The sequence below is a fragment of the Chlorocebus sabaeus genome, chromosome 14 (assembly GCF_047675955.1).
Source record: "Chlorocebus sabaeus isolate Y175 chromosome 14, mChlSab1.0.hap1, whole genome shotgun sequence".
Taxonomy (NCBI): domain Eukaryota; kingdom Metazoa; phylum Chordata; class Mammalia; order Primates; family Cercopithecidae; genus Chlorocebus; species Chlorocebus sabaeus.
In genome coordinates, this window is record NC_132917.1 from 66,923,755 (window position 1) to 67,500,470 (window position 576,716).

Genomic DNA, 576,716 nt, shown 5'->3' on the forward strand with positions numbered 1-576,716 from the left:
CAGAACGTGCTGTCCTTAGTTGAGACCAGATAAACTAAAAAATTTCATTTCCTGCTACTCCTCCGTACATTGGGCAAGAGTTATACAGGTTTCCTCCAACACTGCAGCAGATAGTAATTGTCCCTCACAATACATACTTTCCTTCCTCCTTTCCATAATAAAATCCCTTGAGTTTTAACTGTCTGTGGTGGCCCACTTAGCAACTATGTTTCTCAGCCTTCAATAAAATTTGGTGTGATTAATTCAGCAAACGAGATGTGAATGGATGCGATGTGAACAGTTTCTCAGATGTGCCATTTAAAGAAAAAATCACCTATGTTCTACTTCTCTCTTTCTCTACCTGTGGGCTGGGTCGGAGCCCTAGAGCTGGTGATTGCTGGCAAATAGCAAGCAAAGCAAGATGGAATCTGAACCCCTGATGACCACACAGAGCAGAAATATCTACTGACTTCTGACTGCCCACCTACTTCTAGACAGAGAAAGAAATACATTGCTATCTTGTTTGAATCACTCCAGCGTTGTCGTTTCATCAAAACAGCTTAACTTTATTCCATAGCTAATATATGCCTTCCTTCTTCTGTTTTCTACATCTTTGTTCCTGCCATTTTCTCTTCTTGAAATGTCCTTAAATATCTAGTGAATATCAACTTCCACTTGTAGACACTGATCATGTTATAGCCTCTTCAAACTTCATTGACTATTTGTCAATGACAAATAATGTCATTGATTTCTGATAGATCCCAGTTCCTGGAGAAATAGGTACAGAGCTAAGTTGTCCCTGTTAAATACTGTAGTGAAATAATAGCCATGGAGGTGTCAGAGATCTCAAGGGTATAAGATTAGGTTAGAGGAATTTTGGCACCTTCAAGGGTTAGGGTGCCCCAGCCATAGCTGGAGATTGGACTCACTCCTGAGAAGATTGTTAGTTGGTGAAGAGAAACAGTAGTCCTGATGGGCTTGAAATGTCCCTGCATAGATTTAGTGATACTGAGGGATTTCCATTCCAGGTCTCTGGACTCCTTGCCTGCACCTGGAGACTTTACAGCTAAAAGTCCTCAATATTTTCCCTTCAGGATTCCAAACTCAACTCTTTTTTTCACCTATTCAATCCAAGATTCTCTGAACCGTAGATGAGCCCAAGTCCAAAATTGTCAAATAAATTAGGATGTCACAAAATAGGATTGATCTTTCCAACAGAGGTCCTTCTTTATTCTGTTTATTAGCCAAAGGAAGGCAGCAGGAAATGTCATAACCCAAATGAGAATCTCCCATTGCCCAAGACACATGTAGAACCAGGCTTCAATTTGTCTTCCCGTTTTGATCAAAATGAGTTTTATTTAGCCTAACTATTCAGCTTAATGGAAAGAGGAGGCTCTGTGGATTTGGTTCAGGAGCCTGGGATTCATCAGTGGTGAGAAGGCATCTGAATCACCAGCACACTGAGGCCATGGAATAACTTCTTATTCTTCTAAAGAAGAGTGCAGAGGGCTCAGCAAGAGGGTTGAAGAGCCTGAAGAAGTCTTGGAAAGTGTTTTCTCATGCCAGAGGGCCTTGGCTTCAGATTCAGACAGTCAGCTTTTCTGCCTGGCAGAAATCAGGTCCATGGTTACCTGGAAACTAATTGCTCTTTTTTTTTTTTTTTTTTTCCATCTACCGGGCAGTGTTCTCAATGTAATAAATTGTATTTATTAGTTCATGAAATCCTCACCAATCTTACTAAGTGGGTACTGTTATCAACCCCATTTTATAGATAAGGAAACTGAAGGACAGGGATGTTTCATAAAAACCTGCCCAAGAAGAAGTACACAGATCATGAGGAGTAGGGATAGGATTTCAGTGCAAGAAGTCAATCCCAAGTATTTACTTTTAGCATCTGCACTGCAGTTGCCAAGGTCATTTTCTATCACTGGCCTCAAGAGTGGGTCTGTTGGAACAATAAAGAGACATGCCAGGAGGGAAGCCAAGTCCCAAGTTGTGCTTCAAGGATGACATCCAACGCTGTAATTTCCTAGGAGCTTGTTGATCTGGTTTTCGGAGTTTTAAAGGAAGGACATAAAGGAACGCAGGAACTGTGAGGCTCTCCATGAATCACTGTCTGTAATTTTCTTGGTTTACTTGCTTGCTTTCTCTTCAACAGCCTTCTGTCTCATTTCTTGAGTGACCAAGTGGATCAAATCACCTTCCTAACTGGACTCTCTCACTTTCATTCTCCAACCACTCCCATCTTTCCCATGCTGCCAGAGTGACCCCTTCTAACACACTCTGATTAGGTCACCCTGCTCCTGAAGATGTTTCCATGAACTTCAAGCCTTTATATTTCAAACTCCTTGGCTTGGCACACCAGGCCCATCATGATTAGAATCTGCTTAGTTCTCCAGACTCATCTCTGATAGGTCTCCACTTTCCCTCCCATGCCACACTCCCACCTTCATCCTTATGCTTCAACTAAACTAAAGCACTCTCAGCCAGACATGCTGTGAATATCTCCAGAAGCAGCACAGATTAGTCCACTGCTTGCAACTTGCGTATACATCCTTTCCTCACTCCCATTCCCCAACATCTTTTATGAAGCTATTACTCATATTTTAACATCAGTTCGATATTACCAGTTCTCTTTCTTTAAAGCCATCATGACCAACTGATTCACCAGCTCCTCCTCTAAACTCTGATAACTCCACATGAAAAGGACAGACCCCAGAATAAGACTATAAGGTTTCAATACCATAATTAAGAAGTATATAAGCATTATGAACTTGGGCAAAAATGTTAGATTAAGTGCATAAGACAGGGCTACTGAAGAGATTTTTCATATCGAATTCTTTGGAAGTGTAAATGTTATAGAACATGAAAGGCACTAAGCTTGGTGCCAAGCATACAGCAAGCACTTGAGAAGTGCTAGTTCTTATGAACGTCATCCTCATCATCCTATTCATCTCACTACTAGGTGATTGCTGATCCAAATGCTTGTCTTCTTCTCTACATGTACATTTGTTGAGGATACTGTCTGTGTAATTGGATTTTATATCCCTAGCACCTGGCACAGTGCCTACCACATAACAGGTGCTCAATAAACACTTATTGGATGAATTATAACTCAATTATCTGCCATCTGGTTTGTCCGAAGCCACATATATTAGCATCTAGCCTACTGCTCCATCATTCCATCATCCCATCTTCCTTTACATTTAGGGAAAAAGGAGTTTGTTTTGCATCTCCTCCTGGACTCAGGTTACATAAGAATGCTACCCTATTCTCACTGCCTGATTACATTGGGTTTCAGAGAATTTGGCTGCTGGGAATCCCCTAGAAATTCAGGACTGCTGTTTTCCCCCAGAGTGATGCTTCTGGTATTCTGCTAGCCTCAAAGCGAGTGTGACCTATGGAAGCCACAATTTCCTTGCCTGTCTTATCTCAATAGCAGGCACATTTCATCTATTAACTCCCCAAGGTGTCAGTAACACGCCCTATTATAGAAAATGAATTTTCAATAACAAAGGGAGCTTATTCATGGCATGAAGGATAACAGCAGATATTACTATTCCTGAAGTTAATTCTCTATTTCTGGCCATTTCTCCTAGGAATCAGCTGTCTGACACACTGCAATGTTGCTGCGGCTGCTCACCTTTATTTCCAACTCTTCTCATTTCTCCAGGACCACAGAACCCCATCTCTTTTCTCTTATGCTTTCCAGAAAAACATTCGTCAATTCTTATGCAGAGGTTTTTGTTTGTTTGTTTGTTTGGTTGGTTGGTTGGGGTTTTTTTTGCTATGCAGAGTTTTTCATAACCAAAACAACCATTAACATGCTTTCCTAAATAAAAGAGCAGTCTCTGTTCAAAATCTCACCTTTGATAACACAAAGAATCAAAAGAAGATTTGGAATACACTAAGGGCTTTGAATATCTAACAACAAATATTCTGTCAATCTCTCTAAATGGAAAAGAAAGCAGAAAAGCTGACTGAGTATGAAGCCACAGCCCTCTGGCTTTGTGCAGAGCAAACTCCATGGTCAGATTTTTTTGCTCTTCTCCTCTCCTCTCCTCTCCTCTCCTCTCCTCTCCTCTCCTCTCCTCTCCTCTCCTCTCCTCTCCTTTCCTCTCCCCGACTGCCCTCCCTTCTCCTGCCCCCCTCCCCTCCCCTTCTTTCTCCCTTCCTTTCCTCTCCTCTCCTCTTTTTCTTTCCTGTGAAGAAATATTAAGTAGGATAGAGAGTAAAAATTGTGAAAGGTATTGCCTTTCTGATTTTATCTGACTGTCGTTGGTGTATAGGAATATTAGTGATTTTTGTACATTGATTTTGTATCCTGCAACTTTACTGAATTGTTTATTAGCTGGAGGCCTTTTTGGCCAAGACTATGGGGTTTTCTAGATATGGAATCGTGTCTTCTGCAAACACAGAGAGTTTAACTTCATCTCTTCCTATTTGGATGCCCTTTATTTCTTTCTCTTTCCTGATTGCTCTGGCTAGATCTTCCAGTATTATGTTGAATAGAAGTGGTGGAGAGAGGACAACCTTGTCTTGTGCCAGTTTTCATTGGGAATGCTTCCAGCTTTTGCCCATTCAGTAGAATGTTGACTGTGGGTCTTTCATAGATGGCTTTTACTATTTTGAGGCATGTTCCTTTAATAACTAGTTACTGAGAGTTTTTAACATGAAGGGGTGTTGACTTTTTTCAAAAACTTTTTCTGCAACTATTGAGATAATCATGTGGTTTTTGTCTTTAGTTCTGTTTTTGTGATGAATCACATTTATTGATTTGCATGTGTTGAACCAATCTTGCATACCAGAGATGAAGCCTACTTGATCATGGTAGATTAGCTTTTTGGTGTGCTGCTGGACTCAGCAAGGTTTTTGAGGATTTTTGCATTGATATTCATCAAGAATATTGGCCTGAAGTTTTCTTTTCTTCTTGTGTCTCTGCCAGATTTGGTATCAAGATGATAAAATACCTAGGAATACAGCTAATCAGGGAGATATAAAATCTCTACAATGAGAATTACAAAACACTGCTCAAAGAAATCAAACATGACACAAACAAATGGAAAGACATCCCATGCTCATGAATAGGAAGTATCTATATCATTAAAATGGCTATACTGCCCAAAGCAATTAATAGATTCAATACTATTCCTATCAAACTACCAAGGACATTCTTCACAGAAATATAAAAATATTTTTAAATGCACATGAAACCAAAAAAGAGCCCAAATAGCCAAGGAAATATTAAGCAACAAGAACAAAGCTGGAAGCATCACATTACCTGACTTCAAACTATACTACAAGGCTACAGTAACCAAAACAGCATGGTTCTGGTACAAAAACAGGCACATAGATCAGTGGAACAGAATAGAGAGCTCAGAAATAAGGCCGTTCATCTATGACCATCTGATTTTTAACAAAGTTGACAAAAACAAGCAATGAGGAAAAGAATTCCTATTCAATAAATGTTGCCTGAATAAGTGGCTAGCCATATGCAGCAAATTGAACCTGAACCCCTTTCTTTACACCATACACAAAAGTCAACTCGAGATGGATTAAAGACTTAAATGTAAAACCCAAAGCTATAAAAACCCTGGACAATAACTTAGGCAATACCATCCTGGTCAAAGCAACTGGCAAAGATTTCATAACAAAGACACCAGAAGCAATTGTAACAAAAGCAAAAATTGAAAAATATGATCTAATTAAACTAAAGGCCTTCTGCCCTGCAAAATAAACTATCAACAGAGTAAACAGGCAACCTACAGCATCAGAGAAAATTTTTGCAAACTATGCATCTGACAAAGATCTAATATCCAGCATCTATAAGAAACTTAAATTTACAAGAGAAAAACAAACAACACCATTAAAAAGTGGGCAAAGGACATGAACAGACACTTGTCAAAAGAAGACATACATGTGGCTCACAAACATTAAAAAAGCTTAATATCACTGATCATTAGAGAAATGCAAATCAAAACCACAATGAGGTATCATCACACAGCAGTCAGATGGCTATTGTTAAAGGAAAAAATAACAGATGCTGGTGAGGTTGCAGAGAAAGGGGACACTTATACACTGTTGGTAGAAGTGTAAATTAGTTCAACCATTGTGGAAAGCAGTATAGTGATTCCTCAAAGAGCTAAAAACAGAAGCACCATTTGACCTAGCAATCTCATTACTGGGTATATACCCAGATGAATTCAAATTATTCTACCATAATGACACATGCACATGCAGCACTATTCACAACAGGGAAGACATAGAATCAATCTAAATGCCCATCAGTGACAGACTGGATAAAGAAAATGTGATACATATACACCATGGAATACTATGCATCCATAAAAAAGAACAAGATCATATCTTTTGCAGGAACAGGGAAGGAGCTGAAGGTTATTGTCCTTAGCAAACTAACACAGGAACAGAAAATCAAATACTGCATGTTTTTACTTATAAGTGTGAGCTAAATGATAAGAATTTATGAACACGAAGGGAAAACAGACACTGGGGTCTAATGAGGAGGGAGGGTGGGAGGAGGGAGAGGAGCAGAAAAGATAACTATTGGACACCGGGCTTAATACGTGGGTGATTAAATAATATATACAACAAACCACTGTGACATGTGTTTGCCTAAGTAACAAACCTTCAAATGTACCCTCAAACCTAAAATAAAAGTTAAAAAAAGAATAGCCGAGGAACACAGCTCAGATTATGAAGGTAGTCTTGTACAAAATGCCAATGCTCATTCTCATTTTTTTTAAAAAAAGCTTTTAGCAGTGTAATAGCTAACTCCAGAAACCTATGTCATTGTATGTAGAGCTCAGGTTGGGAGTTGGGCTGGGAGTGGAGGCACTGAGCATGTTTCTCTGTACAGAAGTAGGTGTGGAATGGCACTTCCCTAGGTAAGCCTCTATGAAATCTTGATAAAGGGAAGTTGGGCTGACATTTGTCATTGTATTAAATACTGGTTATGTTACTAAATATTCCTATTATTGCTATTGTGGCATGCCTATGGAGTCCCCAAAGTTTTTTAAAACAGACTATTATTTCACATTCCTGTCATGTCTTTTCAGCCGTAGAATCTACAAAAAGCAGGGTGGAGGTGGAGACATAAAAATGACTCCTCTCGTTCCTCAGTGTCCTGGGCAAATTCTATGACCTAAGTTTCCAGGACCCTCCATGTAGCCAACGTTACTGAGATGAATAGAGGCTAATCCTAATTTGTTTGGACTTTCCCCACCTACCTGCCATCCCCTGACTCTTTGGCTCATCTTTGAGATTTTTCCTTTTTTTTTTTCTTTTCTAGGGTCTTTTTTTTTTTTTTTTTTTTTTTTTTAATTTCCTAGGTTTCAGCCATTCTATTTCATTTGGATGATAGGAGATGAACTATTCAAATCCTGCAGTTGGAATATTCACTAGACAACCAGACATTTCACACTAACAAATGATTTTATGCTAAAAGCATCTCTCCTATATAGTCCAAATAATCCTCCAATTGAGGGCTGGTAAAACTCCCGCTTGATCAACTTTCTTCTTCTGTTACCCTAAGTATGGTGCATTCCATGCCTCAGAAGTGGAGCAGTATGTGGCATGAATGAATAGAACCTCTGCCTTCCACATTGGGAAAGCCAAGGCACCTCCTTCCTCACTCTCTTCCACCACACCATGATAGACCTGGGTCAGCTCGACCATCTGGACAGTGCTTCAGGTAAATCATCCAATGGGAGACTGAGGTATTGAGAAGGCACTTGGCAAACCACCTACTATCCTTGCTGTGACTATTCCTAGGGCTTCTGTTGAAAGAAAGTAACAATGTGGTCTCAACCTGGAAAAGGAGATCAGGTGGAATGGATTTTATTTTCGACTACTGATTAACAGCATTCCACAAAAAGCGCAACTTAAGGGATTTCCTCATCTGCAAAGTGACAAAAAGCATTTGAGACCATCCATGCTATAAAGATGAGATAAGGAAATTGGAGAAGAGAGTATGGCTGAGCTGAATGTTGAGAGTGGGTGCCTACTGCCAATGCAAATGCTCTAGAGTGCAGCTCCCTCTATGGTAGATTAAGCACAGTGCAAACTCAGTAATCTGAACATCCTTTATTTGAACTGTCCCATTATTCAAATGACTCCCTAAAGCCAATTTCCTTTATCTTTTATGTCTTGACATGCTGAAATTGAACATTTCTTTCATTGTTCTATTTCTTTTTTTAACTCTTCAAACTGTATTAGTCAAACCCACTGCATGCTTGAGTACCTTTGAGCCCTGATTTGTTTGGATAATTGAGCTTCCACTGTAGTTTTGAATCTAAAATGTGATGATAGCCATACTCAGAAGTTTCCCACTAGATGGAAAGTAGAAGGGAACTGGGACAGGCTGGCAAGCAGGATGAATTTTGCATTCAAGGAGTGAGTTTGCACCCCTGCAGTCACATATATGGTTACAGTCAATCAATAAGTTCTTCATTTATTTAGACTACTGCATATAAGCAACTGTATATGAGGGAATATAATATAAAGGTTAGCACTGATGTGAGTCTAAATCCAAGGTGGACCACCAACTAACTGGTGACCTTGAGTAAGTTACTTAATTTCCCCAAACTTCAAATCCCTCATTTGTAAAAGAGAAATAAAAATAACCCTATCCACATCATTGGGGTTGACTAGAATAAATGGAATGCATGTACTTAGCATAAGTTTGTGAACCTAGAAAGTACTTAATAAACATTAGCTATTATTACTGAAGGCAAAGAAGATTTTAAAGTATAAGATTTTGGCAATATTTTCAACGGGTTTGCAAGTTACACTGAACGTTCCCATATAACACAACATAACACAAACATATGCACCCACAAAAATAGGTCAATGTATAATAAGAGCTAAACCCTGGCTCTGACATTCCAAGTTGTGGGAGCTTGGAAAAGTTGCTTAACATCTCAGCATCTCAGTGACTTCAGGTACAAAATGAAAGTAATAATAGTGACTCCATCACAGAGTCTTAGGGAGGATTAAATAAACTGGCATATATGCAAAGTGCATGGAAGAGTGTGTGGCATGTAACAAGTGTTCACAGTAATGTACAGGTGGGGGTAGTGGTGCAGAGAGGACGTGTGTGTGGGCGTGAGAAGAACAGGAATTGAGTGGTGAGAAGCAGAGCATGGCCCATAAGGGTTGATCACATTTGGATGGGAAGCAAAAAGAACATTCTAAAGTGGAAAGGGCATGATATAGTTTGCTGGCTGATGTTGAGTAAATCTTCAACTGTGTTACTGTCACTGAGCAGGGACGTTTTCCCTCCAAAAATCCAATTCTATAGTAATGCCATTTCCCATATGGCCCCTCCAACAGATGTGTTTTGGGATTGTTTGTATCTTACTCATTTGTAAGTAAATTGAGAAAGTCAGTGATATTGTCACATTTGTAAATTCAATGATCGTAGACTACTCTCCTCTTTGTGAATATGCTCTCCATTTTAATCCTTGAGGACTTACTTTCTCCTGGTTCTCCTGCCTGGTCTCTGATTGCTCCTGCTTGGTCTCCTTCATTGTCTCCTCAGACTGAATCCACCCCTTAAATGTCAGTGGCTCCCCAGTGCCTGCTCTTTTTCCCTCCATGGCTCCCCATGCAAGTTTTCTATGAGTGAATGCATCCATCCTTATGACTGAACTGCCATTCCATGCTGATGTCACCTACAATTAATGTCATCAGCCATAATATCTCTTTACACTTCCAGACCCATATTGCCAACTGATCACTGGACATCATCACCTGGTTCTCCTAAAGACAGTAAACTTATCATCAAAGGTGAGTTGTCTTAGAAAACTACCATCCCTTCCTCCTTCCACCTGCTCAATATGTGCTTCTCCTCTTTATTGGGATGATTAATATCATCACTACCTTTCTGTCTTTTTACTAGAAATTCTGATACCTCCATTCCCACATCTACTTGTTTAATTACTGAGTTCTGAAACTTTCTGAAAACTGGTTCTCTCATCCCCTTTTCTTGCCACTGCCTCAGCTAAGGCCAGCATCATCTCTCTACTTGGCTTGAGAACTGTCCCTTGCACAAATCTCTTTCTATTGTCAGCCCTCTTTTACAGACTTGCAGTCTTAGCTTCTTAGAAAGCAAATCTTCATGTAATCCCAGCACTTTGGGAGGCCGAGACGGGCGGATCACGAGGTCAGGAGATCGAGACCATCCTGGCTAACACAGTGAAACCCTGTCTCTACTAAAAAATACAAAAAACTAGCCGGGCGAGGTGGCGGGTGCCTGTAGTCCCAGCTACTCGGGAGGCTGAGGCAGGAGAATGGCGTGAACCCGGGAGGCGGAGCTTGCAGTGAGCCGAGATCCAGCCACTGCACTCCAGCCTGGGCGACAGAGCGAGACTCCGTCTCAAAAAAAAAAAAAAGCAAATCTTCAATTGTGACGCTTTTGCTCAAATACTTATCTTGGCTCCCTATTGCTTGGGGATTAAATCTAGATGCCTCTGGTCTTATCTTGCTCCAGGCTGGTGGTCTCCTGGGCTGGCTAAAACAGAAATTGCCATCAGGATGGAACAACACTTTGTTTTAGTAGAATCCTTTGCTTTTTTACTTCTTGTTTCACAATGTCATAACTTATGAATGGCTATAACACAGGTTATAAAGAGACAAATGACCTTGTGTGTTGTGTAAAAAGCATACACGTGAGGTGTCCAAAGTATAATGTGGTTTATGGGAATTCACTCCTCAGGTGTTGGCATCTACCCTGCTCCTCGTATTCATTGGCTTAAGTCAAGAGGGGACATTTGTTGGGATGTCATAAATAGTCTAAAAAGTGGAGTAGGCTTTAGGCATGCTGTATTCAGAGGTTCAGTGGAGGTCTTAGCACTCTGAATCCATCTCTGGGCTCTTCTGGGTTTCAGTCTCAGACAGGCTTTTCCTATGTGGCCTCCAGATGGCCACTGGCAGCCCTGAACCATGTGATTGGCAAAGATTATGATTCCATGGGCACAAGGAAAATCCAATTGGCTAGACTTAAGCCACATATCTGCTGCTATAGGTTGAGGTTTCAAGCCCAGTACTACTCAAACCAAGATTTGACTGAGTAGATTGAGCAGAATTTTTTTGAGAGAGTGAGGTGAGGGGTGGGGGTAGGCAATAAGAATGGCTTTTCAGTAAAACAGACAAACTATATAAGCCCACTATTCCTTCCAACCCACAACTTCTTCCCCATTCATTATGAGATGAGAAACTGCCAAAATTCAGCCATGATAGGACTGGGAAATGTTAAAGATAGAGATTACAGAGCCAGGGAACAGGTGTGGCAGACATTTTTCATAAGGTGGCTTACTGCTAAGATCTTCAACAAAGGTTCAGCTACAACTTTGATTCTGAATTAACTTGTCCTTTTCCTAATTTCAGTGAATTTAAATCTTTGGAATCATGATCCCAGAATTTTCCCACAGACTTTGAAATAACATGCTGAGATTTCTTAAGGCAGTTATGATTTTACGTATCGTGTTCCATGGCCACTTGTGATTTTAAGTATTGTGTTCCAGGGCCACTTGTCAGAATACAAAAACCAGCTGGGAGTTCAGAAAGTGAGAGACATAAAGATTCCCTTCTTTGATTTTCATTTACCTCACTCAAGTCTTTGGTGGCTCTGGAAACACCACCCTCCCCATACGTGGGAGCTAGAAAGCAGAAATTGTGCCGAGATTGTCTGCTATGTAAATTGATGAGAGCGTGGGTGAATCTCCCATAGACAAATAGTCAGAGCGAATGATGTTAAACTGAAAGGTAACGAGGGAGGAGGAATGATCATTTGTAAAGAGAAAAGTGTTGAAGTCTCTTTTGCCTGGCAAACATAAATACCCTAAAGAATAGAAAACTGTGGGTGGATGTGGGGCCTACTTAATGTGAATCCTACATCAGGCGTTTGTAGGTGATATAAAACTCTGATGTGCTGTAAAATTTATATCGCTCCCCAAAATGATGTAGCGGTAGAACATATAAATTTTGCAGAAACTGTTCAAGCTGTCATAAAACCTCATTGCTACAGATACAGTAGGTGTTTCAGAAATACACACCAAAGCAGAGATTTGTAATCATTTCAGTGTGGTTCATAAAAAGAAGCACATTGTGTTTCAACATCCAAGACACTGCAAAGATTCCCTACCTCCAAAGGCCTGTTTTATCTTACTTTGCATACTTAAAAAAGAGACAAGCAGAGACAAATAAACAGCCTAAATATTTAAACGCATGCATTTCCTTATATGCCCGGTTTGTTAGAAAGGTGGAGTAAATGATTATTTTATTACCAAGTTCACATAGAGTTGTTGGCTCCGTTTAATAATAGTCGATCTTGTTCAGGCTGAACAAACTGGTCCCTGTTGGGGGAAAAGGCAGCAATAAATCAATACCCCAGATGTAATCTTGGTGTCTAGAATGCAGAGAGAGATTTTGGTGCATAATGGCACTGGTTTGTCTATTGTCATTCAGACATGAGCTGCATCAGAAAAGGGCTTGTGAGAACCTGATAAGGGGTGGTCAAAAGTGGGCCATAAATCACGGAGAGGCAGTATTCTGCTGATTTCATACACACATACTTTCTAGGGGCATGAAGTGATAGATCTGCAATTTATTGCTTATCAAATTTGCTAGAAGTTTCATAATACAAAAGCCTGACCTTCAGTGAATAAACACCCTGGTTGACCACCAGCTTCTGCTGAGTAAGTATGGCACTCCAGTCACCTAGCTGGGAAAACCCTTTGATGACCTATTTAACAAGCTCCCTTTGATTGTGAGCCATGCGGTAGAGAGTTTTACTCATGAGCACCTCCTTGAACAAGGAGCAGATGGTATTTATTGAAAGAAACTGGATACTTCATTCTAGGAGAACTAATGGACTGAAGGAATCATATGGATTCCACACTTGTTCAGCACTTGTTAGCATTCTGCAGATCACTGGACCACAACATCTTCTCACATAACTGAAATAAGGGGGTAAGGAACCAAGGAAGTGGCTGCAGTCTAGGGAAAGGAATGCAACTTTTGCAGGCAAGGAAGTAACCACCTAAAGACGAAGAACAAAAATTGGTGCATGCTTTCAGTCCATTGTGCATTAACCTAGAAGTCGGAATATTTTTGTCTCATATTTCTTCCAGGAAAAATTTGAAAGCACTGACCATTTTTTGAATGCAGCACTTTCAAAACTTACTGATATGTGATCCTAGATTTAATATAGGATGCTTCATCTATACTTAAAAGTGCATCTAAAAACAATACATCTTTATAATTTCAAGGTGTTTAGGGTAAGTCTGTGAACTAAAAACATTTCCAAATTCTCTTCTCACCCCCAGATTGAGTGAATCTACATGTTCCTTAATATACTCTTTCCCTAGTTAAATGTTTTCAGAGTGGATTCACATTTTAAAACAAGTAAATTTATGCTTAAAAATTATTTACTAAAAGGAAATACCAGAAAATATGCTTTTTCAAGCTTTGATTTTTGATTTAAAACCAAGTTTATAAAATGTCTTGTCTTATAGTTGTGCAAATAATTAATTTACTTATCTTTAAAATGAATGTTATATAGTTCTATATATCAGACACTATTCTAGGTGCTAGAGGTTAATAGTAAACCAGACAAAAACAATCCGTGTCCTCATGGAGCTTAACAATTTAATGGAGGAATATAGAAAATAACAACGATATAACTAAAGCATATATATTAAGAAAATAAATACTAGTAAGAACATAAGCAGAGAAGGTGTCTAGAAAGCACTGGGGTGAGAGTGGTAGTGGTAGTGCAGAGATTATCTGCTATGTAAATTGATGAGCATATATATATTACTTAATAATATATATAAATATATAATATAAATAATATATAAAACATATGTATTATTTAAATTTTAGATACTCTCCATTAACCAGGAGTTTCAAATTCTTCCCTCGTGAACCTTTTATCCATGATAATATCTAGCACTAGAAGTGATCCATTTGAAACTCATCTTCTTCTTGTGCCCTTTTCTACCCATACATAGAAAAGCCATGGAAAGGCCAATGAGGCAAGAAGATGAAGGCTATGCTGTTGGATGCCCAGGTCAGCTATTTCACTAACCATCATAGCACCTCTTAAAGAATGACTTGATAATTGGGCATACAGAATATTAGTACTACTACTACATGCACATCAGTTACTTAGAGTCTCAAAGGGTATAAGATGTTCCATATAATAGGTTTTCTATATGATTTTTTTTTTCTTAGCTTCTTGGCAAAAGTAGAAAGATTTGGGTTGTATTCTTAATTTAGTCAATCTGGACTTTGTTCAGTCTTCCTTTATCTGGGGAAGCATTGGATAATGTCTCTTGGTATAGAATCTTTTGAAAGACTACTTTGTACTTTGTTTATGACCACATATGCTTTTTATTCAACTCTCTGGAAAGAATTTTAATAAGTATGATGCTGTGGCTGAAGTAGCACAAACCAACTCCCCATAGCTTAAATGAGGATTTTCAAGGGCTCACATAATTGAAAGTCCAGAATTGGGTTGGGCATCAGGTGAAATGCCTTCTTTCTCCAATTCTCTGCTATTCTTTCAGTTCCCGCCTTCCTCCCTGCATTGGTTTTGTCTTGTGGTCTTAAGGTGATCACTGCCACCAAATGCTAAGATGAGGAAAAGGAGAGGGAGAGAGATAGACAGAGATTTCTCTTGGATTCCTTTTAAGAATGCAGAATTTTCTTTTTCAAATGCTACTGGAAGGCTAACTTACTCGCCAAATTTACCTTAATTCAGCCCACCTCTCAATCAATTGCAAGCAGAAACATTGGATAATTGGCTTAGACTGAAAAGAGCCCATCTCTTGGCGGGCACCTTGGCTTAATCATCTTTGTAGGTGACTCAGGGCTAAACACTATGGTTTGCCCATAGTAGATACTCAATTATTTATTTAATTTATTCATTTATGCAAATTAATATCAATTTGCATAAATTTGCACCTATACTGTCACAGTTCTTAACACTAGGGATTTATCAGTGAAAACCAAAAAGTTCCTATTCTCATGGAACTTGAAACCTAGTAAGACAATATATACAATAAATAAATAAATCAGGTGATAAGTACATTACTAAACCTAGTGATCCAAAAAATATTACTGAATTCAGAGAAATCACCAATCAGTGGTAGGTTTTCTAGTGTCCTCCTAAGCCAGATATGAGTTGAACACCTCTCATGTTCTAGGGCCACAGCTGATACATAGGAGACCATGAAGAAACACAGAACAAGATACTGTAAAACCATGTTCAAATCACCACACTTCCAGTTTCATGATCTTATTACTTAGACCTATTTGGCCACCACCTACACTTGTGAATTCAGAGTCCTGATGGCTTTGTATTTTGTAATTACTCCTTGATAACCTGTTATTCTCTAAGCCTTTCCTTGTCTATGGGGACTCCTCATCCAATGCTGGCTCAACTGACTGGTAGCTGGGGACCACTTTCTAGTTCTCCCAGAACTGATGTTATGACCATACTAGGTGATCTGCTCCTTAATCTGACAACAGTCTTGGGAGGTTTGTAGTATCATAATTGTTTTGAAGAATTGGGGAACATGAGCCCTCGTGAGTCAAGTGACTTGTTCAGTATTATACAGTCACAAAGTTTCAGGAACGTGGTTGAATGCCGAGACCTCTTGAGCAAATCAAATATGAAATACTGCCCTGTTTGTGAATGTTTCTTATCATGTTCAATATTTCTTATCATATTAAAGTATGTCTCTCTTAGGATTGTAGAAACCGTGTCATATACACCTTCTTTCTTCCCCACACTTCTGGTACCTAACATTATTCTGAGAGTAAAACAAAATCTGCTAAACTGGTTAAAAATATTTTAATTGATAAATGATTGACTGCAGAGGATGTTTTACCCATGTGAAAACAATATAGTGGTAACCATGGAATGATATTTTTCAAAAAGAAAAGTAAACAATTAGCTTTACCTAGCTGACAGCAAAGCTGTTCAAATAATAAATAAATTTACTCTGATGGTTATGTAGATAAATATTAATGTGGTCTGGAAACATTTCCATAAGTTACATGGACATGAGTTAGCCCTAACAACGATATTGTAGAAGCATTAAGGCCTTTCAAAATAGTGATTAGGGAACAACATGGATCATCATTTTAAAATAACTCTTCTTCGTGGCTTAAAGTACAACTGTTACCAACAATCATAACAACTCAAGTTTATGGTCATAGAGTCAGTGCACTGGCAATTGCTGGACTGCCTGGCTCTCACATAGGACACAGTAACTATCAACATGCCTCTACCATTCAAATAACACACACCCACCACAAATGCCTCTCAGAATTCACGCCACCCATGAACAGTCATTAACTTGGATGACCAGCACCCTGCTCAACCAAAATTAAATAACAAAATATTTAGTATACTTCAGTATGATTTAGTACCTACAAACATAGTGGTCATAAGTCAGGAGAATTTCTCCAACAGAAAAGGCATAAATCTTCCAGTGCTCTTTTAGAAATCAAAACAGCTCATGCTATGGCCCAAACTGTCACGGGATCATGAAATTGTAGCGCTATGGGAACCTGGAACAGTGTGTACACCCATTTCTGTCCTCTTTTAAGAGGTCCCCTTTCAACAAGTACAGACACAGGAAAGACATGTTAGAGACCTCCAAAGAATGAGTTTTTAGCAGTTTCTTTGGTTTCTTTAATTTACAAAATGCAATTAAATATTATATACATGTTCTCATGTACAGCTCCTCTTCCAAAAATTAACATAAAACTGTTTTTAGTGACTCTTAGGGATACAGTTGCTGACACAAATGGAACTTGAACTGCAGAGTGACTGAAACAATAAATTATTTCTTGCTTACATAACAGTCAAGGCAGATGTTTCTCATTGATGGTGGTGATTTTCCTCCATCTGAAGAAACACTTGGTGGTTCACTAACCAGAGTGACTGGGGCTCTGTCATCTTCAACACAAGTTCTTTTTTTTTTTTTTTCCAGATAACTCTTTAATACATAAAAATAACACAAGTTCTTTTACATTCTAGTCGCCCAGAAGGGCTTAGAGCAGCATGTGTGGAAGATTTTCAAAGACCATGCCTGGAAGTGGTTTCCGTTACTTCCACTTGGGTGCCATCGTTTAGACTCTGTCCTATGGTGAATGTAGCTGCAAGGGAGGCTGGGAAGCATGGTTGTGGCTGTGTTCTCAGAAAGAAAGAAGACTATGCACAGGTGGCTATCCCTATCTCAGTTTCCTTTCCTCTACAGAAACTTTTCCCTGAGTTATCTGCATTTTGCACCTCGTTTCCCTCTAATTCTTCCCTAGTGCTTATCTGTGTTTTCATTTTGGCACAAATTTGTATTCCACAGAGTTAAGATTCAGAAGTAAAGATAAAAGGGCAAAGAGGGAACTTACTCTGATATATTTCTCTCTCAGCTGATGCCTAGAACTGTGCTCTAACCTTTACTTTCACTTACAGCAGATAACTACTTCAATTGACTTGAAACAGAAACCAACACATCATCATAGTTATCACCCATCATTTACAGGAATATCACTAAATTGGCTTTTAATCTCTTCCTCTTCTCACTGCATCAAAAGCCTTATTTCCAACCGAATAACTATCTCCATAGATTGCCTCTGAGTACTCTGTGACCTCCAAACTAAAACAAACTAATACATTTACTCCTTTTCAGCAATATTTATCATCATCATAAAAACACATAGATGATATTTCTGGAAATTCACTCTCTGTATGCTGAATGTTTCCCAAGTTTGCTTATAAAATTTCTCATAAAATCTCTGTTTATCTCACTATGTCTTTTATCAGTATGACAGAGATCAAATCTAGGTTTCATATCTGAGAATAACTGAGAAAGTATGATAGATTTCCAAAAGAAAACAGTGTGCCTTGGTCCCCTTTAGACCCTAGAGACCATAGGCCCAACCAGGAACCTGAGCTACCCCTCTAAGGGACCCCATGAGGACTCAGCTAGAGTGAATTATAAGCTAAAGAAGTTGATGGCAGGACACCATAAAACTATATTTGAATGTTGCTTCCAATTACCCTGGAAGCTATCTTGGGTGCAACACATTCACTCAATGGAGTGCCTCTGTATTTTATGTGCTTTTCTGCCTACAGTCACTTATGTCAAGGAGGAAATTTTACCCATCCAAAACTTTAACCTTCATCAAAAAATTAAGAAACATTATTCCAGGCATTTTCTGAGTGCTTCATTTTATTCCACCATTTCTGAGTGAGTAGAAAGCATTTTCTGTAAGTTTTCCTACCCTATTTGTCACTTACCAACACTTCACCACTCTTCATTTTCTTTCTCTTTGTCTGCTGAATTTCTTTCTTCTCCCTCTAATGTATGGGGGATAGAACTGGTCCAGGGAAGGGAAGAGAAACAGAAACCTTAAAGTGTTTCATTCCTAATTCTTTGCTCTCTCCTGTACCTCACCTGCACTCTAAAACTGGCTGCGGGGAGATATTTTAAGTTGGCCTTCTCCCTCTCATCTTCCTTTGCTCTCCAAATTTGTACAGATGGCAGCGACAAGATGGATCCCACATAGATTTTATCCCATAAAACTAATGTCAGCAAGATCTCCAACTGTCAGTAAATATGTTATCAAGGGGTTGCTAACTGCTAGAAATTTATGTTAAATAGTACCGGCCTCTCCCTCCTTTATAGAACAGTTGCTTGCCAGACTTCTAAACTTAAGGAACTCATGAATTAAGATACATATTCATGCTGAGAACAGCATACTCTTAAGGTTACAATACTTACCAATCCTACTTTTTCATCATAATTTGATTATCTCATTCTTAACACTGTCAGTATGGTGTTGAAGCGGAAGTAATTTTTTTTTTCATTAGAGAACCCTAAGTTTAAATCCAGATTGCAACTTAATGATAATATATATAACCTTGGGCAAACGGTATATCACCTCTGAATCTCACTTTCTACATTTGTAAATTGAGAATAATAACTCCTACATTGTTGTTATTATTTATAAGTAGGAGCTAAATATGTGAACACATGGACACAAAGGAGGGAACAACAAACACTGGGTCCTACATGAGGGTGGATGATGGGAAGAGGAAGAGGGTCGGAAAATATAACTATTGGGTACTAGGCTTAGTATCTGGGTGACAAAATAATCTGTATAACAAATGCATGTGACACAAGTTTACCTATATAAAAAACCTGCACATGTACCCCTGAACATAAAAGTTAAAAAAATAATAAAAAGTCCTGTATTGTAAGGAGTGTTGATTAAATGACAGAGAGTACATGCCATGCTCAGCATTTTAAAGAGACTCAGAACTTTTCCTGGCACTAAGGACATCGTTAAGGCAGTAATCTTGTATCTGATCTCTGTATTAATAAATGAATGAATGAATGAGTGAATGAATGAATTGATCTAGTTAGTGTTCAACATTTTTTTAAGTTCAATGCACAACAGATAAGCATGGCATGTCAGTTATGCATTGTGCATTGTGTAGCCTTAAGGCAGACAGACACTATCAGCTAAATGAAGCAAACTTTGAGTTAAGATAAGAAAAGTCACAAAATGTACAATCCATTGCTCAAACCATGCTTCAAAACCATTTGTTGAATGACAGCTGTTTCTGCAAACACCAGAGTCACACTCCCCATTGAAAGAGAGAATGCATGCTTTCAATATTGCTTTTTACACTGTCCTCTTTGATCCTCCAGTATAAGGATATAAAAAAAAAAAAATCCAGATGGATTACCATAAAAGTCTAGAAAAAGTGCACTCTACCTCATCCCCATAAACCCCATAAAATTACCTAGAATATCAGGTAAGAAACTCCAAGTTAATTGGAAACTGTTTAGAAAAAACTGAAACATTCTAACCAAGAATTCTGATCATTAGAAACTGATTTCTTAGCATTAGTTGAACCTGTATCTCAGGATGAGGAAGATGAGACTGCTTCCAGAGTTTCCCACCGCCTGTATTTCTATTTTGTATATCATAATCTGAGTGTAGAATACTTTTAATCATATACTGAATAATAATATGTTTTGTGGAAGATATAATTTATTCTTTTCTGTAAGTGTTTTGAGGATGCTTTCAATATTCTGACCTATGATTTCATTCTATTCAGGGCCAGATGCTCTTCCTACAGACTGAATCTCTGACATTTACAGTGGAATGGAACAGTGTCATAGGATTCCCTTAACAAAAGTGTTGCTGCAACATGAGCTTTAACAGGACCTTCCACTGAACGAGGGACACCTGTTTTAATGTTGTCTTGATTCTATTTGCTGATAGAAATGGAAGCAACAAAGATACAATAACTAGGTCTGTACACAAATGAAACCCAGCCATTTCTCTTCAATGGAGGCAGTCTTAAAATGAAAGCAAAATTGAAGCATTTCACCTCTTTCTTTTGGTAAAATTCTCCCCATACTTATGAAGACTGTTGTCTTCATAATGTTTTTCAACATTCTGCCAAAGCTTACAATGGAGTCCAGTCTCATCCCTAATTAACCCCTCTTAAAGTCTTCCAGCATTCTTGAAGTCTCTGGAGCTGTGCTACTGCTTCCAAGTAGCTAATGTGCTGTTATTTTACAACACTCTGCCAGAGTTGCTTTTGCTCAAACAGAAATCCTACTGACTTTACCGTTTGGCTGCCTGTAGTATGTAAAAAGAAAAAGAAAAAGAAAAAGAAACCATAAACCAGATGGCAGAAATACAGAGTAATCTGTTTGGGAAACCCAGGTTATAAATATGTGCATGTTGGGAAAGGGCAAAAAGTTGAGGTAAAGCAGCTGATGCAGCTTGCAGGCTGGGCTCCAATCACGGCCATTTTTAGACTAGTGCACTAAGAGATGTCTATATATTTATTTTCTATTGTATTTTCCCTCTCCTGCTCAGGAAAAATCCACTGGGGTTAACTGTGGATACTTTCCCACACTGGAAACCAAACTGAATCCTGACTTGGAAAGTTTAGCCCATGTTTTATCTGCATGAAGGCATATTCTTCTGCTGCGATGGGACCAGGGGTGGGGGGCAGTGAGATGTTGGGACTGGGACACATCATACTGTGACGCAACCTGCTCCTTCCTTGACCATTCCCCAATACATATAACGATCTCTCCTTATCCCAACATCTTCATCCAAGTGAACTAAGGTTAAAGTGAAAATAAAAGTTAAGCTTGAAAGAACAGATGCTCTAAAGCACAGCTTGTGTGTATGTTGGGGGTTGGGGAATGGGTAAGAGGGAGATGCAGTTCAGGAAGGAAGAATGAACCTTTACCTTTGTGCACGCTTCTGTGTGTGTGTGTGTGTGTGTGCGCAAGAGGCCATTGTATTCATATGAATAGCAAGATCTTTCATGCTCCAGCTGTTGAATCACATCCTTCTCAGCTTCTATGATCTTCAAGAGTCACAACCTGGCCACCATTGATTAGCTTGGGCTATAAAAAGATTATCTTCAGTGATTATCCTGTTGTGCCTATGTGGTGCGCTTTTCAGGCACAGTAGACAGACAGTTAAATGGATGTGACCTGCCTCCTTGAGATTCGTGCCCTAGAACCAACATTGCAGTCAGACATTCTAAAAATCTACAAGCAACTGCACACCTTAGAGCCCTGCCCTTACCACACTAAGGAAGAAACTTGAACACACTGTGCCACAACTCTAGCACTCTCAGGCATATAGCCCACTGGGGGAAATGTTGATGCCTCTGACCATTTCAGTTCTGCTTCTCCAAGGGTTTCTGGGATCTCTCCCAAGTACTCTCAAAGACCTCTTCAGAACTCCCTTAGCTGCTTCCTGGGGCTTTCCTCTCTTCTCATTACTCCTGACCTCCACCACTGCCTGATGCTAGTGGCTGCAGCTACATTCCCGATTTTCTCTCATGACCTCAGTCACACTGGTATAATCTCGCTGGGTCTGCTCCAGCAGCTGCTGCGTGAAGGTGAGGAGAGGATTCTCTTCCCACTGGCTTTATTCTTTATTGTTAAAGCACAAATGAGAGAGTTGTGTGCTTTCAGACTCTTCCAGCACTCCTTTAATTGTTTCCATCTTTCAGCTTTTTGTGCTTTCCTCCTCTTCTTGGGGTGAATCACAACTGCTGAAGAGCTGCACTGGGACAGAATTCAAGGGTCAAGCCCAGGGTTACAGCTGTGGCCAATATCAGCCCTCTTATTTGAGCTTCCCACTAGGGTTCAATGGCCTCCACCTTCCCACCAGACAGGGTGTCCAGAGAGTACTTATATGGTTTGCAGGACTCTTCCCTGGGAGTAGCCATAAGCTCGAAGAGTCTTTTCAAAAAGTTCTTTGTCCTCTTACGTGCTGAGTTTTCAATGATTTTATAGTTTAAGCTGATGTTCTTGCATCCCTTCAATGTAACTACTCCTTACAGATGTTCCATGTTATTCTTGAGGGTGCACTGTGATTGAGAGACATTCAGCCCTGCATAAAGTTACAGTACAAATTAATTATTTACGGTGGTAAATAATAAATGTTTTTTCACATTCACTTTAAAAAATGGGGTATTGTTGTAACTTTAAAGTGTTTACAGAGACCGACTGTCTAAAATATATATATATATAAAAAAAGAATAAAGTCAACGAGCAGCTTTTTAAGTTCTTAGGAGACTCTCCAAAATCCTCTTAAGAGCTTAAACAGGAACTCAAGACCCACAACGATTTGGTGCTGGGTTCTTCTGCCTCTTGAATTATCTCAGCAAGACGAGCTCTTGCTCACCTTGGCTGAACTGTGCTCACCCAAAATTAATATGTTGAAGCTTTAACCCTCAATGTAACTGTATTGGAGGTAGGACCTTTAAGAGGTAATCAAGGTTAAATGCAGTCACGAGGATGGGATCCTCAGCCAATAGAATTAGTCTGTTATAAGAAACACCAGCGGAGACTTCCTCTCCCCCCTCCCCTCCCCTCTTCCCATCTCCCTCTCCTTTTCTGTCTCCCTCTGAGAGCCACAGAGGAAAGGCCATGTGAGGTCTCAGCAAGAAGGCCACAGTCTACAAGCCAGAAAGGCATCCCTTACCAGAGACCAGCCCTGCCAGACCTTGATCATGGACTCCTAGTCTCCAGAACTGTGAGAAAATTAATTTCTGTTGTTTAAGTCTATGGTATTTCGTTTTGGTAGCCTGAGGAGATGAATACAAACCCATCAATATGTATGTAGTATTTGCTTCAAACAGACTAATCAAATCTACATTTCTTCCTTTGAAGGAAGAGAAGCAGAAAATCACATTCCAAGCTGTCTTCATGAAAAACAGAGAGAGTTGACCTAACAGCTCAAGAAAGGTAGCATGGGTGAGGTGGGGTATAAAAGACATTTAATGTAAAGCCCTAATCAGAGGCAACGTGTAAAAGCAGAGAAAGCCAGATACCTTGGAGTAAGGAGAAAAAAAGGTAATTTATCAAGCCCCATAAATGTTCATTTTAGAGCCAAATGCAAGTCTTTTTTGTCTGAGAACTATTTCTTGTTTACAGAATGAAGTCTGCCCTCTCTTGCAGTTCATTTATAGCTACAGATTTGGGAACTGTAGGAGAATTTTTAAGGCAGGCTTTTTCTATTTTTCTTGCAAATCTTTCCACCTAGTTTAAAAGAAGACAGAAATCTTTCAGGTCTTTACTCATGTAAAAACAGAAGAATCTCTTTGGTAAATAATTGGGTAACTTTTTCTGTTATATTTCTTCTCCCAGGTCCTTTGCCATCATGTTTCATGCCTGGATTCTTCAGTCTTTGTAGGACAGTCCCTTCTGTTTTACTTCTAAGGTCTTCCCTGTGTGGAAAGCCATATATACTATTTTATTTGTGTACCTTTATCTTTCCATATGTAGATAAATTACAAATCTGTGTTTTCATCTCTATTCTTCTAAGTTTAAGCTTCATAAGTCCAAGAGTTTTCTAGATATTTCTAACAGACTATCACATGTTAGCCATCTCACACATCCCATGTCCAAAATGGAAATCATGTTTTCCCCCCAAATTGTTCCATCTCATGTATTCTAAGAATGTTTAATGACTCATCTATCCCTCAGTCTCTCAAGCTAGATAGAATTCTCCAGGACACCTTCAACATGTCTCTCTTCTTGGCTGTGTTCAGCCCTATGCCCTACAGTCTACTCAGTCACCAAATACTTCACATATATACCTCAAAACTTGCAGTTCATGCTCTCTTACCATCACTGCCACTGCCTTAGCCCAAGTTTTCTTAATGTATTGCCTGGATACCCCACAACCTTCTAGTTATCTCCCAGCCTCAATGCAACTATGACTAGTGCTTCCCTACTTAGACTTATATTTCACTTGAGTTCCCATTGGCTTTTATCCTAAGCTTTCTCCTGAAATTATTGTTATCACAGTCACCTGTTATCCCTTATATATGAAATCTAATTAATTCTTCTCAGACCTCATTATCATGGCTCCCTTCAGCATTTGATGTTGTTGTCTGCTCTTTTCATCAAAGTGTCTACTCCCAGATCTTGGACCTATTTTCCCCAGTTATTTTTCTACCTTATTATTTCTTCCCATCTCTTCTGTTGGTTCTTCTTCCTCTGCTCACCCTTTAAACTTTAGAGCTCTGGGGAGCTCTGTGGTCTTCTCTTTTTGTTTCACTTGCTTCCGCAGGTGATCTTTTCTTCCACAGTTTCTGCCGCCCCTGGTAGTCCTCTTGATCCAGGCCTTTCCCTGAGTTGCACACAGTATTTTAAACTTCTAAATGAAAATCTGCAGTTCGACGTTGTCTCACAGAAACTCAAATCACAATGCTACAAACTAAACCCCGTATCTGTTTCCCTCAACCTTCTTTACCTTAACTATTTCTTACCAAGAATTCTTGTTGCCTACCCAGCTATACAAAGCAGACACTCACTCATTAAACTTTTTAATAGAGTATATTGCCTAAAAAAGAAAAATTCAGGTTCTTTAGTATGAGTGTATCTGGCGCCTTTGAGGCCCAGTATCTCATTCCCTCAGCTCAACTCTGATTTCAGTGGGAGGTATTACCTGGAATAGGCTACATCCCTTACCAGAAGGCACCACTTGTCTTTCTACCCCAGTCTTCTCTGAAGCCACATGCTTGGCCAAGGCCCAAGCACAGGCCAAAAAACCCAATACTGTGGGGGAAGGAAGCTTATATTCCCTGGGAAAATCCTCAACTGATGGGAGATGCAGTTCAGTAGAGGAGTGACCGAGCATGGTGCTTCTTTATATATCGATATAACGGAATTTGTCTATTTTATTGTTGTTGGACATTTGAGTTGATGAGTCCATTGACTTCTGTATCTTTACCTAATAGATGTGTTTCATTATTATTTCTAATAGTTTTCCTATACATTCTTTTGGGATTTCATATAAGGAACCCTATTGCCTACAAATATTGATAGTTTTCTTTCTTTGCAATCATTATAATTTTGTTTTTTCCTTGTCTTACTGTCCTGTGTAAGATGGTAACTAAAAAGATGATGATAGTATGTATTCTTTGTGTGTTCCTGATTTCTTAAAAATTGCTTTTAATTTTTCACCGCTAAAATGATGTTTTCTATGCTTTTTCTTCTACAACTATCTTTCATTAGGATAGAGAAATTCTTATCTATTTCTAATTTTTCAAGAGTTTTTTAAAATCATGAATTAATGTTGTATTTTATAAAACACTATTCCTGCTTCATATTGAGTTGATTATATGGTTTTTCTCCTTTAATCTGTGAATGTGCTAATTATACTATTGATCTTTTAAATTTCAAACCCACCTTTTTTTAGCACAACTGAGCTAAACCAACTTGATGGTTTTTACACATTCCTAGATTGGGTTTGAAAATTGCATTTGTGGTCATGAGTGAAATTGGCCTATAATTCTGATATTTGAGGCTTGTTACAGTAACCTCATATAAGTTGTTGGGGAGCATTTCCTTGTTTTCTGAAGGACTTTATAAAAACAAATATTCGCTACTATCTGTTCCTAAAAATCCCTCTACATCCACTGTTTTATTCGTGGGATGATTTTTAGCTATTGAACCAGTTCCTTTAGAGGTTATAGGATAATTTAGGTTATTTTTTCTTGCTTTACTAATAGCTTTAATAATTGGTATTTTTCTTCCAATGTATTTAACTACATGTAAAATTTTACTGATGTATAGTTGTTTCTACCATTGCCTTTACTATCTTTTGAAATTTCTATTATATCTTTTTTAGTCATTCTTGAGGTTTGTCTTTTTAAAAAACCTTTATTTAACTCTTCATTATAAATTCGTTTTCTAATTTATTCATTTCTGCCTTCATAGTTTGTCCCTTTTGTATTTCCTTTGGGTCAGTTCTATTTGGTTTTCGCTTTTTAAGTTGAGTATTTAGCTCCCATATTCCCAAGCCTTTCTTATTTTCCAATGCATTGATTTAAGGTTATACATTTTCCTCTAAGTATTGTTTTAGCTTCATTCTATTGGTTTTGATAAGTAGCACTTTCTTATTATTTGATCATGAGTACTTTCGATTCCCTCTATAATTTGGCTTTTACTGATAAAGTCAGTGAAAGGGTTTTTTCTTAGTTTGCAAGTATATAGTTATTCCAAAGAGATATTTTCATTGGTAATGACTAAACTACACTATTTGCAGATACGGAATGTGTTTTTTCTGATACCAGTCCTTGAAAAATTATTTAGACATGCTTTGAAGACAATAAAGTGTTTAATTTTTATAAATGTCACAGTATGCTTGGAATTTATATTGTTCTCCAGTAGCGGTAGTTGAGAGAAGGGGAATATTTTTACTTGTGTCTATTAGATTAAGATTATTAATTATACTTTTAAAATATTTTGTAAGTTTGTTTTTTGTCTTCTTTGATATATCTTATTTTACCAAGTAATTTAGTTATAATTTCTCTTTGTGTTGTTGATTTTTCTTTTATTTGTTTTGAAGTTGTGTTAAGGGCAAACAAGTTAAGAATTGTTAGCTTCCTGCTCACTTGGATATTATCAAGATGTAGTAATACGTTTTAGAATCAATATTGTTTAAAATGTTCATATTATCCAAAGCAATCTACAAATTCAATGCAACCTCTATCAAAATACCAAAAACTTTTTTCACAGAAATAGAAAAAATAATTCTAAAATACATATAAAACTACAAAAGAACCGTAATAGCCAAAGCCATCCTGAGCAACAAGAACAAAACTGGAGGAATCACATTACCTGACTTCAAATTATATTACAGAGCAATAGTAACCAAAACAACATGATATTAGCATAAAAACAGACACATAGACCAATGAAAGAGTGGAGAAACAAATCCATTATCTACAATGAACTCATTTTCGAGAAAGGTGCTGAGAACATACATTGGGGAAAGGACAGTCTCTTTGATAAATGATGCTGGGAAAACTGGATATCCATAGGCAGAAGGAAAAAACCAGACATCTCTATTTCTCACCATATACAAAAATCAAATCAAAATGGATTAAAGACTTAAATCTAAGATCCCAAACCATGAAACTACTACAATAAAATATCGGGGAAGCTCTCCAGGACATTGGGCAGATTTCTTCTCACCCAGTTAAAATAGCTTGTATCCAAAAGTCAGGTAATAACAAATGCTGCCAGGGATATGGAATAAAGGGAACCCTTGTACACTGTTGATGGGAGTGTAAATTAGTATAACCACTCTGAAGAACAGTATGGAAGTTCCTCAAAAAACTAAAAATAGAACTATCATATGATCTAGCAACCTCCCTGCTAGGTATATATCCAAAAGAAAGGAAATCAGTATATAAAAGAAGTATCTGTACTATCATGTTTATTGCAGCACTATTCACAATAGCCAAGATTGCAACTGAAGTGTCCAGCCGCTGATGAATGGATAAAGAAAATATGGTACATATGCACAACAGAGTACTAATCAGCCATAAAAAGATTGAGCTCCTGTCTTGTAACAACATGGATGAAACTGGAGGACATTATGTTAAATGAAAGAAGTCAGGCACAGAAAGATAAACTTTGCATGTTCTCATTCATTTGTGGGAGCTAAAAATAAAAACAATTGAACTCATGGAGATAGAGAATAGAATGATGGTCACCAGAAGCTGGGAAGGGTAGTGGGGTAGGGGTAGGGATGGAGTGGGCAAATGGGTACAAAAATATAGTTAGAATGAATGAGAGCTATTATTTCATAGCACAATAGAGTGATTATAGCCTACAATAATTTATTGTACATTTAAAAATAAAATTTTATAGTTGTAAAGTTTGTAACACAAAGAAGTGATAAATGCTTACGGTGATGAATAGCCCGTCTGGGGAAAAAAAAAAAAAAAAAAAAAAAGGTCTACCCTTTACCCTTTGTCTCAGTGGTTTCACCGGTAGAGTTTACCCAAAGGAAATTAGTCATGTAAATATGTGTGTTCAAGAATATTTACTGCAACATAGTTTATCATATGTTTAAAAGTTGAGATCCACCTAAATGTACTATAGTAGGAAATTGGTTTAAATGGTTCACCAAACAGTGGAATACTGGGCCACTATTATGAGCGATGTTGGCTCACGGGCTTCCTGATGTGTTTCAGTGAGAAGACGAGAACATCACTTATGTGATATCCCTGCCAAAAATGCATACACATCAGACATACCCACATTTAAGAATAGTCTACAGAATAACTGCCTGTATTCTTTTAAAATGTCAGTATAACAAAAGGCAAAGTAAGTCTAAGGAACTGTACCCATATTAAAAGAAACTAAAAAGACTTGACAACTAAATGCAATACATGATCCTGGATTAGATCTTGGGCCAAGGAAAAAAAATGTTACAAAGGACATTATGAGGCAATTGGCAAAACTTTAATATGGACCATAGATTATATCATAATGTTACCTCAGTCTAAGTTTTCTGATTTTAATCATTGCACTGCATTATGTGAAAGAATGTTTTTGTTGTTAGGAAATTCACATTGATGGGTTTAAGGTTAAGGGGGCATTTTGTGTGTAACTTACTGTCAGGTGGTTCAGAAAAAATACTAATGCATATTTATAGAGAAATAATGATAAAGCAAATGTGGTCAAATGATATCAATGGGTGAATCTGAGTGAAGAGTATCCTCAAATTATTTTTAGTATTCTTGTCCGTTTTCTGTGAGTTTAGAAGTATTTCAAAATAAAGGCTAAAAAAAGAAGAAAGATGTAGTAACTCTTTTTTTTAAATCTCTAGTGATGCTTTTCCTTTAAAGACTAATTTGTCTGTCTTTATAACTATATTAAATTCATTTTTCTTACCAATTTTCTAGCATAATTTTCCCCACATTGTACTTTCATCCTTTTTGTGTCCTTATATACTCAATGTGTCTCAGTTTCTTATGTGTGTGCATATCATATATATCTATATGAAATTAGTAGCATATTTTGCATGCTATTGTGTAGCCTTTTATTTTTGAAATGTCACGAATATTTCCATTTTTTAATATTTTTCCAAAAATTAATAGCTATATAGTATACCATTCCATGTATGTACCCAGCTTTCAGATAAGTTTGTTTTCCTTAAGTTTTTACTATTATGAATAACATGATAAACTTTTTTATTTACACATATTTACAAATTCCTCAGATTGCTTCCTTATATAAATTTATAGAATAAAACTTTCCCATTTAAATATTTAAAAAAATATTTAGAGCACACAGTCTTTTGAGAATATTCCCTATAGAAAAAAAGAAAAGCTAATACTTTCATCAGAAGTGTAAGAAGGTAGCCTGAGCAACGTAGTAAGGCCTTGTCTCTACTTAAAACTAAAAGACACATTAGCTGAGCGTGGTACCAGGGATCTGAGGTGGGAGGATTGCTTGAGCTCAGGAGGTCAAGGCTGAAGTGAGCCATAATTGCACCGCAGCACTCCAGCGTGGGTGACATAGCGAGACCCTGTCTCACAAACCAAAAATGTATAAGAAGGTGATTTTTTTCTCCACATCCTACTCAATATTAGTAGTATATAGTTTTTTTAATCCTTGCTATTGGGACAGGCAAAATTAAACAAATAAACAAAATAGAGTATCTTGGCATTTTATATATGGGAAATTTTCTGTCTTAATTATATCTTGTACTCATTTCAAAAAAATGTTATTTTTGATGTATAAGAAATCCATGAGACACCCTGTTCTATAATTTCAAAATATTTTTTAAAATATTTACCCTTTAATAAATAATAAATAACTTGTTATTTACCTTTTAATTTTGTTGATACTGTTTTTATGTACAGGTATTTGTTTTTATATTTCTTAATAATCTCTTTATTTGTGGCTTATCTCTTTGTTGTTACGCTTAGAATGACCTTCCCCTCTCCAAGATTACATAAATGTTCACTTAATTTTTTTAGAACTTTTATGATTTTGCTTATGACATAAGGCATTCCTCTGTTTGGAATTTATTTATTCACTTATTTATTTTATTTATTTTTTGAGATGAGTCTCACTCTGTTGCCCAGGCTGGAGTGCAGTGGCATAATCTAGGCTCACTGCAACCTCTACCTCCTCAGTTCAAGTGATTCTCCTGCCTCAGCCTCCTGAGTAGCTGGGACCACAGGTACATGCCACCACATCTGGCTAATTTCTGTATTTTTAGTAGAGGTGAGGTTTCACCATGTTGTTCAGGCTGGTCTCGAACTCCTGACCTCAAGTGATAGGCCTGCCTCAGCCTCCCAAAGTGCTGGGATTACAGATGTGAACCACTGCGCCCTGCCTCTCTTTTGAATTTAAATTGGCAAATTCTGTGAATACAATTTCTTTATCAGATAAGTAACCATATGTTGAATCATCTTTTAAAAAAAATTTCTTCCTCACTGGTTTGCACTTCCGCTTCTATTGTGTTTCGAAGATGTAAATATTATTCACCTGTTTCTAGACTTTTCAGGCTGTTTCATTGATTGCCTATGTGTTCTGTGGTTAGTGCCACACTCTTAAATGTCATTGCTTTATAATGTGCTTTTTTATCTTACAGTTCAAGTGCACATCATTTAAAAATTTTACATTTGGTGGATATTTTTGTTCAGTTGTTTATTCAGAGAAATTTTTAAATAACTTTATGAAGTTCCTCTCCCAAAATAGCTTTTTGGGAATTGGATTGGATTTCTATCAATTTTATAAATTAACTCAGGAATTAAGTCTCTCCAATATGGCATGCCTTTAGTTCTAGTTAACGAGGAAGCATAAATGGGACCTCGTTGATGCCATATGTATGGGGACTAGATAAATAGCACAAAGGTTTCTGTTGCTTAGTCTTGAACCTCAGGGAAATGAGGCATGGGAAGTGCCTTACAGTGACTTTGCTGCCTTTTTCCCCATGTAAAACAGTTCACAGCTTGTCTCATTACAGCAATTGTAAAAACACAGTCTGAAAGCAGTGGTGCATAAATGAATTATTTAAAAGTTTTGCAGCAAATCGTCCTGATCTGGCTTGCTGCTTCTTAATGCACTTTAAGTGAGCCCAGGGAGGTGAATCAGAGTGGGCACAGGGTGGAATGTAAACCAAGTTTTATTAGCCACAAAAAGCCACTCGATAACATTTATTAAGTATCAGAGACAGTGTGTTTAAATAAGTTTGATTCCCTGAATAATCGTCGACGTTGCAACCATCTTTTCTAGATAGGAACACTCCCTTGTCAAAAACATTTATTTTCTTGTCACTTCTACTAATATAATGGGCTCCTGGGGTTTTGTGAGAGTTTCTTAGCAAATCATGATTTTCAAAAAATTACTATGTGTCTCCAACTGAATACAGCTTTAATAACTGGGGAAAGGAAAGCCACACACATCATTGACAATATATCATCTTATTATCAGTGCCACATTTAGGGGCGTTAGCTGCCCTAAGAAAACGAGGAGCCACACACCCTCCATGTCCTTCCCAGTCCTTCCTCCAATGAGCAGTGTCAGTAAACTTGATCTTCCCCCAGTCAGCCTGGCCTGGGGCTAATTCCTTTTCTCTTTAGGGGTGAATCAGCCCTTAAGACCAAATAATTTATACCACAGTTGCCAAATCTTCCATTCCTATCTTTTTCTTTTTTTCTGCGATGCCAAGTGAACCGGACAGATACTCAGAATGTGTCTGAGCCTAGCAGCACCTTTCTAATCTGACATCAATAGGGCGAATTGAGGATAGGTGTTTCCAGGATGCTGTGTGGTACATATCTGCATTATAAATCCTTTTTATCTTTGGCTAAGGTCATCAGTTTAACTCCAGACAAAAAAAAAAAAATAACACAAAAAAATAAGTATGGCAAAGTACTCAGTGGACAGGCACCGGCTGATAAATATTTAATGGAACTGAGAGCTCACCTTAGGTATTTGTAAATATTGCCTGTTTGTGTGTTTGTCCTACTCCTCTATAACCAGAGGCTGCACATGGTCATGTGTAAGTGTGTGTTTGTGAGTTTATATGTGTGTGAGCCAGGAAGGGAGGAAGGGAGGGAAGAAGGGAGGAATACCGGTTCATCCATTCATGTCTTTTGTTGTAAACAGTCCTTCTGCTAGGGAAATGTCCTTATCACTTTTTCATCACTGCACACAAACTTGTGGCACTGCATTTCCAGAGATATTAGGGTAAGATTCCATTATGGAGTTTTCTAGTCTTTGGCTTTTACTGTCCATGTACTCCTTTGCAGCAGGGAACAAATATTTTCCTCAGTATAGTGACTGCCAAGATTGGTGCTGTCATTGAGAAGGAGGTTGTAATTCCTCTGGGTTTCTAACTGGCTGGGGCATTCAGGTTCTTGACTGGGACATGAGCTTGTTTTAGGATATTGATTTCAACTAGAGGTTATGAGACATTGAGGTTCATTTATTCACTCATTCACTTAATCATCTAACAAACACTTATGGTATAGCTACTTTGTGGTGGGAGTTCTGTTGGGTTCAGAGCTATATTCTCTGTTCAAATTGTTCATTTACTGAGGGGTTCAGAGTAAGAAAGAGGAAATTTGAAGTACAGGTGATACTTCATGTGACATAGGTGGTTACAGGAGTCTATCAGTACAGCATTGCGCCATTGACCCAGTATTCTCAGAGGTGTGGTAATGGAGAGGAGCTGGCAAAGCCTTTTGGAAGACATGGGATCCTGATGCTGAGATGCTAAGACCTGAACATTGAGTAACAAATAGTTAAACATGAATAACTGGATATGCAAAGGGTCAGAGGCAGGGGAGAACGTTGGGAATATTTCAGGAACTTAAAGTAGTAAAATGTGACTGGAACTCAGAGGCATAAAATGTGAGACTGAAGATAGAAGCATTTGACTTCAGCCTGCTATTATTTTGACTTAGCTCTAGAAGCCAATGTGTTGTATTAGAGATTTTGAGAGGGGAAATTACATGATCTGATTTGGGATATAGAAAAGTTGTTATATTATTTTATTTTATTTGCCAGCATGAATTCAAAGAGAGAGAAAGATAACTATTAAACACAAAAATAATTTAGAAAAGATAAGACCAGAGTTTGAGAGAACAACTAAATGGCTAATTGGGCTGACAGTTGATGGTCTGATCATGAACATCTCATTGGGAAGAGACAGAGGGTTGTGTGTGTATGTGTGTGTGTATCTGTGTGCGTGTACATTTGTATGTGTGTATGTTGTAATGTTTTAAACAAGACTTATTTTTTTTTATTTAATAGAAAAGAGAGGAAAGAGTCAAAGATGAGACCAGAGTTTCTGGTCTAAGTAACAAGATGGTTGCTACTGCTTGCAATGGAGGTGACAGAAGAAGCTTGCTTCAGAGGAAGGCCTGGGGAGTCACAGTCCCAGGGGCACAACCAGGTGGAAGTACCTTGTAGACAAAAGGATAGGCAGGTCTGGAGTTCAGGAGAGACTTTCCAGTTTTCACTTTTGCGGACTTTAACCGCTCTAGAGTGGAAAAGGTAACTAATCATATCAATTGTGTCTACCTTCAAGAGACCACTTAGGGCATCTTCATAAAAAGATGGGGTCCAAAAATCAAATTAAAACAGCATTAGACAAATGTTTTTATGCTAGTCTATATCATATCAAATATTGAGGTATTGGGAAATGTCTAGGCTTATAAATACTTTTTAAAAGTTTTTTTCTCTTTTTTGGCATTGTAAACTGGAAATAAATGATCATTAGGTCTCAATGAAGATAAATATTACATATTTTAAAAGATTCTTAATTCCCGGTAACATGGGACACTTTTGCATTAAGTATTTACTTAAAAAGGGATTTGTTATCTTAGGACACTGCACACCATTAAAAAGGAAGTTACTGTCACAGGGAATTTGAGGCCTCTGGCATCAATCAAAGCAAAAATGCTTGACTTTTTTTAATGTAGTTGAACTTAATGGAGAAATTCAGAAACTAAATAAAGGAAAATTGATCTAAGTTGACATCCTTTTCCCAGAAGTTTCTGTTAGAAGTGGGAATGAGTTTTGGGACTCCTGGAAGAGTTAAAATAGCAGATAATACCTAATAGTACATTATTATTGAGTAAAGAAACAAACAAGGGAAATCCTTCTCTATGTGTGTAGGTATTTCACAATTTCTCTTCCTCTTCATATTCACTTTTGCTCCTGGTTGGCACCGTCTTGGTCTGACTGCATCTGTAGCACCACTCTCACTAACACCTTTTCATTTTATTCGCAACGTTGGAGCGTGTACTCTGGTTTTCTGAAGATTTGACTTATTAAGGTTTTGAGGTCTATTCTCCACCTCTGAGGTGACATGAGAGCAGTGGGTGTGGGTCAGAGGATGGGGTGAGTCCAGGAGGTGATAAGAAAATGCAAGGAGGAAGAGAAAGGATTCATTCAATGATGAAGTGGATAAGGCCAGTGTCTGCTCAGAGAATTAGAGAGATCATGGTCCTTCCCCAAAGATACAGGGGGTGCATAGCAACCCAGCAACCTGCATTCAGCGGAAGAAAAAGACTTACAAGTGGATCAGGAGTTCCCCATGGGAGAGCACTGCCCTCTTTGTGCAGGCTTCTGGGGAGTGAAAAATTCGCAGATAAGATTATGTGTATTTCCCATAGGCAACCTGATGGTTTGAAGTTTTATACATTGTGAAAAGACTAAATCTTGGTAATAAATGTATACATGATGCATCATTAATAGCTAACTTTAGAAGAAAAAACACACTAATACATTTTTGTGTAGTGTACAATAAAAGCTACCCTGAACAAATGAGGTATTAGTCAGTTTTTGCGTTGCTATAAAGAAATACCTGAGACTGAGTAATTAATAAAGGAAAGAGGTTTAATTGGTTCACAGTTCCACAGGCTGTACAGGAAACATGATGCTCCCATCTGCTCAGCTTCTGGGGAGGCCTCAGGAAACTATCAATCATGGTAGAAGGCAAAGGGGAAGCAGTCAGGTCACATGGCCAGAGCAACAAGAGGCAGAGGGAGGAGGTGCTATACACTTTTAAACAACCAGATCTTGTGAGAACTCTATCACTATGTAGTACTAAGTGGGGATGATGGTACTAAACCATTCATAAGAAACTGCCTCAATGATTCAATCACTTCCCACCATGCCCCACTTCCAACATTTGGGATTATAATTCAACCTGAGATTTGAGTGGGAGCATGAATCCAAACCATGTCACACACTTACCCCACAATAGCAAATATTTTCCAAATAATTAATTACCAATTCTTCAGTAGTATGGTTTCAATTGGAGTCTAACTTTTCCTCATAATCCTTAACATCACTTTCAGTGAGCAGTGTCTGCATGTGGCATGGGTGAAAGCCTGGAAGTCTTGACCTCTTTAGCACCTTTGACTCAGTGGGATTTCAAGGCATATTGAAAACTACTCTGGTTTTATGCTGAAAGTTAAATAAATAGCTTTGCTTGAATTATCAGGCAAAAGCTTTTGGCAAATAGTTGTTGAGTTCTTACATGATTGTCCTTCATGAAATTTATATCAATGACACCAAAATCTCTACTTTAGAAAATTCTAGAGGTCTTCAAAGGATTTTACAAGTTTTACCAGTTTTAATTATCATAACTGAGTTATGCCTAATTTTTGTTTGTGTATATAATCATAATATGTAAAATTATATAATGTCAGATTGTAATGTAATATTTTAAAAATATATTTAAAACAAGGATGAAATGTTTCCAAATACAAAATAACTCAACTGAGGCAACAATGGCATGAGCAGATTGCTTTTACAACAACCAAGTCAGTACACAGCTGACTCACTTTTCCATCTGGTAATTTTTTTAATTGTACTTATAGATAGGTAAAACATGCAAATGATAAGTAATTCCAAGAACCCAAAATAGTGAAAAGTGAGTTTCCTGGTTCTCCTTTCTAGGGGCATAACTCTTACCAATGAGTCTCATGTATTTCCACACACATTCTCAATGTATAAATATACACTTTTATATCTTTTATATAACATGCTTTGTATTTTATAAACATACTCAGTTTTTGTACCTTTTTTCACTTATTCGTTTCTCAAGAAAATCTGTTCATTTTAGTGCATGTAATTGACTCATGCCATTTTGCACTTGAAGAGTTTTGTATCATATGAATTTGCCATAATGTATATAACCTTAATTAATCTTTTACGAATCAAATTTTATTAACAGATAATCCTTTATTGGTGGAGATTTTGATTGTTTCTTTTACTTTTTGTTTTTTGTATTTTTGTCAATGACAATGCAACACCAGTCATTCTTATCCATACATTATCATACCTATATATGTGTGCATCTTCAGGGTAAATTCCCAGAAGTAAAATTACAGGGTCAAGCAAATAAACACTTTTGATTTTGGTTTTGATAGATACTGATAGATTGTCTTCTATAGATATTGTACCAATATATACTTCTACCAAGTTTGTATGAGAACACCACTTTCACCAAATAGGTACAGTGTGTAATCAGCTTGTTTGATCTTTGTCAAACTTGTGGGTGAAAAATAAATGCCATCTGAGGGCTTAAATTTTATGTTTCACTGTTTATGAAGGAACTTTCTTTACATATTTTTGAAAATTGTTTCTCTTTTGTTAAGAACTATCTGTTCATGTTCCTTGCCTAGTTTCTCTATTGGTTTTTAAAAACTGAATCATAGGAGCTCTTTACACTGATAAGAATTTATCGTATTCTCTGTGACATGTATTTTAAATGCAGTTTCCCAGTTTCATTTGATTTTTGATCTTAATTATGGTGACTTCTTTTAGATAAGATTTTGAAAGTATATTTTCTTAGGTTTCCTTTGGTAGTTTCTGGGTTTTGTGGCATAGTTTTAAAGGCATTTTCTACTTTGAAAAAATGTTTAAACCTTCCATATTTCTTTTATTTAGCTCTCTGTTCATTTTCATGATAAAATCTTTGATCCATTTGGCATTTATTTTGGAATATGGTATAAGTTAGAGATCCAATTTTACCATATGGCTTATCAGGGGCATTAACATAAATTATTAAACAAATCCATCTTTTCTCTGCTGATCTACTAATGACAACTTTTTTATATATATACTTAATTTTAACATGTACTAGGTCTGTGTCTGCACTTTCTATTCTATTCCATTAATCTGTCCCTCTATTAGTTGGACATTTGTTCTTTTAAATATGTGTGTGTGTGTGTGTGCGCGCGCATTTGTAATATGATGTATCTGCTACAGCTAGTTCTCTTAATTCCTTTTAATTTTGAAATTTCTTGGTTATTCATTCTTGTTTCTTTTTCCAAATGGATAATAAACTCAGTGAATTTACTTCTAAATATCAGTTATTTTTATTTTATCACAGGTGTAATTTTAGTTTAAGGAGAAATTGTGTCTTTATGATATTTAGTCTTTCTCTTCCCAAAGATTTTATTTGTTCCTTTTGTTCAAGTCTTCCTTTTGCTCCACAGTATGTCTTTTATAGATTATAAATTCTGTTTGTCTTGTTTTTTCCTTAAAATTTTTATGGCTTTTTTTTTTGTGATTTGGATATGTTTTCTTCCATATCTTGTAATTTGTTGTTTTTTCTATATGGGAAGGTGGTAGATTTGGATTTTTTTTTTTAACTCATCCACATTTCTGTATTATCTCATTGTTTGGAATATATCATTCTGTTAAGTCTTTGTGGTTTTCCATGTGCACAATCATAACATCTAAAAATAATGGTAATTCTATCTTGTATTTCCCCATTTGAATAATGTTTACCTATTTTTTTCTTGCTTTATTACTATGGCTAGTGCCTCCAGAATGGTCATAAATAATGGTGATGATATTTAACATCTTGGTGGTGTTCTGGATTTTACTGGTAATACATCTAATATGATATGGCATTGACCTTCATTGAAATACATGTACGCCAATTTCCATTTTGTTACAAAATGTTAATCTTTCTGATTTTATATAAGACATTTGTATATTTCTTTTTTATCTCATTTTATTTTCTAAATCAAGACTTGATATAAAATTTTGCCTTGTCAGCACCTACAGAGATTTGATGATATTTTCCCTTTTAATCTATCAATATGGAACATTATTGTTGCATCACTGGAATAAACTCTACTTGGTCAAGATGAATTCTCTGCATGAATTGTTAGAGTCTTTCTAATTATATATTACTTGGGATTTATTTTAATATTTCCAAGAGAGGTTGATCTGCACTGTTCTTTTCATTCATTTTAAGGCTTTAATGTGATATGTTTGCTTCATAAAAATAGTATAGATGTATTAATTTTTACTATTCTCAAATGCTATCCTATAGTCCATTATTTCCATGGAGGAAACTAAAAGGTATTTTCTCTGTTTTTAGGGCATGGAGTTTAATACATACGAATAAGATCCCCCCAAACAGGTTCCAATAAACTTACATCATTAACCAATTGTTAGTAATTTCTTGCTTACTCTTCCAGAAAAATTTTTGGTATATAAAGAAAAAAATTAATATATACATTTTCAGTGGCGGCATGCTATTTAAACTCTCTTGTGCCTGGATTTCTTATTTAATGGTATACCTTGGAAACCATTTCATTTATATACCAAATTTTTTGCCTAATTTTTTTCCTGAAATTTTTCATGACATCTGCATGGCATCCAGAATATGTTTTATTTACTCTGCATTACTTGTTTAAACTGCCCCTTATTAATGGGCTTTCATGTTTTTCCCCCATCTTTATCTGCTAGAAATATGCTATAATAAATAACCAAAACCACCTTTGCAAAAATTACAACAGTGAGAAAATTATGACAGTGAAAGAGATATGTCCTATCCAACTGCATCTTGCCTTTACCTCCAAACTGCCCTTGGTCATTCCTGGATGGGGTCAAGCTAACCTTGGGAGAAACTTAGTTCGTAATTTAATTGCTAATATCCCTTTCCAAAACTAAACTGCCTTTGTCAGATTAATGAAAGACCACCACTAGGAGGATAAGAGGGGCCTGAATTCTGCTAAGATGTAGGTGTAGTTAAATAGTCACCGACTATTATTCCAGAGATCACAAGATTTGCAACTTCCCTAATTGTCAGAACCTAAGATTTGCCTTTTGAGATGTCTTTTCAGGCTTTTGCATTTCTGACAATTAGATGGTCCCACCCAGACCAGCAACTCCTCTGTGACCTCCACCCAGAAGTGGACTCAGTGCATCATTTCACATCCCTATGATTATAGCCCCAACCACTCAGTAGCACCCATTCCCTAGCCCCTGCCCACCAAACTATCCTTGAAAAATCCTAGCTTCTGTATTTTGGAGGAGGCTGATTTGAGTAATAATAAAACTTTGATCTCCTGTTTAGCTGGCTGTACTTGTACTAAAGTCTTTCTCTATTGCAATTCCCCAGTTTTGATAAATTAGCCCGATCTGGGCAGTGGGCAAAATGAATCCACTGGGTGATTACATCACGTTACACAAACATCTTGTGTGAAGGTATATTTAAGGATAAATTACTAAGAGTAAATACTAGATCAAATGGCATGAACATCTGAAATTAAAATGCATTGTTATTATAAATGTAAAATCTAAAAAGTATTGCCAGAATTTATAACCCCTTGCCAGTAGCTTAAAAAAAGACAGGTCTTTTGTTATGCTGAGCAAGGTGATTTGTGGGGAATCAGATTGAAGAAACCTTCTACTGATCAGTATAAAAAGGATGGAAAGACTTAGAAAAGAAGATCCTAGATAAGGGGAGAAAAGAAGAGCAGATATAGAAAGAAGAAGAACCCTGAAGGGAAATAAGACAGAAGAGGCTGCGAGGACAAAAGAGAGAGGAAGAGGTAGCTGCCATAGGAATTAAGATGCTGGGGAGAGAGGAAACTATTTAGACAATCTGAGGGGAAGTTTGGTGTTGGATATGAAATACAAACCACCCCCTCCATCTATCCTTTAAACTCTCTCTATATTTTTAAATGTATATTTAAATACATGATTTGCATAATGGATTCTTCTGTCTTTTGGGAGGTTTGTAAAACTTAGCAGTTGTTTTTAAGTGAGAGCCAGGTCAATCTAAAGAGGTCCTATTGTATTTGGAATGAAAATGTGTGTGTGCATGCACATGCACATGCTGGGGAAAGTGTGTGTATGTTTATGTAGATGTGCATACAAATTTATATTCAATGATTAGAATCTCATATTAAAATTCTCTCAGTGCAAATAACTTTTGTTGCTTAGAAGAATCATCATCTCTTGGTCTTCTGGTTATTTAAAATATGCCAAAACATATAGTCCAGAATGTGTAGGAGAATAACTAATAACTTACTCGTATGAGGCAATATAAAATTTGAATGTTTGACAGCCAGAGATGGAAGGGGCAGTTAGAAGGAAGGGTTAGAGGTCAGATAAGGGGAGCTAAGAGAGGAGTAGGAAACCAGCAGATACAGGAGGCTGGGACCCGAGAAGAGAGGGTACACAAGACATTCCTTGTGGAAGATATTGTCAAGAGACTTTTAAGGATTTGAAAGCCTCATTATATTCAATTTTAAGTTTTTGTTATTTTCTGTTTTGATTGCCGAATATCTCAACTCCCCATCCCTGCTCACCTAACTTCTACCCCTGATAAAAATCTGTTTTGATCTTGAGGAATTTTGGAGGAAATAAAGATCTAAACTTGGAGCAGGATCTACCGAGGTACAATGCGATACAACACAAGGGACAGTACACAGGAGGTGAGAAGAATCCAAGCCAGAAATGACTAGGAGACATAAGTCCTGTTGGTGCTCAGAAAACATTACCCTGAAATTTGCACTTTGACATGATGAAGCCCCTAGGTCTCTCTGACCTTCCCCATATCCCTTCTCTCAATCTTCTATCTCCCCCAAAGCACAGGATGAAACTGTTCTATAAAGCTCGCTTACCTGCTTAGAAACTACACCTCCAAAAGAGGAACATAATTGCTGTCCCTGAAATTCCATTATCCAGAGAAAATTAAAGCTTATCACAGATGAAGAGACTGAAAAATATACACCACACCTAGAGCTCAGACAGACTTTGTCCTAAACCATTGTCTGCATTTTGTCCTATTCAATTGTTAAAGAAAATTATTTACTAACCGTTGTCTAAGCATTAGGCCCATTTATTTCCCCCCAAAAAATTGTTTACAATTTTTCAACTTACCACATTTCCCCCATCTCCTTTCCTGCCTGTGAAGAAGGGTACATCAGTATCAGTACCTCATTGGGTTACAGGTTAACCATTCTTCTGGGACTCCCCTGTTCTATGCATATTAAAGTAAATTTATATGCCTTCTTCTCCTATTAATCCACCTTTTGTTAGTTCATTTTCAGGGAATCTTCAGAGGGTAAGGGGAAGCATTCCTTCTTTGTACAGACCTCCATTAAAAATCCTCAGATATATTGGCAGGGGAATGTCAGACTTCCAATGAGGTCTAGATGAAGACACGAGCAAATTGTAACAAGAAAGATTTAGGTCGCAGGTTTCATAAAGGGTGTTTTGGGAAAAGGAAGGGTCTTGAAAGCTCATAGTTTTCTGATTCTGATTCTCTGAGATTACGTTTGAATTTTTGCTGGACTTTCCTCTACATGTGGTATCCTTTGTTTAACCTAGTATTTGTCATTCAGTGAACACTCTATTAATTGATGATAATGACGAAGATGATCGTGGTGGCAGCTGTGATGAAAGTGGGGCTAAAATACCTAATTAAGGAAGAGCATTGCTGTTTTTACAGATAAGAAACACTTGCAGAGTAAGGATTCCTACTTGGTATATGATAGCATCCTCTCAGGAGATAAACATACACAAAAGAGATAGAAATCATCCTCTGGGTCTCTTATCTGCAACCTGCCCATCAGGACTGAAGAAAGAATATCACCTTAATTTACCAATCACACTTCTTTAAAGTAGCCACTTTCTAATATTCAAGTCCAGACTAAAAGTAAAAGGCTTATATTTACTCCATAAGGAAACTCCACATTCTAATTTATTTATCTCTCCTGTTCAAATTGGACATTAAAGCATACATTTGATTTGTGGTTTACACTTGAATTGTAGTAATGTTTTATTTCACAATGAATAATATTTTTTTTCCTCAAGGATAATCTATTATATCAGGGGAATGGAAGGGAAAGTTGATAAATTACTAGGTGCCCCAGTACCCCACAGATCCTTAATCTAGTCCTAGTGGCTGTTGGCTAACTCTACCTGGTAATGCTATGAAACTAGGCATAAGATACTACATCATTAATATTTTGCGCCAAACCCATAATTGTGATTATAAACATTCACAGATTTACCTTTGCCATGTGAATTCAAAAAGAAGCAAAGTCCTTGACTAATTCTCTCATGAATTTGACTTAGAATTTCAGTATTTCAGGGCATAAAACACAGACTATTGCCAAGTTGTGGCATGAAGAAGGACATGTGGCCGTGTGTCAATTGGTGGTTATAAGGATTGTGTGGTCAAATTGAAATGCCCTTTTCTTAAATCTCAGGGCTATTAAGCTCTTTGGAAGCTAAGTCTTAGCCACTCAGTCAAATGGTATTAAAAATTCAGACTATACCTAATTTGCCCTATTTCAAGAGCTAACCTCTTTTGAACAAGTCTGATTTTATTTTGAATTTTACTGTGCCTGCAAACCTTTTACTGTAATTAGAAAGGGAAGTTCTAGCATGGGAGATCTGGGAAGAGGTTGAGTTTGGCTGGCATCTGGTGTCCTATATACAGCTAGCTTAGGGTTTATTGCAAAATATGCTCTGTTGTCTGAACTGCTGGCTGGTTTTATTCTTTCAGAGCCAAGGGAGAGTTGCACAGGGATTTCCTTTCTGCTAACTGGGTCCTCTCACAAGAAGGTTTTGTTTAGCTGAGCTCTTTAAAACAAAATCACATCAGTAGTAATTCCAATTCCCAAAAACAAAACCCAAACCAGGGAAAAGTTGTGAGTATGAATGTTCATCTACAGCATTTCTGTTAGAAGCGGGGAAGCTGGGGCAGAGTAGGATGCTAAGGAAGGTTTAAGGAAAAGATGAAAGGTAGATTCGTTTATGATAATAGCCACTGGACTCACAGTTCCATTATGTAATTTTAACTACTGGGCTGGTTGCCAACCCTCAAAGAAAGCCAACAATAAGACCAGGAGGGCCGGTCACGGTGGCTCACGCCTGTAATCCCAGCACTTTGGGAGGCTGAGGCAGGCAAATCACAAGGTCAGGAGTTTGAGACCAGCCTGACCAGCATGGTGAAACTTGTCTCTACCAAAAATACAAAAATTAGCTGGGCTTGGTGGTGGGCACTTGTAATCCCAGCTACTCAGAAGGCTGAGGCAAGAGAACCGCTTGAACCCGGGAGAAGGAGGTTGCAATGAGCTGAGATCGTGCCACTGCACTCCAGCCTGGAGAGACTCTGCCTTAAAATAATAATAATAATAATAATAAGGCCAGGAGGTCTAGACTTGGTCTGAAAGTCAGAAGATCAGAAATGAGGAACTAAATATAGTGGTTAAGAACTTGGACTCTAGAGTCAGGCAGATTTGGGTTGATGTCCTGAATATACCACTTACTAGTTCTGTGACAGTGGGAAAATCGATTAACCTCTCCAAGCCTCATTTTGCTTCAGTTTCCTCAGCTGTAAAATTAAAATAATACTATTGATCTCATTTATTAATTGACTTTTTATTTTAAAGTAGAATTATACATTCATTTATATGAGTATAAACTTGTGGATTCCTATTTTATTACCATGGTTATAATCTGTTACTACAAATATGTTACTATAAATATTTCTTTTAATTATCAAATTGTCCCAGATTTGTCCTACAAGCTCATTTTTTAAGCACTTTCTTACCTTCTGGCACAGGAAATTATTGTAGTCCATCTTGTTTTTCCCCACTGATGCCCTGAAATCTGCCATTTTCCAAGCAGCCCTGGTTCCTTTAGTGGAGAATATCAAATAGAAACCAACAGCTGGATGATACCCATGTTTATTGCTACTGGGATGTCACTGCTCTTACTCTCTCTTAGTGGACAGTAACGAATATACATATTATATATATGATAAATATATATTTATATATAAATTATGTATTTATATAATTTATAATATATTATATATGAATATTATATATAGAGAGACCAGCATAAAACTAAGAAGTTAAAATATATACTATGTATATACATTACACTAATATATAAATTATATGTAATATACATATATAGCCTATATATTTATACTAACTTGTTCAATTTTATTATGAAGCTACAGGATTTATTGTAGCTTTCCCCATTTTTATTTTTGTATTTCTCATCTCTGAGTGAGAACCCTGACTCCTAGTATATTTGATATCATGTGGCAAACTTCTGATCGTACTGAGTTCTTTCTAGCTGTAATGGCCTCCTTGTGTTTGGTTGCCATCATGCTGTCTTCTCTTCTATCTTGAGCCTGCCTAATAGAATTCTAATGAAGGAGGGAAGGAAGAAAAGAAAGAAGGAAAGTTAGAAAGAAATAATGACAGAAGAAAAGAAATGTGTTAAGTAGGATTCAGTATGCTGTCACAAATGTTTGAGCTGGGAGGAGGGGTGCATAGTAATTATTTAGTTCTTATTAATAAGAAGTGGCCAAACCTTAGCTTTTAATTGAGTAAGGAAAAAGATGATAAATATTGTAAAAAAGGGCAAAAAAGGAAAGAAAGACATACACACAAGCACAGAGACAGAAACAGAGATTCAGACATAAAGCAAAATAGAAAAAGCTACTTAGGGCCAATATTTTTAGCCTTGGCTGTACCACAAGTGTGTATTGAAAACAGAAATTACTGAAGTGTATTTTGTTTGTTTGCGTGTTTGTTTTTGAAATGGAGTCTCGCCCTGTCGCCCAGGCTGGAGTGCAGTGGCACGATCTAGGCTCACTGCAACCGCCGCCTCCCGGGTTCGAGCAATTCTCCTGCCTCAGCCTCACGCATAGCTGGAATTATAGGCGCACACCTCCACACCCGGCTAATTTTTGTATTTTTAGTATAGACGGGGTTTCACCACTTTGGTCAGGCTGGTCTCAAACTTCTGACCTCGTGATCTGCCTGCCTCAGCCTCCCAAAGTGCTGGGATTACAGGCGTGAGCCATCTAATCCGGCTGACACAGTGTATTTTTAAAAGCAACATAGATAAATATTAAACCTTAATAACCTCAATAGATTAGAAGCTATTAAATAAAAAAATAGAACTAAAGAGGTGAAAATAAAATATCAAGATGAAAATACAGAGACACAGATAAATGGAAAATACAGAAGATCAGGTGAAGGATGATCCAATTCCCATAAGACCATAAAAGAGAATGAAAGAGAAGGCTATTGAAAAAAGTGTGGTTAAGAACTTTCCAGAACTGATTATAAAAAAATCAATTCAAAGTTCAAGAATCCCAATGGATCTCAAGGCAAATAGAAAAAAATTTACAGAAAATACGTCATAGTAAAATAGTAGAACCAAAGTGAAAATGTTAAAAGCAAGTAGGAGGAGAAAAATATATCTGTAAAAGTTCACCAACCAAATTAACAATGGATAATTTAACATCAGCAATAAAAGTCAAATGACGACAGCAGAATATCATCTTCAATATGTTAAGGAAAAAATAAGCACACTTGTATTAGTCTTCAAGCATGAAGATGAAATACAAACACACACACACACCAACACACACAAATAATTGAGTTTACTATTGCTGACCTACAATTAATAAATTCCAATAGGTGTTCTTCAAGTAAAAGGAAAATTGTGCTAGAGGGAAATAGAAGGAAAGTCATAAATACAGACATGAATGAGAAGAAAATGAAATAAATAAAACTTATTTTGACTTTAAAACTTATTTTGACTTTACAAACTGTATTAGTCCATTTTCACACTGCCATAAAGAACTGCCTGAGACTGGGTAATTTATAAAGAAGAGAGTTTTAATTAACTCACAGTTCCACATGGCTGGGGATGCCTCTGGAAACTTGAAGTGCCAAACTTTTAAACCATCTGGTGAGAACTCTCTCACTGTTATGGATCCTTATGGAGGAAACTGCCCCATGAACCAATCACCTCCCACCAGATCCCTCCCTCAACAAGTGGGGGTTGCAGTTCGAGATGAGATTTGCTTGGAGACACAGAGCCAAACTATATCACAAACAATATCTTGTGATGCTAGTTACTGAGAGAAAAAGAGTTACAGACAGATAATTAAAATGCATAATCATATTAGCAGAAGTGGCAACTTACATTATTCTAAATTCTTTGCCTGGTCTGGGAAAACAGTAAATTTACTGATTAAAATTAGACTGGAATAAGTTTAACATTATTAATGCACAATGTAATTTCTGGGATAACCACTAAAAGAATACTAAAACAGTATATGATTTGAAAATAAATAGGAGGAAACAAGGAGATAAAAATTTATCCAAAGGAAGAAATAAAGGGGAAAAAAGAAACATGGCAGGACAAATAGAAAACACATCATATGTTAGACATAGGAGGAGTACACGCTGAAGTTAAAGTATAGAGTAATAGATTCCATTGTATTAAAAATAGGTTTTTGCAGTTAAGAAAATTTACTTCTAAAACATAAGGGAAACACACACACATTATATATATATAGGAATATATATGTATTTATTATAAGACTATATAATATATATAAATATATGTATATATAAAAGGCTAACCAAAAGAATGCTACTCTAGATATATTAATAACAGGCAAAGTAGATTTAAAGGAAATAGCATTATTATAGACAAAGGGTTCACTATGTAAAGATAAATTTTAATTTATCAGAAATAGAAGCAATTCTAAATATTTATGTATCTAAGAACAGCTGGAACTTATATGATACACAATTGCACAGAATGAAAGGAGTTTATAAATATACCCTTGATTGGATTAAAAGATTTTAAAACACCTCTTTCAGGAATTGACAGAATATGACAAAATATTAATGAGAAGTTAGTTGATATAAACAACACAATTACCGAATCAGACTGAACAGAAATGCAGAGTAATGCTGTTCAAAGGGCTGTTCACACACCAGATTAGCGCGGATCCACAAATTATTTTTTTTCACAACAAAGTATGTGAAAGAAACCTTAGTAGACATTTAATGAGAGCAATTCTATGTTTTCGGATCTAATAAGAAATCTAAGCCTATATGACTTTTTCCATTCTATTTGTTATTAATTTATTTTCATTGTATTTTACAAATGTTTTGTCTATGATAAATTTAAAATTAAAAAATATCTGGTCCTTTACTGCAGACAGTTTAAGAAACATTGATATATAGAAAACCACTCCCCTCAACAACTGAGGAATAAACATTCTTTTTAAGTACACATAAAACACTTGCAAAAATAGACCATACACTATGCCATAAAGTAAAAATTAATACATTTCAGAGGTTTGACACCACATATGGTATAATGCTAGAAATCATTAATAAAAAGACAACTTGAAGCCACGCATAGTGGCTTATGCCTGTAATCACAGCACTTTGGGAGGCCAAGGCAGGACAATCACTTGAACACAGGAGTTTGAGACCAGCCTGGGCAACACAGTGAGACCTCTTCTCCATGAAAAAATAGTAATAATAAAATAAAATAGATAGCTTGAAATTCTCATATGTTTGGAAATTAAGAACTTCTAATGTATGGGTTTGAGAATAAATAATAACATTTAAAAGTGTATTTAAATTTAAATGATAAAATCATGTCATAACATTAGACATATCATAACCTGTGCATATTAGAACCTCCATATTAGAACTTACCCCCATGTGTCTCAGACTTTATGTTTACATTCAGGTGAAAAAAGTTGATCATAAACATTGTCAGTGTTATTTTATTTTCCTCCCATCTTTTGGTCTGCATTGATAAGTTTGAGAATATTAAATGATTTGAATGGCTTATTGATTTCTTCTCTCTATTAAAAGCTGAAGATATAGCTTCTAAATACTGCCTTGAGGTAAAACCTACCTTCAAGAGGAGACATTATTAGAAAATGCGTGACATGCAAATAAGCTTTTTAGTCAAAATAAAGCACATTTATGTGAACTTTTCTCTGCATAATAATTCTCTTCACACCTCAACAGAAATTGAGAGCCCAGCTATTGCACATATACTGATAAAGCAAGTAAGTACTATTCCAAGGAGGTATAATCAGCATTTGAATAAAGTGTCTTCAATAAGAAATCCTTCCCAGGTTATTAATATAACAAGTCCTGAATGCTAAGGATCTTGTTTTCTCCATCCCCTATACTGTCACTTGAAGTCTTTTTCCAAGTTGATGTGATTTGTAGTTTTTATGAATAGTTTCCCCCATATATTCGTTCATCTTGAATGTCTCCCAATAACTTTTTGAAAGAGCATGGCCATCAGAGGGAATATTTAGTGTTCTTACTAGAACCTTAATGCCATGACAGGGAGTTGTTACAGTACATTTATAAAAAGAAGGGTAAGTTTTATTATTAGTTACTCAAGAACACACACCTCTCATTATGTACGAATGGCCAATAAGTACATAGAAAGATTCTAAATAAAACTAATGTTATTAGTCATCAAGAAAATGCAACTAAAAATTACAACGAGCTATTACTTCACACCCACTAAGATGGTGATGATCAAGAAGTCAGATAATAACAAGTTACGTGCCAAGCATTGTGAAGGTACAAGAGCTAATGTGCAGTACACTGCCCTGCCTTTACAGAGTCTTCTTTACAGTCAAATTGAATAGTGCATATGAAGATAAAGGCACTGTAGATGAAGCAGAGAAGAAACAAAGGAAAATAGAAATAACAGAAATGCTTGGGGGCAGCCTCAACATTTTGTGAGTACACGTATGTTACATGTGAAAGGAAATACTAAAATGATACATTTGACACGCAAATACATGTGCTGAAGCACATTGCACTGATAACTGATAAACTGCAATAGGCTTCATTAACAAAAAAGAAGATAAGAAGTAGTCTTGGTGAAGATGTGGAAAAATGGAAGCCTCGCACACTGCTGGTGGGAATGTAAAATGGTGCAGACATTTGGAAACGGGCATGACAACCCTATAGGTTTGATAAATGTATAAAGTTGTATCCACCACAATGATATAGAACAGTTCTGTCATCACCACCCCCAGTATTTCTCCAGCTTCTCCTTTAAAATCAACATCTCCTCCAACACCCAGTTGCTGGCACCACTGCTCTGTAATTTCACAATAGTATCGCCTTTTTCAGAACGTCATATAAATTACATTACACAATATGTAACATCTTGGTTTTCAGTTATTTTACTAAGCAGCATGAATTTGAAATACATTCATAGAGTTGTGTGAAACAACATTTTGTTCTTCTGTATTGCTGAGTAGTTAGTATCCCATTGGATGGATACACCGTGTCTTTGTTCACCAGTTGAAAGATATATGAGTTGTTTTCAGTTTGGGGCAATTACTGCTAAGCATTCACATTCAGGTTTTCATGAATATAAGTTATTTTTCCTCCTGGGTAAATAATTATGAATGGGAAATATGATAAATGTAGGTAAAACTTTATTAAAAATTTGCCAGATTCTTTTTCTTACTGATTGTACATTTTATATTTCCACCAGTGATGCATGAAATATCCTGTGGCTTCACATCCTCCTCAGCATTTGGTATTGCATGTTTTCCTTTCTCTTTTTTTTTTTTTTTTTTTTTGCCATTCTAATAATGTGTAGTAATGATATGGTTTGGTTGTGTCCCCATCCAAATCCCAACTTGAATTGTATCTCCCAGAATTCCCACATGTTGTGTGAGGGACCCAGGGAGAGGTAATTGAATCATGGGGACTGGTATTTCCCATGCTATTCTCATGATAGTGCATAAGTCTCACAAGATCTGATGGGTTTATCAGGGGTTTCCACTTTTGCTTCTTCCTCATTTTTTCTTGCCAGCACCATGTAAGAAGCGCATTTCACCTCCCGCCATGATTCTGAAGTCTCCTCAGCCATGTGGAACTATAAGTCCAATTAAACTTATTTTTCTTCCCAGCCTCAGGTATGTCTTTATCAACAATGTGAAAATGGACTAATACAAGTATTATCTTGTTGTGGTTTTAATTTGCACTTTCTTAATGGTTAAGAATCTTTTCACATACTTTATTGCCATCTATTTATCTTCTTCAGTGAAGTGTCCACTCAGATATTTTACTTAGTTTTTCAGTGGTGTTTGTTTTGTTACCATTGAATTTGGCAGTTTTTATTATAGTCTAGATACAAGTCTGTTGTCAGAAATAAGATTTGTATTGACATATACATTCATTTCACTTGGGTAAAGACCTAAAAGTGGAGTCACTAGATTGTATGGTAGTGTTTGTTTAACTTTTTAAGAAACTGTCAAACACGACCAAACAGAGTTTATCTCAGGAATGTAAGGTTGTCTAATATTCAAAAGTCAGTTACTAGAATTTACCAGATTCAAACAAACAAACAAACAAACAAAAAACTAAAAAAGAAAAAACCATATTACCATCTCAATAGACGCAGGAAGGACATTTGACAAAATCCAATGTCTTTCATGATAAAAATCTGCAATATATAGAAACAAAAGAGAACTTCCTCAACTTGAGAAATGAATCTTTGAAAGACTTATAGCTAATGTCATATTTAGTGGTGAAAGACTGAATACTTTTCTTCTAACATTAGGAACAACACAAGGATATCAATGCTCACCACTTCTATTCAATGTTGTACTGGAGAGCTGAAGGGTCTAAACAGTGTAGAAAGGCAAGGAAAAGAAATAAAGGACATCCATACTGGATAGGAAGAAATGAAATTTTCTTTGCAGGCAACATTTATGTGGAAAACTTGATGAAATATAATAAAAGACTAATAGAACAAATAAGTGAGTTTACCCACATTGCATAATACAAGATCAGTATACAAAAGTATGTTTATCTTATATTTCTATGCACTGCCAATAAACAATCAGAAATTGAAATTAAAAACAATGCCATCTACAACAGCATAAAAATATGAAATATTTAAACATACAACTGATAAAAGGTATGAAATATCTGAACACTGAAAATCATAAAATATTGCTGACAGAAATTAATTAAGATTTAAATAACAGTAGAGATATACCATGTTCATGGTTACAAAGACTCAATATTGTGATATCAAGTATTTCTGAATAAATCTTCAACACAATCTCAGTCAAGTTCTCAGCATGGGTTTTGAAAAATTCACAAGTAGATTCTAAAATTCATGTGGAAATGTAAAGGAGATAAAATAGCCAAAGAAATGTTGAAAAAAGAAAAAATAGTCGATTTTACAGACTCATTTATGAAGTTACGTGATAATTGTAGTATCGACATCAAGATAGACAAACAACAATGAAACAGGATAAAGTCTAGAGGCATAGTCATACATATTTTAAAAAGGTGCAAAATGGTGATATGATAGTCTTTTCAACAGATTATGATAGGACAATTGCATATATATTTGCAAGAAAAATTAACCTCAATCCTTGCTTCTTACTACAAACAAAATTGAACTGAAAATGGATTATAGACCCATATTTTTAAATATAAAAACTAAAACTATATAGCTTTGGGGAAAAATAAGAAAATACTGACTTTGATTTAGGCAAAATTTTAAAGGCATGGCATATAAATTGCAACCTACAAAAAGCAAATTGATAAACTGAACTACAGAAATGAATATTTCCAAAATACTGTTAAGATATGAAAAAACAGCCAAATACTCCAGTGCAATATTGAACAATAGGCGTGACAATGGTAGTTCTCTTGTTTTTAATATTAGGGCAAAAATATTTAGGTCTTTTAATTATTACACATGATGATGTTTGCTGTAGCCTTTTTATTGAGATATCTTTTATCAAGTTAAAAAAGTTTCATTTCATCTTTATTTTGCTAAGAAATTTTATCAGAAATGGATGTTAGATTTTTTTGTCAATGGTTTTATTTATGTTTTGTCTATTGAGATAAGTATATGGCTTATTACTGTATTTTACTTTGGTAGTTTGTTGAATTATATTGACTAAGTTTTCAATATACAACCACTCTCAAATGCTAGAATAAATTATACTTGGTCATAATGTATTATAATTTTGTATATTAGAAAACGGTTTTGATGAAATTCAACATCCCTTCACATTAAAAATTCTCAACTAGGAACACACCTCAAAATAATAAGAGCCATCTATGACAAACCCACAGCCAACATCATACTGCATAACCAGGAGCTGGAAGCATTCCCCTGAAAAACTGGCACAAGACAAGGATTCCCTCTCTCACCACTTCTATTCAACATAGTTTTGGAAGTCCTGGCCAGGGCAATGAAGCAAGAGAAAGATATAAAATGCATCCAAATAGGAAGAGAGGAACTCAAACTATCCCTTACATGATTCCATATCTAGAAAACCCCATAATCTTGGCCTCAAAGCTCCTTCAGCTGATAAATAACTTCAACAAAGTTTTGGGATACAAAAGTATAGTACAGTAATCATTAACATTCCTATACATCAGTAACAGCCAAGCTGAGAGCTAAATCAGGAACACAATCCCATTCACAATTGCCACCGAAAGAATGCAATACCTAGGAATATAGCTAACCAGGGAGGTGAAAGATCTCTACAAAAAGAACTACAAAACACTGCTCAAAGAAATCAGAGATAACCCAAATGGAAAAACATTCCATGCTCATAGAATCAATATCATTAAAATGGCCATACTGCCCAAAGCAATACATAGATGCAATTCTATTCCTATCAAACTACCAATGACATTCTTCACCGAACCAGAAAAACTATTTTAAAATTCATATGGAACTAAAAAATAGCTTGAACAGCAAAGGTGGTCCTAAGCAAAAAGAACAAAGCAGACTATCATGCTACCAGACTTCAAACTATACTTCAGGGACTACAGTAACCCAAACACCATGGTACTGGTACAAAAACAGACACATAGACTAATGAAACAAGTTGGAGAACTCAGAAATAATGCTGCATACCCACAGCCATCTGATCTTCAACAAAGTTGACAGAAATAAACAATGGGGAAACTACTCTCTATTCAATAAATGGTGCTGGGATAACTGGCTAGCCATATACAGAAGATTGAAACTGGTCCCTTTCCTTATACCACATACAAAAATCAACTCAAGATGAATTAAGGACTTAAATGTAAAACCCAAAACTATAAAAACCCTGGAAGACAACCTAGGCAGTATCATTCTGGACATAGGAACTGGCAAAGATTTCCTGACAGAGACATCAAAAACAATTGCAACAAAAGCAAAATTGACAAATAGAATCTAATTAAAGAAAACTGCCAAAGAAACTATCAACACAGTAAACAGACAATCTACAGAATGGGAGAAAATTTTTCCAAACTCTGCATCTGACAAAGGTCTAATATCCCACATCCATAAGGAACTTAAACATATTAACAAGAAAAAACAAACCACCTCATTAAAAAGTGAGCAAAGGACATGAAAAGACACTTTTCAAAAGAAGACATGCATGCAGTCAGTAAGCATTTGGAAAAAAAAGCTCAATATCACTGATTATTAGAGAAATGCAAATCAAAACCACCATGAGATACCATATCACACCAGTCAGAATGGCTATTATTAAAATGTCAAAAAATAACAGATGCCGGTAAAGTTGCAGAGAAAAGGGAATGCCTATACACTGCTGGTGAGAATGTAAATTAGGTGAACCATTATGGAAATCAGTTTGGCGATTTCTCAAGGATGTTAAAACAGATCTATCATTGAACCCAGCAATCTCATTAATGGGTGTATATCAAAAGAACTATAAATTTTTCTACCATAAAGATGCATGCCTGTATATGTTCATCACAGCACTATTCACAATAGCAAAGACACGGAATTAGCCTAAATGCCCATCAATGGTAGACTGGATAAAGAAAACGTGGCACATATACACCATGAAATACTACACAGTCACAAAAAAGAATGAGATCATGTCCTTTGCAGCAGCATGGAAGGAGCTGGAGGCCATAGGTGAACTAATGCAGGACCATAAAACCAAATACCACATGTTCTCACTTACAAGGGGGAGCTAAACATTGAGTACACATGGACACAAAGGAGGGAACAATAGACACCAAAGCTTACTTGAGGATGGAGGGTGGGAGGAGGGAGAGTAGTGGAGAAAATAACTATTGGGTACTAAGTTTAGTACCTGTGTGACAAAATAATCTGTACAATAAACTTCTGAGACACGAGTTTACCTACCTAACAAAACTGCATGTGTACCATTGAACCTAAAATAATAATTTTTTAAAGAAAACAAAGAAAAATAATAATTTTGTATATCATTGGATTTGATTTGCTATAATTTTGTTTGGAATATTTGCATCTGTGTTCGTAAGTGATATATGGTTTTTTTTTCTTGTAATGTATTTTTACAGCTGTGATATTAAGATAAAAGTAGCCTCCTATAATGAGTTGAAAAGTATTTCATTTTTTTAACTTTGTGGAAGAATGTATGAAGAATTGGTATTATATCTTCCTTAAATATTTGGTAGATTTCACCTGTGAAACCACCTGAAATTGAAACTTTCTTTGTGGGAAGGTTTTACATTATAAATTCAATTTCTTTAATGATATATATTAATAAGGCAATTTATTTTTCTTAGAAAATCTTTGATTGTGGCCTTAAAGAATTTTCCAATTTCATCTATATGTCACATTTATTGGCATAAAGTTGTTCAAAACATGTCCTTGTTACCCTTTCAGTATCTGTAATATTTGCAGTGATGTCACCTCACCTTTCTCATTATGGATGTTGTTAATTTATAACTTATCTCCCAATCAGTCTGACTAGAGATTTATCAATATTATTGATGTTCTCAAAGAGCCAGCTTTGGGTTTCATTAATTTTCCCATCTGTTTTCCTGTTTTCTATTTCATTGACTCCTGCTCTAACCTTTACTATTTCCTGTTCCCATTTCTTGCTTATGTTGGGTTGAGCTTGACCTTCTTTTTCGGTGTGTGTGTGTGGTTTTTTTTTTTTTTTTTTAAGTTGAGACTATTGATTTCAGACCTTTTTTTCTGTTCTAATTTGGGCATTTATTAGGTTGGATTTCCCTGCTTTTTTCTATACCTGGAAAGTTTTGATTGGATGCCAGCCATTGTATAAGCATTGCCTTGTTAGGTGTTGGATAATTTTGAACCTTTAAAAATATTCTTGAGCTCTATTCTGGGACACACTTAAGTTACTCAGAAACAGTTTGATCCTTTTAGTATTCTTATGTAGGATTTGTTAGGCACAAACAGGACAGTGATCGTTACAGAGACAATTATTTTTCTCTACTGAGACAAGACCTTTCTCAGCACTCTTCCAAATGACCCATGAATTTTTCCAGTCTTGCTGGAAGAGTTACTAATCCTGGCCCTGTGTGTGTGAAAATAACAGTGCCAGGTTAGGCACTGGTTATTTTAACCCTTTCCAGATATTCTTTTGCCATCCTTAGGTAGATTCCTCACACATGTGCTGATGATTACTCAACTGAATACTTGAGGAGGGTCCTTTGCAGCTCTCTGGAGTTCTCTTTATTCATAGATTCCCCCTTCCCAGGATTTTCTTCTGTGAACTGTAGCTGTTCTCCCTGGACTCTCAGCTCTATCTCCTTAACTCAGCGATAAGGTTCTGTCTCAGTTTCTTTTTTCTGCATCACAGCTTGGAAACTCTCCCAAGGCATTTAGCTGGGCAATTATAGGGCTCACCTTGTATGTTTCTCATCACTCGGGGGTCATTGATCTTTTTTCCTGATATCCAACAACTTGAAACTATTGTATTTATTTTGACCATGTTTTATCGCTCTGGAGGGATAGGCAGATCCAATCTCTGCTACTCTATCATGGACTAGTTATAAAACTCATGTAGAAGAATGGAAATGCTGGGAAAAAGTACTAAAAATATCTCATTGAGGGCATCAGAGAGGTACCATGGCAGGATGGACTTGCTAATAGTCAAGAGAAAGTCAATCTCTGAATTTTCTGTGGCTGAGGAGGAAACCTGATTTGCCTTTGAAAGCCGAAGATTTTGCCCTTTGTAGACATCTTTTGCACCACTAGAGTAGGTGTTTCACTTTTTAACTAAAGTTAGCCAACTGCTGGCCAGTTATGAATTTTTCTGTCCTCCAAAAGGTTCACATAGGGCATGTGCATCAAAAACCATAGGTAACTAAACACACTGAAGCTCTGAGGCCTCCAGTGATCCACATTTCAGTCAGAATACAGTCAGAATTTTCCATTATTTCTCTGAACAAATACTTGAGATTAATTGAGAGGCTAAGGATAGAATTTGTAAAAAAAACTTTTACTTGTCTTCAGTTGACGAATCAGATTGAGAAAGTTCAAGCAAAAAATCAGGTCAAAGCTGCCCAACATTTTTTAGTAATGTGGTAATAGTTTTTAAATATTGTCATTCATATTTATGCCAAACGTCTCCGCACAGAGCTTCCCTTGCAATTATGATTTTAAAGTTGAAGCAAATGGTAAATTTTCTTTCAAAACCATTTTGGATAACAGATTTATGAGAACATTTTTCTTTATAAAAGAAGGATACTCGGTTATGAAACTTTAATTTCAAATTGTACACTCCACTCAAAGACTATAAGGTTCTTAATAGCCATGATTTAGTGAAAAATATTACTTTCGTGTTATACTCATATTCTGTCCTTCCAGTCTGCCTTTAGGCTTTAGAGAAATGAATATAGTGGACTTAATAGGTTCGGGGATTTCCCTAGGTGCATAAAGAAAAATAGCAATCTCTTTTTTGATATATAGATATATGTATATATGACTATATAGCTTTATGACTATATGCCTATGTGTATGTGTATGCATGTGAGTATATGAATAGAGAGATCTTGGTTCACTACATCAATTGTGAAGCCAGATAAAGTGTAACAAGGAATTCATAATGTTCAGACATTCATTTAAACAAATTCTTTATTCCATAAACATTGCCTTAGCCTTCAAATATAAATAAGGAAAGATGAATTGTTCATATCATCTCTCCAGATGTTTTGTGTTTTGAGACTGCATATCACAGCTGGGCCAGGGATCTCCGAATCCTGGGAAACTTGGAACTCTGGAACTCAGCTTGATCAAAGAGAAGGTTCTTTATCTCTGAGGTGGAAGCAGGTAGACTCTATTTTCTGCATTTGTACCCATAGAACAAAATTCTTCTTTAAGCAGTAGTTTCAGGGAGAAAAATTGATACAACTATTATATCCTGAATTGCATTTTTAAAATCTTAGTGAGTTTAGCTATCTGATATTACCTTTTCGTCTCTTGGACTAAATACTGATGTGTGGATAGATAGATAGATAGATACATAGATAGATACACTCAAGTATACACTGAAAATAATCTCTGGTCTCTAAGGCTTATATCTAGTCACAGTTATTAGTGGACCTCATTAAAATTAGTTCTTGAGGTTAAAAAAATCCAAATACATTAATTACTCATTGAATTGGAGCATTTGTTAATACTCTGATTGAGGTTTTATCTTTGTATAAGAAGCTCAATTGTTCTCTTCGGCAGGGGTTTATGATTTAAAGTTTTTGGAATAGTGATTAAGGTTCCAAGGAAACTCTGAGATAACCAAGGTTGATCATGAAATTGCCCTTTATAATAAAATGATAAATAATTTAATATCAGGTATGTGGAGGGATAGCTGGTGTTTAAAAAGACTCAGAAATGCTGGGCATTTGGTGGAGGATGAGGAAAAGATGGAAGAAAAAACCCATTTGGCCATTTGGTAAAGAAATGACTGTAAGCATTATTTTCCCAGTGTGACAATACATCAAAATCTCTGGGGTCCCTGATAAAAATCCAGGTTCTTCAGCCTCCTCCCATACCTATTAGATCAAAATCTCAAGACATGAAGCTTCCTGATCTGAGTGTAATGGACGTCACAGGCAATATACACAAAAACTTGAGAACCACTGGAAGAGGGAAAACAGAGATGTCAGGTGGGATTCAGGGAAAATGGGGAGGTACACTGGTACAATGTGAATATATCTTCAGTAAAGACAACTCTAGTTTTGAAATGCTAGATGGGAAAGGATTTCTCATGGAAATCAGCAAAATAATTGAGTTCTGCTGACTAATTTATGCAAGGCCCAAATAGCCCACGTGATTGAAAGGGAATTGTCATCTAAATTATGCTAAGAAAATTTTAGTTCATGTGTTGCTTAAGAAAAATTTTCTGTAATATGAATTTACTATTTTGTTAGGAAGAACAGTCAAGGGCAGATAATCTAATTTTTCTTTGCTGATTGAAGATCTTGCACTTTCTCTAGGCCATAATTGTGATGATCATCATTTTACATTTGTCAGTGATGATAACAGTAGGTGTAAATACAGTAGGAGATTGGGCTAAATATGTATTGATGTCTACAGTACTCGCAGAGAGTAAATGGTCTCAGGAAGGTGCTAAAAGTGTTGAATGACTTGGAGTCTGTATTTCCACAACCACAGAGGATGTGAACAGGGCTGGAATGAGACTCTGTCAAGATAGCCAAGCCCCCATTTAGTCAAGTCATGGAACTAACCTGAAAAAAAGAAGATGAAAAAAAATGAAGAAGAAGATGAGAGCAAGGAACACCATGGCACATGGCCACTGAGCTCAGTTCTGCACTAATTTGAAATAGAAATAGATTATCTTTTGTCTTCAGTTTGTTGTTCCTAACAGAGAGTGTACTTCTGTGCACTATACCAGGCAGCAACTACCTAAAAATGACTCGAAACATGAACTTAACTGATGTATGTAGGTGCTAGTGTGTGTGTGTGTGTGTGGTGTGTGTTCACCAAATTCCTGATGTAGACATCTTTTGCATGGGAACAGAGAATGCTCTGTTTAGTTGAAGATGTCAGTCAGTTAATGGGGGGCAAACCATGCACTCTTTTCTTTTTTGCTCATATGTTGCTGGCTATTCTTTAGAATGTCTATTCTAGGGTGAGAGAAATGGTCTTTCCCTACGGTAAAAAAATAAAAAGGAATCAAGGCTGAATAAGGGACAACAGCCAAAGGAGCTTTCACCACTGAATGAAAATAGCATCCACACAAGTTTGTGGATCAAATTGCTCATTTCTCTTTTACAAAATGAATTGTATTTTGTATTCCACATTATAAAAGATTATATTCTTCTTAAAGAAAAGCTTGAAAAAATGGATGAGTAAAAGGAGATTATAATAATAATGAAAATAACAACTGCTATTATTAATAAACTTCTTAATAGGCTTCTTAAGTCTATTATCTTGAAGACAACCACTGCAAACCTCAGCAAATATATTTTCAGAGATTGTACACGCAAGCACATATATTCACACAGATGGTTTGTTTTTATGATTTACAAAAATGAGATGATACCTTAGTTTGGTAATAAATTACAGATATTCAATCATTTTTTACCTATAAAAATAATTGTATATAGTTCAATCTATACATACTTTTCCTCACTCTGCTTGGTTTTTCTTTCAATATAGATCATGAATATCTTTCTAAATTATTACAATTATTTCATAATTTTCCATTTTGTGGCTGTATGGAAATTAATTAGCCAATCCCCTTTTACTGATCATGTAGATTTTCATTTTTTCCTATTGTTGATAGTGTTTCTATAAGTGCACTTATAGCTAAATCTATTCTACATACTCTTAATTCCCCTTGCTGAGGGATACATTCTTGTAGCTCACTAGAATGCCTGAGTAAAAAGACATGTACTGCAGATATATTTTTTAGCCTACTATTTTATTTACAAATATTCTACGATGTTTACTTTCTGTGGCTGCATCTATACACAAAAACAGGTTTGGCTGCCCGGGCACAGTGACTCACGTCTGTAATCCCAGCACTTTGGGAGGCCAAGGCGGGTGTTTCACTTGAGATCAGGAGTTCAAGACCAGCCTGACCAGCATGGTGAAACCCCATCTCTACTAAAAGTACAAAATTAGCTGGGTGTGGTGGTGCACACCTATAATCCCCAGGTACTGGGGAGGCTGAGGCAGGAGAATCATTTGAATCCCAGGAGCCAGAGGTTGCAGTGAGCCAAGATTGCACCATTGTACTCCAGCCTAAACCCCATCTCTACTAAAAATACAAAATTAGCTGGGTGTGGTGGTGCAAGCCTGTAATCCCAGGTACTTGGGAGGCTGAGGCAGGAGAATCAGTTGAATCCCGGGAGACCGAGGTTGCAGTGAGCCAAGATTGCATCATCACACTCCAGCCTGGGCGACAAGAGTGAAATTCTGTCAAAAAAAAAAAAAAAAAAAAAAAAACCAGCTTTTGTTATTCACTACTTGTACTAGCTACTAATATATTGAATGTAATAAAATATTTGGGAAGAAAAACACTTTAAAAATAACATTTTTTCATCTATTTGTGTGTGAAGTGGGGGAAGGTGGCAAAGCTACAGGCCCCAAATGTGTTGATATCATTATCTTCATTCTCTTGGTTCAGAAGTATTAACACTGATATTTAGATTATTACCACGGTCTACATTAACCAGATGAAATCTTCTCTCATCCCTCAGGTGAAAACAGGATTGAGTGAGAAGGATTTAAATAAAAATTCCTGGCATTTTCTACACTGTGGGCCTGTAGAAACCTTGTCTGTAATTGCCTCTTCATTTTCCAGCACCTATGTTTCAGTTGCCATCACAGACATCATCTAAATCTTGAGAATCTTTCCTCACCTAACCTTGACTGATTAGTGAGAAAGCAAAGATAATAAAACTTGCAATATCAATTTGCGTCATAATCTGGAGCTAGGCTTCATGTTGAAGGACAATGAAATTATAAAGCATTGTGACTGGTTCTGTTGAAAATAATAATTCAGCAACTGCAGCCATAGCTCACTCAATGGTTCAAGAAAGCTGGAGCAGCAATTATGCGACTGATTAAGATTTAAGGTAAATACCTGAGAGTGTAGTGTCTTCTTCCCAGAAGCTGGAAAGGTGAGATTGGATCTGCGGTTGCCCTCCTTGTAGTGTGCCGAAGTGGCAATGTCAGGGGAGCTGGAGACTATAGGCCTAACTCTACCCACTCTCCAACTTCTTCCTAACTTGCCTTGCCCTTTTTCCAGAGCAAATGAATTGACTTTTGGTTACCCTAGGACTTCGTTTCTGCCTCCTTCTGCTACTATCTGTGTTTTTGTCCCCCGTACACTGTGGGAGCTGCGAAAGTGGGATCACACTGTGTTCACTCCTCTCTGTGTAGCCTAGGATCCAACATTCTGGAGACCACCTCAACAAGAGGATGAAGGAAGCAATGATAATTTTTTAAAACTTACAATGTTTCATCAATTTCTATCAAAGATTGAGTCAATAGGAGTAGCGCATGTATTCCCAAATTAAGGAACAAATCTAGGTGTGTCAGAGACCCCAACAGAAAATAGTAATTTTATGAATTCAATCATTTTTTATAAGTAGAAACTGTTTAAAATAAAAAGCAGTATTTAATCAGAAATAAGGCAGCAAGTTGCGACAAAAAGACATTATTCGAGGGCAGAGAACTGAGGGAAGGGATGGGATAGGATGGAATGGAATGGAGTGGAGTGGAGTGGAGTGGAAGGGAGTGGAAGGGAATGGAATGGAATGGAATGGAAAAGACTGGAACAAAAAGAGTTACCAGAAAACCAGGTCCCTTTCTCCCCATCATTTATATTGGTCTTTTGCTCTGTGAGATGAATGAGCAATTTACTTCTAACTCACAGATTAGATTGTATCTTGGAGATGTTCAATTTTGATTTTAGTTTTCTTGATGATCAGTTCCTGAGTAAGGTGCAGGGGAAATAATCAGAAAAATTCAGTGTGCAGGCACCTGACTCCACTGAGCCATGACCACCCTAAGATTCAGAGCTAGAGGTCAAAGGATGCAGGTGTCTCTTTCAACACACAGATAGGCCCACAGGTTCCCCTCCAAAGGTCCCAACTAATAAAAAGCCCAAACTGGCCACTCCAAAGAGCATATGGCTTTTTAGACCATTTTCTCTGATACTCCAAACAATTTCCTGATTCCACACCTTTGCACCAGATGCCCACTCTGGCTACAATGTCCCCATGCCCTCCTACAGCTAGCTCTTTCTTATGATTTAACTCAGATATCATGTTCTCAGGGTGGTCTTCCCAAGCATTCTATTTAATATTAAACTGCTACTCTCCAAACCCTTTCTCTCAATGGCAATGCTCTTGTTAGTTTGTCTGTGGTTCTCAGTATTAGAAACCATGTTACTTGTATATATGTACTACCTGTCATTCCCCACTGGAACGTAAGCCCTAGGAAAACAGGGATTCTGTCCTAATCATCACTGTATCAGTACTGATGCACGGTAGGCACCCAATACCTATTGGATGGATGGACGGATGGATGGATGGATGGATGGATGGATACGTATAGAACCTCAGGTCTAGTTTTTTGCTTATCTGTTTGTTTGCTTTGACAAGAGTAGGACAATGCTTTGCATCAGTCTTCTTTATTCTCAGTAACTTATCACTTCAGTGAATTTTGTTTAAACACAGTAAGACGGTCCATATGGAACACACAAGCTCTCCTTGGGAATTAATGAAACAGAAAATAGCAAAAGGAGACATAGGTTCTGGCCTCAGACAAATTTCTGGATGGGGGTAATAAGAAGGTAGCTGCCATCAGAGAAAAAGGCAAGTGCCCTATCTGGGTTGTAGGTAACACTAATTATATCTCAGGCACAAGAAGGAGGTAAAGTTGAAACGCCAAACCAGTGTTTGGATGGAGGCCCTACAAGAATTGCTGAACATCAGACCCCTAAAGCTGTCCAACAGGAGGGCACAATTCTATCTTGGTTTTACATGCTTGTAAAGGAAATGTCTAGATAAAAGCAACTTTCACCAAAAACATGAAGAATCCGTGTCTCTGGAGTCTGAGTAATGTTTTGTTAAATTTTGAGTAGTTTTATGTCAAGACAAAGAAGCTGAATGAGATTAATAGCTGAAAATGGAGAGTGGGGGAGAACATCGAACTAGAGAATGAAGCTGAATCATGTTTAGCCAGGGGTAACAGGGGTGAGAGGATTTATGAGGGTTTCCAAATTGCTAAGATTGACATTCCTCGTAAGTTTATCTTGTTTCTCAATATTATAGTTATTAAAAAAGAAAAAAAAAGTTACATGAGAGTTATTTTGACTATCACCCAAACAATTAAATATCTCAATTCCAGACTGGTTTATATTCTGAAACTTGTTCAGGGAAAACTCTAACATGAATAGATGTTACTCACCAAAAGCCTGATTAATGAAAAGAGAGCTGTAGCATTGACTGAGAGAGGACATTGTTCTGCAATTAGGGCACAAATGACCTTTCACTCTTCTGGCTGCAGATTATTTACTTTGGCCATATTTAGAATAACTTGATATATGACAAGATTTATGAAACTTGGACAAAACTTCCAAAGTATATACAAGTGCTGCTGACAATATGGGATCTTTCAGTACAGTCCGCATGGAAACAAAGCCACGCATTTCCATAGTGCAACTAAAGAGCTGTGTTGAAATTTCCCTATAAGCACGATCTTTTCTCAAGTTAGCCCCCATTTGCTTAAATCACTTTCTGTTAATACTAGGTATTAGCAAAGATTACTGGATGGTATGAATGTCCAGACCACAACAGTGGCTCTGTGTACACATGCCTATACACAGATATGCATATATATACACACATATATACATATATATGTATATATATATACATATATATACTTGTGAATATATACAGAATAAATGCAAAATAAGATTGGCAAGTAGAAAATTTGGTCACACCAAGTCTTAGTCTTGGAAGCATATAAATAATAAAAGTTTGGCTTTTTAAACTAAATTGAATTGGCTTTCAAACTAAATTCAGAGAGTTGATTTTTGCCTTTGAAGACAGAACCATTTTGTACAATATACCTTTTAGTGCTTAAGTTTTGGCACTTCTTCCAATGTATTTTGTGTGTGTGTATCTGAGAGTAAGCCTTCCCTTTTATTTATTTATGTTTTTAATTTTACTTTAAGTTCTGGAATACATGTGCTGAACATGAAGGTTTGTTACATAGGTATACATCTGTCATGGTGTTTTGCTGCACCTATCAACCCGTCATTTAGATTTTTAAACCCCGCATGTATTAGGTATTTGTCCTAATGCTCTCCCTCCCCTTTCCCCCCACCCCCCAAAAGGCCCTGCTGTGTGATGTTCCCCTCCCTGGGTCCATGTGTTCTCATTGTTCAACTCCTACTTATGAGTGAGAACATGTGGTGTTTGGTTTTCTGTTCCTGTGTTAGTTTGCTGAGAATGATGATTTCTAGCTCCATCCAAGTCCCTGCAAAGCACATGAACTCATTCTTTTCTTATGGCTGCATAGTATTCCACGGTGTATATGTGCCACATTTTCTTTATCTAGTCTATCATTGATGGGCATCTGGGTTGGTTCCAAGTCTTTGCTATTGTAAATAGTGCTGCGATAAGCATACATGTGCATGTGTCTTTATAGTACAATAATTTATAATCCTTTGGGTATATACCTAGTAATGGGATTGCTGGGTCAAATGGTATTTCTGGTGTTAGATCCTTGAGTAATCAGCACACTGTCTTCCACAATGGTTGAACTAATTTATACTTCCACGAACAGTGTAAAAGCATTCCTATTTCTCCACATCCTTTTCAGCATCTTTTGTTTCCTAACTTTTAATGATCACTATTCTAACTGGTGTGAGATGGCATCCCATTGTGGTTTTGATTTGCATTTCTCTAATGACCAGTGATGACGAGCTTTTTTTTCATATGTTTGTTGGCTGCATAAATGTCTTCTTTTCAGAAGTATCTGTTCATATACTTTGCCCACTTTTTGATGGGGTTGTTTTTTTCTTGTAAATTTGTTTAAGTTCCTTGTAGATTCTGGATATTAGCCCTTTGTCAGATAAGTAGATTGCAACAGTTTTCTCCCATTCTCTAGGTCTTCCAACCTATTTTTATATAAATCTAAGTTCTTGAATTTGTTGTTGTTATTTTGGGTATTGATCTAATTTTCAATTTATGTTGACATGCAGTCTCTATATCTATGAATTTACATATTAGTTGTTTAGAAAACAGAAACCATGTCTATTCCAGATTATATATTTTCATAGTTTTTAGCATGAGCACATTTCAGGAGCACATACAATGTTAGTTAAATACAGTTATGTCACTTTCATTTTAACTGCTTCTATATTTTACTTGAAAACAGATTAATAGATCTACTATTTATTACTATCATCATGTAGTGTGAACATGCCATTCTCATTTTATACAAATATCTTGTTGAGATGTATTTTTCTCATCCATGGTAATCAATACTCAATGAAAAAGAGGTTAGATTTAATCAAATAATGCCTCCTTTGAAATAAAATAATTACCTATTTATGAGCAATGTTATGTCAGTTTTAAAAATATCAACTTTTTTTTTTTTTTTTTTTTTTTTTGTTGAGATGGAGTCTCGCTCTGTCACCCAGGCTGGAGTGCTGTGGCTGGATCTCAGCTCACTGCAAGCTCCGCCTTTTTAATACCAAAATTACAACACTTAATTGAAATTTTCTAGGCCAAGTAAAAATTTTGGAAATCATATAAATGACTCCCCAATTTCTACTTATTCCATAATGTGTTTCCACACTGAATGGAGAAGTTGTTTGTAATTGCAAACATTCTCTAGTGGTGGGAGAGCAATTTCATGTAATATGTAGGGATGAGGTCTCTGGAGCCAGATTGTTTGAATGTGAATTTTCATTGGTCACTTAATATTTGTAAGACCTCAAGCAATTCATTTAACAAATGCCTTAGTTTCCTTATCTGTGAAATGGGCATGAAATAAATCAGTATGGGTGGAATGTGAAGAATGGAGCATGCCACATAAGAAACATTCATAACTGATAGCTATTACTCTTATTAAAAGGTCTTTTCACTGCCACTAATACCAGTGCATTTGCTTCATTTCCTCTGGTAAGTTTTATCTTTGAAGAAAAAAAAATGCAAAACAAAGCAACTTCTACACTTCCCCATGAGTCTGTACCTCAAGAATGTTATTTTTTGACAAACCTACTATATCTTTAAGAAGAAAAAATGGTAGACCAGTTAGATATTACATCAGGATCTAGTCTTAGTAATTGCATTAATGTATCTACCTTTTAATTCAACCATCAATAGTAAGATCAAAAATTGCCATTTATATACATCAACTTGACAAAATTAGAAATTAGATCCTCTCTCCAAAAGCTGAGCAAGTTTCTGTCAAACAAGGGAAGCTATGTTAAAATAAGATCATTCTTTTGGATCCTAGAAAGAAAATAAAACATCCCAAAAAATCAACAAACACAACAAATAATAAAAATCATCATTCATATATGTGTGTGTATATATATATTCATATATATGTGTATGTATAAACACACATGGGTATTAGAATCTGTGACACTTTTAACATAAGTCTTTAGGATAGGATTAAAATATTACTCTTGTTGACATTTTGGGTATTATTACAAGTGGTAAGAAAAGATTCAAGAATTTGGTTTGAAAAATGCCCAGGTGTTAATGCCCTAGTTCAGTCAAGCATGCCCCGGAGACCTAACCTTCCCCCCACCACCCCAGGGATGCAATACTGTTCTGGTCTAGTGGGTACCGCCATTAATGTGACCTTTACAGAGGTGGCCTGAATGAGTTATCACTACAATGCACTTGGAATGAAAAGCACCACATCAGTACTTATTGTGCTTTGCATTTTTTATGATTCAAATCTTTTACTAGAGATGAGCAGCTCCTAAAGATATTAGAAGAGTGGTTTATAAATAGGAAGTGGCCATAGTTGCAATTCATTGGTTTCTGAAGAGCTGTAATTGCTACATGAATATTTTTATCTCGGAAATGTTAATCGAAACATTCACTAAATAACAGAAAAAAGGCAAGACTATAAATAATAATGCTACTTAAGGAGTATAGAGTTATTTTTAGAAAACTTGAAGGTACAATTTTGTTTCCTTCCTACAGGAAGACTAACAAAAATAAAACCCTCTCTCAGAATAGACCACTATTTCCTATGACATCTGTGTCCAGGTGTTGCTCCGACAGCAATGGCCACTGATGCCTCCATCTTGGCGTGGGGCATCCCACGTTGGCTGCCATTTTGTGTTTCTCCCTGTATAAGAACAGGCCAGCAGTCTACATACAGCTGTTTTTATCAGCTATAAAAGATAATTTTACTGTATTAACTCCGTAAATTTGATAGAGCCAGCAAGACTTCTGTGGCGTAATGGCTTAATTTTTCATTCTAATAATAACTGCCTGCCAGTTGAAATGAATAGGAGCAAGAACAAACATTCCTGTTCTATAACATGATCCGTGACAGATGTACCACTTAGGAGGCCCTGGGCAGGGAAGGCCTGTCCCCCTCCCATTCTGCTCATGGCAGTAAAAGCATGAACACTAGGGAGAAATTCTGACAGGAAAGGAACTCACAAGAAAGTGTCCCGGCTGTCCCACACTTAAATCCACAATTGGCTGGAGGTCTGATTTAAGATGAGGCACATTTTAGATCTTTACATAGTGCTGTGTTTTTTTCTCAGTCGCATTCTTCTTCAGCTTTGAAGGTTCCCTGGAAAATTCTAGTCTATTTTCTCCCCTCTTTTTTCTTTTCTCCCCCACCCTTCTACCACTGTATGCATAAGAAGTGAATAATTCAATTATTCACTTGTTTGTATAGATTTTTTGGTTGACAACTTAAAAGTGTTTCTTCTTAAATGCCAGGACAAATCTTGATACATTTAAGTGAAAATAAGGTCATGCAAGTTTGTGCCAACAAGCTACTCAGGCTTTATGTAGTTATTGATTTATCTGCCTAATGAGACTGAATATCAGCAAATTGTTTTTCATTCTTTATAAGAGAGATCACTTTCTGGAAGGAAAATGTAGTGAATTCCAATGCAAATATACTATTTTGAGAATGCAGTGGATTTATTTTCATCAATAAATCAACATTTTCATCTACTCTTGTCCTCCCTTCCGTTTTTTTTTTTTTTTTTTGCAAATGATTTTGATCCTTCATCCAAGAAAGCTCAAAACCTTTTAACTCTCTTCTCCTTCATTAGATGATCACAATAATTTTTCCTTTCCTTTTTATATATTTTTCTATATTTTCAAAGTTTTCTAAGAGAATATCTTTTGCGTTTTAAATTGCAAGTGGAGAGATTTCTAGATATATAATTTTTAATATACCTTTCAAATTATTTAACAACTTAATGTTTTACATGTGGAAATTTACAAAAGAATACCTCGGCATAACTGATAGGTGAACTATGCACAATTCCGTTTCACAGGAAACAGTACTAAGCTGGAAAGAGGATAAAGGGTCATGTAGAAATCCATTGTTTTAAAACACCTGTATTGCAGCAGAGGCATTTTTTCTTGATGATCATGAAAAGTTTATGCTTCTCTCCATCCAGTCAGTATTAATATTAACCACTTGTAATGATACAATAAAAAGTATTTCCTTAGAAGGTGGTACTAAACACAATTTTCTGTGCTCCATTTTTTGAACTATTTTTCCAAAATAATTTCAAACTCACAGAAAAATTGTAAGAACAGTAGAAGAAATTTCTGAATATTCTTTACCCAGATTCCAAGTTAACACTTTACAACATGGCTTTATCATTCTTTCTATAGATATTTGTATATTTTTTTCAGAACTGCCCAGGAGTAGCTGCATACAATATATCTTCTAACCCCTAACACTTCAGTGTTTATTCCTAGAAACAAGTTTTAAATTCAGAAAATTTAACACTGATTTAATGCTATTATCTACTCTACACTGTATATTTCAAATAAATTGTTTTAGTAATATCCTTTATAAAAATATTCCCCCAGGACAAGTTGCAATGCAGGATCTCTTTAGTATCCTTTAATCTGGAACAATCCATCCAACTTACTTTGTATTTCACATCTTTGAAATCATTAAAGAAACACAGGCTGATGTTTTATAAGAAATATCATAATTTGTGGTGTTTTTTGCTGTTTCCTTATTATGTTCAGGTTATGCATTTTAGCAGAAATACTACATAAGCAATGCTTTCATATCAGATTATTATATCAAGAAGGAACATGACGTCCATGTGCCCTTTACTAATGATGTTAATTTTGATCCCTTGGTTAAGATACCACTGCAACAAACATCCCTATTACCAAGAGGTAAAGATTTGTCTGCAGTTTTTTTTCTTTTTTTGAAGACCAAGGATACATACTCAAAACTACATTCAAGTCACTTGTATTTTTTTCCTTTAAGTGTAGCTTTTCTGTTTGAAATAAGTTGAATTGGGGGGCGGAGCAAGATGGCCGAATAGGAACAGCTCCAGTCTCCAACTCCCAGCGCGAGCGACACAGAAAACCGGTGATTTCTGCATTTTCAACTGAGGTACTGGGTTCATCTCACTGGGGAGTGCCAGACGATCGGTGCTGGTCAGCTGCTGCAGCCCGACCAGCGAGAGCTGAAGCAGGGCGAGGCATTGCCTCACCTGGAAAGCGCAAGGGGGAAGGGAATCCCTTTTCCTAGCCAGGGGAGCTGAGACACACAACACCTGGAAAATCGGGTAACTCCCACCCCAAAACTGCGCTTTAAGCAAACAGGCACACCAGGCGATCATATCCCACACCTGGCTGGGAGTGTCCCACACCCACGGAGCCTCCCTCATTGCTAGCACAGCAGTCTGTGATCTACCGGCAAGGCAGCAGTGAGGCTGGGGGAGGGGCGCCCGCCATTGCTGAGGCTTAAGTAGGTAAACAAAGCTGCTGGGAAGCTCGAACTGGGTGGAGCTCACAGCAGCTCAAGGAAACCTGCCTGTCTCTGTAGACTCCACCTCTGGGGACAGGGCACAGTAAACAATAACAAACGCAGCAGCTCTGCAGATGCAAACAACTCTGTCTGACAGCTTTGAAGAGAGCAGTGGATCTCCCAACACGGAGGTTGAGATCTGAGAAGGGACAGACTCCCTGCTCAAGTGGGTCCCTGACCCCTGAGTAGCCTAACTGGGAGACATCCCCCACTGGGGGCAGTCTGACACCCCACACCTCACAGGGTGGAGTACACCCCTGAGAGGAAGCTTCCAAAGCAAGAATCAGACAGGTACACTCACTGTTCAGAAATATTCTATCTTCTGCAGCCTCTGCTGCTGATACCCAGGCAAACAGGGTCTGGAGTGGACCTCAAGCAATCTCCTACAGCTACAACCTACAGCTGAGGATCCTGACTGTTAGAAGGAAAGCTATCAAACAGGAAGGACACCTACACCAAAACCCCATCAGTACATCACCATCATCAAAGACCAGAGGCAGATAAAACCACAAAGATGGGGAAAAAGCAGGGCAGAAAAGCTGGAAATTCAAAAAATAAGAGCGCATCTCCCCCGGCAAAGGAGCGCAGCTCATCGCCAGCAACGGATCAAAGCTGGATGGAGAATGACTTTGACGAGATGAGAGAAGAAGGCTTCAGTCCATCAAATTTCTCAGAGCTAAAGGAGGAATTACGTACCCAGCGCAAAGAAACTAAAAATCTTGAAAAAAAAGTGGAAGAATTGATGGCTAGAGTAATTAATGCAGAGAAGCTCACAAACGAAATGAAAGAGACGAAAACCATGGCACGAGAAATACGTGACAAATGCACAAGCTTCAGTAACCGACTCGATCAACTGGAAGAAAGAATGTCAGCGATGGAGGATCAAATGAATGAAATGAAGCGAGAAGAGAAACCAAAAGAAAAAAGAAGAAAAAGAAATGAACAAAGCCTGCAAGAAGTATGGGATTATGTAAAAAGACCAAATCTACGTCTGATTGGGGTGCCTGAAAGTGAGGGGGAAAATGGAACCAAGTTGGAAAACACTCTTCAGGATATCATCCAGGAGAACTTCCCCAACCTAGTAGGGCAGGCCAACATTCAAATCCAGGAAATACAGAGAACGCCACAAAGATACTCCTCGAGAAGAGCAACTCCAAGACACATAATTGCCAGATTCACCAAAGTTGAAATGAAGGAAAAAATCTTAAGGGCAGCCAGAGAGAAAGGTCGGGTTACCCACAAAGGGAAGCCCATCAGACTAACAGCAGATCTCTCGGCAGAAACTCTTCAAGCCAGAAGAGAATGGGGGCCAATATTCAACATTCTTAAAGAAAAGAATTTTAAACCCAGAATTTTATATCCAGCCAAACTAAGTTTCATAAGTGAAGGAGAAATAAAATCCTTTACAGATAAGCAAATGCTTAGAGATTTTGTCACCACTAGGCCTGCCTTACAAGAGACCCTGAAGGAAGCACTAAACATGGAAAGAAACAACTGGTACCAGTCATTGCAAAAACATGCCAAAATGTAAAGACCATCAAGGCTAGGAAGAAACTGCATCAACTAACGAGCAAAATAACCACTTAATATCATAATGGCAGGATCAAGTTCACACATAACAATCTTAACCTTAAATGTAAATGGACTAAATGCTCCAATTAAAAGACACAGACTGGCAAACTGGATAAAGAGTCAAGACCCATCAGTCTGCTGTATTCAGGAGACCCATCTCACACGCAGAGACATACATAGGCTCAAAATAAAGGGATGGAGGAAGATTTACCAAGCAAATGGAGAACACAAAAAAGCGGGGGTTGCAATACTAGTCTCTGATAAAACAGACTTTAAACCATCAAAGATCAAAAGAGACAAAGAAGGCCATTACATAATGGTAAAGGGATCAATTCAACAGGAAGAGCTGACTATCCTAAATATATATGCACCCAATACAGGAGCACCCAGATTCATAAAGCAAGTCCTTAGAGACTTACAAAGAGACTTAGACTCCCATACAATAATAATGGGAGACTTCAACACTCCACTGTCAACATTAGACAGATCAACGAGACAGAAAGTTAACAAGGATATCCAGGAATTGAACTCATCTCTGCAGCAAGCAGACCTAATAGACATCTATAGAACTCTCCACCCCAAATCAACAGAATATACATTCTTCTCAGCACCACATCGTACTTACTCCAAAATTGACCACGTAATTGGAAGTAAAGCACTCCTCAGCAAATGTACAAGAACAGAAATTATAACAAACTGTCTCTCAGACCACAGTGCAATCAAATTAGAACTCAGGACTAAGAAACTCAATCAAAACCGCTCAACTACATGGAAACTGAACAACCTGCTCCTGAATGACTACTGGGTACATAATGAAATGAAGGCAGAAATAAAGATGTTCTTTGAAACCAATGAGAACAAAGATACAACATACCAGAATCTCTGGGACACATTTAAAGCAGTGTGTAGAGGGAAATTTATAGCACTAAATGCCCACAAGAGAAAGCAGGAAAGATCTAAAATTGACACTCTAACATCGCAATTAAAAGAACTAGAGAAGCAAGAGCAAACACATTCGAAAGCTAGCAGAAGGCAAGAAATAACTAAGATCAGAGCAGAACTGAAGGAGATAGAGACACAAAAAACCCTCCAAAAAATCAATGAATCCAGGAGTTGGTTTTTTGAAAAGATCAACAAAATTGACAGACCACTAGCAAGACTAATAAAGAAGAAAAGAGAGAAGAATCAAATCGACGCAATTAAAAATGATAAAGGGGATATCACCACCGACCCCACAGAAATACAAACTACCATCAGAGAATACTATAAACACCTCTACGCAAATAAACTGGAAAATCTAGAAGAAATGGATAATTTCCTGGACACTTACACTCTTCCAAGACTAAACCAGGAAGAAGTTGAATCCCTGAATAGACCAATAGTAGGCTCTGAAATTGAGGCAATAATTAATAGCCTACCAACCAAAAAAAGTCCAGGACCAGATGGATTCACAGCTGAATTCTACCAGAGGTACAAGGAGGAGCTGGTACCATTCCTTCTGAAACTATTCCAATCAATAGAAAAAGAGGGAATCCTCCCTAACTCATTTTATGAGGCCAACATCATCCTGATACCAAAGCCTGGCAGAGACACAACAAAAAAAGAGAATTTTAGACCAATATCCCTGATGAACATCGATGCAAAAATCCTCAATAAAATACTGGCAAACCGGATTCAGCAGCACATCAAAAAGCTTATCCACCATGATCAAGTGGGCTTCATCCCTGGGATGCAAGGCTGGTTCAACATTCGCAAATCAATAAACATAATCCAGCATATAAACAGAACCAAAGACAAGAACCACATCATTATCTCAATAGATGCAGAAAAGGCTTTTGACAAAATTCAACAGCCCTTCATGCTAAAAACGCTCAATAAATTCGGTATTGATGGAACGTACCTCAAAATCATAAGAGCTATTTATGACAAACCCACAGCCAATATCATACTGAATGGGCAAAAACTGGAAAAATTCCCTTTGAAAACTGGCACAAGACAGGGATGCCCTCTCTCACCACTCCTATTCAACATAGTGTTGGAAGTTCTGGCTAGGGCAATCAGGCAAGAGAAAGAAATCAAGGGGATTCAGTTAGGAAAAGAAGAAGTCAAATTGTCCCTGTTTGCAGACGACATGATTGTATATTTAGAAAACCCCATTGTCTCAGCCCAAAATCTCCTTAAGCTGATCAGCAACTTCAGCAAAGTCTCAGGATACAAAATTAATGTGCAAAAATCACAAGCATTCTTATACACCAGTGACAGTCAAACAGAGAGCCAAATCAGGAATGAACTTCCATTCACAATTGCTTCAAAGAGAATAAAATACCTAGGAATCCAACTTACAAGGGATGTAAAGGACCTCTTCAAGGAGAACTACAAACCACTGCTCAGTGAAATCAAAGAGGACACAAACAAATGGAAGAACATACCATGCTCATGGATAGGAAGAATCAATATCGTGAAAATGGCCATACTGCCCAAGGTAATTTATAGATTCAATGCCATCCCCATCAAGCTACCAATGAGCTTCTTCACAGAATTGGAAAAAACTGCTTTAAAGTTCATATGGAACCAAAAAAGAGCCCGCATCTCCAAGACAATCCTAAGTCAAAAGAACAAAGCTGGAGGCATCACGCTGCCTGACTTCAAACTATACTACAAGGCTACAGTAACCAAAACAGCATGGTACTGGTACCAAAACAGAGATATAGACCAATGGAACAGAACAGAGTCCTCAGAAATAATACCACACATCTACAGCCATCTGATCTTTGACAAACCTGAGAGAAACAAGAAATGGGGAAAGGATTCCCTATTTAATAAATGGTGCTGGGAAAATTGGCTAGCCATAAGTAGAAAGCTGAAACTGGATCCTTTCCTTACTCCTTATATGAAAATTAATTCAAGATGGATTAGAGACTTAAATGTGAGACCTAATACCATAAAAATCCTAGAGGAAAACCTAGGTAGTACCATTCAGGACATAGGCATGGGCAAAGACTTCATGTCTAAAACACCAAAAGCAACGGCAGCAAAAGCCAAAATTGACAAATGGGATCTCATTAAACTAAAGAGCTTCTGCACAGCAAAAGAAACTACCATCAGAGTGAACAGGCAACCTACAGAATGGGAGAAAATTTTTGCAATCTACTCATCTGACAAAGGGCTAATATCCAGAACCTACAAAGAACTCAAACAAATTTACAAGAAAAAAACAAACAACCCCATCCAAAAGTGGGCAAAGGATATGAACAGACATTTCTCAAAAGAAGACATTCATACAGCCAACAGACACATGAAAAAATGCTCATCATCACTGGCCATCAGAGAAATGCAAATCAAAACCACAATGAGATACCATCTCACACCAGTTAGAATGGCGATCATTCAAAAGTCAGGAAACAACAGGTGCTGGAGAGGATGTGGAGAAATAGGAACACTTTTACACTGTTGGTGGGATTGTAAACTAGTTCAACCATTATGGAAAACAGTATGGCGATTCCTCAAGGATCTAGAACTAGATGTACCATATGACCCAGCCATCCCATTACTAGGTATATACCCAAAGGATTATAAATTATGCTGCTATAAAGACACATGCACACGTATGTTTATTGCAGCACTATTCACAATAGCAAAGACTTGGAATCAACCCAAATGTCCATCAGTGACAGATTGGATTAAGAAAATGTGGCACATATACACCATGGAATATTATGCAGCCATAAAAAAGGATGAGTTTGTGTCCTTTGTAGGGACATGGATGCAGCTGGAAACCATCATTCTCAGCAAACTATCACAAGAACAGAAAACCAAACACCGCATGTTCTCACTCATAGGCGGGAACTGAACAATGAGATCACTTGGACTCGGGAAGGGGAACATCACACACCGGGGCCTATCATGGGGAGGGGGGAGGGGGGAGGGATTGCATTGGGAGTTATACCTTATGTAAATGACGAGTTGATGGGTGCAGCACACCAACATGGCACAAGTATACATATGTAGCAAACCTGCACGTTGTGCACATGTACCCTACAACTTGAAGTTTAATAATAATAAATAAATTTAAAAAAAAAAAAAAAGAAATAAGTTGAATTCTTTTGCTTATCTTTGCATTGAGTTTTAGATTCCCCCCCACCCCTACCCTTGTCAGTTTTATTTTATTTTTTGAATCTTCAGAATATTTATGTAATTACAAAAGTCAAAATTATATAAAAACACTGTACTTAGAAAAAAAATTACTCTCTCCCCTATAAATTCCACCATGAACTCCTTTCCATAAAAATTTAGTTTTAGTAGTTTCTGATTTATCCTTTTTTATATAAAAATAATCATGTTTTCTTATTTCTCCTTTCTCCCAAAAAGGGTAGCATGCTGTAGATACTTCTTTGCACTTTGGTCTTCTCCCCTTAATAATATGTATTGAAAATCAGTTTCTATCAGTTCATAGAAATTTTCCTCATTCCTCTTTACAGTTACATAGTACTTTACCATGTGTATGTTCCATAATTTATTCAATCTTCCTTGCTTAGGAAATGTAGTAATTGCCAATAGTTTCTAATTACAAGTGATACTTGTTAGAGGTGTATCTTTAGGCTAAATTGCGAGAAGTGGAATTTATGGGCCAAATGAGTTTGTAGTTTTGTTCGATATTGTCAGATTCCCTTTTAAAAGAGTCACGTTTTGGATTGTCACCAACAGTGAAAGTCAATGTCCATTTCCAACAGGTGTGTCAACGGTATATTGTTAACCTTTTGCGTTTTTGCCTATCTAACCAGTGAGACCTAATATTTAGTATATTTTAATGTAAATTTAAATTTAATAGTGTTCAGTACACTTAAACTTGAATTTCTCTTTTATAAATGAACAACTTTTAATAAATTTTAGGGTCATTTTAACATTTAAAAAATATTATCTGTTTAGGTACTTTGCTCATTTTGAACATAGCCTTTTTTCCTTCATATTAAAAAGTTCCCTCCCTGTTAAAACATTAGCCCTTTAAGATACCTTGTGAATATTGTTTCTGAATTTGCCATTTGTTTTTAGGCCAATACTTACAAATGGTTTGATTATTTTTATGTGGCAAAATGTGTCAGTCTTTTATTGCTTCTCATTTTTGAATGATAGTTCAAAAGCTTTACCCTAAATCTAAGTTATAAAGACACTTACTGATGCTTTAATCTAATATTTATGCATTTTTACATATAAATTTCTGAACCATTTGGAGTTTGTTGTTTTCTGTGGTTTCAGGAGTTTCCAAGTGAGTATCTAGTTGCCCCAAAATCATTTATCAAAATGTCTAGTTTTTGTTTTCTTATTTTTAATAAAATGGACCTTCTTAATGGAAAAAAAATGAGTTTGACATTCAAAATGTGTTAACCAACCTAGACTTTCATCAGGCTTTCTCTACTACATCCCAACCAGGAAACAAAAGACTGGGCCCAATAGCTGCCCTAGAAGAGAAAGTCTTAAGTAGTTAATTATTAATAATTTTATCCCCATTCTCTAAATAAATTCTTGGTTTCAATACAACACTCCTTTGTATTCAGGAAGTACCTGGCCTCGTTAGAGCAATCTCTGATGGTTTGCAAGGAGCTTTTGTCTTGGATTAAATTAGTGATAGAGTTAAAATGTTGATACAGATATTCCCATTTCTTTCATGATAAAATAAATGCTTTCCAAATAATAGTGTCATCATTAATGCCTATGAATAAAAGATAAAGAAAAAAGTGCAGTTTTGTTTCTGATTTGAGATACCACTTTATCATATATGAAATTTCCGTATGAACTTAGGTCTATCTCTGGTTGTTCTCTTCTAGTCTGTTGATCTGTCTATTCAGGTGTCAGCACCACACTGCTTCAATTATAGAGGTTGTGCAATGCATTTTCATGTTTGTCAGGACTAGTACCTACCCTTTCCTCAAAAAGCTTTTCATTTTTATTATTTTCCTCCATATTTTTGTATCATCATTTTTTCATAAAATCTTTAGCATCAATTTTTCTAGCTCTAGAAGTAAAGCTTGTTTGTTTCAGAACACATTCAATTCATATATTGGGAGAATGTGACATATTACTGATGTTGAGACATTCTTTCCATTTGCAATGTGTACTTTTCTGTCCTTCAGGTGTGTTTTATAATTTTCTTCATGTTTTTCACGTTATTTTGTTAAGTTTATACTTCAGCATTTTTATTGTTGCTGACAACATAATAGGTTTTTATTCTTCCATGGTATCTTCTAAAACTAGTTATTATTAGTATATTAGTCAATTTTCACACTGCTATGAGGAACTGCCTGAGACTGGGTAATTTATCAAGGAAAGAGGTTTAATTGACTCACAGTTCTGCATGGCCAGGGAGGCCTCAGGAAACTTGCAGTCATGGCAGAAGGAGAAACAAGTACCCTCTTCACAAGGTGGTGAGAGAGAGAGAGAGAGAGAGAGAGAGAGGAAGAGAGAGAGTTCAGGGTAAACTGCCACATTTAAACCATCAGATCTTGTGAGAACTCCTTTACTATCGCAAGAACAGCATGGGAAAAACCTCCCCCATGATCAAATCACCTCCCACCAGGCACTCCCTCCACATGTAGGAATTACAATTCGAGATGGGATTTGGGTGGGGACACAGAGCCAAACCACATCAATTGGTATATATGAAGACTAATGATTTTTGCCTGTTAATTTATGGCCTGCTACAGTGATGAATTACTTTATTGTTTAAGTTAGTTTTACCATTGATTATTTAGGGTTTTCCAGCAGGCATATATACTATCACTTCATCAGCAAATAAAGACTGTTTCACTTTTTTAGCAATTTGTGTGTCTCTAATTGTTTAGTCTTGTCTAATTACAATGGCTAACAATTTCAGGATAACATTAAATGTAGTGGGCAGAGTGGACATATTGGCTTATTCCTGATCTCAGTGGAAATTCTTCTGCTTTCCTGTTAAGTAACATGCTGGCTTTATAATGGAAGCATATGTTTTTATCAGGTAGTCATTTATCCTTTCTCAAGGGCTTTTTAAATTAAGAATTGGTGTTGAATTTGTCAAATGCTTTTTCAGCTTCTATGAAAAAAGACAAATAATTTTTTTCCTTAGACTTAGTAAAATGGTGCTTGATATTCAGATTTTCTATTATCAAAATTTACATTCTTGATACAAATAACACTTTGTCATGACCTATTTTTTTTGGATACTTTTCTATTTGTTAATATTTATTTAGAATCTTTGTGTTAATGTTGATGAGTGGTATTGGCTTGTAATTTTCTTTTTTTCTATTGACATCAAGTCTATGTATTAATGTTGTACTAGCTTCATATAAAGAATTTCAATGTTTATTTTTATGCTTCCAACATTTTATATAGCATTTGAACTAGTTAATTACTAAGTACTTGAAATAATTATGAACTATTTGGGGATAGTCATTTTTGTAGAGTGGTTCCCTGTCAACTTCTTACTTTTAAAAGATCTCTCAGTGGGTTTATTTTGGTGAACTCTATTTTGCTTGGAAATCATACATTTCATCTAGATTTTCAAATTACTTGTGTGGAGGAGTGCAAAGTAATTTCTTATAATTAAAAAAAAACATTTACTCTGAATCAATAGTTATTTATTCTTTGTAATTTCTTATTTTGTATATTTGTGCTTTCTCTCCTTATTTCTTGATTAAATTGTGGCTTGTGTGTGTATTTTAAATACTTTTTCTCAAAGAAACAGGACTTTGGTTTATTAAATTGATCTACAGTTTGCCTATGTTCTACTTCATTAACTTCTGTTCTTTTTTTTTATTGATTCTTTCCTTATGCTTCTTCCTGTTTACTTTGTTTTTCTTTTTCTAGATTTTTAAGTTGGAAATTGAATTCATTTATTTTTATTTTTAAATTTTTACTGATATTGGTGTTTAAAACTATAGATGGTTTCCTGGTTGCTGCTTTAAATCTATCACTTAGATTCAAATGTATAGTATTTCATATTATTATTTTTTAGTATTCTAATTTTTGTTTGCTTTTCTTCCTTCACTTAAGGTAAGGTTGTTTTTTTTTTTTTTAATTTCCAAGCAGAATGGGTTTTTGTTTTATTTTTAGCTTTATTTCATTGAATCAGGCATGTTGATTTTATAAATGTTTTGAAATTCATGAAATTTTCTGAGCAACTTATATGATCAATTGTTGTGAATATTCTGTATGCACTTGATAAGAAGCCTCATTCTCAATTTTTATGGCATAGTGTTTGATATATTTCCAGAAAATCTACCTTACTTATTTTGTTTAGTTCTGCTACATCTTTACTCATATTTTAATATAGTTGATGTGTTTTGCACTAAGAATGGAATGTTAAAATATCATTCTATCAGTGTTTCTAATTTTGACTCAAAAATATCCAAAACTGTTATATGTACATTATAAATTGTTGCTTAAGGTTCTCTGTCATTTCAGCAGCCTCCTTAATTTTTCTCCTACTTCATTCTTTCTTTTCACTGCCAAATCTCAAACATCACACCCTTTATTTATGTCTATATCTCCTAGAAACAATATTTCTTTTAGGCCTCAACCTCTACTTTTCCTCATATTCAAGCCCTTTTTCTGTAAATGATGTAGTGAACCACTCAGGCCCAGGTCTGTGCTCAGTATTGGTCTTTCTCTTTCTGAGGATGATTTTGCCTATGCTTCATTGATGACATTGAATCCTATCTACTTTTTCACATTTAGTCACCAAGGATTCCCCTCCTCCCTGTTTTCTTCACCCACAGACTTGTAGAGGCAAAGGAAGCTCTGATGGATTTTAGTATGTATATCTCTACTTCCAGGCAATAAAAAGTTTATGATATTCTCAGTTTCTAGTAGTAATGCTGAAGGCATGGGTCCTGTGTGCTTTTATTAAGCAAGATCCTGTTGATCTTGTTTGTTATTTAGGATCATGTATACATAGAGAGAGACTTAGGCAGCCAAGATTTTCTTAAGCCAATCACTTTTAACTTGAGTTGGAGGCACTGGACCCTCTGAGCAGAATGTGCTTTTAAATGTGGTGTTTGCTGTAAAAAGTAAATGTTCTTACTGTCTTGCTGAATTGACCCTTCTAATGCTGTTCTCCTCTGGCACATAATCAAACATTCAGAAAAAAGTTTCATGTGAATTTTTGCATAATCATCCTTCTCTCTCTTAAGTGTTTCTTTTTGGAGTGGGACAGACATTTCCTGACCCAATTTGTAAGGGAAGATTATCTGTTGGCTTGAGTAATGTCTGCATATTTCTCCCAAGAAGAAGGTCTTAGGAAGACTCATATTTTCAATTTTAAGAAATTTCATTTTAGCAATCTCCTCTTCTCCTGATAAAAACACAGTGAATATTAGGACTACAAGAAATGTGAAAAGCTTGGGCTTATATAAAATTAACATGAATGTAATGTTCTGTGTAACTCATAACAAATGATCATTTGAAGGTAAATCAATCCTCTGCTCATTGTTCACACTACCAAAACACCTAAGCATAAATCTATGTATTTAATAAGAATAATCAGCAACCACAGGAACAGCAAGCACTAGAGAAAGATAAACATCAAATAAACAGTATGATAAAGTAATGTACATTTAAAATTTCCCTTTTATGTCTGGAAACAGCTGTTATCTGCTACTGTTTAAAAAAATACTCACAGGTGGAACAAGGAATACAGTTCCAATCTCATGTGTGTAAAATTAATAAGTATTAAATTCAGGAAAAATTTTGAAATAAAATCATGAGTTTATGCTGACACATCTCAGAAAACATAGTCCCTTTTTTAAGTTTTATGTTCTATTCTGTCAGCAAACATGCCTGAAACTTTAGGATCTTTGAATAGCAGATCATTCTGTAGACAAATATTTCAGTGCATTTTGGTATCCTTTTGATGACATTGGTCATATAGGCTAGACTTGGCTAATTATTTATTGGATAGGAAGTGGTGGTGGTAAATATACATTCCATGCAAAACTCTTAGTGACTGGTCAGTTCAGCTGAATGTATACTCAAAAGTAAAATAAGTTAATATGCTGTTAAGTAGGAATCTGAATAACCTATCACATGGTGTCAGTAAATATCTAAAAGACAGTTTGTTCATGTATGTTATGAAGTTTAAGACCTCACCTAAGTTCTATAGTTTGTCTTACCCATATAAAAAGCAGTAGGAATTTTGCCTATAGACCATCCAGCACTGGAACCTGATACGGTAAATTATCCCTGAATTAAATAATGAGTGGTATAATTCAATACTATAACCACGTCTGTATTTTTGAAAGAAAGAGGTAAGAGATATGAGTAGCTTACATGAGCAGCTACTTACTCCAGTGTGTGTTTTTCATTTCCTTAGTTACTTCAAAACCTACAATTAGCCCACAAAATCCTTTAGGTTCTCTGTGGCCAAATAAAGTAAAATTGTGATTAACCCAAGGTGGAGCATTATGGTCACTAGGAATGGTGGTTAATTGTGTTATTGTTGTTACAAATTCACAGTAATCACTTTCTGTTTCATTGTTCTTGCTGAAATACTTTGAGAAAATAAATCAACTTAATTTCTCCACTCAGTGAGAGATAATATAAATAAAGTTGTACCAGTATACTAGGACATATGCTAGAATTATTTCTTTGTTAAAAAAAAAAAAAAAAAAAAAAGTCCTGATCTTAGAACCCAGAACAATACTTTACACATAACAAAGCCTTCAATAAATATGTTGAGAGGATGAATAATTAGAATTGCTTCTCCATATAAATGTAACACAAAAATAGTTCATTATGAGTCTTATTAGCAAAGTTCTGGTTAAAAGTATTTTAAGGTAATTGGTTCTAAATCCTCCTTAGCAAAGAGTGAATATTTTTATAACATCCCACTTAGGATCATAAGGCTTGCCAATTCATTAGGGTATCTGTGAAATAAGGGATTTAGATGAAAATTTTAGGGTTCATTAACAATCTCCGATTCTAAGAACAATTAATCTTTGTATTGTGAATGATAACCAAGCTCACGTACAAACTCTCTGAATTACTAATAACCTTGGCAGGAGGTGTGTTTTAGTAAGGTCTATAGTAGGTAAGCTTAAGTGTTAGTTGATGGAATCTTGAAGAGAAACAGATTTGTTCCTGTTGAAATGCTATAATCCTTGGGGTGGTAGACGGATGAAAGAGGAATTCACTTTGTTAATAACGTGTAGCATTCTAAATCCGCTAATAGGTCATTTATTTATATGGCTCTTGAATGACTACCTTTGGGAAATCCCAAATGATTTCAATTAAAGTGGTCATTATGGAAGTCAATAATTATGGTGGTATTTGAGAGGCAATTCTTTTGTAATATGAGATAAATGAAGAGACGATATCACCAAAGCCTTAGGGACTTGGAAAGTGACAAGAAATATGCAACAATATTTAATGTACATGTGAGGACATATTTGAAACATGGCTGTGTTCCTTGTGGCCTCATCAAAAGTTTCTTAACTTGATGATCCTGGAACAAGTGTGAATGTGAGTGTTGGAAACTAAGCAGTGTTACAGAACAAAAGCAGTGCCTTTGGACAACAGTTGCTATGCATGAGGGAAATGAAATCGTAATAATCCTATGGAAGCAGAAAGTAATGTGAGAGAATTGGCTGAGGGTTTCCTGCAAATAACCCAGGTTTCCATCTTCTGATACCCAAATATAGTCCTTTCACTGACCTCAACACCTGCCTCACACTAGATTTTAGAACTTCCTTGATATGGGTTCAGTACTAACTTCCCACTTGCTGTCTGGCTGTACTTTTTCAGCTCACAAAATGTAACTATTGCTGGTAAGAGATTATTGGTCATACTCTTAACATTATTACTGAATTATGTAGTACAAACTAAACATGCTACTGTATTTCTTTGTTTCCACTTTCTGCATTATGTTGAACATGATATTATTTTACCAAAATCTGCCCACTCCCAGCTAGCTCACTGTAATATTTTTGATTCATTTACAAAGAATAACTTATTTTAGCCAAAAATCTGTACTAGAGCAAACAGGTACAGCTTCTGACTCAAGAGGATAAATTATTCATAGCCACTGAACCATCCATGTCTTTGCTTGGTTTCTTGGAGTTATTTGAGAGGTTTTATGGGAATTATCCAAAACTTCTACCTCTTCCTATTCAGTCGTCATTGAATTCATTTTTTCTTTTTCTATTTGTTTACTTGCTTATTTATTTATTCATTCATTTATTTTAGGAAGAATATTTAACATGTGATCTATACTTTTAACAAATGTTTAAGTGTACAATTCAACACTATTAACTATAGGTATGATGTACAGCAGATCTCTAGAACTTATTTATCTTGCATAACTGACATGTTATCCCCATTGAATAGCAACTTTCTATTTCTCCCTCCTCCCAGCCCCGGAAACCCCCATTCTACTCTCTGCTTCTACGAGTTTGGATATTTTAGATACCTCATGCATTCTTACATTACATAGATGAAACCCAGGTTCTGTTTAACATCTAAGCCAAAAGGGGAGCTTGAAACTTCTATGATTTTATGATCTTTCTCATCATAAAGATATCTAAAATCACTTTAAGATATTTATGAAAATTTTTAAAAATTAAAGACTTGAACAGGAAAATTATCCACGAACAATAGAGAACATGTTTTTCATGCTTTTCACTATACACTTAATAGCAAAGTGTAAAACGATCATCTTTCTAACACCTAAACTAAGACTTTGTCTGCAAAGATTTCGGCTTTTTCTGTTCACTCTGTCGAGACACTGATCACCCTATTCAAGACCAGTGCATGCCACTGGAGAATGTCAACAAAAACCTCCACCCAGTTGTACTGTGTAAGATTTGGAAGCACAGTTTCACAGTAGGTTAGTGATCCAACACTCAAGGACTAGACATCCCTGGATGACTCAAGGCCCATGAACTTGATACCTGAGACTAAGCTGACATAACAGACATAAAACTCCTATCTCATGATGCCACAATCCTATCTTCTTTTAGAGGTTATTGAATAAAGTTTTCTGAATTCCTGAGTGCTGAAATACATACTGTATTCTTGTATAATTTCTTAGCCTATTTTATTACATAGCTTTACATTACCAATTGATTCAGGGAAGCTGAATCAATACTTTCCAAACCCAAGCAGTTGGAATTTGAGTTTGCCTGAATTCCAGTTCCTGAGCATATCACCGTGCTATAAAAATCCATATATCCTTTATCAGCCCAGTGTTATAAGATGGTGAGACCCCCTGAATATGAGCAACCAGCACTATCCAGTGTGTTTGGATTATAGCCAGGCCTCATTGCATGCTTTTCAATACTAGGACTTCCTCAGCAACTGTGATACTCAATGACTCCTGCCTCCCTCTGTAACCTGTGCTACCACCACATTTTAACCTCAATTGTGCCACATCTACTTACCAAGAAGATATCAGGGTCCACTGAGGTCTGTGTTGCACAGGGTTAGCTCTGTCCAGACACCACAAGATGTGTTGATCTTCTTGATTTTTCCTATAACAAACCTGCCAATGCCTCAAAGCAGTTTAACCAGCAATGATCGTTTTTAATGTCAGCAAAGTATGTGCCCCTGCCTCGGTGTTCACATAAATAATCATCTAAAGCATAGGCACTTAGAGTAGTTTTTCAGGTAAATTTCTTTGTTTAAGTGAAATATGATATGGAATTGCCCCAGTTGAAGTAGGAATGGAGGATCCAGAACACTTCCTTTTGGTTCTTTTCTTTGCTGCTCCACCTCACCCCTTACTATTGAATTCCCTGAGATACCTTCAGGTCTGGTCTAGAAATTCTCAAAGCTCCAGTTGACCTTCCTGACCCCACTTTAGCAGCTGAATGCTGGTGAAATATTTACCATCCATAAGCAATGCCTCCTTAGGGAAAGACCAAGTCTGAGCCATCCCTGGTTTATCTGACAATCCCAGCAAAGCAGTGATTGCTACATAGAAGCCATCTGCTCCACTATGGTTCCCATGCATGGTTTTCCATCCTGGATCTTGCTGTCCTGCTGTTCCACGATAACCCCACACACCCTGCATCAGGGTGTGATCCTAGTTTCTATTCAAAACCAGCACCCTGACTCCACACTAACAAGGGCTGAATTGAATCAGACTTCTGATGGTTCCAAAACAGAACTCAAATACATGGTTTATTTGGAGAGATTTTTACCCTGAGATTCAACTTTAACATGAGTAGTACATTTAATCCAACACAAAGGGTGACAATTGGATAGATAAAGTGCATAAACCAGAGAAAATCATTAGGAAAAACTTTTATGAAGTACCTGAATCCAGTTTCCTGTAATCTAACCAAGTTCTTTATCTGTTCATTTCAATCTTTCATTAAACTACAGTTTTCAGAACATCTTCTTGGTTGCACTTCATAAACTTTCAATACCGGTTGGCACTTTTTCTTCTGAATGTGGCTATTTAGTCACAGATTGTACTGCTGGCCATTCACCTTTATCTAGGACTGACCCAGCATTCCCCATCTCTGCACAGCCACCACCTAAAGCCACCACAAGCATTCAAATTTCATTTTTGTCATATGGAGCATAACTATGATGAGTTTTTAGAAAAATATTTTGGGTTTCTACTAAAGTTGATGCATCTTATTGCAAGTATGATATCATTTCATAAAAAAATGAGAAAAATGTTTTTCTTTGTTTAAGTAAGCTTTGCAAATAGTATACCTCAGAAAATAAAGTATAGGACACGGGGATGTAAAAGAGAAAGGGAAATTGTACATGGGAAAACGACTTTGAACACTTATAAGTACACTTATAAGTATGTTGAGTATACACACATATGTATATATGCACACAAAATATATAAATATAAAATCTATATAAGAATGTACATGTATGTACATATAATGTATATGTATAACAATATATGCACAAAATTCCTAACCGTACCTTTAAATCGTTGTTTTCAGGTTCAAATGCATTTTTCCTGTATTATTTTCACCTGGGTGTTGAAAGGCTTTAGTATAAAGAAAAGGTACTAAGTATAAATACTAGTGCTGAGGATAGGCAGAGCAAGATATTGGAATCGAAAGTTCCACCAATTGTTCCTACCACCACCCCCAGCAAGACACCAAGTTAACAACTATCTACACAGAAAAAACACCTTCATAAGAACCAAATATTAAGTGAGCACTCATAGTACCTGGTTTTAACTTCATGTCTCTAGAAGAGGAACTGAAGAGATTTAAAAAACAGTCCTGAATCATTGACACCACCCCTTCCCACCCCTAGCAGCCATGGACTGGTGTGAAGAGCATCTCTGGGTGCTGGGAGAGGGAAAACACAGCAATTGTGAGGTACTGAACTCAGTTCTGCCCTGTTAGTGCAGAAAGGAAAAACAGACCAAACTCAGATGATGCCCACCCACAGGGAACACTGCACATCCTAGTGGTCTGAACTTGAATGCTTGCAAACCTTGCTTGAAACGGAGATATGTGACCTTTTGGACAGAGAATTCAAAATAGCTTTTTTTGAGGAAATGCAAAGAAATTCAAGATAACACTGAGAAAACTCAGAATTCTATCAGATAAATTGAAAGAAGTTGAAATTATAGAAAAGAATGATGCAGAAATTCTGGAGCTGAAAAAGATAATTGGTATATTGAAGAATATATCAGAGTCCTTTAATAGGAGTACTTTAATGAATCGAGCAGAAAAAATAGTGAGGTTGAAAACAGCTGTTTGAAAATACACAGCCAGAACAGACAAAAGAAAAGAGAATAAAAAACCATGGAGAATGCCTGTGGGATATAGAAAATCGCCTCAAAACGTCTTATCTAAGAGTTACCGGCCTTAAAGAAGAGGTAGAGAAAGAGACAGAGGTAGAAAGTTTATTCAAAGGGATAACAGAGAATTTCCCAAACCTAGAGAGAGATACCAATATCCAAGTGCAAGAAGGTAAAACACCAAACAGATTTAACCTGAAGAAGACTACCTCAAGTCATTTAATAATCAAACTCCCAAAGGTCAAAGACTAAGAAAGAATACTAAAAGCAGCAAGAGAAAAGAAACAACATACAATGGCGGTCCAATATGTCTGGCAGCAGACTTTTCAGCAGAAACCTTACAGGCCGGGAGAGAGTAGCATGACCTCTTTAAAGTGATGAAGGAAAATAACTTCTACCCTAGAATAGCATTTCTGGTGAAAATATCCTTCAAGCATAAAGGAGAAATAAAGACTTTCCCAGACAAACAAAAGTTGAGGAATTTCATCAGTACCCGACCTGTCCTATAAGAAATGCTAATGGGAGTACTTCAATCAGAAAGAAAAGGACATCAATGAGCAATAAATCATCTGAAGGTAAAAAACTTACTGGTAATAGTAAGTACACAGAAAAACACTGAATATTATAACACTGTGTGGTGTGTAAACTACACTTATCCTCAGTAGGAAGACTAAATGATGAACCAATCAAAAATAATAACTACAACTTAATAACTTTTCAAAACATAGTACAATAAGATATAAATAGAAATCAAAAGCTAAAAAATGGGTAGATGAAATTAAGGGAGTTTTTATTAGTTTTATTTTAGCTTGTTTGTTTATGCAAATAATGTTAAGCTGTTATCAATTTAAAATAATGGTTTATAAGGTAGTATTTGCAAGCCTCATGGTAACCTCAAGCCAAAAAACATACAATGGATTAAAAAAGTAAAAAGCAAGAAACTAAATCATGTCAGCAGAGAAAAGAACCTTCACTAGAGGAAGACAGGAATGAAAGAAAGAAGGAAGGAAGAGAAGATCACAAAACAATCAGAAAACAAATTTTTAAATGGCAGGAGTAAGTCCTCACTTATTAATAATAATGCTGAATGTAAATGAGCTAAATTCTCCAATCAGCTAATACTGGAAGTCCTAGCCAAATGGATGAAAAAGTTAAGAGCCATCAATCTGTTGACTACAAGAAATATATTTTACTTATAAAGACACACATAGACTGAAAATAAAGAGATGGAAAAAATAGGCTAATGGAAATCCAAAAAGAGCAGGAGTCATTACACTTATATCAGACAAAATAGATTTCAAGACAAAAACTATAAGAATAGACAATTAAAGATAAAGGGAGCAATTCAGGAGGATATGACAGTTTTAAAGATATGTGCACCCAACACTGGAGTACCCAGACATATTATGGAAATATTATTGAACTAAAGTGAAAGGTAGGCCCTAATACAATAATAGCTGGAAACTTCAACACCCCACTTTCAGCATTGAGATTTTCCTGAAAGAAAATCGACAAACATCAGACTTAATCTGCACTATAAACCAAATAGACCTAGTAGATATTTAAAGAACATTTCATCCAAGTGCTGCAGAATATACATTCATTTCCTCAGCACATGGATCATTCTCAAGAATAGATCATATGTTAGGTCACAAAAAACATCATAAAACATTTTTAAAAATTTAAATAGTGTCAAGCGTCTTCTCTGACCACAGTGGAATAAAACTAGAAATTCATAACAAGAGGGATTTTGGAAACTATAAAATACACAGAAATTTAACAATATGCTCCTGAATGACCATTGGGTCAATGAAGAAATTAAGGAAATTGCAAAATGTCTTGAAACAAATGGTAGTGGAAACACAACATACCAAAACCAAAGGGATACTGCAAAAGTAGTTCTAAGAGGTAAATTTGTAGCTATAGGTGCCTACACCAAAAAAGAGGAAAAACTTTAAATAAACAATCTCATGATGTGTCTTAAAGAACTAGAAAAGCAAGAACAAACCAAGCCCAAAATTAGTAGAAGAAAAGAAATAATAAAAATCAGAGCAGAAATACATGAAATTTAAATGAAAAAAATACAAAAGATCAATGAAACAAAAAGTTGGTTTTTTGAAGTCAAAATTGACAAACATGTAGTCAGACTAAGAAAAAAAGAGAAGATTCAAATAAATAAAATCAGAAATGAAAAAGGAGACATTATAACTGACACTGTAGAAATTTAAAGAATCATTAGTGCCAACTATAAGCAAGTATATACCAAAAAATTGGAAAATCTAGAAAAAAGGACAAATTTCTAGTTATGTGTGACCTACCAAGATTGAACCAGGAAGAAATCCAAAACCTGAACAGACCAATAACAGCTAACAAGATCGAAGCAACAATAAAAAGTCTCCCAATAAAGAAAAGCCCAGGACCCGACTGGCTTCACTGCTGAATTCTACCAAATATTCAGAGAAGAACTAATACCAATTCTACTCAAACTATTCTGAAAAAATACAGGAGGTGGGAATACTTCCAAACTCATTCTATGAGGCCAGTATTACACTGATACAAAAACTAGACAAAGACACATCAAAAAAAGAAAACAGTAGGCCAGTGTCTCTGATAAATACTGATGCAAAAATCCTCAACAAAATACTAGCAAATCAAATTCAACAATACATTAGAAAGATCATTCATCACGACAAAGTAGGATTTATCCTTGGGATGCAAGGATGGTTCAACATTCACAAATTAACCAATGTGATACATCGTATGAACAGAATCAAGGATAAAAACCATATGATCATTGCAATTGATGCTGAAAAAGCATTTGGTAAGATTCACTATTGCTTCATGATAAACCCTCAAAAAAATGGGTCTAGAAGGAACATACCTCAAAATAATAAAAGCCACAGATGACAGACCCACAGCTAGTATCATACTGAATGGGTGAAAAACTGAAAGCCTTTCCTCTAAGATCAGGAAAACGACAAGGATGACCCTGCCAAAACTGTTATTCAACATAGAACTGGAAGTCCTAGCTAGAGTGATGATAGAAGAGAAAGATATAAAGGACATCCGAACTGGAAAGGAAGAAGTCAAATTATCCTTGTTTGCAGAGGATATAATCTTATATTTGGAAAAACCTAAGCTCCACAAGAAAGTGATTAGAACTGATTAACAAATTTAGTAAAGCTGCAGGATAAAAAATTAACATACACAAATCAGTAACATTTCTTTAGGCCAACAGTGAACAATGTGAAAAAGAAAGAAAAAAATATAATCCCATTTACAATAGCCACACATGAAATTAAATACCTAGGAGTTAACCAAATAAGTGAAAGATCTGTGTAATGAAAACTATAAAACAGTGATGAAAGAAATTGAAGAGGACACCAAAAAATGGAAAAATATTCCATGTTCATGGAATGGAAGAATCATTATTGTTAAAATGTTCATACTACCCAAAGCAATCTAGAGATTCAATGCAATTGCTCTCAAAATACCAATGACGTTCTTCACAGAAACAGAAAAACAAAATACTAAAATTTATATGGAACAACAAAAGAACCAGAATAGCCAAAGCTCTCCTAAGCAAAAAGAACAAAACTAGAGGAATCACATTACCTGACTTCAAATTATACTACAGAGCTACAGTAACCAAAACAGTATGGTACTTGCAATAAAACAGACAGATAGACCAATGGAACAGAATAGAGAAACCAGAAACAAATCCACACACCTGCAGTTATCTCATTTTTGACTAAAGTGCCAAAAACATACACTGGAGAAAAGACAGTCTTTTCAATAAATGATGCTGAGAAAATTAGATATCCATGTGTAGAAGAATGAAACTAGACCCTTATCTCTCACCATATACGAAAATCAAATAAAAAAGGATTAAAGACAAATCTAAAGCCTCAAACCTTGAAATTACTACAGGAAAACATTGGGGAGAATTTTCAGGACATTGGTCTGGACAAAAATTTATTGAGCAATACCCCACAAGCACAGGCAACCAAAGCAAAAATGGACAAATGGGATAACATCAAGTTAAAAAGCTGCTGCAGAGCAAAGGTTACAGTCAACAAAGTAAAGAGGCAACCCACAGAATGGGAGAATATATTTGCAAACTACCCATGTGGCAAGGGATAAACAACCAGAATATATGAGCTCAAACAACTCTATGGGGAAAAAAATCTTATAATCTGATCAAAAGATGGGCAAAATTTTTAATAGACATCTCTGCAAAGAAGACATACAAATGGCAAACAGGCATTTGGAAAGGTGCTCAATGTTATTGATCATCAGAGAAATGTAAATCGAAACTGCTTATCATCTCATCCTAGTTAAAATGGCTTATATCCAAAACACAGGCAATAAGAAATGCTGATGAGGATGTGGAGAAAAGGCAACCCTTGTACACTGTTAGTGGGGATGTAAATTAGTGCAACAACTATGAAGAACAGTTTGGGGATTTCTCAGAAAACTAAAAATTGAGCTATCATATGATCCAGCAATCCCACTACTGGGTATATACCCAAAAGATAGGAAATCAGTATATCAAAGAGATATCTGCACTCTTATGTTTGTTGCAGCACTGTTCACAATAGCCAAGATTTGGAATCAACCTAAGTGTCCCTCAACATACAAGTGGATAAGGAAAATATGGTACATATTCACCATGTGGATATGTGTATCAGCCATCAAAAACAATGAGATACAGTCTTATGTAACAACATGGATGGAACTGGAGATCATTATGTTAAGTGAAAGAAGCCAGACACAGAAAGACAAATATTGCATGTTCTCACTTATTTGTGGGATCTAAAAATCAAAACAATTGAACTCATAGAGAGAAGGATGGTTACCAGAGGCTGGGAAAGATAGTGGGGGGCTGGAGGAGAGGTGGGAATGGTTAATGGGTAAGAAATGAAATAATTAGAAAGAATTAATAAGACCTACTATTTGACAGCACAACTGAAAGATTATAGTCAATATTAACTATATATTTTTAAATAAAGGATATAATTAGATTGTTTGCATCTCAATGGATAAATGGTTGGAGTGATGGATACCCAATTCTCCCTGATGTGCTAATTTCACATTGCATACCTGTATCAAAACATCTCATATAACCCATAAATATATACACCTTTTATGTACCCACAAACATTGAAATAAATAAAAATACATACTAGTGCTAATAGTTCTCATGAAACAGGGATAAAAATCAAAGACAATGTATTAAAAATCTCAAAGTGGTCCTTTTTATATATATTAAATACAAGAGTAAAATAGGCACATTATTAAAGATGTATCATTCCATCCAAAACTGTATAATGGTCTGTTTCTCAGTCATTGTGGTGAAAACCATTTTTTTAATGTAGGAATGCTCTGTGAGGGGACATTTTATCATCTCTGGGTCTTAACCTAAGCATTTGGGGTTTTACACAACTTCTTTTCTCTACAAAGAACCTATCCATCCTTCTGGGAAAAAAAAAAAAAAAAAAAAAAGGAAAAAGAAAAAAACACATAGAGGTTGTAAATGCACAGAAGTCCTAAACATACATGAGTCATTAAATGGTTTCCTTGCTATTTAGTTTTTTAACATTTTATTCCAACTGCCTGAGGAGCCGTTATTTTTCTTAATGTGATAGATTGGAATGATGAATCTATTTGCCCCTTAGAGTTGCTGAATAAAGCTGTGCATACTACACATTATCAATTTCCAAAGATTCTATGCAAACCCCGTTTTTGTATTGGTTTGTATGGGTTCAGAGCTGCTGAGCTGTGCTTTGAGGAAAAAAAAAAATCAAAGTAAAACAATGGAAACCATGAAGCTTCACAGGAGCTCTAAGTTATTATATATCAATTTAGACTTGTTTTTAAAAAAATAGGCTGTTGGTTTACAATAGTTAGTAAATCTTTAAACATTATTGCCTGAATATTTTGTTCTGCATTACAGGCCAAATATAACACAGAGTAGCCTAAATGACACTTTAGTAGCCTAAGGTTCTCATAATACTAAACAATTCAGTCCCTTTTCTTTGGGTTCTTATTTTAAACTGTGCTCATAAGAACAAGGCCATGTACTCTGGAAAAATTCCATACCTTTAAAAGAATGGTATTGTAAGATGTCATCTTAGGACTCTCTTCCAAGATGTTTTGTTCACACCATTTATTCAATGGATATTTCTTGAGCTCCTATTTGATACCTGGCGCTGTTAGGCAGCAAAGATATGACGATGATCAGGTACCAACTTGCCCTCAAAAAGCTTACAGTTAGCTAGTAAACAGATATGTGCAAATAAGAGTTAGAGGTGCACCGCAATGAGATACCATCTCACACCAGTTAGAATGGCAATCATTAGAAAATCAGGAAACAACAGGTGCTGGAGAGGATGTGGAGAAATAGGAACACTTTTACACTGTTGGTGGGATTGTAAACTAGTTCAACCATTGTGGAAAACAGTGTGGCAATTCCTCAAGGATCTAGAACTAGAACTACCATTTGTCCCAGCCATCCTGTTACTGGGGATATAGCCAAAGGATTATAAATCATGCTGCTGTAAAGACACATGCACACGTATGTTTATTGTGGCACTATTTACAATAGCAAAGACTTGGAATCAACCCAAATGTCCATCAGTGACAGACTGGATTAAGAAAATGTGGCACATATACACCATGGAATACTATGCAGCCATAAAAAAGGATGAGTTCGTGTCCTTTGTAGGGACGTGGTTGCAGCTGGAAACCATCATTCTCAGCAAACTATCACAAGAACAGAAAACCAAACACCACATGTTCTCACTCATAGGTGGGAATTGAACAATGAGATCACCTGGACACAGGAAGGGGATCATCACACACCGGGTCCTATTGTGGGGAGGGGGGAGGGGGGAGGGATAGCATTAGGAGATATACCTAATGTAAATGACGAGTTAACGGGTGCAGCACACCAACATGGCACATGTATACATATGTAACAAACCTGCATGTTGTGCACATGTACCCTAGAACTTAAAGTATAATAAAAAATAAAAAACAAAAATTAAGAAAAAAGAATTAGAGGTGCAAAGGAAAGAGAAAGTATAGGACTGGAGGGAATATTAATGAGGAAGGGGAAAAGTCCACATGAAGATGGTTTAGAAAATTTTCATAGAAGAGGTGTGCACTCTGGGCTACATAGTGGTAGCAGTGAAGAACAGGCAATTCTCAAAATAGACTCTGGATTCTGCATTTAAATGTTGAGTCAGTTATTTCATAACCATATAAATTGAGTAAGTTACCTATTTCTAATATCAAAGGCTCAGACCCCTAAACAGTAAAGGAGACTGATAGTGGTGTCTTCCTCATAGAGTTATTGTGAGGGTTAAATGACACATTCCAAAATGTAAAGTATTTGTGTCTGGAAAGTCTCAATAAATTAGGCTATTAGAAATCTTAAAAAATAACTAGTTTACCAGGCAACAGAAGTGAGGAATATCAAATGGTCCTTCCTTAGAATATATAGGAAGAACATATTTTCCCACTAATGCATCTACTGAAATTAAAGCAGTAATACATTTTAACAAAGGCAAATATTTCCAAAGGCCCTCTTCCCTTTTCTGTCTGTTCACAAATAGTTTGAATAGGTGCTAAATGCAGACTGCTGCTGGAATGGGAATATTATACCAGGTTGTTGACAACATTTTATGGGTGTATAGACTACATGAACCAAACCGCATAATGGGAGTTAAGACTGTGGTTTGGGAATGAACTAGAAATAGAGTGTAAAGATACAGTTTTGTTTGCCAAACATTTTAGAAATATCTATCAGAAAGAAAATGTAGCCTTTTTGATGATAGCTCGGCAATATAATTTCAAAACCCTCACAAAAGTCCACAATTCTTGACCTAGTAATTCCCCTTGTAATCTATTTTAAGCAAATCACTTGAAATGCAGTAAAGGATTTAAGTACAAAGACGTTCATTACAGCATCAGTTGTAATGGAAAAAATGTTGTTGATATGACAGTCAGTTGTGATCTAAGAGGCTTTTCATGATACAGGAAAATATTCAAATTAAAATGTAAAATCAAGAAGGTACAATACTATCTTAATTATGTAAGATCCATAAAAGAAACACTAGAAATAAGCAAGTCAAAATAATAATGATTTCTTCTGGGTGGTGGAAATAAAGGTAACCTTTTGTTATTCTTTTTTACTTTTGGCACTTTCAAAATAAGGTGCATACATTGCTTTTAGAATAAGGCAAATAAAAGACTGAAAAAGGAGAGAAAAAATCAGTGTAGTTCTCTGAAATTCCTCAATGAAAGAATGTCCAAAGGAAGAATTTTAAGTGACGGTTTCTCTTTGGCCATTCATCTTTATCCATCAAACTGTCATTCGTGGCCTTATACATCCTTTCTTTGCTGTGAGTCATGTAAAATCATTTGCTTTCCCAACAATGCATCCACTGTGTGGTGCCATCTTTTTTGCATTTACTCATATCCTCATGTTCTGGCCTGGGAGGCTCTGAAAAATCTGTCCCCAGAGCATAAAATGCCTTTTCCAGCAGAGACTTGAGATGGGAACCAATCACTGAACAGAGTCTTTATTGGGAAAATGATGCTCCTCTATTTGTAGCTGTAAACTCTTGCTCAATGTGACCACCAAAAATTATTCCTGTGTGTTTTTTATTCTCTTTGTCATAGTTAATAGAGAGATATTTCCCACTGCCATATTTGAATTTTATGCATAAATGCATAGATGCTGAAATTCAGCCTTAGGCCATCAAGAAACTCCATATGTCAGCTTTCTGTTTCAATCCCATATGCAGCTCAGGTAGAGTATGTGCTCTCAAACTGCATGTGGCCTGAAGAATGATCACTGGCTTGTTTGGTTTCGTTTTGTTTTGTTTTTTATGCTAATAAATGTGCACTGTTGACTACTATAGTCACAAGGTAAGTGAGATGGTAAAGGCAATGGGAAATGCAAATCTGAAATATAAAATGAAGCAGAAAACCTAGTTCATACCTTCAAGGTGTTTATATTCTTTTGCCACACTATCTACTGTAGCACTAGCCACATGCAGTTATCAAGCGTTTAAAATGCAACTACTCCAAATGAAGGTCTGCTTTAAATGTAAAATATGTAACAGATTTTGAAGACTTAGTACAAAGAAAAAAAAGTGAAAATGTGAAGGATCTAAATAATGTATACTAACTAAATATTGAAATAATATTTGGCTATATTAGGTTAAATAAAATATATTAGTAAAATTAATTTCACATTTTTCATTTTTCTCTTTTAATTGTGGCTCTAGAAAATTTTAAGTTACATATGCTGATTATCTTTGTAACTCATGTTATATTTCTACATAAAGACATGAAAATTAAATGATCAAACAAAATGAATGACAATACTGAAATATAAACCTGAGCAATATTAAAACAAATATATAATGGATTTATAAATTAGCAATAAAGACTATAAATACCATTAGTTCAGAAGAAAAAAAAGATGGCCATGGACAAAATGAGGACAGGCCTTGGAAAATGTGTTCAGAAATTCACCACAGTCCTTCAACTTAATGGCCCAGTCCACTCTGGTGATTGTTTGCTCTTACTTCCTCCAGTTATGTTTTGGTCTAATTCCTAACTTTTTAAACATTAATTCAGTGTCTTGGACTTCTATCCTACACTATGATGCTGTCTGTCTGACTCACTTCTAAATTGAAGTGCATATATAAAAAAAATTGAATCACTCCAATGATTTTAAATCACTCTTCAATGTGCAGAGCAATTTAAAATTACTGGAGTGCTTCCAATTTTTATTAGTCCTTGAATTTGGAAGTGATCTAGGCTTTTCTGGGCATGTGCAACACACTGTGACTTAAAATTATTAAGCTCTCATGTGCCCCCACCTTTATTTGTAAGAAGCTGATTTCACTTTGCAATGGAAACCATCAGAAGGGTATGGCATGGAAATAGTATGGATAACAAAAAACACAGGGGGAAAATAGCTTCCATTTAATAATGAGAACTATGCTTTGTAATTAGATAGTGTCTTGCCCAAGGATCTCTAAGTGCTTCATAAACATTAGCTCATTCATCATGAAAACGTCTTATTGGAGGCATATTTCCAGTGTGGGAGGGTGGTGATAGGGGTGGGCAAAGCCATTTAGATTGGCTTCAAACATTGAATTGGGTAATTTGAATGATGTGAGAACTATGCCTAGGACATTTATTTTTGGTACTGCTTTTTTTTTTTTTTCTTTTTTCTCTATGCAAGGAGAAGGAGGTAATGTTACACTGTCTGGTCCATTTGCAAATGTCATAAAAAATTAACTTGGCAATGCAGAATCTACTAAATAAATGGCTTATCCCAAATAAACTCCAGGAGCACACATAAAGTGATTGGTTTCCTAATTTAATTACTTTAGTTAAACTTTGGAAGAAAATACATAAACTTTTCCACTATTTTCTTTCAATTTAATTCCTTTCTGTTTAGCATATGCTGAATTCACTGAACCTAAAATATTTACCTGTAAGATGGTTTATCTGAGAATTTTCAAGTCATAGACTTTTCCTCTGTTACAGTTATATGAGAACTTTTAATCAATATAGGAGTCTAGTAAAACCTTTATTGTAGAAGTGGCGTAATTTAGAAACAAGAAAAAGAAATTCAGTAAATTTTTAATGTTGACTAAGAAGTGTGCCTGCTTGTTCTTCACTATCAAGGAATCGATTTTTGAGACTTACTATGATAAGTGCATGATGCTAGGCATTGAAAACATTAACAGTGAATCTGGTAAAATGAAGCTGTGAACAAATAGGCCTATTTAGAAGGAAAGATTTCAAGTGAGCTCACTATAAGATAATGCACTGGTAGTATATATAATATGTCTCACACACAATAATAGTATGAATTACCCAGAGTACTGACTGAGATCTTGACAAAGACCTTGTGTTTCGTTATGTGTTATAAACAAACAACGGTAACAACAATGAAGCATTAAAATTAGAGAAAGAGGTGCTTAAGGGTCCACTCCTACAAAAGGCTATAAGAAATAAAAAGCAGGTCAAACAAAGTGACCTCTGTAGAAATGACAAAATAACTGCCCATAGTTGTTTGCTTTAGACAACATGCAAAATCATATAGATGAGTATAAAGTTTTTATGTCAATTCATGCAAAGAATCACAGTTCATTCTTCCAAATTCACAATGGCAAGGTCCTGCAGAAATCCAGGGCCACAACTCTCCCACCCGATTCAGTAACATCTCAGCAAAGGTGATCTTAAAGCAGAACCTAACATGAAATATGTGTGTATTGTTGTTGTTGTTTTAAATCCTATTTGGAACATTATGACCCATAGGCGGAAATAGAATTTACAGTAATGCCAAGGATTAAAAGGAATGAGCCTCTTGTTTAGAAAATTAGCTAATCAATATGCCAAGTTTATTTTTAAAAATGCTTTAATTTTTTAAAATACAGCATGTCCGCTCTAGCTTCCTGTATTTGACTCTGATAATAAAACTTTCAGTATGACTAATGTAGTTTAGCTAAACAAATTAGAGAACTGCATCGTTTGTGCTGAGGAGAGTTTCCATTAGCCATTGTGATGTTCTCTTCCTGGTCAGTGAGTAATGACTGTGATCCAGGCCAGGAGAGCGAGGTTTATGTTTTTTGATGGAGAGACAGGAATCAGTGAGCAAAGACTACAGGAAAGGGAGGGCCATGGTTTCTCCATCCGGAGACTATAGGCTGCTTCGAGGAGAGAGAAGAGAGGAACAGACACGAGCATCCCTCCTATTTTCTTGGTTGCAAAGCTCCTGCTATTTTTAGTTAATGGAACACTGAATGTCAAAGAGAACCAGGGGAGGAAACAGGGATACCCAGAAGAACTCACTGTACTGGACTCTCCATTCTTCCCAGCATCTCTGTTGGCCTCAGCCTGCAAGCTAGGGGGATATGTTACGAGTTGAATTGTGTGAATGCCCCTAACCATGATGTTGAATTCCTAGCTTCCAGTACCTCCAAATGCTACCTTATTTGGGAAAAGGGTCATTGCAGATATAATTGGTTAAGATAAGGCCATGCTGGAATAGGGTGGGCCCTTAGTCCACTCTGGCATTTTTATAAGAAGAGGAAAGATGATGTGAAGACAGACGCTCAGGGGAGAAGGCCATATGACAGCAATGACAAAGATTGGAACCGTGTAGCTGCAAGGCGAGGAATGCCAAGAGCCGCCAGTCACCACCAAAAGCTAGGAAAAGGTGAGGAAGGATTCTACCTACAGCCTTCAGAGGGAGTGTGTTTCTGTTAACACCTTGGTTTTGGACTTCTAGCCTCCAAAACTGTGAGAAAAGATGTTTTTGCTTTTATAAGTCACACAGTTCGTGGTACTTTGTTCCAGCAGCCCTACAAATCTAATACAGGGTATGAGGAATTACAGAATTTTCTGGAAATTCCCTGATGTCAGAGAGGCTGAGTATGAATAGCTGGGACTGAACTAGAAAGGAGACCTGAGTTTCATAGTGATTTTGCCAGAAACTAACTCTTTGCCCCTGGTCAAATCAGTGCCCTTCTCCAGCTTCTATAAAATGTCATTTCTATTGTCCCTTCCAGTCTTACTGTTTTGTGATGTGGGAGTCACTAGTGGCAATAGATCACGTCTAGGGGAGGGGATAAGGCTGGCAAGGAAGAGGGTGGGAATTAGGTCAGATTCTCCTTATCTTCATGGCAAGTGGGCAGATAGGACGTATGAGGAGAGAGGATATTTGCTGTGGCTGCCTATTTAATCTCTGCTTATTTAATGTCATTCTTGAGGCCTATGGTTGACGTCAGCTCTCCCACATCACCTCAGGTCACTAAGCCTTATACTCAATGTACACTTACTGATGCACCATCCTTTAAAACAGCACTGCGTTCATTCTCTCACTGTCTCCAGTATGATGTATCTGTGGTCCACAGGGTAACGAGAAGAAAGTCCCAACTTTAACGTGAAGCCAGAAGAGAAGGTGTCTGCATTTAAACGGAGACTTGCAGTATCTCCCAGGAACACTTTGGATGGAAAAGAAAATGTCCTTAGCTAAGTCAGGATAAATCAAAGCTTATCAGTCTGGCAAACTATATTTTGGAAGAGCAAGACCACTTAGGTCAAGGTACAGTTCCTGTCAAGGTTTCTGAATCTTGTTCTAAGGTTGGAGATTGTGGCTATCCTTACAGCTTCATGGAGCAGTAGACATGTTGAGATAGGATTTGGTCAGCAAAATGGAGAATTAGCAAGTTTCAGAAAAGGTGCCCACCTGCCAGCAAGTCCAGCTTATCTTATAGTTGACAAATACAACCTAAATGGATAGTAAAGATCAGCTGGTTTCACTTCATTTTACAGAGGAAGAAACTTTGATTCAGAGAGGTTATTGCTAAAGAACATATATTTAATAAATAGATTAACTTTGATCTGTTCTCTGTATTTTTGATTGATATAATCTTTATGTCTTCTTTTCCATCTTAATAAAGATTTTATAAACATTTGGGATCCTGTTTTTATATGTAATTATAAACATGAAGCAATTTTCATCAAATATATAAAAGTTAAAAACATAATAGTGTTTCTTGTGGTACATATACACCATGGAATACTATGCAGCAATAAAAAAAGGATGAGTTCATGTCCTTTGCAGGGACATGGATGAAGCTGGAAAACATCATTCTCGCAAACTAACACAGGAACAGAAAACAAACTGCATATTCTCACGCATAAGTGGGAGTTGAACAATGAGAACACATGGACACAACGAGGGGAACATCACACACTGGGGCCTGTCTGCAGGTAGAGGTCTAGGGGAGGGATAGCATTAGGAGAAATACCTAATGTAGATGATGCGTTGATGGGTGCAGCAAATCACCATGGCACACGTCTACCTATGTAACAAACCTGCACATTCTGCACATGTATCCCAGACCTTAAAGTATAATTTTTTAAAAAAATACAATTTCTATAACTTCTTACTGAATAAATGATTAGAAGAATAAACAAGAAATGGATTACTTTTATGACTAACTACAAATTAATTATTAGCTCCAAATTTTTAGCATTTATAAGTCATTTCCTATGCCCTAATTCTTATATTGCATCACATCCCATTAAAATTTTACCCCCATTATTAAATTCCAATGAAATACTCTGCACAAGTGATTTAAATCACCTTACAACTTACAAAATGGAAATAAGGCATTATTTTGCTGTTGTTCAAATAGAGTACTTAGGTCCTAGATTAACTTAGATCATCATCTTCTTTGGAGACACCTAGTATTGTTTTTATACTTAACCCATGACTACAGTATTCATTTAAAAAATGATAATGATAATCACATCCAATTAAGTCCCTTTATCTCACCTCTAAGAGAACGTAGGGGTTATTTTTCCTTTAGAATTTTGATGTTGTACGATACTATAATACTCCACACTTTAATAAGGAATGAAAAAAAAGGTAAAAGTGTTAACAATGATGGATCTTCAAAAGATATGGCTGAGTGTAGTTACCAACTATACTGTTTATTCTGTTTGGATTTCAAAAAGAGCAAATCTACTATTGATTTTTTTCTCACTTATGAAATGTAAACTACACTACCAAAGTTTTTCTAGAATATCATCAAATAGTGTAGTCTTAAAAACTATAAGGAAACTATTATTATTTGTGATTTTTAAAAAATTTTATTGTTGTTTGTTTCTTGTGAGCATATTTATGTTGAAAGAAAAGTTTTCATCACTATCAGTTACCGAGATCTTTAGCCATGGCTGGCTTCTGGACACATTATACAATTAAGGACCAATGCAGTTCCCTAATAGTTCTGACGTCATTGGCAAAAAGTCCTAGAGAGTCAGTGGCAATAAATAGACTCTTGAAAGATGAAACTCTGAAAGGAAGACTCATGGGACGATGACTGAGTCAAACTATCCCGTAAAAACAATGAACAAAAATGAAAACATTTTTATAAAGTTGGAAAATGCATTGTTTTATAGTAGGCATCTTGCTTACATAAAACGATTTAAAAAAAATAATTGATATATTTTGTATTATCTCATAATCTCAAAAGATAAACTGTAAATAAAGGTTTGCTAATATCTTTGAGGCTTGAAAATAACTCATAAACTAATGTTTGAAAATCTTGTCCTTAAAATAGTATAATATGTAATCTGTATAAGATGATAAAGATCTACAGAAACTATAATACAAATTTATAAACAGAATGAGTCTAGCCTCTGTAAATTAGCCCATGAGAAAAATTTTTCCCTGTAACTTCCAGAGTCAGTATCATGAGGACTTAACCATTGTCCACAGAATTGTTAATTATAGATCCCTGATGTAGAATACTCAGAAATTGAAATTTCTCAACTAATATTTAACTTTTTTCTCTGCTTGATTCTTGATGTGCCTATCACTTTAGTGAACCATGGGTTCTCTAAACCCATGGTTTAGAGGCCACATTTCACATTTCCACCTAGGCAAATTAGAGAAACATAATTTGAATGGACATTATATACCACGGATCTCTTTTCAAAAGTAAATCTTCAAGTGACCATAAATTAACTATACTATTATCTGGACAATTTCAAAGACTCCTTCTTAGAACCCTGCAGTGGTATACAAATGTAAGAATTCATTTAAAAATTACATTAAGCCAGTGCTTTTCAAGTGTTAAAATGATATTTCAGTGATTCTTACAGTGTATAATTACTGCAAGCAATTGCTGTACTACTTTCATCTACTATACACAAGAATGCATTCTAATTAACAATATCCAACAATTGAGCTACAAGGCTATAAATGCCAATTTGTGGCCATTATGGACTGAATTTGTCCCCCAAAATTCGTATGTTGAAGGCTATTGCTCAATGTGCTATTTGTAGGTGGAGCCTTTAGGCAGTAATTAGGTCATGAAAGTAGAACCCTCATGAATGGGCTTAGTGCCCTTGTAAGAAGAAACAGGTAACAGACAATCTCTCTAGGCCATATGAGAATGTTGTTAGAAGGTAGATGTCTACAAGCCAGGAAGAGGGCTCTCACAAGACACCAAATCTGCTGGCACCTTGATCTTAAACTTCCCAGCTTCTGAAACTGTAATAAATAAATGTTTATTGTTTAAGCCACCAAGTCAATGGTGTTTTTATTATAGCAACCCAAATTAAGGCAGCAGACTACATTTAAAAGCAAAAAATGCATTTTTTATATGTATCATGTGACATGATTTTTGCTGTCTCAGATCATTTCATAGGACCAAAGTGATCTCTCTGTCTCTCTCTCTCCCTCTCTCGAGAATTTGTGTAATGTGGTATTAGGTGACCAATGAAATAAAACAAAATGTTGTAGGCTTTTTCTTTAGATTCGCTGAAAAAGTTACTCTGATGAAGTAACTCACTTTGGACACTGTGCCAGGACCCCAGCTCATTTCTTTTACGAATGGCTTATAAATACCAATGTAAATGTAAAACTGCTGACATTGGCAGCACTTCCAGGAATTATCTTAATTAAGATATACAGTACCAAGAAGGGTTAATATTATTTGAAAGTAAAAGCTTTCATACCAACAGCAAGGCCACTCTGTGTGCACTGCTGGCTCAGCACTATAATTAAGAAAATTGCCTCTAGTGTGCTTGTTTGGTAATGCTGTTATCATCTTTTTTTCCCCTTTTAACAAGAGTAAACTACTTGGAGATGTCCCCATTTATTCTTCTTGCTTCCACTAACCCCTGATCCCACGAAGGCCATGCTAGGCTAGCATTTAAATGACTAAATGAGCTACTTTATCATCTGGTTCACCCTGAAGTCTTTTACATATTTTTCTTGACCTCTAACCCACAGACTATTATTTTGACAGCTATCATTAATGCTGTGTCCTGAGTAACCACACATTGACTATGATGGATGGTGAAAGAGCCGAGGAGTTGAAAGAAATGGACACCCACTTTCATCTTCCTTTTGATTAAATCGAAACCATCCAAAGCTATTGCACACAGAGCTTCCTGTGGCAGTGTTGGAACATATTAACTGAGATTTTTGTGGGATACCCCATTCAGAAAGAGAAAAAGAATTCAGTTATAAAACAAATAAACCACATAAACTAAATATCAGAACTCTATAAATTTGATAAATTATGACTATTCAAGTATGAAATTAGATGAATCAATATGTGGTTAGAATTAAAATATTTCATAGTGTTCCATTGAAGAGGAGCATTGCTGGTAATGTTAACAAAGAGAATCCCCGTGTCAAGTGATATAAGTTAAAATGACATAGTTACAAAGTCTTGTCATACATCTCTTAAGTACAGGCTCCCATTTGAAAGGTCATGTTGACCTGCTGTGATCATTTACATGGAACACCATGCTCTGTGGTTCCTCTATAATTGTGAAGTCATTACCAGCTTTGAACCCACACAGCTTAATTGCCTCCCTCCTCCAGGAAGTGACTATAACTAAATTTGATGACTAAATTTACACTATAGGAAAGGCACCTAGTGAACACGGCATTGATAGCATCCCAGAACCCAGTAAGCTTCAGAGTGATAGAGAAGTTGCCCAGCATGTTGAATCTTGATAATGTACAAATACATACCAGCAGCAGAGACCAGAATGCTAAGAATAAAATTAATGGGGAAGGATGTATGGTATTGATAAGGAACTGTAGTTAAAACTGGGGTATTAACTTTTATTCAGAAATGTTGCCATGCCATAAAACAAATTAAGAATAATTATCTTGGGTTTGGGAGACAGGATAGAAGAACAAAATACCATATTTCATATTCAGGAAATGAGTCCTTCTGAACAGAAAAAGTATGGAACAAACTGCTCCTAAACGTATTTCTTTTTCTGACATTGTTAAGATTCCATTAAGACTCCATTCTCTGGCTACTATTAAAGTAAACAAAAATAAGAGATGCAGGCAAGGTTGTGGAGAAAAAGGATATACGCTGTTCATGGGAGTGTAAGTTAGTTCAGCCACTGTAGAAGACAGTGTGGTGATTCCTCAAAGACCTAAAGAGAGAAATACCATTCAACCCAACAATCCCATTACTGGGTATATATCCAAAGGAGTTTAAATCATCCAATTATAAAGACACATAGATGCATATGTTCACTGCAGCACTATTCTCAACAGCAAAGCCATGGAATCAACCTAAATGTCCATCAGTGATAGACTAGATAAAGAAAGTGTGGTACATATACACGAAGGAGTACCATGCAGCCACAAAAAAGAATGAGATCATGTCCTTTGCAAGGACATGGATGGAGCTGGAGGTCATTATTCTTAGCAAACTAACACAGGTACAGAAAACCAAATACTACATGTTCTCACTTATAAGTGGGAGCTAAATGATTAAAACACATGAACACAGAGGGGAACAGCACACACTGGGGCTTGTCGGAGGCTGGAGGGTGGGAGGAGGGAAAGGATCAGGAAAAATAGCTAATGGATACTAGGCTTAATACTTGGGTGATGAAATAATCTGTACGAAAAACTCCCATGATACAAGTTTACCTATGTAGCAAACCTGGACTTGTACCTGTGAATTTAAAATAAAAGTTAAAATAAAGACTCCATTCTCCATTATTAACAGTTAACATTGTCAATTGTAAATATTGCAATATAGATGTTTCCCAGTTCTTCTTCCCCTAATTCAAATGCAGACATGAAATGAAAATTTATCAGACATGAAATGAAAATTTATAGATCATTGTAGAATCACTGTCAGTGAAGCTCTTTTAAATTTTGTAGATGAGAATTCATTCATAATGGCCCAGTTATATTTCTTAAAATCTTGAAAAGTTGATAAAATCAGCTCTTGAAATAATACGTAATATAATTATTCTATGCTTCTATTTACCGATTCTAAGGGGAGAATTATTAAGCATAAAAGTCTCAAGAATAACCCTTCCCTCATTTTGAGAGTCAATGATAATAATTCAGACAAAGAGAGGCATTATTTTATAATAGCCACACATTTTTCTATTCTTGACACTAGTCTCTCATATGTGTTAACTCTCTCAACCAGTAAAATTTTACACCAATGGACACTCTCCATATTCTAAATTCTAGATAGCTACTGTAGTATATCTTTTTTTTTTTTTTTTTTTTTTTTTTTTTGAGATGGAGTCTCGCTCTGTCACCCAGGCTGGAGTGCAGTGGCCGGATCTCAGCTCACTGCAAGCTCCACCTCCCGGGTTTACGCCGTTCTCCTGCCTCAGCCTCCCAAGTAGCTGGGACTACAGGCACCCCCCACCTCGCCCATCTAGTTTTTTGTATTTTTTAGTAGAGAAGAGGTTTCACCGTGTTAGCCAGGATGGTCTCGATCTCCTGACCTCGTGATCTGCTCGTCAATCTCTTCAAAGGGGTTGAGTGCAGTGGCTCACACCTGTAATCCCAATGCTTTGGGAGGCCAAGACAGGAGGATCACCTGAGGCCAGGAGTTTGAGACTAGCCTGGACAACATAGAGAAACCCAAATCTACAAAAAAATCAAAAATCAACTGGGTGTGGTGGTGTGCACCTGTCATCCCAGCTACTTGGGAGGCTGAGGATGGAGGATCTCTTAAGCCTGGGAGGTGGAGGCTACAGTGAGCCATGAATGCCCCATTGCATTTCAGCATGGGTGACAAAGTGAGACCTTGTCTCAAGAAAAAAAAAAAAAAAACAAAACCCCTCTTCAGGGTTCCTGCTTTTATAACAAAAGAAAAGAAAGAGTGTTTTTGACTCCTCTTTGTTAGGTGAAAATGTGGGAAAATAAGTAAGCCTAGTTTATTTTCCAGAGGCTGCTAACTGAATTAAGTTCAAGCAACATACAAAAGTTCAGCTTTTGGCTTTGTGTAACTACAACTCCAATCCACTCACTGATTCTCTTCTAAACATTGACTCAAACAAGTAACATTTATTGAGCACTCAGATATATTATCACTGTAGATACAAGAGAAAAAATGAGCTCTTAGAAAAGATTATGAAGAAAAGGAATTCTACTCATACATACATTTTGTGCACTTTAGAAGACCTTTCTCTAGGCTAATAAGAAGAAAACATAAACTGACAAAAATATTGGAGTAAACTTTCAGCATACAAATCTCTTGGAAATAGTACAGGAAGACCAGGGTAGAGAGCACAGACTTAAACACAAGAAAAAACATCTTTATTTTTTAAAAAGAAAAGTAATATCCAGATTGAAATAACTTTCTTCAACTTTGCAGTTTCTTTCAAAATACTCAATAGGATTTATGGAAAATGTTTCTAAGAACTAAGGCTATTTTGCTGAAAAGCAGTGTAATGATCATGTGTTTTTAAAACCAGACTAACTAAAAAAATTTTAAACTCTACAGAAGGCAAAAAAATTAGATTTCATCTCTATTCGTTTTCTAGGGCTGTCATAAAGTAACACAGATTGGGTGACTTTAATGACAGAAATGTATTTTTCCATAGTCTACAGGCTGAAAGTCTATCACTATTAGCTGGACATTATCAAGGTGTGAGCAGGGTTGGTTTTTTCTAAGCTCTCTCCCCTTGACTTACAGCTGGCCATATTCCTCTGGCGTCTTCACATGGTCTTTCCTCTGTGCATATCTGTGTGCATATCTCCTCTTTTTGTTTTTGGGGGGTTTTTGTGTTGTTTGTTTTTTTGAGACAGAGTCTCGCTCTGTCACCCAGGCTGGAGGGCAGTGGCATGATCTCCACTCACTACAATCTCGCCCCCCAGGTTCAAGCAATTCTCCTGCCTCAGCTTCCCGAGTAGCTGGGATTATAGGTGCCCACCACCATGCCCATCTAATTTTTGTATTTTTAGTAGAGACAGGGTTTTGCCATGTTGGTCAGGCTGGTTTTGAACTCCTGACCTCAGCTGATCCACCTGCCTTGGCCTCCCAAAGTGTTGGGATTACAGGCATGAGCCACCATGCCTGGCCCCTAATCTCCTCTTTTTATAAGGATACCAATCATATAGGATTAGGGACTACATTAATGACTTCTTTTAACCTTAATTACCTTCTTACAGATCCTATCTCTAAATACAGTCACATTCTGAGGCACCGAGAGTTAGGATTTCAACATGTGAATTTGGGCAGGTGGCACAATTCAGTCCATAACAGGGTCTGAGCTGTGGCATGAGTTTTGGGGTTACAAGTGTTGGAAACATATGTAACTACTAAGTAAGAACAACTTTATAAGTACAGAGTGATTCAACTTTAAGACAATAAAAAGTCTGCTTTCAGTAACTTATTATTTGGTTTTGTAATTTAACATCTTTTCACTTTAATTCAAAACAATGTGCTTCCAATAAAAAAAAAAATCAGATTCCTTTTTATTCATCTCTCACGAAATGCTTCTGAGCACAATGGTAACCTGAGACTTCCATTGAAATTATTGTCTTCATCATCATGATCATCAAGCCAACATTTATGAATCACTTCATGTCAGATATTGTGCTATGCACCTATGAGTACTATCTTGCTTGATTCTTACACTAATGTGATGAGTGGAGTACAATTCCTGTTCCTTATCATGAATGAGAAAACTGAGATGGAGACAGTTAAATTAGTTCATGAAGACATAATACGGGTAAATGTTGGGGGTTGATTACTCATGTCTGAGTTTGGAATCTCACTTCTCACAGCTGATGTGATAGACCTAGAAAGGAAAACCTACATCAGCAATAAACACTAGAGATACACAAAACGAGAACTTCCGAGAATGTCTGTGACACAGAGACCACATTGAAGTAAATCCTGTTCTGACCCCTTTGTGAAGGAGCATGTGGCCCAGGAAAGAGAAGGAAGAGCTCCAGGCAGAGCATCCCCAATGTTTCCTGGAATAAGGAGAGCTGGAGGCAAAGGGTAGGCCCAGCAGCAAGAGGAGAGCTTGCCATAAGGCAAACTCCCAGCCCAGCTCACTGTCTTCTCTGATGGCCAAAGGGTAAGCAAGAAGGAAAAGAATGCAAGAAAAAAGCCTTTTTAAAAAGAGGATGAAAACAAGAGATGATATAGAAGACAAAACTTGTAAAATACTAAAATCGTTGTGCATAGTTTAAAGTCCCCAAAGAATCTAAGTTGGCATTTAAAAAATAAAATCCAAATTTGGACATTTGGAAGTGAAAAAAAATGGTGCCAACCTAAATGCCCAAAGAAAGGAAGCTGTTTTTTTTTAGAAAGGATAACATGTTCAATAGAACACCAAGCAGCCATTTAAAGTGATGATCTATAAAATTATTGATAAATATTGAAATTCTTCAAGGTAAAATTTTTCATGTGAAGTATTGGTTATAAAAGGTATTTTGATACTATAGGATACTGTTTGTAAACAAAATGTTTATATATATATATGTTTATATAAACATAGGAAAAAGATTAAAAATACATACCCTGAGAAGTACTGCTTCTTGGAGTAACCTTTGTTCTTATTTTAATACTTTACTAATTTTCTATAAAAATACATTATTTTAATGCCTTACTAATTTTCTATAAAAATACATATTTTATAATAAAAATAACATATGTTCAAAAAAGGAGAAAATTTAAGTCAGTTTCCAGCAAAAAGGCATATTAAGAACTAGATGAAGAAACTTGACCCAGAATAAGAGAAGCACACTGCTGCGCTAAAAGGGTTATGACTGGCTGTTCAAGGAAATGAAAATGAAGCAGGGAGAAGCCCAATGCTTCTGGGGCTTCAGAGAAAGCAGAGGAGGTTAATCCAGGCTGTTATGAACCTTAGCAAGTAGTGAGTCCTATTAATATAGTACTTGAAAGTTGAAGGATTTACTCAGATCTCAGATAGGGCTGATAGAAAAAGGCCACTACTCTAAACCAAACACTCAACTCTTGGCAGGACAAAATCAACTGGGGAGCTCTATAAAAATACTCATTCCCTTAGCCTATCTCAGGCCAATTAAATCAGATTGTCTGGGGTGGAAACCAAGCAGTGTATTTTTTTAAAGATCTACAGGTGAATCTAACATGTGACTGGGATTGAGGACAGCAACTAATCTAATTCTAAACTATCATCTATTTAAATAGAGAGAGTACAAGTACTTTCATTCTTGACATCTTCTTGCTTGAGAATTATCTACTGAGAATTGTTAAATATATATGTTTTAGTGTGAATTCCTTCATGAAAAGAAATATTTGCTTTACTAGGAGCAGCAAACTCCCATTCAAAGCCATCATCAAACACTTACAGTCATATGAGGACTACGTGAAATGCAAGTGCCATTCAGAGGTGATTACAGGAAGGAAATAAATAAAACTCAGAGGGACTTTCTTCCAGGCCTCACTCAGATTTGTACCCTCTCTCCTCTCAAAGCTCCCACCAATCTCTTGACTTGTGTCCTTGTGTGTCACTCTCTCCCTCTTGGCCCTTGCTCATGAATGGAATATACCTTCTCTATCTTTTTACCATCAGCATCTGGCATGTAGTAGAAGCTTAATAAACGTTTGTTGATTGGATAAAAAGATGAAGTGCTAGGCATTATTATTTTTTCTCTTTCACTCCTTTCAGTTCTATGCCTCTATAATACTATGGTAACGCTTCCTGATGTTCCAAATGTCCTCATTTTCCCTCTACACTTTCATATTGTTGTTTGGTAACAACCAACATTCATTATAAAAGGTTGTTAGCAATTCTGGAATACCTTACAATGTTGTCATCATATAGATAATGAGTTTTAAAGGTTACTAATAACATTTAGCAGTGCACATAGTAAGCTATGTTGTTTTTTATTTGCTTCAAAATCCCTTCGACTTAATGAGTATCAAGTTATTTATGCATGTTGAACTAGACTGGGGGTAAGAATAATTGTAGTAAACAAATTTAACATGTTTAGGTAGGTATCCTATAGACCTATCGTCCAGACTTCCTCAACTAAAGATAAAAATTCTGGAGCTACATGCCTTAGTTACAGACAAATCCAATGTGTTCTGGGATGTGCCAACTGGAGAGTGAATTGGTTTACACTAGGGGCCACCTGTCAGAAACTTCAAGGGTGAGGAAGGACATGTTGTCCCAGAAAACATGTATAATCTTTATTTATATACATTATGCAGTGTTGATTTAAGATACTGGGTATTAGAAAGATCAGGCACTGTGATTTTTTTTTAACCCATAGTAATTGTAATTAATAATTGCAAGGAAGAAAATGTGAAATAGATTTTAAAAGATTTTGCATGGCCTGCATACCCAAACAGGGTATTTTGGCACACAAATTAAACTATTTGTCATAGAATATTTTATGCTTGTGCTATTGCAAATAATTGAGATTTTATTTGTTGAAGAGCTGTTATGAGAGTAAAAATATGAATATGAGTGTATTTCACATACTGATTCTTTTCCCTTTTTCACTTTGGGGATCTTGATGCAAACAGGTTAAACAGAGTTAAGATCTTAAAACTTAAAATCAAAAAACAATATTATATAATCTTTGTTTTGGCTTCTCCACCAAGCAACTTGAATTATATTGTTAATGTCATTGTGATATTGAATAACAGTAAAAGCTTTATTACAGTTTGTATATCAGTTGAGAGGAAGGACCCAATGTAGTCATATTTCAGAAGATGTTATCATTTGCATTAGTCTGTGAATCTGCCTTTCTCCAGTAATAGCAAGTTTCAAACATTCTTCGTTAAAATCATTAATTTTTATTTAGTGAGTCACTATTATTTGTTGAAAGGTAATGAGGACCACTCGCACTGTGGAACTGTCATATGTATTATTCTGTATTCAGAAAACTGCTTGCTGCATACTATAATGCTGGAGATGTTACTGCAAACATGTCAAAAGTTACTGCAAAGATTTTTAAATGCTCCCTATATACACAGTTGAATACAAGTGTTTGAGTAAATATTTACTCCTAGAAATTAAGGGTAAAAGTTCACCAAGTAATTTCAGAAAGATTAGCATACTTCAAGCTGGAGAGGCCAAATCAAGCAAACTTGAGACCAAACGAACAGAAAGGAATGGATTGTTGATACTTATACAATAGTTCAAACATGTATCCTCCTTATATCTGAATATTACCTTTTGTACCTTCCCAATGCTGAAGTTCAGAAACCTTTTGTTATAATAAAAATGTAACAAATCAGAAATGGAAAAAGAAGGCTTAATGTCTGAAGTTACTTACTTCTAGCTATGAGTGGAAAAAATAAACCAAATATATACATATATTTGGGACCTTACCTACATATTTATTGGGACCTTACTTGGGGTTTTGAGACCTTCCTTAGACTAAGACTCTAAAAACCCAAACCTGTGTGAAGAAAATTTAGTAATATCCTTATTTAGCTACAGTGTATTGCATTTTCTTTTAACCACTAACTTGAGAACAAATGGTTTCGGTTGTCATATACTATAAGTTGTTTTTTCCAATGTTTTATTATGAAACATTTCAAAAATACAGAAAAGGCAAAACAATTTTACCATGAATACCCTAAATAGGAGTGATTTTAAAAGATGTGAGCTGGTCCATCTATATCTTTTATGAAATAAATATCATTGATATAAAAAACTACATGTTCACACACATATTTAATTATACCTGGAAACTGGGCATAGAGCTGACCAGAATGACAAGGAGTTTAAACTAAGAGAGGATGGGGAGCAATTTATTAGCAACATATAGTTTAACTATAAGCAGCTCTATATTATCGGTGGTAGAATGATTCAAATAAAATTTAAGATACCATTCAACTGAAACCAACCATCACTGAGGTATTGGAGAAAAGGAAACAATAACACTTTTAGATCTCATCAAATTGTGATAAAATGTGTATAAGACAGTGCCAATTGATTTAACTGCAAGTTACTACTTTAATGCATTGTTTGCAAAGTGTGGGAGGTATACTACTAGCGGTATTGGTTTAGATGCTAAATAACATAAAGTTATAATGTTATAATTATCTTTCAACCCTTATGATTTCTCAAGGAGAAAGCATTCATTTAATACCAGTATATATTGAAGGCCTCTCCACCCATCTGAATGTCTATTCTTATGATTTATTCTTCAATAGGAATAGTATCTAACGAGAATAAGATTGATTTTATTTTTTAATTACCTTTTACTTATGGTTGTTAAACATGGTTTTAATTTATAGTTGTGATATAAAATGTCCCTTATGTAAATTTATTGAAGTGAAAAGTCAGTTTATTTGAATAAAAATTAGGCAAATAATGATATAGGTATAATAGACTCTTATAGGCAGAAATTATAAAGGTAGCCATCAGATGTCTGAAGTAAGAGAAATATTATTTCAATGGCTGCTAGTAGACAATGTTTTGAAAGAGCCACCCACAACATATTCTAAATGATAAAAGTCCTCCAAATATGTAGTTACCACCCTTCTCTACTAACTTAAGAGCTGATTTCTGGGCTTCTCTTGCCTAAAACTTGAATATGCTCCCACAGATTTTGTTCATAAATAAAAAACTCTAAAAGTGACCAAGAGTCTCATTTCCTTGAGAACCTTCAAACTATTGAAAAGATTATATTTATTTACCAAGAAGGGTGGAGCAAAGCATTTTAATTCCTTCCCTAACTCAATGCAAATATGTAATTTGAAAATCTTTTTTATAATAAATTACCATCACAAACAAATAAAGTGATTTCTAAGCCATAAAACAGCAGGTGGCTAAAAATAGGTTGTGATTGCTTAGAATATAAAGTTAGTGATGTATCATGGAAAGTCTTAAATTATTGGCACTAGGCTCCCTGCAAACCATGAGAGTAAATTTCATCATCTATCATCAGCCACAATAGTTTTTATAGCAAATGTGGAGTTTAGGAGAGGTTACTGGAGTCATCATATTCTATGATATGAACCATTTGGAGACAGATTTCCTCAGTGAATGAGTTGAACAAAAGATTAAATTCAATCACAGGAGTTTTGAATGTTCATTTTATTTCAGCATTTTTATACAGTTTAAATAAGTTATATTTCCTCCCTATCTCCCCCTTCCTTTCCACTTTCATAATCTTGAGGTTGGGGGGACAGAGTGATTAGCAGGAGTCAAAAATGAATCTAATCCCATTTGATGGAATAACACCATTGCTAAATAGATAGGCATACGCATATCACATGAGAGAAAAAATTATTTTCCAAAATTCAGTTGTTTTTGTAATTCAATTATTACAATATTCTGTTATTTTCTCTAAGCTCTGATTTAAAAAACTAGATTTTCATGTGAGATTTCAAATCATTTCAAATGGAGTTTCCTTTTATACATTTTGTTATAGGTTTTGAATCTTTACAAATATCACAGTGATTGTGCTAGAATAACTGAAGCTCATTTTCTTCTTCTGGGCCTCTTCTTGTGGAGGGAATATTTGAAGTTAATCACAAGTAACCCATAGTAGAGACAGAAACTAGGATCACGCTCTCTTTTTTATACATTTCACTATAGCCAGCAGCCCCTAGGATCAAAATAAAGTCAGATTTTCTAACCCATATATGGAAACATTTATTTTTTAATGCTTCTAATAATTTTTAGTGTTTTATGTTTAATTTAAAGTTAATTTTCAATATACTTCCTCATCCAGGATCCTATTAACCATATTAAACCCTAGCGCCATGACATGGATGCTAGTGGACCATGGCTAATGAAACAAAGTTTAAGCAGCCCTATAATTGCTTGACTCAACATAGACTGAAACTCTGTAACAGAAAGGAACATGAGACCATAATAGAGAGATATAAATAACTGAGAAAAATCTGGAACCAAGAGATAAGGAATTATTGTATGTTCACTGTAATTTTGGTTCTAGTTGTGACTGGAGATGTAGAACTCAATTATGATGGTAGCCTTGTAGACCAGATGTTATTTTTAGTTGGACAAAGGAGAGCTTCAAACAAAATGTTTTAGGCTTCTAGGGAGTTGTTTAAATTAATATTATTCATTATAATCCATATGAAAATTATCTACACAAAGCAGGACATGAGATCTGTGAGAATCAGTAGACTGTTTCTCCAGTTGGAGGTGTTGGATTAGGGACTCCTATTCTATCCAGTTCAATTTTATGAATAGAGGAAGGAAGCCTAACTTAATATTAAATAGAATAAATAATATTAAATAGAATATTCTCCTCAAACTCCATGTCCATGTGATGTGTTTTTTTTTTTTTTTTTGAGACGGAGTCTCCCTCTGTAGCCCAGGCCGGAGTGCAGTGGCCGGATCTCAGCTCACTGCAAGCTCCGCCTCCCGGGCTTACGCCATTCTCCAGCCTCAGCCTCCCAAGTAGCTGGGACTACAGGCGCCCGCCACCTTGCCCGGCTAGGTTTTTTTTGTATTTTTTAGTAGAGACGGGGTTTCACCGTATTATCCAGGATGGTCTCGATCTCTTGACCTCGTGATCCGCCTGTCTCGGCCTCCCAAAGTGCTGGGATTACAGGCTTGAGCCACCGAGCCCGGCCTGATGTGTTTTTTTAAATAATGGAGTAGCCCACTTGGAAATAAGTGAGATTCATTATGTTCTGAGTTTTGTTCATGCCAGTACTCAAACAGTAAGGTAAAAGTAGGAAGAAAGACAATCCATTATCTTCTTGTTTCCAAATATAGAATTATCCAAATATCAGAGAAGAACTTCCTCTGTTTTCTATGACCCAACCTACCAAATATTTTGCAGTTTATCCCAGCATTCAGGACCTGGATTCAATTTTATCTTACTCCCTTGGGAATCTTACACCAGTGACTGTTCTTCTTTTCACTTACCTATATTTTCACACTCCTGTTTGCTATGATATCTTTTTCCAACAGCATTTAAGCAAATTCTAGTGGTCTTCACATCTTAGTTTTTGAAAATATTTTGTCCACAACCCCCTCTGACGCTTCTGCTGATATATCTTCTCCCTGACCTTTAAATGTGGATGTTCCTCAAGGAAGATTCTTTACCTTCTTCTCTTCTTAATATTCTTCCATAGGTAATCTCCTTCATATCCATGGTGTCTTTACCCATTAATACATGACATATTCCAAGTATATATTTCTAAAGTTCCTGTGGTTTTGTTTCCCCAGAAGCAGACCTGTGGACAAGAATTGAGTGTAAGTAGTTTATTTTGGAAGTGATCAGAGGAGACACCAGTGAGAAAGGGAAGGAAGCCGATCAAGGGTATGTTATCAAAACAATTGCCACTGTGACTCAGTGGACTTCAATCAGAGGGAACTCTGGGACACAATAGAGTTACTCAGGGACAAGTAGGTTTAGCAGTGCAACATCCCCAGATATCTTTTCAAGAATGTTGCTATAGCAAGTCTTCTTTTCTGTATGAATATAAGTTATGTTGATATGTGCAGTTACTTAGGATATTCTGTGGTCGTCGTCTTTTCTGTAGAGATGTAATGTACATATAATTGATTCAAATTGGTTTAAAAGGGTGTGTTTATCTCAAGAGAAGAGGAGAGACTAATACTCTTGGACTTTAGTATATTATCATCATAACTATTGTTGTTAAATTAATAGATGCCACATAGATTATCAGATAGATCATCCTTTGACATTGTAGTGGGAACACACTGCTCCCCAATTTTGACAGGCTGCTTACCTGTTCTGCATATTTAAGAACATATCTCTGATTCCTGTTGTATCCTCTGATCTCCTATTTCCTAGGTAGGAAATCTTCCTTTTCATATTAGTCCACATCCTTTTCTTCTGAATGATCTTCTCAGAGCACTTCATCATCTCACCTCCATCAGCTAAGTTTCTTGCCCCGTGACAACTAAGTGCATACATTTTCCCAATGTATGCAACCTGTGTTGTGAAATCATTATAAACACTAATGAAACTAACCAAATGGGGTAGGAGAGTATGGCATATGCAGGAGATAATAATAGTGTGACTATAGGTATAAAGTAGAAAGTGAGGGAAAATTGAATGATCACTAACAAAGCCCTACACTAAAACGGGGATACAACTTTGTCTCCTGCCTATCTGCTCATTCTACCCTTTAAGGAATCACAGTCACACATTTTAGGAGGCAGGATAGTTTGTTGCTTATGTAAGTATCAAACTGCATGTTTGCCAAGCCCAGCTCTACCCGTTTGCTAGGTTGATTTATTTCCCTAAGAAGTAGAAGTAATAACAGAATCTACATCACAGTGTTGTAACAGGCAAGTACTCCTACTTGGCCTTTTCCAAGTTCCTGTTTGAACGTCACTAGATGTGTCTAACTCCAAAAAATACAGATAGCATATGTCTTCCATCTACCCAACAGAAACTAACAAACATGGTGGTGGCCTTTGTGGAACTCTCCTTCCAAGGAGGAATTTAAGATTGTTTTTTGAGGGTTTGTTTGTTTTAATTAAATGCCATTGTACATTCACGGATGTATTTGGTCCAGTGATAACCCCTCTCTCCTGTTACACATGTCACCCTTTGGTCCTAACATTATGATCACAGATGCCTGGGGAATTGAAAAAGTCCAAAAATTAGAGATCACCTGGTTCTACTAAAGCCCAGGTGAAATACACGATACATTCCTCACATCATTTTTACTTCTCATGAGCCAGAGATCTAGATGTGGGATACACATTCTTGGGTTCTTAGTGTTCTTTCCTTTCCATTCACTTCTTGGGAGTATCTAAGAACATATTCCTTCCCTGCAAAGACCTGAATTCCTGATAGAGGAGCCATAACATGGGTGAAACTCAAATAGATCAGAATTTTCATATTAAAAATAAAAGGGAGACTTTTCCCTTCTCACCCTGATTTACTTAGGCGAGCAATTCTCTTACTGACTGACTGCTAGACTTCTTAAGTGTATATTTAAGGCTCTGAAGTCTTACTTTTAAAATTAAATATCAACTAGGAAAGCAGAAATCTGCTATGAGCTATTTGAAAATGTTGTTTAAGTAAAAATATCCAACTTTGTTTTAAATGAGCCAAGTAATGGTTCTTTTAATAAAGGAATAAGTATAATATTTGTAAGTAGATGTAGTACATACACAAATACGCACACACATATACACATGCATGTGCATTGCTTAGCCATAGATGGACATTCATCAGGCAATATATGCACCTCTAAACCCTAAGCACCTTCAGGGTGTAAATGTAGGAGTTGGGCTGTTGCAGGTACTCCCCATTGTGAGTTATGGCTTATAGAAGAATTTGCTCAGCTGAGAAGCAGTCTAATGATTTGCAATCAGCAATGCTTTCTCCTGATTCAGCTGATGTCTTAGCTTCCTCACAGTATTCATTAAGTAATTTTTTGATATTTATGTTCCACTCCTATACTTTATTTTCTAGCACTGTGGTTAACATGTAGGAAATAAATCCCTGACAGCTAAGTTTAATCACTACAAAGAAGAGATTCTGTTCATTACATACTTGTTTATGTTTTGTTACATGAAAATTTCCTGTAACTAAATAATGCATTATTTATTATAATGCAACAAATCTAGTTTGTTGTTGTGTTGTTGTTGTAGTTGTTGCAGACTGGGCAGTGTGAAAGGGCTAAAGGATCAAAAAGTGACAGTGAAGGACAAAGGGGTGAGGCCAAGATCAAATTAGATTTGCTTTCAGAGCAGCCAGACAAGTAAAGCAAAGAACTGAAAGAAATTAATCCAGCTCGGAAAATTCTGAAATTCTCTGTTCGGGACAGAAAAAAAAAAAAGGCATCAATCGTGACTGGTAAACAGCTGGCAAGAAGAATGACTGATACAGAAACCAGACACAGGCTCTAGCCTGACTCTTATATGAAAGTAAAACACAAAGAAATAGCATTTACGGGAAAATCATATTTCCAAGTTATTTGAAAGTAGGTCAGATTCTACTTTCTCTCTCTGGACTTGGACATACTGTTACCCTTGCAATGCCTTTGCCTGAACCCTCTTGTGCATCTGGGAATGATAAGAATACCATTGTGCTTGGCACATAGGAAGGCCTTAATAAATGTAAGCTATTGTTATTCCTTGGTATATGCTAAACATTTTATTTCCATGTTATATATTTACTGTGAGAATTAAAAGGGAGAGTTTTCACCTACACAATAGGAACTGCAAAGATATTTACCTGTGTTACTTAGAAGGTTCTCACATTATTACACTGATTCATTTGTAAATTTGATTTTGCTCTGGGAGTATTCAAAAATGGAATATTTCACAAATATTTTAATCATGTTGGGGTCATTCTATTCTTTACCAATAAGTTTGGATATTAAATAACATCACAATATTTATTGAAATAACAATCTGCATTTTACTAATTTACACTGATTCAAACATCAGATTAATTGTAGAATTATATTCTTAAAAAGTCATAATGAGTCTGATTGATTTGTGAAAACTTAATATACAAGGTTCATGTACAATGTTTCTATCTTTCCGATCAGGAGACTCCAGGAATGACTTTTCTGTGGTTGCTGGTAGCTTGAGGATGAAAAATGAAAACAGTGAATCCCTCTGAAAAGAGTCAAGCCAACATCATCAGGCAGCACTAGAATTAGAAAATATGATGCTTTTGGAGGCCTCACATACTCCTATCTTGATACTATTATGGCAAGTAGGTGTGAGTGAAACTGGCCTATTTGGTCACAGGTCTAGAATATTCTGACATGATAAGAGTGCTTTATTTCTCTGGACACAATTCTAACTATCATCTTAACGATCCTAGGTCACAAAATGTCAACATAACCGAAGGAGTAGTCAAACAATGGGCCTGTATTATTAGAAAACTTCAGAAAGTGCTGATCAACTTGCCCCTTAAAAAGACTACCGGGAGCTCATTTGTCATTTAAAAGGGTTCTGAGTCAACTGGGTTTTCCATTCCGACCTTACGAAAACATTCAAAGGATCCCGAACTCCACTTCATCCCTTGACCATTTCAAAGTAACGTCTTTGCTCTTGGTCTCAGCATTGGAATATTTCCCAAGCACCTTCCTGGATTGCTTTGTCTCACCAGCAGGTGTACATACTAATAGCCACTACTGCTGCTTATCCCATCATTTTTCACCTTATCACTCTGATTTATTACTGTTTTGACTTTGATTTTGGAATCCATTGTTTATTGCTTTGCATACTAATGACACTTCCTACCTTGAAGGGGTGTGGCGGCTCCCCTTTTCCCATCTCATGTTATTTGTGCAAAGTTGATTTACATTAGCTAGTTTTATATACAATGACCTCTTTGTGTGTGTGTGTGTGTGTGTGTAGCATTCCTTCTGTTTTTAACTTTCTGCCAACAACTAAGAAAAATTTACTAAAAGAAAAAAATTAAAACAACAACAATAATAATAAAAACGGTAAGAGGAAACTTTGAGAGATGATGGACATGTTTATGGCCTTGATGTTGATGGTTTCACAGGTATATAATTATCCCAAACTCATCAAAATGTATATGTTACATATGTGCAACTTTTCATATGTCAATCGTATCTCAATAAAGTGGTTTTCTAAAAAAACTTTTAAGAAAAAGACTAAAGTTGATATGTGCTGTCAGAATTTTCCCCTTCTCATTATATTTCCTAGGAAGTATGGTTGCCTTTTAATATTTATGTTATCACTAATGTATTAGAATAAAACACAGTTGTTATTGAGGAGGTTTTTTTTCCAAAAGACACTTGCCACGAAACGTATGTCTCATTTCTTCCCAAAGAGAGATTTTACACCCAGAGCTAATCTCAATCATTCGTTTATTTTCAAAAAAAAAATTATTTAGCATATACAATGTTCCAGTAATGAGCTAAGTGTTCGGGATATATGAGTCAAAAAATATAACTTATGCCCCCAAGGAGCTAACAGAGATGTGATCAAGTAAATGGACCTTATTCTATAAAGGGATAAATCTTACAACATGGTAGTTGAGGTACAAGGCACAAACATAAGAAAGCATGCTCCTTGGTAAAACAGGGAGGACTTTACAGAAGAGGTGATATGGACCTGACTCTTGAAAAAGGAATAAAAGGTGGCCAAATCATACCTAAGACTGAGTATAAAGACTATTACTAAGGAAGGAACAGGGTCAAAGGCAAAAAAGATATGAGAAAATGAGGCACATTTGGAGAATGTGTGGGTATTTTGTGAGCTGAGTGACGTCAAATTAAACTGGGAACTTTGGAGACTCATCATGAAGAACCTTGTAGGTGATCCTACAATTATTAGATTTCTGTCTATAAATTGAGTACGAAAAGACTCACTTGTGGAAAAACTTAAAAATGTATATTCCCAGAACTCACTTTCCTCAAAACTAGAGATCAGTAGACTGGGGATGGGCATTGGAATTCTGCATTTAAAAACTCCTCCTATGTGATTTTTGGAGCACACCACAAAGAGAAGCCTTTGAAGAAATCTGAGCAAGCAAAGTAGTTGCATAACCAGAATTGCATGTCAAATCCTTTGGTAATATTTTAGAGAATGCCAAAACAACTATTTGGTCAAGTCATTCAAACTAGTCATGAGCACAGTAAAAATATTTGCCAAACTGATTGGCCAATTCAGGCTGAAAGGGGATCCAATGGTCTGACTTGGAACCCTTTTAAAGAATTTCTCTGAGCTTATTGTTCTACAGAATAGTGTTATTGTTTGCCCTTGGACTTCCTTTAGTAACATAACCCAGTTTCCGAGTTTTGGTGGTTTATGTTCCAGATATTATCCTTGCGTAACCTTCAGGTTTTGTCACCTCCATATTAGTGTTAATGTGAATCAGGAATTCAGCATTGCAAATGCTTTACTTGGGCTCCTATTGGTAACAATACATGTACATTTGTAAAATATACTCAATTTCATACCAGCTGGTAAGCTAGTAAGCCCAAGAGCTCTTTTCTAGTTATTTCTTATTTTTAAAAGTGCTGTCCAGTCTGACCTCTTAGAATGGTGCCTTTATTAGACTGTAGATGTTAGATTTGAAGGTGTTTTAGAATCTCACTACAAACCCCAAGCACTTAGACTTATCCATGCTGTGAAAGGTTATTCTCATGCAGTTGGAGGTAAAATAGGATTGGGGTCTGCATTGCTTTTCCTCTTCCAACTACATGTCTATGTGAAGCTGGATTTTCTTCATCTATTTCAACCACAAAACATGTCCGGCAGATTGAATGCAGAAGTTGATATGAAGTCCAGCTGTCTTCTATTAAGCCAAATGCGAAAAAGATTTGTCAAAATCTACAACAATGCCATTTCTTTACTAATTATTTTGTTTAAAAAAAGATTTTTTCATAAAATACAGTGTGTTATTATGTACTGTTTCATGTTACTTCATATAAAATAATAAATATTTTAATTTTTTGTGCTTTAATTTCTGATATGGTAAATGTTGATAGCTGTAGCTGACAGAAATCAAAGCTCTTTAGGGTCCTCAATAATTTTAAGTGTAAAGGTGACATGAGATCAAAATGTTTGAGGAAGATTGGCCTACATAAAAGGGAGAGATTAATAAAATTGTGGTATATTTGATAGCATTCAGTTCACTTGAGAAATTTAATTTGGGTCCTTTCTTTCTGGAATTACATACTTTACACATTACTTCTAAAGACTGTATCTTGTATAGACACAAGAACAATTTTTTTTCTAACAGTAGTAATAATTGGCAAAAATTCATGTTGATTAGAATATGCCTAACTGCAAAAAAAAAAAAAAAAAAAGCTTTTTCTTTTCTTGCAGGAAGTACACATTCATTTGTGTGCATGTTCAATAGAGAAACATGAGAGTCTGGAAGTGTCGGAAGAGGGAAAACTTGGATTTCCCAAAATTCCCACCAGATGGACATTTTATTGCTCTGTGTGGCCACACCAGCCATGTGCGCTCTTGAGGCACTTTTTGCCCCATGCTCTTGTAAAATCTTTTCCAATATTGACACATGTATTGCTTTCTAGATTTTCTTCAAAAAGAATATCTTTGTTTACTGTAATGTTTAGAAGATTTTATACATATAATACACTACTATATGTAATTAATATGTAATATAATTAATTATATAATTATTATACAATAAGATTGTGTATATAATCTTTTAGACTAAGATTATGTGTATATATGCATGTATCTTTTTCCTTTCCATTCAGCTTTCATTTTGTTTTCTGATTCAATTTCTGATGCCTTAAGATTCCTTTACATTACTTTTCAGACTTCATCAGGGTTTGTTTTTCAACTTTGATGTGCAGATTTTATTATTGTATTATTGTTTACGTCCTCCTCCAGATCATTAATGAAGATGTTAAATAAGACCAGACAAAATACCAGGCCTCCAAGCCCTGCACTAAAAAAAATCTCCTTTCCCCGTGATATATTGTCATTTACTGTTGCCCTGTTCCATTTATTACTACAAGCTAGGTTTCAATACATATGACCATGCTCATATCTAATTTGAATTAATTTTGCAAGTAAGATTTTGTGAGGCCTTGCATAAAGTGATCCACCAAAATTAAGATAGCTCACTGTCATTTTTTAAGGAAAAACCTGTTTCCTTGCTAATTTCACAACTCTTCTCCCTCCTATAACCCTAAGCCCTCTCCATGCCATCATCTGTCACTACTCAAGTTCTTTTTGTTTGTGAGAAAAATTTAGTTTATGTGGTCATTATCCACCAATGTGCCATCCTCAAGATACTCAGGTGTGGGTTCCTTTTGACTCTTGTAAACCTAAACCCTCTGATCCCACAGACTTTTCTTGCCAGAGACGGTGGTCTTATTTTTCTCTCCCGTTTTCTTTTCACATATGTATGAACTTTATGGTCATTTTTAGGACTTTAGGGTCATTTTTACTCATTTTGGGACTACTCTGTGATACTCATATGATACCCTCGGTTAAAATCTCACCTCCCCAGTTCCCCACCCACATCCTTTCTTCAGACATTTACCTCAGGGGTGCTGGGGCTTTTTTGAGAGTAGAGTTCTGTGGCAGGAATTGCCATATACATGGAGATATCTGATGTCAAGAAAAAGCTTAAGATTCAGTCCATAGGCCTCACAGCTGAACTTGGGAGTTGAAATCCCCAAACCACATCTTATCTTCTTGTTGGGAAATAAGATAGGCAATGGTCACAGAGGAATATAATTTATTTACAGATGATGGGGCAGGAAAGCCACACCCCCATGCCCAATCTCTGTCCACAGAAGAGAGAGGAAGGTGATTGTATGGCAGAATTAGGGCATAGCAGGGGGACCAGCTCCAGAATATATTTCCTAACCACTTTGCAAACTCAGAAACGGCATCTTTTAGGATCATCCTGGCACCATCTTTTAAAATAAAAATATCCCTCAAAAGAACGTTTTAATAAAATTTGACTGGAGCTTACCGGAGCTTATTATTAATCAATATCTTACCTTATTGCAAGGGCCTGCATACCAAAGGGCAGGGAAAGCAAATGAAGAGTTGAGAAGGTGAGATGTGCGAAGAAGAGTGAAAACTGGGGTTTGAGATGCAGTTCTGCAAAAGCTGGTGTCCTGAGCAGTAATACCCTGGTGGTTTTGGGGAACAGATAGTGAATAACTTGAAGCAATGAACAAGGATCAGGATGGCGAAGCAAACTCATCCCCAAGCCAGTCACCAGAATATCATAGGGGACAGGGGCAGTCATTCACTTACTTCTTCACTCATTCATTATTTATCCATTCGTCCATCCAAAATAATATCTTTAATCACCCTTTATGTCCCACGTGCAACACTAATATTTTTAAGCATGCTTTATGTCCAAGGTGTAAAGGATACAAAGTTGGCACCAAAAAAATTCAAACATTGCCCTTAAGTAGTTCATGATGAAATGGCATTGCTTCCAGAAAGTTAAGCAGATAGATTAGAGTCCAGGATATGGAAGCAGTCTCAGAAATGTTAGAGGACACCAAAGAGAATCAATTACCCAGGGGTCTAGGGAAATGATCACTCTTTTCTTCTATGCAGGTGCAGGGTCAGAGAAGGGGTGAAGGGCATCAGGGAGGATATTTCTTCATGGAAACTTACCTCTTTTCCTAGCAAAATGAAATTCAATCTCCCTGCTCTGTGGAAGTAATCCAACTCTGCTTCAGGTCTTGGTTGAGCAAGAACAAAAGGGGCAATGCCTTCCTTAACTATCTTTTGTTATTATAGAGCTCAGGATGAAGGCAGGGAGGAGGAAGAATGGAATAAGTTGCAAAGGCAAAAATGGTATCAAGGTATGCCGGTGCTGTATTGATTTTAGTTTTATTGCATTTTAATCAGGAGCTACAGTGGACTGAGTGATGCTCTGTCCAGGGATCCTTTTTGCCCAGGAAGCATGCTTGACCTACTTGCAAGGCAAGGGAAGAGTGAATGTCTTCAACCAAGGCAAGAAGTTGGTGGATGATTGGCTCCACTTTTTGGTACTTTAGTGAGAATAATTGATGAGCGTCCTCCATTGCCTACCAGAGTTTTCTGGAGATCCCGACCTCCAGTTGCTGGTAGGTAACTGACTTGATACCACAACTTCATGGTCTTCTTTCCTTCCTGAGTCACTCTCCCATTTTCCTGCCAGCACTTCCTGGGACCATCTTCCAAAGAAATCAATCATACTTGAATGCTTGTCTCAGGGTCTGCATCTATGGAAACCCAAATCAAGACAAATAGTTTCTTGAACTTCTGCATGCATGTTTGCCAACAATGCTTAAAAGGACCTGCCTAAATGTAGTATTCTCTTTGGCCTTTTCTTCAACTTTCCCAAACAATCATTCAGCCTTCTTGTTCCCACAGCATTGTACCTTGTTATGACAGTGCTATAATTGGGTAACCCAGTCCTCTTGACAGGATTGATTCAAATCCCCTTTCCATAGGCAAAAGAAAGGCCAATGACCTCCGCAAGATTATCCTGACACCTAGTCAGCTTACAGTTTTAAGGTTTCTGAGATTCTAGTGAAATATTACCGAATTCTTAATCCCTGCCCTGCAGCTTGTGACTGTTCCCTTATCTCCATCCTGACCTCAATCCAAATATGGAACTCAATAGATTTCCATTAGAAAGAGCAAAAAAATACTGCTCATAGCCATTCATTCTTTCAAAAAGTATTTCTTGAGCACAAATGTTCTAGACATCATTTTATGTTCTATTAAGAATAAACAAGACTGACAGGGTTCCTGTTGAATTATGATCTCAAACTTCATTTTTTCCCATTTATTTACTGGCTCATTCATCAAACAATTGTTAAGTATGTACTATTTGCCAGGTATGTATTCTGGAGCTACAAGAATGAGCAGTTCCTGCCCTCAAACCATTGCTGGCCAAGAAATACAAAGTACTCCATCACTCTGTAATAATCAGGAAAGTCAGTGGGAGTGGAGGAGTGGGTGAGGGTGGGCAGGTTTCTCATTTTTCCTCCTCTATGATTTAGGGAATATAGGCCCAGCTCAACCTTAAGGTGTAGCAAAAAAAAAAGAAAAAAGATGGCTAAGAATCCAGGTTACCAAGATATGGCTCAAGAGGGTCAGTGGATTCAGAGTCAGGAAAAAACAGAAGTGCAGGTCACTCAAGTAGCAATGCTAGCCCCTGAAGGGAGGCTAGGACAGTAGGAATTGGGGACAAAGCCTGAGCTTGGGTGTTGCGGATGGGGGGAGGGAGGAGAGATACAAAAACCAAACCAAATAAAGCTCACACCATCCTCTAGCAACAGTTACTAGAGCAGAATGTGGAGTAACCCAACAGCAGTGACCTGGTGGCTCTAATTTCCCAGTTCTTGTTATGACTATATTCAGCCCATCATTTTTGTTTTCAAAGGCTTGATTAAAACAACTGATTATGGTATCATCAGTGCCAATATAACTGCTATGAGAAACTTATTGGCAATCCAGCTAATTGGGTAATTTGGAATATACTTGAATAGGTCAAACCTGAGATACCCTGATTAGTGGTTTGTGGCTTTCCTATTCAAGTTGTAATCATTCTCCTCACTTGGAAGAATGAATGTCCTTGTGTATAATAATGAGCCAGTTGATTTTCTCTTAATTGAGCTCATAGTGTAACCAGACCCCCTCATTCACTGGGAGTTAGCTCTCAGCTCCCCTTTCCGTTGGTTAGGAGACACCAGTACTTACGTAGGCATTGTAGTGTTCTTTTATGCCTCATGAATCTTGTTTCTGTGTTACTGTATAAATCCACGAAAGAAACTCAAGACATCCACAGTAAGTATTAATCTTAAACTATGTTAGGGTCACGCCTTAGCAAGTCCATCCTATTTTTCTTGTTGCTCCTTTTTCTCTTTATTTTTCTTCATCTTCACTTTCCTTTGAGAGACTATACACTCCCCAGTGACTAAGCCTCCTGTTCCTCTCTTGCAGAGTATCTCTACCTATCACATTCCTCTTCATTTCTTCCCCATATCATTTCTGTTCTTCACTAGTAGCATAACCTTGGTATAAAAGTAAATATTTAACTTATACACTTTTGCCAATTTTTAGTAACATGATTTTAGTCCCTATTTAAGTTTTGGGTTCTTCTTATGCTATAAATCTATACAGACTACAGAGAATAACACTATGAGAAAAACAAACAAACCAACTTTGGGTTGTTACTGTTTAGTTGTTTTTTGTTTGTTTGTTTGTTTGTTTGCTTTTTTTTTTTTTTAGACAGGGTCTTGCTCTGTCACCCAAGCTGGAATGCAGTGGCACGATCATAGCTCACTGCAGTCCCAAATTCCCGTACTTAAGCGATCCTCCTGAGAAGCTGGGACGACAGGCTACAGGTGTGTGCCACCACACCTGGCTATTTTTTTAAAATTTTTGTAAAGATGAGTCTTGCCATGTTGCCCATGCTAGTCTGGAACTCCTGGCTTTAAGTGATCCTCCCACCTCAGCCTTCCAAAGTGCTGGGATTACAGGCATGAGTCACTGTGCCCATCCTATGATTCTTCAGTCATGGTTTAAAAGTTAACTTCCAGGTGACCTACCACATTAGTAAAAGACATTCATGAAAGAGTATTTGGGTGAGGAAAATAATATCTTTTGAATAGTTAAATTCAAATTTTAGTAAATGTAAGAATCACTGTGAAACTTGTTTAAAACATAACCTTCCAAGCTCTTGCCATGCAAATACTGAGTTAGGGGAGTCTAGGGTGATCGGAAGAATCTGAGTTTTTAAACAAGTGTCCAGGTAATTCTCATGTGGCCGAGTTCAGAAATCACTGCTCAGGATGGTAGAAATAAAACCTTTGGATATTTCCAATACAATTTTGTTGTTGTTGTTTTGTCGCTTTGTTCAAATATCTGTAGGTACAAAGGCATTTGCAGAAATAGACTATTCATTGGTATTTGCTGCATTATAATTCCCAAACGTAATAGCTTAAAACAATAAACAACTTCTGCATCACCTGGGTGATTCTGGGCTGAGTTGGCTTATCTGGGGCTGGATGATCTAGAACAGCCTCATGCACATGTCTTGTGGTTGGCTTGAATTCAGGTGGAGCAATAGGGATAATCTGGCCACATGTCTCATTATATAACAGGCAAGCCAAGGATTCTTCACATGGTAAGTTGAGGGTTCCAAAGTGTATCACGAAAGGGCAAGCCCCATTGCACAAATACTTTTCAGGTCTCCAATTTGGCCATGTTTGCTATTGTCCCACTTAAGAAGGTAAGTCATATGGGTAAGTCCAGAATCAGAATGGAAGGGAGATACCCAAGTATGTTGATTCAGGAAGGTAAATTATTGCAGCTGTTTTTGCAACAATATAATTTTCATGCTCAACTGGAAAATTCAATTGGATTCCGAGCAACTGTATGATAGAAAAAAAATCAATGATGTTGTAGATCAAATACCTGAGTTAATCTAATCCCAGCATCCCACTTAGTAACTGGAAGATGGTTGTCTTTTATTTTCTCTAATTTTCACTCTCTTCATCTACAAAATATAAATGCTAATAATAATAATGTTTACTTCACAGAGCTATTTAGAGAATAAATGAAGTAGTGGGTATAAGAATACTTTGTAAGCTAGAAATCTGGCAAAATTCAAGATATTTTTAGATGTGTTTCGTATGATTATTCCTCACTCCTCCAAAAATGACTAAAGTATTTATTAAATCAATGAGCTTCCTAATATCTTTGTGACTTGATTGTTCTCAGTATAGCCCATCCTGAACCTGCTGTTAGAGTCATCTTCCTTTAAAACCAACTTATCATGTCATCCAACACTTCAGTAAACCTCTGATAGCTCTCCATTTACCTATACAATATAAGTAGAATCAGCATATTAAAAACGTTCCCAATCTGAGCTCACCTCCATCTTTATGCAACTTTCTTGACTGTCTATTAAATTTGGCATCATTCCCTTTATACATCAGACCATTATAATTTCAAGCTACATCCATTCTATTTCCCTCAAACTACAATTTTCTTTTACTGCATCTTCCCTTTGGCAAACTTCTACTCATCCTTTAACACCCAGACTAAATATTCCTCCCTCATTGCATAAACATTTAGTGAGCCAAGAACCTTTCTCAACTTCTCAAATGTTAAGTGCTCTGTTCTCTCTGTTCTCAAAAGACTTTGTTAATATCTCTAACACTTATCATAGTGCATTATAATTTATGTGTGTATGTTTTCTGTCTCCCCACCTAGACAATAAACCACTCCACTACCAGAAATAGTGCAGGTTCTCAGTATTTAGTTTTGAGTAAATGAATGAATGAATATTTGACTCCTTTATTCCTTCCCTGGCTGGCCACATGATGCTCTGAGACTTAACCAGACATACTCAACCCCCTAGATTTCTCGTTGCCAACCCTGACCACAGACACCAAAGAGTACTCTTGCCCAGTGGCCCATTCTCACATCTAGAAGCCAGTTACAGTCATGCCCCACATAATGGTGTTTTGGTCAACAATGAACCTCATATACAATAATGGTTTCATAAGATTATAATGAAGCTGAAACATTCCTGTTGCCTAATGATGTCATAGCCATCATAGAGTCCTCATGCAATGCATTACTTTGTCTATGTTTAGATACACATAATACTTACCATTGTGCTACAGTTGCCTACAGTATTCAGTATAGTATCATGCTGTACAGTTTTGTAGCCTAAGAGCAACAGGCTGTATGCCTAGGTGTGTAGGAGGTTATACAAGCTAGGTTTCTGTAAGGATATTCTATGATGTTTGTACAATATCAAAATGGACTAACAATGCATCTCTCAGAACATGGCCTCAGTGTTAAGCAATGCAGATTCTGCTATGTCCTAACTCTCGAGTTGTCTACCAAAATTTTGACCCACTGCCTTTCCTGATCTTTTAACTATCTCATAGAGTCATTGCATTTTTTCTGCTACCTTTGTAGTCATAGTGACATCATCCAAGTATAATAACAATTCAAGGAATAGGGAAATAACTGATTTTTTAAATCAGTGTGCCTACCATGAACCTTATCAGAAGAATGTTTTTCCTACTGCTTTACAGCTGAAAACCATGGCTCAGCGAGATTAAATAATTTACCCAGGGTCAGATAGCTAAATATATGGCATACGGGATTTTAACCCAGTTTTGTCTGATAAAAAGGGGGAAAAAGCCTCCTTTTCTCTCTTAACTCTACCACAGTAGTTTGCCAACTTATAGGCTCACATCCAGGAAAGCTTAAGCTAAAGCTGTGATTTGAGGACTAGTAAAGGTTTACACTTGCCTATTTTAACCATTAGTTTATGATCTTCATACCAAGAAAAGATTTTAAGCAGTTGTAAATCAACTTAAAATAAAGCATCTAGGCAGAAAATCATGTGTTGATGGTATTATATTAATAGTTATTTTGCCTCCCAAATTTCTAGTTTATCCAATGTTTTGAGTAAATATAAGAATACAAGGGTCACTTCAAACAAAAAACTACAAAACTTCAGTCCTTCTGTTTCAACTTGTAAGTTTAAGATTTCATCTCCTTTCTGGGCAAGAAGAAAACTTTTGTTTTTATTTTTACTAAAAATAATAATCATGGATAAAATGATACAGTTTAAAAGGATTGGCTCTTATTCCATCTTTGGAATTTTTCACTCCAGACTATCTCTTCTCTCTTGGCAAAATATGACATAATGATTTGAAAGAAAGAAAGAAAAAAAAACACTTAAGTGTTTGAGGCCAGAAGTTAATTGAATAAGACCTTAGATTCTGATGAGTTTGTGTTTTATGGTTGATTAACTTGTTTTAATACCAAAAAATGCTTAGGAAACCCAATTATCATGCCACTTAAATCTGAGTTATTGGCTGATTTCTGCTAGTTTCTGGATGTCTTATTGACCAAGTTACATTTCCTACTATGATGTACAAGAGAAACTGACCTTCAGTTTGGAAAGAAAGATTTAGGTTCAACATATGAACAATTCTTCAAAAACAGAAAGACTAAATTCTTAGATTCATAAGTTGGATAACTTGAGCTTGTAATTTCCAGTTACCAACATATTTCTCGCACGAAGAATAGGATGAACAGTGTGAGAAAATGAAGGCCCTAATATTTTTCTATGCTTTGCCTATTTTTTACTAGTGTGATTATTACCACCTCACTGTTGTCCTTTTACTTTGTTTAAAGTAAATACATCAAAGCCAGATGCCTGGTTATAAATAAAGAAGGTAGAAGAGGAAATAACTGAAATTATTATGCCTCATTCTGGAGTCTACTGGCCACACTGTAAAGAACAACTTGCCATTGACATGCACATGCATATTCTGTCTCTACCAAAAAAAAAAAAAAAAAAAAAAAAAAACCAGCAACAAGGAAACAAACAAACAAACAAAAAATCTATTTTTCTGTTAGCTGGCCATCTTTCTTCACATGCTGGAGGGAGGCAAGAAGGGAGGAGAGACATAGGCCCCCTAAAGGACTGTTAGAAATTCTTACATAACCCTTTAAAATAAGAGTTCTTAACTTAACCCGAGCTCCATAGATGAGCTTCCAAAACTCTGTGAACCTCATAACCCACAATTGTTTGCAAAATCATGCTACACATTTTTCTGATGAAAGATTTCATGAAATTTATCAGATTTTCATGAAACTCTATGATCCATAAAAAATAAGAACCAATGCTCGGCCAGGCTCAGAGGCTCATGCCTATAATCCTAGCACTTTGGGAGGCCGAGACGGGTGGATTGCCTGAGCTCAGGAGTTCAAGACCAGCCTGGGCAATACAGTAAAACCTATCTCTACTAAAATACAAAAAATTAGCCAGGTGTGGCGGCATGCAACTGTAGTCCCAGCTACTCAGGAGGCTGAGGCAGGAGAATTGCTTGAACCCAGGAGGTGGAGATTGCAGTGAGCCGAGATCACGCCATTGTACTCCAGCCTGGGCCACAGTGCAAGACTCCATCTCCAAAAAAAAAAAAAAAAAAAAAAAAAAAAAAAAAAAAAAAAAAAAAAAAAACCCAATGCTCCTAAGTCCTAAGTTCCTCCAACTTCCAGGCATGACTATTTTTCTGGGATATCAGGGAATCAAGGCGACTAAAGGGATGACAGGTAGAAAATGGGAAGAATAAGCCATGGCTTCTTGCCTAGTACAAGTGGAGGCAACATGAGACCACAGCTTTCTTTTTTTTTTTTTTTTTTTTTTAAATTTATTTATTATTATTAAACTTCAAGTTGTAGGGTACATGTGCACAACGTGCAGGTTTGCTACATATGTATACTTGTGCCATGTTGGTGTGCTGCACCCATCAACTCGTCATTTACATCAGGTATAACTCCCAATGCAATCCCTCCCGCCTCTCCCCTCCCCATGATAGGCCCCGGTGTGTGATGTTCCCCTTCCCGAGTCCAAGTGATCTCATTGCTCAGTTCCCACCTACGAGTGAGAACATGCGGTGTTTGGTTTTCTGTTCTTGTGATAGTTTGCTAAGAATGATGGTTTCCAGCTGCATCCATGTCCCTACAAAGGACACAAACTCATCCTTTTTTATGGCTGCATAGTATTCCATGGTGTATATGTGCCACATTTTCTTAATCCAATCTGTCAAGTACAGAATTGTACAAAACTCAGTTCACAGACGGGCTGAAATGAAAGCAGCTTTCATAACCCTCAGGTTTGCCACTTCTCAGATAAATAATGCAGAATCATATGTAGGGTTGCTCCTAAATATTTGAAGCAAGGCACTGAAAGCTGTGTATTACTGAGATCTGTAGGTTTAACCTGATTGATATTTTCCATGTATATTTAATTAAGCAACTTCTATATGCCAAGTATAGTATCAGACACCAAAGATATGCTGGTGAGCTGAACAGGAATTAGAAGGAAAGAATAAGCAAGACTTGATTCAGCCAAACTTGTAAGGGAACTGGGATACAATGAAATCTCTTTGCACTGTTATGTTAATCACAAATTACCACAAAGCCATAGAATTTTGGAACTAGAAGAAAATTTGATGATTACCTAGTTCAGTCCTTCTATTTTCTAAGGACTTTGTTCAGGGTCATTCAGTTCAAGTGGCAATACTGGGATTGAATCCTAGGTTTTCTTTCATCTAGCCCATTTATCTACCCTCTATTTTAAATTGTGGCTCCATAACCTATCTATACCCTTTTATTTCTAGAGTCAACTGATTTCAAAAATCCCTTCAGCCTCCCAAATACCTGGATGCCAATAGAGAATTCCTCAAAATCCTCTCTCCAAACATCAAGATACCCATTCCACATACCAAGAAGAAAGAAAATTTAGAATTTATTGTAAAGTATACAATTGGTTGGTATCAATATACCAACCAATACAATTGGTCTTGATGATGAGGGTGAAAAAGTTATTGATGATAATGATGATGACAATACTATCACTAATGATAATGGCACCTAACATTTTTAGCTTGCTCAATATTAGATCCTCATACTTGTCCTCTTAGAGGTCATGATTTTCACTATATAACATGGACATTCTAATTCAGGTATATTGATACCAACCGATTACAAATTTAGAAAAATTTCAATATTGAAATCCAGCTTTTGCTCAGAAAAAGCAGCATCTCTGGCTCTTTAAAATTACAGTCTCAACTGGTCCACTCGTTCATGATGTCATATACAGTTTCACGTTGTCTGGGCAACCTGGTAAACATACTGCTTCCTCCATTGTTTAATTCCCTTCCCTAAGTGAGATCCTTAGGCAACCAGGCTTCATTAGTTCAGGTGCTAGCCTCAGGGAACTACTTGTTTTAATTAGAGGGATGAAATGGCATTTTAATTGTGCACAATGATTAATAAACATGCTGAGCTGCTGCATAATGATCTGCAGCTTGAAGAGCTTTCTCCCTTATTCCTGATATCTACATCCATTAACTGATTGTTATCCAGGTGGAGAGCTGTCGAGCTCTTCCTCCAACCAAAATGCACACTGTCTGTCCTCCAATTTTTCTGTTAATAACAATTACTATAACTAAGTTCCATTAATTTTTGTGGTAACAGAGAGACAAGACTAGAATGGAGAGAGCTTACAAAGTGCTATACTGCCTATGTAATTTATTTCAGTGAACTTTCCTGTAAAAGGGAGATAATAATATGACCAACCTGACAGGGTTTTGCAAAGACTAAATGAGATAATGTATGCAAAACTGGCCCAGAGTAGGCGCCCTGAAAATGTGAGGTGCTATGATCATTAGTAGTAGTAGTGTCATCATCATCATCATGAATAACTTCTTCACCCTCATCAATTTCATCATCAAGACCATAATCTTCCTCAAGATTAGGTACTCATGTATTTCCTCTGATAGGTCATAATATTCAGTATATAACATGGACATTCTAATTCAGGGATCACTTTCTAAGGTGTGATGGTTGACTGAAGATTTTCCCAATTTCTCCTTTACGTTGTATGAAAGTAGTTTGGAATGACTTATGGGAAATGTGTGCAAAGAAAGTCACGTATTACAGAGACTTAATATCACCCCCTAAGTAGTTAAATAAAATACTTGCTGCATGTCTGAACTTCAATGAAAACAGAAACTAAAGAACTAGATGATAAAGTGACTTACTTTACAAAGCTTCATCTGCTTGGCATTTGTAATACTTTTATTGGCTACCATTATAGTTTGGTGACTCCTTACAGCATTACAGCTTTTTTCCCTAGTTGCAGACACTAGTATATTGTTTGTTTTGTGTTTCCTGAAAATTGTTCCTCAAGGTCATATATCTATCTCCGAATCTTTGACTTTACTTGATTTGAGGGAAATAATTCTGGAGGAAACTGAGGGCAGCCGCCACAATTCACCATTTGTAAATGGTTATTGCGATGTTGGATATTACACAATTGATCCTATTTCTTAGCTTGAATTATTAAAGACACTATTTTTAAAATAGGCCAGCTGTTCTACTGACGTACTTATCTTTATTTTTTGACATATTACCATAACTGCACACCAATACAACTCACTTATGCCCAAGAAAAGTAGTTATGACTGAGCATGTTAAAAGCTAAATATAAAACTGCTTTCTCTCCCACAAAATGTTAAGGATTTCATAGAAACAAGTCTGCCCCACTGAAGATGTCTTCCTGTACACAGTCATTATGGTTCAGTGAAGCAGATATGATTGATTACACAGGCCAAATTTTACCTTGCCTCCAGGGCGCTCCTAATTCTTGTTGTTATTTCCTTTAAAGGCACACAATTGTCTGCAAGAGTCAAAGGGGAAAGGTGAATGAACTCTTTTGGCCATGGTAGAGCAGAGAGAAAGGTTTTGGAACAGATACTGAACCTGAAATATCTAAGACAGTGCCGAAAGAAAAAGAGGACTGAATGCATTTTTCTTATTTTCCTATTTCCTAGCAATGAAGTCTTTAAAATCACTCACCTGAAGTTCCACTAAAATATATATATATACACTTATTATAATGGTCAACATTAAAAATACTGACCATATGAAATGTTGTTGAGGATGTGGAGAAACTGAAACTCTTAAACACAGCAAGCGGTGACCTACATATTACAAACAGTGCAGAGATTTCTGCAGGGGAGTGGAGCGCAAGAGTAAAATGCTACAGCATTTTTGGAAAATAGTTCTACAGTTTCTTAAAAAGTTAAACATGCAACTACTAGGCAGTCCAGCATTCCACTTCTCTGCACGAACCCAAGAAATGAGAGCAGGTGTCCATACAAAGACTTCGACACAAACATTCGTAGTAGCTTTATCTGCAATCGGCAAAAATAAACAGCCACAATGTTTCTTCTTCACAAGGGAACAGATAAACAAATTGTGCATCTAATGAAATACTACTCAGAACGAGAAAAGAATGAATGATTGATCCATGCAATAGCAAAGATGTATCTCAAAATAATTATTCTCAGTGAAAGAAGTTAGACAAAACTGATATCTATGGTGGCAGAAAACAGTGCGGAGATTTCAGCAGGGAAGTGGAGTGCATGAGTGGTTATAAAGGAGCATGAGGAAACTCTTGGGAATGATGAATATGTTTGTTATCTTGATTGCAGTTAGTTTCATGAGTGTATAACATGTCAAAAACCAAATTGCACACTTTCAATACATACAGTTTACTGAATCTCAATTACACTTCAGTGAAACTGTTAAAATAAATAAATCACTTTCTCGAAATTTTTTGAGCATAGTTATCTGTTCTAATAGGACTGGTTACAATATAGTGTATTAATCTTTGGTGAATATATATAGATAACACGTTTTTCTATAAAAGGCTATCAATGTAAAGAGATGAGTTCAATAAACCAATACTATTATGTCAATATAGACACAATTAGGATATTAGGAAGACTTTTCTCAAGTAAACAACCATAGCACTAAAAACATGGCTGTGTAAAGACGCTTGTGGTAAACTCTTTGACCATTTGGGATGTTTCGAATAACCATCCAGTAATATTGTGCTAAATTAAGGCCTTAGATTATTTTTCTGATTTTCTCTCCAATGCTAGAAGAGCTATGAGGAGAGATTTTTCTGGAGTATCCAACTTAGTACCCCCCCTACTATTCTCAGCCCAACCCTGTGGCACAGCAGTCAGTCAATCCCAGCTATGCCAACCCTGTGGCACAGCAGTCAGTCAATCCCAGCTATGCCAACCCTGTGGCACAGCAGTCAGTCAATCCCAGCTATGCCAACCCTGTGGCACAGCAGTCAGTTAATCCCAGCTGCAGATTTGCTGACTCGGTGGTGATCTCTATGAGCTGATCTATTAATGAATTCTTTATTACCAATGATTTTTTTTCTTTATACAGCTTACCTTTAGTCTTCTCAAGCTCACCTGAACTTCCTTCCCATTTCTCTGTAGCCTTTACCATGTTATTACAGAGCAGTTTAAGAATACTCATTGAATGAATGTCTACATTTTAAATGTACTATTTCTTTCAAAATATCCCAAGCCCTCAACGCCTACACTAAAATAAGATGACTCTTAAAAAATGATTTGTGAGAAATTTACTAACTTGGTAAAGAAAGGCTATTTAAACATAATGTAGACTAATATATATTCACAAAACTGTCAAGCCAGATGTGCATATATTTATATTACCACTAAATTTATATTATTTACTAATATTCTTTAATAATCAAGAAGCCATAGATTATAATATTTTAGATAAATCTATACTAACTGATTAGGTTCATGTTATTTTTCTCTCTTTGTTAGGAATGCAACACATTTATTGAGTGCTTATTAATAAAAACTATCAGAACAATAGTTAAAAATCATTTGTGTGATGAAAGAAAGAAAAGAGACAAAAAAGAGAAAGGAATTGAATCTGTATGTACTTTTCTACTTTATCAGTTATAACATGCATTGCTTGGATTATTTTAGATTCTTCACTTTAGTTCTCAATCTTGGCTGCACCTTTCAGATTCACCTGATCTTGAAAAAATGTTGAATGTCTGGGTCTCACTCCAGACCAACTGAATGAGAATATATGGGAATAGGCCCAAGGACTGATGTTTTTGATGCAAAGAGGGATTTGTAAATTCCTCTTAAAATGTGCAAATTAATAACACATTATTAGGGTGGCCCTAATCTTCTCATCAGATATTGATATTTCCTTGATGTCAGCTTTCCTCTTATTCTCTGGTCATTTTGTCTATCATATCCACCATGACTTACATTTTGGCAGCCTTCTGGTTCTTCCCTCAGTCTTCTCCCTCACTCCAGAAAAGCCCTGTAAGAAAACAGAGTCATAATAAGCAGTGGAGACTTTGGTGAAGATGTTGCAGGACGATCAGGATACTTCGTATCACATATCTTACAACCACATGACACTTACCACACTCCAAAGTCCTGTCTCCCTTAATACAATTGAGATTTTTTTTTTTCTACTGAACCAGCATTTTATAGAAGAAAAAGTAGAACAAAGTACACAAGTTTCCAAAGTAATTCACCTCCACCCCAAACCTGTATATTCCCAGGCAAAAACAAAAGGTCATGCAGTTAATAGGTCTTCCCATTTTTAGAAAACATTTTAATCACCATGTTATTATTTGAGCATGCCTTTGCACTGCTATACTCCAAGTGGCTTATCAAAAGCTTCTCCCAAACAGACTTAATCATCTCCACAAGAGTAACCTTGGTACCATCTGGTAAGATAACAAAATAGTCTTCATATCATTTTATGGACATATATTCATGTTGACCAAAAATTAAGAAAAAATAAAGGTTACTCTTATGTTAAGAAAAGCAAAAAATTCCGAGCTGGAAAAGGGAACAGTGACAGCAGAGTAGGGTCACTATAGTTAACAACAATGTATTGTATATTTCAAAATACCTGACAGAGAGGACTTGAAATGTTCCTGACACATAGAAATGAATATTGAGGTGATAGATACCCCAAATTCCATAATTTATCATTACACATTCTACGCATGTAACAAAATATCACATGTGCCTCATATATATGTATAAATACTATGTAACAGTAAAAAATTTTTAATTTTAATTTTAATTTAAAAATTAAAAAAGAGAGTAGGAAAGAGATTAACAAAACAAGTACAGCTGCCAAAAAAACGAAGCCAGAAAGGATAGAATGGAAACAACTAGTGTCAATCTTGTAGCTCACAATCAATAGTTTTAGAGTTCCAACGTGGATTTATATTTTAAAAACTTGGGGTACCATCCCCAGTGACACTGATTAAGTAGGTCTGGGATTGGACCAAAACTGACATTTTTCCCAGCTCCCATAGGATTCTGATGCAGATCACTGACATGCCTCATTTTGGAATTTCAAACTGTAAAGTGCATAAGAATCATCTGAGGATCTTGGTGAGATTCAGATTGCACTAATGGTAATGTGTAAGGATGAGGCCTGAGATTCTACATTTCTAACAAGGTGCTGCCAATTATATGACCTATGTGTCACACCTTTATGTCAAGGTAGTAGGATTTTGAAAATTGGGTTTGGGTGTGTTATAAATATGATTTGGATTGGGCTCCATCAAAGATTATTTCATTGAAAAATCTCTTGGATTTCTTGCATTGCCCAGTGCATCTCTTCTCTGCTCTGGACTGACCCAGTTCTTAAGATTTGCTCCCCATTACAGAGTTAGTTAAGCTACAATTAACAACTGTGGATTCAATAAGTCTTTCTCTTTCCTTATTTAATATAGATTTGGTTATCATCTATGATAGTGATTGGTAAACGGCTACAGGCAGGCCAATCTGGCTGCTGCCTCTTGTTGTAACTAAAGTGTTATTGAACACTGCCACATCCATTTGTTTACGTATTACCAATGGCTCCTTTCCTACCATAATGGCAGAGTTCAGTAGTTACCATAGAAACCATGCAGCTGACATGATCATATATGATCTGGTTCTTTACAACAAATTTTGATGATCCTTGCCCTATGACAATTCACGGTCTTCTAAGCTTCAGTTTCTGCAATTAACCCAGAAGTATTTTTAGCACAAGATGTAGTCAAGAAAAGGAGGAAACCTTTTTTATTAATTCTGAGGTTTTCCGCAGATCTCAGGAATTTCAGTTTCTCTTGCCTTGTATAACTGAATGCCCTTCATTCACTGCTGCTATTTGATTCACTTATACGTGTGTTTTGTTCTTTTATTTGATAAGTAGCTATTGACTTATTAAGCTTTTAAGGAGTGATAGAGATAATCAGAGGACACAAAGATCATTTTATGTTTGGTCATGAGAAAGTCTTTATGGAGAAGATGGGACATAACTTTGCTATTGAAAGGAAGTGTAGACATGCAATTGCAAAGAAGCAGAGAGAGGTGGGAGGATGAATAAATAAAAAAGAGTCAGAATACTCAAAAGGTATTCAATAAGCGAGCAAGTACTCTGCATAACTATATTGGAGTGTTCGTACAGGACAGTGGGACACAGGACTACACTTTAAAGCACCTTGAAAACCAGTGTAAGAATTTAAAAGAGTTCTTAGGTCCTTGCAACTCAGTGTGGTCTCCAAACCAGCATGGGCATGCCCTAGGACCTTCTTAGAAATGCAGATTTTCTGCCCAGCCCCAGACCTACTGAATCAGATTCTACATTTTCACAAGATCCTCAGATCATCTGAGGATGATGATTAAGTTAAAGTCTGAGAGTTAAAGTCTGAGAAGCACTACTCTAGGAGAGAACCACTTGTGTAGTGCTGAAAGTGCTGTACTGGGGCTCCTGAAGATTCCAGAGCTATCATTTACAAACTGCGTGTCTTTGGACAAATCCCTTAAAATCCCTAAGCTTGTTTGCTCATATGTGAAATGATTATATTTGAGCCTTCCAACTCTGAAACTCTATTCTCTCATTCAATGGACATCAACTAAAGGGGGATTGTGATATGAGAGGGGATATAAATACAGTTATGCTTTAGAAAGGCCAGTGTAAAGACTGTTTCAACATGGATTTGAGATGGAAAAAAAGAAGACAGAAACTGGAATACTAGTTAAAAATGCAGTGTGGAATTCTAAACCTGAGGTTACAAAAATATAAAAATATACTTTTGTGTAAAATTATTTGCTATTATAGATACCTTCTTAGTATTAGCATTACATTCCATTGTCTGCATTTTTTATTATATTCATTAAACTATATATGACACAGGTCATGCCACAAGAAAGTGAGAAAAAATGAGGGGGGCAAGGGAGAGAAAATGAGAAAGAAAGAAAGGGAGAGAGAAATTGAAAATAATTTCCCAGAACCAGGCAGTAGTAAAGAAGGCCAAGCAATTGCAACAAATGTGTTTAAAAGTCATAAAATGGATTGTTTTTTAATTGGCACTCCGTTGATATGGCTGATATCTCTCTGATTAGAATATTGTTACAAAAGTTGTAGGGCTCTAGAAAGGGAAGTCCTCATGCCTCACTCAAAACTAGCTACAACATCAGCATTGCAAAAGGCATGAAATTATTTTTAAAGGCATGAACAAGTTGACAAAATACTGATTTTTTTCACTCCCAAAGAAAATTTTACTTTAATATATTATGTTGTCTAGTGGCCCGCTGGGGGATTTATAATCTTTCTTTACTTTTTAAAAAACAATTTTATTATAAAAATTTCTTCCAGTCCCCATGAAGTATCTTTAGCCATCTCTTCCAGATAAATACAGTGTCTATTTGAATTGATTGAATTCAATGGATTCATTTCATGATTTTTTTATTTATGTTCTCCCACATTTAAAATAAATAAGGTTAATACTGATAGAACAAGGCTGTATGGGTCTTAGAAGGATCTATTTTTTTCATCGCACCTCTTTTGTTCCATCTTGCTTAGCAAATCAGATGCTAGATATATTTTGATTAGTTTGTACTTTAATGGATCATGTATGGAGGGTCCACCTTTCACATTGGGGCCATTAATTTTTCTTGAGTCTGATGGAAAAAACAGGTAGAGCTTTTTTTGTGTGCTGATTGAAAAGTGATGGATTATTTTCATGTGGTAAGAAACACAATGTTTTCTTTAGCACAGCAGGATATAATGTTTGCAAGGTCTAACAGTGAAATATTATGCATATCTGCCACTGGCCAGCTGCCAGAAATGGAACAGCAAAATCAGAGGAGATTTTGAATTTGAATCTTAAAACCAGTACCGCCTACAAAAAAGCTAATGAGCCATTCTAAGCAGAAAAAGCTTTTATACTAATAGATGGTGCCCACCATACATGCCTGCATTTAACAAGATGGTAAATAATTATTCATTTAAATGTTACCTTGAACTTTATTTCAAGGAAAAAAAGATATTTATTCCTGGTAATTTCCAATAGGCACTGCTGCAAGATTTTTTTTTCCCCCTCCCAATTCGGAGGCCCATGACATTTCCTTCCTGGTGAAAGTAGAATCATTTTCCATACAGTGTTTGTCCTCTTGTGGCTGAAAAATTGATTCATAGAAAATTTTATTCTACCATTATTTAGTATTGAAAACTGGCATTTTCAAATCAATACCTAGAATTATGAAGAAGCTTTGAAATGTCATAAGAAATAACTATAAATAAACACAATCTTAAAAGGTGGGTAAAGGGGATGTTTTGAATTTGCTGAATGTCTTGAGCTCCTTTGCTTTCAAAGTCAAAGATCTAGCACTGGGGATCCTTTCTGCTCTTAGCATTTATTTCTGCCATGATAAACTATTGGTATATTAAGGAAAACACAATCCACATGTTCATTTATAACCAACTCATCAAGATGTTATTTTCTAGAAATATTTGATATCTTAGTAAATATTTGATATATTAGAAAGTTGGAGCCTTCTTTTCTAGGCTTTAAATTTTTATTTTGTGTTATTTTATCCTTCTTTTTAAGTGCCAGAACATTTTATTTAGTAGGCATTGAAAGGAATTTGGATCTATCAGGGCACCGGCTCCACTTTAAATAAAAAAGCTACACAATCAATATGGAAAATATACTATATATTTCGAGAAAATACACATGGTATTACTACCCTCTTGTAAATGGAAAAATCCAATGGGAAGAGACATTTGCTACATCTTGACGCTTTATGTATTTTATATCTCTGTATTTCAATCTCCATTTTAAAGATGGTGTTATGACCTTAAATTATAGGCTTTCACTTTTAAGACCATAATAATCTCCCAGTGCTGCAACTCTGCAGGGAGGGGAACTGATGTTCAGTCCCCTAGAAACATAGCGGGTGGAAGAGAAGAGAAGAGAAGCCCTGATGCACTGTCACAGCTCACACCCTAAAGTCACAATTGAGACATGCCTATGACAAATCCAATCCGGCCATGCCACCTGAGTTACACCGCCAGGTGTTCTGTTTTCCTGGAAGCTGCATTAACTCTTCTGGTCCTCTAGGGTACTGAAAAGTAATTTACTGATACGTCACCCCAAATGGTGCTCTTGTGGTCCAAGGTCTGGTCTGTCTCCAAATTGACACAAAGCCTCAAAGACCTGCTAGAAGTAGCTTATAAATTAGGGCACTATGGTTTATCTTCCAGAAACTATTTTCTAAATGTCATGTATCACAGAGTCATTTTTTATTTGCTTAATAGATTATTTTAAAGAGCTTAGAGATCATATACTCCATACATTAACCTGCTAACAAACCCCCAAAATCTTAATTTAAATTTTAAAAAATGAAGACCCATAAAGTATGAAACAGAATGTGACATAAATTCAAATGTTTCTTTTTAAGTTTGCTACACAACACTCACACATGACAGGAGATGCACTCCTGGTTTAAAAAAAGAAATCATTTCTACAAGGGCTGCCCATATATTGGAATTATATTAATTGAATCTGTTTTGTTCAAATGGTAAAAGTTTGACTTATTAACTAGAAATGTATTAAAAATTAGAAATAAAAGATTGAAGAGCCTCAAAGAATATATTAGTAGAATGCTTGAGTACATAAAGTAGATAATGTCAATTCTTAAAACATCTACATTTTAAACTAATACGTGAATTACGCTAGATACAATCCAACAAAACTAATAGTGATGTTTAGCCTGCACTGAAACTAAAAGATAATATTTCAAATTTATAGGTACAGCTGGGAACTGTGGCTCACATCAGTAATCCTAGCACTTTGGGAGGCTTAGGGTGGGGAATCACTTGAGACCAGTAGTTCAAGACCAGACTGCACAACATGGCAAAACTGTGTCTCTACTAAAAACACAAAAATTAGCCAGGTATGATGGCACACGTCTATAATCCCAGCTATTTGGGAAGCTGAGGCACAAGAATCGATTGAACCCCAGAGGTGGAGTCTGCAGTGAGCCAAGATCTTGCCACTGCACTCCAACCTGGGTGATAAAGGGAGACTCAGTCTCAAACAACAACAACAACAACAAAATTAATTAAATTTTTAAAAAATTTAGACGTGCAAGGGAAAATAACTTTAAGTTTTCTTATTTTCACAGAAAATTTTTTAAAAAGGAAAGAAGGAAAGAGAAGGGAGGGAGAGACGGAAACATAGCTATGCTAGGATGCAGAGCTGACATGTTAAATGATAATATGGATGTGTCCACTATGATTAAATTAAGATTATAGAGTCTATTTATACAAAACAACTCAAAAGAACATACAATATATAGTGTGTATTTGTGTATGTTTTGATACTGTATATGTAATATATATTGTAAGAATGAAAAACTACAATTTTTGTTTTTTATGTATCATTTATAATTTTCTTGTTCCTGATGTCCATTTTTCCCTGAGTTGTTGCTCATGATAATCATGTTCCTATATTTTGTATTTGATGATGTTATTTGGTGATTAGCATGTCCTTCTGGTTCATCTATTTAGCCTATACATTCCAAGTGGTGCTGCTTCAGTTGCATGCCATCTTCTCTCTTGGCCTTCACTTTGTCCTCTGAAAACCCTTAAATAGAACCAACTTATTAAAGAAACAACTGGCCTCTCCTGTATTTAATATTTAAGGGGGTAGAGATTTAACTTCAGGGCACAATAACTACACAAAATCCTTAGATAGGTTGTTATTATTTAAATGTTTGAATGAAATTTAATTTGTAATTTAGGACTTTTCCAATCTTTCCTACATTTTACAATATATTTAACCTAAGCAGCTAAAGTCTGAGCATGAGAAAGAATCATTCATAAATACAGACGGTACAATGAAGAGCTCCACTGAACATTGCCCAAGCTCGTGAAGTTGAAAGCAGAGTGGCTGATTAGCTATACACATATTTTTAATAATCACAGAGCAAGCATATTTTGTTACTGCATAATCAGACGCCTTAGGTATGTCAAATATACTTTTTCCAGACGACCAAAGTAAGAATTTGCAAGTAAGAAAAGCAATCACAGTTCAATTACATGCCTGTGATTATAAAATACTAAAACAAGTCAAGTTTCTTTTTCTAATATCAAATTTGAACATAACCATATTTTCCTAAGAGCAATTTTCTAGTATTGAAAACCACGACTACCCTTTTGTCAGAAAAAGTGTTTGAGGATATTCCTGATACTGTTAAGGCTTTTTCTTATATGTTCTGGGCATGTTCTCTCTTCCTGAAATATTTTGGTAACTTGTAGAAGTTGAATCTATATTTAAGAATAGTCACTGCCCTCCTGTAAATTCAAGAAACTCACGAGGGGACCTGGATTTTAAATATTGTTTGTGCTTTTGAAATCTTAGTGAAACTAAGAGTTTTCAAACCATAAAAATTTTAACTAACACATAAAATTCATTCAAATCTCTTAAAACCTTAAAAGTGATAGACTTCTATTTCACCCATACAAAAGAAAGCAATAGTGAAATTTTAACTGATAAATATTAAAATGCTTTCTTCGTTAAGGATTGTAGTTTTCAATGTTTTTATACTAAAAATCAACTGACAGATCTTTTATGAATATTTGGAAAAGCATCCTTAGCTTTTTTGCAGCCCAGCAAAGAGGCAGAAGGAATCATAATATGCATTTTGGAAAGCTGTGTGGTGATAAAAAAGAGTCCCATGGTAAGAGCAGACGGAAAATGGTAGTTATTATTAATTTAGAAAAACAAAAGAGCAGCCCAGCATTTCAGTAATGTGGCAAGTTGTGTACTCTTGAAGGAGAGAGGGATTTATAATTGGATTTTAGAGTAATTTAGAAGACGAGATAAGATGTAATGGTTGTGTATTAGAGGTTAGAACTACAACAGAAACCCATAATGTAAGGGTTCACTGCACTGGGGGACAACAGAACAAAGAGAAGCAGCGCCAACTGAAAACGGCCCCAGTGAGAAGCAACAAGGTGAGGCTGGGGGGACCCAGCGAAGGGGGTTCCCAGCGGGTGCCAGCAGGGATGCAGGCTCAGCCCCTGCAGCATACAGTAAGGAGCACAGGCTTTTCTCAGAATGCTTTTTCTTTAGTGACCTGTCACTGTCCCACCTCTCCTCCTCCCTACCTGCGAGTTCAGCCTGGCATTTCTTTCTTCCCTGCAACCCAGCAGTCAGACCTGAGCAGCTGCCACCCAGACTTCCACCCTCAGCAGGCTGTCCTGGGGCTCAGCCACAATTCCCCCCCACACACACACCCCACATATACACACACCCACAGACACACACACACCACACACACATAAACACCCACAGACACACACATAAACGCCCATATACACCCACACCCACATACACACACCCCACATACATACACACACTTCCCACACACCCCATTCACATACACACCCACATGAACACATACACATATTTCCCCCATACACACACAGCAACCCACACATCACACACTCCCGCTACACATACATAATGCCCCACACATAGACACCCACAGTCACACCCACTTTCCCCACACACACACCTAAAACACATACCCATATATACACATACCCCACACACATACACACCCACAGACACACACCCCACACACATACCCACTCACACAATACATACCCCACACACGTACACACCCACAGATACACACACCCCACACACATACACACCCACCAACATACATACACACCACACACACCTATACCCCCACATACATATACACACTCCCCACACACACTTCATTCATATACACACCCACATAAACACACACATATACTTCTCCCATACACACACATACACACCCACATACACTCCTCCATGCACACACACATACACTCCCCCCACACGCATACACACTCCACACACATACATACCCACATAGTCATACCCACACTCCCCACACACACACCCCACACACATACCCACATGTACACTCACATACATGCACACCACACACACCCCTCACATACACTCCCCACACATACCACACACACACAAACACACACATATACATACTTCCTCTAACACCACATACACACACCCACACACACCCCTCCACATGCACATACACATACTCCCCCCCCACACACACCCCACACACATACACACCCAAATACACCCACACCCACCTCACATACATACACACACTTCCCACACACACCCCACACACATACACACCCAAATACACCCACACCCACCTCACATACATACACACACTTCCCACACACACCCCACACACATACACACCCAAATACACCCACACCCACCTCACATACATACACACACTTCCCACACACCCCACACACATACACACCCAAATACACCCACACCCACACACACCTCACATACATACACACACTTCCCACACACACCCCACACACATGCATACCCACACATACACACCCACAGACACACATACCCCATACACACATACACACCCACATATACCCACATCCACATACACACACCCTACATACATATACACACACCCCACACACATACACACCCACACAGACACACACATACTTCCCACACACACACACCCACACACCCCACATAATACATACCCACACACACCGCCCACACACATATACACACCACACACAGACACCCACATACATCCTCCAAAACACAAACCCCACACACACAGATATACACACCCCACACATATACCCACATACAGACACACATACTCACGCATGCACTTACTCTCCTCACACACATATTCACCCTAAACACATACCCACATACACCCACCCATACACACATTTCCCCCACATATCCACATATACACAACCCCATACACACACACTCCCCACCCACACACACATCCACACACACCCATACACCCACCTTCCCCCACATCCACACACACCCATCCACACACACTCCACGCCCCCCCACACACACCACACACACACACAAACACACTCCTAACACACCTACACACATGCTTTCCGCACATACACACAGCACACTCACACCCATACCCCTCCACACACACATGCACACCACCCCACACAGAGAACCAGGGCCTAACCTCTCCATCTCTCTTCTATGCCAGCAACACTCAACCTCTACCACTGGCAGACAGAGAAAAGAATCTGAAGAAGAGTAAAACCTGCCTCCACCCACCCCACCCCCAATTTTCATTCCAAGCCTTGGGCAGATAAATGTACTTTTCCACCTGTTCATTGGGGTCCCTGCCCAGAGAATCCATCGCACAGGCTCCAGCTCTCAGGTAAAGGCCTCAGGTGAGAGGCTCTTTTTAGAGTTAAGAATCCAAGCCCGGAGGGGAAATCCTGTTTCTAGAAAGGGAGAGCTGTGTTGCTGGTGGGCGGTGGGAAGAGATGGGAACCTATGGGGTTGAATTCCTGCCCAGTCGCCGGCGCTTGGCTACCCCCTGCTGGGCGGGAAGCTCTTGGCCTCAGACTCACACCATTATGCTCAGGGTCAAGTCCACTCCCAAGGCTTGGGACAGAATCCACTTACTTCCTGTCAAATTGTTATCACGCGTTCCCAACGTGAAGCTGGAGTGTGAAGTTACCTTCCAATCCCCAAGAGGTGTTAAAGGGTTTTTTCCCTCTGAGCCCTTTGTATGCCAGTTTAAGCAGAACAAATCTATTTATTTTTTGTGAGGATCAGTTTATTAAAAGCATGCACATAACTCAAATCGTATAGTAAAATGATGTTAGGCTTTGTTGAGCATGAAAAGTGTTCTCGCTCAAGCCCCATTTCCAACCCTTCCGAGCGTCATTTTCCCCTGAAGCAGAACATAGGTTATGTTAACAGGACCTCAGCCCAAAGGCCTAAAATCAGCTTAGCTCCCAGGCTTTCTCCAGCCATCCCTTCCCACAACCAGCTCTTTCCACCTCTCAGGAAAACCCCAGCTACACGATGTAGAAAACTGGCAAATATAAGCGGACGGGGAACCTATTTTTAACCAGATCAAGTTTTCAAATATAGATTAACACATTTTAATTGTCCTATAAACTATTATTCTTAAAGTCACTCTTAACAAAACCCAGACTTGCAGAAAGTTCTCTGCCATAACTGTAATGTGTATACACTATTAAGATAGTTATGAAACCTCAGACACATTTGGAAGACGTGGCTTAATAGTGCCTTTAATACAAAATAAAATAAAGTAAAATGTAAATAAAAAGGGATTAGTTGTTATAAGCTGTGACACAGCTGCAGCGACAGAAACTGAAGAAACATGTAAACAGAGAGTGCTTTTAGTCACTCAGTGACCCAAATGTCTTTTTCAGACTCTCACAATTCTAATTCTGACACACTCATTCATTTCATTTATGTTGCAAACCAAGCAGAAATGAAACGGACATTCAGATTAAGTAAACAGGGTCTTTACATATAGCCACTAAGCTGCCAGATAGACAACTTTTGGTTTACATGGAGTGTAAGGGTAAAGAAACAATGTCAAAACTGCATCCCTTCTTGCATTTATTGGCATGAAGTGAAAATCCAAATATATTCACCAACAGATTAATAAAGGGTGAACAGGCTGCTAACCTTGCACGGTGCGTTAAAGTGTCAGAGCACTTGAACTCTACATCATAGCACAGCCTCGGAAATAAACATAAACATTTCTCTCTGTCAGAAGGGGGTAAATAAACTAGGATTTGGCTAAATCTCTGGTTGTTTTGCTCCCATGTTGTGGCCTAGAGTAAGCCCTACACTATTTCCAGCTGAGTTGACCCCACTTGATACCTTAAGCAAATGAGAGAAAAGACAGGGGAGACAGTGTAGGAAGGAACTGACTTGAGATTCTCCTTTCTTATTAGTTAACAGAGTTGTCAGTGAGTGAGAATGCAGGATACAAATTAATGCCTTTTCGAAAGCCTTCCCTCTAATCCTATTTTTTTCTTAATGATCCCTTTGTCAATTACTGTTGTCTGGGTGTAGCCTTATAATAGTCATGTTCAGATTGTTTACCAAGGTTGGGTGAAATGGCAGGGTGGGGGTGGAGGGAGGGAGGAACAAAGAGATAAGCCTATCTCTGATAAGCCTAGGAAGCTCTTAACTGAATTTAAGTAACCCTTCCCCCTTCCTCAATGGGAAAAACTTGCCAGCCCATAAGGCCTCCACTCTAAGCACCCCCTTGGCCACCACTCAAGCCTAATAGAGTGCACACTGGCATCACAGTCTGCAGTCTGTCTTTAGGAGAGACCTAGGGAGAAACCATGCAAGCTTGGCATCCTCTGCTGAGAGACTACCAGGAGCCTGGGTACCTAGAGCAGGATGTAGTCCCTTGATGCTTAAAGTGTAGTCCACAGCACCAAGGGGACTGTTAAAACTTCAGACTCTCAGATCTACTCTGGACCTACCCACTGAATTAGAATCTACACTTTGGCAGGATCCTCAGGTGTTTCATATAAGCACGTTAAAGTTTGGGAAGCACTGAGCCAAAAGGGAGGATGGCTGCTTGACAGGTAGGTCCACTTGTCCCCAAGAACTCCTCATCTTGTAGGGAGAGCCATGGCTGGGCATGGGCCAGGACGGAGACAACTAAAGAGTAGCACTAGGACAGGATCCCTTCTAGCTCAGGTCGGAACCTCAACAACAGATTTAATTACATTTAGGAGGGCAGTAGGCCTAGTGTAAAAACATATGCTGACCCACAATGGGGATGTCAAGGATGGCAGCCCTGCCTAATGGGGGCAGCCAGTACTCAACTATAGCTCACTGTGACCTGAGGTATACTATGCTAGCTATGGGGTGAGGTCAAATCATAGACAGGTGGAATTAATATACTAGCCTGGTAGTTCTCATGGTGGGTGGGAAAAAAATGGGTATCAGAATCTGCTGAAAAGGTGTTAGAAAATATTCATGTCCCTGCCTCCACCCCTGAGAAACTATCTAAAATTTTGGTTGAGGAAGAAAAACATATATTTTTATTTTTAAAAATCCCAGATCATTTTGATTCATCCTCCCTAACCCCTGCCTCCACGCTTGCCATGTTAAAAATTATTCTGGACAACAGAACACAGTTAACTGTTTCCATTGATTGATTGTCACTGCTTAAGACCCGGGGTTGGGCTTGGATGAGGCTGCTGACCTGCCTAATCCTTTCTCAGCCATTCTCTTGTCACAAGTACACATGTGAACAAAGGTTCACTCTCCATCTCTACATGCCAAGTGGAGCCAAAACGGACACATGGTGGAATTATGAGAGAAAAATTCCCAGACCATTTGGTCCCTTCATGAATCTTTACAGGAAATGCATCTCGTCCTGTGCATCTGGGTTTTATCAAAGAGAAGGTTTATTTCTACCCGGGATTCTATTTTTGAATAGCTATATTCTTCAAAGTAGGTGAAAAGACAAAAAAAAAAAAAAAAAAAAAAAAAAGAAAGAAAGAAAAAAAAAGGTGGGGGAAATCTAAAGTAAGGTAACATAATTATTGAAGAATACTGAGGCAATCACTTCTGTTCCTTTAGCCACATTCCTCTGTGTGTATAATTACACAAATATTGTCCAAGTCATAATTCAAAAATAATTTAATTTTGACATTGGAATGCAATGCTACTTTTTTCTTTAACAAATATTTATTGAGAATATACTACATATTGGGCACTTTCACATACATTATTTTATTTAATCCTTACAATAACACTTTGAGTGAGGCATGTGAGCAGTCTAAGACACAGAGAGAATGATTGACCTGTTCAGATCATTTATCAGCAAGTTAGTGAGAGAATGTCTACAATTCACCCAGCGTTCTTTCCACAACAATACCTCTTTTACTTCGTTATCTGGCCCTCCACAAATATTATCTTTCATTATAAAAGCTTAGCCTACGGAGAAATCACAGTCTAAAAATTTAAATATTTCTGTCAAAAGACCTTTTGACATACATTGTCTATTTCCCTGTCTCCTAAATAATGCATGGTGAATATCAACTTTTTCCTAATAATTCGGTCATAATTTTTTACTGTGCTATATAGTAGTATAAATGTTTATATCTTTTTCAAATTTTGTGTCTCTTTCCCCCTCAACTGTTACATGTCAAAATAAGCATTAGGTAGGGTCTGAGTTAGAGCCCAACAGGTAAAGTGCATAGAATTCATATAAGGGCTTTGTGATTATTTCATGGGCTGGAAGAACTTTTTGAATTCCAAATTTGGGAATAAGATTGCAAGTGAGCTGACTTCTAGATAAATTGGGAGGTAGCATTTGAGGTCCTGGAACAACAGATTCACTTACCTAAATCAGTGTCATTTAAGAAATTCCTGAACCACATGAATAGTTAGATAGAATTTCTACCACTTCTTGAACAATAGAAGAAAGAGCAGAGTCTAAATAGTTCAGAGCACAGATTCTGGAGCTAGACTGGGATATTATGTCTTTGCCATTTCCAAGAAGTGTGACCTTAAGCAAGTTATGTAACTTCTCTGTGCATCATTTTCCTCACCTGCTCTTAGGAGTTCCTATGAGGATAAAATGCATTATTCACATTCATAAAGCTCTTCCAATAGTGCCTGGTATGTAGAAATTGCTATTTGCTCATAAAATAATATAAACAGAAGTCAAATTCTGATGGGAAAAAAAGTCACAGATAATCCTAAAAGTGTATAATCAAAGATCAGCTACATAACCAGAATGACTCTAGATTTGAGGTTCCCATTCCCTGCCATTCTGTGTGTGATGCCTATTAAATGGGAAGTAAGTTGCTTATTTCTAGTGAACTCTATGGCTTGTGGTAACACGATCCATCATGAGATGCTGCAACAGGCTGACATTTTCCACATGTAAATCCTTCACTTTGTAATGTAAGAGCAATTACTTTTATGAACAAAATCTTTTCAATCGACCATTTCAAATCCTTGTCTTGCCATGTCATAGTCAAAACATCTGTCCATTAAAGCTAACGTAAAAGTATATTAAACGAAGTGTGTTTGGTTTGGGACATCTGCTTCTTTCTACTGGTATGAGAACTATTCTAAATTCAATGGATTCTGTCTATAGGGCTTTCATGAAAACTTTTTAGTCATATTCATGGGGATTATCAAATAGCCTACAGTTTTGATTACTGTTTCAGGTTCAAATAGAATTCAGAGTTCAACAAGAGACTCAATCAAAATAACGACAATAGTAACAACTATAACACAAAGAATAAAAATCTTTGCCTGACACTTTTACATAAAGAGTTTCATATATTGATGTTAAGTATTATATAAATATGATATAATGGCTTGTACAATAATGAGCACTCTATATTTTTAACACTATTGTTTTTTTTATGTTCTTCATTTTGCATTCTTGTTAAACATAGTCATTGTTTTCATACTGAACTTAAAAAGGGAAAAGAATGAACAGAGACTGAGTTCAGGAGACCATGATAGGCCTAGATTTCAGATCAACCCAGTAGCTTTACCTCTTTTCTATGTTGACTTCTTACTGGAAGCTGAAATTACACAAACGTTTGGATATATTATTAATAAATATATCTAGAGCTTGGTTATAAAGTTTTGCCAGATGTAATTAAATTTTGAAGAAAATATTTTTTTTAAAAAAGTCAAGAAAACAGCTTTCAACCAACATTTGGCTTATAAACAAAGTAGTTTTCTAAAATAACAAAGCCAGCCATGTAAGCCTCCTTGGCCATGGTATTCACTGATCACTTTCCATATTTCATTTTCTTTGCAATATATCCACAGCAAATTGTAGTAGAAAGAACAAAGAACTTAGAGTCTGAAAAAACTCTGTTCAAGACCTAATCAAACCCTTATCAATCCTTGACTATATGAATTTGAGCCAGTAACACAACCTTCCTTCTCAGTTTCTTTAGCTCACAGAGTCAACACATGCTGCCTCTTTAATAAGATGGAATGCTGGTGAAAGTTGCAACATATGAGATTTCATGCATTGATCAAGTGCCTACTGTGTGCTATGTTTTATCCAAGGCATGATTGATGGTTAAAAAGAGCCCCAATGAATCAAGCTTTCTTCGGTGCACGTCAGTTACAAAGTGAATTTGCTGTTCCTCTCCTTCAGAGGTGAAGTCTGTTTTCCATCACTTAAACCTGGGCTAGCCTGCTGATTTGCTCTGACTAACAGAATGTAGCAGAAATGACTTTCTAGGACTCCATACCCAAGCCTGCTTTTGCTCTTGGAGCCCTGTTGCCATGCTAAGAAGTTCAGCCCATCCAACTGGAGAGGTCACATGGAGAGAGGGAGACCCTGGAGGATGTGAAACCACATAGAAAAGGAGGTCCCATGACAAGCACTGACCCACTTCACCCCTAGTCAGCACTATATAGAGCAGACAGGAGCAGACCCTCTGAGCCCTGCCCCAAATCCTGACCCACATGATCATGAGCAAAACATGGTATAGTTGTGTTAGGCCACTAAGATTTGGCATGATGTATATTTGTCGGTATATAACTGATACACAATTCAGTATTTTCACTGTATTTGCGATCTTCAGAACAACCTGTTGAAATAGCTATTATATCCATTTCACAGAGAGGAAGTTGTGGATCAAAATAATCTGATAATGGGCCAGGCACTGTGACTCGTGCCTGTAATTCCAGCACTTAGGGAGGCCAAGGTGAGTGGATCACCTGAGGTCAGGAGTTCGAGAGGAGCCTGGCCAACATGGCGAAAACCAGTCTCTACTAAAAATACAAAAAATAGCTGGGGATGGTGGCAGTTGCCTGTAATCCCAGCTACTTGGGAGACTGAGGCAGGAGAATCGCTTGAACCCATGAGGCAGAGGTTGCAGTGAGCCAAGATCATGCCACTGCACTCCAGCCTGGGCAACGAAGCAAGACTCTGTTTAAAAAAAGAAAAGACTGATATTGGATGTACAGACCACTTCACAAACCCCTGAAGTGTCCTAACTGACAGGGAAAACATGAAACTCTCCCCCTCTTGTGAAGGAGTACACTTAAAAAAAACTTTCTATATAAAAGTATTGTTCTGCTTCATGCAATGATTCAGAAACCCCCTAAACATTCTCAATAAATCTCTGTCATTTCCCAGTGGGCTAAAAGCCTATTGCTAGGTCTTGGAGACAACAGACTCCAGTTTAATGTAAGTTCCAGGACAATCAAAACCATTTGTATTCTAACAAAATGTTCAGTTTCTCACATTAATAGAAACAAGACTCAAGTTTGGATCAAACATTCTAGTCTTTTGATTCAGTTGGCCTAACTCACAGGATTTTAGAGCTGAATCAAAGCTTAAGGTCATGCGGTCCAAACCTCCAATATCAGCCAAAAAGTTACTCAAGTCTATCCACCCAGTTCATGGCAGCAGGACCAAACCAGGTATCTGATTCCCAATCCACTCAGCACTGCCTTTCAGACACAGTCCCAAGGTCCCCGAGTCATTGCAGAGATCACTTAGGGCAGGATTACCTACTTCCAGAATTTTGGAAAAGATAGATAATTGCATGTCTTCTCATATAACAGTTTCATCTATTTTCACTAATAGGATTATGTAGTCATTTAAAGCTAGATCTAAAGTCTTTCACAAAAGAGAACACCTGCACTATTTATCTTTTAAAAAAATACCAGAATGATTTTTAAAATAACATAAAGAAAAGTGCACAAAAGGCATGAATGGCATGTGATCAGATGAAAGGATGATTTAATTGGGCAATATGAGCACAATTCTCAATTCATTATTTATGATGCTTGCTGACATTTGCAGTGAAACATCAATGTTACCTTCTTAGTATAAAATGAGTGATTGGGAGGAAATGCCATGCAAACTAACAGAACATCTTCAGCACATATCTAATGGTAGCAAAATATATATATATATATTAAAACATCCCATCATTAACTAGTTTTGTTTTCATGATGTTCATTCTGCTTCATTTGTACATCTTTTAGCAACAAAAGTTAAAAACAGAAGTTGCATTCCTGAAGCCAATTTTGCTAAAATATATTATCTTGTTATGAGAAAAAGGACTCTTGTGAAATGAAAAGCAAGCAAACAACATCAAGAACAGCTTTATTGGCTCAAGGACTGGGCTGACCCATGGAAAATATCCTGGAGATTTTTGTCCTAGTCCTATAGTGCATATGTATTTCTTGCCTTGAGCTATACCTTACACAACTGAAATGTTACAGTATACTTCAAGTATGTCTTATATTCTGAACTAGATCAACTTCCATTAGAGTAGAGACTGTTCCTTAAACATCTTCCTTCATAGTGCCCACCAAATTCTATACTTCTAGGTAGAAGTAGAAAATCTGCTAAGAGAATACAAGAGATATTTAAAACATGTTGCCCTGTTTTCCCAGGTAATAACAATTGTATGATGTACCACCACCCTTCTCCCAAGAAGGAAATCAAGGGCAGACAGTAACTCAAGGTAGAGCATCTGTAATTAGAATGTAACCAATCCCTGTAGTCTGCATTTTAGCCAGGAGGGATTTTAGGTACTGACGCATCTGCAACCTAGAGAGGGCTCAAGACGTCATTATAATTTAGATATACAAGTTGTATATTTTGGGAGCAGGATTACTCCTTTAGTGTGGCCATACTCGGTATTGTGAGCAGAGAAGGAGACATTTTTAGACTGAGAGTGGTAAGGGAACGAAGCATTGAAATTACCCAATTACAAGATGACTGACTGACACGTCTATTCTTGTATACAGCTGAATCTGCCATCGATCCTTGACTTACTCTCCATGACCCAGGAAGGAGGAAGAGAGGAAAAGAAAGAAGAGGCATTGACCTGAATTAGCTAAATAACACATGCAGAGTTCACATAGCCTCCCTTCTAGGGTGTGGCAAGGTCTCCTGTTAGTCTGTGTCTTTTTTTTTTCTTTTCAGTTAGATATTTGCTCTTCTACCAGAAAGCCTTTCTATTGACAAAGTAACAGAAGAGTACATTTTAACTTGAAGTTTTTCCACAAAGCAGATGTCTTTTCTTGTGAGAATTGGCATATTTTTACCCTCAGAATAATCTCTAGTTTCATATGCCTAATTAAATTTTAGAGGTCCTCTGCTTAAATAAAGATTTATTAGCTGTTAAAGTTGTAGCATAACTCTTCTGCCACCTACATGCTATCCTTGAACATATTTACAAGCAGACTAGCTTATCACTATAAAAAATATGGGTGATTTAATACTCGGATGTTATTGGTGTCAATTACAAAATTCAGCTTCACAATAGAGCTTTCTGAAGATACTGTTACTTGACTTTCAGACTGTCAATTTACTTGAAGAAAGAGGGTGTGTGAACTTCAGTTATGAAGTGTTGGAACTAGTTAAGCTAATGAAGGCAGTCACCAGGTCTGGAACCCTGAAAATAGGGCCCAAGAAAGGTTACAAGCTGTGCCATGTACAAATATGGTCCCATCACTAAAAAGCCTTCTCTTTGTGGGTGAATGCATGGGCACTGACATTCATGTGAGTGTTTAGTGGGACACACAAACTCACAGACATATCAAGCATCATTGATTGAAAAATACTTCCGCCCACCAACAGTCTTGACATCTTCCATTATTCCTAGGAATTTTAGCTATAAATTTGCCAACCTTAAATTTTGTCAATGTATCTAAAATATTCATAATTAAATGCAATTTGGCAACATTAGCAAAATCCCAAAGTCCAATTCACGAGGACACGTCTAAGTATGGATTGCATTGTGCCTACATCTCAGTGGAGTTACTTGATCTAATCAGACTTTCAGAATCAATGCAGTCAACACAATGAAAGTCCCCATTGACCCCAAGGTTGAAGCATCCCTTGCAGAAATAATCAGAACACCCTGGTCTGAGGATAGAGACTGGGTAGAAACAAAGTGTATGTTTAGCTCTTTAATAAAGGGATATTTTGAAAGATGTAACTTCTATTTTCTAATTCTCATGAAAGAAGAAACGCTTTTAAGTTCTATTTCTTAAATCCTCAAGCTCAGTTGCCTTCCAGGCAAGAACCAAAATACTTACATTACATTCAGCGTAAGTTGAGGGTCAGTAGACTGACGTTCTACTCTAGAAAATAAAAAGAGACAGAAAGGTGACAGAATTTGAGCATTATAATTAAAATGACCTTTCTGGATCTTGTAGTACTATAATCCAAAGACTGGACACAGGTTCTTCTAAATAATTTTCATAAAAATATTTCTCCATGTATTTCCCCCCATCAGAAAAGCATTCCAATCTTTGACTAGCAATTTTATGTAAAATGCTTTTGGGTTTTATGTATAAATTTTAAATATAACTTTGTTACTTCACTGTCAGGTTTAATACATACAATTTCTTACACATTTGGAGTTTACATAAAATTAGAGGTTTTGCCTCATTGTGTTTACTTAACTTCAAACACACAAAAAACAAACATGTTTTGTATGTCTGTGCTAGCCAGTCGGGGACATGAGCCCTTTTTCCCTCAGGACTTCAATTCCCATACTATTTTCATCTTTACTGATTCATTTGTGGGCCAAACAATTTCACAGCATAATTTATGAGCAAACACACATTTGCTCTAAAATAATTAAAACTTTTCAGAAGGAGTAAACTTGCTTTTCTTTAATTTTCCTTGTCTTTCATGGCCACCTGATGCTCCATGCAACATACAGGTGTCAGGAATTGCAAGGATGTCATGGCCAGGTGAGGTCATCTCAGACTTCATCAACCTGCTGGAAAATTATGAACTGTCTCTGTTGAGATTTTAGCAAGTTTCTTCCTTCAAATATCACTTCAGATGCTAAATAAAAAGCAACATCTATAAAATAAACACATTTACTCAGGCAGGTTTCCTTGATTTTTATTGCCAACTTGTTTTAAGAGTACCATAAATGCCACAGAGAAAGGGAAAAGAAAACCCAGTCTGAGACACAAAATGCATGTTACTATCTATCAAGATGTGAATTGTTAATGTTACATCTCATTTAAAGGGAAAAAAAGTACTGTATAAATATGCGTGTAAGCACATGATTTTCTAAGTGGTTTAATCACTTTATTGAGGTATCTTTTAACTCATAACAACAAAAAAAGCTATTAAAAAATCCTACTAAGAAGTAAACTATTTAGATAGTCTTCAAGACATAAACATGTAGATGTTTAATTTTGGAAATATAATTAACACATAGAGTTTCATTTATAATTTTTAAATTGCTGTGTATAACAAATTGTCACATTTTATTTGGAATCACTTGACTGACTTAATTTGCTTGATTAATAATAGTAAGAGACAATAGGAAAATAATATAGTTTTATAATATTCAGGATTAAATTATCTATATTTAATAGCTGAATATTCTGTGTTTCTTTAAAATACAGAGTGCTGACTACATGAAATTATTTAGTGCAAGCTATTAAAATGGTCGTTCATTTAGAACATGTACTTTGTTCTTCCTATACTCTTACAAGCATTACCTGGGGCTTTCTTAACAGATTGTACTGATAAAATTAAGTCAAAATATGTATCAAAATGTTTTTTGTAAGCTGTATCCCCACCTAGAAGTGAAAGAAATCTAGTTTTACATTAATGGCATGTTCCTCACCCACACCTTCTCTACTCTCTTTCCCCCCATACACAATTTTGGGAAGTGTCCTGTGGGTGTCTGACATACATTCTTGGTTAAAATATGACACCTACCATTTTCCTCTATATTAGAAAGGGTTCTCCATGCAACAGAAATAGAACCAATAAGAGATATATATTATATATATAATATAAAATTATACATATATACCTATATATACATATTACATATAGTCAGATTATAGATAGAGATAGAGATTGTGGGACTTTTCCTTAGTTCAGTTAAAGATGGGGTCCTTGTCATACAGCCACGAAAATTTAGGCTCGCAGATTATTTGAAGAGTGGGAAAAATGGGATTTATTGTGCGAAAACGAAAAAAGGGGGAAACAGAGACTCTTAGCAAAGTGAGAGTGTTTCCTGACCATGGCTTCCTGCCTCTCAGCTTGAATCCCAGGTACCACCTAGGAAGAGGAGGAGCTAAGCTCCTCCCCACTGCAAAAGGTGAGAACTTCTGTGGCTCCACCCTGGTGCTCACTCCTCCCAATGCATAGGCAGACTGAAGTTTGCCAGGGAGTCCTTCCCACCTGACTGTCTCAGATAGATAGATGATTGATAGATAGATAGATAGATAGATAGATAGATAGATAGATAGATAGATAGATAGATAGATAGCTAGCTAGCTAGCTACACAGACAGATACATAGATAGATAGATGATAGATAGGGACAATTATGGGAATTAGCTCATGCAATTATAGAGGCTCAGAAGCCCCACAATCTGCTATCTGCAAGCTGGAGACTCAAGAAAGTCGGCGGTATAATTCAGTCTGAGTCCAAAGACCTCAGAACCAGGGGAGCCACTGGTGTAAGTTCCAGAGTCCGAAGGCCGCAGAACCAGGAGCTTGATGCCCGAAGGCAAGAGAGATGGATGTTCCAGCTCAAAAAGAGAGCGAATTCACCCTTCCTCTGCCTTTTTGCTCTATTTGGCCCCCAGTGGATTGGATGATCCTGCTCACATGTGTGAGGGGATTGTCCTTATTTGTTACTGATTCAAACATGAATCTCTTCCAGAAGCACCTTCTCAATCACACCCAAAAATGTCCTACCAGCCCTCTGTGTATTCTTTAGCCTAATCAAGTTGACATATAACATTAACCATCATATCCTCCGTTCCTGCTTTAATCCTCTCTGAAAACGTCTCCTCAGCTGCGTTTGAGTGGTATGGAATCACTGCTGAGCCTCCACTATTGGTGCCAACAAAGACCTCAGTGATGCAAAGGTAATGACACAGATACCCTCCAAGAGCATCCTGTCTTTGTTGCTGTCTGTGATACCAACATTGTGTGGGGTCCTCCTGAGTTTCTTGTTTCATTGAGCTGCAGGTTAGCCTACTGTTCATTGCTTGAGCCCTGGAATTTAACACTTGAATGTGCTTTAACCTTGTCATATCTTCTACCCCTCTTGTTACACTCTCTGACATAACTATATTTCTATAGATTTACCATAAAAAGAGATCGTTCTGACTTCATTTTTGCTTTACTATAATTTACTGACAAGCCCTTCTTCCTGGAACTCAAGTTCAAGTCTATGCAGGCTGGACTGGAGGCTATCTTTTCTCTCCCAAGCCTGATGCCATTTGATAGCTCAGCTGTGCTTTGGTGATCTTTCTTCTTATGATGAAGTTTTTCCTAAGAGATGTCTTCATTCCTTATGCATAGACTCCTCTAAGTGCATTTACAGTTCTTACAAATTTGCACACAAAAATTTCCATCTCCAGTAAAAACGCATAAAGTCAAGATAAGACCTCCCTTTGACATGGGTATTTTAAATAATTCTCTGGATGTTTTTCTTTTAAAAATTAAATATATTATGGGTATTGAGCCGTCTGTAGGATTTACTGAACTTCATGAAAGAGCTTGCACCCCAAAATACCCTCGTCTTTTCTATTACTCAGTGTTGAGGGATGGAAAGAGTCTCTATGTAGTATCTTGCACTTTCTTCAGCTTTAAGATGCCTGTTTTGGGTTTTTTTGGTTTTGTTTTTACATTTTAACATTTCTAAAATCAACAAATTTCTTACAAACAATGTGTACATTTAATGCTTGGGGTTTTAGTTTTTGTATCCTTGAAAACAATTGAAAGTATGTCTTACAAATGATGATATCATTGAATCAAGAAAATATAATAATCAGTTTTCTACTATTTCTTGGTTCTTTTCACTTGGAAACTATATTTGGCCTGAGATGTATCCAAATGCACAGGTATTAACAAGCAGTAACACACTGATTTAACTGAATAATTAAGGAAGTGACCTTTTGATACAATGATAGAGGCAGGGGGCAGAGAAATTATAGGCAGAAAAGGGTAGGTCTCTGACAAAACCCCACCTTCGAGCCAAAAACCCTAAAACTGTGGCCCAAAGTGAGAACTTCTATCCCTGTTTTCCCACTTGAATGTTGCCTTTTCCCAAATTCCCCATGGCCCACCCCACCCCTCATCCTGTGCCTATAAAGCCCTCAGACTCAGCCAGCAGAGAGGAGAAGCAGCAGTTGGACATCAGGACTATGGCTGGACATAAGAGAAACGTGGCTTGATTTCAGAGGGACAGCATGATGACATACCTTTGGAGAAAAATCTGGTCAGAGACAGCCGGACTTCAGGGGAAGATTACCCACCCACTCCATTCTCTTTTCAGCTCCCCTTCCTGCTGAAAGTGATTTTCATCAGCAATAAAATCCCCTGCATTTACCATTCTTCAATTCATTTGGTGCAACTTCATTTTTCCTGGATGCTAGACAAGAGCCTGGGAGCCATAAGTGTGGATAGAAAAGGCTGTCACACTAGCTCTTTGCTTTTGCTGGTGGAAGGCAGCCACCTCATGTCAAAAGGCAGAGGGCCTACTGAACTGTTAACACTTAAGCTGTCCACAGACCAGACAGCAGAGCTAAAAGAGCACTGTAACATGCCCTCTGGGGCTTTGGGGGTTGCAGGCACACCCCACCTAGATGCTGCCACAGAGCCTGCAGAGACTTTGCTCCTGCCGGTGCCCGAAAGCACTCATTCCAGCTCCTACGCCCACTCACCTGTGCGCTCCCTCCCACAAGGGGTGGAACACAGCAGATGCACATGAGTGGAGTTTGATCCTGCCAGCACCAAAGCAGCTGGCTGGTTCCAGTGTTCATGCGCTCCAGTGCCTGCCTCATTCACTTGCACACTCCCTCCTGCGAGGAGTTGAGAGTGGTGGGCTGAGTAAACAAGACACCTGTGTCATGAGTCCCCTGAAGGGGTCAGGGAAATATACTGCTTCACTTTGACCTAGATACAAATAATATGACTGAGGAAACCTAATTAATGTAGTATAAGATGTTTACATGGCTGAAGATGGCCTGCTGGAGGATTTGGGATGTGTGAGTACAACAGAATTGTTCATATTCTTGATGTATATGCTGGGTATTATTATTTTCACATGAGTCTACATAGACGTATATTATCCTTATAATAAGCAAACAAATATTTTGCATGGATCAGCTTGATTGTCATATAGGAAGGTTTTTTAGAGTGGTGCTAGGGTGTCAACATCATATATGTGATTTTTACACAGACCAATAATCTTTGTCCTGCCACATGGCTGTGGACTGTACCTTGATATCAGTCTCCTGTCTTCAAAACTTGCCCTATTGGTTTTAATGGGTTTCTAATAATAGAGTGTAAATAAATTAACATAAGTCAATTCACACTATAGAGAAATAAAAGAGTCTCCAAGAACATTCCGTAATTAGGCTCTTCTTGACTTGGCACTGAGGGTAATAAATTGGCTCTTCTGCCTCAGACTTGAGTTACGTGATCAGAACATTCTCTCAATTCTTCATCAGGCTTGGAATCTTTGCCACTTACCCATTAAGTCATAGATCACCCCGGTCAGCATTGGTCCCCTCTCCCGAACTGGAGGCCATGATGATGAAGTACGTGGATTGAACAGTATTGATGTGGCTTCTGATCTGTTGCCTATTGAACATGTGCTCCAAAGGGTGTCATTTACAGAGGATGCAATGAGAATGTATATCCTGAAGATGTATAATGTGGTGATGGGATACTGAAATTCATACTGTTCCAGATATATCAAAACTCTGCTAGTCATACCACATCTGATTTAAACTCTTTCATCTTTATTTTTGCTAGCTTAACAAAAACCTCTGCAAGTTTCCAAGTCTCATTCTAACTTGCAGTAAAGCTCCAAAGAGCATCCACTTTTCCTCTCTCAACTTTTATTACATTGGGTCACCTCGGCCTTTGAAGAATCTGTGTGATTAAGTGTAGTGTTATCAAATACTAGTCCCTGAAATCACTGCCTCAAAACCACCTGGGATCAAAATACGGATGCCTATTCCCCACCACAAGCCCACTCAATCAGAATATCCAGAGGCAAGGTGCAACCCAAAAACACCCCTTGTTTAGGAACTACTGATTTAGTGAGACTACCAGCAGTACACCTGAGAGCAGTAGTTGAGTACAGTAGCAGTTTACTCATGCACCTACCGGTAGTAGAAGGCATGCAAACTGCCCTTCATGAGTAACCTAGAGACACGCACAAGAACCAGCTTCACCATCATTATGATTCTCTATCTCTAACTGAAAATGACACTTGCTTCTTCATAGAGGCAAACAGGTATTCTACCACAAGCAGGTCCTCACCTTAAAATTTTGCTTGAGGCTGCGGTGAACTATGATCATGCCACTGCTCTCCAGCATGAGCTTCAGAGTTAGACTCTATCCCTAAAAAGAAAAAAATGAAAATTTTGCCAGAAACAGGTAGACACAAAAGACCCATCAGTCAGAAGTCAGCCCTGTCTGAAAGAAACCACCACAAAGACCATCTGATGTTTTATTAGCAGCACTTTGCTCAGCCCCTGGTTAAAAAGCAGTTCTCTGCAGCAACCCAGTTTTAGTTGTCCCCAGGGCTCTGGCTTGAAAAGAAGTTTGACATTACATTTTCTAAGCCAAAGGGGCACTCCTAGCATAGAAGTATCAGACCAGACACCTGGTCAGGAGCATTGTAACTCATTTATTTCTCACTGAACAAGTTATTATCCTTTCCTTTTTGTCTGAATTGCTGTCCCTAGATGCCATTCCCATGGGTGGTATCTACCTGCACATTGCTCTACTCCTGGTATTGATAGACCCACATGCCATGCAGCCTGAGAAGAAACATGGTTTGATATCCTAAGGGGGCAATTTCTGTCCTTGGGGAAGTGCCGGCTTCCACTGCTGTGCCTTGCCTCTCATTAATGTTCCAGCTAGGTCTCTTTACTGCTCTATTTAACTGCATCCACTCCATTATTGATCATATTTTGTGTAATGGTAGATTTGCTGGTGAAAATGATGATTATGCTGTAAAGAGAGGGCAGTGTTCAGAATCACGCTTCTATACAATTTAGCAGTGCTATGGAGTCTGCCTCAAATAAGTGAATTGGAGATGCATTCTAGGTGAATGGTAATAGGAGTGAAACCAGTTCCTGAGATCTCATGGATCTGTTTCCCTCTACACTGTAAGCCAAGACCACTCCAAAGCTGATGTTTCATGTTTTGGCCCAAAGTATTTAACACTATAGGCCTTTTGTAATCTCTAAGTGGGTACTCTGTACATTTTAACATGGAACAATGTGACCACAGTTTTGTATTTTCTACATTTTCAGTCTTTCTAATTTACTGCTTTATTTGATATCTGGTAAAGTTAAGGGTTTTGGTTCATTCTTTCATTGTTCTTTACACTGAAAATTGCATAGGGTTGTAATCTTTTAATTCATGTCTATTTCTTCTGAAAGCTGACAATTGCTTCAATTATATTCTGTCATCTTTCTGCTATTACCAATACCTCCTTGCCTAGCACACCTTTTATATTTAACTCAATCGGTCATGATAATAAACAAATTAATTTACTTCTTTTTTAAGTCATTGAATTGAAGATGGGAGGGTCCCTGAATCAGTTAGGTTCCAATCAGGAGACAGAAGCCACACAGTAATTTGAACCAGGTAAGCTTAGTGAGAAAGGATTATTAACTACAAGAGTGGATTACCATCTAAAATCTTACCTATTTTGGGTAAGATTATAGAACTAGCACAGAGAGTGAGCAGCCACTACCTCTAGGTTTGAGACAGAGGACCCAATCAAGCCCTGCCTCCTTCAAGGTCTCAGTGAGACACAGTCTCCCTTGGAGAGGACTTGATCATTCATGGCTCACTGAATGGCAGGCCTGTTTCCCATAATAGTGGAACATCTAAAAAGCTGCCCTCTGCGTTGCTGGGGAAAAGCTGCTAAGGGGGAGATGCTGATGAAATGTGTTGCCTCTGAGCCCCGCTGGTGTCCTGTGAATACTGCCCACCTTACACTACAGAAGTAACCAGAAAACACACAGAAACCGGAAAGAACAGCCCTTTCTTCCTCCAGTGTCCCTCCAGTGCCCTCTACTGCAAAAATGTAACATTCTGCAAGCTAGCAAGGGAGAAATGTCCCACTATCAAAAGCAGGGCGATGAAGCATAGATTTGGAAGTGAGAGGCAATAGCCTAATAACTGACATAGTCCACCCCTTTGGTCACTGAGCTTCTATGTGCCCCCATCTGCATGCAATTGAACTTCTTTACAACACCAATGCTAGTCTATGTTTCTACCTAACAATGTATAGCTATCCTTCATACAAAGGAAGATGTTCTTATCCTTTCCCCAAAACGAAGAGACATAAAATGCCAACAGTTATTATAACCATTATTAGCCATATTACTTACTCCTCAAATTCAGTCATAGTCCCGCTAGGTATCCTGTTACCCAGAGACTAGGTATATTGACAACTGGCACAACTATTAAGAAAATGGAACCCAAAGGTACCTCCTCTAACATCTATGGCAAACCTCCCCCTACATGGTATCTCCATGACCACAAATCTTCTTCCTCTCAAGCCTTTGTTTCCCTACCTAGTCTGAAGTAACATGATCCAGTTGATGCCCACCTGCCTACTGCTGCTTCTGCCACTTCCCATCTTCATCATTGCTGCATTTTACTAGCTGACACCTCTTAGACAAGGCCTTGATATAGTGCCCAATGCAGTAGCTACCAGTATGCTCATGATATGGAGTATGAATGACAGTAAAAATTATACAAGTAAGAGTTAAATTTAATCATTTCAATCTCCTTCCCCAAATAGGGAAATTGGACAATTTAAGTTTAACTCATGTCTCTCCCACCTCGGCCAGTTAATAAGAATTGAGTAGTCCAAAGTCAATGAGGAAAAAAAAATAACTTAAATTTTAAAATATAGTCAATGAGAAAAGGATTAAAGAGAAGCAGGTGAGATCATTCACCCATGGAAAGTGAAGACTTGCCAATACAATATGCCTTGCCTTTATAGTGTTTTTCTTCAATTGTTACAAATCTGTGATTTGTTATATTTGACCCAGTGGAAGTCCTGCAAGTCACACTGACCTATTAATAGAAACCCAGACTCCAAACAACCAAGAAACAGAGCTCAGGCCTGCTTCATTTCTCTACTTGCACCTCAAGAGCAGCAGTGACCTTTGCCTATCATCCGACAACAATGCAGATGGCATCATATTTCTACCGACATCTCTGTTTGGTGTGTGAAGTTATTTCCAAAAAGCTTCATTTATTTAATCCTCTAGCTGTCTAAAAATCTTTATGGGTGACCATTTTTAGCATGCCCTTTACCCTTTACTCTCTGAACCCTTCCAGGTCCTTGCTTAAGGTTCCCAAAGGTCTAAGAGCAGTAGGGGGAGAAAGTGAAAACTGGATGCCTAATGATATAGAAGTCAGCTGGTAAAGTTCCATAAAATTACTTTAGGGAGAAGCTAGTAGAAGAGATGGCGCTGTGTTTGTACTTCAACTTTTGCGACACAAAATAATTAATGAGTAAAAAATACTTTTTGTTTAATAATTGCTGTTCTTCATTAGTGTGAACCAAGGGCACAGTCTATCTAAGACAATAACATCTGCACCCCATATTTCATTATCACCAAACTTCACATTTCACACAAAAGCATTGCTAGCACAGCCTTACAGCTTTAATTAGTTTCTGCCATAGCTGTGAAGGTCAGCCAATTATTGTGTGTGAAATTTCAATATGAAGTGGCTGAATTGAAGACAGCATTGCAACAGTGTGGGATTCTGCAGTGCTGTAAATCTAGTACTTTGGAACCATTTTTTAAAACACAAGATAACATAAAATAGTCATCAGGTATGCATGGCTTCAAAGCTTACTAGTTAATTTAACATGTGCTTGGTGGGGGAACAAAACCACATCATTTCTGATTGTTGCTTAAATTCCCTCATTACATCGTCATTATCTGTGACACAGTTGTTAAAGCTGAATCCATGTTTTTATGATCAACATCTTTTAACTCACTTAGAACGGCACTGGAACATTTGATTTAGAAATAAAGCCTGGTTTTACTGGATTTACATGATGCTTACACACAGACATACATATAGATACATATAAATGCACACATATATTTTATATAGATACATAATGTTTAATATGTATGTGTTAGTATGTATACACACATGTTTAAACACTGCATGTTTGACCCATCAAAATATAAATAGGTATTAATAGATTAGGTCAACTTAAGAATGTTATTTTACTGAAAAACTTGCTGAATTAGAAAAAAATTTTACTAGGGATTCAACAGTTTTCTGTTTAGGATCATAGAACTTTGAAATTAGAAATGATCTTGAAGCTCATCTGCTCTAGCCCCTCTGTTTTACGCATGAGGAAATATGCTCAAGAATAATAGAGGGTTTCCCGAATCCAAAAGTGTCAGCAACTCAAATTCTGGACTCCCTTTTCTCCTGACTTTCCATGGGCCTGTTATACCATGGCATAGCAATGTATGTAAGATGTGCCACAGGATACATAAAAGCTCCAAATTTTGCTCTCAAATTTTCATGAGATTGGAGGCCAGTTTGCTTTGTTTTGTTTTCTACATAGACATATAAGTAGACATATATCCTAAGTCAAGCAAACAAGTATTTTTTGAGCTATCCTTTGTGCAAGGAACCCTGAAAAGCATCCCATATATCTAGTATGATTAAAGTATTTTCACCAAGTTTACAAAGCAGCAGCATAGATAAAACAAAGTGGAGGAGGAAAAAGAGACCACAGAGGAAACACCTGTCAGATTTGGAGGAGCATAAAGACAGGGTAGAGCTAAGGACGCATACCAAAAGATAAGTCATAAGAAAAAAAAAAGGAAGAATATTGAGCAGCATCCCTGGCTTCTACCCACTAAATGCCAGTAGTGACCCCTGCTCAAATCATGACATTAAAAATTCTCTCTAGACATTGACACTTGTTCCCAGAAACGGGTAGAGGGGGAGCAAATTTATTTAAGAACCACCGATCTCGGGTCTAGATTCCAGACCATAAAGTATTGTGGATCTTGGAAGACTTCTCATTTCCAAAATAGACAATTTACTTCAACTTCATTGGGATGCATGATCCTTTGATCTTTCCCTGATTTCCCAAGCTACAGGCTGGGGAGGTAATGTCACAGACTGCAGAGAGGCTCAGAAGCTAAAGATTGAACTGAGGTTTCTTGATTTGATGCTTTGGTGACCTATGGAAGGAAGTTAGATTGCAATGGACTGAAGAGTAAGTGAATGTGATTGAGTGGTGAGCAAGTAGAGTTGCAGGTGTGCACGATTCTTCCAAGAAGTTAAAAAGTAAAACAAAGAGCAGAGGTGATGGGGCATCTCCAGGGAATTATACAGTTGCGCACTCTCAACTTCAGGAACTGTTGATATCTGGAGCAGAGAAGTCTTTGTTGGGATTGGGGGAAAAGAGGGCCTGCAATTTTAAATGGGATGTTTTGCAGCACCCTTGGTTTCTACTTTCAAGAGGCTGGTAACACTCCTACCTTCAGTTGTGAAAACCAAAAATGCCGCTGGATGTTGCCAAATGTCCACTGGAATGTAAAATCTTTCCTAATTGAGAAGCACTGAGTTAGGGAAAAGGATTTTTTGGTTTTTTAATTTAAGGTAAAGAAAACTTAAGCAAGTTTTCAGAAACAGAAGAAAAGACAAGGAGAATGAGAGAGATTAAAGATGTAAAGGGAAACAAGGAAACATGGGGAGGGGACGAAAGCAAGAAAAAGGTAAAGATAGGGAAGATCAAGAGTGCCTTGAACAGGAGAATGGACTTTCCTTCAGAGCAAATAAAGAAATAGAACTTCTGTCAATGGGAGACAGATGTTAACAGCAGTCAAATCAGGAAGTCCTGATCTTTGAAGCAAAGTTGTAGATGAGCTTTGTTTAATGATAGGGTTTGAGAGTAGGGATTCACCATAAAGTTGAGAGGCAAACTTCTGGCCACTGCTTAGCTGAGACTTGATAGAATACCTTGGTAGCAGAACCAAGAAGTATATCAAAGATGCCAAAGTTGTTTCTTACTCAATTAATCTTTACCTGCTCGGCAGCAGATGCAGAAAAATGAACACTTCTGCTGAGACAGAAACAGCAGAAGGACAAGTGGCAAAAGGGAATGGGGGCAAAGTAGGAAATCTGTGAGTGTACATGAGGCACAGACTGAGTTAAGAGGGAGAAAAGGGAAGAATCAAGGGATCATGCATCCCAATGAGATTGAAGCAGATTCTCTGTTTTGGAATTAGAGGCCTCTCTAAGATCCACAATACTCTGTGGTCTACAATCTAGAATCTAGACCAAATGACTGTCACATCCCTACTCCTGCCAGGGGCATTTGGCAATGTCTGGAAACAATTTTTATTATTATGATTGAGGCCAAGACAGGGTGGCAGTGGGAGTGGGACAGGGTTACTACAGGCATCTAGTGGGCAGAAGCCAGGGATGTTGCTGAACATCCTATAATGAACAGTGTAATCCTCACATTAAGGAAGTATTTGGCGTATGGTGTCAATGGTGTCACTACTGAGAAACCTTAAGAAACTTTATTCTAGATTAAAACTAGCTATCTTGGAAATTAGCTAATGAAAACTCTTGGGACTTTTTTAAAGAAATTAAGCTGCTGAAAGTTCTTTTTTACAACCCTATTATACTCTAGCATCAATTTTTATAGTCTTTTGGAAAGAAGGGACCTCCAACCGCTTCTATTTATTCATTATTCCATCCCAGATAAGTTGAATTCTATAATGGGGCCCATATTAAGCATAGAAAATATAAAAATAAGGTAGACATAGACAAGCAGTGACTCAGAGAGAAACATAACTATGGACTGAATTGTGTCCCTCCAAAATCCATATGTTGAAGTCCTAATCCCCAGTGTGACTATATTAGTAGATAGCACCCCTAAGAAGGTAATTAAGGCTAAATTAGGTCATAAGGGTGGGTCCCTGATGTGATAGGATTAGTATCTTTATAAGAAAAGATACCAAAGATTTAGTGTCTGCAAGCCAGGAAGTTAGGCCTCACCTGCCATGCTAGCACCCTGATCTCTGTCCTCTGTCCCTAAGAACTCTGAGAAAATAAATGTCTATTGTTTAAACCACCCAACGTCTAGTATTTTAATATAGCAGCCTAAGCAGACAAAGACAGAATATTCTCCTGTTTTGTTGCTATTGTTAATTTGTTTATTCATTCTAACACTTGTCCTAAGCAAATGCTAAGAAGCCAGTTTTGTCTTAGGAGTCTTCCCATTCTAACCTAACTTCTTATTCTCCACTCTTCTCCCCATCTTTGACAGTCAGGAAAAGAGACTGTACTTTGACATTAGACAGACCTGTGCAAATTCTAGCACCTAACCTAACAAGCATGAAGTTCGTTTTCCTCATGTATGGAAAGGGGCATAATCACATTTACTTGCAGGGGTATTATATGACTTAAGTGAAAAATCAGGTGAGAATGCCTAATATTGTTAAATTGAGAGACATGGCAGTCTCTCAATAGATAGCCCTTCTGATACTCTTGGATCAGAATTGTAGTCAAAGGTAGTTTTCCAAATTATTTGGTTTGCTCTTTCCGACTGTCTCGTTAGGTGCTGGCCTAAAGATGTTAAATAAACTTTTCTCTCTCCCAAAGAATTTTGGTAACTGGAAAATCCTAATTGTCTAACAATTAAAACTTCATGATAAATTTCTGGCCCCATAACAAGAGGAAGAAGCAATGATATGTTGAGGTGTGAGTACCTGAGTAGTACGTAAAATGAAATAAATATATAGTTTCTACTAAAGAAAAAAGAAACAAAATAAAGCGCAATTGCATTTATTCCTAGTATGTTTCAACATTTAAGCAATTCAGTTAGCATTTTTTGTGACATAAAGTGAAGCAGGAACACATCTACAATCTATATTATATCTATTAATCCCTGCAGTTACGACATGCTTATTTTGTGTCAAGTGCTGTGCTGAGCTGTTGACATCTGCCAACTCATTTAGCCCTTCCAGAAGCCCTTCCTTCATTGGCATGTGCAACTGGATTATGAAGTGAGGATGGGAGCCTCCAACTGATATTTATGAGTCTCTTCCTTTGTGTGACAAGTGAATCTATGTAATGCTAACTCATCTCACCCAGATAAGCAAAGTTGTAAGGACTCCTGGAGGTGTTGGATGGTGTCTGAGCCAGTTTCATCCGGAAAACGATTATCACAAGTTTCAGATCAATTTTGGGGGAGCTTTCCCCAAACAATCTCCAGAATCATCTTATCTTCACTCTCTTTCAAATATCGATAAAAAGGGACAAAGGCTCTTTTCATGAAGAAATGTTCATACGCCGCAGCTGTTCAAAATACAAGTAGTCTCTTTGGTTCATCATCTGGAATCACATAGAACTCCAAGGTTGAGAGGAGGGGTGGGGAGGGATGGTGGATGCACGCCTCTGACAAGCAGGAAATGTAGCTCCTTTTGCTCTGTGACCGGGTCAGGACACCTGATCTCCCAAGCTGCCCTTCTAATAGAGATTATAAAAGAGACCATGAGACCAAAGAATTGCATGACGGGTACCCATTAGAGCATGCCTTGCCCTTTGCCTTCCAGACTCCAGCCTCTAAACTTAACTTTCTCCTGGCTGACAACACAAATTGGAGGCTAAAATGCCAGGCAGGGATCTGTCTTGGCCTTTTGTTACATGGTCTACTTCCTTCAGATTTCCAAGACAACTGGAGCCATGCTGGCAGAGAACTTGCTAAATCTTAACAGACGTTGATGGACTCATTGTTTATTCTCTGAGTTCACTAGTATAAGCTGCATAAAGTCAGGGACCTGCCTGTCCTCATCACCGCTACATCACCATTCCTAGCAAGTGTCAGGCACATCTCAGGCACTCAGGAAATGATGGCAGGAAGGAGGGAAGGGAGGAAGGGAGGAAGGGAGGGAGGGAGGGAGGGAGGGAGGAAGGGAGGGAGGGAGGAAGGAAGGAAGGAAGGAAGGAAGGAAGGAAGGAAGGAAGGAAGGGAGGGAGGGAGGGAGGGAGGGAGGGAGGGAGGGAAGGAAGAGAGGGAAGGGGAGAGGAGAGACGAAAAGAAGAAATAAGTCATCCTAGACCCTAAACAAGATGGAGAAACCCAAAAAATGCAGTACATTAGAATTCCTTTTGGTATCAAAATCCAATACTGCAGTTGGAAGAATTCTCATAAATATTACTGAGCTTGGCCTCTCCTCTACTCAAGTCCAGAGGGTTAAGCGGTTTATTGTGGTCACACACAAGTGTGCAGCATAGGCCTCCTGACCCTGGGTCCAAGAGCTTTTCTCTTATACTCTGTGGCTTCTCAGGTGAGTTTTTCCGGCATCTGCATTAACATGCTCTGTTTTCAAAAACCACAGTGTACTTCACTTAGGGCAATTAAGAAATAAATGATGTATTTATTTATTTAATGAAGTAGGTGGATAGAATCAGTTTTGATTATTTTCTCCTGAGTAATTTTTTTATTTTTATTTTTTAACTTTTAGGTTCAGGGGTACATGTGAATGTTTGTTATATAGGTAAACTGTGTATCACAGGGGTTTGGTGTACAGATTATTTCATCATTCAGGTAATAAGCATAGTACTTAATAAGTAGTTTTTTGATCTTCATCCAGTTTTGAATTTTGGTAACAAAGCATTTCCTGTTTCCGGTATGCATATATGTGGATTTGCATGTGTTTTCCCTTGTAGTTTAAAGAACAGCACAAGATAAAAATCAGTAGGGGTTTTCTCACCAAAGGAGAATAATTTTAGGGGAATTCAAGGGATCAAATTCTCAACAATGTGCTTTTATTTAAAAAAAAAAAAAAGTTTAATGAGATCCCATTTGTCAATTTTGGCTTTTGCTGCTGTTGCTTTTGGTGTTTTAGACATGAAGTCTTTGCCCATGCCTATGTCCTGAATGGTACTACCTAGGTTTTCCTCTAGGATTTTTATGGTATTAGGTCTAACATTTAAGCCTCTAATCCATCTTGAATTAATTTTCGTATAAGGAGTAAGGAAAGGATCCAGTTTCAGCTTTCTACTTATGGCTAGCCAATTTTCCCAGCACCATTTATTAAATAGGGAGTCCTTTCCCCATTTCTTGTTTCTCTCAGGTTTGTCAAAGATCAGATGGCTGTAGATGTGTGGTATTATTTCTGAGGACTCTGTTCTGTTCCATTGGTCTATATCTCTGTTTTGGTACCAGTACCATGCTGTTTTGGTTACTGTAGCCTTGTAGTATAGTTTGAAGTCAGGTAGCGTGATGCCTCCAGCTTTGTTCTTTTGACTTAGGATTATCTTGGAGATGCGGGCTCTTTTTTGGTTCCCTATGAACTTTAAAGCAGTTTTTTCCAATTCTGTGAAGAAAGTCATTGGTAGCTTGATGGGGATGGCATTGAATCTATAAATTAAAGAGCTTCTGCACAGCAAAAGAAACTACCATCAGAGTGAACAGGCAACCTACAGAATGGGAGAAAATTTTTGCAATCTACTCATCTGACAAAGGGCTAATATCTAGAACCTACAAAGAACTCAAACAAATTTACAAGAAAAAAACAAACAACCCCATCAAAAAGTGGGCAAAGGATATGAACAGACAGTTCTCAAAAGAAGACATTCATACAGCCAACAGACACATGAAAAAATGCTCATCATCACTGGCCATCAGAGAAATGCGAATCAAAACCACAATGAGATACCATCTCACACCAGTTAGAATGGCGATCATTAAAAAGTCAGGAAACAACAGGTGCTGGAGAGGATGTGGAGAAATAGGAACACTTTTACACTGTTGGTGGGATTGTAAACTAGTTCAACCATTATGGAAAACAGTATGGCGATTCCTCAAGGATCTACAACTAGATGTACCATATGACCCAGCCATCCCATTACTGGGTATATACCCAAAGGATTATAAATTATGCTGCTATAAAGACACATGCACACGTATGTTTATTGCAGCACTATTCACAATAGCAAAGACTTGGAATCAACCCAAATGTCCATCAGTGACAGATTGGATTAAGAAAATGTGGCACATATACACCATGGAATACTATGCAGCCATAAAAAAGGATGAGTTTGTGTCCTTTGTAGGGACATGGATGCAGCTGGAAACCATCATTCTTAGCAAACTATCACAAGAACAGAAAACCAAACACCGCATGTTCTCACTCATAGGTGGGAACTGAACAATGAGATCACCTGGACTCGGGAAGGGGAACATCACACACCGGGGCCTATCATTGGGAGGGGGGAGAGGGGAGGGATTGCATTGGGAGTTATACCTGATGTAAATGACGAGTTGATGGGTGCAGCACACCAACATGGCACAAGTATACATATGTAACAAACCTGCACGTTATGCACATGTACCCTACAACTTAAAGTATAATAATAAAAAAAAAAAAAAAAAGTGCCTCTACAATTTTAAAATTGAGGCAGTGGTGACGTTTAATAAAAAGATCTTGAAACTTCAAATCCTGAACTATGGCTGTGTGCAAACTAACGATTGTGACTTGGAAGAAATTATCTTCCAATTCTCAACTTTAATACCATGCCTATGAATAAGGAAACTGAGCCAATCAGGATTTCTCGGGAGATAGCAAGTGGACTGCTACCTACCTAGGAAGGGTGAGCTGCTGAGACCTGATGCCAAAATAAGAAGAGGTTCTGCAGCAAGGGAGAGGCACCTTCACACAGGGAGCAGAAGGACTCACGGCCACTCTCTCAACCTCCTAGAGTCCCTGGACCAGAATCAAGAGTTGTTGTAGGAGTGGTTTCCAAAGAGTATAATCTTAGGAGTTTCACATTTCAGATATTATATTTACACAGTGCTTTTAACTTTTTAAGTGTCTTTTTCCTGTTAATTAGTGTTAACACCCTCCTCCCCACCACAAGGACTAAAGTGCACTATTTTGGGTCCATTTTTAAAATAAGGAACCAGAGAATAAAAACGTTAGATAATCTCTGAGCCCAGAGGAGAAATCTTTTTCCTAGCCACCAGTTCCATGGTCTTTCGCCTAGACCTTTCTGGGAACTTTTTTTTTTCTTTTTTGGCAGACAAATGGTTACACTAAAAACTTAAAAATAGAAGCAAAAATATGGGAAATGGAAAACTGTATTCTAATTGCCTCCTCTGGATTTCCTACTCCTGTAAATATGGACAAATATAGTGGAATAAATAAAATTCACAAGTATTAAGGACCACCGTATTGGAAAGATGAAACCACTTCCTCACAGAGCTATCTAAAGAATAAGTACAGCTAATATGCTGCTAATTTTTAGTATACTGTTAATATTAAGTCACATGTTCTCCACCTTCTTCGGCAACCCTTTGGATGGCAGTTCCAACGGACAAAAGGATCAAAATGAAGCAATGGTCAAAATGAAGGATCAAAACACAGTTTTGGAATAACTGGCCCCCGGGTAATGGAGAGCTGACTATCCTCCCATAACCTAACTAACTGGTTCCTTCTACCAAGTAATAAACAACTTTCTGAAAGCCACTTTTCCATCACTTAGAAAAGCACCTCTCAAGGATATCTCTAATACAGTTTTCTAGCCCCTGGGATTCAATATTTCAAGAAATACCTTTAAGCCAACTAAACCTCTAGAGATTTTTCTGTTTTCACTCAACTCTTGTTTCAGTTCCAATATTTCTAGGAAAACATTGATTGATTTACTATGGTAAATTACGAGATGTTTTTAACGTTGGATGCAATATATCTGATTTGTGATCTCTAGGCCTCAGATGTTTTATAGGAGAAGTTAAAATTCTACACTGCAGGCTGGCACGAACAGGCTCACCTGTAAGCCCATAAAACCCTCCACCAGATGTGTTTCTTCTTTTCTCACAGCTCTGACTCCACTTTCCTTGATTCGTCATGATCCACATCAATAAATTAGTGATGCATAATTTCAAACAGCTGATTTCAGACTAGTCCTGAAGTGATCTAAGTGTCATGCTGAAAGGCACAGATGCTGAGGCTTGATGGAAGTTGGCTACACATGATGGTGGGAATCACAAAAGCAGAAAGGTATGCTTGATGCATCTGAAAAAAGCAAAAAAATCCTAAGCTTCCAAGTGTAATAGTTGCCTATTAGGTTGTTTTCTCTTTCAAACAGTAAGATCTGTGAGGTCTTGTGTCTGTCCTATTCATCATCAAATATTCACTACCTAGCCCTTAGCCCAGTGCAGCGGAGGGGAACAGTGAATATTTGCAGAAGGAATGAATGAAAGGTAGGCCAAATGAGCCATGAGGAGGGTGAAGCACAAGTTCAAGTTATCAAAATCTAAAGCTGAACTTTTCAACTGCTTTCCTCCTTTCTTTTCAGCGATACTTGCAAATCTCAAGAAAACTTACTGTCATTTTTTTTTTTATTCAGTTGGGCTGAACTGCACTATCATCAACTTGCCTGTTGACTCTGCCTCTAAAGACAATAGATCTTGGGTTTAAGCTCCACATGGATCTGTTAGTGCCTTTTTTTGTTTTCCGGCCAGGGATGCAAATTACATCTATGTTTATTCCTCTTGCTATCTATGTCTTTTAATGTTTCACACTCTGCAAAGGAAAAGTACTTTGGAACATCTAATTCTAGTCCTCCCTGTCACAATTTAAACCCATCCCTATTCTGCATTGGGGGAGGACAAAACACAACTCTTGATTAACTTTCTTTTTTTTTTTTTTTTTTTGAGACGGAGTCTTGCTCTGTAGCCCGGGCTGGAGTGCAGTGGCCAGATCTCAGCTCACTGCAAGCTCCGCCTCCCGGGTTCACGCCATTCTCCTGCCTCAGCCTCCGGAGTAGCTGGGACTACAGGCGCCCGCCACCTCGCCCGGCTAGTTTTTTGTATTTTTAGTAGAGACGGGGTTTCACCGTGTTAGCCAGGATGGTCTCGATCTCCTGACCTTGTGATCCACCCGTCTCGGCCTCCCAAAGTGCTGGGATTACAGGCTTGAGCCACCGCGCCCGGCCTTGATTAACTTTCATGCCTCATTTTGATTCCTCTCTGGATCAGTTAGCTTTTGCTGTATAACAAACCACCATCATTAGTGGCTTAAAACAACAACCACTTTAATTAGCTCATGATTCTGTGTATTATCAATTTGCATTGGGCTCATTCAGGTGGTTTTACTCGAGTGATCTGGGCTCAACTGTCCTTGACTGTGCTTACTCATATATTTAGGGACTTCAAAAGATGCCTTGAATAGCCAACTGATGGTACCTCCCTCTGCAATGTCTCTCATTCTCCAGGAAGCTGAGCCAGCATTGTTCATATGGTGGCAGAGGATAACAAAAGCTATAAAACCTTGGAAAGCCTAGTTCAGGTGTCAATTATAATTTCTGCCACATTCTATTGGTCAAAGCAAATCACTAGGCCAGCCCAGATTTAAAGGTTACACAAATAAATTTCCCTTCCTGATGGGAAGAATTTGTGACCATTTTCGTAATCTACTACACCATCCTAGGGTTCCTTCAGTTTCTTCAGTCTCATCCTTTCCTCACATTTTCCCCAAATACATCTTTTCTCTGTTCATTTGGGATGCAACCTTAAGAATTCATGTATATCTCAATTATTTATTTGATAAAAACTTATTAGGCATCTACTATTTATCAAGATCCATGGTAGACTCAAAGTCTACCAAAGCATGGTTCTTAACACTTAAGGGGCTAAAGGAGAGATGATCAAGCAAATAACTAAGAACTAGAAAGTGAAGAGAAATCAAAGAATCTTAGTAACGATGAGAACATGGTCAGGGTCATGAAACTCAAGTCGGAAATAGAGAGCCAGAAAAGATTCCTGGAAAAGATGGTGCTTAAATGAGTAGGAGCCATATAGATCAGTACTACTGAAAGTGTGGTCTGTGGACTAGTGGCAGTATGCAAACTGTTAGTTACTGGTTTGATGCGAGAGAAGAGTAAGGGTTTGGAAATTATAATAGTAATTTGGTATTGCTGCAAAGTGCAAGCATGCGATTTTGAAAAATTGTCATTTTTTGTCATAAATGCAACAAATTTAAATTTAATTTCTTAAATGATCCTTCATCATAGATAGTCTGAGATGTACTGACTAGGTAACAAAAAGTGGACAGAATGCCCCAAGCTAAGGAAATAGCAAGTGGATGTTAGGCTGAATAATGAACCCCCAAAAGGTATCCAAGTCCTAATCTCTAGAACCCATAAATGTTCTCTCATATGGAAAAAGGGTTTTGCAGATGTGATTAAGTTAAGAATCTTTAGAAAAGGAGATTACCTTGGATTATCTGGATGGGCCCTAAATGTAATCACATTTGTTCTTATAAGAGGGAGGCAGAGGGATATTTGACACTGACAGAAGAGGAAAAGGCAATGTGGCCTTGGAAGCAGAGACAGATTAACATGGCTATGAACCAAAGAATGAGAGCAGCCACCAAAAGTCAGAAGAGACACGGAATGGATTCTCCCCTAAAGCCTCCAGAGGGAAAGTAAACCTATCTACATGTTGATTTTGGACTTCTGGGATCCAGAACTGTGAAGGAATAAATTTCTGATGCTTAAGACTCCAAGTTTGTGGTAATTTGTCACAACATCCATAGGAAACTAACACACAATTATGAAGACAAGGACGCACGAAGCAGCTTGATATATTCAGGGATCTATAAGGAGTTACACAATAACTAAAGGAAAATACACATGTAGGGAGGAGTAGTAAGGATAGGGAGAAAGAAGGAGGCAAGGACTGGGAAGAACAAGGATCCCAACTTCATCTCATACTGGGGTTGGAATAATTAAAGAGAAAGACTTTAGAAACCATTCAGTTCTTAGTTGGTAGAGTGTAGTTGTATCCTACATGGACTAAAGCACAAAGGAATATTGTTTTTTGAACTCAATGCAAGAAAAAATAAGAGCATACCTTGCATGTATCTATAAATTCAAACCAAGTTGTGTGAATTGATGTATACTCTAAGCTCAGCTTTCTCAGGGGAGAAGAACAAGCCAAATCTGAGGATAAAAGAGAAGAAGGTATATTATTTACTAGTTAATAAGGAGTGGATGCTATAACAAGCTAAGAACTAGTAAAAACAAATCTTCCAATTTGTCTAGCCTGAAACACATTCACACACACTCAGATACATTGTAAAACCAGCCTATCATACTAAGCCAAAGGAAAAAGGAAAACCATTAAAAAAAAAAAAAAAAAAAGAGTGGGGAAAGACTGAGGACTGGCAATTGCTAGTGACATGTTTACTAAATATATTCTAAAACATTAAACATAACATTGGAAAGCAAAAGAGCCAAGTGGTTGGAGAAGCCCACTGATTACTATTCAGGTTTGGTCTCTGATCTGTTTTCTCGGCACTTGGCTTCACAACCAGAGCTCAGCCAAATAAATCTGCATCTCTGGTGTCTCCAGGCAACTCCGAACTTGGCATTTCTGACACAGGAGAGCTAGCCAGGAAACCCCTCTTTGGAGGGGAACCAATGGGCCAGATTCACTCTATCAACATCCAGACATCATAGCTAATTACAAACACACAGGACCAACCTGACAGCCAACTCTGTAAGTAGCAGACACCAGCATTCCCCAGGGAACTGGCTTGGCTCCAGTGAGTACTCCCAGTGATGAGAACCCTTTTAAGCAAGACACTCCAAGGGCTCACCAGATTGTGATGGGTTTTGTATGGCCATGTAAAGACATTCTACCACCAGCCTCCAACCCCAGGAATACCAAATTTCTATTCAGAGAAAGTGAATGGAAATCCCTAGCAATAAGAGTATATTCAACATTGTAGAAATACAAATAAATAGCTAATCACATCCCTGCCCTCACCCATCTGGTGCTAAACTCCTTTTAGATTGGAGCCTAGGAAAAATTCTAGAAAGGAAATTGGTAAAACCCTTGACCCATGACTCAGGGAGAAAATAGTCATATTTACTTCCTGTAGAAGCCCATGATGTCTTTCCCTTTTCTGACATTTTCTAACAAGAAGTTATTCATCAGGAAAACTGGAAATTTGGCCACAAATGTTAAGATCTAGGCAATGAATTAGTCAAATGTTTTCATGGAGAATCCGTTTGTACTTGACATTAATTTAGGTTGTCTGCTAGAAGGTCAGACTTCTTGGAAAAGTTGGGGCCATGAGAACAGAGTGCTATGTCACCAGATCCTGATGGCCTAAAGCATCTTGAGAAATGCACTCTGCTTCACACCCCTGCATCAGTGTGATCCTGGCACTTGTGTTTGTTATAGGAGGGTTATATAAGTGGCTGGTTTAATCATATTACTCCAGTGGCCTGCAAGTAAGTGACACATCAACAGCCTAGATAGCCAACATCACTCAACTGAGCCAGAGCATTGAGCCAATATTCTGCATGGAGTCTTTACATCCCTAAGACAATTATATTATTGTGCAATTTGCCCCCATAATGTGGATCTTGGCTCTTAGGAAGAGTTTATTAAAGCTGATTTTTAAATTCCCTCTCTAGCCCATCTGTTCTGCATCCCTTTAACAACTTTTTGGGCTACATTTGACTAGGTAAGAGCTTTATGCATTAATCCTGGTTAGATGGTAGAGAACTTTCCTAAATCTTTCTTCCTCAAATGGAACCATAATGAGGATGTCTAACTTATTTTTTCTGATGAAGGAATGTACATTTCTGCATAAAAGAAAGATTTGGTATCCAGAAATCACAGCAGCATCACATTCTAGTAATCCTTCATGTGTCATACTTGGAAAGATGATCAAGTAACATTATCCCATTTGTATTCCATTGTCCTTTTACATGTTGCCACTTTCAGCCCTAGGTTCTTAGACCATGTGCACATCCGTCACAGAGGATCCTTTATCTTGAGCATTCCAAGGGTCTATGGCAGAATACCAGTCCTCCTTCCACATCCTACACTAGTCCAGGAAGAAAACTGTGTCGGGAAAGAGAATAGCCCTAGTAGAATGACCTTTACTGAGGCCTGACATCTGCTACCTTATAAGCTTCTTATATACTCAGCCTAATCCACCTGGAGGCTTTGCTGCCTGATGGAAGGTGATAAAAAAGTTGTTACGCTATAAGCCCTGTCTTAGATTCAAGGCATGTAGGCTGTGTAAGATTTTGAGGCTTAGAGCAAACAGAGGGGGAAATAATTCTTAGTTCAGGGGCAATTCTCAAGATGCTTATTAGGATGAACTCTGGTCTAAGAACAACTTTATTGGTATGAAAGTCAAGGCAAGGCTTCCTAATAGGAAGGAGGCTCCCAGCTTCCCAACATTTCAGAGGGGCTAATGTAATGGTGATCATAAAACTTGACAAAATCCGCCAGGAACCAAGAAGCCCAAGTCTAGAAATTTACAATCCACAGAGGATCAACAGCTTGTATTCTGGATATCTTAAAGGTGAATGCTCTAAAACACCCACCTGCCGGTGGTGATGAAAACCTGGATGCCCACAGTTATAAATAATTCAGTCTGTTTCTTACAGCAACTAAGGCGAGGGCCTAAATTCAAAATTCAACTGGGTTTTTTATTTACACCCTTGGCCAAGAAAAGAAAGCTCATAGATGGAGCTTCTAAGAATAATGGAAGCATATCTCCAAGGAGAGACGGAGACTTTGAGATACCTTACTAAAAAATTGCTTCTCCGAGTAAAAGGATAATTGCTTCTCAGAATCACAAAATGAAATGAAAATATAAACTATTTTTTAATAATATTTATTTTATTTTATTTTGTATTATACTAAGTTCTAGGGTACATAAAAAAGAAAAAAGAAAATATAAACTATAGTGGAGGAACTAAAAATCGTAAAAATGTTATTGTATTATGAAAGATTTTTATTTTTAATATTTGTGGGTACACAGTAGGGGTATATATTAATGGAGTACACAAAATACCCTGATACAGGCATACAATGTGTAATAATCACATCAGGGTAAATGGAGTATCCATCGCTTCAAGCATTTATCCTTTGTGTTACAGACCAATTATACTCTTTTAGTTACTTTAAAATGTATAATTAAATTATTATTGACTATAGTCACCCTGTTGTGCTACCAAATGCTAAGTCTTATTCATTGTTTCCATTTTTATTTTGTACTCATTAACCAATCCCATTTCCCTCCTACTTCTCCTACCCCCACTTCCCTTCCCAGCCTCTGGTTACCACCTTTCTATTCTCCATCTCTATGGGTTTAGTTGTTTTGATTTTTAGCTCCCACAAATAAGTGAGAACATGCAAAGTTTGTTTTTCTGTGCCTGACTTATTTCACTTTACATAATGACTTCCAGTTCCATTCATGTTGCTGCAAATGACAAGATCTTATTCTTTTTATGGCTATATAGTACTCCATTGTGTACCACATTTTCTTTATCCAAACATCTGATGATGAATACTTCAGTTGCTTCCAAATCTTGGCAATTGTGGACAGTGGTGCAATAAACATGGAAGTGCAGATATCTCTTTGATATACTGATTTCCTTTCTTTTGGGTATATACTCAGCAATGTGATTGCTGGATTTTATGGTAGCTCTATGTTTAGTTTTTTGAGGAACCTCCAAACTGCTCTCTATAGTGGCTATACTAATTTACATTCCCACCAACAGTGTACAAGTGTTCCCTTTTCTTCATTTCCTCACCAACATTTGTTACTGCCTGTCTTTCGGATAAAAACCATTTTAACTGGGGTAAGGTGGTATCTTGTTGTAGTTTTGATTTCTTCTCTCTGATAATCAGTGATGTTGAGAACCTTTTCATATGTCTGTTTTCCATTTGAGAAATATCTGTTTGAATCTCTTGCTCCTTTTAAAATGAGATGATTAGATTTTTTTTTCCTATAGAGTCATTTGAGCTCCTTATATATTCTGGTTATTAATCCCTTGTCAGATGGGTAGTTTGCAAATATTTTCTTCCATTCTGTGGGTTGTCTCTTCACTTTGTTGATTGTTTCCTTCGCTGCGCAGACACTTTTTAACTTGATGTGATCCAATTTGCTCATTTTTGCATTGGTTGCCTGTGCTTGTGGGGTATTCCACAAGAAATTTTTGTCCAAACGAATATCCTGGAGAGTTTCCCCAATGTTTTCTTGTAGTAGTTTCAGAGTTTGAGGTGTTAGATTTAAGTCTTTAATCCATTTTGATTTGATTTTTCTATATGGTGAGAAATAGGGGTCCAGTTTCATTCATGAAAGAGTTTTCTTGCACTAAAGCAAAAAAAAAAAATGGGACTTTTAGTGCTCAGCAAACACACTTCAGAGGAAAATTATTTACAGTCTGCATTGAAAGAAAAGTTTCTTCCTTTTAATAAATTTTCAGTGTTAAAAAATCTGGTATATTGGAAAGATATTTGTCCATTGATAAACTGTTTACATTTTTCTCTCTCATATATTACTGAGTAGATTATAGAAATATAGAATATCTATATTATATCTATGTTACCATTATAGCTATATTACCAATATCTATATTATTATTGATCAGGTGGCATATATCCCACCTGATATGTTGTTGGCAGGTGTAAGATAAATAAGTCTCATAGTCACTGACATCACCAATTCTGTGTCCTTTGAAATTTACACATATTTGAATATCAGAACTTCTGAGAAAGCCTGTCCTTCAGGAGGAGTGAGTGATACACATAATTTCTTCACAATTATAATAGAATCTCCATCAATACTCACAACAGGGAATGATTTTAGCCTCATTTCATAGAAGAAGAAAATGTGAGCCTGGGAAGATTCAGTGACTTGCTCAAGGTCACACAGCTAGGAAAGGTTAGAATTGGCATTCCTGATTCTCAATCTTGTGCTCTCTCCAGTACAGTATGCTGCCTTTAGTCTGAACCCTAAATGGACCACATTCCAGAACAGCTAATGATATTCATAAATGCCATTATGAGTAAGTGATTTATCTTACCCAATTTCCATTCTTCCTGAAAGAGATGTCTGTATTTGCCATGAGCTAAAACAGTAGCATTCTACCTACCTGGCAAGAACATGACTCCCCTGAGTTGCTAAGTTTAGGCACATCAGATAAAGTGGAAGAATGTAAAGTTACAATGATTTTATATCTCCCAGTTGAGATAATATTTCTGAGAACCACTTGGAGCTGAATAAATTGAACAAGTGCCGTTTTGATTAGTTTCAAAAGACAAAGTATAGTATTTTTTTTTTCCTAAATCAAAAAGAAAAAGTCGATGGCAGAAAAATAAAGCTCTTATTCTAAATAAACTCAGTTTTATTTATTTGCTGAATTTCAATAGTATATATACAGAATAATTTGAACCATTTATGCATAAAAATGATACTTTGCATTAGAAAGATTCATAGATAAATACCTAAACAAATGAACCATTTAAAATATACAATGGCTCACAATGCAAATGAATCTATCATAATAGCTTTGGCTAACATTCTTCCAGGCTTACCATGTGCCAGGCCTTGTGCTAAGTGGGTATTATCTCATTTCATCCTCACAACAACCCTATCAGGAAAAAACTAGCATCCCTTCCAATTACAGATAAAGAAACCAAGGTTCTGTAAAGTTAAGTGGCTTGTTTGAGACCCTGAGGGAGGAAGGGGCAGAGATGGGGATTGAAAGCAGATTGACAGAGGACCAAGACCCCATGTGTTATCACCAATATGGTCTCTTCTTTTCACATTACCTGATATTCTATCCACATGCACTAATTTGAGGAGGAAAATAAGTTGGGTTTGGTTTTTTTTAAAGTTAAAACAAACAAACAAACAAACACATAGCTGGTAATAAGTTATTTAATTTCCCCTCTGCAGACACCACATGAGCCTTACCTGTGATCCAATGCTAACCCCAACATGGTGCATACAAACTGGCCTCTTCAGCCAACCCCTAGCACTTGCCTCTTCAGCTCTCCTCGCACTTACCTCACCCTAGAATCAGACCAAAGAAAGTCACAAGTGCAGCCTGAGGTATTAGAAGGTAGAATGGACCTAGCAGAAAGAGACAAGAACACAATGTGGGGGCAAAAACGGCCTGTCCTGTTACTAATACCACCAGACCGACCATTCTGCCCTACCCAAAACTAGTGTTTTCATCTCTCCTGACTAATCAAGTCTCATCTGTCTGCATTTTGTCTAAATGCAAGTGACATTTATATCCATCCCCTCCTTCTTTTAACCATTTGCTCATGTCTATATTTGAGTTTCTGGCATCACGGTAGGTTCTAAGGGTGCAAAAATGAATGAGATGCTATCACCTGTTGTCAAGAACTTCACAGCCTAGGGAGAGAGTGACATACGACCAGAGAGAGTCCAATGTGGACAGATAATGAAGAAGGGAGTCAGCACAGGAGATTCTGAGAACACAAAGGGTGTTCTCAGAGCTGATCAGAGAAGGCCTCCTGGAGCAATGGACCCAGAGCTGGCATGGAGTTCGAAGGGTGAGTGCATGAGTGAAGGAAAAGAGTCGAGTGGGGGAACAGTGTTCTGGGCAGAGTGGACCTCATGACCCAGAAAGAGCCTGGTGTGTCCAGTGACTCACTGTCTGTGATCTAAGTAAAATGTCTAAAGAGAGGCAGGTATGTGAATCCCAAAGACCCTTAGAAAAAAAAGAGATTGGTGTAGAGAGGCTTTGCACTAACTCCTCCTTTCCTGCCTGTTATGGTTTGGCTGTGTCTCCACTCAGATCTCATCTTCAACTCTAGTTCCCATAATCCCCATGTGTTGTGGGAGGGACCCAGTGGGAGGTAACTGAATCGTGGCAGTGGTTACCATGATTGTGAGTGAGTTCTCAAGAGATCTGATGATTTTATAAGGGGCTTTTCCCTCTTTGCTCAGCACTTCTTCCTGACATCATGTTAAGAAGGACTTGTTTACTTCCCCTTCCACCATGATTGTAAGTTTCCTGAGGCCTCCCTAGCCATGTGGAACTGTGAGCCAATTAAGTCTCTTTCCTTTATAAGTTGCCCAGTCTCTGGCAGTCCTTTATGGTAGTGTGAGAATGGACTAATACACTGCCACTGTATTTACCCAAATGACTCCATCACCTTCATCTCAATTCTTTACTTGGCTATGACCACTCAGCTGTGGATGGCACCAGATTAGCAAAGCAATGCCTTGGGTCCAGGTGACAGCCTTTAAACATGAGCAGAGGCACCAGCTAAGCCTGGTGTGGCACAGCACTGATACACACATTCTGTGCTTCCATGTCTCTCCCAAATCTATGCCTTTACAAGCGCACATTCACTCCTGAAAGAGCCAAGAAGCCAAATAAATCCAAAAGAAATGTATGCTTTCCAGCCAACAGGAGGAGCCTGTCCTCTACCGTTTAGAAAAGCAATTAGAACAACCATGGCAATGTGATTTATTGAGGGCTTCCGGTTGGCTGAGCTACCATCATCTCCCACCTGGACTACTCTGTGGCTTCCTCATAGATCTGTTTGTAGTTTCTCTCTGGCCCCTTCTGATGCCTTCTCCTTTCAGCAGCCAGGGAAGTCTTTGTAAAGTTGGTTTACAAAATTGATTTATTTATCCCCACCCTCCTATTTCACGCACTCAAGTCTACATAACAACTGTGCTTCCATGGCTTTCCATGGCACTTAAGATAAAATAAAAACTCCTTCATTTGACTGGAGTCTGCCTCCTCTCTCTTCCCATCCTTCTCTCACACCACATCTCCCCAAACTCAACTCACAGCCAGGAGCTCTTTCATTTCCTTGAATGTTCAATGCTCACACATGCTTTTCATTCTTTCTGGACCATTATTTCCACTCCTCTTCACCTAGACAACTCCTAGGCCTTCTCCACAAGACAATTCAATTATCACCTCCTCAGGGAAGCCTCCCTGATCTCCTTGGCAAGGAAAAATATCATAACCTCTCCTATTTAAAAAACTCATATATTGCCAAGACTCATATTATAACCTCTCAAAGCAGCACATTTCTTTACTGCACTAACCACGATAATGATGTATCATTTATTTAGTGATCAATGCTTGTCATTTTTCAGTAAAGGACATGCAACAATGAAGAGGTGAGCATGGGAATACGGGATCTATTGACACTGCCACATATGGCATCACCTGAAAGCAGCTGACTTGGTAGAACACTGGATTGTCCTATAAAAGTTTCCACAAAGGTGCCGGCTCAGGGTTCACAACCTGAAGGGCCAGGGTGCTACACCCCAGGATGTACACTGCAAAGTCTACACCTAATATGTGAGGTTATGCCCCAAGAGCTAGAATACACAGGGCCACGATCTCCCAGCAAACCACCTATTGAATTTGTGTGTCTCATTACTGCCACTTAAGGCTCTGTTGGGTTAGAGTTTCTAGGTCCTAGTGGGACGCAGCGTGGGGAGTATGAGGAATGTTTTCACAGGGGGACACAGTAAGGAGTCCTCTTGGGCTACTCATGCCAGTGAACCACCTCTTGGTGCTGTCATGAGTGGGAGAACAGGGAAAGGGCAGTCATGACAACTTCAACTTGACAAAAGTAAGGCAACCAGGAACCAGACCCCTCAAGGAAGAGGACATGAGGCCCACCATGAGCCAATTAAACATTTGGCTGAAAGTGAGAAAAACCCAGAATGAGTAGAACAGAAGAGTTATCTCTTCATTAATTACTTCCCAGCTGTCGCAGAGGGGACTATACATATCTGTCTTAAGTCTTTCTGAAATGTCAGGGACAGAGCAGACCTAATATGACACACAAATGTCACTGAGTGGGATAGGAGGTAAACTGTAGCAAATGCCACGTCCCCTTGGCCACCTCAGATGTCAGCTGCAGCCTGGTGAGCATTTCCATGCATATTGGCAGTGTCCTACCTCAAGTCCCCCACCAGCATCACCTTACTTTTCTGCCTCCAGAATTTGTTTTAAACAATGGAATCTCTGACAGTTTGTTCACAGGGCAGGCCATAAGTGCAAGGGAGTTAACTTTCCTAAGGACAACCCTCAGTCTGGATCCATACATATATATTGAGAACAAACTGCCTGCAACCACACAGCTTAATAGGAGCAAGAACTAAGACTACCTATATTAATATGACTTTATTATTCTACAACTCAGCCTTAACTAGCTTTGTGATTTGAAGCATCAAGTTCCTAGTCTGTAAAGAGTGGACTAGACAAGCTTAAAAGATGAATGGCAAAGATCACCAAGGTCATAATTACTTAGAAGTAAAAACTTCTAGATTGAAGAGTATACCTTTAAACCCAGGATTAAGTCCCTAACTAGTGATGAAATGTCAATAAATGTTCATTGGAGCAAATAGCGTAAAGATTTAGAAGAAGAATGGGCTCTAATAATGTTTTATACATAAACAAAATATATGAAAATTTCTACATTTTGTTTATGTGGAAATTTGCCTCACAACACCTGTGTGTGTGATGGTGGCGGGACACTCCACCAGGTGTGGAAGACCTAATTATTGCCACAAACAAGCTGTGAGATGCCAGGTGGTCATTTCATTTCTTTGGGCTTTTGTTTATGCATTTGTAAAATAAAAGAATTGAACCAAATCATCTCAAGATACTTTGTACCTAAAATTATTTGATTTTCTATTGTATATCCTTAAGCTGTGTTTTCACAATGACTCATTCTACTTTGATGAGGAAGTCAGCCTCTAGTTACATCTCCAAAAAATAAAGACAAGTTGAACCTGTTTAATCACATGCAGTCAGTATCAAGTATGTATTACAGGTATCATAGATAATACAGAAAGAACCTATTGAACCTATTGACTCTCCCCCTATTCTAGGACTCAGCCCTAACTTGCTTTATGGTTTGGAGCATGAAGTTCCTAGTCTGTAAAGAGAAGGGAGTTCTTGTATTTGCCCTCTAGATCTTTTCTAACCCTACGAACCTAAGACTAATGGCATCCCTCACCTCCCACAGCTTGTCTATGTTGTTTATTTCTCACCCATTACTTCACTAAGGAAACTAACATTGCAACAGAGACCAGAGGGAATAGGGACAGGGGCAACCACAATTCAAGCAGCTGGTTTTAGAGTCACTAAAGCAACTGCTGTTCTATTTTCCACCTGCAAGTTAAAAAGTGAGTGAACTATTTCGGATGTTAGCTAAATATTCCTATCAAATCTAGTGTAGTAGATTTGGATTTGGAGTACAGAGAACTGGATTATAATTCTGATTCTGTCACCTGCTGGCCATGTCACCTGGGCACATCACTTCATCACTCTGTGATCCTGATTCTCCAAGTGTAAAATGGGGATAATAGCAAGGAGATGCTGTGGAGATTCAGAAAGATTAAATACAGTAACCTACATGAGAGAACCTGGCATAGCACCAGGCACCTAGAAGACCTTCGCTGAATGACTGGAAGGAGGATCTAGCTGTCTGCCAAAGAGAAAAAAATAGAAAACATGAAAACACTAATGAGTATAAACAGAAAGTGTACTGGAGGCAGAGTGAGATTTGGGTTCTAATCTCAGTCATTACTAGCTAAGTGTCCTTGAACAAGTCAAGGTCTCACCTTTTCTCACCTCAATTTCTTCATCTGTAAAATGTTGGGCTTAACTGCCATGATTCTGCTTTAACATTCCAGGATTCTGCAATGACGTTAGTTTGCCATTGCTGACGTAAATGTTGTTTTCTACTCAGTGATCCACATTCCAAGAAACCATTCTTGGGATGGAATAGGATACCTAAACCAACTCATCCTACTCATTCATTGTAATGGAAAAATAATCAGTTCTTTATTATTTATGCCACAGGCATGACTCAGAGCATAAAAGTATGAGTAGAGGAAAGCTATGGCCTTTAAATAAAAGTGCTAATAAATAATCTGTTTTAGAATTATAATTTTCTTTTCTTTTTTTTTTTTTTGAGATGGAGTCTCACTCTGTCGCCCGGGCTGGAGTGCAGTGGCACTATCTCCACTCACTGCAAGCTCCGCCTCCTGGATTCATGCCTTTCTCCTGCCTCAGCCTCCTGAGTAGCTGGGACTACAGGCCCATGCCACCATGCCTGGCTAATTTTTTGCATTTTTAGTAGAGACGGGATTTTACCGTGTTAACCAGGATGGTCTCGATCTCCTGACTTCGTGATCCACCTGCCTCGGCCTCCCAAAGTGCTGGGATTACAGGTGTGAGCCACCACACCCAGCCTTAGAATTACAATTTTCAATTGGAAAAAAAACCCTATGAATTCTCCAAAAACCAACAGAAACAATATTAGCCTTTTTTCTCTAATAGCAAAGTGGTTATCTCCAGTGCCTTCTAGAATATCTATGTCTGTTATTCTCACTCCTCATAAGCCCCCAAGCCTAACACTATCCTCCTACAGCCATACATTCAAATCGAGCCTCGGGATCTCAAGCAAAGTCCTTCAACTGACCTACAAGTTGGGTGTTGCCTCTGCTGGTAAGTAGACTAGACCTCTCCCTCAAACTACGTCATATCCTGTGGCATCACTATTCCTCTCCTTCAGATTAAAGGCTGGATGGTGAGGAGCAGATTTCATCTTTCTGCCAAGAACAGATTGACCTTGAGGTAAGTAGATAGCTTACAGTCTATCCCAGGACAAATGCAGGTAGCAGGCCTTCTTTCTCAAACAACACAAGTTTCTAAAAACTCCTTTCACCTCACATTAAAGTTTTTAAAACATAGTGTATAGTACTCTTTTCTTTATTCCAAATATTAAAGTGCATATCCATGGTAAAAATAGAATTTCTCAAATAGATACGGTCCTAGAAATCATCTAGGGATGACAAAAACTAAGTTTCGATGAACATGCCAAGTCTAAATGTCATGTAGTGGTTGCCTGGAGTACTATGTTGTAAAGGACTGTGAGCTGCATTTACACTCAGTGGGGATGCTGCATTCAGTGAGCCAACATTGCTTAAGAGGATGGGAGAAGTAGAAATAGATCACATCTATTGTCCTTGACCTTGTCCAGTGATCAAATACTGGACCAGATCTGGCCACACCTATTCATTTATATATGTTCTGCAGCTGCTTTCCCTCTACAGCAACAGAGTTGAATCTTGCATCAGAGTGTGTGGCCCACAAAACCTAAAATATATTTACTCCCTGGCTCTTTATGGAAAAAGTCTGTCAACCCCTGATTGTAGTCCAACCCTCTCATCTTATAAATAATAGAATTAAATCTTCCTGTTTTCCCTTTCAACTTAAACCTTAGATTCTGATTAGCTAACCAAATCAAAGTAATAGTCACTTCTTACTAGAGTGGTACAAACTGAGATCACAGTTTGTTACATGGAGGAACCACCATAGGTGGAATCAAACCATGACCCAGACACCCAAACCATATGTCAACTGTATTCTCATCTTAGAGGTGATATCTCTGAATTTCAATTTAGAGTTTACTTATCATGTGACTTTTCTAGTTAAAAAAATAAAATAGTATAATTTTGACAGGAATTATAAAAAGTATGCTTCACAATTGTAAATTGTCTCTCCGTTTAAGTACACATGTCTGTCATACCATTGAAAGGAGGAATAATAAATCCAATATTTATGGTTTCACTATGAGTTACTGGCATCCTTGTAGTTTAAATAGGTGACTAAGAAGAAATCCTGCTGGCAAGCAAATTTATACATACTTATTTTGTGCCTTGACATGCTGAAAGTGTTCACATAAAATAATATAAGGCTTCCATAGCCTTGATTATTTCTGAATACTGCAAAATCTTACACTGGTATTGCAAACACACTTTGAAAACAGCTGGGGTAATCATGTTTAGTTTCAGTCTGTGCTGTCCAATACAGTGACCACCTGTCACATGTGGCTATTGAGCACTTAAAATGTGGCTAGTTCAAACTGAGGTATGTTGTATGGACTGGATTTCTAAGACATGGTATGAAAAAATGAATATGAAATGTATCATTAGTAATTTTTTGTAATATTGTATGTTGAAATGATATCTTAGATATATTGGGTTAAAAAATGTATTATGAAAACTATTTTTTACTGTTCTTACCTTTGTGATGTAGTTACTAAAAAATTCAAAAGTATCCATATGGGTCATGTTGTATTTCTCTTAGATGTGCTTCTGGTGGAGAAATTTTGAAAAAAATATTTATGAAAGCAAGCCCAATGAGATAGGGAAATTGATATACACTTATAGAAAATGAACTATGTTCCCATGCCTCTGCTGATGTCATAGCCCTAACAACAATGAGCAATGTTCAAGGAAAGAAATAGCCCAATAAGTCAACATCTACCTGTTAAACATTATGAGAAAACTGAGGTCATGTCTCATGACTAAAGGCCTAATCACCTATTTCTCTTCCTTTTAAAATTTTTAATATAGTCCAGCAAAATTAGCAAATAATCCCTCCCCAACCCCGTATACTCACCCTTTCAAAAAGGAGCATGGCCTGAAAAATATCTGTTGATCTAGCAAAAATAAAGAGAAGTTATAAACCAGACACTACCGCGCAAATAGTTGAGTTGGCCAAGAATTTACTTCAAGTAATACCACATGACATTGTTTGATCTCTTTTGTTTCAGCAAGGATAAAAAGGCCAGTCACAAGGAGACATGACAAATAGCATTGAGTACTGCAGAGCAACTTGGCAGCTGCCCGAGGTGGAGCATCTTGTTTACGTCACCACGCCAAGTCAGGAAGCAAAGAGTGAGGCTTTAGTCCCTGAGGCATTAAGTCCTCACCCTGATATCCCAATCCAGGTCTAGCCACCTCTCTCCAGACATAGTCCTGAGCATAACAGCTGTGGAGATCAGTTGCCTTTTCTGCGAAATTGTTATTAAACCATGAGTAATTTGGCACTATTTTCTGCATGATTTGTCGTCTCTGAAAATGAACAGACTCAGGCTTGTGAAAATGGAAATTGATTTACTTTCTATCCTTCTTGAGCTCATCTATTTAAGGTCTACTTCTTCTGGGATGTGCCAGGAGACTGCACTACTTTCAAGTGGTGGAAATTTCTTTAAAAAAAAAAAAAAAGCTGAAGGAAACTTGGAATGAGAATGCACTTGGCTAATTCGTTTGCCATCTAGCACTACCTCTTTCTCTAAGCAGGGAGAATCAAGCCGCTGTCTGCTTGATGAGGCAGTGGCAGCCTCGTGTAACCTCTGTAGTTATCTTCTGCCTTCTCAGCTGAATCCACTGCATTCTACATATCTTTCTTATTTAAAGTAGAGTATGCATTTAAAAATAATATTTCTGTAAACTTTATCTAGCAAAACATGGCATGACTCGACGCCAAATTATAATGATGATTATTTTAAGAAGAATCACAGTGCTTTGGCCCAGTTTTTGGAAAATGTGATTAATAGCACTGCCAGTGCCTTCTAGTGAGCCAGCACCACAAACTAACTATTTGATTTCATAACACAGTGCCGTTGTGATCACCAAAGCAACACTATCCGTTTAGGTGCTGGATTAGAATCCAGGCGAGTCCGCAGTATAGTCTTTACACTTCATCAACTTCCACACAGGACATAAATTGCACTAATATAGTAATATACTGAAATCTCAGACCAACTGTTTGTCATCGGATTAGAATGTGATGACACAGAATAAAGATGTGAGACAGAATCTGTGCTGAGGTCTAAATTCACATTGGAAGTCTGGAAAGAGAAGACTGTTTATAAAATTATAGCCCAGGAATTGCTGCCAAAGTCGGCCTTTGGCGCAGCTGTAAGTCGGATGGAATCCACCTTCCTGACGTCAGACCCACCCACTGGAACACTGCTCCTCTGACTGGGGCTTCCCTGAATGGAAACTACATGTCATACTGCAAAGTAGGTGCTGTTGTTCCAGAGCTGTCCACACGATTGCATCTTTGTAGTGGGTTGATTATTTGTTCTCTTCCATACAGCAAAAAGGCCATCAGCACATTTGTGATTTTAGCATTCATATTTTTCATCCCCAAGCTCTGAGTTTTGCCCAAGCTGACAGATTTCTTGCATTCTCCTCCCTAGGGCCTTCGCATCTGATGATGGAGTGCTTTTGCGTTTTCTTTCCTCCTGTTTTGTATTCTTCAATTCACTTCTTCATCTTCTGTTCCCAAGAAATGGTGACCTCCTTGGTACAGATGCTGCTTCCATAGACAATGTGCATTACCATTTACAAAACTCAAGGATACATTCCAGTTTTCTATTATTTAGAAAAATTGGGGCCATATGTAAAGACCCATGGAATAGGTATTTATGCAGAAGGTTTGTCTGGACTAAAAACAAAATGAAGTTTGATGTCATTACTTATACATTTCAGAAGCTCCTAGATTACTATCTTAAAGGTTGTTTTTGTTTTTAATACATGACATTTGAAGTTTCAGTCACAGCGTAAAAAATACTCAAATAAGTTTCAGGGAAACTTATTTGGTTTGCCAGGGAAGCAGGATGGTAAGGGTGATGGGCATAGGGCTAACCTAAGCTTTGGCTAATTGCTTTAATACACATCACACAAGGTGATCCACATAAAGGGTTATATTATGAATTCAATTATGTAAGTAAGAAAGCTGGTGTTGAGAGATGTGAAGTGACGTGCCCAAAGTTACCTCCTATGCAGCAGAGTCTACATGACTAGAATCCAAGTCTTCTGGCTCATTTTTGTTTGTTTATAATTTATTTGCTTTTATTTTTAATTTACATAGATAACTATATCACTAAGTAATGTATCATTTAGGTTTCCATGACACGATGTAAGTGTAGTCAGACCACATGTTACCAGCTTTTTTTTTTTTTTTTAAGAGATGAGGTCTCATCATTTTGCCTAGGCTGGTCTTAAACTCCTGGGCTCAAGCAATCCTTCCGCCTCCATCTCCCAAAGTGCTGTGATTATAGGCTTGAGCCACTACACTCGGACTGTTCCTGACCTTTTTTTTTTTGAGATGGAGTCTCTCTCTGTCGCCCAGGCTGGAGTACGATGGTGCCATCTCGGCTCACTGCAAGCTCCGCCTCCCGGGTTCACTCCATTCTCCTGCCTCAGCCTCCAGAGTAGCTGGGACTACAGGCGCCCGCCACCACGCCCGGCTAATTTTGTTGTTGTTGTGTTTTTAGTAGAGACGGGGTTTCACCATGTTAGCCAAGATGGTCTCAATCTCCTGACCTCGTGATCCACCCGCCTAGGCCTCCCAAAGTGCTGGGATTACAGGCGTGAGCCACCGCGTCCAGCCCACATTTAAAAAAAAAAAAAACTTTTTGAGGTATACTGGACATACAAAAAGCTGTACATATTTAAAGTACACAACTTGGTGAGTTTAGAGATAAGTATATACCCATGAAACCATCACCATAGTCAATGTCATAAACATGTCCATCACCTCTAAAAGCTTCCTCCCACCCTCTTTATTTATTATTACTGTTTATTGTCATAAGAACACTTGACAGAAGATCTACCCTTTTAGCAAATTTTTAAATATACCATATAGTATTATTAACTACAGGCACTATGCTGTACGGTAGTATATCTGTAGAACTCACTCATCTTGCGTAACTGAAAATTTGTACCCTTTGACCTTTACCTCTCTGTTTCTCCCTTCCCCTAGGCCCTGGAAACCATAATTCTCCTTTCTGCTTCCATGAGTTTGACTATTTTTGATTTTTCATATAAGTAAAACTGTGCAGTATTTATCCTCCTGTCTGGCTTACTTCACTTAGCGTAACATTCTCCAGATTCATCCATGTCGCCACCAATGGCAGTATCTCTTTCTTTTTTAAGGTTGGATAATATTCCATTGTATGTATAGGCCACATTTCCTTTATCTTTTCATCCAATGATAGACATTTAGGTTGTTTCCATGTCTTGGTTATTGTAAATAATGCTGAGATGGACATGGGAAGGCAGGTATCTTTTCAAGACCTTGATTTCACTTCTTTGGATATATACCCAGAAATGAGATTGCTGGATCATATGGTACTCTGATTTTTTTTACTTTTTAGGAATTTCTATACTATTTTTCATAGTGGCTGCATTAATTTACATTTCCACTAACTGTGTATAAAGGTTCCCTTTTCTCCACACCCTCACCAAAGTTTGTTCTTTGCATATTTTTGATAATAGATCTTCTAACTGGTGTGACAGGATATCTCGCTGTGATTTTGATTTGCATGTCTGTGATGGTTAGTGACATTGAGCACCTTTTAATATACCTGTTGGCCATTTGTACATCTTCTGTGGAGAAATATCTACTCAATTCCTTTGCCCATTATTTTAATTGGGTTATCTGGGTTTTTGCTAATGTGTTCTTCATGTATTTGGGGTATTAGTCCTTTATCAGATATGGTTTGCAAATATTTTCTCCCAATCTGTAGGTTGTCTTCTCATTTTGTTGATTGTTTGCTTTGCTGTGCAGAAGCTTTTCAGTCTGATGTAATCCCACTTGTCAATTTTTGCTTTTGCTATCTGTGCTTTTGGTTGTCATAGCAAAGAAATCATTGCCACGGTCAATGTCAATAAGCCTTTTCCTTATTTTTTCTGGGACTTTTATGGTTTCAGGACTCACATTTAAGTCTTTAATTCATTTCAAGTTCATTTTTGTGTATTGTGTAAGGTAAGGGTCCAATTTTATTCTTTTGCATGTGGATATCCAGTTTGCCCAATTTCATTTTTTGAAAAGACTATCTCTTTCCCGTTGTATATTCTTGGCACCTTTGTCAAAGATCATTGACCGTATGTGCCTGGGTTTATTTCTAGGCTCTTCTAACTCTTAATTCAAAATTCTACCTCCAATAAATCATTTATATGTTAGAGCCTGGTACTTGGTTACAAACAAAAACATCCATAGATTCAGGGCAGTGAATAAGAATTGCCTAGTCTCAACTACATTTTTAGAAGTCAGTGAATGTAACTTTTTCATATTGTCCAAACTCTTAACTGCTATAGTCAGTAAGCAGCTGATAATTATGGATTAGCTTGTTAATATTTATTCTTAACCATTTCTTGAGCATCTGCTATGTGCCAGGCTCTCTGCTAGCTTATAAACCATTAATTAATACAGTATGCTTTGTATTAAAGCATTGCCCCAGATGCTTTAAAATGAACTGATTATTCTAGCTGCAGAAAGATTATTAGAAGTTGATAATTTGTTTTATAATTAATTCTTGGGCTGCAGGCTCAGTGAAAAGACAGTCTACCACCATATATACATAAATGTTCCACCATTTATTCCAAGGGTAGGGTATCAAGACAGGGATCCTTTGTAATATCAGTGTTGACATGGAGTAGGAAAACCTAAAATAGGAAAAAAATTCATGAAAAATGCTAAGGAGATATAATCAAATCATTAGGTTATAGCACAAGTGTTTAGGGGTCAGGAGATATTGACTCTGAACAGGCATGTGAGTCTGCAGATCAATTTTTAATTAAGGACAGCAGAATTTTTTATCTTTTTATTTTTATTTCTTTAGAGACAGGGTCTTGCTCTATCACTCAGGTTGGAGTGTCATGGAGCAATTACAGCTCACTGCAGCCTTGAACTCCTGGACTTAAGGGATCCTCCCATCTCAGCCTTCCAAGTAACTAGGACTACAGGCATGCACCACCATTTCCAGCTAATTTTCATTTTTATGTTTTATTTTTGTAGACACAGGGTCTCACTATGTTGCCCAGGCTGGTCTCAAATTCCATCTCAAGTGATCCTTCCACCTCGGCCTCCCAAAGTGCTGGGATTGCAGGCATGAGCCACTGCACCCAGCAGAAATTCTTAAGGAGGCAAGGCCAACACAGTCCATTCATTCAACATCATGGCACCTTAGAGGCCTCTTTTTAAGACTCCTCAGGCAAGTGAAACTTATTTGTCTCAAAGACATTGTATCATGAACCCAATGTCTAAACATTCACGTGTGTGTTTTGAATGATGTTTTTAAGGAAAGGAAAATTTCTGCTGTATAAATTACTATAATAAAAGTTGCTGTGGTGATCCTTACTTTTGTTTCATTCCCTGGAATTAACCATGGGAGCAAGACCTTCCTCAAGATGCTATTGCCCTTATATAATTCTTTTCTCCCCAAACTTCAGATGTTCTTCTACGATAATAAATATCCATGACTTTTGGATTTGGAAAGTCCAAAATTGTTATCACATGCCCTCTATGTACTTATAACATGTACTTTTAAAGATTTTCTCCTTAAACAAATAGTTGTCTTTCACATCACACTTTTACCCCAGTGCTTTCTGATATTATTACTTGGAAATCCAAAGAGTTACAATTATGGTGTCTGTCTCCTTAAAGGCAGCAGAGATAGAATAATTTTCATTTGTGATGTCCCAATACATTATTTTACCAAAGTCTTTGGCTAATCTAATTACCACTGAAAATCAAATTAGATAATTCACAAGAAAATAATTATCTATATGTGATGTGCCTAAATGGCACCCTGTGAGACTAACCAGTAATCTGGTTTATTTCATCAGTGTCTATAACTCACAACTCTTTATGCTCAGCATTATGCCATGAACTAAATACTCCAATTTTGGAATTTATTTTACAAAAATGCCTTCTTTGACCCTAGCTGTATAAGATGGGGACAATGAGACTATGAAGGATAGAAATAATGTGACAATTTATCTTCAGCCACACAATGACACAGCTTCTCTCAACCAAAAAAAAAAAAAAAAAAAAACAAAAAAAAAACAGTACTGAAAACTATTCTGTCATATACAAGAGAAAGTGGTCATGGGGGACGGCTCAACAAGAGTTGGCAAAGGTACTCAAACAGGGAGAATTTGAACAATGTTGCCTCCAAAACTACACATTTTCACATCAGTGTTTACAGGAAACAGCTGTGTACCTATCTCCCTTATAATATCTCACCCTCAGCTTCAGTTATTCATTGCTGTATAACAAACTACCGCAAAATTTAATGGTTTTAACTACCACAATTTTATTTGCTCACAATTCTGTGGGCCAGAAATTTAGGCAGTGTTCAGCAGGGCCATTCTTCTGTTCTGTATGACATCAGCTAGAGTTGGAATGTCCAAGATGGCTTCCATGTGGCTATATCCAACTGGCAGCTGAAATAGGCTGGAAAATCCAAAAATGTTTCACTCATATGTCTGGGGACTTCATGCTCCTCCGTGTAGCCTCTCTTTCTTCCATGTAGCTAGTTTGAGCTTCATTACAGCAAGGTGGACCAACATCTTACATGGTATCTAGGTTCCACAAGGGGTAAAAGTAGAAAGTACAGATCCCTTAAGCTCCAGGCTTCAAAGTTACATAGCATTACTTTTGCCACATTATATTGGTCAAAACTAACAACAGGCATAGGATTCATGGAGATGAAGAGACAGATGACTTCTGCAGAGAAGAAGAGGGACAAAGGGAATCCAGAGTTCTGTTTTGCAGTCTACCACACCTATCAGCCTAGAGTGTCATCATTCATCAGCTCAAGCTAAACCTCCAAAATTTAACTCCCCTTCTTAATTTTTGAACCATTTTCTCTGCCTTCCAGGATCCCTGAAACCTGAAATCCAAACAGTTTAATGATACCAAATGTTTCAAATTAGTGTCTGTCTTATTGTTCTTGGTAGTTGGGGAGGGGATCAATATTAATGAAGAGAGAAGCAGTAAACATTGTTAATGAGGATAAAGTAGGAGAGACCCAGCTACTGCAGGGATGTGTTTCAGCATGCAGCGAGTAAAATGACAATGGACATGCAAGCCTGAATCTTTGATGCACCCACAATAATAACAACCCCAAAGTTAGCACTATGGGTAAATTTTAATAGACGATATCTTACAAAAAGCTCTTTGCTTGAGATGCAGCCCAAAGTCTAAATTAGAGTCAAAGCCCCAGTCAGTTAACTGTGCTATAACATGTGAAGAATTGATTTTCTTATTTTCAGCTGTCAGACCTGCTACAAAGAATGAGTTTTAATTCTGGGGATGTTATTAAACTCCTTGCTTAACTGGCAGAAAAATGGAACTGCTAGCTGGGTGACGGTAGAGCTGCTGTCGGATTGAATGACACCTGTCAGAGTATGATGAATGACCCTCTCTTCCCCACAATCCCCTGTTCTGTCACTCAGGTGAGGCCCATTAATCTTCATCCTGGGCCTGTCAGGCTAGGAACCCATGACGACAAAATGTCTTGAAGCATTTACCCCCAAGATGCACGGAACAATATGATCTTCTCATTGTCAGAGCCACATGGAATTAGCATAATTTATTATGACTTCCCTCCCCCTCACTCTCTACCTCTATCACCACCCCCAAAAAAGCAAGTAGGGGCTAGATGGGATTAGACAGATGGAGTGTAGGACCAGACTGCCAACTACCAAGCCCCCTGCAGTGCCTGATGCGGGCGGGAGCATCTCTACAAACCAATCAAAAAGCTGGCAGTTCAATTACAGAGTAATAAAGGGACATTCATCATTCAATTAGGCACCTGTCATGGTTTCACAAAAGGGAAAACTTCTAACCTAAGACTCCTGGGAGAAGATGATACAACCAGGAGACAGGGAAATAAATGAAAAAAGGGACAAAGTCAATTACTGGCCAACCAGACAAAAGGAGATATGTTTAAAAAATAAAGTTGGGCGGGGGCTGGTTCTCCCCAGGCAAAAATCAGAAAAGTTAGATGACCTTATCTAGATTAAGAAGGGCTAATATTAAAAGTAGCATGGTGCCCTCTTCTATGGTACATCTCATGATTGAATTTTCCCTTTAGGAGCTGCCAAGGAAACTGAATTTTGTAAGAAAAAAAATATCAGGAGGAAACGGTAACTCCGTTACTCAAAAGCATTGTTCTTTAAATGACTAAGACATGAGGGTGAAGAGGAGAAAGCCTAAGTGGACAGTCAACTTTGATGCTTTACTGTATTGAGGGGGAATGAGCACAAATGACATTTTGAAGATATTATGCCCCGCTAGTGACTGGAAATAAGAGTTGACAAATTTAATTTCTTAGCAAGTGTATGTGATGGTAATTGAGGCCAGAATATAGTTTTCAATGGGAAAAATTTCCATTTTGAGCGGCGGAGGGATGTAGACTTTTTTCTTCTGATCTATCGGTTATTTTCTATCTTCATTTCTGGTAAAGGTTCCAGATAGATTTTATCACACAAGATAAGCAAATGAACCACAGAATTTTGAAGTTAGAGGTAATTAGAGCAATGATCTTAGTCAGCCCCCACACAGTTTGGGACACGTAGGTTCAGGACTGCCCACCCTGGAGCTGGTTCTGTAAGATACCTAGTAAGTAAGTCCCTGTCAGGAACTGGACAAAACACCCTCACCTCTACCCCTGTGCTCACTCCACAGCTCAGCACAACTTTGAATTATTATCCCAAAGACTTTTAGAACAACAACAACACATTTTCAACAAAAAAAATCTAGCAAAGCTCCTCATGTTGTAAAATAGTCATAGGTAAAGTAAATTATTTCTATTTTGAATGGCAGTTTGCATGCTATCACTTTTCTAAAATTGTTCATTCTAATAACCTTTCTCTATACATTGTCAAGAAGCAGATTTGCAATGCTAATGCACGTATTACTTATTTTCACAGTGACTCAAGCCATGAGTTTCAGTTCACTTGACCATCATGTATCATCTTTCCAGGCACCAGGCTTTTTTTAGGCATGGTTTTGAAAGTCCCTCTGATGTTATCATGCCCCTTATATTTTATTTCAGGGAGAAGAGAGTTCCTTTTTCCTTCTCCTTTTCTTTCTGTTTTCTTTATTCTTAAATTCTTTTTTATTTTCATATTTTTTATTTGAAAAGATACTTGATATTTAATCTAGATAAACTACACAACCAAGGTGAAGTTAATTTTGAGAATAAATACTAAAAAAAATTAAGTTTCCATATAGAGAAGGGTGGCGCTTCACTCAGGCTTTTGTGGGCATACTGGACAATGGTATTCTTAACCTTTAAGATCCGTAGTGGGGAAGAAAAATCTATGTCATGCATGAAGCAAATAGGTATGTGTGTTTATGTGTGTACACATACACGTTACATCTTAGATACCCCCCACACACTACACACTGTAAATATTTTCCTTTCTATTTTAGTTTTGAAGCTTCATCTGCTGCAAAACATAAAAAAGCAAGGCAGAGTCAACCTCAATTTGTTGTATACTAAGATATATTGGCAAGCCCTCTCTGCTCTTTCTTCAGAAGCCCTCAAATGTCATATCCTAAAATCAGTAAGATGGGTCATTCCATCCAGAATGTATTTATCAGTTTAATAGGCCTCTAAAATATATTGTCAATTCCATTGGAGGAAGTGGAATAGAGAGGAGAGAAAATGACTTTTGCTACCTACTTCCTCATCTCTATCCTCCTGGTTAGAGTCAAGCTGATACATTTTTAAATCCAAAAGAGATTGAAGCATTTTTTCCAAGTTTACATTTTTTTATATTGGGAAAATAGAAAGATTAAAGGATGAACAGTAAAAATCACCAAGGTCATAATAACTCAGAAGTGAAAACTTCTAAGACTGAATAGTGTATTTTTAAGCCCGGGATTAAGTCTCTAGTGATGAAATCTCAGTAAGTTTTCATTGGTGCAAATAGCATGAAGATTTAGAAGAATTGGATCTAATAAGGTTTTATACATAACTAAAATACACAAAAATTATACATTTTGTTTATGTGGAAATTTGCCTCACAAGACCCATGTGTGTGATGGTGGCGGGACACTCCACCAGGTGCAGAAGGCCTAATTATTGCCACAAACAAGCTGTGAGGTGCCAGGTGGCCATTTCATTTCTTTGGGCTTTAGTCTATGCATTTTTAAAATAAAAGAATTGAACCAAATCATCTCAAGATACTTTGTACCTAAAATTATTTGATTTTCTAATTTATATCCTTAAGTTGCATTTTCAGAATGACCTATTCTGTTTTGATGAAGAAGCTAGTGATAGTTGGAGGCCAGCCTCTAATTAGAACTCCAAAAATTAGAGATTGCATCCTGTTTAATCACATTCAGTCAGCATGAAGTGTGTATTACAGATATTATGCACAACACAGAAATAACCTACTGACTCTTACCCTCTGAGCGCTTCCCATTGCTCCCACTGGGAATGGCAAAGCTGGACTCAATTCCCACTTCTTATATCAATTGCCTGAACTTAAACTGCCTCAAGGACCAGCAGTTTAATTCCATCTTTAACATGCAAAGCTAAACTGAAATTAGGTAAAAACTAATACTATATACAAGACATGGTAAATCAGTCACAAGGTAGCTATTCTTTAACACAACCAGTACTACTATTTTAATAATTTTAAAAGTTTAAGCCGAATTTAAATTATTTCTTTACCAGAAAGCTCGAATGAGAAAAAATAATCCAAGAGCTTAAAGCCAGGGTTTCCAATGTATTTTACACCATGACACACACAGAAAATGATTAGAAGCCAAAAGTCTATCCACTGAAAGACACATCATTACTTTATCCCTAAAAAAGATAAAACCATTTTTCCCACCTCTAATTGAAGAGCTTCACTTCAGACAGGTTTCATCTATTTGTGGGCATCTTCCTTTCTTCAAAACTCATAAAGCGTTTGTCTGTTCATCACTTCTGTGACTTATTTTCCTTTATCAACATCACATTTATACAGACTTCTCTGTTTCCCTGCCTTTCCATGTGCATAATAACTGTTTTGTTTCAGTGCTAAATCACAGTGTATTTTATTGAAGACACTTTAAGGGAAACTGAACCCAATGCAAGCAGTACAATGCACATCACTCAACTGAAGTTTGTATAGCATGAACAGCTGGGACCAGGTTTTGGCATGTGCGGACAATAACAACTACCTTATCACTGCCACCTGGCCAAAAGTGATTGTAAAATATTCATGGGAAAACACATTCCAATTTCAGAAATGTTAAATGAGAGAAAAAAATAACATGAATTTTAGAATCCATAACATAAGATCAATGGATAAGGCTTCTCTTGGTACAGGACAAACAGCTGGAGGGTCCCAACCATCCCAGCCCAGCTAGGTGCCTCAAGGAGTAAGGACAGCAATAGCCCAAGCATACTTATAACCCATTCTCAGCATGACTCACTGATGAGAGCCAACATAAAGGTCTATAGAGAGAACTTCCAGACAATGCTTCTCTAGATACGACCCCATAGAATTGCAACTTAGTTGAGATTTAACAAGAATCCATTTGGCAAAAGTCTCCAATCACTTTTGGCTTTGCAGCCTGCCTGCCAAAGCTGAACAATTATATCCCCATATTCTTACTTCTTTTTATTCGTTCTAATCATTTGGATCTTTGCTTTCTTTTCTAGTATTTGAGTAGTCATAACTTGTTGGAGATAATGCTGGGGGATGGAATGTCAAGACGGTTCCTCACACCCATCTCTGCCTTGCCTCACCTTGTCAATCTGCCTTTTGGGTAGTGCTACCTCTACGGTCCATCATCCCACCTACCTAGGACAAATGAAAAACACTTGCAGTCTTTGTTTTTTTCTATCCTCACTATCTATATGGGGTAATGACCTTGATCAGCATCACAGCCTCCAGCACTTCTCTTCCTGAAGAAGGGAAACTGGCTTCCTGATTGACCTTGAGCGAGTGAACCAAATAATATACTTAGTACAAGCTCAGCTGCTGTCCCACTCCAAAGCTCCCTCCTTCTTAAGAACATTGATCTTCACTCAGAAAGCTCACTGAAATTCTCCTCTCACTTGTATAAAACATAATTCTGTGCCTAAAACTATGGTCGATTGTGGTAAGTTCTTTAAAACAAATTATTGAAATAATCATAATAGAACTGATTACCACACAGACTTGGTGAGCTTTCTACACCAAGCTTACAGACATATCTTCACCTGAATGACCCAGATCGTAAATGCAGAATTCTTTTATGTTCTGTTTCATTTAGCTTCCTCTGGAACATGTAGGCAGTGCTTAGGCCTCAGCCTCACAATCTTCTTGACTATAGATCGACAGGACTGAATATTAGGCATAACTGAGCATCCATATTCATTCATTTATTCATTCACCCATTTACTTATTCAGTAACTGTTACATATCAGGCGTTCTCTAGGAATTCACAGTCTAATGGGGAAGAATCATACACAAATAGATAATTATAATACCATGTGATAATCAGCGCAATGTACAGACAAGCCCAGAGTATGAAGGAGGCAAAAAGTCAGGGGTGCCCTAATTCCCTGACACTCTCCAAAGTTAGATTTCCCCTGTAGCAGACTTCCATTATCATGTTTGATATCCTGGACGAGTACTGAGAAGAGATGATGTTTGAGCAGAAGAAAAGGAAACTATAGAACAGAAGGCTTTGTTTACACTCCAGGTAAGGAAATGGAGGGTTAAAAAAAGTAATCACACCAATGCAAAAAGAGGAGGAAGATAGCAAAGTATCAGGAATGCAGCTGGATGAATAATTGATGAGCTGGTAGCCTAAGAGAGAGTCTCATTAATATGATCCTGCAGGTTCATTAAGTACTATTCCAGGCTTGTCTTGGAGAGAGCCTCCTGAGTCTTGATTAGGGATTGTGTGGCTTTCACTTCGACATCAGAACTTTGGGCCTTGGGTTCTGACAACTGCTTCCTAAGCTCCTATCCTTTTACCCCAGCACCTTTGGAAGCTCTTCTCCATCCCCCTCTCACTAATCATGGGCCCCTAACCATGACAGTCAGTCCTAGTAAATAATATATCAAGATAAATGATAATTGTTCTGTTTTAAGTGTCTCCTAATGAGCATCATAAATTAAAAATTAATATTGCAAAGACTATATGAATAGCATCAAATCCATAAACAAAGCAGCGGGTATCACGCTTGCAAATGAAAGCTAAACACCTCCCTTGTCCTCTTTTCCATTCCCCACCTCTATCTACCCTCCTCCAATTCCTTCTCCACCTCCCTCCCAGCACTCCAGACCTGACATCCAAGCCACCAGGAATTACATTGCAAATAACAATACCTTTTTTTTCCCCCTCACAGATTACTTCTGGCCTGCTACTTACCTACCTGGTTTAGTGTGACCTGAAGACCCAATCCAGAGAATTTATTTCTCATTATTTATTTTCCTTAGCCAGAGATAGACAAGGTAGAATTAGATTATGAAAAACTTTTAGGTGAGGCAGATGAACTAGGCCAGATCCCGTGGAAAGACTGAATATAGAATTTTAATGGCATCAAATAGTTCTGTCCTTCCATATTAGACAATTATATTTCAACCCAAGTCACATTTTGGAGAAGACTCTATGCCGGAATCTTAATAGGAGCTTTTTATTCTCTGTGTAGTAGTAGGATAGCTTTTGGGGGGTGCTTTTCTGGATTTTCAAAATTTCTACAGTTTTAACAATTATGATCATGACATGTTTAATAGAAAAAAGAAAGAAAACGTCACTCAGAAGTGAAGAAAAGTGCTTAGTCAGACACAAAAGCCCAGTCACAAAGGTTAAAATAACTATCATTTTATGAGCCTTTTTATAATGCACTAGACACTGTGAGGTGTGCATCATCTCCATCCCTCACAGCAGCACTGAAGGGTAGATAATGTTACACCCAGCATCCTATTGCTATCCAGAGGGAAAGGAGGCTTAGCCAACGAACTGCAAGCATTCCAATTCCTTTTCCTGAGATGGACGCATGAACTCTCTTGGCCCAATGGCATTAAATATTCCACCCGTGTAACCGATACCCCTTCTTGGAATTCAGAGCTCACCCTGCAACCTGCTGGTTATCATTTGGCTTCTATCACAGGCTGCCAACGGTGAGAGTACACATGGGTCACGCTCATGTAAATATTCCAGACCATATGGCAGTTGTATTTCTCACTGTAAATGAACACATTGGCTTTGTTCTATAGAAAATCAATTTCACAAAAACTTGAGTTCAGTTACTTTTGGACTGAAAGGATAAAAATTTCCTAAGCCTTCACTGACTGCTGAATCTTTGATACCAAATCTACATGAGCTCCACATCTCTCTCAGTTGATTCGCTTGCTTTACTAATCCAAGGGCTCAAACATTCACACAGCTGTATGTGGAGAAAATATAAAAACAGTTCACCTTTTTGGCAACTGAGCTACATAACCAATAAAGGTGGTTTTACTTCAGGCCATTACCCAGATTACTTTTACTAAACTTAGCTGGAATGCCATCCTGCACCTTTGAGGAATGTGCACAATATGCCTTGGTACTGGCAATGCTACCGCTCTCATTCTCTCACACGCATAGAGGCGCTACAGTCGTAATATTGCGACAGTGAAAAACTAGACCTCTCTCTCCCTGGGATACCATAAAGCTAACAATGGCAAAGCCTCCAAAACCAAAGTGCACAGAAGAATACAGTGCTTAAGCTAATTAAATCTGCTGTGGAACCAGGAGAATTCCAAGAACAGCAGTAACACATTTTTATTTTATAAAAATGTCCCCATTGAAACAACAGATCTGAATGCAAATGTAAAACTAAGCATTCGATAATGCTCACTTTCACATCTGTCAACATTTTAGAGTAACTTCAAGAAGAATACATTTGTGGTTCTACAAACTCTTAGTTTATGCACAGAAAACATTTGAGAGGACTTTGTTTTTACAAGTATCCAGGTATCAAATTAAAAAAATATCATGGAATCACACACTTTTGAAGCTGGAAGGGATCATGAGAGTCACGTATACCTACCCCGCATTTAACAGGCGTGATGAAAGTTCAGAGAGCTTCAGCTATCACTCAAGATTACTCACATGATTTGATTTCAGGAAATTGGAAGGCAAAAAAGAAATTAGGGATAGATTCCCCGCTGTACCTTTAGCATTTAAATGACAAATCTCTCAGTCTGAGATAGAGGGCTAAGCCAGACCAAAATTCACTGGTCACCTGACCTTTCTGTATTTTCACAAACAAAATTAAATGGAGAATTGAAACATTTGCTCAAATTGCTTCGGTTAATTTATTGAGCTTTGTTTACCTTAAAAGAGTGAAATAGAGTAGAATAAAAAGGGTGACACATCTTGTAGTATTTGAATATTAATAAAATCATATTTGATGTTAAATTTACTGTTTTTATATTAACATGAGTATACTTCATGACATTTTTCATGTTTCGGTTATAACTATGTGTGTGTATATATATGTATGTGTCTGTATGTATATATATTACATATACGCTAAGTTATAATACAAAACTTTTTCTTACCATGAATCACAGTAAAAAAGACCAAAATTCACTTCAGTGGAAATTTCACATTTGCCCTACTCACCATTTTTAAAAACAAAAAAACAACAATGAAAATAAAATGTAAAATAGAAGCTTCTCATAAAATTTTGGGGGAACCTTGCATTAAACTATCACTTTCTTGTCACTGCAGCCTAAAATGTTCTTTCTCCTCCAGGCCTAGTGCAATGTCCTATAGGTTACTGAAAAAGAAATATTAAACTTAAGAAACTAGAAAAAGGAAAAATGCACAAAGGATGAAAAAGGAAACAGATCTTCCTTTCGTTGTTTTACGATACATTTTTTTTCTTTCCTAATATCAAAGTTTGGGGTAAACAACAAATGTAATTTGCTCAGTTCCTGGGACAGTAAATGTACAATAATACGTGTTAAAGGAACACCAAAATAAGGGTAAAACAGCAGACTTTAGACTCTGCTACTAACTTGTACAAAACTGGATGGAGTTTATAATTTCTCTGAGCTTCAACTTTCTCAACAGTAAAAGGTGATAACTGGGCAAGAACCACATTTCTTTCAGGGATGTTTGCAGAACTCTTTCCATGGACTGTTAATAAATGACCCATGAAAATCATTTCTAAATGATAGGTTAATAAGTGGGCCCTTCGCCAGTTCCTACCTTCTTATGTATTCATGATCATCCAATGAGTCCTAACTTTCCAACTCAGAAATGGTGACCTCCAAAGAAGAAGAAAAAAAAGGTCCAAAGAAGAAGAAAATGAAATCTCTCTGGATTTCTTCAATAAAAAGTAAAAGTATATCCAACTGCATGGACCAGATACTAGTAAGCTTCTCAAACTAAGAAGCAATAGTTTGGTCTGTGAATTAAAGCCTTATTTTTCACATGTCCTTTCTTTTATATGTGTGATCTTTCGCACAAAAACACAAAGAGAAGGTACTTTTTGGTTCAAATAAATAACTTGTCCAAAAGACAATACAGCAATGGGCACTGTGCACCATTTGCTCAGGAGTGCTTCTGTAGCATCAGGACCAAGTTGGAGGACTGGAATTAGCAGGAGCCCTACTCACCTACTTCTGTGACTTTGGGATGAAAGGGGAGCCAAATGAGGCCCTGCTCTGGATGGAATTGTGACTAACATTATTTACAGCTACAACTCCAGAGTTAGAAAAGATAACCCTATCTGTGAAGATAACCCTTCTGTGAAGGTCTTGAGTCTGGGTAGCCAGAGGGCGTGGTGTGTCTGGGGAAGCACAGCATATTCCATTAAGCATATCACTGTGACTCTAAGCTTCCATTTCCTTATGCAAAATGGGAATGAAACTAGAATCTACCTTATGAGTTATGGAGAGAAGTAAATATATGTATAGGACTTGACCCATTATCTGATACATAGTAAGTGCTCAATAAATGTGTCTGTTTTTATTATAGTATAACTGAATCCAGACTATGATTAAGAGAGCAAAGATAATGAAAATTTAAATGATATGTTAGTATAGATGCATTCTGCTGTGATGTGGATGCATTAGAAAGACACTGGGGAGGTATACACATTGAATTAGAAACTAGCACTACCTTCATGGTCCATTTTGTTCACTTTCCAAGCAAATGGCTTGGAAGAGTTGAAGGAATCTGGTCACCCCTAGATGATTAGCAAATCGTATACTTAATGGGCAAAATGAGCAGCCAGGGATGCATCCATTTCTCAGCAGATAGCCTCTTGCCATACATTTCCATTCTTTGTTTAAAATTGCAACACATTTTGGACCAAAAATCTTTGGGCATTTTGCATCCATTCTGCCAGCCTGAGGTTTTTATATGCCAACAAACACTTCTTAGTTATCATTATGTAGCACTGATAATACTTTGCTCTGGGTCTATAATCATCTTTACGTGGTCAAAGATGGCTTCTGTTTACTCTGGCAAAGCAGATGATGGCTGCTCTTTTATCTCAAGGAAGTGGAGACAGAACAGGGAGATCAGCAGCTTGTCCAAAGGGCACGCAGTCTGCGGAAGTGCCAGGGCTACCGGATTCTGAAATGTGGTCATCAGCCAGATGGCAGTGCTGGCCCAGTAATCACCCCACCCAGCATGCAAATCAGGGTAGCACTCACTTATGTTCCTGAGCTACTCTAGGCGGTGAGCACTAGCCTCAATGCTACCAGGTGTATGTACCGCAGAAATGGTTGACAGGCTGACAGGAAGTATATTTTGAGAGGAAAATAATAGTAAAGACTTAACTGAAGGATATCTGATGAAAGCAAAAGAAATTACCCAACCTATCTGCAAACCACACACTGGAAATGAATGGGTTCTTTCATGTTTGGGACATTTTCGTGTTATAAAAATGTAGACTATAGAGCTATTATATCAAGTAATTTATGGGATGAATATTGTAATTCATTGAATGTCACGACTTATCTTTTATTCATATAGTTACTATTCCATTACCAGAGAGGGAGGTTTGTCAAAGGTTAATTATTTTAAATTGCTCTGGCAAATTTATTTTGATTTGTACAATTTTTTTGAATAATCATAGGTCTATATATTCATACATCTTTATGAGGCTTCTTTTTTAAAAATAATATTCTTTGATGAGGCAGTTAAAGCTAGATAAATGCTTTAGTGATGTCTTTAAAATATATTCCCTTTAACTCTGGATGTAGATCTACAAAAAAAAATTTATGTTATTATTGTTATTGGTATGATGTCTATTTTAGAACTTTCTATTTTTCCTAGGAAAATTGCAATTAAAAATGGCCAGGAATTTGAAATTTCAGTTTCTTAACAGGTTGCCCATGGTTCACAGTACCTTTGAGCTCTGAATCACTATTTGGAATCCCCTCTAAATGGTGAGTGGGAAAGCTGCTGGCGCCTGCTGTGGGCTGTACCCCACCTCTGTTTCACGTGAGATTGCTCCTTGGCCAGGGATACCTTCTCAGGACATGAGATTTGGTCCTTGTGGGAGAATAAATGCTGGACCACAAGGCAAATACCTTCCAAGTTAAAAAATATTTGTGAATCATAAATCTAAATTTAAAATTGAGCCAGAAGCAAGGAATTAGGAAGACTACAGTACATACAATATATACAGTACAATACATAGATTAATCCAAGTCCCACCTCCTTCAAAATGAATAGGCTCTCCCATGAAGCCTTCCTAATTAACTATGCTTGTCTTCTTTATATGTCTCAAATACTTATGTATCCTGTCTATATTTCATTAATATGGTCTCATTGTTATGTAGCTTTTTAATTATTCATAACTCATTTGAGAGTTAAGTATAGTAGAGTCAGAAGACCTAGGCTCACAGTTAAGCCCTGAGGTTTACTATTCGTACAGGCTTAGATACATTGTTTGATTTGTCTGCAATTCAGTTTATTTTATGTGAAAGAGCAATAAGAAGCCCCACCTATGTGCTTCATGCAGTTGGCAATATGTCACCTAGTAATTGCGCACTTCTCTGGGTTTATAAAATTCTTGCATATCTATCTCGTTTAATCCCTCAAACAATAGTATATAAGATGAGCACTATAACCCATCCATATTCATAAACATAGGAATTAGATGAATTATGTGAAAATGTTATTTTTAACATCATAAGTTATTGCTATTTTTAGCCTGTAGATTTTGTATCATCAATTTAAAATTAACACCCCTGAGGCTACAGGCCATCTCTCTCTCTCTCTTTCTTTTTCATATCATTCTCTCCCTATGCTCTTTTCCTTTAGGTGGTTTGATGAATAGATTCAGAAGATAGATTTTTGTAGGATAGATAACAAAGTGCTTTGCACAATAAATGCTCAGTAAGGTTGTGTCTATACATTGCCATAGTAACTGATTAATTTTATTTGGTGTCAGGAAGAAAATAATAATCTATTATTTAACCAAACTTTTTACTTTTAACCAGTTGTAATGGTCTTATGCACATGGTAAAAATGCCCCTGAATAGCACATCAAGCCTCAAGGCATGCAAATAAAATATATATATACTCTATCATGCTGTTACTAAGAAAAAAGCCATGGTACATGATTCTGAAAAGCATGAGTAAAGGCTTCAGGTACACAGGCAGTGAGATGTTCCCTATTTACCCTACCAGAGGGAAAGAGCCATTGGAAAAGGGCCCTTGTCTGTCTCGTTCACACTCACTATTTTCAGAACCTGTCACACAGTTGGTGCTCAATAAATACTAGCTAAGTATAAAGTATCTCATTATATTTACATCACTGAGATTCTTAAAAGACTATGAAGCTTTGCAGTTAAAAAAAGAACTTGGAGTTTTGAAGCGGATTGAGAAGAGAGAAACAGTGTTGGAGATAGGACCCATGAGTAAAAGTGAAGGAAACAAAGCTATTACTCAAAAGGCGTAAATTAAAGGGAGACTGCAAACGTCAGATAGCATCTTAGGTGATGCCTATAATGAAGCAGATGTCGGCAGGGGACTGACTCCTCAACTCTGCTGCAAATAGATGCAAGGGAAATGTGTTCACCTTGCCATATGAAAGATATGCATTAGGTAAAAGTAAATAAATACACATGTAAACACATGCATAAATAAAATACATCCCCATTGAGAAGTGGTGGAAAGTGAACAGGAAAATTACAGAATTAGCTCTCAGTGATCAAGTTTTTGCCCAAAAATGCATCAGGCACAGACACTCTGTCTAAGTAGTTGACTTACATTGTCTCACTCAACAAATTCTCTATAGTAGATCTTATCATGATGAGGAAACTGAGGCTATGAGCAATTAAATAACTTGCCCAAAGTCATATGCTAGTGGTCAGCAGAGTCTGGAATGAGTGTCCATCTCTACCTTCTGGGTTAAAGTCATTTAAGATACCTGCCACCTGCAACCTCAACATCCACCAGCTCTACAGTTTTTTTTTTCCATGGACCCTGGAAGACCCTACAACTATTTAATAGTTTCTATTTTTGCTTAACAGACTTCATGAAAGTGGAAAGTGATTGATGGCTATGACAATGCAAAACATTTACTAATGTGGCCTACAGAATTATTTGTTTAAACTTATACATATATGCTATACCTATGCAAATACTTTACTCTTAATAAGTCTTTTTACCCAGATTTCACAGTAAAATTAAGGCCCCATAAGATAGAGTCCCTGAATCAGCAAGTAGAGAGATTTCATCTTCAATACAGTATACTTGGTCCTAAATATTTTAATTTTCCTGTCATCTTGTGGTATATCAATAAAGGGATCTTTCAGTTGAAGTATTCTGTATAGTTCTGTAAACTCAACCAATTAGCCAGATAGTGGTCACATGTCCACTTCCTTTTGAATTGTAGAATCCACTGTCTAAGGTGAGATTTTGGTGTGAGGACACACTGGACCCTAGTGCGAGCTGCATTGGCAGAAATGTCACTGTAAGATCCCAAGGTATTATTATAAATCATCAGTATGGCAGAATTAAAGGCAGGCCCCCTCAAGAATACCACTGCAACATGGAGCCTACCCTTATCCCATTCTACTGTATACCACCAGAGAACATCACTCTGAATCCAGTGTCTTTTACCAGAGACAATCTGATTCCTATAGATTGGGATATTTCTATTTTTAATTCTCCTTAACAAAGACCTCTAAGTCCAGAATCTTCTGCAAAGGCCTGTGAAGTGCTATTCTGATCATCCCTTCACGTTCCTGAGTTGCTCTGGGATAATGTTGTCGGGGCAAGACCCCCAGGGGAAGAGCTGATTGGATTCTGGCAAGATGGACCAAACATCTGCTTCAAACAAAAGACATCTGCATATTTCACATTTATTTTTCATAATTTACAGAAGCAACCTGCCAAAATTCAGCAAGGGAGAATACACTAGCACATAATTAGCTTAAAGTTTGCTTGCTTTAGAAGTATGAGCATGAAGCCTAGGAGCTCACCTGGGAGGACATCAAGGAATGGCGGAACTGTGGTTTGATTTCTGTAAATTCTGTTTTAGACCTCATATGCCAGGGCAGAAGACCTAGCCCTGCTAGGCTTGGAGGGGGGAAGCAAATATGTCAGAGATGACACTAGGAGGTTCTTTCACCCTCATGTCAAATAAAAAGCCTCCACAACAAAAGAGTGGTCAAAGGTAATAGCATTTATTAAATAAGATCTGATTAATCAGAAAAATTTTGCTTCAACCACTTAGCACTAGATTTCACAGATTAGAAAATGATGCAATGCTACATGGCTCTTAATTTAAAATGTATATACTGAGAGTACCAATGGCATGGTGAGAAATTACGTGTGGGTGTTTCATTATTGTTCAAATCATCAGAAAGTTGTTATTTGTCAAAAAATACTAGGAAATATATTGATTGCCTAGATGCTAGTATATTTGGAATACGTGACGAAAACATAAAGAGAAAAAGATAATGGATTATATTATCAGTCTTAATATATCCTGCTATCATGAATACAACTATTTATTTTCCAGACCCTATGAACTACATCATCCCAGTTGAAATTCAAACTTTGCAAGGTCATAATTACATGAAATAGCTAAAGCTTGTCTAATTAGAGAATAAAAAATTTGGAGGGAGGTGAGTTCTTTTTGTTTCTAGCAAAGGAATTTCAACTCTATGTCCAGTTTTGTTTTGTTTTGTTTTGTTTTAAGTAGCTATGAGATCCTATGGGATTTTCCCTGATTTTAACTCCAGAGAGAAAGCATATTTATAGTTAAAGCAAAGATTTGCAAAATATTAGGCACTGTTTTGAAATGTTTGAAACATCAGGCCCCTGGTGGGAGGAGTGCTATTTTGATTTTGCTGACTGTCTATTATCTTCCAGTCTCAGTCATTGCTTTACAAAAGCAATTGTGTTCCTGATTGACTTGTAGATACAATGCTGACCCTATAAAAATCTCTGCAACACTACCAAGGCAGTTTCAAAGGATTTAGCATCTTAAATTATGTGTACATTGTAGAAGCAATGTATGCAACCCAGGCACTACAATCCAAACACGCAGTGCAGTCAGATCGTTTATCTTCTTGATAATTTCCCTGGAAAATTATTTCTGAAGGACCTCCTAGAAGCATCACAAGGACTCTCCAGTGAGGAGTAGCCTGGAACCCAAATGTCCTTTGTGGTTACTGCTCTTGTGGGGAAGTGGCAGGCTCAGGGTAGCTCTGACTCTGGCCAACATGGTTGTATTTTTCTATGGGCTCTTGATTTTTAAGAAATAAAAATCAGCTTTAGTTACATAAAAACCATGACACTAACTAGAAAAATAATGAATTGCTGGATCATAAACAGATACTTTCTAAACTACCTCCCAAAATAAGCCTTTGGTTTTGGTGGGCGATTAGCAACACAAAAATACACTGGTATTATTCCAGGAAGGAATACCACTGAAAAAAAGAAGAATCAGAAAGATATACATTCTGTGTATAGCTGGACCATCCTTACATTGGATAATCCCCATGAGTGAGAGTGATCTATATTTGTGTTGCAGGCCCATCTCAGCTTGTAGCAGGGATCTAAATTTCTACCCAGGGAAATTATTTTGAGTAGCCAGGATCTACTTGTCTTATCTCCAACAAATTATCAATATTACGTATGCCTATCCTTCTCCCATAGGGTGGCGTGGCCAGCATATTTTTGAATGTGCCTTCATGTTCAGCATTTGAGTTAAACAACCCCCTCACAGCTTTTTGCATAGGACTTGTTAGCTTCTCCACCCAAAGAGTAGATTAAAGTCTCCAGTTGGAGCAGATGTGAGATCCAACGTGGTTGAAGCAGGTTGGATCTATCACTGAATAGTTCTATCTCTGAACTATCTCTGAACTATCTCTGAATAGTTTCTAGAACATCTTCTTTTTTGATTTGTAAAAACTACAGGAGTAATATATATGTTTCTCAATTTGTTTTTCTAACATGTCTGTGATCAGATTTTGTTCCACATCTAATATCAAACAACATGTGCACATCTTAGACAAGACTGTTGGGGTCTGTGAGGGGAAATTCCTGCCAGAGCCTCTCATTATCATATTTTTATTTCACTCCTAAGGTAATAAGCAAAAAAGACTCCACCACCTCTGAGCCTCTGCATTTTCCTGGATAATTTTATATCTTTGTTAGAAATATAAAATGCAGCTATAGGAGTCTTTACAAGTCTAAAGAAAATTAGCTAATAATAGTATCTTTTTATGGCCCACAATTTATCTTGCTGAAAAAGGCAGTTACATTCTTAGAGTTGATTATTGCTTCACCTTAAATTTTCTAATTGTTTTAGATTTTTCACTTATTTTAGACATTTTCACTTTGCCCCCTAGAGTAAATTAAGACGAAAGGTAAATTAAAAGAGAGGAATTCAACATGAAGAGAATAAATAAACAAAACACAGATTGCAAAGCAGGAATGAAAACAAGGTCTCCAAGACCAATCTGTTAAAGGAATGCTACAAATGTGAAGTGTTTACTATTTTAAAACATTAATCATGTACTCACCCTGTTTATTTAGCTATCAATATTTTTCCTGTAACTCTGACTTGAAAATGTGTAAGCTGTTTAGAATTAGGACTCAAACTGAAGGCAAATGATATTTTGATTATTTATATTGCCTAGCTTGTCTTGAAACTTCAGAGTTGTAGTCTTTTCATTTCAATTTATACCTTTTTTAAAAGTCATTATTATTTTGTATAATGTGACATCTCAAGTAACTTTTATTGCCACCCACTGCCATACGTCCAAGCCACAGCCATTAAAGATAGGGAGCCCAAGGCCTCCATCAATCTCATTCAGAAGATGGCTGCCATCTTGCTTTTACCTAGAATGCATGCCTCAACCCCAAAACATGCCATTGTAGGACTGGCCTGGTTATCAGAATTAGCAGTTCCAAGGGGCTGAAAGTTTTCCAAGTTCCTGGGAGCATTTTCTAGGCAGAGATAAATTATTTTTAATAAAAACTCATCATTTGGATCTGATAATGAAATAGCCACCAAAGCTTCTATATACTCATCATGAGCAGGAGACTCTCATCTGATCTCACAAAATTAAATGTCCTGTGAAAAAGAGAAACAGTTCACATAAGGTTGATTTACCATTTCTACCCATTGAGAAAGACACGAAAGCATTAGAATTTTCTCCTGGAACAAGGATAGGGAAAAATTCCCCCCCATTAGAGCACCTAAACAATGGCATACATAAGATCCCTCCAAATTGTATATTTCTCTTGAAAATTATTATTGCTGCTATAAATTTACCCATACAATACTCAAGTGTGCTAGAAAATGGTAGTATCTTTATTTTCTATGGCTGACTTAAAATTCCTCAAGTACTTCCATCCCATTTCTTCTCATTTTAACAGATTAGCTTCCAATGAAAGCTGTTTCTTTCCCCATCCATCATTTTCCCTGATTGGTGTCGGGGTATAGGCCCTCATGGCAGGTATCACTCTAGCTTTTGGCATGCCATCTGCTGCAGGGTCTCACGTGGTATTTGAGTGCTGGCTGAATCTACATGTTTCACATTCAATGTCCTGGGAACACCCAGCCTCTTGTGTTGGCAAGCCAGCCCATGCCTCGCCTGGCACTCTGCTTCAGCCTGTTTTAGAAAGCTCAGAAGACTAGCTCCTACCTCTGACCTTTTTTTCCACAGTCCCTGATAACCAGAAGCGCTGTCTTTTATTTCCCCTCTTGGTCAGGCCGTGGGGACTTCCTCCTGCTCTATGTTCATCATCCTCCCAAGAGTGATATTTGCCTTCTGCCTTTACCTGTGCCACTGAGGGCAAGGTTGCTGTTGGGAAGGGAGAACAAATGAGAGCTTCATGAGTTTCACAGTTTCCATTTTACATGCCCTTAGAGTTATGCAGAGGGCCCACTGTGGGCACAGTGGTTCCTAGGTGCTCCCAGTTTCTTCTTCTTTCTGGGTCTTTTACCACCTTACATCTTTCCATGGTAACTCCAACCTTGCCCTCTGAGTGCCCAGTGTCCTCCCAAGATGTTCACCTCCCTCAAATTAAACATTTCTGGAAAACTGGCTCATACATCCTCAATGTTTGACATGACTGTAGGTATCACCTCTCTTGGGGGAGTTACAAAGGACTAACACTTGAGCCAAAGCAATGAACCACCAAGGGTGCCATTTTGAGCATTACTGGTTGAAGAAGAGCACAGGGGCAGAAAAGGAGTTTTCCAGATTCCACTGGAATAATACCTTGTGGATAGGATGGCCTACTGGGATTTCCATATTTATATGTTCTACCAGAGATGTATGCATACGCACATGGGTTGCATCCACACAGACACACACAGACACTTTAAATTGAAATATCAAGACATATCAGCGTGAGATTAACAACCATAAGAGGACCTTGAAAACTAATAAATATTCTGTAAATATTTAGTGCTAATATGTGTCCACTTCCTTGACACAGACCTTCTTAAATAAAGTAATAATAAATAATTACAGAAAAAATAAATAATTACAGAAATGACATAAACTAGCCCAAGCATATCTCAAATAACTGTGTTGGTTCCAGAGTCACCTAAAGAGCCAGCCTTTAACAAAGTGTTTTTATCTAGTGAGGGAAATGACCACAGGCATTTTGCTATGACCAGTCATTAAAAACAATGTCATTCTCCTTTTCCTAAAGGATGTAATTTCATGCAAACCTAAATGTGTTAACAAAAGCTGAGTCTTCTATTGTGTTGTTTTTGTTTTACATTTATAAGCTATAAGAGTCTTGAATTAGTGGGTTTTTTTAGTTACTAAAACAATAATAATTGTTAGTATTTCTAATAATAATTTTTAAAGAATATGTGGTGCTTATTTTTATTTCACAATTTCCCTGGAATTTCTGACAAGATGAAACTTTCTGCAGGATTTGGTGGATGTGTTTCTCTTTGGTTTGGCAGCTCTGTTGATGCCTCACATGAAAACATTTTGAGGTTTTGAGGAAGGAATCTAGATTTGCCTCGGTGTATCTTGATGGGCTTTGTGTCTAGATGTGTTCAGACAAACTTCAATGACATTTCATTCAATTTCTTACTTCCTGGAACGATCAACCATCTTTCAAAATTCAACTTGAAACTTCAGTCAAATTCCTTGCCTTCGTTGCCAAAATTGTCATGAATACCCATCAAAGTGCTGACAACCATGTTGTTCTAAAGTGAAAAAGTCTCCGGCCTTGGTTTTGGTTGGCTTTACTAAACAGATTTTTCTCCTTTAGGAAGGATCATTATCACATCACTACTCCTGTTTCCCTCCTTTACAGTCCAAAGCATGCCTTTGTGTTACGTAGCATTCCACAGGGTGGCGCACATCTTGACACACAAGCATGCCACCATGTTTTTGGTACATCTCTGCCCATGCTTTAAGACCCTTCTCAGGCAATAGGGGACCTACACCTCACATAACTCACATAAAGAAAAATGCAAACGTAGGAACCCACCTCCCACAGTAAAGAGCAGCATCCTCTTCCAAGGAAGGCTGCTGACCTACCGCCAAAGAAAGAGTTCATATTTTCTTGAGTTTAATTCATGTTGTCATTCAACTATCTTTTTAAATTAAAATTTTATATGATAATAATAGCTACTCTAATTGAGGAACCTACTGAGTGTTTGATCCCTTTGTTTTGTATCTTAGGTAAATGATCTCCAAATTTCAATAATTCTTTGATGTTATTTGTTATTATCTATTTTAGTAATTTTTAAGTTTTGAAATAAATGAATCGTAAAATAAATTTGTTTTAATTTTTTAAACTGTATTATTTATTTATTATTTGGGGGCGTTCTCCATTTTTGAATAAATGTAGCCTCAGAGAAGTAAAGGAATTGGTCCAAGGTCATGCAACCAGTAATGGTGCAGAGTAGAATTGGAAACCCAGGATTTCTGAGTCCCTGCCCACTGTTAGATTTTATATTTAACAACTTGGGGTACAAACTTCTATGCTCCCAGCCCACCTTGTACCCCAGTCACAGCAGTGGCAGCCAGTTTTGCACAGGTAGAGCCTGCAGTGCCTCCTGCAGCCATATGATATAGAGAGAGGTCCTCTGACACAGTGACAGGGGCCTGGTATTCACATATGGGAAGCTACAAGTGTTGGGAGTTCATTCTGTCACAAGAAGCTGATCCATAAAGGCTTTCTCCTCCCATTCTCTGGGACAATTCTGGAATCTGTCTGACAACTCCTTAGAAAGTGCCAGTGGGATCAAGCTCATTACCCATATCGATAGCCTGCTCAAAAATGCACCCTTGAATTGTTTCTGTCTTGCAATCTCATCTGTTATTCCCTAGAACAACTTCTGAAAGAGAAAAAAGTCTTTGCCTCAGTTTCTGCTCTCCAGAGGTGACCCAAAGGTAAAGTAAGTATACCACATCACACTCTCAAAGTAGCAGCAGAACATATCAAATGGGAATGGTTCATTTTGCTTTGAGAAAATTCTTTTATGGGGCTCTTTGGCTTTTCAAAGGCAAGACTTAGACTCTAATCTAGAAGAAAAACCATCAGCTATGGGAATCATGCAACAAGTTAAAATATAAGTGTTTTGTACATGCAGAGATGTTAAGAGATGTTATTCTGATATTAACCTAAGTAAAATAATCTCCAAACTTCAACGGTCATCTGACATTACCTGTTTTATGGCCATTCTAAGGCCAGGCCTTGGGGAGGAGCTAAGTGTATAGATAGAAAAGCAAGGAGAAAGGAAAGGAGCCTCTGGCATGGGTGAGGTCATGGGCCCCAGAAAATCGCAGGAGACCTAGGTCTAAGGGGGAAATTGACCAGAGGGCTCACCTGTGATAGAGCAGGACCAATAGACTTCATGACCAGCGCCTGCTCTAGAGCTGCGTGTGTTGCACAGCTCTCATTATCTCTGCAATCTTCAGTAAAGCTGCTTAACCTTGGAAATCTAACGTGACTCCTGTGACAACCTGGGGAACAGAAGAAGAGTCTGTGTCTGTGCTTGGGGAAGAAGGAGGAGCCATAGCCTATAGAATTGTTACCTGGAAGGCCAGTGGAAATAATAGAGCAGTCTGGGGGTAGTACAGCCTGGAAGAAGACTGGACAGACAACGAATGGAACATCTAAGAACCTACCAGGAATCCACAAAACAATCCGGTGGCAGGGTTTCCTATAGTTACACAGGAAATAGATTTGAACAGTTCTATTTAAATACTCAAGATAGAAATAGGAGAACTTGAGAACATTTTGCTAACACATACAAATATGGAGTTAAAGAAATGGGCAGGGAGTATGTTATTTGTACATTTCATATACAGCCCTGAATATTCCTAAAATATTTGTTAGGTATCCATTATGTGTCAGATACTATTCTAGGCACTGGGGGGGAAGGTGGTGAAGAAAACAGAAAAAATTAAAAAACATTCTAGGGAGGGGAGACAGAAAAACATCCTAAAAACATAGAGCCTGTTGGAGGGAGCTAAGAGTGCTGAGGAAGCAGAGCAATTGGAAATGTTGACACTATTTCTATCTTTCTTGAGAAAGAGCAGGTTTTGTGAACTTAACCTGTTTTATGCATCCAGAGTGTATTAGTTGTTGAAATAAATTTGGGGTAATGACTCAAATCATTTTATGTTTTCTATGGCAGAGGTAAGGAACCCAGTGAAAAAGACAGAGAGAAGTATGGACAAAAAACAGATCCTAAACCTGTTTTGTTTTGTTTTATTTTTGGTAGTAGTTGTTTATTTTTGAAAACATTCAAACCACCCGTATTGGTGGCTGTTATTATGAGATAAATAAACTGAGAAACAACAAGACAATTTGGTCTCTACAATTTGTTTAGTTTTGACTAAATATTTACCTTGGAAGAAGTATGTGTACAATGTTCATTTTAAAAGATACAACAGTCACCTCGTTACTTGGAGTTTTACTTGAGGCTTGAATGAGACTGAAACCACCTGGACACAACTAGAAGATACATCAAGGAACAGAAAGGTAGGTCCATTCTGTCCTTGACACTTCATTTTAATTTAGTCACTTTGCATTGAGGCTTTGCCACCTCCCCAGGAGACTGGAGATTTTCTATTGCCTAACACTGGAAAATAGGTTTATGAGATATATTAGAAAATGTTGATGATGTCTTATAAGCTTGCCCGTTTGAGTCATTTGCTCTGTTCTGTTGTACCATCCCTGTCCAGTGCCTTTGGCTATTTCTAAGGAGCTGTGGCCCATCTCACCTTCTACCTTTAGCTGCTGTAGATTCCATTCATTGAAAAATATGTTAGTGCCCCCTAATGAAGTAATAGATTAAGGTAGCCTTCATGCATTGCTGCCAAAATCATTCGGTATAAGGTTGATGGGAGATTTTATGATGGGTGGTGATATGGTTTCACTGCATCCCCGCCCAAATCTCATCTTGAATTGTAGTTCCCATTATCCCTGCACGGGAGGGATTAGGCGGAGATAATTGAATCATGGGAGCAGTTTCCCCCATCCTGCTCTCATGATAGTGAGTTAGTTCTCATGAAATCTGACGGTTTTATAAGGGGCTTCTCCCTTCTCTGGGCACTCATTCTCCTGCCGCCCTATGAAGAAGTGCCTCCTGCCATGATTATAAGTTTCCTGAGGCCTCCCCAGCCATGTGGAACTGTGAGTCAACTAAACCTCTTTTCTTTATAAATTACCCAGTCTTAGGAATTCCTTCATAGCAATATGAGAATGGACTAATACAGGTGACTAATACATCACCTGGGAAGCTACCCACTGATTAACCCAATATTATGTAATTTGGATATTATGCAATAGCAAGGACACGGCACCACTCATGGAGTCTTATTGACTATAAATTTGAATCAATCTAATCAAGTCTCTAGATCTAACTAGTGTGCAAGAAATACAGGAAATAGAGAAACAAGTTAAGCCATACTATGAGGTAGTGATTAACTAAATCCATTCCTCATAATAAACAGAGTACTCAAGTTAAAAGTGGAGGAGGGAGGCACTTATAGAATAAAAGAAAGTTAAGAGAAATAATAATCAAATGCAATCATGTCATATGATACACAGAGTTCAGCCAAACTGGACATTTTAGTCATTGAAGTGGCCACAAATCTGTATGTCCAAGCAACATTTCTCACCATAGTTTCTCTCCAGAAGACAAGTCATATCTAGTTCTATTTAGGATTCTGCTTCCTCTCCTTTTATGATCTCTTAGCTAAAATCTTGACTGTCACTGAGTGATGACTTAATCTTTGTTATTAAAACACCTCTTGTGACTAATAAAATAAGCATGGGCAATAGCATACTTCAACGCTTCAATCTTGGAGAAAATGCTGTAGAACTGGCTTGGTAATATGGTTTCCAAGGAAATTGAAAAATGGCTCATAGTATTTTCAAAACTTGGCAACCAAATAAGGGCTTTGAAGGTTTTAACACACGCATCCACACCCACACTGTAACTCATTTCAGCCCCCACATCCAGAGACTCAGCTTTTGGTTGGCATCTGAAACTTGACTTATCACCAAACCGCATGCCCAAGAGGGTACATGTTAGAGATTGGTATTAAATAATTAGCCATCGGACCTTGAGTAGTGCCATTTTGTCTTTCTGCATATGGATTTGATCACTCCCTACTCAAACCTAAGAAACTTGAAATAGTAGTGATATTTCATACAAATTATACTTGGAGCATAGCTGCATTCAGCCCACAATTTCTAAGTTGCCTGAGACAGAAATGTATCAGCAAAGAGTCTAATGCATAGCTTAAAATGATTGATTCAAGACTAAATCAGCAACGCTAATTTCTTGCAATGCTAGTTACATATGGTTGCATTAATATTCCCTTCTCAGAAATCCAGCTGAGAATCATTATTTAATGAAAGGCTTACAAATTGCATCCTATTTAACATCTTTCATTGCAGATTCTTTTGTAGAAATGCAGAAAACATGCAAGTGACCACGTAAATTCTGTTGCATTTGCAATGTGCTAGGTAATTTTCTTGATGTATACATAAAATATATATGTATATATGTGTGTAATGCATTTATATGCATATATTTTATATGTATACCTATATACAATATGATGGCTATACATTACATATTACACAATTACATATAATATATAATAGTTTATATAGAATATATTATATATATGTCAAGAGATCATTCCGATTGGTGATTTCTAAATTAATGAATTTAAAGGGCAGATTAAAAGAGAGAGATTAGAATTTGAGTTTTCATTATCTAACTACCCTAGGTTTGAACACTAGCTACATCATTCATTAAATGCATGTCCTTAACCAATTTTAATCTCTAATCTTTAGTTTCCTCATCTTTAAAATAACAATAATAATATCTACTTCCCAGAGTGTTGCTATAAAGATGAAATGAAAACAAATCAAGTAAAGTATCTCACACAGGACAAGAGCTCAATAAACATTAGCTCTGTTTCTAATGTAAAAGCAACAAAAAGAAGATTTATGGCTTGTTACAGAATAAATTGCAGTGTTTATGAATTTGTAGTTATTGAAGAGTTCAGCCTAAGTAGGGAGATGAACCAAAGACCTGTGGATAGTCTGGAGACAGACTGGAAAGGAAAAAAGTTTATAAAGCCATTCATGTTTAAGCAATAAATATGTTAGAGTTTTTCTTTAAGGCCAAGATAAACTACCTGATTTCAACTATATGTGTATATATAGTCATATAATATGTGGTTTTTATATAAAGTAATATATATTATTTTTGCTACTTTGATAATAATGTTAACTAAATAGCAAGTTTTCGGGTAGAACATTATTATTTAATAACTTCACATTTCTTACACTTGAAAAATTAACAGGACACATGGTGGGGAACAACACACACCAGGGTGGAGGGTGAGGGGAGGGAGAGTATCATAAAGCATAGCTAATGGATGCTGGGCTTAATACTTTGGTGATGGGTTGATCTGTGCAGCAAACCACCATAGCACGTTTGTCTATATAACAAACCTGCACATCCAGCACATATACCCCTGAACTTAAAAGTTGGAAAGTATATATATTTGATTAAATATATGTTAAATATATGATTTCATTATTTCAGGAAGGTATATATAAACATATATATGGTTATAAACATATATATGTCAAACATATATATAATGTGTATATATATGTTTATAAACATATATATGTCAAACATATATATAATGAACTTGGCTTTTCTCTCACCAAAAAAAAGACACAAAAAAATTTGCATTTTGCACTAGCAGAATGATGAACTTCACTATTTGGGGGTAAACATTTTTCAAAGTAGTCACTGAAATGGATAGTGGAAGACCAATAAACCCTCTGGAAAGAATGTGAGGAGACAAAGGCCCCACATACTCCATCAAGAAAGTAATTATCAATTTCTCTGTAAAGTTTCTAAAGGGAACCATCACCAGAGAAATTTCATAGAGTAAAATCCTTATTAGTACAAAAGTTGTGGCTATCTTGACACTTGGCCACTTCATTAATTATTGTGATTCAATTAAGGCAGTTTTTTAAAGATAAGAGGAGAGTTGACTGATTTTTTTCAATGAATTAATTAATTTTTGTTTGGCTTAAATATTCTTATATTATTTTTTAAATTATTTAACAACATCAATAACAGTCATAGCTTTATTTGTTTTATAGAATGCTTCCCCATAGGTTATATTCTTAACTACCACAGTGGCATTTGAGCTACATATTGTAGACTTAATTTGTAAAAAATTGAGGCTGAGAGATCACATGACTCCTCCAGATTTTCACAGTGCATAAATAGCAACTCCAGAGATGTCCCCACACAAGCATCTCCTTTCTGCAGAATTGTTTGGGTGTTTGCGGCATGCATTCTTCATAAGTTAGGTATTTTAAAATCAGAAGTGAGTCAATGACAGACTTTCTTTCTTTAAAAAGGAAAAAAATAGTGGTTTATAATATTTTAAATTAGGAGTAATTAAAATGTCCCACAGAAAGCCCTGTGCTGATTCTAACTTCCACTTAGTGAAACTGAAATAATCTAACTCCAGAGGAAGCTTCAAGCAATTGAAAGAAGCCATGAGCCTCCCATTTAAACCATGAGCTCAGTGTCCATCTCTGCGGTCAGAAATTTGAAGAACATCCATATTTTTCATTTGCTTTATCAATAGCTACCTCAATGTTTCTAAACTATCCATCACAATAGTGCCTATGTAATTAGACAGAGGTGCTCTGGCACTGTGTTATTTAAACATTATTTCCATGCAGCACAGTAAGCCCTACCATGTGTTATTATTTTGATGGGCTTCTCACCACTTAAATGACGAAAGAGAAAAATTACAATTTCCTCTAAATTCATTTGTAGATACTTGCACAAATAATATTTGGCTATGGTCATCATAGTGAACACTGGCTGTATGTCAACTGAATCCTTGGAGATAATTTCAGCTCAATTGATGGTCCTAGTTAATTTCCCATAGGCAATTGTGAGAACTTTCTTCTTCCAAGTTTGTTGGTTTGTTTGCTTGTTGGTTTGTTTTTTAGTGTTGGAAATCCCTTGCAAATTCACTTATTTTATTGGTTCTTTTTTTAATTGCATTATCTGTGGTCTACATTAAAAGAAAAAAAAAATCCTAGGTGGTCTTAAACCATTGTAATTAAGTTTGGAGACTGGCTCTTTGCATATTCACCAGATAAGAAAAAAATGTGTGAAATTTGGGAGATGTTTAATCTAGAGCAGGGGTTGGAAAATTACAAATAAGTACCAACAAATTGCTTTATAAATAATGTTATAGTGGATCATAGCCCTGTTCATTCATTTGCATATCACCTATGTTCACTTTCACCCTTTGATGGCAGTGTCAAGTAGTTGTGACAGAGGCTACGTAGGGCAAAAAAAAACTTAAAAGATTTTCTAACTGGCCCTTTAAGAAAAGGTTTACAGACCCTTGAGCTAGAGGGAACTTTGGCTCCTGGCAGTAGTTTAAGGTGTATATATATATATATATATATAAAATATATAAATATATATAAACAAGCTTGTTTTAGCTGGTCTTCTTTTAGCTAGGAATCCAACATTTCGTCTCATCCCAGGACTTGTAATTGATGATGACAGTGATGTCCATGAGGCACTGAAAAGCCTTGAAGCACCTTCTGAATCAGCAAAGATTAAATCTCATTCACTATGGGTCTCTGTTGTCCAGATTCATAGCCTTAAAATTGAAAGGGACCTTCAGCATCATCTTTCACAAAAAAAGTGGAAATCTTTTCCACTATATGCCTTACATGTGGGCTTTCAGTCTCTAATTATAGACCCAGTGGAAGCAGGTGAACAACTTCTCATAGTATCCATACTATTTGTGGCAGCTCTCGCTCTTTTACAATTGATTGGATTGATTTCCCCCACACTGAGTTAATATTTCTTTCCTTGCCACTCATTTGCCCTATTATAATATTTTGACTGTTAGTAAATTATAAATGATATATCAGAATATCTGTACTTTTTTGTTGTTGTTGTCAGAGTCTCACTCTGTTGCCCAGGCTGGAGAGCAGTGGTGTGATTTCGGCTCACTACAACCTCCATCTCCTGGGTTCAAGTGATTCTCCCACCTCAGCCTCCTGAGTAGCTGGGGTTACAGGCACGTGCCACCATGTCTGGCCTAATTTTTGTATTTTTAGTAGAGATCAGATTTCACCATGTTGGCCAGGCTGGTCGCGAACTTCTGGACTCCAGTGACCTGCCTTCCTTGGCCTCCCAAAATGCTAGGAGGACTGAGCCACTACACCCGGCCTGTACTTTTTATTAACAAGAATATTAATTAGGCAGAGCATTCCATTCCTCCACTCTGCTTTATAGTAGATAATGTTGTTCTTGAGTAACAGATGCAGGTTTTAGAATCAGAGAGACTTGTGTTCAACTTCCAATTTCCCCACTAAAAAATGGTTTGGCCATAGAAAATTGCGTTAACTTCTCTGAACATTGATTTCTTCATTTGCTAAACAGAGAAAAAAAGCCTGAGAATCTGAAAGAAGGTACATAGGATCCAACATGGTGCCTGACATTAAGAAGCTATTAGTAGTAGTAGGAAGTAGCAGGCGTTTTAAATGTACCATGTGCAAATGTGCAAGTGCCAGAGCATTCCAAGCCCCAAACATAAAGCAGAGGCAGCATTTGGAGCATTTTAGGAACTAAAGATTATCTTAAATTTAAGACTTTATTTGAAAAGACTAACATTACCTCATATATGTCATAAACATTCCAGGGCAAGAATTAATCTATCTTGTTCTCTGTATGCCACGGTGCAAAACTGGGAGCTTGGTGCTTACTTTTAGCTCATGAAGATCCCCAAGGAGTAAGTGGTGTAAATATTAGACATTCTAAATGTACACAAAGGGATATTTCAAGAAGTGCACTCACCTTTTCAATTCAGATAAAAATAAATTATGCAAATAAAGAAAATGGTTAACCCATCAAGGGCCAGATTATGAGAGTATCTGTTTCTCTTATCTGGAATTACTGTGTTTTATGAAATCCAGCTATGTCTGTAGTGTCTGATTTTAATATGGCAATTCTCTCCTATTCTTGGTTCTTCTGTTTTAGGCAACATATTGAATCTCTTGGGAGAAACTCATCCTGTATCTGCTCGATTGAAAACATGAGGGTGTACATTCCAAGCTGCATATGCTCAGGTCCGAGTTTCCAAGGAAACAAGGGAATGCTCATCTATCTACAAAACTGAACTGATGAATCACTTTCAGCTTGTTACAAATCTTGATTCTGAATCAAACTCCAGTGTGCAATCTAAAAATTGTCACTGTCTTGTCATTTCTGCCGAGCAAACCCCTGATGCTATGAGGCTGGCAGTTGGGCAGGGATTCCCTGAGTTATGCACTCTCATTTTTTCCTCTGCGCTGTTAGTGAAATACTGTCATTGAGAACCAGCTCCACATTGCACCTATGTGAGAAGGCCTTGGTTTCTATTAGTAAAGTCAGACAGGGCTATGTGCATTTGGGATGCCCTGGTCAACCATATGGGAAGAAGCACAATGGTCCTCCCAGCTCTCACAGTGGCCACCAGCTCTCAGGCTCACAAACTAGGCAAAGTGAAGAGCAGCAGGACGACCTACTTCCTAACTTTCATAGGCATTCAAATCCTAGTGGGTGATGGTATTTCTGAAGGTCTTGAATATAGGACTTCCTGACCATTCTTTAGCATTTACTGATCAAAGTATTTCAGAAGTGTTATGTTGTTTGGCAATCACAACAAGTGTCGAGACAGATACTATGATTATCTTCATTCTCTAGAAACAGAGACACATAGAAGTTAAGTAATTCCCCAAAGGTCACACAGTTTGTAAGTGATAAAACTGATTTGAAGCCAAACTGTGTCACCCCAAACTCACATTTTTAACACTTTAGTCCATCTTCTAAAAAGTTGACTATTCTGTTTTCCTCTGTTTCAAATTAGTATGCCCATTCACTTGTTCATTCATTCATTCATCTAGCAAACATGTGCCAGGCATCTATGCCAGGCTCTGTGGATATAGTATAATAGCAAACAAGAGAGAGAAAATTTCTCAGGGAGCTTACATTTTGCAGAGGAGACTAAATAAATAAACAAGCACAAACAATGTAGAGATTGTAATATAATCCATCCCAACAAAGGAAATCGACACTGGTATGATAAAATTAAATTATAAAAGACCCCAGCATTTTCAAGGTACTGAAGGAGATGAGATAAAGCAGAGGTAGAGTGGGGTTGGATTATGCTGGACTACAGCGAACAGATTGGATTCTATTTTAAGTGAGGTGATAAATTCTTAAGGGTTTTAGTCATTTTTGAGGTAGAACTGTCTTTTGTTCCTATTGTAAAGAAACTACCTAGGTAGGCATAAAATACACCTGTATGCCAGAGATAGAAAAATTTATATAATTCCCAGCTCCAATTCTATTTCTCTGGGATAATTTTAATTGTGTTTATGAAACATATCTCAATGTTCTTGAAAGACTGAAAACAACTCTTTTTATTATTTATTGACTTATTGATTTGTGGTTAAGGAAAAAGTAGACTGAAGTAAAAAAAAAAAAAAAGAGTGCAGGAATATAATTGCACAAGAAGTGGGAGGGAGATTTGTTGAACAGGCAATAGCCTAAAGTGAGTATCCACGAGCGAGCTCAGTATGACCCTGCAGCTCCCCCATCACACTTGCACCCACCTCAAGGAATCCATTTCCATCTCTATGGAAAATCCCTGGGCTCCATGGGACAGAGTCTTGTTTTGTTTTACATCTGTGTGTCCATGCCTAGCCAGTATCTTATTTAGTGCAGGCTTTCCATAATATTTGTGTAGAGAAGGAAGAATGAAAGGAAGAAGAAAGGGAGGGTAAAAAGAAAGCGAGAGGAAAGAAGAAAGGTAAAAAGGAAGCAGCCCTCTTGGTTTTGCTTCTCCTTGGCTGTTTTGTTATTCTCAGTACTCCCCAACCCATCTTCCTGGGATAAGAAAAAAAAAAAGACATCTAAAATGACACTTCCAAAAGATTAATATTTTCATTTCAACATTTCTGAAAGTATTTCAATGAAATTGCTTTCAAATGGTTTATTTTATATTAGATCATTGAGAGATAGATTAATGTCATAAACGTAGGTACTAGCAAGCAATATTTTTGTCTCCTATGTGCACATATTGTATATTTCATATCCTCTGATAACTTGAAGTCACTAATTTAAGTCAAATTAGGGAAAGGGCAGTATAGTAATTGCTATATTTTTGGCTCTTTCTTGATAACAAATGTAGCTTCTTTTTTCCCCTCCACCCATATATAAGAGTGTTCTTTTTCCTTGGCTAAGATATAATAGCATTGCTCTACATGAACCAAAATATTTTTACTGGCTATGTTATTACTGAGAAATGCATTGGGAAAATGTAAAAATATTTCACCTTTATGTTGAAGAAAATAAACACAGTGGATTAGATAAAATTTGCACAGCTTTTGACATGTGCCATATGTAACATTTGGGAAACATCAAAAAAGAGGCTCTGACTTCTTCCAAGATCAGACTCTGGCACGGGAGGAGGACTGATCCACTACCCATTTTTCATTTTTATAAACTAGAATGCAATGGATTGTTCTACATATGTTTTTGTACACATACATGGTTAGATATCTATCTCTGTAGGTCAGATACTCAGTAATTGCTGCTTCAAAGAATGTAACCTCAATTTTTGATAGACTCTGCAAAGTTGGCCTCTGAAAAGTTGGTACCAAGTTACATAACCATCAAAAATGAGTAAGTGTTCTTTAATAACTCAAAGTTTAAACTAATAATCAGGTTCAAATTCTAGACGATTTATATAATTGCTTTACTATAGAATTTATTATATAATTGCTTTACTACCCTAGACTGATAATTTTTAAACTTTTTGGGGTCACACATCATTTTGAGGGCCTGATAAAAATTATGGATTATGTCTAAAGAAAAAAATACACAGGCACAAATATACTGAACTTTTATATTTCACTGGGTGTTTCATACTCCCAAAAAGCTTGGCTGTAGATTAAGAACGTCTATTCTGGATAATCCAAAGGTTGTGCATTTGTGTGTGTGATGAGTGAGCCTTGTCACCAAGCCTTGAATATCTCTGTGTGCCCTGCTGAGAACCCTTCTTTACATTCCTTTGCCTTTCTACCTAAAACAGGTGGCATGAGACTGGGCAGAGCAGTTGTCCCTCTCCTCTGCTGCACCTCCATCTGAGAGAGGAAAGTCTGCTTTCACATACATCTTATTCAAGCCCTTTTGTTCCTCAGCTCTCAGTGAGCATGCTTGTGTCGGAGTGTGCAGGGTGTGTGCGTCTGCTTATGCACCTATGTTCATGGAAGGGCTTTGTGGCATCTTAACATAAAACCAGGCTGACTGGGTTCCAACCCTGACACTAACCAGCTATATGACCTTGAGGAAGTCATCTAACCATATTGGCCATACTGGCCAATAGAATTTTCTGCATTAATGGAAATGTTCTACAATCTGTCCTGTCCAATATAGCAGTCCCTAGCGATATATGACAATTGATCACTTGATATGTGGCTAATGTTACATATGAGAGATAATTCATTTAATTTAAAATAACCACATATAGCTCACAGTTACTATTTTGGGAGGTACAAATATGATGTACTAGTTTTCTTACCTGCCAAATAGAAATACTAATAGTTCCTGCCTTATGTAAGTATTGTTAGAAATACAGAAATTAGGCCGGGCGCAGTAGCTCATGCCTGTAACCCCAGCACTTTGGGAGGCTGAGGCAGGCAGATCACCTGAGGTCAGGAGTTCGAGAACAGTCTGGCCAAGAATAGTGAAACCCCTCTACTAAAACTACAAAATTTACCCGGGCATGACTGCATGCACCTGGAATCCCAGCTTCAGGAGGCCGAGGCAGGAGAATTGCTTGAACCTGGGAGACAGAGTTTGCAATGAGCCATGACTGAGCCATTCCACTCCAGCCTGGGCAACGCAGCGAAACTGCGACTCAAAACAAAAAGATAAAGAAATGAAACAAATTACACACACACACACACACACACACACACATATATGCACATATATATGTATATATAAGGTACTTAGGACAGTGCCTGGTACCCAGCAAGTGCTACATAAGTATTTACGATTACTATTATAGAACACTAGTGATAAGTATCACGAGTGTTACAAGTACTACTAGTATGATAAAGTTATTGAGAAAGAAACAAACATGATATATGGCGGCATTCTGAATTGAACTACTGAACTTAAAGGACATACAGGAGTTATTTAATCAAAAAGGGAGAAAAAGATTCAAAAAATAAAGCTGGAAGTATAATGGAAATGATAAAGCTTCATTGGAGGACACAGAGTAGGTCTGTGTGGCAGGAAGGTTAATGGAAGTTTCTAATAATTAAAATGTTAGGGTAGAACAATTGGAGTCAGATGACCAGAGGTCTTCAATTTCAGGATAAGGAGATGAATTCATTCATCAGACAAAGGAAAAACATTTGAAGGTTTTGAGGGTAGGCATAGTAGAAACTTCTAGAATCAACAGGAGAAAGCAGGAGAAAAGAAAGGCAGACTGCAGACATTTAAAAAATATGTCAGAAAAGTGGGGTCAGGGCAAGTAGGACCAGGGACTGGCAACTAGTGTTTCCTTCTTGGGCAGGAATGTCCTTTCCAAATTTCTCCCCACACATTCTTTCCTTATTCCCTCTGTTGGAGACTATAAAACTCCTTCCTACAATCTGCCCTTCTGTCTACAGTGATCCTTTGAGCTTCCTCACTGACCTTGCTCTGTTTATTCCTTTATCTCTTCTCTCAAGGACAGATTGTTTAAATGTTTGTTTGTTTGTTTTTGCTGTTGTTCTGCTGTTTTGATTATAGAAGTAATAAGTACTCACAGAAAATTTTTTAAGTACTGAAAACGTTAAAAGTACAGAAAAAATACCAACTCCTACCACCAAGATCAATTGCATCTTTAGTCCGAAATGTTCACCATGTACAGAATTTTATTCTTTCTTTAATATATGTCTTCCTGAAATACTTGGATCAAGACTTGGCCTTTTACAACATGCCCAAAGAGCCTAATACAGTATTTTACATCTGACAGAAGTTTAGTAGGTGTTCTTCAAATGAATAAAGAAGGGGGGAAAGTTACTCAGAATTTCATATGCCACAACTTACTTGAAAAGTATGGCAATTCCACACCAAATCTTTATTATGACTCACTCTGGGAAATCTATACCTATTATAAACATTTTATCACTTCTTCTTTAACATATAAATGAAACTAAAGTCCATTTCTATGGATGCATAGAAATACATAAAAGTAGGTGAATGGGGATGCCCACATTCTTTTATTCATATTTTACACACACCAACGAATCAAGCCAGTGTCTAAGTGACTTATAGGATACCTGACTATTGGCAAACACACCCTCTTTGTGGATAGTTCTGCACGCTCTGTTGAGTTTCACTGTTGATAGCTACTAAAAATCACTCAACCAGACAAGTCCGCCCAAATGAAGAAGCTTGTTTATAGCTGTTAGACCCACAGCACTAAACTCAAACCCCAAATCTTCCCTGATTCATTCTGGTCTAAAACACTGGAGGATTAGGTGTGGGTCTTGCACTCTTGGTCACAAAATCAAGGTTACAAGTTTGGTTCTGCCCATGGGTTTTAGTCACCTCATAAAATTGAGATGGATTTGGAAGCACTTTGCTCTATCAGAGCTTTCCATCAGCAGGCCTCCCGAACATCAAATAAATTTGCGATGACTCTCAAGAGGGCAGCTAATAAACAAGATAAAATCTTTCTTTTGTGAGCTTCAATGGGTAATACAGTTAAAACATGGAGTTATATATTAATAAAAGAGAGTCATTTAGTTTATTACAAAGGTACACCAGATAGTCACAGCAAACACTAAATATGGCAAAATCAATAAACTAAAGAATGTTATTTAATCACTATTATTTGCAGTGAGCTTCAACACTTGTCATTTAAAAAAAACTGCTGTATAGCTCTTAAATAGAAGAATAGAATTTTGGGCTAATTATCAACATGTGTCTGCATTTAATGTAATACATTATTATTACATGAAGTCACATATATCACAAGTGTGTGTGTGTGTGTGTGTATATATATATATAAAATAATTGTAGAATATATTTGACTTTCTAAGTTGGCTTTGTCCCAATGTCTTAATTCAGGCTGCTGTAACAGAATACCATGGACTAGGTGACTTAAAAAACAAACATTTATTTCTCACAGTTCTTGAGGCTGGGAAGTCCAAGATCAAGGGGTTGGAATATTTTATGTCTGGCTGCTTCCTGGTTCACAGCCAGTTTCTTGCTTTATCCTTATGTGGTGAAAAGAGGGTGAGAGAGCTCTCTGAGGTCCCTTTGATAAGGGCCTTAGTCTCATTCATGAGAGCTCCACCCTTTTTACCTAATCATCTCCCAAAGGTCCCATCTCCTAATGTCATCACACTGGGGATTAGGATTTCAACATGAATTTGGAGGGGGGGAACCCAAACATTTAGTCCACTGCACCAAGTTAAAGGGGTTTTTCTGCTTTTGCATTTTAATTCTACTCTTTTCATCTCTGACTTTTCTTATGGCTTTTCTTTTTTACTCTACTTTCAATCTTGAATTTGCAATGATTGATTCCTTATTTTTCATGTATAATTCTTTATAACGTTGTTCCAGTTGATTCTTAAAGTCCCTTAGTAACCTGACCACAGCTATATTTCCAGACAAACTTCCATTTTTTTCCCCCAATCTGCTGCAGTTAAGGCTATCTTACCCATCTTTCTCACCTCTCTAGCCCATTTATGACATAAGGAGCTTTCTCTTATCTAAACTTCCACTTCCCATAAACTCACCATAACAAGTTAGCTGATTGCTTCACAGGCTTTCTTTTTCTTGTTCTGTTTTGTTTTTTGCTTTTTTGAGATATCATTTACATACTATACAATTCATAATTTTAAAATGTACAATGTAATGGTTTCTACAATATTCCCAAATTTGTGCACCCATCATCATTATCTATTTCCAGAACATTTTCATCATTCCAAAAATAAATTTATAGCTATTAGCAGTCACTCCCCATTTCTCCTTCCTTCTTGCCCCTTAAAACCACTAATCCACTTTATCCCCCAACTTTTGTTTTTCAACATTGCTTTGGCTGTTTTGGTTCCCTTAAATTTCCATGTAAATTTTAGGATCAATTTCTTTTAAAAACCAACTGGGATTTTGACAAAGATTGAATCTGTGGCTCAATTTAGTAAGTACTGCTATCTTAATAATATTGTCTTATAATCCATAAATATGGATGTCTTCCCATTTACTTAGGTCTTCATTTGTTTCTTTCAGTAATGTTTTAAAGTTTTCAGTATACAAGTTAAGCACTTCTTTTTCTGAAAAAAATTATTATGGACTTTAGTTTTGAATCTCTCTAACTCAAGTATAAGTTTCTATGTATCAAGTACCATGGCTTCTTACCCTTTTAAATTCATTGTGCAACCGTTAGTTCTTGCATTGGTTTTAAAAATAAAGAATAAATACATTGCATCAAAATTTAAAGCTTCTAGTCAGGCATGGTGGCTCACACCTGTAATCCCAGCAATTTGGGAGGTCGAGATGGGCAGATCATTTGAGGTCAGGAGTTTGAGACCAGCTGATCAACATGGGAAAACCCTATCACTACCAAAAATATAAAAATTAGCTAGACATGGTGGCAGGTGCCTGTAATCCCAGCTACTCAGGAGGCTGAGGCAGAAGAATCTGCTTAAACCCAGGAAGTGGAGGTTGCAGTGAGCTGAGATGGCACCACTGCACTCCAGCCTGGGTGATACAGAGTGAGATGCCATCTCAAAAAGAAAAAAAAATTAAAAGTTTCTTCCTTAAATATGGCTTTCATGCCCAGAGCACTATATGCTTTCCTACTCCATGTCTTTGCTCTCTCTTCTTCCCACTTAGAATGGCTTGTCTCCTCAACTCTGCTGACAGTCCTTAGGATTTTTAAGATGCTGATTAACTGTTACCTTGTTCATGAAACATTCTCACCATTTCCTCTTCCTCTAAATATTTTATTCATTCCTCAGATACAGCTAATTGCAGTAGATCTTTAATATAATATCATAGTTGCATATGATAGTTACTCGGTATGTATGTCATCTCTACTCCCAGAATATAAGCATATTTCAGGGTTCTTCTTAGTCATCCTTCTATTCCCATACATCTTGGCCTATTACTTCCAAATTAGAATTGTTCAACTCACTTCTATTGCATAAATCTGAAATGCAAAAGAGAAAGTGACTACCAGGATACTGGATTATCATTTAACAAGCAATTTAAGTTTAATAAGCAACTTAAGCATTTTAATTTGCTTTCTGTTGTGTTCCATAAAGTCCCTGTCCTGTTTCTAATTACTTCCTTTCCTATACCCTGCAGCAAACCCTTAGAAAGTTTTTCCAACCAGATTCAACCAGATCTGTGTAAGAGACTGTGTTTTGTGGTACTACATACGGGTCACATAGTTTCTGAAATAACTTACTAGGAAATAATTATTTCTTCCCCCTTTCTTTAAGCTCTATTAATCCAGATTGGAAAAAAGGTTCATGTTGACACTCTTCTGCCTAATTAACTTGTTTTAACTGTATTCAACTCCATAGTGCTGATCTATGATTTACCAGAAAGCCTCTAAGCTAAGTTATAAATGTTATGTTTTCAAATCTGCCTTAAGTACAATCACTCTAATGGTAAACACCAAATTATGTTCCATTTGGGATACAAACCAAGAACATAAAAAGTAAGAATAAGAATTCTTAGCTGTGTTTAGGTCAGGTGCGGTGGATCATGCCTGTAATCCCAGCACTTTGGGAGGCCGAGGCAGGCAGATCGTGAGGCCAGGAGTTCGAGACCAGCCTGGCCAACATGGTGAAACCCCAACTCTACTAAAAATACAAAAATTAGCAGGGCGTGGTGGTGGGCGCCTGCGATCCTAGCTACTCTGGAGGCTAAGGCAGTAGAATTGCTTGAACCTGGAAGGCAGAAGTTGCAGTGAGCTGAGATCAGGCCATAGCACTCCAGCCTGGGCAACAGAGTGAGACTCCATTTCAGAAAAAGAAAAAAAAAAATTATTAGTTGTGTTTTCCATTTGGCAAAACAATACAAATGACCCAACAAATATGTCTGCAAGATTGTAGCTAGGGTCTTTCCCCTTTCTCTGGAAAGATTAATACTCAGAATGCATTTTTACATCAAATTTTATAAGTTGATATCAAAAATTATTGTGAGATGTGATGTTTTACTGCTTTGTTTTGTATTGTTAAGGAGGTTGTTTTTGTTTAATTTTTTTTTTTTTATGGCACTTACCAGGTCTCTAAATGAAGTGTGACAGATGTTTTCACCAATTCACAGTATTTACTGGCTGAGGGTGAGACACATAACTGTGATTCTAACAAGAATATTACATTGGAGAGGATATCTGTGAGATGACTGGCAGACTCTACACCAATGATCCTGGCAGGTCAGTATTTTACTGGGAACTCACTAGACTAAGCCCCTCAAGGAAAAGGCCCACATCTAAGTCATTGTGTGTCTCTATGCCTAGCACAGCTCTTATTCCTCAGTAAGCACCTCCTGCATGTTGAGTAAACAGAACCAAATTCCAGTTTTTATATTTACTGTGCCAACACATATTGAAGGCCTCTTGAGTAAAAAGCTCTATTTGAGTCATGATGAGTAAATAAAAAAGGAAATGTCCTTGGTCGCAAACAAATTACAATCCGATGGCACAGAAAAGAACACCACAAGAGAATATTTCACACTACTAGAGAAATACATTGGCTTTCAAAATAACAATTTAAAAATTTTGAATGATTCTTTTGTAGATTTTAAGGCACTGATATATACAATTCCTTTTTATGTTCCCAAGAAACTATGAAGAAAGTCTAATATTATTGAATCCATGGAACATATTGATTCCAGAGCTGGAATAAGAATTTGCATGCTTTTTTCTTTCAATGCTTCCGCTTCTTTTTTTGGATAATGCTTAGTTGATAACTGCAAGTTCTGCTGGTTTAAAACAGTCAAGATGTACATTTTATTCACACGATCACAGATATTAAGATCTCATTGTTCTCTAATTTTATATGTGTTCAGGTTTAAATAACTATTCTACTCTTTGACAAAATGTTTAATTAGAGATTTGGGGGTGGGGGATATATGGGAGGGATTGCAGGAATGCTTTCAGACTACCTTCCAAATGACTTTTTACTCTAAAAGCTCTCCATTCCCCACCCAGCTAAGTCACTTAGCATCTATCTATTATCAAACACTTTTTTAGACCAAGGGATGGACTTTGATTCTTAGTAGAATACATTTGACCGTTGGATCTCAATTAATAAGCCATCAAAACCATTTTTTCTACTTCTCCTCCCTTTCAAATAGCTGTTTTGATAATAATGACCTTGGATAATTTTTGGCATGATCATTCATGTTTCCCTACATTGACTCAAAAAATAGTATATTGCAGTGGTTATAAACATGAATTCAGGTACCAGATCAGCTGAGTTTGAATCCTGTGCCACCACTTATAAACTATGTAACTGGGCAAGTTCTCTAACTTCTGTGGGCCTTCCTTTCTTCATCCATAAAATAAAGATAACAATAATACCAACTTCACAGAAGTGTGGTGAGGATTAAACAAATTACTATATCTAAAGTATTTAAAATAAAATGACATAGAATAAATCCTTTCTATACTTTTGATGTCATTTTGAGTAATTATATATTTCTAAAGTACATGGCAGTCATATCATATAAAGACTTCACAAAAATTTTGAGATCAATCAGTAGCAAGTTCAGCCTCATTACCTGCACCAAGAACCACAGATAGATTTAAGTTCCCACTACAAAAACAAGATCTTCAAAATTTCATATAAGGATTGAAACTCTAATACAGAACTTTTACTCTTAAACATAACCATTTACTACATCTTTAATTTTCTACTTTCCCTTCAAGTCTGAATATATATCATATATATTTTAAGATTTAATTCTCACTCCCTTAAAATATAGTCATCAAGAAATACAATTGGAGAAGTATGCCAATCACACCTCTACAATTGTCCTTCAAAAGTTTTATCACATTAACCTTCTTTCTTTTTGTTCTTGCAAAGACTTCACATGAATACAGATTTGGGGAAATTAATACACTTCATCTCTATTGGTAGTTCTTATTAATTTCTGTTAACTAAATTCATGCAGCAATTTTTATTGGAAAATGTCTTTAATTTTTCCACTTGTGCTAACAGTGTACTGGGAGTAGTGGCAACATTTCTTTTCAGAATCCTTTTCTTTTCTCAGATTTGGGTTGAAGCAAATGATGAACTAAATAATACCACAGATGATACAGATGGCTTGCACCAGTGCGGCAATAGTTTAATTAGTAACTCTACAACTGCTGGATCTTCAATTTTTTTGTGATGACATTATTATTTTAAAGAAAAGTCAAATAAATGCTTAGTTCTTTTATTAAAAATTTCACAGCAGCACTTCATATATGCCCTATAAATTTTTATATAATTTATAACAAAATATGTGGTATACTTTGTTTTCTAGACATGTTACTCAATCTGATGTCAGAAAGCTTCAGCATGACTTAATTTTTGAAGTTAAAGCTTATGGGAAATAGTGGCAATTTCCAGTGACCTGATAATACAAAAGAAAACAGCATAAATGTGTGTCTTGGAGGTAAGTGGGTGCTAGTGTAGGCCTTGTAAGTTAAAAGCAACATTTCATAATCTTGGCAAGATGTAATGGGTAGTCAAAGTAATGAAGCTAACCCAGGCATAATGATTAATCTCTGTGTGAGTCACGACCCTGGCAGCTGCATTCTAAATGAACTGCAATCTATATAATGCATTCTCAGGAAGACCAGACAACAAGAAGTTGCATTAGTCCACAGTGCAGATGGTAAGACTGCATGTAGGAGCATACTCAGCTCTGGCCTAAAGGAGCAGAGGTCTAGGTTGAGCAATATTCATAAAAGGATAGTGGAGTTTCATGAATATTTACTGGCTCCAGTTTATCAAAACAAAGTGTGGCATTAACCCTTACCTGATTCGACTAAGAGCTGGAATATTTAATGATGTCTCCATGGGAAAGGTAACACAGAGTAGGATCTTGTAAGATTGGTAGGAACATGAAGGCCATTCTGGGTAAGAGATACAGCATAAACCAAGCTATCACAGTGAGAATTCATAAGGTGTATTTGAGGCAAACTGACCACCTCTGCTAGGTGAAAGAATAGAACTGATGTTGAGAATGGTAAAAGATAAAAATGTCAAGTTTAGCCCATAAGTAAAACAATTTAGCAATCCTCTTTTAGAAAGGCTGGCAAGGCCTGTTGTAACTAACCAATGATACGATGAGTGGCATTATTATTTGGAGGAGGCTGGATATTGGCAATGAACCTCATTGTTCTGGCAGACAGTTTTCAGAGTACACAAATAGATAATCTGGAGAATGGATCAGGAAACTTACAAGAGGGAATATTTTTCAGGGAGAAAAATGGTAAGAAGGGCTTCTTTATAACTGATTAGATAATCTGCTTTGCAATAAAGACTCAAAGTTAGTACAGTGTCATGGAATGGGTTAGGCACTGAATGACAGGTGACATGGAAATTAGTCCTGGCACTGCCAACACCTGGCTCAGGATCGATTTATCCATAAAAGATAAATTTTATGGGCTACAGTTATCCATAAAAGAAAGATGTTGGGCCAGATGATTCCTGAGTACCCATCTTTGTGCAACACTTACACATGACACTTTAAAACACGCCTATGCTGATGATCAGAACCTCACTGCAGTCAGGAGCCATCACTCTGACAAATGCCCTTGAAAAATGCTCTCATTGCCTATCCATGGTGTACGCTTTTATTTTCTAAAACTATGATGACTGCAAAAATAACACCCAGACTGAGTGTTCAAGTCTCATATCCAGCAAGGGAAGATGCATATGATGATGGTAACTAAGGACTTTATATGTATTAACTCAATCGTTCCCATGGTACAGATAAAGAAACTGAGGCAGAGAGGTTATATAATTTGCCTGAAGTTGCAGAGCTAATAAGTGACTGAGCTGGAATTAGAAGATAAGCTGTGAGGCTTACGGTATGCAGTCTTACCCTCTCTGCAAATCCTGCCTCTCTAAACATGGTAGAGCTGTGCCAAGGCTGGTGTGAGAACTCAAGAGAATGTCTTGGATAAAACATCCTTTTCAAGGGAACTGGTGGTAAGGGGCCTCATTTCCAATGAGTGCGTGTGGCCACTGTGTTACAAGATTCCCCCAAAAAGTTGATCAAGGCCATATCCTTGATAGAAATTTGCTTGCATATGTGAGGTCTGACTTCCATTTAGAACCATATTGTCTCCAGGCCTGCTAGCCTGTAGAGATTTTCCCTTTTGACCCCTCCAGATATTAACGGCCCATGTCAGCAGACACATGTTAGCCTTTTATTTCCCACTCTGTCCCCTTCCTCAATATTTCCAGTCAAATTTAGCTTGGGGTGGGGAAAGAGTGAAAAAGTGTATGCAGCTAGTCTGCCTTCTGAAATCAAACCTGACACATCTGCTTTTTGCATACTTGAAAAGCCAATAACCCTTTGGTTTCCTGAACATTTCACCTTGAAGATCTGGGAAAGAAGAATCAAGAGTGACTCTTCAGGGATCATAATCCTGACCAAAGGCCCCTCCCCAAAATATTAATTCATTCTCTCTAATGCTTGCATGACAGTCTAAGGTCACTCCTAAAACATGTCAGCTGCTCTTCAAGCTGATGGAGATATGTGTCATTAGAGACTCTTGTTAAAAGCCCCAAGTACTTCTCACTCTGACCAGGGTGTCAGAGGTAAAAAGTCCATGAGGGTTTTATCTGCTGATCCAGCCAAGCCTTCCACAGCCACACAACCTCCAGATGGCAAGTTATCTACTTTTAAGTCACTCTTAGAAGATCTTCAAATGCTTATTGCAAAGATGACACACTTTCCTTGCGGCTCATTTTACTACATTAAAAATTACACCTAAGTGTCTCTTGAGGTGCTTTTTCTCCCTTCAAAAATTATTTCTCTGAATTAAAATGTGTTTATAGAATTTCAGACAAGGAGTAAGCAATCCCTTCTTTTTTACCTGCCAGTGGATGTCTGAGTGCACAGTCTTTCTGAGAGCAGGAGGTCCCCAGGGTTACTAGTGTAATTCTTTTTACTCTGGGGTGCTCAAGCACAGAATTGCCTACAATCAATTTGCTTTCACATTCTGGCATTAAACTCACTGTATATAAAAGTATCACAAGTATTTTCAATATAATTCTAAGTAGCAGTGATTTAAAAGGCTTTTTATTGTAATGAAAAAAATTACAAGGCATACTAAAATCTGTACAGCCTATTTGACTGAATCCAATCAAACACATGTAAGATTCTCCATAACCTCAAAATGGGTAAAAATGACTTAAAAATTAAGAAGGGCAATTGATAGGAGTCTTTTTTATATATGACAGATGAAGCAATATACCTAAACAATATTTTGACTTTCTGGTTTCTAAAAATATAGAATGCATCATGATTTAACTTAGTGCTATAGGGAAGCAGGGACCTTTCAAAGATATAGCTCTAGCTATAAAACTATAGATATTGACAACATCGTCACCTAAGTATACAGCTATTTTTCAAGGCAAAACCAAAAGACTTCTAATAAAATATATGTTATTGGTTGTCAGGAGTACAGATGATGTCTACTGTTGCTGTTTGATTAGAAGGCAGGAAGCATGACTTAGACATCTCCAACCACTGCTATTCAAAACAAGCACCATTAATATCCAGCTATACAAAATACACGTGAACCTCAACGTAAGTATAACATAAATATAAAAATATGATTATAACTGTCATGGAGTACCTGACACATAGTAGGCCCTCAATAAATATTTTTGAATGAATGAATGAAAGAATAATGAATAAAGCATAGTCATAGGCAGTCTGCTTTTCTATACTATTTTAAAAGAGTTATTTTCACTTTTGTCTTTAAGAGAAATGAGTAAAGCAAATTAGAAAATTGAATTACAAACTGTGGCTTGATAACTGTTTGACATACAGACTACAAAACCATCTCTTCTGACTTGGTTCTCAACCATTGGTTCCAAGTCTTCCAAGTGTTTATGCAAAGGCAGGGCTGTCCTCCCACACCATCAAATGGCATGGTACTGAATCCCACAAGAGCTAACAGAAGAAACACTGAGTTTGTTATTTTATTAACTTAAAAGCTAAAAGAAATAGAGTTGCCAGATAAAATGCAGGAAACTCAGTTAGACTGAATGACAGATAAACCATGAATAATATTTTAGTATAAGTCTGTCCTAAATATTGTATGAGACATATTTATACTAAAAAATGACTTATGGTTTATCTGAAAGTCTACGTTAATTAGATACTATGTATTTTTATTTGCGAAATCTGGCAACCCCAGAAGGAAAGCAAATGTTCTGACTAAATACCAGTTGTTTCCATACATCTAGACTCTGGTAGAACAGGTGAACCTTTGAATAAGAAGCAATGGCACAATTATCTTTGTTCATTATTCAGTGATGGCCAACTTTTCGTACTTCACTAAAATGATATTTTTAAAGACCCTTTATCTTGCAGCCACTCTGCAAGTTGAATAATGCTTCTAAACACAATCATTACATGTAGACGGTGATAGATTATGAAAAGTGAAGAAAGCAAACACAGAAAACATGTCAAAAGGCAGAATAAACATTTTTGACATTAACAGTCCCCTTTAAGAGGATATTTGTAGCTTATATGTTTCTACAAACTTATATTCAGATACATCAAAGATAAAAATGACCTCTCAAAAAGTCTTGAATCTTGATAAAATGTCAACTGTGTTATTATACTGTGAAAGAAATTTAGTGTTTACGAAAGGTGGCAGATTGACTGATTGAATGATTATTAATATGTATTACATACCAGTAAGAAGCTAGAGGCTATTCAAACATGCAGGCCAAGTCTCCATGGCCTAAGAAGGAAGGGGCCTATCTTGGAGTGGTGGGTTACAAGGTCTTAAAAGGGCAGGATGACACATGTTGTTGCCGAGCAGTGGGTTGAGATATTTGTTCAAATGAGATCTGACAATCCACGAAAGACAGTTAGATAGAAAATTCTTAAAACTAAGTTTATCATCTAAAATCTAAAATTGGAACTTTCCTTCTATGTCAACAAAGGGAGGCATTTTATATACACATAAACACACACACACATATATACACATGCACACATATATGTATAGCTCACAAATATTCTATATATGTATACATACCCACACACATATCTATGTACATATATATATGTATATATACATATTGTTCCTTCCCTTTGACTGTGTTAATAATCTATATAATTAAGACGATTCTCCATTTTCCCTTTGAAAGGCTGTAGAAATACTGTTTTTACAGTTTGGAACTCTATTGGGAAAAAAGAGCCTTATTCTGAGGCCCAGATCAAGCTTTAGTGTTTGTATTGTCAGGAAGCACTTTAACCATGTCTGCTAAGGCCTGAAACTGTGAACACAGGAGAACTCACTCTTCTTGCTGGGGCTTTGCTTGATAGTTGGACATCAAGGGGGCACTTGAAATAGAACTATTATGCTCAGAAGACAGATATATATATATATATATATATACACACACACACACACACACACAGATATATATATACACACACACAGATATATATACAGATATATATACATATACACACACACACACACATATACACATACATATATACATATATATTTCATAAAGTTTTCATATAACACTGTATGATTGGCATTATTTTTTTTTTCGTTTTACTAATAATAATCTGATAGGATTAAGAGAATTTGAATAGTTGCCCAAGATCACAGAACCAAAACTTGGTGAATCCAAGATTCTAATTCAGGCCTATCTGACTCATGCTGCACTATAATACTTCTAAATCTGGAACATCTCTTTCACTATTAAATAACATATCAGAATCTTGAACTAGTCAAAGGAAAAGCTTTATTCAAAGGGAAGGCAAACAAGATAGTTGATTGCTTCTATTTTCAATGATGGCATTGTCTTAGATTAATTATAAAATGGTGGTTCCAAGGCAAAAAAAAAAAAAGAGTTGCTATCGTGAAACTCTTTCAGGTAACTCTTGGGGTATGGCATTTTCCAAAATACATTATTAGAAATACAAAACCTGAAGTTACATTACCCATTTAACACTAAAATTAAAAGCAGAAAGTTAATCAGGAAAAATAGACTCTGTTAACTTTGTTTTCAAGGATTAGAATTCTCTTAAAAGTTACAGCTAAATAAAAAGGAAGCATAAAATAGAAACTTTAGATCACAGTACAAAATAAACTTCAAATCAGATAGTAACAGGCTGTAAAAGCGTGGCTTCTAGAGTCATGTAACACAGATTAAAATCACAACCCCACCTCTTGCTAGTGATGTGATCTTTGCCCCTCTGAGCCACAGTCTCCTCGTCTGTAAAATAAATATGATAAAGGAACCTTCCTCATAGGGTTGTCATGAAGATTAAATGTAATACTCCATGTAATGTACTGGGCATACAGCCTGGTAAATAGCAAGCAGTCAATAAATATCAGCTCTTACTTTTATCATCATTACAGCCTTTTATTTAAAATGGATATGCTGACGTAAAATGAGGGGTTTGCATTTATCTCTGCATGTTTCAAAGCTAAAGACTCCTGGACACTCAAAATCTCAAATAGTTTTCTCTAAATAGATATTAAAATGTTCCTGGCAATAGCTGCTTTTAAATAACTCATTTTCCAAGGCTGAAGCACAGAATTCAAAATCCCAGGCCGAGCCCATTTATACTGCCCTGTTGTAAGATGCTACACACAAAAGTAATTGTTTGTCTTGCAGATCCTTTGTCACCCAAAAGCTCCCATAGCCACACAATTAAGTTTAGGCCACTCAGGTTTTAGCATTCTTTTTCTGAAATGGAGTCTACATGCATTACTCTGTGTGTGTGTGTGTGTATGTGTGTTTCTGGATGAATGATACAATCTACAGAGGTAGAGCAAACATTACAACGCCTAAGACTGGGTACTTCAACATCCAATTAGAGTTGGGTGAGTTGTGCCACAGCCCAAAGGCCAGATGCTAAAGTCACCTGGTCCAGCCCAGCACAGGCCATCGCCTATCCCTCCTGCATGGAAAGCAAAGCCTCTAGGGATTTCACTGAGCCACAAAGCTGAAGACCCAGGCATGCTGCCTTTTTTTCCTCCTAAAGAAATTTACATGCTATTTTCCCACCCTGTCCCTGAGCTGGGATATTGAGGTTAAAATGTACCTACTGAGTAGGTAATGCATTTGGTATTAAGGATCCATCATATTTGTATGTCTTCTGAGCATAATGGTTCCTTTGGAGCTATTATAGGTATGCCGTGAATAGATATTAGAAATAATACACAAAGAGTGGCTGAAGGAGATCCCATATTAACTACTGTCAGACTTTTAACATTATTCTAAAATAAGCTTTTTTTTAATTCCTAGGGTTTAATACCTCTACACTTTGTAAACTGAGCGCTTTTCAAAGAGAGCTCCAAATTCCTACAGAGCTGTCTTTAGGTGAGCTTTGATCTTTGCAGGGCACCTATCTTGTGTTTCTATAATTGCTGTGGTTTAACAAGGCTCCCTAGCATGTGAAGGGGGGCAAATCCTTTTATTAAGGCTATAAACCTAACTGACCACAGCGACGGAATGTGCAGCTTGGTGGTAGCCCTTAGCTCCCCAGGAAAGAAAAAAAAAAATTGAAACCAGGGAAAGTCTTCATGTTAAAACCAAATGAAATATTTATTAAACATGTTTCTGGTGTCCCAGGTGGTAAGAGGCTGCACTGTGGTCCGCTGAAAGGTTTGATCTTTGTTAAGTATTGTGAATGCTGATTTCAATAATGGGGTGAAAGCTGAGGAAGTTATGGCTGAAATTTTGGCTAAAGATGACAGCTCCAGGTTTCAAGTTGCACAAAGCAGTCTGAGGGATTAAACCAACAAAGCCTGCTCAAAAGTATTGAGTTTCCAAAAGTGTAATCTTCCTATCAATGATTCACACTCCTAGGATAAGGAGGATTCCTCATTTACTTTGACTTTGCCATATTAATCTTACTTTACAAATACATGTGGTGATTTATATCATGTTTAATTAACTGATTGAGGGCGCCAGTGGTAAAAATGGCATCGCATTAAGCTCTGTCCGTATGGCAAATTCGAATCACATCCTTAGCCTTGCAAGAACAAAATATCCCGAGAGTCACTGATGACAGGATGTAGGAATTGAAATCAGGTCCCTCCTGTTGTTTGAGAATCTAGGGAGGGTGCCTGCCATATGCCTGTCACTTCCGGGGGGGGGAAATGACAGGATAAAAGAAAGGAAGGCTCTAGTTCTTCCAATATGTTCAAATCTCAGATGAAAATGATTGTGCAGCAGTGCTGTACAGAGGCCAAGATTCACATGAAAGTACATCTCAAACTTTGCAGAGAGCTTAATGAGAGGGTTTTGTGGTGTTTTGATATGTGGGGTTTTCTTTTGTTTTGTTTTCTGAAATGGCTGCTCAGGGTTTTTGAGAACTGAGAGGCGAAAAAGCTGTCGTTTAGAGTTAAAAATAATAAGCAGGTTTTTTTTTAATAAAAGAGGGAATTATTATTTAATAAAATATGTGCACACTATGATTCCATAGAAATCAAATTGGGTTTGACAACTAAAACCACACATTGGGATACTCGTTTTAAAATTAACATCTTTGAAAATGGGAGTTGCCTAATTTTTCTCCTCAAAAATCTATGGTGATTATTTATGACATCTAAAGAAAAAATATAAATTGATTACTGATGATAATTTTGAAATGTTAAAATGCACTTTAAATTACATAAGACAACATAATAAAAGCTTGAAAAGAGAGTAAAAAATCCATTTCAATCTTTAATTTGATGATTAACATTTTTGTGCATCCTCTTTTAGTGTTTTATTATTTGCATGTGTTAAAATTATTATAATCATGCTACACCTTCATCTTGTATCCTTTTTTTAACTTAGTATTTTTTCCCATATTTCTAATACTGCCACATACCAATTTTATTGACTGCATAATATTTCATCAAATGAATATTGTCATCTTTGCCTAACCAAGCTTCCATTGCTAGATATTAAAATGCCTTCCAATGTTTGCTATTATAAATAATGTTTTAAAGAAAATTTTTACATATGGCTTTTTCCACATTTTGAATTATTTCCTTGCAGAGATTTCCTATACCAGTTTAGGTTGCCATACTGTTTAGGTTTCTTAAAAGATTGTATGGAAGTAAAGACATTTTTCTTCCAAGGAAAAGTAGAAAGTAAAACATTCTATAATGGTGTCATTATATAGAAAACCAAAAATCTTACTTGAAATTAACATGAAATCTGAGTGGCGACTTCACTCCCATAGTATTGGCAACATGAGAAAAATATTTAATTTTTACTGTTTTGTTCTCTAAATGTTGTGTTCTTCTTTAAAATAAGCATATGGTGACAATGAAATAAATTCAGAAATTTCTATTTTGTTTTACTCATCACTTATTGTTTTGATTTAGAAAAAAGTCCTTTCAAGTATAATTTAAGTTTTGAAATTTTTAACAGTTTCCTAGAGGATATTACAAATAGACTATTAAGTCAGCACTAAGGTCACTTTTTAAAATGATCATTATTTTGGTTAAATCTGAAGTATGGTCCTCATAATTAATAATCTTAAATGTTTTCATGGCTTCAATTCAGAATATGATAAATTGGGTAAGTTAGGCAATATATTCTAACTAAAACCACTTTGGATTTTGACAAGGAATTCAAACTTTTCAACTGTGCTGTGTTGCTGCATAAGCAGCCTGTAAAAAGAATAATCACCTCAATTTTTTCAACTTCCTGGAATCATTCAAAACAGAGTAGTTAAGGATTGCTTCATTTGGAAGTAATAAGTTCCAAAACAGTCTGCCACAGTATAGTTTAATTACTGGTCTCAATTCTCAACCTTGTAGATTTTCTTAACCATCCTATTTTTTGTTTTGTTTTGTTTTCAAAAAAAATGTACAAACTTAAAATTCTATTGGCAGCCTAGTTTATCAAAAAAAGTTAGTTGCTTTATTTAACTTAGTCTATGATTTTATGAAATACCATCAAATTCAGGTCAAGGGTATATTAGGGATCAAATAATTTTGGAAGCCAGAAGTGCATTTCCCTAGATGGTTTCTTCCAGCCCATGTTATTATTAGTCTGAGATCATGTAACAGCTTTTGTTTTCCAAATCTATTCCTTTCAGTGAAGTCTATTTCTTTGCATAGTTTAAAAACAAAGGATAAACATTCCTTATGGGGCACTGGAAGGAGAGGTAATTCATGTGAATTTGATAAAACATAATGTACTGGACTGACAGTAAAAAGGCTTTGCTTGTTTGATTGTTGACTAGTTTTGTCTTTAAATAATGGTCTTCTTTTGGCATTTAATGTATATTTGGTCACAATAAACATAATTTATGAATATTTTAACACATGCATACTCAGTGGGGTGGATTATCATACTGATATAAATAGAATTAATGAGCAGTCAACCCGCCACATGCCATGACATATGACGGGGCAGCCAGTGCACAGAAATAATCCTCATAGTTTCACAATAAAGCTTTTCTCTTAGTTCAACTTTTTAAAACTACTTACAGTCTTATTTCCCCTTTCTGTTGGAGTACGGTTCACCAACCTGTGAAACAAGATTCAGATTTTACTACAAGAATCTACTTCTTTGGCATTCAAAAAACAATTTTCTTGCTTTCTCTAAAACAAAATAAATATATTTGAACAAAATAACTCTATTAGGCCAAATTTCAGGGAATAGGTTATAGATAGACAAGACATATGTGTATTAGAAAAAACTGCTTTATTCTTTTCTTCTTTTCCTTTTATGACAATAGCATGATTATGCTCAATTGCTGCTACCAGATCTTTAAAACAAGAACAAAAACTTTCTAAACAGTTCTACATTCTAAAACAGATCCGATGGGCATATTGCCTGGATAAAATTATTCTGGAAAAAAAAAAAATCTTCTTAGCCAGTTATCTGCTCTCCTTGAACACAAAGCAACAATCTGTTAAGCGTGCCTAATAAGATTTTTTTTAAAGGAAAGAACTCACTAGTATAAAGCCACCTCTTCAAATGGTACGTACTGGGGGGACACATGGGCATGCAAAATCTTCAATTTAGCTATACTTTATTTAACAAAGAATTATTTTTGTGAAGAGACAAATTGAAATTTAAGATTAACCTTCATTTTCTCTTATTATTTTCACAGTTGGATTACAGGCAAAAGCGGGAAAAAATAAAACTAGCATGTGCACTGCATTGTCCAGATGATCTGGCAGGAGGAGAGCCTTGGCAGAGATATTATACTATGACTTTTTACAAACGCAGATGGCAGGGTTGCAGCCTTTATTCCTCTTATCTTTCATTTTCAAAGGGAATACTCGAAGTTTTCTGCCACCATCCCCTCCACTCCTACCCTCCTATGTAAAAACACTGTCTCCCCAAATCAAAGCTCTATCCTAAAACAGGCAAGCCCCAGGATGCATCAGGGAAGGGACGGACTGTGACACCAAGCTCCTGGTCATCTGTGAGAAGAGAGAAGTGCACTGTGTTGTATGGGCTGGGGCCTGATGAACTTCCCCGGAGTGACTCCCTTGGGGAATCCAGCCCTTTCACCGGCAAAGAAAATGGGCACCACCTAGTGCTTTTTTAATGCAAAGGCTGTTTGTGCTGGTGTGGACAGGAGTGGGCATGCGTTGGCTGACCTTTACAAAGGAAAAAAAAAAGGAGTCAGGTGGCTTTAACCCCTATGCCAACTGAAAGAAGAAGCAAGGGACAATCTTAAGACAAAGGAATTCAGTGCTTCCAAATTATGGATTTCTTTGGATTTCATTTGTTTGTTTTGTAATAATTATTGGTCTGTTCATGAGAAATAACATCTTTACTTAACAAGATGCTAATTTCCTCTGTATCACGTTTTTGCCTCTTCATTTCCTCTGAGGTTAACTTGTAAGAATTTCTAAGAATTTTCATTTGGTCCAAAGTGACAAAGCAGAGCAAGTGCCGGCCCACTCCCACCCCCAAAATCTATTCTAACAAGCAGTCTCTCTGGAGTTCTCCTAACACAACAAATAGCTTTTATGAAAAATGATGTGTAGCACAAAATCTTTTGCAGTGCAATAAGATCAAGTTAACCACTCATGCCTCTAGGAAAAAGCCTAGGAAGTTTTATCTGATTGGCAAAATGGACCCAGATATGAGTTCAAGGATTGAGTACACTTTGATGAAATTTCACAGCAATGAAGTCTGATTATCTGAATGATTGCTTAAGCCTTTTAAAACATAACTTGAGGAAGCACTAGATTTTTCATTGGGAAAACAGATGGTCTTGTAGGGAATCACAGCACCGCCATCTCATGCTGTTTACGTTTTCTACAACACTTTGCCTAGAATTACTCTTACTACTATTGCTTTTAAAAAATAATAACAATGGTTTCTTCATTGCTAAAAGGTAGATCTTTCTGAAATAAAATTAGAAATCTTAGTGGAGGGCAAGGTGAAGGGCAGAAATGGGAAGAATGAGTAACCTGCTACACCTAACTGGATTAAGAAGGACCTGCTTACATATCCAGGAACTAACTGGCTGGCTCTGAACTCATTAGGGATCTGCTTATCTGTTATGCTGTACACCAGAATCCAGACAAAAAACAGACTGTGAAGAAACAGACTAAAAATGATTGTAACTTCTCTCAGTTAAGAGTTCAGTATCTGTGCTAAGCAACCTCTGTAGAAAGGACTGAAGAAAACAAAGCCCAAGATTCTGAACTTCGCTCCACTGCCTATCCCCAAGTTCTGCCGTTATAAGATGGCAATAACGCTACTTAGATATAGAACTTTGCAACTGTATTATGAACTAACCTGAAAAGTCACATGCACTCTCATCTCTTGGTCATTTTATTGCTGTAATTTATGATATTAAATAGGTGATTTGTTTAAAATAAATTTTAAAATTTATACCAAGGAGGAAAAATAATCTTAAAATGGGTTTGTTCTATGAGCGTCAAGAAAGAAAAAAAAAGTGAGTAGTGAACTGATCTCTTTGAGATTTCACTGGCACAAAATATATCCCTTTAGGGTTAACACTAAATAGGTGATCTTGTCTTGACAGACTTAAGATGCACATGAATTGATTAGCTGAAGCCATCAGGTGTGGCTGAGCCTGTCTTTTTCCAAATATGTACCTACAGGACAATGGAAGGAGGTAGCTATTGTCATTGCCTTTTTAAGTGGAAGGAGTATTATGTTTTGTATTCAAGTTGAATTCCCCAACTCTTCATATCACCACCATTCTGGTCAGCCTGAGTAAGGGAAGAACAACAACAACAACACTTACTTTCTTTTTTTCTTCCCTGCCCACCCAGCCCCCCTTTTCCACTGCCTGCCTTGCCCTGAATGCTATAGTTCACAGCGAAACCCTCTGGTAATGACAGCCCTGAAGTGATAATGTACTTTCCTGCCTTCCTGTTAACGGCAGCATAATCCCGCCATGTGTGCCAGCCCTGTGGCAGAAGGATGCGTTCATATTTTCTGGAGGTAAAAGGGACTGGTTCAATTTATAGCCTTGACTACCTCAGCAGTTTCACTAAGTTCTGGTACATAAACGGATGCTTTATTAAAGAAGAAAAGGAAGGTAGAAGGGGAGGAGGAAGAAGAGGAGGAAGAAGAAAAGAAGAGAAGGAAAGGAGGTGGAAAGGAGAATTCGTCTTTTTCTGCTCAATATTATGTCAGTCAAACCAAATAACATGTTTTGGTTCCTCCCCCTGAGCATTCCACCCAGGTAAACAAGGAACTAAGGTGAGTAATATCAAATAAACGCACTGGACTTGGGAGATGTGGGCTCCCTGTGTAATAAGCAATGGGTAGCATGTGATAACACATTTATCCTCTCCCTCCCCTTAACTCACCTCTGCTGAGAGAAGCTGTGCATGGCAAGTGGCCCCCACACACCTGGCTGGATGACATCTGAGGGCTCAGAGGGCCCTGCTGCTCAAGCGTGCCAGAATGGTCCCACCATCCTCACACTCACATTTTTGATGGATGATGCGTCATTCTGCTAAGGTAACAAAAGTGAAAACAATCAATAGTTCTAACCAAATATCTTATTTTAAGAATGGGGCCAGAGTGATTTATTGGCTATGAGCAGCTCAGGAGACACTATTTGTCGTTGTTTAAATACAACTGATTTTCCTTGCTTCAGAACCTTGCTTCAGAGCTCCTGGTGTGCCAAGCATGGGTGAATTTGTAATATATGAAACAATGATACCTGTTTGTTTAAGGACACCTTGTTTGCTAATGTCAGTGTTGCATTACTCTGTGGTTCCAAAACTTCAAGTCCACACTGGTGAAGGTGGGGGTAGCCTGTGGACAGAGGCAGTAAAGAAGGGACATTGTTTTGAATGCCTGTTAGCTTGTAGGCACATTTCTATGCTCTTTTCTGTAAAACAGGCCAATGATACTGGAAGCCAAGAGTGTCTGGCTGTGGAGCCCCTGTTTCTCCACTATACCAATAATCAAAACTCACCGTGAGAAGTACATTTGTAATGTAAACCAACACACGCATACATTACCAAAACAAGGTTTCACAAAACAATATTTACCTTTATATAGACAATTCACTCTCATTTTACCAGTCCTACTCCATAATAATTCAATTCTTTAAAATTATGGTTGCAACCCCACTAAATTGGCCACATAACCTACCACTGTAATATGGCCCACTGTTTGACACACACTGGAGTACACCTTGGTACCCTTCAAATTTTTAAATGATGCTGTGTTGGACTTGGTACCTATGTGATGATCAAGAGTGTATTTGAAGATGTTGCATAGAGAGTCCCATCCATATGATTCAGTTTTTTTCATCTAAGAAATAGAAATTATAATATTTATTCCCCAAAACTCCCCAGTTGAATTCACTGGAGGTGTTCATTGCTTCTCAGAGAGTCTGTTACTTAAAATAAAAACAATTAAAATTAAGATAGCAAGTATTTTAGCAGCAAAAGCCACAAAAAAAGAAGAAGAATTATCATTGCTATTGTTAACAATAATTGTTGAACTCACAACCTACTGGCCACTGCTCTATGAGCTTTCAATATAACTCATTCAGTTCTCACTATCACTTTATGAAGTAGGTAAATATTATTTTCACTTTACAGCCAGAATTCCTTTATCTTTTTTTCATAAATTTCTCATTCTAAACTGTTAATATACATCTCAGAAAATAAATGAGATTGTGACTATAACTCAAGAAATACATATTTCTATGGTTGGTTTAAATAAAATACAAAAGCCTGTATCATCTAATTGGCTTGATAAATCTTACTAGCTTTTTAACAATCATGAAATTTAATTTTTTTTGTAGAAAACTTTTAGAATACTTAATGAAAAGTTAGTATGTATTCACCTCCAAAAAACACAAATTTCTAGGTATAATAGTCAATAATATCTGCAAGTCCAAATGTAATAACAGTGCCAGGGCTGGTTGATTCAGCAGCTTATCACTGTCATTGGGGACTCAGATTCTCTCCATCTTTCCACTCTCCCATCCCTCATCAGCTTTGTCCTATGAAGGCTGCACAGATCCAGGTGTCACATCCAGCATCACAGTCACAAGAACAAAGGTCTCTTTCTCAGGAGTCAACTAAGTGCCCCTTAAATCCCAATTAGCAAATTTCCTTTGCTAAAAATGAGTTATATGCCAATTCCTAAACTAGTCACTGTTAGGGTGTAGAATCACTGTGAATGGATTAGAAAAGATCTGCCTCCTGGAACTAGGAATGAGGTTCTTTGCCCTGAAGCACAGAGATCTGTGGACAGGAAGAGGGGTCTTGCGGGAAATACATATACTGAGTAAGCAGTGTCTGATACAAAGACGAAAAATATTTCTTTTGACAGGAAGATGTGGTAAAATATAATATAAAGTAGAATTATTTCTCATTATTTAATCTGTTTAATGTTTCATAAAAATTAGCAAATTTAATGAGGAAATATATCTGTAAGAATCCACTATGCATTTGCTGTTTGCTCTGATATTAACAGGACTCAGTGCTTTCATTACTAGAAAGAAGAAAATTAGGTAGGTTAATAAAACAAACATCTGGAAAGTATCAACACTCATAAAAATAAACGGAATCATCCTGTGTATACACTGAAGCCAGGTTGGCATTTGTCAACAACTACAGAGAAAACACTACAGAATTTACTACTTCCAACTTCCTGGGTGGGTTTGTTCTCATTCATTTAATATATTTTCCTAAGTGAAAATTTAGTTTTAGGTTTTGAAATACAACCATATAAGAATATGTAGACTAACAGTGTTTACTAGTTTTTAATAATGCCTACAGTTTCCCATATTTGGTTGCATTTTTCCTGCTATACTATTGCTTCTGAGCTACCTGTTCCACTCTCAAAAACATGCAAGCTGGGATTTTTTTTCTTTTCCTTTAACTAGTTATTTTGCCAAATTTTCAGACTCAGAGTAAAGAACTTTTATTTTTCACCAACCTAATGATTACAAAAGCAGTTTTTAGAATAGCTCTAAGAATTCTCATATAGCCTTCATCTGCATTCCCCAAATGTTAACATTTTACTACATTTGCTGTATCTCTCTTTGTGTGTACATGCACAGACATACACGGAATGTCTATGCCTTATATACACATGTATACCTCTGTGTATACATTAAGTATATATGCACACATTTTTAATAGATTCTGAGGTTTTTAATCATTTCAGAATAAGTTGTAGTCATGAAACCCCATGAAATAATTATTACTTTATTATTTAAAGTAATAATACTTTAAAAAAGTATTATTTTTAAATACTTGTGTATGTTTCCAATAAAGAAGAAATTCTCCAATGAAACCAAAAGATTATCAAAATCAGAAAACTAGCATTGATATATAATACTCTTATCTAATTTATAGGCTTTATTCAGATTTCAATACTATTTTTATGGTCAAAAAAATCAAATGTCATGGGTCATGCCCTGAATTCAGTTGTCATTTCTCTTTAGTCTTCTTTATTCTGACGCAGTCCTTTAGTGTTTTCCTGGCAGAATGCTGTTAATATCGGTCTTCAGCAAAACATAATTAAGAGAGGAAACATCATGCCAAAGCCAGTGGATTCGTATGGATGGTGGCTTGAGTGGGATTTGTCCTGCCTTTGTAGCCTTCCTCTTGCAGGGATAATAGGTGTGAGTATGTTTCATTATTCTCTTAGAAATCCTGACCTGTACCACAAATGTGAAGGACCAACTGGAGAACTAGGTGATCCATCAGTTTATTAATCAACTCATCTCATGCCAATGAATAGCAACAAGAAGATCCCAAAACACCTGAAATATGTCTAAATATTCTAAACATTTATAAAAAATGGGGGACATTATAGAAAAAAACTTACAAAAACATTTGTTTCAATCACTGCATGCTTAGATGCAATCTTTAAAAGTACTTCAATGTAAATAATTAGAATGGAGATGTTTATAATTGGTTAAAGGCTCATTATTCCTGAACCAATGTGCAGAATTTGGTTTATAAGTATAAGAATAAAGACATTTGGATCAATTCTCTTATCTTTTTATTAACATTTAAATTAGCCTACAAAAAAACACATATATAAAAGTCTTCTAAAGCCTGAGAAGCTCGTTTGCTTTTATGTAGGACACACTGATGGTTTTAATTTTTAATCTCTCAGACTGCATCTGTAGAGCAACAAGCAGATACTTTAGCAAGGAATAAATTGTTCCAAAAAGGCATGGGCAAGTGTGTCTTATAACTTTTTTTTTCTGAAAGATCCCAGTAAAATATTTTCTGATATGTTTTCAAACCAATGTATTCTATGACATGAAAGACAAGTTACCTGACAACATGGTTATTTGCAGTTATGTTATAACCAGATTTGTAACTGACTCTCCCTCCTCCAGTCTTATGAAAGAGAAGGAAGAAATTATAGCCTTGAAGAGAATATTCCCAAATGGAGTGAGCTAGGGCATCTAAATCTATAGCTGGGGCTGCAAAACACTTTGCTTCATTCAAGAAACATTTTCTTGAGTTGATTTTTTATGTACCTATCTTAAAAATAAGATAGTGCTCCCAGAGTAAGATTAGTAGCAGCAAACCCTTACTTACCCTGTTTTCAGTAGTGAAAACAGATTATAAACCCCATTTTTCTACTACAGAGTTATAAATACAACAGCCGTGCCGAAATCATTTGTTCACTGAGTTCAGCTCAAGATTATACTCAAGTCTGATTGCAAAAGCCCATTCATATGGAAGAAGAGACAAAAGGCTAACAACTCTCTGGGAAGAGTGTCAAAGACTCAATGTTTACAAGAAGAAATTGAGGGGAAGATTGGAGAATAATTTTCTCTGGGGGAATGATGATGGCTTAGGGGTCTTTTGTAGAGAAAGCTCTTTGCTAGGATTAAAGGCAGGATTATTGGTGGATAATTGAAAAATGGAATGGAGAACCTCTTAAAATGGCAATGTATTCAGAATATCCAGGGGGTTCTTGAAATGTGAATTCTAAGGAAATAGGTAGTATTTAAGAAGAAAAGATAAACTCAAACTCACTATGTCAAGTGATAAAACTGCAAGCGAATCACAAAGGGATGGAGTTGCCAATGCCTTCAGAGGAAAAACAAAAGACCAATAACACAGTGACTTGGGTCGGCTTTTAAGTCAACGTACCAATTCAAGAAAATCCTAATGAGGAAGAACTCAATCTGCTCTGCAGATTATGTTATGACTATATAATGGCTAAAGAACAATAGTAACTAGAACCTGAATAAATGTTATATTGCTCATTGTATCTAATTTCACAAAGTTATTGTTACCTTAAATCATACATTTATCAGAACTGTTTTATGTAAAAGTAATGTTTGAGGTTGACTCCTCAGTAAAATTAAGTGCTTCAAAATTTAAAGTATGTGAAACAGGATGTGCTATGGGCTGAATGTTTGGGTCTCTCTAAAATTCATATGTTAAAATCCTAACCTCCAAATCAATGCTAGTAGGAGGCAGGGCCTTAGGGAGGTAATTAGGTCACAAGGTGCAGCCCTTATGAATGGGATTAATGCCTTTATAAGAAAAAGAACAAGAGACATTTTTTTTTTTCTTACTCTGCCATGTAAGGATACAAGAAGTCAGCCATCTGTAAACCAGGAAGGGGACCCTCACCAAGAAAATGACCATGCTGGCACCCTGAAATGAAACTTCCAGCCTCCAGAACTGTGAGAAATAAATGTAACAAATGTTTGTTATTTAATATACTCAATCTATAGTAGTCTTTTATAGTAGCCAAAACTGACTAAGACAAAAAGTTTCATTTGAAAGCAATCACTAATGTATAATTCTGAACTTGACATTCACTATTGCTAAGGTTACCTTGGTTTCCCAATTGCTAAAAAAAAAAAAAAAAAAAAAAAAAAAATCAGATAGCTCATCTGAGAAGACACAGAGATGGAAATCAAGCACATGAAAAATATGCTTAGCATCACTGGTCATTAGAAAAATGTAAACTAAAACTACATTGAGATGCCACTACACAAGTATCAGAATGACCAAAATAAAAACATTTTTTAAAATTTAAATGACAATATTAAGTGTTGGAAAAGATGCAGAGCAACTGCAACTCTCAGATATAGCTGATATGAATGGAAAATGGTACAGACACTTTGGAAATCAGTTTGACAAGTTCTTATAAAATTAAATATATACTGGGCATGGTGGAGTTTTCCCGTAGTCCCAGAACTTGGGAGGCTAAGGCAGGAGGACAGCTGGATCCCAGGAGTTCAAGGCTGCAATGAGCTATGATCATGCTACTGCACTCTAGCCTAGGTGACAGAGTAAGATGCTGTCTCAAAAAAAAAAAGAAAAAACATTAAACATATACTTACCATGCAGCTCAGCAATTCCATTCGTAACTATTTACCCAAGTGAAATTTGAAAACCACCCAAATGTTCCTCAGCTGAGGAATAGATAAACTAACTAGTACATTCATAAAATGGAATACTGTTCAGCAATATAAAATAATGCACTATTGATACATACAACCACATGGGATGAATTTCAAATGCATTATATGGAATGAAAAAAGCTAGACTCAAAACAGCTGCATATGAAAATACTCTATTTAGATGACATTCTGGGAAATGTAAAACTATAGTTGTGAAAGATCTCTGGTTGCCAGGGATTAAGAGTGTATAAAGGGGCCAAGTGCAGTGGTTCACACCTCTAATCCCAGCACTTTGGGAAGGTGAGGCCAGAGGATTGCTTGGGCCCAGGAGTTCAAGACCAGCCTGGGCAACATGGCAAGACCCCCCATCTCTACAAAAAATTAATTAAAAAAAAATAGCCAGGCATGGTGGCATGCACCTGTAGTCCCAGCTACTTGGGAAGTGGAGGCAGGAGGATTGCTTGTGTCCAGGAGGTCAAGGCTGCACTGGGCTATGACTGTATCACTACACTCCTGCATAGGTGACACAGCAAAACCCAGTCTCAAAAAATAATTTTTTAAAAAAAAAGAGTGTAGAAAGAGTTTAACTACAAAGGAGTAGCACAAGGATATTTGGGTATGCAGGGGGTGAGGCAGTGATGGAACTGTTCTATATCTTGATTGTGATGATGGTTATATGAGTTTGTACATTTGTTAAGACTCATAGAACTATATACCAAAAAGGGTGAGTTTTGCTGTATGTAAATCTTAAAAAAAATTAAGAAAATGTATTGAAAAAAAATCATAGATCACAATACTATTGTATTAGTTTCCTATGGCTGCTGTGACAAATAACCACAAACTTGGTGATTTTAAACAATATGAACGTACTTTTCCATAATTCTAGAGGCCAGAAGTCCAATATGAGTCTTACAGAGTTAAAATCAAGGTGTGGATAGGCCCAGGCTCCTCCTGGAGGTTGCCTCCTCCAACTACTGGTGGCCATTGGCATTTCTTGGCTTGTGGCTGCATCACTCCAATCTCTGTTTCCATGGTCATATTAATTTCTCTTCTTTTGTCTGTGTGAATTCTGCCTTTGCCCCCCTCTTATAATGATACTCAGGATTGCATTAGGGATCAGGTGAATACTCCGAGATAATCTCCTATTTCAAGATCCTTGATCCCTCTGCACAGCCTTTGCCATAAAAGGTAATATTCACTGATTCCAGGGATTAGAATGTGGCCATTTGGGGTATGAGGCCATCATTCAGCATCCCACAACCTTGGTAAATAAGAGAGGTCTACACAGGGAACTTTTCATATGCTGATAATGCTCAAATTCTAAAGTGATAAAAACATAGGTGTTCAGCATATGAGTGTCAGAAAACAAGAAGAAATGGGAGTATTTCTACTGAGTGAGTAGTATGGGGAAGTTAGAAAATATATGGCAAATTCAAGCCGTGATGAATTATCTTAGTTCACTTGTGTTGCTATAAAGGAATACCTGAGGCTGAGTAGTTTATGAAGAAAAGAGGTTTATTTGGCTCACAGTTCTGCAGGCTGTACAAGAATGGTGCCAGCATCTGCTTGTCATGAAGTCCTCAGACTGCTTGCACTCATGGCAGAAGGTGAAGAGGAGCCTGCATGTACAGGGATTACACAGTGGGAAAGGAAGCAAGAGAGAGGGAAGGGAAGTGCTAGGCTCTTCTTAACAACCAGCTCCCACAGAAACTAAGAGAGAGAATTCACTCATCTCCGGCTCCCACCAGAGGGCATTAATCTATTCATGAGGGATCTGCCACCATGATCCAAATACTTCCCATTAAGCCTACCTCCAATATTGAAGATAAAATTGAAACATGAGGTTTGGAGGGTTCAAACATCTAAACTATGGCATGACTATACTCAAGTGACTTGAATGTGGGATGTGATGGAGCATATCATAAAAGAGTTTTAAAAGACAGGTTATAGCCAAATAATAGAGTACCTTGAATCTCTTGGTAATAATTTTGGCATCTTTCTGGAGGTCTTACAGAGTGATTAAATGTTTTTGAATCAGTGGGAATCAAACCAATGTATTAATTCATTGTACAAATACATACAAATTATAACAGCATTTATTATGTGTCAAGAATGGCTTAAGCACTTTAAATATTTTAAATCATTTTATTCTTGTAGCATCCTTAAGAGTAAGCACTATTATTATCATCATTTTACAAATGAGGAAACTGAAGCACAGAAATGTCAAGCAGCTTTCCCAAGGTCACACAGCAAGTAAGTCACAGAATCAGGATTTGGATCTAGGAAGAGAGCCTTCAGAGTCCTTGTTTTAACTATTTGCTCTACCAAGAAGAAAAAGAAGAAAGAGAAAAAGAAAAAGAATACAGACAGGCAGGTTAATGAGAGAAAAAGATAAATAATGAAGAACAAAAAGCAAGGAGCAATATTCTGAAGAGTTACAGACATGATGGAATAAAGACCAAGTTGTCAAAAAGAGCTGCAAATGCCCATTTATGCACTTTCAGTAGTGCTAGACTATCTGCATGAGACACAGAGTAAATCCTGATGCTATCACTCAAACTAGACCTACAAGTGCCTCGAGTTCTTACACATCCCCATCTTTCTGGGCAAAATATCCATCCTTCAAATCACTCCATGTGTTAAAGAACAAATGTCAGGTTACACTCTTGAATAGCCCAGTCCTATTTTCTCCCATAAATGCCTGCATGGGACGTCTTCTTCATACGGACCCTAGAATATTTCTGTGAGTTGTAGACGTTTTTTAGAACTGCAATAAAGTAATGTAATAAATGCATTGTTTGCATTTTTTACTGTTTTATATATGATACCTGAGGTTAGAATTGTATCCCTTTTATATAAACTTGGGCAGTTTTATTTTGTGCCATTTCAAAGATATTGTTCTATATCACTGTAGTTTCCGATGTTTATTTTTTATTATTTCAGAGTCAAAACATGAAGAAATAAAATGTATGTTTCCATATGCCTTTAAAAATGCAAACCTGCAACATTAATGGGAACTTTCCCCAAGACACTTCATTTCAGTTCCAACTGGCTGCTAATTACTTACTCGCAGTGAAAGTGTCACACTGCTTTCCTTTCAGCACTTCGTTGGCCAAGTGTCTCTGGCAATAATCTCTCAACACATAAGCACCGTTCCCTTTCATCACATTATTTAATCAATAAAGTAATGTCCTCGCACTGGCCAAGCCCAGAGCCATCTTGTCACAAGTGCTAAATAAATGAAACAAACACCAGTCCTGCTTCTACAACCTCTCCATTAATAAACATGAATGGAGATGCCTTTAATACAAAATCCATTCTCTCAAACGTTTAAAACTGCACACACATGCACATTTGTGAGATTAGAAGAGGAATCCCTTACATGATGGTGAGAATAGACCAAGCAGCACTGGGCCAAGTCCCACTCAGAAGTGGTGAGATTACATTATTTCCAACTGGGACAAGTGCTCCTTTCATGCTCTCCCAGGGCTGCTTTTTCCCAAGAGGTGGTGTTTCCTCATTCATGTCCTGTCTCTAAGAAGCAAGCGCATCATGGCAGCTCCCTCTGCTGCTCAGTTTACAAAAGAATGATAGGATGCCCCATTTTCTCTTCTCTTTTTGCCAGGGGCCCTGCACTATGGTAGTGTTGGGCTTCCAAATATAAAGTTTGGATCCCAATTCATCCTCTCCTATTTCTCAATAGTAATAAAACCAGAGAATAGAAGAGTGAGTCTTAGCCTTAGTCTAACAGATGCTGGCACACTCCAAGTATGCAATGTTAAAAGGATAAATGAGTTATTTGGGTAGCATCAGAGTCACCTTCTTTAGAAGCTAGCATTTATTAAGCACTTAATATGTGACAGGCACTCTTCTAATAGGTAACTTGCTTAATTCTCTCATTTTATAGATTGAGAAACTAAGGCTTGGGAAGGATAAGTCAGTTATCCAGAGTCCCCGCAGGTGAGAGCAAAGCTAGGATGTCTTCATTTCCCTCTTTGAAAAGTCTGTTATTTCCAATTTGAGTCCTAGAACTTTCAAGATCCAGCTTTTTTTTTTTCCATTGTTTTTATTTTCCTGGGCTGCCTGAGGGAATACATTCTTATGACCAACTGGCATTGTTATCAGTATTTCAAGAGTAAGTTGGCTATCCCCAAGTTCTCTGGCACTCAAGAATCAGGAACCATGTTTTTATAAATAGTCACTCTGTAATCATTCCACTTTCTGTGAAAAATCTCACCACACCACAATACTTCCATGGGTTCCCAAAAGGCTCCCTGTGTCTGATTCCTACTCTTTCTGAAATCCCCCTCCTTGCCATCTCACCTCCAGGTGAGTTCTTCCTCATTCCCACTCTGTCCCAAGCATGGGAGAGCTCCTCTTCCTGCATCACCCAAAGCCCCATTAAATAAGGGTGCTATGTAAAGCTGACTTTTATTGAGGATTATGGAAGGAAATTAAACTACACCACAGATCAAAAACTAACTTCAAATGGAATATTTCACATCATAAATATATTCAGCCATTCTTTACAATAACTGTCTTACTAACCCTCTTCCCTGCTTAGGTCCTAACTGATACCCATGTCATCTTCCTACTAAGACCCTATTACTCCATCTCTCCTCTACTCTATATACTACTCAAGCCCTAAACAACTCCTTCTTGAGCTTCCAAAGGACAATTATCAAACTCTTGTTACTTGATGATACAGAGCAAATAAAGCACCCTCCCAATATCTAGGTGAGTTTTGGGGCACTTACTTTTCATTTTAAAACAACAACAACAAAAAATGATTTTCCTTACAAAAAGAGAAATCCTCTTTTTTAAGGGTGGCCACTTCAAAATGAAGCCACCCATTATGTTTTTCTCACTACACAACTTTTAGAGTTCTAGAAAGGTGACAGAGCCTTGTTTAAGCAGTCAGAGCTCTCAGCAGTGTGGATAACTGCCCTCCCCTAAAACAATGCTTTATTTAAGATAACTAGAGGAAGTATATCCTAGTTAAAATATTCTTTTTTCAAAATAAAATAGAAATAGCTCCTCCTGAGCTATTTGATAAGTTAGTACCACTCAGGGTGAGTGTCACACTCTTGATGTTGTTCAACAAATATTTGCTAAATAAATTGGTGATTGCAGTCACTTCTCAAAAGAAAGAAGACAAAAGGTACAAGTAAAGTAAAATGACTTTATTTTCACTTTAAGAGCAAAAACTTTATTTTTTTTTCTTTTTTTTTTATTATACTTTAAGTTCTAGGGTACATGTGCATAACGTGCAGGTTTGTTACATATGTATACTTGTGCCATGTTGCTGTGCTGCACCCATCAACTCGTCAGCTCCCATCAAGTTGTCATTTACATCAGGTATAACTCCCAATGCAATCCCTCCCCCCTCCCCCCTCCCCATGATAGGCCCCAGTGTGTGATGTTCCCCTTCCCGAGTCCAAGTGATCTCATTGTTCAGTTCCCACCTATGAGTGAGAACATGCGGTGTTTGGTTTTCTGTTCTTGTGATAGTTTGCTAAGAATGATGGTTTCCAGCTGCATCCATGTCCCTACAAAGGACACAAACTCATCCTTTTTTATGGCTGCATAGTATTCCATGGTGTATATGTGCCACATTTTCTTAATCCACTCTGCCACTGATGGACATTTGGGTTGATTCCAAGTCTTTGCTATTGTGAATAGTGCCGCAATAAACATACGTGTGCATGTGTCTTTATAGCAGCATGATTTATAATCCTTTGGGTATATACCCAGTAATGCAATGGCTGGGTCATATGGTACTTCTAGTTCTAGATCCTTGAGGAATCGCCATACTGTTTTCCATAATGGTTGAACTAGTTTACAATCCCACCAACAGTGTAAAAGTGTTCCTATTTCTCCACATCCTCTCCAGCACCTGTTGTTTCCTGACTTTTTAATGATCACCATTCTAACTGGTGTGAGATGGTATCTCATTGTGGTTTTGATTTGCATTTCTCTGATGGCCAGTGATGATGAGCATTTTTTCATGTGTCTGTTGGCTGTATGAATGTCTTCTTTTGAGAAATGTCTGTTCATATCCTTTGCCCACATTTTGATGGGGTTGTTTTTTTCTTGTAAATTTGTTTGAGTTCTTTGTAGGTTCTGGATATTAGCCCTTTGTCAGATGAGTAGATTGCAAAAATTTTCTCCCATTCTGTAGGCTTCCTGTTCACTTTGATGGCAGTTTCTTTTGCTGTGCAGAAGCTCTTTAGTTTAATGAGATCTCATTTGTCAATTTCCCTATTTAATAAATGGTGCTGGGAAAATTGGCTAGCCGTAAGCAGAAAGCTGAAACTGGATCCTTTCCTTACTCCTTATACGAAAATTAATTCAAGATGGATTAGAGACTTAAATGTTAGACCTAATACCATAAAAACCCTAGAGGAAAACCTAGGTAGTACCATTCAGGACATAGGCATGGGCAAAGACTTCATGTCTAAAACACCAAAAGCAACAAGAGCAAAAACTTTAATAATTGCCTTGAGTCTGTTTTAGCAGAAATTAGGCACTTGGTTTTCATTAGCAGAGGCATTCAGAGATGTTTCTCCTAATGAAAATCTAAAACCAGGCCTTTAAAATGGCTTAGTGATAGTGATGATTCTTCAGAGAGCTCACGAGTTTCCCGGCCCTATGGGACATGTTGATCATTCATTTTATAGGTCAAATGCAAGTGCGTTTATTAATGTATGCTCTGATCTAACCCACATTGCGGGATTAACTTCACAGTGCTTGATCAATGATACCCAAATTAATGGATTCATCAGTGCTGCCTATTGAGACACCCTTGTCATTTATATTGCATTTCTTCCAACCCGTAATTAGGCATGTAATCTGTGCAGTCTCTAAGTGGATTCTTGAAAAGAAACCTACATCAGAAGAAAGTGTGGAGATTTTCATTATATTGATGACTGTGGCTCATCAGTTGCTCCTGTTCTGTTGCATTATTGCTTCTACATCTTGACGAGTGCTTTCCTTCTCATGCTAAAGTTCCCCCATTGTTACAAATCCTTCAGTCAAAGATTGTATTCTATATCATGCCTTTTCTTTGTCCATAAAATTTCTGTTCCTATTACTGCATTGAAATATTTATTTCAAAAGTCTTCAATAATCTTCTAACCACAAAATGTAATTCCCTTTCATAGACTCAGTAGCATCTGGTATTGCTAACCATGCACTCTTATTTGAAAGCTTTTCACCTGCTGGACTCTTAAGACATTACCCTTTCCAGATCCTTTTCCTGTCTCTCTGTTCAGAATTCATCAGTCTCTTTGTAGGATCTCTTTCTACTGGCTTGATAAACTTTCCTCCAAGTTCTGCCGCCTCAACTCCTTTACTCTTATTCTTGACAATATACTCATTCCAATGGCTTCTACAATCGCCTCTAGGTACATAATTTCCAAATTTAAGCCCTAATGTAACTACTAAAGAGGAAAGCAAGGGAAGGATGAAATAATATGGTAGAAATAAATTCCCAAATGCCATTAATAAAAGCAAATATTTAAAAACTAAATTTTCCAGTTTAAAAGATCTTCAGTGAAGATAAAAATACAAGTTGGTTACAAACTCTAAGATTGAATAAACATAGAAATGTGTTTGTATGTATTTGAAAGAGGGCTGCCCAAAACATAAAGACAGAGAAGTTTGAAAGTAAAGAAAGAAACAAGATATCTGCCCTCCCACCACCATCAAAAAAAAAAGCTTTTGTCACTATATTAATAGCAGATAAAATGCAATTTAGGGCAAAAAAAAAAAAAAAAAATTGAAATGAAGGTCATTATATATTAAAAGCATCAACCATTTAGCAGGAAGATGTAAAAATGGCAACTTGCATGTACCTAATAATATAGCCTCAAGACATGAAAAGCAAAAATCAGTTGAAATGCAAGGACATATTGATAATGGCAAAATTATAATGAGAGATTTGATCATCTGTTTTAGTAATTGATAAATCAAAAACAAAATGTTACTATGCATTGCTTCATATTTTGCATATAAAATTGCATCCACCAATGAAAGAAAACATACTTTTCTCAAGCCTATGTAGAAAAATTATACAAATTGATCATCTATTAGAACAAAAAGCAATTCTCAACAAGTATTAAAGAATTTCTGTCATTCAGATCACAATCTCTGAACAAGTACAGATTAGAAGTCAAATACAAAAAGTAATCCCATATATTTAGAAATTTAAAATTTATGTAAGTAATTTATGCATTCTAATTACAATGGCCATTTCAAAATATTTACAATTAATTGAACAATGAAAATTTTACATATCAAAACTTATGAGATAAAGCTAAAGCAATATTTTGAAAAAAATTATATTCTTAACACTATAAATATTTTTAGAAAGTAAAATTCAATAAGTCACCTATCCAACTCAAGAAATTAAGAGAGCATCAACTGCAAATTATATAAAATAAAATGATAACAATAAAAGCAGAAATTAATAAAATGTTTAAAAACAAGAATAAAACTAAAAAGAACAAGCAAAAAACAAAAGTTGATTTGAAAACAAAAAAAACTAATTAGACAAACTACTAGCCAAAACAATAAAGAATAAAAAAGAGAAAAGACAAATAGAAAATAATCTTAAAAGCAGACATAAAGGACATAGCTACAGAAACAGTGGAGACTTTTTTTAATCAGAAGAGAATACTATGGCCAAATTTATGCCATGAAATTTGAAAGGTAAGATTAAAAGGACAGTCTCTGAAAAATATATAATTTATCTGACCCATCTCAAGAAATAAATAACTTCAATGGATATATAACCTTTAGAACACAGATATTGAATCCATAATTAAAATCTACACAGCTCACTCTTCAGCAAGAAAATGAAACAAAGTTAATCAAACCTTTCATACAGGGAGAATAATATCTAACAGCATGGACTTTTTTTTTCTTTCTTTTTTTTTTTTGAGATGAAATGGAGAATTGCTCTGTCGCCAGGCTGGAGTGCAGTGGTGCAATCTCGGCTCATCACAATTTCCGCCTCCTAGGTTCAAGCGATTCTCCTGCCTCAGCTTCCAGAGTACCTGGGATTATAAGTGCACGCCATCACACCCAGCTAATTTTTGCATTTTTAGTAGAGGCAGGGTTTCATCATGTTGGCCAGGATTGTCTCGATCTCCTGACCTCGTGATCCACCAGCCTCGGCCTCCCAAAGTGCTGGGATTACAGGCATGAGCCACAGTGCCCAGTCCATCATGGACCGTTAGAAATGGATGAATCTTAGAGAACATCTAATACAACAACCATCCCCTGCAAACAAGGAAACTGAAGTTCAGAGAGATGGAACGTATCTCAAAATAGTAAGAGCTATTTATGACAAACCCACAGCCAATATCATACTGAATGGGCAAAAACTGGAAGCATTCCCCTTGAAAACTGGCACAAGATAGGGATGCCCTCTCTCAACACTCCTATTCAACATAGTGTTGGCAGTTCTGGCCAGGGCAATCAGGCAAGAGAAAGAAATAAAGGGTGTTCAATTAACAAAAGAGGAAGTCAAATTGTCCCTGTTTGCAGATGACATGATTGCCATCTGCAATTTAGAAAACCCCATCGTCTCAGCTCAAAATCTCCTTAAGTTAATAAGCAACTTCAGCAAAGTCTCAGGATACAAAATCAACGTACAAAAATCACAAGCATTCTTATACATCAAAAACAGACAAACAGAGAACCAAATCACGAGTGAACTCCTATTCACAACTGCTTCAAGGAGAATAAAATACTTAGGAATCCAACTTACAAGGGATGTGAAGGACCTCTTCAAGGAGAACTACAAACCACTGCTCAATGAAATAAAAGAGGACACAAACAAAGGGAAGAACATTCCATGCTCATGGATAGGAAGAATCAATATCGTGAAAATGGCCATACTGCCCAAGGTAATTTATAGATTCAATGTCATCCCCATTAAGCTACCAATGATTTCTTTACAGAATTGGAAAATAACTACTTTAAAGTTCATATGGAACTAAAAAAAAGCCCGCATTGACAAGACAATCCTAAGCCAAAAGAACAAAGCTGGAGGCATCATGCTACCTGACTTCAAACTATACTACAAGGCTACAGTAACCAAAACAGCATGGGTACGGGTACCAAAACAGAGATATAGACCAATGGAATAGAACAGAACCCTCAGAAATAATACCACACATGTACAAGCATCTGATCTTTGACAAACCTGACAAAAACAAGAAATGGGCAAAGAATTCCCTATTTAATAAATGGTGCTGGAAAAACTGGTTAGCCATAAGTAGAAAGCTGAAACTGGATCCCTTCCTTACTCCTTATACAAAAATTAATTCAAGATGGATTAGAGACTTAAATATTAGACCTAAAACCATAAAAACCCTAGAAGAAAACCTAGGCAATACCATTCAGGACATAGGCATGGGCAAAGACTTCATGTCTAAAACACCAAAAGCAATGGCAACAAAAGTCAAAATTGACAAATGGGATCTAATTAAACTAAAGAGCTTCTGCACAGCAAAAGAAACTACCATCAGAATGAACAGGCAACCTACAGAATGGGAGAAAATTTTGCAATCTACTCATCTGACAAAGGGCTAATATCCAGAATCTATAAAGAACTCAAACAAATCTACAAGGAAAAAACAACCAACCTCATCAAAAAGTGGGCAAAGGATATGAACAGACACTTCTCAAAAGAAGACATTTATGCAGCTAACAGACACATGAAACAATGCTCATCATCACTGGTCATCAGAGAAATGCAAATCAAAACCACAATGAGATACTATCTCACACCAGTTAGAATGGCAATCATTAAAAAGTCAGGAAACAACAGGTGCTGGAGAGGATGTGGAGAAATAGGAACACTTTTACACTGTTGGTGGAACTGTAAACTAATTCAACCATTGTGGAAGACAGTGTGGTGATTCCTCAAGGATCTAGAACTAGAAATACCATTTGACCCAGCCATCTCATTACTGGGTATACCCAAGGGATTATAAATCACTCTGCTATAAAGACACATGCACACATATGTTTATTGCAGCACTATTCACAATAGCAAAGACTTGGAATCAACCCAAATGTCCATCAGTGACAGATTGGATTAAGAAAATGTGGCACGGCCGGGCGCGGTGGCACAAGCCTGTAATCCCAGCACTTTGGGAGGCCGAGACGGGCGGATCACAAGGTCAGGAGATCGAGACCATCCTGGCTAACACGGTGAAACCCCGTCTCTACTAAAATAATACAAAAACCTAGCCGGGCAAGGTGGTGGGCGTCTGTAGTCCCAGCTACTTGGGAGGCTGAGGCAGGAGAATGGCGTGAACCCGGGAAGCGGAGCTCGCAGTGAGCTGAGATCCGGCCACTGCACTCCAGCCTGGGCGACAGAGCGAGACTCCGTCTCAAAAAAAAAAAAAAAAAAAAAAAAAAAGAAAAGAAAATGTGGCACATATATACCATGGAATACTATGCAGCCATAAAAAAGGATGAGTTCATGTCTTTTGTAGGGACATGGATGCAGCTGGTAACCATCATTCTCAGCAAACTATTGCAAGAACAGAAAACAAAACACTGCATGTTCTCACTCATAGGGAGGAATTGAACAATGAGATCACTTAGACACAGGAAGGGGAACATCACACACCGGGACTGTTGTGGGGTGGGGGGAGTGGGAGGGATAGCATTAGGAGATATACCTAATGTAAATAATGAGTAAATGGGTGCCACACACCAACATGGCACATGTGTACATATGTAACAAACCTGCACGTTGTGCACATGTACCCTAGAACTTAAAGTATAATTAAAAAATAATAAATAAAATAAAAACCACCACCACAACAGCTGCTCATGTTAATGGAGTCCTCACTGAGTCAGGTAGTATGTTAAATGCTTTGCGTGCATTATCTCATTTAATATCAATAACCCTGTAAAATAGGCGCTAACATTTTTGCTTTGCATGTGAGAAAATCGCCGCTTATAAAATTTAAATAACTTGCCCAGGGTCACTTAGCTAATAAGAGACAGTAAGATTCAAACTCAGGTTCATCTGACTGCAACACCTGTGCTCCTAGACTCAGTGTGGTGATCAGGATGCATAAGGCAAAGACCTACTAGATACCTAATTCCCTCTGACCCTTCTGTACTCCCTCCTGGTCCCCACCCCCACCAAGAATGCCTTTCTAATGCTACACTATCTCTTCGAGGACAAGTAATTGGGACATATTAGGAATAATAATACTAACACACACACACACACACACACACACACTCACACACGCATATATTGAGATGGAGTCTGGCTCTGTCACCCAGGCTGGAGTGCAGTTGCGCGATCTTGGCTCACTACAACCTCCGTCTCCCAGGTTCAAGCGATTCTCCTGACTCAGCCTCCTGAGTAGCCGGGATTACAGATGTGTGCCAACTTCAGCTAATTTTTGTATTTTTAGTAGAAACAGGGTTTCACCATATTGGTCAGGCTGGTCTCGAACTCCTGACCTCATGATCTGCCTGTCTCAGCCTCCCAAAGTGCGAGGATTACAGGCGTCAGCCACAGCACCTGACCAATACTAATACATCTTAAAGAAATTGCTGCATATAAATTCTACATAAAAGAAACTATTTTGCTGGCAAAAAAACAAAAAAAAACAAAAAAAAACTCACTACTGCAAGGCAGCACTGAAGACAAAACAAAACTGGTGAAGAATATGGCAATGCTATCAGATTATTTCCTGCAGAGATATAGATACAGTATAGTGAGATTATTTAGCTCTTAACTAGGAATTTCTACTTCTTTTTTGTAGCAAGCTGAACAATGCCCTCCAAACCATAAACATGTCCACATCCTAATTTCCAGACTCTATAAATGTGTTTTGTTACATGGCAAGGGAAAATTAAGGCTGCAGATCAAATTAATGTTGCTAATCAGCCAACCTTATAATAAGATTATCCTAAATTATCTGGGTGAGCCCAGTAGAATCTCAAGGGTCCTTATAAGTGGAAATGAAATAGCAGTGTGAGACAGATTTGGCCTAATATTATTGGCTTCAAAGATGGAAGAATGGAGCCATGACCCAAGGAATGTAGGAAGCCTCTAGATGCTGCAAAAGGCATGGAACAAATTCTCCCCTACAGCCTCAGGGGGAATGCAGCCCTGCCAATCTCTTGATTTTAGCCCAATGAGACCCATGTTGGACTCCTTTCCTCCAAAACTGTAAGATAATAAATTGTGTTGTTTTAAGCCAGTAAGTTTATGGTGATTTGTTACAGGAGCAAGAGGAATCTAATACACATCCACATAAAACAACACAAAGTGTCATGACAAGAGGCACTGCCTGTGGTGACCCAGCTCCACCTGTAAAGTGTCAGGCACTGGTAGCAGGGAAGTAGCAGCTTCACATTCAGAAATCTGGCTCCTCTAATTACTCAAATGCAAGAATTCCAAAGGAATAGCAAGAACATACTTTGAGCAATGCTAATATACAGTCATGTATTGCCTAATGAAAGGGATACCTTGTGAGAAATGTGCCATTAGGCGATTCCATTGTGTGAACATCATAGCATGTACTTGCATAAACCTTGATGATATAGCCCACTACACACCTATGATATGTGGTATAGCCTATTGCTCCTAGGCTACAAACCTGTGCAGCACATTACCGTACTGAATACTGCAAGTCATGGTACCACAATGGTAAGTATTTGTGCATCTAAACATATTTAAACATAGACAAGGTATAGTAAAATACCATATCGAATATTTACAATGGTACACCTGTGCAGGGCACTTACCATGAAAGGAGCTTGCAAGACAGGAAGTTGCTCTGGGTAAGTCAGCGAGTGGTGAGTGAATGTGAGGCCCTAGAACATTACTGTACACTATTATAGACTTTATAAACACCGGATACTTAGGCTACAATAAGTACATTTAAAAATTTTGTTCTTTCTTTAATAACAAACCAACCTTAGATAACTGAAACATTTTTATTTTATAAATCCTTTTAAACTTTTTAAGTCTTTTGACTCTTTTCTAAAACTATTTAGTTTAAAACACATTGTACAGCTTCGAAAAAAAATTTTTCTTTATATCCTTACTTTTGAAGATACTTTTCTTTCTTTTTTTTAGCTTTTTAAACTTCATAATTAAAATCTAAAACACATACACACACACACACATTAGCCTAGGCCTCCACAGGGTCAAGATCATCAATATCACTGTCTTCCACCTCTACATCTTCTCACTGGAAAGTCTTCAGGTGCAGTAACATGCACAGAGCTGTCATCTCCTATGACAACAATGCCTCCTTCTGGAATACCTCCTGAAAAACCTGCCTGTGGCTGTTTTACAGCTAACTTTTTTCATATATATAAGTAGAAGGAGTATAGTCTAAAATAATGATAAGAAGTATAATATAGTAAACACATAAGCCAATAACATAGTAGTTTATAATCATTATCAAGCATTATATACTGTATATAGTTGTATGTGCTAGATTTACACTACTGGCAGTGCAGTAGGTTTGTTTACACCAGTATCACAACAAATGTGAGTAATGTGTTATGCTATGGTATTAGGATGGCTACAATGTCACTTAGGTGATAGGAATTTTCAGCTCCACTATAATCTTATGAGACCATCTTCATATATGCAGTCTTCTACTGACCAAAATGTTGTTACACAGTGCACTGTAACTTTATATGGTAATAAAAGATTATCATATATTTTAAATGATAAGATTCAAGCAAATAATGTAAATAAGCCAATGAGATATTTCATATAAAGTACTAAACACAAACACATATCAATAAATGCTAGCTGTGATTTCTTTTTAAATCACTAGCTACTATTTCTTGAGTAGGTATAGTGCTACATACATTTTCTATAAACTTTATAACAACTTTGCAAGGTCAATATCTTCATCTTACAGATGAGAAAATGAAAGAGTAGAAAGATGAAGAAATCTGCCAAAGGTAACACAGTTCATAAATCAGTTTTGGAATTAATGTATAATTCTGTAGTGATTTATTAAGGGATAAAACTGATTCATTGTATAACTTTTAGCATGTTAATTTTTTTAAATATCAATCACTGATGCTCCAAACTTCAGTGAATTTAAACTCTAAAGTGGACATATTAGCCGAAGCAACGAAGAGTGATCACAGAAGTGAAAATACAAGAATCTGCCTTCTGATCTCAGCTTTAACCACCACCCCCAATGCCTGAGACACCCACTTTGTGAGATCTCAGACAAGTTTTGGGATCTCAATTTTCTTGCTTGGAAAAATGAATGGGGGAATTAAAACTCACCATGGTCTCTTGCAGCTCTTAAACTCATGGCTTTATGATAAGTATCTTCCTCAAAGTGCTGATTTTCAGAACTACTAGTAATTTATTTATTAACAAAATGCAGTTTCTTCCCCTTCATTCCATCCTGACACTCTAGCTTTGATTCTCCTGATTACCATTCCTCAATGACTTCTCTTTTTACCTGTCATGCCCCACTCTCTCCATTCTTTGATCAGGATTCCTATATTTCCTCTTTGAAAGAAAAACATTGAGAAGAAATTTAAAAATAGGTACTCAATATGTTTTGATGACATTATGCTAGGAATAAAAACATCTATCTAGTGAATATTTTGCAACATAATAAAATTTTTTTGAAAACTAAATTTCATAAAACAGAGCCTATATTAGTCCCTTTTAACACTGCTGTGAAGACATACCCGAGACTAGGTAATTTATAAAGGAAAGAGGTTTAATTGACTCACAGTTCAGCATGCTTGAGAAGGCCTCAGGAAACTTACAATCATGGTGGAAGGGGAAGCAAACACATCCTTCTTCACATAGTGTCAGGAAAAAGTGTGAGTGCCCAGTGAAAGAAGAAGCTCCTTATAAAACCATCAAATCTCATGAGAACTAACTCACTCTCATGAGAACAGGATGAGGGAAACTACCCCCATGATTCAATTATCTCCATCGGTTCCTTCCCATGACATGCGGGGATTATGGGAACTATAATTCAAGAGAGATTTGGGTGGGCATACAGCCAAACCATATCAATCTACCCTGACCCTTCACAAATCTCACATCCTAACATTTCAAAATGGCTTTTGAATCATGCCTTTCCAACAGTCTCCCAAAGTCTTAACTCATTCCAGCATTAAATAAAAAATCAAAGCCCAAAGTGTCATCTGAGACAAGGCAAGTCCTTTCTACCTACGAGCTTGTAAAATCAAAAACAAGTTAGTTACTTCCTAGATACAGTGAGGGTACAGGCATTGGGTAAATACACCAATTCCAAATGGAGAAATGGGCCAAACAAAGAGGCTGCAGACCCATGCAAGTCTGAAATCCAAAAGGGCAGTCATTAAACTTTAATTTCTAAAATGATCTCCTTTGACTCCATGTCTCACATCCAGGTCACGCTGATGCAAGAGGTGGGCTCCCACAGCCTTGTGCAGCTCCACCTCTATGGCTTTGCAAGATACAGTCCCCCTCCTGGCTGCTTTCAGCCAGTGTTAGGTGTCTGTGGCTTTTCCAGGCACACAATGCAAGGTGTCGGTGGATCTACCATTTAGGGGTCTGGAGGATGGTGTCCTTCTTCTCACAGCTCCACCAGGCAGTTGCCCAGTGGGGACTTTGTGTGGGGGCTCCCACTCCACATTTCCCTTCTGCACAGACCTAGCAAAAGTTCCCTGTGAGTGCTCTGCCCCTGGAGTACACATCTGCCTGGACATCCAGGTGTCTCCATACATCCTCTGAAGTCTAGGGAGAGGTTCCCAAACCTCAATTCTTGACTTCTGTGCACCCACAGGCTCAACACCACATGGAAGCTGTCAAAGCTTGAGACTTGCCCCCTCTGAAGCCATGGCCCAAGCTGTACCTTTGTCCCTTTCAGCCATGGCTGGGAAAGCTGAGACTCAGGGCACCAAGTCCCTAGGCTGCACACAGAAGGGAGTCCCTTGACCTAGCCCAGGAAACTATTTTTCCCTTTTAGGCCTCCAGGCCTGTGATGGGAGGGGTTGCCATGAAGGTCTCTGACATGCCTTGAAGACATTTTCCCCATTGTCTTGGTGATTAACATTTGGCTCTTTGCTACTTATGGAAATTTCTGCAACTGGCTTGAATTTATACCCAGAAAATGGGGTTTTCTTTTATATCATATTGTCAAACTGCAAATTTTCCAAATTTTTATGCTCTGCTTCCTCTTGAACATTTTGCTGCTTAGAAATTTCTTCTGGAACGTACCTCAAAATAATAAGAGGTATTTATGACAAACCCACAGCCAATATCATACTGAATGGGCAAAAACTGGAAAAATTCCCTTTGAAAACTGGCACAAGACAGGGATGCCCTCTCTCACCACTCCTATTCAACATAGTGTTGGAAGTTCTGGCTAGGGCAATCAGGCAAGAGAAAGAAATCAAGGGGATTCAGTTAGGAAAAGAAGAAGTCAAATTGTCCCTGTTTGCAGATGACATGATTGTATATTTAGAAAACCCCATTGTCTCAGCCCAAAATCTCCTTAAGCTGATAAGCAACTTCAGCGAAGTCTCAGGATACAAAATCAATGTGCAAAAATCACAAGCATTCTTATACACCAGTAACAAACAGAGAGCCAAATCATGAATGAACTTCCATTCACAATTGCTTCAAAGAGAATAAAATATCTAGGAATCCAACTTACAAGGGATGTAAAGGACCTCTTCAAGGAGAACTACAAACCACTGCTCAGTGAAATCAAAGAGGACACAAACAAATGGAAGAACATACCATGCTCATGGATAGGGAGAATCAATATCGTGAAAATGGCCATACTGCCCAAGGTTATTTAAAGATTCAATGCCATCCCCATCAAGCTACCAATGAGCTTCTTCACAGAATTGGAAAAAACTGCTTTAAAGTTCATATGGAACCAAAAAAGAGCCCGCATCTCCAAGACAATCCTAAGCCAAAAGAACAAAGCTGGAGGCATCACGCTACCTGACTTCAAACTATACTACAAGGCTACAGTAACCAAAACAGCATGCTACTGGTACCAAAACAGAGATATAGACCAATGGAACAGAACAGAGTCCTCAGAAATAACACCACACATCTACAGCCATCTGATCTTTGACAAACCTGAGAGAAACAAGAAAAGGGGAAAGGATTCCCTATTTAATAAATGGTGCTGGGAAAATTGGCTGGCCATAAGTAGAAAGCTGAAACTGGATCCTTTCCTTACTCCTTATACGAAAATTATTCAAGATGGATTAGACTTAAATGTTAGACCTAATACCATAAAAACCCTAGAGGAAAACCTAGGTAGTACCATTCAGGAAATAGGCATGGGCAAAGACTTCATGTCTAAAACACCAAAAGCAACGGCAGCAAAAGCCAAAATTGACAAATGGGATCTCATTAAACTAAAGAGCTTCTGCACAGCAAAAGAAACTACCATCAGAGTGAACAGGCAACCTGTTGGGAGAAACCTGAATGGGAGAAAATTTTTGCAATCCACTCATCTGACAAAGGGCTAATATCCAGAACCTACAAAGAACTCAAACAAATTTACAAGAAAAAAACAAACAACCCCATCAAAAAGTGGGCAAAGGATATGAACAGACATTTCTCAAAAGAAGACATTCATACAGCCAACAGACACATGAAACAATGCTCATCATCACTGGCCATCAAAGAAATGCAAATCAAAACCACAATGAGATACCATCTCACACCAGTTAGAATGGCAATCATTAAAAAGTCAGGAAACAACAGGTGCTGGAGAGGATGTGGAGAAATAGGAACACTTTTACACTCTTGGTGGGATTGTAAACTAGTTCAACCATTATGGAAAACAGTATGGCGATTCCTCAAGGATCTAGAACTAGATGTACCATACGACCCAGCCATCCCATTACTGGGTATATACCCAAAGGATTATAAATCATGCTGCTATAAAGACACATGCACACGTATGTTTATTGTGGCACTATTCACAATAGCAAAGACTTGGAATCAACCCAAATGTCCATCAGTGACAGACTGGATTAAGAAAATGTGGCACATATACACCATGGAATACTATGCAGCCATAAAAAAGGATGACTTTGTGTCCTTTGTAGGGACATGGATGCAGCTGGAAACCATCATTCTTAGCAAACTATCACAAGAACAGAAAACCAAGCACCGCATGTTCTCACTCATAGGTGGGAACTGAACAATGAGATCACTTGGACTCGGGAAGGGGAACATCACACACAGGGGCCTATCATGGGGAGGGGGGAGGGGGGAGGGATTGCATTGGGAGTTATACCTGATGTAAATGACGAATTGACGGGTGCTGACGAGTTGATGGGTGCAGCACAGCAACATGGCACAAGTATACATATATAACAAACCTGCACGCTATGCACATGTATCCTAGAACTTAAAGTATAATAATAATAAAAAATAAAAATAAAATAAATAAATAAATAAATAAAAATTTAAAAAAAAAAGAAATTTCTTATGCCAAATACCCTAAACTATCTCTCTCAAGTTCAGAGTTTCACAGATCTCTAGGGCAGGGGCAAAATGCTGCCAGTCTCTTTGCATAGCAAGAATTACCTTTACTCCAGTTCCCAACAAGTTCTCCATCTCCATCTAAGACCACCTCAGCCTGGACTTCATTGTCCATATTACTATCACTATTGTCATCAAAGACATTCAACAAGTCTCTAGGAATTTCTGAAACTTTCCACATTTTCTTGTCATCTTTTGAGCCCTCCAAACTTCCAACCTCTGCCTGTTACTCAGTTCTAAAGTTGCTTCCACATTCTTGGGTACCTTTACAGCAGAATCCCACCACCTGATACCAATTTACTGTATTAGTCTGTTCTCACGCTGCTATAAAGACACACCCAAGACTGGTAATTAATAAAGGAAAGAGGTTTAATTGACTCACAGTTCAGCATGGCTGGGGATGCCTCGAGAAACTTACAATCATGGTGGAAGGAGAAGCAAACACATCTTTCTTCACATGGCAGCAGGGAAAAGTGTGAGTGCCCAGTGAAGAAGAAAGTCCCTTATAAAACCATCATATCTCATAAGAACTAACTCACCATCATGAAAACATGATAAACCATCCCCCACGATTCAATTATCTCCACCTGGTCACTTCCATAACATGTGGGGATTATGGGAACTACGCTTCAAGATGAGATTTGGTTGACGACATAACTTTATTCTCTTTTTTGTATTTCACCAACAGCAGAACATTAAAACACACACACACACATACACACACATCCTATGATCCAAAATCCCTCTAATGAAAAAACCCTAACACTTCCCAAGAAGAATGTGTTATATGGTGTGAACCACTGGCTCTCCGAGTCCTTTCACGGTCCTTTATTAAATGTTTATTATCAATATATTATATAAAAACATGGATTTTGTTCCCCATCCATAAAAATTACCGAAGTTAAATAGCCCTAGAGCATGAAATCAAAATGATCAGAGAAAGAAAATGCTGCTTGTTATACCAAAATCATCCATCATTGCCCAAGAGGGTTCCCAGTACCATTAGCTGCCAAGTCCACACAATGCATGAGTCTTATAACACAAATATGGAACATTAATATAAAAAAATTCGTATCTGTGGATCAGGTAGTCATGTTTTACACCATAATCTGCAATTTTAATTAAAGTTGGCATATTTCTGCTGCTATGATTTAAAAGATTAACTAAGTTGGACAAGGTCTTAGATCTTTAACTACACCCAACCTGTTTGTGATTTTTGGCACTCTGCATTTTAGGTGTGTTATGAAGATGACAATGTGCCAGTCATCCAAGCTGTCAAATGCCTGCTAAAATCTGTTCAGAGCCAAACTCATTTGCACTCGGATGAACACCTCTCAAGAAGCAATTGCTTAAATACCTACAGTTTCAGGTTTCACTCATGGCTAATAAAACAAATTTTACAACATGCCCAGAATGATTTTTCCCAAAGTGCTGAAATAATTCCGTAGAATAAACCAAGGAAAAGAATTATAGGAGTTATTGGTACTATAATTATAATGTATCAGACATTCACAGAATAAAGCATTGGGTTTGGACATGTATACAATTATGTGGTTGAAAACATTTTTTGAAACAACTTAATATTATTTTGAAACATAATATTAAAAATATGTCCTCCTTTTGGTGGGAAGGACACTTTCACACACTGCTAATAGGAGTTTAAATTGATACAAATTTCTGACAACTATTTCTTGGATATCCATTAAAGTGTTTTACTGTTTGTATACTTTAATCCACAAATCCCAGAAGCAGGGGCTACCTAGGTAAAGAAGGGGGTGAATGTGGCAAAAGAGCCTTTGAGACAGTGGGACCCTCATCTGCAAACTACGAAGTGACAAAAAGTCTAAATATCTTTTCTAGAACCATTAATACAAGAAGGTCTCTGGCACTCAGGGGCTCCGTGCTCACAACTGGGACTCTTCCAAGCAATCATGAAGTTGTTGTGGAATAGTCTGCCATGTTGCTGAGGTATAACCATATCTGAATGGGTGGGGGGCTTAAGAACGTATCTCTGCCACTGACTGCGTCAAAGATTATCTTTCATGCAGTAATCTTCATTAGGGATTTATGGGACTATTCCTATTTTTGGTTATACTTCACTTTATTTTAAGGGGGAACATTATATGCTATCGTGGTATTCTGAAAATTGATCCATGGTTGTCTTTAGGAACATGAAGGGTCTAGACTAGTTTGATATGGCAGTACGTCTCTCTCTCTCTCTCTCTCTCTCTCTCTCTCTTTCTCTCTCTCTCACAAGCATAGATTATTTTGGATAGAAAATAAAGTACCTTACCGATAAAAACCTTATTTTATGTGTGTGGAGGGGGAGTAATCTGTTTCTTAATATATCCATCAGTATATGCTAAATTGTGCTGAGAGAATCAGCAGCAAGAAATATCAGCAGCTTAACATAACGTTTATTGCACACTTTTATTGCATCTCAGTGAGCACAGGGGTGGGGAAAATGTAATGAATCCCTCCCTGGCTCTTACGACTTTAAAACGGAAGTAACACATGATTTGTCCTTTCATATTGCATAGGCCAAAGAGAGTCACTTGGTCATTCTTCAGTTCAAAGAGGTGGGGTGTTTCATTCTTCTACAGGATCTTAATATTTGTAAATGATTACATAGACTGCCATTTTTAGTATTATGAAATGTTTGTCTCGCTGCTTTAAAAAATTAATTATAGCCTAATATGGCCGTATATGCTAATGGTTGAAAAGTGCCTCCAAAGTAGACATGCATGACCAAGAATGGATGTGGACTTAAGTGAAAGGAATGATTAAGCTGGGGGCCAGTGCTGTTGATGAAGGCAGCTATATGGGTCCACAATTCAGTTAATGACAATGACTGGTAAGGTAGATGGTTAGCATCTGAAGAGAGAAGCCTCAAAAGAGGATAATTTGTAGCCAGTTGCAGTGACTCACGCCTATAAACCCAGTGTGTTGGGAGACTCAGGAGTTTGAGACCAGCCTGAGAAACAGCAAAACTCAAGAAAATTTAAAAAGAAGTCATATGTGGTGGTGAGCACCTGTAATCCCAGCTACCAGGGAGACTGAGGCAGGAGAATTGTTTGAGCCCTGGAGTTCCAGGTTACAATGAGCTGTAATCGTACCACTGCACTCTCCAGCCTGGGTAATAGAGTGAGATCCTATCTCTACAAAAAGAAAAACAAAAGGAAAAACACCACAATGTTTTTACACTAGAGTGAAACTGAGTAGGCATGTAGGCATGAGAAGTTAGATATTGCTTCCACCTTATCCCCATCACACGTTTCAGGGAGCTCTGGTTTCACTTCAGTCATAAAACTAAGGGAGGTCTAGGAAAAGCTAAAGACCAAGAGAGTTTATTTACCATGGAGCAGAGGCTTCAGTGGGCAGAGTGGGTAGTGTTGGGAGAAGGGCAGTGACAGAAGGATGGGCAGCAAGAACATGCAGAGTCCAGGGGGAGAGGACTAAAATGAAGAGATGACCAGAGGCTGGCATTCAGAGCACAGCTGAGTCTGCTCAAAGAGAGAGGTTTGGAGCAATTAGCTGGCCCCAAGTGTCTAGGGGGAACCCCAGGGCAAAGTGTGGTTTTCAGTTCTACACAGGCTGAGATCACAGGAGATCTCATAAACCTGAGTGAGCTGGAAGATGCTGAACCCAACACAGCCTAGACTCCTCCACTGACATAGGTCACAGGACATTTTCTTTTCTCTCTTTTATTTTATTTTATTTTTTGAGACAGATTCTTGCTCTGTCACCCAGGCTGGATTCCAGTGGTGTGATCTCGGCTTACCAAGACCCCTACCTCCAAGTGATTCTGGGACCTCAGCCTTCTGAGTAGTTGGGATTACAGGCATGCACCACCACACCTGACTGATTTTGTGTGTGTGTGTATTTTTAGTAGAAACGGGGTTTCACCATGTTGGCCTCAGGTGATCTCAAACTCCTCAGGTGGTCTCAAACTCCTGGCCTCAGGTGATCTGTCCGCCTCAGCATCCCAAAGTCTTAGGATTACAGGCGTGAGCCACCGCGCCAGATCACATGATATTTTCTTACTTATCCTACAAATAAAGACAGGCCCTGAACACACTGGGGAAAGCAAGAAAATCCCTCAGCTAATGACAATTAAACTGTCTCTCAATATTTCATTTTACTTTGCCCTTTCAATCTAACTCAATTATATCCATATTTTATCTCTGCAAAAGAATTTTCTATAAGCATCTTAAAAGTTTCATAGAAAAAAGGATAAGGAGAGAATTGGGGGAAAGCTAGTTTAAGAAAGAAAAGCAATTTCAAGGTTAGGGAACATGGCAGAGGAAAAGATAGAAATAAAAGTGAGAAACAAAAATGTAAAAAATGAAAGATTCATATATTGGGTAAAAGTGTTAAAAAGAGGAGGTAGAAAATTTTTTTAAGTTTTGACTACTAAAAGCAGTTACAGAAACTTCAAGGAGAGAAATAGTGTGATTGTTATGGAGGATATAGCTGAAAATTAATATCATCAAGAGCTAATTTATTTTACCCTCTGTTTTTAATCTATGTAGAATTAAAAATATTATTATGTGGAGTGTTCCCTTTTTTCTTTAGTTATAGTATGATTTCTTTTGAACAAAATATCTCCCTCCTAATTGCATTAGCTGCTGAAATGCAACTGAATATTTCCTTCAGGACTTTGATGAATGGTATCTTTTGTATAACTCCATAGCTCTCAATGCCAACGACACAAACAAACACCCCTACTTTACTACCATTTAGGAAACTAAATGATAATATGTTTGTCATGGAAGACAAAGCTGTATTTAGTTGTTTTTATCTACTTGTAAAATTTAATATTCAGATGATAAAAATATTAATTTACTTGTGAAATATCATACAATAGTTCCTTTATGATCCAGAAATAATTTTGTTTCTGAAAACTGTTGAAAGTGTAGACTTTCAATCATGTACTCCACATTAGTTTAGCAGATATTCAGAGGCCACATACCACATGTAAGGCACTGTGATAGGCACTAAGGATATGTGACAGAGAACAAAAACAAAAAGAAGATCCCTCTCTTCCTTCTATTTACATTGCAGTGAATGAAAAACATATAAGCAAGATTAAAATGTGAAAAATACAGTGTTAGTGATACTTACTAAGGGAAAGATAAAAATAAAGAAGAAAAGAGGGATGAGAAAGGAAGGGCTGAAACTTCAGATATTGGGTAGCCAGGGAAATAATCACATGGGGAAGGTGACTTTTGAATACAGCCCTAGAAGAAATGAGGGAATATGCCATGTAGATACCTGGAGAAAGAGCATTCCAGGAAAGAAATAGCAAGTGCAAAGGCCCTGGTCAGAAGCCTACCTGGTGGGTTGAAAAACAGTGATTGGACTCTGGCTAAAGCAGAGAGAAATAAGAGAGAGTAACAGAAGATGAGGCCAGAAACAGGAAAGAATCTGGAGCCTAGATCACATGAGGCCTTATAAAAGTAAGAATGGTGGCTTCTAATCTGGGTGAGATCAGAAACCAGCAGTGGAAGCACGATGTGATCTAGCATATGTTTCTCAGGATGACTCTGGCTTCTGCGTTGAGGATAAGCTTCAGGAGAACAAGGCAAGAAGCAGGAAAAAAACAGTTCAGATGACTATCGCAATAATCCAAGCATGAGATGATGATGGTTGAATTTTTTTAATATATTCAGGCAATCTTTGAATATGCTGCAGAACAGTAAACATGACTGTGCAACTTAATAATCAATAATCTCATCCTAATAATCAATAGGAATAATTGTGATTATTCTACAACCTTTAAAATTTTTCTCAAAACATTAAAAACTCTGTCAGTTAAAATATATAGGGAAATGAAATACTAAAAACTACTAAAACTATTGTTGATTTAGAACACAGTAATTTGAAACACTAGAAAAACAGTGTTTTGTTTCTTTGTAAAAAAAAAAAAAAACACATATGAAGAGTGGTTTGAACAGTTCTTGCCTTTTTAAAATTGCCATATAACTTACAATAATGAGCAAGCCTCTTTCCTATATACCTTGGTGAATTATTATACTTCTATTTAAATTTGCATCAACTTCCAACATTTAATGTTTGTACTTTCAACATCATGAAATACTTCTGAGTGTCTTTAATGTGCAGTTAATTTCTCTGTAATTTCCTCTGGGGCATCTTCATCCTTTTTAGTGCAACTACTTTCTTCATTTTTGTTGGTAAGTCCATCTGAACGAAGTCCTTCTGGCTACAAATCTAGAGTCTCTTGAAGTATGGTAGCACTTACATTGCCATGGATAAGTATTTCTTCTATAACTCCATTTATATTTGATTTGCATTTCACTTCCACCATTATTATCATTTTGGGTTTTTTTTGTTTTTTTTTTTGCCATGCCACACTTTCATCTTTATGGGTCAATTTCTTCTTTCAATTATCCATTTTTGTAAAATGTCATATGTATTTATCACTAAGAGACAAGGAGTCAACACAACTGCACACTTTGCTGGGAATAAGAGATGTGCTATGATGAGTCACTGACAAGCTCTGAAAGAAGTCACGTGATTGATCATTGATTATGATGAGCAGCTACTATTTTTGTAGAGATTTATGAGCTGAAGAGCTAGTATTACTCAGTTAATATATTGTGGTAACTGAAATTTGAACCATGTTGTTGGTGAGCTGGCATTGTTTAACTAAACTGTGGTAACTGAAATTCAAGCCTATCAACCACAAAGTGGGGATTCCCTATATAACGAAGACAGAGAGAGAGACAAAAGGATTTTTTGGAAGGTGGGATGCGGAGTATAGTAGCATGTCACAGATGCAGTTTTACATTTGCTGGTGATATTGATTATCCAATACTGACTGTCCCTCCTGATAGCAAGCTCTGTGAAGGCAAGGACCACACTTATCTCTGTTCACCATTACACAGTTGATGTTGCACTTTCCCAAATAGCGTGTCTTTAAGTTTCGCAACAACCCCAAGCAGTAGGCATCATCTTGTATTGCAGATGAAGAAACTGAAGCTCAGAGAAGTTAAGTAACTTAGAACCATTTTACACAACTAGTGAGTGACAGATTGGAACTCAAATTATATTTTCTGAAGTCCAATCCTCTTTCCTTTGAACCACCTACTCCTCCCTAATAAAAATGTAGTCCTATAAAGTTTTGCTCTGGAAACCATAGCACCATGTTTTCTATGCCATAATCAACTATCATATGAAAGCTATAGAATATAAATGACAGCAGAAATAAGACAAATACAGTGTATTTGAGTCTCCTGTCTGTTTAAATATCCTACAAGTTTCCATTTAAATTCTGTTCTTAACCTCATGACAAGGATTTATAAAAAGATAAAATCTGGCAACTACATTGACTGAAGGCAAAAGAGCACATCCTACTCTTCAAGGGATTTCCAATCTCTCTGCAAACAATAAGGATGAGTTAAGAAGTACATTCCTGACTTCCTCAGACTTTAATCTGTGAATCAGAACATTAAGAACAGGTACCTGAAAGGTAGAAAAGGTTTTGACTTACATCACCTAGCACACCCAACCCAAAGGTGTCTGGGTGCATTTACCAGAAATCCACCTCTATTCTCCAAAGCAATTATTTTCTAATCAGTCAACATCTTTCTCTTCCTTCACCACTTCCAAGGCTTTTCTTTTTCCATTTGCATCCAGATACCATTCCTCTCAAGATTCAACAGTACCACTAATCAAATGCACAGTGCAATTTGAGACAAACTTGTCGATCCCCACATAATGACTAAAGAGACTATTGTCTTGGCTATTTTAACATCCAAGTTAGTCTGTCAGAATGTAAAATCACTGCTTTGTTACTAGCATATTATTATTTTAGCAAGGAAGATGCTTAGCAGACATAACCACTCCAATTAAGGGACACTTTCACTCCTTACTTTTTCATTCTGATATGACATAAATTTTTTACAAGTATATATTACTTTTAGAACTAACAATAATTTTTAAGTGTCATAACTGAGTTAACTTTTAAAGACATGAAAATAGCTCTTAAATGATTATTATACAATAGCCTAAATAATTCAATTAAATATATGTATAATATTGAATACTAAAAGATCTGATAGGAAAAGAGATGTGACAATATCCTGGACAACCAGGAACTGAGAATAAGATTATAATGTAACACAAATATCTCTTCCCTGACAGTCATTTTATAATAAATACTCAATCAAAATTAGAACTTTATGTAAAATGAAACAAATTGATAACACCTCTGGTTGAAGAAAAAATAAGATACTTTTGACTTGGGGAAAATTTCCCCTATTCATATGATCAATAGGAGTTAAGAAATGCATTTCTGAATTATTCACACTCTGCTTCGGGAATTGTAATCAACAACACTACCGAAAGCAGAAGATTCCTTTAAATTTTCCAACGGAAAAATACGTGCCATCATTAAGCTGATAAATGCATGTATTATTTAAAATTAAATGAGCATGATTACTGCTACTTTAACAAAGAAATGAGAGGATTTGATATGCATATTATGTAGGACACTAGAAAATAAGCAAATATTTTGCTTAGACTGGTTCTGGAAAAAAAAAAAAAGTTGTTATTGAGTAGACATATGAGTCTGGGTTTGGTACGATTTTTTTCTGCATGTTGTCTGACACCCACTTCATCGCCTACTATATGTGCCAACCCTAGCCCATCCCAACCTCCCTTATCCTCAGACTTAATTTTTATCAATCTCATGTCTTTCCCAGAAGTTGACATGCTCTGGTCCAAGGTACGGATGTCCATTTCAAACATCACTTACCAATTTTCCTTGGAAATCGAGATTTTAATTGTTTCTTTGTTTATGCAACATCAAAAATGATCCTGCAGTCAAAATATCTATGTCAGTTATGTAGATAAAATGGAAGATTGAACATATGCCTATAATTTTTCTCCTTTCCACTAAAAATGGCAATAAAGGGATTTTTGCTTTTAAAGACATAAATCTCAAAGTATTAGTAGAGCAGAAGAGGATACAACTTCAACTACATTTGTGGAAAGGGGAAGCAGATGAACCAGTGGTAACTAATAGGAAACTGGAAAAAGATGAATCCTAATCCAGTAATGTAGGAAGCCTGAATGTGTTCACAGACTCCTCCAAAGGCTCAGACATCAGGACTAAGTGCTCCCAGAAATGGGATACTAACATAAGGAAAACTGGTTAAGAGCAGTTTAAGGAACAAACACCAAATCCCCTCTTCTACTCTGTGAAGTTGGGCAAATTCTCCCCCATCACCAGGCAGAACACCAGGGGTTTATTCTGCGGATATGAATCTTAGGTTGATACTCTTAAACATTAAGTGAGCTACCAAGATCCACAGACAGCAGAGAAAACCTTATAATGTGAATAATTGAAACCAAAAAGAGAAAGAAAAAAAAATGCAAAGGAAACAAAGACTGCAGGGGGGAAAAAAAAACTTGAGAAAAACACAATAATCCTAGAGAAAGAAGAGCATTGATAAGATGCTATAAAAAGGAGCATTCAAAGAAAAAAAGAAAGAGTATGGAATTGAAAACATGAGAGCATTAATTTTTTTAACTTAATAGATTTATTAGGAAATAAAATTTAGAAAAAAAGTTAGAAAAATCTCCCAGAAAGCAGAGGAAAGAAAAACAGAGAAGAGAGAAAAAAATAAGGAAGCTTGCATGTTTAAAGTCTTAATTAAATTCATATGCTTTAAAATTTCAAATTGTACTAAAAGGTTTATAACATAAAATAATCTATTTCCCACCCACTTTTTTCTACTCCCAGGTTGGTAATTTCAGAAGCAGTCACTTTGATTCTTTCGGCTGTTTCTTTTGACGTTTACCTAACTTTCTATGTTTAAATAGTAGGTGTATTTGCTATTCTTAGATACATGAATGTTGAGCATTATCTAATTACTTCCTATTATGGTAGTTTAGCATTTTACTCTCTTAGACTCCCATTGCCTCTACTTTCCCTCCTCTATGATTCCAATTCAGTTGTAGTCATTTTTAGATTAAATCAATATTCAGTTAAGTCTGTGTAAATATTACTCACAGCTAAGCACTGTACTATGATTATACTTCCTTTCTTATATTTTCACCAAAGTTAATTATTGCCATCTTTTTTTGATTGAGGTACAAGTTATACACCATAAAATGTGCCCATCATAAGTATACAATTCAGTGAACTTTGGTAAATGTACAGAGTAATGCAACTACCATCACAAACCAGCTTTGAAACATTTCCATCACCCCAAAAAGCTCCCTTGTGCCTGTTTGCAGTCAATCTTCACTTCCACTCCCAGCCCCAGGCAACCACTCATCTGTTTTCTGTCTCTATAAATTTGCCTTTTCTGGAAACTTCATATAAATGGAATCATGCAATACATAGTCTCTTGCATCTGGCTTCTTTCACTTAGCATAATATTTTGAGATTCATTATGTCATAGCATGTATCTGTAGTCTGTATCTTTTTATTGATGAATTATATTCTACTTTATAGATATACAACACTTTGTTAATCCTTTCACCAGCTGATGAATTGTTTCCACTTTTTGGCTACTAGAAATATTGCTGCTGTGAACATATATGTACAAGTTTTGTGTGGACTTATGATTTCATTTCCCTTGGGTAGATATCTAGGCATGGAATTTCTGAGTTGTACAATAAGTTTATGTTTCACTTTTTAAAAACTGCTAACCTTTTTCCAAAGTAGGTGTCTCATTCTACCATCCCAGAAGCAATGTATGAGAGTTCCAGTTACTCCCCGTCCTCACCTACACTTGATGTTGTGAGTCTTTTCTTCAAGCCATTTAATGGGTACATTGCAGTATCTCATTTTAATTCACATTTTCCTAACCATTAATTATTTTGAGCACCTTTTTACGGGCTTATTAGCCATTAGTATAATCTTTTTGGTGAAATGTCTGTTCAAATCTGTTACCCACTGTATTGGTTTTTTATTGCTGCCATAACAAATTAACAAATTCGGTTGCTTCAACCAATACAAATTTATCATCTCACAGTTTCTATAGGACAGAAGTCCAGGTAAGCTCAGCTGGGTTTTCTGCCTAGGGTTTCATAAGACAAATTAAAGTCTCAATGGGACTTACCAGAGGCTCTGGAAAAGAAACCTCTCTCAAGCTCACTCAGGTTGTTGGCTGAATTCAGTTCCTTGCGCTTATCTAAGACTAACATCTTTCCTAGCTGGCTATCATCTAGGGACCAATCTTTGCTCCTAAAGGCTACCTGGATTCCTTCTCTTACTTTCTATGTGGCTGCCTCCAGCAACAAGGAGTTGTGTGCCTCTCACACTCTGAATGTCTCTCTGACTCTATTATACCTTTTCTAGGTAAGGAAAAGATCATTTCTATCTTTCTAGCTAGCTCATCTCTTTCTACCTCATCTTTCTTTCTCTAGCTTCTAAAGGTTAGTATTATTAAATTGAGACCACCCAGATAACCTAGGGTAGTATCCCTGTCTTAAAGTCTATAACTAACCTGAATTACATCAGCAAAAATTCCTTATGCTATGTTGCATAACATATTCAACAGAAGAATTAGGGCATAGACATTCCAGGCAAGGGGGTGAATTCTGCCTAAAACACCCATTTATTTTATTTTATTGTTTTTATAAGATAGGGTCTTGCTCTGTTGCCTAGGCTGGAGTGCAGTGGTGTAATCATAGCTCACTGAAACCTCTAACTCCTGGGATCAAGTGACCTGCCCACCTCAGACTCCCTCCCAAGTAGCTGTGACTACAGGTGCATGTCACCACACTTGGCTAGGTTTTTTTTTTTTTTTTTTTTTTAATATTTTTTCAGAGATGGGGCTTCCACTTTGTTTCCCAGGCTAGTCTCAAACTCCTAGATTTAAGTGATCTTCCTGCCTCAGCCTCCCAAAGTGCTGGGATTACAGGTGTGAGCCACTGCACCCAGCCAAAAACAACCATTTTTAAGTGAGTTGTTTGTTTTCTTATTAATGATTTGTAAAAGTGTCTTATATATTCTGGATATAAGTCCTTTAACAGATCTATCAGGGGCTCACACATTTTTTCTGTCAATTAACAGATTATAAATATTTTATGTTTTGCAGGCTACAAAGCATCTCTTTTGCATATGCTTTTTTAAACAACACTTTAAAATTGTGAAAACCATTCTTAGCTTATGAGCCTTACCAAAACAGATCATAGGACAAATTTGGCCTTTAGGTCATAGTTTGCCAACCCCTAAGATGTGTGCTTTGCAAATATTTTCTCCAAGTTGGTGGCTTATCTTTTTTTATTTTCATACTCTTGCTTTCAGAAGAGTGTAGTGAACAGACTTGAAGATGGCTCTCATAACTGGGTATTGGTGATTTGGTGTAATTCCTCCCCTTGAGTGTGTTGAACCCTTTGTGACTGGCTTGTAATCAATGGGATGCAGCAAAGATGGTTCCAGGAACATGATTACATAAAAGTGTAGCACATATCTTGCCATTTTTCTCTCTCCTGTTTGTCTCTCTCTTTCTTTCCTCTTTTATTCTTGAATTTGCTATAATAATTCATGTCTTCTTGCCTTTGAAGAAGTGAGATGCCATGAGCCCTATGTCCCCCAGGTACTGAATGTTGCCAACAATCCGGGAAATGGACCTTTCCTAGTTGAGTCTCATACGAGACCTGAGTCCTGCTGACATTTTCACTACAGCCCTAAGCAGTGAATCCAGTTGAGCCATGCCCTGATTCCTGACTCACAGAAATAATAGTAGAATTAAGTATGTGTTGTTTTAAGCCACTAATTTTGTGGCAATTTGTTATACAACCTGGAAAACTAACATAAAGAGAACATATCTTTAATTTTATTAAGTCCATGTTATTGTATTTTTTTCTTTTGGTAACACATCTTAAAAATCTTTGCCTAATCCAAAGTCACAAAGATTTTCTCCAGTGTCTTCTTCTAGATATTTATAGTTTTAGTTCCTACATTTAGATGTATTAGATATTTTGAGTTAATTTATATGTATGGTTTGAGATAAGAGTCTAAGTTCACTTTTTTTGAATAGGTGGATACCTAGTTGTCCTAGAGTCAGTCATTTGTTGAAAAAGTCTCCTTTCCCTCAATTGAACTGCCTTGGCACCTTTGCTGAACATTAATTGACCGTAAAAAGAAAGGTTTATTTCTCAACTTTCAATTTTGTCTCATTGATTCACATGTCTATCGTTACCCAAATATTCCACTGTATTGATTACTGTGGATTAATCGTAAGTTTTATAAATGGGTATTCCGAGTCATCCAAATTTCTTTTTCTTTTTCAAAATTGTATTGACTAGTCTTGGTTCTTTGTGTTTCCATATAATTTTAGGAGCAGCTTGTCAATTTCTAACAAAAAAAAAAGTAAAAGCCTGCTGGGATTTTGAGAGAAAATGTGCTGAATCTACAGAGAATTATCATCTTAACAATACTGAGCCTCTCAGTCTTAGAACATAATATGTCTCCATTTATTTCAATCTTACTATTTCTCAGCAGCAGTGGTTTGTAGTTTTCTGTGAATAAGACTCAAACTTTTGTTACATTTATTTCTCAGTGTTTTATTTTATTTATTTTATTTTATTTTATTTTATTTTATTTTATTTTATTTTATTTTATTTTATTTTATTTTATTTCGAGACAGAGTCTTGCCCTGTCACCTAGGCTAGAGTCCAGCGGCACCATCTCAACCTCCACCTCAGACTCAAGAGTGTCTCCTGCCTCAGCCTCCTGAGTAGCTGGGACTACAGACGCTTGCCACCACACTCAGCTAATTTTTGTATTTTTAGTAGAGATGGGGTTTTGCCATGTTGGCCAGTCTGGTCTCAAACTCCTGACCTCAAGCGATCCACCTGCCTCGGCCTCCCAAAGTGCAGGGATTACAGGCATGAGCCACTGGGCCCAGCTGAGTATTTTCTTCTTTTTGATGCTGTTAGGAATGGAATTTCATTTTCCAATTGTTCATTGCTAGAATAAAGAAAAAACATTTATTTTTGCACACTTATATCCTGTGACCTTGTTGAACTTCCTTATTAGTTCTAGTTTTTTTGGTTTGTATTTTAGATTTCCTAGCAGTTTCTATGTTCAAGATCATGTTGTCTTCAAAAAACAGTTGTATTTCTTCCTTTTCAATCTACATGTCTTTAATTTCTTTGTCTCATCTGATTGTAGTGGTCAGAGTCTCTAGCATAATACTAAGTAAAATGGGTAAGAATAGATGTCTTTACCTTATTCTTGATTTTAAGAACAAAGCACTATTTTTTAGCAATTTATGATGTTAAGTATAGGCTTTTGTAAACGTCCTTTAGCACTCTGAGAAAGTTCTCTGCTATTCCCAATTTGTTGAGAGCTTTTATTTATGGGTGCAGGACATTTTTTTCAATTGGTTTCTCCGTTTCCTGAGAAGACCATGCATTTTGTATACCTCGCATTATTAATATGGTGTATTACATTGATTTATATGCAGATGTTAAGACAACCTTGCATTTCTACAATAAATCCCACTTGGTCATGGTATATCTTTTTGTGTTGCTGGATTTTGTTTGCTAATTTTTCAAAAAAATGTGCATTTGTTTTCAAGAAAGTTTTAATCTGTAATTTTCTTTTCTTGAGATATCTTCATTAGTCTTTCCTCTCAGGATAATACTGGTCTCAGAGAATGTGAAATGCCAACTATCTTCTATTTTCTATTTAGAATTTGTGAAGGGCTGCTATTATTTCTTACTTAAATGTTTGTTAGAATGTTCGTTAGAATTCACTTGTGAAGATATCTGGGCCTGGGGTTTTTCTAGTGAATTTTTAAGTACTAATTTATGTTTTGTTGGTCTATTTCAATTTTCTATTTCTTTTTGAGTCAGTTTCAGTGGTTTGTGCTAGGAAAATATCTGCTTCCCTTAAAATGTCTAATTTGCTGACATAAAATTGTTGATAATATTTTCTTACAATTATTTTAATTTTTGAGGGGTGGTAGTGATGTGCTCTCTTTTATTCTTGAATTTGCTATAATAGTTTGTGTCTTCTCTCATTTTTTCTCCGTCAGACTAGATTGGGGATCAACAGAGTATGTATAGCTTAGTGGTCAGCCCAAGACTGGCCAGATGTTGTGCTCCGGCACCTTGAGCCAGTAGGGCTTATACCCCATTGATGGATCTGTTTGTGTGATGGCAGCACATCCACATATCAGGCTTTTACTTCCTGTAGTGTCCTTACAGGTCTCCTCTGTACATATGCATGGCCTCCCAGTCTGCCAGTGATGTGTTATGAAGACCTCAGCTAGCTCTTCTATGGTGCTCTCGGTTCTGCTGTTCACCCCACCAAGGATGACAACTTCAGTCTTGTATTGCAGTATTATGGCTTTCATTATTCTTTTCCTATTTGGACACGGGAGTTTTTTGCTCTGCACTCCAAATCAAGTCTGCCTCTACAGCAGCAAAGCTGCTATTAATAATTTTATGACCAGGCCCGCCAGACAGAACTATCATGCCAAACGACTGAAGGATTGGACGGGAATCGCCCCAGGCAAGAATGGCACAGACTTCCATCGTGCTTAACTGAAGTAGAGTGATTTTTTTTTTTAATTAGTAAATTCTAAATTTGTTGTTTGTATTTGTTTAATTTCCAGAGCCCTGAAATATGTGTGGTTTGTCTGTTTATATTTAAATGTGTCCAGTTTCATACTTATATTAGTGGGAGAATATTTGCCAGCCTCTTCACTTTGCCACAATTGGGAATCCCTGTCTAGGCCACCTGACATCTCTGATTCCTGCCTGTTTTCATTTATTTCATTTTTACTTATATTTATTGCTAATTTTTCACACACTTGCCAGTTGTCAGAATAATATTTCATCAGACATAAGTTCTCTGTTTTTGTGTTTTATTTTTGAAGACTTCCCTTCTGAGAACTTTCATTCTGCTTTTATCTGGAGTAGAAATAAATTGCACCACTAATGTCTTGCGCCATCGCCTCCTAATTGTCCTAGGAATTCCCTCTGCCTGTCTCCTAATTTAGATTATACATCTCATGAATTTCAAAATTTTCTGCTTTTTTGGTTTTTTCCATTATTTTGATGGAACCTGGTCTCCAGTAGCATTTTTTTTTCTTTCTCATGTTAAAGATAGTACAACTGCAGAGAGAATGGTGCCAGCAATCCTCAACACGCCTGCTTCTTGTCTCACTGCTCTGATTTATACTTCTCCCACACAGTGGTTTTGCAGATAAAATTTTTCTGTTTTGTTTTGTTTTGCTAAGTGGAGAACACAATTTGAGATAAATAGGCCAATTGCTAAGAAAAAAAAAGAGTAAAGAAAGAGAAGAAAAAGACACAGAAATAGGCTTTCTTTGCTAGTGGTTTTAAAGTTACTTTCATTTTGGGGGGTAGGACACATTGCTGATTCCTGGCTCAAGACGGTTTCAAGACCAATGTAAAGGCATTCAAGGAAATGCGTCACATTGTTATGTGTTATGAAACACAAGGATTGTAAAGTTCACCTTACAATTGTACATCCTAAGAATACATCAGCACAAATCTGTGTGAAAAAGGAGGTTCATTGTGCAGACTAGATAATTTTAGCAAAGTTGAATTAGTTTCTAACACACAATCCTTATCTAAAAGCATCTTCCAAATTTGCCTATCTCAAATCCAAACAAAAAGAAGATCCTCACAGCTATGGGGACCATGGTAAAGCCAGGTACCCTGGAAATGATGGAACTGGCTGTGTCTTGGAGAAGAGGGGAAAAAGTAAGGCAACACCTTTGACAAACGATTTTATCCAGTCCAGAATTGTTGGCCTTCTTATGTTTTGAAGTAGGATATAGATGAATTGACAATTATTCCCTTTATCTTCAGGATGTAATTTGATCCTAATATTCCTATGTGCTGCCAGATTCCTGGTTTTTATCCTGTATATTCATACTGATGACATCCAAGAAAAACTCCTAGTTTATGAACACTTTTTGAAAATTCTAAAGGCTGCCGGGACATTCGAAATGGTAAAATGTTTATTTGTTGAGTAAAAATTCAATTGAACAAAACATGTTGGTACCTAAGGTGCAGATGGAGTGCCTGAAATAATGAACTACTTGTTTAATTTTGCTTCTAGGGTGAAGACGAAAGCTATACACGTGGTACTGAGCCTCGTTATGCTCTCTACCAGACTACACTGACATTAAGGGGATGTCTGCATCCTACATGAATACTGTCTCCTGCAATTAAAGTCATTTTATCAAAATCAGGGACAAATTTATCACCTTTTCAAGAGGTTTTGCCAAGAATGAAAGGCAGAATATTAAATTCTTAACTGTACAAAAGTGCATTAGATTTCAGAAAAGTCATAAAATGCTTTTTTGAAAAATAGATTTTGTTGTTGTTGTTGATGATGGATTATTTGTTTGCTTCTATTCACATTTCAAAGCAAAAAAAAAAAAAAATTCTCAGAATCACTGTAAAGAAAGCTATCTTTTGGCCTCGGTCACTTGGAAGATAATCAGATGTATATAAACGAAATAATGCTTTCTTTTAAGACAAAAGTCACTGTGTTGTTGCTACCAAGCCTTAGCCAACCTGAAAACTCAACAGGGCCCATGACCCCCAAATAGTTACAAAGTTTTATGCCAAGTCAAGCAACAAGATGGACAATTAAAGGGCCAAGGCCTGCCTGGCCTCCATGTCTGAGTCAACTTTTCTCCTCTTATTCAACCTTATGATACTATGTACGTCTCCTTATAACACTTTACATAATTGTAATTTGGAAAGACGTATTCAATAGTCTTTTTAAAAAACCTCTTTATTGAGATATAGTTGATATATAAAAATGGCATATATTTAATATATAAAATTTGATGAGTTTGGATATATGCATACACCCATGAAATCATCACCACAATAAAGACAATAGACATATCCATCACTCACCAAAGTTTATATGTGTCTCTTTGGTTTTTTGTTTTGGTTTGGTTTTATGGTAAGAATATTTAACATGAGATTTACCCTTCTCACAAATTTTAGAGTACACAATACAGCATTGTTGATTACAGGCATTATGCTGTATAGCAGATCTCTAGAACTAATTTATCTGGCATAACTGAACCTTCGTACCAATTGAACAACCCCCTCATTTCTCCCTTCTAGTAACCGCTGTTCTGTTCCCTGCTTCAGTGAATCTGACTAATTTAGGTACCTCATATACATAGAATCTTGCAGTATTTGTCCTTCTATGCCTGACTTATTTCACTTACTCTAATGTTCTCCAGGTTCATGCATGTAGTTGGTTGTTGCAAATGTCAGAAGTTTCTTCTTCTTCCTTTTTTTTTTTTTTTTTTGAGATGAAGTTTCGCTCTTGTCATCCAGGCTGGAGTACAATGGTGCAATCTCAGCTCACTGCAACTTCCACCTCCCAGATTCAAGCAATTCTCCTGTTTCAGCCTCCCAAGTAGCTGGGATTACAGGAACCCACCACTACACCTGGCTTAATTATTGCATTTTTAGTAGAGATGGGGTTTCACCATGTTAGCCAGGCTGGTCTCAAACTCCTGTCCTCAGGTGATCCACCTGCCTCAGCCTCCCAAAGTACTGTGACTGCATGAGCCACCACACCCAGCCAGAAGTTTCTTCTTTTTTTTAATATTGAATAATATTTCACCGTATATATAAACCACATTTTCTTTATCCATTAATTTATTGATGGGCATTTAGGTTGTTTCTATGTCTTTGATATTGTAAATAATGCTGCAATGAACATGAAAGTATAGATATTTCTTTGAAATCATAATTTTAATTATTTGGGGTGTACACCTAGAAGTGTGATTGCTGGATGATATGATAGTTCTATATTTAATTTTTCAAGGGACCTCCACACTGTTTTCCATAGTGATTGTTACCAATTTACATTCTTACCAACAGTGTACAAGCGTTCCTTTTCTCCACACTCTAATCAACAGTTGTTATCTTGTTTTGTTTTGTTTTTGTTTTTATAATAGCCATCTTAACTGATGTGAGATGATATCTCATTGAAGTTTGATTTGTATTTCCCTAACAATTAGGGATGAGTATTTTTTTATATGCCCATTGGTCATTTGTATGTCTTGATTGAATTAACGTCTATTCAAGTCCTTTGCCAGTTTTTAAATAGGGTTGCTTGTTTTTCCCTTATTGAGTTGTAGGAGTTCCTTATATATTTTGGATATTAACCCTTTATCAGATATGTAATTTGTAAATATTTTCTCCCATTCCACAGACCGACTTGTCATTCTCTTTATTGTTTCCTTTGCTGTGTAGAAGCTTTTCAGTTTGTCGTAATTCCACTTGTCTGTTTTCATTTTCTTTGCCTGTGCTTTTGGTGTCATAGCCAAGAAATCATTGCCAAAACCAATGAATTTGAATTTATTTATTTGCCAACTATGCTATCTCATGGCCCACAATAGTGTCTCGCTTACAAAATCCAATCAGAAATGCTTGCTGAATGAATAATTAAAGCTTTACATATGCTCACATTTTAACTAAAAAATAACTCTGAATAAAAGAAACTGAAAGAACTAAAAGTGGGACTGTATCTTCCAAATGCCTGAAACAAATACCACTGAAAAATATATAGTTCATCTAGTAAAAGGCAGATTAATAAAGAACAAGAAGAATAAACTTAGAAAAATAAAACAAAAAGTAGATTTAAAAGATTACTTGTGATAATTAATGTATATGGATTAAAATTTCTTATTGCCACATGCAGTCACACACACCTATAATCCCAGTTACTTGGGAGGCTGAGGGAAGATCTCTGTTCCAGACCAGCTTGGGCAACACAGCAAGATCCCATTCCAAAAAAAAAAAAGAACCCCTATTAAGAAAAACAAAACGTTTAGATTTAACTTTATAAAAATCCAAATAACTGTTGCTTACATGAAAAATATTGAAAATAAAGTAAGCAAAAACCTTAAGAAAATGAAGAAAATGAGATAGCCAACAATATTTTCAACAAATGTTTTTTAAAGATTTAAAAAATATAAGAGTGTTACTACTATTGACAAGAAAACACCCATGCAGGAATAAAAACATATATGAGTTAAAGAAGATGAATTTAGAAGACTAAAAGGAGAGATAAGAGTTACAAAATTTTGTCAGGTTACAATAATATAAAAAGTTCATACTGACAGAAATAGAAGAAATGGATAGAAATAGGCTCTACTGGGATTCTTCATAAACCACTATAAGTCTATAAAATATCAAGTGGAAAATATTTAATTGACAAATTCATTTAGAAAACTAAGTTATATAACATATTTTTATCTATGACAAACATATATAGTCTTTTTTTACAACGTCCTTGAAAAATGTAATTTCATCATTTTCTAGAAACAAAACCTCAGTAAACTTAGAAAATGAAAATTGTACTGGTTTTCTCTAATCATAACATAAAACAAAACAAAACACAAAATAACTAGAAGTTAATAGTAAAAAATCAGACAAATATTCATAGCCCTTTACTAACTTCAATAATTTCTTTTAAATAACTCTTGACTAAACAAGAAATCAAATGCAAAATGAGAGACTAACAGAGAACAATGAAAAGGAAAATAACATATACAAAAAGATAAGGAATTCAAACTGTAGCCATATGTGAAAATACATGGATAGACTCAAAAGCTTGCATCAATTTTTTAAAATAATAAAATATGTAGAGAAACTAGATTACTATGGTTTGAATGTGGTTTGTCCCAGCAGAATCTCATGTTGAAATTTGATCCCCAATATGGCAATGTTGGGAGGTGGGGCCTAGTGTCTGGATCACAGAAGTATATCCCTTGTAAATGGATTAATACCCTCTCATGGGTGAATGAGTTCTCACTCTCTCAAGAATGGATAAATTCCTTTGAGAGCAGGTTGCTAAGAAAGAATCTGGCTTTCTCCGTTTATCTCTCTTGTTTCCTCTCTCACCATGTGTTCTCTTTTCATACGCCCACTCCTCTTCCACTTTCCACCATGAGTGGAAAAATCATGAGACCCTCAACAGATGCAACTGTCCAACCTTGGACTTTGCAGTCACCAGAACTGTTAGCCAAATACATCTCTTTTCTTTTCTTTTCTTTTTCTTTTTTTGAGATGGGAGTCTCGCTCTGCTGCCCAAGCTGGAGTGCAGTGGTGTAATCTCAGCTCACTGCAACCTCTGTCTCCCGGGTTCAAGCAATTCTTATGCCTCAGCCTCCCAAGTAGCTGCTGGGATATCAGGGGTACACCACCATGTCTGACTAATTTTTGTATTTTTAGTACAGATGGGGTTTTGCCATGTTGGCCAGGCCAATCTTGAATTTCTGGCCACAAGTTATCCCCTCCTCTTGGCCTCCCAAAGTGCTGGGATTACAGACATGACCCACCATGCCTGACCCATCTCTTTCCTTTATCAATTACCCAGTATCAGCTATTCTGTTACAGAAACACAAAATATACTAAGCCATAGCTAATTATTTTAAGATATAAGGAAGAAACAACTATAGTAGTATTTAAGGTAGGCAGGAGGTAGAAAGCAATGATCCTATATTTATAATACAGTGAATTAGAACATAGAGAAAACTGATAAAGCCATAGTCTAGTTCTTTGAGGAAAATATAATGTAATTATAATAATTTAATAATTGTAATAGAAAGAGATTGTGACAACTACGGAGGTGATTTTTATTTGTGTATTTTGTGTTCAACTCTGTGCTAATAAATTTGACAATCTCAATGACAAGGAAGACATTGAAAATCTAGTTCAACTGTAAATAAAATGCTAAATTATCATAAAAAAATTCCTCAAATCACTACAGAATCAGATAATAAGTACCTGGATTTATATTATGGATAAATTATTTAAATCATCTGAGAAATCAATAATTTCCACACAACCTAAACTATTCTACAACGCAACAAAAGATGGAAGGCTTCCTAGTGAAACAAATAAATTAAAAATCAATCTAGGGAATAAGAGCCTTAGAATATCTAGATCAGTGGCCTTAGACAAGCTCTCTCAAACTCAGTATACTCATCTAAAACAGAATAACAATTAAGGCATAGATTTCATAAAATTGCTGTGAAACTTAAAAGGGATAATGCATATAAACCTCAGCTTAGTGGATTCCCAGGGACACACTACACACTTAATAGCTATTTTTTGGTAAAGCTAGAATAACTCTGATATAAAACTGTTAAATATAACTCTGAAGTCAACTACATATCAATTTAATTAATGAAAAACAGTGTAAAAATCTAAACAAAATATATGCAATAAAATTTAATACATCATAAGAAAATAATCATATATAAATACAATGATAATCTATTATAATAACATGTACCAATGCAATGAGTCCAGCTATATAAATACATGAAATAAGAGAAGCATATAATCACATTTAAAGAACCTATTCTTGATAGCCTTTATTTTTTTGTTTGTTTGTTTTTGAGATGGAGTTTTATTTGCCCTTGTTGTCCAGGCTGGAGTGCAATGGCGCAATCTCAGCTCACTGCATCCTCCACCTCCTGGGTTCAAGCATTTCTCCTGCCTCAGCCTCTCGAGTAGCTGGGATTACAGGCATGCACTACCACATCCAGCTAATTTTGTATTTTTAGTAGAGATGGGGCTTCACCATGTTGGTCAGTCTGGTCTCAATCTCCTAACCTCAGGTGATCCACCCACCTATGCCTCCCAAAGTGCTGGGATTACAGGCATGAGCCAACATGCCTGGCCTTGATATCCTTTTATTAGTGAGAAAGGAAAGTAAGATATCTCCTTAATATTGTCAAAGAAAAAACAGAGCTGGATAGTAGTTAAAGCAATAAAAACAGATCTTATTCAGGACTATTACAATGCAGGAAATGAGACTTCAATATAGAACTGGGCTTAATTCCAAATATAGAATGGGCAAGTGGGAATCTACAGCCAAGGAGCAGAGTGTGGGTCAGCGGATGGAAAGCTAGTAAGAGAATACATCAGGGGTAAGAGGGGATCCTGATTGAACAAACTTAACAGAATTCTTGTCAAGGCAGGCCAAGGTATCCAGATATCGCCATAGGGATGGTGGAGGATGAGGAAGGAACTCCATTAGATATTGAAGGTGATCAGATATTGATGGTGGGGGATTTTAATTAAACTGACTTGGCAGGATTCTTGCTAAAACTGTACAATGCAGAGATGAACATGAAAATCCAAATATTGAGGCCTAGCTGAAAGAGTTCACAGGGGCCTAAGCAGAATTTGGTCAAGAGAGAATCTTTGTCTATATGAGAAGCCAACATCTTAATGATGAGACACTAGAAACACTGCCACCGAAATTACTAAGAACACACAAATGTCTACCATGTCCAGTTTTGTTTTGGGTAGAAATGTATCTAGTTTAAGAAAATGAAAAGCAAAAATAATCTATATTTTCAAGTCATTATTAAAAGTAAAAGTCGCTATGTGTCACAGTTCTAGCCAAAACCCTGTAAGCAGAAATCCCCGGATGGGGGCTGAAGAAGGGGAAGGGGAGGGGAGTTTAGGGGGAGGCTGTTCCTCTTCTTCTTGAAAGAAACATGAAATTGCAGGAGCCACATAAGATCATGAGGCCTAAAGCCACACTTTCAGGATTACTGAGGAGAAAAAGTCAAGGACACGAGGTTCCAAAGTATCACATAACCACCACACCCTGAGTGGCCTACCTCTAGACAGTCAGTTTTTTATATCCATTTGTATTAGTCCATTTTCATGCTGCTAATAAAGACATCCCTGAGACTGGGTAATTTATAAAGAAAAAGGCGTTTAGTGGACTCACAGTTCCACATGGCTGGCAAGACCTCACAATCATGGTGGAAGGCAAAGGAGGAGAAAAGTCATGTTTTACATGGCAGCAGGCAAGAGAGCATGTGCAGGGGACTCCCCTTTATAAAACCATCAGATCTCAAGAGACTTAATCACTATTATGAAAACAGCAAGGGAAAGACCCGCCCCCATGATTCAATTCCCTCCCACTGGGTCTCTCCCATGAAACACAGCCAAACCATATCACCATTGATATTCATCAATCCTTTATTTGTTGAAACCAGTAATTCTGAAGGTAGTTCTCAGACCAGCAGCATTGGTATCATCTGGGAACTTGTTAGAAATCCATATTCTTCAGCCCCATTCCAGACCTACTGAACCAAAAACTCTGGAGAATCAGTCCAGCAATCTGGGTTTTAACAAGTCCTCCAGGAGATTCTGATGCTTACTTAAAAGTCTGAGAGTCTCTGGTTTAAGCCACTGTTTTTCAAGTGTCTCTCTCACTAAAAATGTATTTTACTGATGAACATGCTAATAAAATTTGGTAGACTTTCAGAAAATAAATTAAGCACGGTCTTCCCTTCATACAAAAAATTGAACTTCAGATGGATTCACAATTACACATATATATGTACATACGTGTATATACACATGTATATAAATGTGAATGTATGTACATATACATAAAATACACATGCCTTTACACGTGTGCCCAGAACAATAAATCATCTGGCAGCCTCACATCAGATGGGCCTCTTTTAATGAGAGAATTCAGGAACCATCTCCATCCTTCATCTCATTCTTTCTCTGACTGTCTAGTTTCCCATCCTGACTTACTCTCTGTCCCTTTTCAAGTGTGTGCCTCCAGTTTAAGTCACCATTCACTCTTATTTTTCAGTCTTCAAGCTTCACCTCTTTGGCTTTAACCACTAGTGATGTGGCATCTCCATGGACTTAAAATATCACAATGGCCAAGCCCAGAACCCTTAGGGGCAGTACTGACATCAGACAAGGTTAGATCCATAGGTTGCAATGAGTAGTATTCTGGGAAATATTTAACAACCATCTCTCATTTAAAACAAGTAATATAGCCATAGATAGATGGACACATACATACAATTATTATAAATTGTGACTAATATGAAGGATTCTTAGCATACGATTTGCAAATAATAAAATACATAATATTTGTTCCTGTGAATTCTATATAGCTAATTGAATCTCACAGAATGTTTTTGTTTTTACTAAACTGTTGCATTCACAGCCAACCTATGGCTGCAATTGATGAGCCACAGTATAGTCCTGACATAAATGTTGGTTAACAAGAAAGTGAAACAATGAAGATAAATACAGGAACTTCAATAGTTTCTCAATGATGAAGTGACTTCTTTGCTCTATCAGAGAATTGTTTTTGAATACTTGAAGAGTATTTCCTCATTTTTTGGTCCATTCACACCGTGCTGGTTATAGTCAAGGCATACATTTAAGTTTAATGTGCATTTCCTGTGGAACTGTCTAAGGTCTAGGCAATCAACAAACAATAAATCAAGCCTTTATTTGTAGTGCTCACCAGTTTCCATGGTGTGACTATTCCCATCATGGCTAATTTCAAGCTACCAAGGTGACATCACTGAATACAATGAACTGAGAAAAGATATATAATGACAATAGCAGACCACCATAGAATATTTCTCCCATACAGACACAACAGACACAAACTCAAAAGCATAGATATTAGTAAAATGTAGTAAAATAATTATGAAGTGGTGAGTTTTGATTATTTACAAACGTTGTTTTTAAGATCTTATATTTAGTACAGGTTTATATATAAATTAATTTTTAATGATAGCTTTCACAATTTTTGAAATATTTTTATGAGCAAACCATGGCCCTACCTCCCCTATATTCTCCCAGAAAAGTATATTTCAACATAATTCATATACTGATAGGATTTGGAGGTGTGTCCCTTTCAAATATCATGTTGAAATGTGATCTTCAATGTTGGAGGTGGGGCCTGGTGGGAGGTATTGGATGATGGGGGCAGATCTCTCATGAATGGCTTAGCACCATCCCCTTGGTGATGACTGAGTTCTCACTCAGTTAGTTCACAATAGACCTAGTTGCTTAGAGTCTGGGACCTCCCCCTTCTCTCTCTTGCTCCCTCTCTCACCATGCCTGTTCCCCCTTGGCCTTCTGCCATGAGTAAAAGCTCCCTATGGCCCTACCAGAAACTGAGCATATGCCAGTACCATGCTTCCTATACAGCCTACAGAACTGTGAGCTAATTAAACCTATTTTCTTTATAAATTACCAAGCCTCAGGTATTTATAGCAATACAAAAATGAACTGACACATATACTCATAAAGAGAAGTCTATAATATGTACATTCATGAGCAACCTGAACATCTTCCATCTTGCTAATGAGCTCTTGCAAGAAAAAGATAAATATTGCAGAGCATCAGGGAAATGTGCTGGAAATCTAGGCCATTTTGGTTGTATAAGGCCACCCTATTCAAGCAGTAGGCCCAACTAAAGGCTTGGGCCCTGGCCCTCATGATTCAGCCTAAATATTTCTAAGAGACCAGTGTTCATTCAATCCTACCATGGGCTCCTTTCATGATCATGGGACATCAGAATGAGTTGTCTTGTTACAATGGATGCTTGGACTGAGAGGCCAAAATGGCTCTTCCCCACCTTGATTGTGCTGTAGCATTATTCTTATACCTAGAACTAGGTTCTGATCAAGAGGGACAATAGTTAAGAATGATAATGATTATTTACTGAATTTACAATTCCAGTCATTAGAACGTGGGGTCATGATCTTTGACCTCTGCAATTGCCTTCATTGATTTCTACTAACTAAACATCACCTTGAATGAATGACTTCTTCAGACCTGACTTCTTATGAAGACCTAATCTTGACAGTTCTGGAATGTATTTCAGAGCAACTATTCCCATGCCATCCTTGAAAATTACAAGTTTTCACTTCCAGGAAACCCAGTAGATGCCTACAAAGGGGCAGCTCTCAACATGATCAACATTCTCTGATGTTTCTGGGACACGAAGTCAACTATTAGTCTTTGCAAGCCAATCCACACTGTCTTGAGATTATTAAAAGTAATCCAAGGGAGGGGAAAATGACATGGTTTCCAAAGTTTTCCTTGGAAAACCTTCAAGGAAAACATAGAGAATAATTTTTGTGGAAAAACAAAAAAGGAATTTTTTTTTTGAGACAGAGTCTCGCTCTGTTGCCCAGGATGGAGTACAGTGGCATAATCTCGGCTCACTGCAACCTCCACCTCCCGGATTCAAGTGAGTCTCCTGCCTCAGCCCCCCGAGTAGCTGGGACTACAGGCATATGCCACCAGGCCTGGCTAATTTTTTTGCATTTTTAGTAGAGACAGAGTTTCAGCGTATTAGCCAGGATGGTCTTGATCTCCTGACCTCGTGATTTGCCCGCCTCGGCCTCCCAAAGTGCTGGGATTATAGGCGTGAGCCACCGCACCTGGCCAGGATTTCCTTTTTAATCTGCAAATTAGCTATTAATTATTCTTACAGAATATATAAATTAAAGGCCCCCTTCTTGTGAATGTATCAAGCAAAACCTAAGCTCAAAATGATGTGAACAAAAATAATCTACCTTAAATCTTGAATATGGTAGTCTCTCTGTAGATAAACAATGTCTTAAGAAAAATTATTTATCATATTAATAGCAAAGTCTTCACACCTTTAAACTATATTCTGTGTAGACTTAATTAAATTCAGATCTTCAAACATGGCTCAATTCTTTTGGTACCAGCGAAAGAAACAATCTATAGAGCATAATATATGATAACTTTCTTTTATCTTTCCTAACAGCAAAAGTATTTTTTCTACTCTTAAGTTTATTGCAGGTTTTCTTACAATGGTTTAAAAAAATCCACAAAATATTAACCTCAACAGAAAACATACTTCCCATTCCAACATTGCCTGGAGCAGTCAACAGGCCAGCCTGTGTGAGTGGGTGTGTGAGTGAGTGTGTGTGTGTGCGCGCGTGTACAATATATATGCTATGTTGTTCTTTTTCCTAGATTTTTCGTTTCTCTCTTGCTAACAGTTATTTTAATTCTTAAAGAATTAATACAATCTGGGAACTAATTCTGATGGATTTGTACTTTAAACACAAGGGATGATTTGTAATGATATTAGATTGCAATCTTATAAGCACATAGAGATTAAAGAATAATACTATGGTCAAGTCACAAAGTAGATATTTCCATAAAAAATTTCAAATTAGGGGCGCACCCAAGATGGCTGAATAGGAACAGCTCCAGCCTCCAGCTCCCAGCGTGAGTGACGCAGAAGATGGGTGATTTCTGCATTTTCAACTGAGGTACCAGGTTCATCTCACTGGGGAGTGCCAGACAATCGGTGCTGGTCAGCTAGTGCAGCCCGACCACCGAGAGCTGAAGCAGGGCAAGGCAACGCCTCACCTGGGAAGTGCAAGGGGGAAGGGAATCCCTTTTCCTAGCCAAGGGAAACTGAGACACACAACACCTGGAAAATCAGGTAACTCCCACCCTAATACTGTGCTTTACCAAGGGTCTTAGCAAACGGCACACCAGGAGATTATATCCCACACCTGGCCCAGAGGGTCCCATGCCCACGGAGCCTCCCTCATTGCTAGCACAGCAGTCTGAAATCTAACTGCAAGGTGGCAGTGAGGCTGGGGGAGGGGCGCCCACCATGGCTGAGGCTTAAGTAGGTAAACAAAGCCTCCAGGAAGCTCCAATTGGGTGGAGCCCACCGCAGCTCAAGGAGGCCAGCCTGCCTCTGTAGACTCCTCCTCTGGGGACAGGGCATAGCTAAACAAAAAGCAGCAGAAACCTCGGCAGAGGTAAATGCCCCTGACTGATAGTTTTGAAGAGAGCAGTGGGTCTCCCAGCACAGAGGTTGAGATCTGAGAATGGACAGACTAACTGCTCAAGTGGGTCCCTGACCCCTGAGTGGCCTAACTGGGAGACATCCCCCACTAGGTGCAGACCGACACCTCACACCTCACACGGTGGGCTACACCCCTGAGACGAAGCTTCCAGAGCAAGAATCAGACAGCAACACTCACTGTTCAGCAATATTCTATCTTCTGCAGCCTCCGCCGCTGATACCCAGGCAAACAGGGTCTGGAGTGGACCTCAAGCAAACTCCAACAGACCTACAGCTGAGGGTCCTGACTTTTAGAAGGAAAACTAAAAAACAGAAAGGACACCGACACCAAAATCCCATCAGTACGTCAACATCATCAAAGACCAAAGGCAGATAAAACCACAAAGATGGGAGAAAAGCAGTGCAGAAAAGCTGGAAATTCAAAAAAATCGAGCGCATCTCCCCCACCAAAGGAACGCAGCTCATCGCCAGCAACGGAACAAAGCTGGACAGAGAATGACTTTGACGAGTTGAAAGAAGAAGGCTTTCGTCAATCAAACTTCTCAGAGCTAAAGGAGGAACTACGTAACCAGCGCAGAGAAACTAAAAACCTTGAAAAAAGAATGGATGAATGGATAACTAGAATAATCAATGCAAAGAAGACCTTAAAAGAACTGATAGAGATGAAAACCATAACATGAGAACTACGTGACAAATGCACAAGCTTCAGTAACTGACTTGATCACCTGGAAGAAAGAGTATCAGTGATTGAAGAACAAATGAATGAAATGAAGCAAGAAGAGAAGTGTGGAGAAAAAAGACTAAAAAGAAATGAACAAAGCCTCCAAGAAGTATGGGATTATGTGAAAAGACCGAATCTACGTCTGATTGGTGTGCCTGAAAGTGACGGGGAAAATGGAACCAAGTTGGAAAACACTCTGCAGGATATCATCCAGGAGAACTTCCCCAACCTAGTAAGGCAGGCCAACATTCAAATTCAGGAAATACAGAGAATCCCACAAAGATACTCCTCGAGAAGAGCAACTCCAAGACACACAATTGTCAGATTCACCAAAGCTGAAATGAAGGAAAAAATGTTAAGGGCAGTCAGAGAGAAAGGTCGGGTTACACATAAAGGGAAGCCCATCAGACTAACAGCAGATCTCTCGGCAGAAACTCTACAAGCCAGAAGAGAGTGGGGGCCAATATTCAACATTCTTAAACAAAAGAATTTTAAACCCAGAATTTCATATCCAGCCAAACTAAGTTTCATAAGTGAAGGAGAAATAAAATCCTTTACAGATAAGCAAATGCTTAGAGATTTTGTCACCACCAGGTCTGCCCTACAAGAGATCCTGAAGGAAGCACTAAACATGGAAAGGAACAACCGGTACCAGCCATTGAAAAACATGTCAAAATGTAAAGTCCATCAATGCTAGGAAGAAACTACATCAACTAACAAGCAAAATAACCAGCTAATATCATAATGACAGGATCAAGTTCACAAATAACAATATTAACCTTAAATGTAAATGGACTAAATGGTCCAATTAAAAGACACAGACTGGCAAATTGGATAAAGAGTCAAGACCCATCAGTTTGCTATATTCAGGAGACCCATCTCACATGCAGAGACACACATAGGCTCAAAATAAAGGGATAGAGGAAGATCTACCAAGCAAATGGAAAACAAAAAAAAGCAGGGGTTGCAATCCTAGTCGCTGATAAAACAGACTTTAAACCAACAAAGATCAAAAGAGACAAAGAAGGCCATTAGATAATGGTAAGGGGATCAATTCATCAGGAAGAGCTAACTATCCTAAATTTATACCCACCTAATAAAGGAGCACTCAGATTCATAAAGCAAGTCCTCAGAGACTTACAAAGAGACTTAGACTCCCATACAATAATAATAGGAGACTTTAACACCCCATTGTCAACATTAGACAGATCAACAAGACAGAAAGTTAACAAGGATATCCAGGAATTGAATTCATCTCTGCACCAAATGGACCTAATAGACATCTACAGAACTCTCCACCCCAAATCAACAGAATATACATTCTTCTTAGCACCACATTGCACTTATTCCAAAATTGACTACATAGGTGGACGGAAAGCACTCGTCAGCAAATGTAAAAGAACAGAAATTATAACAAACTGTCTCTCAGACAATAGTGAAATTAAACTAGAACTCAGGACTAAGAAACTCAATCAAAACTGCTCAACTACATGGAAACTGAACAACCTGCTCCTGAATGACTACTGGGTACATAATGAAATGAAGGCAGAAATAAAGATGTTCTTTGAAACCAATGAGAACAAAGATACAACATACCAGAATCTCTAGGACACATTTAAAGCAGTGTGTAGAGGGAAATTTATAGCACTAAATGCCCACAAGAAAAAGCAGGAAAGATCTAAAATTGACACCCTAACATCACAATTAAAAGAACCAGTGAAGCAAGAGCAAACACATTCAAAAGTTAGCAGAAGGCAAGAAATAACAAAGATCAGAGCAGAACTGAAGGAGATTGAGACACAAAAACCCCTTCAAAAAATCAATGAATCCAGGAGCTGGTTTTTTGAAAAGATCAACAAAATTGATAGACTGATAGCAAGACTAATAAAGAAGAAAAGAGAGAAGAATCAAATAGACACAGTAAAAAATGATAAAGGGGATATCACCACTGACCCCACAGAAATACAAACTACCATCAGAGAATACTATAAACACCTCTACACAAATAAACTAGAAAACCTAGAAGAAATGGATAATTTCCTGGACACTTACACTCTCCCAAGACTAAACCAGGAAGAAGCTGAATCCCTGAATAGACCAATAGCAGGCTCTGAAATTGAGGCAATAATTAATAGCCTACCAACCAAAAAAAGTCCAGGATCAGAGGGATTCACAGCCAAATTCTACCAGAGGTACAAGGAGGAGTTGGTACCATTCCTTCTGAAACTATTTCAATCAATAGAAAAAGAGGGAATCCTTCCTAACTCATTTTACGAGGCCAACATCATCCTGATACCAAAACCTGACAGAGATACAACAAAAAAAGAGAATTTTAGACCAATATCCCTGATGAACATCGATGCAAAAATCCTCAATAAAATACTGGCAAACCGAATCCAGAAGCACATCAAAAAGCTTATCCACCATGATCAAGTGGGCTTCCTCCCTGGAATGCAAGGCTGGTTCAACATTCGCAAATCAATAAACATAATCCAGCATATAAACAGAACCAAAGACAAGAACCACATCATTATCTCAATAGATGCAGAAAAGGCCTTTGACAAAATTCAACAGCCCTTCATGCTAAAAACTCTCAATAAATTCGGTATTGGTGGAATGTATCTCAAAATAATAAGAGCTATTTATGACAAACCCACAGCCAATATCATACTGAATGGGCAAAAACTGGAAAAATTCCCTTTGAAAACTGGCACAAGACAGGGATGCCCTCTCTCATCACTCCTATTCAACATAGTGTTGGAAGTTCTCGCTAGGGCAATCAGACAAGAGAAAAAAATAAAGGGTATTCAGTTAGGAAAAGAAGAAGTCAAATTGTCCCTCTTTGCAGATGACATGATTGTATATTTAGAAAACCCCACTGTCTCAGCCCAAAATCTCCTTAAGCTGATAAACAACTTCATCAAAGTCTCAGGATACAAAATCAATGTGCAAAAATCACAAGCATTCTTATACACCAGTAACAGACAAACAGAGAGCCAAATCATGAATGAACTCCCATTTACAATAGCTTCAAAGAGAATAAAATACCTAGGAATCCAACTTACAAGGGATGTAAAGGACCTCTTCAAGGAGAACTACAAACCACTGCTCAGTGAAATCAAAGAGGACACAAACAAATGGAAGAACATTCCATGCTCATGGATAGGAAGAATCAATATCGTGAAAATGGTCATACTGCCCAAGGTAATTTATAGATTCAATGCCATCCCCATTAAGCTACCAATGAGTTTCTTCACAGAATTGGAAAAAACTGCTTTAAAGTTCATATGGAACCAAAAAAGAACCCGCATTGCCAAGACAATCCTAAGCCAAAAGAACAAAGCTGGAGGCATCATGCTACCTGACTTTAAACTATACTACAAGGCTACAGTAACCAAAACAGCATGCTACTGGTACCAAAACAGAGATATAGACCAACGGAACAGAATAGAGCCCTCAGAAATAATACCACACATCTACAGCCATCTGATCTTTGACAAACCTGACAAAAACAAGAAATGGGCAAAGGATTCCCTATTTAATAAATGGTGCTGGGAAAATTGGCTAGCCATAAGTAGAAAGCTGAAACTGGATCCTTTCCTTACTCCTTATACGAAAGTTAATTCAAGATGGATTAGAGACCTAAATATTAGACCTAAAACCATAAAAACTCTAGAAGAAAACCTAGGTAATACCATTCAGGACATAAGCATGGGCAAGGATTTCATATCTAAAACACCAAAAGCAATGGCAACACCAAAATTGACAAATGGGATCTCATTAAACTAAAGAGTTTCTGCACAGCAAAAGAAACTACCATCAGAGTGAACAAGCAACCTACAGAATGGGAGAAAATTTTTGCAATCTACTCATCTGACAAAGGGCTAATATCCAAAACCTGTAAAGAACTCAGTCAAATTTAGAAGAGAAAAACAAACAACCCCATCAAAAAGTGGGCAAAGGATATGAACAGACATTTCTCAAAAGAAGACATTCATACAGCCAACAGACACATGAAAAAATGCTCATCATCACTCGCCATCAGAGAAATGCAAATCAAAACCACAATGAGATACCATCTCACACCAGTTAGAATGGCGATCATTAAAAAATCAGGAAACAACAGGTGCTGGAGAGGATGTGGAGAAATAGGAACACTTTTACACTGTTGGTGGGACTTAAACTAGTTCAACCATTGTGGAAAACAGTGTGGCGATTCCTCAAGGATCGAGAACTAGAAATACCATTTGACCCAGCCATCCCATTACTGGGTGTATACCCAAAGGATTATAAGTCATGCTGCTATAAAGACACAAGCACATGTATGTTTATTGTGGCACTATTCATAATAGCAAATACTTGGAATCAACCCAAATGTCCATCAGTAACAGACTGGATTAAGCAAATGTGGCACATATACACCATGGAATACTATGCAGCCATAAAAAAGGATGAGTCCGTGTCCTTTGTAGGGACATGGATGCAGCTAGAAACCATCATTCTCAGCAAACTATTGCAAGAACTGAAAACCAAATACCGCATGTTCTCACTCATAGGTGGGAATTGAACAATGAGATCACTTGGACACAGGAAGGGGAACATCACAGACCAGGTCCTATTGTGGGGAGGGGGGAGGGGGGAGGGATAGCATTAGGAGATATACCTAATGTAAATGACAAGTTAATGGCTGCAGCACACCAACATGGCACATGTATACATATGTAACAAACCTGCACGTTGTGCACATGTACCCTAAAACTTAAAGCATAATTAAAAAAAAAAATTCAAATTAACTACTGTTCCATAGTACCTTTGATTCTTTTTCTGTTGATGTACTCATACTGAGTCCTTATTTCTTTCTTTCTTTCTTCCTTCCCTTCCTTCCTTCCTTCTTTCTTTTCTTCTTTCTTTCTTTTCTGTCTTTCTCTTTCTTCTTTTTTGAGTCAGGGTCTTTCTTGCTCTCTTGCCCAGGCTGTAGGCTAGAGCATAATGGCATAATTAGAGTTCACTGCAACCTTAAACTCCTGGGCTCAAGAGATCCTCCCGCCTTAGCCTCCTGAGTAGGTAGGACTACAGGTATGCACTATCATATCCAGCTTTTTTTTTTTTACTTTTTTTGGTAGAAACAGCATCTCACTGTGTTGCCCAGGCTGGTCTCCGACTTCTGGTCTCAAGCAATCTTCCTGCCTCAACATCCCAAAGTGCTGGGATTATAGGCTACAAACATGATTTTAATGAAAAATTAAGGATTGGTTATACTCTAAACCTTTTGCCAAGAGCACAGTTTACTTTTATGTCTTGGCAGTCATAAGAAAATAAAAACTATATATGAAGCTATCTACAATCTTCCACTCTTATTAACAGCTTCTTTCTAAAGCATGTAAATATTTATTTTTATTAATATTAGGATAATTTTTTATAGTTCTTCCTAAACCTGACCTCAAAATATTTTGGAACACAAGGCAGAAAGGAATAGAATAGGGCTTTAACAAACAATGGAATAATGAGCATTGATTGCAAACCTCTGTAACAGAGACTTACATAATCTTGTAAATAAGATTTGCATACCTCCAGTAATTATTAAGAAATGTAAGATTATATAATCAACTGCTAAATTATATAGAGCAGACTGAAGGTAAGATAAAAGTTCAGTGAAAAGAGGCATTAAACATTGCAGGCCAAAATTATTAGAGACAGTCTCTGCAGATGGTCACCTGTGGAGCTCTCTTGTGATTGTGAGTGGCCTGGAATCTTTTTACCATGCAGATCCTGCTTCAGCAGATCTGGGGCCCAAGTTCTACATTTCCAATGAGCTCCCAGGTGATATCCATGTTGCTCTTCCATATATTCCAACACTTTGAATAGCAACAATTATTCAAAGACAGGGAGGATTTGGAAATGTGAAGAGTAGCAAGTAAAGGAACCTTCCTCTTGATGAATTAGAAGCCACAACAGGCTTATAAAAATAGTTTAGCAGAATAAATGTTCCTGTGTTTTTCATACATTTTTTGGCCAATGGAATAACCCCCAGGCCCAGTGTTCCCTCACACTGTCATTTACATCATTAATACCAGACCAAAGCCAAAGAGTCTGTTACACTCATGTGAAATGAACCAACCATTTTTTCCAGTAGTCTGAAAGACAGGAAAAGCCTTCTTGAAATGAAAATTTTCTTAGGCTTGGAACCGAATTGAGATGAGCAGTGTTAGTTTTGTTTACGGGTTTTGTAATTTAACTAATTTCTTCCCCATCTATTCTTTTATATCCTAATTGCTCAAAAATGTTATTTTAAACTTTAATATGTTTTAAATGCTGTAATTTCCTTTCTAAACAATCAAAAGCCATTTTCAGCTTGGGCCAGAATATTCTGCGTAAATAACCATTCACCAAAAAACTATTTGCATCTAGGACATTCCCAGCATTCCTAGGCCTGCACTTGGCTAGGGTAACCTAAATACTATTAAGAATTGTAAAAGTTTTGAGATTTTACTTTTATTGCAAGATAAAGAAATTTGTAATAGTCTCAGATACAGTTTAGGAGTGTTTTATGTTAAAATTATGGTGACAGAGTGAATGATCTGGATCCTGCTGCTTGAAGAAGAGTCAAGGACAAGCTTCAAAATCAGGCCATCTTTCTGGGATTCATAAAAGCAAAAACACATAGATGAGGACTAAATTCCATTATGGCCAGTGGAAAGAAAGTTATTAACCCTGAATAAGACATTTTGGGACTGCTGAGGGTTTTTTTAATATTCTTAAGGTTTCACTTAAAGCAGTAGAGGAAAATGTCTTTTCAAATTACCTCTATGACACCCACAGCCATTATTCCTGAGTAGATATAGGCCAGATGGGGGTTGGTATCTGAAATGATCAGTAGGGTTGGATTCAATTAGTGCTACTAAGTGGTGCTTGCAGAAAGCAGTGTGCAATAGTATGCCCCACATCAGAACTGGGTAACCTGCTTCCCTTCGTCCTCCTACTGACATTCACAGACTGAACTCCCAAGGGTGACTTACTTAGAAAGGGGCCCTTTCTGTAGTAGAGCTGCTTTTCCCAGCAACCTCCAGTTTCTCAGCCCTTGTAAACTGCCCCAGGCTTTCCTTTTCTTTAGCATTTACTGCTTGGCTTCATTTCTAAGCCTATAACCTAGAGTATAGGTCTCTCTAGGTCCAGGTCTAAGCTCAACCACTGAATTGAGAGGTCTAAAATTGATGAAAGCCTGGAAAAAACAGGTAAGAGGAGGAAGTGTCAAAGAAACTGAGGTTACATAACCTGGAGAAAGGAGAATGAGCAGTAACAGAATCAGTAGTGTGCTGTAGCCAGTTCATACTAGCTTGTAAGAGCTGATTATTAAATTCCGAGTAATTTTGCGAGCTTCTTGTCTAACACAGCCATGAATCAAAAGTAAATTATGTCAACTTACCTATTACAAACAAAAGTAATCTAAAGGGGCACAGGGAAACTTTTGGGAGTGATGAATAGGTTCATTATCTTGATCGCAGTGAAGATTCCAGGGAGTGTATTTGGTACTGTAGAACGATTGCCAAAAAACATTGCAACTTTATCCCATTATGAGCTTTAGTACAATTTCTCTTAAGTTTATCCTTAGTAATTAAATCCTTATGTCTCACCTAGTGTCTATTCTTAAACCTATTATTTGCGTGCTTCATATATAATATTTTATGCATATTTTTCTGGTTTTAAAAGCAATACATCTTCATTGTAGATGATTTGTAATAAAAAAAAAAAAAAAGAAAGAAAACAAGCATTAGTTAAATCTCACAACCCAGAGATAACATATAGTCAATATTTGGAATATCTCATTTGAAATGTGTGGGGGTATTTGTACATACTCATGTGCATATGAATAGTAGATACGACATGCATAACTTGCCTTTCTTCCATACCATGGTATAAGTATTTTATTTTGTTATACAAATCTTTTACTTTTTTATATTAGCTGTTAATATATTAAAAATAAGAATGTTACTTTTTTAAAGCTGGCCAGTTTTTTCAGCCCCATATATGTACAAAAATACATTTTTTATTTGGCTTTTAGGAAGACTTAAAAGACAGCGACTTAAACTAGAGGTTCTCAGGCATTAAAATGAGTCAAAATCACCTGGAGGGCTTATAAAAACTCAGATTTCTAAACCTACACTGAGTTTCTTATCCAGTATGGGGCCCAAGAATATGGATTTCTAACAAGTTCCCAGGTGATACTGATGCTACTAGTTTGAGAATTATTGGTTTAAACAAGTAAGGGATTGATGAATATCAAAGGGTAAAGGATTGATGGCATAGAGTTAGGCCACCCAGGCCAGGTACTGTGATTGCATGATACCTTGGGAACCTTGACTCCTTGAATTCTTCTGCTCTACTGTCCTTAGAGTGTGGCTTTACGCCTCATAGTCCCATCATGACCTCTGCAGTTCCTTGTTTCCATCAGGAAGATTTTTTCCAAAAGCTCCACCTAGCGACTTCTGCTTATGGGTTTTAGTTAAAACTTTGTAAAGTGGACCCCTTTACTTGTAAGAAAGGCTTAGAACTGTAGTTAATTCATGGTCAGTTGGCTGATTTTAAAGCTAGCTATATTCCACCCTGAGAAAAATTAGATATGACAGACATTCTTATCTACTTCATAATTTTAATCAGGGATTTTATATTTCATAGGTCAATTTTTTTTTTCTGGGAAGTAGGATGCAAATAACTTTTTTAAAAAGGAACAACCTGAGCTGGAAGGGGATTTATAGAAAGTGTTAGAAATTTGGAATCTCTACTTTGGAGAAGAGAAGCATGAGCTGGTCAGTGACATTGTCATGTGCCGTTGAAAGCTCAGCTGATGACTATAGGTTCATGCTAGTGCAGTAAAGACTCTTTCCAATATAACAGCTCAGCAGCTGAGAAAATAAATAGCATGACTGAGCCAAAGCTGGAGCCTAGTAAAAAAAGTGTATTGCTAGCTTCAGAGGGTAAGAAAATTGAAGAAACTGATAAAGCAAAGGTTGAAATGTCATCCCCAGGAGTATGGGGCTACAGAGAAATAAAAACACATTCCTTATTTCTCTAACTCTTAGGTCTTTATGCAATAATTGAACCAAAAAACTTAAGAAAAAGTGATTTCAGATGACAGCTAGTCTCCAGTATAATTTGTCTCAGGTGCAAAGGAGTCATCAAAATATTTTAACTACCAGTTCCATCTTTAAATGAGATTTTGTTTCATTCTATTTTGAACTTTTAAAAATAATATTCCTTTAATTGAGAAACAATAAGACTACAACCCTTGACCCAATACTGGTGTTTGTTCTATGTTTTAGTTCCGGATTCTTTTTAGATGTAAGAAATAGAGACCAACTGGCATTAGCTAGCCCCTGCCTAACAAAGGAAGTTTACTGTAAAGGCTCACATTGAAAGAAAAAAGGACTGGTATCACAGTAAAATCTGGTTTTATGGACACTGAAGCTGAATGGTGGTTGGGTTTCAAGTTATCCAGAGTCAATAGATGTTGATTCCATTGGTCCCCAGTCTGCATAATTCTGCTACTTCCTTCAGTTTCACTTTGAGCAAGCTTCTTCGTAGTTTCTGCCTGCCATGGTTTTGCACAGGGTCCTCCAGCAAATTCTTAGTTCAAATCTCCAAGAAAGAATATGATTGTCTCAATGCCTCTTTTTGTGTCAGTCAGAGGTGGAGAAGCAGGCTATGGACTGGTTCCTAAAATCAGGTGCCCATGTCTAGTCCAGTCATTTTTACCTGATTGGGCCCGTCTGGCCAGACATGGTCATCAAGGCAGCAGAGGCTCCTGATGGAGCAGTTAGGCATGATAGGTGGTTCTAGCTAATACAATTGCAGGTAGGTCACTAATGAGGAAAAATGGGCCCAGCACTTACCTAGGTACATTTTGGGGTGAAACATTGTAACAAAACTGTTAAAAACAAAAAAACAAAAACCTCTAATCATTTTGTTGCTTGTTCAGATTCTGCCAAATGCACCCTCATAGATTTGGAGCTGGAGCTCTGTATATAAAATATAAACATAATTCACATAATTATGGATTTTTTTTTTCTTGAAAGGAAGACTGCTCATAGTTAGCCATTGATCCAGTAGTATTGACTCATCATTGTAATGTGAGGAGGCAATCACTGGCAGAGAAGCTCCTTAGTAACTCAGACCTTCAGTGTCGCAATTTTTGCCTTAATAATTATTGTCAAGTTTATAAATAATCCCTATAAGTTAAACAAGCAAAAGTTTTACTTTGGTTTATTAAAGTCTTTAGTTGCAGTAAACCTTATTTATATGTATAAATTATTCAAATGCCTGGAAATGCTGAGTTATGAATCATATTGCATTCAAATGTCTGTAAGACTTTTGTTTCATATTAAAAACATTTTATTAAGGAATTAATTGTGCTATACTTATTTCAGAGGTTATAGTCAAGAAGTAAATTTAATTTGAAGTACATTTAGAAATGTAACAGATTATGTAAAGTAAGTAATTTTCAAGTTAAAATTTACTATAATTTCCTACCACATAATGATTACAGGTTACAGCCATCCTAGGTGTGTTAAGATAACACATCTGTCTTTTAGGCTCAAGTTGTTCATTTCAGCCATGGTTACTTGGGCACTATAGAATTTGGAGTTATGGTAAAGTATGCACTGTTATTTTATTTGCAGCATTAATATGTTTTAAAGGATTACTACATGGTTATTTCTCCTATAAACATCACTAAATTTTTTAAACTTCCTTAATTACTTTCTAAATGTGAGTTGGATATTTATTTGGGTAAATTAAGTTTTTTTAAATTTTTTTTAATGCTTCTAGGATTTTTGGTCACTTGAGACATAGGAGAGATCCCTGAGAGAAATAATAATATTCCTACTAATTTATACAAGTGAAGGTTCAAGTAATTAATTTGAATTTTAAAAGATGTAACATCACTTGTATTCCAAACAGTCTTATCTGGTTATAAATAAATAAAACTAAGCAATGGTTTAAATACACGCAGGTAAAAAACAATTATGGAAATAAAAAGTATTAGTAGAAGGTCAAACACTGAGGAAAAATAATGGAATTATCTATTCACAACGGTTTATATGGTTTATATAACTGCTAGACCTGAATCTCAAATTTAGTTCTAGGATTTCTGTCAGCCAAACTGAAGAGTAAAAACAGTATAGTTTACAAGATAGAAGAAATGTATCAGCTCCTCAGTAGAAACTAAGATCTTTGCCTTACATTAACATTTTTAAACATTTTAATTGATAAATATAACGTGTGTAGAAAGTGAACAAAATGTACAGCTCGGTAGATTATCACAAAACAAATACTTTTGTAATTAACAACTAGAACATGAAAATAAAGCCAATAAATACATGAAATTCTCTCCTCCCTCTGTCCACTTCTAATCACTGTCCCTTCCCCCTCCCAAAGGTAACTATTATCCTGACTTTTGTGGTAATTATTCCTAGATTTTTCTTTATCGTTTTAACACTAAAGCTTACATCTCTATACAATATAGTAGAATTTTGCCTGATGGAATTTACATGGGATTATTTAATATTATGGAGGAAGGTTGGGAGGTCTAGCCTTTTTTGCTCAACTTTGTGAGATTTATCCATGTTGTTGCACAGAGTTGTAGTTTTCATTTTCATTGCTATTTTGTTGTGTGAATATAGTTCAATATATTTATCACTCTACTATCAAAAAGCATTTGGTCCACTTACAGTATGAAGTAATTTTGAATTGAATTTTACTGCTAAAAGCATTTTTTATTTTTTTATTTTTTATTTTTCTTTTCTTTTTTCTTTTTTTTCTGTTGCCCAGGCTGGAATGCAGTGGCACAGTCATGACTCAGAGCAGCTCAACTCCTGGGCTCAAGTGATTCTCCTTCCTAGCAGCTGGGACTACAGCCATGCACCAAAATGCCCAGCTAATTTTTTCTATTTTTTGTAGAGATGGGTTTTCGCCATGTTGCCCAGGCTGGTCTCAAACTCGTAGGCTCAAGCAATCCACCTGCCTCGGCTTCTCAAAGTGCTGGGATTACAGGCATAAGCCACTGCATCCCACCAAAGCATTTTTATAAACTGCATCTTGATGAACAAGTCACATATTTAAACAGAGAATATTCCTCAGAGTGGGACTGCGAGATCAAAAACTGTTTTTGAAAGTGGTTGTGCCAAATTATACTCTCACCAGCAGTACATGACAGCTTTCATTGGTGTACTTACCTATATTGTCAGTCTTTTTAACTTTAGCCATTCTGATATGGTTTTCATTTGTATTTTCTTGATTAAAAATGAATCTGATTTTTCCGTAAATTTGTTGATAATATTTTATCTTGTGAAGATCCTGCTCAAGTGTCTCATCCACTTTGGGTTTTGATGGTCAATCATTTCCTTAGTGATTTGTATCAGTTCTTCATATAACCTATATATGGGCCCTTAAATATATCTTATAAATATTTTCTCCCAATTTGTGCCTTGCCCTGCATTCTCTTTAACGTTGTTTTTCAATGGACAGAAGTTCTCAAATTATTAATTTTATGTAGTCACATTTGTAATTATGCCTGGTGATCTTTGTTTTATTTTAAATACATTCTCTGTCATGAAAACAATTTATACCTCCTAAAACATTATTTTATCTTTTCCAATTAAATTTATAATGAATATATATGCACCTGATTTGGGGATAAAGTTTTAGGTAAAAGTCATGTTTCTTTCTTTTTCTACGTGAATATCAAATAGACCGAGCACTATTTAATTTCAAAGTCCTTTTACCATTGCTCAGGAGGGTCACCTTTGTCTTAAATCGTGTTCATTTATATGGAATTCTGTTCCTGTGCTATCCCGTTTCTTTCATCTTTGTCCTGTCACCATCATAACAGTCTTAATTACCATAACTTTACATAAGTCTTGATACCTGGTAGGTATCCACCCTCATTATTCTTCGAGGATCTTCAAGAGTTTATTGATATTTTTGGTCCTTTGCATTTTCATATAAATTTTAGAAAAAACTTGTCATGTTACACCCACACACACACACACACTGGGCCTTCGTATGTATTTATGTTGAATCTATAGGTCAGTTTGGAAATAGCTGACATTGTAACATATTGAGTCTCACAACCTATGAATATAGTATAACCATTTATTTAGGTCTTCATTTTCTTTCAAAAAAAAATTTTTTTTTTTTTGAGACAGAGTCTTGCTCTATTGCCCAGGCTGGAGTGCAGTGGCATAATGTCGGCTCACTGCAACCTCCACCTCCCACGTTCAAGCAATTCTCTGCCTCAGCTCCCGAGTAACTGGGATTACAGGCGCCCGCCACAACGCCTGGCTAATTTTTGTATTTGTTTTATTTATTTATTTAGAAACGAAGTCTCCCTCTGTTGCCTAGGCTGGAGTGCAGTTGCGCCATCTCGGCTCACTGCAAGTGCGGTGGCGCAATCTCGGCTCACTGCAACTTCCGTCTCCCGGGTTCAAGCAATTCTCCTGCCTCGGCCTCCCCAGTAGCTGGGACCACAGGCACATGCCACCAGGCCCAGCTAAATTTTTTGTATTTTTAGTGGAGACGGGGTTTCACCATGCTGGCATTGAACTCCTGACCTCGTGATCCGTCTGCCTCGGCCTCCCAAAGTGCTGGGATTACAGGCGTGAGCTATTGCGCCTGATCTCAAAAATGTTTTATAGTTCTCACTGTAGGAAGGACAATCTTTAACTTATTCCTAGTTACTTGCTATCTCATGTACTATTATAAATAGTATCTCTTTAAAACTTGAATTTTATATTTGTTGCCAATCTAGTGAAACACATTGACCTTTGAATATTGACTCTGTATCCAGCAACTCTTAAATTAATTTAGTAATTTTTTCTACTTTCTTTTGGATTTTTCTATGCACATACCATCTATGAAAAATTAGCTATATTTCCTTTTCTTGACAAATTCGAAGACCCTCAATAATCTGAATCTGACTAACGTGCAATTTTCATTATACATTCAATAAAAAGCTATTAGTGTATTCAATCTCCTTTCCATCTCACAAGCTCCCACTCTCAGTTTACGCTGACCTGACTACTACACCTGCTATCCCCACCAGTCTAGAAGAATTTGAGCCCAGACGCTCCTCCAGAGCAGCCTCCGGTCTCGGCTGCGGAAGTGCGCACGCCCTCGGCACCTTTACAGCTCCGCCCCTCTCCGGGACCCAGCCAATCACCGGCCGCCTCTTGCGCGCGCCCCACCGGCCAAAATGGCGGCTGCCGTTGGTGCTGAGTCCGGTTTGTAGTGCTGTTGCCCTACTCATCCCTTTCCAAAATGTGAAAGAAGAAACGGCTGGTGGAGGCGGGCCATAGGCAATGAGTCGGCGACGGAAACATGATGACAGCCCTAGCCCGAAGAAAACGCCGCACAAAACCGTGGCGGCTGAGGAATGCGGCTCGGTGGTCGAGCCAGGGAGGAGGCGGCTGAGGTCGGCCCGCGGTTCGTGGCCCTGCGGAGCTAGAGAGGGGCCTCCCGGGCCAGTGCGGCAGCGAGAGCAGCCTCCAACAGCCGCCTTGTGCAGTAAAAGTAACCCCGAGGGTGAGACGTCGGCAGCGCGGCCTGCCTTGGCTTCGGCGCCACATCCCCACAGCCCAACTTACAACAGGGAAATCTGGGGTGGGGGTGGAGTCTGGAGTGTGTATTGTGTCTCTGGGATTCACCCCTCGAGAGTCCAAAAATACTCCTATACCACTTCCCGATGGGCTTCTGTCCCCGAGCTTGAGCACTACCCCGTTAGGTTTGACCATCCACTTGCCTCCGCCACAGGAATAGGTCATGTGGTTTACCTGTTTGCGGGAGGGCGGCTGCTTTCCAGGCTGCTCCTCGGGTCAGCAGCGGTGGCGGAGCGAGGAGGAAGAGCTGATAGGCCCGCTAACCTCAGTTTATGCTCGGAGAAATTATTTCTGGTTAAACCTTGTTTCCCCCCTGCCCCCCCCATCCCCCCCCCCGCGACCTGCTTTAGAGAGGAGTTCATATGAAAAGTTAAAGTCTGTCTCAAAGCCTGGGCGATGTCTCACCTCATTATGAATAAACCGGAAGTTGCTGTCTGTAACATCCCTCCAAATAAGATACTAAGGATCCCTTTCGTCACTATTAGTTTTGGGTGCACTTTTTGAAAGACTTCTAGTAAATCTTAGTTGGAATTGAAACTCATACAAAAGCCTTTATTCTGGAGCATGTTCTTGAAATAGTGCTTTTTTTAACCTTACATTTTTTTTTTGTTTTTTGTTTTTTTTTGAGAAGGAATCTTGCTCTGTCGCCCAGGCTGGAGTGCAGTGGCGCAATCTCGGCTCACTGCAACCTCCGCTTCCGTGGTTCAAGTGATTCTCCTGCCTCAGCCTCCCAAGTAGCTGGGACTACAGGCGCCCGCCACCACCCCCGGCTAATTTTTTGTATTTTTAGTAGAGAGGGGGTTTCACCGTGTTAGCCAGGATGGTCTGGATCTCCTGGCCTCGTGATCCGCCCGTCTTGGCCTCCCAAAGTTCTGGGATTACAAGCGTGAGCCACTGCGCCCGGCCACCTTACATGTCTTTAATACTCCCATAAAGCAATTCCGGAATGAACAAAAATCTTTATAAAAATTTGAAAGTTGGCCGGGCGCGGTGGCTCAAGCCTGTAATCCCAGCACTTTGGGAGGCCGAGGCAGACAGATCACAAGGTCAGGAGATCGAGACCATCCTGACTAACACGGTGAAACCCCGTCTCTACTAAAAAATACAAAAAAACTAGCCGGGCGAGGTGGCGGGCGCCTGTAGTCCCAGCTACTCTGGAGGCTGAGGCAGGAGAATGGCGTGAACCCGGGAGGCGGAGCTTGCAGTAAGCCAAGATGGCACCATCGTACTCCAGCCTGGGCGACAGAGAGAGACTCCATCTCAAAAAAAAAAAAAAAAAAAAAAAAAAAATTGAAAGTTATTTTAGACAAAAATTCCCAAGCATTAGCTCACGCTTTTTGAAGAATCGCAATTAATGTAGATTAGAGCTGGTGAAAAGGGGCTAAACATATTTAGGTTTCTGTTGGGTGACTTTGGATTTTTTAATGTACCTATAAATTACAGATGGTTCCTCAAAGCCTCCAGGTCTCAGTGATAATAAATAGAATGACTTAGGTTATACAGTATTGTATTATGCATTCATAGAGCTGCTGGATTATCTAAAAGTGCTTGCTATTTACAATGTCAAGTTTGCGAAGTGCTGCATGGATTTTTATATGAAACAAGCATTTCAGTTATGGTTCAGGTAATTATCTCTGGGAAAAAAATTATATTGGACTATGAAACTTAGTCTAAGCTATTATTTGACCCTGGGTTCTTATGAAGTAAGATAATGCTTTAAAATGCCACAATTGTTATTTTACTCATATTTTATATAGACAGGTATGAAACACCAAAGAGAGTGCTGAAAATGGACTTACTGTCATCTTCCTTCAGTTCTCCTAATGATCCAGATGGACAGAATGATATCTTTTGGGATCAGAATTCTCCATTGACAAAGCAGTTAGGTAATTCATTATTAACATTATTTATGTGAGTAAATGTTTGATAAATGATTCAGATTTAACTAGAATTCTAGTCAGATAATAGCATCAGGAACCTCTGAGAATCTACATGATTTTATCTGCATAAGTATGTGATGTAAACACACAATGCTCTAAGCTGTACTAATTAAAATTATTTTCTAAGAAGTGACAGCTATTTTTTAAAATTGAGGGTTTTTTGTTTAAAATTTATAGAAATGTCTTTCTTTTTCTTCAGGTAAAGGAAGAAAAAAACAGATTTATACCACAGATAGTGATGAGATTTCACATATTGTTAATCGTATTGCTCCTCAGGTAAGTATCACTAGTTTTATAGTTTGTTTTAAAACAGTGAAGAATGTGCCACTAAGTTTTTGTAGTTTCTTTAAATGAAAAATATTGTCTTTTATAATTCTTTTTTCTAAAAATAAGGCAGCAAAGATTACTATTTTGCCTTTTCTACTTTTGAAATGCATATTTTGAAAAAAGGAACGTAATATAAAATATAAGATATTTTCTTAAGTATATATCTTGTTTTAATTTTTTAGAGTAATTTTTGACTAGGGCATTGTGTTTATCTGTAATGTTGTGCTTAACAACATACGGCATTCATTTTTCAAGTTGCTAAAATAATAGAATAAGGCAGTCAAAAAAATTTAAACTTTTAAGATTGTTTTGTGATTGGTATTTACTGTCTATAACGTTTCCCCATTGAAACTGTTCTTCTTAATACTCATTGACTTATAAGATTGTCGAGAAACACTTACAAAAGCGGAGAGCACTGAATTCAAATTTAGTCTTCTCCTTCAGCCTCCTGTGCTGTGTGACCCAGTGCAAGTTATTTAAACTCTCACCACCTCAGTTCATTCAGCCGTGAACTAGAATTATTGTGTTCCTCTTGCTCTCTTCATTGGATCATTATGAGGATTAAACTAGATAAAAATTCTTTGTAAACTATAGAGTGCTATAATTGTAAGGTTATGTTAAAGTTGTTACCGTAATAGAACCATCTCCAAAGGTTTTTTTTTTTTTCTTGGCCAGGCATGGTGACTCACTCCTGTGATCTTAGCATTTTGGGAGGAAGGCTGAGGCCAGGAGAAAGGGGAAGATTGCTTGAGGCCAGGAGTTTAAGACCCCATCTCTGAAAAAAAAATTTTGAGTGTTTCATTTCTTTTTTTCATTTCTCTTCTTGTACTTTTGGAGTGAAATAGAAATATGTTCAAGTCAATCATTTGACACAAAGCAGTCCAATAACTCTAATATTACAATTACTAAGAAGCAAAGGCTTAATACATAAAGCTGTTCTGAACTTCTTTACTTTTTGTTCTCTTTTTCTTATTTAACAACATTTAAATCCAGAGAACGTTTTTGCTTAGTGTCTTCTCTAAAGGAAGTATGCCATTTTTCCTTAACATGCCCTTGAATAGTTACTATATGTTGACCATAAACAATAGATGGCACTGGCCCAAAACATGGTTTGAAGAATTACTGTCATTCAGGTGGAAGAGACAGGAAATGAAGTTTTTCTTAGCAGCTATACAATATCCAAAATTACACCTAGCACAGTCAAAACAACTCTGTTGCTACTGGCTCTACATTCTATGTTTAGCATGTCATACAAACTCATTTTACTTACAGTTCATTAGTTAAATAGCATTTATGCCATAATAATACTTACTCTATAAGTTAACAATAGATCTTCATTAATTGTGGGTTTCACATGAAAGAAGCATAATAAAATGTGTTTGGGCGGGCCAGTCTAAATAGTGATAAAAAGATAGTTGTGAATAAATTATTGGACGCTTTACCTAACTGGGCTGGAAATAATAGCTCATATAAAGAAATGCCAACAGTATGCAAGTGGTAACTTGTATAAAAAGAAAAAAAATAGTGAAATTAGTAGCTTTAAAATGTTACCCTCTTAAACTGAGTACTTTTAAAGCATATAAATCTTCAGCAGTTTCAAGGTCTGCTTGAAAGCTTGTCATGTTCTCAGAATGACAAATATTTATATTGTTTATTTTTAGGTGAGTCATTCTCAAATCATTATTTAATTTTCTTTTAACGTTTTCAGAGATAGCATTTTTTTTTAAATACGAGGTTTTATTTTGATTGGACAGTCCACTTTCTGCAGGGATATTTTTTATACAGTGTTGTTTATTTGAAGATGGTATATATCTTCATTTATACAGCTTTGCACAGTATACCTTTTATAATGAAATGAAGTAATGCATTTAGATACCTTATACAGCACCTAGATTATGGTTGAAAATCAATAAATTATGTAATTATTCAGGAAGAAATAGGTAATATGTACAAATAGTATACAAACATACATAGGACCCATGTATATGTAAAGTTGGGTATAGAAAGTCATAATTTAGTCCTCTGAAGATTGAATAAATTTAAAATTACTTTGGTAAATGGCAGAGTTCATAATTAAGACTATTATTTTCTTTAAATTCAAGATTGTTGAAATAAAAGGGAAAATATATATTGAGTCTGAAAGTGAAATTACTGATTTTCTTGAGTATTTGCAAAGCTAAAGGCAACTAGGTTCAAGTCGACACTAAGAAAACTTTTGATTCATTGAGGATTTGAAGTACCAAGTTGTAGGGATCTTTTCATCTAAATCTTCTAGTAAATAAATGTAAACTGACACTGTTATGCCCAGTATTGTGCTGAATGCTGAGTTATTCTAAGAAGAGTCCTTGCCTTTGAGTAGCCTATAATCTAGTAGTAATATTATTTTTTAACTTGTGTGATATTTATGTTCATTCTAGGTACTGTAAAATAGAGTGAAAATGGTTATTTGATTTGATGTGTTGGTTTGGTTTGCAATTAATGCCTGAAGCTCATTCTGTAATTTTTTTGTGTGATCAAGTGACTGAAAGGTACAGCAAAAATATCCAAGTCTAAAATGGCTTTTTTCTATATATTATCTGGGTAAACTTTTCTGCTTTCTCTATTTTTTTATTCTTATTCCTATCTCATTCTTAGTTCTAACCTTGCTCTTACCTCTTAATTCAGTCCTGACCTCAATTCTGAGTGTTCTCAATTTAGGTCAACATGGATTGTCCAACTTTAGATAAAGGTTATAATAAGGATAAAGAAAATTTGGAGAAACAGATGATACAGAAAGTATAAGAATCTTAGGGCAATTAAAATGTCAATTTTCTTTTAATAAAAACGTGCTTCTGTTATCAAATGTACATTTGATAAATTTAATTCTTAAAACAATTTTTTTTTTAAATAAGCAATTTGTAATTCTGAATGTTTTCATTCTCTAAAACAAGTGGATCAATTCTTGTAGCTTATTATTGCTATCTCCCAACTTCTTATTGTTTTTGAGTTTGTTTGGTAACTTTACCTCACCAGAATTTAGGAAATTAATTCAAAGTAGTTTTTATTTTTTTATTTTGTTTTTCTGGAAGGGGGCGGGGTGCTACATTGGTACTTTATACCTCTTTTGTTCCCTATCTGCCAAAGGATGAAAAACCAACAACAAGTTCTATGCTGGACATGTGGATTGGTGAAACTGCTATTCCTTGTACTCCCAGTGTAGTGAAAGGAAAATCAAGAGCAAAAATCAGCTGCACAAAGTAAGTTAAGACTTTTCAGCTTTTCTGAAATTCAGTGAAGCAAATATTTTTTGATAATACTCCATTTTTGTTTTGTGAATATATCAAAATTTTTGTTAATAAAATTTCCACAGTTTTGATCTATCAAATTTTGGCGTTAAAATAATTGTAAGTGTTAAAATCTTAGAGCTTTAACATCAAAATATGTTAAATAACAGTTGGATATAGTGTCTCAGAACATTTTTAATTATAATTTTTAAATCTTGTTTAATAGGTTAAAAACACAAAATCAAGAAGAAGAACTTATGAAACTGGCTAAACAATTTGATAAAAATATGGAAGAGCTAGATGTGATTCAAGAGCAAAACAAGAGGAATTATGATTTTACCCAGATGATTTCAGAAACAGAGATTTTAAGTAATCATAAAGATAATACACAGATGCGGTCATTACATAATATAGTTCCCGAAATAGATAATGCTACAAAAAAGAAGCCAATCAAAGGAAACACCAAGATATCTGTGGCAAATAATCAAAATAGCAGTCAGAAGCCATTTGACCAAACTGCTGAAGCAGCCTTTAATGCTATTTTTGATGGTTCTACTCAGAAATGTAGCGGACAGTTAAGCCAAGAACTGCCAGAAGCTTTTTGGAGCACCAGTAATACTACCTTTGTAAAGACAAATGCTTTGAAAGAGGAGAAAATCATTACTAATGAAACTCTGGTCATTGAAAAACTGTCAAATAAAACCCCACGATCACTTTCTTCTCAAGTAGATACACCCGTAATGACAAAATCATGTGTGACTTCCTGTACTAAGAAGCCAGAAACTTCTAAGAGGTACATTGATGCATTTACTACCAGTGATTTTGAGGATGATTGGGAAAACTTACTAGGTAATGAACCTTTTGCTATGCAAAATGTCGACATGCCTGAACTCTTCCCCTGTAAAACAGCCCAGGTTACTGGTCAAAAGGAAATTTGTACCTTTAATAGTAAAACTGTTAAAAATATGTCAAGAGCAAATACAAGTCCAGATGCCAGGTTAGGAGATTCAAAAGTATTACAAGATCTTTCTTCAAAGATATGTGACAGAGAATTAATAGGTGCAGAATATAGATTTTCACCAAATCCAAATAAATCAAACAAATTATCATCCACTAGAAATAAAATGAAATTTGAGAACTCTTCCAATAAAATCGTTATTCAAGACAAAATTCAAGATTGTATACTTACATCTAATCTGACAAAAATAAAGGAAGATACTCTTACTAAATCTACTGTATATGCTTCTGAAAAGAAGTCAGCTTTGAACACAAGATATTCTAATGAGCAGAAAAATAAGTGCATTTTAAATCAAGCTGTTAAAGCCCCTGTTAATACTGATCTTTTTGGCTCTGCAAATCTAGGCAATGAAACCAATGTTAGTAACCCAAATCAGACTAGTGCATCAAAATTAGGTTCTTTCTTTGATGATTGGAATGATCCCTCATTTGCCAATGAGATTATTAAAGCGTGTCATCAATTAGATAATACCTGGGAAGCAGATGATGTAGATGATGATGTGTTGTACCAAGCATGTGATGATATTGAAAGACTAACTCAGCAACAAGATATTAGAAAGGACAGTAAGACATCAGAAAGTATATGTGAGATCAATAATAATTCCGAACATGGAGCCAAAAACATGTTTACTATGTCTAAACAAGGAAGTAATTTAGTACAATCAAAGCATTTGAATCCAGACAGCATTGCAGTGCAGACATCTTTGACAAATAGCTCACAAACAGATAAGCCAATGAAAATGGAGAAAGGGGAAATGTATGGAAATTCTCCAAGATTTTTAGGTGCCACAAATTTGACTATGTATTCTAAGATCTCAAACTGTCAGATAAATAATCTGCATGTGCCTTATACTAACACTGATGTTCCAATACAAGTGAATAGTTCCAAATTGGTTCTTTCGGGAAGTTCAAGTGTAACTTCAGATACTATGAATACAGAAATTGCTACTTACAAGAAGAAACTGAGTACTAAGCAGCTATGCCATAAGAGTATAACAGATGAATCTCAGAGCAACCATAACAAAACAGTTGGATTTTCAAAGTTTACATTTACAAGGATGAAAAATTCTCCGATTCTTTCTCAGTTTAATCAAAATTGTATAACTGGAAGTATGTCTGATACCAAAATTACACAGGGTGTGGAGAAAAAGAAAAGTGTCAACCCATTGCTAGAGGAAGCTGTTGGACAGCAATCTTTGGTGAAACTTTCTGAATCTTTGAAACAATCTTCAAAAGGTATGTATGAAATATGAAATAGTTTTCTTTGAAAAGTATCTTAAAAAGTAAAATAATTATTTGTTGTTTTTGAGTGTGAGTAATAATATATAAGGTAAAACTATAACGTTTAACTAGAATTCTTAAAATGATACTTGGAAATAATTATACTGCATTATACAAAGAGTAGTTGGTTTATTTTTCAAAATATTACATTGAATTCTTTCCCAGCACTTAATACAATGACTGGCATATAGTAGGTACTCAGTAAATATTTTTTGAATGATTTATTAATTGTTTCTTGGAAAATCATACCTTTAGATAAATGTATTACGGTGTTCATTTTAAGATTGTATTTACTAAATTGTTTTAAAACTTGAGTAATCTAGGAAGCAGATTATGGAGCAGTGAGGTAAATAATATTTAGAAATTTAGAGCATTCTAATTAAACATCTTTACTAGTGTGATATTTGATATAAATGTGCTAGTGGTGATGGTTAAAATTATGATTTACTTATTTGATGACAGCTATCATTTCTGATTCTTCCAATTCCTCTTTTCTCTAATTCTCCATTCTATCAATAAGTTTCATTGTTTCTATCTCAAAAACCCTGTATCCCCAAACTATCCATTTTTCTTTCTACAACAAGTTAACATTTCTTGACAAGACTACTGCAATTCTTTTACCTATCTCCTTTCAATTCTCATCTCCAAATAGTGGAATAGCCTTTTAAAATTGGATGGGCAAAAATGACGTTTCTATGCTTAAAACAACCTTCAGTGGCTGCCCATCATATTTCAGATAAAATCCAAACTGTATACTGTGAGCAACAAAGCTGTGGATTGATTATCTCTCTTTAACCTGCGTCTCCTCTTTTTTCCTTACCTACTAAGCTTCAGCTATACCAGCTGTCTTTTAGTTTCTCAAACAGTTTATGTTTCTTCCTTGTCCAGGAACGTAGACCGTGCTCTTCCCTTTGACTAAAACTACTTCTTTTCAACATGTGACCCCTCCTCCACTCTTGTTGGTGCTTTCTTATATCTCAATATATTACTACTTTCTCACAGAGGCCTTCCTTGAAAAGTCTCTAAATCTCCTTGTTTATTTTTTATTTCTTAATTGCTTTTATCACAAGTTGCAATTAAATTTTTAGTGACTCTTCTCTGTCTTGTTGGCATTACTGTTACAACTTTCCTATTTAAGTGACTTTTTTTAAATTTACAACAGTAATATGCTAGTTATTTAAAAAGAAAAGTAAAACAGTATAGAATATTTTGAAGTAAAACGTTAAGTCTTATGTTTCTCCTTTCTCATAACCATCCCTTGGGGAAAACCACTATTAATAGTTTGGTATACATTATGTAGCATTTTCTATGCATATAAAAAGTGTGTGTGTGTATATACATATCTATGTGTATGCATATATACCTGCAGATTTATTTAAATATTAATAAATTGGTATACCCACTATTTGGCAACTTGCTTTTGCCTTAATATAGCTGTCTTTTCCTTTTAGTACATTTAAATTTATTTTAGTCCTGTTAATGACTAAGTGATATATATAGTGGATGTATCATAATTTAACTGTTTCTCTGTGATGGAAGTTTGGGTTGGTTGCAGTCTTTTGCAATTACAGACAATACTCCAGTAAATATCCTTCTACATAAATTTCTATATGCTTGTATAATTATATCTGTTAATTCCTAAAAAATTGCTACAAGAGAAAGTTTTAAAATTTGATGGATACCACTAAATTTCTGTCTGAAGCAGTTATACCAATTTATCTTGTCAACACTGACAATAAATGATTCTGTACACCCAGGGTATCCAATCTTTTGGCTTCCCCAGGCCACATTGGAAGAATTATCTTGGACCACACATAAAATACACTGACACTCATAATAGCTGATGAACTAAAAAAAAAAAAAAAAATCACAAAAAATCTCATAATATTTTAAGAAAGTTTATGAATTTGTGTTGGGCTGCATTCAAAGCCGTGTTGGGCTGCAGGTAGCCTGTGGGCTGCAGGTTGGATAGCTTTCTTTACATGATAGCCCAAACTAGATATTTTGAAATGTTAAAAATTGTTCTCAATCTATAATAATTTTAAGTATTTAAATTTGTATTAAAGTGAGTATATTGTAACTAATTCAAGCATGTTCCCAGCATGAATTTATTTACAGATAGAGTTGACCCTTGAACAATGGAGGGGTTACAGGCACTGATCTGATTTGCAGTCAAAAGTTTGTGTGTAACTTTTGATCCCCCAAAATCTTAACTGCTAATAGCCTGCTGTTGATCAGAAACCTTTCTGATAACAAATAATTAATTAATGCATATTTTGTATGCTCTTATATGTATTATATACTGTATTCTTACCATAAGCTAGAGAAAGTGTTATTAAAATCATAAGGAAGAGAAAATAATATTTACTATTCATTAAGTGAAAGTGGATCATTATAAAGGTCTTCATCCTCATAATCTTCATGTCTAGTAGGCCGAGAAGGAAGAAGAGTAAGAGTTGGTCTTGTTGTCTCAGGGGTGTCAGATGCAGAAAACAACCTACAAATGAGTGGACTTGCCAGTTCAAGCCCATGTTGTTCAAGGGTCAACTATAGTTATAATTCTATAAAGACTAAACCTCCTGGAGTATTTGAGTTTTCCCAAAACTCCTATCTACCAATCTGTCTGCATTTTTCATGGATAATCTGCCTTTTCGCTTATCTCATCAATATTTTCTTTAAGCTTATTGATAGTACCGAGTCTCTTAATTACTATTAACTTTGTTGGTGTTTTCTATTGTTTCTACTTCCTTTTACTTTGTTATGTAGCAAGCTGCTCTCCAGGGAAGTACCTCTGAAACAAAACTCACTTAACTCCCTCATTGATTTCCGGCAGGAGTTGGCAAACTATGATCCGTCCAAATCCAGCCTGCAGCTTGTTTATGTATAGCCAGCACACTAAAAATGATTTTTACATTTTAAATGGTTGGAAAAAAATCAAAAGGAGCATAATATTTCATGACGTTTGAAAATTATATGAAATCCAGATTTCATTGTCCATAAACAGGTTTTATTTGCACACAGCTCATCAGTTATTTATACATTTTCCATAACTATTTTTGCTACAATGGTACAGGTGAGCAGTTGCAACAAGGTACTCAAAGGTTAACATTCTTGCTTTCTGACTACAGGAGAAAAAAAAAAAAATTACTGACCCTTGCACTGTAAGATCAAGGTTAAGAAGAGCAGCTTTTGCTTAGTAGTTTACAATATTTTAAGACTTCATTGTGTATTTTTATTATAGACTGAGTTAAAGGAAGACTGATGAGAAAAATGGATGCGTCCCTAAATCAAATTTTCATGGTGTGACCTGATTATCATTTAAATTATTTGCTATAATATTACCAAGCAAATTGTAAGAGCAACTTTAGGAAATTATGTTTTCTGCTGTCGTAGATTATTAACCTGTTTTCACACAAATTCAGTGTAAAGTCTTTGTATGTGTAGTCTGAGTTTGTTGTGTTTCTCAACTTTGATACTAAAGTATTAGATAATTAGTCATGCTAATTAGAAAGTATCTTCTGGTGTCTTTCTTTAGGGAAAAATAGCTACAGTCTGTTAGGTAAACAGCTTAGGAAATAAAAGCCATCGAAATCATCTGGGAAACTTATTCAAAATATATATTTCTTAGGCTGAATACTCCCTCCCATTTTTGATTATACCAAGAAAGGAAAGGGAGGCAGATTATATGTTTTGGAAAATGCCTCTTAGTTAACAAGAGAAATGTCTCATAAATTGTGAGTCTTTTTCTAGATGTCAGAATAAATGATATTTCTCTTCTGTCAATATTACAGATTCTTCTTTCTTAAAAAGCGTATTTTACAACATAAACGGTTTTACTGGTGAAAGTTTACTTAAATATGTATTAGGGTGATAATCTTAAACTTAAAATATCATTTAAATGAGAAAGTGATTTCTAATACAAAGCTTCAACTTAATTGAGATTATTTTAAAGTTTCTCCAAAATGCATCCTCCAAATAAAAATATAATTTCTAACAGTGAATCACAGGAAACCAGTCTGACATGAGAGATTTCATTTAATCACTCTAAAATATATTTCCTCAGTGGATGAAATGAAAACTTTAAAGGGAAAAGTAGATGTGAATATTAATATAACATCTTATGTAAATATACACTATTTGAGATACTGATAGCTAATTCCTTATATTTTGACTATTTTTCTATTAAAGTGTATGTAACATTTAAAATCCCAATGTATCCTTTTTAAAGATATATTTATTCATAGGTCATATAAATTAGATGTCATTGTCCACAAGAATTATTTGGTGGGTAGTCAGTTTTCTATCAAATTGGATTTTATCACACTGTGAAAAGAATGTATCAAATAGAGACAGATCCATCAGTGCTTGATTTTCTTTTGAACTGGAGCGTTATATCTGTGTTATGTACTTGGAATTTTATATTTAGTAGTTTAGTTTAATAGCCAACTAATATGGCAAATCTAGGTGATTAAAAAAGCAAAAATTAAAGCACATATTGAATGACTTTATAGGCTATAAAAGTAAACTCATCTTTTGTTGAATTTTTAGAGGAAGAAGAGAAAAATAGAAAGTGTTCTCCTGAAGAAATTCAGAGAAAAAGACAAGAAGCGCTGGTTCGGAGAAGGGCTAAAGCACGAGCCTCATCTGTAAATGCAGCTCCCACTTCATTTCTTTAATGAAATATTGGAAGACTTCACAAAGACTGCTGATAACTATCTGTGATAGGATATGTTTTTTTCTTGATTTCTCTGTGAGAAATGTAATGCTGACTTTTATAAAGCCTGGACTTCCACTTTATTTAATAAATCAATGTTCGCAATGGTAAATGAAACATTTCCTCGGACATGTATTTCAAAGTCATTACATATAAGTTTTGGAAATTCAGGAAAGTTAGCAATTATGTACAGATATTATACAGAGGAAAGTAGTTATATTTTTAAATGCTATTATTGCAGAGGATCATCAAAAAAGAGGTAATCTATGTTATTTCCTATTCTAATGTGTTTTCCTAATACAAAACTTCAACTTTCTAAGTTAGTAGAGACGATTTTTGTTGTTTTACTTTCATTAACTGTTGCTTAAGGTTTTTATACACTTCCAGATTTTAATTAATACTTTCATATTTCTAGGAGCATGGTTGATATGAAATAAAGGACTTTATTTGTAAGGAAATTATTTTCAGTTCTTAGAAGTAGATTTGAATTTTAATAATTCTAAAATGTGACACATTTTGGAAACTTTCCACCATATTTAGGAAAACTCTGATTTTAGAAGTCTAGCATAGAAGAAAAGAAGTAGTGAATTGTCTACAAAAGTAATGTGGCATCATTAACATTTAGAACTGGCAGAAACTTCATATGTCGTCTGGTCCAGCTTCCTTATTGTGTCGGTGAGAAAACATAATACTGTTTTCAAAGTCGTAGGTAAGTTAATGCTGTGCTACAATTAGAATGATTACTTTGGACACCTAAACGATTATACCATTTGCTTCAAAGTATTAGTACATAAACTAACTTGAGGGATTGTTATTTTCTAGTATAAAACAAAAGATGTAATTAAAATACAAAAGATGTAATAAGGACTGTTTGATAATAATGCTCATTTTTCCTTATTTTGCTTTAAAGAATTAGCCTTTCCAGGATGTAAAAATGATAATCTTTTTTCTTTTCACTTTTTCTGTAACTGTGTAATTTTTCCCTCAATTAATTTACTTACTTTACTAATCTTTTCTTCTCTATTACTGTTTTGTTTTTTCTTTTTTTGCCGTTTTGGAATTTGCTAAACCAATAATAGAAGTCCAACTAGAGGGCGTAAGGCAGGGAGGATGCTTTATTCCTCTTAAATGGTTTTAGGAGATCTAGGGAAAGTTAGAGATACGAAACACCTGTCATGGTGTGGCATTTATCACTATTCAGGTGTCTCAAAGCAGTGATAATATGGTAGTTACTGCCCTATAATTATGCAGATACTCCTTAACTCACCGTGGAGTTACGTCCCAATAAACCCATCATGAGTTTAAAATACCTTAAGTTAAAAATGCATTTACTACACTTAATCTACCCAACAACATAGCTTAGCCCAACCTACCTTAAACATGCTCAAATCACTTATATTAGTCTAGAGTTGGGCAAATCTGGCAACACGACGCACTGTAGAGTATCAGTTGAGCTGATGCCCAGCATTGTGAGAATGTTGTACCGCATATCTCTAGCATGGGAAAGAATCAAACTTTAAAGTATGGTTTCTACTGAACGCATATCACTTTTGCACGACCTTAGAGTTGAAAAATTTTAAGTCAACCATTTTAAGTTGGAGACTGTACATCGTAAATGGTATTTTCATATATACAGTGGAGTACTAGAGTTTAGCTAACCTATATTACTTTTCTAGGAATATATAATAACCTAGATAAATGCAAGTACTTTCTATGTAAGAAAATAAAGAGTGGAGAATCTTTTACTAAAAGTGGCTTCACCCTGTTCTGACTATGCTTTGGATATCTCTGTCCTTGCTTAAGCTCCTCCTTGCTTACTGCTTGCTTTTTTAAGAGTACTTTTAGGCTATTCTGTTTGTTCATTTAGACTCAGCCTAATAAGTGTATTTATTTGAGTCTCGTACCTAACCATCTTCACTGGAATTGATTATTCTCTCTGATCATAATGGTACTGATTATTGTGTCTTTCACTGAACAATTCTATAATGCCTTACATATTGTTTAGTTGTATAAATCTTATTTTATAATTTGTCATTTTGTGTCTCTGGTAATTCTGCCAAATTCTTACATAGCCCTAGTATTAGTTACATAATAGTTTTCTCTAAGTGAATCCCTTTTTTTTTAAAAAAAAAAAAAAAAAAAAAAAAGAAAGAAAGAAAAGAAACTTTTATAGCACTTCTGGGTAGTGGCAAGTGTAGTAGCCCTATACATCTGAACCCGACATGCCTGGTATTTAGGGTCACTGCTGCTGTTCATACCACTCTCCTTTCCTATCTTGATTCTTCCCTTCACCCTTGTTGGAAACATTAGGGGGTGAATGGCCCATAAATGAGCATACAGAGGGCTGTCTATATAGTTTGCCTGGCTTTACTCTTTCCTAGTCTGTAGGGAATCTCTCGAGACAGATTCCCTACAGGAATCTGAAGAAGGGACAACTGGTAGCCTGGCAATTTCTCCCTAAAGTTCTGCTGCTGTTTCTGCATCTCAGACTGATGCTAGTAATGCCATTATTTCCAAGAAGAGCCTGTTTAAAGTGGAGCTTATCTCTCATTAATCTTTTTCGGTTATAGACAGATGACCCTGATCCCAGGAACATTTGGGTTGCTTACTGCAGACAGTTAGTGGTATGCAGACACGTATCCTACCATGGAAAACACTGCCTTATATACTACCCTGTTATGACCAGGTTTTAAGTTACCAAGAACAGAGACACCTTACTCATTTCTGTCCACCTGATACTGATAGCCAGTGGTTACTCGTTAATGTTGAATGAATTTAGACAAAATCTGGTGGCAGAAATCCTGCCCTCCCCCACCTGAAACAATTTGACTCTGATTCTCTCAGTTTTAGGGTTGGGAAATGTTTCTAGGAACAATTTAAGCCTAGCACTAGCATTAAGTAATTATTTAGAATCTGACCATGGATTTCATTTCTTGCCAGGAGTGATCATAATCACTTGTGGGATCCTAAAACAAAAACTAAACTTGTCCTCCTGCCTTCTCTTAGACCTCATAAATGAGTAGATGTAGGATTTTATTTCAGATGTGTCTTTTGAAAGCCCATTGGCTATAACAGGTACTATTGAAAATAATGTAATTGCTTACAACATTGTTGTAATAGACTTACAACATTGCTAAATGGCGTCAACTGTATTTAATTTACTTCTCAAAACAACCATATAAAGTAATACTTTTACACCCATTTTACAAATAGGGAAAGTAATCAGATTGACTTTCTCAAAAATCCCACATTTAGAAGTTGGAACTAGAGTTTAAACCCAAATAATCTTAATTCCAAATATTGTGATCTTAGCCACTGAATATACTATCATCTGGAAACAATTAGTAAGAACTAGTTACCTGTGGAAATTATCAGGAGACAATTAGAGCATTTGAGGCATTTATGCCAAAAATACCATGACTATTCTGTAGGTCTTTTATAGCCCAGGAGAATACTTTTTCCAATCTCAATTTCTGTTATAGATGATTGCTGTACTTTATGTGTGTGGGTAGGTAGGTTTTGATTGTATTAGCCCATAAAGAGGTTATCTTTTTTCATTCAACTATTAAACAAAAGAATAGAGAATACATAAAATGCATAGCTACTTAAAAATGCCTTCATTTCACGTCATTATTTTAGTAACTTCTGGATGTTCTGGTTTTAAATCTATTGGGGAAAAATTAATTTCCTAGTCCAAGATGTAATGGCATACCTCAAGCTGCTAATAAAACTTCAATGCAAGTAGTAAAATTAAGGTTTCTGATTAGATGCACACTATATAGAGTACTGGTAATCAAACATTTTAAGTCCTAGGGCCTTTTTATACTCTTTAGTTGAGGACTCCAAAAAGGTTTTGCTTAAGGGGGTTTTATCTGTTTATATTTACCATATTAAAAGTGATATATTTATTAGTATATTTTAAAAGCCATTAGATGTTAACAAATGTGCCTGTTATGAAAAACATTTTTTAAAACAAAAATATGGCAAAGAAAATAGCATTACTTTTTGGCAACTCTTTGATATCCGACTGTATAGAAGATACCTGCATTCTCACATATATTTCACCATTTAATTTGTTAAAATTGTTATAGTTGAAGTATACAGAAAAGTTCAGTCTCATGCAGATATGTAGTTGGGAAAGGATGAAGTATTGTGATCGTCTTTTCAGATAATTGTGGATATTCTTCTTTGATATTACACCAACACTCAAAAAGTAATTTCTTAAAAATTAGTTGCATTCCAAGATGCAATAACAAGGACCCATGTACTCTTCTTGCTGAAATAACCAAATTTTAAAAAGACAAATTACATGAAAAAGTGGACTTCGAGATACTGGACATCAGCGTAATTAGGAAAGTGGAAATATGGATCTACACAAAGGAACGATGAACATTGGAAATGATAAACACATGGGTAAATATACAAGTTTCAAAAAGTTATTATGTCTCTTTAAAAGATAATTGGCTGGTTAAACAATAATAATGTGGCATTTATAACATGTCAAAGTTAAGTACATGACAATAGCATAAAGGCCAGCAGGAAAATAATGAAAGAATAGACATTCCTTATTTTGCACTTCTGACATGCGTGAGGTTTGGTTACCTAACACTATTCCCCAAACAACACTGTTCAACTTTCTGTTAACACAAGTATATTATCTGTGAATAACTGCATGAAGTACAGACTTTACAGCTTCCTCAGTTCACAAATCACTACCTAAATAACAGATGTGAATCATAAGTGACCAATCATGTCACTTCTATTCAAGGTCTGCTGTGATTGGTCACTGCACACCTGTAATTCATTACATACACAGCAAAGGTTGTAATTGTATGCCTCCTGAAAAACCCATGTGCTGTTTTATAAAAATGGATCTTTGAAAGGTGGAACTAACCAATAAAGATGAAAGTGTAGCAAAACAACAAAAAGCAATAACATCGAAAGTGAAATTCAAATCCAGCATGAATGGAGGTATGGGAAAAATAGCTGTTGATGGGAATGTTGGCACCTTTCAAGAATCTATGCAGTCAGAGTTGCTTAGTGAAGGTAAACAATATGAGTGGGGAAAGTGGTTGTGACTAAAACATTTAAGATGTCCCAGAGGAAATGACATTGGCAAAAAACTTCACTTTGAATGGACTTTGGACTATTTCAAGACATTAAGAGTATAAATTTTAAAATATTGTAAGCTGAACCAAACTTGGGAGTATAACTCATCATACCATGGAAAAGAGGGTCACCTTATATTGTAAGTTAATGAGAGGAAGAAAAAGGCAAGCATTGTTCAAACTACCTGATAAATTTTTTACACAAACAAAAAACTAATCAATATTTCTGTTTTATATTGTAAATATTAGCTTTTCTAGTTTTAATTACTCAATACATTTACAACTGAAACAGAGGTTTTCATTTTTTGACAAACATTTTTAAAGGTCATGGAACAATTGTAAATTTTCCTATTGATTATTAAGATTGTTTTGAATGGTTTCAGTTTACACAGTCATTTTTATGGTCCTGCATTCATGTGCAAGGCATGAACAGCCTGTATAATGTGGTCAACATCTTATACTATGCATAAAGTGGTATCACTTGAAGATAAGACTGATAAATTTAAAGTATATACTATAAATCCTAAAGCAACTACTAAAATAACAAAATAGAGTTATAACTAGTAGTCCACCACAGAAGATTAAATGAAATAATAAAAATCCTTAAAAAGGCAGGAAAAAGTAGGGAACAAGAACATGTGGAAGAAGTAGAAAACCAATATAAATATGAAGGAGTTAAACCTAACCATACCAATAATCATGTGGAATGGAAATGATCTAAACATTCCAATTAGAAGGCAGAGATTGGCAGATTGGATTTTAATAAAGGAGTACACAACTATATGGTGCCTACAAGAAGTACACTTTAAGGACACAGGTAGGTTAAAGTAAAAATGTGGCAAGGATTTGTCAGACTAATGCTAGTCAAAAGAAATCTTGACTGATTGTATTAATATCATATAAATTTTATAGCAAATGTTTCCAGAGAGGAAAGCCATGTCATAACAATAGTCAATCAAGAGAACATAACTATCTCAAACATGTATGTACTCAACAGCTCAAAATGCATGAAATAGACATTGATAGAAAAGAAAAGGACAAATCCACAATTACAGTCTGAGATTTGAATATGCCCTCTCATTAACTGAGAGAACAAATAAGCAGAACGTAAGCAAGGGTAAAATAGACTTGAGCAACACTATCAACCAACTTGATGTGAATAACAGAACACTCCACACCAAACAATAGAATACACATTCTTCTCATGGACACATGAAGCATTTATCAAGTTAGACCATATTCCAGACCACAAAATAATTCTCAGTTTTAAAGTACTCAAGTCATACAAAGAATGTTCTCTGCTGTCAGTGGAACTTTATTAGAAATTGGTAACAAAATAATCCCTAGAAAATCCTTAAATATGTGGAAAGTACACATCTCTAAATCATCCATGAATAAAAATTTTTTTTTAAATTAGGCATTTTGGTATGAATGAAAATAACACAACATAACAGAATGTGATGTACTGCTAAAGAAGTACTTAGGGGAAAATTTATAGCACTAAATACCTATCTGGAAAAATAAGATCCCCAAAAAAGGCCCCAAACTGCCTTCAGTCTAAGAAACTAGAAAAACAAAAGTGAATTAAAATTAATCAAAGCCAGGTGTGGTGGTACATACTTGTAATCCCAGCTATTCAGGAGGCTGAGGCACGAGGACTGATTGATCCCAGGAGTTTGAGGCCAGCCTGTGCAATATAGCATGACTCAATTTCAAAATAATAATCATAATAAATATGCAGAAGAAAGGAAACAAAGATCAAAGCTGATTTAATGAAATATAAAAAAGAAAAATGAATGACACAAAAAGTCTGTCATTTATTTTAAAAAGTTTTTTTAAAAAGACACAAATTACTAATATTAAGAACAAGAGAGGTGACATCACTGCAGATTGTACAGACTGTCCAGAAAAAATGATAAGAGAATATTATGAACAATCTTAATGCCAACATATTTGACAACACAGATTAATTGAAAAATTCCTTGGAAGTTACAAATAACCAAAGCTCACTCAAGAAATAGATGATAACCTAAATAGCCCAATATTCCTTAAACTAATGTTTTTCATTAGTTTATTTTCAACAAGGCTCCTATCTTAGTCTGCTTTTGCTGCTGTAACAGAATATCTGAGACTGGGTAATTTATAATGAACAGATTTGTTGACTCACTATTCTGGAGGCTGGGAAGTCCAAAATCAAGGGGCTGGCATCTTGCAACAGCCCTCTTTCTGTGTCATCCCATGAAGGAAGGAAGAAGGGCAAGACAGAGGGGCCCAGTTCACCCTTTTATAACAGCGCCAATCCCCTCCATGAGGGTGGAACCCTCATGCCTTATTTAAAGTTCTCACTTCTCAATGCTGTTAAAATGACAGTTAAATTTCAACATGAGTTTTGAAGGGGACAAACATTCAAACCATAGCATGTACCAAAAATCATTCCATGGGGAAAGAAAAGTCTTAACAAATGGTGCTAAGACAATGGAATATCCATATGCCAAAGCATTAAGTTAGACTATATACAAAAATTAACTCAAAATAGATCATAGAACTTAATGTAAGGGCCAAAACTGTAAAACTCTTAGTAGAAAACATAGGAGTAAATTTTTGTGACTTTGAATTAGCAGTAGTTTCTTAGCTATAACACCACCAAAAGTACAAGTGACAAAACAAAAGCTTCATCTAAATCAAAAACTTTATGTTCCAAAAGATACCATCAAGAAAGTGAAACAACTACCTGTAGAATAAGAGAAAAATCTTGGCAAATTACATCATGATTAAGGACCTGTATCCAGAATACATAACTTACTTCCAAATCTCAACCTTAAAACAGAAAATAACCCATTTTTTTAATGGGCAAAAGACAGTGTATTAATCTGTTCTTGTATTGCTGTAAAGAACTAGTGGAGACTAATTCATAAGAAAAGAGGTTTTAATTGGATCAGGTTCTGCAAGCTGTATAGGCTTCTACTTCCTGGGATACCTCAGGAAACTTACAATCATGGCAGAAGGTGAAAGGGAAGCAGGCTTGGTCTTCACATGGCCAGAGCAGGAAGAAAAGAGAGCAAAGGGAGAGGTGCTACACACTTCCAAACAACCAGATCTCATGTAAACTCTATCATAAGACAGCACTGGGGGAAAGTGCTAAACCATTAGAAATCACTCCCATCATTCAGTCACCTCCCACCAGGTCCCTCCTTCAACATTGAGGATTACCAGTCGACATGAGATTTAAGTGGGGACACAGAGCCAAACCATATAATTCTGTCCCCATCCCCTCCCAAATCTCATGTCCTTCTTATGTTTCAAAATACAATCATGCTTTCCCAACAGACCTCCAAAGTCTTAATTCATTCCAGTGTTAACTTAAAAGTCCAAGTCCAAAGTCTCTCTGAGGCAAGGCAAGTCCCTTCTGCCTATGAGCCTTTAAAATAAAAACATGTTGGTTACTTCCAAGATTCAATGGGGGTACAGGCATTGGGTAAATACCCCCTTTCCAAAAGGGAAAAATCTGCCAAAACAAAGGGGCTTCAGGCCCCATGCAATTCCAAATCCCAGCAAAGTAGTCATTAAATCTCAATACTCCAAAATAATCTCCTTTTACTCATGTCTTATATCTAGGCCTCTCTGATTGCAAGGAGTGGGCTCCCAAGGCCTTGGGCAGCTCTGCCCTGTGCAGGGCTCAGCTCAGCTCCCATGACTGCTCTCAAGCGCTGGCATTGAGTGCCTATGGCTTTTCCAGGTGCACGGTGCAAGCTGTTAGTGGATGTATCTTCTGGGGTGTGGAGGATGGTGGCCCTCTTCTCACAGCTCCACTAGGCCGTGCCCCAGTGGGGACTCTGTGTGGGGGCTCCAACCCCACATTTGCCCTCCACACTACCTTAGTAGAATTTCTCCATAAGGGCTACTGAGATGTCATTACACACATATCAGAATGAATAACATTAAAAAGGCATGTCTATTTGTATTGCTGTAAAGAAATATCAGAGGCTGGGTAATTTATAAAGAAAGAGGGTTTTTTTGTTTTTTGTTTGTTTGTTTGTTTGTTTTGGCTCGTGGGTCTGCAGGCTGTACAAGAAGCATAATGCCAGCATCTGCATCTAGTGAGAGCCTCAAGCTACCTCTACTTATGGCAGAAAAGGAAAGAAAGCCAATATATAGAAATCACAGGGCAGGTTGGATGTGGTGCTTCATGCCTGTAACTCCAACATTTCAGGAGGCTGAGGTGGGAGGATCACTTGAGGCCAGGAATTCAAGACCAGCCTAGGCAACACTGTGAGACCCTATCTTCACACACACACAAAATAATAATTAGCCATGCACAGTGGTGTGCACCTGTAGTCCCAACTACTTGGAGGCTGAAGTGAGAGGATGGCTTGAGCCTAGGAGTTTTTGAGGCTACAGTGAGTGGTGATCACACCATTGCACTCCAGCCTCTGTGACAGATTGAGACTCTGTCTCTAAAAATATAGAAATCACAGTGCAAGAGAGAACAGGGAGGTGCCAAGCTCTTTTTAACAACCAGCTTTGGCTACCAGGAACAAATAGAGAACTCCCTTACCCCCACAAGAGGGGATCCACTCCCATGACCCAAACACCTCCCACTGGGCCCCACCTCCAACAATGGGAATCAGATTTCAACATGAGTTTTAAGGAAGCCCAAATATTCAAATTATAGCACTGGCTGTATCAATGTTGGCAGAATCTGGAGGAACTAGAACTCTCATATGCTCCCTATAGGTAGGTAAAATGGTGAAAATAATTTTAAGGCTTATATAAAACTCCAGAAAATGGAAAGTCATGGATTGTGGCAGAAGGCAGATCAATCATTGCTTGAGGATGGGGGAAGAAACGAGGGGAGAGTGGGAAGGATTACAAAGGAGAGAAATCTGGGGGTTGATGGATATGTTGACTATTTTATTTTGGTGTTTTTATGTCTGCGTACATACTCCAAACTTATAAAATTGTACTATTTATTACATTTTTTTCTTGGTAGAGACAGAGTCTCACTATATGCCCAGGCTGGTCTCGAACTCCTGGCCTCAGGTGATCCTCCTGCCTCAGCTTCCCAAAGTGCTGAGACTATAGGTGTGAGCCACCATGCCCAGCCAAATTATACAATTTAAATATGTAAAATTTATTGTATGTCAATTGTATCTCAGTTAAAGCTATCTATGAAAAAGTTAGTTGCAATGTAGAATTTGAACCAAACCAATAAACTTTTCATACTCTGGTATGTTAAAACTGATTGGTCTATATTTTATTTAAATATGTTTTTACATATGTGTAAAATATCTTCATGCAATTATCATTTGGAAAATACTGGTTCACTGAGTTATGCAGATCTTCCAAGTGTTGGCACATTTCATAATATGATCACATTTACTATCACTACTGATCTCAAGAAATGTCTTACTGCTTTCAGAAACTGTCAAGCTTTATGATAGCTGATACAAGTTTTCCAAAATTTTAATTTTTGCTTGAAAGCTTGAATTTTATCCTTGCCAAAAAATAATTTCAGTTTTTCTCCTTGAAGTGACAGATTAACTTTGTTCATGTTTGAGATGATGTCTACCAAATATTTAAGGCCAAATAACCAGATACTGCCAGTCATTCTTTCAAATTAAATTGATATTTCATATTAAAAAAGCAGCTAATTCAGCATGCAACAAGTACTTTTCCTTGAGATAACCATGACACATTGATTTGTAGAAGTGTTTGTGTGTACTTTCCATTTGATCTTACAGACTATTAAAAAATGTATACTCAAGATTGAAATTTGATAAAAATAATTATTGCTGCTTAATTATGGTCATTAAGTGAAGTGTCTTTTTTTTTTTTTTCTTGACAGCAGGTGAACAGCAGTGAAGAATACCATGACTTTCAATTCTTATTATTTAAGAAATATATTTGCACAGCTATAGCTGCCATAGATAATGATTTCTCTGACGGATCCGGGCAAAAAAAAATTGAAAACCTTCTGGAAAGGATTCATCATTCTAGATGCCATTAAGAACATATGATTCATGGGAGGAGGTCAAAATATCCGCCGTAACAAGGGTTTGGAAGAAGTTGATTCCAATCCTCATGGATGACTTGAAGGCTTCAAGACTTCTGTAGAGGAAGTAACTATAGAAGTGGTGGGAATGGCAAAATAACTAGAATTAGCAGTAGAGCCTGAAGGTGTCCCAGAATGCTGCAATCTTGATAAAACTGTTAACAGTTTAAGAGTTGTTTTTATGGATGAACAAAGAAAGTAGTTTCTTGAGATGAAGTCTATTCCTGGGTGAAGATACTGTGAACATTATTGAAATGGCAATAAAGATTTAGGATATTTTCATAAACTTGGTAAAGCAGCAGCAGTGTTTGAGAATACTGACTCCAATTTTGAAAGAAGTTCTATGTGAGTAAAATGCTATCAAACAACATTTCATGCTACAGAGAAATGTTTAATGACAGGAAGTGTCTGTAGATGTGGCAAACTTCATTGTTTTATTTTTTTAAGAAACAACCACAGCTACCCTAAACTTAAACGACCACTACCTTGAGCAATCAGCTGCCATCAACATGGAGACTCTCCACCTGCAAAAAAATTACGACTTGCTGAAGGCTCAGATAATTGTTAGCATCTTTTTAGCAATAAGGTATTTTATTTTATTTTATTTTATTTTATTTTATTTTATTTTATTTTATTTTATTTTATTTTTGGAGACAGTCTTACTCTGTCACCCAGGCTGGAGTGCAGTGGTGCAATCTCAGCTTATTGCAACCTCTGCCTCCCGGGTTCAAGCGCATTCTCATGCCTCAGCCTCCCAAGTAGCTGGGATTACAGGCATGTGCCATCAGGCCCGGCTAATTTTTGTATTTTTAGTAGAGGTGAGGTTTCACCATGTTAACCATGCTGGCCTTCAACTCCTGGCCTCAAGTGATCCACCCATCTTGGTCTCCCAAAGTGCTAGGATTACAGGCATGAGCCACCCCACCGAGCTGCAATAAAGTATTTTTAAATTAAGTATTTAAAGTATTTTTAAATTAAATGCATATACAATGCGTTCTGGATATAATGCTATTGTACACTTTTTTAAAGTTCTTATTTATTCCCTTTTTAAATTATGTTTCCATTCTCAAAATATCACTGCTATCAGCTGTAGAGGACCACGTGCTCGCAAACCAGATGTTCCCGATAGTTATGCTCTTGCAAACAAAGCATGACGTTTCTTCTCTGCAAACAGGAAGAACAAAAGAGTCAGCCGCAAACAGCAGACTCTGGGAACTGGTTAATGTTTAAGCATCTTGAGAACTCAAAAAGTTAGGGAAAGGTCAGAAAAACAACTCATGACATAAAAACAACTCATGTCTTGTGACGTGGTAAAATTCCACAAGCATGTATAAAATAAAGCAGAGCGTGCTGCTCGGGGTGGCCGCCATGTTTGTCTTGTACTGTGTTGTCTTGTGTGTTCATTCCTTTGTTTAGGAAACACGCGGACCCCAACAATCAGCTATTGTGTACTTAATAGAATGCAGTATACCATAGATACAGCTTTTATATGTACTAGGAAACTAAAAAATTCATGTGACTCACTTTATTGCAATATTCACATGACTCACTTTATTGCAATATTCACTTTATTGCAATGGTCTGGACCCAAATCCACAATATCTCTGAGGTATACCTGTAGTCTTTTATGGATTTCTTTTTATTATGATATATTTTAGTAAATTATGTTACTTTTAGGATGCTCATAACCTAATTTTTTCCTTCAGTTTTTATACAATTCTATCTGCACATTTATTTAATGACATTTTTATATTTACCTAAAGCCGTGCATAAGCATGTAATAAAAATTTAAGGCAAAAGCATTTCTACCTCAATTATATTTTCAGAATTATTTATTTTAAAATCAATAAACATTAAATACTTTATTTGGTCAAGACTATTTGGCTTGGTCTTTAGCAGTTCAACTATAATACTCGTAGGCCTGATTTTCTTCATATTTAGACGGTTTCAGACTCACTAAACTTCTTGGATGTGTAATTATGTTTTTCACTAAATTTGGAAAGTTTTTGGTTCTTTAGTTTCACATATTTTTCTGTCCCATTCTTTTTCTCCTTTCTTTCTGGAACTCCAATTATCCATTTGATTTGTAGTACAAGTACCCACGGTTTTTTATACTTTAGTTCCATCATTTTTTCTGTCTTCTTTAGATTGAATATTTTAAAATGATCCTCAGGTTAACCGAATTTTTATGCTGTCATCGTCATGCAGCTATTGAGCCCATCATATGAATTCTTTGAATTTTAGACATTTAGTTTCAGTTCTAAAATTGTCACATCTTTCTTATAGTTTCTCAGCTGATATTTCATATCATTTTATTCATTGCAAACATATTTGTATGTATGCAAACATATTTGTACATCATTAAGCACAGTTTACCTGCTTTAAAGTCTTTGCCTGGGTTTAGCTGCTTTAAAGTCTTTGCCTGATTCTTCTTCTTCTTCTTTTTTTTTGATTGTTTGGTTTTTTTTGAGACAGAGTCTCACTCTGTTGCCCAAGCTGGAGTGCAGTGGCATGATCTCAGCTCACTGCAAACTCCGCCTCCCGGGTCTAAGTGATTCTCCTGCCTCAGCCTCCCAAATAGCTGGGATTACAGACGCACGCCACTACACCCAGCTAATTTTTGTATTTTAAATAGAGATGGGTTTTCACCATATTGGCCAGGCTGGTCTCAAACTCCTGGCCTCAAGTGATCTGCCCACCTTAGCCTCCCAAAATGCTGGGATTACAGGCATGAGCCACCATGCCCTGCCTGATTATTCTAACATCTCAATCACTATAGAGTTTGCCTTTGCTGATTATCTTTTCCTTGGAGATTAGATCACATTTTCTGGCTCTTTGTATGTCAGATCATGTTGGATTGTATCCTGGACATTGTGTTGGTTATATTCTGGAGACTGGATTTGGTTATATTCCTCTAAAGAGTGCTGATGTTTTTGTTTTAGTAGGCAGTTAATTTGGCTGGACTCAAACAAAAAAATTCTGCCTTGACTATGGTGGAAGTTCAGATCTGATTTCATACTTCTTTTAGTTGGCTTAGCATATGTATCATTCAAGGGTCAGCCAGAGATTTGGACAGAGTTTTTACACGGAGTTTTGAATTTGCCTTATCTGGCACTTCTGTTCTGATATTTTCTCTCTGGCAGCCCTGTTTACCTTGGCTGCTTCTCTTAGTTCCTCTAAACAGAAAGATGGTAGACTTTTTCTGGGTCATTTAGCCACTTTGCACTCTGCCACAGTTGTGTTTGACTTCAGCACAAAACCTCAAATAGGGGAATCTTTCTACAGTTTACTGCCTCCAAGTTTTAGCACCCCTCCAAAATCTGCCTGCTTTTTTTGACTCTGTAGAGCCATAAAGTAATTGAACTTTTAATTTTGATCAGGTTTTAGTTGTTATCTAACAGACTGTCTGTCTATTAGGTACTTTATCTTGATAGTAGAGACAAAACTGGCAATTTTAGATATTTTGAATAGAAAGAAATGGTATACTGATTACTTATGAGAAGCTCCCCAGTCTAGGATAAATACATTATATTTTACATGGCCCCAAATAACACAAAACATTCATAAATCCATATATTAACTTTTAAAATACTTCTACTTTTGGTCTTACCATTAATTCATTGCCTAAATGAATTCTCTGGACATGTGTTTACTCACTATGAAAATGAAGGCGATACAAGCTGGGTACAGTGATGCACACCTATAGTACTAGCCACTCAGGAGGCTGAGACAGGAGGATCACTTAAGTCCGGAAGTTTGAGGCCAGCCTGGGCAACATAACCAGACCCTGTCTCTGTAAAAAATAAAAAAAGATTAATATTCAAGATCCCTTCAAGGTTCTGTGACTCTAAAGGTAGTAGATTCATTTGAGTTTCGTATATATGTGATGTCATTTTACACAATACACACACATGCACATATACACTTGGTTTTGTGTATATGTGCCACTATTATTAATGTATTTTGAAAATCATAATGTTTCAATTAAATACCAACACTTTAACTATAAGGCTTGCACTATTTAACTTGATATAATAGATAGCTTCCTGAAAGTATTAAATGTAATAATACCAAATAATATTTAGAGTTCATAATGGATGATTGACATTCATAGGAATTGTGTGGATTGTTTTCTGTAAAGATCGTGTTTGTTATGATAGTCACTTTCTAATTTAACTTTTCACTTTTTTATTGTTATTTTTTTGAGATAGAGTCTCACTGTGTTGCCCAGGTTGGAGTGCAGTGGTGTGATTTTGGCTCACTGCAACCTCTGCCTCTTGGGTTCAAGTGATTCTCCCAAGTAGCTGGGATTACAGCTGCCCGACACCACAACTAGCTAATTTTTGTATTTTTAGTAGAGGCAGGGTTTCACCATGTCAGCTGGTCTCGAACTCCTGGTCTCAAGTGATCTGCCCACTTTGGCCTCCCAAAGTGCTGAGATTATAGACCTGACCCACTACACCCAGACTAAATTAACTTTTATATAAATCTATATTCCCACGAAAAGAATAAAGTATGCGTGCTTCATGCTAGAAATATTAAAAATAATATCATTTATTGCCATAATTTGCGGTAGCAATAATCTATAACTTTTATTAATAGAATTATTAGCTTTTACCAAGAGAAGACTTTTGTTAATGTACATATATACATTTAATTAATTAATATATATAAAAAAGAACCTAAAAAATTTAAAACTTAACATTTTAAGTCTTTCACCCACCTAAAAAGTTTATACAAATATTATTATGATTTCAGATTTATTTTAAATTAAATTATGACTTGTCCTATTTTATTACTGCTTTATTTGTTAATATTTGCTTAAGCCTTCATTTTCAATTCTATGCTGATGGTGCAATTCTTTTAATTTTATTTTAAGTTCCGGGATACATGTGGAGGACGTACAGGTTTGTTACACAGGTAAACGTGTGTCATGATGGTTTGCTGCCACTATCAACCCATCATCTAGGTATTAAGCCCTGTATGAATTAGCTATTTATTCTGATGCTCTCTCTCCCCCTGCCCCCTCAGTTCTTTATATGAGCAGAGCAGTCACTGCTATACTTCAGTGTAATGTAATTCCCTCTTTATGCGCATTCTATTTCAATATATAGCCTTTGATTTATCTTGTCGTGGAGGCTTTTCTTTTCAGTCTTGTAGCAACTACTCTAATATGCAATCAAATTTGACTCCTTTTAAAACAAGCCCAAAACCATTTTGATGTCAATATAGTTGTTGCAGGGCATGGTAGCCGTTAAAAGTGCTTTTTGGTGTGTCTGGTTTTGTAACTGATTTGTTATATACAATCTTGTTTGGGTTATTTGTTTGTGTTATACTAATTGTCTTAATACTGCCTACAATTATTCCTTCTTTTTCCTCATAAAACGTATAGGATATATGTGTGAAAGTTGAGGACCTATAAATTGAATAGTCAACTTTAAAAAGAGGTTTTGAGGCTGGGCGTGGTGCCTTACACCTGTAATCCCAGCACTTTGGGAGGCTGAGGTGGGCAGATCACTTGAGGTCAGGAGTTTGAGACCAGCCTGGCCAACACGGTAAAACCCTGTCTCTACTAAAAATATAAAAACTAGCTGGGCGTAGTGGCATGCGTCTGTAGTCCCAGCTACTCAGGAGGCTGAGGCAGGAGCATCACTTGAACCCGGGAGGCAGAGGTTGCAGTGAGACAAAATTATGCCACTGCATTCCACCCTGGGTGACAGAGAGAGACTCCATCTAAAAAAAAAGAACAATAAAAAATAAAATAAATAAAAAGAGGTTTTGTTTTCAAACTTTAAAATGATCTAAACCTATTGATATTAGCACGTTCTTTATTAAGTTTTCCATTCAATTTTGTCAAATATGGGCAAAATATATTAAAATATTCAAATAGTTGCACAAACACCACATTGCAAGGATGGTAATGCTGACAAAATAGAACTTATGCTTTCATGAGGTACATATGTATAATTTTAATGAGTGTGGCATACTAAAAGGCATAGGCCTATTGATGTGTGGCATTTATACATTAAAAATTTAAGTTTAAAGCTGTATTTTGTTTCTAAAATAGTTGAGAATAGTTTAAAGAAATTAAACATTTTGTCATATTATTTAAATTATTTTATTATAATCCATGCTTTAGGTATACCTTGATCCAAATGCTCAAATAATGTCCTGGGGTCAGTTTCTTCATCTGTCTCTCTGTACTTCTGTCTCTCATGTCTGTGTTTCTCTGTTGACTTCATCTTAGCCAAGTTCTCTCCATATAATGAGAAAGATGGATCCTAACTTCTCCACGTTTACCTGGTTTTCAAGCTCAACCCCTTACAAAAAGTCAGACCCCACTCTATTCCCATCTCCCTCACTAAGCAAGAACCTTGATTATTCCTGCTCCCTCACATGCAACCTTTGGGGCAGGGAAGTGACCTCTTAATTGACAACACTACCAGAATCATGGACCTAAAAGAGAGGCAGTTTCTAAAAAGAAGAAATACGGACAGACAAAAAAGTAACATTTTTATATTCTTGAATTAGCTCTTGTCCAAAAAAAAAAAAAAAAAAAAAAAAAAAAAAAAAAAAAAAAACTGTTTACCATTATTCTAGACTGTTTGTTTTCTGAGATAGCAAGAAACAACACAGTTCCTTTCAACACCAGGCAACTATGTTATATCACAAACACGTTTGCCTCTTTTGAAATGTTGGATGTGGTCTTCGTATTTGAGAGAAGACAATACTGCTGACCAAAGGGGTGGATTACCTTAGGAAAGTACTATTGAAATCTCACATAATTCTCATATTTTTGCTTTGAAGTTGTATATATTCCAAATTAAGAAGAACTAAATACTTTAAGGAACCTATGGGATAAAACATAGGAATAGTTCTATGTGTCTGGGAAAAGTTCTAAAATTGGTTCGTTATGCTTAAAATAACAAATAATCAATTGAAATGGTGTCACATGACAGCCAGAAAATATTAAAATGCATTCAGAACATCCCCATGAAAGCTCACATATTTAGAACACACATTTCTCATGCCATGTCAGCCTTAGTTATGCACTTATACCGTTTTCATTTCTCTGATGCTGGGTTCTTGATCAAGTTTCTGCTTCTGTTCTGTGTCTAGAATAATCCATGTATGTGTCGCAATACTGTGAACCCAGTTGAAAAAGTCAGTTTATAAACTTAACCATGGAAATCTTGGGTTTGAAACCTATCTATCATTTAGTTAAAAGAGGATTAGCTAAATATTGTGTTACTTTTCTTCTTCACTTTATAAAATTTTTAAAAGGGGACGTGAGAGCATAAACCTTCAAAGACCTACAGGTAAAATGTACCCTGCATTGAAAATGTTTCTCTAAATAAACATTTTCTAATATTATAATTTTATATTAGAGTTTTTGTCTATTTGGACGATTTAGAATAGAAACTTTAAATTGCTCTGGAGGGGAAAGTAGAACTGCCTAGTTAACCCATATAATCATGAGAGATAATACATGTTATTTTAAGTTCATAGTTTTTAGTTGGGTGCTATATGCATCAATAGATAACCAAAAACAACTTAAAAGTATTTTCCTCCTTAACAAATTTGATTTCTCTCACTTATGTATTTTTATTTTTATTGGCTAGTACTGGCAAGAAAATTGTTGAATAAGTATGGTTGTTGCAGGTATCCTACTTATTCCTTTTTTTTTTTTTTTTTAGATGGAGTCTCGCTCTGTCGCCCAGGCTGGAGTGCAGTGGCGTGATCTTGGCTCACTGCAACCTCTGCCTCCCGGGTTCAAGTGACTCTCCCGCCTCAGCCTCCTGAGTAGCTGGGATTACAGGCACCCGTCACCACACCCGGCTAATTTTTGTATTTTTAGTAGAGACAGGGTTTCACCATGTTGGTCAGGCTAGTCTTGAACTCCTGACCTCATGATCCACCCACCTCAGCCTCTCAAAGTGCTGAGATTACAGGTGTGAGCCACTGCACCTGGCCACTTATTCCTGACTTTAATGAAGATGCTTTCAGTTTTCTTTTTAATTACATCTCAGGCTTTTATACTGCTAATAGCTTTTGTTATACTATTTATCTTATTGAGTTTTTCTTCAAAAGCAAATATTGCTTTTTTCAAATGTCTTATTATCCTCGTTAATGGAGATAACTACAGCAGATACTATTTGATGCTCCTGATATCTATCATCTCTTTTTACCTTTATTACTAGAGTCCACTAATTTTAGTTGGGGCCATAATTTCTTCAAAACTAAGGTACCACTGTTTATTAAGCAATTGCTTATGCTTAATCTATTTTAGGAGAGAGAAGTAAACTTATTTTATGTAAGCCACTGTTATTTAAAGTTTTTATTACCAACAAGTGAAGTTTTTGTGAGTTATCTCTTCTGTTTTCAGTTTTTTATTTATATTATTAGATTTTTGAACATTAAAACATCCTTATAGTATAGAAGGTCCTGGAATAATGGCATTTTGTTCATCGTTGTTTCATTATAACACTGATAGGAAAAAAAAAATAGTTCCCAGCAGTGGCCACTGTCTGTGTGGAGGCTGCACGTTCTCCCCATGGCTGCACAGGTTTTCTACTCAGCTTCCTCCCACATCCCAAAGATGTGCAGCTTAGGTGAATCTGCATGTCTACATGATTCCAGAGGAGTGAGTGTGTGTGTGGGTGTCAGTGTGCCCTGCTGTAGGAGAGGGTCCTGGTCAGGGCTGGTTCCCGCCTTGCACCCTGAGCTGCTGAGATAGGCTCTGGCCACTCGCCACCTTGAACTGGAATAAGTGGGTAAAAAATGATCTTACTTGTTTGTATTAATCTTTTTTAAATATATGTGTAACTCATTTTTATATTAATGTTTAATATTAGAAATGTTTTGGGTCTTGTTTTAGAAGTTTGGTGCTGTTTTTTGACCAGAAATATGTAGTAAGAACTTAATTCTTGTTTATCTCAATTAGCCTGTGGTTAAATTGGTTGTTCGAAGTCCTTTTGCTTAAAGTCATGGTTTCCAAGACCCGATTGATTATGCTAAATGAGAACTTACTGTACTAGATAATCCAACCCCCCTCAATCGTACTCTGATATATTCTTGTCATGCCTTGATGGATTCTGTTTTCTAATATGTTATTCGGGATTGTTTGGGTGACATCAGTCACTAGTTTTTGCATGTGTGAAATCTATTTTAAGCATTGGCGTCAATTACATGAACACTTTATAAAGGAGTTAGAAGACTTTCTTTCTTTACTATATGCTAAAATAATTTAAATAGCATGAGACAATTTGTTCCTCACAGAATTCATTTTTGAAACTGTATGGTCTGGTACTTTTGGAGTATTTAATAATACTATTAAATACTATTTAATAATTTTATTCATCATATGGTAATTGCTTTGTTCAGAATTTCTACGTCTTCTCAAATCATTTTAGGTAAATTCATGAAAAGATAATTGACTATCTTAAGCAAAATATTAACAAGGTATTGTGAGATTATAAAATATGTAGAATTCAAATATAATTTATAAAGTATAAAAGAGGAAATCAAAGTATGCTGTTTTAAGTTTCTTATAATATACATAATACAAAATTATTTAGGCAAAATATGATGTTAAAGATATCTCTTGAAAAACCTAGAAGAAAAACTAAAAATAAAAATATGTTTTATTTTTTTAGAGACAGGATCTTGCTGTGTCACCCAGGCTGTAGTGCAGTGGTGCCATCATAGCTCACTGCAATCTTGACTTCCTGTATTTAAGTAATCCTCCTTCCTCAGCCTCCCAAAAAACTGGGATTACAAGCAGCGCCACCATGGGTGGCTAATATTTTAAACATTTTTTGTAGAGATGAGGACTGGCTTTGATGCTCAGGCCAATTTCAAACTCCTGGTCTCAAGCGATCCTTCTGCCTTGGCCTCCCAAACTGTTGAGATTACAGGTGTGAGCCACCATGCCCTACTCTAATACTTTTTTTTTTTTTTTTAATAAAAAAGGCAAAACTGAAAAGCTAATACTGGAGGTAGATTAACATCATAAAAATACTCAATCCAAAAGAAGGCAGATAAAGAAAAAAATTGAAAGAACAGATAACAAAAAGAGAGTATAGCAAAATGGAGGCTACCTCCTCCTATCCTGCTGCGCCAAATGTGAGGCAGTTTGTGTGTGAGGAACTTGTCACATTTTTTATTCAACTCAGTAGGTTGCCTTGTAACCTCAGCTGATAGGTTCAAGAAAAGTATTTTTTTAGATTATCCAGCTGTATCTCATGTTTAGTATGAGAGAAACTTTATCTTGTGACTTCCTATATCCTAAAGAAAAGTGGAATAGTTGCAATAGTTTCTGTCTTTTGAACAGTCTACTTATGACATTATTTGGTTTACAGACATTGCTATTATACTTCCATTTTGAATTTTACCCTCTGGTTTTAGAAAATAAACTTCTCTACTTATTCCAAATCTACTTATTAGTGATTTGGAACCTAAATTCAATCCTGTCTCATATGAAAATTGTGACCTTTGCTTTCTCTTTACATGTATTCACCTGGAAAACTTTTGCTCATCCTTCTATTTTTCCCTCTGAACTTCTTTATTTCAGGTGTCTCCTTTTTTACACTACAGAGTTAGGTATCACTTTCTATTAATGGCTGAGTTAACTTATTTATACTTATGATGAATGATAGATGTAGTCTTAGTTGTCATGTTAAGTTTTACTCTTTGCTTTTACTCCTGTTAAAAATCTTTCATGTAGGCTCCCCTTTATACACATGTTTATTTATTTCTCCTAATAATTAGAAAGTTTCTAATTTTTGTTCTAATGAGTATCTTTATGACAATAACATCATATAATTCACTAATCTTCTATTTCCCCATTTCTTTAAACATACCTAAGTTGTTATCATAAGCAATGATAAAGATGTTTCTTTTTTGCTTCTCCGTTCCCTCTCCTGTATCATTTGACTTGGGTTGATTATCTTATCTTTCAAGCTATTAACCACTGTCTCTATAATTATATCTTTACTAATGATTTGTTAGCTTTCAGTGATGTGCTTTGATCTGCAGCTATTAAAGACAAGGAAATAGGAAAGCTTATACTACTTCTCATCTTCTTTCCCCCTGCCTTTTACATTTTTGTTAGTTACATATTTCTATACTGCAAGAGCTTATGATGCTTGTACTTCCCTATAACTCTAATCCTACGTATTTTTTTAACCTCTTAGTCCTCAATGTTAAGAGAGCAAATGCTGTCATCAATCATCTTTTCTATAACTGTTCTTATTCTTGTGATTACTCAAGAAGGACCCATGGGGACAATATTTTCTGAGTTCTTACAGTTTTAGTAGATCGCTTTATTTTTAAAATCATACTTTGACTGGGTATAAAATTCTTAGGTTCCCCACCTTCCACCCACTTTCTTTTCCTAAGGATGTTGTAGGATTCCTATGCAATGTCTAGCTTTGAATTTCTCTATGGAAAAGCCTGAGTACACTGTGATACCCCACTCCATCCCTTGATGTTTTGTTATCCAAATATTCATTTCATTTTCATTAGAATTCTGTAAGCTTTCTAGGACGTGTCTTATTTATTATTATTATTATTACGATTTTTTAGAAATGGAGTCTGGCTCTGTTACCAGGCTGGAGTGCAGTGGTGCAGTCTTGACTCACTGCAACCTCCACCTCCCAGGTTCAAGCAATTCTCCTGTCTCAACCTCCTGAGTAGCTGGGACTATGGGAGCACTCTACCACACCTGGGTAATTTTTTTTTGTATTTTAGTAGAGATGGGGTTTCACCGTGTTGCCCAGCCTAGTCTTGAACTCCTAAGCTTAGACAATCCACCTGCCTCGGCCTCCCCAAGTGCTAAGATTGCAGGCATGAGCCACCGAGCCTGGCCTATTATTTTGAATACATATTTTTTTGACAAAGCTTGCTCTTTCACTGTATGAATCCAAATCTTTTATTTCAGTAAAATATTCTTAAACTACTGTAAATTACTTGTTTAAAAAAATTTTTTTAGGGAGCACTCTGTTCAAATCTTGGGTCAGTTTGCCTCTAGTTCATTTTACTTTTTAATTTCCATTTCATTTCCTTACTTTTCTTATTTCTTTTATGTGTTTTATTGTGTTTTCTGCATTTTTTCTCCATTGTGCTTCTTCTGATTTTGCCTTTATTTTCTTGATGGTTTTGTTGTTTTTCTCTTTCACCTTATAGCTGAATTTATATTTTATCTCTTCCTATTGTCTTATGATCTCTTCCTTGAGTTTTTAAATATCTTTTTCATCCTCTTTCTTCATAGGAGACATTGCTTGATTGAACTTCTAAAATTTCTGGTAGATAATTTGGTCCCAATTTTTCTGCTACAATAGAACTTCTTTTTTTGAATATTCTTCATTTGTAAGATATTTCTCTTGTTTGTTTCCTCCTTTTCCTTGCAATATATTTGTGTGGCTCTGGTGATGTTTCCTTGTTTCATTATTTATGATTAAAGTGGATGAATTTATCCAAGGTAGGTTTATCTTCAGGAGTTTTGTGTATGAGATTTCAGGGCTATATTCCATGTTAGCAGAATTATCCTGGGGTCTGACCCAGAATTTTGTATATGAATTTGTCTAATCTTTAATTTTCTCAAGACAATGAGAATAGGCACAATGGAAGTTTTTCACAGTGCCAAATTTCGGCTCTCACTACTTCCTTCTGCAAATACAGTTAATATGCATAATTCCTGGTTTATTGCCATCTTTTTTATTCTCAGAAGTAAACCAGGTCCAGGGGAGTTCCTGTCTCCAGTACATGAATCCTATTCCCATTGTTTTCAACAAAGCATTTGGATTTTGCACCCCAGAGAGTGTCCTTGTCTTTTAAGAGGTGTATTTTGTTGACTCTTTCTTAGATCTGAAGCTATAATGTTTTGTCTCCTATCCCTTCTGCATACATCTCTGCTTGATCGCCACTCTTACAGGAACCCTACACTTACTTTTTAGTTTATGGTTTTAGGTACTACTTTTGCCCCAAAAAGGGAGTTTATTACATCTCTTTCTCTGGTCATTTCCAGGAAGAAAATGAGAAAATACCGACTTTACAATATCACTTGTATTTTTTATGTCAATTCATTTGAGATATTATATTAACACTGTAGAAGTTACCTCTCCAGTTGAGACTATTAAAACATATTTCAGGAAATATACTTTTCAAACACAATTCCATTTGAATTTCTATTTGTTTTTGCCTGTTTAAGAAACTCTCAGTTAGTTATATCTCTGATCTCTCACTACTGTTTTTTAGTTTTCTTAAGTCACAATTGCTTTTTGGTTTTCTTGACCAGTCAAATATTTAGAATAAAATATATAATAAGTGAATTTAGTCAACACGGTAACTACATTTAATTGTAACAAATTATATCTCAACTATTGTGGGAAAATTTCTCTGCAGGGTGCATATTTAAAACCTGTACTTCCATGTATTACACATTAATACTCCTACAATTGCCCAACAGATTTTCATTCATCAGTTGAATGGACAACTGAGGTACTCATTTTCTGGATCTGCTTGCAGGCTAATAGTTTATTTTGACAGCATTGCCATCTTATGCAGGAATGTTTTGACAATTGTGTAAACAACTTACTGCATTTTGTTCTATTTTATAAAATCCAACAAGAAACAGAAGAATTAAAGTGCTAAACTAGTGACTTTAGAGGTAATACATAAAGTCCCTATTTCAAAATTAAGCTTTCAATAACTTGAGACCAAAAGAATCTGGCCTAAATGAGAGGAAATTGACATACAGTTTGACATGAGGCTAAAAATAAGGTAAGAAGGCAAAATGTATGATGTCAATTCCTGTTCATTTTTGTCTGTGGTTCAGAAATTTGGCTTTTAAGCATTTTAGCATGAGGGAGATTTTTTGGATTCCTTTAGTAATACGGGAGAAAATTTTCTGGGTGAGTTCTGTTTAGATCTACTATTAAGCACTATTATAAACTCTCTATAATTCTGCATTATTTCATCTACTAATCAGAAACACCAATGATAATCAGAATTTCTATTTTATGTTTAAGAGTTGTAATTTTACTTTGTCTCGATTTGCTTTCAACAGTCATGCAGTTTTTGTTAGTCTGATCTATTTATGCTGAACAGAGAGAGGATTCCAGAAATACCCTGGGTGCCGAGATGCTGAGAAAAGCTTAGTTCTGTCTTAAAATCTCTCAGTGCCCATAGGTGCGAACTTTATAAGATGCTGATTAGGTCTGGTGTAGATCCTAGATAAATACTTTACAAAAAATGTAAAGAATGTGAACCGCATTTGAGAATCATTGATTTAAACCTTAGCCTCTAACTTGAATTAGTTAACAGTTTCAAAGGAGCTCCTTCTAGCCCAGAAACATCTTATTCTTAAGAGGTAAATGAGCTCATGACTTATTTCTTCAAATTAGGGGATGAGAATTAGAGTGGTGAAAGAACTAAGGCTAACACCATTAAATAAGCAATTGAAAACAGCTGATTTTTCTAACCAGGCAGTAAAGAATCTCTTTTTCTTGTGGGGTCTCAAGCCACAGAAGCCATGTCTTTGAAAAAAGGGTCTTTTGTATCAGAAGGACTCCGCTCCTTTTACTTCATCCTTTTCAGGATTGCGGATTGTGGTTGGGGAAGGTGGACTTTGAGCTTTTGGATGCAGAATTGATGGGAAATTTAAAAGCCTCATGGAAAATGTAAAAGAAAGGAAGATATTTAAGAACTTCAACTGGGGCCAGGCGCAGTGGCTCACGCCTGTAAGCTCAGTACTTTGGGAGGCCGAGGCGGGCGGAGCACGAGGTCAGGAGATCGAGACCATATTGGCTAAGACGGTGAAAACCCGTCTCTACTAAAAAAATACAAAAAAATTAGCTGAGCCTGGTGGCGGGTGCCTGTAGTCCCAGCTACTCGGGAGGCAGAGGCAAGAGAATGGAGTGAACCCGGGAGGCGGAGCTTGCAGTGAGCCGAGATCGCCCCACTGCCCTCCAGCCTGGGCGACAGAGCAAGACTCTGTCTCCAAAAAACCCAGAAGTTCAGCTGAAATTTACACTTTCTCTCTTGACAGATCCTGAATGACTGGGTTGAAAGCAATCTTCAAACTATTAATTTTAATTTTGTCTATGGGAAATAATTTTTGAACTGCAGCTATAGCCATTTTTGTTGATTCTGTTTTTTGGGCAATTGTTTCTTAATTATATTTGGTGATTTGCTTTTTCTATTAGATGACATGGTAATTGCACATTTTACCAAGTAATTATGCAAATTTCTATTTCTGACATAATATGAAGAAAAAACTATATATCTGAATGAAACTGGTTTCACAAATGGGCTTAAGCAAACTTAGTATCTCAATTATTTTAATTAAGAGAACTGTATAAAAAGTTTCAAATATTTTGTTTAGTGAGATTTCAGGATAATGAACAAAAAGACATAATTGAAAATAGGTTCCTTTTAATCTTATGATTGAAGCAGGGAGTATTTATTCTAAACCATTGACTGCCCACTGGAATCATGCTGGAGGCATTTAAGCAAATACCAATATCCATTTGGGAATTTCACCTGTGCATCAGTATTTTTCAAAAGCTCCCCAGGTAACTTTAATGGCCATCCAGTGTTCACAACCACTGAAGAAGGCTACCCTTAAGTAGACTCATCTAAATATTTATTAAGCCTGATATGGCTAAAAATGAGATAGGAATTATGATATAAGTGTATTCCATAATTGAAGTAAGCCTTAGTTACTGTACTTAAGGAGCTTATATTGCACTAGAAAAGATTAAAATGAAACAAATTTTAAAATTTCAGAAAGTGACATCATTAAAACCTAACTGTGGCAGAGAATTTGTTCTAAAGATGTCCTGAGAAGAAAGAAATCATGGAAGAGTAATGATTAAAGAACTACAAGAAGCCAGGCCTCAGTCTGGGCTTCTAAGTGTGGTAGCTATGGTAGCCAGCCCCCAAGATGACTCCTAGGAAGCCCCACCTCCTGGTATTCACTTTCTTGTGTGACTTTTCTCTTATCCTCTCTCTCACTCTCTTTTTTTCTTTCTCATTAAAAATTATTTTCTCTCTCTTACTCTCTCCTCCCCTTTCTCTCTCCATCTCTCTCTCTCATTAATAAGTCTGGAGGAAGCCAGATGTGAGGACACTTGGGAAGCTTATGGAGAGGCCATGTGGTGAGGAATGGAGGCCTTGGCCAACAGCCAGTAACCATGTGAGTGAGCTTTAAGGGGATTCCTTAACACCAGTCAAGGCTAGAGATGACTATAGCATCAGCTCCCAGCTTGCCTGCCACCTCATGAGAGATGGAATGAAAATTCAGGCCAAGAATGGAAAACAAGGCGTTGGGAAGACCACCATGAGCAAAGGAATGAAGTGGGGCTGAAATGCTATGTTGTCATATTCTGGCTGGAAACACAGGTATATTGGCTAAGAAGTGTGGCGTGGAGGAGTGTGGGGAACGTAGAATATCGAGGTTATTGAAAAATGTACTAAGCACTTAATGTGAGAGGCAATAAGGAGCCATTGGGCATTTGTTTTATTTTCCCTCTCTAAAGTTTGGAAACTTATTTTTTGAAAACACCATAATTCAAATACAGAAAAATATTGTCTATAAATTAGCAAGAGGAAAACCAGACCATTGATTTGTATGGAAATAGATGAGCACTACTCTTGTGAAAAAATGTTTTGGTGGACTGACCTCCTTGGAGCAAAGGGTTGGAATAGAAAAGGAGAGATTTGATATATGAGATGAAATTTATCCATCACTAGTAAACACTGAAACCAACAACAAATTTATATACCATAGATCAATAATAACCTGACCTTCAATCTAAACATATCTAAATATGTATGAGATAGAGAGCAAAATCTGTTTTTTAAAATTAAGACTTCATTTCCAATGTTGGCTCAATGTGATTTCAAATATATTAAAACTTATCACATGAACAAAAATTAATTGAGTGTCTTATACATTTTTCACACAGTCACTTATTTCCTACAAAGCATATAAATACTAAATTGAAAGTCCAAGGGAGTAGTTTTTCATTTTTTTATGATGTTGTAATAGGAGCAGGAAAGAATTTTATGAATGAAAATTCACCTGGTTTAAGTACAAGCTCATAGCTGTCTTTTTGCTGTTAGAATGTTTTCCTAAGGAATTTTGCCTTAGACAAGTCTCTGCTTTTAGAATAAATCAGATCAACCTCAATTTTATCAATGTTTTGCTTTTGGCCCACTGTTTATTTTGCAAGTAAAACTCAAAATCAACAGTTGGGTCTAGGGTGAACATTAAGGAAACTGTGCCCACAGTACAGGGTCTGCATAAACCACCTTTGGGGAATAATTTACTTTTTCTTTTCCACATTTATTCAGAAAACAAGATAGAGCATCTTCTTAAGTCAAAACAATTGTTTCCATTTTAAAGCAATGAACAGTTAGTATATACATTTCAGAAAACCAGAAAAAATAAGTTATTTTTAACAGTGTATTGTAACACCAACAAACAGAACATATCACTACTACATTTTTCTTTCTTTACTTCTATATTTTTTTTCCCTGTAGGCTTAAAGGGTTTTTAACATTTAAGTTTTAGACAATCTGAGTTTCCATCTCACTGTGGAGGAAAATGCAGTGTGCAACCTAGTATCTTTAAGGATCCTATGGGACTTATTTCTTATAATTATATCTAGTTTGAATTTTTGGGTTCGACGGATTTTTTTAACTTATTCGTCTCTGACCTCTCTTTTCTTTCTCTTGTTGGCCCAATATAGAACAGAACCCTCTGTTTTTAATTCTTCAAAATATAGTCCAAACAAGACAGTTATCAAAGGTAGCTATGCGTAATAGACTTTTACTGTTGATTTGGTGAGTAGTCACACTGAGTAATAACACTACAGATAAGATTAATATTAGACATTGATGTTCTTAAGAGTTTCCGGTGGCTCACACCTGTAATCCCAGCACTTTGGGAGGCCGAGGCGGGCAGATCATGAGGTCAGGAGATTGAGACCATCCTGGCTAATACGGTGAAACTCTGTCTCTACTAAAAAAATACAAAAATATTAGCCGGACGTGGTGGCGGGCGCCTATACTCCCAGCTACTTGGGAGACTGAGGCAGGAGAATGGCGTGAACCCATGAGGCGGAGCTTGCAATGAGCCGAGATCATGCCACTGCACTCCAGCCTGGGGGACAGAACAAGACTCTGTCTCAAACAAAAAAAAAAAAAAAAAAGTTCCTTGGCTATTTGTACTATTGAGAATTTCTCATTTTGTGACTTCTTTTTGATGGTGGTCTTCCATCTTCTTTCATCTCTAGGCTTCCCCAGCCCCTCTCTTATGCCTGTCCCTGGAAACTAAAAGTTCTTCCCAATTTCTTGCGCAGAGCAATTCAGTGCTGTCCTTGTTTACCCTTATCTCATAACTGGCCACATCTTAAGACCTATCTTTCCCCAACTGCCATGACCCTTCAGAGGTTTTTTGGCTTGTTTTGTTTTTGCTAATCAAAAAAGAGTTCTCTCCTAAGAGGAACTGACCTGCAGTATTTAACCAACTCCTTCCACCCTCATCCTAGCCCTCTCTGGTAGTGTGGATCAGTTCAGAGCATAGTCCTAAATCTTTAAACAGGATGAGTCAAGCAATGGTACTAGTACTTGTGTGGTATTCTCTCCTGCATTTTTTAAACCTTCTGATAATCTGGTAATTACCTGTCATTTCTGTTGATGGAATTAGATGATTGGGATCCCAACACGATGCATCTGTCAGCAGCATTGATTCATCATCACTGTATGCCAAGGTTTTCCCTGGTGTGAGAAATTGAGGATTAATTAGTCAGTGGCTTTCACTCCTCCCCCTCTTCTGTTTTTTAATTCTCTCTGTATTCTAGCTCTGTGTTCCTGCCACCTGTTTTATTCTCTAAAAGGGACATCATGGTATAGGGGGTGAGAGTCAGGAGAATTGGAGATAGTGTAAAAAAAATTTTTCTTTCCTTTAGGCATTAATCTGACCTCCATTTTGTTTAGAGGTCTTCTTAATTGTGAGTGTTCAGTTAGGACTTTCTTCCCCCTTTTATCCTATAAATCCTCAGAGCCAAGCATACCTCTGTGACTTCTACTGGCCTTTCCAGTACTGCACCTGACTAGATTATGTTTTATTCTCTTTATATACAAAGGATAGGACTTATACTTAGAGAGGTAGATACAGGGATTATGGTCCCTAAGCAATGCATGCTCAATTACAAATATTAAATTGAGCACAGAACAGTGAACTCTATCTACAAACAGTACCAGTAAGAGATCAGTGTTCAGAGTCTGAATGTTCATTTGTCTCACAGGGCCTGCACAAAGACTGCAGGCAAAACTTTCCTTAAATATCTTAAATAGGATTTGGACTTGGCTCTCCTCCTCTTATGGCTAATAAACATCATCGTCCTCATCACCATTGTCATTGTCATCTCTCACCATGCCTACTCTCCTCCCTCCCTAAAGCGCACTCTTTCTCTTCCCCCTCCCTTGCCTGGAGCTAAGTGGACAAGAAATGCAGCACAGAACTCTGAGAGAGCTCAAGGCAAAAAGGGTGTCAGGACCCAGTAGGTGGAGAGAATTGAAGTCACACAACAGGTGATAATCAGGGGCGAGTGTGGAGAAAGCAGGGTCATGGGTTGCTGAGTGGGGAGAAGGAGAAGTTCCAGAAGTGTCAGAAAAGAAACAATCCAATTAAGTAGGAGTAATGTTGTATTTAATAATACACTCTGGGTCAGGTGTGGTGGCTCACTCCTGTAATCCCAGCACTTTGGAAGACCAAGGCAGGTGGATCACTTGAGGTCAGGAGTTCGAGACCAGCCTAGAAAACATGGTGAAACCCCGTCTCTACTAAAAATACAAAAATTATCTGGGTGTGGTGGTGGGTGCCTGTAATCCCAGCTATTCGGGAGGCTGAGTGGGGAGAATCGCTTAAGCCTGGGAGGGAGAGGTTGCTGTAAGCCGAGATTGTGCCACTGCACTCCCACCTGGGCAAGACAGCAAGACTCTGTCTCAAAAAAAGAAAAATATACTCTGATTCATGTCAACAGTGTTCTCCTAACTCTAATTAGTAATGGGTAAAAAGAAACTACACCCAAAGTGCTGATCTCTAAAATTATTTTAATGTAGATTAAATTTATATATGATTAAATATCTTATGTACATTAATTAGAGATATATGTATACAATTCAACCATAATCCTCAAATTTTATTTCCACTTCTCATTCCAATTCATCTGCACTACTTTTTTTTTTTTTTTAAGCACAAATAGAACAATAACTTGTCAATACTTCTCTTGTTCTTCTATGACTCGGATGAGGATACAGACTGCAGCAAAATGGTCACCATCCGAATCAACTTGAGGACAAAAAAGAAGCTAGGATTACAAATTTTGGCAATTCAAATACAGAATAATAGGTTCCTGAAGTATGATTATTCACTGTCTTTCCAAGGAGGCTCCAGGTTCAGAGTAGTTGCATTTAAACTCTGGTTCCACCACTTGCAAACAAGTCCTTGGAACTTGGGGAAGTTAACCATGCTCAGCCATACTTTCCTCATCCTTAAGACAGAGATAATAACATGACCTACCTCATATAGGGATGTTGTGAAGAATGGCATAATACACGTGAAGCACATACGTGGCACACATTAAACTCTGGATAAATATGAACCATTACTGTAACATATGCAGGTGATTAAATAAGGGCTGGCTACCACAATGTTCTCAGATACTCAAGCCAAAGATGTGGGAGGGGGGCGTCTTTAACCCTACCTTTCCTCTCATCACCACAGCACATCTGTGACAAAGTCCTGTCTTTCTTAATTTTAAAATAAATCCTAAATCCATATTCTTCTCTCCGACTCCACTGTAACTGCTGATACCCAGGGCACCATCATCCTTTCTGGCTGATGGCATCAGCCTCTCACAGGTCCCAGCTCCCAGTCTCCTCCCTCTCTAGTCCACTCTCCAAACTGCAGCCAGAGCTAACTTATAAAGTTACAAATCCTATCAAGTGGGGGCACTTGTAAACTGTCCTCTGTTTCTCTTTGTTTTTAGAATAAAACCAGACTCAGTCCCACAACCTTCAGGGTCTGGCTTAATTTGACTCCTGTCTCCCTTATTCACTTCATCTTATTCCACTTTCGTCCTTGCTTGCTTATTATGTTCAGCCACGATGTCCACATTTTAGTTCCTTATCAACATCAACCCTTTCTCCAGACACTCACTCTTCTCTCAGCCTGCACTGTTCTGTCTCTCATTCTTTTTTTAAATTTATTTATTTACTTATTAAAACTTTTTAATTTTTAATTTATTTTTAATTTTCAATGTAAAATATTTTATTTTTAATTTTAAATACATAGTAGATAGACGTATTTATGGGGTACATGAGATGTTTTGTCTCCCATCCTCTTAATGGCTGGCTTATTACTATCCTATAGACCTCAGTTCAAACTCTGCCTTCTAGAGAAGGCTCTGTCTCTCCTGCCCAAGGGGGCCTCTTTATTAATTGGTAATCTCATCCCCTGGCTTATTTCCTCTGTAGCTTTCATCACAACCTGTAATTATCATCTGTATTTTTTGTTGTCTACATCTATGAACAATGACATCAAACACAGTTGTGTGTGGCATTCTCAACAAAGGGTTACCTGTTTTATAGTAGATGTTGGGAAAACAAATTTTAGCGAGACAAGTTTTATATTCTCTCCAGGATATCAAGGAACTTGAGGTGTACTGGAAGCCCTGTAGAAGTGGAAGTGGTAACAACACCGTACAAAATGCTATCATGGAGCCATGCACAAGCTACTAACTTTGTCTGGTGTTGGGGGATCGGGGAAGGAAGGTTCTAAATGAAGTGTCATTTCGGGTAGGCTTCACTGAAGAATGAGAAGGAATTATCTCAAGAAGTAGGGAGGAAAGGACATGCTTAAGCACTTCCCTGCCCCTAAAAATATCAAAGACACATTGACTCAGCAGAGCACGTCACACACAGAAATCGTGAGGGGTCTCAAGGGAGTAAGGTGTGTCTATTGGGAATGGGATAGTTGAGAACAGCACACTTGAGTGTGATGGCTCAGAGGCTGGATTCTGAAGTCAGTCCACCTGATTGGAATCCCAGTTCTGTCACTTATTAGCTGTATGATTGCAAAATTTTACATGGCTCTGTGAGGCTCAATTTCCTTCTCTGCAAAATGGGATTTCTAATGGCACCTTCCTTAAAGGAATCCTGTAAGAATTAAATAAAATAAATATTTTGCACAGTATCTGACACATAGTGAGTGCTGAAAAAATACATATAAAAAAACAAGACTACCAGAAATCATATCACTCAAACACTTAATACTTTAACATGTTAGTGTACTAGGCTTTAGTACACTAACAAAAGTACAAAAAACAAAAATACATATTTTTGTGAACTAACAGTGGGAAAGGAGTCCTTAAATAAAATTGCAGAAGTGCAAAAAAAACGAGACAGAAAATGGATGCATTGGATTACATTAGGATTAAAGATTTCTGTTCAATTGAGGTTAAATAAAATTGCAGAAGTGCAAAAAAAAACGAGACAGAAAATGGATGCATTGGATTACATCGGTATTAAAGATTTCTGTTCAGTTGAGGTTATCCTAAGTAGACATATGGCAGAATGACAGAATCTTTGTCATTTCTAATGACATGTGGCAGAAATAAAGATATTTGTCATTTCTAAATCTGAGAAGGGATTTTTTATCTATAAAATAAAAGGGAGTCCTTCAAATCAATAAAAACCCAGCAAATTTGATAGAAAAATGGACAAGGGATATAAATTTAAAAAATCACACGCCACAAAACCCCAAAGGCTAATGAGCATAATTGCTTAACTTAATTTTTATCAGGGAAAAACAAAGAAATAAACATTGAGATATCCATTTATACTCATTAGACTGACAAACTAGAAGCTGGAAAATGCCCAGTGGTGGCAGGCATAGGGGATATAGAAAGTATAGGCTGGGCTAGCCATCCTGCAGAGCAATCTGTCAGTAAACTAGAAATATACATAGCAATTCCACTCCTCGGTATATATCCCAAATATATTTCCCAAAAGTGTCTTAGAAGATATATCTGTCAGGATAAGTTCAGTTGTGTTGTGAGACAAAGAATCCCAAATCTCAATAGTTTGAAACAATACAAGTTAATTCCTTGTTCACACCACGTTCCATTACACATTGGCAGAGGCCTCTCTGCTCGTCCAGTCTCTTTAGAACTACGCTGGCAGAGCAGGCCCTTTTTGAACATGACTCATCCCCGTACCAGGGGGAAAAACATGTACTTGTGGGGGTCCTCCATGAGCAACTAAATGCTCCAGCCCAGAAATGACATATGTTACTCCTTATAAAATTCATTGGCCTGAACCAGGCACATGGTCCACCTGACAATAGGGGGTCAGAAATTACAATCCTACCATTTGCTGCCATTGAGTGCTACTCTCTCTGACCAGCATAAACGACATATACATCTACCAGAAGTATTGGGAGGTGGGAACAGCAGATTAGATGCATTCATATTAATACATTTGAATTTTTAAATCACAGTGTTGAATTAAATAAAAGAAATAAAATGAGATAAAATTTTCAATAAAACAGATATCTTTACATAAGTATTATTTTATGTAAAATATTATTTATGAACTATGTAAAATAGTATTTATATAAAAATATCTACACATTTTATACAATAGACATTTCTATGGTTCCACCCTCTGGGCCCAAGTTTCTACCCTAAGTGTCATACTTTCTTTTTCTTGAAGGGTAACACAGATTTGCAGCTGAGTAGTTTCATCAGCCAGTTTCTTGCTTGTAGAATTTGGGGAATAAAGCAGTCTTCCTCCATTCATCCTTTATTCTTTTTGATTCAAGCTGGTGGTGTTTATAAAACTGGTAATGTTGATACAGTATTCTCAAAAACCTGTGGGTCTCCTGTATGTATCACAAGATTCACACTGTTAGACAAGAAGGTCTCCCATATATCTTTTCTGGGTCACCCCATCTCCATTCTTCACTTCTGCAGAGATAGTTGAGGGTAATCATGAGTCACACACATAATCTCTTCAGCAAAATGTTGTCCAGTCACACGCTGGGCCTTCTCTCCAGAGCACACCTTCCCTATAGTGAATATACTAATTTTTCTGTCCTTTGCAGTCTGATAGGTTGAGAATTTCCAATATAATCAAGCCCTGGTCCCTCTTTATTTGACAGTTTTCTTGTCAGTTTATCTCTTCTCACATTTTACTACAAGAAGCAAGAAGAAACCTGGCTTTACCATCAATATTTTTCTTGGAAATAGCCTCAGCTAAATATCAAAGGACATTACTTCTAAGTTCTGCTTTCCATACAAAACTGTAGAACACAATTCAGTTAGACTTTTTGCCACTACATAGTAAGGATCCCCTTTCCCAGAGTTTATAAAATCATATTTCTCATTTCCTGCTAAGCCTGCACCAGCATCAGCTTTAACATTCGTCTTTCTATTAACATCCTCTTTATGACAATATATGTATTCTCTAGGATAATATAGGGTTTCTCTATCATGCTCCTCACTTCCTTATTAGTCCTCACCAACAGCATCTTCAGCATCCATTTTTCTACCAATAGCCTGTTTACAACAATCTAGGCTTTATCTGTCATGCCCCTCAAAATTCTTCCATATTCTGCCCATTATCGAATTCCAAAGCCACTTCCACATTTTTATGTATTACAGCAGCATCACATTTTCATTATCACAATCCATTTCGGTGTCCTGTGCCTTTCACAAATTACCAGAAACTTGGTGACTTAAAGCAATAGAAATTTATTATCTCACAGTCCTGGAGGTCAGAAGTCCAGATCCACTGGGTTGACAACAAGATATGGACAGGGTTGCATTCCTCTGGAGTGCCCGGGGGAAGGTCTGTTCCTGGCCTCTTCTAGCTTCTGGTGGCTGCTGGCATTCCTTGGTTTTTGGCTGCATAATTTAAATCTCTGCCTCCATGTTCACATTGCCTGGATTTCCTTTGGAGGACCATTATTGGGTCTATCATAAATATTTATATGTATGCTCATATACTCTTGTATAATGTTAACATAGCAAATTATACTACTCAATTTCTTAGTGTTGAACCACCCTTATATTTTTAAAACTCTACATAATAATCACCTTATACTTTTGATGTCTTTACAGTATTTCATTTTATGGAACTAGCATGCTTTATTTATGAAACTGTACTAATAAACATTAAAGTTATTTTCAACCTTCCTGTATTATTTTATTGTTGTAAAATTATTACACATGTACACATAGTCTTATCCAACTCCTTCATTGGAATATATTCCCTGGAGTGGAATTGCTCAGCAAAATATACACGTTAAAATTTTTTTATTTACCTTACCAAATCGCCCTCTAAAAACATTCCAATTTAAAATCTCATTTCTCATCTTTCAACTAAGAGAGTTTGCCATTCCCTTTGTATCTTGTCCAGTTCAGAGTACTAACAACTTATTTTCGTAAGAGGTAGGGCATACTACTTCAATGTTTTCTTTTGTATTGCTAGTTAAACAGCTGTTTTATTTTTATCAGTAGTCCATTTATTCCTGCAATTATCAATCTTTTCTTTTTTTGCAAGAACTTCTATAGATGAAGATAGTAGCCTTTTATATTAAGATAATAACCTTTTTGTTTAGGTTTAAACTATATTTTAGTATTTTTTCATTTTTCACTCACCTCAACTCTGTTTATATTGCCTTTAGTTATATAAAAGTTAGAAAATTGTAGGAACTAGATTATGTAATGTTGTTTTAAGAAAATCCTTCTTTACTCCAGCAATACTGGTCGTTACTGTTAAATGTGACCTTACTCTCAATCATAGGATGGCGAGGTTTAAAGAGCATTTGAGTTTCACTGAGTTGTTTTCTGGGTCAGTTCTGGGCTGTCCCGAGAGTTTTCTTTCTAAATCTGCCTCTTGAATGCCAAGGCTTGGCAAACCATCTCAGCTGGCCAGTTTAAAAATATTCTGCAGGCCGGGCGTCGTGGCTCACGCCTGTAAACCCAGCGCTTTGGGAGGCCGAGACAGGCGGATCGCGAGGTCAGGAGATCGAGACCATCCTGACTAACATGGTGAAACCCCGTCTCTACTAAATATACAAAAAATTAGCCGGGCGCGGTGGTGGACGCCTGTAGTCCCAGCTACTTGGGAGGCTGAGGCAGGAAAATGGCGTGAACCCGGGAGGCGGAGCTTGTAGTGAGCCGAGATAGCGCCACTGTACTCCAGCCTGGGCGACAGATCGAGACTCCGTCTCAAAAAAAAAAAAAAAAAAAAAAAAAAATTCTTCAGAGCCATCTTGCTCAACCTCTTAAGTCAAATGAGTGTTTACCTTACCTGTTGTTCATGTTTATTCTGGGTTTTTATAAAGTTGGGGCACTTTATTTTCCCCTTCTGTTTTCCTCCACTGAAAGCTGAAATCACTGTGCTCTAGGTGCAAATAACTAAAATGAGACAGGGAGCAGACACCTGAGGGACGTCACACAGGTCTAGTCTCAAAGTTATTTAGGGGTTGATAAGTATGAGAATCACAGCGTAGTGTGTCATAGCTGACGTGTGGTGTCTGAACTACTTTCATCAGTTTGTGTACTATTTTAATCCCAAGAATAAACAAAGAAAAAAAACTTGCCTGATATTAAAACTTTGTTGGATATAAAGTCAACTTAGAGCCTGAATTTAAACACCAGTTCCAGACAATGAGAGGGTACTTTTTTCCCCCTCTCCTTAAGTAAAGAATTCTTTCAGGGTCAGCAAAAGTCCAGATGAAGTAAAATGTTAAAAGATGTGCCTTCATAATAGTTTATTTTTCTGTCTGAATTCTTAATCAGGTCCACATTTAGATTGTTTGCATTCATCTTAATCACTTATCAGAACTATTTCTTTCCCATATTAACTAATATCAAGGGATGGATGAGAGATATCAATTAAATTTTGCTCATGCCTGCCTCTCTTGAGGACTAGTATGCTTTCCTTTAGATCTGTAATCAATGCAGATCCCTTCAGGGTATCCACCCTTGCAACTGCTGTCATCCTAGCTTACCTCAATGAGGTCATCACAGGCACACCTAGATTTTTGACTTTTTCCTCTATAATTATTTTTCTTGAGTCACTGAATATCTTTATCTACCTTCTGCCATAAACTTCTCATTTTCTCTAATATCCTTATTTGCAGTAAGTCAACCAGAATTGAGCACAACATGGCTTTTCCTTTCAATGGTGCTGAAATAATTTCTTCTGACTCATGCTCTGCGCACTGAGCAGTGACAGGACAGTCTGTGATTGTTGGTTTAAGCACTTGTATGTTAGATTATTTAACTGCTTGTTTAATTGTACCTCACTGAGTGTTCTGCTCTCTGTTAAGCCTTATTATCATTGGAGGCTATTCACCAAATACCTCTCTCTTAATCTAAATGGTTTGAGTAAAATATTTACCTTATTTCCTCAATTTTAAATGCACTACCCCCACCCCCAACACACACATTTTTACATTTCTGTAACAAGAATATGTTCTAGAGTCATCGTGCACATTTAATGTAGCATTTCCCTTTAAAAAGAGTGTCTTAGAATGGCTTAGAATGGCTTAAAAGCCTAGACCTATGATAAGTCAAAGATACACAAACTGTGTCATGTGTTTCAGCCACTAATGCATGATCTTAACTCTTTTTTTGACTTTATTTCTCAGGTATCAAGGTGCTTTGGGGGAAAAAAGTACATTTGCATTTCATGAGTTTAGGCCTGAACTTTTGTAGTTTAGTACCGTTGACTCTCTTTCCTCTTTGCTGTTTCCTCCCATTGCATCATTATGGTATTATTCTTAAAAAGTAAACTATTCCTGGAGACCCTCTCTGCTTTTGAATATATCTTCCATCTCCCTTCCACTTAGACACACACACTACCTTTTTTATGGCTGGCCAGTTGGCTTTAGTCTTAACTTCTTTGTCCTTGAGTCTATGGAGGAGTCTTACATGTTGCACATTGTATCAAAGCTTTGTGGAAGTCAAGGGTGGATTTTGTATAAACACAATTTTCTTTGTGTTGGTACTTCCTCATACGTTTTCATAAAACGTTAACTGCTGAATTCCAGTAGCTTCAAAAAGAGAGTAGGTAGAATGCCAGGTTTGAATGTTAAAGTTCTATGTTAAACTTTCAAAAATCTAAAGCCATCTTTATTATCTACAATCCTTAAAAAATTATCTCATCAAAATGTTTACTGGATGCAAACATTGTCAGTTAGCACATGGAAGTCTGAGAGATAGGTGGATGAAAAATAGGTATATGTGTGTATCTATAAAAATATGTGAGTGCCGGGCGCGGTGGCTCAAGCCTGTAATCCCAGCACTTTGGCAGGCCGAGATGGGCGGATCACGAGGTCAGGAGATCGAGACCATCCTGGCTAACATGGTGAAAACCCATCTCTACTAAAAAATACAAAAAACTAGCTGGGCGAGGTAGTGGGCGCCTGTAGTCCCAGCTACTCGGGAGGCTGAGGCAGGAGAATGGCGTAAACCTGGGAGGCGGAGCTTGCAGTGAGCTGAGATCTGGCCACTGCCCTCCAGCCTGGGCGACAGAGCAAGACTCCGTCTCAAAAAAAAAAAAAAAAGTATGTGAGTATTTTTGCTTAAAATCCAAATAATTATTAGTACATTCATTTCTACATATATATAAATTGATATGTAATTATGGATTACATAAAATTGACCCATGTGATTGCATATATGTACAGAAACATGTAAATTTAGCCATATCTTTGTAACCATACATAATTCATTTAATGACATGCCATAGAAACTAGGTTAAAATTTGAGCTCTGCCATTCTTACTTTGTGAAACTAAGTCATTTGAATGTTCTGACCCTCAGTTTTATATTTGTAAAATAAGTATGAAACAATAATGCTGCCATACATACCACAGAGGCCTATGCAGAGGATCATTCAAAAAACTTTTTTTAACTACAAAATACTTTATAAATATTAATAACTTTTAATGAGATATGTGTAAATACCTCAACTTACTCTTGAAAAAAATCCATATTCTGACAATAGTATATTTTTCAACAACTTAGTATTTATGTATTTACAGCTGATAGGTAACACAAAATAATTGAATCTTTCTTTTTTAAAATAAATTGGTTTAAAATATATTAAATATATTAATCTATAATGCATAAATAATATATAATATATACATAAAATTTATCATATATTTATTGTATTGTATATAGTTGTACATGGTTTTAGAGATCATCAATATATACTACAAATTTACAACATATGTCAACTTATTTTCAGTGGTCTTATCTTCAATAGTCTAGTTCAGAAAACCTATAAGTAAAGGAAAAACCTACTTTTAAAAGTTATATTTATTTTCTAGCTGCTTAGGTTTAGCATGTAAACCTAAATAAATGTTCTTTGTTAAAATAATGGCATAAGTTACATGTACATTTAAAAAATGAAATAAGATGAGTCCTATGCAGATATCTGTGGCCAAAGTTACATTGCATGATCAAATACTTGCAAAGACCTATCACAGCCTTGCAAAATTAATCTAAAGTTAAATATAGTCTGTGAGGCACTGCGGCACTGGAGTTTCTGGATGTCAAGGTCACCCTAGAAATGTCCCAGGAGAAGGCTCTGGGTATCACTGACTCAGACATTTAGAATCACCCCTTTTAACACTGTGCTTGCTGAGACTTGCAGGTATATTCTCTGTATTATAGCTTTCAAATATAGAGAAGCTTTCTCACAGCAGCCATGCCTATAAGCATCTTCAATGACTTTACCTCAAAATCAACCAGGTAGAGTCAACTTGGATGAAATCTTTATTGTAAAGGCTCCAGTCTCATGTGAAAAATACTGTTTTTTTGGGTGGGGGGTGGGGGGTAAAGAGCCTTCTAGTCTTTGTCAACTGCTCTCAGGTAGAATGACTAGACAGGGAAGAGCAACATCCAGTGAAGTTCAACTAGGTTTACAGGCCCCCAAAAAGTATTACCAAGTAAACTGCCGGATCTTCTCTCACAGTTGCACGTGTGTCTGTGCCCACCTCTTCTTAAACTTACCACTTTCCAGCCAAGCAGCAGAATGCAATTCCCCTGTACTTGAATCTGGAGCAGGCTTGATAATTGGTTCTTTCTGGTGGTATGCAGGAAATGCTACCCCCAAAATATGGCACCCTGGCATACTAAGTATTTTACGCTTAAGGAAATTGACAAAATCTGCAGAAGCAGGAAGGTTTCTCTGACCTGCTCCTGTCCCCTTTCTTTTGAAGCAAGTCACAGAAACTGAAATTCTCCTCACTCCTCCTTCCATAAAGCAGGACATAAAACACAGGAAGGTCATTCTCTGACCCTTTCTCCCCTGAAGACCCTCCTGTGACAGGTGTCCTGACCTTCACCTGGAGAAAAGAAATGTCACACAGGGAAGTCAAGAAGAGTCTGAATGAAAAACGCTTTGCTAAGGTCTCACCCCACCTTGCCCAGTTTATTGCCATGAGATCACATCCTTTTGTCTTCCCATCATATTTCTACGTGACTGTCCACTGTTTTCGCTGGGTCTTTGGGTCTTCCTCTCTAGAGGCTCCCATGTAACATAAAACTTATATTAAATATATCTGTATGTTTGTCTCTTGTTTATTTGTCCTTTGTTATAGGGGTGTCAGTCATGACCCTTGCAATGGGTGAGAAAAGGAATTTTTTCTCCCCTACAGTTTGTAGCCAATAGAATGTGTAAGAAGTGATACAGTGTGACAGGTCATAAAAGGTGACATGGCTTTGGCCTTATTCACCAAGACACTAGCCTTTTGAGCCCTGAGCTGCCATTTAAGAAGTCCAAGGCTGGGTGAGGTGGCTCACGCCTGTAATCCCAGCACTTTGGAAGGCTGAGGAGAGTGGATCACGAGGTCAGAAGATCGAGACCATCCTGGCTAACATGGTGAAACCCCGTCTCTACTAAAAATACAAAAAATTAGCCGGGTGTGGTGGAACGTGCCTGTAGTCCCAGCTACTAGGGAGGAGGGTGAGGCAGGAGAATCACTTGAACCTGGGAGGCAGAGGTTGCAGTCAGCCAAGATCATGCCACTGCACTCCAGTCTGGGTGACAGAGTGAGACTCCATCTCAAAAGAAAAACCAAAACAAACAACAACGACAAAAAGAAGTCCAAATATTCTGGGGCCGCCAAGCTGTGAGAAAGCCTCACTCACAAGGAGAAGCCACACACTCATGGATGTGCCAACAGCCCCAGCTATAATTCCAGCTGACCACCAACATCACTGTCACACATAACTAAAAATGCCTCTAGGTGATTCCAGCCAATAGCCTTTGCATCTTCCCAGCTCAGGCTGCAGATATCATGGAGCAGAGAGGCAAGCCAACCCCACTGTGCCCTGTCTGAGTTCTTGACCCAAAGAAATTATAAGCATAATCAAATGATTATTTCATGTTGCTGAGTTTTAGGATAGTTTATTTCATTGCAATAGTAATTGAAATACCTTCTAACTAAAAACAAAACAAAACAAAACAAAACAAAACAAAACAAAAACCATCTTTCTCTCACTATCCTCTCACAACACACTTCTGACACCAGATGTGTGGGGATTTCTCCCCACCAGCAAGCAATTGATCGGTTCTGCAGTGGACACCAGTTGGATGTCCTCCAATTCAATTCTGACACTATCTCCTTGGAGATAGCATCAGATCTCATGGGTTGAGGGCTCAGTCCCCAAGACTGCCTCCTGCCCCCACACACTTTGAATGCTAATTACAAGCCCCAGGATATTTTACCTATGCGTTTGTGACCAACTGGTTATAAAACAGGGTTCTTTGGGCTTGATTAGTTTGCTAGCGTGGCTCACAGAACTCAGGGAAACACATTAACTGATTTATTATAAATATTATTACAAAAAATACAGAGGGAGAGATGCATAGGGTGAGGTAAGGGGAAGCGGCCTGGAGCTTCCATGCTCTCTCCTGGCCCAGCACCCTCCAGGAAACTCCACATGAGCTATCTGGAAGCTCATCTAAACTCTGATTTTTTAGGTTTTTATGGAGGCTTTGTTACATAAGCGTGATTGATTACGTCATTGGCCATTGGTGATCCACTTAACCTTCAACCACCCTTCTCTTCCCAGAGTTGCCAGTATGGGCTGAAAGTTCCAACCCTCTAATCTGTGTTGGTCTTTCCAGTGACAGTCCTTATCCTGAAGCTGCCTAGGGGCTCCCAGCCATCATTAGCATACGAAAAGACATCAGCTAGAGATTCTAAGAATTTTAGGGATTGTATGTCAGGAAATGGGAGGAAGACCAAATATATATTTCACAATACATATCACACCTTCCTTTGACTCTAGGCTCCTGACTCACTTTGGTCAACAGAATGAGGAGACAGTGGCCGTGTGCCAGTTCTGAACCTAGGGCTCAGGAAGACTTGTCTGTTTCTGTTTATGTGTCGTGCTCCAAACATCACAATGAGAACACGCTTAGACTAGCCTGCTAGAGAATGAGGGATGTGAACCATGCTTAAGTCATCCCAGTCATCCCAGTTGAGGACAGCCTAGATCAACCAACAATGAGCCAAAATTCAGGCATGGAGCAGAGCCACCTAGCTTATGACTCCAGACAGAGAATAAATGAATGTGTGCTGTCCAATGCTGCTAACATTTTTATGGATTTTTAAGTAATTAATTACTTTTTTAAAATACAGGTTCTTGCTCTGTCACCAGGCTGGAGTACAGTGGCACAATCACAGCTCACCACAGCCTCTACCTCCTGAGCTCAAGCAACCCTCGGGTCTTGCCCTCCCAAAGTGCTGGGATTACAGGTATGAGCCACGGTGCCTGGCCTTGTGGATGTATTTTAAGCAGCATTACTGTGGCAGATGATAATCAATACACCATTTAAAAAATCCAGAGGAAACATTAATAACACACCCTCCCTTGGTCTCATAGTCCCCTTCAGCTACGGCCTTGTATGTCTGCTTTTCTTCACAACAAAATTTCTCAGGTTGATTACCTACTGACAGTTTCTTCTCCCTCACCTCCCATTCTTTCTTCAGCCGTAATCACTCTGACTCCTGCTCCCACCACTACTCTGGAATTGCTCTCATCAAGGCCAGCAATGACTCTCACGGTGGCAAATCTGAGAGTCAAATCACATTGCTTTGTCATCTCATTGGGCTCTGTAGAAGCATTCAACGTATTTGATACCTCTGTCCCTTTTTTCTTTTGGCTTCTGAAGTACCTCCAGGTTTTCCTCCTATTTCATTGGTTATTCTTTTTTTTTTTTTTTTTTTTTTTTTTTTTGAGATGGAGTTTTGCTCTTGTTGCCCAGGCTGGAGTGCAATGGCATGATCTTGGCTCACCGCAACCTCTGCCTCCTGGGTTCAAGCAATTCTCCTGCCTCAGTCTCCCGAGTAGCTAGGACTACAGGCATGCACCACCACGCCCAGCTAATTTTGTGTTTTTAGTAGAGACGGGGTTTCTCCATGTTGGTCAGGCTGGTCTCGAACCCCTGACCCCAGGTGATCCGCCCACCTTGGCCTCCCGAAGTGCTGAGATTATAGGCATGAGCTACTGTACCCGGCTGGTTATTCTTTTTTTTAAAAAAAAAATATTTTTTTCATCAAAAATGAACCTTTGCTGGTTCATTTTTTTTCAAATAGTTATTAGGCACCTACTGTGTGTCAAGCATTTTTCTGAATATACTGGTCACAGCAGAAGAACAAAACAGAATCCTTGCCCTCATGGGGCTTACATTCTAGTGACAGGAGACAGAAATACACAAATAAACAAGTAAGTGTATATCACATGGTGATACATTCTATAGAGAAAAATCAAGCAGAGACAGGGGGATAGATTGTGATGGGGTTACTATTCTAAATAAGGTGGTCAGTAAAGTCCTCATTGAAAGGGTGACATTTGCACGGACCCCAGAAGAACAGGAGGAGTGAGTCATATGACTTGAGGGTGGAGTATCCCAGACAGAAGGAACAGCAACTGCAAAAGCCCTGAGGCAGCAGTGAGAGTAGCAGGTCCCCCTGCCTCTTTTAAATATTTTATTATACTCATTTTCAAATCAATTGCTTGGCTTTTCAAAGTGAAAGCTTCATTAAGAAAAAAAAAAAAAGAACAACGAAGCAATCCCTCACAAACAAATGTCTCAATTTAACATAGTTTAGGGTATGAGGAAAGGAAGGCCCTTTATATCTCATCTTGGATCATTTGCTCCGGTGTTCTGGAGCAGACTCTCTGATCTCTGCACAAATGCTTACTGCTTATCTTTTTAAATGGTGACTCAGCAGGGTGCTTTCCAGACCCTCTTCTCTTTCTGCACTCATGCCTTGGGGGAGCTCATCCATTTCCATAGTTTAAAATACCATCTAGAAGCTGTCAATGCTCAAGTTGACAAGACTAGTCAAGACCTTACTGCTGAACTTACTCAGATTCCAATAACGAACTAGATCACATCTAATGATCTAGATGTGATCTCGACACCTCCACTTGGGCATCTCAAAATTACCTATGTCCAAAGAGAACTCTTTATTACATCAATACTCCACAAACTCAACCCTATTGCCCCAGTATTTTCCATCTTTGGAAATGGCCATCTACTCAGTTGCTCAAGCCAGAACTCCGGTATCATCCTTGATTTCTCTCTTTTCGCTATATCTCAAGTTCAAATTATTAATCATTTAGACTGTACCTCCAAATCCAGGCACCTCTTTCTATCTCCACTTCACCCATCCTGTGTCAAGGCACCAGCACTGAGTACCATATCCATGATATTCATGGGGAGAAGCCACTGCAAATGTAAGATAAGAAAAATGAATCTAGACCGTATCATCATATCACACAACCCTATTTAACTAAATTTAAGATAAAGCAAACCTCCTAAAAGGCCAAACATATATATATATATATGAATATGAATATACTACCCAATTTAGACTTTTTCAATTAGTTTTATATTTTGCTTACGAACAGCATTTTATCTGTGATATTGGATAGATCCCTATGTATATAGTGAGTTTTAAAGTAAAAATGAGCAAAATTTAGGTTGAGAAAATATTCAGAGGAGTGGAAACATCTCAGTGCTTTTTGTAAAGTCACTTTCATTTCTCTGATTTTATGATTTTTATGTGTTCTAAGATGAGGTTGACAACTCTGGCCCTTTCTTGCTCTAGACTAGTTTATTAAATTATTAGATTCCTGGCTTTTACAATGTGAATAGAGTCTTTTGTGAACATGAATAACTATTATTTTAATAATAACTCACCATGCTAAAAATTGGCATTTAAATTGATAAATAAGATCAGAGCTGCTGACCTCTTTCAGTGAAGAAAAGAACAAAAAGAGTGAGCAACTCATTCTGAGAGTCCACCTAAATCAATTAGGATGTTAAATCCATGCATAAAATAATGTTTAATAAAAATCCTTTAAAGGGAAAATTGTCTCATTTTAAATTGAATGAATACAAAAGATGACATGAGTTTCCCGGATTACCACTATGAGGCTCTAAGACATCAGACTCAGGCATTGCTAATAGTTCAACAGTAATTGGAATATTAATAGGACGTGTCATTGTGATTATATGGAATATGCATCAGAGTATTTTACCAAACCCTTCTGGATTGATTGGAGAGTGCCAGAGAATAATCTGATTGTTGCTTTTCTCAGTGTAAAAGCCCCATTTCAGTATGCTTCTCGCAGACTCTATTTGAGGACATATTCAAAATAAAATCAATGCATTTATAACCTAATTAGCTGGTCTATATTGATTCGTGTTCCAGATATCCAGTTTGCACAGCATTATTGTTTTCACTAACTACTTGTGAATATATCCTAGGTGGCATATTGGGTTAATGCACTAGTTTTTTCTCCCCGAGGGAACTGAACTAGCAGCTGCTATAAGTCATCAGTTTCTCAGTTTTCTCCTAGTCAATACATGTTAATAAGATGTCAAACTCATTTGTCACTTAATCTCAGTCAAGTCCTGGGCTCTGTACATAACATTAGATCAGAAATGGTTCTTTTACAATGAATGTACTGTTCAAAAGTGAAGGGAATCTTGGCATTTAAACAGCTGACTCTCTCTGCTCCATGGTTTACATAAAAGAGGGGTCAGGATATCACTGGAACAACGACGTAAGAGCATAACCTGCCAGGGTTTGGATCTAGTCACCTATTCTCATCATGCCCAGTTTCAGAAACGGAAGGTGACCTTTCAACTTTGCCTGCCACAGATTTACCCAGAAGTTGTCATATAAAAAGAAAAAAGAAATCAGGCCATATATTATTTCAATATTCTCCTGACTTAAAAAAGCAATGGAGTCCATGCTGTATGCCCAGGACTGGTCACTCCTCTCTAATTACATCAAGTGAATTTTTGAACTTTGCTCTCATAACACGCAAATATTCCCCAAACAGTGGAGAAATGGCAAAACTCAACTCCTGAGGACTGAAGCAAACAGAGGCTTAAAAGATGTAGGTGGACTTCAGACTGGAAGCTCTGGCTCTCTGGGCTTGTTTAGGATGTCATTGCTTTACTTCATAGAAGTGGAGAGAGAGGATGGGGAGATAGGTTTAATTAATCTTAAATATCTCTGCAATTTAAGAATTGTAGGCCTGGAACAGTTCCTGTACTAACATGATTAGCAAATATTGACTTTTGAATACAATAATAATGTGTCATCTAAAACCCTTGATAAGTAACTTAAGTACTTCCTTAGCTTGTATCTTATTAAATTAGATGAGGTATGGTGGAGGCACATTACACAAAGACACTGAAATGAAAAATCAGACCTAAGTAGGTTTTAACATTGATTCTAAGAGAGTCAAAAGTCACAAAGAAAACATGTATGCTTTGGTTCTGCAACCTATGAATAGAAGCTGTTTATTTTCTCTAAATGGATTTTTTTAAAGTATGCAATAATTTTCGTGGTGCAACTGTAGTAAACAGTCACAATTTGTGACTTTGTGACAGCTGTAATCAATCATCAGATTATGTATGATGACCATATAATTTTAGTTTTATGGAAAGTTAACTTACACAGATTATAAGCTTTTGATGTTAAAATACAGAAGAAAGATCCATGTCACAGCAGGGAGCCTGTAAATATGGAAAGGATGATCTACCCAACTCCCTTCATAAGGTTTGACTTAAAAATGTGTACAAGTCAGCTAAGAAAAGAGTTAAAAGATGTGATACTAGTCAGCTGCAACCTGACAAATCTTACTGTATTGATTAATTTTCAAAGGTTGTACGGCATGTGTACTCTATTTACAATAGAATTGGGATGAGGGGAGCAAAGCCTCCAAATGTCATCAAAGCAAATGGTCTGTGAATGTTGCTCCAAAGCTAGTCATTAGTTGCCAGGGTATTTGGCTGCAAAGCTTGTAAAGACGTTTCTCTGGAGGGGAAGGTATGACAAAATGCACTTCTTGGCAAAAAGACCTCTGCTCAAACAGCAGCACACATTAATTCTTGCTTGATACATAAAATTAATTAGAGGATTAACATCCTTCATGAAATTTTGCCTGCTTTTTATCCTTTTCTTTAAAAAAAAAAGAAAAAAGAAAAACAGGAATAGACCCCAGGCCTTTTTGGTTCTCTAATGAAATTGCAAATTGACTTGTGTTCAAATGGTGCTTGAGTAAAATGAACAATTAAAAATGTATTGCTAACAATGAGATGTATCAGCTGATCTCTTTAAGGATTAATTAGTTCCAGGAATGATGTTTCTTATACAACAGACCAAGGGGGATAGAGCCGTCAAGGGCAGAAAAGAAGGTGCCAAAGGATAGGTTTTTAATGCATGCAAGTGCACACAGAGTGTGCATATCCATATACACACATGTAGTAAAAGAACCCAGAAATACATGCAAGCATCTTTACAGGTTTAGACTGTAAAGATGAGCTGCAGCATCTTTGGATATATTTATTCCACTTCAGCTAGGATGATTCGACTGTTGCTGATTAGCGATCCATTAGTTAGCTTGAAGGCAGCCAACAGATTTTACTGATCGTAATTTATCATTAAAGCAGAGAAAAGCTTTAGGTATTTAAATAATGTATGCAGATAAATTCACTCTTATTTTTTTAATTACCCACCTGTGCCAACCTTGTAAGAATCTTTGCCCCCTATCAAAAGTTCACTCTCTTGAGGAAATTTTCAAAGTTAACCAAAAAAAGAAAAGCTCTTTCCCTTTGTATTTGTCAATTCTGTATTTCAACCCACCCCTTTACAAAATATCTGATATGTTTCAGGTTACACTTTCAGTGCTTAAAAATCCTGAAATTATCTCCGCATTTGCCATTGAGGATTGAGGGCTTATTTTGCAAAATATGATACCTCTGTCATTTCTTTAGCAAAGATTTCAGATACAGTAGGGCTAAATTGGAGTCCCCCGAGCCCACAGCAAAACTGCAGGGGAAATGAACATTGTTTTCTTCTTCAAGACCAGTTTCAATAGATGATATTCTAGCAAATGTCATTTTTCTTAAGCTGCCCTAAAGTCAGATCTCCTCACTGCCAGTATTGTGCTGTGTCAGCCTAAAAGGGCATTTAGCATTGAGGCATTTCGTAAAGCCTGCTTTATTGTACTCCATCCTCTCTACAGGGCATTCTGAAGAGAGGAATAAGAAGTGTGAACAGGAAGAACAAGTTTCCAGTCCTGTCAAATTAATTAGACTAGTGTAGAATGAAGTGAGGTTTGCCATTAGGTAGGTTGAAAACATGTAAAGAAAATCATCTAAGCAATCTGAAAGGATTTTTTTTTTTTTTTTTTTTTTTTTTTTTTTTTTTTTTTTTTTTTTTTTTGAGATGGAGTCTCACTCTGTCACCAAGGCTGGAGTGCCATGGCATGATCTTGGCTCACTGCAACCTCTGCCTCCAAGGTCCAAGCAATTTTCCCACCTCAGCCTCCCAAGTAGCTGGGATTACAGGCACCCACCACCACACCCAGCTAATTTTTGTGTTTTTAGTAGAGACGGGGTTTCACCATGTTGGCCAGGCTGGTTTCAAAACTCCTGACCTCAGGTGATCTGCCCACCTCAGCCTCCCAAAGTGCTGGGATTACAGGCATGAGCCACTGCACCCGACCATCTGAACAAATTTTAAGAGGGCAAGGAGCCCTCTTATATTTTTGCGTGTTTGTGCAAGAGACATTATACACGTGGATAACTGTGTTGTATATAAATGTATATCATCTTTGAATGGAGAATGATCTGTTGTGTTTACACGACACACAACATTTGCAAAAAAAAAAAACAAATATGGCAGGCCATTTGAAAAAGGAGAACCACAACTAAAATAACACCTATTTAATTTTTTAGAAACATAAAAATATATGAACTTTTACTTATAGGAGCAAACCCTAGTTTGGACTAAGAGCTGAATCGTGTGAGCTTATGGAGAGATTCATGAGAGCAGAGGGAGCAATGCAATTTGGTGGTTGTTTTACCAGGTTCCAGTTGGGTGCTTTGAGCCTCAGATCTCCTGTAGGCAAAGATACAGGAGAGGGAGAGTTACATGTGTGGTTAGGTGCTATTATCAATGCAGGGCCTAGTGGGTCATTTAAGCTCATTTTAAATGACCTTTTGAGAAACATTTCCATAGACTTCACTCTATTCTGGAAAATTGATCTTAGTAATTGAAGTAATCAATTTGTGTATCTGTAGAGCACCCACCACTTTGGACTGCCCCCACAAAGCAAGCTGGCCAAGATTCCATCATGCAAATTGATGTTTTGATATTGAGTTCCAAAGTGGCAGGCTGCAGCCACCCTGTTCTTCCTAGTCCAGAGAAGTAGTTCACCTCCCCAAGCATGGGATGGATGTCCATCACATTAGTTTAAACCTTACCAAACCAAATCATTTCCCAAATCACATTAAGGTTGGTAAGTGACTTTCTTTATGCAAATGACATGGGGCCATGAAACTATGTTTTCATATATCCAACTTTGTTGTTGGTGGGGTTTTTTTCGCTGTTTTTTTTTTTTTTTTTTTTTTTTTTTGGAGACAGAGTCTTACTCTGTCTCAAAAAAGTGCATCACCCAGGCTGGAGTGCAGTGGTGCGATCTTGGCTCACTGTAGCCTCTGCCTCCCAGGTTCAAGTGACTCTTGTGCCTCAGCCTCCCGAGTAGCTGGGACTACAAGTGTGCGCCACCACACCTGGCTAATTTTTTTGTATTTTTAATAGAGATGGGGTTTCACCATATTGGCCTGGCTGATCTCCAACTCCTGACCTCAAATGATGTACCCACCTTGGCCTCCCAAAGTGCTGGGATTACAGGTGTGAGCCACTGCGCCTGGTCCAACTTTGTTTTTTAACCTTTGTGGTCTTCATGTACCTCACCAGTTTCAAATCCACTTTACCTGACCTTTTATAGTTCCCTTTCTCCTCTACCTAGCATCCATCAACATTGATGGACTACATTCCAGGCCCTCTTTAATTAAAGAAAAGAGACTGTATATTGTCAGTGATCCTTTCTTCTCTGCTCCTTTATATCCTATCCTGCAGCATCTTGGGTAGAAGTCCAAAGCTAATTCCCAGTGAGGGATGCTTCACTACCATCAAGTTATTTTTGGAATTGAAGCTCTCATTTCGTTTTTTCTGTTTTTTCATTAACAGGTACAGGAAGGCAGAACTGCCTCATATCTGAGTCAGAATGCTGGGCTTGATTTCTCATGTAACTGATGAAAATGTCTTACACAAAATGATGACTGTAAGAAACATCTGAATACTTGCTGTGGCAGATGACACCAAGATAACTAGAAGGTATTTCTATTTTCTTTTTGGATGTCAAAAAGTCTGTTTCAACTTCTCATTTTTTCAGGGAAAGCCAACTTCTCTTCAGTTGTAGAAGCAGGACATGTCATCTTCCAAACGAAAGAAATTCATGCTCATGATGAGCGACATTTCCGATTAAAATTCATCATGAGCGGCAGGCTTTATATCTTTTTTTGAACAATGTGAATCATTTTTGATGCTGGGAAATGTGCTTCATATACCTCCATTTTGTCATAGAACGTCTACTTCCACTAGAACTTGCTTTATATTAGTAAATAAAACATCATCTGACATTTTTGTCCCTTCTTATGTTGGGGTGCTGATGAAAATAATCGGAATGCTCAGAGGTTATGGGACATTGTTTATCAAGGAATGTAGGTGATGCCACAAAGTATAAGTAATGCCATACAGCTGAGTGATTGATCCCTGCTGCATATTTTAAAGCTCCCTTCATTGCTTATCGAAACCTTTTAGGTAATGCACTCCTCTCAGATATCATTTTATGTTTCAAAAGCTTTATAATTCATAATGAAAAGTTGCTTAGTTACCTTGAGTGAATCCATAGGTTCAATTATTCTCTGTGCAAATGGTTGAACTCCATTTTGACCAATGTTTATGGTGTTTGGCAATTTTTCAGTAGCTACTTTGCTCTGATATGATTAATTTATTACATAATACTCTGCTTTGCATGTGTGGAGCCTAAATAATCTTAGTAGGCAGAAAGGAAATAAAAGACCTATGTCTTTCGAACTTGGAAACATTGGAAACATAACATCACCACGTTAAGAGTGCCAAAACCAATACCAGTTAGCCTCAGTAAAGACAACTTGTATGTCCTGATGACACCCAGCCTCGGGACGGCCAGCCCTTCCCTCATTCCATGCCCTGCCTTCTCTGCCTTCAGAGATCCAAGCAGGGGAGAAGCAGCAGCCCCAGAACTTACTAATCCGATTCAATCACCAGGAAAGTCCTGGCATCTTCTCATCAATATATTTTTCTAAGGCTTTCCTGGACCTCTTTCTTTAACAAAGTTACATAGAACACACGCTCTTACTAAATGGCTACACACGAGGTTGCCAACCACTTTTGTGGAAATATGAGGAACACACATATCAGTCAGATGAATGAATGAATTAACTCAGGATCTGTAAGTGTGGTGACTACTGGGCTTCTGACCTTGGGAAAGTGTTTATCTCCCCCTGTCCTTAAAGGATTTCCTGATGCCCTTACACTGTAAAATTCTTACATTCTCTGAGGTTTCTGATTCTATTTCTTTCAACCCCTTGCCACTTTTTTTTTGATCATTGGTGTACAGTTGTGAAATGACTGCATAGGATAGGAAGCCTGAAGACGGAAAGAGCATGGGTTTTGAAATTACACTAACCCAGGTTAAAATCACCATTTGGCAAATTGCTGACTGGCAGCCTTGGGATAATTACTTAACCTCATACAGCCTCAATTCCCCCACCTGAAAAATTGGAATAACTCACTCTCTCTCTCTCTGTCTCTCTCTCTCTCTGTCTCTCTCTCTCTCTCTCTGTCTTTCTCTCTCTCTCTGTCTCCCTCTCTCTCTCTCTCTCTCTCTATACACACACACACACACACACACACATATATATACACATAAAGGGGCAGGCTGCAGCTACCCCTGCCACACATACATATATATATGTATATGTGTGTGTGTGTGTGTGTGTGTGTGTGTGTATAGCAAAAATGCATTAGAATTAAATGAAATCTCTTGTGCAGATATACTAGGAACACTCATTTGTTTTATCTAACACTCCTCTAGCACTTCCTGAAGTATGTCCCAGGTACTGCTCTAAGCATTCGATGTACCGATGAGGTAGTTGCTATTACTACCTCTGTTTCACAAAGAAAGCAACTGAAGAACAAATGGATTAAGTAACTTGACAAGGGTCACATGGCTTGTAATTGGCAGAGGCAAGATTAAAACCAGTCAGGCTTGCTACAGAATCTGCACTCTCAACTACAATCCAAAGCTGCCTGCCATAATGATGGCTTCCATTATTATTATTATCGTGATCATTGTCCTCATCACTATTATTATCATTATGACTACAACCAGGGGCACTTGGAAGACCTGGAATCAACTGGAGATAAGCGGCCCATAGGGTGCTAGTTAGGCACAGAGCATCAGGGAGGCAAATCCAGCCCTTTCCTTTCATTTTGTATCACAAAGCCTGTGGGGAGACATTATCACAAATGAACAGCCTAAAGCCAATGCCACAACAGCTCAGCATCCTCAGCTCTGTTCAATGGTAAGTGTTCACGTAGCCCAAGGGCTCAAGGCCATTGCAAGCCATTGCATCTTCCTATAATGCTAAAATTTTCACTCTTGTTCAGATCTTCCCCATACCTTAGGTTGGTAAGGCAGCTCTTATGACAAAATTAATTTACAGAGGAAAAACATTTTTATTAAAAGATAGCTCTTTTAGCCAGACACATACCTGCTGTCTCCACTACTACGTAAGCTGAGGCAGGAGGATCACGTGAGACCAGGAGTTGGAGACTGTGATGAGCTGTTATTGCACCTGTGAATATTCACTGCACTCCAGCCTGGGCAACATAGAGAGACGCTGCCTCTAAAAAAAAAAAAAAAAAAAAAAAAAAAAAAAAAAAAAAAAAAGACAACTCTTTTTAAGTGCTCTTTCATTATGTAGATGGCAATAACAAATTTTCTCCCTTTTTAAAGAGGAAATGCTACTGAGCATCTCTCAAAGAAGATGGCAATGTTTTCCTCCTCTCAGAAGCAGGAAAACAATGTAAAATTATCACTGTGGGGAAAAAAAAGCTCACCTGCTACAGTCATCAGCTAAGTTTATTTGAAAGAAATCCTAGCTTATCAACTTTGCTTTCCTCAATGAATGTCCCTGAAAGTAGCAGGATTTAGGGATTTCAAGAAAATGTGGAAGTAACTCTGTTTAGCTCAGCTCTATGGACAGAGGATGGGGAAAGAAGAGGGTGGTAGTCCCATATCAAGGTCCGTTGCTCAACCTCGAAAACAGAGACTCATACTTACTCACAGATGATTTTGATACTACTGTTGGCAAAACAATAGGAAACCACATAGAACATGTCTTTATTTTCTAAAGACTAACCAGAAAGAATGATTTAGTTAAAATGTTCATGATTGTCACCATAATTCATTTCTTATCAAGAGCTACCCATAGCTAGAAAAAATGGAAAATCAACTAAAAACAGAGAAATATTCCTGAAAGGTGCATGTAGGCTCTTCTCCCTGTCCCCTGCCTATTTATAATGCTTATCAGTGAATGCATCCACTATGCCTATGATGCTCCGAGAGTGGTTGGATGCTTTTATCATCCAACCTGGAAATATGTGAATGTAAAGCCATAATGTAACACACAGGAACACACCCTTTGCATAGGAACACACCCTTGCCTAGGAACACACCCTTTGCATAGGAACATACCCTTTCATGTACTTACATTTGAGACTAAATAAAAAGTCTCTGCAAATTTCATGAAATTATTTAAATACAAGGCACACTGGCAAACTATAATCATTTTGCATCTCAATGAAAGACACAGAATCATAATCAAAATTGCAATATCTAGTTTTAATGGTACCGGATTACATTAAAATAGTATTACTATTTCAGAATCAAAAAGGAAAAAATATAAGTAAAAAGGCAAGACAAATATTTTTTCATGTTAAAGTCCTGATAGGAGACTTTGCTTTGTAGATTTAGGCATCAGGGAAGAATTCCCACATCAGAAATGCCAGCCATTTTCCCATTTTCCTACAAGAAAGAATATTATGTACAGATCTTAATAATTCAGTTCACTAGAAATTTTTCTGATTCTCCTTCCTCCTATTTTAAAAAGTTTAATGTAGTAACCATGGAAAAAGAAAAAGGCACGTATTGATAATCTGAAATTGGTGATTTTTTTTTTTAAAGAATTGGTATGTCAAAAGCATATGCTGTGCCTCATGGCCAGTATGGAAATGTCAGGGGTTTAATTGGCAGCTGTGAATAGCAGCACCTGCAAACAGCTCAGGGCTTGTTCCTGTGGTCTGGCAACATTCTTACTTTATGCTTTAAATAAAGGCTTACTCACTGGGACAGAAATAACTGACAATGGATGATTGATGATTGCCCATCGCGCAATGGCTGACATCTACCATTCACCAGGTCTGTTTACGAGCGCATGCCCAAATTTCATTAACAGGGGCATGACATCCAGGAGTGGGCCTGCCACAGATGGCCAGTCAGTAATCTAGTTCAAAACACCTAGAAGCGACCAAGATTTGTTAATCTGGAAAAATAGATGGTTGCAGATTCAGAATGCCTTAGGAAGATGATTTTCAAAATTCCTCTTTCTTTTTTTTTTCTGCTTGTGTTCTTTTGTTTTGTCAATGTGTTTGGTTTCAAGTTCAATGTCAGGTTACATTTCACTGATTCTTATTCCATACTGACTCTGCATTTGAAAGATGCGATGGCAGAAAGAGGTATACAGGGAGTTATATTTCTAATCATTAATTTGTAACACTAACGTCTGGGGGACTAGTCAAGCTTTGAGTATAGTCAATTTACTATTTCAATTAGGGGGGCAGGAAAAGTGCGAAGAAATAAATCCACAGTGCATATATATGGCTAATGTGAATTTTCACACCTGGACATTCGTCAGCCTACAGCGCACCTCCAGGTACAGCCAAAAAACACATCAGCAAATGTGGTATACTGCACATTTCCAAATAGCAAACCTTTCCAAATAAACACTGCTAAATTAAAGCAGCTTTGCACTGTTCAATAAAACAGCCCATAGTATCTTGGGCTGACATGTTGTAGTATGAGACTAACACTTAGTTTTACTTTTCTTCTTCCTGTTTCTCCTTCCTGTTTCTCCTTCCCAAGGTCTCTTTTTCCCATCTACAATGCTTTGTGGTACACATATACCTTGATTATTATTTTTCTCCAGTTAAGGATTAATCTCCTCTGATGCACTTACAAACCTTTTCATGGTTAGTGACTGGACCATGGGTTGGTTTGTTTGTTGGTGGGTTTTATTTTTGACCTACCTTTTGTACAGTGGCAGTTCCTACATCCTGTTTGGGAAAAGTGATGTCTTTGTCTTAAGTAATGAGGTCTTCCCCTAGAATTTTGCTCATTGCCTTTTCAACCACTTGGGAACCTATTTCTACAAATGGTTGTATTCTAGGCATTTCATTAGCAAAACTTGAATAAAGTAGCCTATTTGTTTTTAGCCCTTTCTGAGTCTTACTGTATTCTCCTGAGGAAAATAGGGCGGGGATCATTTTCCTGTCATTTCCGTGCGAGAAAAGCTATACCAAGAGAAGTCGAGCAACTGGAACCACATCCCACAACTTTAGCTAGTACAAGAGCCTCTACAAGCATCCAGGACTCACACATGGCACTTGAGGGATCTTTCCACTGGGCTGTTTGGGTGTGAGGACTGGATGGCATAGATCACCTGCTTATTGGGGTCCTCAATGAATGTGCAACCAAAGCCAGAGAATGGTTGCCCTGCCAAAGTCCTAATTCAATCCCAGTGTGCGTAGCAGTGAACAAATATGGAGTCCCTAGCATGTGCCAAAGGCCATGCTCTTTGCCATTCAGAACATTACTGCAAAATAAGAAAAGTCTGCCTTGCCTCTGAAATTGCTACCTTTGAATATGCATCCATCTTGACTTTCTAAGTACTTTTTGTTTTGTTTTGTTTTGCTGTACAATCTGCTGTCTCTCCTTTTGTTTAATTGCGTTCAGTTTTACAATTTCTCCCAGGAAAAGCAGCTAATTATAATATATTTTAGCACAGAGAGAGGCAGGTGTTAGATAAGATGTAAGAGTCCTAATTTTAGTCTTGATAATTCATGCAGTTTAGCTGGATCTCAATGTAAAGTCATCAGCCTGGGTGTGTGATCTCATCATTTTAGGCTTTCTGAAATTTGCATGGGATCATGTGACTACAGATTTGCACTTTGAGCTTGTAAATGACAAAGTGATGGCAATAATTGAAATGGTTGAGTTGTAATCTTGTGTCCAAGGAAATATGGTCCAATGGTAAATCCAAATAAATTGAACATGGAAAGTGCATTTGGATAAGATCTTTTGGACAAGCAGCCAGACTCCTTGGGGTTGAACCCTGTCTGTACATTTACTATCTGTGTGATCTTGGGCAAGTCATTTAAACTCTCTGTGCTTCTGTTTCTTTATCTAGAAATTTAGGATAGGCCAGGCGTGGTGGCTCACGCCTGTAATCCCAGCACTTTGGGAGGCTGAGGCAGGCAGATCACGAGGTCAGGAGATCAAGAGCATCTTGGCTAACACGGTGAAACCCCGTCTCTACTAAATATACAAAAAATTAGCCGGGCATGGTGGTGGGTTCCTGTAGTCCCAGCTACTTGGGAGGCTGAGGCAGGAGAATGGCATGAACCCGGGAGGCAGAGCTTGCAGTGAGCCGAGATCGTGCCACTGCACTCCACCTGGGCAACACAGCGAGACTCCGTCTCAAAAAAAAAAAAAAAGAAAAAAAGGATAGTGTCAGTATATATCTGTAGGTCATCGTGGGGATTAAATGAGGTAAGTTATGTATAACTCATTACAATACCTGGGTCATAGCTAGGTATCCATATTCTTATTTTCAGGGAATAATTGTATTGCAAAAGCCTAAGATTTTTGGAACAACAGCAACAGCAGCAAAGGCAGAAATTACAGAAATATCCAGAAGCAAATTCTCCTCTAACAAATACTGGCATTTCAGAACATATCTGAAACAAATGTTTGCTTTTGAGATGAGTAGGTTCCTCAGTACTGAGATCATCTTCGTTTCCATGGACATGGCATTTACAGTCAAAATATCCAATTATATCCGTGGTAATACTCCTCTGGTTCTTCTGATGTGTTTGTGTGTGTCTCTGTGTGTGCTTGTGTGCATGTAGGACTTCCTTTCAGGTTCAGAGATAGTAGGGGGCAGTGCCATGTAGACCAAACAACCAAACGACTTACTGAATTTTTTTCATCCCTACTGGTTGTTTTAGGTAGGGACAGCTCTGGCCCAACTCTGTTGACTATAGCTTCTGAGCTGTTCTCATAGGGCCTACAGGGGAGTTACTGATTGTTTTCCCAGGAATCTGCCAAGTGCGGTGGTGTATGATGGAACATGCCGCTTCCCTATCTCTGGAATCTGAGTATGAGTTGAGAACAATGATCATTTCTGCTAATGAGTAATTAAAAACAATTTCAAGACTGCCTCTAACCTCTGCATTTGTGAACGCCACCCTTCCTTAAATGCTATACCGAGGTTCTTTGCTGAGGCTCAAAGTCTTCCATGCCTCTTTCTGACTCCAAATTCAATCAATCAAGTCTTCCTTTCTAGTAGTTCTCATATTTATTTTATTCACTCTCTCTTCACTTCCCTAGTTAAGATCCACATTATCTTTCATTTGGACTATATAATGACCACCCATAGAGCTTTCCTGATTCTAATCTCTCTCACTTGAAATCCCTAATCCAGCCTCCAAAGTGCCTCTAGAGTAATCTTTTTTAAATCACAAACTTTTTTCATGGTTCACCATTGCCCACAGAATGAAAGTCAAGTTTCTTTGTATTGCACAAAAGGCTTTGCATGATTTAGTTCCTGACAGCATGGCCAGCCTCATCTCCCTCTTCTTGCTGCCTGCGTTCTAACTACACAAAGCTGTTTGAAGTTTTATATCTCTGTCTTCCCTTTTTCTCTCTCTGGTGTTTCATTCTTTAATGCTCTCCTAAATATTATTTCCTGTGTACAAATCATCTTCCTTTTGTGACTCTTAGCATGCTTCTATTAATATTTTAAGATTTGCTCATGCCTGTAATCCCAGCACTTTGGGAGGCCAAGGTGGGTGGATCACGAGGTCAGGAGATCAAGACCCTCCTGGCCAACATGGTGAAACCCCATCTCTATTAAAAACACAAAAATTGCTGCGTGCCTGTAATCCCAGCTACTCATGAGGCTGAGGCAGGAGAATTGCTTGAACCCAGGAGGCGGACGTTGTAGTGAGCCGAGATCGCACCACTGCACTCCAGCCTGGCAACACAGCAAGACTCCATCTCAAAAAAAAAAAAAAAAAAAAAAAAAAAAAAAAAGATTCTGCTTAGGTTTACCTTTTCCTTGACTTCTACAGAAAAAAAAAAATTGTCTTTCCTTCCTCTGGGCTATTTTTGTACAGATACAAGTAAGATTTGTACACTGTATGGTGTTTGCTTGTTTTACATCTGTTTCCTTTACTGCATAGTACGTCTTTGAATGTGGGACCATTTCATTCATTTTTATTTCTACCATCATTATCATGGCCTTTAGGTACAAGGTAGATATCCAATGTGCATTGTGAACAGTTATTAATAGTTTTGTAGTAATTCAAAGATTCATCTAGACAACTATATATAACATTGGATAAGAATTGAAAGTTCTGGCTTGGGCAAATGAAGCATTTATTGAGAAACATGCCTTAAATTGAAATAACTCTTCATCTGATGCCTTTGACGATGCAACCCAGGCAAATATTTGCTTACTATTCTCACAAATTCTATAATTCATCAAACTTAATTAAATGGTTAGAATCTGACAATTTCGCACCAATCTTGACCGCGTGTTCTGTTTTAACGAGCGGGCTCGGAGGTGCTCCAGCTGCTGTCATGGTTCGTTCACTGAACTGCATCGTCGCTGTGTCCCAGAACATGGGCATCGGCAAGAACGGGGACCTGCCCTGGCCGCGGCTCAGGAATGAATTCAGATATTTCCAGAGAATGACCACAACCTCTTCAGTAGAAGGTAAACAGAATCTGGTGATTATGGGTAAGAAGACTTGGTTCTCCATTCCTGAGAAGAATTGACCTTTAAAGGGTAGAATTAATTTAGTTCCCAGCAGAGAACTCAAGGAACCTCCACAAGGAGCTCATTTTCTTGCCAGAAGTCTGGATGATGCCTTAAAACTTACTGAACTACCAGAATTAGTAAATAAAGTAGACATGATTTGGATAGTTGGTGGCAGTTCTGTTTATAAGGAAGCCATGAATCACCCAGGCCATCTTAAACTATTTGTGACAAGGATCATGCAAGACTTTGAAAGTGACACCTTTCTTCCAGAAGTTGATTTGGAGAAATATAAACTTCTACCAGAATACCTAGGTGTTCTCTCTGATGTCCAGGAGGAGAAAGGCATTAAGTACAAATTTGAAGTATATGAGAAGAATGATTAATATGAAGGTGTTTTCTGGTTTAAGTTGTTCCCCCTCCCTCTCAAAAAAGTATGTATTTTTACATTAGAAAAAAAGTATTTTGTTGACTTTAGATCTATAATTATTTCTAAGCCACTTGTTTTTATTCCCCACTACTCTTGACTCTATCAGATACCATTTATGAAACATTCTTGCTATAAATAAGTGCTTCTCCAAGACCCCGACTGAGTCCCCAGCACCTGCTACAGTGAGCTGCCTTTCCACACCCATCGCATGTGGCACTCTTGCCAGTCCTTGACATTGTCGGGCTTTTCAGATGTTGGTAATATTTATTAAAGATGAAGATCCACATACCCTTCAACTGAGCAGTTTCACTAGTGGAAATACCAAAAGCTTCCTACGTGTATATCCAGAGGTTTGTAGATAAATGTTGCAGCCTTGTTTGTAACAATGAAAAATTGAAAACAACCTGGAAGTCCAGTGATGGGAAAATGAGTATGTTTCTGTCTTAGATTGGGGAACCCAAAGTAGATTCCAAGACTGAAATTTCAGTGAAAGCAGTTTATTTGCTCGGTCATACCAGAAACCATCGGTTAAGGTATGGAAAAACTGAACTGAGAAGGTAAGAAAACCAGTTTAAAGTCAGCGAGCAGGTTCTCACTGGTAACAAGTTCCATATTGCTGAGATACAGGGAAATGGAGGGGAGAAAACTAGAGTATTGATTCCTCTCTCTCCTTGGTTGTCAGCTCCCTGTCCTGTGTGTGGGCGGAACGTACTCCAGCTGCTCTATAGTAAGTCCCAGGTGTTTGCAGTAAGAAGCTGATGGCATGCACGGGAACAGCGAATGCCAAACACTTAAAGCAATTCCATGTTTAAGTATGTAAGTGCTCCATACACACACACACACACACACACACACACACACACACACATATATATATATATATTTTAGACAGTTTCGCTCTTGTTGCCCAGGCTGGAGTGCAGTGGTGCAATCTCAGCTCACTGCAACCTCCGCCTTCCCAAATTCAAGCAATTCTCCTGCCTCAGGCTCCCAAGTAGCTGGGACTAGGTGCCCGCCACCATGCCCGGATAAATTTTTGTATTTTGTGTTTTTGGTAGAGATGGGATTTCACCATGTTGGTAAGGCTGGTCTCAAACTCCTGACCTCAAGTGATTCGCCCACCTCAGCTTCCCAAAGTGCTAGGATTATGGGCATGAGCCACCACACCTGGCACATCTTCATTCTTTTTGTGTAGTAAAAAGAATAAAACCACACATGGTTTATTTGAAATATTCTATAATTTAAAAAAATACAGAAGCAGGAAAACCAATTCTAAGTTCAAGTGAGGGATGATGGTTGCTTGAACCAAAGGGTTGCATGTAGTAAGAAATTGTGATTTAAGATATATTTTAAAGTTGTAAGTAGCAGGATATTCTGATGGAGTTTGACTTTGGTTTTGGGCCCATTGAGTTTGAGATGCCTTTGAGAAATGAAGGAAGTAGAGAGAGAATAAAAGAAAAACTAGCTGGGCACAGTGGCTCGCACCTGTAATCCTAGCACTTTGGGAGGCCAAGGCAGATGGATCACTTGAGACCAGCTTGGGCAGCATGGCGGGGCCCTGTCTCTACAAAAAACACAAAAATTAGCTGGGCATTGTGGCGCACACCTGTATTCCCATCTACTCAGGGAGCTGAGACGGAAGGATCAATTGAGCCCATGAGTCCAAGGCTGCAGTGAGTCGTAATTGTGCCACTGCACTCCAGCCTGGGTGACAGAAGAGACCTTGTCTTGAAAAGGAATCTGAAAACAATGGAACCGTGCCTTCAGAATTCTAGAAAGTTATTTTCAACTGATAAATCTATATTCACCCAAATAAGCAAGGGTGAAGGTAAAATACATTTTTAGACAAGCAAAGACTCAGGGGTTACCTCCATGTACCCTTTTTTGGGAAGCTATTGGAGAAAATACTCCAGAAAGTGAAGGAGTACACACACCAGAGAATGATATAGATCCAGCAAATAGGATCCAACACAGGCAATATTCCAGCTATGGAGCTGACTTTAAAAAGTAACAGTAAAAATATTAATAGGTTAGCTGGGTGGAATGGCCCATGCCTGTAGTCCCAGCTACTCAGGAGGCTCAGCAAGAGGATGGCTTGAGCCCAAGAGTTCCAGACAAGCCTGGCTACCTTAGTGAGATCCCTTCTCTTAAAAATAATAAGTTATTGCCAAATTTGGGGCATTTGGAAAGAAGTTCATTGAAGATAAAGCAAAAGTAAAAAAATAAGGGGGAAGGGTTGGTTAGGCAATCATTAATTCTAGGGCAGAAAGAAGTACAGGATAGGAAGAGCATACTATGCTGTTTTTCTCAACAAGGAGCAATACATACACAGTCATAATGATGTGGTGACTGCTTAGCCCCAAAATATGGTAACCACTTTGGGACAATATGGGAGGAAGTGAAGATAGTGATGGTGTAAGAGCTAAATCCTCACCTATCATATCCAGAGATCACTCTATAATGTATAAAATAATCAAGAAATGACTAAGTAGTTATGTGAGGAAAAAAACAGAGGACATTGCTGGAAGAGTTAAAAGTCATTGCTCTGGAGAATTAGGAGGGATGGGGCAGGGGACTGTTAGGATGCATTATAAACTGAAGAGGCTTTTTAAATTTTTACGTATTAATATACGCATTCACTTGAAAAACTAAAAAGTAACAATTTGGAAAACCCCATGAAGGTAACTAACAGAAGGAAGAATTAAGAGAATGAAAAGTGTTTGCCTCTGGAAAGAACAACTAGCAGGACTGTTGTTTTCACTGTAAGACTTTTGGAGCCATTTAATTGTACTTAACCATTTTAATCTATTTCTTGAATAAGAACAATTCTATCTTAATAAAGAGTTACACTTGTTCATAAAAAAATAGTTAGAATCTTATCCTTTTAATTAGTGCTTGCACTTGAAAACTTTAAAAATAATGTCAATAATGACTAATAAGCTTTGAGCTTTTTGGTTTACGTGGTTCAGTCTCTAATTGTTGGCAGATTGCTATAGTCCTATCCTTTTGCAACACTGTGTATTTTGTATGAAAGTGACTTTTCCTCTTATTTCAGAGGGAGGAGAACATTCAAAACAATTACTAAGGAGAGAATATCTAAAATAATTAGGGAACAAACTTTGAGGACTCAAGAACAAGCACATGTCATCACCTCTCAAGATGGGCATATCTGGAAGGCCTGTGTTTTTCTTATTGCTGCAGTGGGGGACCCATGTCCTCCACACCCAAGCCTCTTGAAGCTTATAGAGTAGAAAATTCCTCGCAATTTTCATTAAGAACCATTATATCAAGGGAACCATCATTCCGCTATAACAGATTGCTTTGCAGTGTAATGTTTTTCACCTTGAGGCAAATGTTTCTTCAATCATTTTTTTAAAGGGAGAAAGTAAGTAGTTATTTTGAATGCATGTAAAATGCAAATAAAGTGACTATGGATGTTTGGGGAGCTCATACAATAGTAAGTCCAAAACAACTTTGATTTAAAAATTGAACATTGGCAAGTGATCAATCAACACTGGCCTCTAATTGCTTTTAGTGTCTTGACTGAATAAAAATGTTATTTTAGTGGCAGAGACATTTCGCCTTGAAAAGTGGCCATGGAGCATGCACAATGACTGCACGGATGTTTTCCCCAGAATACATAATCCACACCCTCAGCTTCATGCACATGCTGGATACTGCCTGCCTGTGATTGACATAAGGCATTTTAATTTAAAAATGTTTTTCAAAGTGCCTAAACATATGTTTATTCACTATAGCTATTGAGTAATATTACATAGAAATGCAAAATCTTGAAAGGAAGGTTGACTCTGTGCAGGGCCACACAATGGAATATAATGGAAACCAGAAAAGGAGAGGACTTGAGTCATTTTGTAGGCAAGGCAAAAAAAAAAAAAAAAAAAAAAAAGAAAGAAAAGAAATCCTTTGACAATTCAGTCATGTTAAAATTGGGAGACAATACTGACATGAGAAATACAGTTGATGTTAAGACAGTAGAGTCCTTCTTCATCACTGCAGGTCTGGGACAGCTCCTACAGCCGTGTCTGCCCTCTCACAGAGTGATATGTGGCTCTTCTTAGAGGGTGGTATGAGCTCCGAAGGGAACATCAGTGCAGGATCTTAGTTAATTTCCTTTTGCCCAGGTATCTGTGTCATAGCGATTTTAAATTTGCTAGGAGGCAGCTTAATGGTGAGAGCCTTAGCTGCACAACACTGCAACTCACCAAACCTCAAGGCAAAGTGCTCACCCGACAGAGAACGTATGTGGTCCCTTCCTGGTAGAGCCTTTGTGCCAGAATCCAGCCTTATGCACCTGCACCACCCTTTCTGTCCCAGAAGGGCCTTCACCAACTTGCATGATGTGGTGTGCTTGGCCAAGACTGTTTGTTGTGGTGTGTGCTAGGTGTTCAACTGTTCAAAACAAATAAAGATTCAGCTCTCCTCCCAGTGTCCTGTGGGAGTGGTAGTGACAGATATTGGATGGTTCTAAATACAGATATCAGAATGTCTAAAATAAGATGCATAGAACATGATCCAAGTGAGATGCAGCGCTTCAACCATATAGCCTGTGCCCCAATTATTTATGGCAAATAATGAGCTAGATCTGATCTAGCTCCTCTTCCAGAGACAATACAGTCCATTTCTTTTCCTTTACTTTTTCTTTTTTTGGAGATGGAGCCTTGCTCTGTCCCCCAGGCTAGAGTGCAGTGACTAGATCTTGATCTCAGCTAACTGCAACCTCCGCCTCCAGGGTTCAAGCGATTCTCCTACCTCAGCCTCCCAAATAGCTGGGATTACGGGCACATGCCACCATATCCAGCTAATTTTTAAAATTTTTTTAGTAGACAGGGTTTCACCATGTTGTCCAGACTGGTCTTGAACTCCTTGCCTCAGGTGATCTGCCCACTTCAACTTCCCAAAGTGCTGGGATTACAGGCATGAGCCACTGCGCCTGACCAATACAGTTAATTTATTATGAACTCCTGTGACATTGATGATTTGTCTATATCAGTGGTTCCCAATTAAACTGACAGGAGCCTGGCACTGTGATGGCCTGGGGAGAAGGGTGGCAAAAATAATCCAGTATTGCAATTCTGCTGTCAGCTAATGGGGCTTCTTTTGCTGAAACCTTGGATTTTTAATAGCAGTGATAGCCTCTGAGAATCACCTTGGGGTTTTGGGGGAAGTAAAGTTGAAAAACGACTCTTGGATACTAAACTTGTTTAGGGCAGGAGTATGGTTTGCTATAACTTCATTGAGGATGGGAATATTTGGTCAGAAACAACACTTTACTATACCTCCATTGAGCATCCAATTGTCCTCCAACTGGTTGACAAAGTGAAATTTTTCATAGAGCTTCAAATCCAGTCTTCTGGTCTCGAGGTCTGGAAAGTAGGGCTCTTGTTCCAACTTTGGGCCACTAAAGAGTTTTCAAACCTTGGTATTTCCCCCTGAAGCTGCTGTAGAATCTTCAGCTCCACTGCACTGGAGGACCAATGAAGGCCGGTTTTCTGCAAGTATGAAGAGTACCTTTTTAGATTCCACCTTCTTCATTTGTAAAATGATGTTAGCAATGTGATATTACCAAAATGATGTTACCATGATGATTCCTAAGGCTCCTTCTGCTCTGTCACAAATCACTCCATGATTCTGATTACCATTCTCTGTAAGACTTTCTCTTATTGTTCTGGGATGGGATACTTGAAAGAATATTTCTCATCTAGTTAGAAGCTGATCATTTTAAATTCTCTTTAGACAAATGTTTCTTTCATGTCGTGCACCATTTTCAAATGCAATTTGGGGCCGCTTTTTTCTTGTTGGATCTGAGATGGATCACATGGGTTTGCCCCTAGTCTTCATTCACACAAGCAAACCAGGGTCTGGGAGATTTATAGTTTACATCATCATCATCGTCATAGTCATCATCCTCATCCTCATCATCTTGTTGTTGTTTTTTTCCCCCTTCCAGATTTAATCTAGCAGACCACACTGACCTGGCTTAAGAATTTTTCAAATATAAATGATCTAAATGTTACTTTACTTGGCAAAACAAACGCAGAGTAAGTAATTTTCTCAAATCTCTCTTCAGGCATGCCTTATAAGGAAGATTTTATTTCTGGGGGGATTTAGACTCTCATTAATCTATTTCTTCTTTCAACAATAAAATGAAAAATGGAATGAGATTATCAAAATGGATAGTCTGGTGTGGACCTGATAACATGCTTTTGAAAAGTGGTTTACATTTGACATCAGTTAAGCTCCTTGGGCCAAGGCATCTCAGGTCTGCTATGTGGGGCCTGGACTCCACTCCCAGCATGGTCACAAATATGCTTTATTGGTTTCAAAGGCCTCTCAAGCCAGTTGGAAGGATGAATGAATTCCTAGGGCAGTAAGTATTAAGTCATCGGCAAAACTATAAATATCTCCTTACCCTATCTTATGGAGAACTTACACAAAGACATTTTTGTGCAGTATGCCTTTTCCTTAACCTAGATATACATTTATTTTTAATTTGTATTGTTTTATACATTTTTATACATGGTACAAAATGTAGGTAGTATAGAGTGAGGAATACAGATATTTAAAACTTGACGCATCTCTCTTTGGCACACAGTCTGACTGCTTCTTCTGTAAGGATTTTTAATAATCTTGAAGGAGTGGAAAATTCTGTGTTTCTTGCAATTGCAAGGACAATGGCAGTTTAAAAAGCCAAGATATAACTTCAAAATAATCATTTCAAAGTAATTATTCAGAACATACAGAGTAGTTTAAAGAAAAACAACAAGCTGACAACAACACACCTTATAGTATTCACTGGCTTTAAAACCTGTGCTTATAATTGAAAGTGAGATTAGCAGAAGTGACTGAATCCATGCTAGGGGAGACATGGTTGGGACATAGACATCATCCCTATGTTCCACTCAACTCATTAAAAATTTCTTGATCACTCCTCACACTCTTCATTCCATTCTCTTAACATCAGATTTGTGGACTAAACCATTAAATAAATTACCTTTTCCTAATGTTCTTTAACAAAAGTGAAACCCAGTACTGCTCAATATATAAGCCAGTGAGAGAGGATCCATATGAAACTAAGCACTTTTAGTCCTTGTTAAGAATAAGAGCTGGTGATGAGCTGGTGATGTTTCTCACGATAATGTACTAAGAAAGAAAAAGTAGCCAGGGGCCAGCTACAATCCAGATTCCTAGGATCCATGCTCAGAGATGCTGACTCTGTGGATCCTGGGTGGACCCAGAGCACTATACCTTTACAAACAGGCTCTCAGCTGATCCTGATGACAATATCTGCGGCCTGAATTTTGAGAAGCAGAGAAGACTGTGCTTCCCACAAGCAGGGTTATTCCTGGATCCACATCACTGTACTTGAGTTGAGAAACTCAATTTCTCCTACCTCCCACTTCATCCCAAGACACATGAGCACATCTGAATATGATTTCCTTGTTTCACTGAAAAGTTTTAAAGTCTAGAGAGAAGTGACTTGTTTCAAGTCATAAGCAGAAAGGGGCAGAGCCAACTAGGGAAGCCAAACCTCTATACAAAGCAACAGACATCACTCTTTGGTGGGAGGTCTTTTTGCACTGAATTCTCCAAAGGCATGTGCCAAATTCATGAGCGAGGCAAAAAGTGACAGTGGGTGTCAACTCTTCAATCCTTTTTGTTCTCTCTTTTCATTCTGAGCCTGCTCACTGCTCCTCAGCCCGGAGCCCACTTTAAGGAGCTCCTCGGCTCTCTGGGAAAGCCCCTCCTCCTCACTATCTCCTCACCATTTGATGTCTCTTTCTCAGCAGAGCTCCCTGGAGAGCTGCTATACTGTATTTATTTTCAAAGTCTAACTGTGACACTAAGAGTCCCTAATGTGGCAACACTGATGTCAACAAAGGGAAAAATCAAGTACCTGAAGGCACTCACAGCACAGCTGCCGCATCGGGTGGGACCTTCCTAGGTTCTCGGGTACAGTTGTACAACTTCTACCTTTTATTTCATGTAAACACAACTACACTGGCTCTCCCCACCAGCACCCATCAGATATCCCACAATCAAAGAACTGCCAACAGGCAGCAAAGCAGAATCACTAACTCGAGGATTTTTTTAAAATTCACTTGGGGAAGGATCCTGAAATTTTGTTTTCCTCTGCAAGTGCTAGATAGCCATCTTGTTGTATTTCTGCCCAAGCCCTGTTCTTGCTGACCCAGAATGTTAATGACATAAAAGCAACTCAGAAACAATGTTCCAGGGTGTGGCTAAGAACAAGGGTTTTAAAAATGTTTTAATCTAGTGTAAAAGGCAGTTCTAGTACTTTCATTATAGTAAGATGAGAAGAGTATCATGTTTTCTACTCCTGAATTTTTTCTCAGCTGAGGTGCTTACAGCTCTTTACAAATTCTCATTGTATACCCAAGTGAGAAAGAAATTCTTCATTTCGCCTTCTCTGGGCAGTACTTCTTAAGTAAGACTACCTTGAAGACTTAGCAATTATTTGCACAATTAGAAAATTTGGTAGCAATTACCCATTCAATTTGATCCGTGTATCCATTATTCAAAATAACCAAGGAATTGCCAGATCTCCATTCAACTTTTTGCTTGACATGGCTTTGTAAAAGAATATAAAACTAAGGGTGTGTGTGCATGTGTGTGTGCATATGTTGTGTATACAAGGCCAAACTACCGAAGAGATCTGCCCAAGGTCATATAATAGTTCCTTGCCATTTCCTTTATTGTCTGTCCTCAAATTCTTTTTTTAGTAGAAAGCAAAGGAAGAGAAATGACGCTGGCTTCCAAATTTCATTATAAAAGCTTCCATTTAAAACAAAATGTATTGCATATGATAATTGCAACCAGAGCCAGTGAGGGCAGTGGTTTTCAGCCTGGTAAGAATTGTGGGACTGCTCTTAAGCATGCCGACTTCAATGAACCCCTGGTCCTCTAACTAGGCTGTGAATAATAGGACATTAAAAAACAGTTATGTGGCACAAAACAAAAACACATTTAATGTTTATTATTTTGGTTAACAAAATGCACATTTATTTAAAAATAAATTCTATTCATTTTTTAAATTCTTTTGTTCTTTCCACTTTTATTCTCTTTTTTATTCTACCCAGGTAACTTCCAGAATGTACATACTTTTCTTAACCAAAAGAAATTATGGTACTAGTTCTGTGTTATCATAATAGAGTGTTCTCCATTTTCCCTGAAATCCAAGTTTGGGTTTGTACACACAAAGCTGTTTGGAAAAACAAAAATACAACTGTTAATTAAAACCTGCCCTCCCTACCCCCAAACAACAAGCTGTTGAATCCAAATGTTGTTTTCTTATGTTGCTGCTGTTTCATGCCTGCTTGTGGGTGTAAATACAGCATCTATCCCTTCTTCATAGGTGTCAAGGAGTTCAGGGGACTTCTATTATGACAATGAGGATGAATGACACCAAAATTTTCCCATTCTAAGCCTGGTACCAACAACTTTATGCCTATTAATTTATGTCATCCTGCCCGAGAAGATAGAAATTTTAGCCCCTTCTTACAAGTGAAAAATTAGCCCTGTGAAGGTGAAGGACTTGCCCAAGTTCACCTTGGCTGGGCAGTAGAGGAAGCACCAAAAGTCCAGCATCCAGATTACCTCTTCCATGCTGCACTGTCTCGTGGGCAAAGCACTTCTGATTCACATTGAGGTTGCCAGCCTCCTAATAGTCTTCTTCCACCACTAACATGAATTTAACAGAGGATATTTGGCAAATTCTATTAAAATATGTAATTCTCCATTAAAATATTCAAATTGAATTTAAAATCCATTTTACCCACACCCATGAAATTCGTAGAAAATACCCGGTTACTGTGGAGCTATTAGTTAGCTCTTTGAACTTTAATTACCCCCAGGACTGTGATTTGCATGGACAAATAAAAAAACACAATGGAGAACAAAGAAGAGGTTCAGCAAAGAAATGAGATAGTTTTCTCACTCTTTCCCCTCATTTGTCCTTTTCTACAGGTCTTGCATTATCAAACAAAGGCATGTATCACATGCACAGAACAGAAGGCGAGAGAGATGAAATGGGCATCTTTCTGGAAATGTTGTTTGGGAGCCTCGCTTTGAAATTTACACCTCCAGGTTGATCCTTCACTTGCCAGTACACGTGTCTGAGACCAATACTCTAAGAAGAATACTGAACAGCATGAATATGTCTTCTGGATTTCCTTCCTTGGCAATGAGATGGTATTCTGGGGATAGATCATCCAGTCTTGAGCTTTTCTGCTAATCCACTCAGGAGCCAGCCTTTGGGTTCTGAAATAGATCTGCTCCTTCTCTATCAACAAGATGCACGTACTATGCACCAAAAGTCTTGGAGCACAGTATGGAGCCTGAGACTTCTTCAGGAGCTACGAATAAGGGAGTTCTTCCTGTTAAACTCATTACATTTACAAGGCCCACCAGTTGTTTTTCCTAAAATGATTTCCTTTCATGTATGTAGAGTTGAAATATTACACTAACAATTCCCATACTTGTTCCAAGATTTTTCACAGACTTGCCATACCTAAACAACTTTCTCCGTACAGCTTCAAAGATAGGACTAAATATAGCATCCCTATTTAACAATCTTAAAATTTGCAAAATTTTTAAAAGAGGGAATCATCTTCCCCTAATAAGAAGAGGCATACTGACCTTAATTCCTCAATTACTTTTACTTTCTAATCCAAATGAACATATAGATGAAAGGTGTTTTTCAAAATGCAGAGTAGGTGCAAAATCTTTCATCAGAGGTGAAGTATTTGATATATCCTTGGTCATGAAAGAAATCCTCAAAATTAAGATTTCTTTTTACATTTCATCTTTTTATAGCCAACTGTCCACATATCCACCAGAAAAAAAAAATACCATGATGGTTTTTTTTTTTTTAATTTAATGAAGGTAACTGATCTTTTTAGAGTTTTTCTGATACGCACAGAAACTACTAAAATATACATATATTTATATTGTATATGTAAATATACATATTATATATGTATATGTTGATGTTTTGGATATATATACACACACCTGTGTGTGTGTGTGAGCACACGAACATGTGTGCCTGTGTGTGTGGGTGTGTGTGGATGTGTGTGGGTGTGTGTGGATGTGTGTGGATACATCTTCAGCTCAAGTAGCAACAGTGACCTCTAGTGTGTCTTTTAAATTTTCTCCCTCTACAACTTTAACTCATTGTTTCTTTAACCTCTAGGGCATTATTTAAGCAAAATGTTACAGTTTCTCTTTGGTCTAATTTCTGTATTGACTCTATATGCTGAGAACTGATTCTTGAGAAATCTTCTTTGATCTTGGTAATGTATGATAAAGTAATTTGTGCCTTCATTAATGACTGTAATTATAGTACATAAAGCTGCCATTTAAATGAAATAATCACCCCCCCCCCAAAAAAAAGGTTGGCTTTATTTGCAAGATGAATTTAACTTCAGCTGAATAACTCTTTGAGCGATAAGCCACCAGCATCCACATGCAGTCATGTATTGTTTGCAAGAGTGCTCGTTTATCTTTGATGAGATACCCGCCCCCCAGTTGTTTTTTATTAAAATAATCTTAAGAGAGAATCAAAGAATCCATCAGATAAAACATTTTTTTTTTCAGTTTTGGGGGTTTTGCCCTAGACATGTGCTGATGTCAGGGCAGAATCCACGAAAATGAAGTGGCCTGGCTCTGGCAGCTTGTGTCAGCACTTCCATTCCAAGTTCCTCTTTTCAGGAGTTTATAACATTGCAATAAAATTTATTATGGGCTGGGACTTGGCATACAGGAGCCTGGGCTAACACTGTAAAGTAGTTTGGAGGTTTTTTTTAATTCTTTTTTTTTTTTTCCAAGCAAATGTTCAAATCTGTTGGGTCCTGTTTCCCTTTTGAGGGAGTTCAAAATAAAAGCCCTCTCTCATCTGTTCAGATGGCCTTGGTTTCCCCTGGTCTTGCTTTCCCTGTATGCTGTTAGAGGAGAATTGAAAGGGGTCCCCTCCTGGCCCTATGGTAAACTTTTAGGATGAGTTAGAAACAAACAAACAAAAGTAATAAAGAAGTAAATGTTTCCTGTAAATTAAAAAGGCCCTTAAAACTGTAATTGTTGGAAAAGAGCCTCCAGGGTAGACGAGGGAAACATGAAAAGGTATTCAAGACTGTTTTCTATAATTGGGTGATCTTCTGTGCCCCCCAACAGCTGGGCTTGTTGGCAAACAAGAAGCTGTATGTGGAAAACATGCTCCAATCTGTGTAAACTAAGCAAGCCATAAAAATAAGCATCATCTCCAGGTTAAAAACCAAAACAAAACATGCAGAACAGAGCCCTGGAGAACCACGTGGGAGGACGTGAGTAAGTGGTGATGAGTATGTGCAAGCAGATCGGTCTGATAATGTGGCATATAGAAAATATACACTATATATTTCTATTTAATGTATACCTTGTCATGCATGCCTCCCTTGCCATTGTCTTCTTGTTATTGCCCACGAGAATCTATGTCTCAATGACAATTCCAAGATGACACCCGTCCAAAGAAAGAACAAACAATTGAAACAGAAAAGTGATTAATCCCATGGAAGGAAATTAATTAGGGCTGTACATAGCTCAATAAAGAATGTCAGAGTTAGAAGGAACTTAGAGTATTGCATGACCAACCTCTCTTGTATTTTCATTTGCAAGTGAATAAGGTCCAGAATGTCAGCTTTTCCACATCAGAGCTGATATTGAACTAGAACACACAGTGTATCTTTACAGGTTGTTAATGGGCAGCATGTGTTCTAATTGGACAGTGCCCAGCCTGGTTGATGTTTTTGGATACTTTTGAATATCACTGCTACCTGTGGTCACACACTGAGTTTGTGGCGATAAGCTATATCCTGGGTTTCTCTGCCAATCATCAGAAATTGTTCAGACTCCAAAACTTATAACTTGATAGATCTGCGGCAAACACTTTCCTAAACAGCCCCCACTTAACTGCTGTGCCAGATCAGACCCACTTGATTAGCAAATGCTCTCTGTTCACTGCATAAAACCCTCCACAGGATGAATGCTAATGTCTTCTCATCGAGGACCAATGGTATCTACAGTTTATCCCTAAACCTGCTTAAGTCATCGTACTTTTTTTTTTTTTTTTTTTGAGATGGAGTCTCACGCTGTCACCCAAGCTGAAGTGTAGTGGTACAATCTCGGCTCCCTGCAACCTCCGCCTCCCTGGTTCAAGCGATTCTTCTGCCTCAGCCTCCGGAGTAGCTGGGACTACAGGTGTGCACCACCATACCTGGTTAATTTTTGTATTTTTAGTAGAGATGGGGTTTCACCATATTGGCCAGGCAGTCTCGAACTCCTGACCTTGTGATCCACTCGCCTCGGCCTCCCAAAGTGATGGGATTACAGGCATGAGCCACTGCGCCTGGCTGTCATTGTACTTTTTAGTATGATTATGTCATTTAATAAAATATGAAGCTATGAATGTATTTTCATGAATCTATGAAAATTTAGCCAAGCACATTGAAAGAATTAATATAGTTGATTTTTGTTTAAAGTAGGATTGTTAAAAAAAAAAAAAAAAAAAAGTAGGCTGTGGAAATGGGGTGGGCCAGACAACTGTGAAAAATTAGAAAAAGCTGCAAAACAATGTGGACATTCTTTTGGCAGTCAAAGTGCTTTGCAAATATCACTATATTTTTTTCAGAGAAATTTCCGAACTGGAAATTGTAGAAATATATTATGGATATGGTTTATATAAGGAAGATACTGTGGAATTCCAGAGGACCCAGACAGGAGGAAGGACCCTCACCCCTGCATCAACAGCTGCAAAATGGATGTGCATTAAAATAAATGTTTAAGTGTAACATCATTTTAAATCATTCCCCACTTGAACAAACTCCGGATTAACTGATTAACAAGTGGTCTCATCATGTCTGAGTAGAGGGCTCTTCCACTAACTCTTTAACTCTGTTGTCTTGACAGGATTCCAGAAAAGAACTTGTGGTTTTGAGCTCTGGGAGCAGGTAGGGGGTTTGGTATGAGTGGAGGAGGGAAGCAATGGAAGGTGGTAAAGATTTTGAAGAGGAAAAGCACGCTAAGGTGGAATAGGTCCCTTACGAATGACCTAGATTTAGAAGGCAACTGGCAAAGACTGGACATTGGATGAGAGCAAATCCAAATACGAATGATTATTCAGAATTGCTCACTTGGAGAATAAATAGGTTGTGTTGTTCTTAACAATAATTAGTATAAGCACGCACATAGATTATTTACAGTCTATCTGCTCCTACTTCTCCCAAACTTTCAGATATTTATGGACAGTAAAATGCAGACACTTTTGTGCAGGTTTCTTACAAGGTTGTTTTATGTCTTCCTCTCATCTGCCTTTGCAGATGCTGGACTGTTGTATGTGTCAGATTTACCAGAATCATATTCTTCCCAGTCATTAATTCAGTGAAGTCTCTCCCATTATGCTCTTTTAATGTATTCTTAAAAATGTTTTCAGTACCTACCATGGAAGCATGTAATGCTAGATGTGGTTTTAACTGTCCTACTGAGTCACCACTAAATATTTTAATGGAGCACAGTCCTTTTGTTAAAATTATTTTTTTTTGCTTTAAAATGCTTGAGTTAGGGATAGAGGGATAGTGTTCAGTTTGAATCTTCTGGCTTTTGTCAATTTGTGTCAGCCCTTAATGTAATCTTTCCTTTTCAATATAAATATCATAGCAGTTCTCCCTTTTAAAACAACTAAAGAAATGGACTTTTATTTTTAAATCCAGGAAATGAGTATCAGGAAGGAGAGCTTCTTTGCTCTAGTATCTCTTTTGAATTAATGGTTTCAGCTTTTCCTTTATTTAAAGGGAATCCTTTTGAGATATTTTTATTTAGATGTTCTTTGTTGTTTTGAGAAACAGAAAAAATATTCGTGGGAAAAAAGCAAGATAAATCCTGATTTTATTTATTATTTTGATCACTGTAAGCACCTCTCATGTCACTGGGATAATTTTGTTTCCTACATTTGACTAGCAATGTCAGGGTATCCAAAGAGATATACACTATTTTATTGTAGTGCCAAAATAAAGATGTTCACTGCAGTACTGTTTAAGTTAATGAAAAATTGGAAACAATATGAATATCTACAAATAGAGAATTGCTTAAATTAAAATGATGAAATAGAAATGCAGCAATTAAAAGGCTGATGTTATCCATATTCATTGACATGGGTCAGTTTGGTTTTTTTAAGTGAAAAACAGCAGATTAGAAAAGAAGCAGAGTGTGATTCTATTTAAGTGAGGTTACACACAGGTATACTCTGACTGGGCCTTACTTTATTGTGCTTCACAAATATTGCATCTTTTACTAATCGTAGGTTCGTGGCAACCCTGCATCAACCACAACTGCTGGCAGCATTTTTACAACAGCAATGCTCACTTTGTGTCTCTGTGTCACATTTTTGTAATTCTCGTAATATTTCAAACTTTGTTATTATTATTATATATGTTTTGGTAATCTGTAATCCGTAATCATTGATGTTACTATTGTAATTGTTTTGGGGGGCCAGGAACAGTGCCCACATAAGACGGCAAACTTATCTGATGAATGTTCTGTGTGTTCTGATTGCTCCACTGATCAGCCATTCCCTTCTTTCTCCTTCTCCTTGGTTGTCCCTATTCCCTGAGACATAGCAATATTGAAATTAGACCAGTTAATAACCCTACAATGGTCTCTGAGTGTTCCAGTGAAAGGAAGAATCTCATGCCTTCACTTAAAATCAAAAGCTAGAAATGATTAAGCTTAGTGAGGAAGGCATCTCGAAATCCAAGACAGGCTGAAGGCAAGGCCTCTTGGGCCAGTAGGCTGAGTTGTGAATTCAAAGGAAAAATTTTTCCAGAGAATTAAAAGTGGTATTCCAGTGAACGTACAAATGATAAGATGGTGAAACAGACTTGTTGCTGACATGGAGAAAGTTTAATGGTTTGGGTAGAAGATCCAACCAGCCACAACATTCTCTTAAGCCAAAACCTAACCTAGAGCATGACCCTAACTATTTTCAATTATATGAAGGTTGAGAGAGGTGAGGAAGCTGCAGAAGAAAACCCTGAAGCAAGCAGAAGTTTCTTCAGGATGCTTAAACAAAAAAGCCATGTCTATAACATAAAAGTGCAAGATGAAGAAGCAAGTGCTGATGGAGAAGCTGTAGCAAGTTATCCAGAAGATCTAGTTAAGATCGTTGATGATGGTGACTACACTAAGCAACAAATATTCAATGCAGATAAAACAGCCTTATATTGGGAGAAGATGTCATCACGAAATCTCAAGCTAGAATGCCTGGCTTCAAAGATTCAAAGGACAGACTAACTTCCTTGGTAGGAACTAATGCATCTAGTGACTTTCAGTTGAAGCCAATGATTACTGACCATTCTGAAAATTCCAGGGCTCTTAAGAATTATGCTAAATCTGCTCTTCCTTTGTTCTATAAATGGAACAACAAGTCTTGATGATTTGCGCATCTTTTTACAGCATGGTTTAATGAATATTTTAAGCCCACTGTTGAGACCTACTGCTCAGGAAAAAAAAATTCCTTTCAAAATAATACTGCTCATTGACAATGCAGCTAGTCACCCAAGAGCTCTGATGGAGATGTACAAGGAGATGAACGTTCTTTTCATGCCTGCTATCGACATCCATTTTGTAGCCTATGGAACAAGGAGTAATTTTGACTTTCCACTCTTCTTATTTAAGAAATATATTTTGCATGATTATAGTTGCCATATATAGCTATTCCTCTGCTAGATCTGAGCAAGGTAAATTGAAAACCTTTTAGAAAGGACTCACTGTTTTAGGTGTCATTAAGAACATTAGTGATTCATGAAAGGTCAAAGTATCCACATTAACAGGAATTTGGAAGAAGTTGATTCCAACCCCCAAGGATGACTATGAGGAGTTTGAGACATCAGTGGAGGAAGTAACTATAGATGTGGTACAAATGGCAAGAGAACTAGAATTGGAAGTGGAGCCTGAAGATGTCCCTGAATTGCTGCAATCTCACGATAAAACTAACAGATGAGGAGTTGTCTCTTATGGATGACAAAAAGAGCAGTTTCTTGAGATGGAATCTACTGGTGAGGATGCTGTAATCATTGTTGAAATGGCAACAAAAGATTTAGGATATTTCATAAACTTAGTTGATAAAGGAGCAGCAGCGTATGAGAGGATTATCCCCAATTTGGAAAAAAATTCTAATGTGGGTAAAATGTGATCAAACAACATTGCATGGTACACAGAAATCTTTCATGGAAGGAAGAGTCCATAGATATGGCAAATTTGATTGTTGAATTATTTTAAGAAATTGCCATAGCCACCCCAACCTTCAGAAACCACTACACTGGTTAATCAGCAGCCATTAACATCAAGGCAAGACCTCTCACCCGCAAAAAGATTACAACTTGCTGAAGGCTCAGATGGTCATCAACATTTTTTAGCAATAAAGTATTTTTAAATTAAGTATGTCCATTTTTAGATATAATGCTATCGCATACTTGTCTTGTTGTCTATGGTAAACATAACTTTTGTATGCACTGAGAAACCAAGAACTTCATATGACTCACTTGATTGTGGTATCCACTTTATTGGGAAGGTCTGGAAATGAGCCCACAATATCTCCAAGGCAAACCTATATGCACCTCTGCATATATAAACACATATGTATACAGCTAGGTACTGCATAATGGTCAATGGAGGCCCACATATAGGACAGTAGTCCTGTAAGTTTACTGTATAATACCATATTTTTACTGTAGCTTTTCTATGTTTAGACATGTTCAGATAAACAAATACTTACTATTGTGTTACAATAGTAACAATTGGCTACAGTATTCCATACAGTAACATGCCCTACAGGTTTCTACCCTACAAGCAGTAGGCCATACCATATAGTGTTAAGTGTACAGCGAGCGGGCTATACCATCTAGGTTTGTGTAACTGTATTCCATGATATTTACACAATGACAACATTGCCTGACTACATTTCTCAGAATGTATCCCTGTTGCTAAGCAATGCATGACTATATATGTACAGAAAGAGAGAGAGAAAAGGCTGGGCGTGGTGGTTCCTCTCTGTAATCCCAGCACTTTGGGAGGCTGAGGTGGGAGGATACCTTGAGTCCAGGAGTTGGAGACCAGCATGGGCAATATAGGGAGAACTCGTCTCCAGAAAAAAAAGTTAAAAATAAAGAAATTTAGCTGGGTGTGTTGGTGTGCACCTGTGGCCCCAGCTACTTGGGAAACTGAGGTGGGAGGACTGCTTAAGCCCAGGAGGTGGAGGTTGCACTGTGCTATAATCACAACACTGCACTCGAGCCTGGAAGACAGAGCAAGAACATATTTCAACAAAAATAAAAACATAGAAGGGAATGAAGAGAGAGAAATATAACAATATAACCAAAATAGTAACAGTACCTAATTTTTGGGTGGTAGGATTTAGTTTTTTATTATTATTTAGCTACCAAAAAAAAAAAAAATTTCTTGAAAAACTGCAATGGCTACCACTGTGTGGTGCTTTGGGGTAAATACTGTTGTTTGGCTGACCCAGCATTTATTTTCAGCATTTCTTCCCACAGTACCTTCCCTCTTCAGATTGGAAAAGGAAAACACTTTCCCAGCTTTCTTTGCAACTAGAATGACCATGTGACAGAATTCTGGTGGTAAGGCAAAGTGAAAATGTGTGGAGCCCACAGGAATCTAAGAAGGCTCTTCACTTTGTTGCCTAGTGAAGCAGCACCCAACACTCCATCACTGACCTCACAGGCATAAGGGAAAACCAAGGGCATTCCAGAGATGCCGGTCCTGATAGCATCAAGCCTTGACATTGAGGCAAGCAGAGGTCTACTTGCCCATTTGTCTGGTATTTAAGTACTTGCAGCTAAAATTATTCTTAATTGATAAGGAATGAAAAATAAAATCACCTTTTAACCCCTCCATCTTTCCAAATGCCCAGAGTTTACTATTCAGGAAAGCATTTTTATTTCTTCCTCTCTCTCTCTCTCTCTGTGTCTCTGTCTTACACGTGTGTATATATGCATTAATGTATGTGCATATGTACATATATTTATCTACCTTGCTTTCTGAAAATGAAAATATATATTTAAATTGTTCTTTCTATAATTTGCTTTTATTTAAAAAGTAATGGCATGATTTTATTGGTTCATATAATTCTTTCATATTCTTTTTAACAGCTTTATTGAGATCTAATTCACATACCATAAAATTCACCCAATTAAAGTGTATGATTCAATGTTTTTTGTGTGTGAAAAGTTGTGTAATCATCACTACAGTTGGTCTTAGAACATTTTTATCACCACTCTCCAGGAAAACCCTGCATCCATGAGCAGTCACTTCCCATTTCCCCCCAACTTTCTAGCCCTAGGCAACCACTGCCTTATTCTTTATAACAGCAGCTTAGTTTTCTGTAGCTGGATTTAACATAAATCAATCATTTCTCTACTGATAACTATGTAGGTCATGTGCAGTTTTTCATCATTACAAATAATTCTGTGATGAACCCTCTTATATACCTCCTCCTTTACCCTTTATTACATGGCTTAACTTTTCTACTTGCATATATTCATCTTTAGAATCAGGGAAAGGAATCTATTAACACTAGGAAATGCAGGTTGTGGCCTACAGAGAGGCACTTAGTGGCGATGACTCAGCTAGGGGCTGAATCCAGCTTGGGCTCCACCTGCCAAGGGCAGTGTGTTCTGGAACAGGCTGCATAAGCCCAGGGGCAGTGGTGCCATTTGGTAAGAGTCTACTCAGGGGATTTCTGTGTTGTAGAAGGTCTCCTAGGACATGGCTTCTTCGAATTTACCAAAAGGCAGGATCTTAGGGGAAAGTAGTGGAAGGTGAGATTGGTTGGTGATATAGTTTGGCTGTATCCCCACCCAAATCTCTCATCTTGAATTGTAGTGCCCATAATTCCCATGTGTTGTGGGAGGGACCTAGTGGGAGACCATTGAATCATAGGGTGGTTTCCCCCATACTGTTCTCAAGATTGTGAATAAGTCTCATGAGATCTAACGGTTTTATAAGGGGTTTCCCCTTTCACTTGGCTCTCATTCTCTCTTGCCTGCCACCACGTAAGATGTGCCTTTCACCATCTGCCATGATTGTAAGGCCTCCTCAGTCACATGGAACTGTGAGTCCATTAAACCTCTTTTTCTTCATAAATTACCCAGTCTGGGGTAAGTCTTTATGGTTGAGGGAGGGTTTGCAACTCTCGCAGGTTCTTACAGGCCATAATAAGGAGCTTGGATTTTATACTGAGAGTGTCAGGAAGCCATCAAAATCTTTTAAGTAGGGAAATAGTGTAACCTGATTTTTATCATAAAGAGATCACTCTGGTTGCTGTGTGAAGAATTTACTGTAAGCAAGCAAAAGTGAAAGATGGTGATAGATTAGAAAACCACTGTGGTGGCCCTGGTAAGAGATGAATTCAGTGTCAGAGAACTCAGAATTTAGGAAGAGAGATGAAATATATGTGTTAGGATGATGTAAGGTAAAAAGTGATGTATGTCATAAAACAATTATGTAAAAGACACATGAAATACTATTGACATTCAGAGGTGGAAGGAATTATTTGCACTACATCCTGGAGCTCAGGAGTAGCCTTGTGATTAAGGATTGTAGTTGGGCCTTGACTAGTGGGTAGAAAATATCTTTTGGAAGTAGGGGGGCACTGGGGAAGGTTGGTGGGTAGATAGAGGTATTCAAGAGGAAAGAACATCTTAGAGTCTGTAATATTTACCACTCATATCTAAGGTGCCAGGCATTAAACAGGATTGTTTGACATGAGAAAGGTCCAACCTCAGACCTAGGTACTGAGGACCTAGGTACTGAGAAAGCAGATGACTCTTCTGCGGAATGGCCCAAGCTTTGGCTTCCACGGTCACAGTCTTCTACAAGTGAGACATTCCTTTAAGTCATTAGAGTGGGCTGAATGGTGGTCTTCAAGGATATATTCATTTTATAATTCCCAGACCTGTGAATAACACCTTATATAGCAAAGGAGTGAATATTGTCTTATACGGCAAAAAATGTAATTAAGTTAAGGATCTTCAGAGGAAGTGATTTTCCTGGGTTATTTAGGTGGACCCTAAATACAATCAACACATATCCTTATAAAGGTGCTGTAGGAAGATGTGAAATAGACACACAGACACAAAAGAGGAGAAGGTAAGGTAACGATAGAGGCAGAAATTGGGCTGCAAGCCCAGGAATGCTGGTAGCCACTGAAGCTGGAAGAGGTAAGGAGCAGGTTCTCCCTTGTAGCCTCAGAGGGAACACAGCCCTGCTGATGCCTTGATCCCAGTTCAGTCATACTGACTTAGGATTTCTGGCCACCAGAGCTGTGATACAGTAAATTTAGGTTGTTTTTAAGCCATCAAGTTTTTAGCAGTTTGTTACAATGGCCACAAGAACTGAATACAGCAGTCAAGTAGATGTGAATGCGTTATTCGGAAAAGTTTAAGATGCACTGGCCTATGATGTTACCCAGCCTGAGGGAAATAGTTGTAAATTTTACTATAGTTTTATATTTACAAAGACCTTTTGGAACCTCAATACCTTAACTCACATGTGTAACCCTAGTGGGAGGATGACAGGACCACACTGGGTGAGGGGAAAGACATTTTAAATTAGGAGCAGGAGGCTAATGCGGTGCCATTACAGTCATAACCTTGAGAACACTGTTTTCAATGAGAGAACATGCTGTCTTGTGAGTGCCTCTTCCACCAGGGAGTTTTGATGGGTTTGAGGCCTGGGTTAATCATGTGACCTTGAACAAGTCGTTGCAGGGCTCTCGATCCCAAATATTTATCTCTGAAATGGAGAAATGAATTCATACTTCAATGTAGGATTTGAATATTAAGGAGGATAATACATGCAAATGCACTATGTACATTGTAACATGTTATGAATTCAGTAGCATTGTTATTATTTTCTGTGCATGAGACCTGAAGGTTCTAAGTTGAAGAGACAAATGACATCCTAGATTGGATGCCTGTTACTGCACCAGTTTTTGGTGAAGATTAAACAAGGGCAAAGCTATTTACGAGGGCAAACCAGGTGCCAAATATTGTGTGAAATAAGTCACTTCATCCTTACAGCAACCCTTAGGGGACAGGCATTATAACCTCCATTTTACAGAGGAATTGTTATAATTGGAGAGTCTACCACCATCCTAGCACATAGTAGGTGCTCAATAAATGATACCTGATACTAAACTGGGTCCCCATTGGGCCCTAAAATTTCTGCTTCAATTCTACATTAGGCCTATTCCATTACTTAAAACAAATTTTAAAAGGGCCATGATTTGAATCAAATGATTCTCCTCCATTGCTTTCTGTGGAGCTAATTTAAAACAATAAGTACCTGCTTTGACTACAGCTCATAACCAGGCACAAGCCTCTGCTGCTGGCTGCCCCGTCCATGAAGTGGGTAGATAAACAGAACCAGGTATCTCTGTATCATGGTAGCTTGATCGTCCATGAAGGCTCTAAGGAAGGAGAATGATGCCTGTACCAGCCTACAGAAGCATTCCTCAAGCTTCCCTTTCTGTAAGCACAGGAGAGGAAGGGCCGCAGGGAGGTCCTTCCAACGCCTGTGCTTTGTAAGCTAATTATCATCTTAGGTGGCTGGCAGTCCTCAGGCTTTCCTTCCGGGCCTCTCTAGACAGTGCCATGAAGTGGTCTTGGTGATCTCAGTAATCCCTTTTATTATTCATCTTCAAAATGTCTACTTAGTGGAAGTTAAACTCCAACCTCACGTCATGTCAAATGCCCTGTATACAGGACAGGAGGTTGGATTTCCTGGTTGGAGAGTAAGAATGGCTTGTATTTGGGTGCTCAGTGATTCAGAAGAGGTTATTTGGCAGAATGAGAATCTTTTTATGCAGGCAGAGCACTAAAGGGGCCTTTAGTAAAATGCACTATCAATTTATAAGAAAAAATACGGCCGGGCGCGGTGGCTCAAGCCTGTAATCCCAGCACTTTGGGAGGCCGAGACGGGTGGATCACGAGGTCAGGAGATCAAGACCATCCTGGCTAACACGGTGAAACCCCGTCTCTACTAAAAAATACAAAAATCTAGCTGGGCGAGGTGGCGGACGCCTGTAGTCCCAGCTACTCGGGAGGCTGAGGCAGGAGAATGGTGTGAACCCGGGAGGCAGAGCTTGCAGTGAGCTGAGATCCGGCCACTGAACTCCAGCCTGGGCGACAGAGCGAGACTCCGCCTCAAAAAAAAAAAAAAAAGAAAAAAAGAAAAAAAAAAAGAAAAAATACACCACCCTGAGGCATTTCAAGAATAACACATTTACTGTGTCCCTAACAATGATCGTAAGAAGAAGTTCAGATTCTAAGACTAGATGGGTGTTAGATGCCTGTTTACATGGAAGAAGTAGGAGGAGTTAAAAGAGAAAGGAAGGGCATTAATAAGAGCAAGGGTGCTTAAATGCCAATAAGCAAAGGCATGTGATAGTAGAGGAGAAGCAGCAATGTCCAAGAATAATGATACCCCAAGGGATAAGGGGATGAGCAACCTACAAGAGGTCCAATGCATAGCAGGACGTTGGGTCTGATCAGGTAAATGCAGGAAGGTTTTGTGGAGATGATGGCAGTTAAGTGTTGCCCTTGAAAGTTGGGAGGGTGTTTACAGCCAAAGCTACAGACAGCACAGACTAAATAATGGGAATCTTATATGTGAAAGCAAGAACACACGTAGGAAAATACAAAACCTCTCAAGGAGTTTTTTAATCTCATGATTCAGGGATTAATATACAGATCATTATGTACGGCAAATTATTCATTTAATTCAGGGCTAGGCAGGCAGACCAGAACTTGCCCATGGGAAAGGCTTTAAAAATTCTTATTCAGAGATATATGTGCATCAGGGATTCATTGAACAAAAAGGAAATTGTTTATGAGATTAAACCCAAATTTAAAGGTGGAGCCACCTGGCACAAACCCCACATGGGCATATACAAAGTGAGTTATAACTCGGGTACCAACCCTATACACAGACTTCTCCAACATACAGCAACACTGTAGTAATAAAAGCACAGACCTAAGTGTTGCAGAGGAGTTCTAGATGACATTGTCTAGCCCCTATGCTTCAAAGAGAGATCTGAGATTCCTGCTATGGGGCGTGAAGTCCAGAAAGTGACTTGTCCAAGCACATATTGTTTGCAAGTGGCAGAGGTGGAGTTATAACATGAGTTCTTAGCTTTAGGCAGAAGTCCAACTTTCCACTTCAGCAGTCACCTCCTCCTGCCTGTACTAAGCAAGGATTTGAGCTCAGCCCCCTATATCTGAGAAGAGATGACCCTGGAAGAGAAGTATGCTAACCTGGCCCAATTCACCAATAGATGGGTGCCCCAGAAGCATCTGCAAGTGAGATCTTGACACTCTCTCAAAAAATTCCCTCCCCCGGGAGCAAGATGGTCAAATAGGAACAGCTCCAGTCTCCAACTCCCAGCGCGAGCGACACAGAAGACCGGTGATTTCTGCATTTTCAACTGAGGTACTGGGTTAATCTCACTAGGGAGTGCTGGACAATCGGTGCTGGTCAGCTGCTGCAGCCCGACCAGCTAAAGCTGAAGCAGGGCAAGGCATTGCCTCACCTGGGAAACGCAAGGGGAAAGGGAATCCCTTTTCCTAGCCAGGGGAACTGAGACACACAACACCTGGAAAATCGGGTAACTCCCACCCCAATACTGCGCTTTAAGCAAACAGGCACACCAGGAGATTATATCCCACACCTGGCCGGGAGGGTCCCACGCCCATGGAGCCTCCCTCATTGCTAGCACAGCAGTTTGCGATCTCGCGGCAAGGCAGCAGCGAGGCTGGGGGAGGGGCGCCCACCATTGCTGAGGCTTAAGTAGGTAAACAAAGCCTCTGGGAAGCTCGACTGGGTGGAGCTCACAGCAGCTCAAGGAGTCCTGCCTGTCTCTGTAGACTCCACCTCTGGGGACAGGGCACAGTAAACAAAAGCAGCAGAAACCTCTGCAGACGCAAACGACTCTGTCTGACAGCTTTGAAGAGAGCAGTGGATCTCCCAACACAGAGGTTGAGATCTGAGAAGGGACAGACTGCCTGTTCAAGTGGGTCCCTGACCCCTGAGTAGCCTAACTGGGAGACATCCCCCACTAGGGGCAGACCGACACCCCACACCTCACAGGGTGGAGTACACCCCTGAGAGGAAGCTTCCAAAGCAAGAATCAGACAGGTACACTCGCGGTTCAGCAATATTCTATCTTCTGCAGCCTCTGCTGCTGACACCCAGGCAAACAAGGTCTGGAGTGGACCTCAAGCAATCTCCAACAGACCTACAGCTGAGGGTCCTGACTGTTAGAAGGAAAATTATCAAACAGGAAGGACACCTACACCAAAACCCCATCAGTACGTCACCATCATCATCAAAGTCCAGAGGCAGATAAAACCACAAAGATGGGGAAAAAGCAGGGCAGAAAAGCTGGAAATTCAAAAAATAAGAGCGCATCTCCCCCAGCGAAGGAGTGCAGCTCATCGCCAGCAACGGATCAAAGCTTGACGGAGAATGACTTTGACGAGATGAGAGAAGAAGGCTTCAGTCCATCAAACTTCTCAGAGCTAAAGGAGGAATTACGTACCCAGCGCAAAGAAACTAAAAATCTTGAAAAAAAAGTGGAAGAATTGATGGCTAGAGTAATTAATGCAGAGAAGGTCATAAACGAAATGAAAGAGACGAAAACCATGACACGAGAAATACGTGACAAATGCACAAGCTTCAGTAACCGACTCGATCAACTGGAAGAAAGAGTATCAGCGATTGAGGATCAAATGAACGAAATGAAGCGAGAAGAGAAACCAAAAGAAAAAAGAAGAAAAAGAAATGAACAAAGCCTGCAAGAAGTATGGGATTATGTAAAAAGACCAAATCTACGTCTGATTGGGGTGCCTGAAAATGACGGGGAAAATGGAACCAAGTTGGAAAACACTCTTCAGGATATCATCCAGGAGAACTTCCCCAACCTAGTAGGGCAGGCCAACATTCAAATCCAGGAAATACAGAGAATGCCACAAAGATACTCCTCGAGAAGAGCAACTCCAAGACACATAATTGCCAGATTCACCAAAGTTGAAATGAAGGAAAAAATCTTAAGGGCAGCCAGAGAGAAAGGTCTGGTTACCCACAAAGGGAAGCCCATCAGACTAACAGCAGATCTCTCGGCAGAAACTCTACAAGCCAGAAGAGAGTGGGGGCCAATATTCAACATTCTTAAAGAAAAGAATTTTAAACCCAGAATTTTATATCCAGCCAAACTAAGTTTCATAAGTGAAGGAGAAATAAAATCCTTTACAGATAAGCAAATGCTTAGAGATTTTGTGGGATTTTGTCACCACTAGGCCTGCCTTACAAGAGACCCTGAAGGAAGCACTAAACATGGAAAGGAACAACTGGTACCAGCCATTGCAAAAACATGCCAAAATGTAAAGACCATTTAGGCTAGAAAGAAACTGCATCAACTAACGAGCAAAATAACCAGTTAATATCATAATGGCAGGATCAGGTTCACACATAACAATCTTAACCTTAAATGTAAATGGACTAAATGCTCCAATTAAAAGACACAGACTGGCAAACTGGATAAAGAGTCAAGACCCATCAGTCTGCTGTATTCAGGAGACCCATCTCACACGCAGAGACATACATAGGCTCAAAATAAAGGGATGGAGGAAGATTTACCAAGCAAATGGAGAACAAAAAAAAGCAGGGGTTGCAATACTAGTCTCTGATAAAACAGACTTTAAACCATCAAAGATCAAAAGAGACAAAGAAGGCCATTACATAATGGTAAAAGGATCAATTCAACAGGAAGAGCTAACTATCCTAAATATATATGCACCCAATACAGGAGCACCCAGATTCATAAAGCAAGTCCTTAGAGACTTACAAAGAGACTTAGACTCCCATACAATAATCATGGGAGACTTCAACACTCCACTGTCAACATTAGACAGATCAACGAGACAGAAAGTTAACAAGGATATCCAGGAATTGAACTCATCTCTGCAGCAAGCAGACCTAATAGACATCTATAGAACTCTCCACCCCAAATCAACAGAATATACATTCTTCTCAGCACCACATCGCACTTATTCCAAAATTGACCACATAATTGGAAGTAAAGCACTCCTCAGTAAATGTACAAGAACAGAAATTATAACAAACTGTCTCTCAGACCACAGTGCAATCAAACTAGAACTCAGGACGAAGAAACTCAATCAAAACCGCTCAACTACATGGAAACTGAACAACCTGCTCCTGAATGACTACTGGGTACATAACGAAATGAAGGCAGAAATAAAGATGTTCTTTGAAACCAATGAGAACAAAGATACAACATACCAGAATCACTGGGACACATTTAAAGCAGTGTGCAGAGGGAAATTTATAGCACTAAATGCCCACAAGAGAAAGCAGGAAAGATCTAAAATTGACACTCTAACATCGCAATTAAAGGAACTAGAGAAGCAAGAATAAACCCATTCAAAAGCTAGCAGAAGGCAAGAAATAACTAAGATCAGAGCAGAACTGAAGGAGATAGAGACACAAAAAATCCTCCAAAAAATCAATGAATCCAGGAGTTGGTTTTTTGAAAAGATCAACAAAATTGATAGACTGATAGCAAGACTAATAAAGAAGAAAAGAAAGAAGAATCAAATAGACACAATAAAAAATGATAAAGGGGATATCACCACCGACCCCACAGAAATACAAACTACCATCAGAGAATACTATAAACACCTCTACGCAAATAAACTAGAAAATCTAGAAGAAATGGATAATTTCCTGGACACTTACACTCTTTCAAGACTAAACCAGGAAGAAGTTGAATCCCTGAATAGACCAATAGCAGGCTCTGAAATTGAGGCAATAATTAATAGCCTACCAATGAAAAAAAGTCCAGGACCAGATGGATTCACAGCTGAATTCTACCAGAGGTACAAGGAGGAGCTGGTACCATTCCTTCTGAGACTATTCCAATCAATAGAAAAAGAGGGAATCCTCCCTAACTCATTTTATGAGGCCAACATCATCCTGATACCAAAACCTGACAGAGACACAACAAAAAAAGAGAATTTTAGACCAATATCCCTGATGAACATCGATGCAAAAATCCTCAATAAAATACTGGCAAATCGGATTCAGCAACACATCAAAAAGCTTATCCACCATGATCAAGTGGGCTTCATCCCTGGGATGCAAGGCTGGTTCAACATTCGCAAATCAATAAACATAATCCAGCATATAAACAGAACCAAAGACAAGAACCACATGATTATCTCAGTAGATGCAGAAAAGGCTTTTGACAAAATTCAACAGCCCTTCATGCTAAAAACGCTCAATAAATTCGGTACTGATGGAACGTACCTCAAAATAATAAGAGCTATTTATGACAAACCCACAGCCAATATCATACTGAATGGGCAAAAACTGGAAAAATTCCCTTTGAAAACTGGCACAAGACAGGGATGCCCTCTCTCACCACTCCTATTCAACATAGTGTTGGAAGTTCTGGCTAGGGCAATCAGGCAAGAGAAAGAAATCAAGGGGATTCAGTTAGGAAAAGAAGAAGTCAAATTGTCCCTCTTTGCAGATGACATGATTGTATATTTAGAAAACCCCATTGTCTCAGCCCAAAATCTCCTTAAGCTGATAAGCAACTTCAGCAAAGTCTCAGGATACAAAATTAATGTGCAAAAATCACAAGCATTCGTATACACCAGTAACAGACAAACAGAGAGCCAAATCATGAATGAACTTCCATTCACAATTGCTTCAAAGAGAATAAAATACCTAGGAATCCAACTTACAAGGGATGTAAAGGACCTCTTCAAGGAGAACTACAAACCACTGCTCAGTGAAATCAAAGAGGACACAAACAAATGGAAGAACCTACCATGCTCATGGATAGGAAGAATCAATATCGTGAAAATGAACATACTGCCCAAGGTTATTTATAGATTCAATGCCATCCCCATCAAGCTACCAACGAGTTTCTTCACAGAATTGGAAAAAACTGCTTTAAAGTTCATATGGAACCAAAAAAGAGCCCGCATTAACAAGACAATCCTAAGTCAAAACAACAAAGCTGGAGGCATCACGCTACCTGACTTCAAACTATACTACAAGGCTACAGTAACCAAAACAGCATGGTACTGGTACCAAAACAGAGATATAGACCAATGGAACAGAATAGAGTCCTCAGAAATAATACCACACATCTACAGCCATCTGATCTTTGACAAACCTGAGAGAAACAAGAAATGGGGAAAGGATTCCCTATTTAATAAATGGTGCTGGGAAAATTGGCTAGCCATAAGTAGAAAGCTGAAACTGGATCCTTTCCTTACTCCTTATATGAAAATTAATTCAAGATGGATTAGAGACTTAAATGTTAGACCTAATACCATAAACACCCTAGAGGAAAACCTAGGTAGTACCATTCAGGACATAGGCATGGGCAAAGACTTCATGTCTAAAACACCAAAAGCAACGGCAGCAAAAGCCAAAATTGACAAATGGGATCTCATTAAACTAAAGAGCTTCTGCACAGCAAAAGAAACTACCATCAGAGTGAACAGGCAACCTACAGAATGGGAGAAAATTTTTGCATTCTACTCATCTGACAAAGGGCTAATATCCAGAACCTACAAAGAACTCAAACAAATTTACAAGAAAAAAACAAACAACCCCATCAAAAAGTGGGCAAAGGATATGAACAGACATTTCTCAAAAGAAGACATTCATACAGCCAACACACACATGAAAAAATGCTCATCATCACTGGCCATCAGAGAAATGCAAATCAAAACCACAATGAGATACCATCTCACACCAGTTAGAATGGCAATCATTAAAAAGTCAGGAAACAACAGGTGCTGGAGAGGATATGGAGAAATAGGAACACTTCTACACTGTTGGTGGGATTGTAAACTAGTTCAACCATTATGGAAAACAGTATGGCGATTCCTCAAGGATCTAGAACTAGATGTACCATATGACCCAGCCATCCCATTACTGGGTATATACCCAAAGGATTATAAATCATGCTGCTATAAAGACACATGCACACGTATGTTTATTGTGGCACTATTCACAATAACAAAGACTTGGAATCAACCCAAATGTCCATGAGTGTCAGACTGGATTAAGAAAATGTGGCACATATACACCATGGAATACTATGCAGCCATAAAAAAGGATGAGTTTGTGTCCTTTGTAGGGACATGGATGCAGCTGGAAACCATCATTCTCAGCAAACTATCACAAGAACAGAAAACCAAACACCACATGTTCTCACTCATAGGTGGGAACTGAACAATGAGATCACTTGGACTCGGGAAGGGGAACATCACACACTGGGGCCTATCATGGGGAGCGGGGAGCGGGGAGGGATTGCATTGGGAGTTATACCTGATGTAAATGACGAGTTGATGGGTGCTGACGAGTTGATGGGTGCAGCACAGCAATATGGCACAAGTATACATATGTAACAAACCTGCACGTTATGCGTATGTACCCTAGAACTTAAAGTATAATAATAAAAAAAAAACTTGTAAAAAAAAAATTCTCTCCCCCATACTCTTAATTGATCCCACCATTCTAGTGATTCCTATAATTATTCCTGAAAATCTTCAAAAAATGTTGACTAAAATTCATATACCTTTGGAGGGATACTACATAAGTAATTATTGGCTATTAGCTCCTTAGAATGGCTGAGCCCATCAGATATTTCTCTATGGTAGCTAGTGAGTATAATATAATAGAGAAATACATTTGAAACATTTTTAATAGCAGAGCCTATTTTCAAAAATATATTGTGAAACCCCAATCTAGTAACATTCATTTATTATAAAGTTTATCAATTAGATGAATAAGGTTGCTTCAAAGAATTTTTAATTGAGGGTAGGGAAGGACAGTTGCAGCCTCAAGAAGGCATAATATTTAATATGTGTCTGTACAATCCCTGGATTGTTACTGTATACCCAGTACTAGAAAACACAGATCAAAAAACAGTGGTTAGCATGGTCTTCTAACTGGTTGCATACACCAAAGAATGTCCATGTGATTGTCCATTTGGGATGGAGAAGACAGTACTAAAACTTCTATTAATTTCACAATATGTAGAAGTTTTAAAATCTTTTAAAACTTTATCTCATCTTTTAAATTTTAATTTTTGCACACTTTCATATGTAGCTTATGTATATAACTTATAAATAAATATGCAGGTATTGAAGGATTGTTCAAAAGTTTCTATTGAGAGAATACATGTAGCATGGATAGAGATAATTTGAGGCCCTGTTCAGGACAGGGAGAGAGACCTGGGTGGAACCACTAAGGGCCAAATCCAAATCTATAAGCAGATCTGGGCTTGTTGGACCTGAAGCTTAGCCAACTTTGGGGTGCTTCTTTAAGAAAAGGCATGTGAAACTGCGAGTATAAATGCAGGTATGGAATAGAATATATAGTTAGCGCTACAAAAGAGGAATCACAGCACGTTACTGGAGGTTTATGGATTGGGGTTCCTTTCTTCTGAGATTTCCTAAGCAATTTACCAGAAATATAACACAGAAATGATTCCTACTGGCAGCTTGGCTTCTCTTCTTCACCCTAGAACTCTTTTTTTTTTTTTTTTTTTTTTTTTTTTTTTGAGATGGAGTGTTGCTCTGTCACCAGGCAGGAGTGCAACTGAGCAATTTTGGCTCACTGCAACCTCCACCTCCCGGTTTCAAGCAATTCCCTTGCCTCAGCCTCCCAAGCAGCTGGGACTACAGGTGCACGCCACCATGCCCAGCTAATTTTTTGTATTTTAGTAGAGACGGGGTTTCACCATGTTGACCAGGATGGTCTCAATCTCCTGACGTCATGATCTGCCCGCCTTGGCCTCCCAAAATGTTGGGATTACCGGCGTGAGCCACCACATCCCACTGAGAACTCTTAATAAATTTCAACACTCCCAGGAGCTCCAATGAATAAGATGCTTAAGGCACCTATGGCTACCAGCTACTTGGGGAGAAGTGATGGGCACAGAAGGAAGGAAAAGGATTTGTGGAAGGGTAGAAGAAAGAGTTACAAACCCATCGCCTTAGAACCTTTCTAGAACTGGCAGGTGCTTGTCCTTATTTTGCATAAATTGAATGTTATCAACGACTTTGAGTTAAAGTAGAAATTTTATGGGATGGTGCCATAAAGATGTTAAGCATAAGAGCTGGAGTTAGGCACCACCAGTTTCCATACTAGGATGATCAGTGGTCCTAGAGTACTGGTACTGTCAGAGGCTTAGCACTGCAAATCCCACACCCCAGTACACTCAGGTCTCACAGCTGGTCCCCCATTCCCAACCAGCTCTACTACTTAGTAACTGCAAAAACCATGGACAAATTAGCTATCTGGCTAAACCCAATTTTCCTCGTTTATGAGATGAGGATAACAGGACTATTTCACTTAGCGTTCTTTTGAAAATAGAATGAGATAATCATCACTGAAAGATCCAGAAGGCTGGGGAGAGGACAGGCAGGGTGCTGGTGGAAAGAGGGGCTGCTGTGGGGTCTGGTGCTGTGGGAACCTTTGCCAGTTTCTGTCCAACCCTTCCCCCAGTGTTGTGCCCCTGAATTTTCATGGCACCTTTTATTTATGGTCAGGGAACAATTCTCCAGAGAGTTTCTTGCTTTCAGGAAGGCCTGGGCACTGCATCATCCTACCAGGTCCTTGACTAAAAACACAGAGGAGACCTCGTGAACACCTCTGACCTTTCCAACATCCCATATTCCCCCATCTCCTCAGTTAAGTGCTTTTCATGCTTGTAGAAGGCCAAGAAAGTAGAGGTGCTTTTTTTTTTCTTTTCATTTCTTCTTTTCTTTAGAAAGAAAAAGGAGAAAGCATCCAGTCCAGAGATTAAGACATTTAAAACACAGGAGTAAAAAAGGAAATTATGCATTAGGGAGGCTGCCATAGTACAAAAGAAAGGGAATGACTTTCTCTTTTATTTACTCATTTGTGTATCAGAGCTGCAGGATTGAGATTCTGCTCCTCCGAATATGAACTGTGTGACCTTGAACAACTCACTTAAACTTTCTTGGGTTTTTGTTTCCTCTTTCATAATGTGAAAAAAAAAGAATACGATACCCATAAAGTTATTGGAGGGGGTTAAATAAATGAAATAATATAAATAAAGCACTTAGCCCAGGGCCTGCCATTTTTCTTTTTATAAAAGTAAAATACAAATACAGACAATTTTTACACCTTCTTGATAGAGCCCTCAGTCATAACAACAGGATCCAAACTTGTCTCTTTTCATGTAAGCAAACTTATAATAAAGCATATAGAACACTTTTCAAAATATGTGTTTAAAATTGAACTGAAGAGGAAAAAGCCTCATGTCCTTCTTTTTTTTTTTTTTTTTTTTTTTTTTTTTTTTGTTTCTTTTTAGATAGATTCTCTTTTACCGAGGCTGGAATGCAGTGACATGATCATAGCTCACTGCAGCCTCAAACTCTTGGGCTCAGGAAATCCTCAGCCACCCAAGTAATTAGGACTACAGGTGTGCACTTCTCTCTATGCCCAGCTAACTTTTATTTTATGGTTTTTTTAGAGACAGAATCTCACTGTTACCCAGGCTGCTCAAGTACATTGAACTTCATTGATAAAAGGGATTTCTGAAAAGAAGACTGTGTAGACTATGGCTTGGAAACAGCCAGAATTATCCTCAAAGGGCATGTGTCCTGGGGCTCTTGGAGGCGGAGACAGGAGATGAGGTCTCATGCACTGGAGCAAAGAACCCTCTCAAAACTCCCTCTGTGTGTACTGTCTGCAAAAGCGCCGTGCAAAATGACATGGGAATAAGAGGTAGAGAGTTATAAGTGTGATGATCTCATGTTTGGAGAACCATCTGTGGATCTCAAGCCACCCTTATCAGCACTTTAAAATCTGGGTTTAAAACATGTGGGACCAGCCGGGCGCGGTGGCTCACGCCTGTAATCCCAGCACTTTGGGAGGCCGAGGCGGGTGGATCACGAGGTCAGGAGATCGAGGCCATCCTGGCTAACACGGTGAAACCCCATCTCTACTAAAAGTACAAGATATAAGCCAAGCAAGGTGACGGGCGCCTGTAGTCCCAGCTACTTGGGAGGCTGAGGCAGGAGAATGGGGTGAACCCGGGAGGCGGAGCTTGCAGTGTGAGCCGAGATCGTGCCACTGCACTCCAGCCTGGGAGACAGCGAGACTCCATCTCAAAAAAAAATAATGTGGGACCACTAGGTTAAGGAGAAACACTGCTAGGAGAGGTTTTGCAGGTTGTTACTGAATGCTTTCTCACTTTCCCTGTGCCAATTTGGAAACCAGCGAACACTGCAATATGCATGCTAACCTGGAGGCTATAAAATGCATCCTCCCAAAGATTGGCAGAAGATGTAAAAACATTGGAAATAGGACTCAGTGAAACTTTAGGAGTTTATAGTCATGTTGGCTGCATCCAAATGCAGCTTAGGCATTTAGGTGCCTAAATATTTCATGGAAGACAGTAGAGGTCAAACACTCCTTCTTTAAGTCCAAGTAATATGTGGACTTACAATTTCCATGGATTCAGATGGAATCAGGAGGAAAGAAAATATTAGGTGGCCACCTTAGGAAGGTGAAAATTGCCTCATGCAAGAGTTTCTACAGGTAGAGAACAAGTTACAACCTTCCCTTTCAACTGCTATACACCAAAAGGCTAAAAATTGACCCCCAAAATGGAAAAATAAATAGGTTTCAGCTCACTTCCTCTCTTTTCTCAGGTGGAGTATACAGTAAGTTGAGATATGGATGACTGGATAAAACAATGGGATGAAAAGAGGTGAGAGGAAGGGAGGAGGAAGAGAGGGGAGAGAGAAGAAAAACTAGCAAGAAAAGTGGAATGAAAAGAATATGGCTGTCAGGTTTATGGTTTGAGATTTTCAAGTCTACAAATGAGCCACTGTTTTCAGCTTCCATTGGCATCCAAAGGAAACATGTAAACAATCTTAATTCTGAAATAACTATTGCACAGCGAGCAAGTGTCAAATACTATAGATTCAGGTAGATGTAAGATGCTGACCTGGGTGGCAAATACCAGCAAAACCTGGGCATGTTGAATCTGTCTACTATTTGCCATATGTGTAGCCCTTATGACTTTCCTTCGAGTGTTGCCCATGCAACCATAGATGCCTTGCTCCCTTATGCATGGGGCAAGGATGAGAAACTTCCAATTAATTTTAACAGTGAAATAACTGAAGCCCTTTGATTAACTAATGCTCTACATTGGTTGATGTGCATCAGCTACTTTTGAACATACCATGTCCCAACAATCTGGCTCAGTTCAGATATTAACAGTAAAATAAAATATACCTTTACCTAAAGTAAACAGCATCATGGGGATAAATGAAGAGTAAAACAAGATGAGAATTTGGTTAATTGTATTTATGAGTCTCATGCACAAAGGATACTCTACTTGGGAGCCTTTCAGCTCTGCCAGAACTTTAATAATGGCTCTTCCATAGAATAATTTATGATCAGAGTTCTTGCTTTAACTGATTCCTCCTTAATGCTCAGTTGCAATAGAAAATAAAAATAACAATAAAGTCAATAATATCCTATGTGCTTTCCTCTTGAGATTTTTATTTAAGTCCCCGAATAAATTTTCATGTCACAAAAGCATTCAGATATTTTTCCATCTCTGCCAACAGATTGCACTAGACAATATACCCCAGCACTATTTAAAGATCAACCACATAAAATAAATAAAAATGCACTTGGTATAAACAGTGACAAAAAGTATAAACATTCAAATGTTCCATTTGCCTTGTGGAGAAATATTTGAAATAGGAGCCAACATTCAATTTTGGGGGTAAAAATTTTTAAACATTCTGTTATTATTGACCAAGGCAATCTTGAAATACTTTAGCAATAGAAAATACCATGGATATTGGATAAAATGCTAACTCCTTAGGCTGACATGAAAAGTGAACACTATCTACCTTACCTCATGCCTCTGTCACAAACAGTCATACAACACCTTCATGTCATCTGCTCCAGCCAGTCTAGTTTAGGTATTATTCCCATTGCCCCTGCCTATCTGGACACTCTTGCTCTGCTCATTTGCTGGGGTTCATCTCCATGTAATAGGTTCTTCTGTTTCCTTCTCTGCCTTCAAAAGCCAGCTCCTCCAGAGCCACTGCCAATTTCACATCCATCAACTTTCCTGAATAACATAAAGTTAGCTCTCCTTCCTTCCAAACTAGTATATTTCTTGTCAGTATAATTCATTTGGAAAAAGAAAAAAGAATAAAACCTTTACTTTCTTGCCCTATCTCTCTAAACAGTGTTCTAAGGATAGTTATGTCTTGTTTCACCAATCCTGCTTTAAGTGTTTCAGGGATAGGATTCATGTCCCTCACTGAATTTGGTGTCTTCACAAAGCAACAGTGCAAGTTGAAGAGATGTTCATGTAAGATCTGGATAATATTTGTCTTGGACTTACCCTCTAGCCATATCAAGAAATACTCATAAATGTCAATCCATAAGACCATAATTCACCAAGACAAAGAACATGATTGATTAGATAGAAATTATGAAGAAATAGACCTTGAAACTCTCCTTCTAGTAAGCAAGGAGATACAGGCTTTTATTATTTTGTAACAGTTTTTCTTTAGTTCAATAAAATCTTCCTGGGAGGACATAAAATCCATTGTCCTTTCTAAACCCACAGCTTATTATAAGCCACCTATTAGAACGATACAGATAAGTTGGGTGTCTCATATCACACTAAGCATTTTAAACTAAAGATGTTGACACTACTAGTTTGCATTTGTAAAAGCAGAACAATAATAGTAACAGGAATTTTGCTGTTGACATTTCTTTAAAGGATCCAAGACTTACTCATCATTTGCAACTCTAATACAGATTACTTTTTTTGACTAGAGTCTTTGTTTGTTTTCTAAGTTTGTAGGTTTGCTTCAGTAGACTGACAAAACAGGAGATTTAAAAATAAACCAAATATGGACTGAATAGTAAGAGGCTTTCTGAACATATCCAGGTAAAAGCCTTATGTGTCTCATCAGTCACCCCCTTCTCCAAAGGCAGCATCCCTGTCCATTGCTCTGACTCCATGGATCTACCTTAGTTTCTGTACTCTGTGATGGCACTTGATGCTCATCACTTTTCAGGTTGGGAGATGTGGCCTTGGCCACAAAGATCTCAATATTTTATCAGGTCTTCGTTCTGCACCTGTTTCAGCTTTTCTTAATGCTGCAGTTTACCAGGCTGTTTCATACATCATTAAATGGCAACTATCATGCTTGTGCCCCCTTTCTGATCGACTACAATGTTAAAATCACATTGGACACCACATATGCTTTTCCTAACTTGAGCAACATTGTAGTCATGAACATTAAATAGTATTTCCAAATTAAGCCACCAACGGAGCTCTTATTACTACTGAAGCAAGTACATGCCCTTGGTCTTTCACAGAGGTACAATATTAATGCCAGGTAATGAATTTGCCAACCAACCCAAATTTGGGGGTCTCTCTTTCTCCTAGTGTGGTCAGAGTCTAAACTGTAAGAACTTCACAAAAGGCCAATATTAAAGTGACAGCACTGTAAACCATGGATCTAGAACAATTTCAATTAATATTTATTGAGAATACCAACTAGGAGAGAAATGGGAAGTAGCAAGTACACAGATCTTGCCTTCAAGGAATTTGAAAGCAACATAGGGGAAAATAAAAATGTATGGGAAAACATTATAACAGCGCCATCTTTTGACAGATGCTTGTAGCTGTGTTCTGGAAACCCCTCCAGTTCCTACCTCTATCTTAGCACTTATCTACTATGTTGAAATCATCTGAGAACATAGCTGCCAGTGGACAGGGGTTGTTTCATTCATCTTTGAATCCATCATGCTTGGTACGGTATCTAAAACACTTTAGTAACTGAAAATATATGTTGAACTAACCCAATCATGGTGGTAGGTGAGATCAAAGAGGGGAGAGGTTGGGGAGTCTGATGTGGAAAGATGATAAAGATACCACCCAGGAAACCTTGCTAAACACAAAGAAATGGATATTTTCTTTTCTGTTTCTCATCTATAAAACACATCATCTAACCTGAAGGCAGAGGATGCATTTTAAGAAGACAAGCATTCTCATCTAGGCAACTATAATGCTGGAGGATGAAGAGAACCAGCTGCAAAATTACGCACTTTGCATCCTGGTTTTCCCTTTGAAATGGTACCCTTGTAAACCTGAACTCGCTGCTCACAAAAGCATTTCACTACTTTTGCATAAGACATTACCCTCCTCTCCCTCCACCCCGCACCACCCTCCCTAGGCTTCTGGAAATGTGGAGTCAGTATCTGCAGACACATACGAAATGGCAACTCAAGGATTTATCTTGCTCTTGTATGAGAAAACACAGCTTTGCCAGAATTATTTATATAGGTGAGGTTGTGGTCTGAAATATCCAGATAATAACTTCAAAAGTCTGTGTTTATCACTACGTGTATTGATTGGGCTGGCATGAAGAAGACTGAAGATGGAAACTTTAGAAACCTTGGAAGATTTCAAGTCATCTGGGGAAAGGGAGATTTTCTCCCCCGGCCTCCACCCCGCAAAAACAAACCATGAGTCTAGAAAATAAGTTGTGAGCTGCCCCAGCAGCATGAATTTTGTGCCTGAAGTAGACATTGCCAATAATTTCCTGGAAACGCTCCTTAAAAAGCACTTTGCAAAAGCTGTGGGTCTACAGGTGGGTAAAATTTCTCTGAAGTGTCAGGTTTTATTTTCTTGTGAATTTTGCATTTTACACTACATTATATCCATGTGCATTTCAATATAAGTCCTTTCCCTACCTCCTCTGGTTTTTGATCACACAGTGATATCCTATTGTTGGCCCACTTTGAGCAACAGGACTCCAAAATATAAATTCCGAGATCAGAAATTTCTCTTTTCCCAAAGTGTTAGGTTGCTGAAGACCTATGGCTTCTTTCCTGAGGTTGTATCACCTATAGCCATGCCCAACAAACGTGGACATTTATAAATGTCACATTTCTGCTTCTCAATTAAATGGCTGTCGCTTAATCATGAATATGGCCAATATGTATTGAGCATTTGCTATATGCAAGGTACTAAGCTAGGCCTCTGTAGGTGAAGGAATAAATCAGAGTGTGGGAAACAGACAGTGATGGCTCATCTTTCTCACCCAAGCTCAGAGAGCTTGGGACAGAGAATACTCTGAATTAAAGCATGAATGTGCCACCCAACCCCCTCAGCAGGAGACCTTTGAAGCCACTCAGCCTTGGAGGTGGAACCTACTCACTTCCACTCCCAGGTGCACTCAGAAAGATGTAAAAATACAGACCTAATTTTCTGAGAATGGGGCAGAACTCATAGTTTTTTGTTTGTTTGTTTTATGTAACACCTTCATTTAAGCACAATCCTATTAATTTTCCCAGGTGGTTAATTTTTTTATCTCCTGGTTGATGGTGGCATATTTTCTTTCCTGACACTTCTGGGAATATCTGAAACACAATCCTCCTACCACAGATTTATAATAGGAAGTTTGATTAACAGAAAAACAGCAAGTGTAGCCAGCAGAGTTCCAGGAAGGACAGGGGAAGAAATGCTATCTGTCCTTTTCACTGTTGCTACCCCAGTGCCTTTTGTGGCTCCATAAATATTTATCTATAGTAAATAATCAATTCCAGGAAAGTGTTGGCCTATCTCAGTCTGTAAAATTATTTACTTAACTCCTGTATTTGAAAAGCCTGGGAGTGTGCTGCCTCGTGTTTTCATTCATGCTGCAGTTTCCTTTCAGTAAGAAATCTACTAAAGGTGGCCTCTCAAGTCCTTACATCATGGGCAATCCAACGGTCACCAGCAGGCACCTGGGTGCTTGCACCTTTTGTGGGCACTATGGGACATCCTGTAATCATGGAGGTGGGGATCATTTTCATCCAGATAGTCCAGATGATGAGTCTTCTACAGAAAACAATTTTCAAGCCCATTAGAAAGAAAAAACACACTTGATTTTTTCAAAAGCTCATCATTTTCTCCTTTCTATTTTTCTCTTAGTAGAGGTACTTGGCACATCCCTTGAGTCTTCCAAGAATCTCACTGTGTTTAGGCTTCACCTTATCCTTTTAGCATATTTCTGTATTATGTTGTTCTTATACACTTACATGATCATTAACAGTGTTATCACATGCCAGTGAATTTAATAAACATACATGGAGCTTGTGCAGCAAGACGGCCCTGTGCTAGGAAGACTGGAAGACACAATGATGAGTAAGGCTACTATGGAAGCTGCTCTCAGGAAACCACCTGTGGAGGCAGTCATGCACATTCCCAGCCTTGGCCTAACAAACCAAGAGAGCAACGTTCATGGGAGGCTTGGGGTCACCAATGAGCAAGGGGTATGTCCATCTGGAAGGGTTGCAGACTGCTTCACAAGTTGAAGATAACATTTCCATTGAACAGTGGATCCGAATTTGACCAGAAAAGGAGGATGGTGAGAAATAGCATTCCCAGTGGTGGGCAAAGACACTAAGGCAAGAGAACACAGAATATCTTTTGGAAATGACAAGTTATTCTTTGTAAAACGGGAAATATCTGGAATCTTTCATCACAGATAAGTCTGGGAGGGTAAGTTAGGGTTGATGGAGCTCCTGTGAGGCCAAACAAGGGAAGAATCAGAGCTCTAGAAGAGTCCTGAGCAGGACCTCTGGGGTGTTGGGAAAATTCCTTCCCCATATGCAGCATGGCATGCATTCTGGAAGAAAACTTCGCCTGAGTTGTCTTCTACCATATATCCAACTGACTCAGGAGGCTAAAGATTTCTCTTCTCCTTTTAATCATTTAGCTATCAATGGCTACCAATTTATGAAAAGATTCTTTAAAACATGAAGAGCTCGATGTAGTAGTAAGATTGGCCAGGGAACCGTACAGGATTGCCACATTCCTATGAATTCATTCTGCTTCCCATATGCACAGAGCTGAAAAATAAAAATGAGACTCTACTGTCTGTCTAAGAGGGGTGTGCTATGAGTAGGCTTTGTGTCCCCACCCAAACCTCAACTTGAATTGTAATCCCCAGGTGTTGAGGGAGAGACCTAGTTGGAGGTAATTGGACCATGGGGGAGGTTTCCCCATGCTGTTCTCATGATACTGAGGGAGTTCTCATGAGATCTGATGGTTTTATAAATGGCAGTTTCCCCTGGGCTTTACACGCTCTCTCTCTCACCTGCCAGCATGTAAGATGTGCCTGCGCCCCCTTCTGCCATGATTCTAAGTTCCTCGAGGCCTCCCCAGCCATGTGGAACTGTGAATCAATTAAACCTCTTTTCTTTATAAATTACCCAGTCTCCGGCAGTTCTTTATAGCAGTGCAAGAACAAACTAATACAGGTTGGCTTCAAAACACATTTTTAGAATTATATTCTTCCTTCATGTCATAGAATATTAAGGATTATTTTTGAAAACTCATTTATCTGTCCAGATTTTAATCTCTGTCTTCTTCTTGTCTTTTCCCATTTTCCACCACCAAAAATAATCATCTAGTACACGTAGCACAACGTGGACCATCTAGAACCTGCAGAGAATAGTGAAGAAAAGAAGCAGAACCTGAAGACAGAAGAAGAAAATGGAATAGATGCTGAAAGCTACAAGGAAATGTCAATATTTGGTGGATGGCAGAAAGTGTCCCCTGTAACTAGATGTAGATTTTACTTCAAAAGAATCCTGCTGAAGCAACCCTCTGGGGTTAGAAACCATGGTGATGCTTTTGAGCCTCTAAACCTTCAAATTTAACTTGGTCTTGACAATCATAAGGTCTGAGCTGCTGCACATGGTATGATTTTATTCCCCTGGTTGTCCTAGAAGTGGAAAAAGAATCACTTTCAAATGAGAATTTTTATTGTTTTAATCACAGGAGCTTCAGTTGGGCTATTAAAAAAAGGCTTTCTTTTATGAAATTTCTCTTAGAAAACAATGGATTATAAGATAAGAGGAAATGACCTCGGGCAAGTGAAAAAGTACTGGTAAAGTTGCGAGAAAACTTTCTCCAGAAATTTCTCTGGATTTGTGTGTTCTGTCAAACTGCAGCCACATCCAGCCTTCCCTTTCTCCACCCCTAGGCAGTAAAACAGTGAGAGGGCTAATTTCTAGTCTGTTCCCCCTCCACTTAGGTAACTGCACAGCAGGCATGATCTGACCCAGTCTTCTGTAAACCACTCCCTAACCCTAGCCAAGGAGGAAACAGATATGTTGTTTTCTGGTATTTGAAGAACATAAAGCAGTATACCTGCCCCAACTGCTATCCAAACCATGGGTGACTTTGCAGTGCTCTTCGGGAGTAAACCGGAGAGTTTGGCAGAAGAAAGCAAAGAGATAGAGGGAGAGAACTTGAAGCATTTTCTGAGCTTTGTCTTCATTTGGCAAACAAATCCTTAACTTTGGAATCTGTCCTGGGCCAGCTTGGTTGTGTGGGATAGAGAGAAGAACCTATTGTTGCACTGGGGAGGCAGAATATGTCCACAGATGCTAGTAACCCAAATCACTCTGCATAGAAACGTAAATACAAAGTCAGCTCCAGTACCCCTCTTAGTGACCTTCCACCCACCATTCCAGGGCCTGCTGGAGGAAAAGGGCTCCAAAAGAGAAGATTCCTTTCTCATGAAAAAAGGGAAGTGAGTAATACCTGATGTTTCCCATGCTCATTGCCTCTTTTACAAAGAATTGGAATTCCTCTGGCATTAGATGTAATCTGTAGGCATTGCATCTCACCTTCAGGGGAATTTCTAGTTCTCTAGAGCTCACTTTCCCAGCCCAGCTCTTAGGAGACCCATTCTATGGAAGGCTTCTAACTTACATGTCAGGGACTGCAGGGCAATCTCGAATCCTGGGCAGCCCTGAACTGGACATCCAGTGTATTGGTGCTTCCATCACTCTATCAATACAACCGTTTGAGCTGCCTCACCCCATTGGGATTTCTGGGGGTAAGATGATCTGATGCTAGATATAAAAGTGATTTGAAATAAAAGTCCACTTGCTTTTTACCTGAAAGGGCTCATATCTGAGATCTGCTGAGAAAGGTCTAACAGCAGTAACAGCAGTGCAAGGAACTTCGGCTTTATTCCAGAGCAGGCTAACTAGAGGTGGGAAATTCCACATACCTAAGATCCAAACAACTAGAAAGCACAAATAATTGGTTGGCATGGGGCAAGGGGAGGAACTTCTTTCCTCCATGTCTACTATGAGAAACATAAATATAGTCATCCATCACTATGCAGGATAGGTTCCAGGATCCCCTTGCAGAGACCAAAATCTGCGAATACTCAAGTCCCTTATATAAAATGTGTAGTAATTGCATACACACATACCTCCCATGTCTTTTAAATCATTTCTAGATTACTTACGATGTCTAATACTATGTAAATGCTATTAATACGTAAAAATTTGTTATACTGTATTGCTAGGGATTAGTGAGCAAAAAATGTCTGCACATATTCAATGCAGACACTTTTATTTCCCCCAAGTATTTTCTAGCCACAGCTGGTGGAGTCCATGGATGCAAAACCCATGGATGTGAAGGACAGATTGCAAGTAAGACATGATAAGGGACCACAAAAGAGAGTGATACAGTTTTGCTGCATCCCCACCCAAATCACAACTTGAATTGTATCTCCCAGAATTCCCACATGTTGTGGGAGGGACCCAGGGAGAGGTAACTGAATCACGGAGTCCAGTCTTTCCTGCGCTATTCTTATGATGATGAATAAGACTTACGAGATCTGATGGGTGGTTTATCAGGGATTTCCACTTTTGCTTCTTCCTCATTTTCTCTTGCCACTGCCATGTAAGAACTGCCTTTCACCCCCTGCCATGATTCTGAGGCCTCCCCAGCCACATGGAACTGTAAGTCCAATTAAACCTCTTTTTCTTCCTAGTCTTAGGTATGTCTTTATCAGCAGCATGAAAACAGACTAATACAGAAGGCAACTTCCTATATCATGTGGTAGGGGAGAAGAGGGAAGGAACTGTTTCAAAATTAGTCTAATATTCTTTCCCTTTTACATTTATTTTACAATTTGATGATTAAGGGCTTTAATGAGGATAAAATTACTATATAAATCTTCAGTCAGTTTTGTGCCATCAAACAATACATTACTTTCCAGAGAGTTTCATCACCTAGTATAATACCAAACCTCAAGTGGCAAGTATTCGCCACTCTTAGAAGTGACCAACATTTCTAAACTAACCCATACACTCCTCAATTATTTCCAAGACATGGAAATTGATGTTTTCACACATCTGTAGGAAAGTATAGCAAATAGTCTTTTGGGGATATTTCTAGATTTTACTACACATTTGGAAGAAATTTGAAAAAACTAGTCCAATAACCAGTTATAGTTAGTATTCAAGATATTTGGTGATGAAAGTTAGGATTTGTTTAGATGTCTAAATGTGCATGATACAGTTTGGTTCCATGTCCTCACCCAAACCTTACCTTGAATGCTAATTCCCATCTGTCAAGGGCAGGACCAAGTGGAGGTAATTGTATCATGGGGGGCGGTTTTCCCATGCTTTTCTCATGATAGTGAGTCTCACGAGATCTGCTGGTTTTATAAGCATTTGGCATTTCCCCTGCTTGCACTCACTCCATCCCGCCACCCTATGAAGAAGGCACCTGCTTCTTCTTTGCCATCCACCATGATTGTAAGTTTCCTGAGGCCTCCCCAACAATGTGGAACTGTGAATCAATCAAACCTCTTTCCTTCATAAATTATGCGATTTCAGGTATTTCTTCATAGCAGTGTGAAAATGGACTAATACAGTACACAGGTTTTTTTTTTTTTATTTTATATCCCAATACGCACCTCAATTGATTGGTCTGTGAATTTCTACTGGTCTTACTGCCATCCTTTAGAATCATTATTTTAGCAATCTATCCTCTCCTTGCCATTCCAATTTTCTTGGCATATTGACCACAGTAAGAGAATAATCTAATCCTCCCTATTCAATTGCTGGTTTTGTAGAAGGAACAAATGATATAATCAGAGCAATGAGTACAGATGAGAAACAGCAGTGAATGGTACAGTCCCAGCTTCGTGGTAGATGTTTCATGAAATATCATATCTGGGAATGAATTCCTTAGGGCCTCTATTAGCTATAGCTTTTTGCATCCAAAGGGAGTATAGCATAGTCAGGCAGTGGTGAGCATGCATTTCAAATTTTTGGTCACCAAATTGCAGTGAGGAGTCGGCATGCTGGTGAAGTGTGCTTTGACTCCTGTGTCTCCACGTGTGTTTTGTGGGCCTGTGTGGAGGTTAACTGCTCAATTTAACAACATGTTTAGCTAGATGAATACAAGAGGGAAAAAGTGTCTTCTTTCTTTGAAATTCTTACTTCCCTGGTGAACCTTCATGATTACCCCATCTCATCTCAGTAAGCCAGCACCCCATTCTCTGCCAATCAGAGTCACACACTACCTGAAGCCACTTTATTCATTGCTTGCTTGGTGCCTGCTTCCTACCATGGAAATGGAAGCTTCTTGGCTGGACTTGGTTTTGCTTACCATTGTATCCCTATTACCTGAACTAGGTCCTCAAATACAGAATTTTAGTAGAGAATGCTGCCTTTCATGCAAGTAAGAGAAAAACAAATGAAGGCTTACAAGTATTTGCCTGAATGTACATAAAACATCTCTGAGAGCATGATGCACACTTGATAATATTGATTGCTTTGAGTGCCAGGAAAGAGGGAGATTTTTCACTGTTTACCCTTTTGAACCTCTTGAGTTTTTACTATACAAGTCAGTCATATGCTGTATAGGAATGTTCTGGTCAATAATGGACATCATATATGGTGGTGGTCCCATAAGATTATAATGGAGTTGAAAAATTCTCATCACCTAGGTACATCTTGATGATTCTGGCTCTGTGTAGGTCTAGGCTAATGTGTGTGTTTCTGTCTGCTTTTTAACAGAAAAGTTTAAAAAGTAAAAAAATAAATTTTTTTAAATAGGAAAAAGTTTATAGAATAAGGATAGAAAAGTATTGTAGTACAGCTGTACAATGTGTTTGTGTTTTAAGCTCAGTGTTGTCACAAAGCTTTTTTTTAATTTTAAAGTTTATAAAGTAAAAAAGGTGGTACAGTAAGCTAAGACTGATTAGTGAAGAAATAAATTTTCTAAAATAAATTTAGTGTTGCCTAAGTATAGTGTTTATAAACTCTATAGTACTATACAGTCATGCTCTAGGCCTTCACATTCATGCACCTGTTACCTACTGACTCGCCCAACTTCCAGTCCTGCAAATTCCATTTACTGTAAGTGCCTCACACAGGTGTACCATTTGAAAAAATCTTTCATACCTTATTTGTACTGTACCTTTTCTTTTAGATATGTCTAGATATAAAAATACTTACCATTGCATTACAATTGCCTAAAATATTCTGTCCAGTAACATGCTGTACAAATTTGCAGTCTAGAGCAATAGGTTTTACCATATAGCCTAGGCATGTAGTAAGCTAGAACATCTGGGTTCGTGTCAGTGCATGCTATGATGTTCACACAATGACAAAATTGCCTAACGATGCATTTCTCAGAAGGTATCCTCACTGTCAAGTGACATATGACTGTATTTTGAATATGTGATTGTATTAATGATTCAAAACCAGACGATTAAAGTTTTAAAAAATGGAGTGCTCTATTCTTGAGAGCAGAGCTTAGATGCCTCTGAAGAGAATAATTATTTTTCCATTATTATCAGTCCTATGAGCCTTCATGCTCTTTGGTTGTCTAGAGGAGTCCAAATCATCCTACACTTTTACATATTTCGCCTCATCATCTTCAAATATTAATCAAATATAACAGTATTAAAAGACTCTTGCCCCTAATTCAGATTATTCTATGGCATGAAGAAAAAAATTGAATGGACCAATTACACAGGAAGGATGGAATCGCATAATTAAGAACATTCATGATGGTTTTACTGAACAGCATTAAAACAGCCCATTTTCCAATCATTCATTGCTTTTATTGGACACCATCCTGACTTAATAGAATGGTTCTTCTTAACGCTGTTAATTTCTGGAAGAGCTGCAAGGCAAATGAAATCTCGATACTCATGTTCTGGGAACACAAGTTGTGAAACAGTAGAGGTAGGGGGTGTAGGGGAGGTCTCGTTGAAGATCAGTTTCACTCTGCAATCTGACAGGGCTTTTCGTTCCTCATCATAACCTCCACACTTTATCTCCATGCTTTCCCTAGCCTCTAGAATGATCAGTCCCACTAAACAAGATTCAGGCAGTCACTCTGAGAGGACAAGAAGAGAAGCTCAAACCGTACTGTAGACAAACTATTTCATGCTTTTCGCTGTCTGCTTGCCCCACACAAGGGAGTTGTACATGAGTGATTTTAGCTCATGTAATTATCTCAAATAATTATAATAACATTAAGGAGAAGAATATTAATAACAATACCATTGCTCTTATGGATCAATCCAATATCTTACCTCAAAAGAGGCCCAGACTTTTTCGTGGATATGATTAGGGTTACCCTTGCTGTAGACTAGCATAGGAGGCTGAGATAAAAGCTCTTGATGACGCTGCTTCTTAAATGCCTAAAGATCCAAATGACCCCAAATCCTCCATCTCCTGCCCACCATCCAATGTTCTGCTCTCTAATGCACCTTGGGGCAGTTAGGTATGCTCCTGGCTAAAGGAAGATACAGCAAAACAGTCAACAAGTTTACGAAAAATTCATTGCTGAACGGTGAATTAGGAAACTTCAGAACTAAAGGAATCACATTTTTATCACAAGACAATCAATTTAACCACAATATATCTCTGGGATTATAACTCTAAAGTACTCCAAACATTTCTTGATATGTACAAAATTTTGATGCAGACTTTGCTAATTAAACAATGTGTATTCTTTTAGGTAAGGTAGAAGTTTCCTTTATATTCCCTATGGGGGGAAGAAAAGGTTGCCTCCCTAATTAGAAGAGTAAAAATAACTCCAAAAGTAACATGTACCATAAGTAAATAAACTTCTTTCAAACATTTTCGAAGTATTTATTTACTTATAAGCAACAAGTAAGCTTGCTTAGAAGATATTCATAAACCAGAAAATATCTCCCTCTATGCACTTGAAAAAGGCATTAATCTTTAAGGATCTTTTAATTAAAACTTTCCTAAATTCTTACAAATCAACGAAGTTTTTACCAAGTCTAACATACCTACTACAGACAATATGTGTACACATCTGAATAGTTTTTAGTTGAGTACATTTTCTAACTTCATTTCAAAATTTTGTTCTTAGGCTGACCACATTTGTATTTGAAATACAAATAATGTATTTCAAATACAAATAATTAAAACACAGCATTTCATGGTTTCTCTGGATATGGATCAAAAGATTACACTAAAATAAAAAGTAAATTACACTTATTAGATGTTTGGCTTACTTAACCTAAGCATATGGTGTGCAAACATTGTTGAGGAGTATCATTCAAGATATTTAGCAACCAACAAAACTGACATAACAAACAATGAGAACAGATGCCTGCCGGCTTATAGCTAGTACTGTTGTATTGGTGCCTGCTTGTGAAATATCAGTTCTGATTGTCTGAAAGCAGGCCCCTGCAAAGACAGCCTAGTTTCTGTCCTTGGCAGGGGCCCTCTGCAGTGGTAGAGCTCCCTGGGACTCCCTAGACGGCAATACAATCACTGCTTCTCTTGATGTACCAAAGGTTAACAAATCACAGACAGGAAAATTGACAAGACTGATGGGCGTATAAATATTTGTTTATTAAAATGTGCACTGTAGCCATCCCATTTAAGTATACAGGTTAATTAAATCATAGATGCATGTTCTAAGAATGTGATTGATTTTCAAAGTGCACTGTGTCTGTGTCCACAGACCCAAGTCAGTTAAAAAAAAACCATCAGTTTGATTGTTATAAAGCAATCAATTAACAAGTTATTTTCATATTTCTTTGAATTAATCTCCTAACTCTGGCTGTAATTTTGAAGCATTTGGAATATATATTTTTTAAAAAACTAGCTTGGCTGGGCATAGCAGCTCACACCTGTAATTCCAATACTTTGGAAAGCCAAAGCAGGAGGATCACTTGAGGCCAAGAGTTCAAGACCAGCCTGGGCAACATAGTGAGACCCTATCTTTACAAAAAATAAAATAAAATATAAAAAATTAGTGGTGTGCACCTGTAGTCCCAGCTACTGAGAGGCTGAGGTGGGATAATCACTTCAGTGCAGTCAGCCAAGATCATGCCACTACCCTCCAGCCTAGGCAACAGAGCCAGATCCTGTCTCTAAAAAACGAAAGGCAAAACAAAAACAAAAATACCCACCTCCCAGTACTACGAAAATCATTTTAATAATTGGTTAAATTCAAACAATTTATAACAGGATCCCAGATTATTAAACCCAACCTCCCATTCTTTTCAGCAATCCCCTCTCCCCGATTTTTGAGTAAATCTGTTTGATAACATCTAGCTGTGAGGAGTTTACCATCCGTCATGACTACCTTTCTGATTAACAGTTTTTTTTTTTACTCATTCTAGATGTATGTCACTTTTAACTTGGGAGCTTTGTTTGTTGGTTGGGTGTGTTGTTACATTTTGCTCATGTTGTTTGTAGCTTGTAAATGGACTCCCACAGGTGGGAAACTGCAGTAAGTAATGAAGACAGTACACACTCTGTACTGCATCTGCAGATTCAACCAACCACTGAAAGAAAATGTAGTTAGGCCTACAATGACTGCATCTGTACTGAACATGTACAGACTTTTCGTTCTTGTCATTATTCTCTAAACAACACAGTATAACTACTATTTATATAGCATTTAAATTGCATTAGCTATTATACCTAATCTAGAGATGATTTAAAGTGTACAGGATCGTGTGCATGGCTTATATGCAAATACTACACCATTTCATATAAGGGATTTGAGCAACCATGGATTTTGGTATCTGTTAGGGGTCCCAAGGAATTGAGGGAGACAGTACTTCCAGTACTCCCACTGGAAGGAATAAGAATAAAAGTTTCTCCAGAATACACTCTTCCACGTTCTTGGAAGTCTGAAGTATGTGGCAAAGTAATGACAATGAAGAGAAGAAGGTCAAAAATTCAACAAATGAGTTATCAATCGGTATTTATTAAACAACTATAAATATTCTCAAGATATATTAGCTATTCAGGAGAAAACTACTTGGCCTTTAGCATTAGTGATGGGCCTAGAATGGTTAGATGGAATTATTTGGGTACCTGGGGCTCTGAACCGTGTCTTCAAATATCGCTAAGGTTTGGAGAGGTGTCAAGAGAGGAAAACAATTCTACTGTGGACTCAAAGGTGTAAGAAAATTGAAAATAGAACCTACGGAAGACAGAAAGGAGACCAACTCACCCAGAATGGAGTATGGGCTGAAGAGTGGAGGGATGAGTGGTACTGCCCAGGATTATCAAAAGCTTTGGGTAGGCCAGGCATGGGGCCTCTCATGCCTGTAATCCCAGCACTTTGGGAGGCCGAGGTGGGCAAATCACCTGAGGTCGGGGATTCAAGACCAGCCTGACCAACATGGAGAAACCCCGTCTCTACTAAAATTACAAAATTAGCTGAGTAATCCCAGCTACTCAGGAGGCTGAGGCAGGAGAATCGCTTGAACCCAAGAGGCGGAGGTTGTGGTGAGCTGAGATCGCATCACTACACTCCAGCCTGGACAACAAGAGCCAAACTTCGTCCAAAAAAAGAAAAACAAAACTCTGGGTATAGAGCTAGCCTAGGCCATTGAGTCTGCCAGGAAATAGAGGGAAAACTTGAGCCCTTTGTGAATAAGCATGCTGACATCATTTGTTTTAGAGATGGGCTCAATAAAGTAAGACATTACTCACCCTTCTTGGTAAACACACAAAATTAAATACAGACCAAAATTGTCTTTCCATGCCCATTCTATTCCTTAAAAAGTCAAAAAGGATGATGCTAAAAGTGGTCATGGCCAAATAATGCAAGGACTCTGGAGATTTATCCCAATCAGATCAGCCTTTCTCTCAAAGGTACAAAGCAGACCTATTATACATATGTTTGTGTCCCCAAAGTAACATTTTTCAAGTGGCATTTCTAGTTTCAATTTCAATTTCATTGTAAAAATAGAGTGTAGTTAAAGGGTTCACAGAATACAAATATCCAACTGTGAAAAAGTACATTAATTGAAACACTGAAAAACCTGGTGATTCACTTACTAGTTTTTGGCCATGTAACACGATTTATACATTAATCTGACAGCATGAACTAACATTTCAGGCCTTTTTACTATTGCATTAAGTTTCCAGCCAGGTTCTGATTAGTCAAGATAATCCACTTTTAGTGAGTAACCTAACCTGTTTCGAATCTGTACATGCAGATGTGTTACCTGTGTTTTATAGTAATGGGACCGTTTCAACAGAAGAATGGAATGCCCAAGACACATTTATCAGATATGACAATTCTTCTATTGTTGTCACTCTTTGTCAAATGCCACAACCCACGGGCATTTAGCAAACCATAAAGATTTATCATCCGATTCCCTTATTCACAGTCACTTGGATATTTTTATTTTCAGTTTGATGCCAAGACCTCTTCGTTCATTACGTACCATGGATGAAGCATTCAAGCTATGCCTCCTACATATGAGTTTTTTGAGTTTTAGGCCTTCTCTCCACCATAAAATGTGAACTGTCATGGACAGTGTTCAGTCTATTTATCTCTGAATTACTGCCCCTCACATTAGAGTTTCCATCAGTTGAGTAGAGGGGGAGAGATGGCTGCTTGTTTACCCTCAGGAAACAAATATCTGAAGCTGAAAGGCTCTCAACAGTAAGAGCTGAAGCCGAGCGAGAAAATGGTGCAGTGATGGTAACTAAGTGAACTAAAGTGCAGAGCCATGGAGCAGGTGACGTGCTTAGGCACTGTTTTTGCTGCTCAGCTCACCCATGGCCCTCTGCTGTGGACTCATGTCTCCAAATAAACACAGGGTCAGGAGAAGATGAGAATGAGATCTGTCCAAGACCCATTTAGACAAAAATTGCCCTGTTATAGCTTCACAATCTAAGAAGACATTTTTACGTGCAAAAGTGTTGGGTGAAATATAATCAAGGATGCACGGAGGGACTCTGAACATATTCTGCCCCCGCTGGGAGTTTTAATCTACATGTCTTCCCCGTCATTGCTTAAGCCAGATTTTCAACCATTCAACTAACTCATCCAGTACTGTTAATGTACTGGCTAGGAGAATATTTTGTCTATGGTGTTAATACCTCACCCTAAATTGAAGTAAACCTGGCTATAGAGAGGGTGCAATTTATGTTGCCTGCCACATTCCCTGGTTGGGTAAGATTTTCAGTTAAAGTCATCCTCCCTCACTTCCGTTTTGCCCCAGGGAAGGGAGATACATTCGCATTCAGCCCTGACAGGTAAGTGCTTGCCACTTATAAAATCCAATAAATAAATTCTAAATAAATATATCTGCAAATCGAAACCATTTTGAGCTACTTAACTGAGTGCAAATCTAGTCCTTTGTACACATATTTGTACAAAGTGTTGCCTGTAATTTTAAAGATGCTTGCCTCCGGGAGGTTTCGTTTTTCCATTGAAGTCCCCTTGATTTACTGTACGCAATATGTTACAGCTTCCTTATTTGCTCCTTTGGGACAGTTACTGACAGTAAATCTCTATTAAAATATTCTTCCATATGGTTGCATGAAAATTTTATTGCAGTGAGCCTGGGGCTGAAGGTCACAGCTGAGTAGCTGCAGTTAAGTATTGCAGTCTATGGACTCGGAGGTACATCTGTTCTGGGAGCTGGAGTAAAATTAGAATTTTACTGTCAATAGCATTTCTCCAAAACTAGTTAACATTTGTTTACTGTAGCTGGCTGGGCCTTTTCTTCCACACTACCTAAAATGTATGTCACCAGGCCCCGCACCCATCTCTTCCAGGGTGGAAGTTTTAATACAGAATCTGCTGAACCTGAAGGTCACCTGAGAAGTCCCTAATGGATATTTCATTTATGATACATGAAAATTTAATTTTATCTCTTCTAATTTGAATCTATTGCTCACTCACATTGGTTTTAGCTATAAGTCATTGTTTGTTCTAAAAGCTTCTTGGATAGCAGATCATACAAACTTAATAAATGCTACCAAAGTATGACTTTTACATCTGCATTTCTGGGGCTTATAAGAGAGTACCCAGGCAATGAGTTTTCATTTACTTTATATGTTTGGTTGGAGAGGGTGAGATAGATTGGACACCATTTAGCTGGGATTATGATGTCATTACTTCAAGTGTTTGTAGATAATACTCATCCCTAAAAAGATTGGGAAAACCAAGGGACTTTTGAAAACATAATTCCACTGAATAGATGTGGCTACATAAGCATGCTTTATGGCTATGCACACCACATTTAGCCACTGGGAGCTGGGGTCAGCCAAGTGCCAATTGTTTAATGTCAACATTAAAAAAAAGGAAACATTCAACTATGTTTTTAAGCCTATCTTTCTCAGCAGTGCGACATCCAGCCTAGACTCCAAATCCACCCCAACACCTCTCATGTCAAAGCACTGTGAGTAAGTTACAAGGAAAAACCAGCCGAAGCAGTTCCCAGGGCCTTGGCTGTGTCTCCACAAAGTATGATGCTCAGCAGCATTCCATCCCAGCCTTCATCCAAAGAGTAATCTGATCCATAGATTTGTAACCCAGGGTCCCCAGGTTTTTGGGTATCACTGTGAAAAAGTACCGATTTGTAACTGTTGCATCTTGAGCTCTTATTTCAAAAAGTTCCAGGAAGAAGCTCAGTCCCAGAAAAACAAAAACTGGTTGGATCCAGAGATGCCAGAATTGGAGATGAACTTTGGGGACCTCTCCTCATTACCACCCTAAAAGCCTCACCCAGGGAGGAACTTATTTGCCATTTTGTACATATGTGACACGTGTGGAAGCATGATCAGTGACTGCACCTGTGCTGCCTTTACTTCACCTCTACATATAGTAACTCAGCTAAATAGCTGAATAACAGCTCTGTGTTCACCTTTGGTCAAGAAGGTAGTGCTGTGGGAGCTATCCCTGGTGCCCTCTTTGTTGCAAGTAATAAAATCATCTTGTTAAATCCTCCTTGGTTGTGGTCATTGGACTGTCACTCACCAAGAGATAAAACCCACCTGTTGTATGAGTAACAGATCCAGAAATTTGAGTGACTCTGTAGCAGGTTTTTTCTTTTGATACTGATTAATTCCCAAGCTTATTTCTGAGACTCCATTGATTATCTCGTATTAGTTCTGTTACCAAAACACCAGGATTTGGTCTAGATCCTGATGCTCACCACACAGAAAGCCAATCACGGAGACACTGAGTATTGGCAAGGAAGAAGGTTTTAATTGGGTGCTACAGCCGAGGAGATGGGAGCCCAGCCTCACACCCATCTTCCTGACTGACTAAAACTAGGGGTTTTTATAGCAGGGAATAAATGTAACAATGTGTAAGAAGATAAGAACTAGGGAGGGACAAGGAAGCAATACTGATGAATGAGGGGTACATGTGGTGATCTGGTGAGTGTCAGTTCTTTGATACTTTTTTTGAGAGGCCTGAAGGTCCTTTCCTGAAGAAGGAACTCAGATTAAATAAATACAAGTTTCAAGCTTTAAGACCAGAAGGATCAATTTATATTAAACAAAAAGAACTATCTATGAGAGTATTGGGTTGGTTTCATTTCCAGAAGTTTAGGGAAATTTTCAAAGCAAATTAAAAAAAACAAAAAACAAAAAACAAAAACAAAAACATTTTTGAGATAGGGTGTCACTCTGTTGCCCAGGCTAGAGTGCAGTGGTGTGATCATAGCTCACTGCAATTTCAAACTCCTGGGCTCAAGCCATCCTCCTACCTCAGTCTTCCGAGTAGCTGGGACTACAGGTGCACATCACCATGACCAGCCAATGTTTTATTTTTTGTAGTGATGAGGTCTCCCTATATTGCCCAGGCTGATCTCAAACTCCTGGGCTCAAGTGATCCTCCCACTATGGCTTCTCCAAAGTGCTGAGATTACAGGCATGAGCCACCACACCTGGTCTAATTTGTGTATTTTTAAGCGTACGTCACCATAGTAATGTTTAGGAGGTAGTAGAGGGGGATCCAGAGAAAAGTGAAAAAAAAAAAAAAAAAGGCAGAAAAAGCATTAGATGGAGCATAGAAGTTACATTCACTGAGTGCTAACCAGGGCCAAGCCCTGGTGCTTTGTAAAGTACTAGCTCTCATAATTCTCACACAATCTCTATGAGTTAGACACAATTATTATTCCCATTTTACAGATGACAAAACTAAAGGGCAGTGAGATGAAGTAACATGTTCAGTCATACTGCTGGGAAGCAGAGCTGGATTCAGAACAAGATAGCCCCAGTGCCTGTGTCATTAACCACTGCACCCCACTGCCTCTTGGATGAGGAGGGTGGTGGGGAAGACATTGAGGGTCTACAACGATTCCAGATTAGGTTTCAGATAAATCCCCAGATTGTGCTATTTGGCCCCAGGATGAAGTCTGAATATGTCCACTGTCTCTGATACTGATGTTGACAAGGATCATGTCCTTTACACTCAGTGGTGAGAACAGATGTGGAACAAGGTAAACATTGATGACTCTAACAGCACCTTCAGGAAATATATAGTGAGGTGAAAGAGTTCAGTTTGATGGATCTGTGAACTAGGCACAATCTCTTCCCTGCAAAAAATTGCTCCTTTCAAAAAGAAACACATTTCAGAGATGCAGGTTACCATGGATTAAATCTCAGCCTCACCCCCATTACTTTCACTCTGCACACACCCTCAGCAACACACACACACACACACACACACACACAAAATGTTTGGGCAAAAGAGAAACTAAATGCTGAGAAGGCCAATGAGAAGGCTGTACTAGAAAGAGGTAAACATGGGAGGGAAGTCTGAGCCAAAATTCCTCATGAAGAGCTAAGGACTGAACTTTGAGGAAGATCCAATATAAGGGCACATCCAGAGCACCTGTGGCAGAACCAGAACCTGGGCTTAGTACCAGGGGCTCTAAGTGGAAAAGAGGTGCAATAAAAACAAGAGAAAAGGGTGTATGAGATTGCCCAAAACAGCCTTGACGCATCAGTGCCTCAAGTGTGAACCACATTCAGCAGGCTCAAAGGATCAGAGATTTATTTGCTTTTTAACAGATATTGTTTTAAACTGTATTTTGGCATAACTTTAGACTGACCTGGAAGTTGCATAAAGAGAATGGAGAGTTCCCATATATCCTTTCCCACCTTCTCCTGATGATAAGTACTAAGATCAAAACTGGGAAAGTGACATTGATACAATACTTTTAATTAACCTACAGACCTTATTTGCATTTCATCAGAACAGGTATTTTTGTAGCACTCTTCTTGTGCCTGACATACCCTGTGCTAGGGGTTGGGGCACAGTTCTTGGCCTTACAGTGTTTGTAGTTTATTGACAAAAGTTTGCAGGTCAACGACATACTGCTGGAAATTGGAAATTGTAGTTGGCGTTGGAAATTTTATCATCTCATTGAGTTGCCGTGGCACGGGAAAAGCACTAATCACATATCTCTGAGCACACCTTCATTTTACTTAAGCACACAGCCTCTGAACCTCTGTTCTTTGTGTCTTCAAATTACAGATCATGTACAACAGTGAAGGATTCCCAAGGATGTTTTCAGTGGAGGAGAGGTGGGGAAAGCCATGGGGACCTGGGGAGTTTTCCATCTTGGCCTTAGAGAACACAATAGGAATCTTTGAACATTGTGTGTTTTGGAAATACTGCTTAGAGATCACCAGGATTTTGACAACTTAAATGGAATCCCTCAAAAACTTTGAGGTTTTAGCTATTCTTTTGTTGGTAATTAAACTTTTTGTTTTTGATAGTAAGTAGCAATCAACTATAAGAAACAGCACCACTTTCTGTATTGTTAGGTTTTATGCTAACATGAGAAAGCTAGAATCTTTATTGCTGTGTATATAAGGTCAGGAATTTGACAATAATGTAACTGGATTCATGGTATGGGAAGTAATTTACTTTTTTTGTTTGTTTTTAGAATTGGTTTTACTGTGTCATTATATAATACTCTTGAATTTAGCGGTTTGTTTTTGTTTTTCTTTTGCATATTAGATTTCATATTTTTTTATATATAACATAAGTGCTCTAAAAGAAATGTGTAAAATGATTACAGCTATGTCCTGGGGAGTGCAAGTTAGTCTCTCTGTGTGTGTCCACTTTAAGTCCTATTATTTAGAAGCAGATGCAGTAATGCTAAGTAAATACATATTTAGTAACCCTACATGCCCCTCTCCACACAAGGGCACCTATTATGGAGATACAAAAGGAACAATAGGCAAAGTCCCTTTCACTCAACTTATGCTGCAAAGCTCCTTGTATTTGCTTATTTGAAAAGGGGGAAAAGATCATTTTAAAGTTAAATTGCCTAGTGAACCCATCTATCATTTGCAAAAAGGTAATGAGCTGGAGCCAGAAGCCTAAGTCTCTGCTTTCTTACCCTTTCTCATGGCCAAGATGTAAGACATAAAAAGCAATTTTTCTTGATATGTGATCAAACGATGGATTAAGACTTGCAAGGAGCCGGTGATCAATTGTCTGATAATATGTGACAGATCTTGTCAGATTGACGAAAATGTACCCCAACCCAAAGGGAGAGAAGCCTCTGAGCTGTGAAGGTGCTTTCTTAAGCAATTGCCTGAGATGCAGAGGCCCTGTGATATCAATTATCTTCTGTATCAACACCAAACCGGATTTTTTTTTTCTGCCGAAGCTGCCATCATGGTTTGACATGTGTAAGTTAATTCTAATTAGATGCATTTCAGTAATCACTTAACTTTAATTGGTTTTGTATCTTATTTTTCAAAGGAAGAAGGCATAGACTTGTCCTAATGCTTTACCAAAATAATGTTCCACAAGACATGAAATGAATTCCCCTCCACTCTCCCCCACATTTCTGACAACATGCCAATAAAAATAGTATTAGGTGATTAAAGAATTTTTGTTTAAGGCAGACATAATGATAAACGGTAATAAAGTCCAACAGCCAGCGGGCTCCTTGGTGGATCAGCCACCTGATGGCCTGCCTCAAGATCCAGACTTGGCTTAGTTGGCAGGATCCACACTTAACATTAGAGCCTCTTTGGGGGAGAGGGAAGAGAGGGAAAGTGAACGACGCCGAGACATCCATATTGTTTCCACCTTTCTCAGCAGTTTCAAGCTGCCAAATGAACATCCACTCATCTCGGACTGATTCCAACTTAAGAAAAGAAAGGGGAAGAATACATTTCAAAATCACGTGGACTTATTTTGGGAGCTCAGAGAAACTGTAAGCCAGGTTTAGATTTATTTATTTTTATTTTTTTTTACTTAGCTCCAAGGTTGGGGAGAAAAGCCTTATTTTTACATAAGGCCAAAGAAACAACTGAAACAGGTTTTAAATTTCTTCCTGATGCAAAGGAGGAGGAATCTGCCTACTCAGCATTTTCTTCCAGTTTTCCTGTAAAGGAGGACACTGTGCTGAAGCAATTATTTCTGTATAAACAAGCTGTCTGCCCATTTGGGAGACATTTACATTTGGTGTTTGAGATGCAATCCCAGAGAAGATAAGGCTGAGTTTTTATATGTGTACAGAGAAAAGTTGGGGGAAGGGAAGGTATACAGTAGATGGTCAGATGCAGGGGGGTGGTTATAGCTTAAAACCCAACTCTATTGGTCAATGGAGTTATAATCTTAAATAGATAAACCCATCTCATGGTATCTGAAAAATCTTTTATTCATCCATTCATCAAATGCCTGTAGACATATATTATCATATGGGTTTCTGGGTTTTGGTTTTTAGTGCTTACTGTGTGCCAGAACCATGGCTGTGGGGATTCAGGGATGACGAAGGCAGAGTCCTTGATCTACTTCACGGAGCTTGAAATGAAGGTCCCCTGGCAATGATCTAGCCTAAGTTTCTTGTGTTTGTCAAACTGAACTCAAGGAAGCTAACTGGGGGGTCTTTAAATGGCTGGGATAGTAGAAGAAAGCTAAGCAGACATGCTCTAGCCCATCTCTCGCACCCATCCTCGGCTTTAACCCAGGGCTTACACTTTGGTTATTTTACATATTAGGATTCCCTATGAGATTTGTTTAGGGGGAAAAAAAGGTGATTTATGCAGCATTCAGTCCTTTTATTTTAAGTAAGGAAAATTAGATTCTTGAGCCTCAGAAGCACTCGTGACATCTTTGGTGACAGTTTGGAGCATCCAGCCGGTCTGCTGTCAGGTCGCCATGACAGGTTGGTTACCCAGAAGGTCAGCGGCTGCCTCCCCTCTACCATGTGCTGCCCAGGACAGCAGGAGCTTTTCCATCTGTGGAGAAACAAAGGCTTGTGGGTAGGTGCTGCTTAGCACAAGATTTCTCTAGACAGAATGAGAAGCCGCATGCTTGCTGTGTTTGCTGGTTGGAGCTTCAGGGATGGCTTGCCAGTTTACTTCTGTTTCTCACCTGAGGTTTTTGGTATATAAGACGGTATCTTGTCTTTGATCATCAGAAATGTTTGGGAGGTCTTGTGTGGACTCTGATAGCATTTGTTGGCATTATGAAGGGAATAGACTCTTATTACCATGAAAGGCTGTTAGTTTTCCTCAGTTTATCCAAATGTTTCTTGGAGCAGAATTTGAAACTTATGGGATTCCAATAATGATCAGGGCCAATGTGAAAGTCACCAAAATTACAGCAAAAGCTGATTCAGTAGACTGAGGAAGAGAAACCAAGGTCTAAGAACAGGAGATAAGGGGAAAAAAAAAATCAGAGTATTGTTTGATGATATGCTGACATCCTGGGTCACAGAGCACAGAAGAGTTTTGAGACACAAGCAAGGCAAAATCCCTTCAGGGATGCTAAGGGCAGTTTCCTTTCCCTTTGTGGTGGAGAGTAGGCATGAAGTTGTTGATGATTGGGAACTTTAGAGTTAGATAGTGGGAAGTCTTAATTTATCTGCTCTGAGAACAGAAATCACCATGAGCCTTGGGCAGTCTCTATAGCCAGGTGTGAGTCTCTACATCAGCCAGGGCAGCTGGGCCCTTCCATCGCCTCCCCGCAACCACTGACCCCACACTACTCCCCACTTCCCTGCTCCCTTGGACCCTTGCAGGAAGTTCTAGCCCCCTCATGCGTGTATCACATCCGGGGTACTAGAACCTGGGGGAAAGAGACATGTATGTGAACAACTTTTTAAGCAGAAAATAATGGCAAAGGACGAGCACCTGAGAAGCTGATCAGATGGAGAGAAATAAGCATTTGCCAGCATTTTAATACAGATGGCCACGGAAAAGATAGGGAACTTGGTATTGAGCGTTTACCATCTTCCTGAGAGAGGTTAAATGGACTTGATTTACACTTCTCAGACAGCCTAATTGCAACTTTGCAGTAGGCAAGATCAAGTAAAATTCTGAGTTTAACAGAAAAGAGGATCTGATTTGCAATTCATTCACTCTCTGGTGAGCTAATATGGGAAAATCACACAAGGTCAGAGGTGAGCTCCTTCCCTGGCCTCAGGGAGAATATAACTGAAGTGGAAAGAGAGGGAATAGGTCAGGAAGAAGAGGCATGTTTCAGTGTTTATAAACAAGGATGAAGAACTGCCCCATCCAGACACCGATATGCCCTGCAAGGAGTGAAGAGCTGGAAGGTTCACAGACGTATCTCCTTTGAAACAAAGCTCTCTCCACTTCTGCAACAGGAAGTGGCCTAGTTGGAGATTTCCAGAGAAAGCTCATCAGGTACCCAGTAATTTCAGTGGAAGACACATACTTAGTGATCCTAGCCAGTTGATCCAATGTCATTTCACAAACAAACATATACAGACCTTGAGTGATAAGTTAACACATTCAAAATGGGTGGCAGAACAATGACAGGAACCCCTGCCTCATGGTGGTCCCTCTTGTGGTCCCTTTTTCTTCATGGAATTGCCTCAGTTGAACTCAGGAAGTATTTTACTGACTCTCTTACATATGCTAACTCTGATTTGGGCAGATATAATATCTGCTCCTGGGAAACTGTATACCTCACTGGGGAGAAAAAACACACACGGCTATTAGAACTAGATTGCCTTGCACAGTGATTCATGAACCAAGATTAGTGTCAGCAATTCATTCCATAATAGTACAGTCACTAATCTTTGATCTTCACAATAGCTACGTAAGTCAGTGAGCCCGACTTGATAAAAACTAAAGCCTAGGTTAAATGGCTTGCTTATGATCCAATAGTTAGTACGGTACAGAAATGGAATTTAAAGTTGGGACTTCTGATTTAAAACTGGAGTCTTTTCCCACTATGTATTTTGCTACCTTTCAAAGTTGTAGAATTCCTTTTTTTTTTTTTTTAATAAGAGGCATAATAAGAAGCACAAAACATAATAATCTCTGACTTTAGCTATTGCCATAAAATTAATAATGTGAAATAATTATTTTTATGCATTTGAATTCAACAAAACCACCATATGAAGAATGAAATATCTGAAAAAAAATGCTGGTTTCACTGACTTGTGCATTCTTTGATAAGTGTCAAAATATCACAGAGATGGAGTCATGATTTTGCTGAATTCCTCTGGAATCAGAATAATCTGAGAGCTGTTTGGAAACCAGTATTAAACCACAACATCATTGCAGAATTCATGGAAAACAAGTCACACATAGTAAATGTTCAATAACAGCAATTTCTTTTCTTTTCTTTCTTTTTTTTTTTTTTTTTTTTTTTTGGTTTCTAGATATGTTTTGTAAAACGGCAAGGGATCACTGTATAAAAGAAAGAAAGGTGCTACAAAAATGCTCACCATTTACAAAAACAATAATGAAGGAAATAAACATATTAAACCACAGCTTTGCATCTTCAAAACTGTAATATTAAAAGCCGTGCACAATTATCTACAACACAAACCTTGGGCAGAAATCTAACCCCACATGCTTAAAAACACAGGGATGATTAGAAATATATTCTTATTACAAACAATACCATGAGATTTTGGATTTTAAAAATTAGGACCAAATGTCTAAATATGCTGTACATATCATAATAAAAAGAATAGTTGCATATACAAATACAAACCTTAATCATTTAAAAATTTGTTACTTTTTAATTTGTTTTCTAAAATTACCCAAGAGATTTTCTCAGTGAGAACAAAACATATAGTTGAATCATAGCATCTAACCACTAATTTATTATTGTTTTTAGTTGTGGGTTGTTGGATTATGTTTTGGCCTCCTGAAAAGCCAAAATCAGTTGAAAGGCACTGCAAAAATACTACACTGGGGCCTGAAACCAAGCATGAAAAATGTTGGCTCGTAGAATGTGATTATGAATCACTAAAAATGATATTGAAAATCCACATGAAATATTCACTCTAGAAACAAATGAGAGATATGAAATGCATGAGCTGGAAGAGCATAAATAGTGCCACAATTATTTGAGCAGAGAGAAAGAGCAAGAGTAGAAAATAACTACAGCTTCTGGCTCATGGTACAGAATGAAATGAAGTCCTCATAGTTAGAGAGCCCAAGAATCATATTTATGTGCTCTGGGGTTTACCGACTGGAACACTTGAGCTACACTGGATTTTCCCTCAGACTAGATTCCAGCTTCCAACTTGCATTTTCATAGAAATAATTACCCAAACAGGATATATTATGCAATTCTTTTGACATGGGCCATATTGTTGCCAACATTTTAAAGTGGTTCAGTTAAAATAGTTACGTCCTCAATAGACATCTCTGATTATCATGTCATTCTTCAGCCCATCTCTAGGATGGTTCTCCAGAATTTATTTGACATCTCCTTGGTAAACATGTTGTGAAACAGTCTGCTAAAAACTTTATTTAATAGTCTAAAACTCTGAAGTTTAATGACTTGGTTTTTAAGCATTGTCAAAATGAACCCAAGCCCAAATGGTGGCATCAAATGTGTAGGTCAAAAGGTTTTTTAGGAGTATAAATGCTACATGCTACCTAACAAAATATGTAAAAGATCTGTAAGAGGAAAACTACAGAAGTCTGATGGAAGACATCAAAGAAGAACCAAATAAATAGAAAGATATGCCACATTCCTGAATTGTCAAGATGTCAGTTCTTCCCAACTTGATCTGTAGATCCAATGCATTTGTAATAAAAATTTCAGCAAGTAATTATTATTGATTCTAAAGTTTATAGGGAAAGGCAAATGACCCAGACACAAAACACTGAAGAAAAGGAACAAAGTTCGACTGACACTATTAGCTATAGTAGTTCAGACAGTGTGGTTTTGATGAAAGAACAGACAAAGAGGTCAATGGAACCGATTAATAACCCAGAAATATACATACATAAGTAGATTCAACTGATCTCTGATAAAGGAGCAAAGGCAACACCATGGAGCAAAAATTGTCTTTTCAACAAATGATGTTGGAAGGACTGGACATCCACATGCCAAAAAAAAAAAAAAAAAAAAAAAGAACCTAGAAACATATTTTATACCATTCACAAAAATTAACTCAAAATGTATCACAGACCTAAATGTAAAATTCAAAACTATAAAACTCCTAGAAGATAACATAGGAGAAAACCTGATTGACTTTGGGTATGGCAGTGACTTTTTAGCTACAACAACAAAAGTACTAAATCCTTGAAAGAAATTATTGATAAGTTGGATTTAATTAAAATTTAAAACATTTGCTCATCAAATGACAATATAAAGAGGATGAGAAGATAAGCCACAGATTGGGAGAAACTATTTGCAAAAGATACAGTTCATAAATGACTGTTATCCAAAATTACAAAGAACTCTTAAAACTCAGCAATAACAACCTGATTAGCAAATGGGCCAAGTACCTTAACAGACACCTCACCAAAGAAGATATACAAATGTCAAATAAGCATATGAAAAGATTCTCCCTACGATATATCACCAGGCAATTGTAATTTCAAAGTGAAAGTAAAATACCACTAGACACCTATTAGAATGGCCAAAATCCAGAACACTGACAACACCAAATGCTGGCAAGGATGTGGAGCAACAGAAAACGCAACATGGTCCAGTCACTGTGGAAGACAGTGTGGTAATTTCTTTCAAAACTAAACACATTCTTACCATACAACCCAGCAAGTATACTCCTTGGTATTTACCCAATGGAATTGAAAACTTATATTTACATAAAAACCTGCAAACAGATGCTTATAGCAGGTTTTTAAATAATTGTCAAAACATGGAAGCAACCAAAAGGTCTTTCAGTAAGTGAATGCATGAAAAAACTGCATTATATTCAGACAATAGAATATTTATTATTATTATTCACTACTAGAATAAAAATAAGCTATCAAGCCATGAAGACACGGAAGGAACTTGAACGCATATTACTAAGTGAAAGAAGCCAAGGAAAAGGTTACATATTATATGATTCAAACTATCTGACATTCTGAAAAAGGCAAAACTTGGAGACAGTAAAAGGGTCAATGATTGCCAGAGATTAAGGAGGAAGGGATGAATAGGTAGAGCATAGAAGATTTTTAGGGCAGTGAAACAGGTATAAGACTGGCAGGACTTGTTTTCTGTCACTACCCTGCTAACAAAAACAGGATCTGGTCCAGACAGGATAAAGTAAAGAAACTGAAGGAAATGAGCAGATGGTAACAAAAGTGATCCCTAGCTACCTCATTGCTCATTAGCATAAGACATCCCCACCAGTGTCATGGCAATGAGCTGAAAGTTACTGTTCATTTTCGTGGCAACAACCTAGACGTTACCACCCCTTTCCTAGACATTTCTAAATAACCTTTGCCCTCAATTTGCATTAACCTGCACCTTAATTTGCATATAATTGGAAGTGAGTTTAAGTGAGTATGAATACAATTGCCAAGAGCCCATACATTGCTGACTCTGGGCACACTAAGAGTTAGCTCAGCTCCTCAAGGAACAGTACTGTTTAATAAAAGATTGCTGTCTAACACCACTGGTTCACCCTTGAATTCTTTCCTAGGCAAAGTCAAAAACCCTTGCAGGCTAAGCCCCAATTTAGTGGCCCACTTGTCCTGCATCAAAACTATTCTGTACAGACTAGGTGTGGTGGCTCACGCCTATAATCCCTCATTTTAGGAGGCCAAGATGGGTTGATCACTTGAGCTTAGGAGTTCGAGACTAGCTTGGGCAACATGGCAAAACTACATCTCTACAAACGCTACAAAAATTAGCCAGATGTGATGGCTCATAGCCTGTAGCCCTAGCTATCCAGGAGGCTGAGGTGGGAAGATCACCTGAGCCCAGGGAAGACAAGGTTGCTGTGAGCCATGATCATGCCATTGTACTCCAGCCTGAGTGGCAGAGAGAGACCTGTCTCAAATCCAAACAAGCAACCAAAAAACCACTCTCTATGGTACTGCAATGATGGATACATGCCATTATACATTTATCCAAACCAGTAGAATGTACAACACCACAAGTAAAATCTATCATAAACTATGGACTTTGGGTGATAATGATGTGTCAATGTAGGTTTATTGATTGTAACATGTACCACTGTGGTGCAGGATGTCTATAATGGGGGAGGTTGTGTATGTATGGGAACAAGGGAGTATTAGTCTGTTCTCACACTGCTAATAAAGACATACCCAAGAGTGGATAACATGGTGAAACCCCATCTCTACTAAAAATACAAAAAAATTAGCCAGGTGTAGCTGTGGATGCCTGTAATCCCAGCTACCCAGGAGGCTGAGGCAGGAGAACTTCTTGAACCCGGGAGACAGAAGTTGCAGTGAGCCGAGATCATGCCATTGCACTCCAGCCTGGGCAACAGAGCAAGACTCTGTCTCAAAAAAAAAAGAAAAGAAATAGAGGTTTAATGGACTGACAGTTCCACATGGCTGGGGAAGTCATAATTATGGCGGAAGGCAAAGGAGGAGCAAAGTCACGTCTTACATGCTGACAGGCAAGAGGGTATGTCTAGGAGAACTCCCCTTTATAAAACCATCAGATCTCATGAGACTTATTCACTATCACAAGAACAGCACAGGAAAGACCAGCCCTCAAGTTTCAATTACCGTCTACTGGGTCCCTCCCACAATGCGTGGGGATTATTACAATTCAAGGTGAGATCTGGGTGGGAACACAGAGCCAACTATATCAGAGGGTATGTGGAGACTGTCTTTACTTCCTGCTCAATGTTGCTGTGAACCTAAAACTGCTTTAAAAAATAAAGTGTATCAATTTTTTTAAAAAGCCAAGTGCTTGCATTGTTGGGAGATGGGAAGTGGGGAGTGGTATGGCAAAAAGAAAATAGAAGAAAACCCCATCCAACATGTTTTTTATACAATTAGCAAAGGTCACAAAAAAACTGTAAAATATTTACTTGGCAGCGCAAGAATTTTGTCTTTTTGATTATAGGGAAACATAAACTTTTAAAATGTATATAATGTAAATACAACTTAAAGTTTTCAAAGTATGGTTTATAATTCCCTGAAACACTTTCAGGGGTCCCATGAGGTCAAACTATTTTCATAATGATACTAAGACATTTGCAGTTTTTACTGTGTTGACGTTTGCACTGATGCAAAAACAACGGTGAGTAAAAACATTGAAGCCTGAACCAAGGCAATAGCACCAAACTCTACTGTAGTCACTGTATTCCTCCTCACTGTGCACTCACAGATAAAAGAATGCCAGCTTCACTTTACAAATGCTTTAAAGAGTCTGTAAATATTACTGATTTTATTAAATCTTGACTCAAGTACATGCAACAAAATGACATGTATGCACAAAGAACTTCTGTTGCACAAAGAAGTATGATGGTTGCCTTGAGGTGAAACACTTGTATGTTTTGTGTTGTGAGCTGAACTAGATGCTTTGTTCATGAACCATTATTTGTACTTGGAAGAATGACTGACAGACAAACCAAGATTATTCAACCTTGGGCATCTGGCAGCTATTTTCTCAAAAATGAATAAAGAGAGCCTGACACTGCAAGGAAAACAATTGATAGCATTTGTTGCCCATTGTAAAATTTGTGCTTTCAAGCAAATAATTAGAATTTTGGAAAATATATATTCACCATTATGTGCTTGACAGTTCCCAATACTTAAAGAGTTTTTTTCCGATTATCTCAGTGGTGATTTTGTCACATGTGATTTTTTGATATTCTAGAATGAAATGTGTCAACATTGAAAGATTTGCATAATTCAGAGAATCACTATTTTCCAATGTAACATCATGTGTGAGTAAAAGATCCATTCAAAGTTCAAGAAGACCAATGGATTTTAATGTAACAGGGTATTAAAAATCCATTTATATAGTTTTTGATGCCACATTGCAACTAGCCTTTAAGAAACTAGCACTTGTCAAATTTGGGTATAGGATCAAAGAACATACACAATGAGTTTGTTTTAACTATTGAACTATTTCTCCATTTTCCAATTGCATAGGATTTGAAGCTAGATTTTCTTCATTATTCTTCAACCACATGGCATAATTCTATAGGTTGAATAGAAGGATAGAGCAGATATAAGAACCTAGCTGTTTTCTATTAACCTAGACATTAAAGACATTTGAAAAAATGCAAACAATGTCACTCTTACTGAATTTCTTCTTTGTTTTGTTTTTGCTTTTCAAAATATTTATTTTCATAAATATAAGTTATTTATGTTATCAGGTAGTGGTTTATTATTGTAATTTTCAAATAATTAAACATCAATATTTAAAAGATTACTCAGTTTTAATTTTGAATATAGTAATTATCATTTGATGTAACTCCTGTAAACAAATGTCTTTTGGAGTCTGAAATAATTTTTAAGAGTGTAAAGGGTTCCTGAGACTAAAAAGTCAAGAACTGATCATTTTAAGATGTAATAAGACAGATGTCATGTAAGTAACACAACTTAAGGAATAAAATAAGACTAGTATCTTGGAAGACATTGAGTGTCTTTCCCAGAGAATAGCTTCTTCCCTTCTCCCAGGAATGAGCATAGTACATTAATCTTATATTAACCATTATCTTGCTTTCTTTTGTAGTTTTATCTCACATGCATATCTATCTATACAATGTTTAATTTGCCTGTTTTTGAATTGCATGCAAGTAGGACCATACTATATGTCACAGTTCGAGTTTCCCTGAAAATAGTGCCTGAGAAAAGGACTTGGGTTCAGTTAGTGTATTTTGGAGGTGATCCCAGGAAGAAGAAGTGTAGGGATAGGGTAGAGACTAGAGAAGGAAGAATATAAAATAAAAATACATTAAGCTCGTTGCCAATGTAGGCAACTGAGACACAGTCCTATTGGGTACTCTCTACACAACTGTATAAAATGCATTTCAGAATTGGCCCTCTAGACCAAAGGAAAGGAGACTAGGCATTTATTCACTGACTTTATCTCCATTTGGCAGAGAGTGGCTCTTAGGGGCTTAACTCCCCTGTACGCTCAAGCTGAGTGGCTTCTCATGGCTCCAAGAAAGGCCTGGGCAGAAAAGCAGAGGCCCCTCGTTGTGACCTTGAGGTGGGACACTGCATGGAACTGTCCACCTGAACTCAGGTGAACTAAAGGGGTGGAGTAAGGGGCACCACAAGAGTCAACTATATTATGTATTTTCTTTTATGACTTCCTTCTGTCCCACCAGAAGTTTTTTTTGAGCTATTTCTGGTTGATATGAATAGTTTTAGCTAATTTATTTCTGCTGATGCATAGTATTTCATTGCCTGACTGTTCCACAACTTAATTTCCATTTTATTGTTGATGGACATTTGGTTTATTTCTAGACATGGGGACTTTCATTAATGCTTCCAAAGGAAAACAAAACGCTAAATATTTCCGTGTCCTTATATTCCATCTAAAAATGCATAATCAGCAGAAACAGTGTTTCCACTTCACTTCTGCATTTCAAAGTTTGCATAAATGTGACTGGCCAAACTAAGTCACATTCTGACTGCAATAGATTCTGGAAAATGTAAGCTTTAGCTTTTTAGCCTCTGCAACATAAGGAAGCACTCTAAAAAAGCAACATACGCAACACACCAGGCAACTAGGCAACAGCTATGAAAATTAAAAATACACGTACTCTTAGATCCTGCAATTTTACTCTGGTAGTCTATTTCGTAGAAATAAAGGTACTAATATAAAAGAGCATGTGTACAATGGTATTTATCACAAACCTGTTTGCAGTGGATTGAAAGTAAACATTCTATAATAAAAAAATGTCTAAATATATTGATATATAGCCACATATCAGAATATTGTATAGCAAAAGAATGAGCTACAGCAATACGAAATGACTTGGAGTGATTCCACAATGCATTATTGAGTGAGAAAAACAAGACCGTGTGTTACATAATTTTATTTTAAAAAAATAGAACAGTGACCAACAAAAGGTATATAGGTATAAAATATATAATATATAAATTTATATAAATATAGAATCTATATGATTATATAAATATATAATTATATATGAGATTATATACATTATACATATGAGATTATATAAATATAGGAGCTGTATGTAAGGCCAGAAGGGCACCCACTAGGCTGTTAGCAGGGCTTATAGTTAATAAGACAGAATGGTGGTATTAAACTTACATGGGCTAGAGAAGGGTAGGGAAAAGAAATAGACAGGAAGATGGATGGATGGATGGAAGGATGGGTGGATGGATGGATGGATGGATGGATGGATGGATGGATGGGTGGGTGGGTGGGTGGATGGATAGATGGATAGATGGATAGATGGATGGATGGATGGATGGATAGATAGATACAGAGATAGATAGATTATAGATAGATACATAGATACATAGATAGATGCAAGAATGGTCCCTGCCATGTGATTATTTTAGAAGGCTAGAATTTTAAGCAACATTTACTTTCTTTATATTTGTATGGGTACAATTAAATTGTTTATATTGCACGTATATTGTTTATTAATCAATACAAAACCATAAATCCATTTTTAGTGTGAAAAAATTCCTTCTTTCTAATGGAACTGAGGAAAGGAGAGTGGTAAAGATGATTATTATTTTATATCACCTACTTCTGTACTATTAGATTTGATATCATGTATTTACACCATGTATTTACATATATGACTTTGATAAATTATTAAAGAAATTTTAAAAACTTTATACACAGCAAACAAAGAAGTATCCTTATTCGGACTAAGGCTGATTTTGCATCTGAGTTCCGGAGCACACCCAATTCTACCTCCTTACTCCATTTATTATGCCGTCTTTACCACAGTATCAATCTTTCTTTACTGCTGGCTCCTCTGAAGGTTAAAAAAAACATGCTCACCTATCTTCCACCTTAGAAAACCTTCCCTTAATGTTATTGACTCTTCTAGCTACCGTATCACCTCACAGCTCCACTTTGTAGCTATACTTGAAATAGTTGCTTACATTCACGGCCTCGTATCTCATATACCCTTCAACTCACTGCATTATAGCTTTTGCCCCAACACATGTTTCCATGAAACTCCTCTCACCAGGATCTATGGCTATCTAATTGCCAATTCCTGTCATTCTGATGTCTCAGAAACACTTGATCCTCTGAACAACCAACTCCTTAAAGCCTTCCATCTGCTGGCTTAAGCAACATTCTTCTGTCCCCAGTCTCTTGCTGACTTCTCTGTGTGAATTTTCTCTGGGCCCCCTGTTAGCACTTCATTTGCCTTTTTCCAGAATGATGGTGTCTCTCAGGGTCCCACTTCCATTTCTTCACATTCCATTCACTTTCCCTGGAGATGACATTCATGTTCATGGCTCTGGCAGGGAGGAGCCAAATCTATATTTATGTCATGAATATCTTTCTAAAGTTCCTCATCTTTATTTCAAACAGCCTCCTAGAAATCTCCTAGATGTCTCACTTGTTCACCAAACTATACATATAGAGAACAGAATGCATTGCCTTCCCCTCAAAATTTGCCCATACTGATCATCAGTCTTTGTCTCCATCTTGTCAAATGTTGTCACCATCCACCACCTTGCAAGAGACAACTTGAACAATACAGTCTGTACATAACATTGATTCTTACTATATCTAATAACAATGTTCTTTTGATTCTACCTCCTAAATATCTCTCAAAACCCTTCCATTATCTCCTTCGCCTCTACGCTTGCCTTTGTTCAGCCTATCATTACTTATTTGAACTCTTGCAATCTCTTATCTCTAACTGTGCCACCTTCAAACCATCTTTCAGGTTACTAGCAATGGGAACTTGCTAAAATGCACACTGGAATAGATCGCCCCTATGATTAAAATTCTTGAGTAACTTTGCATGGCCCCCATGACGTAGTGTAAACTACTTAGAATGACATGCAGGACTTGCCCCACCTTCCTCTCCAAAAAAAATCTCTTAGCATTTATCCACCTGTGAGCAACCTGCTCTTCCACACACTCAACTATATCAATTTCTCAAGTCCAGCTACAAAAACCATACTATTTTGGAGGGAAGGCATCTTTTACCTTGCACTTACTTCTCTGATACAATGTAGCATATGCATAATTCCATGTTTCCATCTGCTTCTCCACTAGATTGTGAGTGCCTCAAGGGGAGTTGTATTCTATTCCCACACATAGCAGTGCTGGGTATGTGCTACATATTGGTAGCTACATATTGAATGGTATTGCTACATATTGAATGATCTCAAATTTGTATGTACAGACACTGAGTATCAATAGGAGGAAGTTACATCTATAGAAGAATGTGATTTTTTTGGTTTCGAAACAAGAAATGAAACCATGGGAATTAAAATCTTACTCTTGTCTAAAATCCATGTTTGGTGCTCTTCTCACTATACTCCATGTCCTTCCATGTTAGTTATATAAACTTAAGCAAGGTACTCCCATCTTGGACCTCAATTTTTCTCATCAATGGGACAAGTTATTTCTAATAAATAATTTAGCTCTGATATTTGGATTAGCAGAGTGGTGAGTTCAAATCTTCAACCTATCAATGGGGCAAGTTTTAAAAATTCTCTTAGTTTCCTTATCTGTAAAATGGGGATAACAATAGTAGCTTAATTCATAGGGTCCATATGAAGATTAAATGAGAAATAATATGAAGGGCCCAGAAGAGTTCCTGGTTAAGATAAGCATTTAGTTATAGTTAGCCACTATTATATTCTCTATAAGTATGAAGCCAACACACTTGACCCCTTCTATAACAGAAGTGGATGGCCAAAGTTCAGCTAACTGGCTTTTTCAAAACAGTAACTTAGGAAATGATTTTTAGATGGCCAATAAAGATTATTCTTCTTAGCTTGTGATTAGTTTTCTGAATGACCCATATGTCAGTACAAGAAGGATCTCCACATCCAAAAATTATGTATTAATGACAATTGTCACAAATGACAAATACCTATCATACTTTGGTAGGCTTTTTCCTACTTTGAACAATTTTAAGCTGATTTTTATCTCATCGTAAGCCAGTTTTGAAAGCTAAGGAGATGCATAATATTTTTTATATTACTTTGTTGAAGATGTCTACCAACTTTATTTACTTTTTATTTCAATAGCTTTAGGAGTACACGTGGTTTTTGGTTACACAGATGAATTGTATAGTGGTGAAGTCTGGACATTTGGTATAGTCAACACCCAAACAGTGTATGATATACCCCAATAGATAATTTTTTAGCCCTCATCCCCTACCACTCTCTCCCTTTCTGTGTCTTCAGTGTCCACTATACCACTACATATGCCTTTGTGTACCCATAGTTTAGCTCCCACTTATAAGTGAGAACATGAGGTATTTGGTTTTCTATTCCTGAGTTACTTCGCATAGAAGAACAGCCTCCAATTCCATCCAAGTTGCTGCAAAAGACATTCTTTTCTATGACTGAGTAGTATTTCAGTAGTATTTCATACACACACACACACACACACACACCCCACCATGGAATCCTATCTATCTATTATCTATCTATCTATCTATCTATCTATCTATCTATCTATCTATCTATACCACATTCTCTTTATCCACTGTTTGGTTGATGGGTTCTTAGGTTGATTCCTAATTATATGGTTTGGTTCTGTGTCCCCATCAAATCTCATGTCAAATAGTAATTCTCAGTATGGGAGGTAGGGCCTGGTAGGAGGTGTTGAAGGTGGGGCCTGGAAGGAGGTGATGGTCCTCCTACCATGGGGGTGGTCCTTCATGAATGGTTTAGCACTATCTCCTGTTCTGTTCTCGTGATAGTGAGTGAGTGAATTATCATGAGATCCAGTTGTTTGAAAGTGTATAACACCTCTGCACTCTCTCTCTTCCTCCTCCTCTGGCTGTGTGAGGTGCTCATTCTCCCTTTCCCTTCTGCCATGATTGTAAGTTTCCTAAGGCCTCCCCAGAAGCTGAGCAGATGCTGCCATGCTTCTTGTACAGCCTGCAGAACTGTAAGCCAATCTTTCCTTTATAAATTATCCAGTCTCAGGTGTATAGCAATGCAAGACCTGATTAATACACCATATCTCTGCAATTGTGAATTGTGCTACAATAAACACACGAGTGCAGATGTCTTTTTGATATAATGGCTTATTTTCCTTTGGGTAGATACCTAGCAGTGGGATTGCTGAATCAAATGGTAGGTCTATTTTTAGTTCTTTGAGAAATCTCCATACTGTTTTCCACAGAGATTTTATTAATTTATATTTTCATCAATAGTTTATAAGTGTTCCCTTTTCACTACACCTATGCCAACATCTGTTGTTTTTCAACCTTTTTTTTTTTTTTTTTTTGAGACGGAGTCTCGCTCTGTCGCCCAGGCTGGAGTGCAGTGGCCAGATCTCAGCTCACTGCAAGCTCCGCCTCCCAGGTTTATGCCATTCTCCTGCCTCAGCCTCCTGAGTAGCTGGGACCACAGACGCCCGCCACCTCGCCTGGCTAGTTTTTTGTATTTTTTAGTAGAGACAGGGTTTCACCATGTTAGCCAGGATGGTCTCGATCTCCTGTCCTCGTGATCCGCCCGTCTCGGCCTCCCAAAGTGCTGGGATTACAGGCTTGAGCCACCGCGCCCGGCCTCAACTTTTTAATAATGGCCTTTCTGACTGAGGTAAGTTGGTATCTCATTGTGGTTTTAATTTATATTTCCCTGATGATTAGGGAGGTTGAACTTTTAAAAATACGTTTGTTGGCCATTTGTATATCTTCTTTCAAAAAATATTTGTTCATGTCATTTTCCTACTTTAATAGGATTTATTATTATTATTATTATTTGCTGATTTGAGTTCCTTATAGATTCTGGATATTAGTCCTTTTTCAAATATATAGTTTGTAAATACTTTCTCCCATACTGTAGGCTATTTGCTCTGTTGATTATTTTTTTCATTGTGAAGTAGCTTTTTGGTTTAATTAAGTCCTGTTTATTTCTTTTTGTTGCATTTGATTTTGGAGTTTTGGTCATAAATTCACTGCCTAAACCAATGTTCAGAAGAGTTTTTCCCAGGCTTTCTTCCAGAATTTTTATAGTTTTAGGTCTTACATTTAAGTCTTTAATCCATTTTGAGTTTATTTTTGTATATGGTGAAAGATAAAGATTCCATTTCATTCTTCTGCATGGGGCCACACAATTTTCCCAGCATCATTTATCGAATAGAATTTCCTTTCCCAGGTGTATGTGTTTGTCTGTTTTGTCAAAGATCAGTTGGTTGTAGGTATTTGGCTTTATTTCTGGGGTCTCTATTCTGTTCTATTCTGTTCCATTGGTCTATGTATCTACTTTTATACCAGTGCCATGCTGTTTTGGTTACTGTAGTCTTGCAATATAATTTGAAGTCAGGTAATGTGATGCCTTCAGATGTATTCTTTTTGCTTAGGATTGTTTTGGCTGTTTAGGCTCTTCTTTGGTTCCATATGAACTTTAGGGAGTCTCTTAAAGGCAGCAGATGTTTGGATTGTGGATTTTGGTTTTTTTTTGGTTTGGAGATAAGGTCTCACTTTGTTGTTCAAACTGGAGTGCAGTAGCACAATCATAGCTCGTGAAGAACAGACCTTATATCCATGGACTTCTGCTGACAGAAAGCTGCCACAGCCAGCTGGGCCTTTGGCTGTCTGTGCTCAGAATGCAAAACTACCCCAGACTTCAAGACTCCTGCTGGAGACAGAAACCAGGCCACATCCTTCTGGGTTCAGCCTAAGAAGCAGGGGCACCCAGCTCTCAGCCAGGGCAAGAGCATGCTTCCTGCTCACCTCTTGGTTCTGGCCTTGGGAGCTCATCCCCGCTCCTGATTAGATCACAAATATCACTTTGGAGCTTCTCCCAATCTGTGACCAGCATCTGAGTTAGCTGGGAGATTTCCATAGTGTCTTCTATGAGTTAGGATCAAGAATATCTTCCTTCTGTCCCCATTGGGTCTGGGAGTGTATGCAAAGCACAACCTAATGCTACTTCTTCTTATATACTCCCCACCACTCACCAAATCAGCTCCAGCTCTGGGCAGGCTAAGGCACTCTCCCATGGCCTGGACTGTCCAGGTCCCCAGTGGGAATGTGTACCACAGAGACAGCCCCTCCATCTTCCACCCTCTGGAGACTCAGAGTTTTCTACCTGACTCGTGGTGCAAGTTCCTATCTGCTGCTTTTTTCAAAGTACCTAACCTTTCACTTTTTCTGTTGAGTTGCCATGTTCCTTCTTGGATAAAAGTCCACACCATGAGTCTCTACATACTATTTTCCTCTTTCTGAGCAAATAAGGCATGCTAACAAAGTACACCATCTTGGAAAAATATCTGACATCTTGGAAAAAAAAAATCTACTAACTTTAACATGAACTTTCCTCCCAAGTCCACAATGTACTTGTATTGGTTTGTTTTTATGCTGCTAATAAAGACATACCCAAGACTGGGTAATTTATAAAGGAAAGAGGTTTAGTGGACTCACAGTTCCACATAGCTTGGGAGGTCTCACAATCATGGCAGAGGTAAAAGAGAAGCAAAGTCACGTCTTATCTGGTGGTTGGCAAGAGAGCAGGTGCATGGGGGCTCCACTTTATAAAACCATCATATCTCATGAGACTTATTGACTATCATGAGAACAACATGGGAAAGACGCACCCCCATGATTCAGTGACCTCCCCCTAGGTTGCTCCCATGACATGCGGGAATTACAGGAGCTATAATTCAAGATGAGATTTGGGTGGAGAAACAGCCAAACCATATCATTCCACCTTTACCCCTCCGAAATCTCATGTCGTCACATTTCAAAATCAATCATGTCTTCCCAGTAGTCCCCTAAAGTGTTAAGTCATTTCAGCATTAACTCAAAAGTCCACAGTCCAAAGTCTCATCTGAGACAAGGCAAGTCCCTTCAGCCTATGATCCCGTAAAATCAAAAGCAAGTTAGTCACTTCCCAGATACAATGAGGATACAGGTACTGGGTAAATATACCCATTCCAAATGGGAGAAATTGGCCAAAACAAAGGGGCTACAGGCCCCATGCAAGTCTGAAATCCAATAGGGCAGTCATTAAACCTTAAAGTTCCAAAATGATCTGCTTTGACTCCATGTTTCACATCCAGGCAATGCTGATACATGAGCTGGGTTCCCACAGCCTTGGACAGCTCCCTTCCCCGTGGCTTTGCAGGGTACATCTCCCCTTTTGCCTACTTTCACAGGCTGGCATTTAGTGTCTGTGGTACATAGTGCCAGCTGTCAGTGGATCTACCATTCTGGGGTCTGAGGATGGTAGCTCTCTTCTCACAGCTCCACTAGGCAGTGTTCGAGTGTGGACTCTGTGTGGGAGCTCTGACCCCACATTTCCTTCCACACTGCCCTAGCAGAGGTTCTCCATGAGGGCCCCACCTCTGTAGCAAACTTGTGCTTAGACATCTAGGCATTTCCATGCATCTTCTGAAAACCAGGTGGAGGTTCCCAAACATCAATTCTTGACTTCTGTGTACCCACAGGCCCAACACCATGTGGAAGCTGCCAAGGCGTGGGACTTGCACCTTTTAAAACAATGGCCTGAAATGTACATTGGCCCCATTTAGCCACAGCTGGAGCTGAAACAGCTGGAATGCAAGGCACCATGTTTGGAGGCTGCATAGGGCAGATGGGCCCTGGACCCAGCCCACAAAACAATTTTTCTCTCCTAGGCACCCAGACCTGTGATGGAATGGGTTGTCATGAAGGTCTCTGACATGCCCTGGAGACATGTTTCTCAATGTCTTGGTGATTAGCATTTGGCTCCTCGTTACTTATGCAAATTTCTTCAGCCAGCTTTAATTTCTCCCCAGAAAATGGGTTTTTCTTTCCTACTGCATCATCAGGTTGCAAATTTTCCAAACTTGTATGCTCGGTGACATCTTTGCCACTTAGAAATTTCTTCTACCAGATACCCCAAATCATCTCTCTCAAGTTCAAAGTTCCACAGATCTCTAGGGCAGGGACAAAATGCTGCCAGTCTCTTTGCTAAAGCACAACAAGAGTCACCTTTGCTCCAGTTCCCAACAAGTTCCTAATTTCCATCTGAGACCAGCTTAGCCTGGACTTTATTGTCTATATCACTATTACCATTTTGGTCAAAGCCATTCAACAAATCTCTAGGAAGTCCCAAACTTTCCTGCGTCTTCCTGTCTTCTGTGCCCTCCAAATTTTTCCAACCGCTGCCTGTTACCTAGTTCCAAAGTCATTTCCACATTTTTTGATATCTTTAGAGCAGCACCCCACTCCCAGTACCAATTTACTGTATTAGTTTGTTTTCACACTGCTAATAAAGACACACCCAATACTGGGTAATTTATAAGGGAAAGTGGTTTAAGGGACTCAGTTCCACACGGCTGGGGAGGCTTCACAATGATGGTGGAAGGTAAAGGAGAAGCAAAGTCACATCTTACATTTCAGCTGGCAAGAGAGCATGTGCAGGGGCTCTCCCCTTTGTAAAACCATTAGATCTTGGGAAACTTATTCACTACCATGAGAACAGCATGGGAAAAACCCACCCCCATGATTCAATTACCTCCCACCAGGTCCCTTCCATGACACCTGGGAATTTTGGGAGCTACAATTCAAGATGAGATTTGGGTGGGGTTATAGCCAAACCATATTAGTATGTTTTCATACAAAATTTAAAAAAAAAATTCTAAAGTATACAGATGCTGAATTTTACAACTTCTAAACTCTTGTTCTTACTTTTTTCCTTCTTCTTCTCTCTGGTTACTATAAAAGAAGATGGTCAAATGCTCGTCTTTGGAAACATGATGAAAATACATAGAAACTAGTATCATTCTCACATTCCATCAAAAGAACAAGAGGAAATAATGGCATTTAACACCATTGTGCCAGTTATATGGCAGTGCATCTAGAAATGTCCCATCTTTAGATATGATAATCTGTGTTTCAAGTGCCCTTAACAACACTAAATCAAGATTATTTTTGTCAGTGTTGTACCTCCAGTGTGTTTTCAGAAGAACAGCTAATCTGTATAGAAAATCTTCATTAGAAAATGAAGCTTTTTGGTTGGTAGGTGAGGTGGCTGGTTAAAGGAATCATACAACAATTTAGATGTCTGCCATCAACAGAACATTAAATTTTGAATCAGAGTTAGAAAATTCCAGATTGGTGTGGCTCAAAGTGGTATTCAGTTTTGAGGTTTGAGGTTTTCCTTGCTCCTGCTGACAAAGAAGAGAAAATCAGAAAAAATAAACACAAAAGAGCATCAACAGCGTCTACTTTCTCTACTTGGGAAAGTGGACATGGCTTGTCTTAGGAGTCAGAAGGGAAGTCCGTTTCATTTTCCCCGGATGTTGGATTATACTGGGCAGGAAGGGAGTAGCAGGAGCTACAGGAAGGTAGAGGGAGATCTGGTGAACAGCTGCCTAGTTAGGATGTTGCTTTTTGGACCCCCAGTGGGTACTTTGGGCTTAGATAAGCAGAAGAGGTGTCAGGTAGCAACCAAGTCAGTGTGTGCCTCCTGCATTGTCTAAGTGCCTGAGGCGGCTCAGGAAGCTAAGAGGTGCTGCCAGAAATGGTACCTTTTTCCTTGTCAACACAATAACAAACATGAATGCAGCTGAGTAACTGGTTGCAAACGGGAGATCCTGCTCTGCTGGAATCTGAGATGGGGCACGAAACAACCCCCTACTCTGCCTTTTCCTCACCACAGGAGGGCCATAACTATCTGTGTGTTGAATGCCAGCACACTAGCACCTCTCAGGTAGAGCAAACTACAGTTACCTGTGCTTTTAAACACCAAAAAAAAAAAAAAAAAAAAAAAAAAACCACTAAAGACGCCAGCAAGCACAAAGCAAAAGAGCCCCTGAATGCCCCTAGGCTGCCTGTGATTGTCATTTTGAAGGATTGTTATTACTATGTTTTGACGCCAGTGGACATATTGAACTTCTTTCCTTAGTGCCATTGATGTCAGCAGGATCAAAGGTGTGCGTGCGTGTCTGTGTGCCTGCACAGTCATCACAAGAGGTGAGACAGATGAAACAGGAAGAGGGGAGAAAAAAATGGGCAACTGAAGAAGGAATGAAAGATGAGGGTGGATGGGAGCCCTGATTGGAGGTTATGTGGCTCATGGAAGATGAATCATTCTATAATATAGTTCAAAGAGGGCAACAGCACACGTATCTCCTTCAAAGGCATTCTGCCCCACTGAGCCACATTCTCTGAGCTTATTGAAGTGACTACGAATCCCATTTATTGTGGGCAAGACTGATCCCAGGTATGGAAAATGTAGGCATTGGGTGCAAGTGAGGCTGTGCCTTCAAGCTAGTTTTGAGAGTAGTAACTACAGCAGATGAATCTTTACTCACTATGGTACAGATTTGTCCCTGCATATTGAGTTAAACTTGGCAGGAGTGAAGTAGAAGGAGATTTGGTATTTCTTTGTTATCTATTTTGTGCCATGTACGGTGATAAGTTCTGAGGATATAAAGATAAGTAAGAGATTATAGTCCAGTCCTAAGGAAATGTAGCGCTATCCCCTTCAGAATACAATAGAATGTGCTTTATTTTATTTGTATTTATTTATTTATTTATTTTTGAGACGGAGTCTTGTTCTGTTGCCAAGGTTGGAGTGCAGTGGTGTGATCTCGGCTCACTGCAACCTCTGCCTCCTGGGTTCAAGAGATTCTCCTGCCTTAGCCCCCTGAGTAGCTGGGATTACAGGCACCTGCTACCACTCCTGGCTAGTTTCTTTGTATTTTTAATAGAGATGGGATTTTGCCATTTTGGCCAGGCTGGTCTCCAACTCCTGACCTCAGGTGATCCACCTGCCTTGGCCTCCCAAAGTGCTGGGATTAGAGGTGTGAGCCACTCTGGCCGGCCAGATGTGTTTTATAAAAGGTAGGAGAACACACAGCTAAGAGAAGGAACATAAATGAACAATACTCAACCTGAGGAAACGGACACTTTCTGGGGGAGAGAGCATAAAAATCTTTCCAAAGGAGACTTGAAGAAGATAGGAAAGCAGACTTAACCAGGTTGACAAAGACAGGGGAGTTTTAAGAAGCAGGAATATGCTTTTTCTTACAGCTAACACTTACATACAGTCTGTACCAAAGCTGGCCTAAGCATTTTACAAGTATTAACCTATTTAACTTTACAATAACAATATTACAGAAGAAATAACATCCATGTTCTTGTTTTGTACATAAGGAAAGTTGGGCAGGAAGAGAGTAAGTAATTTCGTCAAGGTCAAACTGCTAATAACGGAGATAACCAGAATTTTAACCCACGTAGACTGCAGTTAGGTAGGGTCCATGCTCTTAACTAAGACCATATACTGCCTTTTTTTTTCCCCTAGAAAAAAGGGTATAAAGTTGCAGAGTTTTCGAGTATCTTTCATTCAGTCCAACCAGTGCATTTATGGTGAATAATAATTGTACCAACTACGAACGTTACAAAGATGAACAGGCATAGCTCCTGCTACCAAAGTGCTTAAATGTAATAGAAAGAGACTCTTAAACAGCTAATTTCAATATAATGTGGGATAATGTTTAGATATAATAGCTGATTTTCTCTTCATTCTCTGTCATTTCCTTTTTACTTCATGGCCCCCTTCCTCCCTAAATTAGATATTAGGATTGTTAAAGCAGAAAAGCAGAAGAGACGCTTTTTGAAGACCAAATCTGGAGTCAGCAGGACCTAGCACCCAGAAGGTATGGCATAAACAATAGGTTTGGAATAATTCAGGATGATGCCAAGTCCAGCTCAGTCCTCCTCCTCCTGCCCCCACAACCACTCCTCTCAATGATATGCGAGGAGAAGAAGGAGATTAAGAGAAAAAGGAAAAGAATTCGAGGCTGGTGTAAGTTCCTGTGAGAGACACTTTGGAAAGATCTAAGGGCAAAGGAACTGCACCTTATTTCCTGGACAATTGGCATTTAGGAGAGAATTCTGAGCAGGAGAAATTAATTTGGCATCATCATCATGTAGCTGGTATTTTAAAGCATGAGGTTGAATGAGATCACCAAAGAAAAGCCCGGGGAGGTGGTAGACCTCTCGTAAACTTTGCACCCAGGTTAGGGTGGATTCAGTAGAGAAGGATGTGAAGGTATCTATGCAGAATGGCTGCAATGTTCTTGCAGATTTTCTCTGCATCCACTGTGTTGCAATGAGAAGCCAAATGCTTCCCATATTCCCCATTACAAGCTACCTGAGGGTAGGGATACTAACTGTTTCCTTCATTATTCTATTCTCAGAGCCTAGAGCCAAAAATATAGTAGGTGCCCATAATTGGTTAGGGCGAGCAAACAAATATGCTTCTCAAGGAAGACGCAACAAGGAGAAGGTTGCAGTTTATTAATTCACTTAATAAAGATAATAGTTAGTGATTACTGTTAGTAGGCACTGTTGTAATTGCTTAGATTATATACGTGAGCAAGTAGAAAAAGATTCCTGCCCTCTTGGGGCTTATGAAGAGGGAGACAGACAATAAAAACTAAACCAGAATTGAGTTTACTGTATGTTTCCCCGCAGGATCAGGCTGAAATCAGAAGGACTTTGCCTAAAACTGTACCCTTGCCTGATGTCTTCTCCTTACACTCCTGCTCCTCAATGCCCTCAGTTTCTCCTGGAGTGCTTCCTTAATAAATTGTTTGCACACAAATCCTCATCTCAGTGTGTTTGTGGGGAACCTCACCTAAGACAAGAGTTATGCTAGATAAGCTTAGTTGTAGAAAAAAATTAAAATACATACTTCTTGCATCCTGAGTTTGTAGCTTGAGACTAGTACCTGCTGTGAGTATAATGCAGTATATGCTGCAATCAAAATTTGTACAAAGAAATGGCACATGGTATTGTGGGGGAATCAGAAAGAGCTTCCTGGAGGATGACTTAGCTGGGTGAAGAGTGGTGAAAAGTCATGCCAAGAAGAAGGGATAGTAAGGGCCAAAGTGCAGAAACAAGAAGGTGTCATGTGTGGGACCTGCGTCTGGCTCAGTAGGTCGCTGCAGAGAAAGCAGCACATGGCAGCAGAAAAGCATGCTTCCCTTAAGGTGAATATGGGGAAGGGGTTTGCAGGAGAGTGAGCAGCAGAAAATTATGTCAAGTGGGCAAAGGATCCTATTGTGAGAGTCTTCCAGGTTAGGAATTTGCATTTCTCCTAAAGGTATTCAGGGCCATAGAAGAGTTTTGTTTTGTTTTGTTTTTAATTCAGCTGTGTAGTCACATGGCACAAAATTTGAAAGCACTAAAGGTTTACAGTTTAAAAGAGAGTCTTCCTCTGTTCTTTCCCTTAGCCATGGGAACCACTAATACAAACTTCTTGAGTCTCCTTTGGAAAATATGTTTTATATATATAAACAATATGTCTATATAACTCTGCTTTGTTCACTTGACACTCTAGTATGATGATCTTTGCATATCATTGTAGAGTTTTAAGTAGGGGAGTGATATGGTCAGTTGAGCACCGCATAAACACTATTACAGCTGCAGCATGCAGAACAGATGGAGAGGGGAACAAGGCAAGATATGACCAGTGTTTGACATAACATAGGAGCAATATAACTGAGAGAAAATGAAGATTTTAAAATTATCCATTTTAATCAAATAACCATCCACTATTGATTTAGTAAATCTCTTCTAAATAACTCAGAGCATCTTCATCCACAATCCCTCTAGTCTCAAACTACATTGTGACCACCTGAGAAAAGACACTTGAGCTTACAGTTCGCAGATGGAAGAAACAAGGTACATAAAGAGGTAACTTTAGGCTACTTTGATTCTGGTTATAATATTCTCTCCCCTGATTATCTTAACTCTACACTTTTGATGGTCCAAATCATCAGCACAATAAACAAGCAAGCGTCATGGTGAACTAGGAGAACCAGTTACTGTACCAGTAAAATAATGATCTAAGAACTCCCAGAAAGTGGAGAATAATTTTTTTGTTCTGATGCTTATAAAGCCTTTAGAGACCCTTAGGTAACACAAAGTATTATTAAGTTAGAAACATTTCAAATAAGTATTTTCTGAAGCAAAAGAGAAACTAGACACAGGGCAGACTCTCCTGCTGAAGGTTTTCTGAACAATTACCTTCATTCCGCTTAATGTCACCCAAACCCAGTGCTCGGGGCACATGCCATAATCATGATAGATTTCCTTGTTTGGAGGTAGACATGGAAAGCCTCAGTAGGCAGACTTCTCAGGTGGTCTCCACTGATACCCATATCCTGTATTTGTGCCCTGGTGGAATTTCTTCCCCCTGAGGGTAGGCTGGACCTAGTGACTTGCTTCTAATAAACACAATAAGGCAAAAGTGATAGGCTGTCACTTCTGTGACTAGGTTACAAAAGATTGTGACTTCCATCTTGCTAACAAATTCTCCTTATTGTCTTTATATTAGTCTGTTCAGGATATACCAGACTATATCCTGTTATATAACAGAATACCACATATATATATTCACACATGCTATAACAGAATACCACAGACTGGGTGGTTTACAAACCACAGAAATTTAGCTCTCACAACTCCGGAGGCTACAAATCCAAGATCAAGGTTCTGGCAGATTCAGTGTCCGGTGAGGGCTAGACACACTCAGGTTCATAGACAGCCATCTTCTTGCTGTGTCCTAACACAGCAGAAGAAAGAAACAGCTCACTGGGGTCCCTTTTATAAGGGCATTAATTCCATTCATGAGGGCTCCTCCCTCATAACCTAATTATCTGCCAAAGGCCTTACCTCCTAATACTATCACATTGGGGATTGGGTTTCACCACATGCATTTGGGGAAAACATAAACATTCATTCTATAGCAGTCTTCAGAGTTTGCCTATTTGGATGAAGGAAGCTGCCATGTTGGAGAGGTCCACACAGCAAATAATGGAGGGTGGCCTGCAGTCAACAGCTGGCAAGGAACTGAAGCCTTCAGTACAATGCCCGTATAGAAACTGAGTCCTACCATCAACCATGAGAGTGGCTTTGGATGCACATCCTTTCTCAATCCTGGCTTCAGATGAGAATGCAACCCCTAGACTAAAACCTTGATTGCAAACTTGTGAAAAACTATGATGCCAAAGACCCAGCTAAGCTGTGCCTGGATTCCTGAACTACAGAAACTGTGAGATCGTAAATGTGTATCATTTTAAGCTGCTAAATTTTGGCATAATTTGTTTCACCGTAATAGCTAATTAATACAAAAGTGTGAACACAAAAATTAAATCATTATGACTTACATACTTAGAACCTTGTTATGCTGTTACACATAGCATGCACCCTTCTCATGAACTCGACAGTATAACTTAACTAGAGTGCATACTTGACTGATACTTAGATATAAGTCACTCTGCAATTCACAGTCCTCTCTTTACCCCTACAGCTTCTTGTGATGATCCCTTGCATGTTTTTCAGGTCTTACCTCTTGATTCAAGATCTTTTCAGGAGAACACTGGGGAAGCTGGTAGCACCCCGGTGGCATGAATAGGAAAGAAAAGATGCTAGACTGAATGCTTAAAGCATGCGACAGAGAGGCAGAGCTGTCAGCAACTCCAACATCACAGGATTTAACATTAGGGCTTATAAGAACCTTAAGCAGCCCTACAAAAGCCCTAAATAGCAGCAGAAATATTGAAGTTGGGGAATATATGTAGTTAATCGTGACAGATAATGTCTTAAAGGGATCCTAATTTACTTGGGAGATGAGATGAGAGACTATTAGGCTCAGAAATTTTCTCTTTATTTTATTCCAGATGTTTTCAACCTGTCTTCACTTGAAGTTGATAAGTCTATTTCTAATGAGCATTGACCTCTGGAATTTGAGAAGATGACCGAGAATTAAAAATCAAAGCTTCTGCTCTTTCTGATGCTCTATCGGTGAAGACAGGGTGCATATGAAAAGGATCTACAAATACTGTTCTAATTTCACGAAGGTGGTAAACATATAGTGTTCACTACTTATATACAACCAGTTAGACTCTCTGTTCATAAACAATTGTAAAAGAAATCTTCATTTAAAACTTTTTTTTCATAAAAGTAATTGCATCTGTGGCCTCTTTTCTGCCTGGCTATTGGAAAATTTAGTAACAGCCATTATTGGAGCCTTCTTTTTCAAGGATTGCTGCAGAATTTCACCCAAAAGATGAGCAAAAGGCCTCTTACCCTGAGCACAGCATAGCTGTTGCTGATTCCTCACTGCTCAGGCCTGCGGTGGCCCTTTGAGTATGGGGTGTGGGTTTAAGGTAGATGTAGAAATTTCAGGGAACCTCAACTAGTAAGCAGAAGACAGAAGTCCAGACCTTCTTTGTCCATCACTTACAGTGTTCCTCACCCTTTTGAAGGCCCTGTTTCTCTTTCCGTAAAATTGAGGGCAAATACATTTGTATTCCAACTGCCTCAAGAATAGTCAAATAGGTGGTTTTCTCTCACTTCCATACTTAGCAAATCAAAAAAGTATGAAAAGTATACTTTTCAAAACAAGTTCTCATGTCTTCCTCCTGGGAGGGAGGCTGGTCAGGAATTTCTGTGCAACTAGGCCACGGCCGCAGGAGATTCATCCAAGTTCACACCCAGGAGGTCACCAGCCAAGCTAGGGTTAACGTCATGATAATCCAGTGTTCTTTCTACTGCACTGTGCTGCCAGAACAGTAGTCACCAATTGCGACACTCCCAAATCAATGTTAAACTGTGCATAAAGCAACAGCACTGATTATGGGCTATGCTGTTATTTCAGGGGTACCATATCTAGCTGGAAAAGGGCTATATATGTCTGGGTAAGGAATTGAGACTAACAAGACAGCAGAAAGCAGAGGTAGGCTTTTGTGTTTGGTTGATAACAATGGATTCTACTGTACCTTTGTTTTTAATATTGGATCTTTCCCTGCAAATGCATGGATACAGCACAGAAACATCTATTACCTGTTTCTGAAACATCATCAAAAGCCCCATGGGCAGCAGAGTATAATGCAATGTGCCAACATGACAAGTGTGAAGTGTGTCAAGTCAGGGAACACCATAAATCCTCTATTCAATTCTCAAATAATGTGATACACAAATGTCCATTCATCTTGCTCTCTTACACTTCCACCATTTTCCAAGGAGGCATCTGATAGGCTTGTGAGGATCCCCTCTGTGCTGAGCTCCTGAGGGCAAGACTCATTAGCCATTTGGCTGTCTCTAAAATTATTACATCCAAGCACTCAGGGAAAATAGGAACCTAAGGTAGCATACCACACCTTGCTACTATCATTTGTCAAAAACTGGCACCAGGTAGAAATGACACAGGATAACAAGTCCAGAAGCATCTAGAACAAACAAGAAGGATTCATCATTGAAGACAGGCAGAAAACACTACCTCCCCCCCACCATCCATCCTTATATCAATTATGCTAGTACAGACTCATATTCCCAAGGACTAAACAAGTACGGGTTCATATTCCCAAGGCCAAAAAAAAAAAAAAAAAAAAAAAAAAAAAAAAATCAGTTAGACTTTAAAAATTAGATTAAATTTTAAATAGAAACCAGACATAAGAAAAAAATTAAGTGCATTGTATTCTGCCTCTTTCTTTGTTCCTCATTAAGTATAGGTTTTCAAGAAAAAAAGTAAGTTAATGAGGGGAAAGCTCAGTATTTGACTACAGAAAAATATATGTACCCTTCTCCCTGCTTTGACAACATCAGAAGAGGTGAAGAGAGGTGTCAGCAATGTTCAAGAGACGGGAAGGGGTCAGCCCAGCAAGAACTGGAAAGATGATCAAGAGCAAGAAGTGCTCTAAGCCTGGAGAATGGGAAAAATTTGAAAACAACAGCTAAAATTTATGAAGTGCTCCCCAGGTGCCAGGACTTACTACATTTTTAAAATGTATTATCTCAATCTAATCTCACCAAAACTCTACATGGATAGTACTATTATTATTCCATTCATAGGTGAAGGAAACTGAGGCACAGGAAAGTTAAGTGACTTGTAGGTTAAACATCTGAATTCAAGCAGCCTGCCCTACAGGCCACAGTGTGAACAATAAAGCCAGTGGTTCTCAGTCTTATTCTTCCATCAGAAACTCTGGAGGGCTTGTTAAAATCCAGCCCTAGAGTTTTAAATTCAATAAATAAGACCTGGGAGTTTGTCTTTCTAACAAGTCCTCATATGACGCCAATGCTGCTGGTCCAGGGGCCACACTTTAAGAAACATTGCATTTAGCTATATTGTCCTTTTAACAGGGAAGCAGTCTAGTCGAAGGGAACAACATTAGCAAATGAATAGATTAAAAACAAAACAAGTCAGGTAATAATAAAGAAGTGTGTCTAACTATAGCAATCATGTTGGTGACGCCAGTTTAAAAAAATAAAATAAAACAATGTCATAGCCAAGACTTGGAAATCCTGACATGAATATTGCAGTATATAGACAGCCATCCCATCCTTTTTATACATAAAGGATGTATAAAACTTTGGGGACCTACAAAGGAGGTAAGAACAAGCAGACTTTTACGGGTAAGGCAAGGCAGATGGCTGCATCTTTAAAATCTATTGGCATACATTAACCATGAGTATGCTTAAGTCAAAAGGAAAGATGAAAAGAACACTTTGATGCCCATGTGGCATAAAATCACACATTATATCTATATCCCAGACAGCTTTCTAAAGAAAAACAAACAACAAAAAGCACCCTCCCAAAACACTAAGCAATATGGATCACTTTCTCCAACTCCATGTCAAAATTTGATCATTTTGTTTCAGTTTAGGAGTCTAGTGGAATCCATTGTCTTTGGAATCAAGTTACAAGAGTCAACTGAGACGTTCAGAAAAAAACTTTCACTTTTGGATTACAAAGAGACACATTTAAACAGAGATGTTTCTCTCAAAAATAAAAAAAAAAAAATGAATGCTAGTAAAATATTTTTTTAAATGCAAAGTGCTTTCTGTAGTAACTGAAAGTCCCCCAATCCTGGGTACTATTTTTATTTCACTGATAATTTTGACATAGAAAGTCATGTGCAAAATAAAATCATTCACCTAAGCCTTCTTTGGACACCTTCTACATCAAAGCCAAGAGGACACAAGGTGTCTTGGGTATTGTGACTGTCATGATGAGGCTTAGAGCCTATTGAAAGACTTTACATTTTAATTTATGTGTGTGAATACATCGCTATGATTCTCTCCCAAAATGTCTTAGTTTTAGCCAATCATGAAGGTGCACGAAACCCAGAAGATGGTATAAAACATTTCTTTCCCTTTCCCATTGAACCCCGTATTAGCTCATGTAAAGCCTACTCAGTGTGGTGGACTCTTTTCTCTTAGTTGAGAAGGGATGAAAGATGTAAATGAAGGGAGAAGAAAAATTTTATACAAAGTCAAATACAGTAAGTACTATGCACACCGCTCAGACAATCATAAGTACATAGGAACTCAGAAGACAGAGATATCACTGGAAATCTCATTAAGCTTTTTTGAGATGCTCTGGATTTCAGATTTGAAAGAAGAATGAGAGATAACAATAGGGAGGGAACGTTCCAGGAAGAGGGTGTTTCTGAACAAATGCTGAGCAACAAGACTTTCAATCTAGGATACGCCATTATGAAGAAGGTAGTAAGTGCATTAATGTGATGGAGACAGCAGAGATCCAAGTAGGGAAAACACCTGGGACAAGGATAGAAAAGTATTCTTAGGCTTATCAGGGAGGGGTGGGGGTGTCACACCCATTAGAGGCAATGGGAAGCCATTGAAGAAATTGAAAGGAGTGACATGAAAAAAGCAGTGGTTTAAACAGACAAAATGGCAGCATTTCATAGCATATGTCCAAGGAAACCACTGCAACAGTCCAGATATGAAGCAACAAAGATTCAAACTAAAGTCAGGCCACTGGTAATATAAAGGAAGGGATGACTGTAGGTTCAGAAATAAGGAGAAATCCTTGTCCTGGCTATGACTGTGGTTGAGGAAGGAATAGCCAAGTAATGATGTCAAGCTTCTCAGTCTTGGTGTCTGGCCAGAAACAGTAATTGAGGCCTACATGGGTTAAAGAACTTGACCAGGTTCATGTTTCATCGATGGTGAGGTTGCATTTAGATATATGGGATCTCAGTTTAGTCTTCCTTCCAGTACATCATGCCACCTCATGCATATTCATACAAAGCTTTTGAGTCTTGACATTTCATCACACCATGATAACTCTAAAATCATGCAGCACATGTAGCAAATAACTCTAAAATCATGTGGCACAACAACAACAAAAAAGCAGTATTTTTCTATCTCCCAAGTTTTCATTGAAATGAGGACATTTTAATTAATTAATTAATTTTTTTTTTTTTTTTTTTTTTTTTTTTTTTTTTTTTTTTGAGATGCAGTCTCACTCTTTCCCCCAGGCTGGAGTGCAGTGGCACCGTCTCAGCTCACTGGAAGCTCTGCCTCCCAGGTTCACACCTTTCTCCTGCCTCAGCCTCCCGGGTAGCTGAGACTACAGGCACCCGACACCACACCTGGCTAATTTTTTTGTATTTTTAGTAGAGACGGGGTTTCACCATGTTAGCCAGGATGGTTTTGATCTCCTGACCTCATGATCTGCCCACCTTGGCCTCCCAAAGTGCTGGGATTACAGGCGTGAGCCACCACACCTGGCTGAGCACATTTTACAAGAAATTTTTCCAAATTCTAGTATGATTATTTATAACGTCATAATTACAGATTTTTTTTCTAAGTAGAAATTCTGTATGGTAACCCATTCCCTAGAGAGAATAACCTCTCCCAACTCTTCATTCTTCATCAATACAAAGATTCTTGAGAGCAGGGTTCCTCAACCTTCACACTATTGACATTTTGGCCTGGATGACTCTTTGTTCTATGTGTGGGGCAGGCATTGCAGAACATTTAGCAGCATCCCTGGCTCTACCCACTAGATGCCAGTAGCAACCATCCACCCCTAGTTGTTACAACCCCAGATGTCTCCAGACATTGTCAAATGTCCTTTGGGGAACAAAATCACTTCCATTTGAGAATCTCTGCCTTAGAGGTATTTTATAAAACTTACATCAATGAAACTATCATTTCCATTCAACAACTCTCCTATAATATGTGCATTTTTCCGCGCATACATTATAGTTTAATAAAAAGTTGAACAAAGTCTTTGGATGGTGGTTCTCTTGTATGTGTGGGTGGGGGTGTTGGAGGAGGGCTGGAAAGATAAGACTCAATCACTAGTTGCCAAGTTTCACTTTAAACTTCCCCTTTATGGGGTATCACTGCATCTGGAGCCAAATGGAAGGGGACTTGCTTAAATGGAGCCCAAAAGTCTTCTGTGGTCTTTAAGAAACACGTGGCAACAAAGTGCTTTCCATGAACCCACTTTTCACTTAGAGTCAACTAAATTCTTTTTTAGCTATTTAGAAGATATCTGGTATCTCAAAACAAATAAAATTGCAACCGTCTTCAGCATATGTTAATATCTGAGTTATAAGCCCTCTAGAGGAGGGGACAAAGCTGGGTTCCCTCTCCAGAATGACCCTGGACTGTAAGCCAAGACCAAGGCTATGGTCCTTTAATCTGAGAAGGACATGCCTCTTACCATACTCTGATCATCTGTCTCATATAGGCAGGCCTGTGAGGGAACAAAGTAACTGACGAGACATAATGTGCCATCAACGATACATTCTACAGCTTTATCTTTCAGATTCATCAGGAATTGAGTAAGAAAAAGGGACCTGTTATGTTTAATCATAAACTGACAAGACATTTGTATTTATGTGGCAAGAAGTTACATCTGCCAACCAGGCTCCTGTCTTCCTTAAGTAAAAGCTTCATGTCAGCTCTTCTGTTTACTCAATCGTCGGCTGCTTTCTGGTCTCACTTGCTTTACTATATATTTATATTGAAAGAATACATTCTCAGCAGCTTTTAGGCTCTTAAATGCATTTCAAGAGAAGACCAAGTCCAATCACTGTTACTTAATTAACACAATTGTGAAGACTTCAATCTAGCCACACAATAGCTTTCCTGACCTTGCAGAAGGAGGCAGGACTTCATTATTGAGTATATTGTTTCCTATAAACATATAAAACCCCTACAATAACAATCCCATCAGCCGAAATGAAGTTATCTGAGAACAGAATTAAACTCTAAATGACCTTTTGCTCTACTCCGTAGCCCCCTATTAATAATTTCTAATCTAATCAGTGTGGATAAATGCACTAAGGCTGGTCATGCCAGGCACTGGGCCAGCCCGGCCAATTGTCGTCCATCTGATTCATTCCAGTCCAGAGCTTGTCTGGAAAAGACGCATCCCTCGCTGAGAGGCCACTGCCTGATTTCCTCTTTTGTTATCTTTTAGCAGCAAAGTCATGTCCTTGTAACTGATAGACACGTTTCTTTGTAAATAACCCTGGAGTGACTGATAGAGCTTTTGCCAGACAAAGGCAGCAAATAGCAAGGCATTACTCATGCCAAGCCAGAGAACACTGTGTCACGGCTGACAAATTTATGGGAGATATGAGCTCACCTCTTGCACAAATATATACTTTCCTGGCAAATTCATCACATGCTTTAATGGCCCCATACTGCATTTGTCAGCTGTCTGTCCCTGTGCCTTGTTGCCTTTGGTTTCCTGTCAAGGATTGTTTGTTGAAATCATCTTACAGCCCCATTCTTCAGCAGTGAGACCCAAGAAAGATCAATGATGACACCTGTATTGATAATATTTTACATTCAACTATTTGGCTGATAAATCATTTTAACAATGCTGATATGTTTATTGAGTGTCTGCCGGCATCACAATTATATGGAAAGCGATGCCAACTTAAATCTTTGCTTTGTTGGTCTGGTTTTTATTTCTTTCTTTTCATTTTCCCATAATTAAGTGTGCCATAGTACAGGTTTTACTTCCCCATGTCAATCGAGATCAAGTGAAAACAGGCGAAGGGGTGACCTTGCGTCTCCACTCATTGGTTTGTTTTTTAAAAAGGAAAGAATGCCAGCCTGGTGGTTATTGCTGGTTAAAAAGGTAGTTATTAGAAGGGAGAACCAGGGTGTTTAGGGTTCTGGTAATGTTCTGTTTTGTGACCTGGGTACTGAGTTCAAAGATATGGTCATTTGTGAACATTCTTTCAACTCTATGTTATAATATGTGCATTTTTCCGCGCATACATTATAGTTTAATAAAAAGTTGAACAAAGATCAGCAAACGGATTACATATACACATGCACACACACATTATGAATACACAGGCTCAGAGTCAGTGTTTTCTACCTTGAGGCTTTATATTACCTACAATCCCTTAGGCTTCTTCCTGGAAATCTCACCCATCTAACATGAAAATTACATCCAATAAGCATTTTATAATTGATCCTCTTAGCATCATCTCCACAGAATTTCAAAGAAAATCTTAGGGTTCTCAAATTTCTTAGCCTTTACCTCCTCTTTAGGATACTTTTGACATGGACTCCTGGGTCTCTATGAAAAAATGGAAAGAGACCAAGGCATCAATAAAAAGAGATAAAATTCTCCCTTGGTTTCTTACTCAAATTAACTTTGCCTCAAGTCACATGCTCGGTCTATGTCTATGGAGACATTCAGATACAGGTAAACATTCAGACGAAAAGTGAAAAATCCAACCACCTGAATTGACTTACCTGTTGTTGGTGACACCTGTATGTATTGGCTTTTTGGAAGCCCTCAACAGACATTTACTTTCTTGTCTTTGGGCAGAACTGTATCATATGGCACCTCCAGTTGCAAGGACATATGGAAGACAGAATATTTAGCTTTTTCAGCCTCTGTATTAGAGACTGGTAATGAGATCCCCTTTGGGAATGAGCAATGAATTGGCCAAATCATAGTTCTAACTAGATAAGTGAAAGCCACAGCAGTCCAGGTGAAATGGAGATACAGGAAAGTCCAGGGCAGAGTTGTTTAAATCAGTGTTTTCAACCTTGGATGCTCATTGTAATCACCTGGGTATCACCCTCAGCAATTCTAATTTAATTGGCCTTGGGTGTGGTCCAGCATCAGGATCTTTAAAAGCTACTGTAAGTGATTCTAATGCACAGCCAAGGTTGAGAGCTACTGGCTTAAACAAATAAATATCAAGACTTATATCCTCAAAGAAAAAATAGCAAAGGTATTAGATATCTCACCAGCTATTATATCAAAGATTAAACAAAGGCTTTTAAGAGCTTATATCTGGAAAAGGAGTGAGAGTCTAGAAAAAAATTATCCCCTGATTTTGCAAATACTTGAGTGACAAACGGGCATTAGAACATGAACAAGTTGATTTTTAAAGTAATACGTTGATTAATTAACACTCACTCAATCTAATAGTTGGAAATATTCATAGAAAAAGCAGGCAGTCTCATCTGTGTAATTAACTGGAAATACATCTCAGCTGCACCCCTTCCCAGTGGGGGTATAGTGTAAATATTGACCTCTCGTAAAGTCTCAGTTTTCCCACTTATAAAATGGGGGAAATGATTGAACTTACCTCAAAAGCCTTTTTGTGAGGAATGACTGAGATAATCTGGATGAAAGGGTTAAATGTCTGGCACGTAGTAACAGCTCAATATCATCATTGTTCTTGGTCTCCCATTCAGCAAGCTCATTTACAAGCATTCATGTCACCTACAAAGAATTAGCAAGAATTGGGTCTGAAAAACACCAAGGTGACAATTTAATTACTGTTATATGAGACTTGATCAACTACTATTCAACTGTCCAGGGGTGAAGTATTGTAAAAGAGATATAAATGCTGCTTGAGAGACTTACGTTAGATATGATTAAAAAAAAAAAAATAGTTAACTATGAAGGCAATAAAACATGGTAAAACGTTAGTTGAAAAAGCAATGGTTTCTCCTCAGAAAGTCTGCTTTAATAGGAGATATTTTCATATTTCTAGAATAGTCTAAGCCATAGTGTGGTAAATAAATTAGCTTTCAACATCCATTTTGGTCTTTATGACTCAATCATTACGACTCAAAGATATAAACTTTGGAAGATGAAATTCAGATTTCTGTTGAGAAGCAATGCTGTTTCACTTCCCTGAGAGAATTGTCTGGCTTGTGAAATACTACAGAAAAAGCTGTATTTTCTCCAGAAAATGAAAGGTAAATCATTTTGGCCTGAGTAAATCAAGGCAGAAAACTCACCCCCATGAAAGCTGCAGCTCTGAGAGTGTGGGCAGGGTGAGTGTCACAGGTTTAGGATGCTTGGCCTGCCCTTGGGACCCCAGCTCCTCCTTTCCAGCATGTTGCGGTCCAGAGGTCAGTTCATACCATCCCAGATGATTTGGGGGTTTGCTTCCTTACTTCAGGCACTCTTTAAATAAGAGGGCTTGTCAGTGGCTCTTCCATCTGGCAGAGAGTGGGTACTCAATAAATATTTGTTGAATGAGCCTGATCATTCTGATGAAAAGAGACCCCTTTGTTCTTTTGGGCCATTGGGTTTACCATTTACTAAACGGCCTGTGGCTTCCTGGTCTGACAAATTTATAGCACCTGTTTATGTCTTTCTCACCCACAGGCTTCAACAGAATACCTGTGGCTGCACTTACAAAAGGCAGCCAGAAGGACCCGTCCATTCTGGAAAGTACCTTTGGTCTGAAAGGTACAAATCAGAACTTTCACCACATTCCATCTGGCACTCACTGGTGGCGCCAACACCTCGAAAACCCTGCCGGGGCCATTTGTCACCATGTGGACATAGACAGACCACCAGTGAAAGTGGAATTTTTGAATGAGCTTGAATGACCTGCCTATATGTGTAGACAGCCATGGTCACTTTTTCTCCGTAGGATTAGATGTGCTGATTCTAATGTGGTTCACATTATGCTATTTTCTTTTAAAAGTGAAATTTCTTTTGGAAACCTGGACATTTCTAAGATGACTTCACATCCATTCACTCCTCTTGCCTTCCAAAACAGCTGCTCACAATCTGAATATTAGATAACACATAGCAAAAACAAACCTCTGTTATTATTATTATTATTACTATATTATTAGGTTTCTGTAGAATCCCAAGGAATTCTGTAGATAATGTAGAGTAAGCTATTAGAAGGAAACCATTATTTTCAATGTGGTTCATCCCATGGAGTATGGATTGAGAATCCCAGCTCTGTCTTTCCTGGAAATGGATGCTAGTTCTTCAGAACAGTGAGTCTTCTTCAAACAGCACAAAATAATCATTATGACGTAATCAGCAGTAGGAATAAATGTGTTACACTCTTGTCATTTTTCCCTAGTGCATTTCCAGGTCTCTATCAGCAGAATTGGAATTACTTCATCATTTTCAGCATTTCTTTTTCCTTTCCAGCATTTACTGCAGAAAAAATATGGGGCTTGCTGGTAGTATTCCCAGGTGACAAATGTGCACCCAACACCCTACAGAAAAGAAGAACCATAAAATAATGAATTATTCTATTGTAACTCCTGCCTGGAAAACAGCTGGTATTTAACATCACATTATGCTTCATGTGGAGTGTTGTGAGTCATCTTCCTTATGCACAGATCTTGTCTCCTCATTTAGATAACAAGCTCCCTGAGGGAGGGGAGACCACCATTTATTGCGAGCAAACCTTAGCCCATTACATATTTTACTCTCTGTATTACCAACACCCCACTGAGGTCTTTACAGATGAGGGAAGTGTGGGAGGTTTGAGTCATTCTTCCACATGCACACAGCAACTGGGTAACATTTGGCCCCATCCTCAGCTTGGGCTTGTCAGTGGAAGTTTGCTCAGCAACAGAGACCAGCATCAATAATCGTGCTCAAGAGATTAGTATTATGAGCCTGGTATTACCAGAATGTTTGTTACATGAGTACTCCTGAGACTTCTGGAGTCAACTGTAAGAATAGCCTCGGAGCTTGCAGTGAGCCAAGATCGAGATCATGCTACAGCACTCCAGCTTGGGCGACAGAGCGAGACTCCGTCTCAAAACAACAACCACCAAAAACAAACAGAAAAAGACTAGCCTCAACTTTAAATATCAATGTTGTCTCAAGCCCCAATTCAACATATTTTGAAAAACCCAGTGTTCTCCCCTCCTATCCCAGTATTAATTGACTAATTTAAACTAAAAATATATTGGGTGCCTTTTGTGTGCCAGGCATTATGCTATTTGTTTAGGAGAGAGGGCGAAACAAGACAGAGGAAGTCTCTACTCACATTGAGCTTTCATTCCAGCGAAGCAGTATGTTATCTATTATGGCATAACAAAGCACCCCCAAACTTAGTGACTTAAAATGAGAAACATTTACTGCTCTACAGTTTCTGTGGGTCAGGAATCCGGGTGTGGCTCAGCTGGGGGCCTCTGACTCAGGGTCATAACGTTACAAGGTATGAGCTGGAGCTATGGTCATCTCTAAGCCAGCTGGGAGGGGACCTTTTTCCAAAGTCACTCACACAGCCTCAGGTGTTTACAGGCCTCAGGTCCTTGCTGGCTGTTGGCCAGAGGCCTCAGTTCCTTGCCACAAGAGCCTCCCCATAGGTTACTCACAACATAACAGTTTGCAGCCCCCAGAGCAAGGACCCCAGAGACAGAGTGAGAGAGGGCAAGAGAAGGCAAGATGCAAGTCACACTCTTTTTGTAACCTATCCCATCACTTTTCCTGAATTCTACTCATTAGAAAGAAGTCACTAGATTCAGCCCACATTCAAGATGAGAAATACCAGAAGACAGAGAACATTGAGGCTGTTTTAGAGGCTATCAACCCCAGGGAGACAGACAGCAAATAAATAAGCAAATAAATAAAAATGGAAGATGATAATAAGCGCAATGAAAAGCAATGAAGCATAGTAAAGAATCAAAAGTAGCGGTTGAGGGTCGAGTATGTTAAGTAGGATGGTCAAGGGAGGTCTTGTTGCAAAGGTGACATGTAAGTTAGGGTCTGAATGATGTCTGGGAGCCAGCTATGCCAGCATCTGGGCAAAGAGCTTATCAGGCAGAGGAGACACAAAGTGTAGAAACCTGAGATGGGGAGGAGTTTAGTGTGTAGGAGAAACAGTAAGGAGGCCAGTGTGGGCAGATCAGTGGGAGGGAAGGAGAAGGGTGGAAGAGAGGAGGTCAGAGGGGCAACCATGAGCCAGGCTGCACAGGGCTTGCTCGACCATGGCAGAGAATTCAGAATTTATTCTGAAAGGAATGAGAAGCCATCATGATCAGATTTACATTTTTAAAGCTCACCTCAGTTGCTGTTGTAGAGAAAGGATGGTAGCAGGGCAGCAGAGGGAAGAGCAAGACCAGCTGAGAGATGACCACAGAGGCCCTTATGAGATGGGAGCTGACTCACACAAGAGTAGAGGAGTCTCAGGGGCTCATTTGTCTCTAATGCTCTTCTACTCTAATAGTCTGCCCTCTACCCAGTGTCTCGTCTCCTGTAACCATCTCACCACATAGGTTAACCCCAGTGTGGGCTGCCACCTCATCTCCTTTTAATTGCTCTGCCAAATGATCGCCAACACAAGGAAGTATACATAGTGAACTCTACTCAAGTTCATGGTACCCCAAGGGGTCCTGTTCTCAGAGCAGTGCAGCAAACAATTTAAAATGTAGTATCAAACATTGCCATTATAAAACAGCTTGGCCCATGCCCCCACTATCCCTGATGCCCACCATGTTGCTAAGCCAACCTCTCTCCTTTGATCTTGTAGCACCAGGCTTCCAATTTTTCTGAGTCCCTCATCCCCTCTTGCTCTCAGGGATTTATTTTGCCTTTATTTTGCCTCCTGCCTCTAGATCTTGACTTGACGTTTCACTTTTCACAACCAAAATACCCTATCAAGGTGTTTTGCCAAACAATATCAATAGCAAATACATTTTCCTAAGCAGGACGCTTGGATGTTTTCACACCACTCTGACACATGGATGGAAGGTTAGAAGACAACAAAGGGATGGGCTGGGAAGGACTCCAAAAGCGAAATGAGAGATTATATCATTCCTTGGAAAAGGAGAAAAGGATCAAAAGAGCTGAATAAAAGGTAGTCCCAGCAACAACGTCTCCTTGTGAACAGACTTTTGAGTATTTGGCTTTGTTATCCCCCAGAGAATACAAATGCCCCTATGGACACCAAGGTCATAATAATTCCACTTCTCCCATCCCCCTCACACCCTTTGGCAGCCTCATATATTCTCATTACAGTAAACTCAATTCTCCAGAAAATTTCAAGAAAACTAAGTTGCTTCCCTCTTTAACTGTTTACGTTCATTTTGACTTACTATATGACGAGTCTAGGTACCCATAGTGTTCAGATTCTGCCAATGATGTCATACTTCAGAAGTATGGAAATGACTGAGGAAGAATTAATTTCTGATTCATGTAGCAATAAATTGAGGCTTATTGACTTGAACATTACTTTTGCCAAGAAATTTTTGCTGCCAGAGTTTATTTACAGAATGTCATCATTTTTCCAAAACGTTATTGCTTCCTTTTTCAGACCATGTCTTCTGACTAGAGCAGGTAATTTGGGGAGGATTTACACATAATTATAGCCTGAATCCCTTAATTTATAAAATTGCATAGTACTTGGCTCATTAATGGCTGTTGAAAATGCTAGTCTAGTAAAATCTTAAGGAGAGCTTTTACCTGGTGAATTTAGTTGTTGAAACCAAGTTGGACCCATTCCCAAACGTAATCTGGAAACAAACGGTCAGTCTATTGGGAAGGCACTGCCCTGAATGGATGGGCAATCTGGTGTTATGGACTGACCATTGTCACCCACTGGACTTGGCATCATCACCAACCTCTTTACTCCTTTCGAACAATTAAGAATTCCATTGAGGATATTGACAAGATTCCAAAAAGCAATAAAATTACATAATGTAGTCCTGGTATAGACAGAGGATTCCTGGTAATGACGCTGGGGCTTTTTTCATAAGCACATAATAAAGTTGTGAGCTGGACATAAAATACTCAAGACACAGGGAAGCGCTCCCCCATAGTCGCAGGTGTCCGCAGCTACCTATCTACTTTGTCTTGTTCTCCCACCCACCTCAGGCCCTGACTTGAGACCTGGTGAAAGAGGTAGTCTGAATTGTATGGAAGAATGCAGAAGTAAAACTGCTAACTTAGCTGATTTCTATTCCTAAAGTTTGAGGGAAGGCAGAGTCAGATTTCAGGGGATAAAAGAGACTGTTGTGGCCCAGACTGGACTTTAGTTCCCTCTGTGATAATTGTGCTTTCTTGTTTGTGTGTGTGTGTTTGTGTGTTGGGGGATGGGGGGTATATGTATGCTTATATGCATGAAAAGTTTACAAATGTTTCCCCAATGACAATATGGTCCCCAAACTAGGCTGATCATCAGAATCACTTGAGGAGCTTTTAGAAAATACAGGTGCCTGAACCAGCCCATCCTGAGGCACAGGAATCTGTGCTTGTGAAACAAGTGCACATTTAGGTGACTCTGATTGTTAGCTAGGCTTAGAACCACCATTCTAAGACCCATTCCTCACTTCACCCTCACCATTTCTGTGCCAGCTCTCTTCCAGCGATTTAGTTTCTCAATATCTTCATTCTCTTGTTTCCTTTATGTTTTAAACTGCATTTGGTCAAGGCAAATGTTTCTTTCTTTGGTTTACAAAGGTGTTCATCTTGCCATGTGGAGATACTATTCTTCCAGTTCCAAAACATTTGCAATAATGGGGGATTCAATTCTATATTGTATCTCCAAATCTCTTAATGTCCTAAAATGGCCTCACCAGAGAATAGACTCATCAATCTATGCATAACCAGATATATGGATTTTTTTAGGTCCTGGGGAAACCTCAACTGCAGACTGGTCAAGTGCGGCCCAATGATCTAATGACATGTTCACAAATTCGTATCCATACCAATTCTAGGTAAACATGGAGGAACAGAGTTTCCTGCAATACCTGGACTTACATTCAGTACTGTCAATGGCTCCAGCATCTTGAAACAAACCAATTTTGGATTCTCAGGTAAAGTCTGGCAAATAATTTTTCCTTACTTAAAGAAGAGAAAGGGCTTAAAATGGATTACATACAGCTTTAAAGTACATGTTCTTACAAAACAATAGCTTCTTGAGCTAATTCTAAATAAGTTAGTTACAAATGAATCAGAAACACATGGTTGCAACTTTCCTCTAAATAAAAGGAGACTAAAAATTCAGGAAAGGAGCTAGAGACAAACACGAAGTAGATTTTCCAAAGGTTTAGACAATTGTTTAAAACACTTTCCAACAACTCAAAGTTGTCAGGTTTAATCAACTCTTTTTTTCTTTAGTTTAGTTATCTGAATCTAAAGATATCTAAAAAAGAATCAGTGTTAAATGAAAGATTTTAACAGCTTCCAAACGGAATTAGTTTTCAAACTACAATGTAATTATGGAAAACTCACTAAGGATAGGAGGTAAAGTAGATGGGAACACACTCAAAAGACCAGAGCTGGGCATCCACAACTTCTAAGTAATTCTTAATAAAAGGAGAGAGAAAATACTTGAAATTGAATGACAGTTGAACAAATCAATTGTTGCTAACAGATTTTTCCTTTATTAAGTCCTGATGGTTTTGCACTGCAGAAAAGAATGTATTGGGCTTTTGACAACTTCCTCTATTCCCAGAGAAAAAGAAAGCCAACCCAGAAAATCACTTAGGAAGATCCAGACAACAGATGGTACACCAAGAGTGAACAATAATCTCAGTAACTGAGACCTCAGAGACAAGATGATCCATTCCACAGCTGGATATTGTAAAACTTGGGTACAAGTGGTGCGCTGATCTGACCATTAAAACTACGTACTTCTTGAGTCACAGACCAGTGTGTGTGACTGGTTAAAACCCAGTCACAACCTGGAAAAAGTTATGGAAAGCACTTGGGGACTGAGAAGAAGCAAACTTCCTTAGGTTTATACAGTATGGCTGGCACCTTAAGCAAAGTTAAAATCTGTCTCAATCCCCGCAGAATAGGGGCAACACCAATTATGCTACCTAACTCATGCAAGAACCTAAAATGAAAAATAGAATTGCTTTTAAAATCTGCTGCAGCCAAATAAGCTGGTATTTCATGAAAACGAATGATTGCATTTTTGACCTTGTATGTTAGCCCACTGTGCCAGATCAACAATGGCTACAAATTCTTTGATCTTCTTTCCATTGAAAATAGGTGTTTATGGCCTCTCCTCTTCAAAGTGGCCGGACTCTGTGACTGCTTGACTCACAGAATATGGTGGAAGTGATGCTGATAATTTCTAGGGTCAGGACTTTAAGGACAGCTTTCACTTTCTGTCACTTGGAAAACTCTTGGATCTTAACCTCCATGTAGTCAGGAAGCTCAAGCAGCCCCATTTTAAGTCCTATTTTGGTAGAAACTGAGGCCTCCAGCCAATAGCCTTGATTGAGCTCTCATGTAGTAACTAGCACTCACTTACTAAGCATGTAAGTGGACCATCTTGGAAGGAATTCTCCAGCCTCCAGTTGAGATGTCTCAGCTGATGCCAGTGAGCCTTGCCCAAATTACAGATTTATGAGCAAAATAAATCGTTGTTGTTATTTTAAGACATTAAATTTTCATGTGATTGGTTATGAAAAGGTAGATAACCAGAACACCCACTATCTTATATAATAACAATATATTATGTAATAATATTGTATATATAACAACTTTATGTAATTATTATAATAATTAATAATTATTATTAACAGGAATAATAATTTGCAGTTATTTAACATTAGGTTCCAGGCACTACGTTATGGGCTTCACTTGTATACTTCCACTACTTTCATATTATATGTTTGTTTATCTACTCACTGTGGTCTTACTCAGTTGACTGTTAGCACCACGAGGGAAAGGACTGTGTTTTATTCACCACAGTACACTAAGTGCCAAGCACAATAAGTAGCATATAAATAGACATTCTGATAAATTATTCTATCAGATAATTTTTTCTATACTAAAATTTTATCAGATTGCTTTTTCATAACAAAGGAATCAATACAAACCTTGAAAAGTTCAGGACAAAAAAAGAAGCTAAAGATTGAGAGAAAGAGTAAGAGCTCAACAACTCAGCTGAATACAGTGGCATTTATAAGAAGTCTCTGGAAAGTAGTTATTCAGGCTATGCCTAAACTATGCAGTTGAATCATTTGGTTCATCATTAATCATTTGCTACTATTGCTTAGTGACTAACCAAAATGGTCTAACCTCTTATGCACATGGACATAATGAAAAAGAGAAGGAAACATTAGGGAAAGTTGGATGACTTTCACTTAACGAGGAAAATAAAAACAAAAACAAAGGCTCTGTGGCAGTGTTGCCAGGGGCTTATTCCTCTGGGCACCAAATCCTGCTGCACTTGCAATAGCTCATACCAGTCAAGTGATACTGTTTGGCCTTCACCCTCATCCAAGTGCTGAAGTGACAGCCTAGAGAAGGATATGATTTGTACTAGACATAAGGGTGAGATGGAATTTGTCAGATGGGAGCCTGGCATTTATTACCACAATTAAATAGTCAATCAATTATCAATTGTTAATACTGAAATCATCAATTTCAGATAATTGAAGAACAACTAGAGGAAGCAGAGTCCTCTCAAAGGTATGGCCAACAACTATAGTGATTTAAATATCCTGGAAGGGATCTCAGCTTCATATTTGTGATACTGAGCAGAACACAGACAAACTGTCAGGCAGTTGGGTGGGGTGGAAAAGAAGGAACGACAGCCAACACTATGAAAAGGACCTGAGGTCATGAATATCTGGGCTAGATCAGTGAAGCTAAGGAGGAAGTGGATATGAAAATCAATATTTTAAACCATGCAAGATGAATGATAAACTGGGGATAAACAATAGAGCAAACAGAACTGAACCTTCAAATGGCAAACTTTCAGGCTGTCCTGGGAGTGGTCACATTACACAGAACTTCATGTGCTTTTAGGCTTTGGGAAGTCGGTGGCCTAGGATGACAAAGGAAGAGAAACACAAAGGCCATTTGCAGAGGAAAGTGTATTACATCCCGAAGCTGCCATGCTCAGCTCAATTCACTGACTGACCCGGTCAAAGATCTCCTGGCTGCCAGTCCATCTGGCAGATGTAATAGTGGGCAGGGCCAGTGACATGCAGACACCCCACTCAATCCACACCCTTCCAAACGACTCTACAGGGTCAACACTCAGAGCCCTGCTGCTCTGAATGTTTTGCCAAAAGAAACATTCAGATGCCAACATTGATGGTGAACATGAGTGAGCAAAGCAAAACATGCAAGGGCAGCCTGTAGCAAGACTAAAGAAAAACCACCATTCTGTCCACCAGGCAGGTCAAGGCCACAAACACTCCACTGGGGACTGGGTTATACCAGAAAGAATACAGAAACTAGTTAAGGTTGGGGGTGTATTTTCCTAGATGACCTCCAGATAAAGGTTAAGGAGGAAGCTAATGAGAGGAGGCTGTATGTAAAATGTATGTCAATTTCCATTGTTTTGAATAAACCCACATTATGCAGCTGGTAGATGATAAATCTCTGGTTTACATTGGTCTATTATTTAAATAGGCCAACCCTTCATGACTGATGGTATTTTCTCATTTTAATGATCTTTATTTTTCTCACATCTAATTGGGAAATCACTGCTTATCATGGTTGTGGTTTCTTCATTGTACCATCTTCTAGCTGCTGTCCAAGACGACATGAACTCCAGGCTATTGACTTTCCTCTGCCTTCAATGGAAATTGTCATGAAGAATTAAGTTTTTGACAAATCTACAGCCTATGTGCAGGGCTTCTTCCTGGGTGTAACAATAAGGAATTTGGAAACTGTCTCTAGTTTTGGCCTGGAGTCACACTGCAGCTTGAGACCTTGTCATTTCCATCAAGCTTGAAAATATACATCTTAATAAACTGCAATACTTCTTAAACTTTGATGGTATCTGTGAGCATGATGAAAAGGGTTTTCACCATCAGATTTGAAACGTGTGTCTTTTTTGTTTTTAAATCATAGACTTCTGTTGTCTAAAACAAGTTCAGGCAGTAGGAAGGAACGAAGAGAGTTCAGATTTATTCACATGGCATTTTCTCAGAAGAGCCTCTTTTTTAAGAAGCAATTTTTAGGCCATTTACATTAGGCCCATGCAAATGAAAAGATCAGAGTTAATTAATCTTGTCCTGAGTAAGAGAAGTGACGAATAGCAATTAAGTGTTTTGTGTTCCTCAAGGAATTTTCCTGCTTACTTACTCTTTATTCCTCAAGGGAGGGAGTTACTCTTCCTTTTGGAAAATGCTCAGTGGAGAGGGCTAAAGCTCATATCCTGATTATCTTTCTTGAGCATGGCATGGGAGAAATAATGGAAATTTCTGGAGCCACACAGACCTAGGTTCCATCATTTGTCAGCTATGAGATGTTGGCTAATTTATATAAATTCCTTCTCTATAAAACAGAGCTAAGAAGGCCAAACTCTCTCACAATGAAGGCAAGGCAGCCACTTTCTTCTCCATGGGTTAGAGCTGGTGTGAAAAGAAGACTCCCAGCAGAATGCAACTGGAACCTAAAGAGCTTTATTCAAGAACAATTGAAACTGGAAATTATGTTTCTAACATCACACTGCCTTGTACTTCATAGCACTTTATTCTATAGAGTACTTTAAGGCTACACCTACACCTCAGAATGTTTGAATTTATTCAGAGAAACAAAACTAAGTTAAATAATAATACAAAAATTATGATGATGGTAATAATAATAATAATTGATGTTATCTCTATGGAGCTGAGTGGAAAGAAAGTACTTTTTTTGGTTAAAAGACCTCAAATTGACCAGGCACGGTGGCTTATGCCTGTAATTCCAGCACTTTGGGAGGCCAAGGTGGGTGGAACACGAGGTCAGGAGATCGAGACCATCCTGGCTAACATGGTGAAACCCCATCTCTACTAAAAATACAAAAAGTTAGCCAGGCATGGTGGCATGTGCCTGTAATCCCAGCTACTCAGGAGGCCGAGGCAGGAGAATGGCTTGAACCTGGGAGGCAGGGGTTGCAATGGGCTAAGATTGCCCAACTGCACTCTAGCCTGGGTGACAAAGCGAGACTCCATCCCCCCCCCAAAAAAAAAACTCAAGTCACTGACTGGTTGCCTTTTTCACCGCTCAGTTGATCTTTGAGGCACCATTAGACTTAACAGTCAATGTCTTTATCAAGGAAAACAATCAGCAAGTATATTAATTAGGGCATTGCTTACACTTTTACTGCAAGTCTAATGATTTATTGATTTTAAATTGGATGCCTGTCTTCATTAAAGTCATTAATACTCTAAGTGAATTTGTGCCTGAAATTTCATACGTATTTAGGAATTACACATATTTTGCTTTTTACCATGGGACCTTTAGGCTATGAGCAATCTCCCTGTTGCAGATATCTAAATTTACAAACAGAGCTCTTCAGGTATATTAACAAGTGCCTCACCTTCACAGTTGAAAATGGAAATTAAACAGAAGTGTATGGGACAGGATTGTTGACAAAACCCTATGAGTATTAGCTTCTCCTTATTGGTACATGTAATTGTCTTCTGCAGCTGGCCACTAATGAGCACAGCTGGCAGCTAAGGCATGATTGGCTTTGGCATTCACTCTTCATTCTTCCCCAAAATAACAGAATTCATAGAACCCATCCCTCCCAGGTGTCACTGTAGAGTGAGTACCACCATATCATCTTTATAAAACTGTGTGTGTCTTGAGTCTAATATCTCCTGCAGGGTCTCCTTCAAAACAATTGATCTTAAGAGTCTTGGATGTGGTGTGGTGGTGATGACCACAGTTCTGTTCTGATGTCCACTGCTCTATGATCTTTGGCTTTGTGGACCACTGATAGACCCAGGTTACTGTTTATGAAGCTGCTGACCCTCCCTTGGATCTCTGACCTCTAGGAAGCAGAAAGCTCCTTGTGATTAGCTATTTTTGCAGGAGTTCCTCACAGTAGAATTGTCTAGATGTTTTAGGAAGGGGAGAGGGACAGGGGATGTGATGAGGTTGGTGAGGTGCAGCTTCACCCTATGCTAGGATCATGCTCCCTCTTCCAGAGTTTATACTAGTCTCTTTGGTTCTTTCAGCACCTAGCCTTTCCTCTGGCAGACCAAGTGCTCCATTGTTTTATCTGCTAGCCCCATAGACCCCCTCAGCAGCCGCCGGAGCATTGAACACATCTGTGACCCAATTCAAATTCTTTCTAAAAGGTATAACTGACCCTACACAAGTCAAGGGACACAAATCTCAGTGCTCCATCACATTTCCTAAAAGCTCAGGAACTCCCAAAACATCTAGAGGCCAGCAGGGCCGCATTCCAGCAGAATTAGAGTTCAGTCTAGCACTGTCACATTGATCCACTTCAATATCTCAAGTCTCAGTTAGCTTTTGTTAGCAATATTATATGCCAGAAAGTGAAATCAGCCCAAATACCTAATAGGTACCCCTTGAGGTCTGCATCTCAGTCAGCTTGGGCCACTGTAACAAAGTACTATAGGCTGGGTGGCTTATAAATGAGAGAAATTTCTTTCTGACAGTGCTAGAAGCTAGAAGTCCAAGATCAGGGTTCCAGGATGGTCCGAGTCTCATGAAGGCCCTCTTCTGGGTTGCAGAGTGCCAGCTTTTCATTATATCTTCACATGGTGGAGAGAGTGTGAAAGAGCTCTCTGGGGACCCTTTTCTAAGAGTACTGATCCCATTTACAAGGACTCCACTCTCATAACCTAATTACCTCCCAAGGCCCAGCCTTCTAATACCACCACACTGAGGATTAGGATTTTGACATACAAATCCTAGTGCAGGACACAAGCATTTGGTCCGTAAGAGTTGGTCATAGTCTGGTCACACCTCACCTACCTGTCGTGATTACCAACTCTTTCCTTCAGCAGCTCACTAACTGTTCTTCCTTTCTCTAGCCCACACTGACCTCTCAGTTCTCTGTCCACATAAGCTGACAGCAAAATCACAGCAGCTTATTGTTTTCCAACCTCACATCCTTTCTTGTTGGCTTGAGTTTCTCAGCTAAATTGTGAATACACTAAGGGGAGGTTCTATGTTCATTATGCATTATTATATTCACACGGTAACATGATATACTCTGTCACAGAGGCACAATAAATCAAATTAAATTTAAAAATATTGCGTGGTTAGTTCATTTGTGGTTATGTCTAAAGCTGTAGTAAGCTCCACAGGATACAAAAAAGTGGAATATGGGGCTGGGCGTGGTGGCTCACGCCTGTAATCCCAGCACTTTGGGAGGCCCAGACGGGTGGATCACAAGGTCAGGAGTTTGAGATCAGCCTGGCCAAGATGGTGAAACCCTGCCTCTACTAAAAATGCAAAAATTAGCTGGGTGTGGTGGCAGGCGCCTGTAATTCCAGCTACTCAGGAGGCTGAGGCAGAGAATTGCTTGAACCTGGGAGGCAGAGGTTACAGTGAGCCAAGATCATGCCACTGCACTCCAGCCTGGGCGACAGAATGAGACTCCATCTCAATAAATAAATAAATAAATAAATAAATAAATAAATAAATAAAGTGGAATATGATATGGTCCCTGTCCTCAAACATCTCCCAATCTCATTGAGAAGGCAAAAAATACAACAAAAATAATACAACTATAAGCAAATGCTAAGCTTGTGCACAAAGATGTTTCTTTGGCATCCAGGAAGGGGATAGCATAAGGTTAACTGAAGTTAAATAGAAAGATTTCATGGCTATGATAAAATGACTGATTGGCCTCAAACAATTACACAAGTTGAGGAGACTGTTAAAAAATGTGGGGTATTTGTATTTTGTATAAACCTATATATTAATCGTTAGAGAAGATTTATTCACCCTAACCAAAAACAGGAAATAGCTCAGAAGTTCTTTCCTGAGTGAATGGTTAAACAAACTGTGTTTACATTCACATCATGGAATACTATGCAGGAATAAAAAGCAATGAACTATTGATGTGTGTAGCAACCTGATGATTCTGCAGGGAATTATACTGAGTGAAGAAAAACCAATCTGAAAAGGTTACATAATGCATGATTCTATTTATAACACATTTTAAAAATTTAGAAATAAAGACTAGATTAGTGGTTGCCACAAATTTGGAGAAGGGGCAGGAGAGAGATGGAGATGGTTATCAAAGGGCAACCCAAGGTTCCTTGTGGTGATGGAACTGTTCAGTCTCTTGATCATGATGATAGATACTCAAATCCACACATGATTAAGTTATATAGAACTAAACACACACACATGACAAGTGAAAATAGGGAAATCTAGCTAAAGCCTATGGATTATATCAATCCTGGTTGTGATACTGTACTATGGTTTTACAAAATGTTCCATTAGGGGAAACTGGGTAAAGGGTACAAAGCATCTCTCTGGATTATTTCTTACAACTGCATGTGAATCTACAATTATCTAAATAAAAAAATTTCAACTACAAAAAGCTGCAGAATGTCATTTCAGATGATAAGGTATAGCATAAGTCAGGCAGTGAAACTTCGATCACATCCAAGATCAAGTTTCAGAAGACTTCTGAATTACATGAAAATTTCTTAACCTGCTAAGCTGCTTTGCCTCAATTTACAAGTCAAAAATTTATAAATAGAAGGTATCATAAAGTGGTGAGGAAAAATTAAGCATGGCATTGAAACATTCAAAAAACATAATTTCATGTCATCCAGTTACATTGTTTCCAACTTGGGAAGGCCACCCCTGTTTCATTGAAAGAGTCAGAGGATGAGAAATAAGATGATGTTTTGCAACAAAGTATTTAAAATTAAAATATTCCTCCCCATTACCCCAAAAGCCTAGGGGTTCTTAAACAATGACATGCATAAGATCCATTTCAATGTGTGAAAATACAGCTTCCTGGGCCCACACCCAGAGATCGACATTCATTGGAGTTGCATAGGATTCTGGAGTTTCTACATCTAATAAGCAACCCAGTGATTCTAATCTACCTGGAATAAGAAATCAGATTCAATGAGCATACTTATTAAAAATGCAAAATTTTTTGAGACCCACTACTTTTGTCACACAATAGTTTAACTTTATTCTGATTCAGTGGAATTTATAGAAAGATGTTTGGGTACTTAAAGGTCTGGGTCATGTTCTTGTGTGGTTGGGGGTGGAGAGAGAAGAGGAAGCTGTCAAAGCATAAAACCTTCCCAGCCCTCCCCTTCTAATCACAACTCATCAGAGAGCATTTTGCACAGGGAGATCAAAGTCCCTTGCCGAAGAGAGGTTGAAAGACTTTGCTGTTGTAATTCTGGGGCAGAGGTGCTTGGATATAAATGAGCCCTAACTGTGGGTTTGGGGGACCCTGCAATGTAGAAATGTAAACACAGATGTCAGGCCTTTCATCCCCATTATATAAACATACCAGCTGCCAGGGGAAGAAGGAGAAACCCTTCAGAATTAGCTGCATTTTTTTGCCATCTAGAGTATAAAAATTGGCTTCACACTTGAATTTCCACCAGCAACTCGAAGCATTGTTGACCAGAGTAGGGCTAACAATGGAACATCATCCACAGTCTGAGTGGCTCTTCTCTCTAGGAGACGTTCAGTTATTACCATTCTCTGACATATGGGTGACTGTTCCAGAAAAAGAGAATGAGAAGAGGTCGTGGCACCCTTTCACAAAATCCCTAGACTCATGGAGAGGGGCTCTTAAAAAATGGGTGGCCATTTTGTTTCCAGGGTTCTATAAACCAAGAGTCTGACTAAGATTTATAATCCTTATTGACCCAGATTTAGGGAAAATGGAAGAAGCAAACTCTTAAGAGTTTTTGTGAGAAAAACTGAATTGCTTCCAGGAAAAGAGGATATGATTATTCCAAAGCATGAATATTTGAAGGGCCACAGCTGGTTTAGCCACAACAAAACCACAACAGACCTCCTCTCACACTATTAAATATTTTTTTTTTTAAAAAAAAGGAAATGATGGAAAGAACCATTTCTGAAAAAAATTAAATGTGCAAAAAAGTATAATGGGAAATGCATTTTACAATAAAACACTTCAATCCATGGAGAAATGTGTCTTCAATTACATCTCAAGCTAGCATGCCAGCTTGCATATGCATGTAAGTCTCGTGTTTTCCACAGAGCCTCAGTTCTGAAAGACCCGAAGTGTTGTAGCAAAAGCATATGAAGAGTGTCTTTTCACTGGAACAGAGATGGCCTTTTTTTCTGAAAACACGACAGTCAAATACCTTCTGGCAATGGATATGCTCCTTGTTACATTATTAGCAATACTCATCAACCCAAGATGATAAAAATGAATCTGAAATTACCAAGCAACCCATACATGTGAACCTATTGGACAGAGGCCATTGTGGTTTAGGACACATTCGTTCAAATAAAATGTATTCCTTTAAAAATGATTCATCAGAGTATTGTAAAAGGATTATCACAGTGGGCTTTTAAAATAACTTTTTTAAAGAATGGATCGGCTAAGCCAGCTGTATGTAATAGAAGGTCCAATCAATTCAGTATAAATGCATCATAGCTATTAACTAGAAATGTTTTGCTACTGATATTTAGCTTATAAGATACTATTTTCTACAGTCAGTTATGGACTACAATTAAACTCAAATCTATGTAGACAGTATCTTCTACTCACAAGTAGATTCATTCAAGAAGGCTGTTCTTAAATCCATTTGCTTCTAAGTTCAAAAGATCACAGACAATGCATTTGTACATCCTTTTGCTTTTACAAGAGCATTCTAGATGTTGATTGCACTGCTTCTCTCCCCTTCTTGTTTCAAAATCTCAAGTATGTATGTGTGTGTGTGTGATATGTATTGATATGTATGTGTTTATGTATTCAAAATAGTACCTCAAACAGTACACACACCAGAACATCTCAATATTTCAGACTTCAAATGGCTATGAGTGACAGCCAGTGCCACCTGTGCACGCAGGCAGAGTTGACTTTCCTTTATTAGGAATCTGAAAGTTTCTTAGGTTGAGTAAGTAATGTAGCTTATGTAATTCTTAATTTATACATTAACATGGCAAAGATATGCATAATAATTTGGTTCCAGTGTAACTCTGCAGGCTGGTCTCTCATCCATTCTATGCTGCATTCAAACTGTTCTGTTTGTTTTATTTTTTTAGTTCCTCTAGAGTACCGCTTTTTTCTCTTCAATTAATGATTTTTTTTTTTTAATTGATGACCTATTATGTGCTAGGCATGGTTCTAAGTTCAGAGGACACGGTAATGAATCAAACAGACAAAATTCCCTGCCTTCTTAGAGCTTATGTTCTAGTTGGGAGAAAGACAAAATAAATAAATATGTAAAATATATATTATGTCAAATAGTCGTAAATACTATGCAACACATGCATGGAAGATGGAGGATTTGGAAGGGAGGAATTGACACTTAAAACGTGATGGACAGGTATTCAGAGAGCCTGCTTGCCTGGTTCAGCAGCCTGAGCCACTACACCCTTCCTATGCAGAGATCTTGGTGCAGGGGGTGCGCTCTGCTCCCCAATCTAAGAGTTTTCCAAGCATCTGGAGCACCCACTCTCCTGCATTAGGAGTTTAGGTCACCTGCATTCCTGCACAGAGAACTTAGTGCAAAGGAGGTTTTCCAGCTCCACACCTAGGCACACTTCTTGGGCACTTGGTGGCTGCCCATTAGATTCTCCCTCAGTGCTGGTGCCTGTGCCTGCCGTTGGAGGACTTGTAGGCAGACCTGCCCAGTCTGACTTTTCCCTTTGTGACTCTTGTAGGCCCCCAGGGCTGAGTAGGGAGCTCAGACCACTTTCATTCCAATCAGCTCATTGCCTGAGGCAATAGAGAACTTCAGCCATTAAACAAAGATCAAATATATACCTAATTGAGCTGCCCCCAGCCGGTTCTTACCTATAAGCACCGTCTACTGGCTTGTAGGTCAAACTGCACAGCCCTATATAAAATCAAAGCCAAAAGACCCTACATCTCTACTAAAAATACAAAAATCAGCCAGGCATGGTGGCACGTGCCTGTAATCCCAGCTACTTGGGAGGCTGAGGCAGGAGAATCACTTGAACCAGAAGGAGGAGGTTGTAGTGAGCCAAGATAATGCCACTGCACTCCAGCCTGGGTGACAGAGGGAAACTCCATCTAAAAAAAAAATTCAAGACAAGGTTGAAAATCAACACAAAGAAACTTCTAAAGCCATCCAAGAAATGAAGGAAAATATAAACATCTTAAAAAGAAATCAGCCAGAAGTTCTGGAATTTAAAAACTCACTTAAGGAATTTCAAAATAGAATTAAAAATTTTGTCAATAGACTGGACCAAGGAGCACAAAGAATTATGGATCTTGAAGACAAGTCTAGTCTTCCTAGTCAGATAAAAATAAAGAATAAATAATTTTTTAAAATGAACAAATTCTTCAAGAAATAGGAGATTATGTAAAATGACCAAACTTATGAATTACTGGCATTACTGAGAGAGAAAGAGAAAAAGTAAACAACCTGGAAAACATATTTGAGGGAATAACTCAAGAAAAATTCCCTAAAATTGTCTGATGGGTGGACATCCAGATACAAGAAATCCAGAGAATGTATGTGAGATACTATAGAAAATAAACATCACCAAGGCATATAGTCACCACACTATATGCATTGTCCAAGGTCAATGCTAAAGAAAATATTTTAAAGGCAGCTAGAGAAAAAAAGTCAGATCACATACAAAGGGTATCCCATCAGGCTAATAGTGAATTTCCCTGCAGAAACCTTATAAGCCAGGAGAGATTGGGGGCCTATTTCAGCATTCTTAAAGAAAAGAAATTTTAATGAAGAATTTCACATGCCACCAAACTAAGTAAGCTTCATAAGCAAAGAAGAAACAAAATCTCTTCCAGATAAGCAAGCACTAAGAAATTTGTTACAACTAGACCAGCCTTACAAGAGATTCTTAAGTGAGTTCTAAATATGGAAACAAAAGAATAATACCTGCTACCACAAAAATACACTTAAGTCCATAGCCCACAGACCCTATAAAGCAACCACACGATAGAAACTAGAAAGCAACCAGCTGACAACTTCCCAGTGGGATCAAAATCTCACATAACAAATTAACCTTGCATGTAAATGGTCTAAATATCCCACCTAAAAGTTAAAGAGTAATAAGCTGGATTAAAAAATAAGACCCAGTTAGATACAGTGGCTCATGCTTATAATTCCAACACTTTGTAATTCTGAGGTGGGTGGATCACTTCAGCTCAGGAGTTTGAGACCAGCCTGGGCACCATGGAAAAACTCTATGAAAAATCCAAAAAATTAGCCAGGCATGGTGGTGCACACCTAGCTACTTGGGAGCTGTGGTGGGAGGATCACTTGAGCCTGGAAGGTCAGGGTTGCAGTGAGCCAAGACTGCACTCTAGCCTGGCTGACAAAGTGAGATTTTCTCCAAAAAAAAAAAAAAAAAAAAGAAAAAAGAAAAAAGAAAAAAAGTTAAAAAAAAAAAAAAAAGAACAAGACCAGTCTGTCTGCTATCTTCAAAAGACTCATCTCACACATTATGATGCCCATAGGCTCAAAATAAAGGGTTGGAGAAAGATCTACCATGCAAACAGAAAACAAAAACAAGTAGGAGCTACTATTCTTATACCAGATAAAACAGACTTTAAACCAACACTAGTGAAAAGAGGACAACAAAGGAAATTACATAATAATGAAGAGTTCAATTCAACAAGATGGCTTAACTATCCTAAATATATATGCACCCAACATTGGAGCACCCCGAACCATAAAACAAATACTCCTAAATCTACTAAAAGACTTAGGCAGCCACACCATAATAGCAGTGGGGACTTTAATACCCCACTGACAACATTTGACAGATCATCAAGGCAGAAAACTAACAAAGAAATTCTGGACTGGACCAATTGGATCTAATACACAACTACATAATACTCCACATATCAACCACAGAATATACATTCTTCTCATCTGCACATGGAACATGCTCCAAGATTGACCACATGTTTGGCCATAAAGCAGGTCTCAATAAATTTTTTAAAATATCAAAATTATACTAACCATACTCTCACACTACAGTGGAATAAAAATATAAATCAGTGCCAAGAAGTTCTCTTAAAGCCACACAGTTAAATGAAAATTTAAAAATTTGTTCCTGAATGACTTTTGTGTTAAACAATGAAATTAAGGCAAAAATCAAAACAATCTTTGAAATAAATGAAAACAGAGGCAAAACATACCAAAATCTCTGGGTGCAGCAAAAGCAATGTTAAGAGGAAACTTTACAGCATTAAATGCCTTTAAAAAGCTAAAAAGATCTGAAATTAACAATGTAACAACATACCTAGAGGAAGTACAAAGACACACACACAAAAAAGCTAGCAGAATAAAAGAAATAACTAAAATCTGAGTAGTACTGAATAAAATTGAGACCCAAAAATTCATGCAAAAAATCAACAAAACGAAAAGCTTGGTCTTTGAAAGGATAAACCAGATGGATTGAGTGCTAGCTAGATTCACAAAGAAAACAATAGAAGATTTTTTAAAAACACACAATCAGAAATAAAAAGGGTGACATTACAATGACCCCACAGAAATAAAAAAGATCTTCAGAGACTATTATGAACACCTGTATGCACACAAACTAGAAAATGTAGAGAAAATTGATAAATTCCTATAAATACACAAACTCCCAAGAGTGAATCAGGAAGAAATTGAAACACTGCACAGATCAGTGTTAAGTTCTGAAATTGAATCAGTAATAATACTTTTTAAAAACCTGTCAACCAAAAAAAGCCCAAAACCAGATGCATTCACAGCCAAATTCTGTAAGATGCACAAAGAGGAGCTAGTACCAGTTACACTAAAACTATTGCAAAAAATTGAGGGACTCATCCCTAACTCATTCTACAAAACCTAGCATCACTCTGATACCAAAACCTAGCAAAGACACAAGAAGAAAACTAGAAACCAATACCCCTGATGAACATAAATGCAAAAATCCTCAACAAAAAACTAGAAAAGCAAATATAAGAGTACACAAAAATTTAATTTACCATGATCAAGTAGGCTTTATTCCTGGAATGCAAGATTGGCTCAACTTATGCAAATCATTAAATATGGTTCACCACATACACAGAATTGAAAACAAAGACCATATGATCCCCTCAATTGATGCAGAAAAAGCTATTGATAAAATACAACATCACTTCATGATAAAAACTCTCAAGAAACTAGGCATCAAAGTAACGTATCACAGAATAATAAAAGCCATCTATGACAAACCCACAGCCAACACCATACAGAACAGGCCAATGCTGGAAGCATTCCACTTGAGAACTAGAACAAAACAAGGATACCCACTCTCACCACTCCCATTCAACATAGTACTGGAAGTGCTAGCCAGAGAAATCAGGCAAGAAAGAAATAAAAGGCATCCAAATAGAAGAAGAAGGAGTCATACTATCTCTTCACTGACAATATGATTCTATACCTAGAAAACCCTAAAGACTCCCCTAAAAGGCTCTTGGATATCTGTGGAAAAACATATTGTAGGCACAGAGAACAGCCAGTACAAAAACCCTGCAAAATAGTGTGCTTGACCTGCTTAACATGGAGGCCAAGATGACTGGAGAGCAGTAATGAAGGGAGAAGGTAATGGGAGATGTGGTCAGGAGGCAGTGGGTTGTGCAGATCATGTGAGGCTCTATTGAAAAATCTAGCTTTAACTTAGAGTATCTGGAAAGCCACATAAGTGGGAGGGTAAGAAAAGGCAGGGAGTTGGAAAATTGGCAGTGATAAGGGCCAAGATGATCTTGAGAGTAACGGTAGACATCAGAGGTGGTCAGACGCTGCACATATTTTGAGAATACAGCCAAAAGGTATATTGATAGATTGAGTGTGGGGAGTGATAAAAGGAAGTCAGAGGTAAATATAACAAGTTTTTTTTTTCTTTTGCCTGAGCAATTGGAAAGATAAAATCGTTTTGATAAGAGGCAAGCTGTAGAAGCAGCAGACTTTGGTAAGAGGAAGGTACAGATATCAGAAGTTTGGATTTGAACAGGATAAGACTGAAATATTTATTAGACATCCAAATGGAGATGGAAAAAAGGCAGTTGGACATATGCATTTGTCATTCTGGGGAGAAGTATAAATTGGAGACATAAAACTTGGAAGTCATCCGCATATAGAGGAGATTTAAAGATATGAAACTGAAACACCAAGGAGAGAGTATTGATAAAAAAGAGAAGAGGATAGAAGAGTGAGCCTTGGCTCATTGTACTGATGACCCTGAACATTAGAACATCCTTTATCAAATGTGTCTTTCGCAAACATTTCCTCACAAGCTGTGGCTTAGTTTTTCATTCTGACAGTGTTTATCATAGAGCACAAGTTTTTAATTTTAATAAAGCCAGACTTATCAGTTCTTTCTTTCATGGGTTATGTCTTTAGTGTTGCATCTAAAATGCCAAGCTCAAGTTTATCTACATTTTCTCCTATGTTATCTTCTGAAATTTTTATAGTTTTGTACTTTATATTTAGGATTGTGATCCATTTTGAGTTAATTTTTGTGAAGGGTGTAGGGTCTACGCCTAGATTCATTTTTTTTTTTTTTTTTGCTTGTGGACATCCAGTTGTTCTAGCACCATTGTTGAAAAGACCCTTTGCTCCATTGCATTGCCTCTGCTTCTTTGTTCAAGTCAGTTGACTATATTTGTATGGGTCTATTTCTGGTCTATTATGTTTCATTGATCCATTTGTCTATTCTTTTGCCAATTCCACACTATCTTAGTTGTGGCTTTGTAGGATTTCTTAGTCAGATTGCACCAGTCCTACTTTGTTTTCCTCTTTCAATATTGTATTGGCTATTTTGGGTCTTTTGCCTGTCCATATCAACCCCAGAATCAGTTGGTTAATATCCACAAAATAGCTTTAAGATTGCACTGAATCTCTAAATCAAATTAGGAAGAACTGACATTTTGACAATATTGTCTTCGTATTCATGAACATGGAATATTTCTCTATATATTCCTTTGATTACTTTCATTTGAGTTTTGTCATTTTCCTCATCTTGTACATGTTTTGCTAGATTTATATCTAGGCATTTTATTTTTAGGGGTGCTAATGCAAATGACATTGAAATTTTAATTTAAAATTCTGCCTGTTCACTGCTGTTTCCTGAACCTTGCTATAATTATTGGTTGCAGAAATTTTTGGTTGATTCTTTAAGATTTTCTGCATACATGGTCATGTGACTGGTGAACAAAGATATTTCTTTTTTGTGTTTTTCAATCTCTATACCTTTTGTTTCCTTTTCTTGCCTTATTACATTAGCTGGGATTTCCAATATGATGCTGAAAAGGAGTGGTGAGAGGATATTCTTGCCTTGTACCTGATCTCTCAGGCTGTGGGAAAACTTCAAGTATCTTACCATTAAGTATGATGTTCGCTGTAGGATTTTTGTAAATATTTCGTGTCAAGTTAAGGAAGATTTCTTCTATTCCTAGTCTACCTAGAGGTTTTATCATGAATGGGTGTGAGATATTATCCGCATCTATTGATATGAACACGTTATTTTTCTTCTTTAGTATGTTGATGTGATATATTACAGTAATTAATTTTCATTGTTGAACCAGCATTGAGGACTTGGGATGAATCCTACTTGGTTGTGGTGTATAATTATTTTTACACCTTGTTGAATTTGAATTGCTATTATTTTGTTGAGGAGTTTTGCATCTTATTTCAGTGAAAGATACTAGTCTTAAATGGTTGGTAGAATTCACCAGAGAACATATCTGGGCGTGGTGATTTCTGTTAATGAACTTAATTATTAACTCAATTTCTCTAATAGACATAGGCTTTTCAAATTGTCTGTTTCTCCCTGTGAGAGTTTTGACAGTTTCTTGTTTCTTTCAAGAAATCGGTCCATTTAATTCAGGTTATCAAATTTGTGGGCATAGAGTTTTCATAATATTTATTATTCTTTTAATGTCTTTGGGATCTGTGGTAATAGTCCTTTCATTTTTAATATTAGCAATTTCTGTTTTCCATATTTTCTTAGATAACTTTGTAGAGACTTACTGATTTTATTAATTTTGTCAAAGAACCAGCTTTTAGTTTTATTATCTCTTTTATCTGTTTTCAATTTCACTGATTTCTGCTCCAATTTTTATTATTTCTTTTCTTCTGCTTACTTTGGATTTACTTTGCTTTTTTTTCTTAGTTGCCTAAGATGGAAGCTTAAGTGATTAATTTTAGAGTTTCCTTCTTTTCTAATATATGCATTTAATACTATAAATTTCCCCTCTAAGCACTGATTTCAGAACATTCCACAAATTTTGATACTTTGTCTTTATCTTCATTTAGTTCAGAGTATTTTCAAATTTCTCTTGAGATTTCTTCTTTGACTCACATATTTTTTAGACATGTATTGCTCAGGAATTTCGTTCCAAGATGGCTGAATAGAAACAGCTCCAGTCAGCAGCTCCCAGTGTGATTGACGCAGAAGATGGGTGATTTCTGCATTTCCAACTGAGGTATCTAGTTCACCTCAGTGGGACTGGTTGGACAGTGGGTGCAGCCCTCAGAGGGCAAGCCAAAACAGGGCTTGCCCTCCTCACCCAGAAAGCACAAGGGGTCAGGGGATTTCCCTTTCCTAGCCAAGAGAAGCCATGACAGGCCGTACCTGGAAAATCGGGACATTCCTGTCCAAATACTGTGCTTTTCCAATGGTCTTAGCAAATGGCACACCAGGAGATTACATCCTGCACCTGGATTAGCAGGTTCCACACCCATGGAGCCTTGCTCACTGTTAGCACAGCAGTCTAAGATCAACCTGCCAGGCAGTAGCCTGGCAGGGGAAGGGGCGTCTGCCATTGCTGAGGCTTGAGTAGGTAAACAAAGCAGCTGGGAAGCTCAAACTGAGCAGAGCCCACCATAGCTCAGCAAGGCCTATTGCCTCTGTAGATTCCACCTCTGGGGGCAGGGCATAGCTGGACAACAGGCAGCAGAAACTTCTGCAGACTTACAGGTCCCTGTCTGACAGCTCTGAAGAGAGCAGTGGTTCCCCCAGCATGGTGTTTGAGCTCTGAGAATGGACAGACTGCCTCCTCAAGTGGGTCCCTGATCCCTGTGTAGCCTAATTGGGAGACACCTCCCAGTAGGGGCCGGCTGACACCTCATACAGGCCACTGCTCCTCTGTGACAAAGCTTCCAGAGGAAGGATCAGGCAGCAATATTTGCTGTTCTGTACCCTCTGCTGGTGATACCTAGGCAAACAGCGTCTGGAGTGGACCTCCAAAAAACTCAAACCGACCTGCAGCTGAGGGACCTGACTGTTAGAAGGAAACCTAACAAAGAGAAAGGAACAGCATCAACATCAATAAAAAGAACATCAACAAAAAGGACATCTACACCAAAACCCCATTTTTAGGTCACCAAAATCAAAGACCAAAGGTAGATAAAACCACAAAGATGGGGAGAAACTAGAGCAGAAAAGCTGAAAATTATAAAAACCAGAGCACCTCTTCTCTTTCAAAGGATCGCAGGTCCTTGCCAGCAATGGAACAAAGCTGGATGGAGAATGCCTTTGACCAGTTGACAGAAGTAAGCTTCATAAGGTCAGTAATAATAAACTTCTCCAAGCTAAAGGAGGATGTTTGAACCCATCTCAAGGAAGCTAAAAACCTTGAAAAAAATTAGACGAATGGTTAACCAGAATAAACAGTGTAGAGAAGACCTTAAATGACCTGATGGAGCTGAAAACCATGGCATGAGAACTACGTGACACGTGCACAAGCTTCAATAGCTGATTCGATCAAGTGGAAGAAAAGGTATCAGTGATTGAAGATCAAATGAATGAAATAAAGCGAGAAGAGAAGTTTAGAGTAAAAAGAAATAAACAAAACCTCCAGGATATATGGGACTATGTGAAAAAACCAAATCCATGTTTGATTAGTGTACCTCAAAGTGACAGGGAGAATGGAACCAAGTTGGAAAACACTCTTCAGAATATTATCCAGGAGAACTTCCCCAACATATCAAGGCAAGCCAACATTCAAATTCAGGAAATACAGAGAACACCACAAAGATACTCCCTGAGAAGAGCAACCCCAAGATACATAATTGTCAGATTCACCAAAATTGAAATGAAGGAAAAAATGTTAAGGGCAGCCAGAGAGAAAGGGCGGGTTGCCCATAAAGGGAAGCCCATCAGACTAATAGCAGATCTCTTGGCAGAAACTCTACAAGCCAGAAGAGAGTGGGGGCCAATATTCAACATTCTTAAAGTAAAGAATTTTCAACCCAGAATTTCATATCCAGCCAAATTAAGCTTCCTAAGTGAAGGAGAAATAAAATCCCTTACAGACAAGCAAATGCTGAGAGATTTTGTCACCACCAGGCCAGCCTTACAAGAGCTCCTGAAGGAAGCACTAAACATGGAAAGGAACAACCACTACCAGCCACTGCAAAAACATGCCAAATTGTAAAGACCATCGATGCTAGGAAGAAACTGCATCAACTAATGGGCAAAATAACCAGCTAACATCATAATGACAGGAACAAATTCACACATAACAATATTAACCCTAAATGTAAATGGGTTAAATGCCCCAATTAAAAGACACAGACTAGCAAATTGGATAGAGTCAAGACCAATCAGTGTGCTGTATTCAGGAGACCCATCTCACATGCAGAGAAAAGCATAGGCTCAAAATAAAGAGATGGAGGAAGATCTATCAAGAAAATGGAAAGAAAAAAAAAAGCAGGGGTTGCGATCCTAGTATCTGATAAAACAGACTTTAAACCAACAAAGATCAAAAGAGACAAAGAAGGCCATTACATGATGGTAAACGGATCAATTCAACAAGAAGGGCTAACTATCCTAAATATATATATGCCCAATACAGGAGCACCCAGATTCATAAACCAAGTCCTTAGAGACCTACAAAGAGACTTAGACTGCCACACAATAATAATGGGAGACGTTAACACCCCACTGTCAATATCAGACAGATCAATGAGATAGAAGGTTAACAAGGATATCTAGGACTTGAACTCAGCTCTGGCAGTTCGTATTTCTGTGGGATCGGTGGTGATATCACATTCATCATTTTCTATTGTGTCTATTTGATTCTTCTCTCTTTTCTTCTTTATTAGTTTTGTTAGTGGTCTATCAATTTCGTTGATCTTTTTAAAAAACCAGCTCCTGGATTCATTGGTTTTTTGAAGGGATTTTTATGTCTCTGTCTCCTTCAGTTCTGCTCTGATCTTAGTTCAAGCAGACCTAACAGACATCTACAGAATTCTCCACCCCAAATCAACAGAATATACATTCTTCTCAGCACCACATCACACTTATTCCAAAATTAACTACATAAGTGGAAGTAAAGCACTCCTCAGTAAATGTAAAGGAACAGAAATCACAACAAACTGTCTCTCAGACCACAGTGCAATCAAATTAGAAAGCAGGATTAAGAAGCTCACTCAAAACCGCACAACTACATGGAAACTGAACAACCTGCTCTTGAATGATTACTGGGTAAATAATGAAAAGAAGGAAGAAATAAAGATGTTCTTTGAAACCAATAAGAACAAAGAAACAACGTACCAGAATCTCTGGGACACATTTAAAGCAGTGTGTAGAGGGAAATTTATAGCAATGAACGCCCACAAGAGAAAGCAGGAAAGATCTAAAATTGACATCCTAACGTCACAATTAAAAGAACTAGAGAAGCAAGAGCAAACAAATTCAAAACCTAGCAGAAGGCAAGAAACAACTAAGATCAGAGCAGAACTGAAGGAGATAGAAACAAAAAAAAACCCTTCAAAAAACCAATGAATCCAGGAGTTGGTTTTTTAAAAAGATCAACAAAATTGATAGACCACTAGCAAGACTAATAAACAAGAAAAGAGAGAAGAATCAAATAGACACGATAAAAAATGACAAATGGGATATCACCACTGATCCCACAGAAATACAAACTACCATCAGAGAATACTATAAACACTTCTATGCAAATAAACTAGAAAATCTAGAAGAAATGGATAAATTCCTGGGTACATACACCCTCCCGAGACTAAACCAGGAAGAAGTTGAATCTCTGAGTAGACCAATAACAGGCTCTGAAATTGAGGCAATAATTAATAGCCTACAAACCAAAAAAGTCCAGGACCAGATGGATTCACAGCCGAATTCTACCAGGGGTACAAAGAGGAGCTGGTACCATTCCTTCTGAAACTATTCCAACCAATAGAAAAAGAGGGAATCCTCCCTAACTCATTTTATGAGGCCAGCATCATCCTGATACCAAAGCCTGGCAGAGACACAGAGAAAAGGAGAATTTCAGGTCAATATCCCTGATGAACATCGATGTGAAAATCCTCAATAAAACACCAGCAAACTGAACCCAGCAGAACATCAAAAAGTTTATCCACCACGATCAAGTCAGCTTCATCTCTGGCATGCAAGGCTGGTTCAGCATACACAGATCAATAAACATAATTCATCACATAAACAGAACCATCAACATAAACCACATGATTATCTCAATAGATGCAGAAAAGGCCTTTGACAAAATTCAGCAGCGCTTCATGTTAAAAACTCTCAATAAACTAGATGTTAATGGAACATGTTTCAAAATAATAAGAGCTATTTATGACAAACCCACAGCCAATATCGTACTGAATGGGCAAAAACTGGAAGCATTCCCTTTGAAAACCGGCACAGGACAATGATGCCCTCTCTTACCACTCCTATTCAACAAAGTGTTGGAAGTTCTGGCCAAGGCAATCAGGCAAGAGAAAGAAAGAAAGGTTATTCAATTAGGAAAAGAGGAAGTCAAATTGTCCATTTGCAGATGACATGATTGTATATTTAGAAAACCCCATTGTCTCAGCCCAAAATCTCCTTAAGCTGATAAGCAACTTCAGCAAAGTCTCAGGATACAAAATCGAAGTGCAAAAATCACAGCCATTCCTATACACCAATAACAGACAAACAGAGAGCCAAATCATGAGTGAATTCCCATTCACAATTGCTTCAAAGAGAATAAAATACTTAGGAATCCAACTTACAAGGGATGCGAAGGACCTCTTCAAGGAGAACTACAAACCACTGCTCAATGAAATAAAAGAGGACACAAACAAATGGAAGAACATTCCATGCTCATGGATAGGAAGAATCAATATCGTGAAAATGGCCATACTGCCCAAGGTAATTTATAGATTCAATGCCATCCCCACCAAGCTACCAATGAGTTTCTTCACAGAATTGGAAAAAACTACTTTAAGGTTCATATGGAATGAAAAGAGAGCCCACATTGCCAAGTCAATCCTAAGCAAAAAGAACAAAGCTGGAGGCATCACACTACCTGACTTCAAACTATACTACAAGGCTACAGTAACCAAAACAGCATGGTACTGGTATCAAAACAGAGATATAGACCAATGGAATAGAATAGAAGCCTCAGAAATAACACCACACATCTACAAACATCTGATCTTTAACAAACTTGACAAAAACAAGAAATGGGGAAAGGATTCCCTATTTAATAAATGGTGCTTGGAAAACTAGCTAGTCACATGTAGAAAGCTGAAACTGGATCCCTTCCTTACACATTATACAAAAATTAATTCAAGGTGGATTAAAGACTTAAATATTAGACCTGAAACCACAAAAACCCTAGAAGAAAACCTAGGCAATACCATTCAGGGCATAGGCATGGGCAAGGACTTCATGACTAAAACACCAAAAGCAAAGGCAACAAAAGCCAAAATAGACAAACAGGATATAATTAAACTAAAGAGCTTCTACACAACAAAAGAAACTACCATCAGAGTGAACAGGCAACCTACAGAATGGGAGAAAATTTTTGCAATCTACCTATCTGACAAAGGGCTAATATCCAGACATCTACAAAGAACTTAAATAAATTTACAACAACAACAACAAAAAAACCATCAAAAAGTGGGCAAAGGATATGAACAGACACTTCTCAAAAGAAGTCATTTATGCAGCTAACATTCACATGAAAAAATGCCCACCATCACTGGTCTCCAGAGAAATGAAAATCAAAACTATAATGAGATACCATCCCATACCAGTTAGAATGACTATCATTTAAAAAGTCAGGAAACAACAGATGCTGGAGAGGATGTGGAGAAATAGGAACACTTTTACACTGTTGGTGGGAGTGTAAACTAGTTCAACCATTATGGAAGACAGTGTGGTGATTCCTCAAGGATCTAGAGCTAGAAATACCATTTGACCCAGCTGTCCCATTACTGGGTATATACCCAAAGGATTATAAATCATGCTACTATAAAGACACATGCACACCCATGTTTATTGCAGCACTATTCACAATAGCAAAGACTTGGAACCAACCCAAATGTCCATCAATGATAGACTGGATTAAGAAAATGTGGCACATATACACCATGGAATACTATGCAGTCATAAAAAGGATGAGTTCATGTCCTTTTCAGGGACATGGATGCAGCTGGAAACCATCATTCTGAGCAAACCATCACAAGGACAGAAAACCAAACACCACATGTTCTCACTCATAGAATTAAACAATGAGAACACTTGGACACTGGGTGGAGAATATCACACACTGGGGCCTGTTGTGGGGTGGGGAGCATGGGGAGGGATAGCATTAGGAGAAATACCTAATGTAAATGATGAGGTAATGGGTGCAGCAAAACAACATGTCACATGTATACCTATGTAACAAACTTGCGGGTTGTGTACATGTACCCTAGAACTTAAAGTATAATAAAAAATAAAAAATACTTTAAAAATGAAATGTATTGCTCAGTCTCTAGTATTTGGAAACTTTTCAGTTATCTTTCTGTTATCAATTTCTAGTTTAATTTCATTTTGGTCTGAGATCGGGCATTGCATAATTTTTATTTTTAAAAAATTATTAAGGAATGTTTTATGGCCCAGAACGTAGTCTATCTTGGTGAATGTTCCATGTGAGCTTGAGAAGAATATGTATTCTGCTGTTGTTAGATGACATAGTCTATAGATAGATATTCATTAGATCCTGTTGTTTAATGGTGCTGTTGAGTTCAACTATGTCCTTACTGATATTCTGCCTGCTGGATTTGTCCATTTATGATAGAGAGGTGTTGAAGTCTCTAACTCTAATACTGGAATTATGTATTTCTTCTTCCTGTTACATCAGTTTTTGCTTCACATATTGTGATGCTTTGTTCTTGGGCACATACACTCTAAGGATTGTTATGTCTTCTCAAAAAATTGACCACTTTATCATTATGTAATGAGCCCCTTTATCCCTGATAAGTTTTCTGGTCTAAAGTCTATTCTGTATGGAATTAATATAGCTACTCTCACTTTCTTTTGATTGGGGTTAACATGGTATATCTTTCTCTATCCATTTACTTCTAATCTAAATATGTTTTATATTTAAAGTGAATTTCTCGTAAGTACCATGTAATTGGGTCTGGTTTCTTGATGCACTCTGACAATCTCTGTCTTATAACTGGTGTATTTTAGACCATTGACATCAAAGTGATCATTGATGTAATTGAATTAATATCTGTTTTCTATTGCCTTTGTTCTTGTTCCCAATTTTGTCTTTTACTTTTTTTCTGCCTTTTGTCGTTTTAATTATTTTATATGATTAAATTCCCTCTCCTTTATTCCCATATCAGTTCTACTTCTTTTCTTACATTTTCTAGTAAGTGTTCTGAATTTCTATATTTTTAACTCCTTTTTCTTGTTTCTTTACTAGAGCTTTACATACAATGTGGAATGAAAACAGATCTAGACATCCTTGATTTCTTTCCAGTTATAAGGAAAATACTTCCTTTTAGTATTTCCCACATTGATTATAACATTTGCTTTAGGTTTTCTGTAGATACTGTTTATCTGGTGGTTAAAGTTTCCTTCTATTCTTAGGTTGATGAGACTTTATTTTTTTAATCATAAAAGGACATGAAATTTTATTAAATGCTTTTTCTGCATCTATTGACTTATCCATATAATTTCTCATTTAATTTATTAATTTAGCAAGTTACATTAATTGATATTATAGGGTTAAACCACTTTATAGTCTTGAAATAAGTTTATTTGTGATAATTTTAATTCTCATATATTGCTGGATTTGGTTTACTATTATTTTGTTTAGATTGCTGCATCTATAATTATAGATGATTTCTTTTTTTTTTTTGACTTATCACCATCAGTATTGGTGTCAAAATTATGCTAGCTTTATCTGTATTTTGCAATAGATAATGAAAATTACAATTAATGTTTTTCTGAATATTTGATAGAGCTCACTTGTTAAAAACTATCTGAACCCTTGGTTTTTATGTGCATAGATCTTTTACATTCCAAAGTTTTAAATTATACTATCTAATTTTTTAATAATTATTTGAAATGTTATGTTCTTTTTATTGCTAATGTTTATTTTTTCCCTTTATTTTTTCCAGTTTTGTCAAATAAATTAATCCTTCACAAAATAAATGTTTGTTGCTCATTTTTATTGCCTGTTTATACTTCATTAATTAATGCTCTTATATTTATTACTTTCTTGCTTTTCTTTTCTTTGGGTTTTCTCTTAAGTTAAATAATTTACATAGTTTCAGACCTTCTTTTAAACTATAAATATTAATGGCTATAAATTTTCCTACAGTACTGCTTTAGCCATATCCCCACAAGTCTTGATGATGTAGAAATCTAGTTATAGTTTATTTCTGAGTATTAGGTTAAACCTTATGAAATTGTCATTTTTGTAGGTTAAAAACTGTTGAATGTTAGCAATTCTGTAGTTAAATTTAGTATAGTCTAATTTTCACTATTATGTCTTTATCCACAATTAATATAGAAGCATGTTTGCTAATTTCCAAGTATATGTGTTTTTCTCCAGTCAGCTTTCTGTTATGGATCTTTAAGAATTTTAATGTGGTCAATAGGACAATTCATTTGAAGCCTTTATTAATTAGCTTATGACCCATTATATGTGTTCCATTTTAATAAATATTTTGCTTGTTTAAAAGGAAATTTTATTCTGCATTTGTTGATTGCATTGTTCTACAGAAGTCCAGCTGATAAAGCTGCTATATTGTTCAAATTTTCTGTATCAATAGTGATTATTGTCTGCTTGCTCTATCAATTTCTTTCCTTTTTTTTTTTTTTTTTTTTTTGCACAATCATGGCTCACTACAACTACAACCTTACAACCTCTGCCTCCTGGGCTCAAGTGATTCTCCCACCTCAGCCTCCCAGGTAGCTAGAACTACAGGTGCACACCAACATACCCAGCTAATTTTTGTATTTTTAGTAGAGTCAGGATTTCACCTTGTTGCCCCAGCCAGTCTTGAACTCCTGCACTCAAGTGATCCACCCACCTCAGACTCCCATAGTGCTAGGATTACAAGTGTGAGCCACCACGCCTGGCCAATTTCTAAAAGATATATATTAATATATCCCACTATGTTGGTGCAGTTTTAAATTTCTCCTCATAATATTGTTAGCTATTTTTACTTTATAGATTCTGATGTTGTCATAAAGGTGGAGTTGTTATATATTCTTAGTTAACTGAATCATTTATTATTATATAATAGTCCTCTTAATCCCTACTAACATCTGTTGCTTCCAATTCTGTTTTTAAATATATAACATTTTCTTATACATAAATATATATTTTATTACTATATGTTAATATACATAATCTTTTACATAGAATTTGCCTTGACATAGCTTTTTCCATTTGATTTCAACCATTCTATGACCTTATAGGTTTGCCATATCTCTTGTAAATTGTACATATTAGTAGCTATACTTTAGATATTTATCTAGACTAACAATCTTTTTTTAAATGGGACTTCAGTTTATTTACATTTATTGTAGCTACTGATATATTTAAATTCATTTTTAACATTTAATTATGAGTTGTTTGTTCTACATTTTTAAAAGTATCTTTTTCTCTCTTCTCTCACCTTCACTTGCCTATTTTTTCCTCCTTACTTACCCCCTTCCTAATTTAGAGTAATTCACTTTATTTTGGTTCTAGAAATTTCAGAATGCTTGCTTATCTCATCAAAGTTTAAGTATATTAAATTTCTTTACTCTCCTTCTTCCAAAATACAAGAGACGAAACCATTCAACACCAATTCCCAGAACTTTACTTAATTCTATTGTTTAAATGTATTGTGGTTTTATTATTTTTAACCATTTAAGACATTATTATTGTCATTTTATACAGTCAATACTTTCTAAGTTTGTCCACTTAGAAATGATTTTTGTTCTTATCATTTCTTTTCAGACCTTCCATCTGAGATCACTTTCCCTTTGCTTGAAGTATATCCTTAATGAGGTTCCTTTGGTGATAAATGTTTAGCATTTGTTTGTCTAAATATGTTTTGTAGACATGCACATATAAGATGATATTGTCTCTCTGAATGTCTCTTCAAGATATTAATTTACTGTCTTGCAGTTTAATTGTTATTCTTGAGAAGTCGGTTCTCAGCTGGAATATCATTCCTTTGAAGGTATGTTTTTCTTTAATTGCTTTTGAGGTCTTCTTATTTGTTTTAGTGATCTTCAGTTTCTCTATGATGCTTCTTCGTGTGAATGTTTTTTCCTCCTTGCCATTTGTTTGAATTTCTGAATAATGAATGGATCTCTCATTCACTCTAGAAACTTATCTGCCATTATCTTTAAAATATTGCCTCTAATACACGTCTAGTAACTTGGTAATAAATGGATCTAAACATGCAATGACTCAACACAATAGAACTTTATTATTTCCTCTTCTGTCATGAGTAGGTGCATAACTAGGCAGGGCTATCTCCTCCATCTGGTCATTCAGGGAACCAACTGATGGATGCTCTGCCTTTTTAACACATGACTTTTCAAAGTCATCTCCATCCAAGCCAATCATGAGGAAAAAATAACATGAAGGAACACATATAAGAAGTATTTTATAAACTGGGCTTACAAAAGGAACACATAATATTTTGTATCAATTGGCTATAATCCAGTCATATGGCCACCCTAATATCAAGTGAAGCCAGAAAATACAATCTATGAGTTCAGGAAATAAAGAATTTGCATTTGGTTGCATAGCTAGCAGTATCTGATGTACCATTCTCTTTTTCCTCTCTTTCTAGATCTATGCTGTACCACTTCACTCTATCTTCTGCTTTTCTTAATCTTTCATATTTTCCATGTGCTATATTTTTTGTTCTGCATTTTGGTGTTTTTTTTTGTTTTTTTTTTTTTTTTTAGAGATATTCTTTATTTCATTAATCCTATCTTCAGCTGAGTCTACTCTGCTGCTAAACCCATCCATTTATATTTTAATTTCAATTGTCCTATTTTTATTTTTTATTTTTTTTTTTTTTTAATTATTATACTTTAAGTTCTAGGGTACATGTGGATAATGTGCAGGTTTGTTACATATGTATACCTGTGCCTTGTTGGTGTGCTGCACCCATCAACTCGTCAGCACCCATCAACTCGTCATTTACATCAGGTATAACTCCCAGTGCAATCCCTCCCCCCTCCCCTCTCCCTGTGATAGGCCCCAGTGTGTGATGTTCCCCTTCCTGAGTCCAAGTGATCTCATTGTTCAGTTCCCACCTATGAGTGAGAACATGCGGTGTTTGGTTTTCTGTCCTTGTGATAGTTTGCTGAGAATGATGGTTTCCAGCTGCATCCATGTCCCTACAAAGGACACAAACTCATCCTTTTTTATGGCTGCATAGTATTCCATGGTGTATATGTGCCACATTTTCTTAATCCAGTCTGTCACTCATGGACATTTGGGTTGATTCCAAGTCTTTGCTATTGTGAATAGTGCCACAATGAACATACGTGTGCATGTGTCTTTATAGCAGCATGATTTATAATCCTTTGGGTATATACCCAGTAATGGGATGGCTGGGTCATATGGTACTTCTAGTTCTAGATCCTTGAGGAATCGCAATACTGTTTTCCATAGTGGTTGAACTAGTTTACAATCCTACCAACAGTGTAAAAGTGTTCCTATTTCTCCACAACCTCTCCAGCACCTGTTGTTTCCTGACTTTTTAATGATTGCCATTCTAACTGGTGTGAGATGGCATCTCATTGTGGTTTTGATTTGCATTTCTCTGATGGCCAGTGATGATGAGCATTTTTTCATGTGTGTGTTGGCTGTATGAATGTCTTCTTTTGAGAAATGTCTGTTCATATCCTTTGCCCACTTTTCGATGGTGTTGTTTGTTTTTTTCTTGTAAATTTGTTTGAATTCTTTGTAGGTTCTGGATATTAGCCCTTTGTCAGATGAGTAGATTGCAAAAATTTTCTCCCATTCTGTAGGTTGCCTGTTCACTCTGATGGTAGTTTCTTTTGCTGTGCAGAAGCTCTTTAGTTTAATGAGATCCCATTTGTCAATTTTGGCTTTTGTTGCCGTTGCTTTTGGTGTTTTAGACATGAAGTCCTTGCCCATGCCTATGTCCTGAATGGTATTACCTAGGTTTTCTTCTAGGGTTTTTATGGTATTAGGTCTAACATTTAAGTCTCTAATCCATCTTGAATTAATTTTCGTATAAGGAGTAAGGAAAGGATCCAGTTTCAGCTTTCTACTTATGGCTAGCCAATTTTCCCAGCACCATTTATTAAATAGGGAATCCTTTCCCCATTTCTTGTTTCTCTCAGGTTTGTCAAAGATCAGATGGCTGTAGATGTGTGGTATTATTTCTGAAGACTCTGTTCTGTTCCATTGGTCTATATCTCTGTTTTGGTACCAGTACCATGCTGTTTTGGTTACTGTAGCCTTGTAGTATAGTTTGAAGTCAGGTAGCGTGATGCCTCCAGCTTTGTTCTTTTAACTTAGGATTGTCTTGGCAATGCAGGCTCTTTTTTGGTTCCATATGAACTTTAAAGCAGTTTTTTCCAATTCTGTGAAGAAACTCATTGGTAGATTGATGGGGATGGCATTGAATCTATAAATAACCTTGGGCAGTATGGCCATTTTCACGATATTGATTCTTCCTATCCATGAGCATGGTATGTTCTTCCATTTGTTTGTGTCCTCTTTTATTTTACTGAGCAGTGGTTTGTAGTTCTCCTTGAAGAGGTCCTTTACATACCAGTAAGTTGGATTCCTAGGTATTTCATTCTCTTTGAAGCAATTGTGAATGGAAGTTCATTCATGATTTGGCTCTATGTTTGTCTGTTACTGGTGTATAAGAATGCTTGTGATTTTTGCACATTAATTTTGTATCCTGAGACTTTGCTGAAGTTTCTTATCAGCTTAAGGAGATTTTGGGCTGAGACAATGGGGTTTTCTAAATATACAATCATGTCATCTGCAAACAGGGACAATTTGACTTCTTCTTTTCCTATCAATTGTCCTATTTTTAATTCCTAGAAATTTTGTCTGGTACTGTTTCAAATCTGTAAGTTTGCTTTTTATAGTTCCTGCATTCCAAACATATTTTCAGTCTTGTAGTATTTATTTTAACTTGGTAATCATAGTTGTTTAAAATAATTCCAACATATGAACATTTCTGGGGATTTGATTATGCTCTTGTATTTCTGATGGCTTTCACTCATGGTGCCTTGTTGCTTTGCGTATTGTATATTGCTAGTTACAGATTAATTTCCACAGAGATTATCTGTGATTGCTGCTGCTAGAATTCTGAGAGCACTACTAATCTGTAGCCACTTTAAAGTAACATCTCATCTTTGTTTTTGTTTCTGTTTTGGTTTTTTGGCTTTTTTGGATCGCCTATATTGTGGGCATCCCGAATTCTAAGGCTTTTGGGGCTGGCTGGGGATTATTATTTCTCAAAGGAGCCTTTTTCCTCTTCTACTTAGAACTAAAATTCAAAACAACACCTTATGTGCAGTATCCTCTAGGGTAGAGACAAGGAGTGAGGTATGCTTATTTTTAGTTCACCTTTACACTTTAGGTATAGGCCTCTGGTATCCCAGCTTAATCCTTGTGGTTGACATATTTGACTCTCCAAGTTGCAAAAATCGACCGTGGGATGTCTTCTATTCCCTGTACACTGTTGATACAGGACAGAGGAGCCCTAAAATATGGGGTTGGCCCAGGAAAAAGTTTAAGGGTGAGCTGGTGGTGCTGTACAGCAACTTTTATTGAAGCAGTTGTGTACAGTAGCAGTAGAGGTACTGCTCCTTGTGAAGCAGGGCAACCCCTTAGGCAGTGTGCCCAGAGTAGCAGCTACTAGTAGTAGTCATATTTATACCCACTTACAATTACATACAAATTAAGGGGCAGATTATGTAGAAATTTCTAGGAAAAGGGTGGTAACTTCTGGGTCTTTAGGTTGTTGCCATGGAAAGGGGTGGTAACATCAGAGTGTTGCCATGGCAATAATAAACTGACAGGTCACACTGGTGGGCGTGTCTTATAGGTGGTAGCTTCTATCCTGGACCTGTTTTAGCTAGTCCTCAATTAGGTTCAGTGTTAAAGCCCTGCCTCTGGAGTCCAGTCCCGCCTCCTACCTCCCTGCAAAATGAAAGCTCAGGCTCACCCTATTTGCCAAACAAGATTGAGACAAAAGTTTGCTTCAGTGCCGCTTATATCTGAGTTCCTGTTTCCACCAAATTTGGGGGCTTAACTTCTTGTCTGCTCACTGACATGTGTAAAAAATCCAGAATTAAAAAAAAAAATTCATCCAACATTTTTAGTTTTTCAATTAGTGGGTCACTCGGATATTTATCCACCATTCTACTGGAAAAGGTGGTTACTGAGTCCTGGTTCTGTAGTTTCAGTTTATATGTAATTTCCTCTCAAAAGCTTCCCTGACCTTCCTTTCCAAGGTGCTCCCATAGCCTTCACCACAAACCCTTACCTTAGTATTTACCACATGGCATTGTAATTTCTAGTTTGTCCGTATTCCTGGGACACTGGAAACATTGAGAAAGCATGAGTCATGACTGTCTTGTTATTCATTATATTTCCAAGGATAATTAAAGTGGTTTCTGATACTTAGGAAGCATTGACTAAATATTTGTTGAATTAATAAATGCATTTATGAATTAGCTTCTTTCTTCCACCTGCCTTATCTTCGAGAGGTTCCTGGGCATTTTCTGGAATTTTCTTTTAATATTGTCAGTTTTACAACAGCCTGGCCTTTAGGTAACATGGTGGCATAACAGGAAATACAATTTACTTGATAAATATTAAGTAAATGAATACATGCTTAATATGTACTTTTGAAATTAACAGCTTGCCCTGTGTAATATAATTATTGGTTAAACAATTTTCAGATGGTCTTTGAAATATTTTATGAATATTGAAACAATTGGTTAACTAACACTTAAATGATGTGGTCAAATACTCTAGAGGAGTGTAAAGAAAATTAAGAAGTATCTTACTTGCCCTAAATCTCAATTTTTATTGTGCCTTGGAGACTTCAAAAACCATGTTTTTAAGCTGGGGTGGTAGATGTCCTTCCCCATGGCTAACAACCTATTCAGAAACATATCATCATCATCTTACCTGCTACTGATAGGCTTGTCATTGTCTATCTGTTTTATGACTTGTTGCTGTCCCCCTTCCTTGTTAGCCCTTCAGCTTCTATTCTGGCCCTCTGAGTACAAGAGGTTGTGAGGAAAGTTCCACCAAGCCATATTATTCATCCTCTGGTGAATGCTGTTTTTTCAGAGGATTAAAGACCAGAATGTCCTGATTAAACACTTAATTAGACATAATAAAAAATATTGCCAGTTTTAAATAATTGATTCCCTCATTAGTTTAATATGCTAATGACAGAGCCCTGAGAAAAGGAAATGGAACAAAATTTACCCTCTGAGAAAATGGGTTGAAAGTAGATTTTTACACTGAGATATTTCAGAGTAAATTACCAGTTCCCAATAGATAGGAGTTATCTAACTAGTATTTCATTCACTGCTTGGACCTCTAATGGCTAAACTTTTTGCAAATGAGGGCACTTGGGTTTGGCCTTTTTGGTTATTTGCTGTTAGAAACTGCTGTAGACTATGAGATACAATGGAAAGAGCCCCCTGCACTGACAGCCAGGTGATCTGTGTGCAAATCACAGCTATCACTTCCCTATTGTGACTTGGTAAGCCCCCTTAATCTCTTTGAGTCTTCACATGTCTTTCTGTTAAGATTAAGTCTGCAACTGTTTGTGTCCTAGACAAATTTTTATCTTCAATAACATAATTCTGCTTACTGAGAACTAGGCACTCAGTATATGTTTACTGAATTAATGAAACAAAAGAGTTGGATTAGGTAGTAATTCAAGTAACCTTCAATTCCAAAACTACATGATTTCCTCTGACATTCATCTTGCCATTTTTGTCCCAAAAATTGTTCTCGGCAAAATGACTCTTGAGTCCTGTGCACCAGTGATTGATAGGTGGGTGGATGGATGGATGGATGGATGGATGGATGGAGAGATAGATAGATAGAAATATAAAATTCTGATTCAGCACCAGATGTGGTCTATACATGTACGAAATAACTTCTTAATTGTATCCATCATCTGGAATATTATATAAGAAAATTTAGCAGTACTCACTTAAATCATAGTTTTATTCTTTGCCATTATCCAACATGAGAGATGTAAGAAAATAAAGAACAACAAGATGGTAAGGAGAGAGGATTGTGTAGGTATCCATGTATTGACATGGTTCCTGAAATATTGTTATATAAATAAAGCAGGTTACAGAAAATATAATATAATCCCATTTTTGTAAGAAATAGAAATAATTATAATCCTACATGCCTGATCTATGCGCCTGGTGGGTAGAGTATAAGTTTGTGTGATCTTAGAAAAAAGGCATAATTGACTACTTGAATTGTTAACATCTGTTTCCAGGGGTGCAATGGTGGGTAAGTGTTTGAGTGGAGAGAGTGGGAAGGAAGTTTGGAGGGAAGGAGATTGTTGGCTTCTTCTTTGTCCACTTATGTGTTGTTTGGCTTGTTTTAAAATATAATTTGCATCAAATTACCTTTTTAAACCAAAATGTGTGTAACACATGGTTGATACCCAAATGTAACTTGTTATGCCAGCCTTCCAAATATTTGAAAATTCAGGCAAAGTCTTTAAAGCAGCCTTCAATGTCTTCCATATTCTGAGCACTCATTAGCTCTGCGTCCTCATCTCCTTTGACTCTCTCCCTTGTTTGCACTTTTCCAACCACCTGGTCCTCCCTGACATTGTTTAAACATACAAAGCTTGCTCCCACTATGGACCCTTTGCACTGGCTGTTTCCTCCCCCTGGCACATTCTTCCTCCATATATACACGTGGCTCTTTCCTTCATGTCTTTCAGGTTTCTGTTCAAATATCACCTTCTGGACCACTACATATTATCTCGCTCCTCCTTGGCACTCTTTAGCCTGTTTCACTATATTTTTTCCATAACACTAATTACTATCTGATAAACTATATATTTATTTGTCTATTTGCTTACTCTATGATCTACTTATACTGCAAAGTTTCCCAGTACCTAGAATGGTGGTGCCTGACATACAGATGACACACAATTGACATACTTAACAAATACAAAGGCAAATAAGGCAAATAAGGCGAATGCAGCTCATCCTGTGTAGCAGTCTAGTGCCATTTGAGGTGTATATGCTGACCTATGTGGTTGACTTAAGTTTTTTCAAGGAGGGAATAGAAACACATAGTGCTAAACCCATATTTCCTTCTGCTCCTACCTCTCAAGCTTTAGTGACATCATGCTCCCAATATCTGGTAACATCATGCAGGTTACTCTGCAGATCTGAAATATCACTTTTACTCTTTTACTTGTACTATTCAGAATTTTCTGGATCCACCAGACAGATTCAGACTCAGCAAAATCATGTCTTTAGGTCTTGTCTAATCACTGAACGTGTATATTTATTTGACATTTCCAACTAAATCATCTCAATATTGTCTTAACACATCTGATCTGAGGTGTAGACCATTCAAAAGGCAAAGTGAGCAGTCTATTCTCACTCCTGGATTCTTCATTAAACTATTATATTCCCAGCATTTCTGTGTCAAAAGGTAAGAATGCGTCATTTGGCTTAAACAATACAGAGATTTATTGATTCTCAGAACTGAACGGTCTCAAGGAAAGGCAGCTTCCTGGTTCACTGATCCAGCATCTCAGTCATATCTTCAGAGACCCAATTTCTTTTTATCTTTCTGCTCAGCAGTCCTCAATATGAGCTCCATCCTAACATCTGCTCTCCTTGTGGTAGTAGGATAAAAGTCTGACATAGTCAGGGATGCAAGCATCTTTGTTCAGTAGGATACATTCCTTTTGCCCCAGTACTAAAATAGCACTGAGATATACACTTATCAGACTGGCATGGGGCGTATGTCCTCTCCAGAAACAATGGCCATAACTGGTGGAATGTGCTGATCAGGTAGGTTAAGCCAATCTGGGCCCACCCCTAGAGCTGGAAGTGGGATGAGGTTACTCTAATGTCTATTGGTAGAATAGAGGAGGAGAGAAGAGAATTCACCAACGAAAGTCAGAATACTCTGAGAACAACAAATGCCCACTACAGGTACCATGACAGAGAAGGATGTGAGTGCTGAAGAGGACTACCCGCTTTCCATGGGCTGCAGAAAGTGAAGGGGAGAGAAGCCATTGCAATAAATGTTTGTATTTCTAATGTCCTAAATCTCTCTCTAAAGCATATTTGTTGCTTGAAAAACACATGGAATCTAGAAGAATTAAGTCTAACTGCTGTGACTTGTTAGTGCATAGCGGTCTCTTTCAGCCAATAATTTGTCTCTACAAAAAGGCCAAAAAGACTGCCCAAGAGAAATAGCAATGCCAGAAAAATTAAGGTTCTCTTCTCCTCCTGATCCTAGTTTGGAAACTGAAGGGAAAAATCCATTAACACAATAAAAGTTATACTTCCTTTTGTTAGCAATTCTTCTCCCACTTTAGCATTAGTAACACCTTCTACTTAAGGCCAACAATATCTATATCCCATTCTTTTGGGGACACTCTACCCTGTCACTTGAGGAAGTGCTAACAAATTTCCAAGAATCAAAGAAAATACTCCATGCAAATTGATGGCATTTTAAAAAGCTTTTTCTTATTGTGAAATTTTAAGCAAAGAATAATACAATGAACAGTCACATATCCATCATCCTGCCTCAACTGTAACCATATCATGGCTAATTCCAGTTCCAGCCACTTCCTCCTACTATATTATTTTGAAGCAAATTATTTTGGAAATTCCAGTTCCAGCCCATTTCCTCCTCTTATATGTATCTCATATATCTCAAAAAGGTAATGAATCTTAAAAACATTATCACAGCTTAAAAGTTGACAATATTTCATAAGCAATTATCAACTACCTAATCAGTACTCACATTCAATTGTCTCATAAACGTCATAATTTAAACATTTGTTTCTTTGAATTAGGATGCAAACGGCATCCATATAATCAATTCATTCAATTCATTCATAAGCATTTGAAGTCTCTTTTAGCCTATGAATTTCATCTCATCTCTCTTTTTTCTTTCTTATAATATTTTTATTGAAGTAGCCAGGTAATATACCCAGTAGATTTTTCCACAGTCTGTATGCTGCTGATTGTATCTCCGTAGAATAGTTTAACACTTTCTTCTCTTCTTTCTTGTAAATTGATAGCTGGATCTAGAAGCTTCATCAGATTTAGATGTGGATGTTATTTGAATCATCAGTCAAGGAAGCGTATTCACATATCTTCCCACATCATAGATACATATATTTCAAAGTGTCTGGGAAATTCCAACCTGCAGAGAGGTTCCATTTCATTTATACAAATAAATAATCTAAACAAAGTGAGTTCACATGGCAGGGCGTTATTTTGAAATTCACATAAGCTAACATTTCCAAGTTGAAGAAAATGAAATGCACAAGTGTAGCTCTACAAGCACAGACACTGTGCTCTCATTTGTAAGAATGCAGATAGGTTCCTGGATACTTCCTTGATCAACATTCTTCATCCCACACTGTTGAAAATCCCACATGAACAGAGCAGGCTAAAAATGTGACTCTACTTTCAAGGTCTCTGTTTTCTTCATTCCCTATCTTCTAGGACACTCATTTTCTCATACTTGTCATACCTAACATAGCTCCCCTGCAGCAAACTCAACTACAAACAATCTTGGAAGACACATCCCTTGAACAAAATTTGATGTAAATCAATATATATCACACAATGAAGGTATTGGAAAAGATGGCCCCTCATTATAGGAGCTCTGTGCTGCTATCTGGGCTGAATCCCAAGAAATTATACCAGCACCATGCTGTCAAATCTTAAGCAACGGTGTGCCAAAATCCAGAATAGAGCACAGACTATGAAAGTTTGCTTAGATATCATTTGATCTGTTCATTTTGTTTTTCAAAAGCCCAGAGAAGTTCGTAGCTTGCAATTAATACATGGCCAAATGTAAAACTCAGTTTCCTGATTTCAATCAGTGTCTTTCTATACCATCTCTCTACTAAAAGGTTAACAATATCTCAACTCACCAACCACAAATCTATATGACCTTAAGCCTTCCCATAATCATCCATGAGCTGGACCCTAAGGAGATATCTCTTTGGAATCGGGCAAAGAACAATCTTCCACACTCCTATTCTCATTATTAACTGGGACTACTGCGCACTCTTCCTCTCCGGAAGGGGGAAAGGCCATCTTTCTCTTCCACTGAGGCTCCGGTAGAAGTGACAATGTCATCCTCTCACTCTTGCCTCTTACACAGTTTGCAGGTCAAACTCCATAAGTTTGTTCCCTCTGTACCATTGTTCATTTCCCTACTTTTGTGCTCAAAGCCCTGCTCAGATCTAGATTATTCTATTCATGAGTTCTCCTTGCTCACTTCTTATTGCCACTAAAGCAATCCTTTACACGTACTTGTATGAAGGGCATACTTCAGTTTTCATAATCTTCTAAGGACAACTACCATCTGTGTAGTCCAACTGCAAACTCTTGACCCTGCTTTTCAATGCTGTTCATTAGTTCAGTCTCCCATGCTAATCTCATTCTCTGTGCTACTGGTTTAACCTTTTGATTATATTTTTACTTCCTTCTCATAGCATTTTTCTCCAGCCCTCTTAAAAGACTTTTCTGAACCTACATATCACATGCAGAGAATATTTTACAAATTAGACCAAGTCTTCTTTTTTCTGAGAAATATTCTCCACTTAAAATGCAAATTCCGACTTTCTTGATTGACCCAACCCCCCAGCCCCAGCCAGGCACTCATGAAAGACTCTGTGATAAGTGCATATGGTATGGTCTCCACATACAAGCTTACCTGGATAAATTAACTCCTCCTATAGAAACATTTTCACTGTGAAAAAAATTATTCAACTTTCTGTAAATTACAATCTATTGATTAATATTTGTTGAATATTTATTAAATACTAATACTACACGTAAGGCACTACTCTAAATAATATGGTATTAATACCACTGTACAAAATACAGTCTTTGCCTTGAAGACCATTATATTCTAGTTGAAAAAACAAAATATGCACATTTGTAAAGATGGCTAAAAGCCAAAAAAAAGATAATTGCAAATGAAAAATTACTAATAGCCAGACAGTGACTACTACGGGAAATTCAGAAGAAGGCAGATCATGGATGGAGGAAGAGAATTTAGTCCTTGGGACTTGGAGTTCCAGGTAAAATTTTTAAGAAATAGAGAGGGGATCAGAATTAGCTAGGATATGAACATAGAATACAAGTTATTAGCAGATATGAACCACTTTTCATCTTTACTGTGTGTCAGTCCATTTGGGCTGCTGTTATGAAAAACCTTAAACTGGGAAGCACAGAAACAACAGAAATTTATTTTTCACATTCTGGAGGCTGGAAACTCTAAGTTCAAGGCATCGGCAGATTCCGTGTCCTGTGAAGTCCCACTTTCTGGTTCATAGATAGTGCCTTCATGCTGTTTTCTCACATGGCCAACAAAGAGAACAAGCTCTCTGGAATCTCTCTTATAAGGACACTAGTCCCTATTCATGAGGGCTCTACTCTCATGACCTAATCACCTCCCAAAGCCCCACCTCCTATTACCATCACCTTGAGGGTTAGGATTTCAACGTATAAATTATAGGGGAAAATAAACATTTACTTCACTGCAGTAGGCTTTTACACAGAACCACAACTGCTGACTCTAAATATGGTAAAAATGATGTTAACGACAGTTCTAATGATGGTGGTATGAGGAAGGTGGGGATATTGTTGGTGCTGACTAATGACATCCGTCGACAAAAAAAATACTTTATAAAAGAAGCCTTTTTTTTTTTTTTTTTAAACCAGCCTGGCCTTGATTTCTATCCATTACTGTCAAACATTATGTATCATCTCAATACTAGTTTTGATAGCAATGCTGTGGTTGACTATATTTTTCTTGCTTTATATCAATGGCTTAATGAATTCATTTTTTCAGTGTAATAGCAGCAAAGCTTGTAGACTGATGTTAATTGGATCTGGCTAGAGTCTTGTCAATGTATTTTGTTGTTGAAGGCTAATCCATGCAGCTCAGAGGCAAAGTACAAATAATTGATTGCTTTCTTTGGAGTTTGCTTTCTATTAGTTGCTAGTCCTCAAGTTTCACTCCCATAAGCTTGGCTTTCAGACTGATGACAACAAAAGTCTAACCTTACTGAAAAAGCAGGGTGCGTATATATAACCAATATTAACATTATGTTGAGAATGTATTTATACATCTAAACTCACAGGACGCGCGCGCGCGCACACACACACACACACACACACACCACTTACTTTATGTGAAAGACCCTGCCATTTTATTCTCAAGCTCAGGAAAATTGAAGACACAAAAGCAAGCATGTTCTCAGTTCCACTCAGTAGAGGTTTGAGCTAAAACAACGCCTGGAAAGCAAATGCAGTGACCTTTAAAAGAATCGAGAAGAAGCTATTTCCAGCACATTACTAAATGCTATATTTTAAAGGTTCTAACCTTATTTGCTACAAGTGTATAATATCAGGAAACCCTTGTGAGGGAAGGGTCTGCATTCATCACATGGCACAAGTCACTTACAGAAGAGATGGGGAAAGTTATTACTTTCTAACTTGCAGACACCAAAGTTCAACCCAGCTCCTTTTGTGGTTTGCTGCATTAAATAAGGTTCAGGGATCATTTGAAGAACTACAGGCTTCTTGACCTAACAAAAATATAAAGTTTTCTGCAAATAACAACAACTATATCATCATGCAGAGCCATTTATAACACTAACACAAACACATACTACACCTTTTCCAGCTCTTATCAGCTGGCAAAACTGATCCCTGGTGTGTCTGTGATGTTAACTTTATTTATTCTTCCAGGTGATTAATAGTAGCAATTGATCTATAAGACCCAGCATCATATAATGAATGGGTAGGAGGAAGAAAACTACTGATTGAAAAAAGAATCCTAAAATACAGTGTTTGAAGCTGAAGTTAGACTCCACTATGAAGATCTGGAGGGCTATTAGCAAAAAAAAAAAAAAAAAAGGAATTATAATACTGATTATTTTAACATTTACTAAAGCCCATAGATAGATAGATACATAGATAGATAGATTAAATCAACATATCTTGATAACACTTATTGCTTTCCATTTGTCTATTGCTTCGCAAACATTGACATTTGGCTACACGTCTGTATTCTCAACCACATTATATTTTATAGATTGAAAGTAAAGATTTCTAGTAGGTCAGCTTCAGTGAATCCTTTTCCCACTGCAATTGCATAATCCACATCTATAATGAAATGAGTTGCCAATTAACTCATGGATATAGGATTTATAAATCATTTAAGCAAACAAAACATCGTGTGGATGCTTATGTGGTCACCCTTTTGCCATACAGCTCACCTTTATGCCAAGTGGTGTGGTCAAAACATTTGTAAACAACTCTAGTTATCTAAGAATTTACTGGCTTTTGTGATGGTCTATTTTTCTTTCTTTTTGATGGTGGACTGGAGAATCCCCTGCAACCTACTTAGCCTAAAATTGTTTGTTGTTACTTCTTGGTTTTCCATACTTAGAGTTAAAAGACTGAGGCCACAAGCAGAAAACAACTAGGTAAGGTCTATGACGACATCATGGGTTTTCAGGATAGGAAGAGTTATCTTAATCCGGACTCTATCCTGGTGAGAAAAAAAAAAAAAATGTGTGAGGGTTTTGAAATCTCTTATAAATCAAAACCCTAGCTAAAAGAAACTTATAAGTGCATTGAACGATAATCAAAGTCAGACAAAGAAAAGAAACCAAATAGTTAAATGTGGCATGAAAACTCAGAGATGAGTTGTGTCTCACAAATAAGGACAGGAAAAGCTGAGAAACTCATAAGATGTTAAATCAAGAAGTCATTAAACCTAAAGATCTTATCAAGAGTTCTCTTGTGACTTGGGCCATCACAGCTCCAAAATGTCCTTGACTGACTTACAGGAAAACTAAGGTCTGTCTGACTTTTAATAGTACTATAAGCATTCCAAAGTGAAACAAAATACACATTGTATTTTGTTAAGATTCTCTAAAGTGAAACAAAATGCACATTGATTTTCAGTATGGAGATAATGGTATTACTGTAAGTCAAAAAGTATTTCCCCAAGACAATTCGTGTAGCCTGAGATATAATAAAAACAAATTTAGGGAGGCTTAAGCCCGTGAAGTCTCTCACACTGGCCCATCCTAAATTATTTTGGGTTGCTCAGTCTGGGTACTATTTATGCTTTGTTCCGCTGTCATCTCTAGAGGAAGCTCCATACATAAGATGGTTTTATTTAATCCCAACTCAATAAAGATAATCAAAAATGTCGATATTAAGGAAGACACAAGATATGTGTTGGACTTCCCCTCATATTCTCCTTTGGCAAAATAGGTCACTGGGTTTACCAAGGGAGACAAGAATGTGGTGTTTTCAGTTGAACTTTGGGTTCCTAAAACTTCAGTGGAAGGATATGTTCATTTATCAATCTATAAACATGCTGAATATGAGCATGCAGGGATACCCAATGAATACATCATTTCTAGGTTTCAGATGGATCTCATGCCTCCATTCCCATCATCTCTCTGCTCTAGTGTCCTCTATAAGAATAATGGCTTTTACTGAGTGCTTCTAGCATGTCAGGTACTATTCTTAATACTTGGTATAAAAATACTCATTTGATCTTCCAAGTAATCCTTGGCCTTAGGGCTATTACTGTTCCCATTCCACCGGTAAGAAAACTAAGGTAGAGAGAGACTGAAGGACTTTCCAAGGTCACATAGCCAGGAAGTCATGAGAGCTGGGACTTGAACGCAGTTATTGATTCCAGGATATTGACTACCTCACAGAGTTTTTAAGGATTCCTGACACATAGTACCAAATAAATATTTGCTATTATTTATAATTATTAATTAATTATTATTATTATACTACTATTACAGGTTGAGTATCTTAATCCAAAAATGTGAAACCTGAAATGCTCCAATTTCTGAAACTTTTTGAGCATTCATATGAAACTCAAAGGAAATGCTCATTGGAGCATTTCAGATTTTGGATTTTTCAGATTAGAGATGCTGAACCGGTAAGTATATATCATGAAAATATTCCAATATCTAAAAATATCCAAAATTTGAAATACTTCTGGTCCCAAGCATTTTGGATAAGCAATACTCAATCTGTATTATCCTACTTTTTATCCACTAGGTTTTTACATACTATCTTAAAAATTCTGACATATATTCATCATAGTCTTTTCTTGGCCTGTCTTTCCAAAATACTTCAGAATTTGACGTGATGCAAATGTACAGTATTTAGTCTAGTTGACAAGTAACCAGCCATAACGGTTAATTTCATACATCAACTTATGTGGGCCACAGTGCCCAGATATTTGGTCAAACAGAGATACTCTGGATATCTCTGTGAGGGTGTTTTTCTGATGAAATTAACATTTAAACCAGTGGACTTTCAGTAAAGCAGATTGCCACTCACAGATAATGTGAGTGACCCTCCTCCAATCAGTTGAAGACCTGAATAGAACAAAGACTGACCTCCCTTGAGAAAGAAGGAATTCTGCCAGAAGTTGGCCTTTGGACCTGAACCGCAACATCAGTTCCTCTCTGGATTCGCACACTGCCAGCCCACCCTGCAGATTGTGGACTCACTAGCTTCACATGATTACATGAGACCAATCTTTACATCTCTCTATATATTTATATATGTCCTATTGGTTCTGTTTCTCTGCAGAACCTTGACCAACACACTCATGAACTGGAATGTCGAATACTGGCCTGGTTCACAGGCAATTTCACCAGCCTACACCAATTTCATCATTCCTCTCCATTCCTCTTGGCACTATGAGAGTTACATAATCCCCCAATTTTTCACAAAGACGCAACCCTCTGATGTTTCACTGGTTTGCCCTTATGCCTTTATAAGGATTCAGTCTGCCTGCAAAGAAGACCTTCAGGCCACACTACAAACACAGAAACATCAGCAATGTGACCAGATTGCTCAAGGATACAGCTTGTTCAGGACTGTTCTGATTCTCCTGAGAACACGCCCACCCAGCAGGTGAAGGGGGCAGTTCAGCCAGATCTGCCCTCCCCACAACTGACTGCAGCCCTTCCCGCCGCTAAAAACCAAGATGTGATGGATTAAATATCATGCCAGAGATTTTATGCCTAATTATTTAAATTCCCTGAGGCTAATCTTCAAGAAAACAGTAGAAAATAACATCAAGAGCTTGCAAAAGATAACTCTGACACCATCAAAAGCACGTGTAGCATTTCACCCCGTTCGGCTTGTTAATCCCCCAGTGAGGACTTTTTCGTATATTAAAGACTTCTTATAGGATGGAATAATGTGCTATGTTATTAACAGCTGGTGTGTGGTTTAATATAGTCACAGGTGAGTTGATTTCCCCCCTTCCACTTTCTCACTACTGTCACTTTAAAACAAAAACCAAACAAAACAAAACAAACAAAAACTACACCCTCCAGAAGGGACAAGATATAAAACCAATATGTTTGCCTTTCAATTAAAGGCCTCAGGCTCTCAGCTTGAGTGCAACACTCCAACATCAATGAGAAGATTTTCCTAAGAACTGTGAAGTGTGAGACTGCGGTTGAGAGGCTCACATGACTGAGTGAGTGTTTCTCACAAGAAGCCTGTTAATGAGCTTTAATATCTCTGACAGCTCAGATGGCTCTGGGCTGAAGCTTGGTCTACACATTGTCACCTTGGGCATGTCTTTTTCCTGAAATCTTAATCCACCAAGACATAGTTGAAGTTTAACAATCAAAATGTTCACATGGATTCAAATGTTCCTTTTTTGTTTTTTTTTTTTTAAGTCCTGGTTGATAGAACTATGAAAATGGTACCACAGATACAGTCCAAACTTTTCTTTTGAATTTCCTCTTGGGAAAATAAAGAGATAAGTAACTCACTTTCAGGAAAAAGAAAATGTTTCTGTTTATTAAAATGCATTTGTAAGGCTGCACATTTACTGAGTGTGATGAACAGATGGGGGGGTTTTGAGTGAGGAACACAAATGAGTTCTATAATAAAAATATTATAGTCTTCGATATGATTTAATCTGACTATATCACTCAGTGTTACATATTGCATAAAATTGAGAATTTTGAGCATTTATAGAGGTGCTGCTGAAATCTAAGCTATCGTTTGGCAATCTCAAATTTTCCATACAAATTTCTTTTACCCAAGACCTCAAATTATTCTGTTGACTGACTCATGATATTAAGACAGAATAATACTGACCTTCATCCTCAGAAGGAAAATGAAGCCAAGTAGCTATGAAAAAAAAAAAAAAGATTCCTGGCATGGTATATGCCCAGGTATAAGTTCTACCTACATTGTGCCCTCTCCCATGACACACACAAAGGTATTGTTGAGAAAATTAATTGGCCACTCAACTAGTTGTTTGCATCATGTAATTCAAATTAATTGTTTCTGTCAAGCCAACTCATTGTTTCTGATCTGTTTATGCATCTCCAGAATAATGTAAGCTCCAGGAGGGGATCCATAGTTTCTGGGCTAGTTCCTGGATCATGGTCCTCAGTAAATATTTACTGACTAAATGCCCATTTATTGAAATAAAAAAAAACAAAAACAAATAAGAACTACACCTAAATCACAGAGCGGCTATACGTGGTGTCATATTGTAACCAATAAAATGATCTGAGAATCATCCATTGTCACAGTTCCCAGTTCTGATGATCTACATTGTATTGGTTGATTTATCAGAGCCAAAGTTATACTGTGCACACACAACCCCAAGGGTACCATTCTTATAGATGATGATGACTAAGGGAACTATGGCCCTTAGTCTGGAACTAGGCAGTGTGGCAACCCCAGTTGGTTTCACTGGTAATCGTCAACAACCCTGAGGAATGATGTATGACCATTCTTACTTCTAAGCTAAAGAGAATCAAGACAGGTTGTTCTCTGAGTGTGCCTGGAGAATTTTACATGCCATCTAATTAACTTATTGAAGGTGCCTTGTGATATTACAAGTCTGAGGATCTCTGTTACAAGTTTCTCTCAGATGGCGATAAAAGTCCTGCACAGGCTTCCTCACTGAGGAACTGTGAATCTCTGGCCTCTATTTGCTTATCTGTGAGTCCAGAAGGGCTAAACCCAGAGACCGCTATGGGCCTCTTGCAGTTCTGACGTTGTATAAATCTGTAATAGAAAGAATCCTCAGAACTCAGACACATGTTATGGTTATCACCCTTAGCATCAAAGGCTCAACACATATAGTGAATGAAATCTTTGTATCTTTTATTCAACTTTTTTTTTTTTTGAGACGGAGTCTCCCTCTGTCTCCCAGGTTGGAGTACAATAGTGTGATCTTGGCTCACTACAACCTCCACCTCTCAGGTTCAAGCCATTCTCCTGCCTCAGCCTCCCTAGTAGCTGGGATTACAGGTTCCTGCCACCATGCCCAGGTAATTTTTGTATTTTTAGTAGAGATGGGGTTTCAACATGTTGACCAGGCTGGTCTCAAACTCCTGACCTCATGATCCACCCACTTCAGCCTCCCAAAGTGCTGGGATTACAGGTACTTTGAGGCCTGGCCTCAACAAATATTTAGAGAATATCTATTATACTGGGGAAGATAGTCACTGGGTAAAGGATATATCTAATCATCCCATCATCAATAATTGACAACTATTACTTCACAGAAGTGTCAGCATACATCAAGTACTTACTTTGCACCAGTCACTTTTCAAAGATTTTATATATTTTACTAATCCTCTCAAATAACCCAGTAAGGTAGGTACAGATAAGGAAACTGAGGCACAGTGCGGGTACACCTACCACCAGTAAGTAGAGGAGCTAGGATTCAAATATAGACAGTATGACTCCAAAGTCATTCCTCTTAACCACTATACTATAACAAAGAATTAAGAAGAAATTACAAAAGATAACAAAGAGTGTGGAGTTACTCATAGTCTTTATTTCCTACATGGAGTTAACTTGTGAAGTCAAGTAATTATCCACATGATCTAAAACAGGTTTGGTGGCAGGAATAAGGTTAAAAACAACAACAATGACAAAAACCCAAGCCTCCATCTTTTTATATATTAATTTGTGCTAATAGGATTATGTTGAATTAAAAAGAACAGATTGAGGAATTGAACCTTGGGCCAGTGTGAGGTGCCTCTGATGTGGGGTCACTCCGAATAACCCAGATGAAGGCCCAAGTCCCACTTCCACGTGTTGAGTGGGAGAAGACCACTGATGTTCTAATGCTCTCAGGCCCTTTCTTCTTCACTCCAACAGTATTGACTTTGTGCACTACAGAGACCAGCACTAGAGGCATGCCGCAGCATGCAGTTACCACGTCGACCTGCAGAGCCACATCCAGCTGGGAACTCAAAAATAATTACGTGTGAATCCTGGCTCTCCTGGAAGAGTAGTTTTGCCAAGTTCCTCAGTCTCACTAACTTCAGGTTTCTTATCAAAGTAATGGGGAGAAAAATACCACCTACCTAATAGGATTATTATGATAGAATGTAAATGACATGATACACTAAAAGACAACACGAAGCCTTGGCACATAGTAAACACTCAAAAAACTGTTTTCTGTTAGTCTTATATAATGCCACTCCATACTAGTCAACAGTATTTTCCAATTAGGCTGTACACCAGAAAGCAGGGTTTCTGAGACTTACTTTTCTGTATTTACCTTTGTGCTTAGTATGTATGAGGCTCAGTAAAGACATATTGACAGATTGATTGGCAAGTGGGGCAACAGCTGAGAGCTAAGTTCTCTATCTATAAAGTCCCAAAACAAAAACAAAAACAAAAGACAGCAAATGAGTGAATTACCATTTGGTCTTTTGATCATTCTATTGCTATCCACATGATCAGATTTCTTCTCTTTTATAAATCACAGAATAACTTCAGGAAGCCTCAGACATCCTCATATAAGGTTAAATATTTAAAACAGAGCTGTGTGGGAGTGTTGAAAATATCCAGACAAACATATGCTGGGAACCTTTTATAAAGCCCCACCACAGTACAGTGAGCCCAGGATGGCTGGAGCAGTCTCCAGCTGTGTACTCAGGGCACACACACACCCATTTGTCAGGGGATGTCCATCTTGAGCACAGCTCACAATCCTCTTCTCAAGAATGAGGTCACCACAGAGCCCACATGGGCAGACAGGCTGCAGAATAAGATATATCTGGGTACAGATGTGGGAGGAATTCGGACTAACAACCATAATGGAAACAGGAAATGAATTAGGTCAGCCCAACAGCACAGTTGTTGAAAAAGCAAAACTTAGCCATGTAATATAATTTTCAGGTTTCATAATGTTCATCACCTATCAGCCAACTATACCAATGGGTCGGACTGTCACTATGAAAAAAAAAAAAAAAATCTTTCAAAGGCGTCCAGCAGACCCCTTTCCTACCACAGATAGTCTCCTTAAGTTTCTTCCTGTGCTCTGAATAAATATATCACTAGATCTAAAGGGTCTTCTCATTCAAATTCTTCAACTGCAAAATCTTACTTTTTTCTCTACTGTTTAATGCCATTATAATGAACTTCGCAAGGCCTTTGAAGGCTAGACAGCCCTCACTAATGTATAAAACAAGAGAGAAAAAACATGGATTCCTTGGTAATAAAAGAGCAAGCCTCTTCCCTTATGGTACAAACATACATGTATGTTCATAGTATGCACACATTCACAAGCTCACACATATACATGCCTGAGCACAAACACACACTTATTGTTTCTACCCTTTAAATGTGAAGTTATTTGGGGAAAATTGTTGCTGAGTCTCTGGGTTAGGAGAGCAGCAAATCACTAATCTTTAAGATGGTTAGCTCATGCTTGCTGCTGTGATGTTATTGACCTCACCCTCTAAGAGTACATCCAAGGCTGTCTGCTGACTTGAAAACTTTGTTTGAACACTCTGCCACACTACCTTTAACTTAACATAGACCTTGATGTCTTTTTGGCTGCTGATAAAAGTCATGCACAGTTGAGACATGCAATCTGATGAAATTACCAGCACTTAGCTCTGCTAAATTCTTAAAAACTGTGTATAACATTATACTCTTCCTAAAAAGTCATTCCTTTACTCTTTAACATATGCTACCATGTTTAAAACTTGAGAAACATCCTACACAAAACTCTTCTTAATTCTGCGCTCTCTGTGGTCATTCCATTTTCTGAAAACTTTAAATTCTATGTACCATATCACCTAGTAGCAAAACATCTTACACTCTTCTCTCATTGTTTCACATATATTAGACTTGTTTTCCCAAGTGAAGTGGGCTCACAAAGAGTTGAAACTTAGGGAAAATGCTTAGGAGGAAAGCAATTTTTTCTTAATTTGTTATTTTAAAACAAGAGTGGGACGGAAGACAAAGCCTACTGAGTTGATTAACTGTTAATTTTTAGAATTAAGTAGAATGTCCCAGATTACACCTTATCTTCCAAACAGAAAGATATTCATTCTGGAAAGGAGAGTATGAACAAGATTATGTAGGAGAAGGTATAGCCTAATTTGAGAAAGGGAAATATAAATCTAGGAAGCCAGGAAGAATGAATTTGATCCTGTAGCTCAGAAGAAATTATGCACTCAAGATAAAATTGCCAAACTCTTTAGAAAACCACAATGCTTAGAGGAGATCTTAGCAACAAGAGGACTACACAGTTTATCTGGCTACAAACTCAATACCATCCATTATTTAATAATTCATTCATTAACAAATATGTGTTGGGAGCTTACTAGTATCTGGAAGTACCTACTACATATCTGGAATTGTTTTAGGCATCTCTGTGCAGAAAACAAGACAGATAAAATTCTTACTCTGATGGAGCTGATATTCTAGAGGTAGAGACAGAAATTAAACAAATGAACAAATAAACATATAGTGCAGCTAGTGATAACTTCCAGGAAGAAAAATAAAGCAGAGTGAGGAAAGAATGTGACTATGGAAAGATGAGGGGATTGTGTTTTAGATAGAATCATCAAAGATGGACTTTTTAAGGAGGTGATATTTGAGCATAAATGAATTGAGTGAATAGCCAAGCAAGCAAGGACAGAGAGAACATTCCTGGCATAGGAGACAGTAGGTACAAGAGCCTCAAGTAAGGGAGAAGGTTAATGTGTTCAAGAAACAGAAGGAAAGATGATGGCTATATTAATTGGCTTCACTTGAGTCATATTTTTACTATCTATAAATATCCCATACATTGTGTTGTATACCATAGATATATAAAATAATTTATTTTTTAAAAAAAGACCCAGTGACATGGGAGATGTAGAAAGGGGCCAGATCATGGAGGGGTTTGTGGGCCACAGTACAGAAGCCTGGATTTTGTCAGGGTGTGTATTGGAGGATCCTAAAAATTTTGAGTAAGGAAGTGTCACAATCTGATTTGCAATTTAAGAAAATTGCTCTGTCTTCTGTTGGAAAATATACTAAATAAGACTCCAGAGAGGAAATTCTGTGACAAGTGAACAAGCAATTCCATCTGCCCAGGAGAGAGATGACAGTGACTTGGACTGGGGTGATAGTTGTGGAGGTGGTGATACCATTGAAAGAAGAGTAGATGCGACATGACAATGGATTGCTTAATGAGAAGGAGTCAAGGATGATATCCAATGTCAGCCAAAGCAACTGGATGAATCATGGGGCCATTTACTAAGGTGGAAAAGATCAGTGGAGGAGCAAAATTGAGAGCAGGGTAGAGAATCAAAAGTTTCACGGGAATTGAGTCTATTAACTATGTAGTGCAATTGCTTAAAAAGCTAATAAGATCATTAACTATATTGATAGAAGTTTAATAATCCAGATCAACAAAAACACAATACATCCTCTCTCCTGTGCACTATTTGTACCACATTCTAACCCCTCTGTTCAGTATTACACCCTACATTTTAAGAAGGATATTGACAAAGAGAACAGTATTCAGAGGATAGAGTTTAGGAAGGAGAAGGAGCTCACATTACATGAAAAATGCTTGAAGAAATTGAGGACCAGAAAAAAGAAGAGATGCTGCTGAGAAAGATGGGTGCATCATATGGTAGTTGTCTTCAAACATTTAAAGAAATGTAACATATCCTCTGTGACTCCAAAAGGAACTTGGTAGAGACAGGTAAAAGATAGGAGGCTGACTTCAGAAAGAAGGAATTTCTATTAATTAGAAAGCTGTCCCAAAGAGACTGGCCAAGCACTCTTTAGAGGTGTGCATCAAATAACACATTGGATGGGATGATATCCAAGTCCCATCCATCATGGGGTTTCGATAACTCTGGATGCTAACTCTTTCTAGGTAGAAAACATTTTGATAATTTTTTTAAGTCTCCAAAAGGGTAGATAGTTGAGGATCAAAATATACTTAGCAATTCAATCCTTTTTTACTAGGCATTCAGACCTAGCTAATAGAAACTTTTAAATAGCTGTCAGGTTTTTTTTTTTTAAAAAAAAAAAAATTATTTTGTATTTTGTGTAGGGGTGGGGATGAGGAATCTGTTCTCTGCAACAAAAGCCTAGATCAACTCTATCAACCATTAATAATAGACAAAGGATCATGTTAACCAAGGATAACATAGAACTGTAAGAAGTCACTTGGTGAATCTCTTCTGATCCTAAAGAGGACTGGATGGAGGAACTACCTGGTGGAGTGAGAAGAGAACAGACATTCATCTTCTTGCCAGCAACCTTGTCAGTGACCTTGAACAACTGCATTTTAAATGACTGTTTTAAGAATAAAATGAGATAGTCCAGGTAAAGCACCTAGCAGAGTGCCTAGACCTTGATAAAATGGTGGCTATTATTTTATTGCTATAATTATTCACAAATGTTAAATCATTTCTGTATATTGAGCTGTCTGATCTTTGGTTAAAGAATCTCCAGGAAGATGGTGTAGGGCCTTTCCAGGGTCTTCCTTTCATAATGTTTAGAGCATGGTTCTGAGGCTCCCTGATGTGTCATCTATAAAATGAGAGGGTAGGATGACCTTTAGGTTCTTCCAGCTCTTATAGCCAATGTTACTATGAGATTTACCACCACAGAGAATATTTTTTAAAATGTGCTAAAGCTCTAAAATAGAAATTAATAAGAAATTTTAGTAAAAGTGGTTGACTATGAGATGACCATGTGGAAATCAATGACTTTTCTTTATACTAGTTAGAAAATATCATGAAAAAATACGACATTTATAAAAGCTAAATCTATAAAATACTTCAAAGTAATCTTAGCAGGATATGCAAGAGACCTATAGAAAGAAAACTTCAAATCATTCCTGAAAAATATAAACTAATTATTGGATAATTGGAGACATTATGTTCTCAGATGGCAAAACTAAATGTAATCATATTAATTACTGACAAATTGACTTGTTTATTTAAAGTATATTTAATAAAATTTCCAATAGCATTTTTTCTGTCTGTTGGCATGGAAAAAAAAGTTTCAAAATGTTATATGAAAGAGTACATATGGAAGAATAGTTAAATACATTTCTAAAGAAAATAGAAGTGAGAAAGATTGGAACAATACCATAAGCTTTATATTTCACTATATGCACAAACTAAGTTCTTAATGTACTTAAGAGCTAAATGTAAAGTCTAAGCCTTAAAAACTAGGAAAAAACGTGGGGAAAGCAGGGGAAGGAGGAAGAGGAGAATGACCATTTGTCATCTTTCTAGTGAAGGAAATACTTACAAAAAGAAAGAAAGTGAAAAAACCCACGAGAATATTGATTATTTAAGCACATAAAAATTTATATTACTTGTCAATTTAAAATAATATAAACTAAATTAAAACGCATATAAAATAGAATAATATTTTCAAGAGTATGACAGAGGTTTAGTATTCAACATACTAAAAAATCACATAAAGCTTGTCTTAGTCCAGGTGTCTAAGAAGCAAACAATAAGAATTAAAAGTGGAAGAATTTTATTAGGCATATTAGGGCTCCCATAACAAAATACCACAAGCTAGATGACTTAAACAACAGAAATGTATTGTCTCACAGATGTGGAGGCTAGCAGTTGGACATCAAGGTGTTAGCCAGGTTGGTGCCTTCTGGGGGCCATGAGGGTGAATCTGTTCCATGCTTTCTCTCTGGCTTCTGGTGGTAATTCATTGGCTTGTATACGGTGTTATTCCTGTGTCTTAACTTTGTCTTTTCTTTGTAAGCATCTGTCTCTTCACCTGGCGTTCTTGACTGTATATGCGGACATCTATCACCCTTGGATTAAGGGACCATCCAACTCCAGTATGACCTCATTTCAACTAATTGCATCTGCAACAACCTGATTTTCAAGTAAGGATACATTCTGAGGTACTGAGGTAGGATTTCAATATATGAATTTTGAGGGGACATAATTCAACTCATAACCTTAGGGGAAATGCCCACATAAAAGGAAGTAAGAAGGAAGACAAGCAGACTATGAGAGCCATTGGAGATGGCGGTAGAGGGTGCAGACTGTCTTTAGTCTAAAGAGGTGTCGGAAAGTCAGAGAGAAATCCTTGAGACAAAGTCAGTTGACAAAAGTGTTCCGTCTCCTAATAATGGGTCTGCTTTAGTATCCACACTACACTCAGCCCTTGGTGAGGGGCAGTGCATCGGTGGCATGGCTTGGGCATAAATAGGGCAGTGGATTTCACAGTGCTGCAGTTGGAGCCCTCAGTCAATGCCATTTCTGTAGTCAACAGTCTAGAAGCTGTTTTCTCTTGGCTGACACAATACCATAAAAGATAAATGGATAGAGAGTGATTTACAATAAAGGAAATATTGAAAGTTCAGCTTTACAAAAGTGTAATTGCAAATGCACAATCATAAAAGTGCAGTATAAGACAACATGATTTTTTGGTTTACAAAATTATCAAAGTAAGAATTCCTTAAAATGGAGATATTCAATGCTGAGGATGATGAAATCAACAAGCTGTTATTAATGCAAATTAGTACAACCATTCTGGAATGCAATGTGGCAAAAATATGTCTTATAAAATAACTGTATGCTTTGACCTAGTAATGGGTTATTTAGTAATATATCCTAGGAAATAGTCATAAATGCATACAAAGGCATATACAAAAAAATAATCACTACAGTATTTATAGTCATAAAAATAGATGTAACCAAAAAGAACAGTTTAATCACAAGGTAATATAAAGGAAATATTAATTCATTTACTTAACAGGATAAGATAAAGCTATCAAAAATCATACTTTAGAAGAGATTATAATGTTACATGAAAACATAAAATAAATTAATAAAGATCATTATTTTATTGTTTTTTCTTTATTTCTTCTTAAGAAAATGGGATACATGTGCAGAATGTACAGGTTTGTTACATAGGTATACGTGTGCCATGGTGGTTTGCTGCACCTATTGACCTGTTCTCTAAGTTCCCTCCCCTCAACCCTCACCCCCAACAGGCCCTGGTATGTGTTGTTTCCCTCTCTGAGTCTGTGTGTTCTCAATATTCAGCTCCCACTTATGAGTGAGAACATGTGGCGTTTGGTTTTCTGTTCCTGTATTAGTTTGCTGAGGATGATGGCTTCCAGCTTCATCCATGTCCCTGCAGAGGATATGGTCTCATTCCTTTTCATGGCTACATAGTATTCCATGGTATATGTGTATCACATTTTCTTTATCCAGTCTATCATTGATGGGCATATGGGTTGGTTCCATGTCTTTGCTATTGTAAATGGTGCGCAACAAACATACGTGTGCTTGCGTCTTTAGTGTAGAATGATTTATTTTCCTTTGGTTATATACCCAGTAATGGGATTGCTGGGTCAAATGGTATTTCAAGTTATAAATACTTGAGGAATTGCCATACTGTCTTCCACAATGGTTGAACTAATTTACATTCCCACCAACAGTGTAAAAATGCTCCTCTTTCTCCACAGCCTTGCCAGCATCTACTGTTTCCTGACTTTTTAATAATCACCATTCTGACTGGCATGAGATGGTATCTCATTGTGGTTTTGATTTGCATTTCTCTGATGATCAGTGATGTTGAGCCTTTTTCATATGTTGGCCATGTAAATGTCTTCTTTTGAGAAGTGTCTGTTCATATCCTTTGCTGGCTTTTTGATAGGGTTGTTTTTTTCTTGTAAATATATTTAAGCTCCTTGTAAATTTTGGATATTAGACCTTTGTCAGATGGGTAGATTGCAAAAAATTTCTCCCATTCTGTAGGTTGCCTGTTCATGCTGATGGTACTTTCTTTTGCTGTGCAGAAGCTCTTTAATTAGATCCCATTTGTCAATTTTGGCTTTTGTTGCAGTTGCTTTTGGTGTTTTTGTCATGAAATCTTTGCTCATGCTTATGTCCTGACAGGTATTGCCTATGTTTTCTTCTAGGGTTTTTATGGTTTGGGGTTTTACATTTAAGTCTTTAATCCATCTTGAATTAATTTTTGTATAAAGTGTAAGGAAGGGATCCAGTTTCAGTTTTCTGCGTATGGCTAGCCAGTTTTCCCAGTAAAATTTACTGAATAGGAGATCCTTTCCCCATTGCTTGCTGTTGTCAGATTTGTCAAAGATCAGATGGTTGTAGATGTGTGGTGTTATTTCTGAGGTCTCTGTTCTGCTTCATTGGTCTTTATGTCTGTTTTGGTACCAGTACCATGCTGTTTTGGTTACTGCAGCCTTGTAGTATAGTTTGAAGTCAGGTAGTGTGATGCCTCCAGCTTTGTTCTTTTTGCTTAGGATTGTCTTGGCTATATGGGGTCTTCTTTGATTCCACGTGAAATTTAAGATTTTTTTTCTAATTCTGTGAAGAATGTCCATGGTAATTTGATGGGAATAGCATGAAATCTATAAATTACTTTGGGCAGTATGGCCATTTTCCTAATATCGATTCTTCCTATCCACGAGGATGGAATGTTGTTCCATTTGCTTGTATCCTCTCCTATTTCCTTGAGCAGTGGTTTGTAGTTCTCCTTGAAGAGGTCCTTCACATCCCTTGTTAGCTGTATTCCTAGGTATTTTATTCTCTTTGTAGCAATTGTGAATGGGAGTTCATTCATGATTTGACTCTCTGCTTTCCTATTGTTGGTGTGAAGGAATGTTTGTGATTTTTGCACACTGATTTTGTATCCTGAGACTTTGCTGAAGTTTCTTATCAGTTTAGAGTTTTGAGGCTGAGATGATGGAGTTTTCTAAAAACAAAATCATGTCATCTGCAAACAGAGACAATTTGACTGCCTCTCTTCTATTTGAATACACTTTCTTTCTCTTGCCTCATTGCTCTGGCCAGAACTTCCAATAGTATGTTGAAATAGCCTCATTTCTCTTTCAGAGTAAACTCACAACAACAAAGCCATACCCACCATGGAGAAATAGCATGTCTGCTTGGCTTAGTGTCCTTCCCTTCTAGTGCTCAGTTAGCCATTGCTACAGTTTGAATAACCCAACTTGTCAGAGTCCGCAGTTCAAAGAAGATGCTGTAGTTTGCAATTAGGCAAATGGACAGTGAAACTCTGTTTTTTCCTTCCTTTCTCCAAACCAAAAAGATCATTAAAAACAGATGCAAGATCTTTCTTGCAAAATGTCTAGTCTAATTTTCAGCACAAATTGTTCAGAGGACTTTTCATGTATCTGACATGGAAGAACTTAATTTATATTCAATTTTGGAGAAGAGAGAATAGAAAGAGAAGGGAAATTTTACCATCCCATGAACAATAGCTTGTGAATAAGCTTTAAGGCTCTTTTACTGTTATGAGGGCTTGCCTCTGAAATTCCACTTTCAAATGCCTCCCAACTATATTACTCATACAATTTCTGACCACATCCCTCCAACTCATTCCAGTTTGTCAATACGTCTCCATTTTTAAGTACTCCCCTATCCCTGGAGTGTCATTTCATTGTTTCTTGGACTTGAAAATAGTACCTTAGTTTGTCCCATCAACCTTTTCCCAGGGAGGCAGTCGGCACATTTTAGCAGACTTTACAGTATTAAAGGAAAAGAAAAGAAAAAAAAAAAAAAAGCCCTTCCTGATGTCTGTTCTGAATTTGTTTGTATTCTATTCTGTGTATATCCCTCCTTTGTTCTGTCCTCTGCCTCAGACAGAAAGCAATCATCCTGCCTGAAATGTATCTATAGCCAAGGCTCCATGTAAATTACAGAGAGAGATGACAAATTTCATGGCCTGGTTATGGTAAAAATGGCAAATTTCACAGTTTGTCATGGATTAATAGAAAGGGAAAACAAACACAAATGAAGTCATCCCAGTTGTTAGAAATAATTCCAGAGTGACTATTTGATGAATTTAAACAATGGGATGGAATGCAGGCCATTCAACACTCAACCCATGACTTTAAATTTAATAAAGGTCCTTGTAGTTTTATTATACTCAAACATCCTCGAGATGAAGGTTGAATCCAAACACACTTTGCACTTCAGCCTGAGCCCATAAGGAGCAAGCCCCAAATTCCAAAAACCTAAGTTTCCCCTCCTCACAGAAAATAATAAAGCATCCATGAAATGTTTTCATGATGAACCACGGAGTGCAGATTTTTAGGGTCATTTGTGACATCATGATAGATGAGGAGATTTATCTACATGTTTGGAAATGTTACACAGCTCAGTCAAACCACCTGGAAAATATCTTTAAGAGATTAAGGAACTGAACTCATCTTCATAGTTCATCCTCTTTAGTCCTAGTTTCAACTTTATTCCCTCTCTTTGCTCATTCTCAGTTACTACTGCAACCTTGTGAAAAATGTCTTGACCAGGGCTTCATTCACCACGGGATTCTGAGTAAGGTCTCCTGAAAGAATTGGGTAATCCATCACCATCTCTTTAAACTTCGATTCTGTAGCCAGTGCTTTAGGTCTGGCATTCCTGCGGCTTTGGTAACTGTCCCCACATTGTCTAAAATCCTTCAAAAGAATCTTTCATTGTTGCAGGGCCTGAGCAGTGTTTTTGCACTGTACTTCATTTCTGCATCTATATTTTGCTTATCATCCATGTATTCCTTGAGTCTTTCTATAGCATTCATGTCTGAATGAAACAAATTCTGAAATTATGGCAAAATTACATATAGCCAGATGATTCATTGGAACTGGTACTTTCAGATTGCCTCATATTTGTCAATCTAATCAAGTTGAACATAACAATTCAGCCTGAATAATTCTTTTAATCACTTTAGATTCTTCTACATAAATGAAGACCCCTAACACAAATGTAGATGTGAGAATAAATGTAGGTAAATAGAGGTGGGAAGATAAAATAAATGGTGGCATGGATGCCTTCAAGCACTAAAGATTTAGGAACTGTCTAAAACTCTGGGGTGAAATAAGCCCAAGGCATTCTGAGGGGTAGACTGTGCCATTCTAATTCCCTAACAAGGCATAGTTCACTTTTCATCTTTGCATCTTAATAGACTACTATATTAGAAGCAATCACCATTTGGTTTATTGTCAGCTTAAAAGTCATGACTAATGTATCTGGAAATTGAAAATAAGTGGCAAAATGTTGTCTAATAATGCTGACTCTTTTTTTTAGTCTAGTGGGAGATTTTCCAGTATGTGGAAAGGCAGACAGCAAATTGACAATTGCTTCACCTTCAGTCCCTTCAGTGCTTACATAACTGTCTGCCCCACACTCTCACCTTGTTTCTATGTCACCTTGTAATGTCCCTGTGTGCATGTCTTACTTACACAAGTAGGCTGAAAGTTCCTTTAGGCTGAAAGAGGGGTCTTCCTTCTCTTTTAACCCATCCTGGAAACACCGAGAACAATTCAGGGCCGTAAGTTCTAGTTGGCTTGAGAGACACTCCTAAAGCCCACATCAAGGCCATCAGCTGCACAGCTTGCTAATTTAACTGTAGTCATTTGCAACAGGTCTTCCTAAATCATTGCTAAGGACTCAAGTCTCCAGAGCTCCATGGAACATCCCCAATTAATATTCCCAGCACTGCCATAGAAAACAGTTTCATATGCAAATATAGCCGCTCAGCTTTCTGATCATAGAAGCTTTGCATTAAGGAAAGGCTGCTGGAACATCTGGTGTCCCATCAAGTTTCCAATATCACTGTCAGTAAACAGTGAGCTCAACTTAGAGTGCAAGGATAAAGGCCCTAGGCTCTGGCTGGGCCCCCGTTCCATATTGCTGATGGAATCTGAAGAGTGTAGACATTTGCTCTAAGTCTGTGACAAACTATATAAATTCTGGCAGATAAGGCAGAACTTAAATCTGAACCTGTTTTAAGGCCACAGAGCTTTGTAAGGTTAGTGGCACTTGGAAAACGATGCAGCATAGATTCTAATTCCTTACACCATCTTCCATTGTCTCCTCATTATTTTTCCCAAAACATTGTCTTAATTCTCATTCCTTGAAAAGAAGACTGCAATTTTCTTCCCAGGAGAGGGATCAAAGAAGTGGGAGTATCATGGAGCCAGTTTAGAGGAAGAACTATTTTTCCACAAATCAGAGGCTGAGAAAAACTAAGAGTTGAATAAAAAGCGAAAAACTAAAGAACACAAAGCATTCCCTGAAGCAGTGGCTAAAACCAAGTAAACCAGAGCAGGAAAGGAAAATAGAGGTCCAGAATCAGAAGCTGAAACCCTGATGCATCAAAAGCAACAGATCTAAAACCAATGGGCTATGATCTAAACAATGGCCACTTCCATTTGCTTGCTCTCATATACCAGATTAAAACAGATACTTAAAGTCATATACTATAAAGAACAAAGAAAAAAATGTGCATTGCCTCCTCTTTTTGATTCTTTCATCTCATAGAAAAAATGACAGTGGCTCTTAAACTTACCCAGTGGAAAAATGAGACCCAATTTGTGTATTCTTAAAGTGCGAGGCTGGCTTCCCTGACCTCTCTTCTTGACCCTGTGCAGTACACTGAATTTAGGAACTGGCTCTGGGTCTTTTTTCACCTACAACAATGGGACTCTCATTTTGGGTTTCATGGCTGCATGAGAGGCAGGGCTTGATCATATTAGGCTGGGTACAGGTAGAAGTTGTAAAGATGTGGTTGATACCCTCAAATAGAGGCTATTAAAACAATAGGGAAAATAGCCAGGGGAAATAGCCAGAGGTCTCTTACAGTTTCCTCCTTCTCTGCCTGATACCTATCAGATGCATCTCATTTCACATTGCTCTTCAGCTAGTGGACCTTCCTAATGGACCTAAAACATCTTCAAGTATTCTGCTGTCAGAGCCATGGTAGCAATCAGAGCACGGGTTAGTGGTTAGCAACCTAAGCTCTGAGGTTAAATTAAGTCTACCAATGCAGACCTGGGTTGCCACTTACTAGCTATGGAGCTGTGACCAAACTACTTAATCGCTTTAAGGCTCAGATTTTCAATTTGGTAAATGGGTATTGTTAAAGATGTATTAGCCAGGAAACAAAGGCTGGCTGCAATGATGATGATGATAATGATGATGATGATACCTCAGGTTCCTAATCCAACCACTGTTCATTTCTAACTGGTGTAGTTCAGCTGGCTCTGCTCCAGGGAACTCAGAGATTCAGGCTGTAACTTGTAAACAGTTCTGATTTGCAGCCCTCTGTTGAATCCTCTGCATCTGCCCAGGAAAAGAGAAAGGTAAGAGAGCAGAGAATCTTGTAGGAGATTTTAGAGCCCAGGAATCTGTTTATACTCACTGACCAGATCCTGTCCCATGGCTCCACTGTGGTTCGATGGGGCTAGGAAATGTGCCCAGGAAGAGGAGGGGAAGCCCAGAGATTGTTGAGCACCAAAATGATTGGCCCTAGTCACTGTGAAGGAATTTCATCTGTTCTAGCCATTGCCTAGGGTTTGTGGAACTGGGTGTGGAGGGTCTTGAACACTCAAAACCAGGATGTGAGCCAATGGACCAAGGGCCATAGTGGAGTTTAGTAGGAAACTTCTTTGTAGATGGAGAACCGACAAGAAATTAATAAAGCAATTTTAGTGGGCATGCTCACCATCATCCTCTGCTTCCCTGGAAAACTTGAGTGCAGGAAACCCTCCTCAGTCCAATCCTAACTAATATGATGTGAAGCCCTGGATGTTTTTGTAAAGCCACTTTTTTAAATGCTGTAGAGATTACTATGAGTTGGGATAGTAAGGGCCAGATGCAGTGGCTCACACCTGTAATCCCAGCACTTTGCAAGACCAAGGTAGGTGGAGCACTTGAGGTCAGGAGTTCTACACCAGCCTGGGCAATATAGTGAACCCCCCCCCACCCCCACCATCTCTTTAAAAAGGGATATTTAATTATCCAGGCATGGTGGCATGCACCTGTCATCCTAGCTACTTGGGGGGCTGAGGTGGGAGAACAGCTTGAACCCAGGAGTTCAAGCTATAATCACACCGATGCACTCCAGCCTGAGCAACAATGAGACCTTGTCTTAACAAAAAAAAAAGAAAAAAAGCTAGGATAGTAAGGCAAGACTTCAAAGCAAGTAAAGACTTTGATCTAAATTTTCAAGTAGGCAAAGAACTAGACAACTGATACAGTTTAAGAAGTTCATATGCTGTTACCTATATTTGCCCCATAGTTACTGAGGAAGACAATAGAAGTTAAAGAGGGGGTATCAATAAAATTTTTGGTCTAAGGATGAAGATAATATTGATGAAAACAGAAAAGATTACCTTCTATGTAAAACAATTTAATTATTTGAGAGGAAAATAATTTTGTTTCAAATGATAGCACTTTCAGCTGTGGATTCTGAACTTTACTGTACAGATTTCATGTTTGCAGGTAAAGGAAGAGTTGGCATGTGGAAAGCTGCCTAAGAGCATCCCTCATCTGCTTACAGAACTGTCTAGGGGTCTCATGATATAGGTGCCTTCTTTTTTTAACTGAACAAAGAAAAGGGGAAGAAAGTAAATAGTGTGAGAAGGACTAAATCTAGGGGAAAATAAATACTCAGAAAGTAATCAGTAGTTCTTCTATAATTTCTTCTTGGGTACAAGAAAAAGTCAAGGGCTTTACCACCAAGTTTAGACAAAATCTGGTAGTTTGAGAACTTTTGACACCAAAGCATCAGTGTTCTATTCCCTAAGGATACTACCTGTATCTTATTAAAAGGAAATGGAATAGAATTAGTTTATGCACCTACGAATCTTCATCATTCAAGTGACTGTTTCTCAATTATTGAAGGTTCTATAGATAAATGAAAATGTACCTCTCATAAGTAGTATCTCATAACAGAAGAAATATGGCAGGAGCTGATATGTACATATTACCTACTTGTTATACTTATTATGTTTTACTTCAATTAACTTTTCCTTTATGTTAAAACATGATTATGTAATGGAATTTAATTAACTTTTATAGGTCAATTACAACAAATAATGTATCATCTTTTTAATGCATTTCTGAGCACAAAAGCATTTACCTTTCCTTGTGATATAAGTTAACCAAAACAAAAACAACTTATATTCTCCAAAACCATTTCTACCTTCTGAAAATTCTAGTTCTTGTAATGTTTCTCCCTATGCTGGCTAATCTTTTGTTTTTCAGCCCCACAGCCTGACCTTCTCTATTCTGCTCTTTATTGCTGGGGTTGGAAGCCTGCAGACTGCATTTCCCAGGGCCCCTTGCCAGCTAGGTTCTCGTTATTTTCTACCAATTGGAGAAACTATTGGAAGACTTTTGTTCCTTTTTTTTTTTTTTTTTTTTTTTAACAGAACGAAAGACAGAAGCATTGTTTTGTTTTGTTTTCTTTGCTTCTGATTTCCACAGCACCGTGGTTGCTAAGAGTTTCTGGTGGCAGCAGGGGAGCTTCAGTCTCTAGAGTCCCAGAATGGGCAGGCTTTCACGCATAGCTCTGGTTATAGCTGAGGCAGCACCTTGTTGGCAGTTTTAGCAGCAGGAGATTTGGGCTCCTGGGCTCCAGTCCAAGGACACCAGAAGCTTCCTTTTTTCCCTATTAATTCAAGTTCAAAACTTTGAGGTTATTTATGAGCATTCTCCCTCTGTTACAGCTTGTCAATGATCTTTTTCTTCCTATTATGTCTTATACACATATTTTCTTTCTTTTCCATTCTAAGTTACCCTGCCTTGATCATTCCCCAATAGTTCATGGGCCTTCATAATATGTTCCCAGACACTGAAACTTGGGAGAGACCTGGGTTTAAATTTGAGTTCTTCTACTAACTTGCTCTGTGGCTCAAAGCAAGTTATTTAACTTCTTCAAGGCTCAGCATTTTTATCGGTATTAATAGTAAAGGAAAAATGCTAATGGTTATTGAACATCTACAACATGCTTGGGGTTTTGCAAACACTCTCCATGCATTCTTTATTTTAATACTTACAACAATCCCATGAAGTGTGTATTATATTATTCTCATTTTTACAACTGAGAAAACTGAAGTTTAGAAGAGGTAAGTGGTTTGCTTAAGGTCTCTCTGCCAGTAAATGAAGGAGATGCGACTTTAACTCAGGTGTCTCCAACTTCAAATACCATTCTCTTAAGCTTATTTCAGTGAGGATCATAATATAGATAATGTAAGGTTATTGTGATTATTAAATATACAAAGCATTTACCATAGGTTCAACATATAATAAGCATTTAATGAATGGTAGATCTTATATCTGAAAAGTGCTATAATAGTCTTTATGTCTTATATAGTATTACATGTATGCATCAAAGGCCAAACATATTCTCCTTTGGTCATCTTAACTCAAATTATTGTATGTTTTCCCCTACAGAAACATATAAGAGAGTTAGTGGAAAAATAGTATTTGTCTCATAGTCATTCTTGCTGGAACACATAGGTTCTGTAGACAAACTTGCACTAGCATTAAATATACAGTTGTATTTTCTTAGGTGTTAATTTTTTATGCTTAAACATATCCTTTTTTCTTGGTGTAAGCAGTCATAGTGGACAATGAAACTTAGATTTGAATCTTTAATGTGAGCATTTGACATTAACAGGGATAATCAAGACAAGTGGAAATGTCACTGCCACAAAGCAGGTGGTCCAGGGAGAGCAGGGAGCAGCACAACTGAAGAGACAAGGGGAACAATCTTAAAGACAGATTCCACCCAAGCTTAGGGACAGAACACAGCTAATTCCGTGTTTCACAATAGATTCAATATATTTTTTCAGGTAGTTTATCTTTTCTCTTTGCTGCAATGTTGGACTCACTTGTTTTAATATGAATATTTTATACCCAAAGGTCAATTAATAACTAGCAACCCAAATAAAGCTTCTTGGTATCTTCTGTCATCAATTCTTAAAACTTCTGGACTATCACCTCTACTCAAAGGATTCTGTTCATTTTTAAAGCAACTTGCCTCCCATTTCCTGTCATTGGTGGATAATTGGAATTAGCTACTCAGGAGTCATCATGATGTAGTATAAAAAGGAGTGGAGACCAGGAGTCTGATGGTGACGCTGATGCTAAATACCTCTGGGAATTCTCCTGGCCTTTATCTCATTCATCCAGTGAGACCCATACTTTTATCCTGTTCAGAAATTTTATGATTCTAATTAAGAATGATTTCTTCATTCTGATTTATTGCAATGAATTAAAGCATACCCAAAGCCTAAATGTGACTGCATTCCCAAATGCTGCCTCTGGAAACCCTAATCTTAACAATTTTGCAATTGTTGACCAAATACTCTTTGAGCAAATACAATGTAATGTGTCATTGCTTAACATTCTGGAGGACACAGAATGCAGTACCAATCCTCATGGATTTTTTAGTTTAGTTGATGAGGCAAGGCACCGACACCAAAAGAAGATGCTAATATAAGGCAGAATAAGATCTGAATCGATACCAAAAGTGCTAAGCAAATAATATGGTAGAGAACAACTCCTAACAAAGAAAAGAGCATGGAACCATTTACAGGAGAGTTCAAATGCAAACTTAAGCAGAGTAGAGAGTGTGACAGAAGACCAAGCAAATGAGCCAGAAAAGGAGTTTGACCAGATTGTGAAAACACTTGAATGCCTGTATAAGGAAATTTGACTTCATTCACCATGCAATGGGGAACCACTGTTAGGTTTTGAATAAGGATCATTTCTAAAGTATCATAAAGGATTTCAAAGGTGTATTTGTCACAACACAGATGTTTCATACTTCTGAATGAACTGCTCAACTTTCAGAATTTGATCTTTATCTCATTTAAATTGAATGGATTGGACAGGTTCTCATAATCCCCAAAAGCTTTATTTCAAATACACCAGACATTCTTACAGATATTCCTTTAAGTGGCTTTTGCTTCAATTAAGACAATTTCAGCTTAATGTGACTACAGATCAAAATCAGTAGCTAGTGGCAAAGTAAAAGCATCAAAGAATTCCATTCTTTAGAGTTTAACCTTTCTTCTCATTTTTTTAAGCTAGCTATCATTTAATAAGAAACCACTGAGCCATCCCATACCTCTGTACATGTATTGCTTATTCATCTTTGCAGTTTTACAATAAAGCTAAAAATACTTTCTTCATCCCCAAAAGATACTTAATTATATTTTATGGGATGACGATCCCAACCACTTAGGTGGCTGATAGATATTTTCTTGTTTTGTAGTATTGAAAAGAACCAAACAAAAAACTTCTAGCATTTGCCTCCAACAAGGGTTGGAGAGAGAAGAAATCTCTATCTATTAGCATGAAACTTTGCTGTTTTCTCTACTGAATTAACTCCAATCATTTTCAAGAAAGAACATTTCAATACATTTTTCTGACAGGTAGGAAATTAACTACATACCAGAAGCTATTGAATTCAACTTTAACAGTATCAATAAACATTTCTGATTAAATTATGAAATTGATTTTATAATTTTGACCATTATGTTTTTACATCAATATCATCATATGACAGTAAATGTAGTTACTGCTTCCTTATTGATCTCAGACATAGCACTCCAAAGTACTCATTTGACTATATTACAAAATCAAACTTGATTTCCTGTAGTATTGCAGTAACTTCAGGTCATAATCTAGTCTAAAGAATCAAAATAGATGAATTATTCCGTTATTAAAAGATATATTTTTCCTTGGAGGAAAAGGAACACTTTGGTCAAGCCATCCCTAATGGTTGTGTTATAGGATATTTCTCCATGTGGAATTACTCTGTGTGGGTCTCACATAAATATCACATCACCTCCCAGCTTGTGTGTTATCAATCATGTTTCTGGTGAATAATATAAACAGCACTTGAAGAGAAAGAAATGTTTATGCTTCATATATAGGAATTTAACAAAATGCTGTGTTTCCATGACTTTAAAACCTAAGTCTTGGTCTCAGCAGCCCAACTCACAAAAATACTACTAATATATTGAGCCATTGCATTTCCCAGAAGAGCAATGTGTCTTATGTGTCTTTAACTAGATAAATTTTAAAAGCAAACCAAAAGATGAGGCACTGAGTATCTGGTAGAGCTAATACAAAACTGTGAATTCTCATCTTAGAGGTCCAGCATCCCACAGTAGGCCCATATAAAGGCATTTCATGCTTAAAGGCATTTCATGCTTGTCAAAACATTTTCCACAAAAGAATTGAGTTTCAAGTCATACAATGCAGGCACATGAGGAAATCTCCCAAATTGCCTAGTCTACTACCTCATTAGGTAGCTATGAAGACCAAGGCCTAGTGTCATTAAGTGACTCACTGAAGGTGACATTGCTGGTTCATAACAGCACTAGAACTAGACCCCAAGTTTCTTGTCTTGCAGCCCAACTCCATTTTTTCATGTCAGGTATATCCTGATTATAATTTTTGAAATAGCCTATGAAGTAACAGTTAAAACATTAACCCTAAGACAAATTACGTCTACCCCAGAACCAAACATATCAGCCCACACTAGAAAAGCTCTAAGGCTGGGATTTTTCTTTTTTTAAATCAGATCCCTAGCTCCATGGAAATGGAAATGCTGTTTTGGGACTACCGGAAATCAAAAAGAAGTCTTTCACGCATTTCACAAAGGACCAAAGTATTTATTCATGGTGGCTCAAGATACCAAAAAAGACAAATATGCCTTTTCTATGAGAATCTATAAGTTTCTGCCATAGCTCTGAGTCTGCAGGGTCAGATAAGATCCACCCACTCTTTACTTCTCTTCATTCTTGCATTGGCATTTGCTAAATATATCTTCTTGGAAAGGGTTCTGTTATATGGTCAACATTTAAAACCAATGGGAAGAAAAACATCAAATAGTTGACTTCTAACCAATAGGGCTGCAGAATCGTTTAATCATAAGTAACCATAAATTTCATCTCCTCCAGTCTTCCCCAAAGCAGGAATATCCTGGGTACCATCCAAGAAGATGCCCCCAATCTTTCTCAGCTTTGGGGCCAGGTGACCTTCTCTTTTCTAGATAGGTCATTCTGTTTATGAATACTAGTGAACAATCAAAGTTTTTCCTTATACAATGCTAAAACTGATTTACTGTTTGATTCAATGCCTCCAGAAAAAAAAGTTTATCAAAACTGGCACTTTAATAAAAGTGAATATAGCCCTACATATTAGTCTCCTATTGTATTGTAAGAATATCTTCCTGCTTTAGTTTGTGCAAGATAAGCAACTCTGTGAAAGGAAAGATACTTTAGGAAGCTTGGAAGAGACAAAACAACAGGAATCTAATATTTTTTAATTTACGAGAGTGAATATTGGGTTTCTACAGAGCAAGAGACTCTGAAAGGGCATGGTGGTGACAGGGCATAGTAATACCTGTTGCTCCAAGACAATCATAGACACTACTCTCGCTAGGATGATACCTATTTGTTGCTTTACCAAGGACACTTATTGAATGCATAGGTTCTTGAGATAGAAAGGTTAATTCAAGTATGTATTTGTTAGGCCACTTGATACGGTGTCTTATGTGTGTCTAATGTTCTATGAAATCTTCAGTGATAACACAAGCATTACCCTCCTCTGCAAAGTCCACAAGCCCATGGGAGAAACAGCCATGTAGATCCACAAATAAGAATGCAATGAGTAGATACATGCAAAGAGAAGGTTCAGTGATCAAAAGAAGAGAGTCCAGTTGCCAATAAGAGTTTATCCATCTTTGCTTCTCTTGTCTGGATTACTGTGACTGGCCTTCTAACAATGAATTCTATTCCATTCCACTCAAATGTATCTTCCACTTGATTCTTAATGATTGTTCTAAAATCCTATCCTGATTATGCATTCCCTTACCTTCAGTTGAAAGTTCATGCTCCTTGGCATGATATACAAACTCATCGATAAGACAGTTCCTACTCTCCTCTAGCACTTTTCTTTGTACCAGCCCCACTTTACATCTTGTCCTCCAGCCATATTCACCTCCGTGTGGATGCCCAGATACTCAGGGTTTGCTCACCCCTTAGTCTTCATCCACAGGGCATTCTTCACTGAGGATGATAGTCTTGTTTTGTATTCTTCATGGAAAAAAACTAAGTGAAGCTTCAGGTTTCAGCCAAGGTGTTATCTTTTCAGGAAGCCATTCTGACCCTCCTGGCCTGGGTCTGGCATTTCTATTCTGGGTTCAAAAGCACCTGTGCTTACCTTGATAATAGATGGTAAGCTATTGAAATCCTATAGCTACTATGGTCCATACCATTTAGGTGATCAGTTTTGTGACCACCTTATCCAAAAACAAAAAGAAAAACAAGGAGGAAGAGGAGAAGAAGAGGGAGGAGGAGTAGAAGAGGGAGGAAGGAGGGAGGAAGGAAGAGAAGAAAGAAGGAAGGAGAGGAGGGAGAGAATTTGCCTATTTGTGGATTACTACAGAGTAAATAAAATAACATTTAACCTTATAACTTCCATAGATCTCAGCATAGCTTGTGTTGATAATTATTTACCTGATAAGTATTAATACATGAATGAATGAGTGAAAAGCCATCAGTGGCTTTAGTGGCCCCAAGGAGTTTTTACAGTGCCCACAGGTTATATTCTGAGCCCTGCCTGCTCAGATGTCCTTTCGGTAACTTAGTGCTGCAAAAACTGCTGTTTGACTACAGGAGAAGGGCATTCAGCATGGGTTTCTTTGGGTCTAAAATAACTCTGCTGACAGAGGAAAGATTTGGCCTATCAGATATCATGGGTAGCACAACTTACCCTTTGGTTGTTACTATATTAAAGTTGATTCAAGGATAGGAAATGGTGGAGAGATTTTCATGGAGCCAGTTTCTACATTAGGAACATCCACAGGCAAGCTGAAGATGTTTATCCATCCCTTTGTTCAGAAGATAAGTTGCATTTTTATAAAAATAAATGTAGGTATTCTCCCTAGGTCTCAGAACTTGATGAGAAAGCAACAGGCTCTTTATTTTCCTTCCTTCTTGGTTTTAACGTTTGTTGTTTTAATGATTTTAAGTAAACAGCTTATTTAAATTTCACAATAAAGTTTTCTCTAATAGTAAAGCTTCAGCTTTGAGATCCAAATAGCCTGGAGGGTCATAGACCCTTTTCTGTTGTACCTGTGATGCTTCCATAGTGACGGAGAATAAGCAACACAAGTGTGGGGCATTGGAAATTCATTCTGGAAGGTAAGAAAACATCACTTCGCACAGAATTTCCTCAAGTGTACTTACAAGATCTTAAAGGAAAACATTAAGCATTTCCTATTATCACTTAGCTTATACTTGGTTGACACTGTATACATCTATCATAACTCTTGGAATACAAATTAGGACAGAAGTAATCTAAAACAAGATTTGGCACATCTCTGTAAAGAGTCAAGATAGTCAACATTTTAGGCTTTGCAGGCCATACAATCTTTATTGCAACTTCTATACTCAATTCTACCACTGTAGCAGGAAAGCAGTCACAGACAATATGTAGACAAATGAATGTGACTGTGTTTCCATAAAACTTTATTTATACACACAGAAATTTAAATTTCATGTAATTTCCTCATGTTATAAAATATTCTTCTTTTGATTTTTTTTCTTAACCATTGAAAACCATTCTTGGCTGGATTGGGGCTGCGAGCTATAATTTACCCACCCCTTCTCTATAATATACCATATACCTCTGGGCTAAGAGGTAGAAGTCACGCGATGTGCAAGTAAGATAAAGGATAAAGATTGGATTGCTTCTTCCCAGGACTATGGGATACCTATGAGAAAGCTTGCACACTCTCTAGGTAACACTATGCTAATTCCCAGGGAAATGATAAAAATGAATTCAAACTTTTTGCATATCTGTTGTATCTTGCACTTTTCATATATTGCCTCATTTAATCCTCACAGTGACCACGTAAGGGCATTTAAAATTTTCTCCTATTTTACAGAAGTGTAAACCAAGGCCCAGAAAAGTTATGTAACTTGCCTAAGATCACACACCAGCAGGCATAGGATTTTCACTCAGTCTCCCTGACTAGAGAGTCTGTCCCCTTTTCACTCTACTTCCAATAGCACAATGCCCCTGGATCTGCCACTATGTTTGGAATTCATCGTTTATACCAGCAGGTGGATGAATGGTGTGGGAGTTACTGACACTAGCATTCAAAGCTTTCTATGGTATCCCTGATCTGGCTTCAGTCTTGCTGTCTAACTTTCTCTCCCACTATTCTCCTAGGCGAACTCTGAACCCTCAAAACATCCTGCCCCTGTGCTTCTGCCTAGGCCACTTCCTCAGCCTGGCCTCCCAGGCTCAGTTCAAATGTCATCAGTAACATCAGCCTGCCTTGATGTCCCCTCATCCGAAGCTGAAAGTGATCCTGTTACTGAGTGACACCCAAAATACCTTGTACCTCCCTGCTTTCATCAACATTATATTCATTGAAGTTTAGGTCTTATTCACCTATTGTCAGTTCTTTGAGGACAGAAAAAGTACCTCATAAATCTTTGAATCTTTATATATATTGCATAGTTTGAATACTTGATAAATCTGTCAAATGAATTAACAATAGAGTTCTTTATTTCAGGAAAAAATGAAAAAAAAAGCTATCATCCTTAGTAACATAAAAAAAAAATAGAATCTTTAAGATGGACAATGGAAGGATGCTCTCCAACGTGATTAGACCATTCAATTTTGTTTCTCACATCTGAAATTCAACTCTCCTTTGGCCATCTGACTCAACTACATTCATCTAGGAAAAGAGAAGGAGCTTCTCCCTCTTTAACACTCACTCCCAAGCATGGACACCTAAACTTTTAAAAAAAAAAATAAAAATAAAAACTTCTTGTAGCACAGCTCAGATTACACAACAGTTTATTAGAGGCTAGAGGATGACAAGAGGGCTATACACATGAAGAGGGACTAGAAAATGAGGTTGGACAAGGTGTATACACTTTACAGCTCTGCAACTTAGCTCAGCTGCAAGGAGACTGAGGCCATCTTATGTCCTACTCCTCGCAGGGCATGTAGTGCCTTTAGAGTCTCTGAAATGGACACTCAAGAAACATGGCTCCAAAGAGATCATAGCTCACACTTATTCTGCTAAGATGTGCCACCAAGGCATTCAGGTCTTTTGTTAGAGAATCTCTACTTTTATCAGACGAATAAGTTCCAGGATGCCCAACTTCTTTAGGTCATATCTTGGTCCAATGCAAAAAGCTCAAATTTGGAGGGGAAAGAGGAGAAAAACGGAATCTGCTGTCCCAGTTGAAAACAGTTTGAAAGCAGGACCAAGAAGCCAGGGTATAAACCAGGTGACATTTAGATTTCTTTCCAGCTTTGGGTCTCTTCAGACCACACACCATGAGATATAGCAGTGGAAATTAGAACTAAATTTCAATATAAAACTATGGGCAACATTTCAATATGAATTTATTTTCTTTAACAATAAGAAATACACTAAATGGTGTTAAGTGGAAACATTAATAAAATACTTAAACTTTAGTGAGTTACTTAGGAAAGTTGAGAAAGAGAGAGAGAGAGATCAGTTGTGTGACCATGAGCAAGTCTGTTTCTTCTGGGTTTCCTCATCTGTTAAAATAGAAATAAAATTTTTCCCAGGGTTGAGTAAGGATCAAATGAAACAACAGAGGTGAAACAGCTTTGAAAAATAGAATATACCCCTGACAAAAAAAAAAATGTAAGGGATGATTATAAGCTAAATGCATTACAGACCCAGCAGCCTAAGGCAGACTCAACCTCTTGGGCAAACAGCATTCCAACAGGTGTCTTGAGTAAGGGTTGAGGTTGCATTCTGATTAACCCACGTGAAGTTTTTACATCATCTAACGCAATATGATATACCTAAGCAGAGCCCCTTGAAGGCCAAATTGGGTCTCTGGTTTCGTGTTGTTAGGATTGTGTTTTTCATTAATTTCAGTGACATTTTCAATTCCTCATCTAAGGAACGCAGGGGAGGAAGGTCCATAAGGAAGATGGGAACAGAAGAAGGGAGAATTTTGAATACTAAAGCAAAAAGACATTAATTTTTGCAAGGGAGTAGACTACAAAACAAAAACAAACCCGTTAGGTTAGTTAAATAAGCAGGTCATTGAGACTTGCCAAAGCACGTAATGAAATAGATAAGAACAAGTTTTGGGGAGTGGTTTTCTTGTTTGGTTTGTCCCCCAAAGGAAATATCTGGCAGGATTCTCTGCCTTGTAATTAATTTATCCTGTGGTTGATATATTTGCTCGGTTTTATTGTATAAATAAAACAAGGAGCCAAATCTAATTTACATGGCAATATGTCATACAATTCCTATTAGAAGAGATAGGAGTAGTGGAGAAGTATTCTTTGAATACTGTTTTTGTAAGGCCATTAGTACAGATTTTTAAAAAGAGATAGGGAGACTATTTGCAGAGAAAACACTAACCCAAAACCAAAGCAAGAAAAGAGCCCTGGTTTAGACTTGTTTGGTTTGAAAAGTAGCATTTGGTTCAGCATAACTAGCAAGATAACCAGGCAAATGATTCATCGGGCTCGTAACTCAGCAGGTGCATCGCTGTGCATCCCGCCAAAGAACCGTTCATGACTCGTTTCAAGCTGTGACTTTCTCTGTGTGGCAAGAACAAGACAGGAACATCAGGTGCTCCAGTTACCTGCTATGGGTGTGTCTCACCTCATTCTGTTCAATTATACTCAGAAAATATATATCAAACACTCATTCTGTGCTGCTAAGTTTCACTGGTTGCTGGTGGGAATGAAAATAGAGGCAAAACAGGTGGGAATAAAAGAAAAAGAGAAATTATCCCTGCACTCAAGGAATTTAATCTTATTAAGAAAAAATCTGGTTTCCCTCATTGAAAAAAAAGATTTAATTATAAGGCAGTGTACAGTAGTACAAATCCAAAACCAAGGACACGGAATATGGCACTAAAGAGAAAGACAAAACTAAATATACACTCTGAACCAAAATTTGACTTAATAATTATATGTGTGTCTATAAAACACACATATATATTCACAGAATTTAAAAAGTTACATATTCAAATGTTAATACTGGTTATCTCTGGATGTGGGATTACGGATTTTTTTTCTTATTTATGTAATTTTGTATTTCAACTTCTCTGCAATGAATAAAATTCACATTCGAAACCAGGAAAAGAAATTTTAAAATTCCATGTATACATATAGACAGGCGTCAAACACATGTGGCAAAGGTGAATGCCATGGGAGGAATGAGGAAATGTCCTTTAGGATTATGACAGGGAAGGGCAGAGGACCTGGAAGATAAGTGTCCCCTCACAGAAATCCTGGGAGGGGAGACCCTCCACCTGAGAGACCTGTGTGAGAAGGAGTGGACAGTCACCTCTGAAGGCTATAGGTAGGACGAGAGGATGCCATGGAGAATTCTGAATTTAGACAAAAACACCAGGATTGCATAAAGGTGAGTGGCTGGTCAGCCTACCTCAGGAGCACAACTGGGATTGAAATGATTCATGATGCAACAGGAGCAAATGGTATCATTTTAATCAGCCTGTTAGCATCCTGTCTAAGCACCCCTTCCGAGGAAGACCCCATGTCTGCAGGCATGAATCCTGGACCTTCTCTTAGGTGACTTGCAATAAACAGTAGAGAAAGCCGAAAATTAGAATGAGCAGAGTCAGGGTCAAGTTTCTGGCATTTAGACTTTTAAAAGCAGGAGGATCAACAGCTGGAGAGAAGGATTTGATTCTAAAGAAGGTAAATGAGGATGAAGGAGTTAGGAACTACCTAGGCTGGATTTTAGAAAGGGATTTTTGATAGGAAGTTGAGAAAATAAAATGAATTATTTTCTTGAGACACCAGCTGCTATCCCTGTGGAGGTCACTGTGCATAACAGAAATGGGGGAGAAATGTATTTTCTTGTACATTAAGAATGCTCTCCTACTGTGGCATCTTCTAAGACAGGAATAAGCTTTTCCCATAAAGGGCCAGATTGTAAATGTTTTCAGCACACTATACAATGCTTGTCACAACTACTCAACTCTGCCATTGTCACTCAAAAGCAGCCATAGGCTACATAAACAAATGTGGCCATGTTTCAATAAAACCTTATTTAAAAAAAAAAAAAAAAAAAAAAAAAAAACCTTAAAAAGTAATTTGGCCCATGACCCATAGTTTGCCAATCCCTGTTCTATGAGATTAGTAAGATTTAAGCATCTTTCTCTTATTATTCCCTGACAGGATGCTCTTTCTTTGAATCTATACTATGCATAGAGATTGCCATGTGGTATGTTAGCTATATTCAGGTTATAGCAATCAACAGCCAGTTCTTTCACTGACCCCTTCAGAGGGATTGGGAGCTACAGAACAGGACCCTGAGCATCAGAATATCACAAGATTGCTTGTTGGTTTTGTTTGTGATTTCCTATAGTGATCGGAAGGGAAAACTTTACAATGAGAGAAGGCTTGTCTTCAGGGGCAAACAAGAAGAGAGGAGCTGGCACACTGTGGCTCCTCAGTCCAATTTACATGAAAAAGAACCTCAGGGAGTAGAAAAGGTGGTGACAGAGAAAAATGGGAAACTTAAGTGGCCTGAAGAAGAAGGCCTGCAGCAGCCTGGTGTGGCTTAGCATAAAAAGTCCATATGGTTACCTTCAAGAGCATCACTCACTCAGTCAATACCTACAAAGCACCTCCTAAGTGCACGGAACTAAGGTAGGTACTGGAGAACAGGCAACAGGAAATGGATGCTGTCCTTGGGGCGCTAGCGTCTCACAGGCAGCGAGAAGAGACCACCACTGGAGAAGGTAAAAAACCATTGCAGCTGGTGAGGAGTGAGGCTCTATAGAGAAGAAAGTCCACTCAACAGTCAACGTGCTACTCCTAGGTCAGGAAAAACAGATCTAAATTGCCTGGCATTGCCCATTTTTGCATCAACACATATTTCTTGAGCTACTGAACATAAAAGAGAGAGGCAGGAAGGAAAAGCCAGTCTTTGCCCAAGGATAAATTTATAATTTTGGAGCAAGACAGGCCTGATCTCCCAGCTGGCTCACATGAGTTGAGTTTGGATGGGTTGCTCTCAGTCGCTTATTTGCAAGAACTCAGGCATCTATGGTGGCAGATCATAATTTCCTCCCAGACAAAAGTGCCAAACAGCTAAGCAAATGCTTATTGAGCATGCTGCTAAGTATCTAGATATTTAGAAATGTCTAGTTGGCTAGCTGACTTTTTCATTTTTCAGCTTAACATTGGCATTCTTTAGAAACAATCTGAGATCAATTTTTTCCTGCGCAAGTCAAATTATTTTTCAAAGAACTTTCTAAGAAAATGCTGTTCCATATTTCAATGAAGTGTGCTTCTCGTGAACCCTTGAGAGGTAGGCATGGCCCCATCTGTGCCATTTTTTTCCACCCTGGTCTAGCCTGGCGCCAGGCTCATGGAAAGAACTTGGTATTTGCAATGAGTGATTCTGTCAGAGTACACGTGGTATTATTCTTGGTTTGTGTCTACTGTATTAGGATGCTTTCCTAAACAATGTGGCCACGTTTTGTGCTTCCCAAATGTACATTCTGCTGCTGCAGAACATTTCTAAGCCTCGGTCTTGCTGAAGCATTCTAGAACTCTTAAAACTATGGACTGAATCACAGGAGGTTTCTAACATGTATCAACTGAATACTTGTCTCACTTGGATGTTGCAGAGCTCTGTGAGATTGGAGAAGAGCACAACAAAGAATATTTCTGTATTGAACAGCTGAATGCTGGCTGAGGCCCTATTCCTCCCTACACAAGAAAAAAAAGTCCATGCAGGGTTTAGCTGAGCATTATAAAGTTGCCATAACATTTGTATCTTATTGCCTTCTTTTCCTATCTCCAGTCACCACAAACACTTACGGTTATTATGATAACCTTGTATTGCCCTGCTACCTGTATCTTATCAGCAAGGGGATGGTGGCAATTTGTAGAACAGAGAAACTAGGCAGCTGCAATTTCCAGAGGGCCAAGCACTTCAGATATTAAGGTGTTTGGGCTTTAGTTTTGTCCTCCTGAGAGCATTGGCCTTCACATTCTATTTTTCCATTCCTCTGCTCTCTGCTTCCCGGTGCACACAAACCTCTCTGGGAGGAGACGTGACTTCTGGATTATCCAGAGAGTGGATGGTGGATATTAATAGAATTCAAATTTACAACCATTGTGGTACTCTAAGACTCATGGGCTATTGAACAAGAACTATGTTTATGCTCAGACCAAAGCTATTTATTATTCCAGTGCATCTCATGCTCCTGACCAGTACCTCTTTGTGGTTTAAAAAAAAAAAAAAGTGTAAAATTCTATTCTATTTTTATACCTTTTGGGTCCTGAGTGAGTCTTTTCCTTTTTTGTTGGGTGTTGAGATCTGTTCACAGTAAGCCACATTCACTCAGGCATTTCTCCCATCCTCCAGTCTCTTGTCCCTATTTGAAGAGCTCCCCTCATACTTGGTTTAATTACTGCTCTTGATTTCCTTGGCTGCTCCATCAATCCCTTATACTCAACCTACTCATCTCTTGGATGATTTTTATCTTCCTTCTCAGTAATTTGTTGATTAACCTTCTTCATTCCTCCTTAGGAAGGGCTCAGCTTTTTTTCTCTAAAGTTGCTATCTCACTGGTAATGACATAGGAGTTTTTTGGTGCCGCTTTGCCAGCCAGAAATCTCCACAGCCAGCAGTACCCTGCCCAGGCCTCACTCAGCTCTGGGCTCACCAGGGGACTCACTCTTCCCACTCAGCCTGGCAGGCTGCACTCAGCTCATGCTACCACCCCAGATTCTGTGCCCGCTGGGGCTCTGAGCTCAGCCTGCAGCTGGGTTGGGCATGCCGTGACCTGCTTCCACTTTGGGTGCCAGCATCTGGACAAGGGGAACATGGTGGCACCTGAAAACTCAGAGATGCCAGCAACTGCAGAGCCCCAAGGGGTGTTATGGCTGTTCCCAGGGGAGTCCCAAGGTCTGAGCCATCAAAGACTGTTACATCTCTCT

General features: G+C 37.6%; 2 protein-coding genes, 1 long non-coding RNA gene and 1 pseudogene across 8 annotated transcripts; 3 read left to right on the forward strand and 1 right to left on the reverse strand.

The window, feature by feature from the left end:
- Positions 1-22,993: 22,993 nt before the first annotated feature.
- Positions 22,994-223,252, forward strand: LOC140713336 (uncharacterized). The gene is made up of 5 exons (XR_012095340.1): positions 22,994-23,103; positions 199,001-199,196; positions 202,458-202,612; positions 221,773-221,835; positions 223,086-223,252. It is a non-coding gene; the product is annotated as an uncharacterized lncRNA (long non-coding RNA).
- Positions 123,381-325,015, reverse strand: LOC103220136 (UPF0764 protein C16orf89-like). 5 transcript variants are annotated; one of them, XR_012095337.1, is made up of 11 exons: positions 324,902-325,015; positions 314,890-315,058; positions 255,079-255,227; positions 251,755-251,794; positions 180,417-180,505; positions 177,332-177,576; positions 164,789-164,869; positions 158,558-158,602; positions 138,540-138,594; positions 136,039-136,096; positions 123,381-126,086 (listed from the first exon to the last, which is right to left on the reverse strand). XR_012095337.1 is itself a non-coding variant. In XM_073023043.1 (6 exons), the coding sequence occupies exons 3-6, from the start codon at positions 255,099-255,101 to the stop codon at positions 184,668-184,670; spliced, it is 228 nt and encodes a 75-aa protein (XP_072879144.1). In that variant the 5' UTR covers positions 255,102-255,227; positions 314,890-315,058; positions 324,902-325,015; the 3' UTR covers positions 183,194-184,667. The 5 variants fall into 5 exon arrangements, 1 of the variants encoding a protein (XP_072879144.1); XR_005243377.2 differs by lacking the exon at positions 314,890-315,058; XR_012095339.1 differs by lacking the exons at positions 123,381-126,086; positions 136,039-136,096; positions 138,540-138,594; ... (2 more) ...; positions 177,332-177,576; positions 180,417-180,505 and adding exons at positions 200,229-200,568; positions 222,272-222,408; positions 233,809-233,948.
- On the forward strand, positions 324,291-337,386 carry ETAA1 (ETAA1 activator of ATR kinase). 2 transcript variants are annotated; one of them, XM_007970418.3, is made up of 6 exons: positions 324,291-324,653; positions 326,485-326,613; positions 326,867-326,943; positions 330,118-330,230; positions 330,484-332,510; positions 337,104-337,386. In XM_007970418.3, exons 1-6 carry the CDS (start codon positions 324,431-324,433, stop codon positions 337,229-337,231), a joined length of 2,697 nt encoding a protein of 898 aa, XP_007968609.3. In that variant the 5' UTR covers positions 324,291-324,430; the 3' UTR covers positions 337,232-337,386. The 2 variants fall into 2 exon arrangements, with proteins under 2 accessions (XP_007968609.3, XP_007968610.3); XM_007970419.3 differs by having other exon boundaries at positions 324,546-324,653; positions 326,489-326,613.
- Positions 337,387-397,893: 60,507 nt separating this feature from the next.
- LOC103220134 (dihydrofolate reductase pseudogene) lies at positions 397,894-399,048 on the forward strand (annotated as a pseudogene).
- Positions 399,049-576,716: the final 177,668 nt, after the last annotated feature.

Bases quoted from the DNA above. Each gene is read 5' to 3' on its own strand.
- LOC103220136 (XM_073023043.1), bottom strand. From the start codon at position 255,101: ATGCACAGCTTCTCTCAGCAGAG. The intron at 251,795-255,078 runs GTGAGTTAAGGG...CTTGTTTCACAG, and splicing joins CACAGCTTCTCTCAGCAGAG to GTTGGTGAACCGTACTCCAA. The intron at 184,693-233,808 runs GTAAATTTTGTA...TTTTTGCTTTAG, and splicing joins GTGCATGCAGTCATGCCCGG to TGCAAGAAAACTCTTTCATG.
- ETAA1 (XM_007970418.3), top strand. From the start codon at position 324,431: ATGAGTCGGCGACGGAAACATGATGACAGCCCTAGCCCGAAGAAAACG. The intron at 324,654-326,484 runs GTGAGACGTCGG...TATTTTATATAG, and splicing joins CAGTAAAAGTAACCCCGAGG to ACAGGTATGAAACACCAAAG. The intron at 330,231-330,483 runs GTAAGTTAAGAC...CTTGTTTAATAG, and splicing joins GCAAAAATCAGCTGCACAAA to GTTAAAAACACAAAATCAAG.